We start from the raw sequence: 576,716 nt of genomic DNA on the forward strand, positions 1-576,716 counted from the left end.
ATGTAATTAAATATCAATAATTTTTAAAAAGCATGGATATTTGAGTACCACAAATAGATTTTGTGTTTGTGGGGGGAGACAAAGTTGGGTGAATAGGTAAAGGAGTGTAAATTGAAGAGGGAGTCATGCTTTATCTATAAAGATTATCAGTGACAGGGTTAGAGTGATGTCCTGGTGCTTAAGAGTTCTTGCTGCTCTTTCAGAGGACCCCAGTTTGGTCTGAGTATCCACATGGCAGCTCCCAACTGTCTGTAACTCCAGTTCCAGGGTATGTGATTTCTCTTTTGGTCTTCTTAGGTGCTGCACACATGTCACACACAGACATACATGTAGAAAACACCCATACACATAAAATAAAAATAAATCTTAAAAAGATTATTAGTCATTAAAAGGGGTTATGCCTTAATTTCAAATACATTTTCAGAGATTTAATATCAGACATCAATGCACTAATGAAATTCACATCAGTGAAAATTCTTATTTCTACCTAGGTTTATGAATTTTACTAATATTTTGATAGTTTGAATGATGAGGAGTGGAAGTGAGCTTTGAAGGCATATGACCCCTTAAATTTTAGAAGTGGTAAAACATACAATGAATTGAATGGGCAATGTGCCAAGAGGCTATGAGATGACTCTGTGGGTAAAGGTGCTTGCTGCTAATCCTGACAGCAGGAGTTCAATCCTCAGGAGCCACGTGGTAGAAGGAGAGACCTGACTCCCACAGCTTGTCCTCTGATGCCAGTGAGTTCCATTGTGTGAATACACACACACACACACACACACACACACACACACACACACACACACGCGAAATAAAAAGGAGTGACTAGTTGAGGGATGAGGCTAACTTTGAACATGGGTATTTCTTTGGAAAAGAAAACAATTTTGTATCTCCTGCCTTTGTATTTCAAGCCTTTCTGTGTCCTTGGGGTCAGAGTGCCCACGTCTACCGAATACACTGGCATCATGATAGAGCAGGAATACACAAGTCCGAATGAGAGGAGCCTTGGATTTAGGTGGCAGAGGTCCGTGAAGAGCTCACCACACCTCTGCTGCTGTAGGATCTGTATTTGTGTGTTGGGGTGTCCAGAGCTGGCAATTGCACACTCTTTGTGTAGTGTTCTCACTCTGTGGTAGGTCTGTGGCATCTCTTAGAAGCAGAACTTACTTCAAAGGCGAGCAGATTCCAAGTCATTACATTTGTAGCTTGTGCTGTGTCTGCAGGCAACACTCAGTGGTGAAATTCTAAAAGGCGAGGCGGCACTGTCTCCAAAGAGGAAGACCTTTCCGAAAGGTTAACTAAGAGGTGTCCACGCTTCATGGAGCTGTCAGCACTAGTGTGCTGGCTTTTAGAGTCTTCCTGTCACTGCCATTCAGGTCAGACTGTCCTTTTCACTCCTCAGTGACATCTAGTTAGTGTGGAAATAACAAAAACTGCAGCAGGGTCTGTGCTTGCTCTTGCATATTGGATTTTGGAGGGGTAACCTGAAAACGGTTGCATGGGCTTTCCCTGGGACAGGGGTCTGTGGTATAGACTGTAGATGAAATCCAACTGAACTGAAACCCTTATTTCGGAAAAAGGATGCTTTGTCTCTTCTTCATCCCATTTTCCTCCGCTAGCAAAGATCATCTGACATCTTTCTACATACCCATTTTGGTATAGAGGCACAGATTTCCTCTCTGTACTCAACTCTTGTTAAGTATGTGACATTTAAGATGCTTGTATTTCCAAGACCTTTTAAAGCATTCTTTCACCACTAATTTGTTTGGAGAACAATGCGTTGTTTTGATCACACAATCACTGCAGAAAATTAAGAAGAGGAAGCAGAACCTAAAACAGAATAATATCAGTTTAGCAGTAGACATGGAGTTGCTCTATGCAGTAACTCAGTGCTGCAGGCTTTAATTCCACAGCCATGTTGTTGTGGCTGAGAGGACCTTAATGTTAGGTGGGCCAACATTATTGTATGTGGAGATTGACACCCGTATGTGAGTGTGTGCACAGGCGTGTGTGAGCACACGTGCGTGTGCATGCACACACACGTACACACACACACACAATGTTTTTTGAGACAGGTTTGTCTGAGTGTAGCTCTGACTGTCCTGGAACTTGCTTTGTAGAACAGGATGACCTTGAACTCACAGTGATAAACATATCTTTTTAAAGTTTTAGAAAGTGGGTAGGAAAACCCAGTATTTTCCCTACAAGATGGCATCTAACATTCTTTGCTATCTGCTTGAATTCTTGGCTTCTCTTTATCTTTTTTTTTTGGAAGAAATAATTTCCTGGTTTCAGGAATGCTACAAGCCCAAAGAGGGCTTTTCTTGAGCAACAAACTCAGAAACTCTTAATGGAATACGGAGGAGAGCAAGGTATTCAAGCTGGTACCACCCAGTGTTGGAGAATGAGCACAGGCAGGTGGCATCACCGATTTTCTAAACCCTCTAGAAATCAGGGACCATTTATTTTCCCCATGCTGCTGACTGCTATTAGTGAGTTTTCCTCTCTCTTACTTCCTCTCTCTTTTTCCTCCTTACTGTATCCAGGGATGGCTTTTGTACAAGGTCAACCTGCAGCCAGTTTTGACTGTGCTTCCCAAGGGTTCCAGTGTCATTTTAAAAAAGATTTACTTTTTAGGTTTGTATACAGAGTAATGGGATTCATTACCACTGGTACACACACCCGCCATCGTGCCTTGTCCTCATTGGTTCCCCTCCTCCATTGTACTTGCCTGTGCCTCTCCATCGCTCTCTGGTTCCCCTCCCCACTTAGTGCCCATCTTTGCTTTCTTAGCTCATATATCCTTAGATACTTTTGAAGTGCAATCTGCACAACTCCTGCTGTTCCTGACCCCCTAAGTAGCCCACTTCCTGTCCTCACTGCATCCTGCACTTCTCATCCTCACTGCATCCTGCACTTCCCCATCCTCACTGCATCCTGAGTTTCCCCATCCTCACTGCATCCTGCATTTCTCATCCTCACTGCATCCTGCACTTCCCCATCTTCACTGCATCCTGCACTTCCCCATCCTCACTGCATCCTGCACTTCCCCATCCTCACTGCATCCTGAACTTCCCATCCTCACTGCATCCTGCACTTCCCATTCTCACTGCATCCTACACTTCCCCATCCTCACTGCATCCTGAACTTCCCATCCTCACTGCATCCTGCACTTCCTGTCCTCACTGCATCCTGCACTTCCCGTCCTCACTGCATCCTGCACTTCCCATCCTCACTACATCCTGCACTTCTCCATTCTTACTGCATCTGTCTCATACAGACTTGACTCTAAGCTAGACCCTGGTTATTGGTCTCTGTATCTCTCTCCTTGGCCTCTGAATCCACACATACAGGCTGAATCTACTGAATATCCTGGTACTGTCTGATAAATTCTTGGCATTCCAGTACCTTGTCCATTGGGACAGCATTCTATTGCTCCTTTCTCATCTCTCCAGCCTTCATTTTTGTTATCAGAGCCAATTCTTTGTTGCCCCATGATGTAAATTTTCTAAGGATCTTGAGAGCATACTCATATCTTTACCTTTCCTTTCTTTAAGCATCCTTTTTCTCTCTGCAAAGCACCATGGATATCCATTGGTGGGGAGCAAGACAATAGCGATCCACCCTCTTTGATCACCTGTTCTCTTTTGTTATGCAATTCTATTTTCTTGGAATCTGAGAAAGTTTTGTAAGCCTGAGAAACTTATTTCAACTTTCTCTTCCTTTCAGAAGTTGTTAGCACATTGCTACTTCAAGACCAGTTTCCATCCTCACCTTTGAGATTTTTCCTGGAGGGCACTGAATTTAACACAGTCCCAGTGATTTCTTTCACCACCATTTCCTACCGCTGGGTCCCAGTAGTCACCGGGACTATGAGCATACTGGGTCCAATGGACAGTTTTCAGGACATTGTGAGTATCTCTGCAAGGTTCCTTTGCCTGTCATTTAGCACCTTGAAAAGTTCTCATCAAAATATTTTAAGAAAAACTATTTCTGTGTGGCCAAGCTGAGGGCCTTTGCTACCACATTGCTCAAATGTCTCCCAAATAGAAGAATGACACATGGTATGGGATGATAAACAAAACATTAGTCACAATTCCATTTGGTCTTCCCTTTCTTAGGTGAGGTATAGGTGTGCCAGATTTCTCAATTATTTCAGGGTTTCTAGTAATAAATGATCATTTGAAAGAAGCAATCTAGGGCTGGGAGATTGCTCTGTGGCTAAAGCCATTAGCATGCAAGCATGAAACCTAGAGTTCAGTCCCCAGGGTCCCCTAAACACTGGTGGCATTAGTGTACCTCTTTTCAAATTTTATTTTATTTTTTTGAGACAGGGGTTCTCTGTGAAATAGTCCTAGCTGTCCTAGAATTCACTTTGTAGACTAGGCTGACCTCGAACTCACAGAGATCTACCTGCCTCTGCCTCCCGATTGCTGGGATTAAAAACATGAGCCACCACTGCCTGGCAGGAACATTCTTAATATTAGTGATTTTTAAACATTCTATCGCTTGCCAATCAGTGTCATTCCCCCGTGCTACAAGGAAGGCCTGATCCTCACACCCTGCTTCACCCCTGCTCTCATTAACCATCCTCTTCCCTGCTTCCTCTCTGCACCTTCCCAGGCTTCAGCAATCACTATTTTGCCCTCTGCTTTCTTGAAATCGAGTTTCTGCATCTGCACACGATGGAGACCCTGGCTGTTTGTCTTTCTGAGCTATGGTTACTTCATCTAACCTAATATCATTCAGTTCTACCCATGCTGCAGCCAAGACAGAACTTTGTTCTATTGTGTCTGGATGTTTTCTCCCGTTGACTCTTCAAGTGGTTTCCATTGGCTTGGTTCCCTGTTCTCTGCCCTTGAGGATTGCTGACACCCAATGAGAAACTTCCTGTTGGTCACTCTGACCCACACTTTCTTGCTGATTGGCCTTCGTTTACTGCCATGGGTAGCTGTGCACCACTGTACATAATAAGCAAACTTCTTTACTCAATGGGTGTATTAGTTACCATCCTAGTTTTATTTCTGTTACTGTGATAAGACATCCTGACAAAAAGCACCTTAGGGAAGAAAGGCTTTGTTTTAGCTCATTATTCCAGATTATAATTTATCATTGTGGGGAAGTAACAGTGGCAGGATCTTGAAGCAGCTACATTCAAAAGCATTTTCACTTGCCTGTTTGCTTAGCTCAGTTTCTCCACTCTTAATGCAGTTCTAGACCCTCTGCCTAGGGAATGGTACCACCCATAATGGTCTGTCTTTTCCCCACATCAGTTAGCATTAGTAATCAGGACAATTTCCCACAGACCAACCTGATCTAGCAATACCTTACTGAGACACTCTTCCTGAGTGATTCTAGATAATGTCAAACTGATAGTTAAAACTAGCCACCGTACTCTCTTAGTGTTGTTATTAATTAATTTAAACCTTTACGTAACATGAATAATAAAAACCCAGAGACAGATATTATTAGGTTTTAAGGGGCAGATCAGAGAAGCAAAGCAGCCAGCCAGTAGCTCTTAGCTCTACCAAGGCTGAAATGGAGATCCTGTCTTCCCTGTGACTGGAAACTGAATCTCACATGAGACCCCTTTTTTCTTCCTTACATACTTCTATAGTGCTGGCATCAAAGGTGTGAGTTCTATTTCTCTTTTAGACTGATTCACTCTCATGTAGTCCTGGGGGGCCTTGAACTCACAGAGATCCATCTGCCTCTATCTCCTGAGTACTGGGGTTAAAGGTGTGCGCCACCACTGCCCAGCTTCTACAGCTAACTGGTGTGGTTGGCTTTGCATTCTGATGCCCAGGCAAGCTTTATTAAATCAATATATCACTACAGATTTGTGTTTTGTGGCATTTTTTGTTGTTCCAGTCTAAATTGTTGGTGTGGGCTGTGTTACTTGGCTGGGTTGTTCACATGGCTATAGACTTGGTAATGGAAGTGGTTCCAGGTCAATTGATCCCAATTGATCAGACTCTGTTTCTGTGACGAGGTGTGGAGGCGAGTGCCTCGAAGCCTGTGGAGCTATTGCACTTGAGGGTTAGGGAAGCGATGACCAATGCTGATGATACTGAAGAAAAGCAACAGTGGTATTTAAGCATGTAAATTATATACTCATGTCACGTGTTCTTTACTTTTGGGGAAGTCCTGTTATTTGCCTGTTATTTGTCAATAAAGTACAGTTGAGCCAATAGGAATCTAGGTGGGAGGGACTAGGAGTCCAGGAGGATTCTGGGAAGGAGAAATACAAGAGAGTTCGAGATGTAACGCCATTGGGGTAGGAAGCCCGGAAACTTCTCCGGTAAGAGACATACTTAGATTAACAATTATGGGGTAATTACTTAAGCCAGAGCTAGCCAGTAAGAAACAAGCAAGGCCAACAGCTTCATAATTAATATAGCCTCCTGTGTGTTTATTTGGGACTGATACGGCTCTAGAACCAGGCTGGCGGGAAAGCGGCTCTGGAACCAGGCTGGCGGGACGGCTCCCTCTCAAGGAAAAAGCTTCTCGTAACACTTTACGAGCTCTGTGAATCCTACATGTATGTGGTACCAAATTTTCCACCCATCCTACCCAGACTAACTCCCACATTTATTTGCCATAGTGCCAGTTTTCTCCCCTTTTCAAAGATTTTGAGGATGAAACAGCAGACCTCCCTGACAACTCAAGTCATTTGGATGTGTTACATTTGGAGAATTGGTATGGTTAGCCATAGACGGCTGTCCCTTAACTCATTGAAAGAGATGTAGGCTGTCACTTAGACTGCCTTTCGTTTTACAGCGTTGATAGTTCTGTTGCACTCAGTGGGCCTTGAGCTAGGTTGTGGATGTGTGTTTTACCTCTTAAATAGGTAGCTTAGCTAATCAATAATCAAGCCTTATTAATTAATCACTAACATGTGCTATGTACTAAGAACTGTTTCACTAAGTGGTGGCAGTGATAATTGATGGGGCACGATTCCCCCTTCCCTAATCACCAAGAAACACTGTTTCGTTCCCTCTATACATGATCTCTTATAGATGAAGAGCCACCAAGGGAAGGCTGGGACCCGCACAGGATGGCAGGGTCTAATTCATTTTTAACCTGCTTTTAAGGAGTAGTTTAATTAATATGGGATCAGCACATTTGAAAGCTTGAACAGGTGCAAACACGTACTTGTAACCAGCTGTGTAATTGACCCCAGTGGAACAAGCCGGGGCTGAGTATACAGACCTCACTAATCACCTGCTCACCTCCTACCTGTGGCTGTAAAAAGGTTTATTCAACGAAGTGCAGGGATCCTCAAGTCTGAAAGGCTAGGGTGTGTTGGGGTGAACTGCAATTTTGAGTACTGAGCAGACCTCGATAGATGGGTTATTTCAACTTACTACACACTAGAAACATCCTGCTTTCTTTCTTTGGTTCGTGCAGTGTATTTTTATATCCTTCCTAAAGTTTCAGGATCATACGAATGCAGTATATAGTTGTGGATAGATAGCTCTTCTTGTGTGGGTATGGGTGTGTGTGTGTGTGTGCACATATGTGCCTGTATGTGTATGCATACGGAGGTGAAAGGCCAGTGCTGGGTTTCTTCCTTGATTCCTATCTACCTTCCTCTTTTGAAACAAGGCCTCTCGCTGTCCCTGATGCTCTCACCACGTGGGTGAACCTCAGGGATTCTCCCGTCTCCCCTCCCAGTTTGGGCATTACAGGTTTGTACTGGAGTAGTTGGCATTTATAAGACTCCCGAGGATCTGAACTCTGGTCCTCATGTTGAGCATTTTCCTAGCTGAGCTATCTCCACAGCCCCAGTGTTTGCCCTCTTTGTACCTCAGGGTGTTGAGGGTTAGTCTCCTGCATCCGTTTGTGTGCTATTTCCACAGCAGAGTGTCGTCTCCAACTATCATGCCATGGGGGATTGATTCCCAGTCCTGCCTCCTGCAAGTTGTCCTCTGACCTTCACATATGTGGACTGTGGCACACAGCCCCCAACAATAAGTAAATGTTTACAACACACGGCAGTAAAGGGGTTTGTCTTTTCTCGAGCAAGGGAAGATGGAAGTCGGGGTGGATAGATAGTTATCACCTCACATTCTTGACTGGATTCTGTCTCACTAGGTATGCCTTTCTCAGTAGGGCAGCACTCTGGATGTGGACATGCCCTGGCACTCTGAGGAGAAGGAACCAGCAAAGCTGCAAGTGTGAAGAAGTACAGATTAGGACAGTATCCCCCACCCCCGTCGGCCGGGCTCATTGAGTAAATGAGTCCTGAAACTGTTTGCCTCTGTGTTGGTTAATATGTTAGTTGTTAGATGGACAGGATGGAGGACACCTCAGGGACACATCCTGGGCACATCTCTGAAGGATTTTCTAGACAGGGTTAGTTAAGGTGGAAGCTGACACCCAGTATTCACCACTCTCTGCTTTCTGAATGTAGGCTCTGTGTGACCCAAGGCTCCTGCTGCCATGATTTCCTGCTATGATGGACACCTGCCCCTTCCTCGAATTGCCTTTATGTGGCCCTTTGTCCCAGCCATGAGCAAACTGATACCTCTTTCTTAAAGACATTAGGTACAGGCTCGCTAGGGATGAGGTAGAATGCTTGCTTACCATGAACCAGTCCCTGGGTCTAAAAAAAATTAGCCTAGGTTATGGGTTCTGAACCCACATGGACCAGGGTTTGTCTGGTAACTTTGCTAAACTAATACCTTTGAGGCACTTGCTCCCAGCAAGCATTCTACCTCATCCCTAGCGAGCCTTACTCTCTGTATCACCATACTGATTTTCAGTAGAGCACACTACTGTCATCTAGTTATAAAACTTCATGCTTCATGCCAGGCGGTGGTGGCACACGCCTTTAATCCCAGCACAGGCAGAGGCAGGCGGATCTCTGTGAGTTCAAGGACAGTCTGGTCTACAGAGTGAGTTCCATGACAGCCTCCAAAGTTACAGAGAAACCCTGTCTCAAAAAACTGAAACAAACAAAACTTCATGTTTCTCCATATTCCAATATTTATTACTCAAGTATTTTTCAATATCTAAACAGATTTTTGTCAAGATTTAATTCACTTTTAATGTTGATGTAGATAATGCATGTTTAGAGGAAAAGCTTTTGCTGAAGGGCTCCAGCAGATCCGATCTTGGCAGACACAGGCCCAAACGTGGCAATCATGGTACTGGAAAGTTTTGCTTTTTACCCTTCTCCCCTTTGCTAAACTGTTAAAGTATATTCCTAAAGCTAGCCACCAAGGTCTATTTTCTTATTTGATCGCCGACTCATTTCTGAGACTTACCACCAATGTCCAACTATCAACGCATCACGGTCTAACAATCAGAATTCATTATTTTGACTAACTTAAGTAACGTATCCAGTTGGAGCTCACCAACTGGTCATTCTAACACACAACCCCCTTTCTCCCCTCTTCAAACTTCAAACTAACATTTACAAAGCTATTTGTTGCTGTTCCTGCCTGATTCAGATTCAGGCACCTTGTCTTTTTGCCTTGCTTAGTAGAGGATCTCTTTGCATTTGTTTTGTGTTTGGAAACTGGTGTTTGTTGTGGTCTGTGCCTAATCTGTCCGGAGTCCTGAGTGGAGCATCCTACAGTTTGTGGGTCCTTCATTTGGAACCTAGCAATAAGTAAAGTGGAGTAAAATGCCCATTTACCATACTATGTGCCATGAAAAAAATCTCCCTTCAATGCAGACTGGTTTTGAAGGAATATGCTTACATGCTTGTTCAGAAATGTTTAGATGTGTCAGCTAGCAGGTCATGGTCTGGCATTCCCAAGTATGAATTTTAGGCTTTCTCTGGTGGGATTTAAGATTTGTTTTATTTTTTTCCCCCAATGAACAATTGGAGTAAAGGATCATGTTTAATTATCGCAGAGTCCCTTTTTGTTTGTACATCACTGTAGACCTAATTGTAGGCTGGCATCGCTGCCACGGCCTAAGTGGTCATTAGCTTGCTGATAACACACTATTGTTGTCAATGAGGCCTCATTAACCATTGTTCTTTTCAGCTAAACTGTTGTAAGGATTTGAACTTGTGATTGAGGATACCCTGGGCTCATAGTGATAAAGGGACTTGAGCAGGGAGTTACATGGATCCAGGCAACAAAGGGGGCTCCGGGAGGATGAAAAGGAACCGAGAATGAGAACGCAGCGTTAGGAAGGCGATGTGTGGTCTAACATGCTTGTGGCCTGAGGTCTGGTGCCAGCTGGTGCCCGAGCCTGAAGCTCTGGAGTCCTTAGAGTTTGGGCTACTTTATCCTCTTTTTGCCCCTTTCCTTCACCTGGGAAGAGAATGGTTAGCAACAGAACTTGCAGATAAAAATAATTTTGGTTGAGCATGGTGACACAGGGCTGAAATCACAGAACCCTGTCTAGGTGAGGAGGCAGGTGGTAGAGACAGAAAGACCAGGGGTTCAGGGCCAGCCTAGGCTACACGAACCCCTGACTCAGAAAACAAAACACAGCTATACAACCTAGTAGCTGCTTGTCTTTTCTTTTTCGTCTCAGTGATGTTATCTTCTTAGGTTACACACTAGAGGGCAGTGGTACATTATTATTACAAACTGCTCATGCTTGATACTCAGCTGAAAGTCATAGATGTTTGCCTTTGTATATTCACCATCAAAATAAAGAAGCCATCCTGCATGAGCTCAACTGATATTCGTATCGCTCTTTCTGGATATTTCCAGTTGGGAGTCTAGCTTTACTAGTAGCTTTCCCCTTACTGTGTCTAGTTACTAGAAAATTCTTTCTTTAGTAAGAAAAAGCCAGTTCCCTGCAACAGTGTGAAGCAGCAGGCACGCACCCATGGCTCCCGCAGCACTGGTTCTTACAGTATTTTATAGTGTAGGAGGATGGCTACAAGATGGAGGCCAGTTTGGGCTACGAGTCAGCTCCAGCTGGTTTTGTCTATATACTGAAACTCCATCTTAAAACAAAACAAAACACAAACAAAACAAAACAAAACCCAGCTCTACCCAAACTACCAACAACAGTAAAGAACTATGTCACTGAGTAACATGTAATGCACACAGGTTACTGGCCATATGTGGCCATTGATGGGGGATGTCCTTCTGTATATATGTTTCTCTTATTGGTTGATGAATAAAACACTGGTTTCTCCAGTAGCCAGGCAGGAAGTGTAGGCGGGGCTACCTGATGAGGAGAATTTTGGGGAGAGGAAGGTAGAGAGAAGCTGCTGGGAAATGCCATGTAGCTACTGGGAAGACAGGATGCACCCAGCAGTCTCTGGTAAGTTAAGGCCGTGTGGAAATACATAGATTAATAGTTATCGGTTAATAATTAAGAGAGAGCTATCCAGTAAGAAGCCTGAGCCACCAGCCAAACAGTTTATAATTAATATAAGCCTCTGTGTGTTTATTTGGGGCTGAAGGGTGGCCAGGTGGAACAGAAACTCTCATCTACAGACCATGACACATACCATGCGTGTTGAGTGGTCCCATTTTTCTTCACGACTACACAGGGTCCATGGGCATATTCTTTGGGCATAGAATAGTTCCTAAGTAATAACTTGGGATGTATCAGTGTTATATGTGAACAGGGAGACTTTACATCCTGTCCTTTGTACTTGATTTTTTTTTTTGTTACATTGTTTAAGGGTTTGTTTAATACTTTAAAACAGTGTGGGCTTGTTTCAAGCATAAGATTAACAATACCCTTTTTCCATTATTCTTTTATCTTAATGTTTATGAGATATGTAAAGAGGGGAAGGTGATCTGGTATATTCCTGGTAGAAACAAGTAGCTCAGGACCTTGGAGGAGACTTTCTATGCTGCCTGGTGTTTGTCAGTTTGAACCAAGTTAAGGTCATCTGGGAAGAGGGAGTTTCAATTGAGAAAATGTCTTCAATTAGATTGGTTTATAGGCAAGCCTGTGGGGCATTCTCTTGATTAATGATTGATGTGGGAGGACCCAGCCCTGAGGGTAGAACCACCCCAGGCAGGTGGTTCTGGGTTGTGTAAGTAAGCAAGCTGAATAAGCCAGGGAGAATAAGCCATCCCTCCACAGTCTCCACTTTGGTTCCTGCCTCAAGTTCCTGTCTGACTTCTCTCCATGGTGGACTGTGATGTGATGCGGGACTGTAAGCCACTCCCTTTCCGCCCAGGTTGCTTTTGGTCATGGCGTTCATCACTGCAGTAGAAAGGCAAACTAGGACAGACATTGGTTTCAGGATCCAGGGATATTGCTGCGATGAACTTGATCCTGTTGGTTGGGAGCGTTGTAGAAAGAGTTGGGAACTTTGGGCCGGAGAGGCCGTTGAGTGCTTGGAACTTAAGGAGCTGTTCCAGGGGAGCCTTGACAATGTTGACAGCAATGCAGATAACAAAGTCTGACTTGTGAAATTCCAGAGGGACATTTGAGAGTCTCTCAAGGACCCTGCCATGGATGTTCATGTGACATGTTTGAGTTAAGAACTTGTAGCTTTGGCCGGGCAGTGGCAGCCCATGCCTTTAATCCCAGCACTCGGGAGGCAGAGGCAGATGGATCTCTGTGAGTTCGAGACCAGCCTGGTCTACAAGCACTAGTTCCAGGACAGCCTCCAAAGCCACAGAGAAACCCTGTCTTGAAAAACCAAAAAGAAAAAAAAAAGACCTTATAGTTTCTGTCCAGCTGGGGCTAAAGAATCCACTGTGGTGGATAGGAGATGAGCATCCTTGAGGTAAATCTTTTGGGAAGTGTTTCCTTAAGGTCAGCACTCAGGCCTTACGCTGTGCCCACAGGGGCAAGGCTGCAACTCGAGCTGGAAGAGTGTCCCAGGTGCTTTTGAAGGCATGAAGGGGCCATGGAGAGCAGCCAGGCTTGGTATCATGTAGCAAGGTTGGAACCCAGAACATTATATTCCAAGTCTCAGGTGCTGGGGTTATTGGAATTGTAAAATTCAGTGTTTTCTTTGGACCTCATTATTTTCCCTCCCCTGTTCCTGCTTCCTTTTCTCCTCTCCTCACTTCTTTTCTTAGTATTTTTTTTTACCTTACTATATATTTGTACTTTTTGTATACTTTTACACTAAAAGATAAAATTTAGAGGTTTTTACAAATTCTTGTTTTCTGTAGTCTCAGGTGTATGTAAGTAAGTATTATCTATGATCTGAGATGTATGTAAGTAAACTATGTCTTGCCTGAGGTGTATATATGTAAGTAAATGCTAGTAGGCCGACCCACCGTGTCTTTCAACCACACCACTTGTTGCTTATTTGTTTCTTTGCTAAAGTTGTCTTTAAATTGCTCAGCTCTGAGGCTTAAAGCCTGAGTTTAAAAAAAATTCTCTGCTGTTGCTCATCCCCGTATCTAGTTAGTCCTGACCAGTTGTTCAGCTGTGATCCCATTAGCTCCCTTACAAACTGGACGGGCAAAGCAAGGTACAGGGAGAATTAGTCACCTGTCAGGAAAATGTGGAGATGGAATTTGAGAAGAAGGCAACATCCCCATCCCCAGATCACTGATCTTTTGATAAAATCAGCTGCTTCGCTCCCCAGGTTGTTTGGTCCTTTACTTTCATGTGATTATTTTACCTGGATGAACTTTTTGTTATCAGTCGCCAGGGTGATTAAAACGATCAGACCATGGGTGTCAGAGCAGCAATCCCAGGAGGGCGTGGTAAAGCAGGTATTTCCAAAGCCCCTCCCTTTTCACAGGTTCTAGTTCCTCAAGTGTGGGGTGAGGGTTGAGCAGGCTCATTTCTGAGGTGTCCCAGGCGCAGCTGCTGCTGCTGCTTCTGCGGCTGCTGGGTGGGGGAGCACACTCCAAGGGCAACAGCACTCAGTTCGTGTTCCTTAAGCCTGGGGAGAAGCTCCTTCGGGGCACTTCTCTCAAGAGTCTCCAGTGAACCCTCATTATCTTTCTAACACGGCTTTGCAGTCCTGTGAGCAATCTAAATTTGTCTTTTTCGCTTCCCAATTCATTTCATGCTTCCCCAGTCATGCCTTACTCTTTCTGTCCCTTCCTCAAAAATGCTTACTGGTGGTCAGCGCATTGATCGGGACTCAGAAGAAGAACCCTTCAGTTCCCCGCCGTGAGGGGAACAAGCTCTCTGCTCATACAGTGTGGACAGAACGATGCCCTCCCTCAGCAACGCACCCACGTTTCCTCTCTTTTGTTGACTTTAACTGTAAGAAGCAGAGACCCCAGACTCCATGACTTGCGTTTCAGGAGGAAAACCATCTTTCAAAAATTTGATTTTAAAGATCATTTGGGTTGTGTTCATGTAAGTACAGGTGCTGGAGGATGCCAGAAGAGGGCTCCATATTCCCTGGAGCTGGAGTTATAGGTGGGTGTGAACTGCCTGCCCCCATGTGAGTGCTGGTGGTTGGAAAGAAGAGAGTGTGCTGTTATTCACTGAAGCATGTCTCCAGCCCACGGGGAGAGTTAGCTCTAAAGCCACTGAGTCTACTTGCAGTGATTTGAGTGTTGAGAGCAGAGAATATGAATGTCATTATGAAGCACTTGTGGAAATTTCCTGAGCTAGCATTCTTTGGATAAAAATCACAACAGTGCTCACTTTCATTAATACAAATGAAATATTTCACAAAACATAAAATCGGCAATTAAGATATAAAGATCCCAAATTATCCCATCAGATGGGATTTGAACAGAATTGTACTCTTGTCTCATCCCAGTTATTACCAAGGTTTATTAGTTAAATATCATGACTAGTTTATGGACCCAATTAAATAAATGATAATCGGTCATTGAAGTCATCCTAAATTTGACAATTTTCAGATAAATATTCTATTTTCCATAGAAAAATGAACAAACATAGTAAAGTGATCTCTCTGAGTCTCTACTTTGAGTATTAGCACAGGATTTTATATCAAATATAATTAGAAAATTCTATATTAAAATATGTTGAGTCTTATTGAGCTGTAGGACTCCCTAGATTCATATACATTATGCTTTAGTAATCTTTAAAGGTGGTATACAATACTTGCCAATTTTCAAAGTTCTTGACTTTTAAGTATTTCATTTTATAGATAATATATACAGTAACTCCACCCTGGGAAGTACACTTGATAGAGACCTTTGACACAGAGTTCCAGGATGACATTTCCCTCTGTGAGTTCATCTGGAAGACATTGTGTTCAGATGTGTTAATAGCAATTTAAAGCTAGATGCTAGATTACTAGCTATTATGAAAAGCTACATCACATGGGAGTGTGAGGTTTCTCTGCTTTTTGATTTTTTTTTTAAATTTAGACTAGGTCTTACTACATAACCCTGGCTGGCTGGGAGCCCAATATATAGAGCAGGCTGATTTCAAGCTCTCAGAGATCCATTTACCTCTCTCTCTGCCGCTTGAGTGATGGGTTTAAGGGAGTGCATCACATACACTGTCCCTGGTGGTGTTCTTGCATTCCTTTGTGGATGTGGGAGGAGATGGTTTGATAGGTTGAGTCTGTACTCTTTTTCCTATGTGTTTTCTGTATCAATCTACCTGTTTTATGTAGGGTAGTGTCTTTGTATACTCTGTGAAGTTTGGGAATATAGGTAGAGTCAAGTCTCTTTGTCTTTGTCTATCTTCAATCAGTTCTATTGGCAGGATTATCTACATCTCAACAAGTCAACATAATTGTCCTAAATGTTCCTTGTTTTCAGTTGAGTCCTGAGGAATTTGTTTTACTGTCATATTTAAGGAAAATGTAATGTTGTGAAATAGTTTTGACCCATTTGCTGTCTGAGTAACCAGAAACAAGTAATTTTAATCTGAAAATCTAAAATTTGAAGTGCTCCAGAATTCAAAACTTTTTGAACACTAACCTTGATAGTGTTAAGTAGAAAATCTCACACTTGACCTCAGGGGACAGGTCACTGTCAAATGTCAGGTACACTAGACATATTGGATGAAGCCATCTTCAGGTAGATGCATGGAGTGTTGATGAAACAGAAATGAATTTTTCTTTCACAAATGGAGCTATGATATCATGTATATGTAAATATTCCAAAATCTGCAAAAAAAGTCTGAAATACACAGCACTCCTAATCTTGAACATCCCAGATAAGGAACACTTAGTTTGTGTTCTCTCCTTCTGAGAATACCGCTATTGTTCCAGTCTTAATTCCATGCTTTGCCTGATTCAAAGTTTTTCCATCTACATCCAAGACCCAGATGACTATCAGGATGGAGGCATCTCTTGATGAAGGGGCTGAGGAATGCTTGTTCCCATCTTATTATCCTCTCTTCTGACACGGAAGTCTTTTAAATTTATGCTTTAACCGAACTCGTCTAGTGTTGGGGTGGGATATCTTGCTGGGTGATTTTTTTTCTTAAGTTGTAGGTACTAAATATGTAGAGTGGACACTTTCTTATGATTTGATACAAAGTGACCATATTTCTGGACTCTCTAGTTGTGACTCTGATCTCTTGCAAGTGGTGTGAGGTTTTATATTGCTCTTGATGGGCTTTAAAAAAAATCAAGCAGATTCTTATTTTTTTTTCAGAGTCCTGTAAGAGTCAAATGTCTGTTCAATGTGCACGTAACAGAGACCACAGGCACTGCACCAATTTTCTCGATTCTTAGCTTACTAGCTGGTAGTCTATGCTTTGGGGTGCTTACTCTTTCACCCCAACAATTAAAGCCGATCTGCTTATGCGTAGTGATAAGATAATAAGTGGACATCTATTCAAAGATCCTTTTTTTTTTTTTACAAGAAACAAAAGTGAGCCTGTTGAAGTTTAGAGTCAGTGTTGTCTCCATGAGGTACAGTAGAAGAATCCGATATCTATGCAATAGATTAACTCTCCGTTGAAGGAGGAGAGCCGTTGCCTGCTGCTGTCCAGGACCTCACTCCTGATGTGGCGGGGAGGAAGGTAGAGGAGATCATATGGAAGTCATCTGGAGACACCAGAAGCTCTTTGCCCACTTGGAACTCCAGTTTCTTTGTTAAGAGTAGGAAATGTTAGACTCTGCTCCCTGTGGCTTTCCTAGACACACCTCCGGAACTGGCATCTTTCCATGCCACCTGCAGGTGCCAGGGTTTGGCTGTTTCTCTCTGCATCTTTGCTGGAACATCTCCATCTTGCTTTGTTTCCTTGCAGATTTCCCTCCTGATCTTTCTGCAGGTGATGAAGCTCAGGGTGCCTCCTGAGTGTGATGGTTAACCTCGATTGTCAACGTGATGGGATTTAGAAGTGGAAGGAAGTTCTGTTCAGATCTGGAAGGGATTATCTTGATTAGGATAAGTGCGGTGGGAAGATCTACCGGCATTGTAGGCAATGTCAGTCAGTCCATGGGCTGGGGACCCAGACTGAGTCAAAAAGGGAACCTGAGCTAAGCACCAGCATCCATCTCTGTCTTCATCATGACTGTGGACACGATGCCATAGCCTCACTCCCCTGCCACCATACCGCCATGCCGTGATGGACTGTGTCTACCTGGAACTGTGAGACCAAACAAACCCTCCCTTCCTTAAGTTGCCTTTGCCAGGTATTTTTGTCACAACTATGTGACATATATAGCTAATACGGTGAGTAAATTGTGTTCCCCAGAGAAAACATGGCTAGTGTACTAGTGGGGAAGACATTTGCAACCTCGGAACAGGTGAAGTTCCCAGGGCCTGAATCTACCGAGAAAGGTAAGAAAGTTTCTCTTTAGGGTGGTCACAATTGCCCAGCTAGATGTTTCTTTCTGCTGATGTCACATGGTATGGAAACCCTCTTCTCATGACTGATGGAAAAAAAATCCTGAAGAAAACATCATTGGGAGAGGAGGGTGGAGGGGGAGAATGGGAGGAATGTCCCTGGCCAGGAGGCCGGAGGTGCCCCAGGAAGCTGTTTCCTCTGAATAGTTAAATGGCTGCCTCTCAACTTGCACAATGTCACATTGAATTTGAAACAGGGAACTTTTTATATTTTTCCCCTGATTGTGCTGGCACCTGGCAGATGCCTATTTACCACAGGCATCAATACACATAGTAATCAAAGGAAATCAGAGGCACAGATTAGCAACAGCTGCAAGTCATTAGTGACAGACACGGGAAAGCACAATTCTGCACCCAACTTTGAAATAACCAATATGAGTATTTCAGAGCACGAGGGTTACCGCAGGGCACCCGCTAACATGAGAGCAGCCAAACAATAGCTGGGCTTGTCTCTCCGGAGAGCCCTCTTCACACAGGCAGCCACACACACTCTGTCATAAACCAATCAATCACAACTATCGGCCCACTGAATGCCAGCCCTTTGCATGGTGCGCCTGCCACACTGGCCTCCCAATCAAAGGTGGCCCCAACTGAGAAGGAACCCCCGGCGGGTGGAACGCGCCACCATCCCCTATCACGATTTTACTGCAATGAGTCTGAGTATGTGGCTGATGCTTCACTTTTATCACTGGCCTGGCTAGAAAGGGGGCATCTAGGGGGGAAAAATAAGTCATCTCTCCTCACTGAATGCCATTTTTTTTGTATCACTGTTCCTGTTTGAAAATCAGCTGCAATTGATGGCCGTTCTCTTGGTAGTTACATATTTTTCCCTGGCAGCACTAACCTTAGCCTACTCCAAAAAATACTGCTCAATTTTTAGCTTTTTCCTAATCAATTCATTCAGTGCCTTGGTGGAATGCAAGTTGGTCATTTAAAAATTTCTAGCTGTTGCCTGATATGTCCCAAAACAAATTTAGCCGGCATGGGTTGCTATTTTAGACCATCTTGGAAATGCAGATTTACTGTACAACTGGGTAATGGCTTAGAGATAAACAGAAGTAGTGAGCGGCTGTCTGATCAGCAGGACCAGGGAAAATTTAGCATTATATATATACTGTGATAATTGGACCATCGGACTATAGGATGTGGCTTAAATTGGCCCCTTCACCACAGGTGGTCTCTTCTCCCTTTACTTGATAGGGAAGTTGTATTTTTCAAAAAAGATTTTTTCTATCTTTTCCCTTTCTCTTTAAAAATGCATTATGAAGGTTTTTCTAAATATTCTTGCTGTAATTAGTTTTGAAGATTAAGATAATAAGTGGGGGAAAATGCTACCTTTTTTTTTTCTGAGACAGGGTTTCTCTGTATTGTTTTGGAGGCTGTCCTGGAACTCACTCTGTAGATCAGGCTGGCCTCGAACTCACAGAGATCCACCTGCCTCTGCCTCCTGAGTGCTGGGATTAAAGGTGTGTGCCACCAATGCCCGGCAAAAATGCCACCTTTTATCTGATATAGAGCCACCCATTAAATTTCAGATTTTTAATAATAAGTGATGAACTCTATTTGCTGCAGTCTTATTTTAAGAGAAAGCTTCCAGGTAACGGAAATTCCAGGGACACTGGCACCTTCTAAGCATTCTGACACGTGTTATGTAGCCCTATGTCTTACTTAAGCAATTTACTTTCTAAAAAAAGATTATTCTATACTTACCAAAATACCATAATCTCAAGGTTTAGAGAGGTTTTATTTCTTAGGATTATTTTATTGGCATAGTATTCATAATTTCATTTGCTAAAGGTTAGCGCATACTTGTTGACTGTCTGCTAGAGGGTGTGATGGACACAGTGACATGATGGATAGACTTGGTCACAGTATGCTTGGCCCAAAGTAAGAATCTGAGCAGATTGTATCTGAGGTGTAGTCTGACTGTAATTCATTGAATATGCCTTCTTCCCTTCCTCTCCAAGTCTCTTTTCTTTCTCCTATATGATCCATACATTATGTCCAGAACTTAGTGGGACAGGAATGAGTATGTTTGCTACACAGAATTAAATAATATGTGTATTGCTAATATGTCTTACTTGTGATAAAGCTTCTATAAGAAAAGGGCCCAGGTTTTAGTGGCTTAACCCCTTGCCCAGGCCACAGGCAGTTCACAGTGGCATGTGTTCTTCTATACAGTGGCTCAAGGACTCAGGCTCTTGTCATCATGTGGTCAAACTTCAGAATCCTCTGCTTCCAGTGGGTACGAAAGGAAGGATAGGGTGAGAACCCACAGTCATTGCTTAAGCAACTGGGCTCAAAGTGACAATCAGCATTTCTGCTCATACATTGTGGGTAAAGATGCCTCAATGGCCCTGCCTACATGAAAGCAAGCTTTGGAAATTCCTATCTGTGGCTGGAATAGGCATTCAAGATGGAAATCTTATACCACAGGGGCAGGAGGACAGACTCGAGTCAAACAAGGATGTGTCAGATACCCTGCTAATTTCAGGAGAGAAGAAATGGACAAATCTTCATCCTTGGGGTGCTACTTGTCTCAGAGGGGCAACATGATACCCAGGTGCCATACAGAGTTGAATGTGAGAGCAGTTGTAGGACAAATGACTCTCCTGGTCATGACTCAGAGGGAAAACTGCTAAAGAAAAATGCCAAAAGACTTTATTTAGCAGAGAAGGGGAAAGAGTATCAGATCTGAGAAATGTGTAAAGCAAAGATGTCCAATGTGTTGAGAGGTGGGTGAGCTTTTCCATGTGTCAGGCGCCCAAGGATGTGAGGGGGTGGAGGGCCAGGTTACAGAAAGTCCCGTGGGCTGTGAGATCTAGGCTGGGATTGTGAGAGTGTCATGGTCCTCTACACCTTCAATGCAGCTTCTCCAATCAGACTTCTTTTTTGGATACTTTTTTACATATGCAGAAGGAAACTTGAGAAGTCGTAATTAGTTTTTAAAATGAAAAGGGTTTGTTTTCTAACAAGGCAGAGAATATCCCTAGCAACCATTGTTATTATGTAGGTATGTGTAATCTTGCAAGAGTCTCATGGAAATACATTTTTAAAAATCTGACTCCAAGGCTGACATTTCTTCTAGGTTTTTAGGCTTCTTCCTTTCCCATTAATACTTTTAATAATAAATGATGCCAGGGAGAAGGAGATAGAGGTTGTCTGAGTTATCCAGGAGGGCTGACAATGTCTCAACTGTTACAGGAAGAGAGTGATTCTTGTGGAATTCTGAATAAGCCTAGAAGAGGAACCATGCCAAGAATGGTGTCACTAGAACATGAATGTGTGTATTAGTTGCTGATTCACTGCTGTGAAAAACATCTGACAAAAGCACTGAAAGAAGGGAGGAAGGAAGGAAGGAAGGATAAAAGAAAGGAAGGAAAGAAGGGAGGAAGGCAGGAAAGAAGGGAGGGAGGAAGGAAAGAAGAAAGGAAGGAAAAAAGGAAGGAAGGAAGGAAAGAAGGGATGAAGGAAAGAAGGAAACAAGGGTTCATCTCGTCTCACAGAGTGAAGATGCAATCCATCGTGGCAGGGAAGTGATAGCAGTAGCAATCTGTACAGATGGTCACATTTCTACAGTCAGGAATCTGTTTTTCCCTTGCTTTCTGCTTTATACTTTCAAGGATTCCAGCCTGTCAAATGATGCCACCCATGTTCAGTATGATGCTTTCCACGTCAACTAAATCCCCCTGGAAATGTCCTCACAAACATGCCCAGAGATTTGTCTCTTACATGATTCTAAATTCAGTCACATTGACACTGACAATGGATCATCAACTTGTGGAAGGCTAGATGAAGAGTGTGTGTGGGCGTGCATGCGTGCGGACACACCCACACACCCACACGCACACTGTTTGCCACAGAAGTTTCAATAAGCTGAATTCCTTATTAATCCACAATACGATACTGTGTGAAATCTAATAGAAAAGTTTAATGATCTCAATCAGGAAGCCGGAAGATTTCGAAGTACCTGCTTCCTTGTTGATACTTCTCTGTGGCCTTGTTAGTTTCTCAATAAATATTTGCTTTCTTGTTTTTCTTAGATGATCTCAGGCTGTCTGACAAATATGTCTACCCTTTATATACTCATTTTTTATATGAAGAGAGATTAGCATAACAGAGTAAATTTATATGCTTTCTTATTCACCTAAGAAATGCATAATCTTCGGAAAACAGTGTCTGGGAGTAGAGATGATGGAGAGACAGAAATATGAGCCATGTGAGGTTTCTCTCTATACCTGACAGAGAAAGTACCCATGTATATAATGACTCTAATACTGCAAAGATGTGAAAAGTTCCAAGAGGAAGGTGTAGACAGAAAGAAGGAATTTAACACTGGAGGGTGCAGGGAAGTCTGGATGGAATGGGTACCACAGGCGTTAGATAGGACTTGTACAGGTGGAAAGAATTTGACCTAGAAAGAGAAGCGAGTTGCAAGTGGGGGTAGATGGCTCATTTGGTAAAGAGTTTGTTGCTTTTGGGAGATGGAGACAGAAAAAATCCCAAGACTTTCTGGACAGCCAGTCTAGAAGAATCAGAAAGCTCCAGAATTGGTGAGAGATCCTGCCTCAAAATGTCACGTGGAGAGCAATTGAAGATACTCAGTGTTGATCTCAGGCCTCCGCATGTGTACTCACACGTATCTATTTGAAAACTAGATCTTCCTTGTCCCACAACCTGAGGCTCAGCTTCTGCTTGTTTTCCTTCTGCAGGTGCAAGTCCTGTAATTCTGAATACTTTGGTAGCCAGAGAAGGTCCCGTGGGTTAGGAGGCCTGCTTGTGGAATATAATACAAATGATGACAGTGGGGAAAAGAGCCTTTTGAGAGAGGGAAGAGGCAACGTTTACTAGTGCTTGAAATGGATAAGTGCTGGCCAATTGGCTTTTTTTAACTGTAAAATATAGAATAGAAAATGCTTGGAGATTTCCTTTTTAGAACTTGGCAGAAATTACAGCAGATGAACATTAGGCAGAACGAAGGGGGGATTTTGCTCACATATGAAAGTTTATAAGAACTCTGGTTGAGTCTGGCTTCAGTATTTGCTGAAGTTTGAGGCTGTGTCAACAAAGATGGGTTAAAGTAAGCATATTTCAGATCCTAAACTGAGCAGCTTCACGGTCTGGAATAGAGAGTAGATTTAAAATGCTTTAAAATGGGTTTCCTTTTCTTTCCCTCCAGCTGTGCCTGGTGCTAGGCGAAGATGAACCAGAAAGTTCTTTGTTCATAGCAACTTACCCACCCTGGGGTGTCAGGCACATTAGGGTTTTGAATCTTGAGTCTTTTCAATCAGTTGGCAGTGGGGTTTGGAGAAGATACATTAGGAGCAGCCAAGTCACTATTCGACATGGTGCTTCAATACCTGAAATATTTTAGCCCTGTTCTCCAGAATAGGATGAATGGGTGATCTTACTGGGTAAAGTAGAGCAATGACTATCCTGGCTGGCATCAGCCTCTGTATCCTTTGGCACATCTGGCTGACCAACATATTTCAGTTAGCATGGGGCATTAGCATCCCAGAGAGCCTCTTTGCTTTATTTTGAACCTTCTTGATTGCACTTGTTGCTCTGACTTTGTTTGGTGATTGGTATGGATTTGATAACTCATCTCAACACACAGATCCCAAAGACCTTTCAGTAAGTTGAACTTGAGAAATTTTATAAAAAAGATAAAGTTCATCTTTCAGTTCATTTCTTGTCCTATGGAGGGTCTACATTTTGAAGGTAAAGACTTTTAATAAGTTTTCATATTGGGAAAACTTACCAATAATAATACAAAGAGATAACTTGACAGAATTATGGGAAGATGGCAGAGTAGAGTCCTCTGGTCATCTGTCTTTCTACCCAAACCACAATTCTCTGGCAGAATTTGTCTGATATAACTGTTTTTGAGTTCTAATGTCTACCTAAGGCTTGCAACATCCCATGGAAGGCTTGTATGGTCAACTGTGACTAATTCTGTTCAGTTTCAGCTCTTGGCACAGTGGCTGTTTTATAGGCAGTTGTGTGGCATTACTGGTTCAGCTCAAAGGCATCTTGCAGGAATCACTAATTGTACTTACCCACATTGTTGCAAGTCTCTAACCCTTCACTGACATGACTTCCAGATTATTTTAAGGAACACAATCCCCTTCTCCCTCTCACTTTAGAAGCTATATACACACTTAGCCCACTTACCTGGGAAAAAAATGAAGGATCAAAAAGACCTGAGAAGACCTTAGGCTTCAATTAAGTTGTTTTTCAATACAGAGAAAGTCTAGAAAAAATCAACAATTAAAACAAAACAATGAGCTTACTGTGGGTGAGAAGAATTTATTTCCAAGGTGCCATGCTATTTAATTAAAATATAGGAAAGTATGGACGAAAACCCTTCAAAGACAAAGTACAGAAACAAGCACAAACCCCAGAAAACACTGAAGACCCGATGGCATACCTACTAGATACAGATTTTAAAGACACTGTTTTAAAGACGCTCCAGGAGCTGAAAGAAAACAGGAAGTGGAGGAAACAATGACTGAAGAAAAGAGGCATCAATAGAGATATATGAGACATAAAATGAAGTAGAAATCCCAGGGCTGAAAAGAGCGTTAGTTGAAATGCACAGTTCACTAGGGAGATTTGAGTAGGTGTTAGATGGTTAGACTATTATGGTCTGCAAACTGCCTATCTGGGAAACATTTACGTGGAATTCTGCTTGTGAAATTAGGTGGGTTTCTGATTCCTCTAGAAGCCTGGGAGAGCATTGGATCACCCGTTCCCAATTGGTCATTTCTCTCTGCGGATGGGAGAATCAGTGCTAATTGATACTTTTTATATTTAATTACAACCAATTTCTTCTGTCTGGCTGCCCTGAAACCAAGAAGAGGAAAACAGTGTTTGACATGCAAATCTTCTAACATAAATATTTCTTAACCTCATCAGCTTCAGGATTGGCCCAAATATAGACTCTTCAGGATGCAAGCTGTGCAAAGTGGTTTCTTATCTGTATTCTGACCCTGTGTCTTGAGACCTACTTTCTGGAAGCTATCTCTGAAGTCTGGTGATAGGAATCTGGTCTTTTCTACTTGCCTGGCACCCTGATCTCCTTTGTTCTTTACTGATATAGTTATTCCCCACATAGCCTGATGAAACATCTTCCATGACCTTTTGTCTAACTCTCTCTGAAGTTCTGGGTCACAGAACTCTTCCTGGTGGCTTTGGTGGCTTTGAAGATGTTCTTCAACACAATTCTACAAACTCAACTCTACACAAATCAACAAAACACTATACAACTCTACCCTCCACATTTTCTTGATAGCATTCCTTAACTGGTCCCAGCTCCCTACCACTCCTGATACCCTGCCATCCCTTGGTACTAGTAAACGTGTTTTACTGTTGTTCTTTAATGTGTGTGTGCATGCATGCATGTGTGTCTGTCTGTCTGCCTGAAAAGCACATTCTATCTCTCTTACTCTAATGTCTTCCCTGGCCTCTGGAGATCTTTTCCTTCCTTTAACATCCTATGGGCTATTGCCAATGGCACTGAAAGACTCTAAAGTCTGGCTAGTGAATGGAAGAGAGGGAGCTTGGGGAAATTAAGAAGTCCATGACGAACGTGATTTCTTTCAGGTAGGAAAAGTTTCATGTGTTTCTTAATCTTTATTAGCTCTCCTTATTTCTAAAACAGGAACAATTAAATTATTCTGTATTTCATTACCTGGTTTTTATTGAGATTAAGAATGATAAGATTCATCTCAAATCTTCATCTCTGAAGTCTTCTACCGAGTTTAATTTGTTGAATCTGCTTCTCAGAGATGTTGTTAATGAACTGACTCACCATCAAAACCCTCACTGTTTACTGTAGGCTATGCCTGCATCTGCACAGCACTATTCGCTTCACCAGCAAGGGTATACATAAAGTGACATATTTATATTTTATAAGTTCTAAACATTAATGCTATTTTTTATTCATGACTTGCCTGTTACCCTCTCACCCCCACGCCTGTCATCGTTAGCATGAAGTCTGATGGACACATCCCAGAGATAGGTCATATCTGAGTGCACCACAACATCACTCACTGTAGCTGCGTCACAGAATCAGCCTATGTTGAATGGGTAGAGAAAATGAGGTCTACCCTATGACACTCAGACACACACATGTCTATAAGCAGTGTCTGGTCCCACCTAGAGGAGCAAGCATGAACCGTTTTTAACTCTTAAGTGTCTTCTTCAAATAACCTTGAAAGGTATTAGGGTATTGGGGAGTTTTTCTACTTTTTTTTTGTTTGTTGTTGCTGTTTTTTTTTTTTTTTTGAGACAGAATTTCTCTGTGTCACTCTGGCTATCTTGGAACTCACTTTGTAGGCCAGGTTGGCCTCGAACTCAGAGATCAGCCACCTGCCTCTGCCTCCTGAGTGCTGGGATTAAAGGTGTATGCTACCACTGCCCGGCAGTTTTCCCAACTTTTTTGTTTCACATGAAGTAGTCTAATATGCATAAACATAAGTCCTGATTATTGAATGCTACCTATGTTCCTGGGTTGCTTCACAGGCACCATCAAGAATTCTCCAGGCCACCTTCCTGGGTCTCCCTTCCGAGTCTTACTTTGCAGCTGTGGGAGCTGAGGCCCACAGCTGACTTGGTCTCTGAGGCATCAGTCAGGATGAAGCAGAACCGGGATTGAGCCCAGGCCTGACCTCACAGGGTACTCTTATTCTCACCCATTAGCTTGTATTTTCAACATCCCGAGAGCCAGAGACTCCAGAACGGAAGTCTGATGGTTTCCCTCATTTTGAAGCATGTCCCAGGTGGCTGCTGTCTGTGTGGAAGATAAAGAATGGGCATTGTGTTCTTTGCTGGTGTGCAAAAGAAAGATGTACTTATCTCTGGGAAAAGCAGAGGCGGGGCGGCGGAAGGAGATAGCTCCCTGCAAGAAAAGGGATGACTCCGTGTCCTAAATAGGCAAGGCCCTCTGCCAGCTCATGTCTGCCTTTTATGTTCAGACTCTTGGTCTGTTCTGACCACCATGGCTCCAGGGGAGGTCTGTAAGCTTACTCCTGCTATCTTCTGCTCCCACCTGCAGAGAGCGAACCACAGGGAAGCAATCTTTTCTTAGGGTCTGAAGTCAAGTCCAAATATAACAAGATCCCCATAACTCCCCCCACCCTCCGGAGCTTAAGCCCAATTCCCTCTGCCCAGATGGCTGTCACTGAAAGGCAATGTTCACCCACAGCGTCGTCCTTTTGTTGGCTGCCCTCTGATTGCGGCTAATGACTCCCAGCTGTACTGCCTCCAAAGACTCGGGAAGATGAATCTTTAAAAAATAATTTAATAACTAGACTCCTCCAGGGGTGGGTGGGGTTGATGCCAATCCGGATGGAAAATTGCCTTATCCCATCTAGCCAGTGGATGTTCCATGGAAAGAGAGGAGAGTCGCTAGGCACAGATGAAACCCTTTTGATGTTTTCTCTACGAATCCAATTAACTCTCTTTTCTAACTTTGTTAGAAAACATTAATCTATAAATACAAAATAAAATGTTATATCTATATCTGGGTAATAGAAACGTAGTTCCTTTAGAGAAACTGAAGGGACGTCTTTTAGAGCTATGACATTCGAGGACATTCCTTGAATCAGTTATATTCTAGGTTCAGTATCTTTGGATGGTTTATACCATACCAAAAAAAAAAGTGTTCATTGAACTGTAAGACTTGGCTGCCTGGAATTTCCCACTTGTCTTTGGAATGCCAGGTTCTCTGAAAGACTGACTTCAAATAGTGTGACCCAGCAGAGTAAGACTTGAAGACTCAAAGCTCTCCATGTACCTGCTACACATCAAGAATACATGTGTAGGGGTGTTAAAAATTCCAGTTTCTAGGTTCTTCCTCTTCTGCTCTTCTCTCCCTCTTCCCCTCCCCCCTCCTCTTCAAGAATAGTCTAAAAGTGCTGGGTGAGAAGGGCAGGAGTGGAAATGTTTTTATCAGCTTCACAGTAGACCATTTCAGTGTGTATAGGTGCTTCTGGAATCCAGAGTGCCCCAAGTCTCGTTCCTCCTCAAGGACCATCCGCCTTGGGTTTAGAAACAGGGTCTCTCAGTGGACCTGATGCTCATCAGTTCGGCTAGATTGTTTTGGCCAGTGAGTCCACAGCCTCCTCCTGTCTCTGCCTCCCTGGACTGAGATTATAGGCACGCATACCACAAACAGCTTTTTACCTGAGTGCTGAGGCTGGAAATTGGTTCCTAACACTTTCAAGGCAAGCACTTCACTGAGTCATCGCCTTAGCCCCTGAAATTAAATACCCCTCTTAAAACTTTCTCTAGTGTCTGATGAGATTTGCCATTGCATCTTCTCCATCATGTCTTCCTTTAAAACTGTAGATGGAATTTACTCCCTATCCCCACTTAACATCCCGTGAAATGGGTGTTCCATGGCTTTGTCCTGCCCTCTCAGGATGTGGATTGAATACACTTCTGCCTTGAGCAGCTGACTCTGTTCTGCGATGGTTTGTTGATGGAGCTCCATCTCTTGGGCATTGTGTGGTTTATAAGAAACAACATGAGCTTTGGAGCTGAGCTGCGGCACGGCCCTCTTGTTGAAACTTCATGACGCTAATTTTCAGTCTATGAGACAGAACTTGTGATATTGCTGAGTGGAAGAGTACCTCACCGAGATATAAGTAGACTGTGCTAATGCATCCTCCAGGCCTCTATTTTAATATTTGGATAATGGTTTTTGTTATCACATCCCATAGTCATTCTTAACATTTTATACAGCTCTCAATTTTAGCTAGATTTTTTTTGGTAGTGGAAATTTGTTAAAAATGTTATCTGAAATTTAATTGTTTAATAAATAATTATACAAATGGGGAAAATGAAGTTGATCAGGCTTATCTATTGATCTTTTGGTTCAGATATTGTTGTCTAACACAGTGTTTTGCTCATAAAGGATACTTAGTGAATGTATGTTGGGTTGTGTTGCACTTGTGAGTCATTAGCAAGTTTCCAGGGAGCAAGGAAGCTCCAGAAATTTAACCTAAGGTAGCCTGAGGAAGGATAGGGTAATGATCTAAAATAGAGGAATTTCTGTCAAAGATTTTTCTGCATCTAATGAGATGATCCTGTGGTTCTGTCCTCCAATATACTTACATGGTAGAGTACACTTACTATGAGTTTTATCTATGTTGAACCATGCCTGCATCTCTGGGAGGAATCCCACTTGATTGTGGTAGATGAACTCTTTGCTGTGCTTGTGAATTTAGTTTGTAGGCATTTTACTGAGATTTTTTGCATCTCTGGTCACAAGGGGGGTCAGCCTGTGGTTTACTTTTTTTACTATATTTTATTTTTTATTTGTTGGGTCTTTGGTTTGGGGAAGAACTCCCCCAAATCTAGAGATAGATACACCATATATATGATCCAGCTACACCACCACTCCTGAGCATATTCTTAAAGAGCACATTTTCCAATTATAGAAATATTTATTCATTTGTGCTCACAGCTGCTCTATTCACAATAGCCAGGAGATGGGAACAACCTGGATGTCCATCAACAGGTGAACAGATAATGAAAATGTGGTTCATATACACAGCAACATATTATTTAGCTGTAAAGAAAACTGAAGCCATGAAATTCACAGGTAAATGGATGAAACTGTGTGGTAGTTTGAATAATGACCTCCGTTAGTAGCGTATAATAGCTGCCGATGTCAAAATCTCTTCCATGTCTTATAAGGATGAGCTGGTTCTCTCCCGAGTGTTTTACTGGCATAGCCATGACACCAGGAACACGGACCACCAAGGCTGATCTTTTTCCCTGGAGGAAATAATTAAGCACTTCTCCCGAGAGAGTGTTACTGAATATAGCAAACATCTAAGCAGGCACAATGTTCTGGAACCCAAATTGGGGACTCACCATCCTGTGGGAATACACAAACAGATCCTTGGGCCCACACCAAAACCAGATCTGGCCCTTTCCAAAGGCCCGAGGGTAGGTCTTATCATTTAACCAGAGGTTTTTGCTGTACAGCAGATCGCCAATGATGGTCTGTTGCAGAGTTGCCAGAAGCATCCACAATTTAAAAAATAAGATATAGAGGATAAGTGATAGAGTAGAGTGAGAGGAGCCAAGATGACCCCCAAGGCCCTCAGTCTTTAGGCTTTCAGAGTGCGATGGGTGTGTGTTCCACAATAGTCTGCCCTTGGGGGTTGTAAGGAATTCTGATTTTGGGGGAAATATCAAAATCTTGACAAAAGTGATTGAAACCTCTGCTGACATAGGCAGGGCCATTATCGGTCTTAATTTGTCTTGGGACCTCCATGTATACAAAAACCTGTGTCCTAGCAGCCAAAAGTTTGTTCTAAGTTCTCTTGGCAGCTGAGCCTCTGCGAAGGCATCTTTAGCTTTCTCGACCTGCTCCTTCGCTACCGTATTATCACCGAGAAGCACGTTCTTAGAGAGATGCCACAGAGAAAAGGTAACAACTGGTATGGTATTTGGCCCTTTTTTATGTAATGTCCTTTGTAGGTCTACTCTAACCTGCTCCCAATCGAGGAAATTAAGATCACCAGAGACCAAAAACCAAGGGCTGACTTTATGTATAGTTTTAAAGTTTTTTGTTGTCTCCCATGCCAAGTTAAAAACTTAAGGCTGCAGCCAAACCTCCACTACTGACCTAGTACATTTCTTTTCTTGCCATCTACAGCTATGCTCAATTTAGACTTTAATTATGTCAATGTAAAGCTGAACCTTTAACATTTACATGTAGCCATAAACAACTCCTGGCGTTACTCTGCCCATTTTCTTCCTTTATATACAAGTACGTATACGTGCATCAGACAGTCTGTTTCGTTGGTGTCTCACTTTCAAGGCTATCAGAGGGCTGAGGGTGGAGGTGTGGGAAAGGGCAGCTGTGAATGCTGGGAGGCTTGCGCCTTTGCTTGGACACATACTCCCTAGGCTGATGAAAGACTGGTTCATTTCCAGTTTTCTGCAATTGTCAATTTTTGGCATTTTTTTCAGTGGCCTTGTCACTTTCATGCAGGACAGAGTTTTCAGAAGTTCTAGCCAACGTTGTCATTCATATCCCCTCTTGGCCTATAAAAGTTGAAACTGAAAAATCTAAATGTTATGATGAAGTCATGGGAATTCTTTTGTCTTTTTTTGTCTTATCATGTCAGCAATTAGTGTTAACTGAGTCATTGAGAGAAAAATGTTTTTCTAACTTGAAATTAATTATTCTATTCTTATGTGCTTGGGATTCCCGCCTAATATAAAAAATACAGCCAACGAAACCCAGCAACTTTCGATGTAATCAGGAAAAGCAGAAGGAGCGTGCAAGAACAGAACTCCATTACTTGAGGTGGGCGGCAGAGGCATGCACAGGAAAAGATCAAGGAGCGTCATTCAGGAAATTTGGTTGGACCACTATTAGGTCAAAAAAGGGGAGAGGATATTTTGGCAAGTAGGCTTGAGAAATAATGCTGCTTTCTGTGTGTTCACACGTGAGTGCGGCACACACCTAGAGTTGAAAGGATAACACTCGCATACTGGTTCCTGCCTTTCTACCGTTTTTGAGATGTGACCTCATTGCTGCTGTGTGTAGGAGGCTAAGGGACCTGTGGGCTTCTGGAGATTTACTGTCTGTGCCACACAGTTCCCATGGCACGTTGGGATTACAAGACCTGTGCATCCTTGCATGTAGCTTTTGTCTTCCATCTTCCTCGCCCAGTGTTGAATGTTTTGACACGACAAAAACGAAAGATAAAAACGAGGAGCCCATTGGGTTGCACAGAAGTTCTCGATGACTTTATTCATTTGTTGTAGTTGAATTGGGTGGTGCTTGTGTGAGAGAAATCAGACTGGAGACAGTATTTTGACATGTGAAGAAATAGGGGCCTTGACTCTTTGACAGTACTTTAGAAGTTTTCTCTAAAGAGAAGAGAGAGGACAGTGTTTAGTTAGAATGGGAAGTATGGGTGACAGTTTGACAACTTTGAGACAATTAAATGTGGATGAATCCAATGAGAGAGAGTTAGAAAAAATAGGGGGAGACATGCTTGACAGAGTGCTTGGTTGTTTAATGACCATTTTTTTAAAAGTCTGTTTCTATCCACCCCAGACAGAGAGGTCAACTACAGACCAAAGAAACAATTCTACCCATAACCAGCTTTGTGAACCAATGAGGTTTTTTTGGTTACTTTTAGAAGAGTGGCTGAAAGGTTGCTTAGCAGAAGTGTAGACAACTTATGGGTAACTATACTACAGAATAGTATAGCTCCCTCCTGAAGCAATTATATCCACTTAACATATTTAGGAAAGGGAGAGGCCTCATCAATGTGTTTATATCTGCTGTAGCTTGTTTTTTTTTGAGACAGGGTTTCTCTGTATTGTTTTGGAGGCTGCTCTGTAGACCAGGCTGGCCTCGAACTCACAAAGATCCCCTTGCCTCTGTCCCTCATGAGGGAAGAAACCAAGATCTAACACTTGCTACCCTCTGCATGTCATGGGGTCTCCAAAAGTTGACTGAAGATAGTTGATTACTGTGATGTCACAGGACTGTCTGAGTCTTTGGATACCATTTGGGAAGGGGTTACAGCTTAACCCTTCTTAAATGCTTGTAGGTAATTAATTTTAATGGCTATTGAGTGACTTGAAGAACCAGACTTTTTTTTTTCCTGCAAAGCATTTTCTGAAAATTAGAACTGGTACTTCTCTTCCCCCAGTAGACCAGTTAGCCTGTCACTTTCTGTCTTATTTTTCTTAACTTAAATTTGATTTTTGAAGGCTTTAATATCATTCTCTATCACAACATTATTTCCATAACAGCAGGATGAAATTTGAGTAACCGTTCTAGTTTCCTACATTTGTGAATTTAATTCCCACTTTGTCAAAATGGGCTTCTGTTGGGAGATGAAGCCAGATGCACGGAGTTGCTCAAGCCTTAACTATCTCTCCAGTCTGCTAAAGCAATTGCATTAACAATCTCAACAGATATGGCTGCTGGCTTTCTTGCTCTCCTTCATGTCTCTGCTCCTGTTCCACGATTTATACTCAAGCTTGACCACATCTGGCTAGAAAACAATGACTGTGGGCCTACTCTCTTGGGTTTAAGCCACCATTGTTCTCAAGATTTCTCTTCTATGCACCTAACCTCCAGAAGCTCCATTTTTTGACTGAAAAGAGGAGAGAGTGGAAGTTTACCAGTGACACTGGGTTATCTGCCTTATTTGCACATTTGAGTGATTTTTTGATATTTTTCTCTTTTCTGACACTCAGTATCAGTACTCTTACCTTGAAGATTTGTTGGGATTAAATCAAATAATTCAGACATGAGCATCTGTTGGGATACTTTGTACAAGGAAAATCTAATCTTTATCTGCATAGACTTGGCTATATTTTAGAGGCAGCACTTTTTCCAAAAGGAGTTTATTTAAAACCTAGTTCTACTTGTATTCAATGTAGGCAGTTACTGAGTTCTCACTCTGAGAATTAGTGACCAGACTTTTCTGCATTCCATTATGTTTGCGCATTACACTTGACATTTATAATGGACTTTCTTCATGTGAATTTTAGTGCGTTTTTGTATTGTATAACATATAGAAACCAAAATCCTGTTGGTCCATCATTTTGTATAAGTCAGTACTTAACAGAATCTGCTTATTCTTTGTATGAAATTATTCAGAATCCACATGGTCAAGAAATTGAACTATAACAGAAACAGGGCTCTTCATCCTGGGCTCTAGGAACACAACAGGTACAGCTATCAAGTTTTAAGGAAATATGGTAGTAGCTTTATCTGAGAGTTTCTTCTCTGTTGCAAATTATACAGAACAATAAGCTGAAAAAAAAACCAGCTACAAATTCAAGTTTCAGTGGTATTAGGTGACCAGAAAATTCTTTTTATTTTGAGATTGGGGGGGGGTCACACTATGTAGTCTTGACTTGTCTGAAACTCATTATGTAGAACAAGCTAACACAGAACTCATAGAGATCTATGTGCCTCTGCTTCCTGAGTTCTGGGATGGAAGGTGTGGGCTGCCGTACCTGGCCTAGAAAATTTTTAAACTGCAGAATTATAGACCTTTAGTTCAAACCAGCAGAGGGAGGCAGGGACAAAGGAGAAACTGCATGGTGGATGCTGACTGACAGGGAAAAGGATGGTGAAGGAGACACGAAGTGAATTAATTCAGAAAATGGGGGTCGGGGGAGGACATACTCTAGAGTAGCAAGCACACTTAGCATGGATGCGTTCAGGGTGACCAACTCACCTGAGTTTACCTGGCATGGTCCCACTTTGAGCACTGAGAGTCTCATGTCTTAGTAGCACTCTCTCTCTTCTAGTCCTGGAAAAACTGTAATATGGATGATTCTAGATGAGCTAGAACAAGGCGTGGTGACATTGTAGGGCTGTCAGAAGGATCCAGGGCTACACAGTTGGAGACTGGAGAAAATACAAGGAAAAACACATTAACAGACACAAGGATGGTACCTTGGAGATAAGAGTTTGTACTGTGTGGTGGTGACTGGTGAAAACACTGGGAGATCATATTGGGTCGATCAGTCAGCCAGTCAGTGAGTCAGTGGTTGCAGAGGCAGAAGCTTTAGTGGACCCAGCCTGTGGAACAGAGGAGAAAGTTCATGCAATGCACAGTTTGGGAGACAGGAAGCTCATCTGCTCTTCCATCATGCTTCCTAGTAATCTTTGGGAATGGCTGACGAAGGAACAACAAACTCACTCAAATATAAGCAAGAAAAGTTGTCACAGCATCTGTATAGAGATTTAGTAAATCTTGGACAAGAATAGGAACATTTTGCTATAGAGGAATGAAATGTACCAGGAAGTTATTACCAGGAATCAGATAAGAATTATAAGTCAACATTGTATCAAAAAAATGGAAAAAATATCATGGAACAATGATTCATGTACAAAAATCAGAAAGCAGAGACCTGGCGTTAGACAAGAGAAGGTGTTGACACTGGACAGCAGGAGGTGGTGAGAAAATTAAAGGGAGGGGGAAAGGAAGATTTGGCTGAGACCAAAAATTAAAGTAAAAACTAAGTCAGAAGCAAAGACCAAATTACACAAAGTATTAGGAAAAGAAGACATCATTGAAAGTAAGGGCCAAAGTTGACAGACACAAGAGAAACAAATAAACTAAATGAAGAAGAAATTAAGAGATGTGTATTAGAAACAAATTATAGGGAAAAAAGCCCCAGAAGCAAGAGAGATTTAAGACATGTAAATGAGAAGATCAAAACAAAAAGAAGCACTTAAATTACATAATTCAAGTTTCTAAAAGGATAAATCATGAATCCATGCATTTAAAAGGCTTACAATGTATTACGAAAAATCAGTCCTGAAAAGTAGCCATCAAAATACACTATAAATGAGCAGGCTAAAGAAAGCATATATTGGGTGGGCACGTTAAAATATCTAGTCACTCAGTATAGCATGAAATTGGATAAAAATCAGGCTTCTTAAAAAAATGTAAACCAATCCCCAAAGATGGTGTAAAAATCTTTATATAAAAACTAATGTGAAAATGGTTTTGCGGAGTGCTGTACAATTTTTGATGTCCAGAAGATTCTAGCAAACAGTTTTGACTGCAAGAGAAGAAACCAAGATTAAGAAATTCCACAGCCACTCAGTGGCTGTGGAGACTTTGATGGAAGGCTGGCATTCACTGAATGTCTCTACATGTAGACTTAAGACTAAGCGAAGAAAAGGGCCCAGCTGCGATGCATGTTTGAAAGCAAGGCATGGCATTAGAGGGCTCCAGAAGGTGTTTGCAGGGGCTAAGGCTTTGTTGGAGTTTGAGACACGGGACAAAAGGTGGAAGGAAAGCTGATTAAGTATAAGGAGGTGGCTTCTATTATCGCTGTGACGTGGAAGTCATGTCTATTCATTGGGATTAGTGGGCTGGAACTGGGTTTAATGGTCAGCAATATAAATTTTTAAATGTGTCTGAAATAGCCTGGAAGATCAGGCTTCTACACAGCAGGGTAGAACTATGTGTAAGAAAGTGTTGCTATTGAAAGGAAACCTGCAGTTAGGCTGTTAGTGAAGCTCAACAATTCATTGTGAAGCTACTGGACCTGATTTCTCCATTGCATGCCACACAGCACACAGAAGTTTATAGTGGATTTTTACATCAGATTTTATCTGTGGACATACTCCCATTTTAAAGTCAATTCAGTCGTTTAGTTCATTTTTCTTTTATACTATGATGCCCTAATGGCAAGAGAATTGTTTTTCTCACTTTATCATGTGGGTCCTGGGGGATCAAACTCAGATCATCAGGTTTGGCTACAAGTGTCTTTACTCACTGAGTCATCTCATAAACCCTAATTTATCTTTTCAAAAAGGAAAATTCCAGAATAATTGTCTAGAATAGCTGTTTTTATAGTACCAAAGATTTTTATATTTTATTTTTTAAATTATAATATAATTACATAATTTCTCTCCTTCCCTCTCTCTTCCCTCCATCAACCCTCTGTTCTCTTTTTTTCTTCAACTGTTATTATGTGTATATACATATACCACATATATATGTGTATATATATATATATATACAAACACATACACATAAACACACATATTTCTAAATACATTAAATACAACCCTCTCAGCCTATATAACGTTACTCGTATGTATATGATCTCAGGGCTGGTCACTTAGTATTGGGTATTTCCCGGTTGTTCATAGTTTTTTATCTAGAGTTGAGACCCTATTAGTTTTTTTTTCTTTCCATGTAAGCATGTTCATTGGTGCCATCATTGTTCAGGTCATGTTTAGGCAGCCATAGTTCTGTACTATTTTGTGAATGTCTTTGACAATCTTGACCAGCAACTCAAAGAAATGCCTCCTATGCCTGGAGGTGTGGTTTTTGTTAGATAGTCTTGTGGGTTGCATTGTCACTCAGATAAGGAAATTTCAATATATATATATATTTATTTAAACATATGTATTATAGAGGTATTTTGAAGTAGTTAATAGTATGATTCTTGACTATTTCAGACAACCTATGATTTTAACCCTTTTTTTTCTTCTGTACTTACCTTCTTCCCTTTTTAATTAGACTTCCTTGCTTTCCTATTTCCCTTTCAGATCACTTTTACTCTGATATTCCCCCTCTCTATTACTCCTCCCTCAAGTATTTTAAATCTACTGAGCACTTGCTTTTTATTTATTGAACATATGTTCCCCAAACACTTACTTTATGCCCCATATGTGCAAGATTTTTTTAATGTGTATGAGAAAAGTACAAATAGTTACTTGGGTTTTAAAATGTGTTTGCTTTGTTTTTATAGTGCTGGGAATTGGATGCTAAGCAAGCATGCCATTACTAAGTCAAACCAAGACCAATTATGTGAATATCTACATTTAGAAATACTTATCATTTATGTAGGGGGTATTTTACTTAGAGTTCCTATTGCTGTGAAGAGACACCATGACCATGGCAACTCTTACAAAGGAAAACATTTAATTTGGGTGTCTTACAGTTTCAGAAGTTTAGTCCATTATCATCATGGGGGGACATGGTTGTAATCAGGCAGAAAGGTGCTGGAGAAGGAGCTGGGAGTTCTACATCTTGAGCCACAGGCAACAGAACCAACTATGTGTCACACTGAGCATAGCTCGGGCAAAGGAGACCTCAAAGCTCACTCCCAGTGACACACTTCCTCCAACAAGGCCACACCAACTCCAACAAAGCCACACCTCCTAATAGTGCCATTCTCTATGGGGGGCATTTTATTTTGGACCACCACGAAGGGGCAGAATGCAAAGTAAGAAAGCTTGTACAAAGCTCATTTCCTACTTCAAAGTATTAGAATATTACTCAGAGTTATTGTGCCATGCTCGTTGCTATTGTGATTCATAGTTTTCATAGCAGGTAGGACTACTGTTTGCTTCTCTCCCTTGGAAGTTTGCATGGTATCCTTAGGGAGGAGGCTTCCAGATTAGATGTAGCTCAAGTTCTTTGGATCCTGTGTTGGAGGTATATGGTGTCTTTAGCAATTGGGACTTAACTTCTACCTCTGAGAGGCAACAGCAACAGTCTATAATTTTTTTTGGAATCTCTTGGATAACCTTGACTAGTGGCTCAAAAGGGGGCTTCTCATGCTTGATTTGGGGATTTTTGTTAGATAGTCTATGATTCTTGATGGGAGCAGTCTCAGCCCAGATGAGAAAATTTCACTTAAACTATCTATGTATATGTATATACAGACTTGTATGAGTTATATGGAATTTTAGGTAGATAAAAATGAAATGATTCTTTATGAATTTTCAAGCACCCTTACTGTAATTTTACCCTCCTTCTGTATTCATGTCTCACCCCTTCTCTAATTAAAGACACACCAGTGTTTTTCACTTCTCCCTTCAGATCCCTTGCACCCTGCTGTTTCCTCCTCTATTGCTCTACCTCACAGTCCCTTTACTGTCCTGGTTTCTGCAGTTACTCTAGGTTCTGTAGTCACAGCTGAAGACTAGAGCTAGAAGCTTCAGATGAGAGAGAACACATATTTGTTTTCTGGACCCGCAGAAATGGTTGACCTGACTAGCGAGAGCACGAGATCCTAGCGGTAAATCTGGGGAGCCAGAATTGGACCAAACCAAGCCCTCTGAATGCTGGTGACAGCTAGGAGGCCTGGGCAGTCTATGGGACCTCTAACAGTAGAGCCAGTGTTTATCCCTAGAGCACAAATGGACTTTGGGAGCCCATTCCCTATGGAGGGATACTGTTGCAGCACAGATACGGGAAGGAGAGTCTGGGCCCTACTCCAAATGATGTGACAGACTTTGATGGTTCCCCCATGGAGGGCCTCACTATCCTTGGGGAGTAGGTGGGGAGTGGTTTGGGGAGTTGGTGGGGAGCATGGGAGGATGGGAGGGCGAGGAGATGGGGGATTGATATGTAAATAAGAGTGCTTCTAAAATAAAAAAATATTAATAGGATCTTTTCTAGTTCTACCCATTTGCCTGCAAATTTCACTTTTCTTTACAGCTGAATAGTATTCCCTAGTGTATGTGTACTGAATTTCCATGGTCCATTCATCATTTGAAGGACATGTAGGTTGTTTCCATTTCCTTACTATTGTTAACAGAACAGTGGAGAAAAATGACTGAACAAGTATCCATGGGCTAGGCTGTTGAGTACTTTGGGCGTATAAAGACATGGAGGCTGAAGATAAAAGGATAGTTTTGTAAACACGAGATAGCCCTTCAGTTTGACATCCTAGTGTTTTACCACTAAGGAATGTCCTTGGTCTAGGACCTACAGCATTAACTGCTGCCTATTTTGGTGACCAAGAGTATAATGCAGTTGAAAGACCTCAAGCTTCAGAACCATGCAGAACTTGGCCACATTTCTCTCTGTAGATTGTACTAAATGTGGGGATAGAGTATAACACTCCTTTGTAAATTTGGTTGTCAGGTATCAAAAACGTGTTGGGCATGTAGCATATTCTTATCACTTTAAGGCAAGAAGTTTTATTAGGGTTAAAAAAAATCAACCCAGGAAAACAAAGCATTCACGAATCTCCAGAAGCCATCTGTTTTGACAAACATTCATCCTATGAAACTGTAACTCACTGAATGATTTAGGTACCCTCTTAAAACTCACCCTAATAAGACTTGCCTGGCACCAGAGAAGAGCCACTAATGAATGACCCAACTGTCAAGTCTAATGGCCAGTGTCTTTCCAAGGGAGGTGTGTAGTGCTATTGACTATTCTTTTCTTCGTGGTGATTCCTTAGCAATGTTCTCATTCCTGAGGGCTTCTTGGAGTCAGAGCTATTATTGTAAGGTTTAGATAGAAACACCGAGAAAAAAATATTAGTTTAGCCCTAACTTGATTCCTTACCTCCATTTGGATTGAAGTCCTTCTGGTATTTTCTTTAGTCCACTTTTTAAAGTTGTTTAAAGTTTAAAGTGAACCCTTCTATGGTTTTGGCCTTTTCTGTTTGTTCTTGGTTTCATTTTTCTCTCATCAAAGTCTTGTTGACCAAAAGTTTCTCCTGTACTTCCTAAAAGAACTGCTGTTCCCTGCTCTTCATCTCTAGTGGGCTCTGTCACTCTGATCAACACATTATACAAGTGACAGGATACACTACTGAGGGAAGATCTGAGAGGAATGTGGAAAAATCTAGTTTTATTTTATTTTGAGACAGGACATAGCTTTGGAGCACGTCCTGGAACTCACTCTGTAGACCAGACTGGTCTCAGACTCACAGAGATCCATCCCACCTGGCTCTGCCTCCCGACTGCTGGGATTTAAGACATGTGCTTCCACCTCCCAGCTAAAACGTAGTTTTGTTTACACAGGCAAATAATTAAAACCACTCCAGTCAGAGGGAGCATCAGAGTTACAGGTGCTTTGATTCTGAGCATACCTGGAAGGAGAGTGGGAGGAGGCCTTCAAAGGCCAGAGAAAACTGGTTTTGAGTGGAGAAGGAGAAACCTTTATCCACCAAGTCTGGACAGGACTTGATGGGAGTACCAATAAGTAGACTGTTTTATAAGTGCTGGATCAAAATGATAAGAGCATTTTTCTTTATTTAAGTTAGAGGAGTTCCATTCCCCTACCCTGATATACTTTGGAACAGGAATCAATTTCATTTGTCATTTTTTAATAACTTAAACATATTCATCCTTTGTTTTGTTTTTGCTTCTTCTTAGGGGCCATGATAAACTAGGACACAAGACACCCAGTGCAGGTTCCCAATGGAGTTGAAAAAAATACAGACGTTATAAAAGGAGCTAAACTGGGAGAAATAAAATAGATCCATATTTATTTTAATAAACCTTCAGGCCTCTGAACCATGGTTCTTGGTGAGACTATTTCAGAGACTGAAAATTTTTATTTATTTACTTATTTATTTGAGAGTTTTATACAAAATGCTATTTTGTGTTTTCCTCCAAAAAAGAATAATATTGTATTTAAATAAAGTTATTCATAAGTTTGTATATTTATGTACAACATGTAACTTGTATACAGAATTAATTTTTTTCTAGTGACAACTATATGGTTTTAGAGGGATTGAAATGAACAAAATAGCTGGGCATTGGTGGCACACACCTTTAATCCCAGCACTCGGGAGGCAGAGGCAGGCGGATCTCTGTGAGTTGGAGACCAGCCTGGTTTACAGAGCAAGTTCCAGGACAGGCTCCAAAGCAATACAGCATAACCCTATCTTGGAAAACCAAAAAAAAGTTTTGTTTTTATATAAATATTGAATAAATATCTTTTAAAATATTTAGAATTATAAGACTATCTGCACTTTATTAAAATTTAAATTTTAAGATTCTTTTCTGTTTTATATTTTTATTATTTTAAAAAACAATCTTATTTTACATACCAGTCCCAGTTCCCTCTCCCTCCCTTCCTCCCACCCCCCCTCCATCCTCCACCCCCCCATCTCCCCATCCCCCTACCCAGATATGTTTTGTAATAGGAGTCAATTTCATTTACAAAAGTCCTGGTAGCTGATAGTCTAGGCTTTGTGGGCTCTAGGACCTCTGTCTCACCTACTTAATTTGTTATAGCACAGATGTCCATAAACAAACCCTAAACACATGCTTCCTTTCAATAAAAGTTTATTTAAAGACGGAGTGGGCTGACTGTAGCCCGAGTGCCATGCTCCACTGAGCCCCTGTGTGGAGGGCCGAAGCCTGTGTGGAAGGCTTGAGGTGAGTTCTGGGAACTAAGATGTTTTTGTGGGACGCAGGGGAGAGTATATACTGACCAGAGGAACCATCGGACATTGGAGAGGACATGTTGGCTTTGGTTCCGCCTACAGTTTTGTTTTCAGTGATGCTAAATTACTCTGACTCCATCGCCTCAGTGTTGTGTACGTCTCTGACAAATAAGGGGCGTCTGTTTCCTTGAACTGTGAATATTCTGAAGGCAAGGTGTTTGGTTTTATTTTTCTTCGAGACAGGGCCTTGTTTATCTCAGGGTGGCTTTATATTCACTGTGCAGCCAGGATGACCTTGAACTTGTGATTCTCCTGCTCTCCTCCTGAGAACCAGGATTGCGTGTGCTTACCACCGTGCCCTGCTTATGCAGGGTTGAAGGTGGAACCCAGGGTTTCATGTGTGTTAGGTAAGAACTCTATCAACTGAATTACATCTTTAGCCCAGCCCTACTTTTTTTTTAACGGTCTGATTTTCCTCAGTTTCCAGCTAACGACAGCATCCATTACTTCTCACCTTTCTGTACTGTGAGACTCATTTCCAACATTTGAGTCAGCTGTACCAGTTCTCACTTCACCGAGAGTCTACCCCAGGCCTGTTTCATCCTTGGAGGACTAATGACTAACGCAGTGATGGCTGTCTGCTCAGAGGAGCTCAAATCATACTGCAGCTATGACTCCTCATCCAGACACACATCCACTGTGTTATCTGTCCCCCCCCATCTTCCTGTTTTGGGAACAAAAAATATCTCTGACTCCACATGGCCAGCACAGCTGTTCCAGTGGCTGCAAACACACAAGTGAATGGAGTCAGTGAGAGGATGAGTCACCACACAACTGCACCATTTACACGCCCCCTCCTCCCGTCTCCTCCTGACTTGGGAGTGCCTGCCTGGGAAGTATTGTATGCCACAGCCCGAGAGCCATGTGCGAGGAAGGGCCTTTGGGGGTGGAAATAAGCCACTGGGCTAATTGGTCATTCACTCTTGGTCCGCCTACATAAGCAGCGACATTCTGATCTAATGAGAACATGAGAGAGTTGGCCGAGGGGCTTAGCGCTATTGAGATATTTTCTAGAAAAGGACAATACAACACACAGAGCAGCACGGGAACTAGATGCAGTTTAGATGTAGCCTACCAATGTTTCTTTGGGCTGTCACATGGAGAAAGTCTATAACCAGGAAAGTTCACGAGAACAAACACTCCTCTTATTCCCAGAGCTGTTAACCAAGTTAAATCATGAGAAGTCATGGAACTGAACCTCTTCCATGGCAAGTGGCACTTCCTGACCCTCTCAGCTGAGGCTGTTTGTCATCGTGATGGTTTTACTTGGGTCTTGGTTGTCATGGGCTTGCAATCTATGTGACTGGCTCTTTGGTAGCAATCACATCAATATGTGATTAGTACACCATTCACTTTTGATAAGTTTCTCCTAGGGTGAGGATGGCGGCATTCGTGATATGGAAATCGTAGGCGTAAGGTGACCTTTCTTCACACATTGGCCGTGTTTCCTGCCTTTCCATTGGCCTCCATCAACTTTCTGTAGTGACAGCCCTTGCATCTTCTTTCAAAGTTCCTTTCCTCTGTTCTGTCCCGGGCTTGCCAGGGCATTGCATTTGGATTCTCAGGCTGTGGAGGAGGGTAACAGACAAGAACGAAGCCGGAGGAGCAGCTGCTGGTCCATTCTCTGCCAAGGCTTGGCAGCAGATTCCTGGGCAGGCAGGAGGCACCTGGTTCACACAGGACCAGCACAGCTGGTCCAGCTTGTGACTGGCAGAGTGTGGCTTCCTTCGTCACCAAAGTGACTGGCCCTGTGATCTTGCCACAGCTTGCTGAGACAGAGAGGGATGCAGCGAAAGGAGGAAGCCTCAGTGGAGCAGGTGCGAGTCACATGCCACTAATGAACAATAGGCACTTTGCACACAGGAGGCTTTGATCTGAGCTCTGCAAAGCTGCTGTGTTGGACAGGCTGTTGGCTAAGGCAGACGGCATGGAACAGTATTGGGAAGGGTCCTTAATCCAAGATCACCAATGCGAGAGTGACTGTCAGTAATACACATAGTCAAACACTCTCTGTTTCAGGGATCTCTTTGGGAGAAAGCGATGTGCTGACAGGAACAGAATATTAAGGAAGTGATAGGTTCCCATTATTGACAGATGTAGTCTGAACTCCCATTTCTGCCTTTGCAGCCTATAGCCTGTGCATTCCTATAGCCATCTGAGTGCAGTCTGCTTCCCGAGCCCTGTGTAAATATTTCTGGTAAGCATAGGACTCAGTTGATGTTTATACTTGAGTCATTCCCCCCAATGAAAAGAACACTGCTTCTAAATGTATATCTCAGGGTCTAGAGAAATAGCTCAGTGGTTAAGTGTGTACTGTTCCTACAGAGGATGGGAGTTTGGTTCCCAGCACCCAGTGCAGGCAGATGTGGTTTCAGGGGATTCAGTGCTCTCTTTTGGCCTTTGTGAGCATCTGCACTCACATGCACACACTCACACTCACACACAATTTAAAAAATCCATATTAGCCTTACTCTTACCCTATGGGGCTACCTAAGACAATTCATTCTGAGGAAGAGGGCATTTATATCTGAGAACCACTCTTGAATCAACAGGCATGTTGTAATACGTTAGAAATTTAGATGAATAAAATAAGACAATTTGTACTAAACGGTGCCTTTTTACTCTAGCATGGCCTCAAATATATGGTTTCCTACCTTTAAAAATGAATGGAATTGGAGACTTTTTATGATGAAAAAATATTTTAACCATGTTGTCTTGGCTTCCATTTCAAGGATGCATAAATATGACTGGGGGTGTTGGTGGACCAGTGGTTGGGAGCACTTGGTGCATAAGCAGGAGGACTTGAGCTCAAATGCTCCAGCATTGGTAGGCAGAGACTGGGGGATGCTGGGAGATTCCTGGCCAGCCAGCCTGGTTGACAAGGCAAGCTTCAGACTCTTTTCTAAGCAGCAGAAGGCACTTGATGTCCCCATTTATTCTTTGCATTCATGTACACATGTGTATGCTCACTGCACACATGTGCACGTTACCCCAGTTCCCAGGATGAGGAAGCATAGGCTAACATAGGTGAACACTTGTGGTAATTTCAGTTGGGACAAGAGTTTAAGCTATCTGGGTCTTTTGCTGCTGTGTCTGTTTGCCCCATGACGTCTGTCATCCACAACAGTAGCTATGATTCGCTGTAAATCATCCAGTCTCTTTATAGAGATGGCTCAGTGGTTAAGAGTACTGGTTGGTTTTCTAGAGGACCTGGTCAATTCCCAGCACCCACATGACAGCTCACACCTGTCCGTAACTACGGTTTCAGGGGACCTGATCCCTGCATACAGACATTCTTGCAGGCAAACACCAATGTATGTAAAATAAAAATAAATAAATTATATAAAAAACTCACACAGGACTCTCTGAATCTCACCCTCCTTTCCCTTCAATCTTTTTCAAAGGATGAGGTAATCTGATATTTGGTATGAATTCCAGTCCATGCATTTCTTTTCTTGTGTTTGAATTCTTTTCTTTCACATTTCACTGAGGAGTATAGTTAGTTAAGCAAGAGAGATTTGAAATTTTGTAATTGGGAGGGCTGTGTTTAAAGGAGATAGGAAAACATATATCCACCTAAGGATAAGTTCTTGGGAGAAAACACAAGATATTTCCAAGTCGGTGAGGACATGTTTGGTATTGCCAATGCCAGACAAATAGGAGCATATTATCTCCAGGTGGACCCTATGAAAATGAGGGATGAGCCAGGAGACAAACCGCCGAAGAACAAACCTAGTACAACCAACATTGCCCCAGAGCTGGATGTCCAGGACCCAGGTGGACTCCCAGTAGAAGTCTAATTGCATGGTCCCCGTCCACGGGCCTGCTAGCAGGACAGAATGTGTGTGTGGGGATTCTGCCCCTGAGCCTGGTGATGTAGAGCAAAAGGCACCAGAAACCCGACTGGACCTGTGCAGTTGAGAGAAAGTGGCACAGAATGGAGGAGAGGGGGAGAGGGACCTATTTAGTCTTCCTGGTGTGAGGTAGGAGAGCGCGGTCTCACACGGAAAGGTTTTGAGTCGCCCTGTCGGAAAAGGCCCTTTGTCGCTGAGGAGGTTTCCACAACTCCACTCCCGGTTAGGATGGGAGCCAGTAAGGATGCTGGGGTCAGAAAGACAGTTGCAGTACTTTCCGAGACTGGATGGGTCCTTCCCAGCAGGCTCACTGGTGCTAGCGGTTGCTCCTCTGGGCCAGTAGCCCACCTCAGGGGCTGATTGTGGTGTGTGGGTGGGTGACTGGGCATCTCAGCTCTCTGATTTCAGCTGAACAGGGCAGGGAACAGCAGGGGCAGAGACTGTGATACTGTGATAACTGTGCCCAATTTCCCTGACCTTTTTTCATCTCAACAAAATCTATCTGTCCCAACTCTGGAGATCCCCCCAAGGAGGGCCTCACCTTCCATGGGGAATGATGTGGGGACTGAGAGGGGCTGGGGGGGCTGCTGGAGGGACAAGGGAGGAGGAGTGGGAGAGGGAGCTGGGATTGACATGTGAAACATTCATGTTTCTAATTTAAATAAAAACATATACTGAGGAAAAAAATCTATCTGTCCTATGTCCCTTACTCCCCCAAACTGGCTGCTCATTCTGGAACTCATCAGTTAGCTTTGCAGGGACATTATTAGGTAGTTAGGATATAATGTCATCTGAAAACATTTGCTATATAAATGGGAATGTGTAAGATGAATGCATTGGCTCAACAGAGGAGGAAAATTGAGCATGAGTGTGTGAGAGAGAAAGGCACGCACAGAGAAACAGACACCGGGAGATGACAGGAAAAACAAGTGTGGGATAGACAAAGACAGGCACGCATGCACACGCGTGTACACACGCAGACAGAGATGGAGACACAGACACAGAGACACAGAGAGACAGAGACAGGCATGCATGCACACGCGTGTACACACGCAGACAGAGATGGAGACACAGACACAGAGACACACAGAGAGATACAGATGACACAGAGAGAAAATCTATGTGTGACAGAGAGGCGGAGATAGGGACACACACATGTACACACACATGTACACACATGAGAGAGCAAGAGACAGGGAGACCGAGAGAGAGAGACAGAGACAACAAAGAGAGATGACAGAGAAATCACATGCATGCACATGAGAGAGAGACAGAGACAGAGACAGAGAGAGACAGAGACCCTTAAGTTATAAAGTTATTAGGCTGAGAATATGTTCAAGGCTTCTAGAAGTTTTTAAACTTCTTTTTACAACCCTCAGAAGTCACTGCTTTTCATTGGTACAGCACTAACTACTGCCAAGGGCTTTCAAGAGTGTTCCTCCTCTCAACAGCCTTGTTTTGTCTGAGCCTATGCCATTTTTGGGGGAGTGGGTGGGTCTCTCTGTCTCTGTCTCTGTCTCTCTCTCTGTCTCTGTCTCTGTCTCTCTCTCTCTCTCTAGTCCTCTTACTTAGTTTTGCTCTATTTAGTTGGAGAATTTGCACTGGAGTTTTCAATCTTTCTTCTGACATTTTGCAGTTTGTAATTTTGCATTGTTTTGAGAACTTGTTGCAGTCTCCAGTTCCATCAGTGCTGTCTTAGTCCACAGGAACGTTGCTGTAAAGGAAAAGCACTGGTTAGTAGTTTATGAAGAATAGAGTTTCTGGACACTGGAGAGTCTGAGAGCATGAGGATGGCATCTTGCTCGTTGTCCACCAGTCTCCTGCTTTGGGTTCATGTGGGAAAGCAGAGAACGCTCTGCAGACCTTTTCTGGTGTAACCTGAACTCCCCAGCTAGTCTTTCAGTGCTCCTCACTACTCTACAAGCCTGGCTCTGCCTGACTCTGGTGATCCTGTCAGAGACTACAGGGTACTGGAGAATCCCGAACCTCATCATGCGGTGAGACTTAACTCCCTAGAGAGATTGTTTTGTTTTCCCGTTGAAGAGGGGAGCAGGTGGTGGGAGATGGAGCAGCATGAGCTCACTTTTTCCCATCTGGAGTGCGTGCTTCCTGCTGTGCACAAATTTTCTCTCCGCATTTGGGGCCCTGGCATACTACCTCAGAGCCCTGTGCTCCTTTTAGTTCATGTCCATGTTATTGCAAGTGGGGTCTGAATTCTGGTCTCTAACGGAAGCCGAGCTCCTTGCAAAGGTAAAGACTGTGCCATCTAGAGTCCAGTTATACCTGTCTGTGTCAGTATATCTGTGCTGAGCAAGTATACTAAAAATTCCACCCCCAGATCTGATACAGGTTTTGCTATTGTGCTGTGTATGGCTTGCACTCACTAAGTGTGTGTCTGTGTTCATGTGGGTGTGGGTGCATTTGAGTGCAGGTTTGTGTGCGTGTGAGTGTGGAGACTGGAGATCAACCTTGGGTATCATTCCTCAAGCACTTTGGCTTTGAGGCTGTGTCTCTCACTGGCTAGGAATTGAAGAGTAGGTTCCTAACTGGCTCATGCCTCACAGGGATCACCCTGTTTCTACTTCTTCAGCTACGAGATCCCAGAATAGGCCACCACATCTAAACGACTAACTCCTCCTTGTCCCCCCCTCCTCTTCTTGTCTGCCTTCTCTTCCTTCTCATGTGGATTCTGGTGATCAAACCAAGGCCCTCATGTTTGTGAGGAAAGCATCTTAGCAACCGAGTCATCTCCCTAGTCTCTCCTAAGTGTTTATAAAGTTACTTCTAATGTATTGTTAGCAAATCACTGGTCAATTATATCTCTACATCTATAAACACCGATGTAAAAACTGCTCATTTTGGGGAGATTTTATCTGATTACGGATTTTTGTCTTTTGAAAACAAACATAAAATTGCTGAGATTGCTGAGGGATTTTGTTTTTGTTTATTTATTTATTTATTTTTGTTCAGGAGAGCCTATGAGAACTAGGCTACCAGAACATTCTCCACAGCACACTGAGTACATATTAACTAACAGTCATGAATAGATAAGTGTTAGCTCTGATGTCACAGAGGACCAGCAGCTTATTGAAGCTGTGAGACTCAGTTTACCTTGGAATTCTCATGTGGTTTTATACAATGATCAACAAAGCAAAGCACCTCGCTGTTAAGACTTTATTTTGCATTCTGCTTGGTCAGAACATGTCCTGTAGCCTATGTTGATGGCTGATAATGTAGGCCAGCATAGGGTTCTCCTGGATCACATGATGATTTCTTGAATATAAAGCTGTAATAAAAAGTGCTTTAATTGATTCTTCCAAGAATTAATTACTCTCTTGAAGTCAGATAAAGTCAAATTTGGTGCTTAGAATTGATGATATCTGCATCTGTTTGGACATCCCTCTCATGTGGTTATAAAAGTTCTCCCCTGTCTCATTTTCTTCCCAGGGCTACCCAAATTAGATGCTACTCACAATAAAATATGACATGAGTTCTCAGCTTCTCTAATCCCTTTTAAGGGAAGTTATCAACTGTATCAGTAGCTATAACCACAGAATGGGTGTGAGAACAATAGAAACACAATGACCTAGTACACTGAGTACCAAGCAGGGACTCTATAGCTATGCAGTTCATGAATGAGGGTTCGGGACCCCATAGCTGTATATTTATGAATGAGTGTTGAGGCTGGAAACAAAAACAAAGATAGCTGGGAACTGCAGGTATAGAGTAAATCTCTAGTTCCACGACAGATCATTCCAGAACACAACAGAGTAAAACGAACTCAATATAAACTTTAGATAAATAGTGGCAATGGCTGGGACTGTGTGAAAGACACATTGGTCCCAGGTCTTGCTCAATTATTTTGGTCAGACTTTCACTTTTCATTATATTATTTTTAAAAAATCCCCCGAGGTCTGAGAACTTACAGCATTTTTTTGGTTCTCTACTTTCTTGGCTTCTCACGTAAATGATTTCTCTTTCAATAAAATATCATAGATCATCCCTATTTTGTGTAGTTTAATATTTCTGCATTAATTGGGGCTTGCTCCTTCAAAATTGTAATCTATGTCCTTATCAAACAGCACCTTAGAATTCAAGGTGGCACCCAACCTACCTACTTAGAGTTCAGGTTGGTGCCAATAGCTGCTGCCTCCCAGGAGACACTAATGGGTCTTAGGCACATTTAATGACATGCCCAGGACTTTCATTTCACTTGTTTGACAAGGTTCCTTACCCCCAGCTCTTTCTGTAGCTTCTAGAATGATCTAAAGTTCTGTTGCATGCACAGAATCCTCCTAGACTTGGATTAAAGTAGACTGAACAATGCAGCCCTTCTCTAAATTAGTTTTTTCCTTCTTGCCTCCCGGCACTTCCTTTTAAGAAGACTTACTTTTCTGTCTGGTTCTTGATTTTCCCTATATACTTTTCTTTCATGGTTAATTCTACCTAGAAATTCTTTCAGATTTGTATATTTAAGTGTCTAAACATACATACATGCATAAATGCATGCTTGGGTACATATGCATGAAACTGTCAAACATACAGTAAAACTATCATGTGGTGTTTCACCTTCTCCATCGAAGTCCTTGGGATTCTATTTGTGTCTGTGTGCACACGTGTGCAGGTATGTTTTCATATGAGTAGGTGTGTGCAGAGGCTAGAGGTTGATGATGGGTATCTTCCTTAGTGGCTTCTACCTTACTTTTTCAGATAGAATCTCTCAGTAAATCTGGAGCTTGTTGGTTCGACTGGACTGGTTGGTGGGTAAGCCACCAGGGTCTTCCTGTCTCCATCTCCTCAGCATTGACTTTGTAATGTAGGTTTTGGGGAAGCAAACCCAGGTCCTTAATCTTATGTGGCAAGCACTTTGTCCACTGAACTCTCCCCGGCTCTCCCTCTGGGTTCTTATAGCTGGAGTCACTCCTCTTCCCTGCACTATCATAGCTGTCCTTAGACTTGCCCATGCTCATCTCTGTGCCTTGTAGCACACTGCCCTGGAGCATACCTGGAATGTTGATGTACTAGATACATATGCTTAGTACTGTGGGAGGCCCCTCCCATTCCTTCCACCAAGAACTCTCTTAGGAGAGCTCAGAAAGTTTCACCGATGGAAGTCATGAACACGCATTGGGAAGAAATAATCTGTTTAGTAGAGTAGCCCCTCCCTTGAGTTTTTAATCTGGATTTCAAAATTATATAGACACTGCCAACTATAATGTAAAACCATTTCCGTCATTCCTAAGGCAGAACACATAAACCATTAAAATCACTAGTGTGGAGAATTGCAAGCATGTGTGTAGGAGTGTGCCTGTACTTCAGGGGTGGGGAAAACATAATGAATGATTTGGTGAACTGATTAAAATATAAGCTCAGAGTGTGTGTGGCCAATTATTTTACGTAAAGCATTTCATGCCTGGGATTGGGTGTATAGGTTCTCGAAACCTGCCAGTGACCTCACCTCCCTAAGTCTGGCTCTAGTTCAGACTTCCTGGAGTTATGATCCTGCCCCTTAGGAGCTGGCTTACTGCCACTGTCACGTCACCACATGTGACTTTTCTCTTTGTACATACTCATCAGAGAACTTTCCCTAACTATTTTTTCACTCGCCACTCATTCATTTCCCAATGCTTTTATAGCCGAAGGAAACAGTTGAACAGCCTCAGAGTTAAATTTAATTGTGCTTTCTATAACTCCCAAACAGAACTCTGCTTTCCTCTTTGGGAAATAAAAGGTCTTTATGTTGCGGAGCCTTCCTATTGATAAATTAAGCTTCAGAAGTAAATTTAGATATAAAGAAACAAATTCTGCTCAGGAAAGCCACCCACTGCGCATAGTAAAGTTATTTATGATGAGGTAATTCAGGGATTAAAACAGACCCGTCTCTCAAGGACATCAAGGCAGAAACCAGAGCAGATACTGAAGACTAGAAACATGGTTGGATGACAATAGGACTACATAAGAGAATTAATGAAGAAATAGAATATGAGGCACTAAAAGTCTCCTAGGAATCTTGTCACAACTACTGAGAGTGTATTTGAAAACTCTGGACATCCTTTGCTTGAAGTAAGGATGCATCAATTCAATAGGACACCCAGTTATGCTAGTTATATTATGAACTTACTGTGTGGAATCTATGACTATATAGAACACTGGCCTCCTTAGGTTAAGCTGTGGTTATATTGTCCTCTTTAAAGTAAAACAATTATTTGTTTTTGGTGTGTGTGTGTGTGTGTGTGTGTGTGTGTGTGTGCGTGCGTGCGTGTGTGTGTAGGGTGAGCATGTGGAAATCAGAAAACAAGCTCAGAAACTGTCCTTTCTACAGGGCGACAGGGTCTCTTACTGCTTCTGCAGTCCCTTGTGTATGGGGCAAGCTGGCCTACAGGTTGCTGATCCTCTTGTCTTTTGGTTGGGGAACACTGGGATTGCAAATGGGCTCATGATCGCATCCAGCTTTTTATGTGGGTTTTGGAGATCTGAACTCAGGTCATCATGATTGAGGCATGCTCTCTCCCCATCTCTCCAGTCCCCAGGCTGGCTGCCATTCCAGACCACTGTGAGCCACTTCTAAGTTCTCTGTATACTGTTACTCTGTCGTCACTATTTCCCAGATGGGGAGAAGGGTATGTTAACCGTCTTTCCCAATATACACAGCAGGTGTCCATGAACGTGTGTACAACTCATAAGTACTGAGTTATCATTATTAAGAAAACAAGAACGCTCAAAGCTTTTCACCATCACAACAAAAAGGAAGAACCTTAAACCACCGGGGAGATGCCCAATTGTTAAGAACATTTGCCACACCTCAAAAGGATGAGAGTTTAGTTCCTAGCATCCTTTACTGGAGGTCCCTTGACACCTTGTAACTCCACTTCCAAGGGATCAGTGCCCCCTTCTGGCCTCTGTGGGTACTGGCATATATGTGTCATATACTCACAAATACATACATACACATAAGTAAAAAAAATTGCCGTTCTTTATTGTTCCCAAGGGAGACCTTATGCCATCTGAGACAGAGGAGGAGTGGATGGGGAGGGGCATAAGGGGTGGGAGAGGGAACGGGAGGAGAGGAGGGCGGGGAAACTGTGGTTAGTATGTAAAATAAAATAAAGAAAAAAGAAAGAAGAGCTATTTGCTGCTTGACATGTAGCCAGCACACAAAACATGTCTGAGTTGTGTGACTTTAAAAAAGTCACTTCAGTTGAATTACTCTTGGATGAGGATTATACCAATATGCTTAATTTGTATGTATGTGTGTGTGTATGTATGTATGTATGTATGTATGTATGTATGTATGTATGTATATAGTGTTCTGCCTGCATGTATGCCTGCATGCCAGAAGAGGGCACCAGATCTCATTACAGATAGTTGTGAGTCATCATGTAGTTGCCAGTAATTGAACCTGGGTCCTCTGGAAGATCGGCAACAGGACCTCTGGAAGAGCAGCCAGTGCTCTCAATCTCTGAGCCATCTCTCCAGCCCCCTAATTTGTAAACTTTTATAAATAGCCACAAAACTTTGTGCTGATGTGACTGACAATGCTGTGTCTCCAGGACAACAAAACTAGACCCAGGGAATGAAAATATAACCTGCACATGCTTCTTGTTGCCATGAGAGCAAGCAAACCAAAACACGTCCATTGGCCCTGTGAGTGAGTGTGTGGCTACACCATTCACTTTGATTTCAGTCACACAGTTCTATCAAGATTTACTGTGTGCTGTGCAAACCCAGCCTTGTGGTCTTGGGCCAGTTACTGCTAGGTATGAGAACCACTTTTGTTCTCTAAAATAAGAGTTCACTCCCTTGCCCCATGCCACCAACATCTTGCTATGTAACCCAAGCTGGCTGGACTCCCAAACTAGCTGATTACCCTGAAACTCAGGGTCTTTTGCCTCAGCCTCCCAAGGACTGGGATTAGAGGCATGCACCACTCACCCAGCTGCCTCTATTGTTCTTTTCTAAATTAAAAGGTTACAGAGTATGGCTAGCGAGACAGAGTTATAGATACAATCATTAAATGGCTTAGTTATTCACGTGTGGATTTCTGTTAAAAGCATTAGTTTAAGGTCTGGTTTGTAGCAAAGTGAAGAGCATTACCCAATGTTGATTTGTCAAAAGATTACAGTTTAGCCCTTGAAATAAATGTTTCCCAAAATAACAACATTTGGGAAACTTTGAGGCCTGGTTCAGTCCTTGCTCAAGAACTAAGAGGCCTTTTATATTCCAAGGGCATAACACTGAGTACCAACAGAAACAAGAAGCCCTCAGTCCCCCTGTGTCCGCCCGGGGACCCACTGCGCTATTATTACCACAGCCTACAAAATAGATTTGGTAAACACTGGGGAAGTCCTGCCAAGGAGCGTCTCAAAGACATATGGTCTTTTGTAAGTGCCACGAACATTGCAAACAAGCAAGATGTCCTAATTAAGAGGGAGCCTTTTCAGACATCTTGTTCTAAAACTTAGCATTGAGTTTCCGAAACAGACAGGCAGTACTTTAGAGGTGGGGCAAAACACCCAGTGTTTTTCCCCAATGGGTCTAACGTTAAACTAGAGGGCTGCCATCTCTTCTTTCACCACCAGAGGGAGGGCAACTACGTGGAATCAGCCAGGAGCCGCCTTCTAGAGTCCAGACAGGCTCCCAGGTCTCCCACCACCGATGGGCCTTCTGTGGCTTTTTGAGATAGCAGAAATGGACAGGACAAACCCTGCCTTTCTTGTTCAGTGGGGCTAGGACATGCCTATTATTCCTTCATTTGCACAAACCAGTAAGGAGAGTGCACATTTAGCTGAACGACTAAATGGGTTGGGGGAGACAAATAGCCGTTCTTCTAACCCACATCGCCTCGTGCATGTGCCTGAGTTTCTCACTACACATGCCCCTTTTGTGTTCAGTCGTGAAATATTTGTAACGATTTTATGGGAGAGTTTGGACTAGTCCAGTATTCTGAAATCTTCCCACCCCAAATCCCTGTTCTGAGTCGCCTTGACTGATCTTTTCCCAGGTAAGGGACCTGACCTTGGGCTACACAGTTCCTGCTACCGAGAGTCAGTGATTGATAAGAGTGGCTGGTGTATGGCTTTTTGTATCATGGAGGGGCACTCGTGAAGAATGGGACACAGTTTTGATGCTCAAAGTGTCTAACCGTATTTCTTCAACATATTGTTTTATATAATATATTATATATATAAAACTCTCTCTGTCTCTCTCTGTCTCTGTCTCTCTCTGTCTCTCTCTCTATATATATATATTTCTGAATACACAAATGCAACCTGCTCAGTCTGTATAACGTTGCTTGTGTGTGTTTTCAGGGCTGACCATTTGTTATCAGATAGCCATTTGGTGTGCTCTTCCCTGGGGGAGACACTTTCTCAGCTCTCAGCCTCTCAGCATTTCTCAGTTGCCTGTAGTTCTTTGTGTTGAAATACAGACAGCTAAGGTTGAAGTCTCTTGGGCTTCCCCCGTTCACATTAGCACGTCTATTGGTGCCATCCTTGTTCAGCTCCTGTTTAAGATCCTGAATGTATTTTTGAACTCAATGGGAATCAGAACAGTGGTGGTTAAACAAAGTACTCTAAAACAAACATTACCCATTTCTTTCTCATTGTGAGCACCTCCACAGTATACATACAGAACCCCCTGTTGGGAAAAGGGTGATTTCTAAGGGAATAACTTTATGAAGGAAATTAGATAATGGCTTTTTGTGGAAAACAATATATTTATTTTTATTCTCTGACAGTTTCCTAATGTATTTGACAAACTTAACTCATCTTATTCCTCTCTCTCATCTTCTTCCCTCCCTCACTGAAACCTTCCAACAAGCCCCTCCTACTTTTGAATCTCCTGTGTGTTTGTGACCCACTGGGTTTAATTAGGGATTTTGTATGAGCATAGTATAACTTTTTTTTTTGAGACATGGTCATTCACCGAACCTGGAGCTCATTGGTTAAGTGTCTTAGATGGTTGACTAATGAGCTCTGGGGATCCTCTCTGCCTTGCTGGTGCCTAAATACAGATGGGTTTCAGTGTACCCAGCTTTTATGTGGGTACCAGGGATCCGATCTTAGTTTCTCATGTCTGAGTGTGAAGTACTTGAACCGCTTAGCCCTGTCCATAAGCCCTAAAACCAACCTGCTTTAGAAGGGAAATCTGATGTCAAGGTATTGGGAGCAGATCTCAGGTCTCCTGATTTGAGACCATTCAGTTCCATTTGTAGTGGGAACAAGAAGTGCACGCTGAACTTAGAAATAGCTCTTCCTACCAAATTCTAAAGCTAAGAAAGTACTCTGATTCTGGAAAGGGTTCCTAACTAGAAAAATGAATAAGGTCCCAAAAAGGAAGGCTTCCACGCAGACAAGCATTCTAACAGGAGACAAAACTCCTGTGAATACATTGTTTGAATGTTGCTTTCAACTGAGTCACGAAGACTTGAGGGTGAGGAGGACATAAGGACAGGTTGAAGGTGCTAGACTTAATCGATACTTCTTTTACATGAAGAGTGTGTGCCCTGGTTGGCTTTTTGTCAGCACAATACAAGCTAGGATTATCTGGGAAGGGGATGCACAGTTGAGAAAACGCTCCTATCAGATCGTCTGTGGACAAATGCGTTTTCTTGATCGATGGTTGAAGTGAGAGGGCCCAGCAGACTGGGTGGGAGCAACATCAACCACTGAGCCAGATGGTCCTGGGAGCTGTGGAAAACCAGGCTGAGCAAGCCGGTGAGCGTCAGCCCTCCATGGTTCTACTTCAATTCCTGCCTTGAGATTCCTGCCCTGAGTTCCTGCCCTGACTCCCTTCATGATGACTCTACACTGGAGGGTGAAGAAACACTTTTCTCCTGAAGTTGCTTTCGGCCATGGTGTTTCATCACAGCGATGGAATGCAAACTAGAACGGTGTGAAAATATCAAAACCTACCGAAACAATCATAGTAACAGATTTGCATCTCTGTTTTGGCAGGACTGCACATTCAATTCCTCCAGTGCTGGTTCCATAAGCTCTTTATGAGTCTAAGGGGATTATTAATACTGCAGCATTTGAAAGATGGAGCCACAGTAATTTCTAGCAAGATGTTTTGGAGCGCATTTGTGTTCATGAAAATGATCATCTATTAATTTAATGCAACAGCGGAAGCAAGCTGGAGTAAAAGGGGACAAAAGGACAAGGGAGACAGGAGGGGGAGGTTTCATGATGCATCTTAAGGGCCACGAAGGTCTGAACTACTATCCATGTCAGCCTGCTGCTACCCCAGAGTGACTTCAAGAAGAGTAAGTTCCAATTAGGGTGTATTGAGCAAGAGTGGGATATTTGACAAGCTTGAGTAAGGCTGGGACCTTTTGGGATCAATACATTAATCAATCTCTACCTAGGCTCCACAACTGGGTGAAGTATATCATCAGGAGACATGGTATTGATGGTGGTACTGGTGTTATCAATGATGGTTCATTATCTGTTACTAAAAACAGAAACTATTATTCAGGAAGAGATTCAGAAAACAGAAGCTGTAGTGGCGCGTATACTAGTTTACTACTGAATGCTACATCATGGCAAGAATATGCCCGTCAACTTAGGGTTTAATACCGTCTTCAAGCCAGGAATGGCTGGGCAAGGCTAATTATTAGTCTCAGTCAGTTAATTACTTTTGCAACATGGAACATAGACGCCTGGATCTTTGGCATGCTGGACAATGACTCTGTCATTGGCCCACATACCATGTTTTCACTCATATTTTTGTCATTTGAAAATGTTCTAGGTTATCATGCTTGAAATGAGTGGTTCTTCAACAGCAAATGAAACTACCCAGCCAATATTCTTCCAATGTCTTATTACATTGCATATCATGCCTCGTGCATCTCCTAATGCGCCATTTCTTCCCTTAAGTCCCTGAAGACCTGTATGTTTTACCACTGGAGAGGCTCCTTCTTGTGCTGCTCTTACACAAGTCTGAGCTATTTCATCAACCACCTGGTCCCCTGCACAGTTCTTATGTGTGACTTCACTCTGGCTGATTAGTCATGGTGCGGTGGTCACCAGCCACAGATCCTTTTCTGGGCTTGATAATGCCCCCGCATTTACCTCTGTCTGTGCCAATTTGTCATACACCAAACTGCCTAGGCCGAGGGCCAGGAGGATGTGAGGTGTCCTGTGACTGGTGTGTTCTGGTCTTTGGTGCCTGAGTGCTCTTTAGCAAAGGGCCATCTGCTACTTCCTTCGTTAGGGGGGGTGGCCCAGCCTGCAGGCAGACAGCAGTTAAAAATGGCCATTTCTTCAGTTCACTACAATCAAGCCCTTTCTTTGGGGCTTGTTTTTGGTACCACTGCCTTCCCAGAGACTCCGTGGCTGCATCCACCCAGGATTAAAGTGATGCCTTAGGCACATGGGGAGATGCTGGGAGGCGACCGAGGGTTCTCTTACTCCACCCTCCACTGTGCTTTTCTTCTATATAAAAAAAAAACCCTTTCTTTTGGAGGGGAAAGTCCCGGAACTGGGTGGGATTGCCCCAGGGAGCCAGAAAAGCAGGGTTCAGAACCACTTTCTCACAATGTCCTTATTTTGAGTCACAGAGAGGGGAATGAGGATGAAAACATTAGCTTTATAAAAAATCTATTCTAACATTGAAACATGGTTTAAATCAGAGCCCTTAATGTCTGCATTAGTGGTAAGGGAACCTGGGGTTTGCATATGGATGTCAGACTGGGACTCGGAAAGTGTTTGAATGACTATTTTCTAAGTTCCAGCTTTGGAATACTGAAATGCTATAATCAAGTTTGATGGAGAGGAGAGGCATGCAGGCTGTGACTTTCTCCTGGTTTCCCATAGGGAGATTAGAACAGCATATTTCTCTCCTGGTTTCTGGAACACTTTCTTCCACACTAGGTGAGCTCTCTTACTTGCATCAGAAAACAGGTGGAAGAACATTTTTTTGCCTTTCCAGTTTATGGTTTTTTTCAAGGTCCCAGAAAGTGGAAGGGTAGGAAAATGGGACTAGAAAGGGAGAGAATTCTGGGCACCTCAGACAGTTTCTTCCTACAGATGGCTGTTCTCTTATTTTCAAGAAATCATGGGTTATCTTGTCTGGACCCAGAGCTGACAGTGTCCAGTGTCAGCAAGAGCCGAGGGTTGTGGCTGTTGGGAGAAATGGGGCATTTAAAGTGTCCGTTGGATGAGAAGAAACACTGATTCTGCGGGAGCATTAATGCTGATAAAGAGAATTCAGGCTCAGCTTGCTGAGGTAATCCACAGGACCCACTCCCCACCACAGAGTTGCTGAGGGTAACTGGTTACTCATCCCTTTGCACCAGATCTTGAGCTGGGATGGCTCCCGATGAGTCAGGAAGGCAAATGACCTTGGATCAGGGACAGAAGGGAAGTGGCCTCCCTGGTCTAACCTGCCTTGAGTGACACCAGAGAAGGACAGGGGAGAGTGTGGAGAGAAGGAGAGTGCTGAGGAGGACCGGGTGCCACTGAGATGTTTCTGGCACTGGAGCAGCTGGCATCCTGCTCTATTGAGATTGGCTGGCCCAGGAGGATCCTAATTACCACACAACTGCTGCCTTCATAATCACAGTGATAGCAGCAGTGCGGGAGGAAGGATATTCGAGATGGAGCTGGTGACGGCTTCGGAGGATGCCGGAATCATTGTTCTTTGCCCTGGCTTCAAACAAGGGAGCTGCTGCCAACTGCCTGCTAAGTTTGAAACAGCTGTCCCCAAGAAGGGGCCAACCCTTCCTGCCTCATCTCCAGAGCAGACACCAGCCCTAGCCATTAGATTTGCCTCTATGTCTTCTGGTCATGGCAGGGACCCCTCTCCCCTATGCCCTCTGGCCATGGCAGTAGGGGGCAGTCTGGAAGGCCCTCAAGACTGTTTACTCCAGGAAAGACCAGTGAGGAATTCAAAAGTGTGGAAGGATGTCAGGGAGAGCTAGACTGGAAGAGAAACTTGAATTTTCTGACAGCAAAGAGGAAGACTATGAATTTAGTAGTTAGGTGACCTCTTTGATTAAAAAAATCCAGGAAAAACAAAGGTATTTTCTTGTAGACCCATATGTATGTGTGTGTATACATATATGTATATATATATATGTATATATATATATAGTGTGTGTGTGTATGTGTGTGTGTGTTTCTTTTGGACGAGGTTCTAGGGTTTATGGTCAATACAAGAGGCTTTGAGGACAGCCCTTAGTGGAGTCTGAGAGTGAGTCAGAGGCTTAAGATTCAAACAAAGAATGGTGGAAATGGAGTAAACTGGGTGGGAGTTGGAAGAGGCTGGAGAAGGATGAATGGCTACTTTGATTTGTCTGTTTTATGATTGGTTCTCAGGAAGATGCCGCCGGGATTGGTCAATGACAGGCACTCCTGATGAGGCAGCCATTGTATTCTCTTGAAGTCCTTTGGTGGCTTTCTGACTTCTGGATACTAAGGAGACTTCTGGAAGAAGTAACATAGCAGATTTATTGGCTGACCACAGTCCTCTTGGGAGTTTAGGGACTAGTTCTGACATAGTGGAGAGCTGTACAAAGCTGACTTACCATGCTGCTGCTCAGGGTAGGCACACTAGTGGAGAGACTTGTAGACTCAGACTTTCCTGGCTCTTATTCCTCTTTATTTAGCCCCACACCAGCTTCAGTGAGTGTCTTGTTCCAGTGCACCACACAATGTTGTATGTGAAATCTTATGGTAAGCCAGATATTCTCTTCTAAGTCCTTCAGGATCCCAGGGTCAGCTCTAGATTATACATCCTTTCTGGCTGCTTCACAAGACAGTAGGACAGTATTGAGTGTGGTGACGATACCAGGCTGAGACGTGTACATTTCAGTTTTGCTAAAGTTCTAGTTTAGAATTTGGGTGGTGTTTGAAACAAAATTGGGCTTGAGTTTCTTCTCTACCATTCTAGGAGTGCTAGTCTATGGCCCTTAATGTCCCCAGTAGCCATAAGGGAACCCAGAGTTTGCACAGGAATATCAGACTGGGATTTAGAAAGTGGTAGAATGATAATTTTATGTTAGTTCTGGCTTTGAAATCCACAAACTCATTAGCATGATGTTGTACTGGGTAAAGTGGACACTGCTTCATGGAAACATGTTATGGTCATTTGAAATAAAATGGCCCCCAAAGGGAGTGACACTATTAGGAGATATGGCCTTGTTGGAGTAGGTGTGAACTTGTTGGAAGAAGTGTGTTACTGTGGTGTTTGGCTTTGAGATCTCCTATGCAAGCTATGCCCAGTGACACAGTTGGTTCTGCTGCCTGCGGATCCAGATGTAGGACTCTCAACTCTTTTTCCAGCACCATGTTGGCCTGCATGCTGCCATATCCTGCCATGATGATAATGGACTAGACTTCTGAAACTGTAAGCCAGTCCCAATTAAATGTTTTCCTTTTTAAGAGTTGCCTTGGTCTTGGAGTCTCTTCACAACAATAGAAACTCTAACTAAGACACAAGTGATGTGTGTGGCAGCAGGTTTTTCTCTCAGGTGTTACTCTGATCTGAAAAATCTCAGGAAGACAAGAAAACAAGGGGTCTCTGGTACTTTAATGAATATAGTTCAGAAACAGTAATTAGAACCATGTATTTGGGAGGCAAGATTAATTAGTGGAGTAAAGGACATCATTTACATCACATAGCTCGTAGTTAGCATTCACCTGCCAGAACTCTGAATTTGCACATGGAATCATTTACAGCATTTCCAATAGGTCTACCTATATGGAGATAATGTGGAATGTTAACTGTCACCATCAGAAAGAACACTGTCTAGCTTTCTCTGGTCTTAGGATCTTCCATCTTCACCCGTGACCTCTATGGTTCCAGTATTTGGTAGAGCCGAATACCATCCTGCTCCCCAGCTTTACATATGGGTTGATTTTATTTTATTTTTATTTTTTTAAGTCTTGCTCAGTCATTTCAAAACTGTTTTCCATTTAGGCTATGTAAATCACAGTCTCATGGCACGTGATAATGTTTCAGTCAGTGACAGAATGTATGGTGGTCCCATAAGTTTATAACGAGGCCAAAAAATTCCTATCACTTGTGATGTCAGTCATTATAACACATTCCACATGTGTTTTTGGTGATGCTGCTGGCCACCACTGCTGTGTGGTCAGGCACATACAAATAAAACTTGTGTAACTATAGACAGCACACAAAACATGGAAATGGTGATAGATGTTACTGGTTTCTGTAATTATTACACCACACTCTACATGCTAACATTTGTTTTTAGAGTGTCTTGCTTTGCATATAAAAAGTTGACTGTAAAGCAGTGAACCCACTTTTTCAATGGCAGCATCAGGGGTTTGTGCTTGCTCCTTTTCTTTTAGTGTGTATGTGTGGGTGTGTGTCTCTCTCTGTGCATGTGCTCACATGTATATGTGTGTGTATACAAGCATGCATATACACATATGTACATTGAAGACCACAGGGCAGCCTCAAGTGTTATTCTCAGGTGACATCTAGTTTTTATTATTAGTTTTTAGATTTAGAGGTCACTTCTATCACTAGGTTGGGTTGAATTGGCAGGCCAATGGGCCCCAGGAGTCTCTACTCCCCCAGTGCTTGGCTTACAAGTACAAGGCACTGAACTGCACACCTTTATAAGTGTGGGTTCTTATGACTGAAGCCAGGCTCTTCACAATTATAAGGCAAACACAGCTGTCACCCCAGCCCTTACCATATCCCTTAACTGCATCAAGAGACCATACTGAGTGCTTAACTCATGTCATCTAAGATTATTTTCTTTGCTAGAAGGTGAGATTGCCTAATGCTGAACGTTACAGAATGTATATCTACCACTAAACAAAGCATGGCTCTATCTGAAAAATCATGTGATTACATCCTATGTTGTCTCTTGTTTGCTATTTGTGCATCTTTTCAACACATCTATACACTTTTTTGTCAGAGATGATCAGCTGACTCAGGGTTAACTTGGTATTTGTAAATTTTTAAGCACTAAACAGTAGATGGTTATGTCAGGTAGCATGCACATAGATTACTATGTAGACATTACTAATCACACTTGAGGATGCACCATATGTGATATGAAGTATCAAGATGAGAACTCAAGACTACATATGGTGATGGCCTCATATCTGTAGAAATATGCAGAGAAATAATGAACCCTACAGAGAATGAGCTAAACCATTAACTAGTAAGCACATGTTCACATGTTGAAAGTGTGGCTCTAGGTGAGATTTCTTTTTTGACAAACGTTTTCTATAACCAATATGTGCAGTTTTTATAAGAATAGTTATGAAGAGGGTTCCTGATATGGCATTGGATGTAAACAGCTCAGTTACACATGATGACAAAGTTAATTAATTTCAGAGTCAGGCTCTGGGTCAGGAATGTGCCTGTATTGTGAGATTGGAGGAGGGACCCACAAGAGGAGACACAGGGATTTTTATGGAGAACCAGAGCCACAGATGTCAAGATAAGACATGAGCCATTGGCAAATCCCCAGCGATATGGAACAGCATGCTGGACTACCCAATGGAGCTAGAATAAGGTCTCTGCATCTCTGTCTCTCTTCTCTCTTCGTCTCTATCCCTATCGTCTGTCTGTCTCTAGGTCTGCCTGTCTGCCTGTTTGTCTCTGTCTCTCCGAGAGAGAGAGAGAGAGAGAGAGAGAGAGAGAGAGAGAGAGAGAGAGAGAGAGAGAGAGTGTGTGTGTGGTGTGTGAGCATATGGAGACCAGGTTGATGTTGGGTGTCATCTATTGTTCTCCACCTTAGGTTTCAAGCAGCGCCTCCCACTGAAGTCACTGGGTCAGCTAGTGCGCCTGGCCAGTGAGCCCTGAGGTCTGCCTGACTCTGCCTTCAATCACCAGTGCTAGCACATACCTATAACTAGTTTTACTGTGGGCTCTGGGGATCTGAACTCAGACACTTATGCTTGCACAGCAAGTGCTCTACACCCTGGGCCGTCTTGCAGCTCCTAGAATGAGGTTTGAACCAATTTGATCAGAATTTCTAGGGTTAGCATTATCCCAGGTGTCACCCACACTTTCACATAGTCAATACACTTCGATTAATTTGTTATTGGAATTTTAGCTACCCAAATGCCCATCTCAGGAGAAGCTTGGTCCAGAGTTTGAACCCTTGTCAAGTACAATTTCTGTAAGGGTTTTAAGTGATACAGTATGTTGAGGCATGACATTTTCAGTTATCTGTTCTTCTGCCAATATTAAGAAAAGGAAATAAACACAAAGACATTTAATCAGTTACATGGATGGGGTTTATTTCCCCCCATTGGGTAATGTTTTTCAAAAAGTCCTTGGAGAATTTAAGCTGAATTAATATTTGTCAATTCAAAGCCACATAACAGCAGTTTCAGCCTGTTACAAAACCCAGTCTCATGGCAGAGGAGTGAGAAATCAATTTGTCACCAAAATTTCATTTGTTTATTACCCAAACAAATGGGAAAGCAGGGTTGGAGAGTATGTCAATGTGGTTAGTAGTGATTTTTTGGCTCATGCTTTCCCTTAGTAATTGAAGGGTTGGATCAGAGATATTTCTAATTGTAAAAGCCAAATCCATGACTATGGCAATGAAACACATCTGAACTCGCTGCTGTCAATCACTGTATTTAAACGTGGGGTAAGAGAAAGACTCCTCTTTGAACAATAATTCAGTTTCTAATTCATGAGCTCAGAGGATTTTCTTTTTTTTCAGATATGTTTTTTTCCTTTGTATTAGATGATAATCATTTGTATTGGGACCAACAAGGAAAAATGACTACACAGAGGTTATCTGTGTTTAAAAACAGCATTTCTGGATGCATATTTTGGGTTGGACTATTACTGGACAAACTAAATCTCTCTCTCTCTCTCTCTCTCTCTCTCTCTCTCACACACACACACACACACTCAGTAAATTCTGTTGAAGCCTGTACTTTATTTCTTACCTGCTGTGGGGTGTTGGGAAGACATTTAACTTTCCAGATTCTCTCCTAATGATCTATTGCACGGGGATAACAGTACACATCCCAACTCAAGGCCCAGAATTGAGTTAAACAATCACCTCTTTCCTTTCTATGGAGCATTCGCGTGGTGATAAGTGCAATGTATCATCATTGCACTTATCACCGCACGAATTCTATCATAGATAGGCTTGTTTTAAAAGTCTTTATAAACAAACAAGAGATAAACTCCCAAATACAGAGCTCATTCAGTATTGCAGCTGTAGGAAGGCAGTGCCAGCATACAGTGTCGGATCAATATACATTTGTTGGAAAGACAAATTTGCTCTAGGATGATAACACCAGGAGGACAGTGTGATGTAGCCCGTGATTAAGCTTGACTTTTGGGATCTGTAGTTTCAGGCCTCATGTCAAAATTTGTAGTTGTGCAGCCTTGGGTGAGCTAATTTCCACGTTGGGCCTCCACTTCACCATTGTCATAGGTAATAGTGATTAACTTGGTGTGATGAGAATTTAAAAATATTATTTCTGTAAAGTAACTGACTGGGGATCTGTGTTCATTGTCACCTGTTATCTATGAGTTTCTATTTATTTAGTGCTTAAACTCATCTTTCCAAGCTAGGATGGATTAAAAAAATGATGCCACCAAAAAAGGATAATGACAAAAGTTTTCTGTTGCTGGAAACTTTTCTCTGTCCTGCCCGGTCCCACTGAAATGGTTCCTCTCCCACCTTCTGGTCACCATAGCCACCTATAAAGTAAAATAATCATTCAGAAGCTCAATATTAATTATAATTGCTTGGACGATGACTCATGCTTCTTACTGGCTAGCTCTACCTATAAATGAACCCATCTCTAATAATCTTTGTATCGCCATGTGCCCTGTGGCTTACAGGTAATGCTCTGGCATCTTACTAGATTGGCATCTCTTTAATTCTTCTTTCTTTCTCCTTGTCTCTCTGCTTGGACTTCCCTCCTAGCTGTATTCTGCCCTGCCATAGGCCAAAGCTGCTTCTTTATTAACTAATGGTAATAAAACATGTTCTCAGTATACAGGCAGGCATCCCACATTATTTTCTGTCATGTCACACAAAATGCTATCTCTTAGTAATTTAGGTTTTCAGCATGGCTGTGTTTGCATGTTTATATTTGGGGGAGGAGGAGAACACATAGAATGAAGACTTTAACAGCAGGAGTCTTGCTGTCTGAGTGCATGACACTAAGTGCCAATCAGGATGAAGCTAGCCAAGATGAAGTGTTGAGGAATCATTTTTGAACATTACAGGTTTCTGGGACCCAGCATGGGAGTGCTGTTGCTGGTGATACAGGCTAAAGGGGGAAAGATGAGGACCAGTGTCCTGAGCAGGATGCTCAGCCCTAGACGGCCCTTGTTGCTCACGATCCATGGGAACCCCAGTAGACAAAAGAGATTATGGTTACAGACCAAGGAACACAGGGCACTAACATTTATTGGCATTCTCTATTTATTTGACTTGTTAAAAAAGGTTATTGCCTCATTGAGTCTTTAAAACAACCACTGAAATGGACATTATGTTCATTGAATAAAGACCAGAGACTGAGGAAGGTTGAGCCACTCACTAAGGGTCCTTAGCAAGTTCTGTACGGCCAGAAGTAGATCCTCCCTGACTCTGAGGTGTTGGCGGGAGTCCGACCTGGTGGAGAGCAGCTCAGACTTAAGATGGGAGAGGCCCTCATGGAGCAGCAGCAGCAGCAGCAAGATGGAGGTGACCCTGAAGCAACCATCTCTTCAGGGGGCTCTAACATGCTGCTTAGCATCTGGGCTGTGCCCAAAGGGAAGGACAGAGAGGCTGATGGAGAAGCAGTGTCTGGAAATGGCCTCTGACCTGCCCTGGCTTGAGGTGTCCTGTGTATGTGTGTGTGTGTGTCCCCACAAGATAATATAGACAGCCTTCCGAAGTGGTACTTCGTGAATGTCCCTAGCTCTTTATCTGACAAATTGTTTCCAGACTGTCTCCTAAGGTGTGGGTTTTCTGTCCTAGTTTGTGATCTGCAGTGAATGAGGAGGGCCCCAGTCATCATTTTTCCTTATTACCCAACACCTTGTTTTTCACGCTGTTGTTGAGGGAGTGGGTTTTGGTAACCACTGGGTTGGTTTTGAAGTCATCAGGTGCTTTCTCTTATAATGACTGCTTTGTTTTGTTTCATGAGATCCCCCATGTTCACTCTGCACTCCTGCTTCCCACAGAGAGAAGCAAAAGTGGATGCAGGGACTCCAAAGCAAGGCCACCCGCCATCTTCTTGAAAGAGTGGGAGGAGATGGAGATGTGGACCCAGAATTACGCTGTGTTCCAGCCTGTCAGCCCTGGGAAGGTCAAGAGGTGATGCATGAGCCGGGTGGTGGCACACACCTTTAATCCCAGCACTTGGAAGGCAGAGGCAGGCAGATCTCTGTGAGTTCAAGGCCAGTCTGGTCTACAGAGAGAATTCTAGGGCATCCAGGGCTACACAGAGAAACCCTGTCTTAAAAAAATTTGAAAAAGAGAGGGGATTCATGCAGTAGGAGTGATTTCCAAGGGCTGACAAACATCACAAAGATGTCCACTTGGGAGACAATGGTGTGTAAAAACCACATCTAGTAAGCACAGGAAGGGAAGAGACTTACACAAGGGGATGCTCTTATGGTGGCCTCCATGGTCATGTCTGAATAGATTCCCTAGTGTTTACATGAACTATACAGAGGAATCTTCTGCCCTGAAGCTTAGATTAGGAAACAGTTTGGAGGAATACTTAGAGGTATGGGCTCTGCATCTAGTCTACATCCAAACCTGTTTCTAAAGGCTCTGCATTAGAGTCTTAGTAAATCAATCTAAATTCCCAAATTTTAGTTTCTTAAAATAACAATGTTTGGAAGATTGAATAATTATGTAAGTTCTACTTAGGATCCTGGCTGGTGCTTTGGAAGAGCTATTGAGTCCATCTGTGTCAGCGTTATTAGTCTAAAGTAATATCAGTATTATAATAGAGATTTCAAAGCTTTGAAGATTGACTTGTCAAATCAAAGAGTTTCCCTCAGTGCCCATTGTGCATAACCCTTCCTATCTATAAGTAATTAGGGAAGTCAATGACAAATGCTGGCCACTAGATCTCAAGGTGAAAGCCCTAATATCCATAGCAACTCAATTTTGGAAAAGTATTTTGCCCATCAGTCTCAATTTTCTTTCTTCCTCTTTACAAGGAAATTATAGAATAAGATCTAGGTTGGCAAGTGTGAGCTAGCTGCTAACCTCCCTCCTGTGACCAGGGAAGGCATAGATATCAGCACATTTCCCTGCTATTTGTCATTTGGCTCAACACTGCAGGCCAGGATGTCACCATCAGCTGGTTAGTGTTGGCAAAGAAAATAAAACCGATTTCTCACCTGTTTATTATAAGTTCTCTGTGGTCCCTTCTCTTCTTACATGTTTGTGATTTAATGGTTTAGAGGTGAGTGGATGGGTTAGAGGTTGATTTTTGTAGATTCAATATTGTTGCTCTGGGATGTGTTCAGAAAGCCAACGGAGATAAGAGAGCTTTCTTTAAAGTCGGGGTAGTTTAATTTCTCCCTGGAGGGTTTCCCATTTGAATATTGGTAAGAGATCTGATTAAATCATACGGCCATTATGTCAGTTAAACGTGTCTGGAGACCAGAGTTCAGGCCTGAAGCCTGTGTTTCCTGCCCAGTTTTAATGTCACTGGTCACTATAGTCACTGCCTAGGGATCTCTTGTTATGAACCAAATCATTCCAAAGTGTACTGGCTTGAAATGGCTGTGACTTATTTGCAACAAGTCTGTAGGAATCCAGCATTTGGCTGATCTCTGCAGGTCTTGTACAGATGGGTGTGTGCTAAATGAAGAGTCAGCCGGAGGCTTTGCTTGAGGCTTTGCCCAACTGGGATGGCTGCACGGTTGGACCTCTGTTTCTATGCGGTCTTTCAGTCTGGACTTCAGAGTGACCTCAAGACCGATTTTCTCAAAGATGGAGTTGTCATATATGGATACTTACTGAGCTACTAATTGTGAAACACCTATTGACATCCCATTGGCCAAAGCAAATCACATGACCAAATCCAGGCTGTCCGTGGGAGAAGCCTGTAGTAGTGTGTGTGTCAGGAGAAGTGTTTCACTGGGGATTGTCACTACTGTAACCATCTACTTGTGGTTTTTCATTGTCACTTTCTTACCTGGCTATCAAAAAGCACAGCGCGGTAACAATGATTGGGCTTAAGTTTCCACACAAAAAGCCAAATTTCAACAGAAAAATATATCTATGATATGTAATAATAAAGATTATACAGTGTTTTGCACATGACAGATCTCTAATTAGTAAAATCAAATGAATGACTTGATAAATGAATTAAATTGCCAGTAGAGAGTTTGCAATGGCATCTATGAGAATAATATAAACTGAGGTTCTTCACAAAGTGCTTACCATAAAATTACAGTTCTTCATAGACTCTATATACATATAAAGTGTTAAATGTTTGGGGCACAACTTTGATTTTTCTCCACTGTGCTCCAACAGTGTCCAATGCAGTCCCTTATTATAGATTGCTGATGGTTTATACCAAGCCCATTTTGAATTCTTCTTTATTTGATGAAGGACATAGCTACTATGCCTAAATAGATTAAATGACACTTCTTCCTTGCCAAATGTTTATTTCAGTTCAAGACTGCTTTCTGCTACCAGAAGAAAATAAAAAGCAGAAACCAAGTAAATAGGAGCATTGGAGAACGTTCCTCTCCTGCCATGATTCTTAGACTTAAATGGAGGTCATGAGAAGGAAAGGAAACCCAGTCATGGGGAAGTCTGAATGTTCAAAATTCTTTCTCCCTGATAATGCCCAGACTTGCTTTTTGGGAAAACTTGACTGTATTTGGTTTCAGATAGCGACGGCCATTTTGCCTTACAGCTCTGAGATGTTAGATGATACTAAGGATAGATTTTTGAGGTCCTTAAAGCAGATTGCTTTGCAAGAACAGGACTGGTTTCTATCCTGTGAGTTGAAAGCAAATCTATTTAGAATAATACTCTGTGGACCACAGCCTTCCCTGGCTTCTGTTGTGTGTTCTATTGATGTTTTAATCAGATAGTTTTGACCAGAAACAGGCCACCTTGGAACTGGGTTCATGGAAACATGTTTTTTTTATATATATATCTCAGAATTAAAATGGGAATTCAAGCCTATTTGTATAAAAGTATTACTTTGAGGGAATAGTGTGCATTTTGAGGGTTTGGACACCAAATTGTCTTCTGCTGGGGCTTGATTTTTTCCCTCTGGTTTTGGAGCCTTCCCCCTCCCCCCAGCTCTCATTCCTGCCATCCTAGTTTCCAGTGAACTGTTTCTGCTCATCTGAGACTAAAGGGCAGAAACATCAAAGAACGGATGCAGCGTGTGCTGGAGCAAGTCCCGGCCTGTACCTGCTTTGTTTGCTATAAAACAAACCTTAGGCTTGCTGGGTGCTGGTGGTGGTGGTGGTGGTGGGGCAGCGGCACACACCTTTAATCCCAGCACTCAGGAAGCAGAGGCAGGTGGATTTCTGTGAGTTTGAGGCCAGCCTGGCCTAACAGAACAAGTTCCAAGACAGGCTCCAAAGCTACACAGAGAAACCCTGTCTTGAAAAACCAAACCAACAACAAAACCAAACAACAACAACCCCCAAACCAAAACAAACAAAACAACAACAACAACCTCTCCAAACCTTAGACTGGACATTATAAACCACAGAAACATACCCCTCACAATTCTAGAGGCTACAAAGCCTGAGATCATGTGTGAGCAGGCTTGGTATCAGGTGAGGGGTCTTTCTCAGCCTCACATCTAGCACTTTCTAGTGTCTTTGAATAGGAGAAGGGAAAAACAAGCTCTCTCAGACCTCATTTTACAAGACACTAATACCTTTCATTAGAGCTTCTCATAATCTAGTTAAATCATAAAGCTCCCACCCCTTACCACAACCACACTGGAGATCACGTTTCGATCTGTGAAGTTTGGAGACAGACAGTACAGTGACAGCACTGAGCAGGTCCTGAAGGGAGAAGTTTAAAATCTTCTGTTCCTTCCATCAGGGCTCATTTGAGTCCCCTGGCAATGTCTTCTCTCAGGAGTCTTATACACATCGGAATGGACTAAATTTGTTCCCTTTGAATAGCATAAAGCACATCCTGAATCTGAGTCATACCCAGAGAGAAACATTTTGTGGGGATGTCAGGTCTACAGGGATCTGCTTGGGAACCAAGGCTCTCCAGCTTCCACGTTCTTCAGGAATCAAACGCCCACATGTGTGTGATGACAGCAGGGAACCCTTTTGCTGGAAGTACTGATTCTGGTATGTGTGTGTGTGTGTGTGTGTGTGTGTGTGTGTGTGTTTAAATAGGAAAGTCTTTTTTCTTTTTCTGGTTATTTGATATCTTAGATAAAACTAGAGCCAGGATACCCTATCAAAAGGACTAGATATTGTAAACCAGCTGTTGGGCTGTAGGGATAAAAAGATACATGAAATGCAGTTCTTCATCTTCTGATTCTGCCAAATTTGTGAGCAAAATTATGTGTTAGAATCTTTGTATGCCCTTGTCATTAAGTTTGTAAGAAGAAAGCTGACCTACTTGCTAGTCTGAAGTCGAGTGACTAGTTAGGACAGCAGCCTTTTCTCTTCCTGCTTTCACTCACCGTGGTGATCTCTTTGGCTAACATTTTCTGAGCACCCTGAGCTAGGTACTGACTATTTTCTAGGCACCATGCCAGGACTTTCCTCATTTAGTCTCATCACACCCTTGGGCATTTTTCTGTTATGAACGTTTCCAGCTTCCAGATGGGGCATGAGAGGTTAAACTTAACTAGCCTGGGTTCATGTACTGGGTGAGTGATGGACCAGAGTGTCATTCTGTGGACCATCATCTTCATCAGTATCTTTTTTAAAAAAATTAAATTAGAAACAAGCTTGCTTCACATGTCAATCCCAGCTCCCTCTCTCTCTCCTCCTTCCCCCAACTCCCTAATCCCCCACCCAATCCCCACTCTGCTCCCCAAGGAGGGTGAGGCCCTCTATGGGGGAATCTCCAGAGTCTGTCATTTCATCCAGGGCAGGGCCTAGGCTCTCCCCCATGTGTCCAGGCTGAGAGAGCATCCCTTGATGTGGGATGGGCTCCCAAAGTCCATTTGTATGCCAGGAATAAATACTGATCTACTACCCAAGGCTCCATAGATTGCCAAGGCCTCCTTGCTGACACCAAAATTTAGGAGGTCTGGATCAGTCTCATGCTGGCCTCTCACCCATCAGTCTGGGGTTCAAGAGCTCCCCCTTGTTCAGGTCAGCTGTCTCTGTGGGTTTCACCAGCCCAGACTTGACCCCTTTGCTCATCACTCCTCCTTCTCTGCAACTGGGTTCCAGGAGTTCATTTCAGTGTTTAGCTGTGGGTGTCTGCCTCTGCTTCCATCAGACACTGGATGAACACTCTAGGATGGCATATAAGATAGTTGTCAAACTCATTACTGGGGAAGGGCATTTAAGGTAGCCTCTCCACTATTGCTTAGATTGCCAGTTGGTGTCATCCTTGTAGATCTCTGGAAAACTCATTAGTGCCAGATCTGTCCTCAAACCTATAATGGCTCCCTCTATTATGCGATCTCTCATCCTGATCTCCTCTATTTTTCCCCTGACTCAACCTTCCTGCTTCCCCATGTCCTCCTCTCTCCCCCTCTTCTCCCCACCTTTCCCCAGCTCTCTCTCCCTTCCCCCATGCTCCCAATCCACTCAGGAGATCCTCTCCCATTCCCCTTCTCTGGGGTACCATGCATATCTCTCTTAGGGTCCTCCATGTTTCTAAGACTCTCTGGCGGTGCGATAGTTGGCTGGCACTCCCCTGATCCATGTCAAAATCCATATATGAGTGATTTCATACCATGCCTGTCTTTTTGTAACTGAGTTACCACACTCAGGATGGTTTCTTCTAGTGTCACCCATTTGTCTGCAAATTTCAAAATTCCATTGTTTTTTTTTCTGCTGAGTAATACTCCATTGTGTAAATGTACCACATTTTCTTTATCCACTCTTCAGTTGAGGAGCATTAGGTTGCTTCTAGGTTCTGACTATTACAAATAATGCTGCTATGAACATAGTGGAACAGACATCCTTATTGGATGAATGTGCATCTTTTGGGTATATGCCTAAGAGTGGAATTGCTGGGTCTTGTGATTGATTCCCATTTTCCTGAGGAATCCCCATACTGATTTCCAAAGTGGCTGTGTAAATTGGCACTCTCACCAGCAGTGGAGGAACGTTTCCCTTTCTCCACATCCTCTCCAGCATAAACTGTTATTGGAGTTTTTGATTTTAGCCATTCTGACAGGAGCAAGATGGTATCTCAGAGTTGTTTTGATTTGCATTTCCCTAATGACTAAGGAGGTTGAGAACTTTCTTAAGTGTCTCTTAGCCAGTTTAGACTCCTCTATTGAGAATTATCTATCTAGTTCTGTATCCCACTTTTTAATTGGATCCTTTGGTGTTTTGGAGACTTGTTTCTTGAGTTCTTTGTAAATTTTGGAGATCAGCCCTCTGTCAGATGTGGGGTTAGTGAATATATTTTCCCATTCTGTAGGCTGCCTTTTTGTCTTGTTGACTGTGTCCTTTGCCTTACAGATGCTTCTCAGTTTCAGGAGGTCCCACTTATTAATTGTTGATCTCAGTGTCTGCACTAATGGTGTTATGTTCAGGAAGTTGTCTCCTAGACCAGTTCATTCAAGGGTACCTCCCACTTACTCTTCTAAGAGGCTCAGTGTGGCTGGATTTATGTTGAGGTCTCTGATCCATTTGGACTTAAGTTTTGTGCATGGCAATAGACATGGATCTATCTGCAGCCTTCTACACATCAGCATCCAGTTATGCCAGCACCATTTGTTGAAGATGCTTTCTTTTTTTCCATTGTATACTTTATCTGCTTTGTCAAAAATCAGGCATTCATACATGTGTGGGTTAATATCAGGGTTTTCAATTTGATTCCATTGGTCTACCTGTCTATTTTAGTGCCAATACGAAGCTGTTTTCAGGACTATAGCTCTATAATAGAGCTCGAAGTCAGGGATGGTGATGCCTCTGGACATTGCTTTGTTGAACAGGTTGTTTTGGCTAACCTAGGTATTTTGTTTTTCCATATAAAGTTGATTATTGTTCTTTCATGCTCTGTGAAAAATTGTGCTGGGATTTTGATGGGGGAATGCATTGAATCTGTAGATTGCTTTTGGCAAGATTGCCATTTTTACTACGGTGATTCTACCTATCCAAAAGCATGGAGATCTTTCCATTTTCTGGTATCTTCTTTAATTTATTTCTCTAAAGACTCAAAGTTCTTGCGATTAGGTCTTTCATTTGTTTGGTTAGTGTTTTCTAAGGTATTTATGTTTGTGGTAATTGTAAAGGGTGATGTTTCTCTGATTTCTTTCTCAGAACTTTTATCATCTGTGTATAGTATGGCTACTGTCACTTTGCTGAAGGAGTTTAACAGCTGTAGGAGTTCCTGGTAGAATTCCTCAGGTCACTTATGTAACTATTATATCCTGTGCAAATAGTGAAAGTTTGACTTCTTTTCCAATTTATATCCCCTTGATCTCTTTTTGTTGTCTTACTGCTCTAGCTAGAACTTCAAGTACAGTACTGAAGAGGTATGAAGAGAGAGGATAGCCTTGTCTTGTTCCTGATTTTAGAGGAATCACATTGAGTTTCTCTCCATTTAGTTTGATGTTGGCTGCTGGTTTGCTGTATATAGCTTTTATTATGTTTAGATATGTTCCTGTTATCCCTGATCTTTCCAAGACCTTTATCATGAAGGGGTGTTGGACTTTGTTGAAGGCTTTTCAGAATCTAGTAAGATGTACATATGAGTTTTGCTTCTCATCTTGTTTATATGGTGGCTTACATTGATGGATTTTCGTATGTTGAACCATTCCTGCATCCCCGGGATGAAGCCTACTTGATCATGGTGGATGATTTTTCTGATGTGTTCTTGTATCCTATTTGCTAGAATTTTATTGAGTATTTTTGCATCAATGTTCATGAGGAAAATTGGTCTGAAGTTCTCTTTCTCAGTTGTGTCTTTGTGTGGCTTGGGTATTAAGGTTATTGAAGCCTCATAGAAAGAGTTTGGCAATGACTCTTCTGCTTCTATTGTGTGGAATACTTTGAGAAGAATTGGTATAAGCTGTTCTTTGAATTTCTGGTAGAATTCTGCACTGAGGCCATCTGTCCCTGGGCTTTTTTTGGTTGGGAGAATTTTGATGACTGCTTCTATTTCATTAGGGGTTACACATCTATTTAAATTACTTATCTGTTCTTGATTTAATTTTGGTAAGTGATATCTTTCCTGAAAATTGTCCATTTCCTTTAAAATTTCAAATATTTTGGAGTAAAGGTTTTCAAAATATGACCTAATGTTTCTCTGGATTTCCTCAGTGTCCATTTTCATTTCTGATTTTGTTAATTTGCATATCCACACTCTTCCATTTAGTAAGTTTGGATAAAGGTTTGTCTATCTTGTTGATTTTCTCAAAGAACCATCTGTTTGTTACATTGATTCTTTGTATTGTTTTCCTAGTTTCTACTTCATTGATTTCAGACCTCAATTTGATTATTTCCTGGCATCTACTCCTCTGGGGTGAGTTTGTTTCTTTTGTTCTAAAGCTTTCAGTTGTGCTGTAAATTCTCTAGTGTGACTATTCTCCAGTTTCTTCATGTGGGCACTTAGTGCTGTGAACTTTCTTCTTAACACTGCTTTCAAAGTGTCCCCTAAGTTTGGGTATGTTGTGTCTTCATTCTCATTGAATTCTAGGAAGTCTTTAATTAATTATTTTTTTTTATTTCTTCGTTGACCCAGGAATGGTGCAATTGCGCATTATTCAATTTCCATGAGTTTGTAGGGTTTCTGCAATTTGTGTTTTTGAATTCTAACTTTAAAATGTGGTGTTCTGATAAGATACATGGAGTTATTCCGATTTTTTGTACCTGTTGATGTTTGCTGGGTTGCCAAGTATGTGTTTGGTTTTTGAGAAGGTTCCATGTAGTGCTGAGAAGAAAGGTATAGTCTTTTGTGTTTGGATGGAATGTTCTATAGATGCCTGTTAAACCCAATTGGGTCATAACTTCTATTAGTTCCTTTGTTCCTTTGTTGAGTTTCTGTCTGGTGGTCCTGTCTAGTGGTGAGAGTGGGGTATTTGTGTGTGAGGTTTTATGTGTGATTTGAGTTTTAGCAATGTTTCTTTTACAAACATGGATGCCTTTGTGTTTGGGACATTGATTTTCAGAATTGAGACTTCATCTTGGTGGATTTGCCCCATGACGAGTATGAAATAACTTCCTTCATCTCTTTTGATTGATTTTAGTTTATAGTCTAATTTGTTAGATATTAGAATTGCTACCCCCGCTTGTTTCTTGGGTCTATTTGATTGGAAGATTTTTTCCCAACCCTTAACTCTGAGGTAACATCTGTCTTTGAAGTTGAGGTGTGTTTCTTGTATGCAGCAAAAAGATGGATTCTCTCTTTGAATCCATTCCGTTAGCCTGTGTCTTTTTATGGGCTAGTTAAGGCCATTAATACTGAGGGATATTAATGACCATTGATTGCTCATTCTTGTTTGTTTTGGAATTGTTGTTGGTTGTGGAATTCTGTGTGGATTTCCATCCCTTTTTTCTTTTGACTGTTGGTAAAGTGGGACTATCTATTGCCTGTGTATTTCTGGTTGTAGTTAACTTCCTTGGGTTGCAGTTTTCCTTCCAGTACTTTCTGTAGGGCTGGGTTAGTGGATCTATATTGTTTAAATCTGTTTTTTTAATGGAATATCTTGTTTTCTCCATCCATACTGATTGAATTCTTTGCTGGATATAGTAGTCTGGGCTGGCATCCGTGGTCTCTTGGTGTTGGTATAATATCTATCCAGGACCGTCTGGCTTTCAGAGGTTCCATGGAGAAGTCAGGTGTGATTCTGATAGGTTTGCCTTTATATATTACTTGACCATTCCTTATCTGCTCTTAATATTCTTTCTTTATTCTATATGTTTTGGGTCTTGATTATTATGTGGTGAGGGGACTTTTTCTTTGTGGTCTACTCTATTTGTTGTTCTGTAAGCTTCTTGTACTTTCATTGGCATGTCTTTCTTTAGATTGGGAAAGTTTTCTTCTATGGTTTTGTTGAATATGTTTTCTGCTCCTTTAAGGAGGATTTCTTCACCTTCTTCTATACCTATTATTCTTAGTTTTAGTCTTTTCATGTGGTGTCCCATATTTCCTGGATATTTTGTGTTAGGGATTTGTTGAACTTAAGATTTTCTTTGGTTGATGAATCTATTTCTCCTAGTGTGTCTTCAACACCTGAGATTCTCTTTTCCATCTCTTGTATTCTGTTGGGTTATGCTTGCATCTGTAGTACCTGGCCATTTGCCCAGCTTTTCTATTTCCAGCATTCCTTCAGACTGTGTTTTGTTTGTTGTCTCTATTTCAGCTTTCAACCCTTGCACTGTTTGAATTGTTTTTTTGCAAGTTTTGCTTTATCTTTTCTTCTATTTCTTACAATTTTGGTTTGTTTTTTTTCCTTCCATTTCTTTAAGGGATTTTTCTCATATCATTTTCATGAAGTTGTTTTTGAGGTCATTCTCTTCTGCTTCATCTGCATTAGGATGTTCTGGTCTTGTTGGTGCAGAGTATCTAGACTCTAGTGGTGCCGTATTGTATTTTTCTGTTGCCAAGTGTGTTTTTATATTGTCTCCTTCCCATCCCTTCTTCCAGTGGGTACAGAAGGAATCTCTTCCTCTTTTGTGGGTACAGGACCAGGGTTCCCTTCTAGTGGGTGCAAGCAGGTCCAATATTCTGGTGCCTCTCCTCTTCCCATGGATGGAGGTGGTCCTAGTACTGGGGCCTTGGCAGTCTCAGGGCGTGCTGGACCCCATCAGGATGGGATTCGCAGTGCACAGTCCCCAGGCCTCATCTGGTTGTGCACAGGGCACAGGAAGGCAGGCTGGAAACAGGCCCAGACTTACCTAGTCCCATGGGCAGGGAAATGGACTAGGATGCTGGGGTGCATTGTCTTCTGCTGTGATGAGAACCACAGTGGCAGTCCCCAGGCACAGGAAGGAGGCCCAGAAACAGCCTTCATCAATATCTTATCATCAACATCCTAGCCTACTTCAGAAGACAACATTTGATCAGGCTATGTGATGACATGATTATGAAATATAATTGATAAAGGCAACAGAGGTTTAAACACTTTCATTTTCAACTACATAAATTGTAAAAATTTACATAAAACCTGTTTTGTGTGTGTGTGTGTGTGTGTGTGTGTGTGTGTGTGATGCTGGGGATGGGATTCAAGGTCTTGTTCACACTAAGCAAGCATGACACTGAGCTATGCCCCAAAACCAATGTTTTTGAGACAGAGGCAACCCTGAGGAAGACGGCGATGTATGATAGGTTGACAGTCAGTGTGACAATCAAAGTCCAAGCACCTGCCCTCCTGTGTTTAGTGTCGTCAAGACATCATTTGCACAGGGATTGCAACCGGAACCTTCTTAGGCACCCCCTGCTTCCAGCACAGTGGCAGGCTTCATGTACCTGAGTGTCTGCCCCTCTGCCCTATCTGTGGAGCCGTCAGTTCACAGGCAGAGGATTTATACCATGTCTGCTCCAAACATGCTCCCACTTCGGCCTCCATATCAGGAAGCAGTCCCAGTTCTCTGTTGTTCGGTGAGGGTGTGACAATGTGCAGGCACTTTTGTGTAAGTGTATCTGGTTATTGCAGAAGATGCCGGAAACAGTGGTGGATTGGGAGGGGAGGGTGAGGACCTTCATGGTGTAACAAGCTGAAGGCACCAAGGAGGCTGCATTTGTTGTGAGTTGAAAGGTTTATACAAAGATTTTTGTGAGTAATGTCTAAGATTTTAATAGGGTAATTAATCTTTCTAAGTGTTGGTGCCAGATTTTGGAATCAGCTATTATCCCTGGCTGTGGAGAAGCCCTTTGTGCGATGCTATGAACAGGGCTCAGAAAAGCGAATACTCAGGTTGCCAGACAAAGATGCGGCCCCAGCTAGGTTGTTTAGGTTTCTACATGAGTTTTCTGTTGCCATTATAAGAAAGAAGCCCCCATTCCAAGGGACTATTATTGACTTTTAATAGACCCTGAGTTGAAGGAGAAGTTAGAGGAATAAATATACAAACATTTTGGGCTTTTTGTACCTTAGTGACACCTTATTAGTTTTAAAAATACCACCAAGCATACCGATTTGAAGTTGTATTTTAAGCTAGAAAACGCAATTTAATAGGCTCGCAGGAATAAGAGTCAAAGGTTCACCTCTGATTCCAGGTTGGACCTGTTTCTTCTTCCTTAATCTAAGTTTAGTAAAAATGGCCAAATCACCTAGTAACCCACCAGAAGTTGAATGAGACTTGACCAGAACCTTCAGATAAGGTTGGTTATCTAACAGAGCCCATTAAAATTGTGATTAGAAATAGATGACTTATTTTGTTCAAGTGTGTGTGTGTATACATATATACATATATACACACAAACATACACTTATATACATATGCATGCATATATGCATGCTATGTCACATATAATATCTACACATGCATACTATATATACAACAGATACATATGGGCACATATATGCACACATATAGATACACAAGAAAATACTTCAAAACATATTACACCCTGTAAAAACCCTTATGAATGGTCCTACTGCAGCCCAAGGAATGGATGGCTTTGCTCTGGTTTTACTTGCTTAAGACAATGGCTCTGCAGGCCCCTTGAATGTGGGTGTCAGTTAGGAGACCTGGGCAGTCTATGAGGCCTCTGATAGTGGAGCAGTATTTATCTCTAGTGTGTGAATGGACTTTTGGAGCTCATTCCCCATAGAGGAATACTCTCTCAGCCTAGACCCATGGGGGAGGGGCTAGGCTCTGCCCCAAATGATGTGACAGACTTTGATGATCCCCCATGGAAGGTCTCACCCTTTCTATGGAGCAGAAGAGGGATGGGATGGGGGTCAGTGGGGGACATGGGAAGATGGGAGGGAGAGAGAGGGAACTGGGATTGATATGTAAAATAAGATTGCTTCTATTTTAAATAAAAGATATTGTAATAAAAACAACAGAAAACAAACAAACAAAAAAGACAATGGCTCTAAGGAATCTTTTTCTCTATTTTTTTGTATTTTATTTTTTTATTTTTAAATTTAAATTTAAATTAGAAACAAGGTTGCTTCACATGTCAATTCCAGGTCCCTCTCCCTTTCCCTCCCACCCCCCCCAATATCCCCTCATTTCCCCAGGGAGGGTGAGGCCCTCTATGGGGGTGTCCATAGTCTGTCATTTCATTCAGGGCAGGGCCTAGACCCTCCCCCAACGAATCTTTTTCTCTTTTAAATTTTATTTTATTTCACTTTAAAGTCATGTTTATTAATTAAAAAGTAGTATAATTATGTCACTCCCTCTATTTCCCTGCTCTCCCTCCAATCCCCTATATGTACCCACTTTATCCCCTTTCAAATTCACGGTCTCTTTTTCTCTAATTGTTATTGTTATACATGTGTATAAATGTATAAATATATAATCACAGCATTTAGTGTTGTTGGATGTATATGATTTCAGGGCTGATCACTTGATTTTGGATAACCAGGTAAGAGACTCATCCCTGGACATGACTAATTTCCCCTCTCTTAGCAGTCATTATATATTATAGTTATTTGCTCAGGGATGGGCCCCGTGAGATTTCCTCTCCCATAATAGCATGTCTATTGCCATTGTTCAGATCCTGTTTAGGCAGCTATATTTGTGAGGCATCATGGGTGCAGTTTCCCTGTCATTTCTAGAATACATGAGCTCATGTTAGCCTTCCTGGTCCTTTGGCTTGTGTTGGAGATCTATTTGTTTGTTCCCGGCAACCTACCATTAGTTCACTGTATGTTGATCAGGTGTGATGCTCTGTGATGGTCAACATCCAAAGGGATGCTTCTCTGACGAGGGATGAAGCGGCATTCCTGTGGGCATGAGGATGCATGTTTAGAATGCACTTGGGAATTATGCTGGCTCAGTAAAGTGATGGTTGAAGGTTCTCTAAGATCCACGACCTTACCAGTTCTGGGTTGTTAGCTAGATTCTCAGCAACAGGAATGATTTCCCATCTGTTGAGTTGCCTTAAGTCAAATTAGATGAATTTGCTGAGATTTTTATTTTTATTATTTTAAAATTCTGTGTCTGTGTGTGGCTATGTGCACACGAGCAGAGATACTGCTGGAGTTCAGAAGAAGGCACTGGATTCTCTAAAAGGAGAGTTACAACAGGTGGTTGTGAGCCTTTGCGTATTGGTACTGGAAACTTAACCCATGTTCTTCATGTGAGTCATGTGAACTCTTAACTCTGAACCATCTCTCCATCCTCCTATTTTTATTTTTAGAGACAACATCTCATGTACCCAGGCTTGCCTTGAACCAGATTTATGGCAAAGATGACATTTAACTCCTGAGACCTCCAAGTGCTGGGTTACAGGAGTGTACCACAAACACATAGCTGGTTAGTTATTAATATATTAAAATTTCATAAGCATGGGTAAAGGTCAGAATATGTAAGGGGCATACTTAAATGTAAATATTAAAATGAATTTGAAAAAACTATTTTAGTAGAAATTTATTGTGTTATTTTCTCACATTAAAAAGAGACCTTAAGCTGGGCAGTGGCGGCAAATGTCTTTAATCCCAGCACTTTCGAGGCAGAGGCTGGCGGATCTCTGACTTTGAGGCCAGAATGGTCAGGGACATCCCCAGGACTACACAGAGAAATTCTGTTTCCAAAAACCAAAAACCAACCAACCAAACAAAAAGGATTGTGAGAATATACTTTAAATTTAATCTGGAAACTTCTTTTGTTGTTATTTTTAAGCCCAGTCTTGGTCAAATTGATCTACATAGAGATATTTACTCACTAATAGTTTTAATCTGGAGAATGCCCATCAGGTGAACTTCGACGAGCATTCTTACACAGGGTTTTAAATGACCCATTCTCTCTTACAGACTTATTCATTACTGATTCTGTTAATGGCTTAGGTTCCTGGCAAGTGGCAGAGAGCTTTACACATGTGTCCAAACTCACAATTAGAGGTGATCAAATGGGGAGTCTTGTACCACTAACAAGAGGCATCAGTTCCTTTTTGGTTATGTAGCCTAGATGTCAGAGCTCTTGGCGGTTCTTCTCAGCTAGCACCTCTCTCCCCCCTGTTCCTCTCTCCCTTCCCCCCTTCTGGCAGTCTCCCCATAACCCACTTTCTTCTCTCTTCTTTTATCTTCCTTTTATCCCCTATCACTTTTCCAATTCCTTTCCCTCTTGACTCCTTTCTTGCTTGATATTTTTGTTATGTATATTATATATTTTCATATATAGTTACCACATAACTATTATTTTTTAATAAAGACAGTGAAAGGTCTGGTTCTTGGAAGAAGGAACGCAGTCCTAGTGCTAAGCTGGTGACTATCATGAAACACACACAACTGGCCAAGGTGTTGTGAAGGAATAACTCATAAACTACTAAATTACAGTGAGTAATTTCATGAGGAGAAATAACAATTTTGTTTTGCTATCTGCACATGTCACCATATATTCACATAGAGACATGAGACTGTTTATTCCCAAATTGGTGCTCATACTACAGGAAAGGGCACTGGAGTTTGTCAATGTCATTTTACAAAAGATGAGACACAAGCCCCTGGAAATCAAGGCTGTTACCAAGGTATGCTCATTGGAGCAGAGCACGAAGTCTTCTAAGTCCCCTTCCACCTCACAGCGTATGCACTGGCTTTCCTTGCCCCATCCCTGCCTGCTTTTGAAAATTAAAAGCCTATAGGAACACACAACAATGGTAAGTGCCCTGGGTATCAATGCACAATCTGCTGCTTGCTACTGAGGATCCTTTTGTCAGATTGGTCCTGTTCCTGCACATTTCTCGTGCTCATGTAAACATGCATGTATGCATAAATTTATGTATAGGCACACGTTTATTTTTTAAAGCATCTTTTCAATTTTCTCTAAATTATTTGCAAAGAAACACAATCCTTAAATAGCTCAGGATACACTTTCCAAGAACCGAAGTATTCTTTTATGTTAAGAATACTAAACTATCTCGGGCAAGAATGTTAGTGTCAACTCAGTATTATCATTTAAGATTATATCTAGTGTCAAGCTTTCTAACTTTGTGTATCATGTTCTTCAGTGAGCTGAGTGGGGTCACACCCTGCATTTTTTTGGCATGTCTATTTAGTCTATATAACCTAGAATAATTCTCCCACCAGATTTTTAAGGCCTTTTATTACATGGTCATTTTGGAATAATCAAGTCCAATTATCTTGTTGAATTTGATTTGTCTGATGTTTCCCTGCATGAAGATTCAGTCATGTTTAAAGATAAGACAACCACATTGGCAATTCTGTTCTAGTTTCACATTTGCTGCAGTGCTAAATACCCATATGTAGCAACAATTTAAGAAAAAGAAGCCATAGTTTTGAATGAGAGCAAGTGAAGGGGTATATGGAAAGAATTGGAGGGAGGAAAGGGAAGGGAGAAATGATGTAATTGTATTATAATCTCTCTCTTTCTAGGTGTAATTCTCAATATATATGAAATGATGTAATCATATTATATATATGTATATATGTATCATAGGGGACAAAAGGGTTTATTTAGCTTATATATCCAAGTTCCAGTCTACTGTATCTGTGAAGTCAAGAGAGGAACTCAAGTAACTAGTCATATTACACCTCTAGTCAAGAGTAAAGGGAAGATGCAAACATCCTTGCTCGTATGACACTGACAGATATAAAATATTAAATTGGCCTGTTAATAGCATGACTAACATTTACAGATCTTTCTATTAAGCCTCTGTGGATGAATAAATGGAAAGAGCATGAAAAACAAAAAAATTGTCATATGCATTTGATATATATATATATTTAAAAGGCTTACTAATCTGATAGGAAAATGCTAAAAAAGTATTTATCCAATTTACACATATTAGGAAATTATGAAGGTATAAACCTGGATATATTACTTCTCTTATATATGATATACATCTTTTTAAAAATTTATCTTCTGCAGTTTGATGGCTTAAACATCAGATTTTATGTAATTGGTATTTTTTTTAGATACTCATTAGCCCAAGATAGCTTCTTCTTGCTTCAGCTTCCTAGGTTCTGGAATTACAGGTGTGCACCAATGTGCCTAGATTTTAAATAGAAATTAAAATTTCTTTTAAATAGAAAACAGATAAAAACCTATTTGTTTCTTTGTATTTGTTATAGCGTTTTCCCTGTTGTGCCTTCTTACTTGACCCCATTTCATTTCATTTCCATCATCTCTATCAAGGAGGGAACCATTAAGCTGGAGAGAGCAAAACTAGCATGATCAAATTCATCCCAAACCCCAAAATGCAAGGAGCACTTTGCTTTCAATTGAGCAGAACTATTTATCATTTGATAATGAGCTGCAAAGTGATGAATGAGTTTGGAGATGTAATCATAGTCAATATGTCTAATCTCTGAAGAAAACACTTAAAAAGACTGAAACTGAATTCTATGCTTATTATACCTGTAATTTGAAGGACTATGGCAAAATTTGAGGTGAATAGTTTATAGGACTTTTCACAGAAGGAAGTAATAATAAGTTAGAAAAGGAATGCATAGAAAACATCAATTGATGTCAAAGTACATGTTTTCATATGGGTCAGTAGAGTGAAAGATGGAAAGAAATCCGTGGCCAGACTCTTATTTTGGCAGGGCATTCACTGGGAACTTCTGTAATATTCCTGTAGGAAAGCTGGAGAAGTTTGAGCTGGGTGATAATCCTGTTAGGCAGATTAACAACTGGTTAAACAGAGTGAGGTAACCCAGTCACAAAAAGAGAAACATGGCATGTACTCTCTCATATATGAATTTTAGACATAGACCTGAGGAGTGCCAGCCTTCAATCCTATGGCCAGAGAGTCTGGGAAACAGAAACTTTATTTAGTGGCTGATTGAAGAAGAGGCAGACTCCCTTGGTTAAGTACTGAGCTGAACTCAAGAAAGCCAGTAACAGAGAGGGAGGACTGATGATCAAAGGGATTAAGACTGGGCTGGTTTAACCCCCAGAAACAGCTGACCAGACAAAGGTTAACTCTTGAATCCCAGGCATCAGCCTGGGAAGCCAGCATGGGACTGATCAAGACCCCCTGAATCTGGGTGTCAGTGAGGAGGCCTAGGGAATCTATTGAGCCTTGGGCAGCAGATCAGTACCCATCCCAAGTATACACACGGACTTTGGACTCCCATAGAACAATGTGAGGTGCACTCTCACCCTGAACTCTTGGGGAAGGGTCTAGGCCCTGCCCTATATGAAATGACAGACTATGCACACCCCCATGGAGGGCCTCACCCTCCCTGGGGAAATGAGGGGATAACGGGGGGGGGCAGGGCTCAGGAGGAAGGGAGGGAATGGGAGAGGGACCTGGAACTGACTTGTGAAGCAACCTTGTTTCTTATCCAAATTTAAACTGGAAAATAAAATTAAAAAAAACAACTGGTTAAACAGTTCACACAATGGGATGCTGATTGATGGGAGTTCCAGTTGTGTTCAACAGGGCTGCAGTATAAGCTAGGCCTTCATGAACACTTTTCTAATTACTGGGATAAAGAGATGAAAGCCTTCTTAGCAAATTTCTTCAAGTTCCAAACTGGGAGCCTTAATAGGTATGGCAGATGAGGGAATCCTGTTCTAAAATATCTCAGTTGATGGAAATTAACTGAGTATATGCACACATGCAAAGTATAATGCATTTGAAGAACTATAGATAGAAACCTTTATACAGGCAAACTAACTCTCCATTCTCTGAGATGTCGAAGCAAGGAGAGTATGATGTTTATATTTGTATCAGTCAGGGTTCTTTAGGGAAACACAGAAGCCACAGAACACATGCACACACACACACACACACACACACACACACACACACACACACACACACACCTTTATGCTGTTGTGGTGGCTGAAATCAGACAGCCTGGAAATTCTGGCAAGAGTAAGTGTTGCATTCTTGAGTCTCAAGGTTCTCTGGAGGCATGATCCCTTCCTCCTCTGGGGACATCAACCTTAGAGTGCTCAGCTGTCTGAATATGGCTCTCTAATACCACAGAGGGTCATTTACATCACTCAGAGTCTATCCTCCATAAGGTCCAGTGTAGCATCTGTCTAGACAGATGTGTGTTCTAGAGCCAAGGTGACACATAATATCACCCATCCCAGTGTCTTTCAAGAACAGCACATGACAGTGACTGAATTAAATCCTGATCATTAATGGCTGACATTTGCTGTTTTTTCAAGTCAGACTGTATTTTTGGGTCCATTTTGGCCTCATGGTTAATGAAGACTAGGAAGTGAGTTAACTGGAATGGTAAACGTCTTAGAGCACATGGCACATGAATAGCTGGAGAAACTATAATGCTTCTTGGAAAGGACACACACATGAGTTCTACTAGTTAGACCTCTTTTAAGAAAATCCTTTCCTTTCTTTCTTTCTCTCTCTCTCTCTCTCTCTCTCTCTCTCTCTCTCTCTCTCTCTCTTTCTTTCTTTCTTTCTTTCTTTCATTGAGACAGAGTTTCACAGTCTTTGTTGGCCTGGAATTCTCTGTGTACATCAACCTGACCTCAAGCTTGTGGCAATCTTCCAACCCCAGCCTCCCAAGTACTAGGGTTATAGTTGTGTGTCCCTTACCCAGTCAGTGGAAATGACTCATGCAGGAGTAGACTGAGGATTAGGCTTAAATGATACGTAGATCAAAATCATGCCTGGGGACCCTTTCCCTCTGTTGTTTTACTTGTTTTCATTTTCAGGAAAAACCAAAACCAACCAACCCCCCCAAAAAATCTCTCTATGAGGTGGCATTTGAAGCTTTGTGCTTCTAATATTTTAGAACTAATAGCCCAAAGCAGGAAAATGAATTCTCATTCTTAAGGATTCTATAAAAATACTGAAGTTATTAGACTCATGGTTTCATTCATGATGTCCAAGTGGAACTTATCCCCAGGACGCAAGGATCATTAGACACACACAAAGAACATTAGCAAACTGGACAAAAGCCCATTATTGTCTCAATCAATGTGGAAAAATATCTGATGAAACCCAACAAAAATTTACAGTAAGTATCTGTCATTAGGTTGGTTGCAGGGCACGTATGCCTCAACAAAGTCATGTATCACAGGTTCACAGTTAATGTGGCAGTCAGTAGTGAAAAGTCTACAAGGAGGAGTGAGCCAAGAATGTTCAGATTCCCAACTGTTCAGCATAAAATCAGAGACCAGGGCCAGAACAACATGGTAAAAGGTTGTTTGTGTTTCCTGTAGCATTTTTGTATATTAACAGCGAGTTGCCCAAGAAAGAAGTTAAGAAAAGCAATGTCATGTACCAATAGTATGAGAATGTTCATGAATAAATTAAACCAAGAACATGAAATATATATGTATATGTACATATATATATATATAATGAAAACCTATAAAAATTGATTTAAAATCAAGCAAGGCAAAAAATGAGAAGCTATTCCACGTTCATGAATTAAAAGAATTAATATTATCGAATCACTCATTTTCCTCAAGACTATTTATAGGATCAGTGCAGTCCCTATCAAAATCCCAAAGATTTTGTTCATAGACTAAAAGAAACTTTAAATTCACATGTGATCACAGAAGTTCCCAAGTAGATAAAATAATTTTGAACAAAAAAAAGTAAAAAAAAATCTTGAGAATTGATAACAAGGTTATGGTAATATAAAGAGCTTGATAGTGACACAAATATGGAATTTTGGACCAACAGAATAGAAGAGAATGTCCCCAAACAAGTCATCTCATCTATATATAGTTGATTTATTGTCAACAAAAGCATGAGGAATACACACAGGAAAATAATTTCTTCAATAAATGGTCCTGGGAAACTGGATATTCCCATGCAAAAAGAATAAAACTTGACCCTTACTTCACATTATGTAAGAGAACCAGGTAAAAGTAGATTGAAGAGTTAAATGTAAAGTATGAAGGTATACAGCTACTAGAAGAATGCATATGGAGAAAGTTTCCTGGCATTGATCTTGTCAAAGATTTTTTTAAGTAATATGGTTTCTAAGCTACAGGCAACAGAAGCAAACCCATGGATGGGACTGAAGCAAACTAAAAAGCAGAAGAGCAAAAGAAACAATGCTCAAGATAAACAGACCACCCACAGAGCAAGGGAGAATAGGTGCAGGCCAGCTGTGCCCTTGTGACAGCCAACATCCAAAGTACACCAGAAAAACTCAACAGCAAGAAAACAACCTGTTTTAAAAAGGGCAAAGGTCCTGAATAGACACTATTTAAAAACATTTGTGTGCGTGTGTGTGTGTGCACGTGAGCATATGCATATATGTTTCCATGTGTGTGCCTGTGTATGTGGAGGCCAGAGCACAACCTCAGGAATGACTACTGTCTCAGTTACAAATACCCTGACAGAAGCAACCTAAGAGAGAAAGGGCTTATTTTGGTTTACAGCTTCACAGGGTATACAGTCCATCATGGTGGGGAAGACAGAGCAGCAGGAGTGTGGCCCGGCTCATCACATTGTGTCTGAATTCAGGAAGCAAAGAGAACAGGAAGTTCAACCAGGCTGTAGAACCTTGAATGGGAATGACCTCCATAGGTACATATGTTTGAAAATTTGGCCCTCAGTTGGTGGAACTGTTTGGGAAGGACTTGGAGGTGTGGCCTTGTTGCAATAGGTCTATCACTGGGGACTTTGAGGTTTTAAAGGACCTATGCTATTCCCTTCTGTGGAATAACCTTGTATACTATGAATATATATTATTCTCATTGGTTAATAAAAAGCTGACAAGCTTGGTGGTAGCTGGACAGGAAGCTAAACTGAGAACGATGAGAAGATGATGGAGGGCAGAGTCAGGGAGATGCCAGCCAGCAGAGCAAGCAGGATGTGCAGAAAATGAGGTAACAAGACACAAGCCATATGGTAATACACAGATGTATAGAAATGGGTTAATTAAAATGTAAGAGTTATCCACATGTAGTTGCTGGGAATTGAACTCAGGACCTGTGGAAGAACGGGCAGTGCTCTTAACCCCTGAGCAAAGGGGTTAAGACTGGGCTGGTTTAACCCACAGAAACAGTTGACTTGAACAAGGGGGGAGCTCTTGGACCCCAGACTGATGGCTGGGTGGACAGCATGGGACTGGTCAAGACCCCCTGAATGTGGGTGTCAGTGAGGAGGCCTAGGTAATCTATGGGGCCATGGGTAGTATTTATCCCTGGCATACTAGTGAACTTTGAGTGCCCATCCCACAATGAGGGATGTTCTCTCAGCTGGCACTCTTGGAGAAGGCCCTAGGCCCTGTCCTGGATGAAATGACAGACTCTGGAGATCCTCCATGGAGGGCCTCACCCTCCCTGGGGATTGGAGTGGAGATTGGGTGGGGGGTTGGGGAGCCTAGTGGGGGGACCGGGAGGAGATGAGGGAGCTGGGATTGACATGTGAAGCAAGCTTGTTTCTAAGTTAAATTAAAAAAAGGAAGAGGAGAGAAACCCTGTGTCGAAAAACCAAAAAAAAAAAAAAAACCAAACCAAAACAAAACAAAAAACAAAAACAAACCAAAAAACCAAAACAACAACAACAAAAAAGGGAAGCGGAAAAAAAAAGAAAGAGTTAGCTAGTAACAAGCCTGAGCTATCCATCAAACATTTACAAGTAATAATAAATCTCAGTGTGTTTATCTGGGAGTTGTTGACAGGACAGAAACTTCCACCTACAATTCCCAGTGTTTTTCTCTCTTACTTATGGATCAAGATGTGATGTGAGCTCCCAACTGTTCCTGCTGCTGTGACTTTGCTCTGCCATCATAGACTTTAACCCTCTAAAACTGTGAGTTCAGATTTAATGTTTTCTTTTGTAAGGTGCCTCAATTATAGTGTCTTATCACAGTAATAGAAAAGTAACTAAGACAAACCTCATGGCCTGCCCCTGAGTGATGTACCTACTCCACCAAGGCTATATCTACTAAAGTTTCCATATCTTTCCCAAGATTACCAACTGGGTTCAAAGTCATGAGTCTAGGAGGAATACACACACACACACACACACACACACACACACACACACACACAACACATTTTTCTGATAAGTTTTGAACATTAGCTTACTGAAACCATAACAGCTATGCACCTCTTTGAAGAGAGTGTCTTACTGATCTTAAGTTCAGCAATTAGACTAGGTTGTCTGGCTAGGCTCCAAGGATCCTCTTGTCTCTGCCTCACAGTGCTTTATTATATGGTACTCATTGTACAAAGCAAAGGGTTACATTATAAATTTTGTTACATTTGTATATAGTGGTGATATTCACCCCTTACCATTATTCTTTCTCGTCTCCAATTGTTTCTTCCCCTTTCAAGTTGACATTACTCCAAAGAGGACACAAAAGTAGCCAATAGTTTTATGAAAAATAGTGTAACATCACAAATCAACAGGGAAATAAAAAATTAAGGCACAATAAGGTATGCACTATCAGGATAGCTTTTTACCAAAAAACAAACAAAAAAACCCAACAACTAACAAGTGTTGGCAAAGATTTAGAGATAGGGGACTCTTGTATACTGTTGGTGATAATATGAATTAAGGTAGTCAACAATTTCTTCAAAAATTTAGAAAGAGAACTACAGTGTGATTCAGTAATTTCATTCCAAATATACTTCCAAAGGAAATGAAACTAGTATGTTGAAAAGATCCATACCCCAATATTTATTTCACCACGGCTGAGAACACCAAAGAAAGAGTGTCTGTAAGTGGGTCAGTGAATGAGTGGAAAGACAAAACTCAGAGCACATGCACAATTAGATATCACTCAGTCTTAAAAAGAAGAAACTTCTGTTATTTCCAACACTAATATGGAATTTGAGAGTATTAGGCTAAATTAAAATAAGGAGGGCAGAAAGACAAATGGCACACTTATATGTGGATAACATTGACCTCAGAGGCAGAATAGAATGGTAACCAGGAACTGATGAAGCAGGAATGGGGAAATATTATTCAAAGGTTACAGAGTTTTAGGAAGACAAGCAGAACATGTTCTAGAGCTTGTATTTCACAGTACAGGAAGCTATAGTTAATACATTGTATGCTTGAAAACTTCTAATAGATTTTACATGTTATCACAAAATCAAAATAGACATGTGATTTGTTGGAGTCATTCCATTGTACTGTACCCTGTAAATACAACATAAATACAATTTATATTTATAAATAAAAACAAAAACAAGCATCTTTCAGTGATTTGGTTTGGAGCACTGTTGGAAACTAAGTAAGGTTTTATTTATATGTTCATTCAAGATGCCTGAATACCTATGTCTGTAGCCCTCATATGGGGTTAGAGCAAGGAAGGTGTGGTACCATGGGAAACTTAGATCAGAAGCAGAGAGATGTATAGTTATGACTAGAATAACACAACATGGTTCACTTCAATGGACTTGTATGACATTTTTCAGGCATTTGTAGCATGGTGATGTTTGAGAAAGATAATTTTTCTGTGTACATCCAACAGGAAATGTCTTAACTACTTTTTCATTACTGTGATAAGCCACATGACCAAGGCAACTTACAGGGGAAATAGTTTATCAGAGGGTGAGTACATTACCATCATGGTGGGGAACACAACAGCAGGCAGGTAGGCAGGCATGACACTAGTACAGTAGTCATTGGGCAGATATATACATACATACATACATACACACACACACACACACACACACACACACACACACACACACACATATATATAGAGAGAGCGCATGAGCGAGTGCTAACTAGGGATGGTGTGGCATTTTGAAACTCAAAGTTCATCCCTAGTGACATGCCTCCTCCAACAAGGCCATACCTCCTAATCCTTCCCAAACAATTCCACCAATTGGAGACCAAACATTCTAATGTATGAGCCTATTGGTGACATTCTGATTCAAGCTACCAAAGGAAAAACACACATTAATATGAAGAAATGAAGGAGAAACATATTATGTTTCTATGTATGAAGCTGTTTCCTCACAGAGTACCCATACATAGTGTTATTTAAATAGTCGGACCCAAGTACTTAAGAAGAAAATTAAGGGTACATGGACAAGGCTCAGCTGGCAAAATGCTTTCTGTATATTTGTGTGGGCCTGGTTCTGAATTCTTAGCACCTTTGTTTTCTAAAGCCACGTGTGAGTGAGTGTGTGAGTGTGTGTGTGTGTGTGTGTGCGCGCGTGCGCACGTGAGTGTGTTTGTAAACCCAGCTCTAAGGAGGTGAAGACAGTAGGTTTCTGGGGGTTTGCTGACCCATGAATCTAGCTGAATCAGTGAGTTCCACATTGAGTGAGAGACCCTGCTTAAACAGTAAAGTGAAAAGTGACACAGGAAGACATTGCGTCTTGACTTCTGGACACACAGGTGCCTGCACACACGTCACACAAGCAAACCAGTGCATATTAGGGTGGAGAGCTCCATTTTAGATTTGAGAATTGTCTCAATCCATTGGGTGATCTTTTGTTTTTTAATTACTTCATTGTTCTCTCCCCTCTCTGTATGTGCACACCACGGCACACAATTTTGAGATTATGAAATCACCTAAGAGGGAAATGCAGTCCATCCAGTCGGCTGTTTTGGAATTGTTCTGTGTTTGCTGAATGAACTCCACATTTCTAGTTCTTGTGAATACAGCTTTACCTAAGATATAAAGTAGTTTCATGTGTGACACGGACGATTTAATGCTGAGTTGGGGGAAGAGTGGAGACATATGGACAGAGTGTACGTTATCCCTGTGTGCATATTACTTATACAAATGGAGAGAATATTCAATTCCTACTTTATATTGCAGTTCTAGTACCACACAGTGAGAGAATGTAGACTATAAGGAAGACATAACACTAAAGGGAAGCCCTCAAAGATAATTCCATCATCCATAACACTAGGCACTTCCTGGCATGATGACTAATAAAACTCAGCTAAAAACACTTTCTAAATATTTTTATGTGCAAAAAACCAGAAAATTGTAATACAATAATGGCTGTTATTTCAAAATATGGCTGTAAAATGCCCCAGGGACAGAAGTGCCTAATTATGAAATAAAAATAACTTTTGTGTCCCTCAGGCAATGTTTTCAAACTAATGCTTCCTCTAATACTGTTACTATAATCAGTTCATTTCCACAGAAGAAATGAAAAATATTCGTGAGTTCACTCAGTGCTGTAGTACAGGGATGTGTCTTGGATTAAGACCAGAATACAGTATTAAAATGTTAACATAAAGTGAGTCTACCAGAATTGTGCATGAGAGAAACACTCCTGCCAGTGATTGGTGTTGTGTGACAAAACTGTTACTGGGGAGATGCTACACACACACACACACACACACACACACACACACACACACACACACACAACTCACCCTATAGGAAGCCCATAATAGACCTAAGTATGGATACCACTGAAGTTGAACTTGGTGAACCATGAGTTTTACTGGGGTTACTTACAGAAATATGGGCAAAGGATTACTGATAAGAGCAGAAGTGATTCAAAGACAGCCACATCACCAAAACTCACCCCAGCATGGTGACAGATCACAAAGCTGGGGATATGGAACACACTCACAGCCTTCAGACAACTCAAAAGATTGGAGAGAGTGAGTCCCTTTTGAGTGACTCTGTTTTAAACCTCTTCCAGGAAGCTTCCTAGGGTTTTGCTTCCTTCAGACAGCTGGTCTGGTCTCATAGTCTTTTCAGCTTGACTTTTCCTGAGTTTTCTTTGCAGCTTTTATTGTTTACAAATGTCTTTTCCTATTCAGAAATGCAAAGAGTTGAATAGCATCTAATGGGTGGAGGAACTCGGAGTGTGTGAGACCAAGTTAGTTTTGATGTTTCTTCTTGAGATATTTAATCCTATAAGGAAACTATTCTAGAATTCTAAAGTTCTTTATGAAGGCAAATATTTTACAAATTCCAAATGGATTCTTTTACATGACATTTACATCCAATTATTTTGTGTTGCATTAATTTTAACTGTATTATTCTTTCTACTTGAAAAGGCAAGCAGTGGAGTTCAACATTGGAGAATGAACTGAGTGTACCTGGCATCTAGACTTAATATTACCTTTTGGGTTTGGATGCTGTGCTGTCTACATGGCTTCTATCGGTTAACAGTGTAGTTATATCACATGTTCTTAGAAAGTCAGTCAGAGATCTGGAAGGAAATTGGGGATTTTGAGTGGGTTTCACCAAAGGAAAATTTAAAATAATGTATTCAAGCTTGTAGACAAACCACAAGGAACAATGTAGAATGACTGAAGGAATTCCAAGTTCTTGAAAGAGAGCTCCTTGAAAAGGGCTATTTAACAAAAACTTTGCTCGTAATTATAAGGACTGAGCCAGAGGGTGGTGAAATGTAAGACAGGAAGCTGGAAGGATAAACATTGGATGTTTATCTTATCCTTTCCTGGTTTCTTATCAGTTCTAGTAGTTCTCCCTACAGTCTTCATAGTGGTTCTCTCCAGTCTGCACAGTGGTTCTCTCCACACAGTCTTCACAGTGGTTCTCTCCACAGTCCGCACAGTGGTTCTCTCCAGTCTGCACAGTGGTTCTCTCCACACAGTCTGCACAGTGGTTCTCTCCACAGTCCGCACAGTGGTTCTCTCCACAGTCCGCACAGTGGTTCTCTCCACAGTCCGCACAGTGGTTCTCTCCACACAGTCTGCACAGTGGTTCTCTCCACACAATCTGCACAGTGGTTCTCTCCACACAGTCTTCACAGTGGTTCTCTCCACACAGTCTTCACAGTGGTTCTCTCCACACAGTCTGCACAGTGGTTCTCTCCACACAGTCTGCACAGTGGTTCTCTCCACACAGTCCGCACAGTGGTTCTCTCCACACAGTCTTAACAGTGGTTTTCTCCACAGTCTTCACAGTGGTTCTCTCCACAGTCCGCACAGTGGTTTTCTCCCTACAGGCTTCATAGTGGTTCTCTCCACAGTCTTCACAGTGGTTTTCTCCACACAGTCTACAGTGACATCAACTTTTTGGATGCAGGAAAGGGATGATAAGGTGTTCTCATGTTTGCATAAATTTGCAATAAGACCTCAGAGACATATATGGGTAAACTCCATTATCTCTGTGTAGAATCAAGTTAACATTCAGGTTCATGGCTAAGGACAGAGAGTTATTGGGCCATGTCATTGATAACCTCCAGTTTACCCACGTGTGGTTCTTTGTCTCATCTTATTTTATTTCTTTCTTTAAAATGAAGAATTATGTCTGGATGTAGAAATATCACTTGCTGAGAAGCTTTGAGAGTTGCTTATGTTCTTTTGGGTCAGCCATCAAAACGTGATCATGTAGTTTAAAAGTGACCAGAGAAAGTGATAGCAAGGGATTTTAAGAGCAGTAAGGGTGACAGTCAGATTGCCATGTGCCTTAAAACTTACAGTGAGAAGGTATATCGGGGAGGTTTTCCTCTTGACTTTCCACGCTCAGCACATTCTATGAAAACAAAACAGTTAGAGGTTTCCAGTAAGTCCAAAGAGAGCAGTCATCTTATTTTTTTCCTTTTGCTCAATTTAAAATTGGATGATTCATTTCTTTAGTTAGTAAGATTTTTCTTTATTTCTTCAATATTTGCTTGGATTATTTTGTGATTATTATTTGTTTATGGTATCTTAGAATTTACGTAATAATGACAATAGCCTTAGAGGTAAAATAAATTTTCAAATAAAAATATTCATTTAAAGACCCCTCTTGTGTTTCAAAGACGTGTTTTGTTTCGATTGTGCGTATATATGTATACACCCATGTGCGAATATGTGCATGTGATGGAGGTGGCTGCAGAGGTCAGAGGAGTCAGATAACCCTGGAGCTCGGGTTACAGGTGGTTGTGAGCTGCATGCGGGTGCTGGCAACTGAACAGGCCCACTGTGAGAGCAGCATGCTGTTAGTGCCCTCGGGAAGTCCCATGAAAGACTACTAGTCATGTATGCAATGAACAAGAGTGTTTATTAAGACGTTGGGGTCTAACCATCTGACAAAGTGACAAATATCAACCACAGAGAAGCCTGAAGGCTTCTTTTAAGCAAGATTAGGAGAATTCCAGGGAGGGGAGTTTAGTCTGGGGCCTGATTGGTGGATTTAAACACAAAGTTTATAGGACTGGTAGGTGACTCTAGTGGTCAGTGATTTTTCCAGTGGCCGGGTAAGAAAAGCTATTCTTAGTTAGTGGGAGGATCTGGGGGGTGCCTGTTGATTGGTTGTCCTTGAGATGTGGTTATCTGATGGCTTGCTCAGCTCCAGGAAACCAAAACTAAGGCTGGGTCCTTGGCAGGGGCTGTTAGAAGCTTGCCATGGCTCTGGTCTGGCCTAGTTGCCATCTCACATGTGTTGTTAATCACTTAACCATCTTTCCAGCTGTAAAGACTATTCCTAAAGCACAAACTGGTTGTGAAATTTCTTTTTTAAGGACACAGAGTTGGATTAGTGGGGAAGGCAGAATGGACTGGGAATGCTGGGGAGGAGGTGTGAATGTGATCAAAACAAGCCACGTGACACTTGCAAAGGGAGTCTTGTTGAAGACAGGGAGGAGGGATTGTATGAGCCAGGGGTCAGAGGTCATGACAGAGGACCCCACAGAGGCAGTTGACCTGAGCTCATAGGAGCTCACAGACTCTGAACCAACAGCTAAGATGCCTGCATGGGACTGACCTAGACCCTCAGCATGTGTGCAGCTTGGTCTGTTTGTGGGGCTCCTAGCAGCAGAAGCAAGACCTGTCCCTGGTGCTTGAACAGGCTTTTGGGAACCTATTACTCATGTTGGGTTGCCTTACCCAGCCTTGATGCAGGGGAAGGAGCTCGATCCTGTCTCAGCTTGATATGCCATGCTTTGTTGACTCCTTTTCTGAAGGGAGATGGAGGAGGAGTGGATGGGGGGATTGAGTAGATAGGAGATAGGGGGAAGGAATAGGAGGAGAGGAGGAAGGGGACACTGTGGTCAGTATATAAAAGAAATGAAAAAATTTAATAAAAAATTAAAAACAAAATAAAACGCCAGTTCTATAAGTTTTTCTATGACAAAATATCAGCCAGAACATCTTATGAGAGGAAATCTGAGGTCTGACAGCTTCTGGCCTCCATGGGCTCTGCACACATGTGATGCACAGATGTACACATAGATATTCATACACATAAAACAAAAGTAAAACGTATCTCTTTTTAAAGAGAGGAAATATGTATTTTTGTCTCATGGTTTCAGGTCCAGCATGATGGGGGAGAGACATGATGGCAGGAACATGAGATGCCCGGTCACATTGCAGCAAGCAGGAGGCAGAGACAAGAGCCAAAGGTGGGTATAACCTTCAAGGCTGTCTTCCAAAGATCCACCTCTGTTAGCCAGACTTCACTTCCAAAGACTGCACACTCGCAAAACAGCACCACTGACTGGGACCACGTGTGCAAGCAAGTGTCATTGTGGAGGACCTTTCAGACCCAAACGCCACGACACAAGTTGTGCTCACTCAGGTTTTTCTCTCCTTCTCTCTTGCTTACTTTATCTTATTTTCTGCTTGTTTTAGAGACAGAGTCTGTCTCTGTACCCCAGTCCCCTTGAGTGCTGGCATTACAAACAAGGGCACCACAACCAGCTCTCATTCAATTTACATCTTAAACCTGGGGGAAATTGTTTTGATTCACTCCATGGTTTCAAGAGACTCCCAACTGATCCCCTGTAATGCATAAATGTTTTAAAAGCCAAAAGAAAAGAACTCTTTCCTGTAAAGACTTTCTGAGTCTTGAATGGATAGGAGCTACATGGCTTCAAAATGTCACCATCAATCAAAGAGTTATCAGTTTCCACATGCAAATTCAGGTGTGACTTAGGCAGGGCCCTGTGAGGTGGGGTGTCTTTCTAAATCTGAGGTTTGCCTCACAGCTGACAGGACTGTTTTGGGCTCTTTTTGAATGGCAGGCTGGGTACATGCAGACAGTGTGGTCTTCCTGGGTAGGATGCGTGGTTTTTCCAGGTAGGATGCATCCTTTGAGACAAGGGGGCAGACAGATTTGTAGCTCTGTGTGGGAGAAACTGTCCAAGACTCATTGGGGTTTGGACATCCAGTGAGACTGGGATGTTACTTACTTTGTGGCTGCCCTGGAGTTACGAGTTCACAGGGACTCATTTCCAAATCACTCTCCAGTTGATGAGCCATGGAGCTGTGCACTTTGCAGTACACATGACCAAGATAGGTCACAAAAGCCTATTGGACGTTTCTCTTACCCAAATGGAGACCGATAAATCCCCAAGGAAAATGGAGATCAAGTGTCTTCTCCATTTGTTTGTTTCTAAGAGTTTCAGGGAAGGGAGGGGTTGTGGATACCCCAGAGCAAAATTATTCTTACCAAAGCCATCAGTACAATGAATACCAAACTGTAGAGTAGTAATTCGTATCAGCGAGTTAGTGTCATTCCCCCCCCCCAATCCAGCCTTAAAAGACAAGCAAGTCTCTGGAAAAGTGTGACTTTGGCTTAGTGTGGGGTTTATTTCTTAATCTGACCAGGCAGATTATTTCAGAAGCTGCCTCCAAGTGACAGTGACTTTATGTGGGCGTTATTGGAACATAATTCTTCCCGGTTCATCTCTTTCCCATTTATTGTGCTGGCAAAAGCATGCAGAATTTGGGATTGTGTTTAAGCTTTTAAAATTTCATGTCTCAAGATAGAGTTCCAGAAAAAAAGTATATGTTTTTAGAACCAAACCAAACAAAACAATATCCCCTCCCCCAATTTGGTAAAAGTGTAGTCTCCTAGTTTTGAGATCACAAGGAGCTGACTTAAAAGGGCAGGGATAAGAAAGAGAAGAGGGAGAGAAACAGAAAGCATTATTCAAGAGGCATGACCCATGTTCTGGTTGAGATGTGAATCAGAGAGAATTCCAGGGCTTTTGTGTGTGGTAATAAAAGTATTTATTTATTTTATGTGTATATCCATGTGTCTGAGTGTATGTATGTGTACTATGTACACACAGTGCCTTCAAAGGCCAGAAGAATGAGTTGGATGCCCTGGAAATGGGGACTTGGTGTTTGGACATGCCTTCAGGTTCCTAAATCACATGGCTTGTTCAGATTCCAGCGGTGGGCCAGAGGTTACGTGAGGAGCTTGGAGATTTCTGCCTCCAACTCAGTCTTGTTTGTGCTCTGTGAGTGTGGTGATGAAGTTAACTTGGTTGAGTGTGGAATTAACTAAGAGATACCTTTGGGCAGATCTGGGAGGGTTTTCCCAGGAAGACTTCCTGCCCCTCAGCTAGCTGTTCTAGACCATGGTGATCCGAGGGGAATCAGGGCTGAGTGCCTAACTTTTTTTTTTCTTGGTGAGTGACTATTTCATCAACATCTCTTTCCTCCCTTGTTGACTCCAGAACCCAATTTCTTTGTCTTTCCAATGTGGACTCAAGACCAAGGCTCTCTGGAAATCCTCCATGTATTGGGACTGCTGAGCACCAGCATTGTGAAAGGAACAACTCATGTTTGTAGACAGTTACTATTGGGCTGTCCAGACCTATCGTGGTGTAAACCAGTCTAAACCACCCATTTATAATATGTACTAAGTCTATAGTTCTGCTCCTTTAGGGACCCCTGACTAATACAATAGGGATTGCAATCCTTATCTCTGACAGCCTGATGCAGAATGACATTACAGAGAGTGAACTGGGAAGGAAGTTGGGTGCTGTGGTGGTTTGAATGAAAATGGGCCCCATAGACTCTAGGGAGTGGCATTATTGGGGGTGTGGTCTTGTTGGAGGTAGTATCTCTCGGGGGTGGGGGGTGGGCTTTGAGGTTTTAGAAGCTTAAGTAGGTCCCAATGTCACTCTTCCTGCTGCCTACTGATCCAGATATGTAACTTTCAGCTCCCTCTTCAGCACCATGTCTGTCTGCATGCTGCCATGCTTCCCACCATACTCACAATGGACTAAACCTCTGAACCTGTAAGCCAGCCCCAGTTAAATGTTTTCATTTGTAAGAGTTGCTGTGGTCATGGTGTCTCTTAACAGCAATAGAGCACAATAGAGCACTGACTAAGACACCATAGAAGATTTCCAATGCTCTTAGGTAGAAATGACTATCAGTGTCAGTTAGGGATGCTATTCATTTCTTCAGCTTCAGGTTGGTTGTCTTAAAGGCTTTTTACTTCCTTATTCTTTATGAATAACTCTTCATTTTGTTCTAATGTTTTCCTCTTTAATTCTCTCAAAGAAAAATATCCCTCCTTTCCCTACCCCCATTTCTCTCACATCAGCAGCTAAATGATCTTCCTCTCCGTTCAGGAAGCTGGCAGGCTCAGACTGAAGCCTTTAGATAGCCAGCTAATTAGAGGGAAAGCAGGTGTGGATGGTCCATTCAGACTGTAAATAAGTGCCAAAAATTAAAGGTATTGGTCTGTGAGTGCTAGCAGGTGGAAGCCCCACTTTATACCTTTAACAGCAGCAAGGAGAAAGAGGGCTTGTTTGGAAGACCTGAAGAGTAGGGAGGGAAAAATTACTCTTACGACTAAAAGCTCTTTAGAAGAGACTGCATCTATTTTTAAATCATTGTCTTGTTTGGGATTAATTTGAAAAACATATAATTGCCTTCCCTATGAGTGTCATGCTTCCTAAACAGGGCTCTGTGAACTCCATGACCTGGGCCAGAATAATTCATGGACTCAAGCTGACACTTACAGGCAAAACTCACGATTGCCCGCAGATGTAGGCTGTCTGCTTTTGTGGTTTCCCCTCTCCAGTTTGTACATGTGCTCAAATGGCCGGATTTCTCTGTCCATGAAACTCCTCAAATGCTAGGAGAGGAGAACAAAAAGATCTATTGTTGTACGACTTCATGCATTACTTAACAAAGCTATTTGGAAATAAAATGTACAGGAGGAAATGGGTTCCAGCAAGCATATTTCTCCCTTTGTTATTTCTTTATTTCTCTCTGTTCCATTTCTGTGTGCTTAATAATTTATTTTTAGCATTTGTTAAAACTGGAGGACATTTTTCAGTAGGATGTTATGGCAGAAGACCACAAAAGCATCATACATCACACATTCAAAATACATTAATACATGGCTGAAATGCTAACCCATGCAATAGAATAATTATAGTGTGTCTTCATTGAAATTGTATATGGCTTTGTGATCACACTCATTAATTTAGATCCAAATGAAGCAAAATTATTCTGCATGACTGCTGAGTTAATTTATGTGATATAAGTAAAGAAAAATTAAATAAAGTGTGATGGAAAATGAGACTGCAGCCAAGCATTGCATCCTCAGGAAGATGGTTGCTCATCTCCCTAGACTTTCTGGTCTCTCTTTTCTGCAAAGATTTTTCCAGTTACTGGAAAAAAAATTATTCACTTAGTAAATTAATCTTTAAACATCTTGATTAGAGTTCTGAACATCTTCTTTATGGCTCAAGTTTTGGGGAAGGAATTACGTGACCATGTATCTCTCTAGGAGATACATGTTAAACCCTGAGTTGGAATGACTTCTGGGTGGAAAAAGACTGTGCTATTCTGGGTACTAGTTTTAGGGGCTTGAACACTTTTAAAGGGAAAAGCATATTATGTCTGTTTTAAATATATACAATAAATAGACTTAATTAAGGGGGGTATGCCATCATGGTTTCTAGGAATACAGCTACAAATCCACTGTATCTTAGGAAACACCAACCTGGTGCCTTCTACCCTGTTACAAGCCCATTTTATGGAGCTTGAAAGTGATAAGTAGTTTTGATTTTGTAATGAGTGGGACAACAGTATGTTACACTCTGTGAGTAGAAATGAGGATGATTTGGAAGCTGCCTGACACTCCAAGGCAGGCAGACAGCCACAAAATCTATCCTTCACGTTCTTGCACCATCATTTCTGGGGGTGAAAACCAGAATCAGCTCAACTAGAAGAAATGTTTACTGACCTGTATTCTGGAGATGGAGAAATAGATAAGACATAGCCTCTGTCCTGTTTGACTTCAACAGACTGGAAAAAAGATTAATGCAGTGAGCTAGCATGCCACATGGGCCTGGAGATGTTTGCAACCAAGAGATTGCACAGAGGAACGTTCCAGTCAGATTGGGGCAAACCCAGCATTCTTGAAGTCAGATGACCTTTGATGTAAACCTTTGGTAAAAAGTGTGGGACTTAATGATAGGAGGCCAAGACTGAACACAGAGGCAGACCATGAGGTTAAACAGTTAGGAGTTGAATAAGGGACTAGGCTACAGGGTCCTGTGATGTAAGATCCTTGTAGGAAACCTGGGTTGGGATTAGATTGTGGGCATTTGGAGGGTTAAGTCGAGGTGCTTTTTATAGGTCTTGGAAGCAAGGAGGAGGCCACAAAAGTGTGTAAATATATGGATGCTATCAGGGACACAAGAATGGTTGAGGCTAGTGATAGTTGGGAGGCTAGGGTGTGATTAGGAAACTATGCTGTCACTTGGCCATGTGGTGTTAAAGCTAGCTAGAATTCAGTAGGACAGTGATAAGGGGGCTGGGAAGAGGAATGTGTAGACTTAACTGGTTGGATATTGAGGTGGTGGCAACTTTAACAGAGGAGCTACGTATTGAGGTAAGAAGGCAGATTCAGTTTTATTCGTAGCTGTACTAAGAGGCTGCTGGGGTAATTAAAAAAAGATGTGTGGAGTTGTTTGAAATTCCAGGTGAGAGCTATTTTGATGATGGGGCCAAAAGGGATGATTTGGAAGGTCAAACACACACATGATGCCATTGATGCTACAGGAGTGGCCGGTACTGCCAGAGGGAAAAAGAATGAGAGAAATGCAAAACAAAATGGTTTGGAAGGAGTTTCCCTTTCCTTTCCTTTCCTTTCCTTTCCTTTCCTTTCCTTTCCTTTCCTTTCCTTTCCTTTCCTTTCCTTTCCTTTCCTTTCCTTTCCTTTCCTTTCCTTTCCTTTTCTTTCCTTGCCTTGCCTTGCCTTGCCTTTCCTTTCCTTTCCTTTCCTTTCCTTTCCTTTCCTTTCCTTTCCTTTCCTTTGCTTTCCTTTCCTTTCCTTTCCTTCCCTTTCCTTTCCTTTCCTTTCTTTCCCCTTCCTTCCTTCCTTTCTCCCTTCCTTCCTTCCTTCATTCCTTCCTTCCTTCCTCCCTAACTTATGGGAAAAAGAAAACTTGGAAGGATAAGAGGGAGTAACCAGAGACCCAGGATCCCACAGAAAAGATGTGACTTCAGTGGCGCCTTAGGAGGAAAGAATTTATAAGGTCAAGATGTCAGTCAGGTAGAGCGTGATGTGAAAGGTTGGGGAGGACAGGAACAGGCTGTATAGCATTTGGCTTTTAGAAGGCTCTGGTCACTTCACCGCAGTCACAGGCAGAATGGAGACTATAGATGGTCTCTGGCTCTATGAGGGTGTGGGAGGGAGGCCCATTCAGTGCTGAATGTCTAGTTTTGTGCTCTGACCTCATGCCAGCCTAGTGATAGCTGGTCCAGACTTGCATGTGATGGATTGCCACAGCCTAGCTCCATCATGATGTGGAAGAATGATTAACTCTGCTGCTCATTTATGACTCTTGGGAGATCAAACGCATTAAACAATTTGTCGGCCTACGATGTTTGCAATTCGGGTAGGTTTATGATGGAATCTCCTCCTAAGTCTAGGGCCATCTCTGTGAGCTGCTTAGTAGTGGATTGGAAGTAGGAAGTAGAAATGTAGACTCAAGTTGCTGTTCCTTCATAGTGAATAAAGATTCTGAGATCAACCCAGAAAGGGATGTGTGTATAAGACTGCATAAAGCTCTATGAACATTTTTTTTTAAAAAAGACTTATTTATTTATTACACATACAATGTTCTGCCTACACGCCAGAAGAGGGCACCAGATTGAATTGTAGATGTTGTGAGCTACCATATGGCTGCTGGGAATTGAACTCAGGACCGTGAAAGAGCAGTCAGTGCTCTTAACCTCTGAGCCATCTCTCCAGCCCTCATGAACATTTTTTGATAGTTTTTCCAACCCAGTTTTTCTTTTAACCAATTTTTTCTTACTTCTATAAGCATGACTCTCACATTCCTATTAATTCCCTGGTAGAGTTGCCCATGGCAGAGAAGCTGATTTTCAGTGGGAAAACTCTCATGTGCCAACCATAAGCACCTCAGTTATAGAAAGGAATTTGTTCTTTCATTGTCACCCGTCTTCTTGTCCTTTGTCTGTGGAATAAAGCAGTGGCTGTTGCCATTGGTGAAATTGGATTTGGAAATGCATGTAACTGTGGATTGTGGACAGGGAGGCCTGGCTTTACCTGCAACAAAGGGAGAATGAGCTGACTAGCTAAGGATAAGATTTCACACCTCTTTATCTCCCTGAAGCCTTGCATGACTTCCTTTCCACTCAACCCTCCTTGCTTCTCTCAGATGAAGTTTCCAGCAATCATCTGGTATGGAAACGGTAGAAAATCTGATTATACTTTAAAGGAGAGGGAAAAGAAGACAAAAGATGACAGGAAAAATAACAGAGGGAAGTGGACTGAGTTAACATCCCAGATTCATGTGACAAATTGCTACACTGTGTTTCTACCACTAGTCCAGTAATAAGTGACCATTTCCATGTATATTTGTATTAATAATACAACATAGGTTCAGATAAATGCATCTTAAATATTTGTTCACAAGAGTCCAAAGATAAGTGGTAATCCCTCTGATATTTTTTTATTTTAATCCTTTGAAACATTTTATTTCACATCTCTGTTTTGTGCCGTAGGACTTGTGTCACGATGGCCCTGGTTGAAGGCATTTGAAAACAGGGTTTTCTTTCACCTAGGCAGGAGTGTGTGATGTTCTGAACATTGTCTCAGATATTATGCAACCATGGGAGCAGGGTGTGCGCATGCATGTGTGCAAGTGCCGTCTCAGCAGAAATTTGGTGCAGACATCAAAGGGAAATGAAGGGAGACCAAACACAGAATAAAGTAGACATTTCTTGAAAAGCAGTTCCAAGGAAAAAGTTTTATTCATGTATAGTTCCTACAAACTTTAGAAAGTCAGTGCCTGAGGTTTTTTCCTTGCTCCTTCTGTGTGCGGGCAATTATCTCGAGATGGATTTTATAGCAACTGTTAGGCTCAAAACTGAGAGTAATTCATGAGAATGTATTTATTCAGTGACTCATTAAACTACATTCACATTTTCACTAAGCTATACAGCTTGGATTTTCTATGTGAACTGCTTGGCACATGTATGTGTGCGTTTATCTGCTGTGAGGTATGTACATTGAATTCTTATGTGGCTTTGGTCTCAATGTCAGTCTAACTGGGCCATTTGTTACCTCAGTGTAATTTCTTTCCTTTGCTTCTTTCTTCTCTACCCTCCTACAGGAAGCTAAAGTTTTTCCTTTCGGAGCCTAAATGGGAGACTGCTTGGCAGAGCATGGTGTGCAGCTCTTCATGACTCTCTAGGCTTCCTTTCCTTCAGTCTTATGATTTCTGCACCACCCTTCATCTCTGGTGCATATCTGAAAGTTTTATTTTTGATGTTATGGTGTTCTGCTACACATATGTCTGTGTGGCACTGTGTGATTGGCTCCCACAGAGGCCAGAAGAGGGTACTGTATTCCCTGGAACTGGAGCTATAGATGGTTGTGAGTTGCCCTGTGGGTGCTAGGAATCAAACCCAGGTCCTCTGGAAGAGCAGCCAGTGATCTAACCAGCCCCTCTAATATATTCTCATGCTGAACTTCCCTCTCCAATCTGATTCTCTTTGGTTGTACTTATGGTAGCATGTAGCTTCTCTCTGTTGTGGGCTGAACTATTTTTCCACAAAAGATACGGTCAGTTCTGTGAGTGTAGAAATAGAGTCTGTGCAGCTGCAAGTGGAGGTGAGTTTGCCCTGGATTCGAGTCACCGGTGAGTGGTGAGTAATTTGTCAGCAGCTACTGCTTAGGAGTGAAGGGAGCAGTCAGACTTTACCTGCCTGTCTCTGTCTCAGTGGAGACGCAGCTGGGCACAGGAGAATGAGCACTGGCTTTGGTGTCATGGAGACTCAGTGAAATCCAGTTTTCAGATCATTACTTAGGAGTTTTCTTAACTTCCTAGACTTAGTTTCCTCAGTGGTCAAGAGAGGAAAAAGCACGTACTTCGCCACACCTTTGTGAGGAAGGACAGAACGGCATCTTGTGTCCCCAGAGGTACCGGCTAAGGGAATGGCCAACTCATGTGCTTCCTTTTTATTTCCCCTCTCTGCTTCTGTAGCCAGAAAAATTTCTGGGATGTCTGTGTTGGAGCATTGCATTTGGTCACATGGTGTGAGAATGGCTGCTGGGGTTGCTGGTGACAACAAGGGCATGAAGCCCAGGGCACCCTAGGGCTAATGGATGCCAAATGAGCCTTTCACTGTGGCGGTATGACTCAAAGAGCAGTCATTGTGTGACAAGGCTTGCCTTCAGCATCTGCAGAGGCGATTTGTGATGTGGGTTTCTGTCCCTCCTCCCAAGTCTCACAGGTGTAACAGAGCCCCCTCAAGCCAGAACTTAAACCTGATTTAAATACCCATCTTTATTTGGATTTTATCACACGTATGCAGCTTATAGCATCTGAGAATCTATCTTCATGGATTTAGGTTTCCTGTATATTTATTTTGAATATCAAATAAGATGCCTCTGAGTGTGTGTGTGTGTGTGTGTGTGTGTGTGTGTGTGTGTGTGTGTGGTGTCTGTGTGCATGCACTGATAAGTCCCAATGTATACAGTGACTTCACTTAAGAGATTTTACTTTGTGGTGGTGGGAAAATTATGCACACTTGGTAGAAACTGAACTGTGAATTTTGATCTCCCTAGTGAAACACTTGCTCAGTAAGTCAGGAAGTGGCAGTGAGTTACATCTTCCAGGCAGCTAACCTGGGGCTATGACAAACAAATGCCTCTATAGTGTGCTGTGTTCCTGAGCCAGGATGGTTGAAGTCAGACTCAGAGTGTTGTATGCATTTCAGCTTGGGGTATTTTCATGATTATTATTGTTAATATTATTTACTTTTTGAAAGTTTCATAGGTGCCTATAGCATATTGTCTCACCCCACTCCCACACCTGTTGACCTCCTTCCTTCTCTGATAATCTTCCTTCTTTTGTGTGGCTTGTTTTGTTGTTTTGTGACTGGCTGAGTGTTTTTATGGAGGCTTTTATGAAGGTGTGTGTGTGTGTGTGTGTGTGTGTGTGTGTGTGTGTGTGTGTAATGCGGTCTTAGTTGCTGGAGCAAGGGCAACTTACCTGGGGCTACACCACTGAAGTAAATGGTACCAGCTCCACAGGCAATCATGAATTGCCTCTGCAGGTAGGGGTAATGCCTCACGAGATCCTCCCCATCTGTGACGGAATGTTGAAGGGTTCAGTGTTGTGTGGGTTTTATATAGGTTGACCACAGCTGCTGTGTGTTCATGATTGCAATGACCATGTCGTATCCAGAAGACAGAATCTGATAGCACTCCTTCTATTCCTCACCTCTTGCATTCTTTCTTCCATCTTTCTGGGGTTGGGGGAGGTTGATCCAGAAAAGAGCACTCAACATCAGTTTACCCTCAGCACACCAGCCAGTCATGAGTTTGTGCACTGGTTGCTGCCCACTGCAGGTGGAAGTTTCTTTGAGCAAGGTTGGGAGCAGCACTGTTTTCTCTCATAATGCAAAGAGATTTTCGTGGAGCAATATTTGTTTGGGATAAGCATGAGTTGCTTCTATGCTACCGTGCTTGTGTGAGGTTCCCCATCTGCTTTCTGTGGAAATGTCCAGTGAGTTGAAAGGAGACATGAAATGGGAGAAGAGGGATATAGAACTTCACTACTGTGGTCTCAAAGTTGGACTCACCAAAACTTTGATGAACCATGAGATAGGAGAAGATGAGAAGGAGACGTAGGAAGTGTGAAGAATAACAAGACAAGGCAGAAGTAGAGCCACTGCCAGTAGATCAGAGGCTGAGAGATGCTGAGCCAAAGAGAAAAGACAGTCAGCTGGACCAGGAATCCTGTTCCCTAATTGTGCGAGTCCATATGAGGGAGTTGAAGGTACCTCTTCCCATGGATCTCTTCACACAGGCTCTGTTCCCTTCCCAGACTGTTTCTCATTCTTAGAACAGAAGGAATTCTTCAGGGTGTGGTAGCACACACCTTTAGTCCCAGATCTCATAATGAACAGATCTCTGTGAGTTTGAGGTCAGTCTTGTCTACAGAGTGAGTTCCAGCACAGCCAGGGCTGTTACCAGAGAAGGAATTCTAAGGCATGCTGCTTCATTACTAAGCAGAACAAGCCATGATAAATGATTTCATTTATATGAGGTACTTAGAATATACAAATTACCAGGAATCAAAGAGAAGAATGAGGAGTTATTGGTGTGTGTGTGTGTGTGTGTGTGTGTGTGTGTGGTGTGTGTGTGTGTGTGTGTGTGTGTGTGTGTGTGTGTGTGTGTGTGTGTGTGTACCATGATGCATGTATAGAGGTCAGACAATGTATGGGAGTGCCACCATGTTGGGTCTGGGGATTGAACTCAGGTCCTTGGGCCTGACACCAGGTGCCTTTTATCCTTTGAGCCATCTTACTCATCGAGGTTTCACTTCCTTGCTTGGAAGGTATTTTCAGAACTAGAAATCCTAGGTGTTTAATAACCTGAAAATTTGGTCACATCATGTGGACAACAAGATGACACTTGGCCTTATTATGGCCCACAGCCCTTAGAATTAGCTGACCATTAATCTCTAGACAGCGTTTTGCTAGAAGAGAGATTCCAAACATATTATTTGCCTTCCAATCTTCCCCCTTAATTACTTTGTCATTTAAGTTGATCCCTTCCTCTGTTGGACAGTGGAGTAGAAGTCCTCTGCCATTTATAGGGACATGAATTTGGAGATGCACATTTTCTCTGAATGCTATTGATTTATTTATCTGTTTGCAGTGGCAGCCTAACGATCAAATTTCAGTTAATGAATTAGTACAAATGACTGAGGATTAATTATTTATATGGGAATTACATCTTTTACATGCAAAGCAGCAACCATAGGAATTTTATCTGTATTTTTTTGATACTGCAAAGTTTTGTGTTTCAAGGACTGAAGTGTCAGAGACTACAAATGGCCCTCATAACTGTGCCTTCCCCTACTTGAAGACACCACAAAAAAGTGCCATCTGGGACCAAAGTGGAAGCCCTCAGCATATGTCACATTTGCCACTGCTTAGATCGTGGCCTTCCAGCCTCCAGCACTGTGAAGCATCAGTATTAATAAGCCTCTTACTTTAAGAGATCTGTTGTCTCAGTCTGAGTAGATCAAGACACACACCACCCTAGTCATACTAGCTGGATGCTAGTCACAGTATCTGAGTTCACTGTGGTCTGCTTGCATTCATTGGCTGTATGCTGGATGTGTCTATGGTAGTGATCAGATCATCCAAATGCACTATGTTCTGCATGAATTCGTTTGCTTTGTCATTCTGTGTCCATGCAATAGCAACACTAGGCATGTCCCTCATCTTAGAGCTGCACAGCTTGGGGAGAGAAGGAGACATGGAAACAGGAATAAGGACTGTATCCTAGGTTAGTGGAGTGAAATTAACAAAGAATGATTTGGATAAAAGGTGAGGGCTTTGGACAGGAGAGGTGAGAAATATAACAGCATTTCACATGGGAGGAAATTCTACAGGTCAGATCTTTGCTAATTGCTCTCTGTACTCAAGCCCTTTTAGTCTTTTCTACCACTGTGAAGATTCTGATATTACACCCATTTTCCTAAATGGTAAGACTGAAATTCATAATCATTTAACTGCATCAGGTTTAAAGCTCTTAAGCCAACATGTTGGTATCGTCTTTGTCATATCTTTGGATGGATGGAAAATGCCACTTCAAGGAGCCTGGTGGAGAGATGGCTCAGTCACTAAGCACTTTCTGGGCAAGTATGGGGACTAGCGTTTGGATCCCCAGAAACCCATGTAAATGACAACTGGGTGTGGTAGTTTGCATGTAATCCCAGCCCTAGGAGATAGAGACAGTGGATCCTCAGGGCTAGATGGCTAGCAGAGAGTAGCCATATTGGTGAGCTCTGGGTTTGATTGAGAGACCCTGCCTCAAAGGGACATGAATTTGGAGATGCACATTTTCTCCAAATGCTATTGCCTCAATGAATCAATACTTGTGATTCTTGACATCAACCTCAGGCCTGTTCATGCACTCATACCGACACCTATATGCACAAAAGCATGCTAAAACATGCACACATACACAAACACAGAAAATGGATTAAAAAGCCACTTTTTAGGAGCCAGAACCTTAACAAGTGGCAGCATTAGTCACAGCGTGGATGTAGAGAATATAGCTCAGGCGTAAGTCCTAATTCAGTCAACCTGAACTGGTCTGGGGGAATATTGATTAACCTCTCATTTTTCTCAAGTGTGAGTGCATATAATTGTATTATACAGTTTGTAGTATTATCCTGAGAATTAAATGAGATAACACATGAAAAGTGCCTTGCTCAGTATTTGGCAGACAGCATAGGAACACAATAAAAGCAGTTCCATTTTGATAATTAGTATGAAATTTGCCTGGCTAACTCTACTTTCCAGAGTTACTCTGCCATTGGATCCGGCACAAGGCAATGATTGATAATCACTGGTCATCGTTGTGTCCCATGGAACGATCATGTGCTTGAACCAGGGCCATGGAAGTTGTGAACTAAACTCAAATCCAGAAAGCCTGAAAAAGAAAGAAAATCACACACATAGCTTTTGAGTAATCTCAGCCATCACAGACTTCTTGTAACACTGAGAATATACAATTAGCATAATTTAAATTTGTCCTTAAATCGTGGTATTAAGTTGAGGAGTTTTTAAATAACAATTCCTTTCTGAAGACCCTTGAGTGTTTTGAAGTATCTTCTATTAAAAAATCTTAAGTCTTAAATATGTATTTTTTTCTATGTGTATGTAGGCATACATGCTACAGCACGTGTGTAGAGATCAGAGGATAGCATCTGAGGTCACTTCCCTTTGTAGGATGTGGGTTCAGGGTGCCAAACTCAAACTCTCAGGCTTGGCCACACGGCCATCCTTGCTGAAGTGTCTTAAAACCACACGGCCAGCCTTGCTGAAGTGTCTTAAAAAGTCCATGGGTAAGTTTAAACCACAGCCTTCCCATTGCCTGTCTTTTTGGCTCTGGGACCCTGGCTAGTTTCAGATCACTACACTTGTCTTGACAGTCAAGCAAGCCAGTGCCATAGTCTCAAGTGGTTGGGGAACAAAGTGTGAGGCATAGCTCCGCATACTAGGTTCACATTGAGTAGCAACCAGAGTCCCTCTTCCCATCAGCTCAGACACAGTATAAAATCTACCATAACGCATCTTCCTCACTCTTTCTACAAAGCAAAAGACACGTGAGAGCTTTTAACACCTGGGCTCTCTTTGTTTCTCTAATTTTGAAAATAATTCTCAAAGCACTGCTCTGGTGCTTTCTTCAATGTCGACGCTCCCAGAACCTTGTGGTTGACGGTTTTCCTGACCACTTTAGGAATTTATCTTTTATACATGCATGTATGTAGTTGTAGTGTGTGTGTGTGTGTGTGTGTGTGTGTGTGTGTGAGTGTTCACCTGTACATGCCTATGTGGAGCCAGGGTCAAAATGTGGGAGTGCCTTCTAAAATCATTTGTCACCGTATTTTATTGTTTAAGGGAGAAAGAGTTTATTTTAGCTTGCAGTCCCAGAGGATAAATAGTCTGTTATGACGAGGCTGCTTACACCTTATATTTTGAGGCAGAGTCTCTCACTGGATCTGGAGCTTAATAATTGGGCAAGGTTGTGTGACCAGCGAGCCCCTGGGCTCCAGTTGTCTGCTCCTCTAGAACTAGGGTTACGGGCATGTGGTACATGCTCAGCACTTATGTGGGTATGGGAGATCTGAACTGAATAAGATCCAGTGAGCAGCAAGCACTTTACTCATGGTACTGTCTTTCTGGACTTAATTTGTTGTTTTTTAAAGGAATATTTCATAGATGAAATGAAACTTGTCTTGAAGCTGGGAATTCTGTTGCAATAGCAAGGTTGAAGGGTGCTGATGTCTTTCACAGCACAAACTTCCAGAGCCATCTTTGTGGTCCAGGAATCTAGTTGTCAACAGCAGACTGTCAAGATGGCTTAGCTGGAGAGTTCTAGTGGGCTTCTTCCAACCCTGGAAATCGGTTGACCCAGCCCCGGCATATTGTTGGTGTTTTATTAAAAGGGTTGATTTGGGGGATGTTGTGTTTGCCATGCAGTGTCATGCCTGGAAGCCTTGGTTTCCAGCCTTTATTTATATGCCTAATTGTTGCTATGGAAATTCAATATTTAAAGAGGTAATTATTGCTGATCTTGTTGCATGTGTCCATTTCTGATGTCCAGCTGTTAGCTCTTTAGCTCCAGTCTAGCAGATTAATTACTGCTATTGATTACTTTGAGCTTCTCTCTTCACACCTGCAGTCTGTGTAATTAGCTGGTGGCCTCCTCTGAAAATTAGGAGCAGTTTCACTCTGGCACTTTGCCATTTCCCAGCCATGTGTGCTGCACTGATGAGCAAAAGCAAATCTGTTTTAAATAGAGATATCTGGGTAATGAACTCTTTGTGTTTTTGAACTATCCGTGGATAATTCAAATTACCCTCTGTTAGCAAATATTGTACCTCATTTGATGACTATCTGCAAAGAAAAATTCCAAAACACTGGTTTTTATTCCCTTTTCTACCTTGAAGAAACTCGCTCCTGCGTGTGGTTAAAAAAAGTCAACCAAAACAACTTTCTAATTCTTCTGTGGAGGCTGTTGGGGTACTGGAATAGGTGTCCTAATAGAAGCACCCAAGTTTGCGCTCTTGAGCATTCCAGGCACCTGGATATTAATGTTTATATTTTTTGTTAGAGTCACACTCATGGTCAGCGAGGCAAATTACTGTTCTCCGGAGTCACTGGAATCACTGATGTGTATTGTGAATGAAAAGTTTCCTGTTGAAATAATTTAGTCAGAAGTTTGAAGCGTATTACAGGACTCTTCAATACTTTCTTCTCATCTTTATTCTAGTTAGGAAGTTGTTTTCTCTATACTCATTGGAAATCAAACCTGGTATCACCAAGCATTAGAATCTAGAGCTCTTCCCCACCCCCCCATGTCCTCCGATGATACACTCTCATCTGTTGTATTTAACTGCCCAAACATGCAGGAAATACAAGTTGGTAGTAGAATCGGGAGTGGGCTTCCTAAGTAACGACATGTGGTGATTACCCACATGGCCAGCTGTTCCTTTCCATGCACACAGGGTCTCACTGATGTCGCCTTCAGCTATTTAACTCATGTTGAGTTGTTACCGTAAGGGTTATTGCTTACTGTAGGGAAAAAATTAACTGTTTTCCTCCTGCCTATCACTGGCACCTGCCAGCTTTCATTTGAAGCTTAATATGGGCAAGTGTGTCCCAAAGCCTGCTTTGCATGAGGAAGGAACAAAGTTCAGAAAGTTATCACTTGTCAAAGTGACAGAAGTGTCATTCTACAGATGTCATGCACAAATGAATTTGGTTGTATCATAGCAACGGGAGAATGCCGGATTGGCTCCATCATAGTTTCGGTGGGAGAAAAGAGAAACTACCCCCAGATGGTTGCTGGAATCAGGTGGGAGGTGAGTTCAGGGGACGGGAGTGAGAAGGTTGGAGGTGTTTGCTCATTGACTCAGCAAAGCTTTGGGGCATTGAATGGTGATGTTGAACTGGTCCACTGACCAGACGGTCCCCAGCTGGAATCTCATCATTTCCACTGCTTCCAGATTAAAATTTAAATGGTGTGCTGCCATTTGGAGGCCTTCTGGGCAGGGTCTTATGGAGTCACCAGTTATTAGGAGTGCCTCCTATTATCACAACCCTAAAAGCTATTTGAACAGCAGCCTAATGGGGTTGTGATTTCCAAGGGCCATTTGCTGTTATTGCAGGTCTGTTTGGATGACAGGGGAAGCAACTAACCAAAGTTGCTTTCTCATAGTACCAGAGAGGGAGATCAGAGGCACCAGAGAAAGATTTAGCTGATCATAAATGTAAATTCACCCAAAACAAACAATCTTTTGTTTCCCTCATTTGGACAAGGTCATTGTTAAATTCTGGCAACCATCAACACTCTTTCCCTAACAAGAGATTAAACTTTGGAAGTTTACAGTAACTATAACTGTTACTCAAGAAGAAATAAGAAAAAATGAAGATGTTTTAAAGGGGCACTATAGTAAAACACAAAGGCATGGCTTGACATGATAGTCCTTTCTTTACATGGAATTCTACCTGTCAAATGACAGGAATTTGTACATATACAGTTTTACTATAATTTCTGCTGTGGAATTCAGCTCACTAACCTGTGAATATCTTGAGGCTGTGCCTAATACATGTAGCATGGATCAGAAGTGTCACAAATCATGTGTGCAAAGTTGTCTCATAAACTTCTTTTTAATCACCACTGCAGGAGGGAAATGAAAACTAATTAAGTTTTCATACCTGCTTTTAAACCAGTAAAGTTTTAAAAACATGATAAAAATATCTATTTGTGTGTATTCAAATTGCCAGAAGAAGTTAGTATCCATGTCCCATTATACAACCTTTGGGTGTGCTAGAAGCTCAATGACATGAGAGTTGAGAAATTATCTGCAGAATAATGGCATGTATTAAGTGTGTGTAATGTGCTTGGCATGGCATTCAGAGCTTAGAAGGCACCGTCTGTTGGAATGCTCATGGCAAATCTATATTGTAGATCTTTCTGTTTTCTGAATTTTGTGTAGAAGAGCACTGGGCAACTTAACCTGTGGTTATTTTGAGCAAATGACTTCATGTTTCTGTTGAACCAGAAGTGGACCTCTGTCTGGTTATTTAATTCTGGCAGCACAACCTTGACAGTATATTTTTCTGTGCATATAGATTTGGTTATATTTCAATTAACCAAATAAAATGTACCTGTGAAGTCATGCATAAACTTAATGTCTTTGGGTGCAAATGTTACAACAATCTCAATCGAACATCCAGGTTTTCTTTAATTTATTGCTACTTATTTCTTATTTTATGTAGTTGTATATGCAATTCTAAGATGTATCTTGTCTGTGAGTTAAAAAAAAGCCCACTTAACTAAAGGCGATGCTGGAGTGGGACATTTGTGCGTGAGTTGCCTGATCAAGATCAGGTGGACCACTGTGACTGTCCTAGGTTTTCTCCTAGGGGACTCTCTTTTGGGGGGGAATAATACAGACTATAGTTGATCTCATTACTGGAAATGCAGGGAATGCTCATATCCTGCTGTTTTCCTTTTCTTACTGTGTACCATTGTTTTTGTTTCACTTTGATGCCTGAAAAATTCAGTCCACGCAAACAATCAGAATAATGCCAGTCTCTCTACGTTAACACACTTACACAGAGTATGTTACACTTTCCCATATTAACTACTTAGGGTTTCTATTGCTGTGATGAAACACCATGAGCAAAAGGCAATTTGGGGAGGAAAGCATGACTTCCACTTCATCATTGCTGTTCATCACTGAAGGAAGTAAGGACAGGAACTCAATAGGTCAGAATCCTGGAAGCAGGAGCTGATGCAGAGGCCATGGAGGGGAGCTGTTTACTGACTTGCTAACCATGCTTTTCTCAACCTGCTTTCATATAGAACCCAGGACCATCAGCCCAGGGATGGCCTCATCCGCAATAGACTGGGCACTCCCACATCATTCACTAATAAAGAAAATGCCCTAAAGGCTTGCCTACCGTCAGATCTTATGGAGGTATTTCTTAACTGAGGTTCCCTCCTCTCAGATAACCTTAGCTTGAATCAATTTGACATAAAACTATCCAGCTCGAGCACACACACTACACATACACATACTACACACACACACACACACACACACACACACACACACACTGTGTGTAGTGTGTGCATGCAATACTGTTTTATGCTTACCCCCTACTTCCTGCAATGTCTTTAAGATATTTTGAATAAAGGTCATTTGGGAGAAGGAAGGCCTAAGACTTCTTTGTGCTTTTAAGTGGGTAAATACTTTCAGATTCTAGGAAATGTCTTCACTTTTTCAGCCACAGATTATTGCTCAGAAGGGAGTGGATTTAGCATTATTTTATGCTCTCGGTAGTCTTCAAGACATTCTCTTGCAAAGACAGAGGAAGCCAGATTTTTTATTTTTTCCCTTTTGATATTTAATAATGTCCCATCTCCAGCATCAACTCTCACCTTAATGAGCTGAAACTACATTAGCTAAATCTTAGGCAGATAAATTGACTCAAACCTCAGTTTGATGATCCTACTTAAGACTTTCAATTAATTCTGTTTTGCTACAAGCTAATTTATGATTTTGTATTTATTCAAAAATGTTGAACATACGAAGCAGTAGGAGACAAAGTAATGAATTATTCTATCCCCTTCACATGCTCTCTTGTGTTCTTTTCAGTAGGAGGAGAGAAGAAGAGCAACATGAAAAAAATTTTTATGATGTGTGGGTATTCCCTGTCATATCAGGTGGTCTAAACAGAATAAACACATCAGCAGACCCTCCGGGAGAGGATAATCAGTACAGGAAATATTAGTTTATTAATTGCAGTTACAACTTTCTTTACTGACCTCCTTCATTCCTCTCTTTCCTTCTTCACCCTTTCCTTCCCTCCTTCTTCCCCTCATCTCTTCCTTTCACCTTTTTCAAGCTTGTTTACAAAATATATCTTCTTTGTAGTGATTGGCAGCCAACCACGTGATAAATACCTGTGCACTTGAACAGATATTTTGACCCACTTTTCTGTGCCAAGGCTTCATAACTGATCTGCACAATTTGAGAGAAGAGAAAATGTGAGTTTCTGAAGTAGTGGCAGGCCCATGCTCCAGGTGGTATTTTTTTCCCCCAGCATAATGTTTTTATTGATTATTTGGGAATTTTACAAATGTACCCCATCACACTCACTTCCAAATTCTTTGAGGTCTATCCCCTTGAAGAAGAAGAAGAAGAAGAAGAAGAAGAAGAAGAAGAAGAAGAAGAAGAAGAAGAAGAAGAAGAAGAAGAAGAAGAAGAAGAAGAAGAAGAAGAAGAAGAAGAAGAAGAAGAAGAAGAAGAAGAAGAAGAAGAAGAAGAAGAAGAAGAAGAAGAAAGTCTCATTTGTGTTGTCCATATATTCACCAAAGTGTGGCCAAACTCCCAGTGGCCATCCCCTTAAAGAAAACAGTGCTTCCCGACCCTCACCACCTCCAGAAGCCATCAACTGCGGAAAGCTACGCTTCAGCATCCCCAGTACAAATTTTAACTGTTCTCCCCAGTGGCTTCTTGCCTACACTGTTTCTTTCTTTGGGTGAGGATGGGGCAGAGGTTGTTACAGAAGTCTTCTTCTTCTTCTTCTTTTTTTTTTTTGGTTTTATGAGACAGGGTTTCTCTGTATTGTTTTGGAGGCTGTCGGTCCAACCTGGCCTCAAACTCACAGAGATCCGCCTGCCTCTGCCTCCCGAGTGCTGGGATTAAAGGCGTGCGCCACCACCGCCCGGTGTTACAGAAGTCTTCTATGTCTCTCATTTGTAACTGTAAGTCTGCAGTCATCAATTAAAAGAAAGAAGCTTCCATGCCCTTTACAATCAGTGACAGCAAGGATCATGGATTTCGACATGGTCTCTGGAAACAGCATGGACCACCAATATCAATACAGCCCTCGTCTGTAACATGGACCACAGATACCATCATGGCCCTTGACAGTCAAACAGGTTGTGGATCCAACATGCCCTCTGCTGGCAGCATGGCCCATGGACATCAACAAGGCTTTAGGCAGTACAGACCACAGTGGTCCACATAGCCTTTGGTGGTAACACAGGCATCCACATGGCCTCCAGTGGCAGTATGGACCACAGACTTCAACGTGGTTTCTGGTGGCAGCACAGACCAGGGACATCAACACTGTCCTTGGCCACAGTACAGACCATGGATACTATCATGACCTCTGGCAGCAGAACAGGCCATGGACATCAACATGCCTGCTAGGGGCAGTATGGCCCATGGACATCATCATGGCTTCGAGGGACAGCACAGACCATGGGCATCTCACACAGGTGGTGTGTTTTTAAGGAGCCCCTCTGGGTCTACTATGTGGGAAAGTTTTCTCTGCTGACTTGGTAGGAGCTTGCCAAGACATCACGCAGGGATGTGCGTTCAGCAAAAATTGGGCAGGGAATCTGATTGCATAAGGTGGTGTTGGGGGATGTGATTGATTCTCTGGGTTTCTGGACAGTATAGAAGGTACACCGAGAGTAAGCCCTTTGTCCCGTCTTACTTTCCCTCTTCAGCATCTTTACTTTATTAAAATGCTTTTTTCGTACTTCCTTCTGTCCTTTCTCTTTCATTTTGCATTCTGTCTCCCTCTTTCCTCCTCTCTCTCTCCTCCTTCCTTCCCTCTTTCCCTCCTTCCCTCCATCTCTCCTTCATTCCTCCCTCCTTCCCTATTATCTTTCATCCCTTCTTCCCCCATTCTCTCCTCTTCACTCCTTATCTTTGGAGAATTCTAAGACAGCTGTGTATTCATGCTGACAGAGGCTGTGCAGTGCTCCTGCTGTCCTAATTCATTTTGCATTGTGTTCACTGCACCTTTGGCGAGAGGCTTCCTCTGCTACCTGAGGAACCCAGACATGAACACCCTTTTGGAACTGTCAACTGGGTCTACAGTAAATGGGGTCGTGGAAGGATAACAACCCTTGGCTCAGCATGAATCTATCCTGTATCATACTGAGCTTACCATGGAAACGAAATCTCACACCATATTGTGGCTTCCATTCCAAGGGACTGGGGGTGAAGGGGTGCTTTGGGTGAGGCACTGGAATTCAGGGGGGAATCTCTGAGATTTTCTCTTACACACCCCTGATTGACACTCATGGAAATTTTATGCATAATTAAAATATTTGTCCAGTTTTTGAGTAATTTCTTTTAAGAAAATAATGAATGTGATCATTTATTGTATCATCTTTATTGTGAAATTCTCTGGATGTTGAGTTCTGAAATGGCATATTTGAGCCCTGAGTTTCAAAATTAAGTAATACAATAAACAAGATATTCAAAGACAGCGTTGGGGGAAGAACATTTGGGTTGAATAAGTCTGGTTCTGGAGGGTGCTGTCTGACTGATATTTTGTTTAAAAGAAAAGTATTTGTGATTAGCTCTAAATCTGTACTGAATAGAACTCAAGGCTTGACCCTGTTCTTTTCAAGACAGGGACTCATGCATCCCAGTCTTGCTCAAAATCTATGTAGCCAGGGATAACCTTCAACCCCTGCCTCTATCTCAGAATGCTATGATCAAAGTTGTCTAGTTTAACATGGTGCTGGGATCAAACCCGGCACTCCTAGATGCTAGCCACGCCTCTGCCAGCTGAGCCACATCCTCGGCCTTTACTCTTTCTACTTTTTAGATATGTTACAGGAAGGACCTTTTGCGTTGCTTGATGGTTATTAGGCATAATAACTACATCAAATTAAACGGGGCATATTGAATGTATACAGAATGCATGGGCATTAGCCTACTTTTCTAGCTGTGTATTTATAAGAAACAGGGACTTTTCTCTTTTTGGTAAAGCTATAAAGGGTCTCCCCATCTTTCCTTTCTTCCCTCCTTCTTTTCTTCTCCCCCTCCTGCCCACCCCAAGTTTCCTCGTTCCTTCCTTTTTCCTTCCATCCTTTCTTCCCCATTGTCTCCTCTCCTCTCTTCTCCAACCCTTCCCATCTTCCTTTCCATGAATGTGTTCTCTGAGCCAGACATTGTATGCCATGGAGAAATGCCAATCCCTTGTCATCTGTCTATTCTCTTGGGCCTGGAATTCAAAAAGTCATTCATAATTTATACTTTTTCATTCAACGTATACTGCTATATACTTGTTGACCCTGGTTTCAAAAAAATATAATCTGGCTCTATGACCCTCCTGAACCAGGACATCCCTGTCACTTTCATTTGAATCTACCATATTGTGACTTTGCTGGTCTCCTAGCATGAGCAGCTGAAGTAGCATTAAAATGTATGAATCAAATCATATCATTTACCGCCATCTTTAAGACCTCCCTGAAGCTTTGTATGAATCAAATCATATAATTTACCGCCATCTTTAAAACCTCCCTGAAGCTTTGCAAGTCACTAGACATTCTTCGTTCTTCACTTTAGCCTCATAAGAGGTGGCCCATCTTATCTCCTTCATTGCTGGTAACTTCATCTTATGCTCACTGCTCCCCAGGAACACTCACTCTTTTTTCCGACCCTCAAATGAGACATTTAGGCTCATGTCTCTCTCTGAGTCATTGCCCCTGATGCTTCCGTCCCTCATGACTAACTTTATCTTCATTCAGGTACCACATTCATAAGAGGCTTCCTGTCACTTGTTCCTGTCCATCGTCATTCTTCATCACAATGTCTTGCTTTATCTTTCTCATGGCAACATTGAAAAAGTATCCCATCAGCTTATTTGCTTGCATGATTGTTATTCATGTCTCCTAGTAGAATGCATTTCTTTGGTAGGAGGTGGTTCTCTGCTGTCTTTATTAATGTTTCCACTCATTAAAGTGAGAGCAGTGATTAGCCATTCAAAGCACGTGATCATCTTTTGATATTAGTGAAGCCTGCTCTGATGTAAGTTGTTTAGTCAGTGGCTAGTTTCTCATTTTTTTCTCATAAATCCAACAAAAGCTGGTGGATTTGCTTATAGAACTCAGATATGTTGTAGCTCTACTCAGTACTATAACAAAGTACCCCAGCTGAGGTGATTTTAAAGATCAAAAATTGCTTTCTCACAATTCTGGAGGCAGAAAGTGCAAGATCAAGATGCCATCAAGACCGTTTCCCATGAGGCATCTCTTCTTGGCTTGTGGACAGCTGGTGTTTGCTCAGTCACCACATACTGCTTCTGTGTGGGCACAGGGATGGTGGGGACTTTATCTCTGTGTGTCTTTCTATTCTTATGAGGAAACTAGTCATATGGGATTAGGACCCCACTGTTTTGAAATAACTTAACCTTTCTTACCACTTAAAGACCTGTCTCCAAACACAGCCACATTGAAGATTAGAATATCGACATACATAGTTTGGGGGAGGACACAGTAATAAATGAGACGGCAAAAGCATTTCACTGTAGACTTATGTCATCTATCAGGGTACAGCATAACTGTGTTTTTGTGTCTCTTGTTGATTTATCCAATGGGACTCAAGCATGCTGGTCATTTAAATTATGCCTAGATTTCATTAATTAATTAATTAATTAATTCATATTAATGCCTTTGCTTAGTGACAGGCAATGCTTATGTGTAGCATTTCCCAGAAGTTTGCCTTTTAAAACTTCTATAAGCTTTGTACTTTCAGTGACCATAGATTCTGCAAGTCACAACTGGGTGAGAGATGGCCCTCTGAATTCATTATTTTGTCTACTTCTCTACTAACATCTAGGAGGTTCATAAGGGTAGTTTCCAGACAATGAACAGAAGTGGAAATTATTTACCTCAGGAGACCAGCTTGTATTCTTGTTAATTCATTTCCATGTTGTTAAATGAGTGACATATTGGTTGGATCATAAGATTGGAAATCCTCTACCACCCACAACTTTTTGCTCTTTTCAGGGTGAACATTTTACTTATTTGTCTCAATTATGAGTGTCTCCACATCTTACTTAAGTGGAAAATAAGACAGCATCTTAAATAACATTACTGACTAACACATTTTGTGTGTTTTTAGTAGTCTGATGCAGAACAAACAGGATGGGGTGGGATAATAGTTTCCAGTAGCCGAGTTCTTTAATGCAAAATTAAAGGTATTACATGAATATGTTTGTGGTTATTAGGTATACAGGATGAAACTCCATGAAATTTAGGGTAAGTTTAATTGATACAAAGTTGGAGTGGTAATTAGTCAAGCATGGAGAAGTGAGTAGAGCAACTGAGCATGAATTGGCATTTCCAAAAAATCCTCACATTGAGTTTGTCAACTGGCTGCTCTTATAAACAAGGAAGTGTGAAGCAAATACCTGATCACATATTGATTTCCAAATCTAATGAAGAATCCACGTCACTATTCAGGAGTATGACACAATTGCCACATGTCTATTCCAGTAGATAACTAAATCTGGTGTTGAAAGTGATTTGGCTGGAAGGAGGTGGAAATTATTCATCAGATTTGAAAGCTTTTTAAAACTTGAAGAAAAACTACAGCCCTGTGAGACCTCATCCATTTTGATGGGATCCATCTGAATGAGTGAGCATCTTATTTAATTGGGCAGGGCTGTGTGTTCCAGCTGTATTCTGAATGATAGCCTCCTTTCAAACCTCTTAACTGCCATGGAGACATCTGGAAACATCTGGTCTATGCTCATGCATAGATGTAAGTGAGCTGGCGTGAGGCTTCCGCTCATCTAAGTTATTCCTTACTTACCCCTTCATACCACATCTGGGTACAGAGGCAGAACTAAAGCCAGAGTCAAGTCCCTTCCACCATTAAGTTTAGTCTGTTCTGCTTTTTAGCTTGCAGTAAGCTGTTCATTCTTAAGGAAAAAGAGTTAGAATAAAAAATAGCAATTATAGATGAGGAAAACCTAAACTCTAAAGCAGGCAAGGTTTTATTTCATTTCATTTGCACTTAGAGGTTTTCTCCAATTATTACTCTGGATCTAGGGGAGAAAGGTTTGTATATGTTTTCCCCCAGTGTGCAATTTCAGCAGTGTTCATACATTATGTGAAGTGATTATGCTAAATGTCTTGTTAGAATCCGAGTCTTGGTGTGGATGCAGAGTTAGTCTATGAGGCCCAACAGAGAACTGTAGCAGGAGAATAGGGAAGCAGGAACTTTTAAAAATGAAGAGATAGTCAGAGATGGACCAGCAGGGGAGTGAATGAGGAATTGAACATATTGTGTGTATGTTTTCCTCTCTGAAACCCATTAGACGGCTTCTTACATTGCATGGATTGCAGTAATTTCTGCTTTCTTTACAGCTTCTTAGCTATGGGCTTTTTTTTAATCATTGCTACATATTCTTTTAGATTGTCTGAGAAAAGGAGGTTGTTTATAATGTGGGTCTTAACATGGTGGTTGAAAACTGGCTTCAGAGATCTTGTTCTCAGAAAAGACACAATGATCATTATTAATGCATGTTATTCTTGTTAAATTGTATGTAGTGTTTCAGTTAAAAAGATTGCTGTGATGCTTAGAACATCACCTTTCCTGATTTAATTCTTCAAACAGAACAGAATCTTTTGGAATGGATGATGTCTGGGGTAAAATGCAGGCAAACACAGCTTGGGGACTGCATCTACAGGGTTGATGCTCACGGGAGGCCTGGTTGTGCCTGACTCAATTAGTAATCAGGGATGGAGTCATTGCTATTTGTGAATCTGAGAGCCTTGATTGTGAATTATACTTACAGATTGTGATTTCTTTCTAAACAGAACCCTTTGTATTCAAGGACATTAGGAGTCTTGCAGCCTGTCTTCTCCCTGTAATATATATCAGGCATCATTTTATTCATCAAGATTTTGGACAGTGGAATAGGACACGATCTGTGTATATATTGTGACAATAGTTTTGTTAGCTGCTTTACCTGAACAGGAATACATAATAATGGATAGGACTTAAAAAATCCAGTATGGATTTATCTTTGTGAGTCTGAGGTGTTTGGCCTTTGACAGTTGAGGCTTACAGATGGCACTTTGTTGTATTTTGTGAGGCACCAAAAAGATAATATACAGTCTTCATCTAGAAGGAGTGTCAGTGATTGGGAAGTCAGGCTATATATGAATTTAAAAAACAATATATGAAAATTTTTGATTAGCTGTCAATTCAATGGCATTTGATACCTAGTTTTCTGTCTTGACTGCCAAGTTTAGAATAAACATTTTTATGGTGGGTACCAAGTGCTCTTCCCAGGTCATTTGAGAGTATACAGACCTCTTTGTTATTGAAACATACAATTATGAAAAGTCACTAAAAGTTAATATATGTTGGGAATGCATTACTTAAAATGAGAAACCTTTTAATACCAGCAGGTGGTATGCAAGCTTGTAAAGGAGAAAAGCAAAATAGTTCTACTCAACTACAAAGCCTATGAGTCACAACAATGTCTGCCCAGCAAGGTACCCCCAACGGTACGATTGTGACACTTTTACCTTGGAGATAACCAACAACTGTCTAGTTGGACTTAAGGCTTGTTCAGCAAGAGGGAATTCATGCTTGGTACTATAAACTTAGCAAAACTACAAATGGCTGGAGAAGTAATAGATACTAGAGAAGAACTTACTATTGTCATTTCCCTAAACCAGTATAATTTGTAACTGTATTCTAAATGCGCATCCTTATGCTTGCAGGTATTTGTAGCTATTAGCCCATAGACAGATCGTATTACAACTGGTCAAAAAGCAGGGAATAAGTGACCATGGGATACAGGGCTGTAACTGCTACATTTGTAATGTAACCCCTAAACCTAAGGCTCTGGGAACATCATGGAAGAGGGTGAGGCATGGAAAAATTCTAAGAACCAGAGGATCAGGATGCCTGTTGCTAGATAGTATCTTCTGGACAAGATAGGGACGCTGCACTTGCAAATTTCAGCCTGATGGTTGCCTCAACGAGAGTTGCATAATAACACTACCAGTTAGCATGTCAGTATGGACAGAGAATGTTTTATAAGACCCCACCCCTAGATGAAGAGTTCAGTGACTTCTAAAAAAAGGAAGATCTGTTTGCTTCAGGGATAAGTTTCCTGATAGGTTATCAAATTCTAGTGGCCATCCCTAAACTAATGCACACATAAGCAATATTACCTGAACTCAGTAGGTCCATAAAATATGCATATATGTGTAAAATAGTAACAGTTAACTATAGAAGAGGTCATGAATTTGAGAGCATCAGAGAGGACAGGGAGTCAAGTTGGGAGGGGAGAGAGAGGGATAGACATGATGTTGATATAGTACTCATGTATGAAAATCTCAGAATGTTGAGTCTTTTGTGCTTTGGATATTTTTAGACTTTGAAATAAATTCATTTATATAATGAAATATCTTGGTGATGAGACCCAATTTGATTGATGATAAGTGTATGTCATGTACATCTTATACACATAGCCTGATGATCTTTATCCTTAGTATACTTTGACTGTGACAATTCTTTTATGAGGACTAGTATGGAGTTTTCCACTTTTGCATATCATATCAGTGCTTAAAATGTTTTAGATTCAGAGAATTTTGGGTTTTATGTTTAAAAATTTCAGATTGTGATTGTTCCACCTATTCTCCAGAATAATGAAGTTATTAGAGGCTATAGGAGATAGGTTGATACTTGGGCTTTCTTTTTGGGGGATCAATTGGCAAACATTTAGACATATACACTTGTGTCAATCATTAGTATGTGGCCATATTGGATAGTTCAGAAACAGGTCAAAAGTTGGAGAGGAGCTGAGAATTCAACCCCTTTCATGGTCATCAAGTTTGCTCTATCTTATAAGACATGTTGCTCATCAGAAAACTGAGTAAAAGTTCGGTCTGCCTGTTTTTGGCCCCTAGAAATAGAGTCTACAATTTCCTTCCTAAAACATGCATCCAAGAGAGAAGCACCAGCTTGCTGACACCCTCATAATGGAGTATGGCCAAGGCAATTGTTGATCTCTTACAGCTTTTGAAGAGTTAGCTCAGCCGCTATGCTCGGAATAGGTCCACCCTTCTGTTGTTTAGCCAGCAATCTGCTCCCTTACAATGAATGGAAGAAAAGCTGAGAGTCAGACTTTCAACTCTGTTTAAATTAGAAACCTGTCTTCTTGTGAGTTGGGCACCTTCCCTTCTACTACGTCTCCTACCAAGGAGAAGAAACACATTTTGGAGGGGAGCATAATGATCATATTTCATCAACTGTAAGCCTTACGCTGTAATTTTGAGCTAACTACTGGGGCATCCTAGATGTGAATGTAATGTGCAGATCCATTCTTAATACTGCTAAGTGGAATGCTAAGTGCCTAAAGGAACTTAAAACAGATTTATAAAAAAGGCAACAGGGTAACAATTACCATTATCCCCAGCTAAACTTCTCCTCTTCTGTGTTTTCATCAAGAGAGCGGTGTTGTTACTTCAACAGGCGCAGTGTTGTGGTGACTTTTGTGGTACAAATAAAGCAAGACTGAAATTTTAATTGTGAAATTTAAAAGGAAAGTAATTGCTCAGTATTGGCTAATTCCATCTCTGTGCAATGACAGCAGCTGCGCTTCCCTGCCTTGTGTGTTTTAACAGATGGTATTATTTCTTATGGAGTGTCATAGTAGCGACCGAGGTGAACCGAAGGAGAATGCTGTGACAGTGTGTTAAGTAAGACATTACTGACAGCCCTGCTGAGCGGCGGTGCGGATCTGCACATGGTAGATCTCTTCTCACCTCTTCGGCCCCCGCCAAATGCTCTCCGTTTGTGACATGTGGAACCAGAATGGGAAGATGAATGGAAAATGAGGTCCCTCTCTCAGATTCACTTGTTTGCATACCATTAGCAGGCTTGAGATGCAGGCTCAAATCTGCCAGGAAGTTGCATCTATCAATCCCTGCACCATACTGGCATACCTTTCCACACAAAGCAAGGAGCTAGGATGACGTCTGGAGGCTCAAGTTCTAGGCCAGGATCTGTTGTCCTTACCTTTCTCTAGATTGTTTCCCCTTTTATAAAAAGCACTGGGCACTTTGTATCTCTAAGTTGTAGTGATTGTGAAAGTCCTGGGCTTTTTAAATCAGATCCTCTAGCAATGTGACTGATTGAGCCTGTGTTCAAGCTATAGGGTGTGTAGTCTACATGTGAAATGGCCCCTACAGGCTCATTTGTCTGAATGCTTAGGTCCCAATCGGCAGCATTATTTGGTGAGGCTGTTAAACCTCTGGACTGTGGCATCTGGCTGGAGGGAGTGGTTGCTGCTGGTTCAGTCTGTAACCTGGGCTCACCTCTTGTCTGGTCTCTGGTCTGCCAGATCTGAGCAAGCAGCCTCAAGTCCCTGCCACAAGCCTTTTCACCTTGATGGATAGTACCCTCAAAATGGGAGCTATACTAATCCCGGCTCCCCATAAATTGGTTCTTGCAACCAGTAAAGTAACAAATCCACAGGTCATCCTCATTGCTTCCTCTCTCTTTTATGGGCCTCTAGCCAAGAACTGATGGCTTTGTGGCACTGAAAGGTGCGATGACTAACCAGATAGTGTACAACTACTCTGTGCTGGACTCTGCTAGCAATGAGGACCCCATGGAGAGTAAAGTGTGTTCCTTGCTTTACAAGAGAGCATGTAATGGAGGAACAAGAAAAAGAATTAGTGAAGTATAACAGAGGCTCTGATGAGCTCATGTACAGTGCCATCTAAAAGCTATACCGGAGGGATGCTTCCTCAGCAGAGGCTGTAGAGGGCTTCCGGAAGGAAGTAGATTTTATATTAATGTACAATGTAGCTAGAGAAAGGAGGAACAAATGCCGTGATTAGAAGATTATTTTTTCTTTTGCTTTTGAGATTAAAATATAACCACATCATTTCTCCCTTCCCTTCCCTCTCTCCGAACTCTCCCATATGCTTGGTGAGGAGACTGGCAGTCCTCTACTTTCCTGCTGGGCCAGCAGTTTCCCTGGGTTTCTACAGCCCTCTGACCTTCCTGAGAGCATCATGCTGAAAGTGAACTCAAGACCTTTGGGGGGTAGGGAGAATGGAGAATGGAAAGGGAGAGGGAAAGGAGGAGAGGGGCTGTGGTAAGCCCTGGAAGTATGTGTCAGGAATTAGAATTCTTGGCGTTTTAATCTGATCCAGTTTACTGACTGAATTGCCATCAAGTGGATGCTTTTAGGTAGAGCTATATGGAGCTGAAGAGTCACCCAGCGGAGCCTTGTCCACGACAGTGACCTGTACAGTTGTGAGCAGTGCAGCCGTGACATGTGCAATTTCTGGGCAGTGATCATTGTGGCTGTGGAGGTGAAAGCTCTCGGCTTCACATTTCCAGAAGAGATGCTTTTAATGTTGTGCTGGTATTTTACATCCAATTCCATTTTGACTCAGAGGTTATGTTGAACTTTACATGACAGGATTATTGCACCTATGACAAAAACTTTTAGCAAAATTGAATTTTATGATGATCAGGGTAAAGGAAATTGTATCAAAGCTTACTATAAGACACAATAATCACAGCAAAGTGGTATTGACAATAAATGGACAAATAAATTCAGGAAAAAGAAACCAGTTGTAGTCCACAGGGCCATAGTCTGATCATGGAGTGTAGTAGCTATGAGTTCCTTCCTAAGGCTTCTTGGCTATTTTCTGCATTAGAAGAAACAAAGTGTATCTGTCTTTGGATCACATGCAATAATGCAATATACACAATTCTACTATCCTACTTTTTAAATTTAGTTTGATCCATTTTCAATCAAATCATCTCCCAAATCGAAACCTTCGAATTGATAATTTCTAAGTACATTGTTTGTGACTAGATGTAGGTCATGTCATAGTTCCTCTTTGGAACAACATTGAGACTGCTTTATACAAGTGCCCTTCTGTGGTGATATATTATTTATGATCTAGTAAAGCCACTGGAGATCAGAATGCAAAGCCAGCCACACTAGTTAACCATAGAAGCTGGACAGTGTTGGTACACACCTTTAATTCCAGGACTCAGAGACAGGCAAATGGATCTCTGTGAGTTCAAGACCACCTAGGGCTACAGGAGATTGAATCAGTCTAAAAGAGTAACAGAGCTCACACCTTTAATCCCAGCACTAGGGAGGTATATAAGGAAGAAGCAAAGGGTCTCATGGGAGAATCAGTTTCCAGTAACAGTGAGGGCATGATCTCTATTTCAGCCTTGGCAGAGCTAAGAGCTACTGGCTGGTTGCTTTGCTTTTCTGATCTTCAGCTTGAACCCCAATATCTGTCTCTGGGTTTTTATCATTCATGTTACACCCTTTGCAAGTGGGAATGTCAGTGTGAGTGTGAGCACGCGCACACATACACACACACACAGCTTTTCCTCTATGCTGACATCACCCAGAGCCACTTTAAATCATGCTACACACTGAGATCTGTAGTGTTGCTTGAAAATTATTTGACCAGCTTGGAAAGATGTGCCAGGAGAGTATTCATATATCGAAATCTCTGGTGAAGGAGGTATAAGGCCACAATAGTCAAGAAGACAAGGAAGCAGTGGACTTGCAGCACAGATGGGATAGCCTGACAGTGTCTCTCATAAATTCCGCATACCACTATGCAGTTTACAAGCACAGTATTGATGATGCTGCTCTGTGAACACCAAATACTTTAAATCTAGTTGTAAATTTTGTTATCATTTATTTATTTGTGTGTGTGTGTTTACCCATGTGAGCTTGTGTGTACAGTATGCATACAGATGTCTGAGAAGACCAGAAAAGGCCATTAGATTCCTTAGAACTATAGTTTTAGGGGTTTGTGAGCTAACCTGTAGGTGCTGGGAACCAAACCCGGGTTCTCTGGAAGAGGAGTAAATGCTTTTAATTATTGAGCTATTTTCAGCCCTGTGGCAGTGTTTCATAAAGCTTACAAGGGACACTTCCAGAAAGCTATTCCTAAAAAGCCCCACCAATACTCTTAAGTTCATCCCCGGCATTGCTTCATCTTCCCGATGCTACTATTACCACACTGATATGCTCTGAAAATTACTTTAAAAAAAGAAAGTTAACTAGGTTCTAACTTCCACACAATGCTGACGTGGGGAGTCCTTTTGTGTATATGTTGTCTTACTGGTGGATTAAATAAAGCACTGTTGGCCAATAAGGAAGCAAGATAGGTGGGACTAGGAGGTGAGGGGGATTCTGGGAAAATGAGGCACAGTTAGTCATGATATAGGATGCGGGAGAAGTAAGAGGTCTGGACCCTTTACTCCGGTAAGAGAAGACCATGTGGAAATATTAAGATTAGCAGTTATGGGTTAATAATTAAGTCAGAGCTAGCCAATGAGAAACCAAGCAAATGACCAACAGCTTCATAATTAATACAGTGTTTCATGTGTTATTTGGGGGCTGAGACAGCTTGGGACCCAGTCGGCTAGTGGAAAGACTACATGTTACACAATGCCTGCACCAAGATTTACTTATCTCTGGTCACATGCTACCATTTGTACATCTAGTATATCCTAACTCTTTTCAGTGTCTACTAAGAATAGTATGTGCTAAATTTTCTAAGAATAAGTATTTATACATATGTAAGAGTTTCTTAGTGAAAATTTTTCTTAAGAGGAATGGCTGGGTCAAAATGTTAGCAGTCTGAAGTGTATTATCATGGAGTGTCTATTAAAAGTTTGATATGGGGTAGGTTAATTGTTTCCTACCATACTGGTTAAACCTACCTGAACCTTAACATAATTTCCTCTAATATTTAGAGACTGCTTATGGCCAGATACATGTGATAGGTAGCTGGCTTCCTCCATTTCTTTGATGACGTTTCTTGAATCTTGGATCAGTCACAATTCAGCAGGGCATGGCAATTCCTGATCAGTGAAAACCAGGTCAGAGTTTGAACACAGCTCTAATGGGTTTAAGGCACCAGTTAACATTTAATTTTAATGTTTATCTCTGTGCCAAATACCGCACCTGGATATAATATGTAACTGGATTTGGACCAAAAGGATGAATGAGTGAGCAATGGCTGTGAACACTGACTTATTGAAACGATGCCTTTGGACTACTCCTTTAGCTGTCTTATTCTATAGTTTTTTTATTTTGAATTTTTCTTTTTTTAACCTACCTTGAGAGTCTTATTTTTTTTATTTTGCCTAATTATGATTAGGATTATTGCCTTGTTGTCTTCTGCCTCTTTCTTTTCTTAAAAACAGTTATTATTTTCATGTGTATGGATGTTTTGATTGCATGTATGTATGTGCATATACTATGTGAATAAAGGTGCCCATGGAAGCTAGAAGAGGACATAGGATCCCATAGCTGTGAGTCACTATGTGGGAGCTGAAACTCAAACCCGGGTCCTCTGGAAGAGCAGCCAGTGCTCTTAACCACTGACCCATCCCTCTAGCCACCTCTTTTGCATGCAACAACTAATACTTTGCTTGGATGCTGGTGGAATTAGAAACATCCTGATGGCATATTAACATTACCTTAATGTTAATGTTTGTATTTACTGTGTCACCTCTTTATAAATATACAAATATGACAACAGTCATTATTTGTCGCCTCTTTACTCCATCATTTGCTTAAATAATATTTTAGCGAAACAATGCCTATTTCTTTTTGTTTTGCAAGACTTACTTATTTTATGTGTATGAGTGATCCATCTGCATGCATGCCTTTATGCCAGAAAAAACCATCATATCCCACTATGAAAGACCATGAGCCACCATGTTATTGCTGGGAATTGAACTCAGGACCTCTGGAAGAGCAGCCAGTGCTCTTAACCACTGAGCCACCTCTCCAGCCCCAGTAATGCTGATTTCTATATTTCATTTTTTCCTTTCCTCCCCCTTCCTTTCATTCCTTCATGTTTTTTCCCTTTTATTCTGTCTTCCTCCACAAATGATCTCTTGTCAGAGCTGAGGAACTGAAATATTCTTATTCAGTCCTAAGTGCCTACTTATTCTTTTCTCGATACAGATTTTGATAGTTTGCCCATTTGCCTATCTATCAGCGTGCCCTTACTTTTATTTGCATTTCTTTGATTATAAGTCAGAAGGGACATCTTTTAGTGATTGCTGGCCACTAAAAAAACTTTTCTTTGGGGGTAATTATCAGTTCTAATTACATTACATTTTTTATCCCAAACAATGTGTTTGAGCCTTTCCAGTATTAAGGCTAACAATTCCCTGACACATACCCTTACAAATGTAATTTCTGAGTTTGTTCCTTTTACTTAAGTTATATTCAGTTTTCTTTGATTTCCTCACACCAATTCTAGTTTTATGTGGCATTTAAAAAAATGGTTTTGTTTTGTTTCTGACTATTTTCTTTTAAAAAAATGTACTTAATGATTTTCCCCAGTGTGTAATTATTAAAACAATCAACTTCCTTCAAATTTCAGCTGCTAACTTTATGGTTTAATTTTACTCTTTAAATAGATGAAGTGTCCCAGGGTTATCAATTATTCTTTTGAATTAGTAGCACATTCTTCTAAACAACTTGAAATATTTTTCCACCAAATGACCAACTTATTACCCATTAGACTGAACAATAACAGGAAAATTTTCACACTCCATCATGCTAAGTTTAAATATTCTAAGAATTCTGAATGAGCATTTGAATAAGTGTCTACAATGTTTTAACAACATTCAAGTTAGGAATTAATTTAGGGGATTCACATTTTATACATTTATATTCAAGTAATACTTATTTATTTGCATTTTAATTTGGTTATGTCCTTAGTAGTGGTGTAGGTTTGTCAAGATTTTGCCAACTTGTGAATATGATGTCTAGCTTCCTTTTCTTTCCTTGGGAACACAAGGATAGGAACATATTTTCATTTTGTTGTGACTATTTTTCTTTGTGGCCTTTTTCCTTTTGAGCTAAAATAATCTGTAAAAGTTATTTGTCTATCAAGACAAAGTAACCCATTGTCATGCATTTTGTTATTACCATTTCAAAACTTCATTTTAAAATATTTTATAATGTTCTAACTTCTCTAGCATAAAAAGGTTTTTAATTTTATGTGCCTAATTTGTCAGTTGTTTTGCTTAATGTTTCTTAGTTTTTATGACAAAAATATTGTGGATTCTGGTATTCTCAGACCTTTAAATTTTGGCCACTCTTGCAGGCAGTGGGGGAGTACACCTTTAATCCCAGCACTTAGGAGGCAGAGGCAGGTGCATCTATGAGTTTGAGTCTAGTGTGGTTTATGGAGTGAGTTCCAGGACAGCCAGGGCTATACAGAGAAACCCTGTCTTGAAAGACCAAATAAATAAAATTAAATTAAAATTTGGACACTCTAATGAGTATATAATAGTGCCTCATGTGGCTTTAATTTGTTTTTCCTTTAGTGAATAATGATGTTACATATCTTTTCTTTGCCATCTGTAATGAGCAGTCTTCCCACCAGCCTGGGCCCAGAGCCGTGTCAACTCAAAATAACATAGAGAGACTCTATTGGTTATGGTGCTGTCAGCCAATGTCCAGGGCTTCTCATTGGCTAGTTCTGTCTTAAGTATTAACCCATGACTACTAATATATGTTTCTATAAGGACTTATCTTTCTGAGGACGCCATTCTGATGTGTCCTCTCTTCCTGGGATCACATGGCGACTCTGTTCTTGACTACATTTCCCAGAAACCTTCTCAACAACTAGTCCCACCTATCTTGCTTCCCTATTGACCAACAGTGCTTTATTTATCAGCTAATAAGACAGACATATACACAGAAGGACTTCCCCCATCAGCATCTGTACATCTTCTTTAATGAAGCATTGGGTCAAATATTTTTGCAACATTTTTCTTAGGTTTCTGGTCTACTTGTTACTCAGCTGTGGAACAGTAAGTTTTGTAGGGCTAAGTTCTTCATTGGGTTTCTAGCCCCATTCTATGCATAGTGGCCATGTCATTTTTACTGTACGTTGTTTCAGATTTTGTATGGTTAGAATGTCTTTATTTTGCCCTTTATTTTCAGATCCCTTCTCTGAAGGGAGAACACAGCTCAACAGTTGTTTTCCCTGTCTCCTAAAGCTGTGTTCTGGCCTGCTTTTGGTAAGTAGACTGTCATTCTTTTCCTATTCTGATATTGCATGTTTTATTATAGGTTTTATTATTTTGGTGTTATTTCTTTCATTTCCCTGATACTTGGAGTTTGTTGAGGTTCTTCCAACTGTGAATGTAGTTTTCATCAAACTTGCATCTTTTCTTTCAATGCTTTTTCCCTCCTCTCTTATGTTTTTTGGGACTCCATTTAAACACATATTGGCTTGTTTGAGGCTGTGTCACAATTCTCAAGTTCCCATTTGTTTTCTTTTTATTTTGCTGTTCTACCCTGCATCATTTTCTCTGTGAATCCAAATTCACCAATGTTTTCTTTAGTAATATCCATTTTGTCATTTATTCTAGTCAATGTACTTGTATGCTACAGTTTTCATCTTTAGATACTTCTCTAATCATTGAAAACATTTCTTCCTTTTCCTTAGACTACTTATACTTCAATTCAATGACTTATTCTTTAACATACCTACTTTAACATTTTTGATATAACAAATCAGCTAATGTTTAAGATCCTGGTTTCCCTGTCCTAATTATTTTTGCTTATGATAGAATTTGTTGCCTGATATGCTTTATTTTCTCTTTTTAGATGTAATTAATATCCTTTTAAGTCCCTTGTTACTTTGGCCCATGTTTCTGTGAGCTCATTTTCTTCCTGAGATATTTGCTATGTGTTAAATGAAACCTGTGTAGGTAGTGTAGGACACAGTCTGTGCTATCCCAGTAAACTCAAGTGTAGAGTGGACATGAGCCCCCTAGGAGGAGAATCCAGGCACTTGGAAACCCTGGGCAGGATGTCTTTATAACACTGAAGTTTTAGCTTGATGCTTTTCTCTCTGGGGAAGCAAGGTTCTGAAAATTGACTATTCCTTAAAACCACTCAAAGGACTTATGAAAGCACAGGTTACTGGGCCTCATTCTCTGAAAGTCTGCTTTACCTAGTGTTTAGTGTCTATTGTGAATAGAGTAGCAATGAATATAGATGAGCTGCTATCTCTAAGGTTGGATATGGAGTCCTTTGGGTATATACCAGAAGTAAAATAGCTGTTGGTCTGATGGTAGATCCATGCTCTGCAGGGCCGTTCACTTGAAAATATACTGACAAATAAAGAAACAGAAGCTAGGTTCTTACATCTGAGAATGGAAAGGTAGAGGGCCCTGATTTTACCGAATCTTTCATTGTTTTTATATTCAACACCTGCAATTTCAAATGGAATCTGATTTTTTTCTTTCATGAATTTATCATGAGTCATAGTTTCTGAGTTGTTTCCAAACCCCTTACAAAAATCTACAAGATGTGGATATGCTAGGAGTTGAGCAACATGTTTCAGAAAAATCACTGAAGCTATATTTTTGAAACCCAGAGCACTTTTGCATTGAAATTCTTCCTTTGCAGTTGTTGATAGTTAGTTAGGTTTAGGGGAAATGATCCATAGAGTCTTTATATTTTGTCAGCTGTCAGACTCTCCTTGTATTGCCCTCCCTCCCTCCTTCCCTCCCTCCTTCCCTCCCTCCTTCCCTCCCTCCTTCCCTCCCTCCCTCCCTCCCTCCATCCCTCCCTCCCTCCCTCCCTTCTTTCCTTCCTGTCTTTCAGGAAGGGGAAAGAGGAATGGATATCCATATCCTTGCTCCTCTGCTGTGCTCCTCACTCTGGGGACAGGTCACAGAAGCACCATTAGGGACACATTCTTTCATTCTTACTTACCCAGTACACAGAGGTTTTGAGTTACTTGCCTGAGGTCACATGACTTAGTGTTGGCAAACCTTGAATTCCAATGCATGTCAGGGTCCAAAACCTTTTGCCATAGCAATGAAAGAGTATCTTTTTAGACTGAAATACACATTTCTGTATTTTTTAGACTTTTTTTTTGCTTTTGTGTATGAAAATCTAACCACCATTAGCCAGCTGAGCCCCAAGCATCACTTAAGTTTTATAAAACATCGATAATGGTGTTTGGGACCCAAATTACATGGGAATCTGCATTTCTAAGAAAGTTTTCAGTTGATCCTAACATGAAACCAACATTAAAAATGAGAAATTTAGGGCAGGCAGAGGTGCTTGCTGCCAAACACAATGGCCTAAATTTGATTGGGCCATTGGGATGCACATTGTAGAAGAGAATTCACTCCAGTAAGTTGTTCTCTGACCTTCACATTTGTGTTGTATGAGCGCATGTAGATTTGTGCGCATGCGTTCATGTGTGCTTGTGTGTGCGTGTGTGTATGCACAGATCCACAAATAAATATATAGTAACTAAATATAAACTTTTAATGATAAATTTATCACCCTGTCTTGTAGAATTTAGGTCACGTATCCAAATTCACTACTGACTCAGTATAGTTGCTGTCCTGGGAATTATCTAGGGAATCTGTCTATGTCATAATTGCTGGGATGAATGTCCCTATGAAAAAGGTTGCTGGCTCTTCACTGACACCTGAAACTCTTCACAGAGAACCCTGATAGGAAAAAGCCTGCTCACCATTTTCCTTGGAGCTGGTACTCATAACCCCAGCTCCACATGCAATTAGCAATGCCCAGACCCTGACTTGGACCAATGTGACTGGAGTCTCTGGAGCAGAACCTGAACAGTCATGTTTTCAAAGTACGCCAGTGATTAAAATGCATAGTCAGGACTGAGAATGCTCTTTTTTTCCATTAAAAATTAGTAGGTGGCCAGGCATTAGTGGCGCATGCCTTTAATCCCAACACTTGGGAGGCAGAGGCAGGCGGATCTCTGTGAGTTAGAGGCCAGCATTGTCTACAGAGAGAGTTCCAGGACAGCCTCCAAAGCAATACAGAGAAACCCTGTCTCGAAAAACCAAAAATAAAAAATAGTAGGTGAGCCATAGGGATGTCTCATCAGTCACAGCTACCAGTCCTGACCACCTGCATTTGATCTCCATGACCCACATGGCAGACAGAGAGACCTGACTCTTAAAAGTTGTCCTCTGTCCTTACATTCATGCCATGCCACACATGCATGTGCAAACACACACTTAAAATTTAAATTTAGTAACAATTTACAGTTCAGTGATGATTAATTATAAGTAGCATTTTCATACTTGTATCTACCTTCTCTGCCCCTCCCCCTCCTGCTCATTCGCTTTCTTGTTCCAGCTTGTCCCCTTTCTTGTTATAGCTAGTATTCATGTGAAATCTAGGACGTTTTCATACATGTCCTGCGTGTATATAACGTATTTTCATCCTATCTACTCTCCATTAGTTTTGTCTCCCTCCCACTCATCTACTTCCCCTTCCAAATTAGTTCCTCTTCTCATGTCATGAATCCCCTCCTATTTAACAAGAATATTATTGCCTGTATGAACACATGTGCCAACGAATGAAGCCAATGTTAGGATCATCATTCTTGTCACTGGTACTTCAGGTATAGTGTTTGGAATAAATTGATAATAAAAGCTGGGAAATGATGGAAGTAATGAGCATATGCATTCATTTTTGATTTAGGAATATTTCAAATCCAATTAAGACAAGATTTTTCATCTTTAAAGGTTTTTTTTCCTTTTTTTCTGATAGTCTTTTGGAGGAAAGGTCATCTACCAAATAAGATTAAAATTTTTAATTATTTTATTTTTATTTGTCAGTGTGTGTGTGTACCTTTGTGTTGGTGCCTGTGGAGTCCAAAAGAGTGCATGGGATTGTTTGGAGGTGGAGTTAGAGGAGGTTATGAACTGCCTGATGTGGCAAGCTCAAGTCTTGTAGACGAGCAGGAAGTGCTCTTAGCCACTGAGCCATCTCTCTAGGTTCTCTGCCCCCCCAAGCTGCTTTGATTGGAAGACACATGAGAAAAACAAAGGAGAGTATTTTCTCTGCAATGCCATGGCATTTGTATTCTTTGTAAGTCTATTTCACAGCCCAGATAAAAAGCAAAAGCAAAAACAAACCTGTATCCATCTTTTTCTTTACATTGACAGAAGTACTATTAAAAATTAGATGGAGAATTTCTATTTATGTTGTGCTGAATTATGGAAGGTTAAAAACCTCCTAATCTTCTGATAGACTCCAGACAGATGCTGCCAAAAGAAGCATTTCAAATATGTACTAAATGTTCCAGTGATCTTGTTAGTATTAACATTGAGGGAAAAAGAATTATAGCCCTTCAACTTAGTAGAAGAAGAAGCAACTATAGTATTAGAATTCTACAGCCTCATGCTGAAAATTCATTTTCAAATGCTACTCAACCCTTGGTCATGATTATGTTAAAATTTATCAAATTAACTCTCTCAGCTAGTACAAGTTTCAAGATAGTTTTTTTTTATTTCCACAGCATGTTTCTGAAAAAGCAGAGAGGTATTTTTATTGTGTGTGTATCTGATGCTGTCCCCATAAAGTTTCTGCAGTAAGGAATCATTGATTGTGGCGAGTCACACAGGGATAGCTAGGTCATGGCTGCTTCTCAGGCTTGCTGGGACTTCCTTTCATGTATCCTCATTTAGCAGCATGATATGTTCTCAGCATGGACACCACGGGCAGAGGCAGCTACAACTCCCAAATCACCTTCTGGTCCACAACCCGGAGCCAAAAGGAAACGCTCTACAAATAAGTTGAACTGCAGAATTTGCTCCGAAAGAGCAAAAGTTTACACTTGTCAGAGCAAAATGAAGAAGCATGTTGGATAGTGAACATGGGGTGTTCTGAGATAAGAGCCGCTGCCCCCAGCCTAATGGATAATAGAGTCATTAATTCTGCTGATTAACTCGGCCTTGGGGTTCATGGAAATGACATCCACTTCCCTTTTATTCTTTTAAACTCAAACTGTGGAACAAGGGAGACTGAAAAAAAAACTAACCTAATTAGGGAGAAACCAGAAGAAAAGAAGCTGAGAGAAAATAAAGACAGTCGGAGCAGTTTGAGCACTAATGAGACTTGTTTGGGGAGAGAATGTGACAGGCTCCTCAAAAGTATTATTGTCAAATGTGTCACCATTTCATAGATGGCTAGATCTACCTTTTAGCTTCATGCTGATAGTTAATGATTCAAAACTATAAAAAGATTGAAAAGGTAAAAGGGAAAATGTCAGACTCAACTGGATTTTAATGAGCTTATTATTATTATTTTTCTCTTAAGGAGCCCTGCATTGGGAAGCCTGTAAAGTTCCTTTGCTGTCTGTATTTTCATCTCTTTCTAATATGCAGTTGGCAGAAGGACAGTGGGAGGCAGCTATCAAAGGTCTGAGCTCAAAGATCTGGGGCACTTCACTTTCCCGAGAGGACGAAGGGTGGCTGTAGGGGTGTCTTGGATGGGGCTTGGATGACAAAAATGAGGAGAGATTGATGGAGGACAGGCAGAGCACTTGTTTGTTTTTTTGGTGACATGCTGAGTGGAAGCCATCTTCACACTGTGGGATGTAACAAAGAAACCCGAAGTGATTATGCAGGCTCGTTCCTCAGAGTATCTGCTCCAGCGAGTGCTGTGTGCTTGGATGAAATGACACGGTGTATATGCTGGTGGCTGGTTATTAGTCACATTATAAGAGACATTAGAGAAGACAAGAGTTCTCAGGCCAGGGAGAGGATCGGCTTTCTGGGCTGTGCACTCAGCAGGGTAGTCTTGTCATTAAATTTGGTAGCGCCAATTTAATTGGAGAAAAAAAATAAAGTGAGAGGAAACTTTGGAAATGAATTCTGTAACCTCATTTTTACCTTAATAAGAACTGTCAGGATTTTACTCCCTGGGCTCTCAGTTTTGTGTTAGTAGGCTGAGCACATAGAAGGCTCACATATTTCCAGAAGAATCAAATGCTAGTGGGGAAATCAGAGTCGCATGCATTTTCAGATGATTTTCCTGTCATTCTCAACACATTACGTTCCGCTGACAATGCCTAGGAACTGATTATTAATCAGGTACCAGGGTCAAGCCAACAGCCTTACTAATGAGTTTCGGATGCATTCCTTTCTGCAATAAGTCTCCTGCTTACTGATTTGAAAGTCAGTAGCCCAGCTCATCGCAAAGCCAAAAGGCTGCATACAGAGCAGTGGTCTATAGTCTTTGCTATTCCATCAGAGACTCTCATTTGGCACCCACCCATGCAAACCCCCTGCACGTTTCATGTGCACATGCATGGGCCTGCCATATGCCAACCTGTGCATTTTTCCTCCACTTACCTCTATGCGGACTAGAAACATGAACTACCCAGAGATCTTGAAGACACTCCAATGTTTTCCATTTTGGGGTTCAGGACACATTCAAATTCTAATGAATGATCAGCCTAACCCCGAGTGTTAGAAATTAGTTAGACATTGTGCTCTGGAGTAAGTGGAGGTGTGGGGGTTTAAACCAAATCACACAAGAGTGTAACCATGGCCTCATTTAAGTCTGGAAGCACGCGAACATATTTCAGAGCCTTCCATGTTTTCCTTCCAATGTGCTGCAATGAACGATAAGCAAGTGGAGCCCTGGAAATTCCTAGAAACACTGGAAAAGGGGTGGTATAAGGGGCTGGTGTTAGTGTTTGTCCAGCACGCAGGAAGTCCTGCGTTCGACCATGGTACCACACAGAAGAGGGTGTGGTGGCGTACCCAAGTAATACGAGCACTTAGCGGGTTGACGCAGGAGGATCAGAAATTCGAAGTTATCCTCAGCTACGTAGCAAGTCTGAGGCTATACTGGGTTATGTGAGACCTCGTGTGGAGGGAACAGAGGCGAGTCCAAGCAATGGTCCTCCCCATCGTATTCTGCCTCTACTGGCATGTACCTTGTTACACGCCAGAATTCAGAATAGAGGCTTCGTCCGCTTCATCTTCGGGGTAGAGGTTTTGACTAGCTTGCAGATGTGCCAATTTTGTTCAGGTCACCACAGCTTCTGTGAGCTGGTGTGTGTAGCAAACAGGCCCGTTGAGTCCACAAGTCTGCACCTCAAGCTTTCCTCCTCGGTACATTCCCTCTGCCCACTCTTCTTCAGGGTTCTCTGAGCTTGGGCAGAGGAGGTTTTGTGCTCCATGAACAACATCATGTCCTGCCACAGGGAACATGGAGTTTGATTCCAGACGCCGATTCTGTTATGTTATTGGATGTTTCTTGAAAGCTGACTGTTGGCAAGCTTATAAGAGGAGAGAGACAGCCTCCTCCCAGCATTTTTCCTGGAAGTCAGAGGTCAAGCTCCTGCCATCAGAGGAATGTGAACATGTGACTTTTCAGAGGTATGGAATCTGGAAGTGACTTATCACACCTTGGTGCAAGAGATGTATGGCGTCCGGGAGTGAGGTAGCCTCGGTCGGTACAAACTGAACTTCTGTGCTATTTCACACTATTGAGTTGCCAAGGCTGAGCAATTCTCAGCGCGAAGGCTACCGACTCCACACACCTTTTCTCCGCCAGCACAGTTGCAGGCCAGTCAAAACTCCAGCACAAACGGGGGAGGGGCCATAAGGGAGACCCTTGGAAGAGAAGCTATTGGCAGTTGATAGCTGCTGAAGTAAGTTATGCTCTTTGGGGGACATGGATGTTGATAGGTTCCCCATGTCCATGTGGATAGTCCAACACCTGCGTGCATATGGGCAACAGTAAATGGACTCAAAGTTTATTAATAATAACAACAAAAATGGAAGATATGAAATCGTGAGGGAATTCAGTGGGGTGCTGGGAGGCCTGGTGGGAAGGGTGGAGGAGGAGGGAAGGGAGAGGGAGTTGGGATTGACATGTGAAGCAAGCTTGTTTCTAACTTAAATAAAAAAAGGAAGAAAGAAAAAAAAGAAATTGTGAGGGAGCTGAGGTGGGGATGTTAGGGGGAATTGGAGAGACGTAATGGTGGAGAGATAAGATCAAAAATACATTGAAAATTTATGAAATTTTCAAAGAAAAGGGAGAGAGAGAGATCATATAACTTATTGGCTTGTTGTAGGAGGCAAGTGGAGATTCCATCCAGAAACGGGACTGTTTTCTAGGAGACAGTGTTTTCTGAGAGTTACAGCCTATTCTCTTCCCTCAGGTTAGGAACTTTGACCTTTAGAAACCTTTCCTAATTCTTAGGAGCCATGTTAGGCATCTCTCATTTGTACTTATTCTGCCATTGCCCTTTAGTGTGTTTTATTGTAATAATGTGTTATCATGACTGGGTCCTTCTGGTTGAGGGTGTGACGATACAAATGGAATTGGATATTTAAAAAGAAGGCTCTTACTTGTCAGCCCAGTCTCAGAGGAAGAAGATACATCAGAAAAGCCAACATTGTCCTCAATATTTCTGTTACAGTTTACTGCTTTATCTTGTAAAGCTTCCCTCTTGTGACTCTGGAGAGCCAGTGCCTGTTCCAAGGGGTACATGACTGTCCGGCTCCCCAGGGAGTGACTGCATGACTCCAGCTCCCCAGGGAGTGACTACATGACTCCAGCTCCCCAGGGAGTGAGTGCCACTGTCCAGCTCTTGCACATTTGCTTTCTCTCTCTTAACATTCATTAATGAGAACCTATGTTAAAACTTTCTTAATAAACTCTGACTTTAACTCATACACAGTAAAGCTTCCTTCTCTTTCTTCAGTTTTCTGGCCCCTTTCATAGACTCCCTATCAGTATTGATCTCCGGGACATAACTCAAGTCCATACATCTCGAATTCTCACCCAGGAATTTTCAGTTTCACACTCACGCTGTAGAATACTTTGAGGATTTTTGGGGGGGGGCGCTGGGGAATAGTAAACTTGTGATTTTAGAAGTGACCGAGATAGGTCACTAAAAGGAAGGCAGAACAGAGTGTGTGACAGTCCTCTTTTCTGAGTTGCATTTGTAGGGTTTGAAGTAAATTCATGTTCTACTTGAACAACTTGGCTGCCATATGTGGAGCACTGTGCAGTTTTATTACATGATCATTAGACGTTTTATGCAACAACTCTCTGAGCTGGGTGGAATGGCTTTTAAAATCCCCATTGTAGGGAGGAGTAAACCAGGGCATAGAGAGTGCCTTGTCCACAAGGGATCTAGGCAGGGGTCTGCTACCACCCGGGGGATCTGCTGTGTGGCATCTGGTCTTTTTGCTTTGACACTCTGCTAGTCCATCTGCACAGCAAGTGCGCTGTGCTATTTGTACCATATTTATAAATGCCTGGCCACTACTCCTGGTAGTTCCTAAGAAGAGGGTACTAATATGGGGTAAACCCCCACAAATCTCTGGCCTTTAAATGGCTCTCTCTAAATGGAGACAGGATCATCTAGTAGTGTGCAGTTCTTAAACTACAGTGATGAAAGCACATAATACTGTAGGTGCAACTGGACTTCAGAGGGGCCCACTTGCTGGACAGAAATGCAAGTGTAATTTCAGTGTAGGGAGTGGAAAAGACATTTCCTGAGTAGTTACAAAAGAACATCCAACTGACAACCTTTAAGAGAATGCCAGTGTTAAGGACACAGGGGCTAAGCACATTGGCAGCAAGTGTGTAGGAATATGTGTGTGTTTGTGTGTATATAAGATTTGCCAAATTTTTGCCAGTGGTGCTAAATAGGAGTGATATTGAGCAATCCCAGTGAGGGCTCCAGTGTTCTGCAGCTGGGATCTCTGCAGGTGCAGCTTTCTGGTTGCAGGCCAGCATTATTTTGCAATACTGCTGGCAGTAACCATTTTTAAATAGAAACATGATTGCACTTTATTTTAATATTTCTCCCTTCCATTTTCCCCCTACTGTAAATCAACCCTGCTAGGAGCGTGAAGTCCTTGCCAAAGTTTCCAGTAATAGATTAGCCCACTGGGCTGAGCCCATTTTTAGTGGATGCAAACACACCAAGTTTGCATAGTGCAGTTGGTGTAGTTTGGGTGAGTGAGTGAGAATATAGGAATCACACAGTGCCAACTTTTCTTAGGTTTGTGTGATATTCAGGGATGAGCTGTTTCAACACTCTGAAGATGGTGGCAGGTAGCTGGGGCATGTCAACTATGACACCAAACTTCTGATTGTCTCTACTATCCTGTAGGCTCGGGGCAGGCTGTATTACAAATGAAGATACTGGGAATTAAACAGATGTTGCTAAAGATCCATGGGTAAAGCAGTTGATGTGTAGCACTTATGCTCCAGACTCTATTGTAACGAGCATTCTTCTTGCCAGCCTTGTCCCAGAGCCATGTCAACCCCAAATAACACACAGAGACTATTAGTTACAATGTTGTTGGCCAATAGCTGGGGCTTCTCTTTGGCTAGTTCTGTTTTAAGTATTACCCATAACAACTTATATATATATATTTTTTTTTTCTATACGGTCTTATCTTAGTGAAGATACCAGCCTCATGGGTCCTCTCTTTCTGAGATCACATGGCGACTCTCCACTCTTGACTACATTTCCCAGACTCCTCCTAAACTCCTAATCCTACCTGTCTTGCTTCCCTATTGGCCAACAGTGCTTTATTTATCAATAAATAAGACAAACATATACCCAGAAGGACTTCCCCCATTACTCTATGGTACTATTAATTCATTAAATACTCATGTCAAACCTGGATACTACATTTACATGATTTGACAAATTAGGGACATAGAGGAACAAATAAGTTAAGTAACCCATCCAAGGTTAGACAGACAGTAAGTTGCTGAGTCAGGATTGGAACTGGTGCATCTGGAGTCAGTCTATCAGATCAGCCCTTGGCTTCATGGTATTTCATTATGGGAATTTGAGATTGTCTCATTTCATAGCATCAAGGACAGTTCTCTGCTCCTTCTAGTTGATGTTGGTGTCTTTTCCCAACCAGACTATTAGCTCCTTAAGGGTAATTTTACAAATGTCTTCATCTGCCCTTGCTTTGTAGACTAGACTCTTCTATAGGAAAAACTTGATACACTAAACCGGGATTTTCAGTGATTAGATTAAAATATTCATGAGGATACTTGATAATGATGTGGGAGACCAAAATAAGTAAGAGTTTTATTTTAAACTCCAAAAGGAAGTAAACTCAGCCCAAAGCAAGTTATGCAGCCTTTCACTTTGTCATGTTTGAACACAGGATGAGGCCTCATGTATTTGAAAACACAAATTTGGGCAGTTTGTTTCTGCGCAAGAAAAGCAACCTTAATAGCATTATTTGGCATTGAGTAACACAGTCCTTGGTGGTGGAGCACTCTCCTTGGCTTTAACTAGTGAATTTTTTGGATGCTCTCAAAATTGGGATTTTGTTCTCATAACATGGGTCTGTGTGAGAAGCACAGTTACGCTCAGTTCTCTGGAACACATATAACCCACATGTCCTGTGATGGAACATGCATTTTCCCAAGCCAGTTTTTCTTGCCTCTGGTTCATTGTCCTTAGATCTGCACTGACATAATCGCCCTACTGTCCTTAGATGCTTTAGGAGGACCCTGGGTCAGCCCTTGACAGCTAATCCATTTGATATGCCAGATCTCTATTAGAAGCCAGGCATTATAACTTTTGTAAAGATTCTTGTCATAAAATGATTATCAGAAAGCAAACATAAAGTTTGAAAGTCTTAATGTGGCAAAGACAAGTTAGGAAATGAGAAGTTCTGAGTTCATGATTTGAGCCCCAGATTGAATTTATCCAGTGGTTAGCTCTATAGCCAAAAGGGAAACACTAAAGAAATCAAAATGAGATGTGTTTCTTAATTAAGGCAATGGGTATCATCAGAGAACATCCTTCAAGTCTCTTCTTTACCATTTTTTATTGTTATAAATTCATTGTACATAATGCTAGATTTCATAAAGAAAACACTGGCTGTTATCATCCTATTGTCTTCACTTTCTCTTCCCTCCCCCCTCTCTAGTTTCCTTCTTTGCTTGTCTCTCTTCTACTGTCATATGTATTTGTATATGGTTCTGTGTGTTCATAGAAAATCTAGCATCAACAAATGAAAGAAAACATTATAGTTGCCTTTCTCTATCTGGGTTATTTTGCTTGAGATGTTGACCTCTGGTTTCATTAATTTTCTAGGGCATCACTTAATTCTATGACATTCACATAGATGAATAGACTTGGTTTTAATTTAGTCTCTATAAGAATGCTCTTTGTTTTATCCCAATCACAACCACTTTCCACCAAATGTCTAGAAAGAAGTAAACTCTGACTAGAAAATGCAACTTCAGTCTGTCATTTTGGTAAGTATACAACAAAAGTCTTGCTTTGGAATGATGACAATTCATACAACTTCAGGAAGGTGCTGGTTGATTTCATAAACTCAAATTTGTATTTGAGATTTTATATTTAAGAACCATAAAATGCCTAGAGGGTTAGGAAGGTTCATTCCTTTGTGGCTGACTTGTGGGGTAATGCATGGATACACATTTAGGATGGTAAACTATCTTCACAATTCTGTTTGTTAGTAGGGTTATTGCCCGCCTTCTGGTTCTGCCTGCATTCGGTCCCCTCAGCCTTCATTTGTTTGTTCTCCGAATCCTCCATCCTCAAAGTGTGCTCACAGCCCAGCGTTGCTGGCTTCACATGGGAGCATGTTAGCACTACAGAAGTACTGAATCAGAGGCTAAATTTTAACAAGATCCCTAGGTGATTCTTATGCCCATTAATGATTGAGAGCTATGTTAAATCACCAAGACTGAAAAGAAAATCCTTCTTGAAATTTCAGTGTGCCACATTTAATGTCGTGCTACAAGAATCTGAATTTACTGGCATTCTAGAGTGAGTATGAGGTCAGAAATAAGGAGACGGCTATGTTTCAAACATGGGTTGGGATACTAGTTTCTCAGGCTGGCATACATCCGTGAGGAATCTGCAGTTAGATGCTCTTTTAACATAGTGCTGGGGCTGTATCTCAGTGGTAGAGTGCTTGTCTAGCACACGTGAGGCTCCTGCTTCACTCCCCAGTACAGTCAAAATGGAAAAAAATGTAACCAACTCAAACTCTACACGTGGAGATGGATCTTGAAAGGTGAACTGTGGTAGCAGACTATACCACGGGGGTCAGTAACATCCCAGATACGTTGTAGTTAAGACAAGAGCTGGAGGGCCATTCAGAGTGAGTACCACCCCTCCCTCTATACCAGTGGTTCTCAACCATCCTCATGCTGTGACCCTTTCATACAGTTCCTCATGTTGTGTTGAGTCCCAGTCATAAAATTTTTCCTTGCTACACCATGACTGTAATTTTGCTTCTGTTATGAATTGTGATGCAAATATCCGCTATGAAACCCCAAAGGGGTCTTGACTCACAGGTTGAGAACCATTGTTCTGCACTAAGAGCCATCTGATTACTAACAACCAACCTTATAGAGCATCATCACACCCTCCTACTCCTGTAACTTCCTAAAGATAGTGTTTTCTCTCTTGATCCACAGGACGTGTTTCCCTCTTTTGCTGAGGGAAGAAGGGATGATGGGAAGGCTGATTATTGGCACCCTAGGTCTTCCAGGTCCTGTGGTGTCCTCTCCCTTCCAGTTCCAGATTCATCTTCCTATTTTCCCTTTTGCTACTTTGTCAGATCCTCAGCTTTCACATTGCGCATGAGCTCTGGGACCACCCCACAAGTGTCCGCCATCTGTGTGTTCTTTTGCATCTTTATTTTTCATTCATAAGGAAGCTCCTAAAACTTCTCTCCACTTCGCCTGAGCTGTGCCATGATGAGAATCTGTTGCCTTGGAATACAGATCTCAGCATCATCAACAACTGAAAATACCTGTCTTTTTCCAAGTAATTATTTCTTCTGGCACCCTTCAAGCATCAATGCAAGTGAGAGGGGTAGATTGTATAAACAGAAGAGAGTAGAAATTTGCTTCTGATGCCTCTTAGATGTTTTCTTTGGATGCCACCTCTTTGTTCTTGGTGCAGGAGTCTGAGCTAGAGGATTAGGAGCTTGCCTCATGAGAGCCACACTGTAAGGTCTTAATAATATAAGGAAGACTAAGTTTACATTGTGAAAATTGTCATTATTAAAATGTGGCCAATAAGGTAAAACCCTAACAAACTGGAGCCAGAAGGCTGTGGAGGAGGGGCCCTGACACAGGGATGCTGACATGGGATAATGGAAGAATACAAAGGGCATAAAAGTAGCCCATATAAAGGTACAGATAACATGGTGCTAATATGTGGCTATCCAGAACAAGCTAAAGATGACAGACACTGAATACTGATTCAGCAGCACATATGACCAGTGATGTAATGCATTTTGGAACCATAAACCATTCTTGGCAAACTCCACTTTTGTGTTATCTTGTAAAAGTATGCTTTCTGGCCAGAGGTGGGTCTCCTCACCTCAAGTGAATAAACCATCTATCATCTACTCACTCCTCAGATTTTCTTCACCCTCCTGACATCCTTCTCTGGCTCCAGAGATTGGACATTATAAAAAGATTCTGGAAATTCCAGCATAACCCAGAATATTCCAGATAAACCACTTGTATGAGAATATTTGCTTAGTTGTGGTAATATCCTTCAGTGAGCCAATGCCAGCCTTTGCAATAAGCCCTGATCAGCAACCATTGCTTCAGAGAGTCTTCTGTAGACTTCTGCTTTCCTATCTTCAAAAGTTTTCCTCTTGCCTCAATCCCTCTGGGCATACCTCTGTTCCAACCAAAGCATGTGTGTTCCTGGTTGCAGTTACCTGCTATTCCTGTGTAAACTCCTTGACTTGGAGAGGTTTCTCTCTTTCTAAGTATAGGTTGGCATATTGAAGATGGCCAATGCAAGACTGGTATCAGACTAAGACAGAAGAGCATTTGACAAACATGGAACTTAGTGTAGGTAGAACAGTAGATCATGGTTTCTGGGAGTGGATCTGTTCTTTGGATTGATGTTCACCTTGGTCTGAGTGTAGGGAGTTAGCTGTCTAGTCATTTTGTCTGTGAAGGAATCCTTGTGGGTGAGGCACTGACATGAGTGGCTTCTCCTTGCTCAGGACTCCAGGACCCATTGAGACAAGGTACATTATCACTTCCTCTCTTTGGCTCTGGTGCTCCAGTAAGCACATTGGGTAAGTCAATCGGGGTCTTAATCCATAGAATGGTGTTATATTTGTGACTCCTGCATAATTTCCCATGACTCATTGGAAATGCCGAAGTCTTCAGTCGATGAAGAGAATGATTCAGCTGCAGGGGTGGTACATTTCCAAAATGCTCACACAGTTAAAAGATAGCTGTTGAGTTATCATTTACCAAGTTAAATCACAGTTGATTTAGTCAGTACAGTCACCTTCATGTCTCATTGCTACATTTTCTACTTTACCCCAGAAACTGATTAAGATATAAAACCTGTCCTGGGGCATTCTAAGGGTGCTCTCTTGAAATGCCATGCCTTAAACCTCTATGCCTCTCAAGTAAGAGAATGAGTAACCTTGTAGATGCTTTCCAAGCAGTTACATTGAGCCTATGAACACATTTCAATGAACATTCTTTGTTCATCTTATTTCAGTTTTCCTGGGTCAGTTTACATAGAGTGTTTCACATGTTCTCTCTGGCAAATGCTAAAGGTCTGAAAAGTTATACAAAGATTACCTAGTCTGGCAGGAACATAATCTCTTTGCTCTTCTTTATTTTTGCAAGCAGTTACACTCATTAAAATAAAGTTAATGTACTTGACTTTTAAATGGTTTATTTGGCTTTGAAACCATCTGCATTATCATTATTATTTTATTATTTTTGTTGATGGATAAATATCTTGATAAGCAAGTTGGAGAGAAAGCCATCTATATTCTCTGGTTACAGAAAATGTTTGTGCTTTTAGCAGAAGATCTTGCATTAGAAGCTATGAGGCATCTACTTTTTAACTCAAAGTTGTGATGACCAGATATGATAGTAAATTTTCTGTGGCAGTGTGATCAGCCTTGAGTGTTCAGCTATTCAGTCAAGCATCCTTTGGATGTTTCTGTGTTTCCACATTTGAATTGGTAGACTGAAGATAACAGATGGTCCACGGTAGTGTGAGTGGGACTCTTTCATTCAACTGAAGACCTCAACTGAATGCAAAAATGGAGGAAGAATGAGCGTCTGTTGCCTGACTATTTTGGCTTGGGATTCTGGGCTCTTCTTGCTTTTGGACTAAAACATATTCATTGACTTTATTGCTCTGTAGCCTGTAGATTTCTGACTGGACCCCTACCATTGGCTTCTTGGATCTCTAGCTTATTGAATTCCAATATTGGGACTTTGGTTTTGTAATTGGGTTAGCCAAACTTTGCAGTCTCTCTGTCTCTGCTGCCATCTGTCTATTTTTCTCTCTTCCTCCATTTCCTCACCCGCCCTCCCTATGTCCCCTCTGTCTCTATTTATAGAGACATATCTATATGTGCAATAATTTTGCATGCAGACTTGATTAGGTTAAGAATTCTCAGGTTAAACATTGGTGTGAGCATATTTCTGGGAGATACTAAATGGAGTAGAGGTCAACTTCATCCACACGGGAGGTGGTCATCCAGTACATGGGAGGTCTGAATAGGTAAATAAGACAGAGGAAGGCGACTTTTTCTCTTCTTTACCTAAGATGCTTATCTGTTGCTGTCATCATTGAAGCTCTTGATTCCTAGGCCTTTGACTGTATAATGAGGGTAACCTGGTCCTCAAGCCTTCAGATTTCCTGGTTCCCTGATTTGCAGATGACATATGATGATGTAATTCCTTGGCCTCCACAGTCGTGGCATTCCCATAATAAACACCATCACATATTTATATACATGTTATTGGTTTGTTTTTCTAGAGAACTCTGAAATGCACACAAGGTTGATGCTACATTTTTGGGTCCTATTTTTCCAAATAGATACATACTAAGGAATGCTCCAAGCATATCTCAAACATATCCCTTTTTATGGGAAATATCTGTGTTGAAAGCTGTTATCCAAGGTCATCTAGATAACTTCCACTATGCAATGCTTCTGGAGTCATCAAGGTAAAACTCACTTAACAAGAGAATATGGAGAAGGTGCAGCATCAATAATATTTGGCTCCACTTCAGTCAATTCTGTGGGCACGCACTACTCACAGGTGTCTTCTTGTGGGAGCTGTGATGAGTCTCAGAAGGGAGGACAGTATTTCCATTGTTTCCTGGACTTCAAAAGGAAGGAAGTTGTTAGATGCTAAGTCCCCAAGGAATAGTCATGGTGGTTAACTTACTGCAGGGATACAGCTTCCCTGGACTGGGAAATATGATTTCCTACTCCTCTGAGTGTGACCATAGCAGTTTCTCTACAAGAAACACTTGAAGGAAATGCCATGTTTTTTAAAGAGCTGTCATGCATACATTTGTAATTGACACCAGTGTGGTGATATATTATTTATGATTTACTAAAGCTTGCCTGAGGATTAAGAAAGCAAAGTCAGCTACAAACCATAGAAGCCAGACACACACCTTTAAACCCAGGATTCAAGATCAAGAGGTAGACAGACCTCTGTTAGTTCAAGCCACACTGACTACATCAAATTGGTCCAGTACTAAGAGAAACAGCTCACACAAAGACGATCTCAGTACTTGGTATTATGTACCTTTAATCCCAGCAGCTAGAAGCTAGGAGGTGGTGGTATCACCACTGTCTGATCTTTATACCTTGAGGCTGAGTTTGCTTTCTAATCTGCAGGTAAACTTTAGTAAACCATAAATGATATATCACCATACACCATCCCTTCCACTCAGAGCATCAGCTTCACTCAGGTAACAGGTTTCATTGTTACTGTTGTTCATTTATATTGAGACAGAGCTTTATACAGGGTAGCCTCAAACTGACTGTGTAATTCAGGCTAGCCCTAAGCTTCTAACCCTCCTGCCTTTACCTCTCAAATGCTGGAATTTAGGGTATATAACTTCATATCTGGTCTCATTTTTTAAAAAAAATAGAATTTATATAAGGTGACAACAGTCTCACAACATTTAGTAATTCACAATTTTGTACTGTTCTCCAGTTGTAAACATTTACATCACTCCCCCACCCCAAGAAACACCATATCCTGATTCCTACCTCATCTGAAAGTCTACAGACTTCCCAATTCTCTCATGCTTTTCACAACAACCGCCCTCCCATAAGGAAAAAACTTACAGGATGGAAGTCAATTAGTGTAACTGAAGGAATGTTTCCAACTTAAGGATAGTTTTCATATTTATTGCAAGTACACATAGAATTCTTCAAGAACTAACTCCATATGTGAACCCAACACACTTCACACTGTGGCAAGATGTGAGCCGCTAAGATTACTCAACAACCCCTGTTGAGACTGGAGACTGCAGTTGGAGCAATCTTGGCAGGTACTCTCAGGAGGAAGACACGGGAAGGAATGTCCTCTTGGCATCCTTCTTGACCACACATTGGCTATCAGACAAGACAGCACACTGCTCACAAACTTCAGCATGGGACCAACTGCCTTCCAACCATTTGGTTTTTGATTGGCACAGAGCTGAGAGAGCTAGGTGTGGGTTGTGTATGTGGATTCTCCCCTCCCTTTTCTTTCCTCTTCTCTCCTCTCTTTCCCCTCCCCTTCCTTTCTTTCTTCAAGACATAGTCTCATGTATTGTAGGTGGTCCTCAAATATTCTTGAACTCCTCTTCTTGCTACCACCACTTCCCACATGCTGGGATTACAGTCATGAATCTCCACATATGTATGTGTGATGCTGGGGGATGTGCCCAGAGATTCATGTATGCTTGTCAAGCATTCTACCAACCAAGTTTCATCCCCAGTCTTTTATTTTCAATTTATGTCAGATTATTTGTATGTTCTTTTCTGTCCTTAGACAGATATAAGTATGTATGTTTTGGCCATATAACTGCATGTCTGCTTTCTCAGTTTTAAATATTCTACTCAAAGACTCATTGGTCTTTTAGTGCCCGCATGCATGCATGCATGCATGCATGCATACATACATACATACATACATACATACATGTATATATATGAATGTGAGGTAATTACTCCATTTGTCTGAACTGAGGAAGTTGTAAATAGATGAGAAATATCTTCATTTCATTTCTACCATAACCAGTAGCAGCAATTTGTGGATATGAGCCATTTTCATACAAGGAAGGAAAAGGGTTTCTTAGAAGTGAACTGAACCCAAGGAACCCAGTGACAGAGAGAGAGGAGCGATGAGCAAATTGGCAAAGAATGGGCTGGCAAAACCAGCAGAGACAGCTGATCTGAACAGGGGAGAGCTCTTGGACCCCAGACCGACAGTGGGGAGGCCAGCATGGGACTGATCTGGACCCCCCCAAATGTGAGTGTCAGCGAGAAGGCCTGGGCAACCTATGGGGCCCTGAGCTGTGGATCAGTGTCTATCCCTGGAATACAAACAGTCATCGTGTGCCTATAGCACAAAGAGGGATGCTCTCTCAGCCTGGACTCTTAGGGGAGTGCCTGGACCCTACCCAGAGTAAAATGACAGACTGTAGATATCCCCTATGTGGAAGGAATTGGCAATAGGGTGGGAGGATGGGGGGGGGGGAAGGGGAGTGCAGGAGGAGGGGAGGGAGAGGGAACTGGGATTGACATGTAAAACAAGCTATTTAAAATTAAAATAAAAAATGATAAAAAACCTCTTAAAAAAAAAAGAAGTGTGAATGGTTTGTCAAAATCAGCAGGGAAAACCAAGTTCTAAACGTGCTGTTGGGAGGCCATGGGGTCTGTACCTCTTGGTCATCTCAGCAGCTGCCATTCATTATTTACCAATGCTCTGCACATTCAGAGACATTTATTCCAATCTTTTTTCTTTCCACCTAATAATCTTTCTTGCTATGTTTACATCATAGTCTTCATGACTTTCTATGTACACCTCTCATAAAATACACACTTTATGCTTTATTCACAAGTGACAACATACAAGGGATGTTATGATAAAACTATGCTCACTGAAAATGGTACCAGTTTAATGGATTTAGGGTGATATAAGAGGATCATTATTAGATTTAAAAAACTAGGGAAGTTTATGGTATGTTTCATTGACTTTAAAAATAATTTATTTTATGTAACTGGAAATAAGTAGAACACAAAACGTGTCTTAAAAAGATAAGTGACCCATTTAAAAGGTCTTTATGGGGAAATCTCTATTTTCTATAGGGATCAGAGAAGGTTTTAGTTTAGGCATTTAGAGTTAAATTGGGTTCAAAATTTGACACAAAACTTGAAGATTTTAAAGTTTATATGGTTTTGGCTTCAGAAATGCTCAGTTTCACAGAGTCTATGGTTTATTGTTCTCTCCTGACTCCCAGAAAGATTACACCAAGAGGAGGATTTTACTTTTTTTTTACCTGCACTGCCAAATAATTTAGAGAAATGTCTAAGTTCACCAGATAACAGTAAATGCTTTTAAGTGAAGGGCAGATAGTTTGCAAATGTCCCCAACAAGAATGGATGATTCTAATCTTTACATAGATAAGTTTCTTAACAAAAACACTCAAGGTCCATGGTCACATAGAAGACTTTAACTACTTGCAAAATACTGCATTCTGTTTAGATTAGCCAGATAAATTCCTTCTTTTTTTTTTTGCTATGACAAATGCCATGATGTCCCTAAAATCAATGTTTTCATGATTGATTATCCTATATATGTATACATAAATGTGCACATAAGTTTATGCATATTTATATACTTGTTCTTCATATGTGAATATTCATGTGTATACATACACTTATGTGTAAATGTATGTGTATATATGTCAATTAACCAACTTGAAAAAAAAGAAGCAACTTGAATGCTTACCATGCTGCCTAGAGTCATTAGAGCAAATGGGATAGGGCTTCAACACGTGTACTTTTTAATATTAAAGGGGCCACGTTCTAACACCATAATGGATTTAATTCTCTGAAGTATTTGTATCATGCATCTGTAGTCAGAACTTACAACAAACTCAGCATCCTAATTAAGAAAGGAGGAAAAAATGGAAGAAACTGAAAAGAAAATGGTGGAGATAACAGAGAAGATAAAGAATTGTTACACCAAACGGGTTCCCAGGGAGGTTTAAATGGGAGAGGAGGGGAGAGCAGGAAGAGGGTGTGTGTGGGGAAGGATAATTAACACTTGAAATGTTTGAAAAAAACACATGGAAGCTTACTATTTTATAAGCTATGCACACATACACATATATATCTTATATAAGATATATTCCAAATATTTGGGTGTATTTGGGAATTGCCCTAACTAGGGTGTTATCCTCCTATCAGAAGCCAAGGTATGTTCACACACATATGTATGTATTTGGAATGACCTTACCCAGATTAATATGCTCTTATCAGAGGCCATAGCTTGCCAAAGAAAAAGCCCAGTGCCATGTATGGCATATCTCTCTCTGATGCTGGTCATGGCATCCTGGAGACTGTCCCCAAACAACACAAGCCATTGTCATTGCTCCTGGTTGTCCACTAGAACTTGATGGTAAGGGATTCTTGCTGAGGACACCACATGCTTTGGTCACAGAACATGGAGAAAACAAGTTGGTACTGACCAGGGAGCTTCCTTCCAGCTTTATAGTTTTTATAGGCCTGGAATGCATTTTAGGGGGTAAAAAGTCATCAACAGTCTTAGCCAGCTGTGAACCCTGCATAATGACAGGCCTGGCAAGATGTGCTAAAAGGTTTGAGAGTGGCACACATTTTATGGAGGTAGCCACCTGCTTTCTGATTGGCTTCAAAGCCCACTCCCCAGGAAGAAACACATGCCTGGTACTGTAAATCTGATGAAAAAAATCCTATGGTTGGGAAGTTCACAAACTGCACGGATGAACTTGCTACCATTATTCTGTTAAGTGGACATAGTTTCACTGCCTCTGAATTTGTATCTCTAGACTCCTAGGTTTATTCAACTTTCAGACCTTATCAAATAAGGTTATTTGTGGAGTGGATGATGGTGAACTCAGAAACTTACAATTGCTCAAAGTACAAAGAAAAATGATCTCTGTCACTAATGGGGCATCTGCGTCAGCATCTCCAGGCTCAGGGATTGTTACAACAGGGGGGAGTAGGAGGGACAGAGTGAAATAATATATTCTTGATGTGTTCTCATGGACTCATAACAGCTATGCTTTCCTGCATAAGATCAAGCCAGTTAACATTCTAGCTTGGAGGAGGGTGGACTCAGGTGTGTCCATTCCTTACTGAGAAGCCACTGATAACCACTGATGTCTTCTGAGGGGCATGGGGTGGTGGTGGTGTGGTGGTGGTGGTAGTGGTGGTGAGATCAGCTTTCTTTAATGATGTGATCCCTCATAGATTGATCACATTCCAATGGATGACCACATACCCATAAGAATATGGCCAACAAAAACTGGATTTGGTGGACTATTAAAAAAAAGGCATATGGGTGTGGAGATGGGAGGTGGACCTGGGAGGAGGAGTTAGGGAAAAGACTAGGGTATGTGTGGATATGGTCAGAATAAGTTTCATGAAATTCTCCAAGAATTAATAAAAATATTATATTTTTAAAGGTCAACTGTGAAAATACTTTTGGTTCTTATACAAATTTTGTTCTCGTGAAATATATTTGGACAATGCTGTGATAGGATTCTTGACATCGAAGTTGCTGCCTCCACTCCCCTTGTATAAGGACAAGGATACAGCCTCTTTTAGGACGGAAGGAGAGGATAGTGGCACACATGATCTGGAACCTGCAGTCTATGAGATGGTGTGTGTAGCATGGACTCTGAGCTTTGTTTAGAGGATGTCTTAGGTTTCTCATCACTGCGATGAAAATACCAGAGACAATCACATAAAGGAAGGAGGATTCCTTGGTCTATGGATGTGAAGAGATGCAGTGCATCATGGTAAAACAGGAATTATGGTAGACAGGTTGTTGGCAACAAGATTATGTGGCAGAATGGGACTTGCTAGGAATCAGAGTGCTCAAATTGAAGTGAGGCCCAGATACAACTCATAATCTCTGCCCCCATAGGCCTGTCAGTCATCTAGGCCATATTTCCAGAGATTCCTCAAACTTCTCCAAACCGGACCACCAACTGGGACCAACTGTTCAAGCATATGAGCTTGTGGGAAATATGTCACATCCAAACCATAATATTCTCCCCCAGCCTCCATGGGCTCATGGCCATCTCCTAATGCAAAACACACTCAGCTTAACTTCAGGAATTTCCTTGTCTATAGTAGCATTGTTCCAACGTTCAAAGTCTGAAGTCTTTCTGAGTCTCAAGGCAATCATTTCACCTGTGAGCCTCTGTAAAAATTAATAATAACAATAATAATAAATAAACCAATTACATCCCATTATACAGGGGCACAGACTAAACATTTCCAATGGTGGAATGGGAAAAAAACAAAGAATAATTTGACCAAAGCAAGACTAATACTCAGCAGGGCAAGCAATGACTGCACAGCTCCCTGTGTGGCACCTAGGACTAACAGTGACTTTCTCTGGGCTCAAATGGCTTGATGAACCCAACTCTTCCAGGTCTGCTCTGCTGCCTTCAGTATGCATGGCATCTCTCTTGGGCCGGCTCCATTCAGTTGTCTGCAATTTTCCTTGGTAGATATATCTTATTCCTAGCATCTGCAGCATCTTGGCATCTTCATTGCAACTCAGGTTTTACCATTACAGCTCAATGTGGTGGCCTCCCTGTTGTTAAAACGTTTAGGTTTATCCAGTAAGGAGACACAGACCGCGACTCAACGATCCCACGTGGAGTTTATTGGTGGACAGGGAGGGAAAAGGGGAGCAGAGAGAGAGAGATAAGAGAGAGAGTAAGAGCAAGAGCAAAAGAGTAAGAGAGAGTAAGAGAGGAAGAGGAGTAAGAGAGAGTAAACGGGCAGGGGTCAGTCCCTTAAAGGGGTCCTTTGCACCTGCCTGGTTCTCACGGAACTCTGGGCTGGCCAGAGTGTTGCCTGAGCGCATCCTGCCAGGTAACAGGGCAGGCCAGAGTAATGCCTGAACCTTTCACTCCCAGGGCCTTCTCCAGGGAATCCAATCCAACCCTACCCATATTGCCTGGTTTAGCAGCAAGGTATAATAGGCCTTCGTAGCCAACACTTCTTGCATTCTGTGTATCTGTAAAACTAGCACTGGTCACATGATAACAAAACTCTGCTACCAGCCAAGGGGTAAATTGCTTCCTTCTTACCACAGCTGCAGTTGCCTTTGCGTGCCTTCGCAGCTGAACCTGGAAGACATTTCCCTGGGAGGCCATTAGCAGGGAACTCTGAAGACTGTATTTTTAGACTTTTTCCCTTCAATGTGTTTTTACCTTTACACCTAGGAGCCTCCATGGGTGTGGACTTTCCCTCAAGGCATTCCTAATGTCCCAGTGCAGTGTGTGATTTTTCCTTCAAGTTGCTTTGACCATGTCTGTCTAGTCACACCTCTTTCCCCTGTCAGTCTGCAAAATTTTCATTTTCATCTCCAATTTCTCCCTCCCTCCCTCCCTTCCTCCCTCCCTCCTTTCCTCCCTCTTTTTCTGTCTCTATCTCTGTCTCTTCTTTCTGTCTGTCCACTTCCCACCTAGCTTAAAGAAGTTATAAATAACTATTCCATAGCTTGGGTGCTATGCTGTATTGAAATTTTCTTTGCCAAGCAACTTAGTCCATTTGTTTTGATTTGGTGTCACTGAACTTCAGGACACAGGAAGAATGTGACTAGAGTCTTTTTCAGACCAGCACATGAATGGACTTTCTCACTTAGTTCCTAACAGAGAACCTGTATCCCTCTGAGACTGTCTGCATTCCTCCCACTAGAATGGGCCATTAAATTCTGCCTACAGAGGCCGGGGGCTTCTCTGGTCCACAGCTCCATACTCTTCCGCATTCCTTCTGTAAAACAGTGAAAGACGTATGGACTACATGATCAGGCTTTTTCGCCAACATCCCCACTTGATTTTCTGTATTAGCTGCCTTTCTTGTTACTGTGATAAATGCCTACATGGTGCAACCTAAGGAGGAACAGTGTCGTTTGACTCACAGTTGGGGAGGGTACAGTCCATCGTGGCAGAGAAGATGTGGTGGGGGCTGTAATGCAGCAGGAATGTGTGGAAGCCACTTTCTAGAGCAACCACGAAACAGACAGTGCAGGCCAGAGCTGGGGGGGCAGCCAACACTCATAAGCACCACTCATACAGTCTCTATCAGTCAGTTAGACTCCATATCCGAAAGATCGATCCCACCACTTCCCCAGAGAGCACCTCCATCTAGGGGGTATGGGTTCAACCAACGCGGAAGATGTTACAGAATTATTACAGAAAATACATAAAGATTGTTTCCTCCAAGACTGCTTTTTTTCCTAGGAGAGATATAACTGACACGATGATATGAGGATAGAAAAAGACCTAAGACATACACATGTCTAGATTGTTGAATGAAAATTTCCAAATTCTAGCAGAGGCCATTGGCCATTTGTCTTGGATTTAGACACTTTACTGGGTCATACTTCTCTCTTCTTCATAGCGCTGCTAACGATCCAGATTCCCTGCAGTCCTTACCCGGTCTCGCTTCCCACTTCTGATTACTATCGATTCCTTTCTCCCTAACGCACTTTGGGAGAATCCCATGGGGCCTTTCGGTCTGATGTGGACTGTAGAGCAGGCATGCCTCACATACTTGTCTAGGAGGCTTTTCTCTCTCTGGTCATTCCCAGCGTGTTAATATCCCCAGATTTGTATTTTCAGGAGCTCCCTGGCTGCTCTGCAAGTGATTTTTCTGCTCCCCTCTCCCTTTATCAGAGTGACAAGCACCACACTTCTCCGTTAAAACTCCGTGCGGAAGCCAGGCTGCTGGAGTATGCAGCTGGGGGAAATTGCCGCAGCAGCTTCCTGCTGCCCTCGTGATAGATAGCACCATAAAATGGATGTGATGTGGTTATTAGGGTGTGATTCGGTTTGTCCTGAGCTGTATTGATTGGTGATGGTTCAGTGCTTGCTATACATTTTATCAATTGACTTTCCAGGTCGCCGCCTGCCTTTGCTGCGCTTACTTCTAATTCTACTTTATCTGCAGTTCCGTGGTTCCTAATTTTCTTTTGGCCGATTTCTCACTATACATATGTAGTGAGAAAAAGCTTCCTATTAGCCCAGAAGACTTTTTTAATGAAACCACTTCCCCCTCACTTATTTTATTTATTTTATTGGGCTGGTCTTTGTATTTCCAGCATATCACTGTGTCCTTGGGGGTTCTCAATTCAAGTGTATTTCTGACTGCACACAGAACTCTCTTTGCAAGGTCACAGATTTTGAAAATAGCTTTTGAGTTCAGTGAAGAGTGACTGGGTTGCAAGTATCTGCAGCCGATCCCAGCAGGCTGCAGAATTAAGGAACTGGGGGTGGGAACACATATTTTTGTATTTGCAGCTATTCTTCATATCAAGCATTTGATTAATTTTTTTGTGGAGGAGAAAGACTTTCTTATTTTGTCCTTTTGAAAAATTAGCATTGTTTTATGTGAATGAGTGTTTTGTCTGCATATAAGTCTGTGAACTACATACATGCCTGCTGTCCTCAGAGGCCAAAAGAGTCCATTGGATTCCCTGGGACTAGAGTTACAGACAGCTGTGAGCTGCCATATGGGTGCAGGGAACCAAACCAGGGTCCTCTGGCAGAACACTCAGTGCTCTTAACTGCTGAGCCATCTCTCCGTCCTTCTTCTTTTTTCTCTTTTTAAAATAGGTATATATTCATTGTCTATACTATCTAGTTTATAGATACATTTTCATATAAGTATAATGATCTTTCCCCACATTCCCCATTACCGCCTTTTCTTCAGCCCTCCCAGTCTTTTCAGTTTTCAAGTTTTTTTTCAATTACTGAACATTCTGAGAAGTTCTGTAAGGGCTTGCATAAAAATGTCACACACTAAAACAGCGACAGATGTGGAGGACAGCACTCTGAAATTTGGTGGCAGAGGAAGGGGAGGGAAGATATGGGGTATGGGAAATAGAAGTGAAAAGGAAAAGCAGGAGATGTCTAAGCTATTTGGGAAAGAAGAAAGCAGAGGCAGACATGCCTCCTGTGTCGGTGTCTGACAGATTTGTGTTATGAATCGATATGCTTAGAGAGACATAAAAGGATGGGGAAGAGAGAAGGAGCTGAGGGGGTAGATACTGGGAAGCTGGAGTAATACATTTTCATAGATTGTTAACCCATGAGAGAGCACATGTTTAATACAATGCCAAGTACCTTGTCGAGTGTCATATAATTATTAATGACAGACATCATTTTAAAATATCACTGAGAAAACTATGTATCTTTAACAAGAATACTGCAGGTCTGTGAACCTTCGATGGGCAATTTTGCATGAATTTTATTATTATTATTATTATTATTATTATCATTATTATTGGTTTTTCAAGATAGACTTTCTCTGTGTAGCCCAGGCTGTCCTGGAACTTGCTTTGTAGACCAGGCTGGTCTCTGACCTGGAGATCCACCTGCCTCTGCCATTCTTATGTATGTCACTTTTACTTCTCATGGGTGGAGGGATGGGATAAAATGCAGGACTGCTTGTTTGCTTACTCTGGCATGCAGTGAATACTGGTTGTTCATTTTGTTTGTCAGGGTTTGAAATTTTTATGACATATTTTTATTTAGTATGATCACATTGATGAAAGCAATGGATACCAGAATCCTTACTGGCCCAAATGGAATTCACATACATTCTTGCAAGTTCAGTGTCTGTCTAAAACTAATTTCTGAAATGTGATTGGTTAATAGTGTCCCTTGTAGCAACTTCAGCCAACAGATGAGCATATACCATGAAGTTGAAGGGTCTCTTATTCCCAAGGAAGAACTTTTACTTGATTTTCTATTATTAATGAAAATAGACCAGGGTAATCCCATCTGTGTCACTGTCAGAATACTATGCATACACAGAGATTCTCTTGGCAATCACTAACCCAACTTTAAGTGTGACAACATGTATGTTCTTGTATTTTTTCATAATGGCCCTAGGAAATAGTGAGAGATGAATTTCTAATTTGTGAGGATACTTTAGCATCCAGTTCTCATGTTACAGTGTGGATCTTAAGTGGCCTGTGTTAAAGGCTTGATGAGTAGTGTGGTATTGTTGGAGATGTGTGGTGCCTTTACAAAGTGGAGCATAGTTAAGAAGTGTTAGGTCATCTGGAGTGTGCCCATTGAGAGGATCATGGGTAGATGGTCCTTTCCTCTCCTCTTTTTTTTGTTCTGGCCTTCAGGTGAGGTGCTCAGCTCCATCATAAGCCCCCTGCCAAGATATCATGCCTCATCAGAAGCCTCATCAGTAGGCCAATTGACCATGGACTGAAGCTTGGAAAACAGCCAGAACAACATTGCCTCTATGACAGTTGGTCTCTAGCACTTGATAGTGGTAGAAAACTATCACACTCATCTAACATTCCTTATCCAGGGACTTCTGTGGGAGAGCTGGGCACATCCACACATCAACATGGATTGGGGTTGGGGAAGCACTTGAGTTTGGCAGACCTTCTCAGTGTACTCCTGCTTCGGAGAGAAACGTCTTAAGGTATTCTCTGAGGGATGTTCTTGATGTGAGCTTTTACACAGTCAGCTCATCTACATCATTCCATTCCAGGGTCGTGGAAATGGTGACTTGTTCTGTTCTCTTTTCCCATTAACACCTCGTGAATAAGATGCCAGTGGCATCACCTCTTTTCTTCTTTTCCTTGAGTTTGCTCATGCATCATTGGCTACATGTGCTAATCTGAAGAGCTTTTCCCTGCCTTTCAAATCATCCCCTTTTATTATTTGACATAACAACTTCTTTTGCCTTCTATACTAAAAATAAATTCTCTTTCTTAATGTGTGAAAGCAAAATGTCATATTGTTGAACTTGTCTCTTTTCTTTTTATAAATAAATTTTTTATTTAAATTAGAAACAATCTTATTTTGTATATCAATTCCAGTTCCCTCTCCCTTCCATCCTCCCATGCCCCCTAGTTTAGGACATGCATGAGTGCATGTGTGTGCACCCCCCCCCCAGCACTTAGGACAGAATTTGCCTGAAAAGGAACCAGTCATAGAATGGCTGAATTTTAAGGATCTCCACAATTCACCCTGACATTCAATGACTGAACTTTCTAAGCACAGTCACCACACCTTTTGGGTTGGAAGAAGTCTATGTTGCTGAGTAGAAACTGAGTGAAATTGATTCCTAAGACTGGGTTTTTTCATAAATCACTATTTGTAGCCCAACAGCTGAAGTGAGCTCTGCTGACGAATGTGTGTGGGAAGCTCAAGACTCCTTGATTGTTTCCATTCAAATTTACCTGAGGATGGAGAGGCTAACAGGGAGACTTCCAGAAAGTTTCTTCCTACTCATTTCAACCACCAGAAAGTTCATCATGCTGAGAGTTGTGGAACTAACTAAATCAGAGAATCTGTCTTACTTACATCTCAAGTTGTAAGTTTCACATGAAAGAAAAGGACTGAGAACTACATAGACCAGGAGGAGTTATATTCTTGTTTTAGGGATTTTAAACATCTTTATGTTCAACAGTTTTATACATGTATTTTAGTCACTTTTACTCTCCTTTGCCCTCTCTTCTCCCTCCCTCTACACTGAAACCCTTCTAAACAAGTCCCATCCTACTTTAATGACTTTAAAAAATTAATATTTAATATTTGAGAATTTTATACATGAGTTTATCCCTCCCCCTCCCCCTCAAGTCCTCCCATTTCCCTTCTCAAATTAATTTGTGCTCTATCCCATTGTTTTACACACACACACACACACACACACACACACAAACCCCTACTGAGCCCAATGTATGTATATACATATATGTGCATAAGTATTTTTATGATATATACATACATATATGTATATATATTTAGGTGTGGCTATGTAGGCAACCTATCAAGGGACTTGTCCCTGAGGAAAGCTGATTCTCTTTCTCCCAGAAGCCATTGAGTTGGGGTTTTGTGAAATTTTCCTGCATGCATGTTGGCATATTGACTAGTATGGTCTTTGTAGGTCTTGTGCAGGTAGCCATACTCTTGTGAGTTCATGGGAACAGCATCCTCCTTCTTTCTAGAAGACACCAGCATTCAGCAGCTGTTTGAGTCCTCTGACTTTTACAGTTTTTCTGCTTTCTCTTCCATGGTGTTCCTTGAACCTTAGGTATATGGATAATGTTATAGATGTCCCATTTGAGGCTGGTCACCTTGTAGCCACTTACTCTGTTTTGATCAGCTATGGATCACTGTATCAGCCAACATCTTTGATGTGGGGTAAGAGATGCATTAATCTATGAATATAAGGTTGAACATTTAGAAGGTAAATGACCTCTCCAGCTTCAGGTTCTTGGGTTGGTTTACAAAACTAGACATGACTTCCCTCTTGTCGAGTGAGACTCAAGTCCAATAATGGCACCAAGATATGTGCCATTACTGCACTTGTTGGGAGATACCTTGCCTTTTTTGGTTATTGTGGTACATAGCTTTACAGCTATGCGTGCCTGTTGATAACTTTTCTCCTACAGCAGTTTGCCCAGCACCTTCTGATATGATGAGAGCTAGCCCTCAGGGAGGAAGCTTGCAGCTCAGTTCTTCCAAGTCTCCTGATAAAAGTGCATGGTTAAGTCCTGGGAGGAGACCAAGAGCAATGGCTGTAACCTGTATTGTTGTGTTTCTTGGAATCCCTGACAAACAACTGGAAGTGAGATGTCCTTTTCCTGGCACTGGGAACTTTATTAGATAGTTATGGTATTATAGAGGAAGAATTACATACCTGTGTAGGGTAATGCCATATATACACTTAAAGTAAGCTTATAAAATTTTAGATTTCTTTCCAATATTCTTTATGTATGTGAGTTCAGTTAGCATTTCTTGCCCAAGCAGGACAGGAAATTATTTACTGGAGCAAGGGCAACTTATTTGTTGCTATACCACTGAAGAAAATGACACCCTTTCCCCCAATAACCATCAGCTACCAATAGTCCCTCAGAGATGAGTGGGGTCTCATAAGTTACCACCCATCCGTGATGAAGTGTCGAGGGGCCCAGTTTCATAGTACAACTGCTGTTTAAGATCAAATTTTACTTCACGACATGATTAAGCATGTTCATACCAAAGAATTACATGTGTGCGAAAATGACAATGGACTGGGAAGATGATTTGGTGAGAAAAGGTGCTTGCTGCCAAGCCTGGTGAGCAACAGGATCTATTCCCAGAGCTGGCACAGCAAAAGGAGAGAACTGACTCGGAGGTGTTTTCCTATTATCTCCACACAGAGACTTGCCTTCTTTTGCCTCTTGAGTGATGGGTTAAAGGTATGTACCACCATGCATGGCTCCTTGATTCTTAAGTTTTAAAATATTTATTACCATAAAATGAAGTATTATAGTGGTTAATTTTATCCGCACTTGGCTCAACCATAGTTCTAAGGAATTTGGTGTAAAATTTTCTGGATATTTTTTGTGAAAGTATTTTTTGAGGGTGAGTTAATATTTAAATAAAGAGAGTCTACATGAAATAGACTACCCCTACAACACTGCTGAATCTTGCAAATCAGTATTTGATCCAAGTTGAAGACATTGCTTTCCCTGGAATAAGAGTGAAATGTGCCAGCTGCCTTTGAACTTGAACTCAGCTCTTCTTTGAGTCTTCAGTCTGCCAGTCTTGCCTGCAGATTTTGGATTTTTACTTTTATCATTATGTGAGCTAGTTTCTTAAAATAAGTCTCTCTCCTTTCTACGATACCCTCATCACCGTGGTTCTACATTTGTGGAAAAATGCATCTGTGCTGAACACACAGAGAATTCTTTTTTCTTTTCATCACTTCATAAACAACTGTAATATAATAGCTATTTATATTTACATTGTACTGGTGATTAAAGTGATTTAGAGGCAACTTAAAGTATATGGGAAGAGGTGTGCAGGTTGCATGTAAGTACTCTCATTTGATATAAATGATTTGAGTATCTATGAGTTTTGGTATCTCCAGGGGGTACTAGAACTAATCCTTTACAGATGCTGAAGGATGATGCTGTGTTTCTCTGGAAAACTCTATTGTGAATATACTTAGAGCAGAATGGACTTAGATTAGTTAGCTTTTATCAATTTTATGCAAGCTATTCACCCAGGGATAAGGAATCCCAACTGAGAAAATATCTCTCTAAGAGTGGCCTATAGGCAAGTCTTGGGACAGTCTCTTGGTTAATGATTGGTGCCACGCCAACTGTGGGTAGTGCCTTCCCTATGCAGGTAGGCCTGGGTTGTATAAGAAAACAAGATGAACAAGCCATAGAGAGTAAGCCAGTATACAGCATTCCTCTGTGGTCTCTGAGTTCCTACCTCGGCTTCCCTCAAGGGTAGACTGCACACTGTAAACCAAATAAACCCTTTTCTTCCCAAGTTGCTTTTTATCATTTGATCATAGTGCTAATCTTAGAAATAGGTAGAAGTTTAGTATCATATATATATATGTATACATGCACATCTATGATGTTACTTTTAATGTATCTCTATATATACACATATGATGTCTCTTTTTATATATCTATATATTTATAAATATATTCCAAAAAATGATGGATTTACCCAAATCATCCAGTTAAATAGCTGCCCTCCTGTATACTGTATTTAATATGCATGTAAATAAAGCAATTCTCTAGGGGACATAGGGTAGCAGAGAGAATCCATGCCTATACTTTTCAATGTAATGATTCAATTTACATGGAGCAGACTTGAGCAATTAAAGGGAACTTACCACTGGATTCTATCTTCTTGTCCCTGTTAGATGTACTGTGGTCATCCATGGCTGTCCTGGAGGGAAACTAAATATATTAGAAAAAGTTAACCTCCATAGAACTCTGACCCAGTTGAGAAATGCCTTCAATAAAGTTTAAAAAAACTCAACAACAACAACAAAAAAAAACAATTACTCTCAGTGTGTATCTGGGGGAATTGGTTTCATTTCAATTTATTTAGGGTTCTTGAAGCACTTTACAAAATATGCTTTAAAATCCTATTTCAATTATCTTTAATAAGATCAACTTGTCTGATATAGATGTAATATGAGAGGCAGAGCACAAAATATTTCCATTCCCAAATAAGTCTTTCCAAAGCTATCACAGTCCATTTCCTTAAAAGTACTTCAGGGCAGTGAGTCGTGGTCGTCATTTCAACTCCCTTATTTCTCAGGAATAACACAAACAAATCTCTCTTGGATCCTAAATTGTTTCTATAGTGAGTAGCTGATGGTGTGATCTTGCTAATAACATATGACAAAAAGACAGTATTTTGTCCCATTCTCAAGGGCATACTCTTGTGACTATCTTGAGAATATTTTTCTATATGAATGTTGTTAATTTTCTTTCTTCTTATTTTAAAATTACTTTAGGTTTGCAAAATTTGCAAAAGCAGTATAAAGAATTCCTTCACAATTGTCAACCAGAGAAAAATTTCCCCATCTTCCCCAGTGCTCATATAAAGATAATTGCTCTTCTGAGATCCTGACTTCAGGTTCTTTTCAGCTTTTGTTCCATCTATTGTCTCCTCCCTCTCTCTTTTCTCTTTGCCTCCCTCCTTCCTTTCATATTCCTTTTGGGAGAGTACTATAGACAGGTCACAGTGTTAGTTGGTGGGCTTGAGTGGAGTCTACTCAACACATGAAAGAAGTATCACAAAACAAAGGACTTGATAATATTGTCATGGATCAGACGGGGAGATGGAAGACAGGTAATAAAGAAACATGGTTGTTTTACAGGAGCATAGATAGTGTTAAAGTTCAGCATATGCAGGTGGGACCAAATAGCTCAGTTGGGAGAGCATTAGACTGAAGAATTCAGTATGTGCTAATTCAAGGAATGAGACCAATACTTGAAAAGCATGTTTTTCTAACCCATAGCAAATGTATCTGCTTATGGGGGAATCATAATGTTGTTTTAAAGGATTGTTTTTGTAACTAATAAAGTTCTTAAAGGAGAATCTGGATTAAATATGAACATTTGTTCTGAAAGCTCATTCATTGGACTCTTCAATCAATTGGAAAATGTAAGCTGTAATATTACTAAGATGTAGTGAGGACTATATATATCAGGATTTAGGTACTTCTCATCCACAGATGAGCTAGAGTGAATCCACACAATGCAGTTTTATTGAGCTGCGAGGCATGAGACTATGCTATCTGCAGGGAAATGGCCAGAACTGGAGCTCATCAACCAAGTGAGATAAGGCAGACTCAGATAACCAGCACATACTTGCTCTCATATGTAGTATCTCACCACAGCATGCAATAGCCCTCTCTGGACCTTAGGAACACACTTAGCCTCTCCATGTGATGTCACCACCCCACACCCAGCATTCCACACTTACACCCTGAGAGCTCCTTGTGCAGCACTTATATCACAGGAAGTGATGGGCAGCTGGATTAACACACAATAGAAAAATCGTTAACAAGCTTTCCATCTAAAACATTCATAGTGATGATAGTCAATGCCTGATACTGGGTGACTTTAATGTTTCCCTTTGCATTGTGGATAATTTACAGTTTCAAAAAGATTCATGACACATGAACACATATGCATATCCTTATATCTGTCAACTGTGTCACATTGCAAAATTAAGTTAAAACCAGTTTACTAAGACATAGTGAATATAATAATTTTCAAAGCTAAGACATGACTCTTTACATCCCACATAATTCTCTTATCCCTTTAAAATGATTTGTGATCCTTTTCTTTTGTGTGTGGTTTTTTACTTCCCAAGTAAATAAATGGGCAAAGGGAGATACCTATCTCCTGGCCTTTCTAGTCTGGAAAAGATTTCACCATGGAGATGGCAGAAGTGTGATGGAATCAGTTTCCCCAAAGTAACCTGAGCAATAGTGGGAGTGGTTATCTTCATGCTTCCGACTTGCTCTCTGCTCTTCCTCCAAATGAACTCTGCAAGCCATGACCCGTGAAAGTCCAAGGACTTGGGAAATATTTTCAAATACCTTTGGTTTAATTTTGACCCAAGTTTAGTGCGTTTTCAGTTTCTGATGAGGTTAAATCCAGTGATGAGGAAGTGCCGCCTGGGGAAGGGGCTGGGGAGACTTAGCAATTTAGTCACGCTCATTTGAAATAGAAACTTCGGTAGAATTTCATATTGTTGCACATGCCACACCCAAGCTTGAACAGAGGATTCAATGTTACATCCATAACTGAAAAGAGAATTATAAAAAGCGATGAGCCTATGAGTTAGAGGAGAGGGAGGAATCTGGGGCAGATGAGGAGTACTCTTGTGCCTTTCCTGTTTGTAGGAATAGATTCTCTTAAGTCAGAGGGCCAGGCATTTCCCCCTACCATGTAGAGTGACAATCCAGTGCTAACCAGAGAGAAACAAACACCCAGAAACATGAAATAGATGCAGCTGTTAGTCTGAACGTAAGTTTTCAGAAGATACCCAGAGGTTTGTTATCCTATAGGCATCTTTTGTCTGTATGTGTACTTGTGTGTGTGCATGTGAGTGTACGTGTATGTATTGTGGGCATATGTGGATATGTTATGTATATGTATACAGGTGTATATGTGTGTTCATGTTTGTATGTGTTTTATGTGTCTATGTGTATATGTATGTATGAGTGCATGTATATATATATATTGTAATATCTAGTAGTAAGACTAACAAACTAATAATAAATAAAGTGGGAAAGAAAACTTTGATGAAGAGTCAAACTTCTATACACATTTCTTTCTTTTTATTTGTTTGTATAAATTCACACGAGAACAAATGCTGTTTACCTGCTCAGGTAATCTGCATATGCTGGTCATATCAGCATAGTTTCTTTACCCATAAAGTTACATTTTTCTAAATCTGTGATTGCTTATCGTCTATATTTTGAAAATTTTTGTAAGTTTTGATTGCAGTTTATAGGATTTATAAGCCAAATGCATGCAAAGATAAAAGAAACATCTATTTTAAAATTTTTATGTAAATACAAATATACAGATGTGCTACCAGAGGGAAACGAATAGATATTAAATATTCACATAAGATTCATAAGATTTTGCTTTAATAATCAAAATAAAACCACTGGAACTATCCATGATACCTATCAATATGATTATCTACATTCTAACAGCATAGTTGTGACCCAAAGGAGAGAAGGATTATGTAATTCTTTGTAAGTGCTAGTTAGTCAGATAGAAAGAATTGCTACTACCCATGGCATTAACGACAGCCTGACAGTTATCATGCTTGGTCAGTTTCCCATTCCCCATGGTTTAGGGGTGTGGGGCTGGGTGGGGGCGGAGCCAGATGAATGTCCATATATACTGAGCTGTGTTCCTGGTACGGGATAACCACTTGGGGAAGTTGAATCTTACAGTGAATAGCAAGTACAAGAGCTCTTTTGTGTTGGAAGAGATGCTATCTTCATTATATAGCTTAATAAGCAAATCTGCTCTTTGATCTAAAAAGAGACACACTGTATCCCGTCCTCCAAGATTGTTTGTTCTACAATTACCCTTGAAAAGACACTCTAAAGCAAAGGATTAGGAACATCTGCTTGCAAGATGTGCAGAAACCAGAGGCATGTCTCCCTGCAAATTCTGTGAATATGTCCTTTAGAATGGTTTTCCCAGTGAAAGAAAGTATCATTCGTGCTCTTGCCGACATCAAACATTGTGCGTTAAATAACATGGATGCCTCTATGTTTTCCTATTAGGAATCACTCTGGGCAATTAGAGAGATTGCTGCCCTGGGCATGGGAATGTGATGAGCAGATGCACAGGTTGCTGGTGACTTACATGTACAGTCTTCGGTGCGGGTGTGAGTGGGGCCTCTGTCACTCTCATGATACGTGGTCTTATATTGAAAAGGTGAAAATAGACGGAGCTAGAAAATAAAACCCTAAGTGTGCTAACTCAGACCCAGAAAGGGCATTCATAACCAGGCTATGATTCACAGTCCCAGAAAAGCTGGGTTACAAGGAGGGCTAAAGAGAAACACATGGATTTCCCCGAGAAGGGGAAATGGATGGGTAAACTGGTGCTGGGAGGTGGAGGTATGGGAACATGAGGGATCTGGTTGGGGAGTGGATGGAGGGGGAGAATAATGGAAGAGATATCTTCATGGGGGACATTTTGGGGTTAGGGAGAAATGTGGTGCTAGGGAAATTTCCAGGAATCCACAAAGGTGATCCCAGCTAAGACTCCCAGCAATAGTGGAGACTATCTGAATAGTCATCAGACAGTATACATCCAGTGACTGATGGAAGCAGATGCAGAGATCACAGCCAAGCACTGGGCTGAGCTCCGAGAGTCCTGTTGAAGAGAGGGAGGAGGGATTATCTGAGTCAGGGGAGCCAAGGTCATGACAGGGGAGCCACAGAGACAGTTGACTTGAGCTCTTGGGAGCTCACCCACTCTGGACCAACAGCTAGGGAGGCTGCACGGGACTGACCTAGGTCCTCTACATGTGTGTGACAGTTGGATAGTTGTATAGGATCAGGACCTGTCCCCCAGATGCTTGGGCCGACTTTTGGGAATCCAAACCTGAAACTGGGTTGCCTTGCCCAACCTTGATGCAGGGGGAGGAGCTTGGTCCTGCCTCCAGTTCATGTGCCATGCTTTGTTGATTCCCATGGGAGACCTGCCCCTTTCTGAGTGGAGGAGGAGTGGATGGGGGTGGGTAGAAGGGGGTGGGGAGAGGGAACAGGAGAAGAGGAGAAAGGGGAAACTTTGTTTGGTATGTAAAATAAATGAAAAATTAATAAAAAGGGGCAAATCTTAATTCGTCAGATGGCCTCATAAAAATTTAGTGTACCTTCCCAGTTGTTAGAGGCCAAAGTTATAAAGAGATGTTCCAGGAAGCTTGGAATAAAGGAGGCATTTATGCTGATAATGGCCTTTGGGGACAACAGTAGGGAACATGGACAAACTTCAGAAACTTCAGATCACTGCTGACTCACACCCAGGAAAGACAAGAGCCTTATCTTCACACCTGGCAGTAATGGAAGTCTGAAAGACCATGTAAACCTGGAAGAAATCCCATATGACAGTGAAGCCTGGACACCATCTTCATTTCAGCTTTGGGGTACACTGTTTAGAGATGTGGCCCCTGCTTCGATTTTAACCTATAGAATTGAGTTATTGCACAGGAATTCTTTTAATCTAATAAGTGTATAGTTATTTGTTATGTACTAGTAAAAATTATTGCAAAGAAGAAATGAGTAAAATATCTGGTTTATGGCATGAACTCCTTGATTTTAATGTCGTTCTCTTCTGCTTCATTTGTGTTGGGGTGTTCAAGTCTTGCTGGTGTAGGCTCTCTGGACTCTGGCTGTGTCATACTGGTTTTTCTGTTGCTCCTTGTGTTTTTATATTGTCTCCTTCCCATCCGTTCTTGCAGTCGGTTCCAGAACATGCCTCTTCTTCTCCTGTTGGGTGTGGGACCAGGGTTCCCTTCTGGTGGGTGTAGGCAAGTCCAATGCTCTGGTAGCTCTCCACTTCCTCATCTTGCGGGTGGAGAAATGGACTAGCATGCTGGGGCTCTTTGGATCCCGCCGGGATGGATGGGAGCCCGAGTGGTAGACCCCAGGCACAGGCAGATGGGCCCTGGTTTACCTAGTCCAGTGGGTGGAGCAGGAGACTAGGATGCTCCTGCCCCTGGGATGGAAGCCTCAGTGGTAGACCCCAAGCACAGGCAACTGGCCTAGTCCTGAGGGTAGAGCAGGAGCGAATTCCTTGATTTTAATTTCTTACTGCTTTGCTAAATATTTTAGTACATAAGGTAACCAGTGCCAGGACAGGCTCCAAAACAATACAGAGAAACCCTGCCTCGAAAAACCAAAACAAACAAACAAAACAAAACAAAACAAAAAAAACCCCAAAGATAATCAGTGTAAGCAACATCTATGATGCAGTTCTTTTATTAGATTTCTCTGGGCTTTTCCAAAATGCAATATTATTCAATTCAAAATGAAACCACTGTGTACTGGCTTCAGCTATGGCCAATGCCGATATGTGTTTCATATGTGATTTCATCTGAGTGTCATTGTTTGGAAAGCGCTACATTCACATGTTTAAGGTAAAGAAACTGCTATTCGGAGGGTGAGATACCTTAGAATCACGTGGATGAATCAGCTGTGTTTAGAGTTGGCATTGTAAGCTTGCTGTGTCTGATGTCAATCACATTCTCGGATGCTGGATAGGATGACCTCTTATACTGAACAAAATCACCCGGTGTGTGTTACTCCCAATGACCAATGCCTAGCACGAGTTGACTGCAAAGTCTATGGCGCTTACTCCTCTGCCCTCTGGCAGTGAGGTGTCATGGCTAACTAGTCCTGGACAATGACATGTGAGTGAAAGTGACATGTAGCATTTCTGGGCCAGAGCATTTAATTGCTCATGCTTGACATGTGCAGTTCTCTCCTTTCCCGCTACAGTGATCCCAGAAGCAAAGCGAAGATGCAGCCTGCATCAACCTTGCTTCCTGAGTGGGTCTGAGAGCTGAGCTTCCCACGCTGGACATGCTGGATGAGCAAGAAATAAACCTGTGAATTGTAAGCTGCTGAGATTTCAGGGCTGTATTGAGCCCAGGGTGCATATTGGTCTTTTTGACTTGTAGAGCTGAATCAGAGATCCAGACAGCAGTGTTGTAATCAGCTGATGCAGACTGATTTCAGATACCTGTCACTCATTTCAGATGTGAGTCAATGTACTTGCTGACTCCCAGGTTCTTGGTGTTTCCCCAGACCTTAATCTTTTTGTCTGTCTACTTGCTGTAGGAAGAGTGAATCCCAGTTGGTGGCTTTGGGTCAGTCTCGATGCTGTCACTTCTTTTATTGTATTACACACAATTTAAGACATTTCTGCTTCCTTATCTGTAAAGTGTGTGTGTGTGTGTGTGTGTGTGTGTGTGTGTGTGTGTGTGTGTAAAGAGTGCGTTGGATAGGGGCTACCAAAAATGTCTGATGGAAGCATGTGTTTGGTGGTTAGAGAAATGGCTCAATTGTGCAAACACGAAGGTCTTCATTTGGATCCCACACAAAAGCTGGGGAGTGTGTGTTTGTAACTTTAACGCAGCAAGATGGGGTGGGAGGACGGGTAGGATACAAGTGTGGAGACAGGAGATCCCTGGATCAATGACTTGAGTGAGAGACTCAGTATAAAAAATATGTGACAAGAAACTGAGGAGGATGGTTAATATTGATGGTTAATTAATATTAAATTAATTATTGACCTCCACATGCATATGCACACATGTGCAAGATTATCTGCACACATGTGTATGTACACACAAACACACATACATACCAAACCAAACATATGCATATGCCACACACATACAAACCAAACCAAAACAACCCCTCTCTGATACCACCTTATCCAGGAAGTCCTTGGGATTCTTCCAGGATACATTATAGGGCTTGTTGTGTTTTTTTTTAATTTATTTATTTATGTTAGAAATAATCTTGTTTCACATGTCAATCCCAGCTCCCTCTCCCTCCCCTCCTTCCCTGCCCTCTTCACCAGGTCCCCCACCCAATCTCCACTCCGATCCCCAAGGAGGGTGAGGTCATCCATGGTGGATCTCCAGTAACTGTCATTTCATCCAGGGCAGGGCCTAGGCTCTCCTGCAAGAGTCCCGGCTGAGAGAGCCTCCCATATTGTGGCATGGACACTCAAAGTCTATTTGTACACCAATGTTTTTGAAGGATGTTTAGATCAGAAAAAAATGTGGACTAGAACTCCAATACCATGCTATTCTAAGCACCTAACTGCAGAGGCACGGATAATGATTCACAGGACTAGGTTCAAATATAGGTTAAATATAATTTATTTCAGCAAGAAGTCACTTACTCAAAGAGCAGTTGGCCGCGTCAGGCTCCCGCTCTCAGTATCTGCACAGGCTGCTCCCTGTGACCCGACTGGACTCAAGAGAGAGCCACCTGCGTGGATCCCAGACCTAAAACTCACTCCCAGTCATGTCCACACCTGTGACCACGCCCAAATGGGTGTGGTCGGCGCTACAGTGGACAGGGTGTATATCTCACTACACCTAACACCCATTTTCTGAGTGAATACAGAAACTTAGAGTCAATGGCTAATGGCCTCAGCTAACTGTTAGTAAGGAAATAATCATGGGTGTCAAGTAAAATTAATCTTATAATTGATAATTGCATAAATCAATCTGGGTATAGAAATATTCTTTTAACCAGTTGATGGATACTCCAGTTTTCCAGAGTTCTGTGAAATGGGATGTGATTTTCAAAACTTAGGATCATTTTGTTTCTTCTTACATTGCCGAAAGTGTGTAGTTGATGTTATTACTGCTTTGAAATACAGCTGATGGGTCATGCAGCAGTCTGCATCCTGTTTTGTGAGCTCTGCTTCCCATCCTCTGAGAATGAGCATCCATGCTGAGTACCACTGTGACAAAGGTCCCAAAATGCTGCAAGTCAAAACCATGCTCACAGCCACTGTTTTTAGACTACAGGATAACTCATGCCTTTGTTATTGTCCATCTTAAAAATCCTGGATTGACTCAAGCATTTGGGGAAACTAACCCTGTTAAGTTTACATAGAAAGAAAACCCCGCATTTCTGGTTTTGATAAAATTGGAGTCTTTTGTAAGAATGCATGGAGTTATTTTGCTAGTGTCTGCTCTGAAGTTGATATTGCAGTCAACAAAACTCCTTTTCTGACAGGGCTTTTGCCAGTTAAAAATTTTTGTTATGTGTGGGAAATGAGTTTTATCCTAGATATGAAAACCTCATTATGTTAAAATTTGTAGACTGGACCCCCAAATGTGAGTGTCAGCGAGAAGGCCTGGGCAACCTATGGGGCCCTGAGCTGTGGATCAGTGTCTATCCCTGGAATACAAACAGTCATCGTGTGCCTATAGCACAAAGAGGGATGCTCTCTCAGCCTGGACTCTTAGGGGAGTGCCTGGACCCTACCCAGAGTGAAATGACAGACTCTAGATATCCCCTATGTGGAAGGATTTGGCAATAGGGTGGGAGAGTGGGGGGGGGGAAGGGGAGTGCAGGAGGAGGGGAGGGAGAGGGAACTGGGATTGACATGTAAAACAAGCTATTTAAAATTAAAATAAAAATGATTAAAAAAAGACTTTTAAAATCAATGGTATTTAAAGTCTCTACCCAACCTTTGGAGGACAATGTTTTTTCCTCTCTCCCAATTCTGCCTGTGGAGTGGAAAACTCCAATTTCTCAAGCATACACGCACTAGAGATTGGTAGGTTTTACTTACCATGTTATAGACAGACATGATAGTGCTAAGTTAATTAACAGGGAAGGCATGAGTAGACAGACCCACAAGATGCCACTGCAACTAGCTGTGCACATGATGGGGAGTGCAGGGTTTGCAACCTCATCCCACTTGCGTCAAACGGAGCTAATGGCACAATGTTCTTGTGCGCACATGATGGGGAGTGCAGGGTTTGCAACCTCATCCCACTTGCGTCAAACGGAGCTAATGGCACAATGTTCTTGTGCCCTTACTTCTGGTCAGTAAGATGGGATAATAACTGTCTCTCAACCGTAATGGTTTTATGAATATTTAGTTAAAAGGTAACACTTAGAGCATTGTCCTAACAGCATGACTGTTGGAGATCCCACTCAGATTTTACCTCCTCCAGGAAGCCTTCTTGGGTCTTCCAAGTTGTGTTGCATGGTTCTCATGCCCTGCTGGTAATAGAATGTTAGTACATTTACCAGACAATCTCATGCAGTTGTATATTTCCTCTCTACTCTTGCCATCTCAAAACATGCATTAAAAACAAGACACCTGGGGCTGGAGAGATGTGTTAGTTGTAAGAGTGCTTGTGTGATCATGTAGAGCTGAGTTCAGATCCCAGGACTTAACACAAAAAGCCAGGCATAGATGTGTGTCTGTAACCCTGTGCTGTGGGGGACAGTGCAATGCTGGAACTTGCTGTTTCAGTGATAGACCCTGTATCAAAGGAAGAATGTGAAAAATAATAGTGAAGGACACATTATATTCACCTCTGGCTTCTACATGCATATGAGTACAAGGCTGTACACCTATACACATACCTGTGGGAAACACTATATACATCACACACATACACATATTCAATATACTTATGACCCCCTCCAAACACATCATAATATTCTTAATGTGGAAGGGTGTTTGTTGGTGTGAACTCTTTGGGCACTGCCCAAAGAATGCTGTTGTCACTTTGACTCTGTCCTATCTCTGCCTAGAGTTTCTGCCATACCCTATGCCTGCACTGCTTAGCTCCAGTTTGGTTGCATGCTCCAAGATATCTTAAAGGCATTTAATAAACCTAATTAAATTTACCCCCTCTCTAGAGATCCCTTTGAATAATATTTAAGGAGCTTAAAGTCTCACAGCAGAAGCCACTGTTTGCACAATCAACAGGGTAGGGATTTCTGCTAATTCTGGGGGTGAAAAGTGGTGGCAGTGTGGGTTGGGGAAGGGAAATGCTTAGGCTGGGCTCTGGGGCTGCTCTTCTGGACCCTGAAACGTGTACTTGGTGGAAATGAAATTGTTCTCTCTCATCTTAGAGACACCGAGGTCCTGGAGGCTCAGGGATGTGAGGATGATGCTTCAGGTGTCCTCAGAAATGTTCCTTTTTCTAACCCGACATCAATGACATATTTTAAAAGTTTGTATTGGAATGGGGGGTTGCCAATATGATTTTAGATTATCTGTATAGTCTTTACATAATTAAAACAATGTTTGAAAAGGCTGTTATTCTCAATTTAATAATATTTTAACCTATGTTGCTTTTCATTCAAATCATGTGGCAGGAAAACCTGTGAATAAATAATTCAATCAGTAGAAAAAATAAGTAAAAAATTGCAGTTTCGTGAAATCTCTTTTTTTTGTGGCAAAGATATAAAGCCTAGCACTGTGCCTCTGTAAATTGGATGCTGCTTTTGGATTTGTGTGGAATATCTGAAAAGTGGTTTTCATTTCTAAACTTTATTCTGAGTGAAATTCCACAAGGCAACAACACAGTTACTGGCTGTTATCAGCACAGTTTAGAAGCTCATGGCTAGCACTCCTTAATAGGACATTATGCTACATGCAATTGTCATTTGTAATCATTCTGTTTCTCCACCAACAATCCCAGTAGTGATTGGATGGGAAGATGGGATGGACCACTCCTAAGTCTTAGTATTTTTCTCATTGTTTCCTACTTAAAGGTTAAATCTTTCTCTTGATTTTCTTTCTAATCTCATCATTTCTTCTTTCACCTTGTTCTTTTCTTTCCCAATTGTTCTCATTCTTTTTCACTTAGAGAAATTGTTACTTTAATTTTTCTTTTGCTAAGATCTTAAAGGAGTAAGAAAAAACTGTGTTGAGCAGAGGACAATCCACACACACACACACACACACACACACGCACACACACACACACGCACACACACACACACACGCACACACACACACAATACTTAGAATTTTCCTTTCTTTTCCATCAGTCCTTCCTATAGAAGAGTGATGCTTCAGGGAGATATAGAGACACTTCCCTTCTAGCCCCTTCTAGTTCACATGAAGGTGTGTTGTCTCAGTGTTCTTATGTATGTGAAGAATCTTCTTTAGATCAGTATAATTAGAGAAGGTTGTTTTTTGTTTGTTTAGTTTTTTAGGTCTAATAAGTAATGTATAGACTCTTTTATTTTTTGGGTTTTTTTTGAGACAGGTTGCTCTCTGTAGTTTTTGGAGGTTGCCCTGGAACTCACTCTGTAGACCAGAATAGCCTCAAACTCAGAGTTATCTGTCTGTCTCTGCCTCCCCAGTGCTGGGATTAAAGGTGTGTACCACCACTTTCTGGCCTAATATATGGACTCTTATTATTTTGGGTTGTCTGACATATTTAGAAATAGCATCAGACCTAAAACAAGCGGTCTAAAGGTTGTAAGTGTCTAGTGAAAATGAGAACTTTGGCTGTAAGGTTTTTGAATGTGTAAGACATAACATAAACTAAGTTGGGACATCTTTTTAAAATTTATTCTTCTCTCAAACAATACATACCTGCTGCAGTTTTCCCTCCCTCCACTCCTATTGGTACCCCCCAGTATGATTCTTAGTTTGGGATCCTTTTAAATGTATATGACTCCATCATTCAAGGATGCCACACTCCCATTTTGGTTTTGAGACATGGTCTTAGGTAGACAAGGCTAGTCTTAAGCTCACTATATAGCTGAGGGTGACATTGAACTCTGCATCCTCTTGCCCCTCTCCAAGTGCTGGGTTACAGGCATGTGCCACCACACACAGTCTTGTGTGGTGCCGGGGATTGAACTCAGGGCTCTGTGTACTGATGAGCTTTCTACCAAGTAAGTTATATCCTCAAATTAAAAAAAAGCCAACCTTTAATTTTCTGTATACCAACATGAAAATGCACAGTATTAATCAATGCAGGCTGTTACGGCCCTTAAAAATAGTACAGCACTTTTAGGGTCAATTCTACTTAATAAACCACTGTTGGATCCCGAGTTCTGCAAAATGACTCCACATGGACCAATCTCTCGAGTGCTTCAACTGTGGAGCCCCTTCGCTTCCGGTCTCTGCAGTTACCAGGTGCTCCAAGACCCCTCTGCTCCTGAAGAAGCATCTCCTCTATTATCACACTCACAGATACCCTCTCACACACACTATCACTTGTGCACATTCACACTCACTCACTCACAGATACTCTCACACACTCACACACACTCACACACACACTCACTCACAGATACTCTCACACTCACAAGCATTCACACACACTCACAGATACTCTCTCACACACATTCACACATACTCTCACACACTCACACACACATTCACATACACTCACAGATACTCTCACACACTCTTTCACACACATTCATTCACACACATTCACAGATACTCTCTCACACACATTCACACATACTCACACACACTCATTCTCTCACACACATACACACACTCTCACACACATTCACAAACACACACTGTCTCGCACACACACATACACTATTCTGATTACTTTCCCCACTCGTCCTTATTTTCCTCCCATCGCTACCAACCACTTGCTGTCTCTACCAGCCCCCTTTCCAGATTTATAACACTTGTTTATGTTCTGTGGGCTATTTGGTTTAACCAGGGACATTGGTGACCCTTGAATGGGCACTGACTGTTGGAGCTTGGTGGAGTCATCATTGGGTACACAGCTGAAGGCAATAGCTCCGCCTCCCTCTAAATATATCAGTAGCAAATAGTTTAGCTGGGAGAGCAGAGCCTCCTGAGCCCCTCCCATACCAATGACTGACTCTTGGTGAGGCCATTCTTGGGCAGACCCCCTTCACATGTTCCAGCAGATCATACATGTGGTGGATGTTGGGGTGGGCCAACTCATAACCCTGGTTCTGGGTTTGAGTAGTTGCCAGGTTGGTCAGCCTGCCGCACTCCCTCATCCTCACCACCAGGGTGAGCTCTCCTGCACTGCCCTGGCTAGTTCACCCCTTGCAATTTACCAACTGGTGGGGCCAGCTCTGCTTTCACATCCTCAGGGGCGGCTCTCCCGTACCACCAGGGCCTCTGCTGTGCTGCCCAGGCAAGGTGCAGTGTCCACTCTCCTGAGTGCTGTAGCTGGTGAGGGGCAGAGATGACTCTCTTACTTTTATGATTGCAGGGCCAGCTCTCCCCTACCCATACCACCATGTGGCAGATGAAAGGCAGGGCCAGATCTCCCATGCTCACGTTCTTGGGGCCACTTCACCTGCACCCCAGTCAATAGGGTCAGCTGTGCTGTGCTCCCCAGATGAGGTGCAGGATCCACTTTCCTGGGTGCTGTACTTGGTAAGGAGGCAGGTCTGCTCCCTCACCCACCACAGGTGGTCAGGGACAAGGGGGGAGCACTGGTTCTTAACCTGTGGGTCACAACCCCTTTTCGGGTCTAACAACCCTTTTACAGAGGTTGCCTAAGACCATTGGAAAACACAGATATTTATATTACAATTAATAATAGTAGCAAAAATATAGTTGCAAGGTAGCAATGAAAATAGTTTTATGGTTGAGGGTCATCACAACATGAAGAACTGTATTGAAGGGCCGAAGTATCAGGAAGGCTGAGAAGTGCTGTCCTAGAGAAACACTCATTCTGCTGCCGTGTTTCTAAAACTGAACTGGATGCAGCAAAGTGGGTGTTTGACCAGCATGAACTTTGAAATTAATGATATGGAGAAGGCTAGATTGTTAGCTCATTAAGGCTGGAATCCTTATTATGTAATATAAAACAAATAGAGAACCGATCCATGAGCGTAATTTCCAGTTGAATTTGAATTCGATGACTTTCAGAGTCATCTTTTTGTGGAGCTCAACAGATGGACAATTTCTGTCCTAAGAATGATTGCTTTGTGGAATGGGCCTGTGTTTGGGACAGAATACAACATTTTAGTGTAGGCAATGGAGGTGTGATCTTAGAAGTGTCTGGGGCGGTAGACACTTTAGGAAGTGCAATGTGGCTCTGAGCTTCTCTCTTGAAAAGTCTGAGTTGATGCAAGTTGAGAGGTACTTTCAACTTGGTGCTGATTCAGATCTTGAAACTTGCTAAAGGGACTGAGCTCGGAATTTTAAAAGTCTCTTTCTAATCTGAGTGCCATCACACCAGGTGCTAAACATGTTGACTCAAGTAGAAAATAGGAATCCATGTCATGAAATTTTAAAGCTTGAAGGAACCCAGATTTTAAAGTACATCTCATAGATAAGTGACTGAAGTCTACACAGCTTAGCTCGGATTGCTGAAGAGCCACAGTGGTTTTGTGTATATGATATTTGGTCTGAAAAAGTTTTGATACAGCAAAAGCTAAGACACTCAACCAATCAGCAATAAAAGCATATATGTGTGCTAGGCAACTTTACACATTCATCAGGGCATTGTTTCCTATCTTTGTCTCTTGCTAGTTATTCTCTTTTCTAGAGGAAGAGAGAATTTCTTTGGATAAGAGGCACGTCCCAGATGTATTCAATTTACTTTGCAATGAGTTCTTTAAATACTTTTTGAAAACAATAGGTGGATTTTTTTTGTTTCTTTGTTTTTGCAGTACTGGGGATTCAACTTATACATGCTAGGTCAGTGCTCCACCACTGAACTACATTCTGAGGTTTTTCAAGAATTTGAGTACAATGTGATACTTACTTTTAGCTCATAGGATTAAATAAAATGCTCATGTTAATGCCTGTCAAGTTGGCACTAACATTTCAATGCCTCATTTGCAGACTCATGGGTAACATTTTCATCATCGTAAATAGCAAGGGTTAATTATTCCTTTTAGGTGATCAAGCTGCTTCTGGGAAGGTGGTTGTCAAAGTCTTGTCCCCTCCTCTGTGACCACCCGTGTCAGCAGGGAACTAGTCAGAAATGCAAATTCTCTAGCCCCACCCCAGACCCAATAAGTCCGAATTTTGAGAAGGGGAGGAATAAGCAAAGAACATCCCTTTGCTTTATTTGATGTTTAGTCACTTCTGAAGACCATTGCTTCTGGTACCTTGGTCTTGGTGTGTGAGAAAAAAATGTCTCTTCTGCTGACTTTACTATTCCAGATTCCTTTCCTGTAATTTTCTCCGTGGTGAATGATTTTGCAATATTTTGCATTGTTTCTCTTTGTAATAGTTGAAAGTATGAGTGAGTGGTTGGCGAGATGACTTGGTCAGTAAAGTTCTTGCCCAGTAAGTGTGAGGACATGCGTTTGGGTTCCCAGCAAGGAAGTAAGAAACTGAGTGTGGCAACGCACATCCGTAATTCTAGCACTGGGGAGGCAGAGACAGGAGAGCCTGGGTTTACTGGCCAGCCAGTCCAGCTGATTTAGTGCACAGCAGGTTCCTTGCGAGACTCTATTTGAAAATCATAAGGTGGAGAGGGATAGAGGAAGACACCTGATGTCACCTTTGCCCTCCACAAGCACACACACATACACACACATATGGGTGGATGCACACACACATGCACTCACACACAAACCCATGCATGCATACCCACTCACAAAATTACACACATGTACACCATATACTGATAAAGAAAAGCATGGAGACTGTTCCTTTTGTAGCTTTGTCAATTCCTTCCTTTTATTGTTCTCTGTTGCTTGTCTTTTGAGTTTGCCTGTGTGAGTACACAGTCCTGCAGACACCTTAGTTCTCCTTGCTGCACTCCCCACCTGAAACTATCATCTCCCTCATTGTTTTTCCGACTGGTTCTGCCCATTCACAACTCTGGGAAAGCCAAAACTGTGGGTTTTTTTTGTAATAAGACCTATAAAAGCCTTTAGCTGGAGACCTGTGTCATCGACTCCATGACTAGAACATTGAACACGTCTTCCAATTAATGATGTGACATGGAAAAGGCCCTCCCTGAGTTTCTGGGAGATGGCAATAATGAATCCCTGAAAAACAGCCCAGGGACTGGGGCTAATTAAAATGCAGCAGGGTGCAGAAGCAGAGGTAACCATGGCGGTGATGCCACGTCTCCGGTAATCGGCAGTCCCTGCTTTCCTACGCTAATTGACAGGAGATGCAAGGCCCCTGAGTGCACACACATGGAGCGTTAATGGAGTCAGCTCAGGCCGCGCTTCCTGCCTGACTTGTCTCATTATCGACCTTGAACTGGCAAAGGTCAGAGGACGTCGCTGCTTTCATCCACATGACAGGTGTCTGAGGAGCATCTCTCTGTAGTCTAATCATTTGGCAGTTGTCTCATCCTGTACATGAATTAGTGATCTGAGGCTGAACGTATGATAGATAGAAAGACACTGTGAGCTCTGGGCAGGGGATGCAGCTCTGGGTGTCTGTGTTCATCCTGTCTCTAGCACAGACTAAGGGTCTGTGTGGAAGGAATGCTTTTATTATCCCTTCACAGAGAAAGAATGAGTGCATGCATAGTCATCACGTCGGAGTGACATTTACCTAAAAATGCTATACATAGGAAAATATCAAACCAAGGTATTAGCACTTACAAGTCAATTTGTTTTCTCTACCAAGTAGACATTGACACCTGTAGTGTAGGCTTAATGATAAAAATAATGTGTTCTTTGAAAAAAACTTAAAATCAATTGGTAATATCTCCTAAGCATCCCCTATGTGCAGGAGATGACTACAGACACTGTGTGATGATTCGGAAGAGTCAGAATCAGCAATACCTCAGCATACTGGTACCATATGTATGGTCCACACCATGATCAGCCAAGAATAAACCTATTACAAAACAAAGAATGCATTCAGAGAAGCCAGTTAGCATCTCTTTATGCAAAGGGAATGGGGAAATACAGTGTCTCATTTGGCAAAGATCTGAGAACATTTATAAGCAACTCTTTCAAAGGGAATGCCTTCTTATGGGAGAGTGGCAGACTAGGGGAGTGAATGAAAGAGAAAAGGCATCTCCATTAGAGAAAGGATCATGTACCACAGAGTATAATCCAGTTTCTCAAGGAGGAAGGGCACAGATGGGGGAGGGAATTTTCTAAGAGAGGCAGAAGGCTGATACCGAGTAGGAAGGGCACGCCCAAGGTCTCCTGCTGCTGTGGGCAAGCTTTCTGTTATTACCCACTTGCAAAATTCCTATCTAATTCCAAAACCCATGGCAGAATTAAACCCTCTGTTCAGATTTGCACTAAAGCCCATCACTTCTTTCTGATCACTTCATTAAGCTGTGAGAACTTTTACTGTCACTCTGATGGAAGAGAGAGTGATTACCCATGCCTGTCTCTATTGTGGGCTCCAACCTGCATGAATTCGACAAATGATAGTAGGCTTAGATCTTGGGAATCAGGGGAATTGGGAGTACAAATTAGAGCTCTAATTTTTGGGAATTCTTAGTCTTGGTGACTTACTTAATCTTAACCGTCAGTTCCCATAGAAGGGTTGCAAGGGTTGCAGTCGATGAGGTGTTCACATTTTCTGCAAATGCCAGTCCTGTTTCTGGCCCCCTTCTTTCTTCAGTTAAAATGTTTTCCATCCCAGACAGTAGAAACTGCAAAACAAACCAACAGAAACAAAAGCAACAAAACAAAAGAATAGAGATCGTGCCTTACTTACCATAGACTCACGCCTCAATGCTGCAGCTGGCATCAACAGGTGCCTAATGGAAGTTTGTTGAGTTAAATAAAGCTGCCTGAAATATTCACAAGAAGTGATTGCATTATTCAAATTGACTCCAATTTATTTCGTAGGCTTGGATGCATCTAATCTCTGCATTATCTCTTCTGCTTTTCCTGTATGTGTGGTTGAGGGAGGTATTATTGATATTTCAGACTTGTGCTTATCCAAAGTCATTCCCAAACTACTTGTTTTTTTTAAATTTTAGTAAATGGAATTTGTATTACTTTATCTGAAACTAAAAATAATGCCTACTCTGTAATTTCTATTCTCATACGTAAAAATACTAGCTGGGGAGTGGGTGGGGAGATGACTCAGAGGTTGAAAGTGCTTCCTGTTCTTCATAGGACCAGAGTTTGGATCCCAGCATCCGTATCAGGTGGCTCACAACCTCCTGTAATTCCAGATCCAGGTGGTCTGACTCCCTGGCTCCTGTAGGCATAGTATACACATGTTGCCCATATAATCAGGTAAGCATACATATACATAAATATAAATTAAAATATCTTTAAAGATAAATCATTTGTTTTCATGCCAACACAGAAATATTGTTATGAAAAAATAGAGAAATATCTGTACTCTTGATACATAACCAAAAGGCAATTGTGAAATTTACATTTGTAAATTTGGAATTCTTAAACATTTCTATTAAATCATATTCTTACCTCATTCAATACTTAAAAACTTTTATTGTGGTAAAAGAAATATATGTAGCATAAAATGTGCCACTTTAGGGCCTGTGAGGTGTCTCAGAAAGTAAAGGCACTTGTCTCCAAGCTTGGCAGCCTGAGTTCAATCCCCAGAACCTACACAATGGGAGGAGAGAACCAATTCCTGCAAGTTGTCCTCTGACCTCCACTTATGTGCCATGACTTGAGCCTACATGCACGGCCATGCATGCACACGCACACACACACACACACACACACGCACACACACACACAAACACGTGTGCACACACACTTGGAGGGAGTGAGGGGAGAAGGGAGGGAGGGAGACAGAGAATCAATATATTTGTAAAACAATAGCAAAAATAAATGTAAGTTTAAAAAGCTGTTATTGTAGCCATTTTAAGCATATTGTTTATTAGTAGTAAATACATTACGTATTTGTCACAACCAACACTATTCATATCCACAACTCTTCCATCTTGCAAGCTCCAAACTCAAAGCCCTTTAAGCAATAACTTCCTAGTCCCTTCTCCCCTCAACCAGAGAGCCTCTAATCTGCTTTCTGATGTTAAGAAGTTGACTATTCTATGTAAATCTTAAGTGGACTCATGTAGTGTGTAGTTTTTGTGGCTGGCTGATTTCACTCAGGTAATATCCTCAAGGTGGTTGTGTAAGCCTTACCATGATTATCCATGTTGACGCTCATGCCTAAAGTTCCTTCCCCTTTAAGACAGAATAGCATTCCACCCTATGTACATACCATGTTTTCTCTGATCATTTTCTGAAAACCAAAAGGTTCTCCCAAACTTTAGGCTATTGTGAATACTACTGCTGTAAACATGGCCTCCTGTTTTCAATTCTTTGTGAAAATTCCACCCAGAAGGGGATGTGGGATCTTGAGACCATGTTGCAACTCTGTTCTGTTTTCAAAGGAAACTCTCAATTGTCCTTTATAGTGGGTGTCTACTTTGCATTTCTGCTAGCCAGGCTTCAGAGTTCCAGTTTCTCCACATCCTTGCTAGCACTTTAGGTTTTCTGTTTTGCTTCTGACAGCCACCTGCCCTAGTAGATAGCTACAGGACTTGATACTCATATTTTGATTATCTTCTATGATCTTTATCCTTTCAAGGTAGATTTGGTTGTTAAAATAAGGCAAGCTTGCCATGTATAGCCACTTTACTGCATACTATCACGGCAAATGGAACACTAGAGTAAGTGACCCTTAAAAAATATTAGTTCTGTGGTGTCCATGTTTTTTCTCTCAGTTCATGTCTGAAATCCTAGCAATTAGGTGAGGTCAAGCAAGGCAAGAATTCTTGTCTAGGGGAGTGGGCAGTGAAAGGACAGGAGCCCCAAAACCAAGGTCTCAGCACAAAGGAGATTTATTTGCCCCAGAGGGACAATGGGCAGAAAATAAGAGACAAAGGCAGGAGATAGAGGACAAGGTAGAAGAGAAAAGGAACAAAGGAGAAGGACAAGGGATATTTGCCCCCAGAGGTAAAAAGGACTGCCTCTGGATAAAGAGGTCGAGACAGATGTGACCCATAGGCAAATGGAAGTTTATAAATGCAAAAGGGAAACCTATGTTGGGACGGGGTGTTTAATTTTGAGTGGACATGTTAATTAGGTGAACCAAGGGGGTTTTTGGTTGCTGGACTTCAATACTTTGATAGTTGGAGCTTGGTAGTCAGTTTCAGGAGGAGGAAGTGGACAAAGAAAGGGATAGACCTTGATGGCTAGCTTTAGGAATGTATTCTAATGCTTTTTTAGCAAGGAAGAGGGAGTAGAGGAAGGGCAAGGCCTGCCAGAGCCATGTTTACCATGCTCAGGCCTACTAGAGTGCCTTCAGGTAGTGGCATTTTGGCATGTGTGTCAGAGGTTGAGTACAGTGAGGAGGGGCATTTGTTTGTATCGGTAGGGCAATGGAACGTCTGAGGTCAAGCAAGTCAGAAGGCCAGTGGCTGCATGGGCTAGCTAAAGCAACACAGCACTAAGGTGGCACTAAATACTTTCTATTTATTCCTATAGACAAGAGTCACACACAGTCTTAGTCAGAGAAACTATTCAACAATGAAAGGCAGTAAAGAGAGGTGCGTAGTTTCCCAAGACACTGAGAACAGTGGTGGTTGAGCGCTCAGCCCTTAACAAGACATTCATACCACCCCTTCTTGGGCTTGGGGAACAGCAGGGAAATGGGAGGGAAGAACATAGGAACTTCAAGGTCAGAGAAGAGCTGTGAAATGCTATCTGTGAGCATGTCATAGCCAGAGCAGTCATGATTTCACAGCAACAAAGGAGGTTAGTAATGGGCCTGTATAAGACTGGACCTGTCAACAGTCAATCACAGTCTGGGGAGGGGCCCATGCCACTCTAGCTCTTCCTGCTGAACTATGAGTTGCTGGTGGATTTTGATGGAGGGGTCTTGTCTTTTGTGCATTGGTGACAAGCTCAAGCATTCACATGCTCTATCAGTTTTATCCACAATGAGGAAAACAGTCCATCCACTCAATCCCTAAGTGGAAATAACAGAAACAGGTTCATCTCATTTTTGGAAGATGACATGACAGTTTATTTCTTTTTTCACTGATTTCAAGCTTTTCTGGTTGCATCTTCCTACACTGAATATACGACATTCCATTTTCTTGCCAGGCACTCTCTATCCTGTTTGTGTTGGGTTATGGCTTCACCTGGTTCCAGCCACTTGCAAAAACAAGCAGGCCCAGGCACTCCAAGACTCCTGTGTGGTTTAGATTATAGAGAGCAACTATCTGTATTTATCTCTTGCTGACTTTGCTTGTTTGTTTGTTTTGTTTTTCATTGTATATAATTCTGTGACACATTCCTATTCTGGAAGATTGAACCCTAGGAGTCTGAACCAAGAGAAACAAAAATATGGCAATGCTAGAACATTTCATCCTGCCACAAAACTCGAGTTTCCATTCTGGGTAGGAATTAGCCCAGTGCAGAGTGGAATTCCACAAACAGGGTAGGAAAATTTTGAATTTTGTTTTCTAGCATAAAACCACTTCAGTAACAAACAATGTATTGTAATGTGTATTCTTTCCCGCCAGCTGCCTGGGTTCTGCTGCTGTCTCTGCCTCCAGAAAACACATGAAACACTATATTAATTATAAAGCTGTTGGCCATTTGCTATGGTTTCTTAATGGCTAGCTCTGACTTAATTATTAACCCATAATTACTAATATATATTTTTATAAGATTTTATCCTACTGAGAATGCCCTCTACTCCTGGGGTCACATGGTGAACCCTCCCTTGACTACATTTCCCAGAATCCTCCTCGACTCCTAGTCCTACCTATCTTGCTTCCCTATTGGCCAACAGTGCTTTATTTATCAACCAGTCAGACAAACATATACACAGAAGGACTTCCCCCATCAATGTATATACAAAGTAAATAAAATAATGTAGGCAAAAGGAAAATAAAACAAAATAAGACACCTATAAGCAAGCAAACTAACTAAATCCCAAAGAAACAGATTCAAAATTGCAACAAGAAAGAACTCTGAAAAATCACATCCCAAAGGAATCTGGAAGGAAGTCAGGTAGGAGGTGGCTTTCTGTCAATGCTGGGGCATGCTCAGTAAAAACTGGCTGGTACATGTTGCCTGAGACTAATGAAGAACCTCATTTTCTCTGGAAAGCAACTTGAAAATGTGTGTCAAAGTCCGCTGCTGTGTTTGAACCTTTTAGTTCTGCTATTCTGCATCTATGAGAGGGGTCTCGTTAAACACCAACCAACTCAAAACATGCAAAAACTAACCCATGGCTGAGTTATACTTATGAAGCAATGGAAGTAACTTAAAGGTTCAAATGACTCAATGAACCAGAAGCATATTTTGAAAGCGTCAGAGGGAAAGTTATGAAGATGAAAACATGTCCCCCTGTGCTCTACTGTCTGGCTGATTTGTGTCCTTTGCAAAATTTTGAGCCTTGGTAGGGGAGTTCATCCAAATTCTGATGCGCAGGAAGTGTGAAACTGACACTGCATTTCAAAGAGAATGAAAAAAGGCAAAGTGCCTTAGCAGCCATTTTATATTGGCTACATGTTACACTACTAATACTTTTAGCATATTAGGCTAATTAAAATATAACAAAATAAACTCTGCTCACTTATTTAAAACTTTGAGGTACAGGTGTAGCCTTATTTTATTTATTTTGGAAAATGTTGGTCTATATAATGAACCATTTGATAACAGTATTCAATGCTTAGGTGTCAAACTAAATGTCTTAAAGATAACCGGAGCATAAAAGGTCATTACATTTTTGACATCTGATAAATGATGGCTATAGCATCTGTCTTCAAGATGCACATAATTGCATGGAGAGTAGTCTTGCATTGTAAAGTATTCATATTCAAAGACACTTGTCACACGAATTTGAAGCTGCTGGTTATCTTTAGAGGATGTGGTTACAGATAAGTCACTCTGTTTTTGAACTTTTCTTTCTTTAGAATAAATTCTCCCAATTTTTGTTGATATGTGTATGCATTTATTTGGATGCATGTACACATATATGTATGAGTGGATGTTTAGAGGCCTGAGATTAATGTCAGGTGTCTTCTCATATCACTTTCTACTATTTCTTGAGGTAGTTTCTCCTTGAGCTGAGCTCATTCATTCAGTGAGACTGCATGGCTTCCTCTTCCCCTAGTATCATGGTTATAGATGTGCACCCTTATGCATGACTGCAAACTCAGGTCTTCTTACTTCTGCAGCCAGTGCTCTACCTATTGAGTCCTCACTCCATCCTTTTTCAAAATTTAAAGAGCATTTATTGCTTTCCTTTTAAAAAGAACATAAGCAGGGATTATTATGGGACTTTTACTTTATTTTATTGGCTTGTGGTGAAGTTTGGATTTGTATGCTAAAGCTTTGTCCCCGGCATGACAGTGTTGAGGTGGTGGAGCCTTTATGAGATGGACTTTAATGAAAGCTAGGGCACAGGAGCTGGGATCCACCCTCCTGTAGGGATTAATGTTAGATTAGAAAGCAGGTAGGCTTTTAGGGGAACAGCCAGTCCTGATAGAGAGTTGCTGCAAGAGAGGCCACCTCATTGCTTCCCACTCACTTGCTTCTTGTCTCATGTCCCCTCTCTCATGCAGCCAATAACCTTTTCCCTTACATATCTACCAAAATATGCTGCAACCAGAAGCCCTCACCAGACTCAGGGCCTTGCTGTTGGCACTTAGCAGCCACAGCAGCCCCTTGCAGTAACACAAAACGAGCCAATAGCTTGTGTGCTTGTTTTCCGTTGGAACAGAAAAGCACGCACGTGAATCCAATCTCTGAAAACATTTCACTGTGTTCTTCCCATCCTATGACTCTTATGTTCGTTTTACCTCCTTTCTGTGATGTTTCCCAAGACCTGGTGAGCTTGGGGGTGATATTGGCAGAGATGAGCAATTAGGTGTGGGCACTTCCGGTCTCTTATTCTTATCATGGTATGCATGCTTGAAGTTCTCAAAGAAAGAAACCCACCACCATCACTAATAATAATAATAATAATAATGATAATAATAATTCAAAGACATCTGTCCATGGAGATTCCACCTCTTTTCCCAGTGGGGCTGGTGTGGTATACAAATATATGTGATGAGGGCCAGGGGAGTGAACACTTGAGCACCATGGTGCCCATGGCTGATACCATCTGCTCTTAGTACTAGGTAGAAATCTCTTTGGCTCAGAGCAAGTAAGGAGGATGTTGTATTCTCTATTTTATGCGATAAACTCAGTTATTGTTGAAGGTCAGGTCAGAGAGCATCTTGAGGAGAGGCAATAATGGTCCTCTGAGGGCTTTTCTATCTTGGCAGTGGTTTATAATCATGTAAAGCTGATAATACAATAATTCCAAAATAAATAAACAGTGGAGGCATAAATGCCCTCAGAGATCTGTAAATCTGAGTGCATAAGTGCTCAGGACAGATAAAACTTTTTCTTTGTCACATCTGAATGTGTTAAGAAGGGCGGAAACCACTTTTCAAGGAACTTAGAAACAAAACAAAATGAAAGGCTTAACATTACTTGTAACTTTGATTAAATTTGTTCTGTGACAAATTCACACATGTGAATAGTGCATTCTGAGTACTCTTCCCCGTCTTTGCTCCCTCTTCCCCTGTTAAGTTGCGGTGCCTATGCCACAAGCAAGTCCAAGGTATCAGAAAAAGAAAGACCAGACGTCCAGCTGTTTTTACTAATGTATGTGCTGCCTTTATTGCCAGGAGAACGTGTGTGTGTGTGTGTGTGTGTGTGTGTGTGTGTGTGTCTTCATTGCAAGTGCTAAGAGGTCTCTCTCTTGTAGGAGGGAGCAGTCTTATATACACAGGCTTACAGCACAGTAGAAAAACCCCAGGTAGAAGAGAGCGTGTTTTCCTCCTGCTAGATGTTGATGTTAGTGGGGCAATGCAGGAGCAGTAATCCAGGACTAGAAAACAGGATGCACCTGTGGCTATCAGCTGACAAACAACTCAGAGACCCTGTGGGGGCTAGGCCCCAACAATAAGTCTCCCTCCTCCTCTTCTTCACACTCATACCTTTTGCTTTGCTCTGTGACCCACTGGGTTTAGCCAAGACTGCCCATGTGACCATGGGTCTGGATCTGTTTATTGGAGCCTCCTGGACTCATCAGTGGGTAAACAACTAAAGACAATGGTTGTCCTTCCCTGAAATCCATGAGGAGTAAATACCTGAGCTGGGAGGGATCTGGGAGCCCCTCCTGAACCTGTGATTGACTGTTGACAGGCCCAGTATAGTAACCAAAGATGCTCTGAGAACACGGATCCCTTGCCTATGACATGCACAGTGGATAGAGCTTCGTAGCTCTTCTCTCCATGTCACAGCTCTTACACTCTTTCTGCCCCGTCTGCCATGATGTTCCTGGAACCTTACACGTTGCTCTTCTCAATGAATGGTAGTGAGTGCAGAGACTCATGACTGCTTAAGGTGTTAGTACGTGAATGCCAAGTGCTCAGCTCTAAGCAGGACATTTATACAGAAGCTCTCTTTGTCTAGAAAGGCAAAGTGGCTCTTAGAGTGACAGTTCTGATTTAAAACATTCTAGATGACAATAGTAATGAATTCCATTAATTCTATAGACATTTTTGAGCCCCAGATGTACATCGGGTATGATTTTCAAAGCCAAGCATAGCAACAATGCTTACATGATTTCATGTATCTACAGTGTTTACATTCTTATTAAGTAAAACAAGGTAACAAATGAGTATGTACGATATAGATTATCAGCATATTGAGTGGCTATAAGTACTGAGAAAATTAAAGGAGGGGACAAGAGCAAGGGATAGTTGTGAGAGAATAAGGGATAGTTTTAGATGAAGAGACTGTGGCCCCCTTGAGGAATTGATATTTTAGTAAAGGAAGACCTGAAGTAGGGGGGCTTAAAGCATGCATTTGGGCTCCCAAACATCTGAATAGATGGCACAGCAATCTAGTTGCAATGTAAGAAGGCTGATTTTAGGTGGGTAACATGGCATTACAATGAGAGGGGGGATTGCTGGGGAGGGGGAGCTGAAGCAGCAATAGGAAAAGGAGAAACCTGCATACTGCCCTTGAATAGCTTAGAGAGGTGGGAGAGAAAGGCCTCTGGTTGAAACTTCTTGCTAGCACATTGCTGTTTACCTGGGGTGCTGACATAGAGGCAAATGCACCTTCTCTAGAGTGCTGTCTGTGGAAAGACTGTTCAAATAGCAAAGAATAATCCTGAGACTGAACATGGCCCCCAAGCAGACTGGCATTATTAGGAGGTGTGGTCTTGTTGGATGAAGTGTGTCACTGTGGGGGAAGGCTTTGAGGTCTCTTATGCTCAAGCTTCCTCACTATGACAGTCAGTCATCTTCCTGTTACCTGAAAGATGTAGGACTCTCTGCTCCAGCACCACATCTGCCCCCATGCTGCCATGAACCCTGACATGATATTAATGGACTGAACCTCTGAAACTGTAAGTGAGACACCCCAATTAAATGTTTCCTTTATAAAAGTTTCTGTGGTTGCCGGGTGGTGGTGGCACACACCTTAAATCCCAGCACTTGGGAGGCAGAGACAGGAGGATCTCTGTGAGTTCAAGGTCAGCCTGGTCTACAGAGCAAGTGCCAGGATAGGCTCCAAAGGTACACAGAGAAACTGTCTCGAAAAACAAACAAATAAACAAACAAACAAAAAAGAGTTGCTGTGGTCATAGTGTCTTTTCACAGCAATAAAAATCCAGACTAATACAATGTGGTCTTTCTCCTCATCTATAAACCTATATGTTTTACGAGTATCACAAGAAACTCTGTTAAATTCACTTTAGTCCCCTTGTGTAGCCCTTGTGATACAAGGTTTTATTTTAGTCATACCCAGAGCTACTTTCTAATTTCATTTATTGTAAAAATGGGGAAAACAAAATCAGGGAAACTTTAAAACTGTCTTAGCAATACTTATAAATTCAACTTAAGAACCACCAAAATGGAATGTGACTTCCACCAAGGCACTGCAGGACAGCTCCCCCTTGAGAAGTCTGCTACAGGCTTTAGTGTTTTATATTCTCTCCTCGATTCACTCTTTCTATGAACCTCATGCTCAAATCTAACACTCTCCTTGAAAAAAAACCCAACTCTTTCATAACAACTAGTCCTGAATTCTTTTCAAAGGTGCAGTCAAAAATCCTGACTTCCCCTGTGTAGAGTTCCCTCAAAAGAGCCCTGAAGGATGCATTAGGTGGCAGCATCTAGCCGTGTCTCTGACCTGATTGCCAAGGTCACTGATGCTGATATGGGCAGAAAGGATGAAGGATGGAGACTCTGTCTGTGGTAAATGTGGGAGTGGGTGTTTTCCAGCACGCTCAGCATACCTCTAATTTCCTTAGTGAGGTAGGAAGTGGGCACACCGGTTGAATTCATGCTGTAGGCAACATGTCGGAGGTTCAGAGAGATAGAGTATGAGATAAATGTTTAGGATGGTGGAGAATAAATATCTAGAAAGCTATTATAGTCTTTCCAGTAGTGTTAAGGACTACCTTACACTTATCTTGTGTAAAATAATATCCAAAATTATGGTCATGTATTTTCCTCCAGTGGAGAGTGTCAGGATGGAAGGGGTAGCATTGGACTTGGCAGTACTAAGGTTTGGTCAAGTAAATGTTGATAATTGATGTAATTAATACACTATAGGATGTACAGCCGATTTCACCTTAAGGAAGAGAAGGGGATAATGTTCATGTGACTTTTCTCTTTCCTCCAGTCGATTTTTCTCATTTAAAGTCTAAATTTCCATTGGGAAAAATCCCTGTATAACATTGGGAAATGAGGTGGAGTTTCTCAGTGTTCTGTTTATGCTAACTTCATTTACACACAAGGGTGCTGGAACCTGCCCTACATACTTAAGGAGGTAGAGTACCAACTTTTCAGGAATTTGCAAGCCAGTTATTAAAAACAGCTTAAGTTTGTTGTGGTGAAACATTTACACCAGGGAAATCAGTGAGTACTGGAAACCTGCAGGGAACTGGCTGTTAAGCATTTTCACGACCTTGCATTTGGGTTCTTCTACCTTAATTGAATGACTGTGGGGCCTACTGCTGTTTTCTTGTCTGTGTTAGCTTAGGGTACATAGGTGGAGTAGCTAAGCTTGCCTTCCTCTATGCGGATGCTTGTATTAGTTAGGGTTCTCTAGAGTCGTAGATTTTATGGAATGAATCTGTATGTATGTATGTATATATGTATGTATGTACATACATATATCTCCCCTATCTCTCTCTATTTATCTATGTATATCCATATCTTTCTATCTCTCCATATATCCATATCCATGTGTACCTATTCCTCCTTTAGTAGTACACATCTTAGTGAATGGCCTCACTGCTTTTCTGGTCATTCATTGTCAGAAGTCTGAGCCATTAGTGAGTCCCTTTCAGCCAGTCCTGGCTGCTGGCATCATAGCTCCTGAATAAATACAACCTGCACCCACTGTCTCCAGCATTACAGCCATTGTTTTATCTCAAACCGAGTTTCCTTCAAGGTGAACACGGTGTAGACTTCTCGGCCATGTTCTTCCTGTCCCCTCCTGTCTCTCCGCGATCTAGTCCCAGCAACATCAAGGGAGCCCTTGAAGATGCAAACTGACTTTGCGCATGCTTTGACTTTCAGCTCTTTTGTCTGCCAAGATTTCCCTGTAGTACCCACACCACACCTCAAGCTATCGCTGGTCTCTACCCCTGGTGACCTTTTGTTTGTTCCTTCTGCCAATCTACCCCCTGAACCAGGCTTCATGACGGAAATTCTCGGGGATGCCCTTTCACAACCCTTCCCTCTTCACGATCTCTCTCCCTCACAGTTAACTTTGCACACTCATTCCCACATGAAACTTTTCCTTGACCCCAGAAACTTAAAGCTACTAGCTAGTGTTACAGAACTCTATAATTCTTCCTCAAAACAGTAAGAACTGGGTGTGGTGGCTTACATTTGTAACCATGGCACTTGGAAGAGTGAGGCAGGAGGATTGGTGTGAGTTTGTACCCTTTATAACATGCACCGGTTTTTGATGCTAAAAGGCCATGGATGTTGTGCTCAGTCCTTGGTTGCAACAGGAACGTGGAGGTGGTCATCCTGAAGTAGACATCTTGTCTGTTTAGCTGAGTATTCTGGAAACTCCAGGACCTTCTCGTTCAATTTCAAAGGTAGGTTCTCTATAACTATGCTAACAGCCTTCTTGCTCAGCTTTTCCATGAGTTTTGCACCATTGTGTCTGTTGCCAGGGCTGCTTCCGTTATTACTAACTTGCATTACTCAAAAAACAAGGGTGTGGAGAGGCAGTGGAAGGGTGCAGAATGAGTGAGGTCTTGGATATTGACTTTGTATCGCAAATCCCTCCAAACCTCAGTCCTTTTATCTCTAAATTGCAAAGGTATAAATATCTTTTTGGTAAACATTTATTCTTTTTATTTATTTAAATTAGAAACAATCTTATTAAATATGTCAATTCTAGTTCCTCCTCCCTCCCATCTTCCCATGCCCCCATCAACCCTCATCCTTTCCTTCTTCTGCTCCATAGAAAGGGTGAGGCCTTTCATGGGGGAATCATCAAAGCCTGTCACATTATTTGGGGCAGGGTCTAGGCCCTCCACCATGTGTCTAAGCTGAGAGAGTATCCTGCTATGGGAAATGGGCTTCCAATGTTCATTTGTACACTAAGGATAAGTACTGTTCCACTACCAGAGGCTCCATAGGCTGTACAGATCTTCTAACTGACACCCACGTTCAGGGGGCCTGGTTCTGTACTATGCTGGTTTCTGAGCTGTCAGTCTGGGGTCCATGAGCTCCCCCTTTTTCAGATCAGCTAATTCTGTGGGTTTCCCCGGCCTGGTCTTGACCCCTTTGCTCAACACTCCTTCTTCTCTACAACTGGATTCCAGGAATTGGATTCAGTGCTTAGCTGTGGGTGTCTGCTTCTGTTTCCATCAGCTACTGGATGAAGGCTCTAAGATGACATATAAGGTAGTCATCAATCTCATTACAGGGGAAGGGCATTTAGGATAGCCTCTTCACTATTGCTTAGAATCTTATTTGGAGTCATCCTTGTACACCTCTGGACATCTCCATAGTGCAAAATTTCTCTTTAAACCTATAATGGCTCCCTCTATTAAGGTATCTCTTTTCTTGTTCTTCTCTGTTCTTCCCCTGACTCAATCTTCCTGGTCCCTCAGGTCTTCCTCCCCTCTGCTCCTCTCCCATTCTCTTTCTCCTAACTCCCTCTCCCCTCCCTCCAAGCTCCCAATTATCTCAGGAGATCTTGTCCATTTCCTTTTCTCTGGGGGACCATGTATGTCTCTCTTAGGGTCCTCCTTGTTTCCTAGCTTCTCTGGTGGTGTGTATTGTAGGCTGGTACTCCTTTGCCCTATGTCTAAAACCCATATATGAGTGAGTACATACCATGTTTGTCTTTTTGTGACTGGGTTACCTCACTCAGGATAGTTTCTTCTAATTCCATCCATTTGCCCTCGAATTACAAGATTCCATTGCCTTTTTTTCCATTGAGTAGTACTTCACTGTGTAAATGTACCACATTTTCTTTATCCATTCTTCAGTTGTGGGGCATCTAGGTTGCCTCCAGGTTCTGGCTATTACAAATAATGAAATAATCACCATGGTTTAAAGTTAGAATTCAAGGTATAAATATCTTATTAGTTGATTTTCTCATTGCTCCAACCAAATACGTGACAAGAAGTAACTTAATGGGGAAGGGTTTCTGACTGAATGGATACAGCCCTTCATGGCAGGGAAGGTGTGGTAGCAGGGGTTTGAGATGTGTAGTCACAACCAGGAGACAGAGCAGATAGGAAGTAATGCCTGGCCATCAGACCCCAAGGTCTGCTCCTAATGGCCTATTTATTCCTCTCTCCACAGGAAAAGTTCAGATGACAGTAGATTTGGAGACACATCTTTTCAGTGATGTGCCTGTTCAGGTTCTAGATTTGATTGCAATTCTTCCAGTTCAACCTTTCTAAGCATCATGGCTGGAGACACATCTTGATAGTGGCATTTGGCTTTTCATTTCCAACCACTAGAATTATTTTCATTTGGAGCATCTTAATTTCAGAATTACCACTTATGCTCGCTTACTCAGCATTTCAGGTGTGATCCACCAATGTCTAATCAAAATTTAATATGCGGCAGGTTAAGCATCTCAAGAGTTTTTGCTGAGAGTTCATTGCTATAAATAGCAAGAAGGAAATTTTCATAAAACTGGCGCAGTAAGGGTTTACTCATTTGTTTGTTATTGATTGCCTATTTTACATAAATGGAGTCTGCAGACCTAACAAGTAAGACACAGGTTTCTAAAGTCTGCCCCAGGTCCAGACTCACGCTCACTCTGCTTCTAACTTGCAGATCAGATGTGATTTCTCAGCTACTGCTCCAGCATTGTATTTATCTGCTTTCTGTCAGTCTGCATGCCATGGTCATCATGGACTCTAATCCCTTGAAAATATAAACAAGCCCCAAATTAAATGCTTTCTTTTATACATTACCTTGGTCATGGTGTTTTGTCACAATAATTAGAACCCTAAGATAGGAACTTACCATGGATAACCTCTAGGTTCCCAGGGCCCTGGCTGCTCTCATAGAACTCAACTTGGATGTTGTTATTAAAACCATTCTAATAAACTGTAAAGCACAGATAATCACAGCAGTGAAGATGTTATTAACTCAATAAAGATGACTAAACGACTCATCTTCAGGAAGCCTCTATTTCACAAAGTTGATCTGAAGGAAACACAAACCAGAAGGAAGTGCTAAGCTTTGTTTGTTGTGTGAGAAGCCAGCATGGAAGACATGCTAAGCTGGGTGTGACTCCTGCTGAGTGGTTACAGGGAATGTACCATATGTTTGTGAGGACTCATGGTTTTAGTCCTGGCATTCCAACTTCTTAAAGGAATCAAATAAAATTCAATTGAAATAGCAATCCATAGCATTTAAAATTCCAAAGTCAAGCCCTGGGAATGCAGGTAATAGACCTGACCATTCCTGACTTGTTATTCCTGTGCTTGGGTCTTGGGTCTGTGGCACTATTTGGAGGTAGCAGACCTAGTGAGAGGAACTTAGCCTCTTGGAGGTGGGTCTGGGGCCCAGCCCCTTCATGTCCTCTAATGCTTCCTGGTTTCCAGGAGGTAAACAGCTTGCTTCACCTGGACCATGCTTGACACAGGCCTCATAGCAAAGGTTCTAACTTACCATAGGCTGAAGCCCCCACAATTACTCCACCCATTCTGACAGTGATAAAGATGTTCCGAAGCAGTGGTTCTCCAACTTCCTAACGCTGAAGTCCTTTGTGACTGCCGTTGTCCTGTGGCTCCTCCCTTTTAATGTTAAGTTAGAATAAACCCTTTCTTTTTGTTTTAATTTTTTGAGACAAGGTTTTTCTGTGTAGCCTAAACCCTGGAATTCACTATATAGACCAGGCTGGCCTCAGTCTCAGAGATCTGCCTGCCTCTGTTTCCCAAGTGCTATGGCTAAAGGCATGAGCCACCATGCCTGGCACAACCATTCCTTCTTTAAGTTGCTTTGTCAGATATTTGGTCATAGGGACAAGAAAAGCAACTGATAGGCAGTGCATGTCATTATACTTTGTTCTTGTTGGTCTCTCTTTCTTATTGCCCTCTCCTGACCCTCAATTACCTACCTCTTTCTAGGTCCCCTGTCTCCCTCGATAGTCTCAACTACTTTCGTGTTGCATATACTCTATTACTGCCTCTTGTTTCCCTTACCTTTCCTTTTAGACATTTTTTCTTCTTTGTAGGCCCCACCCCCAGGTTCCCTATATGGAAGAAAATGTGATGCTTGTCTGGTTAGCATCAAAGACCATCATGCTAACGCAAATCGTTACTTAAACCACTTTCCTGCCCCGAAAATGGCATTCATTGCTCATCCCTTATCAAGCAAAAGTTGGACTTGTCTTTCTAGCTTCCCCAGGTTCCTTTAACTTCTATTTCAGTAGCTACTGTTAAGATTCTATATCCCCAGGTTATTTGTGATAGACATTCATATCCATGGCTGCCTTATCTTATAAAAGGAATATCTGCTTAGGACTAAGAACAAATTCTCATACCCTATAGGACTGAAAAAAAAGAAGCTACCTTGATTATTCCAAGATACCTTGAAAGCAGAGACAAGAGAAGGGAAAACACCCAAGCGAGTTATCACCACTCAAGGGCAGCCTCTTATCAGCACGTTGGTGTCTATCCGTTCAGCCTTTTAGTTCCCTGCATATTTTATTTTGCAAACTAGCTGCGTTTGTCATCTCTCTGAAGGGCAGCCTGTGCTGCTTGTTTTCACCTGGCAGTGTTCATCAGAAGTGATACAGTGAGATGGTGGTGAACACAGGGTGATGCCTCTGACGCCAGCCTGTGCGGTGTGCCTTCAGACCAGACTTGGGAGATGATTCAGCCTCTTTAAATCTCATTGATCATCATTGCACCATATGTGTTGCTCACATTGGAAATACTTAATCTTTGTCAATTAAATTCTCTATAATTTGGGAAGAAAATACTCATTTGGACTATAAAGTGAATATCATAACTAGATGCTCTTCAAGGAGCTATTGGAAAACAAAATGATATAGCATGTGATGCATTCACACGCTACTACATGTATTTGACATATAAGTCTATAAATAACTATATATTCCTCCAATTAGTATAAAATATTTAGGAACACAGTTTTACACAGCTATATACAGTATTATCTTTTGCATATGGTATACTTTGGTTATCTCTTCTATGTTTAGACATTTAGGATTTTTTCCATTTGTTTTATCTATTTAAGGCAAACAAGTATTCCTTGTATACAATGAATATGTATAGTTATGATTGTTATATGTAATTAAAATTAACATTAAAAGGATTGTAAAGGGAGATATCTTAGTTGATAAAGTTCCTTTTGTGCAAGCATCAGTACCTAACTTTGGATTCCCAGACACATATATAAAGCTGGGTGTGGTGGCATGCTCTTGTAACCCCAGAACTCGGTGTGTGTGTGTGTGTGTGTGTGTGTGTGTGTGTGTGTGTGTGTGTGTGTGTATGGGGTTAGGGAGACAGGGACAGGCAGGTCTCTGATATTCATTGGCCAGCCAACCCAGATGAGTTGACGAGCTTTGGATTCAATGAGAGACCCTGCCTCATGCTGCAAGGTGGAGGACAATTGAGGAAAGATGACTGACAGTGATCTGGGATCTGGGTCCTTATACTCATCCACATACACTTATATGTATATGTTCATAGATGTGTGCACACAAACACACAGTTACAAGTACAGATAACACAAACACATCCTTACTACATACACAATAACACACACACACACACACACACACACTTTCTAAAAGTATCACATCTTAGATTCTTAGATTTGTGGTTAAATTAATTCCAAACCTTTGTTACTTATTTTGGTTGCTTTCTACTCTGAAAATTCTATAAATATAGTTGGCAGCTAAGATGACATATTTGGGTCACATAGAACTGTGGCAAAATGAACGTAATTGGCTTAAAATATAAACACTTGTGATAAGGAGGACTTCGCTTTGCTATAATATCTCAGTTACCCCTTCTCTCACTTGATTCTATGAATTGCTCTGAGGGAGGAGGGAGAAGAGGACTGTCTCTTGAAGTGCTACTGATGAAGTCAGTTCTAGGCCAAAGTCAATGATGGGTCTCACTCACTTACACATGCCTTGAAGAGTGCAATCCCAGTATAGAGACTGGTGCTGAGAAAGCTTTGCTCTTGACTTTGGATATGTACCATTGTTTTACACCACATCTAATTTGCAATCAAAGTCATCTGTTGCTCCAGTGCAGGCTGTTTATTTTTTTTAAAGAGTTTTTGTTAAGGTTTTACTACCTGGACTTAATTATATAATTACATAACAGATCTAGTAACTGCTTCAGAGGAACCATTGTAATCTATGAGGCATCTAAGATGGTCCTTAAAGAACATCCAAGTGCATAATTACAATGCCTAATAGACCAGAATAACAGGTAACAGCAGAATCTGTAGAACCATAAGAGAAGCCCGTGGCCACCGGGATATGTAATTGTAGTTATACAAATAACCTCACCATTATGTCATTATGTCACAGCTCCTAGTGGCAAAGGACATATTAATGCCACATATCATAAATATTATATGCATTTTGTCTTTTTAACCACTAATGACTCTTTAATTTTCAAAATATGCGGAAGGGAATGTCTTTATTCTGGGAGACAGAAGAAAATTATGATCTTTTAGTTGTAGAATATCTGTCTTGGACTTTGAATAGAAAAAATGAAAGGTTGCAAAACATATCAAATTAATTATCATAGAGCATGCATGTTAATAACTGGATTACAAAAACATATTTAAGATAATAAATTCAGGATGTGATGCTTGCATATTTGAACCTGGGTATACTGTTTTCTGAGTAGTAATAAAATATATTAAGAACAAACCTGCTAGGCATGGTGGCACATACTTTTAATCCCATAGATCTAACTCACAGATCTCTGTGAGTTCCAGGCCAGCCAGGGCTTCGTAGTGAGACCATGTCTGACTTTAAAACATGTTGACAATCACATCACACATGATGGTAGCTTTTTCTGAATGATAGAAACCCCACACAAATCTGAGCATTTCACGCAAAGTAGGAGTGAATCTGAACCAAGACCAATTTCTTATATTTCCATGTTGGCAATATTCTTCTTCAATATCTGTTGAGACATGTCTATGTGAATATGAAACCTTTCACTGTATTTTTGTAGGATTCATAAAAATCTGCTTTAGTTCCATGAGTAAGAGGCTTTTTATTGTGTGCTGCAAAGGATTTACTTTGCGAAAAATTCCAAAGCCTGTAAGCATATGATATCGTGAATATTTCTTAGCCATTGTAATATTTCTTACCAAAGTTCATGTCTGGTGACAAACCAAGAACACAACACCATGAGACAAAACTAGGGTATGTACTTTTCCTATGCTTTCTACACTTTCGTTTACTTTGCCTGGAAATTTACATCATGGGTAAAATTCTAGTGGAACCTGCAATGGGCCTAGGCTTGTATTTTCCAAGACCATTGGTATGTAGATAAGTAGTTGGTACTCACAGATGAATATTTCAAATGAACAACAGAGGCAGAGCCAACAGCTTTGGAGAAAAATTTCTCAAGGCAATTTTGTGCTAAAATTATGCAAGTTGTAGTCATGATACATATTTAAACAATGAACGTTTAAACAATACAGTTTTTCTTCACTTTGGGATAGTTATGATAATATGGTTAAAACATTTCCATGCTTTGTAATATGTCTAATAAGAAGTCAAACTGTGCTTGAGATGAATAAGGCTCTTATCTGGACACATCTTTTTCTTTTGAACACAAGCATAATGGCATTCAGCACCCATACTGCGAAAATGAGTTTGTGCTTGTGATTATTCATATTTATTATCTTCATATCTCAGTAAATATGGTTTCTTGTTTTGTGATGCTTGAAAGTGTTTTGTTAAGTGTCACTCCATTCTTCAGACAGATGAGATATGAACTACACTTTATATGTGCTAACTCCACATTGTGAGAGAGTAATGTCCCCACCTTTGTCTGTCTCCTCAAACACAGCTAAGCGACCACAGCCATGGGTGTTTCCCCTTCACAGTAATTCTTTTTCAAGATACAAGATAAGCAATGTCTAGATACGGTCATGAAGGAGTAACATGGACTGTATTTAGTCTTTCACTTTAATAGATGAGGAAGCTAAAAACAGGTGAATTCATGGTTCTCAGATATTATATGATAGACCATGCAAGATTTTCCTCTGATCATGAAGTAATCTGGTGACTGTCCTAATTTACCACACAGAGGGTACAGTTAGGGGATTAGCTAAAGCCAGGGACACCCATGGAGTCTCAGAGACACTGGCCTGTGTTTGAGCAGATCTTGTGGAACAAGAAAAACTTTGTTTTGGCCTAAATCTGAAATATCCTATGATGGTTTGAGAATGGCCCCCATGGGCTCATATTTTTGAATACTTGGTTCCAATTGGTGGAACTGCTAGGGAAGGATTAGTGGGTGAGAATTCACTGTGAGTGGGGTGGAATTTGTGGTTCCCAAAGCTCACACCATTTCCAGTCAGCTCCTTCTGTCATTCTGTGCTTGTGGATGAGATGTGAACTCTTAGCAGTAGCTCATTGCCAGGTCTGCCTGCCTGCTGCCATACTCCCTGCCAGGAGAGTCGTGGACTCTCATTCTCTAGAACCGTAAGCCCTAATAAGCTTTTGCTTCTCTGTATTGTCTTGGCCATGGTGTCTCTTATGGTAGTGGAAAAGTAACTTAAGACAGTCACCCACATGTTCAAGTGTTCTCGTTCAGCTGTTGTCAGCCTGTGCATCCTTTGGATGTTGAATGACTCTTTCACAAGGGTCACATATCAGATACCTTGTATATCAGAACATTATGATTCATAACAGCATCAAAACGACAGTTATAAAGTAGCAGTGAAATGATTTTCTGGTTTGGGGGGTCACCACAACATGAGGCTCTGTATTAAAGGTTCTCAGCATTAGAAAGGTTGAAAAACCACTGTCTAGTTGTTGGCTGTGGTTTAGAAGCTGGAGCATCACTGGATGAAGTAGGTCACAGAGGGCAGGCCTTGATGTCTACAGCCTGGACTCACTAGTTGTCCACCTTGCTTTGTGGCGGCCATGTGGTCACCTGCCTTGCTATCTTGCTGCCATCCCTCCTCTGTTAAGATAGACTGTGTCCCCTTAAAAAGCACAACACCATACTCTCTTAGGTTGATTTTTGCCAGATATTTGACCATAGCAGGGAAATGAACTAATCCATCCACAAACCAGAGGTTGAAATGCCTGTAGGTGGGTTCTTTGAAGCCCTTGGTATAGCAATGATGTACTAATGAATGAGAATTTTTATTCAGGACTGAAAACAGAACCACTGGAAACTAGTAGACTGGACAACTCCAGAAGTTAATTGTGGAATTTTTTCTGTCTTGTCAACCATAGAGTAGCTATGTCTTAATGAAGATGAGGCATTGATCGAAATAGTCAAAGAAAATTAGTGGTGAAGATAAATTATCCCTAGGACAAAAGTTGTTCTGAATCTTCCCTATAAAGGCTTGAAAATAATCCTATAAAGACATCAGTAATCCTAAAACGTTTAGCTGCATCCCACACAAAAGTCAAAATATTAAAAATACGTGTAAACAAAATTTAAACAATAAAAGAAGAAAGAAAAGTGGAAAGAGAAGATGATGTGGGGATATGGTTTAGGAGATCATAAAATAATTTAATGTATTTGTGTTTTTAGGCATGATCTCACTATGTAGACCAGGCTGGCCTAGAGATCACAAACCTCTGCCTGCCTCTTCCTCCCAAGAAGCTTGAATTAAAGGACGTCTCCTCTTTTCCTTCTGGTTCCCTTCTCATCTCTTCTCCCTTCCCCTCCCTCCTTTCCTCCTGCTCCCTGTCTGTCTCTTGTTCTCTCTCTTTTTTCTTTGCTTTTTATAACTTGAGCTCTATGAGGCTTCAGAGCTAAAACACCACCTAAAAAGATGAAGGGGGCAACCAGAAGCCTTGGGTAGCAAGAAAAAAGCAAGGAAATAACAGATTCTGTGCTTCAAGTTTGTACGTGAGAGCTCAGTAAGGAAACCACTGAAATGGCCACCCCAGAGTTAAGGGGAAGGACTTTTATTGTGGACAAGAAAGAAAAGAGAGAATATCCAGAGGCATCTAGAAGAGTCCAGAGCAGAGAGAAAAATAAGATTTGTAAATAGGAGTCTGGAGACCAGTGTGACCTTGTAAGTAACCACAGGTGCATGTCAACAGAGAGCCACTTGTCCCTTTTTGGCAGGCAGGAGCTCTGGCTGTAAGGTTTTAGCAGTCTTTTTGTAGTCCAGTTTGAGATGAGCCAAGATTGTCATTTCAGTACTTTCTGAGACCTAAAAAAATGGATCATGCCTTATAAAAGGGTTCACAAGAGAAAGCAGTTATTTTTTCCCCTTTTTAAAATTTAAATTAGAAACAGTCTTATTTTATATATCAATCCCAGTTCCCTTTCCCTCCCACCCTCCCATGTGAGAAAGTAGTTCTTAACTGCAAAATGAATACATATTCTGGCTCAGAAATACTACATATCAGGGTTCAGAGAGCATATGCTACCAGGATTGCTGAATGGCCACTGACGATCTAATCCCACTTTCTTCTTACTTGCTAGTGTATAGAAATGCCATTGATATGTTGACTATTAATTCCAAGTTACTGCTAAACTTTATTAATCAATTAATTAATTTTTAAATTTTAAATAGCTTGTTTTACATGTCAATCCCAGTTCCTTCTCCCTCCCCTCCTCCCGCAACCCCCCCGTTATCCCCTCCATCCTCCCACCCTATTGCCAATTCCTTCTGCATAGGGGATATCTAGAGTCTATCATTTCATTCAGGGTAGGGTCCAGGCACTTCCCTAAGAGTCCAGGAAGAGAGAGCAACCCTCTTTGTGTTATGGACACACGATGTCTGTTAGTATTCGAGGGATAAACACTGATCCACTGCTCAGGACCCCATAGGTAGCCCAGGCCTCCTCATTGACTCTCACATTCAGGGGGTCTAGATCGGTCCCATGCTGGCCTCCCAGCTGTTGGTCTGGGGTCCAAGAGCTCTCCCCTGTTCGGATCAGCTGTCTCTGCTGGTTTTGTCAGTCCATTCTTTGCCAATTTGCTCTTCACTCCTCTTTCTCTGTTGCTGGGTTCCTTGGGTTCTGTTCAGTGTTTAACGGTGGTGTTTGCCTCTGCTTCCATCAGTCACTGGATGAAGGCTCCAGGATGGTTATAGACATCAAGTTCACTATCAGGAATGGGCATTCGAGGTGCTCGCTTCGGCAGCACATATACTAAAATTGGAACGATACAGAGAAGATTAGCATGGCCCCTGCCCAAGTTACTGCTAAACTTTTACTCATTCAAGTATTTGAAAATACTTGAATCACTTTGTCAGCCTGGAAAAAATCTTTCTTACTTCTTTGCAATCATTACAATGTTTAAGAGAGCTGGGTGGTGGTGGCCCACACCTTTAATCCCAGCACTTGGGAGACAGACAGGAGGATCTCTGTGAGTTTGAGATCAGCCTTGTCTACAAGAGCTAGTTCCAGGACAGCCTCCAAAGCCACAGAGAAACCCTGTCTCTAACTCCCCCCCCCCAAAAACCAATGTTTAAGAGAATTCTGAGGTATGTAGGATGCTCAATCCTGGTTTTTAAAAATTCTACATTTTAAACCTTCATATAGCATTGAATATTGCCAGTTTTGGTCAAATACAATTAATAAGATGATTTTCCCATTTGCTAAGACTTGACTTTTAAGTATAGGCAAGCTTTGTGTATTATATTTACTTTCCCTTTATCTATTGAGATATTCTTCTTTTTTATTTAATAAAGATTAATGAATACTCTCATTTCACTGAGTTCTCACATTATAGCATAAACTCAACTATGTTTCAGATTCCATTGTGTTTCTTAGAACCTGCTTCTTGGGGAATACAACCTAAAAATGAAAGATTGTGGATGAGATCCTAAGATGAATGAATTGTTGCTAATTAATGTCAGCCAAAATGGATGTTTTAAGTAAACACAGTAGAGATTAATCTTTGAACACTTAGTCCCTAGCTGCTGAGACCATTTGGGAAGGATTAGGAGTTGTGACATTGTTGGAGGCGGTGTGTCGTTGGGGACAGGTTTTGAGGTTTCAAAAGATTCATGCCACACTCATGTGTGCTCTCTTTCTTGTGCTTGTGGATCAAGGTATGAACTCTGAGCTGCTGCTTCAGCACTGAGCCTGCCTGCCTGCTGCCATGCTCCCATTGTGATGGTCATGGACTCTAACTTTCTAAAACCACAAACCCTAAATAAATTCTTTATTCTATAAGTTGTCTTGGTAATGGTGTCTAATTACAGGAATAAAAACATAGCTAATACAATCAGAAAAGATAATTAGCTTCTATTTGGAAAGGCTTGACATGTTGGAGGGAAGGAATTAAACCTGCCCAAATTACCTTCAGTGTCATTTGTGTCTAATCCAAAGCATTGAATATAGTAGGAGCTCAATAAATGTTTGTTGGACACATGAAAAAAAATCAAGGACAATGTGTCTTCAACTTACATAACTGTACAGCTGAGATAGACACACACCTTTTTAAACTCCTGTGCATATTCTTCATTTTCTCCATCTCATAACTAGATTACACAGAACTAATTTTTGTCCTATGCAATACTTCTTATATACATAATTGCTATTTTAAATACAAACTATGATTATGAGTAAACAGATGCTTATCTCCTTCATGCCAGTTCCCAAATAACCACTCAGAGACTGAATATGAATTACAAATGCTTGGCCAATAGCTCAGGCTTATTACTAACTAGCTCTTACACTTAAATTAATCCATTTATACGCTGCCATTTTGTGGTGCCTTCATTAGCAAGACTTGCTCATCTCATGCTCCCTCTTCATCTGCCTGGTGACTCCTTTACTTTACCCTTCTCCTTCCCATCATCCTTAGTTTAGTTACCCTACCTATACTTCCTGCCTGGGTACTGGGCAATCAGCATTATATTAAAACAATTCGAGTGATAAATCTTTACAGTGTAGAAGAGAATTATTCCATAGCAATTATGAGGTTGATAACCCTGGATAATTACAGTCCTATATTTCTTACATATTACATTTTAATTATCTTATATCTTAATTTCATATGAACTGTTCCTGAGCTTATTATATATAGATGAGACAGCATCTCTGGTTTTCTTTAGTCTTCCATCCTGGCTTCTATCTTCTCCTCTGTATCATTCTTGGCTTGTCTCAAACTTCAATGCCTTTAAATCTCCAAGTGCATTGTTCAAATTCATGATATAAAAATGTCAGGGTAGCTGTGTTATTTCCTGGCACAAGCATTTTTCTGGTTCCTGGATCATGTTGTTTAAGAGCATACTTTGGATGTAAATAAGGTTAATTTGTATAATGAAAAGCACATAGCTCCTTTCGTGGCTGGCTGAGCTTGTTGAGACCTTTGTCTTATCTAATCCCATGGGTATAGATGGAGTTTCTTTTCTGGCTGATTCTGCAGCCATTTGGTCCCAAATAAATATACAGAGGCTTATATTAATTATAACCTGTTTGTCCAATGGCTCAGGCTTCTTATTGGCTCACTTTGTCTTATTATTAATACATTTCTATTAAACTGTGTATCTCCATGTGGTATTGACTTACCAGAGAATGATCTGGCATGTTACTCCTTCAGCAGCTATATGGCATCTCTCTGGCTTCTCCTATCTGTGTCCTCTCCCCAGAATTCTCCTTGGCTGGAAGCCCCACCTATACTTCCTGCCTGGCTACTGGCCAATCAGTGTTTTATTCATCAACCATTAGGAGAAACATATATACAGAAGGAGGTAATACCCATCACATGAGAAACTGTTAATTTTATGGTTGGTGTGACCCAGTATCCAACAAGAAGGAGCTTGAGAGTGGAAGGATTATGTTGGCTTATAGGCAGTGCATCATGGTGGGTAAGATATGGCAGTGGGACATCCAGGAAGCAGAGAGGGGACAGGAAGTGGAATGGACCTATAAAATTCCATGACCCTGCTCTCAGTTGCCCATTTCCTGAAAGACTCCCCAAGGCCTGTGTCCATCTGGGAACCAGGTGTTGGATCCCATGGGGCTGCAGGGGGGCAGGGAGGGGGACATTTTACAATCAAACCACATCAGAGACATTAAGGTTGGAATTTAGTTTTTGTAGAGATGACTGTGTGTTAGTGCTTACAAAGAACCCATGAAGAGACTAGAACCTCTAGCTTGTCTTTTTTCAGGCTGTGATGACCACTTTTATTAGTCCATGCACCTTGTTCTTCCCTTGAATGGGAACAAATTAGCAGTCTTTCTTGGGGAGGGGTGTCAGCGTCTCTCCCAGGACACTGGGGCCTTACTTTATAAAATCTGATAGCTTGTCTGTACATCCTTCCAGTCAGTTTAAGTTGCATCTTTTAGGACTTAATGTTGTGTGCAATGCATGGTGCTTACTGGTGGACCACAGGTTAAGTTTCTGTCCTGAATAATAGTTTCTCAGAGATAGTACAGTAAGATGCTGTTGCCTTGTTTCCAATAGTCATTCATTCGTTCATTCTTTCTTTTTTAAGACAGAGTCTCATACTGTAACACTGTAGCTCAAGTGGCCTGGAATTCATCATTTAGCTCAAACAGGCCTCAGACTTACTGATATAACCCCCCACCCCCACCCCTCCTGAATTTTGGTGTTACAGGCATGTGCCAGAGTTTCCAACACACTTTGTGCTTGAACACTATTTCAGAACACAGCAGATCACAGCATACAACCAGTTATATTCCTAAACCATAATAGATTTTGCACTTTGTTGTATTCTCAAGGATTTTAACCTTGCAGAAGAGCAGTTCAGAATCCATTATGATCTGGAAAATGTAGAACTGGATGATGTCTCTAATTTGGACAGCTCTGCAAACTCCTACGGCCTCTGTTTCTTTAAAAGAAGGGAGGATTGGCTCATTGTTCAGGTTCTTTCAGGATGAGATGTTCTGTAGATGTACGACAGAGAAAAGTTTTCAAGAGTTGCTTTGTCTCTCCTTGCCCTCCCCTCCTTACCCTCTGCAAAGGCACCCTGATCATTTCTCCTTCTCTTTGGGCCTGATTGTCTCTTCTTGTTTATAGCTGCCACTAATTCGCTCGTGTGCTTGCTGGAAAATAGCTAATTAAAACCCACTTCAGCTAACAAGCTGACTGGGACCATGCAAATGTCACTCTGTGCTGTCTGCTATTTCCATTTATACTTTACATTATTAGTGTTGTTTTTCCTCTCTCTGTCATAATGAATGCAAGGATAGATTTAGCGCCCTCTTCACAGGTGTGCACCAGTACAACAGCCACCATCCCGGGAAAGTACCACTGGGTTACTGCACTTCAGCACGTGGAGTGTTATTACCCTGCCAGTTAATGGTTTTCGCCTGTGTTGCTTGTTACTGCTAAATTTTTGAACAGCTTCATCTATCTTTTTGTTTTTTACAGTGACTGGCCACATTAAGAATATGGGTATGAGCTATTAGTCCCTTCTGTTCGTCTCCTGTATTTCATTTGGTGTAGGGTTCTTTTTTTCTCTCTAAAATTAGTATGTATTGTCATCCATATACTTCAATGCATTGACTTTTGTTATAATTATGCTGTCATCATTGTGCTTCCACACATTTGCTAATTTATTGTAGCTAAATTAGACCTAATATTAGCAATTTTGCAGCTGTTCCTTAGATCATACATGGCCATATATTTTATGCAATTTGGTAATTATATTTCACAGCAAAAAAAATCACACACATTTTTGAGTGGGAAAGAGTGAAAAGATGGAAATGGGCGATATTATAAAAAGACCAGTTCTCTTGGGAATGGAAAAGTCTAGGGCAAGGATGTAGAGAAGAAAATGCATTCCAGAAAAGCTGTGTAGAGTAAACCCCAGAGGAAAGGAGATCTGTGAGTATGCTGGGCTGTGCCAGGCAGAGAGCAAGCTGGTCATTGACAAGAAGGACAGGTGGGCAGGGAAGGCCTCTGCTATGCTCTGTTGTCTCTGTGAACCTGCTTCCACTGGGACAGATGCAAATAGGATACCATTAGGACATGGGGGGAGGGTTTCCATGCAGACTGTGAAGCCCATCAGAAGAGCTCAGGCCTTGTGGCTGCTTCTACGAAAATACAGTATCCAGTGTACTGAGGTGGAAAACTGAGAATTTTGAATGAAGAAGGTGCTTGGATGGGAGAATATAAAGCTGGGAAACTGTTTGAAACTTCGTGTTGTTTCGATTAGTGGAGGATCTGCTTTGTTTCTATTTGAAGATAACATTAAAAGAAATGCGAAAAGGGGCTGGCAATGTGCTCCGTGTGTAAGCTGCTATCTGTGTTGGCATTTTGAAATTGAATTGGTTTAGAAGAATTTCACATGATATAGCTCTAAAACTATGCGATGCTAGTATGGAATAAAGCACATCTCATGGTATTCTCATTAAGACAGATTATCTTGGGATGCAAATTACTGGGTGTTACAGGATGAGAATTTTACAAAGCCACTTCAGAATTATTTAACGTTTTGTGTTAATAATTGAAGTCACGGAGGCCCTTTCTGGATGAGTGCACATTTTCAGGGTATATGGATAATTCACTAGGTAACACAGCTCAATAAATATTTTTCACTATGCAAAACATTCTCTGATTTAGTGAATCTAAAACCTAAGTACAATGATGTAAAACAAATTGAAACAAAACTCAGGAAGGTATTGTTAATGACCTTGAAATAGATCCCACACGATTCTGCTTGCACAGAAGCAGCACTCCAGCAAGTGTGTTAGAGACTAGGTGTAGTGTCACTCAGAAGTCCATACTTTCATTCCGGAGTTAGAAGGGGTGGTCTTTATTCTTGACACTGCCTTCTGCTTCTGCTCATCTAGCTCCGGGAAAGAGAAGGCTTGGAAATTTTTCTGAACATTTGGAGTCTACTTCTTGGAGCAGAGCCTGTTCTTGAACTCAGCCAGATTCAGTTGTAATTTCCTTACTTGATTCCCTTTAAACTCTCTCTGTTTGACGTCTTAACTGTCTTCTTCCATGTCTCAGGTTGAGTGACATGCTTCATGGTGGCCACTGTCACACTTAATAATATCTTTATTCCGAAATAAAGAAATTTTGACTTAGTTTTTCCTTTTATTGCTCACTAAGACAGTTTTGCTGATATTGTTTACAGACATGTATAGTAGCAGTTAGTCATGGTATTTAAATTCTATATAACTCTAGATATGATGAGTCTACCTAATATTTATTGGGCAGTGTCTAAATGCCTGGCGTTAGTAACTTGAAGTCAAGTATGAGAAATGAATAGAAAATCAGTGTCTGAAATGGTCAACGTGTACTTTGAATGTGAAATGTCCCTCATAGGCTTATATATTTGAATACTTTGTCCTTGATTGCTTGCACTATTTGGGAAAGTCATGGAAACTGAGATTAGCCATAAAAAGAAAGTCTTGGGGGGCAAACTTTGAGGTTTTACAGCTTTGCCTGCTTCCTGCTCTCTCTCTCTCTCTCTCTCTCTCTCTCTCTCTCTCTCTCTCTCTCTCTCTCTCTCTCTCTCTTCCTCCTCCAATAACACAATTTCCCCATATTATGGCACTAGTCTTTGAAACTATACATCAAAATAAACACTTTTCTTCCTTGAGTTGTTTTTGGTCATGATATTTCAGCATGGCCACAGAATCGGGATTGATACAGTCAATATTTTCACAACTTTCCTTTTCAGCCTTTTCCCAGATATGTGAGTATACATTGTGAGTGATATTAGGCACTGTATCTTCTGTTTCTCACTAAAGGGAAGAATTGGAGAATGGGCAAAATATTCAAAATATTTCATGTGGTGACTTAGAGTCTTCCTGTTCTAAACAGAATGGTGTGTGGTCCCTTTAAGAAAAATCTGTCAGGACTGCTGCTTCTAACTTGTCTGCATCATGATGGGGATTTTGATCCATCACTCTGTAGCATATAGCAGGAGCATCTTCTCTTATGTGGAGAAACATGGCAGTTCAGAATGGATGGGACATGTGGCACAATTTCAGCCTTTTGGTATTTTAAAAATAAGCAGACAAATACAAATATTCCCATACATGTAGACAATAAGGTCTTTCTTTACTGTGTTTTCCAAATGGTCACGTGTGTGTGTACTCATGTATGCATGTGCACATATGTGATTATGGAGTCCAACCTGGAACTTTGGGTGTGCTATGTAAGTACTGTGTTACTGAACTACACCACTGCCTATTTCTGTGCATTTTAAGGTTTGAGGTAGAATCTCACTAAGTTGCCTAGACTAGCCTTGAAACACAGTCCTACTGTTAAAATCTCTTGACTAGCTGAATTTATAGGCCCGCATCACCACATTCAACTCCAAGGAGTGGATTTCACCCTGAGACAATGCTGAGAAAATGGAAGACCGCCAGGGTCAGGTCAGACCCTGCAGTTGGTGCTCTCTTGAGCATTTATGATTTGGTGGTGGGGAGAAAGATCAAAGCGTGTCTCACAACTGAGGTCTCAGACGATGGGGTCAAACAGGCCTCTTGTTTCTGCTGTGAGTCGTCCCTGTCCATGGCAGCGGCTCACTGGACTCCGTGTCTGAACCACGTCACTTGCCACTGCGCTCTGCCGTCCCGACACCTTTTTCTTTCTCTTTCTCTCTCTCACCATCTCCTCTTGTATCTGCCACATTGACACAAAGCTAGTAACTAAGACCTTTCCCCCTCTTTTGGCTGGAGAGGTTTGCCTTTGTTCCAGCGTACATGAAGAGTGGGCCAGATTAACCAAGAACTCTCTAGTAAGATCAGTGTACAGGAATGAAAAATCATGCTCTCAGTAACACCACAGGACCAGCCAAGGTTACAAAGTAAAAACTACATTCTCTCTAAGACCCGATTTTCTACTGAAACACTGTTAAGATATTCTCAAGGGTAGAGAAAGGCACACAATGAGTATGTGTTAGGAGGGTGGACGTTCTAGTCAGATACCAGCTGTCTCAGAGAGAAAAAATATTTTTAGACTCTAATATTTTATCTCAGCAATTATTGTGAATCTTCCATTCTCTTTAACAATCTATTTATACTTGTTCTAATTTTAAGCGTTTTTACCAAAAATCTTTGGCTATAGAAAGATGTTCCATATTTTAATGCTCCAATGATCAAAGAATGGCCTAGACAAATAAAGGTAGTTATATAGGGTCATTGGCTTCCCACTGGGGAATAACTACCTAGATTTATTATTGGTTTCTGAAAGGAAGTTAGAAAAATTAAGGGAGAATACATGTGAAATGGTTATTTCCTTAAAAGTCATTGACCATTTTGGGAAAAGATAACGTAAGAGCCATTAACTCACTCAGACTTCACCCTGTCCTCTCCAAGAGACCCCAGTGTCTAAGTCTGAGTGTGACAGTGCTTTGTAAGATTTAGTTACAAGATCAGTTTTCTTTTTTTTTTTTTTGAAAACACTTTCTCAGTGCAGCCCTGGCTATTCTAGAACTTTCTTTGTAGATCGGGCTGGCCTAGAACTCACAGATATCCACCTGCCTCTGCTCCTGAGTGCTGGGATTAAAAGTGTGAGCCACTACCACTAGGCTAATGTCATTTTCTTAACTTGAAAACTTTCTATTTCTTAACAAAGCAAATCAGTGGCTCATAGAAGCAACTGTGGGGGAGTACCCTCTTTAGCTATTGTTTCCTTAGGAAGAGGAATGAGCAAGACCCTCTTTCTGATGAAGAAGAGCAAGAAGAAGAAACTTCTGAAATTGCAGCCATAGCAATACAATCAGCCTTCTTAGGTGATATCTCGACATTAACTCAGTCCCTTTGGTAGTCTCAAGAATTAGTTTGGCAAGATCACATCTCCAGTCTGGTCCACCTGACCATGAGCTAGTGCTGTGTTGGGGCCTTGCATAGGGGCTTTTATGGGGGAAGAGGGCACATAGAGTTGGCGTGAAGTGCTTCTTTGTTTATGCTTTCAGTATGTAATTCCTCCTCCCCTCTGCTGCCAACAAGGCTCAGTGCATGGCAGGTAGGCTGGCTGGCTAACTTCATTTCCTTTAAGTAGACTGGGACCAAGTGGAATCCAAATGAGGGCACATGATGCCGAGAGAGAGGGCAAGAGAGATCGAGATAGAGCATGAGTGGGAGAGAGAGGAGAGAGAGATGATCATCTGCAGAGAAGAATAGCAATATTGGAGAGTGCTGGGAGGATGTGGCTCAATGGTAAAAGATTGGCTTAGTATGAGAAAGGTTCTGGAATAAATTCACAGCACTGATGACAAAAAAAAGAATGGAAAGGGCAGATTGTGCAAAGGCTTATGATTAGGAGTGGCCTTAAGGAGTTAGGGAACAGAACCAGCTTGTGTGCAAAGGCTTATGAATAGGAGTGGCCTTAAGGAGTTAGGGGACAGAACCAGCTTGGCTACAGCACCATAAGTAGTGATATGAGTGACGGCAACAGATACTGGGAGAGATGATGTCCCACTGATGGGGTGAGACTAGCACGAGGTTAGGAAACAGGAATCTGGGAGTGGCAATGCGAGACTCCTTCAAGTGGCTCAGCAGGCATAGGAGAAAAAAATGACCCACCGGGAGAGAACCACAGGAGACAAACCATACCTTTAAGGACTCTGTGACCCAACAGAGTAAGAATATAATACAGGATCCGTTTCTTTTTTTTGTGGAGGATCTATACATACTTCCCTCTAGCTGGTCTTTCCCTTTTGGACTTTCTTTGAATAGTAAGTCCCCAAATAATGACACAGAGACTTATTATTAATTATGAAGCGTGGCCTTAGCTTAGGCTTGTTCCCAACTAGCTCTTATAACTTAAATTAACCTGTTTCTATTAATCTATGTTCTACCACATGGCTCTTTACCTCTCCTCCATTCTGTATGTCCAACTTCCTCTGTGTTCACAGGCCTCATATTCTTCAAGTTCTCCTGGAAGTTCCTCCTATTCTCTCCTGCTTAGCAATTGGCTATTCAGCTCTGTATTAAACCAATCAGAAAGCACCTTAGGCAGAGATATCTTCACAGTGTACAAAAAGGTTGTCTCATAACATTTCCCACTAATTCAAGTATGTTCATTTTGTTGTTTGAAATTCAGTCTAATGACTAAGAATATGAATTACATTATTTTGAATCTTATCTATGATGTCTGTTTCTCTCCTTGTGTGTCTCTCTTTTTGTCTCTGTATATCTCTCTGTGTATGTGTGTGTGTGAATGAGAGAGAAAGAGAGAGAGAGAGAGAAAGAGAGAGAGAGAGAGAGAGAGCACACAGATACACACTCATGCCCCCATGTATGAATGGTGCATTAGAGGATAACTTATTGGTTTTATCCTTCACCTTGCTTGAGACAGGGACATTCTTTATTCTTTTTTGCTGATGTTTACATATGGTTAGGTGGTCAGCCATCTTGTAATTCTAGTGACTCAGTCACACATCTTTCCTTAGGGACTCAATCTCACTTCTTCTCTGGGCTTTTCCCATGAGTTCTGGGGTTCCTCATTCAGGTTTGTATGGAAAGCACTGTGCATACTGAACAATATCCCTAACCTTTTAGAATATGAGTTCTATGTAGCTGAAAATGTAACTCTTGCACTCAAAAGTTGTGTTAACTTGAACAACTCATTCAACTCACTGTGCTTAGCTTAGTGTCTTCATTTAAAAAGTTGACTCAATAAAGCAGTGTGGGATAATGTATGGGCTAATTATAATAAGAATAAAATTAATTATGTGTAAAAATTTTAAGTTAGTACATAACATTTAACAAGCAGTTTAGATGCAGATCAGAGATAATACAACATACTCTTGGAACATCTTGCGATCCCACAAAACACAGAAATAGGCAGAAATTTAAAGCAGACTGAAAGGACCTGGCTACTCACAAGTACCAGTGATGCTAAGCACTGAATTTTAAACTTATCCAAATTATACTACACCATTTAAAGTTTGATAATAATTGTTTAGCTATCTAGTACCCAGTTGGTGTCCTTATTTTCCTAACTTACATATCTGAAATTATTCAAGATTCAAAATAAATACTATAAAAATAGCTTTGACCCAATGAGTTAACAAATATCCATGAATCTACTCATGTAGTTTAGTAAACAAGTCAACGATGGAGAAGAGATGCTAGTTTCTTATTATAGAACTCTAATTAACAATTAGAGAGAGGATAATAGAAGTAGAAAGTCATCACTAGGCAAATGTCACAATAACACAACCCTCAATAAAATGTTAAAATTAGCAAGAGAAAGTATAGTAAGGGAAAGGATAATTGACTAATTTTTAAGTGTCTACTTTTAAAATCTTTTTAGTTACAAAGGAAGAAGCATTCAATTATAGTGGTAAGCCTGGCAGGTGTCACTGGATGATTACAGCTAAGGTCTTCAAGAAGAACATATTGGTATTATGGACATCATGCTGTGTTATACCAAATGGGAAGGACCATTGCAACTGTGGTTTCTTACACATGCAGAGATGAGTGTTTTACCTCTCTCTTTACCTCCTTCTTCTTCCCTCCCTACCCCCCCTTATCTCCCTCTCTACTTAATCATGAGAAAATAAAAAATCACAGTTAAGAGGAAGTCTACATGTTTGTCTCCTCAGTATTCTTCAAAAGTGTCAAAGATCATTAAAGTGAATAATCTTTAAAAGAGACTGGATGACTGTCACATACAGACTGGAGGAGAATTAAGAAATTAAACCATTAAGTGCAACTTGAGTTTGGGCTAGAGCAAAGGCCTTACTGGAGAATTCTAACAGGTCTATAACAGTATGAATTTCTTCTTTTCATAATTTTACTACAGTTGTGTGATATGTTGACAATGGGGGAAATTGAGTGAGAGAAAGTCTATACCAATTTTGCTATGTAATAAAAATATGATATTATATTAAAATTAAAAGCAAAATAGTTGAAAATATTCTGGTCTTTGGTGCTAAACTACCTAGACATAATGATCCTATCAGTGAATCTACCTGACATTATTGTGGATTTTCAATAATTTCATTCAATAATGAAAGAAACTAAGGATTTGTAGTGAAGTAACTGGTTCTTGGTTTGGATTACAAACAAATAAAATGAACTCAAGGTGTCTTACCAAACATAAGGTAAGAAAGGAAAGATAACCTGTATTTACTCCAAAGGCTTCGGAGTTACCTTGAAAGGGCTTCCACTTGTGAAGGAAGGGACCACTCTGAACTTCTATAGAGATATCTATTTTAAAACAATGAAGTACATACCTTACATTTAAATTCATGAGTCAATGATGAGAAAAAGATTTGTTTCTGTTACCTGTGGGGGATATAAGGAACTGATTCATGATGTTGAAAACTGAAAAAGAAGCAAGGGAAGTAAAACCATAGTCATTTACCCTGCCTTGCTGAGATTTGAGAAAGAGCCATCAAGACTTGAGAAAGGAAAGCTTCTTTGTATTGAAATATTTCGGTCAATAAATCAAAATGAATGTCAGGCTTAGAATACCATTGTAGACTAATGGGTCTGGGTAATAGTTAATTTGCAGCTGTCAATGTGACAGGGAGACAGACAGTCCATCATTGTTTTTCTGTTACTGGGCCACACAACACCTGTGAGAAAATGTTATGAATTTTGATTCAGAATCTGATTAAGTATCTAGATTAAAACTCTATCATGATACCATTGGAAAATCACAAGGAAACTATAAGAATTGCTGCTGGCACAAACCACTGAGTTTCTTCACCAAAATATTACAAGCGGAAAATATTTAGGCAAAATCTTGGATAAGCAAAAGTATGAGAATATGTATAAGCTTATTATAACAAATGTACTTCTTTGGTAAACATTAGAGAAAATGATGAGAGTTAAGAAATATGAACACTAACTGGATATTTGATGACACTAAGGAATTATTATTGCATTTTACATGGTCTAATAGAATTTGATTACATTAAAAACAGTACTTAGCCTCCAGCAATGAATAATGAAATGTTTATATAATAATTATAAACAACCTATGCATTTTAATATACAGTCTGGCATTTGTTTTGGAATAGTAGCAGTGATGGTAATGCGGTGGCCTATGCAGGGAAAGGTTATCTGTTGATATCTTCAGAGGCCAGGAAATACTTACTTAGAATATAGCAGACTATCTAGTTGGTGTATGTTTGGAAATACAAAAGTAAGGAACTAAAATATTAATCTCATTTTTTTGTCGTGAGAGATCTGGTGAGCCTGAGGGATGATGACAGCCTTGTGCTCCTTCTGCCAGCGAGCCTCATGTTGTTTCCCAAATTCTGGCAAAAAACAAAGGAGCCTGAAACTGGAGGTGGGAATTGTATTGCTCTACTCATTTGACAAAGTCACGGATTCATTTTCAAACATTTTGTGATAAGGAAAAGCAAGATGTGCTTTCTAGTCCTTTCCCATACAGACCACATTTTTTTGAAAGGCTATTTTTGGTGTGTTTCCACTGGACTCATCAAAATGTTTATGCAACTAATCAAAGTGTTTATGGACAAAATGTATTTGATAGGAAAAATTTCTTTTAAGAAAAAAAAAACAGAACTAAACTACAAACCTTCCCATACTTTCCTTTCTGAATCAGAATAAATCAGAAACATTTCCGATTTCAACTCTTTCACTTCAGGTTTACAAGACTCAATTTTGCTCTGTTAGTTGCAAAGTAAGATAGAAATTTTATTCAAGTATCAGAAGAGGTACATTTTTCTTTATCTATACATTTGAAATAAAGAGCTTAATCTCTAGAGCTGACTACTCACTTATATGGTCATGAGCTTTTTGGCTTTAGATTTTAGGTCATTTCTGGATTCAGGGAAAAGAAAGTTCAGAGCTTTCCCAGCCCCTCCCTCCCTCGTTGCCAGCATCTGCCAGAGAAACACATCTGAACTCCATGGTTTACATCAAGGTTCACTCTTGGTACTGTTTAGCTTACAGGTTTTTGGCAAAAACATAATACATATATCTACTGTTAAGGTAACACAGAGTGATTCAGCTGTTCTCAAATCATCTGTTCTCTCCCTACTGACCTTTCTTTGTATTGGCAAGCACTGACCATTTTTATCATTTCTATAATTTTTCCTTTTCCAAAAATATCACTCAGTGGTATTTCCACAGTGTTCACCCCCTTGCTGCTGCCTGATCACATAGCAATGAACCTGAATATGTTACATAATTCCTTCTACACTTGGTTCTGTTGTGTAAATATTTTCATGTGTTTTCAAATTTAACCTGATAATGCATTCTTTGTTAAAGACCTTTGCTTAGGAGAGGTGCTGGCTTGTGGTTTTCTTGTAATGACTCGCCTGACTTTTCTAGTAAGGTAAAGTGGGCCTAATAGGAAGGGTTAGAACGTGTTCCTTTTACATGCACCTTCAGAAGGAAATTACAGAGAAATGGAATGATCTCTTGCTTAAATGTTTGGAATAAGTCATCACTGAGTCATCTGAGCTGTGTGCTTGCTACTTTGATGGATTTTAATCCTTGATTTAGTGACCAATACATGAAATCTTGTGTGCCTTTTGAAGGTTTTCTTTCAAGTAGTTGGGGCATTTCATGTGTAATAGACTTTCAAACTTGTGGGTATAGAGCGTTTTTATGCCTCCATATTATGTTAAATGCTTATTATTACTTTTATTTCTGTATTATTTTAATATTCATAAGCTCTATATTAATGCCTCTTTCTTTTCTGACATTAGCAACTTACCTTTCTGTGTATCCCTTACTTTGTATGGACAGTGTTCTTACTGATTTCATTGATCTTTGAAGGGTCTCATTGATTTTTCCAGTGTACCAGTTTATGGTGTTGGTGAATTCTTTTTTTTTATTTCACTGATATTTTAGTTTTAATCTTTAAATTTCTTTTCTTCTGAGAAATTTGTTTTGACTTTGCCCTTTTCCTAGTCTATTAAAGAGAAAGCTCAAATGCATTTTTAAACTCTTAACAGTATTTTGTAAGTCATCTTATTTTTTTAAATTCCAAAATATTTAAAAATTTTCATTGAGACTTCTTCTTTTAGTTTTGGGTTATTTAGCAGTTAATCTCCACACATTAAGATTTTTTCTCATTAGATTTGTCAGGATTCATTGTGTTAGAGCATGGTTTGTCTTTGAATGTCCCATGTGAACTTGGTGAGAATCTATATTGCATAGACGAATAAAGTAAGTGTAAAACCAGTCATATTCAACTGTGGATAGCATTGTTGAGCTGTGGATTTTTTCCTCCTTCTAATTGTTTATTTCTGATAGAAGAGGTTGAAGTCTCCGGTTACAATAATGGGCTCATTGGTTTCTTTTTGCAGAGTTATCAGGTTTTGCCATCGTATTTGTATTCTTTTCCATACCCATTAAAGATTGTTATAATATATTGGAGAACTAACCATATTATTATTATTATTATTATTATGTATTCATTTATTTTACATTTGAATCAAGCACATTTTCCACTCCTTCCTCCCTGTCTGTTAATCCCACAATCTACTCCTCCCCTATTTCTGTTCAGAAAGTGACAGGCCTCCCATGGGTGTCAACAAAACACGGCACATCAAGTTGAGGTAGCAATAAGCTTCTTCCCTTGTATTAAGACTGGGATGGGCAACCCAGTGTGAGGAATAGGTTTTTGAAAGCCAGTCAAAGCATCAGGCTGTGCTTAGAGTGTTGGTGCTCCTGCTACTAGCAGTCACATAAGAAGATCAAGCCACACAATTGTCACAAATATGTAGAGGGTCTAGGCCAGTCCCATGCAGGCTCCCTAACTGCTGGTCCAGAGTCTGTGAGCTCCTATGAACCTGGGTTACTTGTTTCTGTCGGGAGAGCCAAGATCTTTATCCAACAATGTCCTTCTTTATCCCTCACAACTTCCAATGCTCTGACATCTGCTGTTTGAAATTAGCCTGGATAATTTCATAATTTCAGTTATTCAATTTGTAGATCAGTGCCTCACTCAGCCTTCAGGAGAGAAGTTTCTTCTTGCAGTAGACGGAATTAACACAGAGACCCACAACTGGACAGTGTGCAGAGAGTGAAAAATGAAAGACCTTAGGGAACTCAGTTCTAAGCAGAGTGTTTCTATCAAACCCTCCCCTCAAGGTTCAAAGAGCTATTCAGAAGAGGAGGCAGAAAGATTACAACAGCCCAAAGTGATGGGCAATTCCAGTGAAACAGTGTCCTCTGGACGCAATGGGATTGGTGCACATAAGAACTCACAGTGACTATGGCGGGGCCCTGAAGACCTGTACAGGTTCAAGTCAGATGGGCTCCCAGTACTAAGAGGGGAAGTGGACACAGGGTTCCATCCCTAACCAAGAAGCTATTTGTAATTGATAGCTGCTGTCAAAAGAAGACTTGTTTTTCTCCAGTAGAATGTTACTGGATATATCAACCACCCTCCAGGGCAGGTTCTGTGCCCAAGGGAAGATGGGTAACACAAAATAGACTCCATTTTTGTGTGTGTGTTTTATTTTGGTATTTTTTGTTGCTTATTTTGATTTTCATTTTGGGGTGTTTGCTTTTTTGAGAGAGAGAATGCTTGCAAGAGAGTGAATAAGGGTAGGCAGGTGTAAAGGATCTGGAAGGAGTTGGAGGACAAGAAAACATTATCAAAATATATTGTAGACATTTAAAAACATATTATAAAAAGAATTTAGCCTGGCAATCTCTGTTTCATTTTATTAATATTGCATCACCTGTGAATTAAAAATATATTGTTTATCATAGCAATGGCTTTGATAATACTTTAGTGGGGCTAAAATTCAAATATGATAGAAACACTCCTCATTAATAGCAATGTACAGCAGACTTCTTCTTTCTGTTAATTCTGCCCTCATGAAGCAAATGATGGCTTTGCTTATTTTCTTCAATATTTTGTTCAAGGTGGCAAGCCCATCCTTTATTACTAATTGTGCTGATACATGTACTTCATGTAAACTTTCCTCAGGGTCAATTAGCCTCTTTGACTTACTTTTATAGTTAATTTCATATTTTTATCTTTTTTCCAAGGGCAGGAATTCTAGAAGGGCTAAAATCACAGAGCACGCTCAGGCTCACGGATGGGGAGGTAGAATAGACGAGTTTACCGGAGTTTCAGCTGTGAGTGTTGTCTTCTTTCCTAATTGACCCTGAGGAAAGTTTACCATTATCACAATCCAGTCTTTTCTGTAAGACTCTGACAAAGTTTGTGGTAGAAAAGCTACCAAGAGGCCAAAGTTGCCCATGGCTGTGGCTCTGGCTCCTGCATAGATTAAAGTGATTCATTTGATGTCTTAGATGAGCCTCCTGTTAGCTCATATTATATCTCTAGGTTAGCAAATACTTAAGTTCTGTTGCTCCCTGTAGCACCCTGTCCTTTTATTCTTACAGTTTTGTTGCTTATCCCAAACTCGGTTACTTAATGAGTCCAATAAAATGTTATTAATTTGTAGTTTACACAGCTAGTTTTTTGTTATAACCATGGGAGCAATGTTCTTTCCAGTTCCCTGACTCTCTGAAGTCATAATGACATGTTGGAGTGAGTCGTGTTTTATTCGTCATAACTGAAGATTGAAGACTTGGCGTTCTCAGACTATTTTAAATTATAATGATCATTTTGTCTTTCCTAGCCTATGAAAATTCTAATATATATCTCTTTATTATGTTAATTTCTTCTAGGGGTTCTTAACTTCATCCTTTTGTCTTGTTTAAACTCTTAAAATCAGTTTTCCTGAGGCATAATATTTATGCACTAAAATTTATTTTTAGTGTATTTTTCTATAAAGATTGACAAACATACACAGTAATATAATACCACATTAACCAAAATGTCCATTAAGAAAAGTGATCCCTTTGCCTTTAGTAATTAGCTCCTCTTTCGCCTCTGCTTCCTTCCTTCCACTGGTCTACCTTTGTTCCCAAAGCTTCGTCCTCTTGAGAATGCTGTACGAATGAAATAATAGACTATGAATTTGGTTTATTTTACCTTCCCTAATGCATTTTGTTCATATTTAGTCTTCTCTAGGTTGTACATGCTGAGAATTTGTTTCTTTCCAGTGCTGGTGTTATTATATAGTACAGATATACCACAAGTTAGATTTAATTAAACTTAGAAGGAACTTACAAGTTGATGAACATTTGAACATTTTCCAATTTTACATGTTTATGCAAACATATGTTAATTTAAAAATACACTCCAATTTTCATGTATGAATACTGAAATTTAAGAATATCATTAAAACGATCATTTATTCTGAGATTTGTCCCTGGGGTGCAAAGATTATTTGATACATTTAGAACAGTAACTGATAAACTCATCTATGAATAAAGGGAATAATAACATCTTTTTTTCATTAGAATGTTGGGTTCAAAATATATTTATTTATGAATTTGTTGATTTTTATGTGTGTATGTGTACTTTCAAATTTAGGTTACAGCAAGCAGTTTGATATATATATATATATATATATATAGTGTTTAAATGCAAAATTTTAGTAAATAAACCGTGAAAGACAATACTGAAATGAAGAAAATTACAAATACATATTACAATAGACTTCAAGGAAATCCAGAGAATCATTAAGAAACATTTTTAAAGTTTGTAGTGAAAAGTCCCTGGAAAATATGGACTAAATTGATAAATTTCCCCAAATTAAATCAAGAGGATATAAACAACTTAGATTCTTAACAAGTAGTGCGCTAAAGCAGCAATTGGAAATCTTTACATAAAGAAAATGTAGGACTGGAGGAATTCACTTCTAAGTTCTATCAAACTTTTTAGGACAAGACAGCATCAATACTTCTCAAAGTACTCCACACAATAGAGCAGGGAGCATACTGCCAAACTCACTCTACAAATCTAGCATTATCCTGATATCACAGCCACATAAGGACAAAACAAAAGTGGAGAGCTATCAGCTAGCTTCCTTGGTAAACACGGATGTAAAATTTCCCAATGAAACCCTTGCAAACTGAACTCAAGAACATATTCAGATGAACATTATCATAGCCAGGATGGTTTCATGCCAGGGATGCAAAGCTGGTTCAACATAGGCAGACAAATGCAGCATATATAGGTAGACACAGCACAGAAATTACATGATCATATCAAGAGATTAAAAGAAGACATTTAAATAATTCCATCTCCCTTCACATTAAAATTCCTGAAGAAACTAAGACTAGAAGGAACATATAACACGATAAAGGGTATAGATGACAAGCTCATAACCAAATATTGTACTAATGGGGAAAACCTGAAAGCATGCCCTCTAAAACCTGGGATGAGATGAGGGTACCCATTATTATTCAGCGTGGTTCTTGAAGTCTAGCTAGAATAGTAAGATCAGAGAAAAATACAAGAGATACAAAAAGGAAAGGAGGAAAAATGATCCTTGTTTGCAGATGGTTTGATTCCATATTTAAGAGTTTGTAAAGATCCCACCAGAAAAAAATTGTTAAATGCTCTCAGCAAAGTAGCAGAACATAAAACCAGTATACGAAAATCAGAAAATCAGTATCGTTTGTATGGCAGAAACATGCATAGCTTTTCATTCTAGTCATTAATGCAACAACAGGATGGTAAACAGCACTCCAAGTGGCTGAAACTAGAATTGGTTAGAATTGATATCAGTCTTTAGCACCAGTGAGTATACGGAGGACTATGATCTTTTCTTAGGATGGATTACTTCCCTTTAAGAGTGCTTGTATGCTAAGATGATGGGACTATGTTCTAAGTATCATTTCAGATTTGACACTTTGATAATGCTGTCAAATCTAAAAATGTGAAATTAAATCATGTAGGCAAGTCTGTGCACCCTCCCTGTTTACTAAAACACAATTAATTACTGCTTGTTTTTTTCAGTTGCTCAAAAGGAATGTCTGATTTGGATGTAGATGTGATAATCTGATAGTAGGAACAATTGGAATTTAAAGACGTTTATTTATCCCTATCTTAGGAATTTAGGGCACTCTTCAGTTTGTGTGGTCTACAGTTCCACTCAGAATTATATTCCTTCTACTTGAGCAACTATTAGTGTTTCACCTTGTGTATTCAGAGGAAATGAATTATCTCCAAAATTAGTTTTCCTGTAAGTCTTTATTTTAACTCTGTCATAAATGTTCAACAATAGTTTCAGATTTTTTTGTTCATGTCTGTGTGTGTATTGTGAGCATGTGGACAAGTATACCTACTTAAGATTCTCAGAGACAGATTTATTTTTGTTTTAGTGTTTGCATGTGTATGATACTGAGAATCAAACCCTAAGTAAGTTTTCTACCACTGAACTTATCCCAAACTTCTAATTTTTTTTAGACTTATGGCTTCCTTTGATAATTTGAAAATGCCTGTCATGACCACTTGATCATTTGAGATATTTATATTCCTTACTCTCTATTTTAGGCATTTGAGATTCCAAACACACACACACACACACACACACACACACACACACACTCACACACACACACACACACACACGCGTGCGTGCACACGTGTTCCAGGTTACCTTATTCCATTTCTTTCACATCTGTTTTTGTTTTTTAGAGAACTTTTCCAAGTTTACTCCCCACTTCCAGATATATCTGTTCTGTAGACTAGTTTGTAGATAGAATCCTTTCTATCCCCTATGATATTTTTTATAAAATAGATTTATTTTTTTTCATGCCCACCCTGCCTCTTGTTCTTTATCTCTGGTGTGTGTATGTGTGTGTGCGTGTGTGTGTGTGTGTGTGTGTGTGTGTTTGCATATGTACCGTGGAGGCTAGATGTGGATATTGTGTCACCTAGAACTGGAGTTGTAAGTGTTGATGAGTGGAGGTCTACTGTGGGTGTTAGGAACTGAACTCGGATTTTCTGCAAGAACAGCATGTGCTCTTACCTGCTGAGCCATCTGTTTAGACTCCTACACAATTATTTTAAAGTGGAGTGTTTCCTTTTTCTTCTTCAAACTCTTTATTAGTTTATGTACTACTATATTTTTGTATTGTGTATTCATTTTCTACCATTTATTTTGAGGCATAAGTCATGATTATTTTAGATACATGTTCTAATAGTTATTACACAAGGATGATGAAGGATATATTTATCTTTATTTTATCAATGATAATCAATAAAGCATCCTATTGTTAGTTGTATATGATGAGCCTCAGTGACAGAGCACCAATGAGCTGGGCTGGAACACATAGCTTATACAGACCTGGTCAAGGTCTCTTCCTACTCTCAAGCTTAGAGGAAATGGGTCCAAAAACCAAAGCTGGAGAGCAGCTTAGTTAGGTTTCTGAAAACAAAGATACTATGAAGCCAAGAGTCAAGTATGGTGTACATCATATCTTTCTGATATGACATTTTTGAGTTGATAATTTAATTGCATTTATCCCTTCTGATGGCTTTTTTGAGTTTATAACACTTATCACTTCTTTCTGCTCCCTCAAAACCCTTCCATGTACCTCTTCCCATTCTCTTTCAAATTCAAGGCCTCTTCTCTTTTTCTAATTGTTATTGCAGGCATATATGTATATGCATATACATATGCATTTCTAAATATAACCTGTTCAATCATATAGTACTAACTGTATGTATGTTTTCAGGACTGGCCACTTGTCACTGGACAAGCAATTGGTATGCTGCTCCCTGGGGAAGATTACCTCTCCCTATCTCAGCTTTCTTCAGTTGACTATAGTCCTTTGTGTAGGGTTGAGGTCTTTTTTTTAGAAGTGTGATTCAGCATATATAGAACTGGAGGCACAGCTCAGCTGGTTAGTGTCTGCCTGACACAGGGAACCCTGGGGTTCAATTCTTTGCACTACATGAACCGAGTACAGTATTATACACCCATGATTCTGTCACTCAGGAGGTGAAAGCAAGGGGTCAGAAGTTCAAGAATATCATTTGCTACAGAGGGAAGCCAGTCTGGAAAACATGAGCTTTTGTCTCAAAATCATTTTAAATATGATCTGTCAGTCTTTAACAAGAAAACCAATTGATTGTTCTGAACTAGGAGATTCTAACACCCATAGGCCACCATTTTGCCATGGTTCCTTTCTGTTGGTCTCTTTATGTAATGTTGCACAACACTTTAATGACAATAATGACCCATACTGATAGAAAATATGGGCTGATCCATTTCTCTGTATCCCTTAGAATGGGGAGTAGAACCTAGAGCTATTCAACTCCTTGGATGCCTAATTTTAAATTAAAAACAAGTCATTTTTTAAGTACTTGTAAGATTTGCATGGTATTAGCTCTTCAAATGTCTATATAGCTTATCCTACACAATTTGGGTCTATTGGCGTTTAAATTTTATTTCATAGTAAGATTCTACAATCAAAAACAACCCAAAAATCCACCAATGAAACCCATGGGAAAGTGCGTACATAAAAGGTGTCAAGCAATCAATAAATGTGTAGTAAAAGGTAAAATCATTCAAGAGAGGGTGAGAGTTGAGATGAGGATATACCCATAGCTAAACTGAGATAAGTAAATATTTTCTTATTTTAAGTATATTCAAAACTTGTCTTTGGAGTATGGATGATAGCACATAGCAAGGTTAAGCTAAACTAAGTGCTCAGCTCTTACATATTTAGAAGTTTTAATGGCCATGTTGATATAAAACCAGAGCTCTGATCTCAGGGAATGACCACACACTAGTGACCAAGGATGAGGAACACAGATTTGGGTTGCCCCAAGCACAGTGATCTAATGTGGATTCGCAGTTACAGAATGAAAGAAATGCATAAACCAAGCCAGGTACTTCTAATACCTGTACTGATAGGGACATCAGGTGGCTGTATATCAAAGCAGGGACATCTCAGTGGCAGACTGCAGATGCTATAGGATGACATTCTTAGTGTTTGGTTTGGTCTGTTAATCTATTCCAAAGAGATTTGCCTGACAGTCAAAGGGATGCTAGTTCAAATGCAGAAGTGGGCAGCGAATGACGGGTAAGGGCCTAGAAATAGCCCAGTGTAATTTGACTCTAGATCTATAGTAATCCAACTCCACAACCACAGATGGTCTAATCAGTTATCCAGCTTTGTACAGTTTTAAACATAGGTGTAAACACCCCAGATCTTCAGGTCATACCCACTGCATTATAAATAGAAAACCAAGAAGTTCTCAATGGCAAAAGGCCAGGCTTTGGAGAAGTTAGTAAAACCATAAACATGATGTATGGGTTGTGTCTGTAGCATAGAGGAATGTACCTGGGACATAAGTGGAACAAATCACCTCTAAAGTGAATAACCCGCATGAAATGAAAGTTGATCAGGGTTTGACCCAACTTTGACTATCTTATATAGCATGCCAGATGACACGCATATTGTGATTTATTTTTAAAGGAATAATATACATATAAAACTCACCATTGAGTTTAAAACTATGAGGTAATTTGCAAATTTTCCTACGGCATAATAAATTAAGCATGGAGAACACTAGGAATGCAATTTGCAGTCATTTATAATGCAGTGTTTTATGTTAATAATTCAAAATCACATGCTATTTGGAGACACTTCTAATTAATGTATTTATGAAATTGTCAACTGTGACTGTTTTGGTTCCATTTAGCCAAACATTTCAACAGAATTTGCTTGTTGTTATTTTGAGTTTGCTCAATGGTACCCGAGACATCAAATGTAAGATAATGGAGGTTGGTTGTATGTTCTTCCTGTATTGTTAATAACTCTCTCTTTTCACACTTACACACAACTTAAGTCAATGCTTGCCTTGTGTTCCAGTACCAAACTCAAAATGCTGGAGACACTTGGTTTTAAAGTTTTAAGTGAAAAGAAGAAAACCTGGATCAATAATTAATTAAAGAGGAAAGTTCATACCTTGTTAGAGTCTTTTAAATATTAAATACATTTCACATCTCAACTCCATAGATGCTGACATTTCTTTAGAGTTGATGATCATGCCTGTTAAGGGTGATTTCTGTGACTTCTCATCTGTGTTTGGATGGTGTTGAAAAGAGAAGACTAAATATTCATAAGTTGGCTTGTTGAAGATTTATGATAATTGGAATCCATCCAAGCAAAGATGAATTTTCTTGAGGATGTTTTAGTTAAGTTAAAGAATCAAGTAATTTGAAGACCTAGTTGAAGCTAGGAATAAATATGGACTACAATGCTACGCGGTACATTGGAAAAATTGTCCCCTACTCCCTTACATCCTCATCCCAATATCCAGGTAAGTCAAATATTAGCTGCCTCACCTTGCAAATTTTGTGTGATCCAAGTTCAGATTGGCATATATTTTCTTGCCAAGTGAAGGAATATATTTGCATCCTTTACTGGGATTATTTGTGTGACCCCAATCTTGCAGCACAATTCATACCCTTTATAAGTTACATTCACGTTTACATTATTATCACTCATTGGATAATTGGTTGGAGAGCACCAGAACTTTATTTTTATAGTCTGGAACTGTTATAGAAGGATATGAAGAACAGAGAGTATACATAGAAGCTGTTTTAATAATTTCTCACTGTTGTGACTTGTTCTGGCTAGTCTTATGACAACTTGACACAAGGTTGAGTGATTTGAAAGGAAGGAACCTCAACTGAGAAAAAGCCTCCATAAGAGCCAGCTGTAAGACAATTTCTAAATTAGTGGTTTATGGGGGAGAATATCATTCATTGTGGGTGGAGCCACCCCTGGATTGGTGGTCCTGAGTCATATAAGAAGGCAGGCTGAGCAAGCAAGCCATGTGGAGCAAGCTGGTAAGCAGCAACCCTCCTCACTCCAAGTTCCTGTCCTGACTTCTTTTGATGTGATATGGAAGTGTATGTAAAATAAACGATTTCCTACACGACTTGCTTTTTAGTCATGGTGTTTCATCGCAGCAGTAGAAACCCCAACTAAGATATGACTGAATACCTGACAAGAAGCTACTTAAGGGGGCAGTTTATTTTGGCTCATGATTTGGGTGATTATTGTTCTTTCAAGGCCTGGGAAGAATTGTGGCAGTATTTTGATGGGGATTGCATTGAATCTGTAGACAATATAGTAAAATGGCAATCTTGCCAAAAGCAATCTACAGTCTTGTTGACTGTGTCCTTTGCCTTACAGAAGCTTCTCAGTTTTAGGAGGTCCCATTTGTTACGTGTCTATCTCAGTGTCTGTGCTACTGGTACTATGCTCAGGAAGCAGTCTCCTGTACCAATTCGTTCAAGGATACCTACCACTTTCTCTTCTAAGAGGTTTAGTGTAGCTAGATTTTTGGTGAGGTCTCTAATCCATTTGGACTTGTTTTGTGTATGGCGATAGACATGGATCTATCTGAAGTCTTCTACATGCCAGCATCCAGTTATGCCAGCACCATGTGTTAAAGATACTCTCTTTCTTCCATTGTATAATTTCAGCTTTTTTGTCAAAAATCAAGTGTTCATAGGTGTGTGGGTTAATATCAGGGTCTTCAATTCGATTCCATTGGTCTACCTGTCTATTTTTGTGCCAATACCAACCTGTTTTCAGGACTATAGCTCTATGATAGAACTTAAAGTCAGGAATGTTGATGCCTCCAGAAGTTCCTTTATTGGACAGGGTTGTTTTGGATATCCTGTGTCTTTTGTTTTTCCATACAAAATTGATTATTGTTCTTTCAAGGTCTGTGAAGAATTGTGGGGATTGCATTGAATCTGTAGATTGCTTTTGGCAAGATTGCCATTTTTACTATGTTGATCTTACCTATCCAAGAGCATGGGAGATCTTTCCATTTTCTGGTATCTTCTTTAATTTCTTTCTTTAAGGACTCAAAGTTCCTGCTATGCACTTATGTAAACTATCATATCATCTGATTCCTTTCCGATTTTTATCCCTTTGATGTCCTTTTGCTGTCTTATTTCTCTAGCTAGAACTTCAAGTACAACGTTGAAGAGATATGGAGAGAGTGAACAGCCTTATCTTGTTCCTGATTTTAGAGGAACCCAAATTGAGTTTCTCTCCATTTAGTTTGATGTTAGTTCACCAAGATGACGTCTCAGTTCTGAACATCTATGCCCCAAGTAAAAAGGCACTCATATTTGTAAAAGAAACATTACTAAAGCCCAACTTCAGCACTTCACTCTCTCCACTAGACAGGACCTCCAGACAGAAACTTAACAAAGAAAAAAAAAGAACTAAATCAAGTTATAACTCAATTGGGATTAACAGACATCTATAGAACATTGCATCAAAACGCAAAACGATATACCTTTTTCTCAGCTCCACATGGAACCTTATCTAAAATCGACCACATAATTGGAAACATAGCAAACTTCCACAGATATAAAAAAATTAAAATCACCCCTGAATTTTTTCGGACCACCATGCTTTAAAATTAGAATTCAACAACACAACAAATTGTAGAAACCCTACAAACTCATGGAAATTGAACAATATGGAATTACACCATTCCCTGGGTCAAGGAAGAAATAAAAAAACAAATTAAAGATTTTCTGGATTCAATGAGAATGAAGACATAACATACCCAAAATTATGGGACATTTTGAAAGCAGTGCTAAGAGGAAAGTTCGTAGCACTAAGTGCCAACATGAAGGACCTGGAGAATCGTCACATTAGAGAATTAACAGCATAGCTGAAAACTCTAGAACAAAAAGAAGCAAACTCACCCATGAGGAGTAGACGCCAGGAAATAATCAAATTGAGGGCTGAAATCAACAAAGTAGAAACCAGGAAAACATTGCAAAGAATCAATGAAGCAAAGAGTTGGTTCTCTGAGAAAATAAAAAGTATAGATAAACTTTTTCCAAAATAACCAAATGGCAGAGAGAGAGAGCATACTAATTAACAAAATCAGAAATTAAAAGGGGGATATAACAACAGATGCTGAGGAAATCCAGAGAATCATCAGGCTATACTTTGAAAACCTGTCACTCAACAAAATTCAAAAATTTAAAGGAAATGGAAAACTTGCTGGATAGATATCATTTGCCAAAATTAAATCAAGAGTGGATAGGCAATCTAAACAGACCTATAGCCCCTAATTGTCACGTCTGCTGCGCGGCCTGTGTCCGAGAACGTGCGGAGGGTGTCGGGGATTGACAACACAGAGACTTGTTCAACGATGTAATGAAAACTTTAAGCAGGCCCCAAAAAAAGGTTCAAGAAAACTTCCTAAGAAAGGCTCCCTCCAGAAAAGCTTCTGCTCTCTCCTCTACCCTGGCTGGTTCTGCTCTCACACCAGAGGTGGATGTGTGTGGGTTTGAAGGTGCAGTTAGTCTTTGGACAAGGTCGAGGTCAGGGCGGTTTCCGTGGGAAGGCCTTTTCCAGGGACTTATTGCCCCGGGCATTGTATCGTTTTTAGTAAACATGTTTTTACTAAACATTGTCTTACAGCTGCCTACTCCCAGGCAGAAGGGGAAGTGGGTCTCTGCTCAAGGTCTGGTGTTCCCACAATTCACCCCTTTTTATTTTCAAATGAGGCACTCCTGGCTTAGGTCAAGTAGGGTCACCCTCCCTTGCCCGTCTTTGGGGGACCTTGAACCCCTGTCTTAGGTGGGAGGGGTCTTCCCCACAGGTTGCCCGTCATCGGAGACACCCCAACCTTAAATCATCTGTAACCAACCTTCATGGCTATCGGGATTGCCATGGGCTAAGCTAAGCAATACTTGGTTAAGGATCTCTTGCCTCTGGAACAAGGCACATTTGAGCTCGGCATAAAGCCAGAATGCCTACTGCCACTGCCACAATTTCCAGGACCCCCATTGACATAGCGCCTCTCCATCACCATACCCATCACCAGATCTGGGCCATAACATTCTACCAGCCTTCATTTGTTACAAGGGTACCATGCACGTGATTTACATTCTGTTACAAGGGTAACCTGCATGTGATTTACATTTACAATTTGATAAAGTTTACAATCGTTTCAAGATCTGCTCAGGAAAGCATTTAGAAAGTGCACTTGCACAGATACATTGGGCATAATCATTGATGTTACACATGTAGCATTATGAAAAATATGAACAATAGTTGTCACAATAGGACAAGTTGCATTTCTCCAGAAAAATACACTGGCCTAGGCGTGATTCCAGAAACAGGAACCATCAAGTCTGATATTTCAAGTGACCATGTCCTGTTCAAATACTGAAAAGAGGCTTTTGCCACTCATCATAGTCCATACCAATGTCCAAATGCTTTAAATGGGTCCTTTTTTCTCTGTTGGCTTCACGATGAAAACTCAGGGGTCCGGAAGGTTGATGCAGCAGGTCTGTTGAGAAAACGGGAAATCTCGAACCGACTGTTTTCTTTCTTTTTTGGGCTCTAGATACAATGACATCAAGGGTCAGGAACACTGATTTAGGAGATCTCACTCAAACTGGCTTAGGTAGGCTCCCATGGTCTCAGGTCCAGTTTTTCTCTGCTCCATGCATCTCACTAAATGGTCTGACAGCTGCCGAAGCTTTATTCTTTTCCTGCAAGAAAACACAAACATGCCCTCGACCCCAAATTAGGGTCTTCTCCACTGTCTAGTGCATGGATGTCTCCATTTGACCTGAGCAATGGTTGCTCAAGTTCCATCATGCCAGAATCTGTCTGAAGCTCACTGGCATTCACATTATAAAATTTTTAAATGAGGAGTGTATTATTTGATGAGTCATGTGGGGACTGGGGGCATTATTTTCTCTTTTTTATTTTCTAAAAAAATTTTTTTGAACTGTTGAAGCTGGACCATAACAGTAGAAGGATTTGTCTACCCTCCTTGGTTAACTATCTAGGTAAATTGGGATTACTACTTAGATTATTTGTAGATGCCCATTAAAAAGGACATATCCATTAAATATTTCTCAAAAACTTTTGAAAATCACTCAAAGATTGTAAACTATACTGTGTCCAAATAACTTTTGAAAATTATTTGAAGTCTGTGAGCAGTCTTTCCCAATCTAACCTGTAGAGCTCTCATTAGCTGACAAGGCCTCATTTGCATCTTAAATTTTTCTGTTAAAACATTAACAGACTGGCTGGATGTTCCTTTTGGCTATATATAAAGCAATCTAGGTAGCTTTTTAACTATTTTTGAAGGGATTTAAGTATCCTTTTAATCATATAAGCAGTTCACACTCATGCATTCACAATCACATTTTATACATACTGGTGTGGCCACACCATACATTTAGAACATTCATGCATCTTTCGGTCATCCTTTTTCCCTAGGTCATGATTAGTCTGTTGTAATGAAGCTTCCTTAATTGAAATCTAGGTAAAAGAACAACTCCAGCCAATCCTTGAACTAAAAAGGGCAAAAAGTCCTGTATGTTCTTTATCATTCCTCCATTTGAGCTACAGTCATGGGGTACAGCTGTACCTACTCCTTGTAACTCTGTAGATGTAAGGTGGAGAGGCCAGGCTTTTGGCCAAAAGTTTTTAGAGATGACTCACAAAATAGAACTTAAATGTAAACAAAAATTTCCATTCCATATACCTTTGTCTTTTTTTTTCTTTTACTTAATACCAGTACCTCCTTTATTAACCGTTACCAATTTTCAATTCACCATCTTTTAATCCATCCTCCAACTGAGGGTGATCTCTCAGGTTCCCCTTTCTTTCCTGACCTTGGTGTCAGGCAAAGGCCTGGAGATTTAATCCAATCCCCCCTCCAACCTAGGGTGATCTCTCAGGTTCCCCTTTCTTTCCTGACCTTGGTGTCAGGCGAAGGCCTGGAGATTTAATCCAATCCACCCCCTCAACTGAGGGCGATCTCTCAGGGTCCCCTTACTTTCCTGACCTTGGTGTCAGGCGAAGGCCTGGAGATTTAATCCAATCCACCCTCTAACTTAGGGTGATCTCTCAGGTATTGTGGCGCCAGCGCCACAAGCAACTCCAAGGTATCAGGAAAAGAGAGACCAGACGTCCATTTGTTTGTACTAATAGAATGCATGTGCTGCCTTTATTGCCAGGAGAGTGTGTGTGTGTGTGTCTTCATTGCAAGTGCTAAGAGGTCTCTCCCTTGTAAGAGGGAGGAGCTTTATATACAGGTTTACAACACAGTGGAAAAACCCCAGGTAGAAGAGATCATTGTTTTCCTCCTGCGGAATGTTGATGTCAGAGGGTCAAGGCCAGGGCAGTAAGCCAGGACTAGAAAACAGAAAGCACTTGGACTGGAAAACAAGTTGTCCTTGTAGGCTGACCAGCAACTCACGGAGACCCCAGGGGGCTGGGGCCCAACATCTCCCCCCTTCTTTATATATAAATTAGCACCTATCTCAGGTGACTAGGATGTTAATGTCAATCTTAGTATACAAAAACAAACATTTATAAACAATATTTGGGAATGTGGGCGTCGTTCTTTCCAAACTACTTCCTGCTGTTAAGGGGAGCTGAAATACCATGGGGATCATGACAAAAAAAAAAAAAAAAAACAGAAACCTGTAGAAGTTCTTGTTTTTGTGGTCAGTAAGGCTGCATCATCTCAGCTGTTTAAATGTTGGATCACCTGGGCCACTGCTTTAGGAGGTCTTGCTTCATCAAACCATACTAGTCTGGAAGGAACCCACAGCTTTTTATGTTCTGTGGAAACAAAAGCAGAAATTCTTTTCCCAAGTAACCTGTCCTTATATTTAAATTTAGAAGTCAAAGCATTTTCAAAACACGCAAGTTGGATTAATTTAGCAACATTAATAATCAATTGCCTTTTAGCAGTTTTTGTTTCTTTCTCAGCAATTAAACAATTTAAAGACACCACAACTGTACATAGTATCCAGACTCTCTGTGTATTTTCCATTCTATATACTTTTATCTTTTTCTTTTTCTTTTACTTAATATAAGTACCTCCTTTATTAACCGTTACCAATTTTCAATTCACCATCTTTTAATCCATCCTCCAACTGAGGGTGATCTCTCGGGTTCCCCTTTCTTTCCTGACCTTGGTGTCAGGCGAAGGCCTAGAGATTTAATCCAATCCACCCCCTCAACTGAGGGCAATCTCTCAGGGTCCCCTTACTTTCCTGACCTTGGTGTCAGGCGAAGGCCTGGAGATTTAATCCAATCCACCCTCTAACTTAGGGTGATCTCTCAGGTTCCCCTTTCTTTCCTGACCTTGGTGTCAGGCAAAGGCCTGGAGATTTAATCCAATCCACCCCCCATCTGAGGGCAATCTCTCAGGGTCCCCTTACTTTCCTGACCTTTGTCAGGTGAAGGCCTGGAGATTTAATCCGGTACCCCTAGCTTGGTTCCCCTTTTTAACATATCTGCATAGCCTTACTGGCCAGCCTTTTAGATCTCTCAGTTCCCCTTTACTTTCCTGACCTCAGTGGATCAGGCGAAAGACTGGAGATTTTTTATTTTATTTCTTATTTTACCCCTTTTTTTCATTTCTTTTTTTTTCTTTTCTTTTTTTTTTGAGACCGGGTTTCTCTCTCCTTTTGGAGGCTGTCCTGGAACTTGCTCTATAGACCAGGATGGCCTCATTCCTTCCTATCTCTGCCTCCCGAGTGTTGGGATTAAAGGTGTATGCCACCAACATCCGGCTCTCTGAATATCATAGCAAACATCCTCCCAATCTGGGACATTTAAGCCTTCCCCAGTAATGAACCATGGGCTCCCTCGTTCAATCCATTTTTAAAAAGCCTGCCATGGTTGTAGTCCCCTGTTCTTCAAGCAACTTTTTTATGTGATACTGTAATTTAAACTTTCACGGACTATTTCCCATTGTTTCTTTTCCTATTTTCCTCCATCTGTCCCTGGCTGGCAAAAGGGACGACCCCGTCCACTTACCTCATTTTCACGATCTCGGTAGGACCTCCAATTGTCACGTCTGCTGTACGGCCTGTGTCCGAGAACGTGCGGAGGGTGTCGGGGATTGACAACACAGAGACTTGTTCAACGATGTAATGAAAACCTTAAGCAGGCCCCAAAAAAAGGTTCAAGAAAACTTCCTAAGAAAGGCTCCCTCCAGAAAAGCTTCTGCTCTCTCCTCTACCCTGGCTGGTTCTGCTCTCACACCAGAGGTGGATGTGTGTGGGTTTGAAGGTGCGGTTAGTCTTTGGACAAGGTCGAGGTCAGGGCGGTTTCCGTGGGAAGGCCTTTTCCAGGGACTTATTGCCCTGGGCATTGTATCGTTTTTTAGTAAACATGTTTTTACTAAACATTGTCTTACAGCTGCCTACTTCCAGGCAGAAGGGGAAGTGGGTCTCTGCTCAAGGTCTGGTGTTCCCACACCTAATGAAATAGAAGCAGTCATTAAAAGTCTCCCAACCAAAAAAAGCCCAGGCTCAGATGGCTTCAGTGCAGAATTCTACCAGAAATTCAAAAAAAGAGTTAATTTCAATACTCCTTAAAATATTCCACACAATAGAAGCTGGAAGTTTGTTGCCAAATTCTTTTTATGTGGCTACAATTACATTGGTACCCAAGCCACACAAAGACACAACTAAGAGAACTACTGACCAATTTCCCTCATAATCATTGATGCAAAAATACTCAATAAAATTCTAGCAAATTGAATCCAAGAACACATCAGAAAAATCATCCACCATGATCAAGTAGGCTTCATTCCAGAGATGCAAGGATGCTTCAATATAAGAAAATCTATCAACGTATTTACCATATAAACAAACTGCAAAGGAAAAAACACATGATCATCTCACTCGATGCTGAAAAAGCCTTTGACAAAATCCAACACCCCTTGATGATAATGGTCCTGGAGAGAACAGGGATAACAGGAATATACCTGAGCATAATAAAAGCAATATACAGTAAACCAACAGCTAACATCATTGGTGTTTTTGATTTTAGCCATTCTGACAGAATTGAGATGGTATCTCAGAGTTGTTTTGATTTGTATTTCCCTGATGGCTAAGGAGGTTGAGCACGTTCTTAAGTGTCTCTCAGCCATTTCAGACTCCTTTATCAAGAATTCTCTAGTTCTATACCCCACTTTTTAACTGGATCATTTGGTGTTTTGGTTACTAGCTTTTTGAGTTCTTTGTATATTTTGGAAATCAGTCCTCTGTCAGATGTGGGTTTGGTGAAGCTCTTCCATTCTGGGGGCTGCCATTTTGTCTTGTGGCCTGTATCCTTTGCCTTATAGAAGCTTCTCATTTCAGGAGGTCCCATTTATTAATTGTTGATCTCAATGTCTGTGCTACTGGTGTTATGTTCAGGAAGTTGTCTCCAGTACCAATTTGTTAAAGCGTACCTGCTACTTTCTTTTCTAAGTGGTTCAGTATGCCTGGATTTATGTTGAGGTCTTTGATCCATTTGTACTTAATTTTTGTGCATGGAAACAGATATGGATCTATCTATAACCTTCTACATGTCAGCATCCATTTATGCCAGCACCACTTGTTAAGGATGCTTTCTTTTTTTCCATTGTATTATTTTAGATTCTTTGTTAAAATCAGGTGCTTGTCGGTGTGTGGGTTAATATCAGGGGTTTCAGTTCCATTCCAATGGTCTACCTGTCTGTTTTTGTGCCAATACCAAGCTGCTTTCAGGACTATAGATCTATAGTAGAGCTTGAAGTCAGGGATGTTGATGCCTCTAGAAATTCCTTTATTGTACAGGGTTGTTTTGGCTATTATGGGTGTTTTGTTTTTCCCTATAAAGTTGAGTATTGTTCTTTCAAGGTCTGTGAAGAATTGTGCTGGTATTTTGATGGGGATTGCACTGAATCTGTAGGTTGCTTTTGGCAAGATTGCCATTTTTACTATGTTGAGCCTACCTCCAAGAGCATGGGAGATCTTTCCATTTTCTGGTATCTTCTTTAATTTTTTTTCTTTAAAGACTCAAAGTTCTTGCTATGCAGGGTTTCATTTGTTTGGTTAGTGTTTGTGGCTATTGTAAAGGGTGATGTTTCTCTGATTTATTTCTCAGCCCTTTTATCTTCTGTATATAGTAGGGCTACTGATTTATTTTAGTTAATCTTGTATCCTGCCACTTGGCTGAAGGTGTTTATCAGCTATAGGATTTCCCTGGTAGAATTTTTTGGGTCACATATATAAGCTATCCTATCAACTGCAATTAATGTAAGTTTGACTTCTTACTTTCCAGTTTGTGTCCCCTTGATCTCCTTTTGTTGTCTTACTGCTCTAGCTAGAACTTCAAGTACAATATTGAAGAGGTATGGAGAGAGGGGACAGCCTTGTCTTGTTCCTGATTTTAAAGGAATATAAATTGAGTTTCTCTCCATTTAGTTTGATGTTGGCTTTTTGTTTGCTGTATATAGCTTTTATTATGTTTAGGTATGTTTCTCTTATCCTTGATCTCTCCAAGACCTGTATCATGAAGGTGTGTTAGATTTTGTCAAGGCTTTTTGAGCACCTAGTGAGAGGATCATGTGGTTTTTCTTTTACAGTTTGTTTATATGGTGGATTACATTGATAGATATTCATATGTTGAACCATCCCTGCATCTCTGGGATGAAGCCTACTGGATCAAGGTAGATGATTTTTCTAATGTGTTGAGTATTTTTGCATCAATGTTCATGAGGGATATTGGTCTGAAGTCCTCCTTCTTAGTTGTGTCTTTGTGTGGTTTGGGTGTCATGGTTATTGAAGCCTCATAAAACAAGTTTGGCAATTTGGCAATGACCTTTCTACTTCTATTATGTAGAACACTTTGAGGAGTATTGGTATTAGCTCTTCTTTGAATTTCTGGTAGAATTCTGCTCTGAAGCCATCAGAACCTGGGCTTTTTGTTTTTTTGGTTGGGAGACTTTTGATGACTGCTTCTATTTCATTAGGGGTTATAAGTCTATTTAAATTGCTTGACCATTCTTGATTTAATTTTGGTAAGTGATATCTATCCAGAAATTTGTCCATTTCCTTTAAATTTTCGAATTTTGTGGAGTATAAATTTCCAAAGTATGACCTGATGACTGTCTGGATTTCCTCAGTGCCTGTGTAATGTCCCCCTTTGCATTTCTGATTTTGTTAATTTGCATCTTTTCTCTCTTCCTTTTGGTTAGTTTGGATAAAGGTTTGTCTATCTTGTTGATTTTCTCAAAGAACCAAGTCTTTGTTTCATTGATTTTTTGTATTGTTTTCTTTGATTCTACTTTATTGATTTTACCCCTGAATTTGATTATTTCTAGGTGTCTACTCCTCTTGGGTAAGTTTGCTTCTTTTTATTGTAAAACTTTCAGGTGTGTTGCTAATTCTCTAGTGTGTCTATTCTCCAGTTTCTTCATGTGGGCACATAGTGCTATGAACTTTCCTCTTAGCACTGCTTTCAAAGTATCCCGTAAGTTTGGGTGTGTTGTGTCTTCATTTTCAATAAATTCTAATTCCCCAACCCTTTACTCTGAGGTAACATCTGTCTTTGACATTGAGGTGTGTTTCTTGTATACTGCAGAAGGATAGATTCTGTCTATTATGTTAGCCTGTGTCTTTTTATATGCCAGTTAAGATCATTGATATTGAAGGTTATTAATGACCATTGATTGTTCATTCTTGTTTGTTTTAGATTTGTTGTTGTTGTTGTTGGTATTGTATGAGGATTTCCTCACTTTTATCCTTTGGCTTTTGGTAAAGTGGAATTACCTATTGCTTATGTTTTTGTGAATGCAATTAACTTCCTTGGGTTGGAGTTTTCCTTCCAGTACTATCTGTAGGGATGGATTAGTGGATATGTATTGTTTAAATCTGTTTTTGTCATGGAATGTGGGGACACCAGACCTTGAGCAGAAACCCACTTGCTGTGCGACAATGGAATATCTTTTTTCTTCATCTATAGTGATTAAAAGCTTTGCTGGGCATAGTAGTTAGGTCTGGCATCCGTGGTCTCTTAGTGTTTGTAGAATATCTATGCAGGACCTTCTGGTTCTCAGAGTTTCCATGTAGAAGTCAGGTGTAATTCTCATGTTTGCCTTTATATGTTACTTGGCCTTTTTCCTTTGCTGCTCTTAATATTCTTTATTTATTCTATATTTTGGATGTTTTAATTACTATGTTGCAAGGGGAATGTTTTTTTTTTTTGGTTTCACTCTATTTGGTGTTCTGTAAGCTTCTTGTACTTCCATTGGCATGTCCTTCTTTAGGTTGGAAAAGTTTTCTTCTATGATTTTGTTGATTATGTTTTCTGCACCTTTGAGGTGGGTTTCTTCACCTTCTTCTATACTTATTATAGTTTGGCCTTTTTATATTTTCCTGTATATTTTGTGTTAGGGATTTGTTGGACACTCCCTCTCCTGGTGGGTGGAGGCAGGACTACCACTGCAATGTGGGCAGACCCTGGAAGACTTGATCTGCTGGGGTGGGTCCAACTGCACATAGTCTCCAGGTCAGGAGACCCTAAGGAATGCAAGTCAGGATGATTTTTTAAATGATTCCTATAAATGGTTTTGAAAGGAATTGGTTTTTCAGTTACAATGGTGTTGGGGACCGTAGCATGGGACTTACATTTCCTGGGTCCTACCTTTCTGACCTTGGCTAGTTTGATTAAGTGTGGCTATTGTCGCCTTCAAATGAATAAGATATGTGTGGTGGTTTTTAATGATAAATGTCTGTGACAAACTCATGTGTTTGAACACTTGGTCTCTATTGTGTGGTGCTGTTTGAGGAGACTATGGAACCTTTAGAAGGTGGAGCCTTCCCAGAGGAAGTTCATCACTGGTGGACACTGAGGGTGTGTATCATTGTCATACTTTCTGTTGTCTGTCTCTAACATCTGAGGTCAGATATAATATGTTCAACCAGCTTCCTGTTCCTGCTGCCATGTGACACAGTCCCTGCCACTTGGGCCCCATCCCTTTGGAACTGTTAGCCAAAATAAACCCTTTCTTCCTTGATTTTGGTCAGCATGGTTTATCACAGAACAAAGGTAGTACAGAAAAGTAACTGTCCAGTATCTAGCTTGAACTGTCTGTTTTAAGCATCAGATGGTCCATTCAGAGTCTTCTCAGGTGGGTTGTTTCCAGGAGTCTTGCTGTGGGTCAGCTGTCAAATGTCTCCTCCAGGGTCATGATTTGAATGATTGTCACCAGAGGACTGTGCTAGTTTTCAGTGGAGGATAGCATCTGTGGAACCTTTAAGAGGTCGGGCCTAGCTGGCAGGAGTAGGACAGTAGGAGCAGGCCCTGGATGGTAGTTTCGGGTTTGCTCAGACTCCTGGCCCACTCCAGTGTGAACGGGGTTAGGCTGCTCTGCCCTCCCTTCCAAGGTGTGACTGACTGAATGCAATTGTTTCTTCTTGAAGTTGTTTCTGTCAGATCTTGTTACAAAGTAGCTAGTATAACTCCTTATGGCTAACAAAGCCTGCCTATGTTAAATCCCTTATGTAAAATTGTACAGTAGGACACAGCCATCCTCTGCATTGCAAAGCATATCTAGGTTATTTAAAATGCCAAATGCAATGGTGTTGGGCCTAAGAAAGGCTAGGATCTGAGGCCCAGTATAGGTTTCTGAGCTTGAGTTGAGTTTAGGGCTTGGGTGAGAGACCCAGTGTAGCCTCCTGAGCCTGCCTAGAGTTTGGCAACCATCTTCAACCTGTAACCTCCACATGGGGTTGACTCAGCCAGAACTGATGTAAGATTGCCCCCTGACTAGCTACCTGCCAGCTTGGTGGAATACTATTGGCCCTTACTCCTCATATCACCTTACCCTATTCTATGATTGCCATCCCCTACCTCAGTCCTATATAAGTTCCTGCATGTTGGAATAAATCCAGATCCTGCTTTGACAGACTCCCAGACTCAGTGTGTGTTTTTTACTCCCTGTAACTAATGGGGGGAGGGTCTGAGTCATCGATGCTCACCATCCAGCTCAGCCCCAGGAAGAGACCCGCTGGACAGACCCTTCCCCTGCTCTACCTGGAGGGAGGACCCTGCACAATGGAAATAATTGCTATGGTCTATAGTCTGAATAGTAGTGGAATGAAAAATAAGTGTGTATTCTCTTTGTCTAGACAGTTTTTTCCCAAATATTTTCTATTTGTGCTGAGTCAAATCATGGATCTAGGTCCCCTGGATAAGAAGAGATGGTGTACACAAATGAGTTGGCTCATGGTCTAGCACAGATCAGGGCTTCAGTCATTGCCAAATACAGCCAGGAACTTGCACTCTGGTTTTTAGTCCACCCAGCCTTGGGGCTGGGAGTTCTTTGCATTGGATAGCGACTGCTGCCTGGCCAGTAACTCAGGACGAGGAGAATAGAAGGAGATTGAAGGCCCGGATCCACTTCCTACTTCTGACTTCTAAAGTGGTTGGCAAAAAGCATTTCTGATGACCTGGTTTAAAAGTCCCAGTTAAGTGATGTCTTGCTTTCATTCCCTTATATGATTTGTGTTTTTGTTTGGCTATTTTTGCTTTGTGTGGCTTAAGTGCCTCCTCCTTTCAATTGATCCCATTTGGAGAGGCAGTTTATTTTGAAGGGAAGTGCTTGGGTTGCATCAAGGGTCTGCAGTACATCAAACACATCTCCAAGGCCAGTGTAGAGAGTCCCCCCACAGGCATTAAATAAAGCTTCAAACAGTCTACATTAGTGGGCTCACTCAGCTTCTTCTCCACAGCCAGTTTCAATTTCACTAAAAGGAAAGAATTGGTAATTAATTATCTAGGCCATGTAATGAGTTTCCATTACTTGGAATTCAATAAAGCTCTTTCATTGTGACCAGGCTGATCAATAGCACAGAGGGGTTAATAGAAACCACAGATACAACTAGGATAATAGAATGGCTGCAGGAAATTAGGCTGGGTCCCCAAAGCACTCTTTTTCCCCCTAGGGGATGGAAGCTGCTCAGGAGCCCTTGTTGTCTTTATTTTTTCCTTCAGCCACTCCGTAAGGCATTGTGGGATGAGGCAGCTATTGTGGTGTAGCACAAGCTAATGGGAATTGCCTTTACAAAATCTATACACTGGAACTGGAGCAACGTTGGAGATAATTTATTCACATTACTCACGATCATTATGCCTTTTAGGTGCTCCCCCCACCCTATACCAAGTGATGTCATCCTTGCCTTCATAGCAGCTTATGGGTCCTTTAACCAATCCAGCTGATTAGAAAAGGAGGCATAACAAAGAAGGCAGCCAACTTTGGGGACAACCAGGTTGTATATACAGTAAAAAGAGGTGATGGAGTGCAGGGACAGGGAGGAATTGGTGTTCTGTGGAGTTCTAAACCTGGAAATAAGGAGTGTGTGTAACTACAGGTCAAAAGTGTTACACCCACAGAGACATAGACCTCTTGGAGGAGGGACTAGAACAATAATCTAATCAGACTTGCAAGCACATGGAGTTTCTCTTTGTCTAGTGTCAATCTGTTGTGTTCTCCTATAATATCTCTGTTTCTTAACATAACTTGAGTGAAGCTTTGTTCTTTACAGTCTAAGGATCCAAACTGGAACTCTGTTTGTTTGTTTGTTTATTTATTTATTTTACGTCCTGACCGCAGTTTCCCCTCCCTCATCTCTTCCTAATACTCCCCCCAACCTTTCCTTTGTTTCCTGCACCCAATACACTCTTCCATTCCAGAAAAGGGCTGGCCTTCCATGGGCATCAACCAAACATGGCATATCAAGTTGCGATAAGACTAAGAACTTCCCCTTTTATTAAGACTCAGAAAGGTGGCCCAGTAAGAGGACTACATTCCTAAAAGTCAGCCAAAGAGTTAGAGACAGCCCCTGCTCCCACTGTTATGAGTCCTACAAGAAGACAAAGCTACACAACTGTCACATATATGTGGAAGGACCTATGCAGTCCCATGTAGCCTTCCTGGTTCAGAGTCTGTGAGCACCTGTGATCCCAGGTTAGTTGATTCTGTGGGTTTTCTTGTGGTGTCCTTGACTACTTTGGCTCCTGCAATCCTCTTCCCTCTCTTCAGCAGGATTCCCTGAGCTCAGCTTAATGTTTAGCCATGGGTCTTTGCATCTGTTTCACAGTTGTTGGATGAAGTCTCTGTTGGCAGCTAGGTTATGCACCAATCTATATGCCCAAGGGTGGTGTAGTTGGGTCTTGAGGTAGATTGTTGATTCCCAATATTCTGAAAAACTATCATATTGAGTTCAAAATGTGTAAGTTTGTGCTCACACCAGCAATGAAGGAGTGTTCCCCTTGCTCTACATCCTCTCCAGCATTAACTGTTGTTTGTGTTTTCACTCTAAGTCATTCTGACAGGTGTAAGATGGAATCTCAGAGTGGTTTAGATTTGAATTTTCCTGATGGCTAAAGATGTTGAACATTTCTTTGTTTCTCGGCCATTTGAGATTCCTCTATTGAGAATTCTCTGTTTAAATCTGTACCTCATTTTTAGTCTTCCTTTTTTTTAAATTTAAGTTAGAAACAAGCTTGCTTCACATGTCAATCCAAGGTCCATCTCCCTCTCCTCCTCTCCTGCCCCTCTCCACCAGGCCCCCGAGCCCCCCACCCAATCTCTACTCTGATCCCCAGGGAGGGTGAGGCCCTTCATGGAAGATCTCCAGAGTCTGTCATTTAATCCAGGACAGGGTCTAGGCTCCCCCACCAAGAGTCCAGGCTGAGAGAGCATTCCTCATTGTGGGATGGGCAGCCAAAGTCCAATTGTATGCCAGGGATAAATACTACCCAAGGCCCCATAGATTACCTAGGCATCCTCACTGACACCCACATTCATGAGGTCTGGATCAGTCCCATGCTGTCTACCCAGCCATCAGTTTGGGGCCCAAGCGCTTCCCCTTGTTCAGGTCAACTGTTTCTGTGGGTTAAACCAGCTCAGTCTTAACCCCTTTGCTCATCAGTTTTCCCTTTCTGTCACAGGATTCCAGATCAGTTCAGTGTTTAGCTGTGGGTGTCTGTCTCTGCTTCCATCAGTTGCTGGATAAAGGTTCTGCTTCCCAGACTCTCTGGCTGTAGACATGTAGGCTGGCACTCCCCATATTCTTGTCTAAAATCCGTATATGAGTGAGTACATACCATGTTTGTCTTTTTGTGGGTAACCTCACTCAGGATGGTTTCTTCCAGTGCTATCCATTTACCTGCAAATTTCAAGATTCCATTGTTTTTTTCTGCTGAGTAATACTCCATTGTATAAATGTACCACATTTTCTCTATCCACTCTTCAGTTGAGGGGCATCTAGGTTGCTTCCAGGTTCTGGCTATTACAAATAATGCTGCTATGAACATAGTGGAACAGACGCCCTTGTTGTATGAATTGCACCTCATTTTAAAAATTGGACTATTTGATTTTTTTGATGTCTAGTTTCTTGAGTTCTTTACACACTTTGGAAATTAACCCTCTGTTAGATGTGGAGTTGATGAAGATCTTTTCCCTTTTTGTAGGATGCCATTTTGTCTTTTTGATGGTGTCCTTTTCAGTTTCATGGGGGTCCCACTTATTAATTGTTGATATTGATGCCTGTGCTATTGGTTTTCTGTCCAGAAAGTTTCCTCCTGTGCCAGTGTATTCAAGGATATTGCCCACTTTCTTTCTATCAGGTTCAGTATATCTGGATTTATGTTCATATCTTTGATCCACTTGGACTTAATGTGGGGTGATAGACATGGATTTATTTGTATTCTTCTACATGTCATCCTTCAGTTATACCAGCACCATTTGCTGAAGATGCTTTCTGTTTTCCATTGTATAATTTTGGCTTTTTTGTCAAAAATCAGGTGTCCATAGGTGTGTGGATTTAAGTCTGAGTCTTTGATTAAATTCCATTGATCTGCCTGTCTGTTTTTATACCAATGAATGAAGCTTTTATTACTATAGCTCTTTAGTAGAGCTTGAAATCAGGGATGGTGATGCCTCCAGAAGTTCCTTTATTGTACAGAATTTTTGACTCTCCTGGACTCTTTGTTTTTCCATATTAAGTATTGTTCTTTCAGGGTCTGTGAAGGATTGTGCTACGATTTTTATAGTGATTGCATTGACTCTGTAGATTGCTTTTGGTAAGAGCATGAGAGATCTTTCCATTTTCTGATGTCTTCTTCAATTTCTTTCTTCAAAGACCTACAGCTCTTGTCATACAGATATTTTATAGCCAAACTTATGGGACACAATGAAAGCAGTGCTAAAAGGAATGTTATACCACTAAGTGCCTGCTTGCAGAATTTGGAGAATTCTCACACTAGCAGCATAATAACATATCTGAAAGTTCTAGAGTAAAAGGAAGAAAACACTCCCAAGAGCAGTAGATGGCAGGAAATAATCAAACTGAGAGCTGAACTCGATAAAATAGAAACAAAGAGAACCATACAAAGAATGAATGACACAAAGACATGGCTCTTTTAGAAAATCAACAAGATAGACAATTCCTTATCCAAACTAACTCAAATGCAGAGAGAGAGAATATTCAAATTAACAAAATTAGAAATGATAGGGGAGGGCATAACAACAGAGACTGAGGAATCCAGAGACTTCTTAGGCCATACTTCAAAAATCTTTACTCCACAAAATTGGGAAATCTAAAAGAAATGAACAATTTTTTGATAGATACCACATACCAAAATTACACCAAGTTCAGATTAACAATTTAAATAGACCTGTAACCCCTAGGGAAATAAAACAGTCATTAAAAGTCTCCTGAACAACAACAAAAAAATCCCAGAGCCAGATACTCAAAGTAATTCCACTAAAATCAGGAACAAAACAAGGTTGTCTGGTCTATCTATTCAATATAGTACTTGAAGTATAACTAGAGGAATAGGACAACTAAAGGAGATAAAGGGGATAAAAATTGGAAAGGAAGAAGTCAAAGTATCATTAATCACAGATGATACGATAGTATACATAAGTGACCCCCCTCCAAGATTCCTTTGTTGTTTCAGTCAAAAGAAAAATCACTGGGTCTGGAGAGATTGCTCAGAAATTCAGAGCACTGGGTGATTTTCCAGAGGCTTGGTGTTCAGCTCCAAGCTCCCACACTGAGTGGCTCATGACCAGCTGTAACTCCAGCTCCAAAGGGGTAGCACTCTTTTCTGGTCTCTTCAGGCACACACACACACACACACACACACACACAGAGAGAGAGAGAGAGAGAGAGAGAGAGAGAGAGAGAGAGAGAGAGAGAGAGGGAGGGAGGGAGGGAGGGAGGGAGGGAGGGAGGGAGGGAGGGAGGGAGGGAGGGAGGGAGGGAGGGAGGGAGGGAGGGAGGGAGGGAGAGAGAGAGAGAGAGATTTAAAAATAAGAATCATTTTTATCAGGAACCATGGATGATGAAACACTAGCAGGTAGTGTTTCAGATCCTGGATTGAGTCAGATTCTGATTTACAAAGACAGTAGCAATAATGTCCCTTACCTGACTAGCTCTTCTGCATTGTGGTCTTGCTACTCTTCCACCAAGAAGTGGAGTGCATTTCTTTACCATGCTGAACCTGTAAAGTTCTGTGAGTCCTTTGACATTATGAAATGAGTTAGCTATTGTAGTATAACATAAACTAATGGAAATTACCTGTGCAGAGTCCATACACTGGAACTGGCATTATGTCAGTGTGCCAGCTCAGACCATAGACTTTTCCTATAAGCCAATATCATAAGAGACACATGGATCTTTGGATCAATTCACAAGTGGTATAAAAAAACACAAACCGTAGAACTGTCCCCTTTTCTATTCTCTGAACCTTGAGAGATTTATATACTTGTCCCATTTAAATTCAAGCACTCAGAAGTTATTTATTCTCAGCCCTTGGACCTTTATGAGTCCCTAATTAACTGCTGCCTACCACAAAAAAAGCTTCTCTGCCCAAGGTTGAGAGGAACATGAATATCAGTATAAACATTAGATGGCAGTTGGACAATGAGCCAGGGATTAATTTTGTTGTGCAGAGCAGGCTTCAAATCCAATCATAAAGTTATTGGTTATCCCTATAAACTTCATGCCACTATTGCATTCGTGGATACATCTTACCTGTTAGTAACATATTTTTGAGTCATATACTGTTAAATATCTGATAAAGTCATGGACATTTATCTAGTTAAGTGTACAGCACATTGAAATTTTGTACCTACTTTCATGAGTTTCATAAATATACTTGTTCAATTCAGAGTCTGTTTCTCTTCTATGGTTTTGAGCATTTCTAGGATCACGCAGATACAATCCTATAAAAGGAAATGTATTAAAATTTGGTGAAGAAAGCTGGATGTGCTTGTGCAACCTTTAATCCCAGTACTTGGGAGGCAGAGGCAAGCCAACCTGTTCTACATTCTGGAGAGTTCCAGGACAGCCAAGACTACATAGTGAGACTCTGTCTCAAAACAGAACACAAACAAACAAACAAAAGCAAATAAGAAAGAGGTAAAATGCAACGATGAGAACAACTTTTATGTGAGTGATGTGAGGATTCTATCTGATGACATAATAACCTTGGGAAATTTCACTGAGAGACCAGAGATCCTTCCTAGGACTGGGGATCCTTTCTATGGCCCAGTATGCAAATCCTTCAGACAAGAGAAGAAAACTGATCGTGAGGCAAGAATGAATTTTCTTTTTTGTTTCTGGATGGGCTCTAAAGGGAAGAAATAACTTCATCCAACTGAGAAACTAAGGATGGCTGGGGCTGGAAACTCCCAGGGCATATTCTGATGAATTGGAAGTAAATGAATGTTTTCCTGGGGTTATTCTACCGCGCTTACTTAAGTACCTTTGTCAGGTCTGCTTCTCAACTGGAGAGGAAAAGATGATGTGGAACAGTGAGAGCTATTTAAACAGACAACTAAAAGCCAGAGGCTATGGAACATTTAGACCTTTCTGTTTTCCTAAGTCAATTGCTAGAAAAAAATCATGAATCTAAATACTAATTTTTTGGACATGCAAAGTTACCACTTAAGCAAATTCGATGTCTTGTGACAAATTTCCTGCCTTCTGTCTAATGCCATTATCTTTGCTTTTCAAGAATAATCAGAAAAACTGTGCTCATTGTTTCAGAACCCATCAGTTATTCCAAGGCATAATAGAAAGCTTGGCATTTACATGGTAGGATTTAAAGGTGAACTGAACCCCACACTTGCCATGCCTGGGAAAAGGTCATTTAGTTTTGCCCAAAGGCTCTTGATATTGGGGAATTCAGCATCTCATAATCCACAGTCTGGCAGATTTGAACTTTAGGCAATTTGAACTTTTGGAAAATTTCTTCTTTACTGAGAGGAAATAAACCGCCACTATTACTGCTAGTCATGCTGCTTGGAACTAATACATGAATGTGATCTTTATTTAGCACCATGTATATAAGCCAGTCACTTACATTATAGTTGTATTATATCATTATATTATTACTTGTCTATGACTAATTCTTAAAATTTTGGAAGGTAGGTATATACGTCCTGTGTGATGAGTATGAATTGAAGGCTAAAATTTATGGCTTTATGGTTAAAGTTCCTTCTCCATAAGCCTGAGGACTAGAGTTGAGAGCCTAAGAGCCCACATAAATGCCAGGTAGGCATGGCAGCCTCATCTGTAACTTTAAAGATGGGACCCTTAGAGGAAGCTCTCTAGTTAGAGTATCTGTATAAGCAAGCCCTGTGTTCATTCAGGTGGACATCAGTTGAGAAAGACAAACAACTAACATCAACCTTGAGCCTGTACATGCATGCGCACAAATATACATGTACCTACATACATGCAAATATGCACATATATATGTATTCACACCATACACTCACACATTAGAAACAAAGAATTGGTGAGAACTAAGAATTAAATTCATATTTTGGGGAGAATTGCTGCCTGAAAGACTTGGATTTGAACTTTGGTCTGAATGATTTGCACCACTCAACTTCGTTTTTCTAGGCACAATTCACTTATCTTTTACTAAAAGGTTTAAGTAACAGAAGCAATACTAGCTCACCCTGCGCCGGTTCACTGCTCCAATCTCAGTAAGCTAACAGCATCCAATTCTTCCAATTGCTCATTGAGAAGCTTTGTGCCAGCTCCTCCAATCAACTTAATTTTGAATGGGAACTTGGCTGCTTCAAAAATTGTCTCACAAGAGTAGTATGCCAGACAGCGGTACTGCTAAGGACTGCAAATGAGACACGGCACAGTGGAGCATTGAGAATGAATGGATAAGTCCACCATGCACTGTTATTTCCAGTTATTGTGATTTTACATTTTCCTTGTCTACAAATCAGGCTCTGGTCTTTACTTTCTTGATATTGTGTTACTGCTGGGAAAAGAAGTTATTTAGTTGTTAGCTTGACAAATGGTACTATTTTTTTTCTAGGGGCCTGCTAGCTATAACTACAGTCAAGCAAGTTGAGAAATCTCCAGTGCTTAGTTGGATTTCATCTGTTGCAAAACAGCTAACCTTATAGGCAGAGTTGGAACAGGAGAGTCTTGGTTCCTGGTGAATATGTCTATACTGGCAACAAGGCCAGTGAAGTTTCACATCTGTCTGTCTGTCTGTCTTTCTCTGTCTGTCTGTCTCTCAATATGAACATATGCACAGGGGTTTGGACTAGGGTTACAGATGGTTGTGAGTCAGCCTGTGGGTGTTGAGCATCAAACCAGGGTCATCAGCATGAGCAGCCAGTACTTTTGAGCCATCTCTCCCGCCACAAACTTTGCTTTGTGACGAGATTCTTAAACCTTAAAAATTACTTTCCTTGAGTTAGAAAGGTATTATATACTTACTCTCATATGTGGAGTTGGAAGGGGAAAATGAAGACCACATGGAAGTAGATGGTGGGCTATTTGGGAGAAGAAATGGATTGGGGGGTAGGAAATATGGTGGGGTGAGGGGATGAGTGTGGTCAAAGTTCTTGATATACATGTATGTAAATGTGACAACAAGATCTATTATTTTGTGTAATTAATACAAGCTAAGAAAATATATCCTCTCCTATTGATAGTTGATGGAGGCTGTAGAGTGTCAAGTGTCGCAGCATCTCCAATGACATGCTTTGGAAATACTGCAGTATCAGGTGTGGTGTTTTCAATGAGCTTTGCTACATTGCTTATCTTGTCATGTCTAAAGGCGCCTTTGTGTCAGGTTGAATGTACCAGCACACATGTATAGGAATAAAAGAATACCTTATATCTAATTTTCTTGGTGCTCAGAACTGAACTCAAGGCCTCCCTGGTGCCAGGCAAGCACCCTACCACCGAGCTCCAGTCTCGGCACTGCATCTTATGTGTGTTTATGCCTTTTGGACAAAGCCATGATTTTAGAATGCTCACCAAAAATAATTTTTACTGCTATGTGTTTCCTGCAGTCCTTTGGGGACATACCATTGCCCAGTTTATTGCTGTGTCTTGCTGTTTTTTGGGTCCATTGAGGACTGAAAAATGTGTTTTTAGTATGAATAACTTATATGGGTGAACAGAGAATTAAGGACTGTGAATCTTCTAATTATACAGCAGTACAGTCTGGACACAGGCTGCTTCTGGTTTGCCCTGAGGTCCTCATTAACTATCACATTTTCATTGGTTCTTTCGTTTTGCTAATATTTACTGAATGTCAGATGCTGTCCTCAGGCTGGAAGTTTGTTGATGTGCAAGACTGATACAGATCCCACTCTTTTGGAAATTTTAGTGGTTGTCAGGGCAGTGAGGCTTCTTATCTCGTGAAACAAAGTAAATTTCATACAAACATGACTTTTTTCATTAAAAATATTTTCTTTACTCCCTCTTGCTGGATGTGGTGGCATATATATTTAATCCCAGTACTCGAGAGTCAGAGGCAGGTGGATATCTGTGAGGTTCTAGAACAGTCTGTTCTACATAGTGAGTTCAAGGCTAGCAAGGAGGATATAATGAAACTCTGTCTTAAAAAATAAAGCAAATGACACAATAGTTTGAAGAGACTCATTATTTATGAACTGTTATTATTACACAATGCTAGTATCTCAGCTAATATTGACCCATGCTGGTCTGTGCACTTTTAGCTTCGCTTCTGAAGTAGGTTGCTCTGCATACATTTGTTGAACTTCCCTAAGCTTTGACTTCAATCTTGACTCTCTGAGGTCAATCTCTGATCACAGTTGTCTTCTAGTAACTTCTGAGTTTAAGAAACCCTTAATGTATTGGGTATTCCCAGATGGTTGCTGTGCTGAGAATATGGGGTGGCTTGAGCTTGCAGCTAGAAGAGAAGGAATGGAAGGAAATCTGAGAGGTTTTTAAAAACCAGTTATTTTGCTTTGTAAATAAGTTACCTGGACTTGAGAGAATAAAGGCACACATACAGTGTGGATCCACAAGTATCAGCATCTGAGTGGATGACATGATGTTGTTTTGTTATGGGAAGGACTTCCCAGGAGCAGAGGTGGAAATTGTGTGTCTCTTATTCCTTACCATATCCCCAGTATCTAGTGGGGTAAAGGAATTTATAAATACAAACCAAAAGTTATTTATTATAGGTAAGTAAAGCTTGCAAGACATACTAAAAGACCCATCGATCTGACTTTATCAATGGAATTCAAAATCAACAATCATACAGAATTTGGACTTTTCACTGAATATACTCTTTTCTACCACAAGTGTGCTATTAGTTATCTTACATCTTTCTGGACCTTGTTGTTAGTACGCAAGAGTCACAGTGGATCCCCTTACAACCACATCACTCAGACAACAGCAGTTGCAAAACGAGTTCTGAAAAAGTTATTTACAGATCCTCATTAAAAGCAATCATTTCAACTACAGAGATGAGGCCTTTGGGATGCTGTAACTTGTACCTGGTACCCTGATCCACAGTTACTTCTCTCTGCTGGACAGACACATTATCAAGCAAATGAAATTCCAGAGAGGAGGAGGTTGCTTCTGTAGATAGGATTGTTGCATTGCTGGAGGACACAACTGATAATTAGAGCCGAGATCTGAGGAAAGGGACAGCTCTGTTTCCTTAGGACACCTACGCTGTCACTTGAAAGATCACTGTTTTAACTTTGTCCCTTTTATCCTGTGACCCAAAATGAAGTATTTCTTGGCATGTGAACCAAAGAGAAAAGTTCCAGCATGTCTCATGCACCACAGAATTCTCCAGGTTTTTATCAGCACCATACACAGCAGCCAAAGAATGTTTGAGGCTATGAATGAAGTCCATTGAAGAATGGCTTGTTATTCTATCCCTATTAGCTGAGTGAAGAAACTATAAAATGTCTTTTAGAAAGGAAATATGTTTTTTTCCTATCAGAGTTACACAGTGTGGTAGAATTATAACCCAAGGTGAATGGATTTGCTTTTGATAACAATAACCTGGCATGCCCACATGTTCATGCATTTTAGACTAGAGACAAGACTCTTTTCTGAGCAACAGAGTGGTGTGAATTCTTCTCCCAGGCAGATAATTAACTGGTTTGGTAACCTCCTATACCACTCTGTTAAGAAAAGGCTGTTTATGAATTGCAAGATGAATCTGTCTCTGTTCTGCACAATCTTAGAGAAGAGACTTAGGTGCTTTATGTCTTCATTTGCTTGCATATTAAATGGAACTAGCTGTCTCCAGGCTTCATATTATGGGATGTGTTGCACCCTTCAAAACTATGGAGAGCTCAACTGTTCAGAGCTATGAAGATGGCCTTATTTGGAAAGGGTTTAGGACAGATTTAGTTAAGATGAGGTCATTAGGATGAATGAATTCTCCTATAATTTGTTTAGAAAGGTGTGAATGTAGATATGGGGACCCACAGGGAGATTTTTGGGGACACAGCATCCAGCTAAGGAAGAGCAGGGTTGGATGGCCATCAATATTGGTGAGACAGAGGTGTGGAAGTGCTCAACACAGAGCCTGGAAGGAAGCATGGACTCTCTGGACTTTGGGTTCTAGAATGTGAAAGTGTACATCTATGTTGCTCTAAGCTACCCAGTCTGTGGTAATTTCTTATACCAACCCTAGGAGACACATTATTGTGAGGTTCAAATATGCTACTCTATATGAAAAATATTTATGAATAATTTTATCTATCTCTATCTGCACATAAAATTGTGTGTAGCTGCATGAGTGTGCATGCATGTTCATGTGTATGGGTATAATGCAAATGCATGTGGAGGCCAGAGGTCAACCTGGGCATCATTCCTCAAGTCCTGTCCACTTTGTTTTTTTAATGGCAGGGTCTGTCACTTGGTTCACAGATTAGGTTAGACTGACTGGCTTTTAAGGCCAGGCATTCCCTTGTCTCAGAGCCCTCAGCTCACAAATTGGAAGCATGTGCCTTCTTATGTGGGAGCTAAGGATGGAAACAAGGCCCTAAGGTTTGCAGGTCAAGCCCTGCGCCACCTGAGTAATCTCACTAGGCCCATTTTATCTCTTTTAACCCCAAGGGGGACCCTAGAAGAACATCTCTAAAACAGGCAATGCTAAGGAAAAATCTAAGTTAAAATTGTTAGAAATGCTTTTAGTCTTTCTCCCATCTCCTTCTACCCTCCCCTTCCCCTCCCCCCAATCCAATTAGGAGGACAGAGGAGGACATGGGAGAGCAGGAAGGTTGAGCCAGGGCAAGAACAGAGGAGAAAAGGATGGGAGATACCATAAAAGAGGGAGCCAGTATAAGTTGGAGGAGATATCTGGCACTAGTGAGATCTTCACAGATCTACAAGAATGACACCAACTGGCATTAAGGCTACCCTAAATACCCTTCCATGATAATGAGAATGATGACTACCTTATATGCCATCTTACAACTCTCATCCAGTGGCTGATGGAGGCAGAGGCAGACACCCACAGCTGTGAACCAAATTGAACTCCTGGTACCCAGTTGCAAAGAAGAGTAATGACCAAAGGAATCAAGATCAGGCTGGAGAAACCCACAGAGGCAGCTGACCTAAACAAGGGGGAACACATGGACTCCAGACTGATGACTGAGGGGCCAGTATAGGACTGATCCAGACACCCTCCCACTGAACCTGGGTGACAGAGAAGAGGCCTTGGCAATCTGTGGATCCTTGGAGGGTGGAGTAGTATTTATTCCTGGCATACAGAAGGACTCTGGGAAGCCATACCATGTGGAGGGATGCTCTGTCAGCCTGGACACATGGGAAAGAACCTGGGTACTTCCCGGGATGATGTGACAGACCCTGAAAATCCCTCATGGAGGCCCTTGCCATCCATGGGGAGAGGAGGGGGGATGGAGTGGGAGTGAGGAGTTGGGAAGACAGGGGGTGGGGGAGGAGGCGAGGGAGAGGGAACTGAAAGCGACATGCATAAAAAGTTAAATTATATATATACATATAAAGAAATGCTTTTAGTCATGAAAAAATATTTTGCTGCATTTTAACCTTTTATTTTTCAAGGAAACTTGAGTGTCTTATTTTTTTAATTTTTATTTTTAAATTTAGATTTAAATTAGAAACAAGGTTGCTTCACATATCAATTCCAGGTCCCTCTCCCTTTCCCTCCCCTCCTCCCACGCCCTCCCACCAACCCCTCCAATATCCCCTCATTTCCCCAGGGAGGGTGAGGCCCTCCATGGGGGTGTCCATAGTCTGTCATTTCATCCAGGGCAGGGCCTAGGCCCTCCCCTGGGTTGAGTGTCTTATTCGTTGTACTTAGAATGTTACTTTTCCCATGGCTATCAAAAATTTAAAAAATGGTATTCTAAATTAATTGAGTATGAGATGCAACCACAAAAAAATCCATAATAGGTCTAGTTCTCTATTCACTGTTACAAAACAAATGACAGTCGTGATATGATATGAATTGTGTTCTGGCACAAATACTGAGTTAATTGAAATGAATCTTTAATCCCAGATACTACATTCAGCTTTTCAGAAGTTGCATTCTGCTTCAGAGGGCACTTATATAGTAAAATGTTGCCTCTTCTGTATCAGAGAAATGACTAATGACAGATAATGATGAAGTAAACATGCAAGTGTATTTTGTTAGTTATTGTTCTTTAAGTTCAATGTTTTGTAGAGATTGAATTGCCTGAGCATGAAAGAGTTAAATGTGTGCCTGGACACTAAAAGAACTTCATAGGCTATCTTTTTTAAGTCTCTGTTTTTGGATACAGGAAGCAGAATGTAGTTATTGAATGACCTGTTGCAGGTTCCACTGGAATTTGCTCACGGAATATAATTCATGTTGCCTGACCTGTCTGGTGTTCTTTCTGCTCTGCAGCAATAGTGGTCATACAAACTTGTTGTTAATCTCTGGATCTCTTATTAACTATGCAACCTTATATATATTTCTTGAATTCTTTGAACACTCCTTTTCTTATATGTTAAGTGTATTTTTAAACAAGGCTGGTAAAAGCTAACACATAGCCAAAACAGAAATAGATAGGCCAGAGCATATTGCCCAACTGAAAATGCCCAGGTTCTCACTCTTCCATATCCATGTCACATGTCCTTTCTTTTCAACTCAGTCATCTCTTTCAGGCACATTTCTTCCTTGAGGATCTATTGCAAGATCCTTCTTCTTGCCTTTGTAGTCACCGAGACTGTATCTGCTAAGTATGCATTTGTCCCACTCTTCACCAGTTACCTGGTTATTGAACTGTAAGTCCTCAATTGCAGAAACCATTCATGTTTATTCTTATTGCTTAGCAGAATGATCAGAAAAAGCTGTTCAGTATGTGAGCGATGGGTGAATTTATGTTGTTCACAAAGACGTGATGGGTTAGTCAGGCCTGTGGTTTCACAAGTGAATCCTATCGTTTCCGTAGTTGATTCTAATGCTAAGGTTGAATCAACTTTCAGACATCTTATGAATCACTTTCTTTCAGATGTATTGTTTTTACGGTCACAATTATGTTTTGTTTGTGTTACTAATGGAATGTGTGTGTATGTGTCACCTGAGTACATGCTACGTAAGAGTGGAGGGAGGCTACAGAATCTAGGGCAAGCATGGCTTCATCAGACAAAACCTTAGAATCATGTCTTTGCTGAATATGTTTCATTATGCTAAAATTAAAAAAAATAAATTGTTAAAAGATTTAAAAAGATCTAGAGTTGTTATAGGATTCTTTTTAAGTCTTAGCCCATGCTTTGGTACACTTATTGATAATTCAGAGATAATGATAAAACCTCATAGAAATTTTATGAACTAATAATGCAGATCTATGAGCATACCTGGACTAAAAGTACTCAGAGTCTAATTATTTGTTTGCTGAAGTGGAGAATGAGCACCGATTCCTTGGTGTGCCTTCCTACAACTAAAAATGAGGGGAAGTAGGTCACATTATTGTTTTCATATTTGGAAGCTGTTGATAGCTAGCTAAGGTTGACTTGAAGTCTCTACTTGGTGACTCTGATAAATTGCCTCAGGATGGAGAAGGATCTAGAAGAAACTAAAGACATGGGCATGCATTAACTGCCAGAGTATCCAATACTAATAGTGGAGATTCTGAATGGACAGTGGACATCTTTCTTTAATCCCAGATTCCTAATTATTATACATTTCTAGAGATAAATTCTGAGAACTTCGAATTATTTCCTAAAAATGGATCTCTCATCTGAATCTCCCCTGGGATACAAGGAGTTGAAGGTCATGATTCCAATCACAGTTGCCTGAGAAATTCAATTTGACTCTCCTGTTGTATGCAGAGCTCTCCCTAGGGCACGATTAATCAAACCAAGACCATGGGCTGCTCTGTGGAAGGTGCCATACCAGTGAGCCTGGGCAATTGTTTCTGGAGGCAAGACATAGTTCCAGCTATTGCTACAACATAAGCTCATAATGACACCATTCAGTCAATTTCACAACACTCACCAACACAGACTCTCCTCTGTGTCTCATACCTGTCATCTAAGGACATGGGGACCTTTTGACTTGCCTTTTCCTTTGAGTGCTCTTTCATTTAACTCATGGTAGCAAAGCAAGCAGTTTGTACTTTGGATGGAAAACAAACAGAGCACCACTACACACAGCACAGTGATAAAGAAAACTGGCTTGTTTAGCTGAAGACAGAGAACTTGCAGAAGTGAGGCAGCTCCCCATATATGATCAGATGTGACATGTTTTTAGAGACATGTCGTCATTGTCAGCAGTTCCTCAGTGGAGGTTATTTGCCAAAGGGGCAAGAATCCTACCACAAACAAGAAACAAACAGAATTCTACTTGGCTACCACTCTAGCCCATGTCCAAACTTATATCTCCAATAGTGCCTCAATACTTGAAGAATGTGTGCTAATTACTTGCATTTACATTTAGAAATTTGCAAAATCATGCTCTTCTGAGTCTTTCACCAAATGGTTATCTGAAATTTTGTATCCTTGACTTGGGTGGCAGGAGTGGCTCTTTGCTCTCTAGACAGACATGTAAACTCTTAGTCTCCCAGGACCCTGGGCTACTTGTCTTCTTTGTCTGTTGAAAACTGTTCATCAGCAGAAGCTCAGAAGACAAAATGGGAAGTGAAATGTGCCCATAGGTAGAATTATGAGCATGACTATGGTTCTTCTAGCTTGTGTATAAGAAGACCCTTTTGGAGAAGTGTCAACATCACTACCCCGCAGCAGGATTATACCCTACAGTCTCCAGAGGTCACATCTGAGACAGAAGAAAAGCATCCCACTCAAACTTGTAGCCAGCACTTGGTCTTCTGGCTCTGCAAGGTGGTAGGGAGGAGGCTCTTTATTAACTCTAAAGTTCTTTGTTGAGAATACAGAAGTTCAATGAAGCTTTCTGATTTGTTTAAAATAATGTTTTATTTGTATTTTTCCCTCTTAATAGCAGCACAGGAATATTTTAGAACCAGACAAGGGACTAGATAATCTTGTCTATCAGTTTTGAATGAAAACAGATTTGGACAGAAAGACAGAAGAAATCTCCCCCTCTCTCCCTTGATTTGAAAAGCTATTATCTGAAAACATTTCTTGAAATTGCAGGTGAACCATTATATATTTCTTCATTTTTTTGAGTGTTGTATGTGATTTAGTCATTTCTGTTATGACTTAATATTTGAATAGTGTCACCACTCTCCCAATTTTCCATAATTACAATTCATTTTGTCAGAATCTCCTTAATGACCATGTGCCTAAGCATAAGGAGAACACTTGGTCTGCTCAGCAAACAGTCTGTCAGAGCAGAGACACAGGAGAGTGTAGCTGTTAGCTACTGATTTGGTGCGAACAGGCTACACCGTATGATACAGGATGGCTCTTGCCAACTAAGTCAGTGAAGAATTTTTGTTTAACAGAATTCTGTTTAATGAGAAAGAGTTTTGATAAACAGTCTTGTCTCAGATGGATTAAACTATTGATTTACTAGTGCTGCTCCTGTCCTGACCCAGGGGGACACGGTGGATGGCACTTAGAGTATTGCAAACTCTGTGCCATATGCATGTTGTCTAGCCCATGCTTCAACCCTATCACCTTTCAGCAGATTGCTTTAGACAGGAGATCTCCTGGGCAAGGAATCTGCAATGCATATAAGCTTACTTGCTGATTTAATACAAGAGAGTCCTAGACATTGACCTTGTCTTGAGTTATTCTAACTTGGCAGGGCTGTAACACTGCAAAGACCCACAAATCCCTTTTTAACAAGGCTACCTGAACCAAATGGCCCTGGTCCAAATGCATGAAAATTTAAAAATGTCCACGAGATCAATGACTTACAGTTTTCAAGAGCAGGAAGACGGATGCAACACTTCACTTGTGTCTATTTATTTATCCAGTCAAGGCTTCTGTCTCCAAGTGAGGTAGCTGCTACGTTATCACTTTATACATTGCTGTGCATATTATTTAAGTAATGAACTGGGAGAAGATATTCTATCTGAACATGTAACAGGTACCAAATGCCCCACTCAAATCCCCAGATGTTCAATTATTTGAAGGAAATTACTTCTTTTCTAAGTGGGTTGTATTTTTAAATTTTCAAAAAACAGCAGTGGATATTATAATATCTGTTGAGCCCCTGGTCCTTGAAATACCCTCAGGCATTGTGGGTCCACTGGAGTGGTTCTCAAGGCGAGGGGCCAGCCAAGAATGGGATGCAGGTGCTTACAATTCTGCTTATAAATCCTTTCTTTTATCAGAAAGGACAAAGCCCTATAATTTTCCAGGGCAAGAAAGAAATTGGCAACACCTATCAACTTGGCAGTAAGGAAGTCTAATTTGGCAAGATGAGTAGTGTGGCCAGTGTAGAAATGATCCTATGTGCTCATTATGTACCCTGTATAAGATGGCAGCCGAATGCACTCTGGTACTCTAGTGGCAGTTTTCTGAGCAAAAATTCATGTAGAGTTTGTTTCTGACACACCCACGTTATGGTGTGTTTAATAGAGCAGTTATCAAAACCATGAAAAAGAGAACATGCAGATGTGTATACATGTGTTCACCATCCAGAGGATGCACATCTATTTTTTTGTAGTTCTCTTCCTGTGTCTGTGCAATCAAAGTCAAACATTCTTACCAAGAAGCTTAAAAACAAAGTTATAAACAAAGAGCTCTAGACAGACAGAAGCAAAACTATTTGTGTAGAAGATGTGAGTCCTTGTGGCAAGTGTTCCGCTGTGTGTGTTCCTCATTGTAACGTGAACAATTTGAAATCTGTGATTTCCTAGTCTGTATTTATCTTACTTTCTATAATATGGTTCAACCATAAAAAAATGTATAGACTACCTATAACAGTTCAGTTTTATATCCGCATGCTGGCTACCTGGCTGGTTTGAGGAGTTCTAACTCTCAACTTTAAATGTGCCAAAGTTATAAAGACAGATAAAGAGCTTTTCTTTGAGAGGGTGTTTGGAGAGGTATTGACGGTTGAGTGCATATGAAAAGGGAATATACTTTCATTTGAGGTTGGCAGGCATCCCGCCAAAAATGAATTCAAGGTGTAACTGGTTCTCTGAATAAGTTGGATTCTGTAGAGTGAGCACAAAGCAAGTCAGTGTGGTTTTTCACTCAAAGCACCTCTTCAGGTCACTGAGTCATTTTGTGGATTAGTTCCTTTTCTGCCCTTGGATGAACCTTCAGGCAGGTCATACCTCTCAGATAATGAACAAACGGTCCCTTGTTTGGGGAATTAAAACATCACTCTGATCCAATAATCACACAACTCCATCTCAGTCCAGAAAATTAAATAGGACTCAAATGTGTATCCAGATACATCTTCTGCACTATCTGAGGTGGGATCCAGATCCTAGAGTCCATTGAAAGGTTACAGTGGTTACTGAGCCCTTCCTGGTTGTGTTTTTTAAATCCTGTGGCTTTGGAGAAGATCAGGGAAAGGGAAGAGATACCTGCTTGATATAGCTGTGATCTGCCATCTAGGTCACATAGACATGGCTGATGGCTTATCTGTTGGGAGATTTGGGGGAGGCCCAATGGGATTACAACTAAGGATGGATGCCACTAAAACAGCAGGTCTCTGGGCTCTTTTGATCGGGCACAAGTATTTCAGCCCCATGATCTTTATAATTGAGTGCTCAGGAAGTAAGCAAATAAGTCTTAGTAAACACAGGAGGAGATGGGATAGGATTTAGAACTGGACTTTGGGTTGGACAAGAGAGAAGCTGAGGGTGTCCTGGGCTTTGTTAGTTTCCAAGCTTAAAAGAGTTCCCAGCTGAAACAGCAACAGTTCAGAGATGGTAAAAGTAGCCTGGGCAGAGTTTTACTGACAAAAGTAACAGCAAAATAGCTTCTTATATTTTGGAGAACTAACCAAAGCTGTTTCTCATTTTGCTCTGCATTCTCTTTTAGGAGTCAAGTCCTGAGGTTTTTATAGTGAGGATTATTCTTAAACTATGTCTGGATATTTTACTAAAATATGCCCTGTATTTTACTAATTAAGCATTGCTATCAAGGATGCTCTAGTAAGCTCTGAATAGTAGCTTCTGTTTTGTATATCCTCCCCTAGGCTGAGAGAACTTCTCAGGACATTTCTAGTGGTCACTGAGAAGGGTTATAAGGAATCTCAGGAAAATATATTTGAAATAAATAAATTGGAGAAAGACTGAGGTCTTCCAGAGGCCTGGTACTCCAGATCCTCTGTCCTCACATTGTTGGCCATGACTGAAAACAAGTGGCTATAAAAAAGCAAGCATCTTGGTGCATTCCTGTCATTCTGGCACTCAAGAAATGATGACAGGAACATCAAGAGTCCAAGGTGATTCTCAGTGACATAGTGAGTTTGAGGCTAGGCTGGGCTATAGGAGACTCTGTCCCAGATAGGGAGAAAGTAGTTTTATTGAGAACTCAGAGTCTTGCATATATGAGGAAGGGAACATAGCTAATCACAATGCTAAGGATAATGAATCACATTAATTAATAAAAGTGGCACTAGTTGAATTTCATTCAAATAACATGAATACAAATAAAAACATTCCTAGGCTTGCTTACCGAACTATTACACTGATTTCCAGTGTGTCATGTAGCTGGGCAACAGTCAGCAAAATACCTGGAGTGTTTCACAGAATGATACCCATAGTTCTCCAGTCATCTGTATAAATGTTCTTTCTTACACTTAGAATCAAGAAGTAAAATACAGACTATTTAAGAAAAAGGAAAAGCCTTTCTTATAGATTCCACTGAAGTAGAAAGTTTCCACTACTGGCTGTCCCCCCACATCCTCCACCAACATTGGTGTCAAAGATTTTATCTCTCATGTCAGGAAGGTAATGAGGTGCTTCTCAAGTGCTCTCAGAGAAAAATGGATGCCCACAAACAGACAACAGTAAAGTTCTGGGGATATGATACCTCGGCTTTTCTTAAATGTGGCACAAGCAGTGTGGATGGCTTGCAATGGCATCTTTACATATCCCAGTGTTTGCAAGGTTCTTTCAATTAGTTGAAACTAATGGCAGAATGATAGCACCTTCATTCATTTCCTGTAAGTGTTCCTTCTACCAGGAACGTTTGGATTCTACATATTTCCAGAGATTCCATGAATCCTTCTAGTTTTAGGTTCCTTCTAATCAGATTCCTCAGCTTCAGTCTATTGACACTTGGGTTGTGTGGTGGTTTTAAAAAACATGGCCCCAAAGGGTGGCCTTGTTGAAGTAGATGTGGCCTTATTGAAGGAAGTGTGTGACTATGAGGGCAGGTTTTGAGGTCTTTTTTGCTCAAGCGTCACTCAGTGTGACACTCAGACCACTTCCTGTTGCCTGCAAGATGTAGTACTCTCAGCTTGCTTTCCAGTACCATGCTTGCCTGCATTTGCTGTGTTCCCTTATGATGGCAATGGACTAAACCTCTGAAACTGTAAGCTGTAGTCATGGTGTATCTTCACAGAAATAGAAACCCTAACTAAGACAGGCTGGACAATTATTTGTTGTGGAATTTTCCAGTACAGTGAAGGGTGTTTTTGTAGAAATTAAAAGTAATTCTTCCCCAGTTGTGGTAACCCAAATATCTGTAGGTATTGCTATACATTCTTGGACAAAGGTAGCAAAGTTACTCTCAACCTGATTGGTGATCATTGTCTTTGACTGAGTGCTCTCTTTCTCCAAGTATAATATGTGTGCTATGTGAGAAGTATGGATGAAAATGTTTAGAATTATTAAATACCAAACCCACAAGGTAACAGTGATGGCTTTGGCAGCAATTTGCTGGAAACTCCCACTTTGCTTGGGGTTAACCTGTTAAGGAAACAATAAGGCCCATGGGACCCAAGCTGGGAGAACTGTAAAGGAGTCTGTAGTGGTAAGATAAAACAAGCAAACAAAACAAAATCTGGAAGTCTTTCAAAGATGCACTATTGTTGTTAATGTTGTCATCAGACTACAGGGTAAAGCAGAGCTAAAGGACCGTATCTAGCTGTAGAATTGAAAGGGCAGGGCTGTGTACAGATGAATAGACAGGAACATGGGTGGACAGGAAGTCCTGATAAGTTAACAGGTTGACAGGCAGGTGGCAGTTCAAGCAGGTCACTTTGAACAGTGCTGACAAATTCCAGCTGAATCTCCTCAACAGTTGGAAATGCCTTACCTTTTGATTCCTTGAAGTACAGCTAGATGGCCAGATGATGGGGTTGGTCATCACCATAGGCTATTGCACATTGCAGTATCACTGATGTTTAGAAGCAATCTTTCCCTGTGTGTGTGTGCGTACGTGCATGCGTGCATGCGTGTGTGTGTGTGTGTGTGTGTGTGTGTGTGTGTGTGTGTGGTATGTTATGGCTTTTGTGTTGTATGTACATGTGTGTGTGTGTGGTGTATGTGTTGTGTGCATGTGCATGGTGTATGTTTATTGTATGTATGTGTGATGTGTGTGTTTGGATATATCTCTCCTGCCCCAGTTTTCATTCCTTCTCTTGCAGTACTGGTGATTGCCCCAGGGCTTTGGACATGCTGGGAAGGTGCTCTACCAATGAACTACATCTTTATCTCAAGTTGTTTTTCAATCAAGAAAATTCAATTTCTATGTCAAAAGCATATTTGTGTGTCAATTACCTTGTTTTCATTTGAAGCTTTTAAAAAATATCTAATGATATCTTACTAACTAAAAACATATTCTTTAGGCTCTGTCTTGTTCTCTTGCAAATACTTACAAAAGGTTAGGGAAGCCCTTGGAATTGCTCAGTGTAGACAGAAGTTTCTGTCCCATCTGGTCCCATAGCCATTTAGTTCCAGGACATCCCCCATCAGGTCAGCCCCCACAAGGTTGTTAGGGCTGAGAGAATGACTCTCACAGTGTGAGTAGATGTATTTCATAGATTATAATTGCATGTGAGTCATCTATTGGTGGCACAATAGATTTTTCCCCTGGCAAGGCAGGTCACACTGGCTTGGAAAGCTTACTCAGGAAGTTGTCACAAGCAACACAAAGGAGAGAATGAAAAAAATAAGACAGGACATGGTGAAAAGCCAAAAAGTTCTTTGATATTGAACGAAGAGCTCACAGAATAGACAACTGTACCTCAGCCCCACTGGAGAAAAATCTTCAACTAAACCCACCTTTGCCTCTGGATATGAGGTTCAATTACAGGAAATTAACTTCCTGTGCCAAAGGCATATTCTCAGGTTATTAGCTTCCTCTCATCTGGAGCATTTCTGAAACTGTTTTCCTTCCTAATAATAATTAACATGGACAATTGACTTGAACAGGTTTTCACTTGTGCCTTTCTTAGGGCAGCCCATGCCTAAGAATTGTTGGACAGGAAAATGGGAAGCTGGGCTTGGCCCTTGTTGGTTGGAGATTGTCACTGAGGGAAAATAATGGTGTGAGTATTTTGTGCATTGAGCAAGAGATCAATGCTAAAGGATGTTTTCAACACAGATGAACAAAGAGTCACAAACCCCTGAGTTGATTGTTTCCATTTTTATTGTTTTGATAACTAAGATGGTCACATTTTAGCTTGTACTCTTTAAGTGTGTGTGTGTGTGTGTGTGTGTGTGTGTGTGTGTGTCTATGCTTGTGTGACAGCCTCAGAACAACCTTGGATGTTACCAGCAGGAGCTACCCACCACTTCCTTTGAGACAGTGCCTTACACTAGCCTGGAGCTCACCAACTAGGCTGGGCTGGCTGGCCAGGGAGCCCAGGGATCCTTCTGTTTTTGCCTCTTCAGATAGCAAGAGCATGCCACCAAGCCCAACTTTTTACATGGCTATTGGAGATTAAGCTCAAGTATTCATAGTATTCATGCTTATATGGCTACGACTTTACCTACTGAGCTATCCCCAAATTTATGCTTTATTTTTAATTGATATACAAGAAACTGTATATATGTTTGGAGTACCATGTGACTTTCCGTACATGTGTATATTGTGCAATGTTCAAATTCACTACAAAAAGATACAATAAAAATTTATATAATATATTCTACCCACCATAGTAAACAAAATGAATTTTATTTTTATATTTTTGTTTGTTTTATTAAAAATTTTCACTTATTCTTGTTTTTTTGCAATTGCATACATATATACAATGTATTGGGGTTCCAAACATCCTCTACTGCCTTCTGGGGTTCCCATTCCTTTCTTTCTAAATCTCTTCTTTCCATCTAGTGTTCCAGTGACTACATCTCTAGATAAAATTACATTCCCCCACCCAGAAACCATTAACAATATTATCATCTCAGGAAGGCATGGGACATCATGGTCACTAACTCTATGCACAGTGGAAAGTTGCAGTGTCCAATCCTGCATAGTCTCCATAGCTGTTGTGCGTTTGTTCATGGCTGTAGCAGTAATGACTTAACTGAACGAGCTCATTCCACCACACTTCTCCCCATCTCTGGAGCCTGCATTCTTCACACTCTCTCTTCTGTGATGTTTCCGGGGCTTTGGGTATGGGGAAGAGATGGATACAAATGTTTAAGTCAGTCACTTATTCTTAGAACTTTCATCAGATTCATGTATCTGCATTAACTGTCACCCTGTGCAAAAAAAGGAGCTTCTCCATCCCAGGCTGAGAGCTGCACTTGTGTGAATATAAATGTTTAGAAAGCAGTTGAACAATGTGGTCACCTAGGGAAACAATGACAGTCTCTTCCCCTGGACCTTGGGGCTTCACAGCCACAATCTCTTGGTCAGGTTTATAGCATGAGGTCTGTTTTCTTTCCTGTGAAATGGCCTCAAATCCAATCACAATTCAGCTGGTACCCCCCAGTCATGCCACTATTGCATCATGGGTATATCTTGCATGGAGAATTGGTATAGCTGGGCAAGACCCTTTCCCCAACAGCCCACATTACACAAAGGTGATCCCATGCCTTTAATCCCAGCACTAGAGAGGGATATAAGGCAGGAGGAGTCAGGAGCTCAGTGTAGTCTGAGATTTGGTGGAGACAGATGCAGTCTGGAAATGCAGTCTGAGGACAGGATCGCCCTTTCGTCTGAGCATGGGTAGAGGTTTGAACTCTCTAGTGGCTGGCTGCTTTGCTTCTCTGATATTCAGCATTAACCCCCCCATATCGGTCTCTTGTTTTTATTACTAATACCAGTTAGAATTTGTGCTACCTGTATGCATTCCCACAAACAGTGGATAAGGGTTCTCCTTTGCCCACAATTTCACCAGCAACTGCTTTCATTTTATTTTGTTCTTTAGTTTCTACAAATAATTTTACTATCAATCTGCCACTAATAGAAATGTAAATCTATCAGGCCTCTAACAAGAATTTTGAAAAACATTAATAGACAACAAAGAAAAGTCTGATGCTAGAAGGTGGTGTATGAAATGGCCTCAGAGGGAGGTGAGGAGGACTCAGAACATAATAACTAAAGACACAAAATAAAAGAAATATTAAATGAAAAAACCCACACAGGAAAAATAAACAAACAATAAACAACATAAAAAGCACAAATACACAGACACCCACAGACACACACACATACCCCTTACAACTAGGTAGTCCTGGGAGTCAGGGCCTCCAAATCTGTGGCTATAAACAAGCTCAAGTGGGCATGGTGGTACTCTTTGTGATCCTACCTCTCCAGGAGTAGATTACATGTTAGAGGTCATCTTCAGCTACCCCAAGTGGAAGGTCAGCCTGGTAAACATAAATCTTCTCAGAGAACTGCACACACACACACACACACACACACACACACACACTCACACATACACACACACTCACACACACACACACACACACACACACACACACACACACACACACACACATTCTCCTGGCAATAAAAGTGACAGATGCATTCTCAGCACAAACAGCTGGATACCTTGTCTTTGAATTCCCAGTACCTTGAACTTGTTCATGGTGTGGACACCACAGATATGGCCCTGTCAGGCCTGCAAGGTGCTTTGCCCATAGATTTCAGAAATCCTAGGAGATCAATTCCTTGTCTGTCTTGCCATCTCTGTCCAGGTGTCTAGCTGTTGAGGTGAAGACTGAAAACCCCCTCAAACTTTCTGGAGATGCCGACATGGGGAGGAGGTGAGCTGGGGTGGTATGGGGTTGGAGATGGAATACTGGGATCCCACCTGACCCTGCACTCCTGGCTCCAGTAAAAGCAGTTGTGTTCTCTGACTGGCGAGGACTCTTCTCCGGAGGATGGGGAGGTTCCTGGTTCTCCATTCTTTCCTCAGACAATGGCAGGAGAAGGTTGGTAGTACATTTAGATATTTTATTTTCTGTGAGGTTTTTGTGAATATGAGTGTATCGGAGATCTCTTTCTCTGTAATTTATTTTCTTCTAGCAATTTCAGAATCTCTGGCTTTATGTTGAGGCCTATGATCCATTTGGAGCTGTGTGTGTGTGTGTGTGTGTGTGTGTGTGTGTGTGTGTGTGTGTGTGTGTGTAGAATGAAAGAGAAGGATCTAGCTTCACCTTCTAAAGGTGGGTACCCATTTTTACCCCCAGCATCATCATTTGTTGAAGAGGCTGTGACATGCATTTCTATGGGTTTCTGCGGTGTTTTTAGTCCATGTCCCAATAAAACAGTCTCCTTACCATAGAAGTTCCCCAATTCATTCCCTCTCAGAAGCTGCCCTTCTTCCCAAACCCTGTCAACTACCAGTTTTTGTCCAACATTGTACATTAGCCCTTTCCAACTATAATGTTAATGGAGTCAAATCATGTTTATCATTTTTAGATCATTAGCAAAATGCATCTCCCCTGTGATGTCTGTGAGTCTACTGAGTATTCTCTAGGCCCCTTTCTTTTAAATCACTGACTAACATTCTGTTGTATACATGTTACAGGTCACTATCCATTCCGTAGGCGAAAGACATCCAAGTTGCCCAATTTAGGGCAACATTAAATAAAACTGCAAAGATTTCATATACTGGTTTTTGGATGAATATAAATTCCCATTTCATTTCACTTAACTATGTGTTAGGGACACAGTTCCTGTGTGTTGAAATTTATATAACAAACAGTTGAATAGTTTGCATTCTCACCATCAATAAAAAACAGTATTTGCATTCTGTGTTCCTTCCAGGGTTTGGTGTTGCTGTATTCTGTTTGGATTTTAGTCATTACAATATGCATTGATTGGGGTATTATTGCGGTATAAGATTTTAATTCCTTTATGACAAGTAACTTAGTGTATTTTTAATTAAATTATTATTATTATTTTACATCCTGACCACAGTGTCCCCTCCCTCGTCTCCTCCTAGCCGTTCCCGCTACTCCCATTTGCTCCCCCATATATTTCTCCATTTCTATTCAGAAAAGGGAAAATAGCCCATGGATATCAACCTAATATGGCATATCGAGTTGCAGTAAGACTAGGCACCTCCTCTCATGTTAAGTCTGGACAAGGCAACTTGGTAGGAAGAATAGGTCACAAAAGCAGAAAACAGAGTTATACATCCCCAGCTCCAACTGTTAGGAGTCCCACAAGAAGACCAAGTTACACAACTGTAATATATATGTAAAGGTCCTATATCTGTCCCAGGCAGGCCCCTAGTTGTTGGGTTTAGTCTCTGCGAGCTCTTATGAGGCTCCCTCTTATGACTTGGAACTCAGGCTGGACCAGTCATTGGTTGGTCAGTTCCACAATTTCAGTGCTACCTTTATCCTAGCACATCTTGTAGGCAGGACAAATTGTAGGTTGAAGGTTATGTGGCTGGGTTAGTGTCTCAATCCCTCTAATGGAAGACTTGCCACGTCATAGAAAATGACCAACCAGTTCAAGCTATGTATCCCCTATTTCTAGGAGTCTTAGCTAGAGTCACCCTTGTAGATTCCTGGGAATTTCCATTGCACTAGGTTTCTACCTCACCCAGAAATGGCCCCCACCCCTCTCCAGTTGTCTCTTCCAATACTGAACATCTTTAAAAGGCTTCTTCCCCTTACATGCTGGTTACACTTTGGTCAAGTTTCTCTTCACAATTTTACCTACCTGCTTTCCCTTCTTTACTATGTTTTCTATTTTACTTTGTTTTGGGACAGTGTTGCATAGCTCGTGCTAGCCATGAACTCAGTGTGTAGTGTAAAGTAGCTGTGAACTCTGGGTCTTTCTGCCTTTAGCTGCCACCATGCCTGACTTGTTTCAGTGCTTTCTTACTTAATCTTTTAAAGCCATGTATGTATTCTAGATACAAGTTATTTATCATATATGTGATAGGCAAGTATTTGTTCTATTGATTAGTTTGTGTTTTCTTCCTTAAGATTTTTAACACAGGAGAATTTTTCATTTGACTGGTATTTAATTAATCAGGTTTTAAATCCCAAGGACTGGGAAGATGGTGCTTTGTCTAAAGACTTGTCTCCAAACACTTCCTTGTGAAGATTTTCCCCTACATTTATTTTCTTGTATTTTTAATGTTTTTCTTTTGATGTTTCAGTCTGTTATCCATATTGAGTTAATTTTCCACTTTTATATACATCATAACACAGAGAGTTTGTATTTTTGCCTATGGTCACCCTTTTGTTCCATACTGTCTGTTGAAAGCACTCTACTACATTGTCTTATGCCCTTTTCAAGAATCAACTGATTGTATTTGTGTCTTCTCTTTCTGGCCTCTGGATTCTAGTTCCATGACCAGTAATTTTTGACCATTTGTATCCTAGTTATCATAGTTTATACTAAGTTTTCACAGGTGGTAAGGTTAGCTGTATACCTTCCTTTTTGGAATTATTTTGCCTCCTTCTTTGATCATCAGGTTATTTCTCTGGCTCTACTATTCAGCATTACTAGAATCAAAGCTACTCTTGTAAAAGTTAAGACAACTACTGTCAGTCATCTTCTGTGATGTTGTTCCATGTACAATCTGCTGAAGAACAATGGTCATTAAAACACATACTGTGGTAGAATACTTTCTTCAGTAAATGTTAGCAGTTATTACTATCATTATATCATCATCAACTCTACCCTATAGGACAAATAACAATTCAATTGTAATATGTCAAGCTGCTTTGAAACTGGAGGACGCCATGTGAATGTTATTTTTCTGTTTTCTCTTTTGAAATCAGTGCTTACCACATGCAGTTCACATATATGTGAATGGAAAATAAAGGTTCCAGATAATAAAGCAAGAGAATATCCTTGAGACTTCAAGATGAGAAAAAAGTTATTGAATAGTACAAAAAATTATAATGAACTGGCCAAAGAAGAAAAACAATCTATAAATGGATGAGACCAGAAGTCAGAATTCAGTTCATTAAAATATATTTTTAAAATCCTTATGTGTATGTGTCTACGTCCCTGTGTGTATCTGTGTGTTGCTGTGTGTCCGTGTGTCCATGTGTCCATGTGTGTGTGTGTGTGTGTGTGTGTGTGTGTGTGTGTGTGCGTGTGTGTGTGGTGGTCAGAACACGATCTCATGTGCTATTTCTTACCTTCCACCTTGTTTGTTTCTTGTTGGCCACTGTTTTCACCAGGCCAGCTGGCCCCTGATCTTCTGGGATCCTCCTGTCCCCATCCCTCCCCTCCCCTCATCTTTCTATAGGAGTGTTGTAATTATAGATGTGTGACACTGGACTGTGCATCCAGTTTTATGTAAGTTCTGGGGATCCACATTTAGGTTCTCATTCTTGTGCCAGCTATTCATTGGTATGTTTCATAGGAAAGTTATACTTTGGTAGATGATTTATATGTTCTTAATCATATCCAAAGACAGCTTCTATGATTGGTTGTGCAATCTTGACTTAGATATCTCTGTTCATCTAATGAAATCTATCTAGGTAGGCTACTATCATATAATATTTTGTTATTGCCATTTATTTTACATTTTTCTTTACACAATGTTTTTTTTCTTTTTAAAGGTATTAAGTTTATTGTTATTTAAATGTAAATAGATGCCACAAGGTAACTAATCTATCAGGAAACTCTCATGTTTATCAAGTTATTTAGGTTAAGTGTAGATTCCACAGGTAACTAATATATCAGGAAACTCTTGTGTCTGTCTTTTATTTTGACTTACAGGACGATATATGTGTAGACTTGAGTTTGTAATTCAGAAAAAGGAAAAGACAAAAGACCTCACAGTCCAATTGCTACTCATCAGGATGGTGCAGCCTCTTCTAAGTCTCCATTGTCCTCATGTCTTCCTCGTCTTCACATCTTGTCTTTTATACATGTAGCCCAGAGTAGTCCCAACTCATGAACTTCATGCCCCAGCTTCTTGAACTTCTGAATTTTAAATTAATCCCAGGGGCATAACACTGGCTTTAAACAAAGGAGTCCTTAGTACAGTGAGATGGCTCAGTGGGTAAAGACACTTGGTACCATACCTTGAAGACACAACTTCAACCTCTGGGACCCATATGGAAGGAAAGAGCTGACTCCTTCAAGTGGTCCTCTGACCTCCACTATGAACCATTAAATTCTCTCTCTCTCTCTCTCTCTCTCTCTCTCTCTCTCTCTGTCTCTCTCTCTCTGTCTCTCTACATATATGTTCTTTTATTCATAAGAAACACTTAAAATTTAAATGAGTGTTAGCCAGTTTAGAAGCTGTTCCCAGAAACACTTCCATTATCTTTGCTGCTATAGGAGTTTCCTGGTGAAAGACTGAACCAGCAATTAGAGACGTTACAGATGAGGAATACACACGTCCCCTGCCTGGTATCTGTTGCAGTTGCCCTTTCTTCAATCACCCACAGCTGGAGTAATTGGATCTTTAGGCACAGGTTAATGGGATAATTAGGCAAACACGATCAAACTTGTACACTGTGAGGAAATGGATGAGTGCTGTCTCCCAGCCTCCTGTTGTATGCAGTACGTCCTGCAACCTGTTCTTCATTTCTATGGGCAATAAAGTAGGAGATGGATTAGCTGCGAGTGATTTCGTCTGTCAGTGGGCAGAAGTGGGGCTTGATTTAAATGACTTTTTGTAAAGAGGTGGCTACTGGAATAACTAGCTGGAGATGGATTGGATGAGGCACACCTCTTTCATAAGGAAGCTGATGCAATTTGGCCCCCATACTTCACAAAGTACACTGGATATGATGCTCTCTCTAGTATCTTCACAGGAAGCTTATCAGGGATGCTTTTTTGTCATAGGCCTTTCCAAGGAAACAGAAAATGACACAATTTCATGGGAGAATGTTAAGTGGACTCGGTATTGATCAGCAAATAGGGCAAAGGTCATGAAGCAGAAAAAGCCAGGCGCACTCTCTTCTGAAGACTAACGTCATTTATTTTCAGGTCTTTACTGCTGAGTTCTGAGTACCTAAGGCTATGCCGTAAGACCTCTTGGGAAATATGGTGGTTGAGCTCACAATGCCTTTTCAGAAAGATCTACCTACTATGTGTAGGTACATATGTGGTGTAGAGGGCAATTATCAGCCCATCCAAATATGTTCTGCTAGTGAGTTTCAGCCTCTCCTTCTTGTCTGACAACACCACTCAGACAGTCTCTAAATGATAGAAACTGGAGAGTGATATGCAGTAGGCTGATCCTCAACTGGGACCATTTGATGTCTTTCTTGTGGCCAAACAGGAGGTATAAAATTTGATAATAACTCTGAAGCAAGGTATTGTTCTTGACAAATCAAGGGCATATACTGTCAACCAAACTTACCATGACAGATGCTGGCCTGGGAATGCCCATTTACAAAGTGTAAGGTAGCATTTTCCAAGGTTTTCCACTGTGAAATCACTCTTTTCCCGCTCTTACTCGGTTCTGCCTGGTTTGGAAAGAGGTGCAGTTCACACCCAGAGAGTGAAGTGTTGTACATTAACCAACCTCTAGATTGTCTTAAGTGGGAAAGAAATATTCCCAACAGTTATTTGGAACTCTACCACACAAGTATTGGCATATGCTTTATTTTATTTTTTAAATTTTATGCCCTATTTTTTAGTCACTTAAATATATGTACTAACAGTTACTTGTGAGTAGTCCATTATATTTTAGGTTATCGTCAAGTGATAAGCCAATATTACTTCTTTCACTTTGTGGAGGGTTCTTCTCTCCCTTCCCTTGCTCTCCTCCATTCTTTCTCCTCGCCCTTCTTTCTTCCCTTCCTCTATGCCTTCCTCTCTCTTTCTTCTTTCAATATCTCCTTCCTTCTCACCATCATTCAAACATATTTTCTTCTTCAGTTTTAGAATAACCTATTGTCTAAGTAACCTTTTAATTGGAGAATGGCAGTAGAAAACATAATCTGGGCATTTGGAATGCTTGCTATTTGAGGGTTGTCATTACTGCTAGGACATTTCAGCAGACCAGGAAGGAGCACATATATGTATAGTAACATGTATATTCATGGATGCAACTGTGTATCTGAGGTCATAGTGACTTAGTTACTTTACTATGCTGTGAAGAGATGGGCAGCCTAACTGAAGAAAGTGTTTATCAGGGGCTGAAAGTTCAGATGGTGAGTCCATGGCCATCACGGTAGGAAACATGGCAGCAGGCAGGCAGGCAGCAGTATCTGAGAGTTTACATTTTATCTGCAAGTAGGGAAAAGGCATCTAACAGAGAATGGCTTGGGTTTTTGAACCTCAATGCTCACTTCCAGTGACACACCTTCTCCAACAAGGCCATACATTTTAATCCTTCCCAAACAGTTCCACCAGCTGGGGGCCAAGTTCAAACACTTGGACTTACTCTGTGTGGATAGCAGATTGCCATTCAATACCACATATGCTGATGTCTCCAACTCTCACTCACTATTGTGTGAGTCACTGTAGCATTCATTTATGTGCTTCTACTTCACTTTCCATGCCAACAACCCTGGTTCTTGCCCTTTGATACCCATTTCATTGTTTATGTTTAGCAGTATAAGGATCACTACTCTAAGTCTGTGAGAAAATTTTACCAACTAAAATGCTTGTGTACAATTCCTCTTGCCTTTCTAGTTAAAGACTCTATTCCCAATGTTGCTTTGGTGAACACTTGATTCTCCTAACCCACTTTATGTTTTCTTTCACTTTATCATATTAAACTGTGTATCAGGGTGACTATTTAAAGCTCAGTGTGGGGAGCTTTCAGAAGTTGTCTTTCATGCATTGGTCCCCTACCTTCCACTGTCTTCACTGTGAACGTCTTTTGTGTCCTTCCTTTGTACTTTATGGCTTTTCACTGGAGAACAAGATCTGGGCATGTACACACAGGGATTTATTATTTATGCCTTACTTCTGTTATACACAGTCACATTAGATTTGGGACACCCCTCCATGCCACACATCACTCAGGACTCATGCAACCCTGGCTTACTTCAAACTCACTGTGTACTCAAGAATGACCTTGAACTTCTCACCCTCCTGTCTTCACTGCTCCAGTGCTGAGTTATGACTGTTGAACTCAGAGACTTGGGTGCACTCCACAAATGCTCTACCTTGAGCCTCATGCCTAGCTGAGGACATATTGATGTGGTAAATTTAATGTTAAAGGGAAAGAATGTGAATGAGTAAGACCACTGTCTCAAGGCTTTATTGGGTCATCCTTACTTCATTTTCTAGACCCTGTCTTGCTGTATGCACTGATGTCTGAACTTTGATTATTCAGAATTTTTTTTGGTTTTTCGAGACAGGGTTTCTCTGTGGCTTTGGAGGCTGTCCTGGAACTCGCTTGGTAGTCCAGGCTGGTCTCGAACTCACAGAGATCCGCCTGCCTCTGCCTCCCGAGTGCTGGGATTAAAGGCATGCGCCACCAACACCCGGCTATTCAGAATTTTTTAATGATTGTGTTATTAGAGAATTAGAAATAAAGGTGTGAGGGACACAGAAGAATTTTAGGGCTGAAAATACTCTGGGTGGCAGTGATGAATGCGCATCAGTTTACATTTGTCTAAACTCATGGAATGCCTGTGAACTGAGGTCTGGAGTGGAAATGATGTGTTGATGGAGGCTCACCAGCTATCACAGGTATATTGTGCTGTTGGCCAGTGTTTTATTACTGTGTTTGTGAGGTTATATGTGTGAATGCATTGACAATACGACAAGGAAGTCTACATTGTCTGCCTCCTAATTTTGCTGTGAATTTAAAATTGCTCTGAAATGGTCTTTGAATAAAAAAAAGTTTGGTTTAAGCATTCTTTCTGACTTCACAGAGGCCTTATGTCTGCCCTGCTGTGAGATATCCAAGTCCACATCACTCTTGACCGTTCCTAAGGAGTGTCAGAAATGGTGTAGAAGAGTGGTCAGAGAATGGCAATGCTAAGCCAACACAGGGAAGGCTTCCTAGACCAGATATTGGAACACTTATTTATTTCAGTGTTTAATTCCTCAAACTACAACAATCCCAGGCTTGCTTACAATGCACCAATTAATGTGTGCATGCATAGCTATTACTAATTACTTCTGGATATCAAGCTAGAATATTGAGATGTATAAATTGGACTCAAAATTGATGATCATCATTTGTTTCCAAGTTCTTTTCTAGAGAAAACCATTATTTACAGAGAAGCAATTATTGTGAGTGTACTTCCAACTGCAGGTGGAGGCAGCGTTCTGTTATAGAAGGCTAGTGTTGTGTTTAGATGTTTTGAAGTGAAATGTGGGCAATACAAAGGACAATTTGGAATCCTGGGCTTTCATTAGTTTGTTACAAAACCCACCTTCTAATCCTGAGGCTTTTCCAGCTAGAAAGGCTGAGGTGAGCCACCCCAAGGTGCAGAACATTCAGTTTCACTTCTGTGGCTATTATTAAGGGTCTTACCCTAGCAAAAAGTAAAGTCAAGGCAGAATTAGCTGACTGGATGCAAAAGTCACTTGGAGTAGACAGGGAGAAAGTGAGGCGGGATCACAAGCTACAAGAGTCTACTTGCAGGTAAACTCATAGTTGATTTCCTTATTATATTTGTTGAACTGTCTGTTTTATCAGGTCACACACACATGGTACACAAAGGGCACACATGGCAGCAAACACCTGTGTTTAGAGCAGAAGAGATGGGGAGCATATAACATATAAAAGGGGCTAATAATATAAGAAAAAGCCAAGTAGCACCCCCTTTGTGTGCATGCGTTAGTTACCCATTGCTGAAACTCAATGCCTGGCATAAGCAACTTTGGGAAGAAAAGGTTTACTTGGGCTCACAGTCTGAGGGTACAGTCTACTACAGGGAAGAAGGCACGGCATGAGGAGTGTGAGCATCACAATCAGGAAGGAGAGATGAACGCTGGTGCTCAGCTCACGTTTTCCTTTTTACTCAGTCTGAAATCTACCTGTGCTGTCCAGATTCATGGTGGGCCTCCCTTCTCAGCTAAAGCTTTCCAGAAATACTCTCATAGAAATACTTAGAAGTTGGTTCCTGCGGTGATTCTCAATCCAGTCAGGTTGTCATTGAAGACTCACAGCACGTAAATGCCAGCTCCCAAATAAACCACACACATGGAGGAGACGTATTTGTTCTAGGAACACCTGCCTTAGCTTGGTTTATTTCTAGTCAGCTTTTCTTAGATTAAATTATGCCATCTAACTTTCACCTCTGGGTCTTTACCGTTCTCTTACTTTGGTATATTTTACTTTCACTCTTGCACTGTGATTGGCTGTGTGGCTGGGTGGGTGGCCCCTAGAATCCTCCTCCTTTTGTTCTTGATCCTCTGCCTCCTCACATATTCTCCTCCCATTTATTCTCTCTGCCTGTCAGCCCCACCTATCCTCTCTTGCCAAGCAGTTGGCCATTCAGCTTTTTAATTAGACCAATCAAAGAGTTTTAGACAGGCAAAGTAACACAGCTTTGCAGAGTTAAACAAATGCAACATAAAAGATGCAACACATCTTTGCATTATTAAAACATATTCCACAGCATAAATGTAACACATCTTAAAATAATATTTTCCAACACTATAGTGTTTCTTTGTATACATGTTTTTGTTGGTCCCACAACATTGAATTTCTCAGACCATGAATATAGAATATTATCCTATTTTGAAGGTACTCTTACATTTTCTTTCCCAGTAATGTCTTTAAGTATGTATTTCATACATTTGGTTACTTATTTTTAAGTATTTTATTTTTTCAGTTTACTATAGCTTCGTCTAAAATTTTCTATTTTTCACATATGTGCTGCCAATTTATAGGAATACAATGTATCTTATATTTTAATCTTATCTCCTACAACTCTTATAATCACTTACCATTCCTAGTAGATGCCTAAGGTTTTCTTCACTGACAACCATATCATCTGCTGATGGGAAAACAGGAAATGTTCGGTTCTTTATGATCTGCATTTGTTGTTGTTTGCCAATGCCTCCATTTCTACAGATCCATTTTATTTTTTCATTATGTTTCTCTGTGTGGGGGGGCACCGAACATGTGACTGTGGTGCCTACAGAGTGTTGTAATAAAAAATGGCACGCGAAAGAAAGTTGGCATGCAACAGAGCTTGGGTGGAGGGGTTTTTATGGGGGGGTGAATAGGAAAAGTGGGGAGGGGAAAGAGGAGACTGGCCTCTGAGGACGGGAATGGCAGAATAGAAAAGAGAGAGACAGGGAGAGAGAGGGGGAGAGAGAGAGAGGCGGGGGGGGGGGGGGACAAAGAGACAGGCAGAGAAGCAGAGAGGAGGGAGAGTGGTCCTGAATTGCACAGGTGGTTCTCCTAGTGACGGCAGCTGCAGCTGAGGGCATATCCTGTCAGGACCAGGCCAGTGCAGATGACTGAATCCTAACACAGTGATCAGAAGTTTGGGGGTCCCTTGGAGCTCCAGACACAGGTGATTGTCCCTAATGTGAATCTGGGATGCCAACTCTGGTCCTCTGCAAGAAGAGTACATGCTGTTAACACACCTTCACTTAACTGAAATGACACGTTGAGATGAAGCTACGTACCCTTAGCTTGGTTTTGGTCTCGGGAAACTACAATTCAGTCATTCGTCCACCACTGGGGATGTTAGCTACCTGTTTCTGAGGATGTCCTTTTTCAGTTCAAAACTCTGGTTACTCTTTACTAATTGACTGAGAGATTTTATAAAATAGTGATCACACATCTTTAGAAATGACTACTAGAGTTTCCCTTTCATCTTGTTAATAGAGTGAATTACTTTTTGATTTTCAAATGTCAAGGTGGCCTTGAATTCCCATGATTAACAGGAAGTCCGGGACTATTAGATCAATTTTCTCCTATTTTAAGGAGCTTTGCATCTATGTGCAGAAAGAAATTTGTGAAATATTTCCTCTTCTCTTTTATCGTAAATTTGCTGTGAGATTTGTGCTTTTCCTTCACTGTTTCCCAATGCTCTGTATCTTCTCATCAAAGTATCCAGTGCTTGTATTGTTCTGTTACTTTGGATGGTTGAGACCGCCACTGACTTCCCAGTTGTTCAGACTGAAAATCAAAGATAATTGTTTTGCCACATAACCACTATTCATATTTTTTTAAAACCACATGACACTGGATACCTTCAGCAATGTCCCCTGTGTGTCCTGCTTCTCTCCTCACTGCCCTCTCTGCCAAGCTTAGAACATTGATAACTTTTAGTTAGTAATATTTCTGTGAAATGGTCACAAGCTATTCATACAAAAGACTAATCCTGTACATTGCTATAGAGACATGTAAACCCCAGCATATTTCCCCTGTTTAACATACATCAGCCAGCATGCCCTTCCTGACTATCTTTGTTTTTTTTTTTTTTTTTTTACCACACAGGGTTTCTCTGTATTGTTTTGGAGGCTGTCGGTCCAGCCCGGCCTCGAACTCACAGAGATCTACCTGCCTCTGCCTCCTGAGTGCTGGGATTAAAGGCGTGTGCCACCACCGCCCGGCCCTTCCTGTCTTTACTTAGATGAAACATTAATGACTTTCCATAACATAAAATCTGTTCTAAAACTTCCTTTTTTGTCTCTACTTTCTAGCTCCTCCTGTTCTTGTAGCCCTTGCATTCATCATTGGTTTGAATTCCCCGGGGTACAGGATGGACGAGCAGACTTCAGCAGCTCAGTCTCTTCATGTCTGTATTTCAGAAGATTAATGTTGGGTTGACTTTCCTTCAACCCTCATAGACTTAAAAGGCATTGTCATTATTTCAGTAAAACAGGACATCACAGTCATAGTAAGAAGTGTAATTGCTCATTATACCAACACTATTTCCATGTAATGTAAACCTAACTTATGTGTTTTGACCCCTGCCTGCCCCTAGCATACAGTTTTCAACATGATTGTCTATTTCTGCTAGAAAAGTCAAAAGTAGTAAATTATCCCCTCTAAGCAGACTGTGGTCCCCAACAAAGCCCATAAAGTGTGTTTAGCTTAATCATCTGTTATTGGAAATGGGAACTGTTTTCAAATTGCTTCAAAGAGAAACAAACCCACAAACTGGTAAACATGCACTTGGCACAGAAATTCAGCTTCATTGAACGAAACATTTAAATTGAGAGAGTTGAAAGAGAGCTGGAATGAGAAGCATCCGTGATGAGGCCTGGAGAACTGACATGTCAGCAACAATCAACTTGTTACTTAATAAGGTTAATAATAGAGAAAGTCCCTTAAAGATGAATTGTTATCACAGTTGAAGACCAGCTTATTAAAATGTTAATGCCTGAGGCAAAAGCAGACTGTCTTCTTCCTCTGCCAGAAGGACAGCCTTTTCAGGAATTGTCATCGCCCACAGCACATGGAAGTTAGCACATCAGAATAAAAATATTTGAGATCTGGACGTGACACACAACCAAAGATCTAAGCATGATTAAAGTGTGAATAGGATTGAATAGGATTCACACACTCTCTTGTTTTGTGGTCAGTATTAGTATCCAGCACACTAAGTTTTTGCATATGGAAATCTATTGCAGTGGTAGATGGAATCTGCTGCCATCCTTTAATGTACCTGGGGCTCCCCTTTAACCAGGTTCTCCCCAGGACTTTTGGGAGAACACAAGGTCCAGTTCCCAGTACTGCAGTGATTGGCATGTGGGCATTCAGCGAACACAATTTGGATAAGTTATGAGAACATCTGCTTTATAAACTAGTTTCTCATGTGAAAGGCTCTTGTTTGCAGACTAGAGGGTAAGGTTCTGGAGCACCCACAAGTGAGCAAGTACCCTTGGATAGATATATTTCTCTTGCAACACAAGTAGCTCCTTTTCATTTCTGGTTGGCTACTGCAACATTGCTACCTGCTCTGGTACTTGAACCCTAATTTACCTGGGGGTTCTCAAAATGCACCATTAAACAATTTTATATCTTTTAGACATCCCTGGTCAGGTTAAGGGACTTTTACTTCCTCCCTAATTTCCTAAAAGCAGGATAGCAGTTGTCTGAGCCTATGTAGTAAAGGGTTGTCACAAAACAAACGTTTGAAAATACTTTAAAATTGCTTGTTTCATAACTTACATAAATTTCTTGTTTTTAAATTGGTCCGCACTTTTCAGGTGAATTTTGGCATTTTGGGAGTAAGCAAACACAAGCTTTAGAGGTCAACATGTCTCTTTAACCAAAACCCCATGCTGCACAGTGGGAAACTAAAGTTAGATGCACTATTAAAAGGTGTACATGCAGGGCTAGAGATGACTCAGGGGTTAAGAGCACTGGTTGCTCTTTAAGAGGACCCAGGTTTGATCCAGCTTCTACATGGCTGCTCACCACCATCTATAACTCCAGTCCCAAGGGGTCTGATGCCTTTTTCTGGCCTCCATGAGCACTGTAAGCAGGTGATACACTTATATATAGGTAGGCAAAATACACACACACACACACACACACACACACACACACCTTTGTAAACATGTCCATGTAACGTTTGCTATAACCTGCATTGGTATTGAACACATTAGTACGGGCTCTTTCTGTTCATGCCTTAGGGGTGCCTCACACCTCACACCTTCGGTGAATTCATTATCTTCAGACTTACCTCCATCTTCTCATTCCTTGACTCTAAGGATGCCCCGAGGACTGAAGAGATGACTTGCGATTTAAGAACTTGTGTTGCTGTTAGAGAGAGACCTTGTGAGCTTGTTTGGGGGTTCTAACAGGTGAACACAGACATACTTTGGAAAAGTGTATCTTTGGGAGGAAGGGGGCACCTTCTGAGACAGTCACATCAGCTGAATCAACCATGACAATCAACAGGGTGACAGATATTACAGTCAGATTGCCCTAATATCCTAGAGTTTGCCTCCTAGCAACCAAGTTGAGAAGTTCATCATTGCCTGTACCTCCGGATACCTCTGGTCTCTGTGAGTGTCTCCCTCCCCACAACATAAGTCTGCACACACAAGAGGAAGGGTGCACACACACAGAGGCACATAATCACAAATAATTTTAAAAGGATCCTTTGACTTCTGTAACATGTATCGGCTAAGATAACTTATTAACACATCATGACTAATTTTCTTTGTGACAATCTGAAGGTTTCTGTATAGGTATGTTTCTCAAGTCTATAGTTGGTGAGGTATCCAGCATGACATAGAAAACACAGCATTCAATCAGTAAATTTACTCAGAGTTCGCTGGATTGAATTACAGAAGTTAGAAACAGAAATTGGTCTGGGACACCCATTGTCTTAACCCATGATATAGGTCTTTTTTTCCCATTACCTAAAACAGTGAAATTCCTGACTCAACCTTTTTTATCAAGATGGTCTAGTGGAGGGAGTTAGAATATCCAATAAAACCTTACAGGAGAAATTCTGAGCAGATAAGTGAGGATCTAGGCCCAACACCTGTCACCTACACTCACTCGAGAGGTTGAAGCAGGAGAATGGCTGCAAGTTTTAGATCATCCTGGGCTCTATATAGTGAGGCTCTGTCTCAAATTCCCACCCCTCAAATAGAACAGGGGGACGGGAAGGGACAATGTAGATCACGTTCTGTGCTGACAGCCACAGCCTTTGGACAGATGGCAATGGATAGTTGTCTGAAACTCCTGATCTCCGAAGGCTGCCTTAGGTAACTGCTGCATGGGTATTGGCTGACTTTAGCCTCTGTGGATGCTAGAATATATGTCTGTGCTGTTTGCATGAAAGAGGAAGGTGATGTTTGAAGAGTTGGTTTTGACAGTGTATCTGAAGTCAAAAGCCATGAATGTTGACTGTAAGATCTTTGGGGACTGAACAAAGTCCAGACTCAGATTGATAATGGTATGCTGAAACCTATTATTTTGTATTGCTGAATAAAAGCTAATGTAAAGATGATTTTTAAAAGCAAAACAAACTGTGTAATCAGAAATGAAAATATCAGGCTTGTTTATTTATTTCTTTGTTTGTTTATTCCCAAGTTTCTTACATCATCAGGTGTCTCTGAGCCATATGTAGATCTTGTTAAAATGCATTGGTAAGGATGTAGGGCAGACATTACCATTTCAACGAATTACCAAGAGAGGTCAGTGGTGCAAGCCCAGGGGCCCTGTAGGAGCAGCAGAGTCACAGGACATTTGAGCTAGTGCAGTGTCTGAGGCAGTAAGCAACGTCTCTAATAGGTCCCCAAAGAAGGACATAAAGATGCACAGAACATGCTCAACATACAATGTGCTCGCATGAAAATGTCCTTACATGACACAATGCCATGAACAATGAATGTACACAATGAAGTTCTCAACAAGAGGGGGAAATACGTGAAACTCAGTTAGACTCGGTGGGCTGGACACAAAAAGAGTGAAAGTGTGTGTGAGGCGGGGGCAAGTTTGGAAGAAGGGTTTCAGTGGGTAAATAAGGAAAATATAAGTACGTTTGTTTTTCCACATTAAAGTCCTCAGGTCTTTGCGCAATGAATTCTGCATCTGAGACTGGAAAACTATAAACTATGACTATTCTCTCTTTTTACGTCATTATTAGGCATGAGACAAAAGTACAAAAGGATTTTTTTTTAAGTGACAGCGTTAGTAATTGAGGTATTGTTGTGATATGGAGTACAAAGAAAGGTGTGTACTCCCTTAAAGGAAGTATTCCCTCCTGAACTTCTCAAAAGCTGCAGTCACATGCTACCTAGAGATCACTCCTGGTCTGAGGACATAGTGTTTTTTATATGCAGTAACCCACGAATCACCCTGACCTCTATTCCTTACAGCCAAATAAATTGTGAGGCTCACAGCCATCGGTGTTCTGCCAGCAGGAGCGCTGAGATAAGAATTCCCACTGTGAACAGTGTGCTACCCTTTTACCACTATCTGTTGACTGAACCTCAAAGGCCCTTTCAACCTGTCAGGGAAAGCACAAACAAGGTGTTCTATGTGGGCATGTGTAACAGGGATGGGGGGGGGGGGTTTCTCAGAGTCTATGTGCTTTATGAATAGTCGACTTTCATCCTTAAAGGACCTTGTCCCAAGCACAGGCCCATGCTGCAAGGGAGGCTTCTGAGAATAGCGGGAACGCCAGGTGCATGCTGTAACTAGAACTCAGGGGAAATTATTGGATTCTAGCATAGGAGGTAGTTGAGGGTCAATTCCAGGGCTAAGTAGGCCGATTAATAAACAACGCGAACCCACTGGGTCACAGGTGGTAGGAAGTGTAGATTATCAGCAAAGGGAAATATAAAGCTCCTGGGACGCACTCAGAGCTAGAACCTGTGATCAGCTGTGAGTTTCCTCGGCTTGACAAGGGTAGGTGGGGAGAGAGTTGCAGAGAACTGAACAAAATGACTCAGATAGATGCCCAGTTGTTGTTGAGTGGTTTGACTCCAATCCTTAGTTCCAAATGGCCTGTGGTTTAGCATAGGTAATATCATTGAGTAAGCTGGGCCACTTACTACCAAGAAACTGTGTGTAGTTGTGTAGACCTCTCTGCTGGAGGTTCTTAATCTGCAGAGGGCATGCCAGTTAGAAGGGTCCGAAGATGGACAAAAAAAAAAGGGGATCTTTCCAAAGAGCGTGTGCACCTAAAGGTGGCTCTTGACTTTTGAGAGATCTTTGAAGATGCCCATGGAGATGAAGCAGGTGTGATTTATAGGAAGGGGCTACTGGGACAGAGGGAGCAGCCTGACAGTCTATCACTAACAAGGCCCTGGTGGCCCCTCGGGTGGTTACTCCACCTGCCACCAAGCAGAGACATAGTTATTTGACCCTTTCTTACAGGGGGTTTTGGAGTTGATATGAGATCATGTTTATGACTGGGCTTCTCTTCTGGGTTTTGTAACTAATGCCTCAAGGATATTGTTTTTATGCCTCTTCATACCACATGAGTGACCGTTGTCAGCACAGAGTATCTCTTTTCTTTTCCCTATCCTATGACCAGTATGTAGGTTTCCAGACTGGGAGAAATATGACATGGATTTTTTTTAAAGCAGAAGTGAACACCTCTGGCAAGAGCCACTAGGATAAGATCTTCCTCCTGTGGGCATGTCCTAAGCCCAAGAATGAGGGCTTTCCCCCAAATTATTACTCTATGTGGTCTCCACTGACACATGATTGACTTAAGGGTAGTCTGAGTTTAGCTGTGATCTATGTCACGGATGGTAAACAGGAATCTAAATGCTTAACCACGCTATCCTTGGGCTGTAGCTATTTAGAGGCCTGGAGTGGAAGCTTTTGCTGCTCTGCCTTAAGGTCTACTGGCAAAGCAAAACAAACAAACAAACAAACAAGCAAGCAAGCAAAATGATTGGTTAGTAATGATTTCCAAAGAGGAAATCAGGAAATACGGCAACACACAACCTTGACCTTGACTGGCCCCGTTGTTTTGTACTCAGGATACCTCAAAGTAAACCCTACAGCCAGAGAGTAAAGGTGAGCCAATTAGAATCTCTGAACAACCTATTCCAATCCCTGTGTTCTTCCCATTGTAGTACCAACTGAGGAGATCTTTCTATTTTAGTCTCTATACAGAGGAAGAGGTAATAAAATCTAGGCATGCGTTGTTCATTAATATCAGACATGATTGGGAAGACAGTTTGGATCAGTTCATATTTAATTATCTCTCTTCCACTCATCTATTCCCACTTATTATTTGGGGAATATCATGTGGACCAGGATGATTGGGCTACAAAGACTTGATGTTGGAATTAAGTAGGTAAATGGGCATTACCTTTTGGAAGATAGGGCAGAGTGTTGCTTCCTGGAGGCACTTGTTCAATGGCCCATTTCCTGAGGACACATAGCATACAGGAAGTGCAATGGTGTGGTGGGAAGACATCTCACCCAGAAGATGTTAATGCAATTAGAGAAATGTCGTGCAGATATCTAGAAAGTCTCAGGAAAATCATTACTTCCCTGGTCCTCAGGTTCCCCTCCAGGAAAAAATTGGAGTTAAAAGCTGTGCTTTGGATCTGGGAAGCTAGGTCTGTGGGGAAGGTGCTTGCTGTATGGGTGTGTGTGTGTGTGTGTGTGTGTGTGTGTGTGTGTGTGTGTGTGTATCCTGATTACTTGCATAAGATAGTAAGTACTCTATCCACTCTGTTAGTGGTCCCAACAGCTTTCTTCCTGAGTGTCAAATCAATTGAGGAATAAAAAGGGAGGTCAATAATCACCTTGCTTACTTTTAGAATTGGGCTTGCTTGTGAGACAATTAATACCTCTGGGGTAAGTGTGTCTCTAATTCAGAGCCCTAGGATTTATACAAGTTCTGCATTGGTATTGGCAGTCTAAACCAGGAAGGTCTCACCAGACTTCTAGAATGGAGATGGAGAAGGGCCTTCAGTCATACCAGGATGTGGCAGAATTGCCTTGGGCAGTGTGTCTCTTTGTTCTTTTCAAAGTCATAAGTAGATCATTTTACTTCCTGTGGGTTAGTGAAAGGATTGCTTCACAGGACAAGAGTGTCACTCCTAGTCACACACACAAAAAGAGGCTTTATTTCTGAGAACAAAAATTCTGGTACCACCCCTTGAACACATCCTGTGAAGTTATGTCCCATTATTTTTAAAGACTGATCTAAAGTGTTTATATTTCTGTTTAGTCAATGACCATGAACTACCTAAGGCTCATCTCTATCATAGATGGAGACATAACAGCCTGAAATGTTTGTGGGATTTGAATGTGAAACAAAGACAGAGCCTGTGCAATGCTGTGATCCTGAAAATCTATGATGTGCCAATTTTCTCCCACAGCAAGAATAGGCCCTTGAGGTCACTCAACATTTAACCCCAAACTATAAGAGACCATGACAACTGAGGGCTTAATATGAACTTCTAAGATAGTTATATTCCCAACATCAAATTGGTGTGTGTGTGTGTGTGTGTGTGTGTGTGTGTGTGTGTGTGTGTATGCAGCAAGCTTTCTTGTCAGACTATCTTTGGACTCACTAATAATTAGCTGGAGACTTACTATTAATTATAAAAGCTTGACCTTAGCTTAGGGTTTTCTTATAACTTAATTAACCCATATTTTTTAAAATCTGTATTTTGCCACATGGTTCTGTTATCTTTTCTTAGTATGACATATCCTACTGGCTCTGAGTCTGCTGGTGAAATGCACTCCTAGATTCCTCCTCTTCTTCCTCTCTCTTCCAGGAAATTTGAACTATCATCTCCTGCTTAGCTATTGGCCATTTAGATCTTTATTAAACCAATCAGAAGGTGCCTTAGGCAGAGACATAACTTTATAGTGTACCCAAATATTCAACAACATTCCCTCTTTTTTGACTAAATAAAAATGAAAAGGTTTAACTCTATTACATTAAAACTATATTCAATAAGAAAAATTATCAGGTATTATCTGAGTAAAAAGGAAGACTTTTTAACATGGTAAAGCTATTCTCAGGTAAGAATTACATTCACAATGTCCAGTCCATATATATTTGGCAAATTCAGAGAAAGTTGTAGTAATGATATTTTTTCTTTTTTTGCCGGGCCCATCACCCATTTTGCAAATGTTTATTCTTAGTTACGAATGTCTGACCTTAGTTTGGCTTGCTTCTAGTAAGCTTTTCGTATCTTTAACTATCCCATCTACTTTTCCCTCTGGGCTTTCATCTTTCTTCTGTATATATTACTTTACTTCTTACTGCAAGACTGGCTGGGTGACTGGACCCTGGTGTCCTCCTCTCCTGGTTGTCTCGTTGCTCCTTCTTCCTTGTTTCTCCTTCTATTTATGTTCTCTGCCACCAGCCCCCCGCCTCTCCTGGCTCCTGCCTCAATATTGGCCATTCAGTGCTTTCTCAGGACCACCAGGTGTTTTAGGCAGGCAGAGTTATAACACGAAGGTTTCTTGTCTTGCCAGATACATGGATGCTATATTAGTTATAAAAGTGTTGGATGATGACTAGGGCCTCTTATTGGTTAGCTCTCTCTTTTTTTCCTTCCTTTTTTTAAAATTTAAGTTAGAAACAAGCTTGTTTCACATGTCAATCACAGCTCCCTTTCCTTCATCTCCTCCCTATCCCTCCCCACCAGACTCCTCTAGTCCCCCATCCAATCTCCACTCTGATCCCCAGGGAGGGTGAGGCCCTCCATAGGGGATCTCCAGAGTCTGTCATGACATCCAGGGTAGGGTCTAGGCCCTCCTTCAAGAGTCCAGGCTGAGAGAGCAACTCACATTGTGGCATGGGCACTCAAAGTCTATTTTTACACCAGGAATAACTCTGTCTTAATTATTTACCCTTTTCTATTAAACTAAGTATTTCCATGTGGCCTTATCTTACCAGAGAAGGGTCCGGAACTGTTACCCCTTCTGCAGCCTACATGATGTCTCTCTCCTACTTTTCCCAGAATTCTTCTCATCCTACTCCTGCTTCATTGGCCAAACAGTGTTTTATTCATCAACCAATAAGAGAAACATATATACAGAAGGACTTCCCCATCACACAATAACAGTTTCATAGATTTACCAAGAACAAAAGTTACACACATTAAAATAATATTCTCCAACAGAAAGAACTGTATTATCTATTCTCAGGAGTCCAAAGTTTTACATATAAACCACTTCCTATCATAACTTGTATTACCATCTAAAAATATCTTTTTAGACCTTAAAGCATCTTCTTAGATAAGCAGCTTAAGCTTTCATGCCTCTCAACTTTTATAAACTTTATATCTCCTTTGAAAGTCTTTTTAATTTGATAACAAAAAGAAGAGTATAACTATCTATTGTCAACCTCCAACAGAAACCCGAGAAAAATGTAATATTACCTGAGTAAACAGGAAGTGCAGAGCAAACAACTTCCAAAGCTAGAAATAGCAGAGATAGCTGATTACCTGGACAGCCACTGAAAGTTTCTCTGCAATGTTGGGGCATCCATCTTTGATCTTCAGGCCTACAATACCTGAGAGACTTTTCTGTGAAGCAGAAAATTTTGAAGGGCTGCCCTATCTTGTCTTGGCAACGTTTGCCAGTTACCTTCTTTTGTGTACTGCTTGTCCAGTTTGGACAGCATACTATCAACAGTTGAGGCAAGGGCAGTTTCTTGCCCAAATGGCTAGTTTTGCCATGTTGAAAACCAACTCCATGTGGAGGTTCTTCAATGCCCATCATCCTTTTTTGAAGTAAATTGGTGCTGTCAGGAGCAAATGTGTCTCACTCTCATGAAAAGCCTTATGCTATTAAGACATCTTTAAGGCCATATTATGTACATCTCTGCAGTGTTTGAAGACCATCTGTCTATTTAAAATATATCTCTGAACATGAAAACATATCTAACATGATTATAAGTTTAATTATTATAGATGTCTAACTACTAACCTGACTTTCTTGATTATCCTAAATAAATTTCAAGGACTAAAATTTCACATTACAATTTTAATTGAGCTGCATAGGTATAATTACTTAAACAAGAATAGAAACATATATGTAATATAGCAAATATAATCTTAAATTTGAATATACAAAAATTCATACTAATATAAATTATTTTAGACTAGTAGCTGCTTTTTCACTATGAAAGTAGATTCAATAACCTACCTTTTTTTCCTATCATTTCTGTATCATTCCTTTTTCTTTTCAGAACAGGATCCTTGAATCTAATCTCCTTTTGTTAGTTTGCTCCCTGACTGTGTCTAATAACAACTTGTAACCACCACCCCCCAAATGATGACAGACATCCATAATCCACCTAATGAACCCAGAATACCCACTTCACCTCTTGGGAATGTGGATGTCATGTCTCTAGACTGCTTCCTATTGTCTGGGGGCAATGGCATCTTTAGGGGACCCTTAGAAAATTGGGACAATGGTCAAGTCCTAGGAGAGCTACCTATATTATTTTTGTTGTTGTTTAGTTTCTTATGATGGGAAAGTGTAGAAAGCATCTGAAGTTTAGGCTGGAGTAGTCTATGAAGCTGGACCATCTCAGTTAGCAGCTCTGAAGTTGTTCTGGATGGAGAATTTTGAGGAAACTGCAACAGACATTCTGAGAGGTTGGATCAACTGGAGTACTTGTTTCCATTGGTGTCTGGTCCTTTTTTTCTCTAAAAACACTTTTCTTTTCTCTTCCTAAAACTCCCTCCTATCCTCTTCCTGCCCAGATATTGTCCATTCAGCTCTTTATTTAACCAATCGGAAGATTCCTTAGGCAGAGACACATCTTCACAGTTCACACAGGCTCAGCAACAAAGCTGTACCTGCTATTACTATCAGTACCACCACAAGTTGCAACATAAAACTAGGAAGTTAGCTCCTGTGGAGAAGTTAAAACCAAGGGCTGGAGAAATTGAGTATTTTCATATGTGGGAAAGACAAGCAGGGAGGCCCTGTCTGTCACCTTCATCACTGTCTTTCCACTAACAATGTACATATAACAATCAACAAAAAGACAGAGCTAAGTAAGCACAAAAGAAATGATCTACTTTCAAGAAGCAAACCTGAGTGACTGAGAAATGTCTACAGAGATATTCAATCTCACTGATAATTAAGCAAGGGAAAAGGGGGATAACAAAGAAAAACTTTCTTGCACCTGTACAATTGGTAAAAAAGGCCAGACAGTTTTAAGTGCAGGAAAACACATGGAAACACCAGTATCATCCATCACTGTTGATCAGTCCTGTTAGAAAGCAATTTAATTGTAAAATTATGTTTAAAATTCCCTAAGCATCAGCAGCTCTTGTCTAGATTTTTTTCTATAGGGAAAACTTGTACAAATACATTTTTCCTGTAAGAAAACCTACACAAAGATCAAATAATTTGTTTAATTACTGCTGATGGCTGGAAAGAGTTGGAGACAGACCAAGTGACCTTCTCTTGCACCAGGGACAACAAGGAATGAAGTATGTATGAAAGAGATGTCATACAGAAGAATGAACTAAACTCATGTATAGAGGAAGCAAGGGCAGACTTCACAAGCATAATGCTGCAATGACAAATGATGAGAAATGCCAAATAATTGTTACAAATTCAAATTTACATGCATTTCAAATATACCAAATCTGTTCTGTTTTTCTGCAGATACACATATACGTAGGAAGAGTCTGAAATGCAGGTATATCTTTGATATTTGAGAATGGGTAGCAGAGGGGAAGGAAATGGAAATGGATATGACAGATGCAAAATTGAGAGAGGGAGAGGTAGGGGGAAGAGAAGAAGGGGAGGGGAGGCATGAGAGGAAATGGCAGAGAGGAGTGAGAGGTATTTTCAGAGATAGAGGTTGCATTCTACATGAGAGGTAAGAAGGGTGTAATTCTGTGCATCTGTGAATCACAAGTATGCGATTATGTGTCATAAATATACAGAGTTGTAAATAAACTAGAACTTGTCTAGCACCCTGCAATATGGAATATCTCAGTTCTTCCAGGTAGTGATGTTAAGTACCCTGTTTCCTGAATCTAGGATAAAACTTTAAAGATGAAGGTGAAATGCCTGTGCCAAAGTCTGGTTGTGTCTGGCCTCATAAGACCTAGCAGAGGTCTGTATGGTACATTGTGCTGACTGTGGGCTCCTTTCCTGAACTTCCAGATTCTGTCCAAGTAACTAGAGATGAAGCAGTTAGAAAACAGGGCCACCATCTCTGCAGGAAGAAATCTCAGCTCCGACATCATGTTCCAAAGGTGATTAAGAAATAGACCCCTACAACTACTAGTCAAGTTTACTTGATACTGTATTGTTTCTAAGAGTGGGAAACTAGAATGTATCCAAAAGGCTTTAGTGACACTTGAGAAATGGTAACAAGCCATTACATAGCTACATGGTGGTCTGGGAAATATTCATTAAAATTACAATATTTCCAATATCAAAAATAATGAGGAAGAAAACCAAATACATAGCACAGTGCCACTCTCACTTAAAATGTGAATTCATGCATAAATATGCTAAAATAAATATAACAGAGTAATGACAGTTAGTGTGTTTATGTATTAGAATAGTCATGGTAGAAAAATACATGATCTAGTTCCCTATTTTAACTTAAAATATTGTTTCTAAGGCATACAAATCATAGAAAATAAGTCCTAAAGATACTGAAAAACAAAAACCACTAGGAAAAACAGAATATGATGGTTAATTTCTTGTGTGGGCTACTAGAGGCCTATAACTAAACTTGTTCTGGGATGTGTCTGGAACTGGACACCAGAAACAAAGGACTCAGAATAGTAGACCAGCTATCTGAAGTGGAAGCCACTTTCCAGTCCACCGAGGGTCTGAGGTAGTTTTCGGTAGAGGGAGAGCACTGATCATCTTTGTCTGACAGCTACTTAGTCTGGGACACCTCCTTTTCATTTCTGTGTGAATGTTCATCACAGAGTTAGTCTTGCTGACATGGTGCTTGCTGATGCATTCACTGAGCAGATCTGGGTGTAGCCCTCACCCTCCATGATGTCTGGACTGCTTGTCTTCACCAGAGACTTCAAAATCTCTTGCCCTTTGCTCACCTTGAACTCCATTCCAGCATCTGCCCACTCATCCTGGCCAGGATCAAAGTCACAACTCCTTTCAGGATGCTTGGAAGGCACTTCTACATTCTGAATGGTAATATATGGCACGAGACATGTTGCTCTTAGCAGCATCAGAAAAAGCTCTTGCTCTCTAGCTGCCACATCTAATGAGATGAGAATCCCAGGGTAATTCTACAGACATGAACTAATCAACAATAAGCATGTAAGTAGGTTCAAAAGAAAAGGTTCATAGCCATAAAGAGTGAAATTTTATTCTAGAATATGCACAGACATTTGGATCATTGTCTCTAACATGCCAGTTCCAGAGATATGGTGAGCCTAACCAGTGCCATGAAGTAGTGGGTGGGACCTGAATAAAAAGCAGGGGACTCTTAAGCACATGCAAGGGCCTGCTGAAATGCAGCAGGGCAGCCAGAAATGATCCACATCCACTATATGCATGAATAGAAGTTTCACAATGAAATTTCTTGGCTTGCACAATTACAGTTTAAAAATAAGAAAAATGAAAACACATAAAACACCTCAATATGATGCCTAAGAAAACACAAACATAAGACTGATGGAAATGACAAAGATAACCCAAGACTTGAAAAAGGCACTCAATAAAGAGAGAGAAACATTGATGAGAACTCAAGTTGAAATGAAGATGGAATTAAAGAAACAAAACCCAATAGCCCAATTAGATAATGATGGGGAATGTTCTTCTGCATTTGTTTCTCTTATTGGTTAATGAATAAAACATTGATTGGCTAATAGGTCAGACAAAAAGTGATGTAGCTGGGCCCGTCATTCCCTGGTAAGCCAAGACCATGTGGAAATTCATAGATTAATAGATATGAGTAAGTAATTAAGACAGAGCTAACCAATAAGAATCCTTAGCCAACAGCCAACAGTTTCATAATTAATATAGTGTCAGTGTGCGGAGAAGGGCGGTGGAACCTGCTGGGATAGAAAGCTCATGTTACAAGAAAATTCAAAGGATTTCTTTAAAAGTAGAATGAATGAAGCAGAAAATAGGATACTGGTTCTCGAAGATAAAGAGGATGTAGATCAAATAAACAGTGAACATGAAAAATACAGAAAAGGAATTCACAGGAAATGTGGGATGCCATGAAAAACCAAATCTTTGAGTTATATGCATAGCTGAGGGATAAGAAATGCAAGTCAATGTTATAAACCAAACGATTAAGAGGATCATAGAAGGAAACTCCTCCCAACTAAGGAAACACACATTCATACAGATACAAGAAGCACCCACCACATACCAAATAGATGACACCAGAAAAGAAAACCCCCATGGCATATCATAGTTAAAACACTAAGTATACATACAAAGAAAATCTACTGAAAGCTTCCACAGATAAAAGCTGCTAATTTTATAGCCATTAATCCCATTTCTGTATTTCAAACTTTATCTCCTTTAGTCTACTTATTCTTTTTAATGAAAACCCTGAAGAAACAGAAGTCACATGACTGGGCTGGCTGCTATTCTGACTGCCTTACCACTGTGAGCCTTTGGTCATTGTTCATGCTGTCATTCCATATTCCATATGTACTGAGAAGATAATGAAGAGAGAGAAAAACATCCAGCACCAGGCAGTGATGAGCTTGGAGCAGATGAAGTGGTGGATGACTGAGCTTCAACAATAATTCATAAACTGTAACTTTTTCCCATTTGTGTTAGTTTGACAAAATATCCAAGAAAGGGTGATTTTTTGAGGAAGAGAAATTTTATTTTCTAGTTCTACACACTGATATGTCCAGCAGGTTCAAATTGAAGCTGCAAGATGGTATCGTTGTTGCATACTCTAGAGAAAATAATCAGCGTGTTCTTTGTGTCAGAAGAACAGGAGAGAGAGGCAGGGCATGGTAGTGGACTTCTAAGTCCCAGTTTACAGGATGGCACCATCTACATTCAGGGTGGATCTTCTCCATGAAGTCTCTGGAAAACCCTCAGAAAGACACCAACAGCTGTGCTTCACCAAACTCCTAGAAGATTTTAGTCAGGGTGACAATGCCAATGCTCAAATGTCACAGTCTCTAAGGCAGTATCTAGAAGGTTTTTGAGAAGTGACTGATTTGTGTGGACTTTGACCTCATCAACGAGTTAGTCCATGAATGACCGATTGACACTTATTGGGAAGTGGTAGAGACCACGTGATGATGTGAGTCACTGAGGGCATGTCTTTGAGTGGTGTGTCTCACTACTAGTCCCTTCCTCTCAGGTTCTTCCTCCAGTCCTCCATGGAGTCTCACACTTTGCCCCACCGCATTTCCCACTTTAATGTTCTTTATCAACACAAATGACTAAGGAGTGAAATCTCTGAAATCATGAACCAAACGAATCTTTTTCCTTCCAAATTGTTGCTGTCAGATTCCCTCCCTCATCAGTGAAATGTTAGCTAACCATCTCCATGTGTTTGATAACCTCACTCTACCAGCCATGAAGGAAGTGCCCCCATCCTCTCACTTTAATCTCACCCAGACAAAGTCTACTGAGCTTTTTTACTGCTACAAGAACTTGATTAAACTTCTAGATGTTTCATCAGGGATATTCCAATGCTACCTTGTTGTGGTACCCCTCAAGGTACTTCTCCCATGTTGTGTGGTAAACTGGGGGATCTTATTTAGCCTCTAATAAATAGTAAATAGCTAATTACTCAAAGTAGCTATTTACACATTGAATTTATTTTTCTTGGCATCTTTAATGTCTGATTAACATTTTCTCCCTACAGCTGGAAGATACTTACCCAGAATAAAGCATTCCCTTATTTAATCTCAAGTGGAATATACGCTAAGTGTGATCACTTTAATTTGTGTCACTTATTAGCAGGAGAGAGGTATTGTACAGGTGGGATGCTCCATCACATGCCAATTAGCAGGTGGCTTAGAGGGCAAGAGGGAAAACCCTTCTATCCAGGGGATTATGGAAACCACAAAAGGAGAAGTTCAGCTATAGGAAAATAGAGAAAATGACATTGGGATGTATGATTTTGGAGACTAGGGACAGAGCTTTAAAAAGTAACGACAGTTCTGTATAGACGTCCTAAGAGAATACTAAGAATAGAAAGACTGGCAACTTCTATGTAAGAGGGAGTTTCTATTTTTAATTGCAAGAACACTATAAAAAGTTAGATATAGAGGTGAACTTTGTTAACTTAATAAAAGGTCATTATACAAACAAGGAGGCTGAGACAAAGTAATGTCCTGTCTCAATGCAGACAGATGTAAAAACCACTGGAAATAGTGAAGTCTCCTAGTCCACTTGATAATCTAAAAACCTGTATAGGACTTCTCACCTCCAGCATGTTTTTTGCATTTGGTCCCCTGATGACCAACATGACAGTCATTGGAGTGAGATCTAAAGTAAGTTTTATAAAGAGGGCCATGGGAGGTCCAAAGACAAAAAGAATGTACACATTGTTGGAGAGCACCATGACTTCAGGTGAAAATGCCCTGACGGGACAATGAAGTAATGAGAGAGACTGAGGGTTTTGCCCAAGAGCAGGGCTATAGCTCATTGTTACTATCCTTGGCTTGTTGAGTTTTCTTTGGTTCATGTTGAAGGACTCTATTAAGATTAACTCAATATTTATGAACTATCCACATTGGCCTGCTGCCAATCTCATCTAAATTGGAACATAAAAATGCTGCAAAAGCAATTGTTTGTTCATCATGGAGGGGAAATACAAAAATAGGTATTTATTGGATAAGTAAATGTAGGTGGCTTTGCGATTATGTAGACTGTGTTCTATACACAGAGACCAGCCAGGGGCATCAGTAATTTAATTGTGGAAGTTCCTTTCTTGATGGTGACCAAACCAGGTATCCCAGGTGTCAAGGACTCTGACTACTTTTTCGCCAGAATGGGGGCTGTTTCCTGGCTGGTTCAATTCAGCATGAATTTTTGTTTTCCTAATCTGTATATAGCACTATATACATCCAACTGCAGACTTGAATGTGTTCAACCTGTGATGATGGAAGCAGAGACTCTTTGTGAACTTTCTAACCCATAATAGTACCTTTTAAGGCTCTGTTACCACAAAAGTATCAGTCAGTAACTGATAGGGGGATCCTAGTAAGTGTATGGGAATAATTTTTCTTCTTGTGAATGTGTTATTCTTCTCCCATGTATGCAATTTCCTTAGTATTTGAACAATTTCATTGAGGAATTAGTGATACTCTCTTTATTATTCCAGGTTGTCAAATAATCTTTCATAATTATTAAATATCTTTCAAGACATAGATGTATCTTTTAATATGTATTGGGAATTCATCAAATATTCAGTAGTTCTATCAGCACGCATTCTTAGAAGTGAGAAGTAGTCAGACAATTTTACTCAGTTTTTGGTCCTGATTTCAGAATCAATTTTATTAACCATTTGAGTAAGCATTTTGCATTGGTTGAATGCAACATGGGATGAAATCTTTGAAAGTGACAGACTTCTTCACTAGGATGGTGTACCAGGGGCCTGATTTTCTTTGGTATCCGGGTGTAGGCTTTCCTAGTGGTAATATGATACTTTTTTGTATTATTTCTAAATTATTTCCTGGTGGGTGCTCCTCCATCTAAGATTTCACTTTGAACCATGACTCCTATTTCTAAGAACCAAGTTACTCCTGTAGTTTTCCTCATATTGCTAATGCCTTTATAAGTAGTTACTGTATTATGACTTCCTGGAATGTTCCAGCCCTCTCATCATCCAGCTAATAATTGGCTGGCTCTACTCTAAAACCAGAAAAGATGTGTGGTCCCAGGATACCTGGCATCTTTCCTATGGAGTTCTCTCTGGACAATATGTCAGTTTGTCCTTCTAGCCATGTCCATGTCTTAGCTTCATTTTCAGTCTTTATATTTCTATCAGATTTTTCTCAGTTCCCTCAGTTTCAAAGTCTGGTGCAAAGTTACCTCCTTCTCCTGGGTTCAGTAATGTCACAGGTTATTTCATCTCTGTCTCTGTGTCCCCAGAAGATGGAACCCAGAACTTCTTGGGTCATCACTTTCTGCCAAGATATGATAGCATTAGGACTAAGCAGCATGTGCTGCTTCTTGTTTATAATTATTAGGACTGTGCCCACACCATTTAATTTGTTGAGAAAACACTCCTTCCTATATTACATTAGCCAAGACTTCCATCTGCTCTTTGCCACCCAGGGTTGGTGCCCTGGTGTACATATTTTACAAAGTTACTGGCCCTTGATCTAACAGGGTAATAACTTTAACAGATTAATTCCTTAAGTTTGGGACCTTGGGTTATATAAAACTAAATGAGTTCCCTGATGTTATCGGTCCTATAAATCCAACATTCTGTTGTATTTACATAAAATGAAGGTTCATTAAATTTTATCTTCCTTCTACTCTATCCCCAAAATAGTATTATAAATTTTCTTCTCCTGGAGTTCTTAACGGTTCAAAATGTTCTGTTTCAGAAGATTGACTGACAGCTTTCTGAAATATAGACATACTTTCCTGAACTACATTGTTTTTGTAAAATGCCTGGTTGCTGCTTTCTGTGACTTTGTCTTACACATCTACATGTAAAATAATAAATACTGAATGCTGATACAGAATGGATTAAAACACTTATTTCTTTATCTGCTAGGGACAAGGTCTTGCTCAGGAAATATTCATGAGCAGATAAAAGGCTATTGAAGAAACTGGACTTCTGCTTCTTAAGTTTCAAGTCAGAATCAATAATAGCTGGAGACTTGATCTTTGTGTGACTGGAACATGAGAACTAGGTACTGCCTAGCATGGCGTAGGTAGGGGGAAATTGGTGAAGACTTAATAAAATGTGTACCAATGTTGAGTTCAAGAGTAGTAATTATGAGACATAAGAGAAAATTTTGGACAGATGTGCAAATAGAGAATACACTAAGGATCTCATTGACGATAATGTGTGTGTGTCACAGATGTCCTTGGAGAGACTGTATGATTCAGAAAATGTCCCTATGTTCTTTTGTTTATGAGAGAGAGGTTCTCATGAGAATACACAAGGGGATTTCAGACTATCCATAAACTACTTTATCTTCTAAAAGTTTCCAAGGCATTAAATAGTCCCCCAAGATGGCCCCACAAAAAAAGCCATTAGAACTTTAAATTGTCAGGAAATGTCATTCCCTGACATGTATCTGTGCAATGTTTAGAGAAAGAGTGGAACCATTCATATTCTTTTTGATTTGATAATGTACTAGAATAGATGAATAATAATCATCAGATTACTGAATCTGATCATGACAGTTGAAGAATTGGGATGGTTGAAGGCCCAAGAGTTATGGCAGCACAGCTACTGGCATGTATGAATTGGAACCAAAAACAAACAGTTGATTTCATTTTATTTCCTTTTATAAACAAATAAAGTCACCATGTTATCAGCAGCCCTCTCTGGTTCCACTTACAGGTCATCACTGAATCTTGTAACTTCTTGTCTTTCCAGCTGTATGCCCAGCTAGGCCTCTGTGGAGCATACTAGCTACTCCCACTGTAGCCAGGGCATGAACTTTTTATTGACGCTTATTTTCCTATTTTGCACATTTAGATAATTTAGGATCGATTATAATCTCATTAAATAAGCATTGAAATGTCTCAGTCTTCTTCAATTCTCCACTGTAAGCTTTGAATATGTCCTATAATAAACACTTTGATCAGTGAACTGATAAAATAAAGTATAATATGGTTTATTAGGCTTAACCTGACATTGCTATTGTATTCTAAGGTATTCTTATCTGGGAAAGCCAGGGCAGTTGGGCCATTAGCGTTGCCTGATTATCTTTATTGTACTAGACATCTGATATTACAGTCACATGATACATACTGTATATGTATTAAGCTTGTTAAGTGTTCTGTGGTCTGATACTTCACCATGGATATATTGAATTACTGAATGAAGATGAATGCTTTCTTTCCCAAGATGGCCTGATCTGTGAATGAATCATTCATTGCTTACCAAATATTTTGTATCCTTTATTTATTGAACCTGAATCTACACTGTAGATGAAGCATCGTGTCAGACCTTAAGACTCACGACAGAGACTAACAGGGAAATTATCAAGAGATCTCAGGCTTATTATCAAGTTAGCCCATCAGTTATGGTTTGAACCAGGGCTGTGTTTCCCATTACTATTCCATGCTCTGTTCCAAACAGGATTTCCCAATTTGAACTTCAAGCTTCTCTCAATTAGATCTCTGATTGCTGATGCTGTTTTCTAGTACCACATGAGTCCAGTTAAAGGCGTTAAGTTGGATGCTAACATCCTTGGATGTCTTGAAGGAATTTAAATCTGTGCATCCTTCAGTCAAAGGCCACTGCTATTTGGATATATGCTTCATTCAGGTAGGTTTACAAGAACACCAAGAACCCTCTTCCTTTTTTAACCCTCCTGTGCTGTCTTCAGTATGTCTGTGATTTTATCTTCCATTACTTCAGGTGCCTCCAGTTTGGAACAAGTTTCTCAGTCCTCTTTCTGTAACTCCTAATCGGTTCTCAGGTATCGCTTGAGACGCAACATCCTCTGCTACTCCTGTATATTTCCCGGGTCCCATGCACCTGCTCTACCAAAGTACAACATTACATTTGCACTGGTTCTTATCAGATAATTACATTTCTCTTTAACCATTATATGATATGTTTCTTAAGAGTGACTACTACTGCATTTCATCATTGGTTCCGTTTTTTAAAAGAATTAACATATGGATGGATTCTTAGATTCTCTCTAATTATATTTTGGATTCCCAAGATAATAAGAAACCCAACTGGAATTTAGAAAGAACACATGTATCTGGTTTACTCTGTAGATTTTTGGAAGGGTCACAATAGAAGCGGGGGAGGGGGTACAGGAGGGAGTGAGGGAAGAAGGGAGGAAGGAAGATAGGGGAAGAAACAAATTTAGGAAATTGAATGTTTATCTACCTAACAGAAGATGTATTTCTTAGAAACATGCTTGGTAAAATGAATCGTTACTAAGGTAAGTGAAGCTACTGAAAATCCGGGAGCACTTGACAGATTCTTAGGGTGTTATGAGTCACGCTAGAGCCCAGGTGTCCCCTTGTTTGCCTGATTCCTCAATGTGTGAAAAATCATTCAGAAACACACACATATGGACACATCCACACCTGCACAAGCTTGTCAAACTGTAAGGAACCACATGGCCAAGGGAGCATGCCCATATCCCTAAATTACAGAGCCTTATTCTTTAATGGAACAAAATGTCACTGTTCTGAGTTACCACTTTGGGGATTTGAAAAATAGATTTTCATGAACAGTTTCCTGATGACTTAGAAAAGGTGCATTAAATTGATGGACTGGTTGGTGAAGGTGGAAAAGTCCAGGATAAAATAAATGTGGGGACCAAGTGGGAGCATGAGGGCCTCTCTGCATCTTCCCAAACCCTTGCAGAGAGCAAACACAGATGATCCCTTCCAAGTCCCACTTTAACTTAGAACAGAGAGCTCTTAGGTCCTTAGTGTGCCGGGCCACTGGACCCTGTGAGGAGGGGACTTGGTTTTGAAATGAAGAGAACTGAAGTGTGCTGGGTAGCTTTCATTTCCACTGTCCCAGGTGGAGCAGCTGCACAGGACCTGTTCTTGGAACCCATCACAAGTGCGGCTGTGCACATGGCTGCCTTCTCAACTTACCAAAAACCCAGGCCACATGGCCCCCACCTTGCTGTACTTCATGAGCTGGAGTGTACAAGGCCATGAACTGCTAAGAGGAAAGTGATATCCTGAAGAGGAAAGAAATTGGCGGTTTGTTCTTTGGGGTTTGTTCACCTCTAAGATGCTAATTTCCCACACACTTGTGAAATGGATGCCCACACTGAAGCCTCAGGGCTCTGGATTTCCCCTGTCATTTTGTTTGTCTTCACCAGATGTGTGAATTTGGGGCCTTAGCTGTTTGAGGCACAATGACAAAAGCAACTACCCTGTCACTACTGGCTGAAAGCCAACACACACACACACACACACACACACACACACACACACACACACACACACACACACGTCCTCCACTGGCCTTTGAATGTAGCTGTATGCTGCCAGCTTCCCAGTGAGAGAAGTGGTACTGAGCCTACAGAAGAACACCCCTTGCCTTATAACCTGGCATCTCTACCCTTTATATTTTTGCTCCAGTGAGTAGTTCCAGATCACAGAATGTAAGGGAAAGCTAGGATTCCAAACTGAACATGACATTGATGGCACCCAGTGGATTTCCTTGAGGTGGAAGTAGTAAATTTGTTTTGTCTGCTTTCAATCCTGTTAGTCTCTGGACAATTCTTTCAGAGGCCAGATGCAGGAGGAAAATGTGATTGGATTAGTGTCCCTTTTTCTCTCTCTCTAAGGTCTTTCATCTTCTACAGCTCCTGGGTACTACAGTGCTAAGGGAGAGATTTGGGGTACAATGACTCTCATTGTGAACATAAACTGACAACATGGGGGTGTCCCAAGGTCATTCACACATCTAAGTCTAGCTGCAAGTGCACAGACCACCAACACCATCCCTAGGTTCAGTGATGATAGATGGATGCCTATGTTACTGAAGTCAGTCTTATGCCTGTGGTTATGGCTTATTAAAATAAAAACACAGATGAAAGGCAGACAAGGAAGAGTGGCATGGGACAGGGCCCAAGGCAGGTGTAAATCTTCCTCTCTTGAGTTGACATCAGTCTCCAGATCCTCTAAAAGATGAGATGACAAAAAAATTTTTCAGCATGGCCCTAGGTCTCCAGAGAGACAGACACTCATTCTTATGTTTTTATGGTTCTAGAATCTGTTCCAGGGTCTTGTACATGGTAAGTGAGCACTCTACCCCTAAGCTGTATCCACAATCAAAGACCACAGGCACTTTCAAGGGCTTAGCAATGACCTCCTAGGAGGCAGAGGCATCATTAGGTGAATTAATCCTTTGTTGTCACATGCTTCACACTTACAGTTGGAAGTATCCGGTTAACTAGCTGTTGGATTAGTTCTCATGTTTTCTGCCACTTGTTTCCTTTGCTTCTGTTTATTTTCCTTGTTTTCAGTTTCCCAGGCTTTGGGATGAAATAATTTTGTTCTCCAACTGTTCGTTTTGGTAGTTTATTTTTTTCAAGCAGTAGAAGCTTTTTGTAATTTGAGATAATGAGGATTTGGGGTTTTGCTCTTGACCACCTTGTTATTAGACAGTATGGTTTCCAAAGAGAAGCTTCAGAATGAATCCCCACAAACTCAAACCCTTGTGAGCAAGCCGGTAATAATTCACTTTTTAAAATAGTAAGCATCTTTTTTTACAACCCCGTCAAGTATTGGCTCTCCTTGCTTTATAAACTCTTTGCCAATTTTGAGCAAAAGGCAGAGGTGGAGGTGTGCTGCCATTGTAGTTCTGGTAAGCAGGGACAGATGGCATTCAGGTAAGCAGGGGCAGATGACACTCAGGTAAGCAGGGACAGACAGACAATACTCAGGTAAGCAGGGACAGACAGATGACACTCAGGTAAGCAAGGACAGATGACACTCAGGTAAGCAGGGACAGACTACACTCGGGTAAGCAGGGACAGACAGACGACACTTAGGTAAGCAGGGACAGACAGACTACACTCAGTTAAGCAGGGACAGACGACACTCAGGTAAGCAGGGATAGATGGCAGCATGTGGACCTTGAGTGCAGTCTCACAATGAACAGTACTCGTTCTCAAGGCTGCATGCTGCCTTTCTGTTCAGAGCATTCACTCAGTCTGGCAACTGCAGAGGTGTTGGTGTGCCAATCTTGAGTGTGTTCCACCAATGAAAAGCCATTTTCCACCCCAGTCAAACCCTTCATTAAGGCCAAAGCTGCCTAGAAATTTGAGAGTGGCAGCATGGACTCTGTTATCTTCCCCAAATTACTAAACTGTAGGTTGATCAACGTTGGAGCATCACTCCTAAGCTGTCCTGTATCCATGACATATTGTGTGTGCTGAAATATGTCAAAGTGTGCCTCAGATACTCAAAGTGACACATGAAGATAATTTACAAGAGTTCACCTATTTTCCTTTAAATCTGTCACTACCATTTCATGAGTCCATCTTGAACCTCTCTGAGTCCTGGGGAAGAAAATGCCATCCAGCCTTGCATCTTTGATGGGCACATTCTCCCTAGAGTGTGAAAGTAACCCACACTTGTGTCTCCTTCATTCATTCAGGGAATGCTCATGGGAAAGTACTCCTCAGCAACAGACTTTATTTTTTCAGAGAGGAGTTTGGAAAGAATCCACCAGCAACTCCTGGACTTCAACGCACAGATTCTCTCTTCCAACTCTTTTGTTCTGTTGGTTATTCTTGCATCTGTAGTTCCTGATTGTTTACTGACCTTTTCTAATTTCAGCATTCCTTCAGACTGTGTTTTTTATTGTTTCTATTTCAGATTTCAAACCTTACACTGTTTTTTGCAATTTTTTTGGTTTGTCTTTTCTTCCATTTCTTTAGAGGATTTTCTCGTTTCCCCTTTAAGGTCTCTGTCATCTTCATGAAGTTGTTTTTAAGGTCATTCTCTTCTGCTTCATCTGTGTTGGGACGTTCAGTTCTTGCTGGTGTACAGTCCAGAAACTGGTGGCACCATATTTGTTTTTCTGTTGTTGAATGTGTTCTTATATTGTCGTCTTCCCATCCTTTCTTCCAGTGGGTACAGGTTGGGTATCTTCCTTTCCTGGCGGATACAGTCCAAGGATTCCCTTCTGATGTTTGTAAGCAGGTCCAATACTCTGATGGGCCTCACGGTGGGTGCAGGCAGGTCTGAGGCACTCCCTCTCCTCTGCCCTAAGTGGGGGAGGGAGTAGACAGGCACTCTCAGCAGGCTCCTGGTTGCTTGGTCCTCCAGTGCAAGTTGACTTGGCTGCAGTCCCCAGGCCAGGAGATCCCAGAGAGTGCAAGTGGGAGGACATTGGCCCAAGGTGGGGTCCAGAGCTCACCTCTGCCCAGAGTGTGGACAGGAGTAGACTGGCACTCTCAGCAGGCTCCTGGTTGCTTGGTCCTCTCTGGGTGAGTCAACCTTGCTGTACTCCCCATCTTAGTGTTTTATAATTTTTTAATAAGTAAGACAATGTTCATATCTAAAAATTTTAATTTATGTTATAGTAAATACTGGCACATCACCCCATATTTGAGGACCTAACTAAGATGTAGGCATGAACACATGTCCTGAGATATACGTTTTTAAGCAAGTGGAATTGATAGTGGTGGTTACATTCAATCACGTGTGTGTGTGTGTGTGTGTGTGTGTGTGTGTAGTATATGTGTGAGTCTGTGTGTGTGTCAGTATACATGTGAGTCTCTCTTTGTGTGTCAGTATACATGTGAGTCTCTGTGTGTGTCAGTATACACGTAAGTCTGTGTGTGTGTCAGTATGCATGTGAGTGAGTCTGCCTGTGTGTGTGTGTGAGAGAGAGACAGAGACAGAGACAGAGACAGAGACAGAAGCACAGAGAATATGAGTGGATGTGTATCTTTCTTTTCACTGCTTATGAGCTCTGTTGGCCTCAGTCTTGCATTACATGCCAAAGGTGACACAGTTTCCTGGTTGGTTCTAACCTTGGGGTGGCAGTGTGTATGTGCCTTTAAATCCCTCCCTAGGAACTGCTTTTCCTCTGAAGCCCTGTCCCACTTGTCCCCAGGTGCCACATTACCTGTGTTGTGTCAAAAGACAAGGTGGCAGGTGCTGACACTTCTTTGTGGTTTCCCAAAGCCAGAGATGCTGAATCAGGAGATAGTTTTACCCTCTGAACATTATGGAGAAGAAAAATGGAAGAATTGAAATCTTTGTTGGCAGTGTGAGGAACTGAGAAAGCCTGTCTCTATAGGTTTGACGCAGATTCTGTAAATTTGACACAGAGTGCCATGTGGTATATTTCCAATAGCTGGTACTGATATTGAAATCTATGGATGAAGGTCAAATGTCTGTTTATTTCTTGATTATATTTTCTAAGCCATTTAAATAGTACTCAAGGTGTTTTTATTGCTCTAATATTCCGTCACCCTTTTCTCCAGGATAGTGTGGATTTGGGGAGTGGGTAATTCCATGACAATGGGGGAATTTTGTGCAATAAAACAAGTTCCCCATAATCATGTGAAATTTCAGCAGAGTGTCACATCTTCCACTAAGATTTCTGTGTTCCTGGGACTGGAGTGATGGTTCCTTGGACAAGGGCACTTTCTATATTAAATTTAGGATGGAGTTTGGCATCCCACAGCCATATCCCTAGAGCTGGCTGGCTAGACATGTCGTCCAGTCGAGAAAATGGAGCTTCAGGTAAAGAGGGACCTTGTCAAAAGAGAACAAGATGTATTGGATTATAGAGCAGATGTTGTCCTTTGCAGTTGAGTGCACACAGCACATGTATCTACACGAACACGCACAGGTACACACACATGAGAGATAGATAGGTAATAGATATATGGATAGATGATAGATAGATACATACATACATACATACATACATACATAATGTTTGGAAAGTTTGCTTTTTCAGGCTCAGGGTCTTGCTATACTCCAGGCTTCCCTGAAACTCCTTATATAGCTGAGATGAACCTAAAACTCAAGGTGTTTCTGTTTTTGCCTCCCTAATGCTGGGATTAAAGTCATTTGCTTTATTATAATGTTAGGTATTGACACTTTATTCCAATGTGCTTAGTCATCCTTGATTTAGTTGTTATTATTTATTATTTTTTAATAATGGAAATGATATTTAAGGCCTCTGTCCATTTGTCTGTGAGAAAAACTAATTTCTGATTAACTTAGTCTTGCATTGAATCCATTCTCAAAGGCAAGTTACATAAAAGCAATCAGTCCCACTGGTTGTGGAACCAAATGACACATGGATCTGAACACGGCAGAGGCTGGTGAAAAGATCCCGAAGTCGAGAAGAGCATCTCCTTGGATTAGACTCTGTAAGCGCAGGGTCTTGTGACTGACAGTCACTCCTCTCACTAGATAATACCAGGAAGAAGCTGCTTTATCCTGAGTTCTGAAACCATAAAGGGTATGAGATGAATCAGAAAGGAAGAGTACAGCTTCCAGTAGCAGGAAATAGTTGTGTGTGCAGAGTAGACTTTGCCTCTTAGAGGAAAGAGTACACTGTTCTTGCTTCCCTTACTGGAGGGTGGGAAGATCAGAAATTCTGAGGACATGACATTACCATTTTTAGGTGGGGATTATCCTTATTGCTACTAGAAGATTAATTGTAAGGTCACAGCCAATTCAAACCTGAAAATTCTAAATCTCCTGTCACGACATACAATTTATAAAACATGACTTACAACTGATCCCCACAACAACACTTTGAGGGTAGTAAGAACCCCCCCTAATTTACTTGTGAACCTGCTGTTGTGCTACATTTATGAGGTAAATCAAGTAGGACATTTGCATTTTATAATAATTATGTTGATTAATTTCCTAACAATATGCCTTTGGGCACATTTATATACATTTTTATCCAGTATTTTCAAAGCACTGAAATGATGTCATCCCTATAAAACAACTTAGCTAACTCATATTCATTTACTTTAAGTTTTTATTAGGAAAATTTCAAACATGGAAAAAATAAATTCAGTCATATAATGAGCACTCAGGTCTTATCCAGCTAAATTGAATGTCTTTGTATTTTCCATCATAGCAGCTTAATAATTTTTATATCATTTTAAATAATCCATAGACTTTGTCTCAGTCTATCTACAAATGCTTTAAAAATCATTGTTCCAAACACATGGTCCTATTTCACCACCATTGTGATCATATCATTCCTAAGCTATTAATATTAATGAGCTTGGCTGTCTATATTCTAATTTCCCCCACTAGTTTTAACATGACCTGTAGTATTGCTGTGTTCAGACAGAATCCCGAGCAACCCACATGTTCCATCTGGTTTTATCTCTTAGCTTTTCACTCGGTGTCCAAGCTCCCTCCCAACTGTTGCTTCCCAGTGGCACAGCGAATTCTTGTTGAGCTCCCTCAGCCATTGATCCATAGAAAGTCCCGCACTCTAGGTTTCCCTGCTTCTGTCATGACTGCTGCTCCTGATGACTGGAAGTTAGATTTACAAGCTTAAGGAGGTGAAAGGGAGCCCTTTATGAAGCACCTTAGGGGTGAGGCAGAGAGAACACAGTTGCCACTCCCTCATTGTAGCTGCTGTGGTACCTGTGTGAAGGGATGTACATTTGCTTCCACAGGACTACAATTTTTGCAGTTCTTTTCATGTTTTGTGACTCATTTCCCGTACCCTGGACTTAAACTTATCAAACCTTACTCAGCTCTTACCAAGGCAAATGTCTGAATTCAGCCTACAAGCATGTCACCAACATGAAAAGAAATGTGATGCTTTGACTTTCAGATAAACAGCAAAATCACAATGATTTCCTAATGAGACATTGCTGATTACAAAAGAAACAGAGGCATTTAAACAGCAACCTTTCCCTTCTATCTTCCTGGGCAGTGTGTATCTGAAACCTAGCCTACCTTGCTAGCACCCTTAATGCCGGATTTATTTTGAACATTGATTGATTGATTATGTGTGTGCATACATGTATGTGTGTGCCATGAGGCACACGTAATGTCAGAGGACAAATCAGGGACTGGTTCTCTCCGTCTATGATGTGGTTCCTGGGATAGTAGAACTCAGATGATCAGGCTTGGAGGCAAATACCTGTTATCCACTGAGCCATCATGCCAGCCCAACTTGCTTACCAGCACACACACACACACACACACACACACACACACACACACACACACACACACACACACGAGAGAGAGAGAGAAATTTGAAAAATAAGAGTAATCAATTTATTTAATTCTATACTACATTTTTGCTTAACATAAAAGAAATGTTCAAAGGTGTTAAGAGAACCTTTTCCTTGATAGAAGCTTTCCCGCCAGCCTGATTCCAGATCCGCATCAGTCCCAAATAACACACAGGAGGCTATATTAATTATGAAGCTGTTGGCCTTGCTTGTTTCTTACTGGCTAGCTCTGACTTAAGTAATTACCCCATAATTGTTAATCTAAGTATTTCTCTTACTGGAGAATAGTTCCGGGCTTCCTACCTCCATGGCATTACATCTTGACTCCCTTGTGTTTCTCCTTCCCAGAGTTCTCCTGGACTCCTAGTCCCTCCTATCTAGATTCCCTATAGGCCAGACAGTGCTTTATTGACAAATGCACAGGACTTCCCCAACACAAAGGATATTTCACTATCAATGTATATATCTGTATACACACATATGGCTATTCACACATGTCTCTATATGTATGTAAACTTACAGACACGCATACTTGTGATATATTGTTTATGATTTGTGAAATCCACTGGAGATCAAAATAGCAAAGCAGTTATACTAGTTAGTCATAGAAGCCAGGCACACACCTTTAATCCCAAGACTCAGGAGACAAAGGTAGATGGATCTTTCTGAGTTCAAGAACACCCAGAACTACAGGAATCAGTCTAAAAGACTAACAGAGCTCCCTCCCTAAATCTCAGGACTCATGAGAGGTATTTAAGAAAGGTACAGGGTCTCAGAGCTGGCATTCATTCTCCAGCCACACTGAGGAGGCATCAGTTGGAGGCTTGGTGAGAGCTTGTGGAGACAGGATCAGCCCTTACAGTCCGAGGCAGAGGTAAGAGTTACTGCCTTTACTGCTTGGCCTCTGTGATCTCTATCTTGAAGCTTGAACCCCAATATCTGTCTCTGGGTCTATTTTTTTCATGCTACACTTATTTGTCTGAATTTATTTCTAAAAGCGATTTTGAATCTGGAGTGTTCCTGTCAATTGATTGCCCTTTATAATTAAGGGACCATGTAAAGAAGATGGTACCGGCTTGGCTAAAGTGTACAAAGAAAATTCTCTTTCTTCCATATTGTGTAAACTCATGTCCTCTTCTGCACAGCAGTGCTGATGTGTTAATAATTTTTAAGGAGTTTTGTTTTCACTGAGAGTAGCACTTTTAGAGCTCTTTGGTGGAGGGACATGTGGCCTGGCTTCACTGATCTGCAAACAACACCCCCTCTGAGTACTATTACCATCCAGACGGTTTTCTTACTGAGCAGTTATGAAGGTTTATGAGCAAGATATAAACAGGAGAAGGGAGCTTATGGTAATGAGGTCAACACTGTTCCTGTTATGTCTTTGACTTATTAAATAGTCTCCCAAAGAGAATACCTATTCCAAATGGGCTAAACAGAGAGATAAACTTTCACCAACTGAAAATGTAAACTACAACTCTGCTTAAAGACATTCCACAATAGCAAAGTATATGTGGACCATTCAGTGGTACACATTTCACACAAACTTCCATATTAATACTTATGTATTTGCATGCACAATAATTTGGACAATTGGATCTTGGTTCCAGTCAGCTTGATCTGACATATAATAAATAGACTGAGTGACTTAAAGAAAAATTTTCTTAAAATTCTAGAGGCTTGAAAGACATCAAGGTGAGAGCTGACTCAATATTTATTGTGGGTTCGCTTCTCTTGCAGATGGCTACATTTTTACTGTGTCCTCACATGGAAGATGGGGAAGGGTGAGGACAAAATAGGAAGAGAGGAAGAGAGAAAGAGAAAGACGGTGAAGGGTAGAGCGAGAACTCTCAGGTACCTTTTCCTCTCAGGACAGTATTCACATCACACAGGCTCCACCCTAATGATCTCTTCTAACCCTTGTTATCTTCCAAAGGCTCAGTCTCCAATATATGAATTTTGGAATGATACTCTTGGTCCATAATAATCCTCATATGGGAGGAAGTGTCTGAGGAGAAAGAATTCTTTGTTAAGGTTAAGGTCAGCCTCTGAGGAATAGGTTGCATGCATTTTATTAGTGAGTAATTAGGTCTTGCATCTGAGGACATGGCTACTATGGTAAAGGTCCCTATCAGATGAGGGAGTATGCAGCAGCCCAGAGATGAAGGCATTCCAGCACAGTTCAAGTACTGGGTGTGTAACTGACAGCCGATTTGGAGGAGGCCCTTCCGGCTGAATGGATAAGGCTGTGGTGGGTGCTGTTGTTCTTCTGGTGCATTATCAATTTGCAATTATCCCCTTAGCCAAGGATTTGTATAGCCTTTAGTAAGGAAGCCACTGGCTTGAAGTTGGGCAAGATGGGTTACCAGACAGCTGCTCTTGCATATCAATGAGGGTTTTGTGAATGCAAATTTGGAGATCCTCCCCTTTAAAATTTAGCCTAAGTGTCTACTTTGAGTTTCAGTGTGATATGTGATATGAGAACACTTAGCCAGCAAGTTACCTCTAATTTTAGCTTCACCTGAATTAAGCTGGTGTGATACCGCATACTGCCATAGACATTAGCAACTTCAAAGAGCAGAGAGGAAGAGACTGAAATTAGATGCCGTCCAGAGGAAGAAAGTGTTGTTTTCAAAATTCCAGAAAGTCTCTGGTGAATATTAGGGCAAAAGAGTTAATTTGCTTTTTCACAGGAAAACATTTTTAATGCCACTTATTTCCTACTTTGGCAGCTTAAGACAATCAGCCCACATACAAAGGAAGCAAAACAAAACAAAACAAGCTGTTTAGGGAATTGGTTTTCCAACAAATCCTTTTCAATGAGCCAGCATCCCCAGTGTGGAAGAGACTGACGCTTCACAGCTATGCTATGCTCCTCAGGCCCAGCATCCCCAGTGTGGATGAAAGAGAGGCTGTAGTCCTCAGATACCTGGTTATTGGGATGCTGCAATGTTATATCAACCAAGATGACTAAGTCATCATTGTCCCATTTTGTTCTGGCTATTTGACTGGGACAGGGGTATACATTTTATCTTTTCTATTTATTATGTATTTAATTATCTTATGTTATTAATTTATTTTCCCTCCCTTCCTCCTCCTTCCTCCTTCTGTCCTTCGATCTTTCCTCTCCTTCCTTCCTTCCTTCCTTCCTTTCTTTCCTTCTGCTGTGTAGTCCTGGCTGGCTTGGAACATGCTTTGAAGACAAGGATGGCCTCAAACTTTTAGTAATTCTCCTGCCTTCTTCCCAAGTGCAGGGGTTGCAGGTGTAGACTACCATTCCCAGAAAACATTGTTGATAGAATAAGGAAGGATTACAAGCTTCTCATCTCCAGTTCTGGGTTATGAAAGTGAGCATTGCATGTGTTGGCTTAAAATTATTCCTTGTGGTGACCCAGGCTTCCTGGAACTGGCAACCCTCCTCTTTTAGCCTCTTGAGCGCTGGAATTAAAGGAGTGTATCCTCATACCTGAGTGTTTCCTTTTTTATGTGAGATGTGAGATGTGAGGCTAGATACCTACAAAAATACTTAGTGACTGAGGATTCTAGGATGATCCTAATTTTGGAAAAGCAGTTTTTGTAAGTCCATCTCTAGTCTGTCAGGAATGTTCACGTCATTGGATTCCTGCAGCAGCTATTCTGCTTGACTACTGGGATGCATTGCCCATTGTGTTGTGGTGAGATTGGGGACATTGGCAGTACTGCCCAGACTCTGACTCTGCATCATGTAAAACAGATGGGAGGAGATGATTTATGTAAAGTCACACTTGTGTGGGTAACTAAGCCTCTTCCCAGGAAAGCTGTTTATTTTGCATGTTCTTGGCTGCCCCTGTGTGCTTTTGCCTCTGCTACCAATTCCATTATCTATGTTTATGTTATGATGACAGGAAAATTAATATGTGATGATGCCTCTTGGATAAGTAACTTTGATAACTTTGGGTAGATCTGTTATGAAATGGGAGATGGTTGTCAAGTTAAGACATTTCGCTTTATTTTATAACCTGAACTACTTGGTAATTGATGTGTGGCATTGTTTTATGATTTATTGGGAAACATAGAATGACCCTTTTCTATTAAAAGTAAAGGAAATACAACCAGGAAGAGTCAATGTGTGGTTGGAAGTATTAGCATTTGGAGGCTGGGTATGTGTCTCCACTGGCAGAGTGCTTTCATAGTCTACACAAGGCCCTGGGTTTGACCCCAGAATAGCATATGGGTATGGTTGTGCACTGTAATCTCAAAATTCAGAAAGTAGAGTTAAAGAAGTAGAAGTTCAAGGCCAGCTTTGGCTACATAGTAAGTTTGTTGCCAGCCTGGGCTACAAGAGATCTTCTCCCAACAATGATTTGATAACAGAACTACATACATTTAAAAAATATACACACAAGTTTTACTATTGATCATACTCTAATAGACTTAGAGTATAATCATAGAATCAAATCATATCCAAAAGTAATGTAAAACAATTTGATAAGCAATGACTGGTTATGGTAGGAAACCCCATCTAGTTCAGTCACAATGGGTAGACTCTCAAGTGACTCATGGAAACATTGGCATACTAGAACTACTTCTTCATTTAGCAGGAAAGAGCTAATAAAATTTTCCCCAACTTGAAATATGCAGGATAAATTATAACACACCATTTCACTTCTTAAGAAATTTTAATTATTTGGCTCCCATGGTTCTCTGTCATTTAAAATAGTTTAACCCTGCAGCTTTTTTTGCCGCTCAAGTCTAATTTCAAGTCAGAGTGTGAGGCACTGGCATCTTTGATATTGATTTTCAATTATGGTTGAGGATGTGAACAGCAAGGGGAAATCAGAGTGTCACTTCTATTCTTGGGAGGGGAGAGAAACAACTGAAGTTCTTTTGGGAGATGATTCTGGAATTCTGGAACTCCTTTATTCTAAGAAACTCAAGGATATTGAGAAACTGTGGACAGGCTTTCTGGTTCTTCTGTATGTACTGTGTGTGTGGGGTGTATGTAGTGTGTTTGCATGCATAGTGTGGGGGTGTATATGTATATGTACTGTGTATGTGGCATGGTGTGGTGTAGTATGTGTGTTTATGTGTAGTGTAGTGTGTATGTGGTGTAGTGTAGTGTGTGTGTATGTGTGGTGTGTGGTATGTGTGTGGTGTGTGATATGGTGTGTGTGCAGTATGGTGTGGTTTTGTGTGTCTGTGTGTTGTATAAATGTGTATGTGTGTGTGCACATATAAAGCATGCATATGCTCAGGCATGTGAGCATGAAGACCATAACTGGCACCAGTTGTCTTCATCTGTCTGTGTCTACTTTATTATTTAGGGAGACATAGTCTCTCATTGAAGCAGAGCTGACAGATTTGCTTGGCCTGGCTAGATAAGCCACTGGAGCCTCCTGCCTCTATCTCCTGGTGCTGGGATTTCAGATGCTTGCTGTCATGTGTTGGGGATCTGAATGCAGGCTCTCATGCTTCCACAGCAAGCACTTTACCCCCTGAGAATATCTGATTCTTTAATTTTTATGTTTGCTACAATTAGCTGAAAACCTTGACACTAATTCCTTATGTCTTATTGCTATTATACAGAAATATAATAATTACATTTAAAAATATATATGTGATGTACAAAATCTCCTAGAATACCTGAGGTATATCTACTCTAAGAGTGATTCATGAGGTAAATGTTTAAAACCTGGTGCCCTTTACCAGGTTCAAGAAAGTTCTGACTCCCAGGTTTGGAGGTACAAGAGGCTGTGCTGTCATTTGTGATGCTCTTTGCAGGTCTCTTTTCCTACAGAACAGAATTAGGAAATTTGCACTTCATTCTCCGATAGCTAATTTTTAGCTTAGACAAACAAAACACTGCTCTATTAAGCCGGTAGGAATTCATTTTGTCCTTCTGTCTCATCTGTGTGTGAAAGTAGAAACTGTGTAAAATAGTAGTCAGGTGCCAAAAGTATTCTTTTTTAAAAATTTTTTATTTTAATTTTAAATAGCTTGTTTTACATGTCAATCCCAGTTCCCTCTCCCTTCCCTCCTCCAGCACCCCCATATCCCTGCCCCCAAGCCTCCCACCCTATTGCCAATTCCTTCCACATAGGGGATATCTAGAGTCTGTCATTTCACTCAGGGTAGGGTCCAGGAACTCCCCTAAGAGTCCAGGCTGAGAGAGCATCCCTCTTTGTGCTATGGGCACACGATGCCTGTTTGTATTCCAGGGATAAACACTGATCTACTGCTCAGGGCCCCATAGGCTGCCCAGGCCTCCTCACTGACACTCACATTCAGGGGTCTGGATCAGTCTCATGCTGGCCTCCCTGCTGTCGGTCTGGGGTCCAAGAGCTCTCCCCTGTTCAGATCAGCTGTCTCTGCTGGTTTTGCCAGCCCATGCTTTGCCAATTTGCTCATCGCTCCTCTCTGTCACTGGGTTCCTTGGATTCAGTTCAGTGCTTAACTGTGGGTGTTTGCCCCTGCTTCCATCAGTCACTGGATGAAGGCTCCCGGATGGTTATAGACATCAAGTTCATTATCAGGAATGGGCATTCCAGGTGGTCTCTCCACTATTGCTTAGCTTGCCAATTGGTGTCATCCCTTTAGATCACTAGAGGTCACACTGGTGCCTGATCTGTCTTCTAGCCAAAATTATTCTTAAACAGTGCTTTGTGAAAAGTTAACAGAACCTGTCTCTCATTCTGGGGCTCTTGTTATCCCCCAAGGGAAGTTGTTTTCTGTACTCCAGAAGCATCAGTGTCTCACAGGGCAGCTTAACCAGGGGACAGCTCTTTTAATTGGTCAGGACCTTTACAACAGTGGAAGGAAAGGACAGTGCTTTCCTCTGAAGATGATCCCCCCTGAAGAGACTCTGTTTTGAGGAAGAGAAAAGTTTTGTTCTAAAGTTTTTCAAGGATTTTGTGCAATGAGTTTTGAACATATTCACCCTGCCTGCAACGCTTCCCAGATCTGCTCCTCCCTCTTCCCTTTCCCTCCAACTTCATGTATCCCTGCTTTTAGGAAAAGAATCCATGGTCAGAATGATGAACCCAAATGAGTATTATACCTCTCATCCTGTTTTCTGAATAAAAATGGAGTGTCTCAAAAGTTTTGAGATTTAATGGACAAAAGTAACTGAGGTGGAATACAGACAGTGTGAACTTCCCGTTCCTTGCTATTTCTCAGCCTGCTTTTATATTAGTCTGTGGAGTTCTGTTGTTGTTGTTTTGAAAAAAGGATCTCAGTGTGTAGCTCAGGCTATACTTTTTTTTTTTTACGAGATAGGGTTTCTCTGTATTGTTTTGGAGGCTATCGGTCCTGCCCAGCCTCTGCCTCCTCAGTGCTGCAATTAAAGGCGTGCGCCACCACCGCCCGGCATCAGGCTGTACTTGAACAAGCAGTTCTTCTGTCTTCACACCCCCAGTTGTGCATAACAGATGTGGACTACCATGTACAGCTATTCAGTCAGTTTCTAATCTCCTTCTTTCCTCATTCCCCTTTCCCCCTCTTCTCCTCTCCTCCCCTCTCCTCTCTCCATCTCATTTTCCCTTTTCCCTCTGATCATTCACTCTTATCCTCTCTCTTGACAATGTGTTTAACATCGTCTTGATCACATTTGGAAAGGTGAACTCAGTTCCCTGTTGTTGTACACACTGTGCAACTGGGCATAGCAAGGCAGCATACATTCTCCATGCTAGAGAGAACACAGCTAAACTGTTGGAACACCAGCCTTCTCTGAAGAGAGCAATGCTGTGGCCTGTGGTGCTCTTGAACAATATGCAAAGAATGCTCACACAACTAACCTCACCTAATTGTCAAAGATAATTGTCATTTCAGATTGTTGAAGAGGAGAAATTTAGGGAAGGGCTTGAGTGGGAGTAATCTATGTGACGTTAGTTACAACTGGAAACTTGACAGGTAGTCTTGAAGTCCCTTCTTTTCTTCTCAAGGAAAACCAGTCCCTGTCAAGATCATTCCAATAGATGACAAACTCTTTCCATGTTACACTTTAGCCTCAAAAGCAGCACGGTTGATTGCACCAAAAGAACATTTGTGGAGTAGGATTGGGAACAAGTTCACATAAAGTCATTTTTCCATGTTCTGGGGTGTGCAACCAGAAATCACTTCTTTGAAGCTGTAAAAGTGGAGGTACAGTGAGAAGTCAGTTTGATAGGACAGGAAAATTTACACTCTGGAAATCTGTTAAAAGGGGTAGTTTTCCATTGTTTTGATCATTTCTCCTCTGCTTATTCATTTCTCCATGCAGAAAACACAACAAAACACCCTGCCATGCAGGGCCTTCTATGTGAGGCACACTGGAGGTTAGGAGAGCCATCTACACCCACACGATGTATGCAGGGACACAGAACACTGAGTTCCAACTGGTCATTTTTACTGGAAAGCTTCACGGAGCAGATGGGTTTTATGAGTTTTCTGAAGTTTGTTGTTATAAATCGAAACTGTTGTTCTGAGGACTCTTTGCTTTTCATCCATTTTAACACCACTTCTCGTATTTGGTGTTTATGAAAGGCGGTAGGCATCTGAGGACACTATGAACTTCCATTACCAGAACCTCTAGATAGGCCTGCTTTGTGTGCTCATGCTACTTGGCTTGGAGAGGGATTTAGCAGTAGAGTCTGTGACCAAACCTTGCATGTTTCCTGGGGGAAGATCATGCTACGAAAATGCATTAGCCCCCATGTCTAATATAGCATCAACCACAAACTCAGCTTACTATATTAAATTTATTGTATAATTCCACATATGTACATAGTGCATTTTGATCACATTCACCATCATTATGTTCTCTTGCCTTTCTCCCTTCTGCTGAATCTCTCCTTCCCTTCTAGTCCCCCCTCTACTTTGTTGCTGTGATCTTCTTTACTCTGCCTCCTGAATGCTGAGACAGAGCAGGACATGATTAAAACAAACAGCTTTGGGATGGTGAAAACATAACCAAGTGTTGATTTCCCCCAAGAAAAGGTAAATATTCTAGTAAGCAAATATTAGCCTAAATAATCTAGGCTATTTGACATTCAGCATTATAACTCTGTCTCTGTCTGTCTGTCTTGGTCTGTGTCTGTCTGTCTGTCTGTCTGTCTCTGTCTCTTTCCTGGTAAATTCCCTTGCCTGAACTCCAATGGTAGGTTCACTCAGAAGTTTTCCTTTCCAGAGAGTCTCTCTTGCCAGTTTCAAATAAACACTCACTGGTTGGAAGTTTAGCACACTTCCAGTTGCATTTTAGTGGGGATTTTGTTGCTTTTTTATCTACAGTATTGGGAACCTATTTGGATGTCATGCTGCAGAGCAGAGCAGTTGCTATCTCTTCCAGATCCCATGGGGAGCTTACAACTTCATCTGCATATTGACCAAAGAAAGTTGTAAGGTCTAATGTGGGCTGCACCAGAACAAGTAGGTGAGTTACCAGACTCCTGAGATTCATACTCCAACCAAAATGGTAACATGAAAAGAGATGGTAAACTAACTGGTTGAAATAGAAGTGTTCTTCTATGAGTTCCTGTGGATTCTCTCAATGTGGTTTCTTACAAGATTCCATGAAACTCATCAGTAAAAGTTTTGATAGTATACTCCTTTGAAGAGATTCAAAACCATCCACCATGGTTGGTGAGATTACTTATCAGGCAAAGGTGCTTGCTGCCAAGCCTAAGAACATGAGTTTGATTCCCAGCACCCATGCACTGGAAGGAGAGAACAAATTCTTATCAAGTTGAACTCTAACCTTCACGCAAGTCTTGCCACATATCCACACATGCACACACAAATGTGATAAGATCATGAGAAATAAAAAGTCTATCAAATTAAATAAAAGAATCTTTCAAACCATTGCCCCACCATTTTAAGAAGTGTGTTTTGTAATGACTCTGATGCTTTGCATGAGATGTATTGCTAATAATGAAAAACACTATAAATACCAGTTTCTCAGTTTGTTCCCTATTTAATGAAGCTTTACCTAGCTGAATCAAATATTTTACCCCAAGACAGGTAAAGAGCTCTAACCAGGGCTTAAATCAGGGTTCTCTTGTAAGGATATGTTTCAGCTCAACAGGCCTTTAGATGCTGCATCTACTGAAAAGCACAAGACTTCAGGTGGGAAGAGAAGGCACTAAATTAGGATAAAAGGTGAGCATTTCTGTCCTATGCGGGGCCTTCACTTTGGCAGAAGATACAGAGCTAAGTTATGATCCTTGACCTTTCTTCTAGTCATTTTGAATTCCAGAAAGACCAAAACCTAGGACAGACCATACTCTCAAATAAGAACACATCCAAGAGGAGAAGAGGTACATTAGCAGTGAGCAGATTAACAGTCTTACAGTTTGTGGGACAGCCTTGCATGATGGACTGGAGATGAGACAACAGTGAGCAGGACACATCTTGACCAGGACTTCTTATATGTAATACCTCTTGATCTTGATCGTCACTTGAATCTCATATCAGCAATGAGTAGAAGGAATGAAGGGGAGTCTCTTTATTAACTCTTCTTCCAGACATGGCCCCACTGAATCATCTCCTTTCTTTGGTTTATACCATTGCTTATCCCCTAATTAGTATGTTGGTGTGTTTGTGTGTGTGTACATGTATGTGACTGAGCCTATCTTGTTAGGCATACAGGCTTTTAGTATAAAAGTTCTGATCAAACTATGGCTTTACAGTGAACCTTAGCACTCTTCATGATTTTATACAGTTCCTTCTAAAGCCACATGCCCATGTAATTTAATTCAAATAAAGTCACCATGAGATACACTATACTATTATTAACAATGTCTCTTTTGGTTTGTTTCCTAGAAATGAATGTTTTTATTATTCCTTGATTTTCCTTGTATTTCAGAACTACCACACACTCATTTAAGTGATCTATCCATAATCCTTCATTTCTAGGACTCAAGTACCTCGCTATTCCATCTCAAGTTTCCCAGTTATTTGAAGATTTTGCTATAAAAAGTTATGGAACAAATTATTTGCATCCTTGAGTTCTTAGGAAACTAGGGCAGCAACCAAACAAACAAAGTATTGGACATGGTAATACAAGCTTGTGATCCTACAACTGGGGAAGCAGAAGCAGCCAAATCTCTAGGGTCTCACACCTATTCTGTGAGTCCTTATTGAGTAAGAAAACCAATGAAGAACAAAAACAAGCAAAACCTGGTAGGATGTGCCTGAGAAATGACACATGAGGTTGTTTTCTAGCCAACACACACACACACACACACACACACACACATACACACACACGCACACACGCAACTATTAATGAAACAATATACTACATATAAGGCTCCAAATTTTTTTTCCTTTCCAGTAACTAAGTGTGTGGGGGAGACAGAACCTAAGTGTGTATTTTTGGGGTGTCACTGTGTGTGCACTCTCTTCTAAACTAATCAGTGTTTTAACAGGCATTAATTCATGTAGTCTTTGTCACAAGAAATAATTTACATCTATTTTCACTTTAGTGGATTTTTCTTAACTGAAAACGAAGATCATTCTGGTAGCTCACCCCCAAACAAATGGGGCAGCTGGGGTTTGAGCCAGGCAGTGATTCTTGGGTGTTTAATCCCAGCTCCTATCCACTCTAGTTTTCGCAGATGATACTTTTGTGAGCTCTTGGTTAGAATATTGCACTTTTAACACTATATTGGAAGGTTGGGAATTTTAAAAAAAGGAGTTGGAAAACAAAAACTGTTAAAATGGATTTCCCCGTGGCTCATTGAACCCAAAACTAATTTTCTAGACATATGACTAGAGGAAATTATCTTTGAGAAATAAATAATAATCTTTCTTCATTTCAAGTTCTGAAAAATGCTATTTCACTGTATTATCAAAATGTTCTAGTATCTCTGTGCTTTAATTAGCAGCTGTTTCTAAGTGTGATAGGTGATTCATGCTAGTCCTGATATTGCATATAATTGGATCTCAAAGGCAAATTTATCTGTCAGAGTAAAATTGATCTACAAGTAGTTCCCTCTAGCTAATACCTAAATTCGTTTCACCTGGACCCTGCCCTCTGCTTCCTTATGAATCATACCCACCCAAGGAAGAAAGCTAACAGCTGGTGTGGGAAGCAGTGGTGTTTTGCTAAAGATTCTAAGGTAGGTCCAGGCTGACTGTGAGAAGAACTCTAAGTGGGTTTACAGGCAACACTGGGAAAATAAAGCTTAAAACCCATTACATTTTCATGTATTCAGAACTTGCCATTCTACATGGATGCTTTATTGCATTACTGGCCAAGACTTCCCACCAGCAAGAAGCAAAATTCAGGAATTTTGGGATGGTAGTGTTAAATGTTCATCATGTAAACATAGGCCTACTGTGGTGGTTTTAACAAGAATGGCCTCCATTCAAATACAGGCTCAAATATTATAATGCTTAGTCATCAGGGAGTGGTGGTACTACCTGAGAAGGATTAGAAGGTGTGGCCTTGTTGGAGGAGGTGTGTGGCCGGTAGTAACTGGTTTTGGGGTTTCAAAAGCCCATGCCAGGCCCAGCGTCTCTCTTCCTGTTGCCTGCAGATCCAGATGTATAGCTCTCAGCTATTTTTCCAGTACCATCTCTGCTTGTGTGCTACCATGCCCATAATGATAATGAACTAAACCTCTGAGATTGTAAGCAAGCCCCAATTAAATGCTTTCATTTATAAGAGTAGCCAGGGTCATGGTGTCTCTTCATAGCAATAGAACAGTGATTAAGACACCCATCCTCTAGGTATTTTCCCATAATAACCCCTTTTTTCTGAATCTTCAGACATTTTGTAGTTGAAGATAATACTGTTTGGGGGCTAATAAGATGACTTAGTGAGGAAAGGCATTTGCAGTCAAGTATGATGACCTGTTTTCAGTCCCTAAGATCTACATGGTGGGAGGAAGTAACACCAACAAAATGTTATCTGACCTCCACATGAATGTCATGACATGCATGAACAGACACACACACACACACACACAGAGAGAGAGAGAGAGAGAGAGAGAGAGAGAGAGAGAGAGAGAGAGAGAGAGAGAGAGAGAGAGAGAGAGAGAATAACATCTGGGGCTAGCTTTTTGTTATATTAGTTCCTCTAAATTTTTAGATCATAGAGCTCTCTTTTAAGAACATTAATATCCAGCTTAGGGGAGAAAATTAAGGACAGCCAATGTGAAAACTGCCTCCCAACACTAAACCCCAAGATTTTGATCTCTCCACAGTGTCTGTTATTATATCAAATATACCAACAGACAAAGCATGTTAATCTGGTGCCGACTCTTAGCTTGGCATTTAATATTCTTTTTACACACTGGTTAGTTAGTGACCATTATGTATCAGACACTTTAAATTGGCCCTTTGTTTTCATAAGTTCTAAAAACATGGGCTCATATAATATGGTTCAGAGATAATCAAACATACTGTGTCACTGTGGAGCACTTACAGATTTCCCCTTGTTCTTACTGCCTAAACAATATGGTGTAACAACTACACACATGCTTGTGTTGCATTTAGTATTGTGAGTTGTTCAGAGATTACAAGAATGCATGTACATGTTTGATTTGAATACTATTCCTTATTATAGAATTTTGTATCTGCATGGAGTCCCAGAAAGATTTGGCATTTGTACTTGAATGCCAGCTGTGTTGGGACCAAAAATCTAGAGTTGGAGTCATTTCTGTATGAGAAGGAGTAGATTAATCACAAATTACACAAATATTCTGGTGGAATTATGTACAGAGCCCTGAAAGCAGAGACCCAAGGGATACTTGGCTAAGTCAGGGGAACTATGACTCACATTGGCATAGGAAGACGAATGTTCAAGAGAGCCATACATTTTCCAGAGAGAGCAAGTGGATTTGCACTAGTGGATTATTAACATTGAGATAGACTGAGGAGCAGTGGTTAGCCACCAGAAAACTGCTGGTGGAAGGGAAGGAAGGTTCATAGCATTTCCAACAATACATATGGCTCAGAGGTAGGAAAGTCAGAAATGGTTGGAAAGGGCAAAGACTGTAGGACATTTCTCTATAGAACAGGTTGTGGTAAAAAAAAAACAAAAACAAAAACAAAAAACAAAAATCACTGTAATGAATTTTTATTTCTAACCTTAGTTATCCAGAAAGCTTGGCTTTGATAATTTAGTAAAACAAAGGCATTTTATGCAATTGCATCATAAAAATTGAAAATTAGCTTTCCTTTCTGTCCAGGGCATATACATACCTAGAGGACATGCAAAAGCTTTCAGAGCATGTGTATAAAATGCCACCCCAAAGTAGATGAAGCAGCATCTAACTAGCACAGAGGCCTGGCCTGACTCTATATCTTTTCTTCTAGGGAAAAAAGGCATTTCATGATGTATATTTCTGGAGAGGAAGCATTCCCAGAAAAGCCTATATTATTGTAAATACCAAGCAGTCCCAGTTCAGTGTATCCTCCTTAAGATTTATTTGCCTCACGTTGATAATAATAATAATGTTCTTACTTTCACGGTGTCTCAAATCCAAGTGTGTCTAAGTAGTTTGTAGATATACATCAATTCTTAAGACACTCTGGTGAGACAGGTAAAAACTGTTACTAATATTTTATGAAGAAAGTAATAGACGGGAGACTTACCAACTTCAGAGTTTTTCATTTGTTGGTTCCTATTACTCTGGGATGAAAGCCTGCACATGCACAGATACACACACACACACCCATACACCCACACCACAGTGGGCTTTCTCTATGTGAAGCCACAGATAGAAAGAGACATGTAACTTATAAGGAAATCATGATAAAATAGAAGAAGTAGAAGATAAGAATAGGGTGATACTGGGACTCAAGGGATACAATGGCTGTCCACCTTGTTCTGGGACATTAGAACACAAAGAAAGGGTATTTGGTCACAACAAAAAGACAATAAGGTGTTTATGGCATTGACAGTGAGTGAGATGGAATAATATGTCTACAGAGCAGCCAATAGGAAACTAAAAGGAGCTACAGAAGTATCCACCATGATAGGTAATTCACACAAGTGACTCTGGCAACCTGGATTTTATGTCTTTGCTGCAGCTGGTAGGGGCTGCTGCTCAAAGCTAGCTAAGAGTCTAGAGGCTGCCCTTCAAAAAAGATAAAGATCAATATTTTTGAACTGAGTTTGAGTCTTTTGAATGCTAGTACTGATTTTCATGTTTAAAAGTTGAGTATGAAAATGTCTACATCTGAAAGATCAATCCAACCTTTTTGGAAGTTATGTTATTTCTTCAGGGATCCAGGGAAAGGGCCCTTTGTTCTCCCTCTTGATTACAAACAACAGGAACAATATCTATGGGTCCTGCCACCAAATATGCACAGACTATGAGCAAACAAAAAGGATGATGGGGTACAGATGGGGTGAGACCACAGAAAAGTGGCCATTCTGGGCTCTTGATGGTGCCATGCTGTCAGATCTTAAGGCTATGGTCAGACATTTGGCACACTGATATGATACATCAACCCACTCCATAGTTTTATGTGGCGATAGCTTATTTGTACTCTAATAAGTAAAGCTTGCCTGGAGACCACAGTGCAGAACTAGCCACTGGTTAACCATAGAGGCCAGGCAGTGGTGGCACACACCTTTAATCCCAGAACTTGGGATCTCATGCCTTTTATGGAAGCACTAGGGAGGAGGAAACAGGAAGTAATATGGTTGGGTGGAGAGAAGAATATTAAGCAAGCAGAGGCAGGAGCTAGCCTTATTAAGTCTGAAGATTTCATAGAGGTAAGAGTTCCAGTGGCTGGCTCCTCTGTTTCTCAGATCTTTCAGCTTTCACCCCCTAATATCTGACTCTGGGTTTTTATTATTAAGAACTATTATAATTCGTGCTACATTTTTAGTCTCACTTTGAGTCCTGGTTGTCAGAGTCATGGTAAATGCTTACATCCAAGATGCTTAGGAGTGAGGGAATCAGGGTAGTCCATCCAATTCTACAGTAGGGAAAGAGAATCTTGCCTCTCACTGACTCACAAACAAGATGGAAAGTTCAGTAGCTCAAAGAGGGAAAATATTTATCCAAGATGAATTGTGATGGTGTGACAGAATACTTCCATTTTTCTTCAGACAGATTCGTGGAACATGAATTCTAGTAGGCCTTAATAATAAACGTCTGGAGTCTGATAGAGGCAAAAATGCTGAGAGATCAGAGAGAAGGAGCAAGTCAAAGCCGCCTTACTAGCTTCCTAGCAGAAAAGAGAGCAAGTTCCTGTTTGCTCCTACCTAGATTCCTTTCTCCACCCAGCCATCTTACTTCCTGTTTCTACCCAGCCGCCTCACTTCCTGTCTGTCTGTATAGACTTCCAGACCTCTATGGTTTGTTAGTGGTAAGCTCCCTCCTCTGATCTTCAGACACACTTTATTTGTACAGAACAGGTTTCACCACATTTAGCCCTTACTCATGCCACAGCCCCATCCATCATTTGTCTATAGATGGTACTTTCTAGGTGTCTTCCTGGTTCTTCCCTTTCCCAAGGACATTGAATGGTTCTTTCTCAGACTTCAGGCTCCAGTGTGACTGCTTTCTAATAGGGAGCCCCATTCAATTTTTTCTTTCATAGTTTCTTTAAAATTACATTTTGAAATATTGTCAACTAATGGCTTATTTATATGTTCTGTCACTTAAATGCAAATGTGCCCAACACATACTTCCCCACTGCATATAGGAGACCTAAAACAGTGCTTTCCATGGAAAGCTTGCCATACATATTTGTGAGATAACTAAGTAAATTTGGCAAGTAGTGCTTTATTTAAATGTAGGAAAGAAGCAAAACAGACTGTTCTTAACTTTCTTTTTTGTATTTTTCTAATTACTCAAGTAGTATAACTTAATTTAAAATCATTTAAAAATACATAAATCACACAAAGGGAGGAAAGTCACTATCTAAAGTACGTTAAATGTTTATTGATTGTCTTTCTGATTTCTCTGCCCTCCACATAGCCAAATCATTACAAATACTCAAGTAGTATACTCTTGATGTTTGAGTGTATGTGTCGTGTAATTTTCTCAATTGATTACAGTATTGCCTTTTGTACAGAGTTGTGAGGGCTTTGAACTACTTTATTTTTCCTGATTTATACCTTGCCTTACCTGATTTGTTTGCATCTATGTAGATGGTAGAACTTCAGAAATAGGTGTTTTTCTCATGATATGCGGAAGAATCCAAATTGTTTTCTTTATGAATTTGATTCTTTCTGTTTTGGGATAGTTGTTACTAATAGTTCCCAAAAAGTTACTGCAAGCTATTTGCCAATACTCATTATCCTTCCATAAGGAGGAAATTTCCTCATTAGTTAAAGGTACAATGATTTCTGCTGGGTCTTTTCCAGTCAGTTGATGAAGACTTAACTTACCTTTTAATATCAAATCCGAGATCTTTTCTATATAGGTTTTCAGTTTTTTATTTTGTTTATGTGGCAGAAATACCCATTCTAGTGTGATATCTTCCCTCTGCACCAAAATTCCTGAGGGGTATTCTCTAGATGGTAAAATAACCAGAATGCAGTCCAGTTTTGGATCCACACAGTCCATATGTGCTTCTAATATTCTCTTTTCTACCCATTCTAATTCCTTTTCAGCCTCAGCTGGTAGTACTCGTGGGCTATTTAGGTCTTTGTCTCCTTTTAAAGTCATTTTCAGGTGTTTTAAATCATGCCCTTCTACACCGATGATTGTCTGTAGTTGAGAGATTTCTCCTAATAGTTTTTGAAGATCATTAAGAGTCTGGTAATCTCTTCTGATCTGTACTTTCTGCAGTCTAATTTTCTAAATAATTAATAGAATCACGTCATTGTATTTTTTCTGGGGCAATTTGTAATCCCCAGTAAGGCAAAGTTTCCTTTACTGCTTCAAACACCTTTGCCAAAGTACCATTATATGAATCAGACAGTAATATCTCATCCATATAATGATATATTAATGATTGTGGAAATTGTTTGTGCAAAATACTGACACAAAGTCGGGATAATTAACATACCTTGTGGCAAAATCTACCATTTAAGTCACCTTACTGGTTGGGAATTATTATAGGTAGGTACTGTGAAAGTGAACTTTTTTCTGTCTTTTTCTTGTAATGGTATTGTGAAGAAGCAATCGTTTAAATCTATAATTGGCCAATCCTTAGGTATTAAAGAAGGCGGTGGCATCCTAGATTGTAGAGATCCCATAGGCTGAATTACCTTGTTGATGGCTCTAAGATCAGAACCATTCTCCATTTCCTGGACTTTTTCTTGATATCAAAAACAGGTGAATTCCATGCACTAGGTGATTCCTCAATATGTCCAGCATCTAGCTGTTCATGAATTAACTTCTCCAAAGTCTCTAACTTCTCAGATGTCATAGGCCATTGACCTACCCAGACAGGTTCATCTGTTAGCCATTTTAAGGGTAGAGCTTTTGGTTGCTCTGTAGGTTTGGTACTAGCATCATGTTTCTGTACAGCCTGTATGTTTGGCATCTGTTTTCTGTAATGCCTTACAATATTCTTTCTGCCACTAAGAGCTTGTCTATAATTCCTGTCTGATACAGGAGGAATGTTAATCTGCATATTCCATTGCTGTAATAGATCATGACCCCAGAGATTTATAGCAATATCTGCAACATATGGTTTTAACCTCCCTCTCTGTCCTTCTGACCCAATAAAGTCAATCCATCTAGTGCTTTGTTTAACTTGAGGTAAGGTTCCAATCCCTAAGAATTGAACGTTTACTTCTTTTAGAGGCCATCTTGAGGGCTAAGACTTCTGATTTATGCTAGTGACATTATCTCCAGTGTCTAAAATTTCGTTAATCACCATATTATTTACTTTAGCTGGTAACTTGTGTCTGTGATCTTGTATAGGAGTTTGACAAAATATACATTTTATAATTCCTCCTGTTATAATCGATTCATCTCTGTAGCTAATTATTATCCACTGCTGTATTATTTACAATGGACAGTGGATCTTCTAATTGTCCTTGGAGAGGCTGTCTTCCACTGTTACTGGAAAAGACCGGACCACCTTGGACCTTGGGTCCTTCAAGAGGCCCCTGGACCCGTTTCCCAGCTGTAAAGGTCTACCTTGTCTATCTGTGGTCGACCAACATTCCTTGGTCTACTGTCTGCCTCTGCCACACCTCCTGCTGAGACCAGAATGCTGAGGCCTTCTGTTTGAAGCATTCCTGGTAGAAGCATTATTTCTAAGAATGCTTTGTCTACAGTTCCTACTCAGATATCCTATTTTACCACAGTTAAAGCACTCAGCATCTTTATGTCTGTTGAAATTTTTGGAGATTGCCTACCCAGGCCTCTATATCGTCATAGGTAAGGCATTTGGCATTCTGGTGCCTCTTCGAACCTGTAGAAATTGCTCCACCTACCCAAGCTCCTGTATCCTGACTTTTATATTCAAGGTTAACTGTATATAGCAATCATTCCTCCAATGGTGCTGATCTTATTTTTAATGGCCAAAGTACCTGCTTGCATTGTGTATTTGCATTATCATATGCCAAAGATTCTATAAGGAGTTGCCTACATTCTGGATTTGTTACTAAATTCACTGTACCTTTCCTTTGGACCCTGTACTACTTTGGTATAGGGTTGCATTGTCTCTCCTATTTCATAAACCTTATCTAAAGCATTCAAAGTGGCTGTACGGCATAAAGACAATGTGTGCTCATCATATGCAGCCTGAACCTGTGGATCAGCACAATCACCCTCCCCAAGAATATTGTCTTGGGGCACTTCATAACTGTTCTTTAATCCCTGAATCACTAGGGCTTTTGCCTCTTGTGTCTATAAAGCTCTCCATTGAATTTGACGTGAATTTTCGAGCACTGCTGAGTCCAATTGGCCCCAGTCTCTAGAGGTTACTCTATTATCAGTGGCCCATGATGTCAGGAGCTCTCTGACATAGGGAGAATGAAGACCATATGAAACAATGGCCTCCTTGATTCCCTTTAGATACTTCATTTGTATAGGTTCGAATTGAAAAGCAACAGAACCAATTGGGTACTTTTTTGTTGCTGGTTTTTTTGGTTACAGATACTGGGAAGACCATAGGATAGGGCATAACAACCTTAGGGAGGTCTTCCTGGCATGTGAGAGGTGTAGGGAAACCTCTGTCATGACCTGTTGCTTGTATGTCTGATTCTAAAGTATCAGATTGGACATCTTCTGAGACCTGCAATCTATTTATCATTGTTTCTTTGAGCTCTTGAAGTGTTTGGGTCAAATAATTTTCCAAAGACATCATGGAATCGTTCATTTTTTTGCATTCATTATTTATATGTGATTCCAAATATTTAATATTCTCATCCTTAGAAAGTATCCCAATAGCATGTAAACTGCCTTCCAGAAATAACGTTCTATCAGCTAGTTTGTCATTGCTTTCAGGCATGGAACAAATCTTTTCTGCTGGCATTTCAATCTTATGTTCCAGTCTTTGTAGTTTGCTAGTGAAATCATCAAACACAGAACAGTTTTTTTGGTTAAACGTTTCAACATTATGTTCTACTTTTTCTCTTCTGTCTGTTGAATCAATAGATATGGGACACACTTTTCCTGAAAGTAATTAAATTTTATGTTTCATCTCTTTAAACCGGTTTGTCAGATTTTCATTATCATTTTGAATATTCTGAATATTATTTACCAAACTTTTCTTACTATCCTGCAAGGAATTTTCCATTTTCTGAATTCTTTGTACTAGGATTTCATAATCATCTCAAGATGACCGTATGATCTGTATAAGTTTGTCATTTTTTGCCCTATTCTCATACCATTTCTTTAGTAAAATTATATGGATTATCAAAGTGATAACCATTATCGTGGGTAGAAAACACCTTCCAGGTAGACCCTTAACCCTTTCTAACATCCCATCCATACAAAAAATAATAAAATGCTTAATGTCCTGTATTGTAATGTTAGTCACCATAGGTATAAAGTAGTTAAGCTTATTACCAGTGGATTTTTATTCAGGTCGAATTCAGGAGGCTGTCAGTAAAGGAGCACGTGACCACAAGAGAAATCTCAGAAGACCACATAACCTTACTGGCAGGTAGAAGGTGCTGGTTCCTGGCTGTGAGTGGTGGTAGGGGTGGTGGGAATCGTGCCTTGCTGAGCTAAGTGGTGGGGAACTTAGTGAAAGGAGAGTCCACGTGTGCTTGGAGCTGGCAGTGTTCAGGCCGAGGAGGAGCAGCTGCTCCCAGGGCACCTGGATCCAGGTTCTGAAACTCCTGACACCAAAATGTCACTGTAACGATAAACAGCACACTTGTTGAGGGTGTAGGTAACTGCTTATTGTAGAAATTACTTACAAGAGAAAACGGGCAACCAATATGAGTTACATAGCATTCCGCCACTAAACCAGAAGCCGAAAAGAGAGTGAGTGCAGCTTTGCTGCAGTCTTTTATAAGAACCTCTGTACATGCCTCTAGCCATGCCCAAAAGTGGGCCTGGCTAGGGGTGTAGTTTACCGCCTTGCCTCTAGTCATGCCCAAAGTGGGTGTGGTTAGCACCGCCCGAATATTACTATATCCATATGCACCTCTAGTGCGCCACGTGTCTAATGGCGCAGTCCTAAGTCTCCTCCTACACAGTGTCATATTCATTACCAATGTAGTACTTAGCTGCTTTCTTATTGTTAAACATTAAACACTTCATATCTAGATTCTTAATCTGTATACTATGATGTGACCCACCCCATTATTAGGATTATTGTGATGACTGAAAGAAGTTATTTTAAAAACATTTATTTAACTGTGTGTGTGCGCGTATGTGCGTGTGTGTGTGTGTGTGTGTGTGTGTGTGTGTGTGTGTGTGTATACCACATGCATGCAGGAGCCCTCAAAGATCAGAAGAGGCATTGGGTACTCTGGAACCAGAGTTACCTACAGAGGGTTGTGAACCTCATCTGAGTGCTGGGAACTAAACCTGAGTCCTCCACAAGAGCAAGAAGAACTCTTAACCACTGAGCTATCTTTCCATTATGAAAGAGATTTTGATGAATGTTAATTCTTTAGTATATTCCCCAGAAAATATCTAGCACTAAATCTAAATGAGATGATAGCCATTTCCCATTCACCCTATAAGAATAAAGAGAGGTATAAGCTTTGAGTAAGGACTTGTGCTTCTGTGTGATCAACACTGAGATAAATTAGATGTAGAACCTAATTATTAATTGTGTGATATTGTGGTTGTGTTCTGACAAATATAGCTTTCTTGGGGTTAGAGGGCAGAGCTTGTCACTAGCTGACCAAAATTAGTCATAGAGGTTTGAAGGACTATAGAAAGAGGAGACAGGAAGTAGTATGGCAGTGCTGAGAGAGGATATTGGCACTTTTGGATGGAGAAAGAGTAGATAGGAGGTGACTGGTTACTGCTCTCTGCATAAATAAAAGTAAAAGAAATAGATTAATAATAATAGATAAATAAATAAGCCACTTTTTTGTTTTTTACCAGACAGGGTTTCTCTGTATTGTTTTGGAGGTTGTTGGACCAGCCTGGCCTCAAACTCACAGAGATCCGCCTGCCTCTGCCTCCTGAGTGCTGGGACTAAAGGTGTGTGCCACCATCACCCGGCATAAATAAGCCACTTAAAGATGGAAAATACACAGAAAGTCTGGATACTGTATACTATTGTGTTTTTCAGTTTTTTGATTGCTAAGGAAGGAACAACTACAGTACACTTGACTATAAATGCTGCTAAATTAATTCAACTTATATCTTTTGAAAATGCCTTGACTTCAAAATTTAAGTATAAGGATATGTTACTTGGGAAAGGAGTTTTTGTCTATGTTTCTACAGAAAATGAAAAGTTGAGGATTCCTTCCAGGCTTCTGTGGTTTGATGAACCAAGACCCCCGGAAGCAATGGCCCAAGTGATTCAACATCTAAAACAGCTAAGATGATGGAGCCTCACAGACCCTGAAAATAAGGACTTATACAGGTTTCTGAGTTTTGTCATGATCCCCATGGTATGAACAGTGCCCCATTCCAGCATGAAGCAGTTTGGAATGAGCGACATCCTAATTCCCATCTTGTTTGTAAATCTTTGTTTTCATTTAAATGGGATTGTGTATAATTGGTTAATGATCACAACCAATCTCTTTTAATGGTAAAAAGGGGAATTATGGTATGGGTATTGTTTTTCATTTATTGATAAAAATTCAAGGTCAATTTTGTGATGTGTATATTTCTCCTCTTGATTAAGTATTGTGCTTATATTGATCTCTTAAAATGTAATGCATAATTAAATATAGACTATAGATAATTACTTATAACAGTCAGAACTTATAGTTAGATAAGTTAGGTTTTCTAGATATACAGAGATATATTTGAGTTAGATAGTCTTCAAACCTTTCAAAGACCTTCAGAAAATGGCATTTAAAATGGTGTAGGGTTTTTCTTGACAATGAGAAATGTCTGCCCCTGACAGCACCAATTGCATCTTAGAGGAAGATGGGCATCAAAGAGACTCGCTATGAAGTTTCCTTTCAACATGGCAAGATTAGCCATTTGGGCAAGAAACTGCTTTTGCCTGGACTGTTTGACTGTTGCTGTATAAACTGGACATGCAGGACCCACAGGAAAGTAACTGCTGAACTCAAACAGTCCTACAGGGTTCCTGCTTCATGGAACAGTCTACGAGACTTTCTGCAGGACACAGAAAAATGACTGACAGACTGCTGGTTCAGATGGACAGTTTGAAATTTCCTGACACACTGCGGCCTATGGGCTGAAGATGGATGCCCCAACAATACAGAGGAACTTCGGGTGACTGTCCAGACAGTAAGATGTCTCTATCAGTTCTAGCATTTATATATTATCCTTCTGTGGTCTTTGATGGAGTTGAAGACAGATAGTTATAGTTTTCCTTAGTTATTATAAAAGCTACATATAGAACTTTGGACTCACAAGGATGGGATAGATGATATTTTCTTTAAAGCTTGCTAAATGTTGATAGACAAAATATTTATTGTAACTGTGTTTTTACTTGATAAATGTTCTGTTATATATAATTTGACTATGTTAAAGTTAAGACTTCTCTTTTTGTTTAGACAGAAAAGAGGAGATGTTGGAGAAGTCCTGTGTATATGTCAATAAAGCACTGTTGGCCAATAGGGAAGCAGGATAGGTGGGACTAGGAGTCGAGGAGTATGCTGGGAAGGAGAAACACAGGAAGTCAAGATGTAGCTGTGATAGGGGTGAGAGGTTCGGGACTATTCTCCAGTAAGAGAAATACTTAGATTAACAATTATGGGGTAAATACTTAAGTCACAGCTAGCCAGTAAGAAACAAGCAAGGCCAACAGCTTCATAATTAATATAGCCTCCTGTGTGTTCATTTGGGACTGATGCAGCTCTAGAACCAGGCTGGCAGGAAGGCTTCTCTCAAGGAAAAGGTGTCCCTTTACAAAGTAGTCTTAAATTCTCTGGCTTAGTATGTATTTAAGTTATTCTTCATAGAGAGAAAGTATGTAGCTACCTTTACTATAAGCTGTCTATTGTATAGTACCTCCATTATCATTTGTCCTCCACAATACTTATCTTACTATAAACATAATTTATGAACTGCTCTACACAAATAGTAGAAGAACAGATACTGGCATACCTAAGGCACCATGGCATTTTTTTTTTATTCCCCTGTCTGTGCATAGTTTACATTGCTATTTCACAGGAGACCTCTTTGAGTTTTCTTTCATTGCTAGAGTTTGGACCCAGCCTTACACACAGTAGGCAAGAACTCTCTGACTGAGCTATACCCCCAGTTCCTAAGAGTCGCCTGGTTACCATTGGGCCACTGGAGCCATTGTTACATTGTCTTAACTAGATGGATTTTCCATCCTGGAGCTTCTCTCCTGGAAGCCTCCAGTGTCATCTGAGGACATTTCCTGTGTGTGGCAAACCCAGAATCAAGCTCTGAACAGAGTCTGGGAAATGTCTTTCTAATGCCATTGAGCTGACCCTTAATTACAAGTGTTCTTGGGAAGGAGTTGTCACATAAGTTTACTGTTTATGACTTTCCCTGTGTTCGTAGGAGAAATACTGGGGAGATGGATTAGGAAAAGAATACCAATCTAATTTCATTTATAGAGGAAGTTGTATATGCTCCATTTTTTCAAACAAGAGAAAAGCAATTAGATATGTGCTTTCCGAAGTGCTCTCAAGAGGATTCTACCTTGTGTCTGCTGGGACAAAACCTATCCAAATCCATCAATCACACTACTCACATTTAGTTCTAGTGCTACTGCTGCCTGTGGTGAGTGGGTACTCTATTGAATACTTCTATTACCACAGAAATATCCATAGGATATTATTGTTACTTAAGAGTCATGGCTTAAGTGTTCCCATATAATTATTTTTTCTACTTTTATTGAAAATAGATTTTCCTGTAATATGTTTTGATTACAGTTTCTTCTCTTCTAACCCCACTCAAACTCCCAGCTTAGACAAGTTCATGTTCTCTCTCTCTCTCTCTCTCTCTCTCTCTCTCTCTCTCTCTCTTCTCTCTCTCTCTCTCTCTCTCTCTCAATAGCTAGTAATAAAATAAAAACAAACTAGAATAGAATAAAACAAATAGATGATAAAGAGCCAAAAAAAATAACAAGAAACACATACAGATTCAGAGACACATATTGCTATACAGAGACAGCCCATAAAAGCACAAAGCCAGTAACCATAATATATACACAGAAGAGCCATAATGGAGGGAAGGAAGGAAGGAAAGAAAAGGAAGGAAAGAAGGAAGGCAGGAAGGAAGGAAATCATTATGGGAAATAGAACCTTCAAATATACCATTGAGTTCATTTTGTGTTTGCCTCTGAAATTGGTTTGTATACAAAATGAGACTCTGTTGGAAAAAAATTAAATTTCCATCGTAAATAGTTATCAATTAGATATCTTCTGAGTTAGGAATGGGGGTACATATCCACTTCCCTCAGTTCTGGGACCCCATCTAACTTAGACTTATGCAGGTCCTGTGCATGTTGACTCAGTCTCTGTGATTTCACATATGGATCAGTCCTGCTCTCTTTAGAAGGCCTTGTTTCCTTGGTGTCCTCCATACCCTCTGACCTTTATACTCTTTCTATCTCTTCTTCCTCTGGGTTGTCTGGGCCCTGAGAAGAGAAGCTTGATGGAGACATCCCATTTAAAACTGAGTGTTCAAGGTCTCTTGCTCTCTGTACATTGTCTAGTTGTGGGTCTCTGTTTTTTCCCATCTACTATAGGAACTTCTCTGATGATGACTGAACAAGACACTGATAGGTGGGTATAATAGTCACTAGGAGTTATTCTATTACCTCATTCTGTTAGCAGAAGAATAGTGTTTGGTTTTCCCTAAGTACATGGCCTATCTAGCCTCAGGTTCTTGGCCACCAAGTCAGTGTTGGGGATGCATTCTTCATGGAATAGACTTTAAATTGAATTAGATATTTGTTGGTTATTCCCACAAGCCTTGTACCACTATTGTACCAATGTAACTGGCATGCAGCTCACAATTGTAGATTGAAGGGTTTATAGCTGGGCTTGTTGTTTTGTTTCTCCTCTGATAGTGGTCAGTAAGAGCGAAGGCTCTAGATAGGCACCAGTTTGACATCTCCATATTCAATGAGTTGTGTAGGTGTTACCTTCAGCAATACAGTCTTACCATTAGTTTGTGGAGAGCAACTCATAGACCTAGCAATAGGCTAGATTGTTTGGGAGTTTTGTTGGAGCCCCTTTGGTCAATAACTCAATTAAGTATAACCCATTCCCAGAACTGGAATTCTCTTTTAATACTGAGTGATGTCTAGTTGGGCTTTGTCTTCTCCATTATTTGGTGATTCCATTTATACTTCTTTAATATATGTCTATATTTTAAGACATTTTTACTGTATTAGGTTTCCATATGACCTTTCAAATGGTCTTAGTTTTAGCTGCCCCACCTGGTATTTCTTCTCTTAACCCATTTTCCCACCTTCTCCCAGTTTGATCCTCCCTTTCAGCTAACCCTTCATCTCATTCTCCCATAGCTATCTATTCTATTTCCCCCTTTCCAGAGAGATCTACCCCTCTCTACTAGTCCCTTACTTTATACCTAACCTCTGTAATTATATGGTTTGTAACTTGCTTATTGAGGACTTTACAGATAACATCTCCATTTAACTAAGCAAATACATACTATATTTGTCTTTGTGGATCTGGGTTATTCAGGGTGATTTTTCTATAGTTACATCTATTTGATTGCAAATTTCATTTTTTCCTTAATAACTGAGTAATATCTCATTGTGTAAATGTACCATTTTTTCTCTACCCATTTTTTCCATTGGTGAACATTTAGGCAATTTCCAATTTCTGGGTATTATGAATAGATAGCAATGAGCAAGGTTGAGTAAGTGTCTGTGAAGTAGGATAGAAAGTCTTTTGAGTCTTTGCCCAAAAATGGTATAGCTGGATTTTGAGGGAGATCTATTCTGAGGATTCAGCACTCTGATTTCCATAATGGCTTTCCAAGGTTTCACTCCAACTAGCAATGAATGAGTGATCCCTTTACACCTTGCCAACATGAGCTGTCATTTGTTTTATTGATCTTGGCAGTTCTGGTTGGAATAAGAAGAATATTGATATGGTTTTGAATCTTGAAGTAGTTTTGCATTTTCTTGATGATTATGGGTTTTGAACATTTCTTTAATTTTTTCTCAAGTTATTTGTGTTCATCTTTTGAGAATTCTCTGTTTAGATCTGTACTATATTTGGTTGTTTTTTTTGATATCCAATTTTTTAGTTCCTTATATATTTTAGATATCAGCCCTTTATTCGATGGGCAGTTGGTAAAAATGTGTTATTCTGTAACCTGCCATTTCAGCTGAATAATGGTATTATTGGCCATAGAGAAGCTTTCAGTCTCATGAGACTCTAATTGCTGTTCTTAGTGTCTATGCTTATCATGTTGTGTCCACAAGGGCTTCTCTTGTCCCAGTGAGTTCAAGACTATTCCCCACTTTCTCTTCTATCAGGGTCAGTGTGTTTGGCTTATTGTGAGGTCTTTGATCTACTTGGAGTTGAGTTTTGTGTAGGGTGGTTAAGTATGGATCTATTCGTGGTCTTCTACATAAAGCCATCCAGTTTGACCCATAAGATTTTAACAAATAAATTGTAGTGGATTAAAACCACATCAGGTAAAAAGTCATAAATTAGGAGAAACTAGGTTTTGTTTTACTCAATGATTACAAACTAGATATCTGTGAAAAGAATGGATATTTGATGGTGCTATGTAATATGGGAATCCTACATTCTTTTAATTTCTTACTTTTTAAGGGCATGTAAAATTATGGCTACATGATTGTGGCAGTGTTTTTCCTTTAAAACATTTTTATACAATATATTTGTACCATTTTTAATGTTTTGAGATTTCATACATGAGTTCCTGTATTTATGTTGTTCCTACCCACACTGTTTGACTTTATTTAGTGTTGCTTGGTATCTACAGGTGCTTAGGTCTGTTCACTTGGGATTAGATAACACATCGGGGAGGGGCTGGTCACTGGAGAAGACTGAGTCTCTCTTCCTCATCAGTCACTGATTGGCTGTAGCTCTTCATCTAGGGCTGGGGTCTTGTGAAATTCACCCCCATTGACAATGGCATGCCAGCTGGTGTTGTCATTATGTGGGTCCTTGTTAGGCAAGCATATTGTTGAGATTTCATGGATGTAGAATCCCTGTCTGGTCTTCTGGCTCTCTTACAAGCATCTACGTTTTCTGGGAAAGCTGGGAAAACATATGTCACTTTTAACGGTATGAAAAGGTGTGAGTCACTCTCATTTCTATTGCAGTATCTGCTCTTTCCCTCCCCCCCACCTCTCAGGAGTTACTCTGCAATGCAAACTGACCTTGAGATCATAGAGACCCTCCTGCCTCTGCCTCTCCAGTTATTACAGGCATGGGTAATAATGTCTGGCTTGAATAACATGAAATGAACACAAAGAAAGAAAACAATGAATTTATGACATAAAAGACAGCCTGGGCTCTAAGAGAAGTCTTTTGATTTTGCTCCCTGTTTTTTGAGGTGCTAAGAGCTGGTGTTTTCCTGAGGCTTGAATAATGCATCATAAGAGCTATTATTGTGCAAGTGAAAAATTTCAGACAAACCTAGCTAGAGCCCAAGCCTAAGCTTAGCAATGCTTCCCGGATTTAGTGTTTTCTGTCTTGTTGAAAGCAGAGAAACCTGCTGTTTTGTTCACACACTGTTCTGTTCTAAAGGAGTGATGGAGGCCATTGGAAAGGAGCAGAGAAGAGTCACTGGATGTCTTTTGGACCTTTTCACACTATGCTATATACGTAAATAATGGATTGAAATGGGAGTGATGAGTCTCTCAAGGAAATAAATATTGCACACTCATTAGGAGGCTCATTAAGAATAAAGTGCAGGAAGGGGGCTCTGAGAACAGATTGGTATCCTGGTATTTACTAGGACAAAGAGCTCCTTTTAATAGGGCACCTAAAAAGCTCTCTGCTTTAGTTATTGGGGCCTTGGTGCTTTTACTAATTTCAGTTTTGCCTTTCTCTCTGCCTTAGTATACAGTTGACAACAACACCCTTAGGTTCCAGGCTCCTAGTGTGACTGTGTCCTCATACTCCTCCTGTGTCCCATGCTTCCAATCTGAGAGGGCATGTGAACATCAGTCCTCCATTTAGAGTAGAGAAAACTGAAAAACCACCTTCATACTTCATCACCTTTGTCCTCTGCCAAGTCCCTCTCCCCACCTTGCAACTCACAGGCAGTTGTCTAGCTCTTTATGTCTCTTTCTTCCATAAAGGCAGACCTTGCTAAACTTTTGCTTTGAAGTAGTGGTTCTCAATCTTCTAATGCTGTGACCTACAGTTCAACCATAAAATTATTTTCATTGCTACTTTATAGCTGTAATTTTGCTACTGTTAGAAATTGCAATGTAAATATCCATGTTTTCTGATGGTCTTAGCTGACCCTGAGAAAGGGTCATTTGATCCCAAGTGGGTTGCAACCCACAGATTGACAACCACTGCTGTAAAGGATTGGGCACTGCAGAGAAGCAAAGATGTTAAACTTAGCCGCTTTGTTGCAACACTGCTGCTGTTGGAGTGCAAGTGTAACCATTGACCATAACAGCATGTGTTTACAATAAAACTTTATTTACACTGAGAAATGGTGGGTGAAATTTGACTACAAAGTTATTTTATGATCCTTTGGTTTAGTGTTTGTTTTAAGAAAGAAGTTGTATTGTGCTTACAGAATACAAGGTACTGTGTAGCCTTCCCAAACACGGTTGACTTATTCATTTAATGACCCATCAGTTAAGGTTTTAGTATCTGTTACGTGTCAGGATGTAGACAAGGTCCAGGCAGCATGAATATATATAAAAAAACCATCAAGGAGCACACAGTCTTATGGTTAGATGAAGAGATAGGTCACATCTGCATTGAGATAAGCTTAGAGCTATAATGGAGATAGAGACCATAAGGTGAAAGGACTATTCTTTAAAACATCAAGATTTATTGAACTGAGGGATGCTTTAAGACAAAGCAGAACAATAAGTATGCAGAGTCCCAAGGAACTCTATCCTATTTGGGGAGTATCTGAGTGTGTTACATATCTTTACTACAGAGGACAACATAAGTGCTTATGGGATATAGCAGGGAAGGAGAGGATGATGGAAGAAGGGGTTAGATGGGAAGTCTTGGGTTCCATGGATGGTAAAATTTAGATTTCATTTTGGGAGGCCATGGGCAACCATGAAGACAGTTCTCAGCTCAAGAAGAAAGACATGGGTTTATGTGCACCTTTGCAGGAAACAAGATAGAATATGTGACCCATGAGCTCTAGCTTCCAAAGCCTTGGTTCTTCCTCTGAGAAGCTATCATAATGAAGCAAAAGTTCACTGAAGCCAGACCAGGAAAATCAGAAAGATGCCTTTTCACAGGCTAGGCATTCTGCCTGTTTACTTGCTGGCTCACTGCATGGGCACAGGGGCTGGTGTTTATTTCCCATGAACATAAAACTCTCTTAATCATGTGATATTAGGAGTGGTGTCTTCAGTGACAACAATGTCAACATCTTCAGTGCACACCTTCCTTCTTATGATTTGAAGGGAGCCACAAGTTCCCAGATCAAAGATATCATATCCTTCCAGCCATTTACTGGATTTTTCAATAACTGGCATTTACAGTCTTAAAACAGGCATTTTTTATTCCTCTAGGTGGCACACTGTCTGCCCCAAGCAATGTATTTTAAAACAGGTACCTCCAGGTAGAGTGCTACATTATGTCAGTCATAACTAGGCGTAAATGAGACAGTAAATCTCATACCGACTCAAGAGAACCCTTGAAAGAAACAGGGAAGATGCCTATAAAATACAGAACTAGGAATGGAGAAACTCAGGACAAAACACTAACTCCTTCTACTTCTCAATCTTGCCTGGGGCAACCTGGAGCCTAATGAGGTGGACAAGAGAAGAAATGAAATTGCTGGACTCGCATTTGGTTAATAAACATGAGCAGAGGAGGTGTGTATTTTATAGAGTCAGAATTCCTACAGCCTCATGATTTCCGAGCCAATTTGTAAATCTGTCTGGGAGTGTTCAGCCTGTGAGAGACAGATGCGGCAAAGGGGAGGGAGACAATTAGGAGGCTAAAGATTCTTCAGACAGGGATGGGCTATGAGTGACAAGTGAATGAACCCTTCTCTGTTACTTCTGGCAGCTCTTATTCTTCCCCCAACAAGCTCCTGCTTGCTGCTTTGTCTTCTGAATGCAGAATAAAAGCTCTTGGCCGACTAAACAAGAACTAGCTTTGTCAAGGAGAGCCAGCGCCCAGTTTCTGTGGGCTCCTTGCATATTCCTATTGATTGGAAGCTGGTGAGGGATGCTAGCAGGCAATTGCTTGGTGATGACAAAGTCACCACATAGGGACCGCAGACTGAAACTTAGCAGAAGTCTACTTCTGGCATCACTGTACTAAACTGAAGAAAGACTTCTCAAGTTGTTTCCTGCCGAGATCAGTCCCCAAACAACCTTCATCCTTTTCTTGATGGACTCATTCATGCATCAAATATTTAACCAAGTGTATTACAGATCCAATCTGGGCGAAGGCCTGGGTCAGATGCTAAGAAGATTTGAAGACATATACATGAATAACTGTGACACAGTAGACACAAAGAAATGACAGAGACATATTTTGAAGACCATGACTGTAAGCCTCTTGACTGCAAGTGAACATGAAAAACAGTTGATGTTCTTCAGTGGTAGAAGCAACCCAGGAGACTGTGGAGGTTTGAAAGGAGAGTTTCTGTTACAACCCAAGTAAAATCATTAAGACGATTTTGGGATAATAAGGGTACGAGTCAGGAGTAATTAAGGAAATTGTACTTGGCACCAGCCATCAGTACCCACACAAAGAATGCAGCCACCCTTGTTCAAAGAGCAGGGGAGACAATTTAGTGTCTTCAAACATACTAAAATGTGAGTATTCTCTCTCCTACCCCTTTCTCTTTTTCTCCCACCCTTCCTTGAGGTACCATGATATGAACCCACATCTTTAGAAAGCTTGCTTTCACTGAGATGAAGTCCCAACCTCCATTTTACTTTATTTGGGGTCTTACTAAGTTGCATATACTGACCTCAAACTTTCTCTGTAGCACAGGCTTGCCTTGAACTTATGATATCTTTGCCTCAGACTCCCTAGTAGCTGTAATTAAAGGTCTATATCAGGCCCATTCATGGTCTATCTCTTTTCCCATGTCTAAACTATTTCCCTTCATTGTTATTATTATTAATATTACTATTATTAATTTAGTGTCATATTCTCTGGACACACACATCACACACAGAGAGAGAGAGAGAGAGAGAGAGAGAGAGAGAGAGAGAGAGAGAGAGAGAGAGAGAGAGAAAGAAAGAAGAGGGAGAATGCTCAGGGCATCATAAATATCAAGATCTTTCCAATGAAACTCAGGACATGACAGCACAAGCACTTGGGCTACCAAGTTCTAAGCACCACTGCCAACCCCATGTATGCAGAAACAAGTGGAGAAGCATCCCAGGAAGAGAGCACAGTTACAGCTAAGGCCCTGTGGTAGATGGAGGAAGACACCCTTTCATGTACACATCTTGGAACTGGGACTGTGTTAAGTTATAAGGCACAGGGGGATATCCAGGAATGTGGCAACATCTACGTACTGGGAAAGATCAGGGCACAGATCCTCCTCCAGAGTCACCAGGGAGCTCTGACCTAGAGAACAGTAAAATCACAAAGCATGTTGATGTACGCCATATCACTCACGCTAATTTGTTATGACAGCCACAGAAAGCAGCTATGGCTCCTAAACAGAAGCATATCTGATATTTGAAATGGACAACTGGGGTAGATTGTGAGGGACTGCTGTATGCCAGGTATGCCAGGTTGCAAAATGCCATGTGGCTTTTAAATGTCTGTTAGAAGATCCCCTATGAGAAAGAGCTTCCAAGGCTCCACCTGAGTTGGGGACGTAGAGGCAGTTCATGATACTGACTGGGGCAGGGAGAAAGGGAGAGCCAGTTTTTTTCAAAGAAAAGTTCCCTGATTGGTTTCCAGTGTTCAAGTGGTTAGCCCTACACCCATGTACATACAGGCAACACTAACTGGATTCATTAGGGGTGTGTGTGTTTGTGTGTGTGTGTGTGTGTGTGTGTGTGTGTGAGAGAGAGAGAGAGAGAGAGAGAGAGAGAGAGAGAGAGAGACAGACAGAGACAGAGAGAAAGAGACAGAGAGACAGAGAGAATAAAATAAGTAATTATAAAAGAAAAGAACATGGATTTGAGAGGGAAGGACATATTTTTGGGGAAATGTTATGACAGGAGTTGGAGGGGGAGAGGAAGGAGTTAAATATGATAAAATGCATGTGCTGTGTATGAAATTCTCAAATTCTTTTAAAAAAGATTATCTGTGAGGGCTGAAATAAGGCTTAGTGATAGTGTGCTGGTCCCTAAGTGTTCAGGGTTTGACCCCAGCACTGTATAGATAGGTAGATAGAGAGATGATAGATAGATAGATAGATAGATAGATAGGAGGAATGGCAGACAGACAGACAGACAGACAGACTCTCTCTATAAATGCCTTAAGATAAAGGAGACAATAGAAACCACACTGTGGAGTTTCTGGTAGTAGAGACTGGGGGAATGGCAGGACAAGGATTACAAGGGTGGTTTGTAATTAGAAGAAAGAAACGCCCATCAGCTGATATGGGAAAAGCTGCAAATAGAGTTTGCTTGAAGGTGAGCCATCAGATTTAGTGATCCTTGAAATGTGTTGGAGATCTTTGTTATATCCAGTTTAAAAATTCATTTTATGTTTATGATGTGCATGTGTTTGTATGTGAGTATGTTTATGTATGTATGTTTGGGTGTTTGTATATAGATGTGTGCCTGCCACAACCTGTGTGTGGTGGTCATAGAAGAATGATGGTGTCACTCCACCTTCACCAATATATTTGAGAAAGGGTATCTCTTGCTGTTTACTGCTGTGGATGCCAGACTATCTGGCTTCCGGGCTTCCAGTAAGTCTCCAGTTTTGGCCTCCCACCTTCCCATATGGGTATGCTGGAATTTCACAGAGCTGTGTGCTACTGTGTCCAGGTTTTATGCGCATTCTGAGGGTCTTCTTTGTGAGCGTTATGTACAGCAAGCAGTTTATCTACTGAACCATCTCCTCCAGCTCTGAAGATGCTCTTGTAGGCACTTGGGTATATAGATCTGGGAGTTGGAAACATCTGAGCTGTGAATATTTGTGAATTTCCAGCAGCATATAGATTCTAATTTTAAATTCTTCGTTCTACATTTTGTTTATAATATAATTACACCATTTCCCTCTTCCCTTTCCTTACTCCAAACCCTCCCATATACCCTCATTGTTCTCTTTCATATTCATGGCCCCCCTTTTTATGAATTGTTGGTATATGCATAAATATATGTATGTATATATTTACATTTGTTCCTAAATACAACCTACCAAATCTGTACTTGTATATATGTTTTCAGGGATGGCCATTTGGTATTAGATAACCAATTTGTGTGAATGCAACCAAACTGAATGTTATGGACATGGGAATGAGTGAAAATTAAGAATGTGAACTGAGCCCCAGGAAAGCCCCTATATTAAGATGTTACTGAGACAGGGAATATTTTATCATAGGATTCTGAAATGAGGTGGACATAAGGCAATAGTAAATTCAGATGTGTGCAGGCTTCTATAAGTCAAAGGAAGAAAGGAAGACAATAGATGATCTATCTAGAATATAAAGAAGATTAAGATGTGCCAGTAACTTCAATAATGGGGAAAGGAAATCTTAATGATAAAATATCAGTGGAATGGTGGTAATAGGAAAAGCTCTAGTGGGACAGAATGAAGAGAGAATGGGAAGAAAAAAAAACCTAATGTCAGTAAGAATAGAGGAGCATTTCTAGAAGTTTTGAAATTTTTGAGAAAAATCCAACTACTGTCTGAAGACTGGGGAAGGATTCCTCAAGGAGTCTTGGCCTTAGTTCTTCAACAGATTCGATGAGACCCACCCATAGCATGGATTGGAAGATGTTCTACTTAAACCCTACTAACTTGACTGTTAATTGCATCTGAGCTTCTAGATTGGTGTTCAGTCAAAACCTGGATACCATGGTTTAGCCAAATTGACACATAAAATTATACTAGAAGAAATGGTAATTAGGAGGTTTTGTGTTGAAACACTTAAAAGGAAAGCAGATTCATCAATGAAAACAATTCCAGATAGAGCAAAGCATTTGAAAATGGGAAATGAGGGAGGAGAGGTAGAAGGTGGTTGCCTTAGCCAGGCAAGAACAATGAGTTTAGGTAGGATGACAGCCAGTTCACCTGTTGTAACTGGAAGGAGTGAGTGGCTTTGGCTGCTGTGAATAACTTTTCTGATTGCTCCAATCATTTCTTGTTGGGAAATATTTGTGCATGGTAATTTGAAACAGGTATATGATGATGAGTGTTGATAAATCCCTATAACAGGCGTCTCCAACTCCAATGTTCATTTTACAGGTTAGGGGTTTTGTACTTACATTCATTTTGCAATATGTCAGTGAGTTGGAGATTCTTCTGTTTCTAGTCCCCATCTCTCTACAGACAAGCCACTGTGGCTATCCTGTGGAAAGCCAGAACCACTTCTTTCCTGTGAGTGTGCCTTGGCATCCCTGCTGAAAGTTTTACCTATTTCCTCCTGACCATTCCTAGCCTCTAGGTACAACTGTTTCAGGGCCACATTCTACAAGATTGACTCAGACATTTCCACAACTGAGTGATAACAGTGGGTATTTGTCTCTGAGTCTGTGTTATCTCGCACAACACAAGGGCCTCTGAGCCCATTCTACTTGATGCAAGTGATACAATCCTATCTCTTTTTCTAAAATTAATTTTTCTCTTAGCCAATTTCAAACATGTATACAATTCATTCTAGTTAGTTCCTTCCCACTCCTGTCTTCCTGTTATCCATATTACCCTTCTCTTACTTCATTTTTAAAATCTGAATAGTAACCCATTCTGTATATGCATCTCATATTGTTTATCTATTCATCCATTGATGATGCTTGAGTTGGTTTCATATTTTAACAGTTGCATACAGTATTGAACACAGGCCTGTCAGTCTCCTTTTGGTATAAGGATTTTATCTCCCCTGGAGCTATGCTCAGGAGTAGACTAGCTGAATCAGATGGTAACTGTACTTAAAGACTTCTCAGGGGTCTCCATACTATTTCTAAACCAGCTGTAGAGACTTACATTCCCACCCAGAGCATGAGTTCCCCTTTCCACATCTTTGCCAACATTTGACCTTTGTTATTTTGATGACAGCTAGTCTAGCTAGGGTAGGTTAATATCTCATGTTTTTAATTTGCCTTTCTCTAATGATCAGTGAGACTGAACATTTTCAGAGTCTTATCCATGTGTTTTTCTTGTTAGAACTGTTTGTTTAGTCCTTTAGTGTATTTTAAAAATATTTATTTATGTTTATTTTATGTGTGTGAATATTTGTCTTCATGTGTGTATGTGAAACGTGTGCACACAGTGCCCTTCAAGGTCAGAAGAGGGTGTTGGATACCCAGGGACTGCATTTGCAGATGGTTGTGAGCTGCCGTGTGGGTGTAACACAGCAAGAACTTTACCCATTGAGCCATCTGTCCATCGTGCCTAACAACTCTTTAAAAGTGTATAACATAGTGCTAGTAATCCTAGAACGAATAGCTAGGTAAGAAAAAGAAACATTGGGCATCAATATTTGAAAAGAAGTTGTTCCTATTTGTACATGACATCATGCATAAAAGAACACAATGATTACAAGGTCATGTTACTATCAAATCTCCAGTCTCTTGGTGGAAGTACCAGGGATACCTCGATACTGTGAATATACTGATGACTCTGTCTGACTCTATCTAAAAGAAATTCCCTAAATATTAAGTGTCTTTGAAATTTCCCTCTCGCCTAAAATTTTAAAAAAGAAAATGCATTATTACAATAATATAGGCTTTGTAGAAATGGACCCCGGCAAAAGCAATCCCCATGTCACTAATTGTGTCTTTGAAGTCCTGTAGGAAATTAAATAGTTACTTTAAATTGAGAAATAGTTTGAATTCTAATAAACTTTTTACATGAAATTGTTTTAAAAAGATTTTTTCTGGTGTTTGGCTCTGCCTGGAGAAATCACTCTATTTCAAAGATTAAATGGAGGAAATGATAAATGAGGGACAGTGGCATTGGGTGCATAGCAAGCTATCTCTGCTGCCCACACACACACCACATTAGCACAGACTCATCATTCAGTTAATTGCCTTTTGCTACAGTGAGCTTCTAATCTTGGAAATGCAACGATCATACACACAGAAAACCAGATAAGCTGTTTGGGCTGCATTTTAGAAATGGAGAATCGAGTTTCTGCTGCTGATACATACGGGATTTCTCCTGGAGTAGCCGGCAGATTGCTTTTGTATTAAATCTTTTCATCCACTGCCATATGCTCAAAAGAACACAGGGGTGAGGTCAAGAAGGGAAATTCTCAAGTCTACAGGAGAGTATTTAAGTCCTTGTTTGTTTCCATTAGATTAGAGGCCCATTAGGATAAAGGAGGAGATGAGAGACTGCCCATGGAGCCTGCACAAGAGTCTGGCTCCCATAGTGTTTTAGAAAAGGGCCCTGCTAATCTTTATGATCAGATATCCCAGGCAATACCTCTTACTGCCTGGTAACCGTTACCTACAGCTCCTGTAATTACCTTACACTGTCTTTCGGCCTCTCTAGTTTTTTCTTACTATTAAAAACAGAGAATCCAACATCTAAGTGAGGATTTCGATATGTTGAAGACTCACTATCAAAGCCCTAGTCACTGTTCCTGTCCCTTTATTGTTTGTGTTTGCAGCAGATCAGTAAATGTATGGCTTGCTTTATGCTGGTTTTCAATATTTTCTGAATCTGTCTATACTGTAGACTTCAAAATGAGAGAAGTAGGATAGTAAAAACATCATTCAATGTTCTGTGTATAAAGTGTTATATACATCTTATATATATGGTGTGAATTTAAATTATAAATATATATTCTAATGGCTTATACAGCTTTACTTTGTAGTACTGATATTGCCCACCATTCTATGTATACATATATACATGTGTAATACACACACACACACACACACACACACACACACACACACATATAGCGTGGAAATCAGGATGCTTGACCAGTATGATGAAGTGGAGTTTATTAGGAGAAAATAACTTCCCCAGCAATGAGTGACAGTTTCAGGCTCCCGCTCCAAGCATGCAGATCCTGTCACCTGGATGCTCCCCGAAACCCGAAGGGGCTTCTGAGCCCCAATTCAATCCTTTAAACCAGTCACATCTGCGCCTGTGACCACCACCAAATGGGCATGGTCAGCACTACAGGTGCGGTGGTGAATATCTTACTGTATGTATGCATGTATGTATGTATGTATATTCCAATATGTTGCCACTCTGCATCATGACTTTTAAAGTCATTCTTTTGTGATTAGCTCTCTATGCTTGTGAGAGTCGGTGGACTAGCTCATTACTTTAATGATAATATTTGCAGAAAACATGGAAATGGGACTCAGGTCTATATTTTCCCTGAGTTTTTAAAGTGAAAGTTTAAATCAGACATAAAAATTCAACTGAACCACCTTGGACTTTGTCTTATTCAGGAAAAAAAACCAAAAGATTTCCTCTTGTATATGCAACAGAAATGAACATTATTTCCTGTCAGCTTGTGTCAGATGGCTTCCTGAGCAGAGAACTCAAATTTATCTTAATGATTTGGGTCATAATGCAGACATGAAATTACACTATAGCGGGAAGCTGTGAACTCTGCTAGAAGAAAAAAGAATCATTGGCTTCCCAGAGCTGAAAACTGAGTCCTTGGGCCTTGCCCATGCAAAATAAGCACTACTACTGACTCACGTCTGTAGACCCTTAGAGTCCCTGTGTTTTTTAGAAGCCATTTATGGATTCTAGTGTGACAGACAGCACAAGATCTTTAGCCTCAAACAAGGTTCACAACATTCTAGGGGAAGGTGGGAGATGCTTGGTCATGGTCACATTCCAAACTGAGGCTTCAGGTACCCACACAGAACTTCAGGGGATGAGCACAGTGTGGTGAAAATCAATCAGGAAAATTCATTTTCTCTTTCTTCATCCACGAAGTAGTAAGATGTGAGAAACAAAGAGAACCAGAATTAGTCCTAGGTAAATTAATTATTTATTGCTCATAATTGCTTTTAATTGAAATTTTTAGCTGGGTGGAATGAGTAGATCTATGGGTCCATAAACTTCTCTAGTGGATCCATCACTGAGATAGTGCAGTGGGAAATATTCAAATATTCGCAGTGACTGCAGCATGCCTACCAGATAGGACAAGCACTATCTGGTATTCTAACCTCACCTTTTCTTTATAACTTTCTTTATAACTCACTAACAAATCCGCTTAAAGAAAAGAAAAAAATTAAAATAGGAGTTGCTGAAATTCTTAACCCTATACAGGCCTGACATGGCCATCAGTAGATGCTCAATAAATATTGGTTGATTGATTGGTTTATGACTTTCCCCACCATGTTAGGTTCATTACCAAGTCACAGAACAGCTGGGGTTAATGAAAGTTTAGTTTTGAATGGGGCACATATCTACATATACTAATTATAATAAAATATTAAAAAGCTACTCAGGGTAACACAGTTATGAACACAAAATGCATACTGATGTGAGATTCACTTTGATGTAAAGCATCCTAAAAATCAGCTATCTATCCTCAGAGTGGCCAAAATAGGAGTCCAGAGACGGACAAGGAACATTTCAAATTCAGCAGTATGCTCTCTTATTGGCCCAGGGATGGCAATAATGCAAGCAGCAGCTGGTAGGAATCTGAGTCTATTCTGACTAGATCATGCTGCCTGGGAGTCTAATTTTGCTCACAGTGAGAAAAGTGGAATATTCCTTTAGTGTCAACAGACCAGATTGCATCTCCAGTTTGTTTGATGGGGGAACTTGGTTCTGTTCCCAGATACGGTTCTCCTTCATGGATCGTTGGCTTACACCAAGTGTTTTGAACAAAGTCAGTTTCAAAGCACACAGCTTTCCTTTCGGATCTTGGAATTCCTCTTCAGACTGGAGTTCCAGGAGCCTGTGTGCATGGAAAAGGGAGCTCCTACACATACATGCCACTTTACTTCTAGCCACCCCTCCTTCCTTTGTGAATAGCTCAACTCTAAAGATTTCATAATCCGTCCTAGATGCTCAGAAATTCTGGTTTGGGCAAAGGTCTCTCTGTCTTTCTGTCTCTGTCTTCATCTCTCTCTCTCTCTCTCTCTCTCTCTCTCTCTCTCTCTCTCTCTCTCTCTCTCTCTCTCTGTGTGTGTGTGTGTGTGTGTGTGTGTGTGTGTTTGATCTACAGATTAGTGAATAAATTTTAAGAGCTTCCTGTCAAAAATAGGCCTGGATTTAGGTGAGTTATGCTTTGCTTTTCAGCTAGGGGACTTTTGGTGTTTTCTGAGTTCTTTGTATTTGTTCAGGAAGCAGGCAAAAGGATCTATGGCTTTGCCTTTGTTTTGCCTTAAGAGCATTTCCAGTGAGGCTATTTACCCAGTTCTCATTCACTTAATTTTAAACCCTCAAGTCCCAAGTAATGAGCTGTGAAGGAGACCAGGTTAGAATGACCCAGGAAGGACTTGCAGAATCCCAGGGGGCCCTGGGCTCAGAGCTGTTCTCTGGATGAGGTGCCCTGTGTCCCCAGCCTTGCTCCTCTGCACAGCTGCCTGGGGCTATGACTAATCCCAGAGCCTTGCTCAAGGCAAGCTGTGTTCCACTGCAAAGCCGACTTTCTTCAAAATGAGCCTGCAACAGTTTGTGGGTGCTGTGCCTTCCTTCCCACCCATACCCAGGACAAGAGGCCAGGAGAGGGTTATGGCATCTGGTGCACAGCTCTATTCACATCCCATGAACAGACTAATCTCTTACACTCACCTGGAGATGACCTGAGATCCTGCCAGACCCTGGGATCTCAGCCTTGTCTCTGGTGTCAGCTGGTTCATTTGGACTAGAATGTGGTGTTACTCTGCCTGCACTATCTGTGGGAACTCAGATCTACCCAATCTCGGGGAAGGGGAAGGTATTGCAGTAGTCAATGAAGGAGGACAGTAGAGAGCAGAGGTTGAATCTGAAAGAAACTACTTGGAGAAATGTGGGAAAAGGTTATCCATCATCTTTTCAATATGCACACATGTATATATGTATACACACACACACACACACACACACATACACACACACACACACATCTCACATCCCATCTAGCTTCATGAGTTCTACTCCTTTAATTTTTTGGCTTTCCTTTTCTCAAAGTTCAAGAAAATATGTCATCTAACCTAGAATGTAATACAAATTTAAAAATATAAATGGCTTCCTTCAATTGGTGCCATATAGAATGGGGTGCTTTTACATAGTGCCTGTGAGTAGGAATTGCTCATTGTCCCCTTTCTGAGATCTGAGGCGTGTTTGGAGTTCTTGGCTCATTTCCAGATTTTTTTTATTGAGCAGGGCATGCCCTCTGGGGGAAAAAGAATTTGGAGTGTGATTAAAAAAAAGTCTTGGCTGTTGTGCACGTGATTTTGTGCTGGCTGTTCCTTTATGATATTTTTTCCCCCTTTGGATTGAATAAAGGCAGTCTCAGAAGTGGGGAAGTTATCCCTCACTCTGACATTTCATTTACCTGGGAGTACAATAATCGGAGAAAGAATCAAATACTTGAACATTTTGCTTCAGTGAGCACGAGCTAAATATTTGTACCATATTGAAAAGTGATAGTTTTTTTCAGAATTTAAAGGCGAGAAAGAGTGACACATTCAGTGACTGAAAGCCACGGGCAAGAGCAGAACTCTCCCTACACTCCTGAGTGCGAGGCTGGATAACCTTGGAATTAAAGCACAAGCAGATAATATTTTATCAGCTGCTGTTTGATAAAAAGTGGCTGAAGGGGTTAGGATAAGGGACGAGGTGGTGTTGCCTGGAGAGATGAGTGTTTTTAAGTGTGCCTTAGAGAAGGAAGCAGCTGCATTTAATAGCTAACAATATGTGGGAAGTGAAAGTATGTTGAATCCTGTGCAGAAGTTTGATCATAGGCAAAGGGGTGGATAACGATTCTGTCCCAATCAAAATAGCCATCTATAATTAGCCCCACCCATGCCAAAGCATGATGCTCGCACAACGTCCTCAGTCCATTGATATTTATGGTCCTGCAATATGTTCTCTGAGTGATCGATGTCACTGAATCAAAATCAATATGCAACAACCCATTGACAAGACTTGGGTCATGTTTTCTTCGTCTCTGACTTCTCTGCAGCTTCTGTGGTACTTGATACCAGTGGGTGTTCAAAATGCCTAAGAAATGAATGAAGATACAGGCCTGCAGCACACGGAAGTTGGTTGCTTTCTTTTTAAGACACATCTGTCCACTTTCAATTCAACGTTTATCTTAATGAGCTGTGTGATTATCTGGGTCCATGAAAATATAGCACTGTATGGCATATTTTTGTCACAAATTAATAATCAAATGTTTAGAAATGTCTGCTGTAGATTACATGCAAGTTTGTAATTATGATGAAAAATTGGACACCAAGGTGAAGTGACCAGTCACACATCCAGAACTCTTTCTCTTCAGTCCCTCAGTTGTAGTTATCTGTTAGGGTCATGTTTCTAGATGGTGTGTTCTTGTCTAGTAACCATCATCCTATCACAAATTTTTTCTTTCCTGTCAAAACCCTTTTTATCAGTCCAAGACCCAGCAGAGTGGTCTGTGAGAAACCACCTGTCTCCTCCCAACTCAATAACCAGACTCAATACACACAGTCTAGGACATTTCTGATAGACTTACAGTATATGCAAGATATGAAGGGACCAGGTCACAGCTTTTCATAAATTAAGAATGTTCACTTCTCTGTGTTATATGTATACATTGTATAGCCATGCCTTTCTGTCTCTTTGTGTATGAGAATAGTATGTGTATACTCAGATGTGTATATGCATGTACATGTGTGTATACATGAGGAAGCCAGCATATCAATATTGATTGTCCTCCTCCTCAGCTCTCTGCCTTATTTTGGAGAGAATTAACCCAGCTCTCATGGATTGGCTAGTTTGAATGGACAATGAGCTCTGGGGATCTGTTTATCTCTTCCCTCACCATCCCTGTTCTAGAGTTACAGACACATGCCACCATGAACATTGTATGTGGCTGCTCAGGTGGCAGACACTTTACCAGGTGAGCCATGTTTCCATAAATTAATGCAATCTAAGTTGATGGTCTCCTTTTCAATCTTTCTGGTAATACTGGGAATTGAGCCCAGGGCATCCTGAGTGAGAGGCAAGTGTTCACTACTGAGTTTGCTGTCTCTTTACTCAGTTTCTGCTAACACAAATTGGCTTAAGATGTAATCACCCAAAGCAAAACAATTCAAAAGTAGGCGGTCTATGAGACTTCAGTGATACTCAGCATTTATGTTGTGTAGCAGCATAGCATAAACGTTAGTGCAAGGATGTTGGACAATGGTATCTTCTTATTGGAACTGTGGATAGTTGATGTTTTGGTCTTTCAGCTTCTTCATGTATAAATTAAAAATCCAACTTAATAGCATTGCAAGTACTGGATGATCTGATGCTTATGAAGTGTTTAGCTACATATGACAAATGACCCTTATAAAAATTACCCACCATCCTATCACCCTCATCACCACCACCATCATCACCACCATCACCATTCCATCATCTGTACCACAGCTAAATAAAAGACCTCAAGACTGATATTTGGGTTCAAACTTCAAGCTGAGTATCAGAAAAGCAAAGCAGCTGACCACTAGCTTCTTGCCTCTACCCCAGGCCAAATGGACTGATCCTGTTTCCATGAGTTGTCACGGAGCTCTCCTCAGGGTGACTGGAGAATGAATACCGGATACTGGAACACCGCTCCTGTCTTATATACGGCTCTAGTGCTAGGATTAAAGGTTACTCTTTTAGACTGATTCAGTCCCATGCATCCCTTGGAGTCCTTGAATTTACCTCTTAATCCTGAGTCCTAGGATTAAAGGTGTGTAAACCACCTCCTGGCTTCTGGCTGCTGGGATTAAAGGTGTGTGCCCTGCTTCTAAAGCTTGTGGCTGACTTTGCTTTCTGAATCCTCAGGCAAGCTTTAATAAACCATAAATATTACGTCACCACCACCATCCTTACCACCAGTGTCATTCTCTCATCATCACCACCATCATCACCATCCCATCATCCCCAACACCATTATCATTATTCCACCATACTCACCATCACCATAATCGTTCCATTATTCTCATCACCACCATTATCAGGCCTTTATGCTTACCACCACTCTCGTGGTTTCATTGTATCATAAACTTTGTAAATTCCTAGCAGTGCCATGACACCTTCAGTCAGCAGTTGTAAACTGAATGTTTTCTGAAATTAGAAAAATGTAAAGAACTTCCCTCAGATAATAGATTTATCTTAGGCCTCCTACAATTGCTATCACAGGGATTAAGAAAAGATACCAGCCAGTGCCATTCAGGGAAGGCAGTAGTAAGGCAACCAGCATCTACCTCTGTGATGGTTATTTTTCTGTGGTTTTGGAATCTAAAAAATTATGTGCATGTATCCTACTAATGATGGAAGAGCCCCATTTACACATCTGGTTAAATCAAGTAAATTAAATTAACCACATGTCCAGTGTATAAAATGAGCGCGCGCACACACACACACACACACACACACACACACACACACACGGAGGGGGGGAGGGGCGGGGAGACAGAGAGAGAGAGGGAGAAAGAGAGAGAGAGCCTGAATCTAGGTTAAGTTTCAGTTAGAACAATGTGGACAATGGGAATGATTTCTTAAAGAGAAAAAGAGAGAAACAGAACCAAGAAGGCTTTATGAACAAGTAAACTTAACATGCGAGGATGTTCTGCAAGCATTTCCTCGCTGTCTTTATGCAAACTAATTAATCTCATACAAACACGGGTATTTTTGTAAAGCAGGATCCCGAGTGCCATTTTATGGCCATGTAATTGACAAGTCCTCAAATTACATTAGAATCACCACACATAGTGTTTACAGTTTAATTACATGGTTCTTTACCATCCCCAATCAAGTGTTATTCACTCTGTACCTCTTTTCCTGATCTTACCTAAAAAAGAAAACACTTTTATGTTGGATTTGAGTGGTAAACATTCAAACTTGGCAATTCTAGAAGGCAACAAGGATGTGTTTCAAAGTAAACAATCCCCATTGACAGAGATATCAGAGAATTCCCGGGAAGGAGGAGGACAAAATGGGATCAACATTTCACGAAAATAGCATATTTTTTTATTGCTTCCGTCCTATGGAGGAAAAAGAAACCTATTTACTGATGACTTATATTTTTTAATCTAAAGTCAGCCAGTCTTGTTATCATATTTAAATTGTTATTTGTTATTATTATTATTATTTGTGTGTGTGTGTGTGTGTGTGTGTGTGTGTCTTTTTTGTGGAACTCTGTATGTAGAGTCAATTTGTTTAGGTTCTAGGGATTGAACTTGGGTATCAATGTTGTGTTCTAATCATCACTTCATCCACTGAGCCATATTTCTGGACCTCATGTTTTGTATTATAAATATCTTATAGCCAAGAAATTGCTAGCAGACATCATATCACTCCAGATTGATGAAAAGAATAAGCATAAAAAGTAACTCCTTTCAGATGTAAATTTCCAATAAATGTCTTATAGATATTTCAGTGTTTGAGAAATGTTTCCTTATGCTGCTCTCTTTGTCACTTAACAGTGAATTTCTGAAACTAGAAAAAATCAGCACTATGGAAATATACTTGTCTTTGGAAAAGGAGTATAAGCTTTCTCAGCTTTGTTCTTTCTGTTATTAATCTCCTTTTAGTCACAATCCGAGATAATGGGTTTTATTTGGTGTTCTCATACCTGTATGTTGCTATTGTCCCCCATTACATTCTCACGTACCCACCTCTTCTTTCAGAGCCCTCTTTTTTCAATACAGCCACTGCCTGTGCTTTCATGTCTCATGTATGTGCATGTACATGTGAGTGTGCTGAGACCTAGCTTCTACATAGGAGAGAGATCTTGTGGTGATGAGATAGGATCTCCCCAGTCCTGGTAGAGTTAAGAGCTCTCTGGTAGCTTAGCTGCTTTGCTGATCTTATCTTCAGCCTGAACCCCAACATCTGCCCCTGGGTTTTTATTATTTGAACTATATCCTATGATAGTCCTCTTCATCACAGTCATCTAATTACCTATAAGATATAAATGTGACAAATGTATTAATGATAACAGTAGTATGTAATCTCAGTTTCCCTCTATGATGCTATGATTATAAATCTAGCTGAACTAATGGAATTCAGACCCTTGTTCAGGATCGGCTCTGCATCTGATTTGTGGTCCCTAAGCCAGGGAAACTGCATCTTTGCGTGTGTTTCTAGGTTGCATAGCAACTTGTCATGCCAGTTCTTCAAACTCCTACTTGGTGCCTGGACAGTTATATCAGGCATCGGTTATTTGATGGATTAAATACAATAGTTCTTGGTCCCAAGACATAATTTGAATTCCCTTCTTTGGGAAACCAAATTTTATCACAGTGATCCATGTGTGAAGTTGTGGAATCACCTGTACTTTGTTTTCAATTTATACTTGGAAACAATTGTAAAGAAATTGGCATTATTATCTGCATTTTGACTGTGAAGCTGTAGTTAATCTGATTACGTGATTGTTTGAGTTTACTTAAATGTTCCAATTTTTACAAATTGAGTTTCAAAAAATTCAGCTGTCTGTTTGCCTTGCCTGTTCCCTTTCCTGTATTGCAATGTCTTTGGAAAAGTCAGACCATTTTTGAAATGTTAGCAATTGCTCCCATTGCCCAGCTTATTGATCAGTTTTCATGAGGCCTCAGAATGTGTGTTGATGGTTAGTAGAAATTATCTTTGATCCAATGGTGAATTGTAGAAACCTATAGACCATGGAGGTCCACTGTGGATGTAAAGTATGTTTTATAACCACATGTATTTTCCTTTAGAAAAATAGCAATGACACATGTAAAATAGTACTTTCATAACCAATGTTTAAAGCAGTGTCACTTTCTGTTTGCAATAGATAGAAATAAAATGTAGTAATCTAAGCCAGGAGGCTCGCCTTTAGATATTGCTGGCCCTGGGATATAAATATTTAAATGACTTTCAATCTGGAAAGAAAATTAAACATATGACATATCATTACCATCCGACAATTAGCCAAATGCCATCTTAAATATGCATTTATTTCAAATACTAAAGCTTTGGAGAAGTGTTGCAAAGCGGTTCACAGAGGAATATGGAACATGACAGGTTCATGCAGCAAGTGTTGAAAATTGAGGAAACAATACAGTTGTATATTGATCTGTCTTCCGTACTTCATAGTCAAAGAAAGAATAAAACAGAAATATAGGCTTTAGATTCCTCCACAAAACTGGACGAGTGAGTGAGATAACGAACAAGGCATCAACTTCATAATTTTTGTGGAAAGTAGGTAATTGGTAATTTTCTTTGGGTCAGCTTGTGACAGTGTAAGCATTCACTGGGAAATTATTTAGCAGTTAGTCCTTCTGCTGATGCATAAATAATAAGGCATGTGGGTGTTATATGTATGACAGCTGAAGGACAAAGTAAGTAGTTGTAGTAATCAAGGAAAAATAATGATAAAAATGTTTTAGTGGTGTAGTTTCCCCCCCTAAGTATGTGCTATTCAGTTTAATTTGTAGATAAGATATTGCCTAGTTTTGTAGGAACATGTTATCAAGAAAAATTAATGTTTTAACTCAATAGAGAAAAAATTACATCTGGAACAACTTAGAAATGATCTTCTTTGACTGTGGTTTCACAAGTAAGAGAGCAGACCCAGGCAGTTACATGGGTTGCTTATTGATGCTCAGGTGTGCAATGGGAGAAACAGGACAGAGCATTCTTGTAAAGGAGGCATTTTCCAATAACAAATAAATGAAAATGAGAATGGTTTGAAATGTTTTATAAAATAATAAATTTTAAAAGCATATATATATGTGTATATATACACACTCATTTATAATATAGTGACACAGCTCAATGATATAGAACTTGCTTGTTATGTATGAGTGCTGGGGTCAAATCAAGTACAGCACGATAAAAAGTTAATTTTAAATAGCAATTCCAAAACCCTTTTTAGAAGCCCCTGAAGTTGGTATTGGGTGATGGCTTGGTTTGTAAAGCCCTTGAAAGCATGAGGACCTGAATATGACCACCCAAAGCTCACATATGTGTTGTGACACATACCTGGAATCACAGCAATAGTGAGGTGAGGCAGGCAAGAGGAAACCAGGCATCCAGCCTACAACGCTGCAGGCCAATGGGACACTGTCTCAAACAAAAGGTGGAGCTACTTGAGAACCAGCAACAGAGGTTTTTCTTTGACCTCCACACATGCACCTGCACTGATACAAACATGTGCACACACACACACATGCACACACGCACACTCAGAGAAAGAGACAGACAGACAGACCCAGAAATATACACACAGAGAACGATAGAGAAAGAGAGACAGAGGTGGCGGTTCTGAAGCTCATACTGTATATTTTATGTATTTTATGATAATGTTATAGGTGCTAAGTGGTTATCACATTAATTGCTACTATGTATACACTGAATGTTGTATTTGAATCATTGTCACATTGGAGCCAAAAAAATAGTCAATACACACTTTGCATGTGCATCTTTCTGTACTTCATACACTAGATGTAAAAGCTAGAGCTCATGTCTCCTAGTCTTGAACACATGTATTTTCTACTTGTCTTAAATTTCACCATGATGGTTTAGGGGGACACGAACATTACCATATAGGTATGATGAGCAAAGGAATTGCAAGGGACAAATGAACTCAAAACACAGGCTTACTGTGAATGAAGAAAACTAGGAAGTGGCATAAGAAGAGTTCAAGTGAACACCAAGGATAAGAAAGAAAAACCGGAAGCTTTGTCAACAGGCTTTTTTGACTAACAAGTCTTTCTTTGCCGTATAGGCCATCTGAATATCCTCAATGCTGTGCATAGCATAGATGTTACAATCAGCTTAGGAGTTTTCATAATAAACCCCCAGGAAGAATTACAATTAACTTCAGTCAATTATTTTTCAAGGATCCCAGCTTCAGCTTTAGCTAACAAGAATCCTAATGAGACAATTAATGTTAGCTAATACCAGCTTGATTGACTTTGAGGGTGTACATAATTATATAGATGTATGCATATAAAGGTATGTGTTTCTGTGTTGATATGTGTGTTCTGTACCCATCTTTTGTATTCACAGCTAATTCTCAAAATATTTTGAAAGTGTGTGTGTGTATTTGTGTGTTTGGGGGGGGAGAAAAAGAAAATGGAAATATCCGTAGGTTAAATGATGATCTTTGAAAGTCACTCATGCAAGAGATTAGAGATGATGGGAACAACCTCAGTCAATCAGATTGACAAATAAACTGGACTATACTCAGGGTGATAGAGTGATATACTTAAAGGTAAAGGGGATGCTGGTGAGTGATAGTTGAGTGTCAACCCTACACCAGCCATTTTGGATAATTATTTTCCTAGTCTTCCAAATTTTAGAGGCACCATTACTCTCCTTATTTTACATCTTAGGAAATGGAAGCCAAGCAAGATTCAGCAATGAATGGAGAGTGCTAAGGACTTAAGTGAATGTTTGTATAGTATTTGGTGTGCAGTAAGGGATACACATCAAGACTTCTATACATTTTGTTTTCTGCTTACCTAGTGATGTACACCTACACAAGGCTTTATTATTCCAGAGAAGCAGATGGTTTTATTTAAACTTACAAATGGCCATCATCCTCACTATATTGAAGAATAAAGACCAGAGAATATTTATGCCTGGAACAAAGACTAGCTCTTTTCACTCTACTTTAAATCTCCACTAGAACATGTGGACAGAATGTTGTCTCAAATAGATGCTGCACATCTTATATTGAAAGGGGATAGAAAATCTAAACCTCAAATTATGGAGGACTTGGAGGAACCCTACCCTCAGAAGTCTCCCTATGACATCTGTCTGCTGGTGAAATATCTGACCTTGAAATTTGGATGCATATATAGAGAAAAGAGCAATAGACATTTTGCTTTGATTGAGCTATTTCATTTGTTTTCTTTAAAATAATACTTCTAGTCTCATAAGTCACCATCTGCGGTTTATCAGTTCAATGTATTTGCAAGAGAATCAGCCCTGTGCCTGACATACAGTAGGCATCCCAGACAAAAACCAAATTGTACTAAGGTATGAAGTTTTGAAGATAGGCACCTTTTTGATGATAAAGCATTACTATGTTTAACAACAATGGTACTAAGTATATTTAGAGATGCTAGATACTCCAGAGATTAAAATTACAAGCAATATGAATGTTTCCATGGATGAACAGAGAAATGAAGCCCATGGCTGGCATCCCCACTTGCCCAGCTGAGGCATCTGGGTTCCTTCTGTTTCCTCTCCTCGTGTATAAATTCCTTGGGGGTAAGATTCAGTGTTTATCTTCAGTGTTTCACAATAACTGCTCTGTATAAGGTAGGTGCTTAATGATGACTGTTTCTTTCCCTTGCGTCTCCTAATAACCAGGGTGATAAATATCTCTGGACTCTTATGCTTTGCTCTTTATGCTAGAAATTTTAAAAGCCTAGAGGAGCTCCAAAAGAAAGATGATTGGGGAAAAATACTGAAGAGTTGTAGAACACAGATTCTGTTCATTTTCTCCTAGGTATGGCCTACAAGATAGCAAGGACTCAGAGCCATTGCTTGATTTTGGGTGCTAAAAGAGGTCAAGTTAAATGTAACAGTAGAGATGACAGGAATTGCATGTGCAGAAACAAAAGGCAACGTGATGTAGAGAGGGATTAAGAACAATGAATGTTCAAGGCAGGGCTATGACAAAATGGTGACCTAGAATAGAAAGAAATTGCATTAGAACTGTTAGAAAGCTAGGCTAGAGAGGTGGCTCATCAGTTAAGAGCACGGACTACTCTTCCAAAGGACCTTGGTGCAATTCCCAGCACCCACATGGCAGCTCACTCCTATGTGTAACTTCAGTTCCAGGGGATCTGACACCCTCATACAGACAAACATGCAGGCATAACACCAATGTATATGAAATGAAAATAAACCATTTTTAAGAAGTGTTACAGATGAAACCAGAACCTTAAGCTAGCTGCAGGGCCCTTAAAGTTGACTTTGAACTGTGTTAAGAGAAGACTAGGTTTAGAGGTGGGGCCCAAAGTAGGTGAAGGGGTTCAGACAGTTTCGTTTTTTAACATTTAAAGTAAGGTTTTAAGAGGTGACATCATGATTTATTAAGCTCTGTTTTACTATGGCTGGGTTAAACATTTTTACTTTTACAATGGCTTTTGGGAGAAATGCCTGTCCTGTGACTTTTCACAGGGATGTATAGAGAAATGTCTGCTTATCTCAGATAGAGAGCACACCCCCAGAAAGGGGAAATGACCCAAGAGTAGCTAGGTGAACCATTGAACTTGTTGGTATTATTTACAGAAATATGAACAACTCAAAGGAAACTACACTGACATGAAGCCACGCGGGTGATTTATTAGCAGCTGTGGTACTGAAGACTCCCAAATGCCAGTCCTCCGTCCACTTCAGATAGAATCCTGGGGAAAGTAGATTCCTCATGAAGACCTATGAGTCTCTGTAAATCCCCCACTCCTCGAGGGCATGCTAGCAGGTCCCATCTCCTGAAGATTTCATGCGGGTAGCCACAACTGCTGTGATTCAAGATTATCATGGTTCTGTCCAAGTAGGAGGAAATAGCTACACAGTGTACCTCATCCCAAAGTCATCAGAAGATTCTAGAGGGGTGATAAGGGGATATTGTTTAGTTTAACTCATACTTTGGAAGGGAAAATCCATCCTCAAGAATGTCCATCCTGTCCTAAGCATTCCTAAGTTGAGTCATAAAGTGATGGTGCTTGTGTCAGAGGTGGGCTGTGTGTGAATATGGGGTAGAATTTTGACATCACCATCGTAGACATTGTCAAAACCCCTTTGAGACAGGGAGAACATTTCCTTCTAAGCTTTTGCTTCAGGTTAGCTAATTGTGTTTTGCCTTTCTGCTTCCTGAGGATTAATGGTCCTTAATTTTATAAACTGATTTAAAGACAATAAGACTTTAAACAAGTCTAGTTCCTGATCAGCAGTCAGTTTCAAATGATGTTTCTCTGCTTATCCTCTAGACTATATTGATTCAAAACCAAATAGAGCAAAATGGATCCTAGCATGAGGGGGTGGTGACCTAGGTTAAAATATTACCTCTGTCACAGACCCATTTGCCTGTTTATTCTGCAGTGCTGACAAGGGAGATTTGAGAGGCAATGATCTGAGATGACCTAAAATATTAGGGCATCTAGTTGCATCACTTCAGAGAAGCTGTGATTAATCTTCATCGTCAGCCGGACTGGATTTCGAGTCACATAGAGAACTGGTGTAGCAGGGAAGAACAACGCTGAATAGAGGCGATACCTTACCAGAGACTGGGAACTCTGACTGAATACAACAGGCCGAGGAGAAAGCTGGCTAAGCACTGACATTGTACCCAGTCCTCTCCTGGGAAGTGGAGGCTAGCCTGTGCCATGATTTTCTGCTTCCATGTTATTCTGCCTAAGTCTTGAGGCCAAGTGTTCATAGACCTAACAAACCCTTTGAAACTGGACAAAATGAGCCCCTCCTTCAGTTGTTTCTGCCAGGTGTTTGGTCACAGTGATGAGGAGGTTAACTCTTGAGAAGGTAATCCAATTCCTAGTTCTCTACAGCACTGTTGTGTGACACAAGGCACTTCTCAATTAATCACAACAGATTTACATCCCTGGTAGAAGAAATATTAATCAACTGCTTCTACCAGGCTTTCTTCATCATTCTGCTAGGGTCTCAGGAAACAGACCTCAGCTACCTTCTATAAACATGGCAAAGGCTGAGATGGGAGAAACTGCCTCTTCACTTTTATCTTTCACTAGGTAAATCTCACTTTCCCTCTTTTTTTTTTTTGATGTTCTTCCTTTAAGAAAGTGGAGAAAGCACAAGCTGAATGTTTTGTTAGGCAGAATGCCAGCATCCATTCTGAAGCATCATGTCTATGCTTCACTGGTCATATAGAAAACATTAACCTTGGGAATCATTTAAGGAAATTGTAGGGGAGCAAGGATTTTCAAAGAAAAGATCTGTGAATTGTATGTTCAGAATGTGGGGGAGAAAATGCTAGGCTCTTTTAACCAGGACCACAAAGAGCTCTGAGTGAATATGGGAATTAGTGACATAGAGCTCCCTATTCCTTGTCTGAGTGTCCTGCTGTCTAAGACCACATTTTTGGATCTTCTGTATCCTAGGTGCCTCATTTTATTCAAAGAAGTGGGTGATTTCGCGGTGGCACCTTCTAATTTATAACCATTTCCATTATATAACAGGTAAAAATATAGCTTGTGAATAACCATAATGGAATTGGTTGCTCTTAGAATAGTGTACATTATCAACTTATACTTCATCGGTTGATTCTATGTTCCCCAAATGTATCAGCATGAATTCCAGTATTATTATTAAATAAAGAACAATTCTTGTAATGCAGGCATCATTCATTTTCCTTCCATACCACATCTTAGCTACAAAGTCATCGGTGTTGTAATAAAATTGCTATCCTGTTTGCTCTCTGCAGTCCAACCATCCTCTATGGTCCTCAGAACAGTGTGGCATGAATCTTAGCTAAGTCACCGTGCATCTTTTATGAACCCTGAACATCTTGGTGCTTCTAATCTCTGGTGCTCTCTCCTTTACCACTGAACATATTTAGAGACTCGACTGTATGAGAATGCTTTGTGCGAATCACACTGTCCCTTGGGTTTGATTGCCCCTTGGAAGTGATTGACTGTTCTGGGAATAGCAAGTGAACTGAGGTTGTTAGCATTCTTCCTTGAGGATGGCGGCCTTTGATTATTATTGTTCTTTTTAAACCTACTATTTTATCTTCTGCTTTACTGTAATTAGCTTGTCTAACGATATCACTTTCCAAAAGAACTGACTTAATGCCATTCCAATCTTTGTGATTGCCTTGCCTCTCCCTGGAGCTGCTCTTAAGTTTACTAATGATGACTTGGGTGCAGCGATTGTTTGCTGTAATGAGAAATTAGTGATAGTATTCCTTCTAAACACCGCCACTGACTACTATGGGGCTGTTAAGGTTGGCTTCTCTCTTCTTCTTTTCGTCCTTCATCTGAAATACAAATGGAAAAGATGGTTTCTAAGTATGGGCTGTGCATAAGTCCAGGGTAAGGAGCCCGGAAATGCTGGAACAGATGCCGCAGGTGTAAACAGCTTTCCTTATCTCGGTTCCTGGATTTTACATCCTCCTGGAAGACTCTGTACTGAAGATGAGGGTTATTGGTACAGATGGTAAACTGCCGGAATGCCCAGAAGGTTCAAGCTCATCTGTGTTTTGAAGGAAGGGGAGGCGCGCCTGTTGTCGGACTCACAGGTGTTTGGAAGCCTCCAAATTACCTTTAGGTTTTTCTGTTTTACTTCATTTTAACAGATGTCTTGGGTTATATGTTGGAAGCATCCACTCCTTACAGTGTCCAAGTGTTTAAAATTGGAAAGAGAGCCCCAAGAGCAAAGGGGTGGTGCTGAGTCCTTGGCTCACAACCTGGTGCAGTCATGGCAAATTGAAGCTTTGGGCTGCGCTAGTCTCTGGGCTGCTGCCACTGAGTTTCTCCTCTGGTCACTGGCTCTTAGCTTTCTGTTTTGCAGAGTTCTTGGTGTACAATCATTTTGGCACAGACATTTCATTTTTTCCTGACTTTAATGTTCCTTGTTCCTGTTTTAGTCTCTTGCAGGCTATGGCTGCAACAGGTGCACCCAGGTGGTGACCACACATGTCCAGGTGTTCTATTAGAGTGGTCTCTGTGAGGTGACACCAGAATAACCCTTGTTAGAGTCAGAGACTGAAACAGAAATGTATTGGCTTCCTCTCCCAAAGTGGGAAACTTTGATCCTCAACAAGAAAAAAAAAGGCAGAATAAAAATAAGCAGAACCAGTGAATAGTGGGACCTACTCCTAGTCTAACTTACACCCAGGGAACTATTCAACCTGCGATGTTCTTTCTCATGTGACTCATCTCTTACTACTTTGAATAAAAAGTGGCATTATCTGAGAACAGCATTTCCTAAAATGTATTCTGTGGGAATATTTTAATAGGTCAGATTTTGGGAAAGTCCTGCATTAACAAAGAGGTTGACCAGTCCCTGCTGTATGATAGTAAATGTTTATTTTGGACTCTTGGGGCATCCTAAAGACATTTAAATAATAGGTTAATTTGTAATTCAAATCATAATTACTATATTATTTAAAGTTTACTACCATTTATTTAAGTGAGAGAAGTATGTCACAAGGCAAGTGTCCCTTGGAATATGCTTTGGGAATGCTTACTTAGACAAAATATTAAAGCCCAGGAGGCCCATATATAGTAGTATCTTGCTCCTAGGAAGCAAAGCACCTGATTTAGTGATAAAGAATTGTTTTAGGATCATGGGGGAAGGGAAGTGATTTTAGAGGACTTTGTGGATTACACTGAATGTTTTGACTGTTTCCTTAACATCAGTCTCTCACATTCTTCTACTAATGAAGTCCTATACTTTGAGAAGATTATCTCCATTGTTACCATTTATTCTAGACTGAACTGCCACCCCAGATTCATATAGTAAGTTGCTCAATGTAACTATATTGGATATTCAGGCCAGTTACCGTTAAATAAAGTCAGAAGGATGGAGAGCCGAGCCAGCAGCACCGGTGAACCTGAGACACCAGAGACTGTTATGTTTAGAGCGGCAAAGGTGATGAGAGGACACACTCAGATGGTATTCACCTTTAGTCTCAGGAAAATAAAGAGGCATCAGAAAAAATCCAGAACTGACAACACTCGATCTCAAAATTCTCATCTCCAGAGCTATGCAAAATGAAATTTCTGAAGTTTAAGTCCTTTCGTCTGTGATATTTTATGTCAGGCTTGGTAAAGTAATACACCATCCATGATGATGCATGTAGCTAGAGACTCATGTAGCTACAGTCACTGTGGCCAGTGCCCTGCAAAGCTACCCAGGGAATATAGGAATGCAAAAGCAATGCGTTTGCAGCTCTGATCCGCTTATGCCTTCAGGCTGAGCTTTTTAATTATGTGAACTAATAAGTCTCCTAGATTGCTCAAGCAATGTTATATCATTTTCTTTTATTAGTGGCAAAAATCCTACTGACTGGTGTGCAGGTTGCTCTGAGCCCACGGCAAACTGAACTCCAGCCTCCGAGGAAGGCTCCTAGGCAGGTGTTGGCACACAGACAGTTGTGTGAGTTATCATTCCCAAGTTCTTTGGCAGTAAATTCGGCTTGTGTTTCACTGTAGTTATTTATACACAGATAAATAAGAAATTTATAATTAGATATGCGGTGTGTATAGCGGAAAGTCAAATCTAGTAGCTTTGTCTTGGATCCACATAGCTGCACAGAAACAATGGCCCTCAGAGTACTTTTTTCCTTCTATGGTTCCTGGTTAGAGTTCACCAAAAACAGCATTTTCAGTTTGGAAGTTAGAGGAGAAGCAGCTAACACACTGTGAGGAGTTCAATCATGGTTAGACGCCGTGAGAGAGAGGCATACAGGAGACAGACGATTCTTCCTAGTCTCTCCTTGCCCTGTGTCTAGTCCTTGGGACCCTCTGCTCTTGCTGACCTGCGATGACCTCAGACTGATCACCAGACTCCTGCGAGCTCCTTCTGCTGCCTGCGCCAGCTCTTCTGACACCTGCCCCAGGCTGGACGTGCCCGACCTCACTCCTGGCATTCTCTCGCAAGCTATTACATGCCCACTTGTCCCACTCCTTGCAGAGAGCTGATGGGAGACTTCTCTGTGGCGCCCAGTCCTTCCTCAGCCTCTTACTTCCCAACTGATTTCTGGGTGTGGCCGTTTCTATAAATAGCATGTACTGCACTCTGCTCTAAGTGGCCTGGCTGCCCTGTAGGATCCATGATACATGCATGCATTCACAAAAGTAAGTGGAACCAGAAAAGAGAACGTACTAGTGTGGAAAGGGTGGTGCTTTACATAATACCCCTCCTGGGGGGGTTGGGGGTGGGGGTGTCTTGTCTAGAAGGAGACTCTGCAACACAGAGCTAAGGTGGAAAAGACAACAACTTTAAAATTCTAAAGTACACGATGACTATCAAAGAGCAATAAGAAATATGAAAGATTTGACTCCAGCAGCACTAATAACTACATATCTTATAATGCTACATAAATACAATAATCATAGAAAATGCTGTGTGGTTTTTCTTTAGAGCCTTCATTTATATGTTGCATTTTCTAAAACCTTATGGCGTCTTGCTGAGGCAAAAATCAAGACCCGGATTGTTCTTTCAGCTTTTCAAAGGAAAAGGGCTCTGTAGGTATGAAGCTGTAGGAATAAAATGCTCTCGCTAAGGAGCATTGCTCTGCTGACGGCTGGAGCTCAGCCATCCACTTTCCCGAGCATAGGGCGCTGTGTTGCCTTTGCAAGAGCTGCTATGGAAAATAAAATCAAGGAGTGTGTAAGCAAAGCAAGGAGGTGGGGAGTCGGCCCCAAGAAGCAGACAGTGATGATGATGAGGATAATAATAATAATAATAATAATAATAATAACAACAACAACAACAATCCCTTCCCCGTTGGGATTCACCGAGTCCAATTCTTGGTTTTAGCCGGGATCTGCACTCAGCTGTTTGAGCCAGAGAGATGAAACCGCCTAACAAAACAATGTGCTGACAGGAGACCTGTGTGTTTTTGCAGTGGCTCCTAGGGCTTGGTTTCCTGGCAACCTGCCATGGTGCCTTCTCTCAGTGGAGCGTCATCTGCCTCTAGGGGGAGCCCATCGGCCGTCAACCGCAGGATCTCCTATGGGGCTGGCAGGCTGGCCCTTGCTAAGCACACACAGTTAGGGCAACAGCCAGAAAAAAATAGTTATGATGAGGCGTAGGCATTTGATAAATTTGTGTCTCCAGCCTCCTGTACCGTGAGCAACTTCCTGATGGACAACTGAAAACTTTCTAGACTGAAGCTAAAAGATATGTAGGAGACAGAGGTCTTGTGTTTTGGGATGTTGACTAATAGAGTTCTTCCCTATCTGGTGATCACAAATCAGCAAACATCCTGTTTTGCAGTGAAAATGCCTGTCTCGTTTCTGATTTGTTTTTAATAATAACCGATTAGTCATTAGTTGAATTGTCTAATGACTTAATACAATTTAACAAATACAAGATGGTCTCCATTCTGTACATCTATTTCCCACCTCTAAAGATTTCTTGAGAAAGAAATGCCAACCAGCAAGGAATGAGATGAGGAGCAAGCATTTCCATTGTAGTAAGAACATGTGAACATGACCTTCTGTGCACATGGAAGGCCACTGAAAGAGAAACGTGTTCTTCTGCGGGTGCTGTGTCAAAGCTCTGTGTTCCTGGGCTCGTCATTTTTCAACCCACTCAGCATAGACTTATCAGCCAGCTCTCTGCGTATATGTGTGTACACCTGCAACTAAGTCAAGTCCGAAAGAAGGCCCAAGGGACGAGAGAAGAAAGCGTCTGCCTTTCTCATAGGAGAATACCAGCCCTGGTGCCTGGTACCAGGTCACGTTGATTGCTAAGTCTGGTACTGGGAAGAACCTGTTTACTTGGGTGTTCTTCCTAACTTGGCTTCATTCTTAACACCTTCATTTCCTGTTTTGAAGTTATGGGGATGCGAGTATTGAGGTTAAAAACAAAAACTGAAAAGCAACAGCCAAAAGTTTAACATGGAATTTCTAAAAAGCATTCAGTTTAACCAGAATGGGAGGAAGATACTAGCTGTACTAGCAACACTCTGTAATGATTTCTTAGTGGCAACACTGATCATCTGTGCTTATTTTCCCTAATACTGTATATAGCTGTGACCTAGGGCAGAATAGGTAAACGACCTATATTATCTTCTTATTTCAGGGTCATATTATGCACAGTGGTATACTACTTCCTCATCTTCGTGGGGTGGAAGTCTGACATCCCACCTCTGAGAATGTGTATTCCATGCTGCTTACCTTCAATTTGAAATTGAAATCCCAGTCTCAAACAACAGGGAACAGGCAGCCACATTTTAGGAAAATAATGTTTCCTAAGTTCTGGCTTCTTCCATTCCTTTCGTGATGACCTTCACCAGGGAAATGAAGCAGTGCCTCTCTGTTGTGGTTCTCTGAGGACCCCATAGGACCTCTCTCTGCCTTTTTGCAAACCAGCCAAGGGCTAAGTGCATGAGTACAGTCAGCAAACGTTACAGAGCAATGGGTGGGAAGTGATAAAGATGGTGAATTTCTGTAATGGTGTGCAACTCCACAACTGGTCAAAATGTAGTGAACCACTGACCATGAGGTTCCCGGCCCTGACAATATATCTGCAATATAAGACCTGTTGTAAGACTCAGGGAATATCAAGGAAAAGGGTTGGAAAAGTTGTAAGAGCCAGTGAACAGGACATTTTCCACAAGGTAGTGTCTTCTATATAAAACAGGGAAGCTGTTGAGATTTCATGAGTGCAGCTTCCCTCATGGCTGCCTTTCTAGATAGATGACTCTCCTTGTACTTCCATACAAGAAATGGAGGCATATCAGAAAGAAGAAACACAGTAAACACAGTTGTAGAAAACAATAAGGGATAAGGGATGAAGAAATTACAAAAACAGAAAGATAAACCCAGTATTACTAAGCATTATGGTATTACTAGTGTGCCGGAAAGGCCTAGGATGGCCCTTTCCCAACCACCAGGGAGTCATTCACCCCTTTTAACTGAGAGACTTCCCTTGCACTTTGAAACTAGGGTTAATGTTTGATAATTAATTTATGTAGAACAGCCCCTTAATAGCAATCCCAGGAAGGGTATGTTGCTCCCACATTCTGTGTTGCAAAGCACAGGTCCTTTTTCAACACGGTGGATTTGTGGGAGCCGGTGACGTGCAGTGGCATTCTAAAGGTTGCTCTCAAAGGATGCCTCTGCCACACCAGGCAGTAAAAGGATGTCTGGGAGATGTGGTATTGCTATCTGATGTTGAAATAAGCTTTTCATAACACTGTTTGTCATTCTGTTATTCTAGATGGAAAGAATTTTAAATCAGTAACAAATTGCTGTTGACTGTCATCTCTCACTCACCATGATGATGAAGAATGCAGAATCTACAGGGACATGATAGTCTGTCTCTTTTATTCATTATATACTGAGAATCTAGTCTCAGATACACACATGTAGACTTGAACAAGCTAGAGCAGGAATAAGTATTTATATCTTCATGTTTTGATTAAGGGGTAAGGTACAAAAATATTGACCAAATATTTTCGGTCACTGAAAGAATTCTTAATGAATGGTTAGAAGCGTTTATAATTCATAATGGAAATTTAGCTTTATTTTTGCTGTATTGTATCAAGAGGTATTCACCTGGAGTGAACTTTGTTCCTATCTCACCAAAGTCTCCTTGCCTGTTGTCAATTGTTCTTTTCTTTTTAGGGAGTGTTTTAAGTAAGTTTAAGGTTTGTTGCAACACTGAAAATCTACAGCCTTGCCTGTCCACATTCACTCTCTCCTTAGATATCAACTTTCCCTAGCAGAATGCTACATTTTAATGGATGGGGTGTACATATTGACACATAATTACTGCCTGTGCTTCAGAGTTTAAATCCATGCTTGTTTTGGGGGTTGTACAGTCTATAAATTTTGACTGATGTATCTATCATCACCATTCCTCACAGAGTAGTTTCCTTTTCCTCTAATTCCTTTTTTTTTTTGCTCTGCCTACTAATTCCCTGGCAAGTGCCATTTTTATTGTCTTCACCATTTTCTAATAAGGTAGAGTAGCAAGTCTGCGGTGCGGGACCTTTTCATTTTGGCTTCTGTCACTTAGGATATTTAAGTTTCCTCCATGTCTTTTTGCGGCTTAGTAGCCCATTTCTTTCAGTGCTGAGTACTATTACATTGTCCAGATGTATCATAATTATTTACCCATTGATGTATTTGAAGACATCTTGGTGACTTCTGTGTTTTGGTAATTATGAAGGAGGCTTCTATAAATGTCTGCATGTAGGTTCTTTGGTATAGACAAAAGCTTTCAGTTCCTTACTGCTAAGTACCAAGGGGTGCAATTGCTGCATCATGGACAGGTTCTATGGGAAGCTGCTTCCATGCCTTGCAAAATAGCAATTCCATGTCACAGTGCCTCCAGCACTGAGCAAGATTCTCGTTTCTTCATAGTCTTGATCTAAGGTGTTCATTGTTTTTGGCTTAGGGCAATCTAACAGTGTGCGGCAGCATCTCTTCACTCTTTTTATTGACACCCCAATGACCTATGATGCAGAGCCTCTTCCCTCAATCTGTTTGCCGTATGTGGATATCCTCTGTTGGGATACCCATTAAGTTTTTGGGAACATCTTTTTTTAAAGTCTTTTTTTAAAAATTTTAAATATAAATTAGAAACAAAGTTGCTTCATATGTCAATCCCAGCTCCCTCACCCATACCCTCTCACCAAACTCCCATTCCCTTCCCCCAATCCCTACTCCTTTCCCCAGAGAGGGTGAAACCCTCCATGGGGGGCCTCCATAATCTGTCATTTCAATCAAGAAGGGCCTAGGCCCTCCCCGCAAGAGTCCAGGCTGAGATAGCATCTCTAATTGTGGGATGGGCACCCAAAGTCTGTTTGTATGTCAGGAATAAATATTGATCTACTACCCAAGTCCCCATAGATTACCTGGGCCTCCTCACTGACACCCACATTCAGGGGTTCTGGATCAGTCCCATGCTGGATTCCCAGTCATCAGTTTGGGGCTCAAGATTTCCCCCTTGTTCAAGTCAGCAGTTTCTGTGGGTTAAACAAGTCCAATTTGGACCCCTTTGCTCACCTGACCTCCCTCTCTAACACTGGATTCCTTGAGTTCAGCTCAGTGTTTAGCTGTGGGAGTCTGTCTCTGCTTCCATCAGTCATTGGTTGAAGGTTCTGTTTCCCAGACTCTCTGGCAGTGGGATTGCAGGCTGACACCCCCCTGATCTATGTCTAAAATCCATATATGAGTGAGTATATATCCATATATGTTTGTCTTTTTGTGACTGGGTTACCTCACTCAGGATGGTTTTCTTCTAGTGTCATCCATTTGCCTGCAAATTTCAAGATTCCATTGTTTTTTTTATCCGCTTAATAGTATTCCATTGTGTAAATGTACCACATTTTCCCTATCCACTCTTCAGTTGAGGGGCATCTAGGTTGCTTCCAGGTTCTGGCTATTACAAATAATGCTGCTATGCACATAGTGGAGCAGATGCCCTTGTTGTATGAATGTGCATCTTTTGGGTATATGCCTAAGAGTAGCATTGCTGGGTCTTGTGGTAGGCTGATTCCCATTTTCCTGAGGAACTGCCATACTGATTTCCAAAGTGGCTGCAGGAGTTTTCACTCCCACCAGAAGTGGAGGAGTGTTCCACTTTCTCCACATCCCCTCCATCATAAACTGTCATTGGTGTTTTTTGATTTTAGACATTCTGACAGGAGTAAGATGGTGTCTCAGTGTTGTTTTGATTTGCATTTCCCTAATGGCTAGGGATGTTGAGCACTTTCTCAAGTGTCTCTCAGTAATTTTAGACTCCTCTATTGAGAATTCTCTATTTAGTTCTGTACCCCACTTTTTAATTGAATCCTTTGGTGTTTTGGAGACTTGCTTCTTGAGTTCTTTGTAAATTTTGGAGATCAGCCCTCTGTCAGATGTGGGGTTTGTGAATATCTTTGGTTGCTGTTTTGTCTTGTTGACTATGTCATTTGCCTTACAGAAGCTTCTCAGTTTCATGAGGTCCCATGTATTAATTGTTGACCTCAGTGTCTGTGCTACTGGTGTTATGTTCAGGAAGTGGTCTCCTGTACCAATTCGTTCAAGAGTACCTCCCACTTTCTCTTCTAAGAGGTTCAGTGTGGCTGGATTTATGTTGAGGTCTTTGATCCATTTGGACTTAAGTTTTGTGCATGGTGATAGATATGGATCTATCCACATTCTTCTACATGCCAGCATCCAGTTATGCCAGCACCATTTGTTAAAGATGCTTTCTTTTTTCCATTGTATATTTTTAGCTTCTTTGTCGAAGATCAGATGTTCATACGTGTGTGGGTTAATATCAGGGTGTTCAATTTGATTCCATTGGTCTACCTGTCTATTTTTGTGCCAATACCAAGCTGTTTTCAGGACTATAGCTCTATATTAGAGCTTGAAATCAGGGATGGTGATTCCTCCGAATGTTGCTTTATTGAGTATGGTTGTTTTGGCTATACTGGGTCTTTTGTTTTTCCATATAAAGTTGAGAATTGTTATTTCAAGGTCTGTGAAGAATTGTTCTGGGATTTTAATGGGGACTGCATTGAGTCTGTAGACTGCTTTTGGCAAGATTACCATTTTTACTGCATTGATCCTACCTATCCAGAGCATGGGAGATCTTTCCTTTTTCTGGTGTCTTCTTTCTTTCTTTAAAGAGTCAAAGTTCTTGTGATACAGTTCTTTCACTTGTTTGGTTAGCATTACCCCAAGGTGTTTTATGTTGCTTGTGGCAATTGTAAAGGGTGATGTTTCTCTGATTTCTTTCTCAGCCCTTTTATCATCTGTATATGGTAGGGCTACTGATTTTCTTGAGTTGATCTTGTATCCTGCCACTTTGCTGAAAGTAGTTATCAGCTGTAGGACTTTCCTGGTAGAGTTTTTTGGATCACTTATGTAAACTATCATATCATCTGCAAATGGTGAAAGTTTTACCTTTCCTTTCGAATTTGTATCCCCTTGATCTCCTTTTGTTGTCCTATTGCTCTAGCTAGAACTTCAAGTACAATATTGAAAAGTTATGGAGTGGACAACCTTGTCTTGTTCCTGATTTAGAGGAATTGTGTTGAGTTTCTGTCCATTTATTTTGATGTTGGCTGTTGTTTGCTGTGTATAGCTTTTATTATGTTAAGATAAGGTCCTGTTATCCCATCTGGAGGGGAGGCAGTCTCCAGGAACAGGCAGGCAAGCCCAGATGCAGGCCCGGGTTTACCTGGGTTCATTGGTGGAGAAGAAGATCAGGAATCTGGGGTGCATAGGCTCCTGCTAGGAGGGGAGGCTCAGTGGCAGTCCCCAGGCTGTCCGGGAACATCCTTTTGATGGTTCCTGTTGCAGAGAAGAGCTTCTTAGTAATAGCCAGATCGAGATTACCAAGTGTGTTTTTCATGGATTATACCTGTGTTGTCATGTCATCATAGACTCCAAGGGTATCAAATTTTCTTCTATACTGCCTTCTTAGAGTTTTTCTTCTGCATTTTACCTGTAAGTCTGTGGTCTATTTGAAATTACTGTTCCTAAAAGGATAAAGTCCATGTCTAGACTCAACCCCCACCTCTCTCAGCCTAGTATGAGGCCCTGGGACCAATATCCAGAACCTTCAAAACAGAAGCCAAATGCATACAGACAAAGGAATAACCAAATAAACCAAAACCCCTCCTGGATCCAGACAGGTCTGGCATACAAATCAGTTCTCCCCTTTGACCACTGGCGTACATCTGCACCCACATTCCCCTCTCTATTGGGATGTCATACTCAGGGCCACTATTCATGCATACTAAGTACCTCAGGCCTGGGTACTGGACAACCAACTAGAGACAGTCCCTCTGTTCCAGTGCCTGATAAAATCTTCCAGATTTTCCAACCCTCAGTAGACATGCCTGGTTTATTCCGGGTCCTGGACCTTTAACAAAGTAGCTGCCTCCAGGAGCTTCTTTCTCATGCCCTGCAACCAACACTGTTGATTGATCATGTACGTTCTCCTCATGCCTTGTGACTGACTCTGTTCCTGTGACTGGTCCTGTATATCTGTGATCTCCACCAGGAATTTAGGGCATCCAAAAAGGCTAACAGATTATTTCACCTGGCCTCTTTCAACTTAGACCCATCTTTTCTTTTATTTTTTGTTTTTTGAGACAGGGTTTCTTGGTGTAGCTTTGGAGCCCTCCTGGAACTTGCTCTGTAGACCAGCCTGGCCTTGAACTCACAGAGATCCACCCACTTCTGTCTCCTGAGTGCTGGGGTTAAAGGTGTGTGCCACCAATGCCTGGCCAGATCTGTCTTTATAATACTTTATTCAAGGTTATATAAAATATTATGCATTGGCTAGCTCTCCAGTTATCAGTACCTGCTCTTCTCAGTATGGGGATGTCTTCTACTGCTAAAATGGATTTTCTATTTGTATAGTGGATTGTAAGCACTGGGGGATTAACAACCCACTGAAAGGTGTCACCCCAAGCTGAAGAAGGTATCAGTTATCCCAGTTTCTTGATCTTCAGATTTCAATTCTGTTGTGTATGTTTTATGCTGGCTTTCAGGCCTAACCCAGTCTATGCCCAGCAACATTATCTCCTATTGTATAGTCCATTTCCATCACTAGCTAGACATCTTAATTGACTTCTTTCTCTTTGTTTCTCACTTTCTCATTCCCCTGACCAGTTTTTTGGCTAGGAACTTTCTTTAGTCTGCTGCAGTTACTAAATATCACCAGAATTACATTCTTTCATAGTTCTGAAAGCTGGAAGTCTGAAACCAGGGTGTCGGCTGTACCAGCGGAGAACTCCTGCTTGCCTTCCCAGCTCCTGGCACCTCTAACATTGCTTCGCTTGTGGCTGGATAGTTTTAATCCCTGCTTGAAACCACCGGTGCTGTTCTGTAGCCAACGTTCTTTGCCACCCCCTTCTAAAGACACTTGTCATTGGTTTTAGTACGCAGTCCCAATCCAGATTATGATCTTTTTCTGTCTTGGCTTAACAGCTTTTTAAAAAACAAAATATGGGTACATTAACTAGTTTTGAGTGGACATTTTCTTTTGGGGGGCACATGGCACTCAATTCAGTCTTGACATTAATCCTTGTCTGAATGGGGATAAGGGAAAAACATGGAGTGTTCTGTATGCAAAGTGTCTTGACAATCTTCCAGAGTAGCTCCCAGTTCAAGCATTAGGTATTGGCATCTAGATTCAGCCTTTTTTCTTAGCCAGTGCAGAAGACTGCTTCTGTACATGGAAGCAGTTTCTGTTTTCACTCAACACTTGGCTTCCATTATACTAAAATGAGTAATAAGGCTGAATTTTTCTTATTTTTAAGGTCCTGTTGTCTTTAGAGTGTTTCTTTAGAGGTGGGAGAAGGAAACAGTATCTCAAACAATTGCTTCTCTTCTGCTCTTTCCTCCTTTCTTCTCTGTGAGTTGCATCTGTTCTTCTGCTGTAGGAAGATGCTACCATCCCTGCCTTCAAATGCCATTACTCAATTGATTTGATGATCAAAAGATGATGACCTGAAGCACATATTTTGGGTGAGCCTGAAATTGCTAGGGGTTTTAAAGCAAAGAATCATTGGATATCATCTAAGCTAATTTATTCATTTTTCGAGATTACAAGTAAGACTTCCAGCCTGTAGAACCCCAATAATACTACAAGGAATACTTTTGAGAGAAACTGATAGCCCAGGCAGATAGGGGTTTGGCTTGCTATGTTCCTTTACATGATATAAATTTAGAAAGTGCATAGGATTGCCCCCAATGGGGAATTGTACTAGTTAGTGGAACACTGAAAACAAACCCTTTTCTTCACCAGAGCCTGAAATCTTTGGGACCAAGAGTTAGCTTTCCACAGTAGACATGGTTCAGAATCGGAGTTTGGTCCTCTCATCATTTTACAGATGGAATCAATTGTATTGCTGTTTGGGTATGGCACTTTTCTCTCTACTGGTAATTCCAAGTGGTCCAACATTGTTACCTACCAGAAGGGGTCAATGACATGTCTGCTTCTCTTTGGAAGCTCTAATGACTGAACCTCAGGACAAATAGACAGACCCCAAATGGGAGAAAACCCTTGCTTATGAAGACCTTTACAAGCAAGAGTTTCTTAATCAATGTTGTCTTCCAGTAAGCTTTCTCCTTTTATCTAGAAAAGATATGATTCTTCAGAACAAGTTGACCTTTGGATCTCTTATAGTTCTTAAAATATTCAAGCCCCCAAGAGTGGAAGGATAGCCTATTTGGTTAAATGCTTGCCACACAACCATGAATGCCTCAGTTTGGATTCCCAGCATCCCTACTAAAGCTCTGTACAGCAGTACACATTTGTATTTCAAACACTGGTATGGCAGAGACAGGAAGCTCTCTGGGGCTCACTGGCCAGAGAGTCTGGCTGATCAGTGGACTCTATGTTCAATATGAGAAGCTGCAACAAAAAATAACATGGATAGCTATAGAGAAAGACACACAATGGCAACCTCTGACCTCCACACACAGATGCAAACATGTGTACATGAACACATACATGTACTACACTACAATACAGTGTAATCCCCAGAGAGAAAGAGAGAGAGATTTTTGAAGTGTTACCTGTTAGAAGTGTATCAGATTCCTGCTATTTGATCACTTTGAGTGTCCAAAGGACTCCTTAGTGCAGATTATTGTGAGGTCATCACTTTCTGTTCACTATCAAGACCCTGAATATATTGAATTGGAAAGCTATTTTAGGTTGTTGTGCTGTATTGAGTAGCAATACATCTATAAGACTATAAAAGTATCTTTGGCTGAATATAAGAAGCAGAAGAATAATAAGTGATCTGATGTAATTATCACCAAGTATGTATATAGGCATATACATTATATTATAGTAAACATATAACTGGTAAATTTACTCTATATGTAACAAAATACAATTTATCTATACCATATAAACTAAATACTTATATAGCATATGTTACATATTATGCAAATAAATTCACATAGTGTATTTATAAATAGTATCTGAATATCTGAGCACATGCATATATATGTTTATATGTTATACAGAATGTATTGAACCATATATCCATGACATTTTTGAACCTGCATCTCCTTACCTATAAAATGAGAATTCAAGTAACAATTTCAAAGTTTCTTTTGAGGATTAACTGATTAAAACATTAGTATATCTAACATAAGAGATGGTATCAATGAGGCACATATTTGTCATGAATTTCTTTTCCTTAACACTTAAGCACCAAAACCACATAAGTAGAAATCATGTAGAAAATTTTGAGTAAGTATTACTTTCAGTGGTTATTAAAAATACCAAAAATATACCTATGTATTATATATATATATGCATTATATTAAGTGTGTGAACACACACATGTGTGGGTCTCTCTACGAAGATCCAGTGTTGATGATAGGCTCCTCTTTGATCTTTCACTTTGTTCTTTGAGGCAGTTTCTTCCAGTCAACTGAGAACTCACTAACAATGATAGTCTAGTCTCACTAGCTAGCTTTCTCTTGGAATCTCCTGTATCTTCCTTCTGAGGTTGGAATTATAGGCAGGCAGCCATGACCAGTTGGCATTTACATGGGTTCTGATGCTCTGAACTGTAGACCTTTTACTTACAATGACTGAGCTGTCTCCAGACTCAGGACAACACAAATACAAGTTTTTAATTTATGTTCAATAAATCAAAGAGAACATCAAGAGCAATGGCTAGTTATCCTGTTTCTACTTATTTAATACTATTTATCAGAATATAAAATCACCTATATCTTATTCGCAGCTTTCCATTGTGTGCATTGGTATGTCTTGATGTAGATACAATTATCTATCTTTAGAAAAATTAATTTGTTTTATGAAAAAATTTACTAAGTGAGATCATGGCTGACTTGTATTTATGTGTGAAATGGATTAAATTGACCTACAAATTCTTTGATTTTCTCTTCCCCTTGAATCTAAGAAGTTACTAAGATAGGCAAAATGATTAGTCCAAAAATAATACTGTTCTTGTTTCTAGAGTCAGGTCCTAAGAAAGGAGCTGTATCTACTTCTTCCTGCCTCCAGTCTCCAGTAACGTGGACCACCAGGTAAAAGTTTGTTTGTCCTAAGGCCACCATCTGGGAGTGGTTGCTCAAAGAAGCTAGAGTTGATAGTCCCAGTTGGACCAAGACTTCCAGTAATCCTTGATAAAGTCACAGTTGTGAGTGAAATCGTATCTTCAGTTCTCTGTTGTGTCTGTCTGCTAGGTGAACACCCCTAGTGGACCTCAACCTATGCCACAGGAGCAGAAGGGCTGCCCAGCAGAGACTTACCTGTTCTCACCATCTCCAAACTGAGATATTGTAACATAGGGGTTGTAGTAAGTCACTACATTTAGGGATAGTTTGCTACATAAAAATCATCAGGACAATGGGTTCCCACAAGAGGAAGCAGAATGTGTCTTTTCTGTACTGAGTATTGTCCTTAAGAGTCTGGGGTTTGCATCATGGTTTCCAGGTAATGAGAATGGACAATGAAAATTCTGGGGAAAAACCCTATATTTTACCAACAAATAAAATTGTTTAAGTATTTATTAACCATCTTATACAAATCTATAAATATTTCATTAATAATCATGTTTTGTCTCAAAATTAATTTTCTAGGCCATTATTATATCTGGTCTATGCTCCTGATCATAAAGTTATAAATATGGTAAGTTAACATTGTTTTTCTTATACTGTAAAACAGTGGTTTTCAACTTTCCTATCAACTGTAACCCTTTAATCCCGTTCCTTGTGTCATGACAACCCAACCATAAAATCATTTTCATTGCTACTTCATAATTATAATTTTGAAATTATTATTATTTATAATGTAAAAATCTGTTTACTAATAGTCTTAAGCAACTCCTTTGAAAGAGTCATTAGACACTAAAGGGGTTACAACCCACAAGTTGAGAACCACTGCTGTAAAAAATCACCAATACAGCTGCCATTCTAAAAGATTTCATATAATAACGTTTTCTTGTAATGCTGAAGTCCAGATATGAGTGACAAATTTTGTTTGTGGAATACAAGTAGCAGGTATTGATTTTAATACTTCTAACAACAAATTTAATGCTTAGGAAATTAATACCAAAGGATAGAAAGTATGATAATTACTTATGCCAATTGGGTGTTTAAATATATTAAAAGCAGTTGAGATAACTGATGTATGGGCTTGGTGCATAGCCTCTCCTTGATCAATGCCCCTACTGCCCATCTGTAATTCTAATACCTCCTCATAACACACATTTCCTTGGGGGTAGGAAGTGGAAATTGCATGTATTCTTGGGGTTTAAACATGCTAGAATTTTTACCAGGTTCCAGAACCATACTTTAGATAGCATAAAAACAAACACCAATGTAATGATTCAAGCCAAACTTTCCCACAAATGATCCGGTGTCCACCCCACCCCTGTATAATCATTCAGATCTATCAAGCTAGAAACTTTGGAGTCACTTTTATCTCCCCGTTTCTTCATCCTATAGATAATTAAATTTCAATTCCTGTGATTTCTATCTCTGAGCCATTACTTCTAGCTGGCCTCTTGTCTCTCCGTCCACACAATTATACCTGCATCATCTATCTCCTACCCAGTACTTTAATCTCTCTCTCTCAAGGCAAGCCACTTCAATATTTGTTATTGAAAACTGTCTAAGGAAAAAGCAAGTCCAGCAAGAAAAGGTTTCTTTTTCATGTAAGGCTAGAAAAAGCCATTTCCCATCCAAGCCGAAGGCAATTTTCCCTCACTGTGATTTAATTACTATAAAACTGTTGGCTTTCTGTTATAATAGTTTCTCTGTTAAGGTATACACAAGCTTACATAGAGCTCAGTGAATCTTCAAAAATCAAACTCCCTGGTATAATTACCACACATGAGAAGAATATTCCTGAAAACCCCCTCCATGTTCCCTCCCCACAGATGCCCACCGAGAGGACCACTGTGAGGGGCCCTTGCTCTTTCCTGTTTCTGAACTTTGTGTTAGTGGAAGAAAGAATGCATCTGTCTTCTTTTGCTCAACTATAAAACTTCTATTTATTTCATATGTATAGTAATCATTTGTTTATTCATATTATAATATGAAATGCATGGTGTTCAATTACATGGATATAACACAGTTTATTAATTAGTTACGTCATTGATTGACATTTGAATTGAGTTTTAAGCTACTTACAGAGTGATGCTACAAACGATTTAACTTGATGAGCAAATATGAATTCAGATCTGTGGAATATACTGCTAAGACTAACTTTGTTGCCATTACTGAATACTTTCCCTGGGTTGTTAGATGGTGTTTCTGTCCTCACTTCTAGCAGTGGTGAATGGGAATGTTTCTTCATTCAAATTTTGGTACCATTTAGTGTCCTCAGTATCTTCAATAATTGCCATCTACTGAATGTAGAGTTTTATTCATTATATTTTAAATTTGGTCTCTTTGATGACCAATTAGTTTAACTGTTTTCCTATGATAATTATTGAGAGAGAGAGAGAGAGAGAGAGAGAGAGAGAGAGAGAGAGAGAGAGAGAGAGAGAGAAACACATTGAGAGGAATGTCTCCTAGGTGATTACAAATCTAGCCAAGAGTAACCATTCGTTGCAGGGCTGAGAGATCTCACTTCACATAATCCTAAAACACATTTGTTATCTTTTCTCTTAGCTTATTTTGGTACCAAATGGCCCTGAGAATCACCTAATCATGAAAAGCTTCTGAAGTTTTCCTAGCTCTTTGTTCCAGGGTGCTTGAATTGGAATTAGCTAATGAGAACTTTTCCATGTATTAAGTAAATGATAGTTGAACTTTGGTCATCTGAGAACTGTGCCAGATACTGGTAGAACAAAGGAAAATGATCTTCAAAGCTTGCCCTTGAGGAGCTGAACTTAGGGAAGGGAGATGTGAACTCACCAATGATGGTGGTATGCAGTGTTGTCAGTGTGCGGGAGACAGTGCCCTCCATTCTGTGTGGGGAGATTTGACAAACGTGGGTGAGGTGATCTCTGCTTAAGTTACTTCTGAGAAAATCCAAGGTAACAGAGAAAAATCACATGTACAAACAGAAAAGAAACAGCTTTGTTGTTTTATTTTTGCAAGCCCAGGGTTTTTGGATTATTCTTTTAAATGATAGCCCTAGATCTGGGAGCAGAGTTGTTCCTGGATTATAGAGTACCTGGCTCCCATTCCCTCTAAAAGAGTAAATAATGTTTAATGTTAGGTTTCCAAGGGCTGAGAATATAGCTCAGGTATAAAGTACTTTCCTGACATATATGAATGAAACCCTTGCTTTAATCTCCAACAAAATGTGTGTGTGTGTGTGTGTGTGTGTGTGTTTGTGTCCAAATAGTCTTCTAGAATTGGAGCAGTCTGAAGATTTTAGCAGCACACTTTTTCAGTTAAATGGTGTATTTAAAAAAATCTATCCAAGATCAGAAAAAGAAAGGAAACAATGGCTCTTTTGCTACTGTGTACATTTTCCACAATGGATGATAGCTGGATCAAAGGGTGTATGACTCTGTGGGTCTTATACATCCTATTTTCATAATTGTGTCCCCAATTAGAGTTATACAAAGCGATCCAGACTCTGACATTTACTGCTCTGTGTCCCTTGTAACAGAGGTTAAAGAACAATGCTTGTGGACCAAGACTGCCATTTCTGATGCTCCCTATGCAAAGAAAAAGAAGGGACAGTGAGCTGTTTCTGTATTGTCCATTCTGTAGTGGCCATCTGAATCATAGATATATTGAGATAACTGAAGTATGTGCATGCTCACAGGCACATGTGTGCACAGATTACTTAGAGACTAATTTTTCATCCCCCTTTCACCTCCACAATATAATCCATTTAGTTGACACAACGCTTTCTAATTTAAAAAGACCTTATTTGATAAATCTGTTGAGTAATGCCACAGAGAATCAGTTCTTGATAATAAAATGCTAACATGAATAGAAATGCAAGGAACTCAACTGTACTTGCAGGCAATGTAAGAATGAAATATAAATCACTCAGAGCCGCATGCAGAAGAGAAATTAGAAAAATATTTAAGCATTACTTAGTTATGAAGATGCTGCTGTTTTATTTTGACAGTCTCCTGCAGCACAGACTGCTCTCAAATCCTCTGAAGATAATCTTGAGATTTTGATCCTCCTGCCTCAGCTGGCTGAGCACTGAGGTTATTGGGATAAGCAATGATCCCTAACTCAATGTTGTGATGCCATTTATTCACCATAAAGAATTTCCACACTGTTTTCAGTTTCTCAAAAGTTGGGTTCTCAGAGAGAGATGAATAAGAGCAAGATGAAAGACAATGATACTGACTTTGGAAATAGTGCTAAGATGCTGGGAAGAATGTAGTTAATCTCTCAGACATAGACTGAGGAGTCAGAGCGGATATATTTCTACACAGTGCTCTCCTGCCAGAGCAACAGAAAGAATAGGGATTTGATTTTATATCTGTTGAGGACTCATTTCAAATCTGCCCACCAAGCATCTTATTCTGAAACAGATTTACAAGGGGACCAATAAGGACTAGTTGCTATCAGGTCAAACCACTCAGTACATCCAGGTCGGATGCTTCCTTTGCTCTTTGACAAGGCAAACTGAGCAAAGCAAATGCCTTTCTACTTAATGAACAAATAATGCAAAGATTATAATATAAGATTACCAGTCACTGAAATTACACCTGAGCTTTAGAACAGATGATCATAACATAATTGATCACATACTTTGCTGTAATGTTGCAAAGCTCCCCATGGATTAGCAGCTATTGAAGAGAGGTGAGCATGAAGGGACTAGGTTTACATAAAAGCACCTGCTAGTTCCACATCCCTACAACACACCGTACCATACCAGCGAACATAACTCCCCAGCAAAAAGAGAAGAACCCCCAACTGCTCACAAAGTTATGAATTGCCCAGGACCAATTCCAGCATAAAATTTATCCCTTTTGAATGATGTTAAATTTTGCTCATAGTAGACTATTGGTTACCCAGGTACTGTAAGAGCAAACATGTGAGAAGCAGAACAGGTACTTGTCTGATCAGACATGGTGCACATCTTAGTAAAACTAGTGTGAAGGAATATGAAATTAATTTTGTTAATTCCATATGTGAAAGTAAGATGAGCCATCTAATGCAAGTCCCAGCTTCAGGAGACTGAAATACAGGGCCGCATGATGGGTCATTTGATGCTTAATGTGAATCCCCCTCATTGTGTCACTAGTTGGCATGGATAGTGGTTTCCAACCTGGGTAGCACACACTGGGGAGTTTTAAAACATGTTGAAGCTTGACTTTCCCCTCCCTCTTTATTTAATAGGTCCTGCACATACACAGGAGATTAGCATTCTTAAAGCTGATGTATGATCAAGACTGTGCACAGATGATCTTAGGTTACGGGCCATGATTCTGCAATGTTGGCAACTTATTCAAACCACCTAGGACACTTTAAACATTCCAATATAATTTGTGTACTATCCTAAATCAATCAGAGTGGGACAGTTCAGTATATAGGTATTTGTTCAAAGCCACCTAGATAATTCTGTAATTTATCCTGGGTTCAGAACTATTGGTAAAGGTCTAAGATCCACATAGTCATTTTCCTCTGTCTAAACAGGTTTTCTTCGTTCTTGGGAAGCAACTGCACACACAGGTATGCAAACATTGGAGGACACAAATGAAAAGACACACTTCTTCAAGAAATGATGGTGGGGGGTTGCAGAGATGACTCAGAGTTATGAGCACATAGTACTCTTCCAGGGGACTGGGGTTCAGTTTCTATCACCCGCATGGTAGCCCCACAGCCATCTGTAACTGCAGGGGACCTGATGCCCTCTTCTGACCTCTGCAGACATCCAGCATGGGAATGGTGCACAGACATGCATGCAGACAAAACGTTCATGCACATAAAAAATACATCTTTCAATAAAAGAATTGATGGTGAAACTGCGTTGGACTTGAATGTTTCCATCAGAGATCTAGCATCAGCAAATGTCAGAAAAGACCCTGGAGATGTTTTCTAATTTGTAGAACTGGTCGTCACATCAGGTTCTGTGAGGGGGAATCTCTCCTCTAGGAGGGACTGTCATTCAGCTGCTCAAATCCTAATGTGCTCGAAAATGCTGATAACGCTAAATTGCCTTTTTCTTTTCCACAGAGTTAGTGATGAAACATCCAAAAATCATGCACAAGACAAAAGAGAGCTAGCTTATAATTGCTCTGTTGAAGCATTTTGGCAACCCTGTCTGTAACTGTCAGAATTTGAGAGTCAGCAATTCTTGGATGTGTGGAATCGTTATGTTCAAGGATTGTGTCACTGCGCTGGCAAAGGCCATGCAGGTTTTGAACAAATGAGAGACTAAATCAGATATTTTGCTGGTGTGTGTACCAAACACACCACTGGGTCTTTTAATGCTCTGGAAAGGCCAAGTAGGTTTTGAACAAATGAGAGACTGAATCAGATATTTTGCTGGTGTGTGTACCAAACACACCGCTGGGTCTTTTAAAAACTTTTTATGTATATGATCTAATCCTGACCATAATTCTGTAACATAGAAATTTAACACATGTTTTAAAGATTGAAATGAATGAAGGTTCAATATCACACAGCTGCAATATGGTAACATGCTTACTTAGGTCATTTGCTCTCTTAGGTCAGTCCTCAACAGTATCTGTCCTTATCAGTATTTTTGTCCTTACTTGAAAATTTACCCCCCCCCAATAACTAACATTTGGGAGTGGCCATGTATAGCTTTGGCTTTTGTTTTTAATTTGTTTATTTTTCATCAGAAGTTCATGTAGCCCAGGCTGGCCTCCCACTTGCCAGATGGTTAGGTTAACCTTGAACTTGCGACTTTCCTCTTTCCTCCTCAATGCTTGGATTATAGAAATGTACCAACATTCTTGTTTTATGTACTGAGGCACTTAACAAGGGCTTTGTGCATGGTAGACAAGAACACTACCAACTGAGCTACATCCCAGACTATTGATAAATTTGTGCAGTTGATTACAAATGGATGATATGGTTCTTGCTTTCAAGGGACTGTGACTTCCTGCTGGCTTTTGCTGGTACTGGCTCCTGTGTTGTTTCTGTAGGGTTTTCCTAAAATATATCACTGCAGAGTTCCCCCGAGTAAACACAGAACACTCCCCTTTGCAATGAACCACCAGTGAAGAAGAGTCTGCTTTCTCACATACTCAATGTGAAGGGAAGAATGTCATGGGGACTTTGTATCCAGATGTCTACTTTAGTGGTTTTGTTCTTTCTAGGATCCATAACTAGGAGAGTCAAAGCCACTGTGAAGCAAAAAACAGAAAAGGGTTGACATTTGTTTTGAGGAGGTCATTTATTTACTAGTTCAGTGTAAAAAAAAGAAGTGGCCAGAAAATTTTAAGTTAATTAAAGCAACAAATAAATATTTCTGTGAGGCAAAAGATGAAGGAGCAATTTCCCACATCTTCAATGCCTAGCTATATTTTATCCATGCAGCCTGCAGTTTGGAAGCATCTGCAAACAATGACTGTGATGGGACTCAACAGCATACAAGTGCTGCTTGCAATAACTGCCTCTTTACATTTTCTGTAGTCTTAGATATGCATAGAGGTACATCATGAAGGAGGAACTCTTACGAAGACTGTGAGCTTGGAGAGGAAATAAGTTTGTTCCAGTGAGATTTTAACCCGTGGATTCACAAAGAATCCTCCCCAGTGTGGGCAGAGGCTGCCCAAAAGAGGGCATCTGGATACCTGGTCACCCTGGGAAATGCCCCCTTTACTTCTCTTTTGTCTGTACCCATGTTCTTTAGTGCCCCACCACCAACAAAAAAAATATTATCATATCATCTGCTGGTCAGGAGACCAACATGAGTTTTCCAGGTCTACAATGAAGATGCTATCAGGATTTTATGTGTTTCTGCAGCACTTGGGGTGGGATGTTAGGCCTTGGATTGTCTATCTCAGAGAGAATGTGTACACTTTCCTCCCTTAATTTTAAAAAATTGGAACAGATCATTAACCTTTATCCATAGTCACTCTTCCCTCTGGTCACAGCCCATAGCAATGATTAAGTTGGCACAGTTTAGTCATTGAAAAATCATCTATTCATCCTAGGGACCTTAACTCAATCTGCAAGTGTTAATATACTTACATATCTCAGAAATGAAGTTGTAAACAATTTTGGGAGAAACAGTAGTCTTTATTCTTCATAAATGGTCACTCTTTATCTAATATCCTTTAGCTTTCTTTAAGAACATTCTCAGATTTATGGTGATGACATGTGGAAAAATCAGACATTTGCTACAGCCAAAGATGGCATTATTGATAAAAGAAACTGAAGATCTGCACGAATTTCTGTGATTTTGAGGTGGGAACTTGAGAAGTTTGGAAAACCCTTAATGAAGATCAGCCAAGTGTTCCTCAGCAAGGAAGAGACACCACGCCCCAGGAGGGGAAAAAGTAAACCCCATTGGAACTCTGTCCCTGGTCTCTGAGTTGTTGCAGGGCCGGGGGGGAGCAGTGGCGGTAGAGCAGTCTACTTTCCTTTGTGGATGGCGAGTTATGATTCCATGGTGATCCTTGATGCTTAGAAGCATGACCTTCAGAGTAACACCCAGAGGGAAATGAAAGGAGGTCTGAATTATATAGACACCAAATCTCTCCTTTCTTTTTTTAAGCTTATGTCTCCAAACCACACTTATAAAGTCATTGCGTACTCTCTGCAGTATTTTGTGCTGAGCACATCTGCACTCATATACACAGAGAGAATAGAATTAGATGAGGCCACAAGTGGTCCCTACTCATTGTCATACTTCCTGAATATCTTAAATATTTTAAAATATTCTCTATTTGCTATGAGTTAAATATTGGTAGATTTATATTTTAAAGATAAATCTCAAGGAATACATTTGAGAAGTAGCAGCAAAAGACTTGAATTTCAGTCTCTAAAGCCCTAATTTCCCGTTTTCCCACACTGAATGGTAACAAAGCATGTGTCGATTTCATGTTTGTCATGTTTTGAAGCAAAGAGGTAGGTGATGAGGCATATTTACTAGTTTACCTTAATGCTCTTAAAATTTTAGAAACAGTTCTGGCTCACGCCTTTAATCCCAGCACTCGGGAGGCAGAGGCAGGCGGATCTCTGTGAGTTTGAGGCCAGCCTGGTCTACAGAGTGAGTTCCAGGACAGCCTCCAAAACAATACAGAGAAACCCTGTCTCGAAAAACCAAAAAAAAAGAATATAATAAATGCTAGTTATCAGTATTTACACTATTGATTAATATTACAACTAAAGTGGTTATTCCTGCTCATTAAAAACCTATCTTCTGTTGGTGCCAATCTATCTATTTATACTCTGTGCTTACAAGGGTACAATTGTTATGTAAGGGACTCCAAATGAGTTTGAAGAATGAAAAGAATGGGGCTCTGGCCTCAAGGACCATATGGTAAAGCAAACGATTGGGCAGGTAAATAAACACCTCATATAAAGGTCAGCTCTGCTCATTATGCCAGGACATAGGTACAAACTTAAAAGGTTGTTTCTTCCTAGGTGTTCAGGAAACAAATCATGATATGGGTCTTGCCTAGTCACCAGCTATGACCACTTTGCAAGGTCTGCAGGAAACAAAGCAGGGAATGCAGATGAGGCCAGTAATGGGCAGAGGAAGACATTGACATATGTAGGTGGCTGATTCATGAGATTCTCTGGGGTTCTCATTGCCCACATAGCACAGTGAGTCATGAGTAGTTAAACTCAGCAGAGAAAACTTCAGATCACAATAATATTTTGAGTTTAAGTGGTTGCCAAAAATATGATCATTCTCTAAAGGTGAAACTTATGTAAGAGATGAATGACAAAGATGATTCCTACTTTCAAAGCTGTCTGTCTCCGAACTCTTTATTTATCCTGTGACTCATAGGAGACTGAGTGACAGGCAGGAGTGTATCTGTTTCTCTAACTCTTGGATGTAAGTCAATCCTGACTTTCATTGGTCAAGTAGAAAGATGGCAAGAACACTGGTGGATTGCCACAAGTTCAAGTCAGCTTTGCCTACAGATTGAGACCCTACCTTACACAACAAGGCCTAGGAAAAATAGCTATGGTTTATTACCTGGAGATCATAATTTAATAAAATGATTTTGCATGTCTGTGTACATGTATTGTGTGAGTGCATGTGTGTTGTTTATGGAGGTGTGTGCCTAGGAGCATCTCTGGTGCTTGCATGGGAGGATGTCTGGTGTCCTGCTCTATCATTCTCCACCTAATTACCTTGAATCACAGTCCCCACTGAACTTGGTGTTAGGCTGGGTCACATAAACTTCATTCTCCTGTCTCTGCCCCTTCACAGTACTGGGGTTAAATATGCCAGGCCACCCCAGTTTTTAGGTGGGCGCTAGAGGTTTAAATTCAAGTTTAAACTTTATACTACGAGAGCTTTAATCCACTGAGCCATCTCTCTAGGCTCCAAATTGATAGATGTTTTAAAATTCAGTTTCTTCCCTAACTTTTAATAGCAGGCCAACTTAGATGAGTCGTTGTGGTGTGTTAATTAGGAAGTAATGGTCTTAAAGGAAAAGATCAAGAATTAGTGTGTGGCTAGGTGAATAGATGCTTTTAATTGAAAGTGGTTCTGCTTTCTTTTCTAAGATGGGAATCTGAACACAAATGAGTTTCATCTAGAAGGGAACTCAGCAGCCATTATATCCCTTCTGATTAAGATGATACAAGTAGCAGAAATCAAACACCGGGGTAAAAATGGACTGCATACACCTCTGCTGAGTGATGAATGGTGGTTAGATGGTATCAAAGATCCATGGAGAGCTGAGCTTTAAAATGTGGCTTCAGACTCTGTAGTCCTTCTTGAGCATGAAAAACAGAGAGAGTTCATGGTGATGTTTTCAGCTAGATTGGGAGATGCCAGAGGAGAACATTTTTGGCTAAAGAAAAATAATAAATATAATTTCAGACTTTGAGTTTCAGGTACCTGACAGTGTCCAGTTGTAAATATCCAGTGGCTGTGGTATTGGACTTTGAAGTTTCAGTAAAAGACACAGGAGCTTGTGATGATAGGCATGTGGGAAAGGAGATGTAGATGTGTGTAGGAGATGGATACGATGGGGAAAGACTTTTTGCACAAGTTGATGGATTTTATTCAGCCATAAAGAAGAGTGGAATCCCGTCAGTTCTAGGAATTCAGGTATTTGAATGGATGTTGAGACCATGAATTTCAGTAAAGTTAACCAGGATCAGAAGGGTAACTGTCACACTTACTCTCGTGTTTTTGGCTCTATTCCACATGTACACATGCTTACATATGTTCTTTTATATATACACATTTGACAGGAAAGTAGAAGTGAGACTACCTGGGGGAAGAAGAGACTAATTGGAGGGAAGGGGAATGAAGGAGAGGGTGGAGCGTGGGAGAAAATATGGTTGAAGTATGTAGTGTGCTTGAATGAAACCATCCTTAGGAAGCCATGACTATGTATGAATTTATGCTAATAGAAGGCAGTTGTGTGATTAAGGAAACAGGAAGACATTGGAGTAATTAAAACTATATTCTTTATACACTGAATATCTTCAGCACCAACTACTTTCTTCTTATCTTATGTTTCTGGGACAAGGAAAAAAGCAGTTTGGGGAGAACATAGGTGTCATATTTTATTTTTTCCCTTGTTCTAAATAAATAACTGACTCAGGACAGGGGAGAGGAAGTGGGCTGGAGGTGGCAGCACAATGGTTGGTCTCTGTTCCTCGTGTTGTGGAAGTAGTGTGTGACTTCAGTGTTAGCTAAGAATTGCTTTGTGTTCAGTACCCCATGTGCCCTACATTGACCAGGCATTCTGCTCATTTGTTTGGAATGTAAATGTTCTATGTAGAATAGCATATTGCTGGTGATACTGCTCTCAAGATGTTGGCTGCTTAAATGGTACTGAGTTCTGGTCAGGAAATATTCATTGACATCTTTAGTGACTGTGTCTTAGTCACTGTCCTATTGCTGAAAAGAAACATTATGACCAAAGAAACCCTTATAAAGGAAAGAATTTAATTAGGGCTTGCATAGAGTTTCAGGGAGGTAGTTTCAGGCAGGCATGATGCCTGAGAGATAGCCAAAGGCTTTATACACTGATCCAAAGGTGGTGGGAGAGAAAGAGAGAGAGAGAGACAGACAGACAGACAGACAGACAGACAGACAGACAGACAGACACAGAGAGAGAGAGAGAGTGACCTGCCTGGCTTGGGTTTAAAACCTCAAAGCCTGCCCCCAATGATACATCTCCTCCAACAAGAACACACCTGCTCCAATAAAACCACACCTCCCAATCCTTCAAAGCGATTCATCAACTGGGACCTAATCATGCAAATTTTATGAACCTACAGGGGACATTCTCATTCTAGCCACCACAGACTGCTTTTCATTCTGTTTATATTTTACCTGTCTTGTAAGACTCAGTAGAGGGGGGGTGTAGTTCAATGATAGAGCGCATGCTTTGCTTGCATGAGGCCCCGGGTTTGAACCCTGGCACCTCCATTTCAACTTGTCAGGTGTTGGTGGTGCATGCCTTTCATCCCAGCACTTGGGAGGCAGAGGCAGGAGGATCTCTTTGAGTTCGAGGCCAGCCTGGTCTACAGAGTGAGTGCCAGGATAAGCTCCAAGGCTACACAGAGAAAGCCTGTCTTGAACAACAACAAACCAAAAGACTCAGTGAAGACAGTCATTTTTAAATTCGTGTGTGTGTGTGTGTGTGTGACTGTGTGTGTCTGTGTGTGTATCTGTGTGTGTCTGTGTGTGTGTGTATAAGTCTGTAGGCAAGAGAACATCCTCAGGTGTCATTTATCATGTGCTATCTGCCTTATTTTTGAGACAGTCTCGTATTGGCTTGGAAAACACAAATTAGGCATCCACCTCTCCCTGCCTCCTGAGCACTGACACTATAAACACATCCGCAACCCCCAGGTTTTATCCACATGGCTCCATGGTTTAGACTCGGTGCCTCCTGATGTTTGCAGGTCAAAGATTTTACTGAATAAACCATCTGCTCAGTTTCTTGTTTAGTTACAGATAGTTTCTCTTGTGTCTCAGACTAGCATCAAACTCACTAAGTAGCAGAGGATGACCTTGAACTTCTGATCCTCTTACCTCCTCCTCCAGACTACTGAGCTTACAGGCATATATCTTCACCCTTGGTTTATACAGGATCTGGGGATAAAATCTAGGGTTTTGTACATGCTAGGCAAGCACTTTATCAATTGAGTTATATCCCCAATCCTGAGGCCATTTTTTTTTGTTAAGATCTGAATTTAGTCAGTTTGTCATTTGAATTGTTGTTTTAGTCTGAAATGTGCTTCTGAAGAGAGCAGGGCCCCAGGGTTCATATTTTCTTAAAACCAAATATACACTTCCATTATGTGTTTCCTTGTCTGAAAAGAATGCCCCGGGTATTTACCTGGGAGTGAAGAATAATTATAGTGGAATGCATCTTATTCCAGAAGGACTTCCATGGTTACGAGCTACTTATTATGTACAACTCAAGTTGATTTCTTTCTTACCTCTATGAAATAGTAATAGAGTTTTATGCCTTTCTATAACCATAACATAATGATGACCTGAAGTAGAATGAAAATTTCCATAAAACGTTAAATGATTCATAGCAACTTTGTGAATTGAGATCCTTATTACTCCTTCTAAAAAGTGCATGTAAATGCACAATCATGCAGGGGCCAGCACTTGCCATATCTTGACCTTGCTCTTTGTTATAGATATAGATATCATTCCAGTAGCTGGTGGATAAGGGAGAAGACATACAGGTTTCAGAAGCTGTCATTTAACATAGTACACCATTGTCTTCCTACCTAGTCATTCAGTGGGATAACTTAGTGGATTCCTCCACAGTAAATCGGTTTATCTACAAATTCACTACTCTTCTGTATACTAGCTGAGAATAGACTTGTATCTTTAAAGTTCTGCCTCTTGAACATTTCAGTATGACATGTGGTTATAAATGCGACAATTTTATCTGCAGCACACACAATCTGTGGATTTGAGCTAATGTTCTTGTGAAAACAAGAAGGGATTTATGTCCAAAAACTAAAGATGAAGAAAATCTTTTTTGCTACCATATGTAGAGTACTTGAAACTGTGCATAAAAAGAAAACAATATTGACAACTATGCATTTATAATTTTAGGAACATTTTTTTACATCTAGCAGCTCTATTCAAACTCTCATGGTAACAAGACTCTTAAGTACAAGTTCCTGCAGGGTTACAGCAAGGGAGATGCCAGGGAATTGGGCCAATAGGAGCTGATTAGTGTGAGGATTCTACCTTGTCTTTCATAGGCTTCTGTTTTGCAAAATTTGCAGCCTAGTACCATGAAAGACTGCTGGCCTATGTGGCCAGATCTTCCAGAAACTTGAGAGACAGCCCATCCTTAGAGTTCATGTAAAACCTCAAAATCAGGTTGATAATGGAATTTTAAAAGCATGTCTAAAAGTTCTTCTGAAGGTCATATCTGTCATAGGGTGGTCTATTTGTACCTCCAATGGATGACTTATGCTGTGACATAAAAGAAAGAACAAGTAGCTGGAAAAAGACAGAAGATGAAAGAAGCAATGGTATAAAAGAGAAATTTATTTTTCATAGTAGATATACAATTTAGTTAATTTCATTTGAAGTACTAAAATAAATCATGGCCCAAAGAAAACTAAAGTTTATTATTGCTTACTTTAGAAGTCCATTCATTTCTGACAAACTATACCTATTGGGGACAGACATCCACACTTAGGCAATAAGTGTGTATGGTGTGAGTTTGTGTATGGTGTGAGACAAGCATCTAACTTAATTTTTCAATGTGGTTATAATATTGGCTTCATATAATTCTCCAAAAAGGCTCTGCCTCAGTCACAGTTATCAACAATGTCATATGCGTTATAAATCAAGTGTGTGTATATGTATGTATCTAGATTCCATAAATATGCTGTTGCATATTTGACTATTATACTGCACTGCCTTAAGTTTTAAACTTTATATAAACACTTTTAACATAGTGTCTTTTCCCTCCTCAAATGTCTCGACTGTACTTGGCCCTGAATATGGCCTTGTAAATTTTGAATTGTCTTGTTAATTTTCAACACATTTGGAAAATAGTTTGGCACACAGTGGACATGTATGCCCAGGGACTTACTTTACATATGTTCTCCAAGATAAGGAACCATAAACATTTTAGAATATTCATAGAAGCTACCTTTAGAATATGCAAAGTTCGGAAAGAACCCAAGATAAATACACATACAGTAGCATGAATAAATTAATTTACCTGTATTTACACTAGAGATGATCCTTTGCTGTAACGGAGGGTGTGGATGGAGCTAAATGATAGAATGAAACCTACAGACTGTAGTTCAGTGACACAGGCTTCAGAAATCAGCAAACTGCCTGATAGCGATGGTTATTGGTTCTCTTTTAGAATGGAAGTGATGGATGAGGGGGGCTGGAGTGGAGTTAATGGAGTGTGTCTAACTATCTTATATGGGGCATGTGTTAGTTATGAAGGAGAGTTTGTTTAGTAGACGTTCTTCAAGTTGTACACTCAGAATCTCCCTCCAGTTTTATGTATTTTTACTCACTAAGAATCATTTGAGTATATAGAAGGGGTATTTGAACCCAAATAGCTTTGTTTTGGTTTTGTTGTGGTTTTGTTTTTTTTTATGATAAAGAAGATTTTGAGTCCAGTAATAAGATATGGTTGACAGTTTGGGGTATCAAAAGCAAGGTTTTAGTGATTCTTAAAAATTATTTTTATTTTATTTTACCTATGTGGGTGCTTTGCATGCATGTATGCCTGTGTAACACATATATATGTTCAATGTCTATGGAAGCCAGAAAGAGGACTTTGAATCCCCTGGAACTGGAGTTACAGATGGTTGTAAACTGCCATGTGGGTACTGGGAAATGAACCCAGGTCTTCTGGAAGAGCAACCAGTGTTGTTAACCACTGAACAATCTCTCCAGTCCCTAGTTCTATAATGTTAGTTTTAAGGAAAATGTATCAGGTAAACTGTCAACTCTATACAACATCAAAACTGGCAGCAAATCACCCAAGGTAACTTACATCCTTTATCCTCTCTTTTCATCCCCACACTCAATTCTCCAGACAGTTTTTCATATGACTTCTCTTGGCTTGGGTTTCCTCTCAATCATGTGATGGTCACTTAGTTTGGGAGAAGATTTCAGGATGTAGTTTGGGGGCAGAGAAGAGGAGGAGAGCAGAAAGGGAACACTGATGAAGGATGTGGTACCTATCTGATTACCCTTGTAATCTGGTGAGATCACCCCATCCAGGGGTGCTTTGATTTCATGTAACAATTTAATAAAATAAGATTACCGCACTGCTTTCCATCTTAATTGTGCATAAGAATACAAGGGAGGAAGTTCTAAAAGTGAGGAAGGCTGGGTTTACTCTGTAGCTGTTCTTTGGGAAAGATATATGGAGTGAAATTTAGACAGCTGTCCTGAAGAATAGTGTGCAATCGTTTTTCTGTTGGCCCCTGCCTCTGTGGCTCAAGGAATATCCTCATTGGTTGCTGACTCTCTCCTGTTTCCATCTCTGTGCCAGTGGATGAGTGGAAGGCCTTTCCCTATTAGGCTTTACAGATGCCTCATCTAGACAAGAAGCAAGGCATGTGTGGTATGTTGAAGGGGAGGACCTTGTAGGTTTTACTAGGCTACAGCAAGATTTTTTGCCCCAGTAATTGCTGTTGCAAAAGGCAGTTTGAGTGGAATGAGTGCATGTATTGGGCACCATGCCTAGGGGAGGCTCCCAGAGCTGTTTCACTGTAGCCTGCTTCGTGCATTGGAATCAGCTGCCACAACCTTAAAATGCGGAGGCCTGGATGCTGCCCCAGAACTGGGGAGTTTGAGTCACCCTATCTGGGGGCTGGAGTTTTCATTTCCCATGAATACCATGAGATGAGTCTGCACATTGAAGCCCAGGGAACATCCAGCATGCAACTTAGATTGAGACTCGACAGGGGGCAGTTTTGGCTGCTTGGACAGCCTGGCTAGGACCCCGCTTTCCTGAAGATTGATGTTTCTTATGAGGCAACGCAATCAGGAATTGCCCAGCAGCGGTGGCTCAGGAGGCAGAGGCAGGTGGATCTCTGTGAGTTTGAGGCCACCCTGGTCTACAGAGGGAGTTCCAGGACAGCTAGAGTTACACAGAGAAACCCTGTCTCAAAAAACAAAACAAACAAACAAAAAAAGCCATCAAGAACCGGGTAACATGCAAGTGCTAAACCCTTTTGTAAGCAGAGACACACGCTTGTAATAACTTCCCTCGGTTTCTCCTCCAGGCGCCCTCTGAGCCTCTTTTGCACACTGGCTTCACCATCCAGCCTTTTGAGTTTTGCTGAAATCCTCCTGACATTTGTACTGGGACAATGAGAGAGTTTCTTCTCTTTACACTCCACAGTGTGGTATTGATTGGGTTTGGCCTTTGCGCTTTCTCCCTGTCCCGTCACCCCTTAGCCTCCCCACTCTATGGGGTATTTCGTGTCTAAATATTGACCAAATCATTCTTGGGACAATGATTTATGAAATATTTCCTCTCGAGTCAGAAAAATAAGAGGTTTCCTGCAGCTCTGCTCCAAATGCAGTAGACAGGACCCGGGTGTTTAAACAGGGCCTGAAGCAAGGGTTTGCCAACCTTTCCAGGGCCGCATAACAAATATTCTTTATTTGCTCCGTCAGGTGTTGAAGTTAGCTATAGCCTTTGAAGGTCACGCCTGAGCCTTCACTACCTGCTTACCCACGCCAATCATGATGAGTCCCCTGTGAAAATAAAGTCACCCTAGGAGGGATCATCCTAGGCTGTAATCAGTTAATACCTTACTTTTCAATTAACACTCTGGCAGGGATTACTCAGAAGCGAGCTGAAGAATGAGAATAAGAGGCAGGCTGAGACTTGGAGAACCTGATGATGATGATGATGAAGATGATTATAATGACTAATAATAATAATAATAAAGGAGCAGAAAAGGAAGACATTTTGACATTTCTGTTTAAAACTGATGAGTGGTCAGAGTACTAGGAATCATTTGGGATGCTTCAGTTTTTAAATGTATAGTTAAAGGAACATGACTTGAAAAGATGAGATTTTTTCCATAGTAGATGAATAAATCCAAAAGACAACCCATTTCTCACCTCTGTTACATAACAACAGTAAGTCTCTTCATGTATATCTACTGCACATAGAGCAAAACTTCTTTACAATTTCTATGTGTTTTTATATGACCTACATTCATTGTCAGCACATCCCAGAATTGTGAGTTTGGGGTTCTTGAGATAACAGTAGTGCTATGGGGGTTTCTTTTCCATCTAACAGAGAAGACACCATCACATGACTTCCATTTTCAGCATAATTCGGCCAAAGCAGCAGCCCCTCCTTCAAAGGGGTGTAAATAAATGTTTTGTCACTAATGTCAAAAGGTTAATCTATTTACAGCTCAAGGCAACAACTTAAGCCCAAAATTATTTTTATTTGTTCATTTAGGTTTTGTTGTTGTTGTTGTTATTGTTGGTGGTGGTGGTTGTAGTGTGTGTGTGTTTGTGTGTGTGTGAGTGTGTGTGTGTGTGAGTGTGTGTGTATGTGTGAATGTAGGTGCACATGTGTATTGGCGGTGGGGTGTTGGTCAGAAGACAGTCTTGGATGTTGTTCCTGGATCTTGCTCCAATCTCTGGAGCTATCTTATCTACCTTGGTTGGTTTTGAGACAGGGTCAGACCTGGGCCCCAGATTCACCAAGTAAGCTATCTTGCTGGCCAGTGAGCCGCGGAGGTCTCCCTGTCTCTGTCTCCCCAGAGCTGGGATTACAACCTGTGCTGCCACAGCTGACGCTTTATGAGGGTTTGTGGATGGATCACAGGTTCTGTTGCTTGACTTGCAGGCACTCTGCCCACTGAGTTCTCTCTAGCACTGTTCATTGGAATTCCAATATAACCTTTGGTATGAAAGAATATCTGTGAAGTGCATGTCTATACATGAGTTATAAAGTTAATACTGTAATGAATAACTGCATCCAAAGTCCATCCAAGAATCTGAATATCATTTTAATACTTCCCTCTTTTTGCCATTTTCTCTTCATATCTTCCCTACATCTAGTACTTACTTTGAATTCTGTATTATTGCCTCACTTTTGAAAAACGTATGTTTTATTCATATAATTACAAGCGTGATAAAATAACAGATTTTCTGGTCTTGCTTGTTTGGCGTATTACATTAAATATATCTTCATGGATAATTATTCCACAGTTGATGTATGTGTTCTGTCAAAAGGGAATTACTGCTTCCAGTTTTCTGTTATTAACATGTTTTTATACCATTAGGTGCACATATGTATAAGAATTTTTCTGATATAAACACACACACACACACACAGTGGTTTTTGCTACCTTGACACTCCTGACATTTACATGAGACAGTTTGTTATGTGGGGCTGCCCTTAGCATTGGGGCATGCTTGGCAGCATCCGTGCCCTCTTCCCACTAGATGCCAGTAGTGTCCCCAAGTTGTGACAACTAAAAGTGTCCCTGAACATTACCAAATGTCTTGTATAGGTCAAAGTCCCTGAATTAGAAATGTGAATATCAGGTAGAGAAGATATGAAAGTACTCATCTTCAAAAGAGCATGCCAAATTCGTTCCCAGAGTGGTTGTAACATTTTTGTCACCCACTCATCTTCATTTTCTCTGAGGCTGTTAGAATTGGCAGATCTTTTAATCTGAAAAAAATATGTGTAACCCTGTACTGTAGTGGTTTCTCTTTCCTTACTGTGGACAATGTGGAGGACCCTTGACACTTTGGTTTCCCTATATCAGGTACCTGTGTTTGAGGGCTTTGTTTTTCTGTTGTGTTTTCTGTAAGCAGTTGGAAAACATTATGTATGTCCTCTACAGATGAATCCTTTGAAAATGAATTATATATATCTCAGACATGAGAGGGTGGGCTGTAATCTGGACATGTTTCTCCAGCCTTATCAGATAGTTTATACTAAATTCCTTGGCTTGCCAAGGACACTAAGTTCAAGGCCTTTTAGAAGTACTGGTTCTTCCAAGCCAGATCTTTTGGAAACTACTAACTTGGGTAGGGTCGAGACTGCCTGTGGCAATAACCCTCCTGCCTCCATCAACCTCAGTGTAGATCCTTTAGGATGAACATAAGATGACCATTTTTCTACCTCCCATATTTTCATAGTTTAATTTTTTGTCAGTGTGCATGCATACAACGAATTGTGGTCACATTCACACTCCACTATCCTCTTTCATACCCTCTTCCTATTCTCTATCCCCTGCTTCCTCTCAATCAATCCTCCTACTCCCCCCTAATCACCCACAGCCCCCTTGACGTGTTTGATTCCAATGATCACATCACATCCACCTCTGACTTTTGTCATCTTTGCAGCCCCTGTTCTCCAGTATTCTCTGAGCCTTGGAGTGGGTGTTATTGATGCCCTGTTGAGGACTGAGGACACAGCACCCACTTAGTCTCAGGATTGTGACCCATAATACACCACTGCACTAACCTCACACTATGCAAAGAGAAGCTTCGCTCATCTAGATGAAGAGAAGTGCTGGACTAGGGAATAAGCACACATTTAGAGGGCGGCTTGACCAAATGGTCATTTAGCAAAACATGAGTAGTAAATTCCCCCACAGGGCCTGTAGCCCCACCCTCATCCCTCCTCTCCCTGCTATAAGCTTTCAGACAAGTTTGCAGTATGGTACTGAAGTCAATGGAATGAACCTTGGGTCCAATCAAAAAGTGGTTGTTTATCTGCTACGTTACTATTGTGCCACTGCCATTGGTAGGATAAAGGAGTTGATGGATTTTTTTTCCTCCCAGCAGTCATAGAACACCCTTGACACTGTGAGTGCTAGCCAGCATGGGTGAAGCATCTGCTTTGGTTCGCACTGGATCAATCTGTGCTGCATCCCAAGAGTGCCATGCAATCAGCATAGGGTCTTATCACCGAGTCTGTCAGGAGACCAAAAGCAATGACAATAATTTATACTGCTTTGGGAGTGTCTAGGGGCTCCCTAGACAACAACTTGTAGAAAAGAATTCTTTACCTGGAACTGGAATTTTTTTTGTAGAAAAGTCTATAAATTCTGAGGGCAGCATTCACTTGTGTAGATTACCACTGTTTAAATTCTTATTTTGGTAAATATGACTTTTAGCTTATAAAGTAAGTTTCTATATGGCTTTTTGTGTTTTCATTTTTAATATAATTTTTGTATAATTTTCCTAGTTTCTACTTTATAGATTTCAGCCCTCAATTTAATTATTTCTTGGCATGTGCTCCTCTGGGGTGAGTTTGCTTCCTTTTGTTCTAGAGCTTTCAGTTGTGCTGTTAATTCTCTAGTGTAACTATTCTCCAGTTTCTTCATGTGGGCACTTAGTGCTATGAACTTTCCTCTTAGCACTGCTTTCAAAGTGTCCCATAAGTTTTGGTATGTTGTGTCTTTATTCTCATTGAATTCTAGGAAGTTTTTAATTTCTTTTTTTTTTATTTCTTCTTTGACCCAGGAGTGATGCAATTGTGCATTATTCAATTTCCATGAGTTTGCAGGGTTTCTGCAGTTTGTGTTATTGTTGAATTCTAACTTTAAGGTCTGATAAGATACATGGAGTTATTCCAATTTTTTGTACCTTTTGAGGTTTCCAATTATGTGATCGGTTTTTGAGAAGGTTCCGTGTGGAGCTGAGAAGAAGGTATATTCTTTTGTGTTTGGATGGAGTGTTCTATAGATGTCTGTTAAACCCAATTGGGTCATAACTTCTATTAGGTCCTTCTTATTCTTGTTAAGTTCTGTCTTGTGGTCATCTCTAGTGGTGAGAGTGAGGTGTTGAAGTCTCCCACTACAAGTGTCTGAGGTTTTATATGTGCTTTGAGTTTATGTAATGTTTCTTTTACGAACGTGGATGGCTTTGTATTTGGGGCATAGATGTTCAGAATTGAGACTTCATCTTGGTTGATTTCTCCTGTGATGAGTATGAAGTGACCTCCCTTATCTCTTTTGATTGATTTTAGTTTAAAGTCTAATTTGTTAGATATTAGGATTGCTACCCTGCTTGTTTCTTGGGTCCATTTGATTGGAAAATCTTTTCCCAACCCTTAACTCTGAAATAACATCTGACTTTGAAGCTGAGGTGTGTTTGTTGTATGCAGCAGAAGGATGGATTCTGTCTTCCAATCCATTCTGTTAACCTGTGTCTTTTTATGGGCAAGTTAAGACCATTAATATTGAGGGAAATTTATGATCATTGATATCTAATTCTTGTTTGTTTTGGAATGGTTGTTGTTGGTGGAATTGTATGTGAATTTCCACCACTTTTTCTTTTGCCTGTTAGTAAAGTGGGATTTTTATTTAAATTAGAAACAAGCTTGCTTCACATGTCAATCCCAGATCCCTCTCCCTCCCCTCCTCCCTTGCCCCTCCACGAGGCCCCTAGTCCCCCACCTAGTCCCCATACTGTTCCCCAGGGAGGGTGAGGCCCTTCATGGGGGATCTCCAGAGTCTGTCATTTCATCCATGGCAGGGCCTAGGCTGTCCCCCATGTGTCCAGGCTGAGAGCATCTCTCATTGTGGGATGGGCTCCCAAGGCTTTTTTATATTTTCTAAGTTTTTTTTGACCCTCTTACCAAATCCCCACCTTTGGCATAGCTGTCCCCACCTCCTGTTTAATCTTTTACATTCCTAATATAATCCTGGATGCTTTCATATCATTTGTATTTTCTATCCCCTCCCTCCAAGAAGAACCAACCACACTTTCATTCTAAGAAACCTTTTACTTCTCATTTGTGGCCTCGATTGGCACTCGCGATTTAAGCAGAGAAACCTAAGTTTTGAACCTAAGATCATCCTAAGGCAGAATGTGCGGCATTTATCTTTATGGACATGGGTTATCCTGCTTTATGTATTTACTATTTCCATTCATTTTCCTAATTTAAATTTTCTCTTATGTTAAATAGAACACACCCCATTGCCATTGTCATTTGATGGACATTTAGCTGAAACCATTTCCTAGCTATTGTGAATATTAATGAGCAAGTATCTCTATAGTAGGGTATAGAGTCCTTGGGGTCTAAGCCCAGCAGTGATATAGCTGGATCATATGGTGGTTCTATTCTTAACTTTTAAGCATCTCTTCACCAATTTCATGATTTGTATTCTCTAACATCAGATAAACATTGACCCAGATCCTCACCAAGGTTTGGCATTTTTTCTTGCTGATAGCCATTCTGACCAGTATGAGAGAATTCCAGGTAGTTTTTAATCTGTATTTTTCTGACAGCTAATGGTATTTATTAACCACTAATGTATTTTCTTTTGAGAACTCTATACAGTTATATAACAATTTTTAAAAAGTGGGTTGTTTGATTTATTTATGTTTCATTTTTTGTGAGTTATCTGTATATTCTCAACACGAATCCTTTATCAGATGTCTAGCTGGCAAATAGTTTCTTCCATTTGTAGGCTGCCTCTTCACTCAACAAACAGTTTCCTTCTGTACAGAAGTTGTTAAATTTCATGAGTCTCATATGACAGTTTGGGGCTTTATTCCCTGAATAACTAGAGTCCTGTTTAGAAAACTTTTACCTATACCTCTATTTTGCAACATACTCCTGACCTCTTCTTCCAGAAGCCTTAAAGTTTCACATTTTATGTCCAGGTCCTTGATCCATTGGGAGTTATTGTTCTGTGTAGGAGGTAAGGTTCTGTTTCCATCCTTCTGTGTATAGACATCCAGTTTTCTCAGTACCGTCTGGAGAAAAAGCTTTCTTTTCTTCTGTATGTGTATTTTTGGCATCCTTCTACCTGGTGGTTGTAGTTGTATAGACTTATATCTGTGTCCTCTATCCTATTCCACTAACTTACTTGTTTGTATTTTATATCAATGCCATGCTATTAAATATTATAATAAATATTACTATATTGTACCTGCAGTATAGCTTGAAGTCAGGAACAGTATTATCTTCTGTGTTATTCTTTTTGCTCAAGGTTGCTTCAGCTATCTGGGGCCTTTTTTGCTTCCACATAAATTTTAGAGCATTGATTAGGATTGCATTGAACCTATAGATTGCTTTTGATACAATAACCATTTTCACACTATTGAGTCTTCCACTCCATGATCACAGAAAGTCTTTCCATTCTCTAGTGCTTTCCTCAGCTTCTTTCTTTGTATTTTAAAGTTTTTACCCTGAAGATCTTTCCCTTCCTTGGTTTGATTTATTCAAAGGCATTTTTGAGGCTATCCTGTGTGGGATTATTTCCTTGATTTCTTTGTTGATAATTTTGTCATTGGTGTATATAAAAGGTGCTGGATTTTATGTGTTCATTTTGTTTACCAATCCTTTGTTGAAAGTGCTTAGCACTTCTGAGCATTTCCTGATGGAGTCTCTGGCCCTCTCACTTACACAATCACATCTTCTGTACTTATGTACTTTCGAAGCCTGGGTTTCCTATCTTCATTGAGAAGACCTCTTTCTTAACCACTTTTTAATTATCACAACAAAACACCACAATCAAGACAACTTTATAATAGAAATTATTTAACTGGGGGCTTGCTTACAGGTTCAGAGATTTAGTCTGCTACCACCAAGACTGGAAGCATGACAGCAGGAAGGCAGGCATGGAGTTGGAGCAGTAGCTGAGAGCTCACATCTGTCTAATGCACAAGCATAGACAGAAACTGAAAATGGCGTGATCTTTAATTACCTCACAGCCCAACCCCAGTGATATGCCTTCTCCTACAAGGCCACACCTTCTAATCCTTCCCCCAAATAGTTCTGCCAATGAGAAGTCACTCAAGTATATGAGACTATGGGGGGCATTCTTACTCAGATCACTTCAGTCTTGATGTGGGAGCATTTTCCTGACAGTCCATGCAGAATATTCAGGCTGTTGGGACCCTCCCAAAGTTTATGCTCAAACCTAAATATCAGGGTTAAATCAGTAAGAGCTGAGGCCTCCAGGGAAGTAATTTAGCAGGAGAATGGAATCTGCTTCCTCTTACAAGAGGCTGAAAGGGCTCCCTGCCCAGCCTTCTGTGAAGACAACAAGGTACAGTCTTTAACGCAGGGTTCTCATGAACATCGATGGCTTGAGCTACTCTGATTTTAGACTCTCCAGCCTTTTAAGCTGTGGGTAATAAATCTGTGGGTTTTTATTGTTGTTGTGTTTGTTTGTTTGGGTATGTGTTTATAAATTACTCAGACTAAAATGTTTAGTTAAAGCATCCCAAACAGACTAAGATACCACTTCCATAAATAAATAGGGACCCATTTAAAGCTGTCAGAGTCAAGAGGTATGCGTAAGTAGAAAATGAAGGATGGCAGCCATGGCTGGGAAACAGACAGAAAATCCAAATTCACTAAGTCACCATCTTGCTCAGAGACTAACCCTGGCTTCCAAAAGAGTTTTTCACATGTTGAAAGTTGATTTTGAATGTGTGCACATATTTGTTTTTCCATGTATACAAGGATTTACAAGCAGAATCAGTCTATTAGCTTTCCTGAGGTCTGCTCCCCCATTCTAAACAGTTTTTTCTACAAAATCAAGATGACAAAAACACTGAAGTGTGGCTCTGCATTTACGTGCCCTGTAGAGTCCTTTCTTAGCCATCAAGCCCTGACCATCCTTATGCTTACTGTAAGCATTGCTTCCAGAACATTTCCCAGGAGATCTAACATGCCTCCAGGAAGAGTTGGTGGCATGCTGGGAGATAACCACATACCCCTTGTGATCTGTGGTTCTCCTTGGAATTTTAGTTATGTACTGAATGTATTTGCAATGACTAGCTCAATTAAATGTACTTTCATTTATCTGGTGGCTTTTCCAAAGACAGCCCACAAATTCCCCTCATTTTGCTACTTCCCACATAAGATACAAAAAGCTGAAGAAAGGAGAGCATAAAGAGTTTTATGTAAAGGTTTCTGGTGACATAACCTGGTGATTTTTCAGTCAGTCAGACCCCCCCAACCCCCACCCTGCATGCCTTGAGAAGAAATATAAAGTAGGTGGATAATTATTTAGTTGAGCTTAAAATGCCTCTTCTGCATGAGTTCCGGAGAAAATGAAGATGCTTTTGTTATTATCTAAGTAATGAGAGAGGGCAGAAGGCTCCAGGTAGATAGGGGAACTTGGGCGGTGGAGGAATTGAGGGGGAGTTTTTCAATTGCAGTGTTAAGGGAAGGAGAAAATGAAGAGATGAGCAGGGGAATAAATGGCTTTTAAAACAAAACAAAGCACCGTGCATTGAGGAAGCTAAATTTCAGCAGAGAAAATCAATTCTGAAGTTGTCATTGTAGGTATATTCTTCTTATGAAGTATTGAATATCCAGTGCTACAAAATGTACTTTGATTGAAGGGAAGGTTTTCAAGTAACAGAAAAAGAAAATAAAGAATAAAAAACACAAATGCCATTAGGTGTCTGCGCTGGGTTTTTTTTTAAATTTTATGTTAACTTGACACAAACTAAAGTCATCTGAGAGGAGGGAACATCTAGATTGTTTCCAGGTTCTGGCTATTACAAATAATGCTGCTATGAACATAACTGAGCAAATGTCCTTGTGGTAGGATTGAGCATCCATTGGGTATATGTCCAAGAGCAGCATAGCTGGGTTATATGATAGGTTGATTCCCAGTTTTCTGAGAAACCACCACACTGACTTCCAAAGTGGCTGTACAAGTTAGCCAGCAATGAAGGAGTGTTCCCTTGCTCTACATCCTTCCCAGCACAGGATGTCACTTTTGTTTTTGATCGTAGCCATTCTGACAGGTATAAGATGGAATCTCAAGAGGTTTTGGGTTTGCATTTCCCAGGTGGCTAAGGATATTGAACATCTCCTTAAGTGTTTCTCAGCCATTTCAGATTCTTCTGCTGAGAATTCTCTGTTTAGATCTGTACCCCATTTTAAAATTGGAATATTTGGTTGTTGATACCTAGTTTCTTGAGTTCTTTTTTATATATATTGGAGATCAACCCTCTGTCAGATGTGGGGTTGGTGAAGATCTTTTCTCATTCTGTAGGCTGCTGTTTTGTTCTACTGACAGTGTCCTTTGCTTTTCAGAAGCTTCTCAGTTTCAGTCGGCCCCATTTATTAATTGCAAATGTTAGTGCCTGTGCTATTGGTGTTCTGTTCAGGAAGTTGTCTCTTGTGTTAACACATTGGAGATTATTCCCCACTTTCTCTTCTGTCAGATTCAGTGTGTCTGGATTTATGTGGAGGTTTAATAGAGGAAAGGATAAAGAAAATGGTAATTTACACAATGGAGTATTACACAACTGTTAAAAACTGGGATGGTAGGAAATTTGCAGACAAATGGATGTAACTAGAAAAAAATCATCCTGAGCAAGGTAACCCAGACCCAGAAAGACAAATGTGGAATGTACTCACTCTTAAGTGGATATTAGCTGTTAAGTAAAGGATAACACCCTACAATCCAGAGCCCCAGAGAGGCAAGGCAACAAGGAGAGTATATGGGGGACAATCAGGTCTCCTTGAGAAGGAGAAATAGAAGAGACTTTGTGAGTGGACTGAGGGCAGGTGGTGATGGGAATGTGAGCTAATGGGTTGTGGGGGCCAAACGGGAGAATACTGAAGGAGTCTACTGGAAATTGTGGGGCACCTTGGGACTATGTAAAAACATGGCACAAGGGAATCTCCCAGGAATCTACACGAAAGACCCCAGCTTAGACTCCTAGCAATAGCAGATATATAGCCTGAACTGGCCATTTCTTGTGACCAGATTAGTGCCTAGCCCAGTTGTCACCAGAGAGGCATCATCCAGCAACTGATGGAAACAGATGCAGACCCACAGCCTAATATTAGGCAAAGTTAGGGAATAATACAGAAGAGGGAGAAGAAAAGATTATAGGAGCCAGAGGGGTCAAGGATACCACAAACAAGCAAACACAGAATCAACTAACCTGGGCTCATTGGAGCTCATAGAAATGAACCTACAACCAGTGAGCCTTCATGGGGCTGACCTAGGCACTCTGTATATATGTTACAGTTGTGTAGCTTGGTCTTCTTGTGGAACTTCTAACAGTGGAAACTGGCTGTCTCTGAATCTTTTACTGGGTTTTATGACCCCACTCCCCATACTGGGCCGCCTTGCCTAGTCTTAATACTTAGGGAGGTGCTAAGTTTCTCTGCAACTTGATATGCCATGTTTTTTTGATACTCAGGGGAGACCCACTCATTCCTGAACAGAAATGGAGGAGTAGATTGGGGGGTGGGGGCATGGGAACCGAAAGTGTATGGGGGAGTGCCTGGGAAGAGAAGTGAGGGGAAACTATGGCCAGAATATAAAATAAATAAATGATAGATAGACAAACAAATAAATTTATTAAAAAGAAAAAGAAAATTTCTTCATAAGATCAGGCAATAGGCAAGCCTGTAGGACATTTTCTATAAGTAGTGATTGGTGGGGAGGACCCTGCCCACTGTGGGTGGAGCTATCCCTGGGCTGGTCCTCCTAGGTTCTACATGAAAGTGGGCAAAGCAAGCCATGGTGAGCAAGCCAGTACATAGTACCTCTCCATGACCTCTGTGTCAGCTCCTGACTTTAGGTTCCAGACCTGCCTGGGTTTGTGTCCATGTCCTGACTTCTTTCAGTGATGGATGGTGATGTATAAGTGTAAGCAGAATAGACACTTTTCTTCCACAGCTTGCTCTTGTCACGTGTTTTATTACAGAAACAGTAACCCCCCCAAGACAGTATCTCTACATCCCTTTGAGTTTTATCACTGTTAACAATGAATCCAAGTCCCCTTTTTTAGACCAACCCTCTATGCACTAGGGATAGATGCTAGGATTCTGTCTTTTGCTGTAGGAAAATTAAAGTAACTTTTTTTTGGTTAAGATAAACGAGCTATCTCTAACAGAAGAAGGAGGCATCTGTCATTTGCTGATGACAAATAGTCTCCTGGGCTTCTTTTTTTTTTTTTTTTTTTTAGAAATGATTTTTTTTATTAATATTTTTTTTATTTTCCATTTTAAATTTAGATAAGAAACAAGGTTGCTTCACAAGTCAGTACGAGGTCCCTCTCCCTTTCCCTCCCCTCCTCCCGTGCCCTCCCCCCCATCCCCCCCCCGTTATCCCCTCATTCCCCCAGGTAGGGTGAGGCCCTCCATGGGGGTGTCCATAGTCTGTCATTTCATATAGGGCAGGGCCTAGACCCTTCCCCAAGAGTTCAGGGTGAGAGTGCACCTCACATTGTTCTATGGGAGTCCAGAGACCGTGTGTATACTTGGGATGGGTACTGATCTGCTGTCCAAGGCTCAATAGATTACCTAGGCCTCCTCACTGACACCCAGATTCAGGGGGTCTTGATCAGTCCCATGCTGGATTCCCAGGCTGGGATTCAAGAGTTAACCTTTGTCTGGTCAGCTGTTTCTGGGGGTTCAACCAGCCCAGTCTTAATCCCTTTGATCATCAGTCCTCCCTCTCTGATACTGGCTTTCTTGAGTTCAGCTCAGTACTTAACCAGCCAGTAAATGAAGTTTCTGTTTCCCAGACTCTCTGGCAATAGGATTGTAGGCTGGCACTCCCCAGATCTATGTCTAAAATCCATATATGAGAGAGTACATGCCATGTTTCTCTTTTTGTGACTGGGTTACCTCACTCAGGATGGTTTCTTCTAGTGTCATCCATTTGCCTGCGAATCTCATGATTCCATTATTTTTTTCTGCTGAATAGTACTCCATTGTGTAGATGTACCACATTTTCTCTATCCATTCTTCGGGTGAGGGACATCTAGGGTGCTTCCAAGTTCTGGCTATTACAAATAAAGCTGCTATGAACATAGTGGAACAGACATCTTTGTTATATGAATGGGCATCTTTTGGATATATGCCTAAGAGTGCAGTTGCTGGGTCTTGTGGTAGGTTTATTCCCATTTTTCTGAGGAATCTCCATACTGCTTTCCAAAGTGGCTGAACCAGTTGGCACTCCCACCAGCAATGGAGGAGTGTCCCCCTTTCACCACATCCTCTCCAGCATAAATTGTCATTGGTGTTTTTGATTTTAGCCATTCTGACAGGAGTGAGATGGTATCTCAGAGTTGCTTTGATTTGCATTTCCCGGATGGCTAAGGATGTTGAGCACTTTCTCAAGTGCCTCTCAGCCATTTTAGACTCCTCTATTGAAAACTCTCTATTTAGTTCTGCAGCCCACTTCTTAATTGGGTCCTTTGCTGTTTTGGAGACTTGCTTCTTGAGTTCTTTGTAAATTTTGGAGATCAACCCTCTGTCAGATGTGGGATTAGTGAATATTTTTTCCCATTCTGTGGGCTGCCTTTTTGTCTTGCTGACTGTGTCCTTTGCCTTACAGAAGCTTCTCAGTTTCAGTAGGTCCCATTTATTAATTGTTGATCTCACTGTCTGTGCTACTGGTGTTATGTTCAGGAAGCTGTCTCCTGTACCAATTCTTTCAAGGGTACCACCCACTTTCTCTTCTAAGAGGTTCAGTGTGGCTGGATTTTTTGAACATTAATATCAGTGAATAGAATTATGAAATGCTAGCACTGGAATACACCAGCCCATTTGGTTGTAGACTGGATGAATCTGTGTATGTATACCTATGTAGTTAAGATAGTCTTCGTTTTATTTATAAGGCATTGAAAAATGGGAGGGGGCTCTTAGGTGCTTCTGTCTTCTACAGCCATGTCTCTACTAGCATTTAATTGAGATGGTGAGATATTTTATTTGTTTTAACTTCTATGTCTGAAATTGAAGTATGTCTTCCAAGCAATAAATTCAAATTACTGCCACAACATAACCAGATACACAAAATAATAATGTATTAGAATACATTGGATTTATTTACATATATTATGTAGTTAAAGTAAGAGCTCCAAACTTACCCAATTAACATAATGGCATCACCTGTCAGTTCATCTTTCCAAAAGTAACTTGATTTATACTATTGAGTATTTTTAGAGGCAAATGGACTTCTGATTCTAGAAAAACAAACAGAAAAAAGTGAACCAATAATAATTGAGCTTCTTAACTCATACCTTTCTCTATAAGTGTTTAACTTGAGTCAAACTGATACATTTTATAGAATGTTAAGTAGGTAGAATATTTCTTTGCCCCCCTAAGTTGAATTCAAAATGGAGTAACATTCCAAGTAATTAGACAATATATTCTAACACAGACACCAAAGATTTCTTGGTTCTCTCACAGTTCTTTATGCTTACATTATTCTACAAAAAAAACTCATCTTCTCAGTTCATGTCCATTGTTCTTTTCCCTTCCCAGTCTGGTCAGTGAAACTCCAAATCACAAAATTTGTTTAGTAAACGTTTCCAAACATACCCATTTCCAAGTTATTTTGTCTTGACTTTCTCACTCTATTCTTTCTTTAGTTTGATTACAATTGTTTTATTTTGGTATGTGTTTGTGAAGTACATGCATATGGGTAAACATCAGAGGACTTTGGGTAGTTAGTTTTCGCCACGCACCTGTTGGCTTGTGGATGCTGGTTCTTTTTTCTTGTGTCTACTGAGAGGCTGCGTACTTCTGGCTGGCTGAAAGATCACTGAAGGATCACTGATGCTCTTGAGAATAGCCATCTTTTTACGTGGATTCCAGGGATCAGAATTGCCTGGTGAGCCATCTCAGCAGCCCCTCTTTCCATTCTCTTTTATTATATTGATATCAGACAAAGTGGATTTTAAAACAAAAAAAGTCATCACAGATAAGTGAGGCTATTTCATAATTACTACTGGATATTTATGGTTATTACTGGAACCTAGTAGGAGAACTCCAAAATAAATGCTGAATCAGTAACCCTAACATCCTTCCTGATATTCAGGCCTAACACTCGTTCATTTCACATGGTTCATGGGAGCCTAGTTCACCTTTCCAACTGTGGGCATGGGTGTGGTGATTGGGACATAAAATGTCCCCAAAGGCTCACTATTTTTTGGAAGATACTGGGACCTTTAACAGGTGGAGCCTCACTTTGGGGGTAGTGGGACACTGAGGGCAAGACCCAAGACCACCCTTCCCTTCTCCTCTCTGCTTTCTGAATGGCCTTTGTAATTTGCTACCTCACACTCCTATTGGACATTGTAATTTGCTACCTCACACTCCTGCAATCATGCCTTCTGGTCATGATAAATAGTCCCCTTCTCAACTGTGAGCTTAAGTGAAACTTTTCTTCACTAAGTTGTTTTTATCAGGAATTTTGTCACAGTAACAAGAAAATTTACTAATACAATGGTCATACAAGAAATACATGTCTTACCACCTAAGGGTAATATGAGGTCTGGCCTTAAGATGAAATCCAATGACTAGTTAGGGAACCAAAGGAGAAAGTCTGTCACACTGAATTAAGCCAAACAGAAAAAGGAATTTCAAATGAAAAAAACCAGTCTTGATAACACTATTTTAAATCCTATATAATCCATGAATCTAAAACACCCCCAGTTCTCTGTTAAGAGACTATTTGAATATACTTAAGTCAAGATTCTGTTGCTGGCAACTACAAGAGTCTTGAAGGAAACAGCAATTTATAGGAAAAGTGTGTCATCAATGTAAACGTTTGAAAACTTATGTCACTGGCTGGTGACAGGCAGAGAAAAATGCATGTTTTTCTGACTTCTCTCATTGCTGATCACATCCCCCTCCCCACTTTCATTCTCTTCAGAGTTTCTGAGTCGAATCTATAGTTTCCCAGTAATTTAAAATTTTGAGAAAATTGAGTTCCACATAACTCTTCAAGGAATTCACATTTCTAGGCCATGTGAAATCAGAATTCCAGTCTCATCTAGTTTGATGTGAGTGTCTTTTCTCACAGTGCAGGCCAGTAGAGGAGGGCTGATAATTTCAGCTTTGAGAATTCCTTCCTATGCCTTCAAGCAGCTTTTATAGTTGTCTCTTGGTCATCATTAAATGATCAGAGGGTCAGCCATCATGAGGCCTTTCTGAATGCTGCTTTGATACTCTGCCCTCTCTTGCCTTTCCCTCCTTTCTGTTTTCCCTCTTCTCCCCTCCCCTCCCATTATCTCTCCCCCTTCCATTCCCTCTACTCCTCTTCCCACCTATTTTGTGAGTTTGTCAGCCAGAATTCTCAGAGTGTTTCTAGGTGAGGTCACTGTCACAGGACATGGGTGATAACACTCTCCATCTGGCCTATAGTGACATCCTTTCAGGACTAATCTGCAGTGATGCTCTCCGTTAGGATCTCTCCGTTAGGATCTCTGTGCTCACAGTCCCCTTTAAAACATGTTCCCATGAAGCTCAGCGTGAAGCTCTAGCTGATTCAGGTTAAAGGAAACGCCTGCCACGTTGAAACCAGGCAATTGGGAGTTCCAGCCCAGTGGTGCTTTCCCTTCCATGTCCTGTGATGGAAGGCAGCTCTAGCCAGATTCTCTGATTTTCCCATTTTGGCAGCATAAACCAGTATCTATTTTTAAGAACACTGTCAAATTTTAGGGTATGCCCATAAATCCCTCCTAAATGTCAAGTGCTCCCCAGGCCTCTCTCATTAAATACCAATGCACTAAGGCTAAAACTTCTGGAGCTTGGAAATATCTGTTGAGAAAGTCTTTGTCTCTGAATATATTCAAAATATCTGCAAAAAGCTCCATAGAGCCTCCTCTAATTAGATAAGTGGGGAGAGTCTCTCTCCCTTTCTTTATGAGCAAGTTTCCACCCAGTATCTCTTATTTATACAGATCGTTCTCTTTCCATGATATAGGTCCCTTACCAAGGATTCCTGCCTTTGTGTGAAGGTTGGAGAATATCCTGTGGAAGGGAAAGAAACTCCAGTTCAGTCAGCTATAGCAAAACCCTGGCAATTGCTTTTTGAAACACAGTGACACTTACTGACAGGATTGATGCTCAGTAAGCTTACCAGTCAGTCACTGATGAGAGCAAATTTAATCCCAGAGCTGAAGAAGCCATCTGGAAGGGCTAGTAAACCAGGATTTGGTCTTTAGTTTCTGGATCATTAGCAAATCACGATGGCGCTAGCGAACAGGCTAATGCTGCCTCAGTGAGAGTTAGTTGGGACATGTCTCAGTGGTAGCGCATTTTCCTGATATGTACAAAGCCTCAGTACCAAGCCCTCTATGGTCAAAAGGCAATAGTCATAATACCTGCTCAGTAGAGGTGTTTCTTGATTTCAGCAACCATGATAACCTTAGCAACTAGCTCATCTCCTTTGGTTTGAAGCTCGTGGGAAAAATCCCCAGATAATAAGAGAAGCTCAATTCATCCTGTTACGTTGAAGTTGTAGGGGTACATGTGTCTAACAGATGGCTGACAAACTTAACTGAGTGTAGGTTTGAGGTTTGAGGAGAGACACCAATAAGAAAACAGCAGAAATGAAAAGAAAAGAGGGAAATCCAGAGAACAGGAGAACCAGAAGTTGTTTCTGTGAAAAGTAGGACAATTGTAACAGAGAAGACAAGGAGGATGAAGGGAAAGAAACATCTGTGTGCCAGGTCCTGGGTTCGATTTCCAGCAGAAAGATAGAGAGGGGGGAGGGAAGCAGGGAGGGAGGGTATATGGGACACGTGAGTTTGCTTGCAAGTTTTCTGTTTTGTAACAACTGAAACAGATTTGAAAGCAGAATAGGAGTTGGCTAAGAGCAAATGGCTGAGTTGGTGATGAACACATGAAGCCTTGTCCTTCTCTAGCAGGGATCACCATATCACAACTCACACAACTGGAGGACTGGATTGAAAAAGAGGATGTTTTCCCTTCCAATACTGAATGATGGTATCTAAGTAAGCATCAGGGTATAAAAGAGGCTTTATCCAGCAAAAGTCATAGCTGATGGTAAGACCCACCTCTTTTGCATTCAATAGAAGCAGGGGAAAACCAAGAGACAAGGGAGCTATAATTGAGAACAGTTAAGGCAATCAAACAATAGAGAAGGATTTTCAGGATGAAATTATGGGTTCTAGAAGAGGTTCCAGATGGAACAAGGTGCCAGGTTGTTGGTGGGTCTGGAAGCTATGATCTCACCTGGGTGTGTAGCAGGCTCTGGAACAGAAGGTAGAAGGAGATTGCAGATTTACCTAGGAGAAGGATGCTGACAGTGCTTAGTCACAGCATCAGGAGGAGGGGAAAACAGAGCAGAACAGAGTGACTTTGATTTCAGGCTGTGGGGAAGGACCTGGAGGAGAGACAGTAGCAATTATGAGGCTCTGAATAAATGGCAGCCCTTTCTGCATGGGAGGTAGATTGTTCAACTTAGAAATGGGAGGAGGGGCTGAAATACTAGTTCTTCTCTGGAATGGAAACTGGTCGTGTGGCTGTTGAGGTCCTGGAGGAGCTCTCTGAGTTGTGACTGGGAAGTCACTAGGGAACAAAGCTGCTTGGGCTTGGCGTTTGATCTGAACTGCATTTTAAGAGAGCTTTTCACTGAATGGGCAGGAAAGGCACTGGCGTTGGATGAGGATGAAGCCCCAGTGACCTATGCAAATGTGTGTGTGTGTGTTCTTTGGACAGCAAACATTTTGTTTTCAACAAACAACTTTCATCTTGTGCTTCCTTAATTTAAAAAGAGAGAGAGAGAAAAATACCATACACAAAACAGCCTGTCATCGCTGGCCTCAGAAGAGGAAGACAGGCTACTGAGTGTTTTCCAGGAGCCAGTTAGTTCCCCGCGCTCATTCTCACACGAGAAAGAAACTCAGAGCAACAAAAGGTGTTCGAAAAAGGTTCTTTCAGACAAAAATTTGGTAGAGATTAAAAAAGGCCAAAAGTTCAAATGAGAAGGAGGCACTGCCAAGTAAGCAGGAATGTAGCCAAGGGGGAAGGAAAAGGGGTGACTGGCTTAAAATGCAAGTAACCATGGCGAGCCAGCACTTCAATGCTAGAATCTGGTCGAGAAGTGATATCACACAGAGCCCTGATTGTGTATTCAAAGCAGACCATGAGAGAACAGTTGTCTCCAATGGGTACCCACACAGCTTGGCTTTGAAATTAGAAGTACAGTTTTGAAAGCATCCAGTGCCTCTCCCTGACCTGTTTGGTATTAAGCAAAATGAAAAGAAAGCACAGAGTTTATTCTCAGTGTCTGCGACGGGCTTCCTTGTGCTGTACATACGGGCAAGCATTCTGGTGGCAGCTGTTGAGCTGGTGTCCTTCCACTCTGCTGGTAGATGCCACTGGAAACTCCGGCTGACTGTGGGTAACATCACTATTTCCCAAGGTTCAGAAAACAGCGTCCCTTCATGGGGAGGAGAGACTGGGAGCAGCTGAAAGACTGCAGGGATAAAGATGAAGCCTTGGTCTGCAAGATACAGATACATCTGATAGAATACAGCAGCAGACTCTGCAGCGGCCACACATGTAATCGCACATGGTTCTCCTTCCAGCCAGGACAGTGTATTTGTTATCACAGAATAGAGGCCTCCATCATTCCCATATACATGATGTCACTATCAATAACTAGGGCTTTTAGAAGGGAAGGTGGTCTTCCATAGCTCGCTAAGTCCCCGGTATGGACACAAATGCTCCTATGTTGTTTGGCCTGTCTGTTTGCTGGGGGTGGTATATTTATTATTTTCTTCAGATTACAGTGGTTACTAGTCCCAAACCATTAGTAATTAATGAGCTCAAATGTCATAAAATAAAGCACATTGGTCATGCTCTGCCATATAAAAAGAATGTGAGTGGTTGTTTCTGCTATGGCAGTGTGGGAGTATGCACGGAAATCCTGGATAATGGATCCAGAGTGGCCAAGGGGAGTACATAACCAAGAAGGTACTGACTGCCAGCTCAAATCTGAGAGAGCCGATGTTACAACAATCTGACTTAAAGGAACATATTCTCTCTTCATCCCCTTTGCAGTTTTGAGCTATAGGGAAGCATGAGTGATAGGAATGTTGTCTGGAAGTGAAGAGGTGTGTTTCAAAGCACAACCTGATGGCTCAACAGAGTAAGTGGAGGAAGAGAAGGCCACCTTATCCTGGATCCCATCATGGATGTAAACTAGCATTAAAGATGCTGTCCGGAATCAGACTAAGAATTTAAAGGAGGGGGGGTTATTTTAGTTCATAGTTTGTGGCGTGATTCAGCCTGGAGGGGCTGCGTGATGGCAAGAGCAGCTTGAGTTGCGCAGGAGCGCGAGGCAGATGGTCACACTGTAACCACAGCCAGGAAGCGGAGACAAATGCTGGTTCTCAGCTCACAATCTCCTCTTCCCAGTTTTATTGAGTGCAGAGTAACAGCTGATGGGATGGTACCCCTTACATTCCAGGTGGGTCATCCCCACCTGTTAAACCTCTGTAGAAATGTCATCACAGATGTGCCCAGATGCATGTCTCCTTGGTGATTCCAAATTCACTCCAACTGACAATGCAGGTGAGCCTGAAGGTGACATTCATTAGTTTATCCATTCTCTCCTCCCTGTACACTCTCTAATATTTACTTTGCATACTTCCGTGGTTAGCTAAGTGTTGTAGGAATGCTAGAATGGAGAAACTTGAGTGTCACTATCCAGCTATTCGAGAAAAAGAGTGGCATAAAGGGAACACTCAGGAATGTAGCAGAGGTGCGATGATTCCCTAAAAGAGGACTCTCAGCATTTTCCTGAGAACTTCCTGCTCGCAAAGACAAAATGATGCTCACCACTCAGCTGCTAGTTTTTCTGCTGCCAGATATTTGACTGTGAACAAGTTATTTAATTTCCCTTTGCTTCAATGACCTTAAAATGGGCAGAATAATTAGGGTACTTTGTAACACTGGTGTAAGGATAGGTAAACAGCATAAACAACACCCTGCATGATTTTGGTGATAGTTTGGGGCAATTCTTTCTTGCTATCTTCCTTTTCCTCCCTTTTGAAATGCAAATATTTCATCTGCCATTGGATATTGGGTGTAAGTTGTTTGGGAGTTTTCAATGGCCTACAGGTATGAATCTGCCTTAGGTATCAGAAGAACCATGGGACTTTTGAATAGTGTTGGGCTATTAAAACAATGGAGACTTTGCAAGTTGGACCCAATGAAAGATGGCCATGAGCCCACTAGAGGGGTGGAATGTTGTAGTTTTAATGTGAAACATTTAATGTGAAACAATCTCACGTGTATTTGCACACTTAGTCTCTAAATGGTGACACTGTCTGGGTTGGTTTTAGAAACTTTGAAGCAAGATGCATAGTAAAGGAGGTGAATCTCTGGGGATAGACCAAGGATTATACCTTAGTTCTACTTCCAACATAAGTTATCTGCATTTTGGTCCTCCAAGATGTGTGGAGCCTCCACTGAACATGCAGGACTGGAGCAATAATTCAAAGTAAATCCCTCAAGTTATTTCTGTGAGACATTTTGTCACAGTGTTGAGAAATATCAACAATAAGATTTTCCCATGCATAGAATAAAATGGGATCACTTTTTTTCAAAGCTTCTACTGAACGACAGAGCAGAAGAAAAGATAAAGGTATCGTTCATTTGATCTGCAAGATTTTTTTTGGATGATCCAGTTCATAGGTAGCTCTTTTTTAATTTTTAATTTTAGATTTAAATTTAAATTAGAAACAAGGTTGCTTCACGTGTCAATTCCAGGTCTCTCTCCCTTTCCCTCCCCTTCTCCCATGCCCTCCCACCAACACCCCCAATATCCCCTCATTTCCCCAGGGAGAGTGAGGCCCTCGATGGGGGTGTCCATAGTCTGTCATTTCATATAGGGCAGGGCCTAGGCCCTCCCCCAAGAGTCCAGGGGAGAGTACATCTCTCATTGTTGGATGGGCACCCAAAGTCCATTTGTATGCCAGGGATAAATACTGATCTACTACCCAAGGCCCAGTAGATTGCCTAGGCCTCCTCACTGGCATTCACATTCAAGGGATCTTGATCAGTCCCATGCTGAATTCCCAGCCATCAGTCTGGGGTCCAAGAGCTCTCCCTTGTTCAGGTCAGCTGTTTCTGGGGGTTAAACCAGTCCAGTATTAACCCCTTTGCACATCAGTCCTTCCTCTCCGTCACTGGGTTCCTTGAGTTAAGCTCAGTGTTTAGCTGTGGGAGTCTGCCTCTGCTTCCATCAGCCATTTGATGAAGGTTCTGTTTCCCAGATTCTCTGGCCATGGGATTGTGGGATGGCACTCCCCAAATCTATGTCTAAAATCCATATATGAGAGAGTACATACAGTGTTTGTCTTTTTGTGACTGGGTTACCTCACTCAGGATGGTTTCTTCTAGTGCCATCCATTTGCCTGCAAATTTCCAGATTCCATTGTTTTTTTTCTGCTGAATAGTACTCCATTGTGTAAATGTACCACATTTTCTCTATCCACTCTTCAGTTGAGGGGCATCTAGGTTGCTTCCAAGTTCTGGCTATTACAAATAATGCTGCTATGAACATAGTGGAACAGATGTCCTTGTTGTATGAATGTGCATCTTTTAGATATATGCCTAAAGAGAATTGCTGGGTCTTGTGGTAGGCTTATTGCCATTTTTCTGAGGAATCTCCATACTGATTTCCAATATAGCTGTGAGAGTTGGCACTCCTACCAGCAGTGGAGGAGTGTTTCCCTTTCTTCACAACCTCTCCAGCGTAAACTGTCATTGATGTTTTTGATTTTAGCCATTCTGACAGGAGTAAGATGGTATCTCAGAGTTGTTTTGATTTGCATTTCCCTGATGGATAAGGATGTTGAGCACTTTCTCAAGCGTCTTTCAGCCATTTTAGACTCCTTTAGACTCCTTATAAGTGGCCTGCCTGTTTCCTTGATGGAAACACAGACCATGGTAACCCAGGGGCTAAGACTAGGAAGCTTTTTTTATTTTATGTTCTGTGGGTAAAGAAAATCACAAAACCTATCCCTAAAAACAGTGCCGTAACAGTTGTGAAGAAGTCCCACAGTGGTGTGGAAATATGCCCTTGTAACCCAGAGTCTGGGGTTGGGAGTTTTTTTTTAAATTATTTCTACATTTCATGAGAAAACAAGATCACAAAATCTGTTCCCAGAAATAGAGCAGTAGAAATTGTGAAGGATGTCCACAGTGGCTGCTGTAGATTAAAGACTCACTCTGCCTATCTATAAAGACCCACAGTGCCTATAGTCCCTTCTATAAGCCAGACACCCAGTATTAAGTTGATGATAGGTCATGTAAAATATGAAAGTAGTAGATGCCATTGAGTTTCTAGGCTCTCGATTTAAGGGTGAAGAGGACTTTCTTAATCTAATCCAAGTCACATAATGTTTCATGGCACAAGCTCCCTCCACACACAAACACACTCAGACACACAGAGATAAATAAATGTGTAAAGAACAAAACCGAACAAACAGACAAACAAAAACTAAAGATGCCCCATCTTTTTCCCAAGTTCTAGTTACCTGAGACCAGGGCCCTTAGGAGCTAATGGGGTGCTGCCATTTGTCCCATAGACATCTAAATCCAGTAGAAATCAAGCAGAGCCTGGCTGAATGGAGTTATTGCCCTCTAGCATTAGGCTTCTGATTTGCCAAAGAACATTATTAGGATTCTATTTGATTTGGCAACACTCTCTACCATGACGAAGAAGGACACACCATCCTAACCATCTCTCTCAGAGCACAAAAGCAAATAGAAAAGAATGCCATCATTTTCTTTGGATAAAGCTCTCCTGGACTGGGTTCAGCTTGGTGGGATAATTCTCCATAGATACAGAGGATACAAGAGGGATTATTGCCAGTCTGTTTGCACTCTCAGCTTTTATGCAACCTTGGCTGTCTTTTCAAGCTGGATCTTTCTTAGTGACATAGGAAACAGGAGCAAGTTCCCAGGCCCCATGTGCCTCTTGCCACATAGAGGCAAAGCATGGAGCATCAGCACACCAGGATTAGAGCAAGACATTGAAGCTGAAGACCATTGCATTGTGGCTGTGGAAAGGGTCAACAAAGCCCATCTTATCTTCTGCTGTAAACGTGAAATCATCAGGCATCAAGCTCTTCATGGAGAAGCCAAGAAATGTTTAGGCAGAGAAGCCTGATCACTCTGCCATTAAGCTTATTTCACCTGGTTCCTCCCTGCATCCACATACAAAGCTGTTTTAGGCCTGCACAGAGATATTCCTGCATTGTCCAGTTAAACAGAAAATGGACAATGAAGCAGAGTGCCTTTGGAGTGTTGATGTTTCTGACTTCTGTGTTGTAGAATTCATGGGGTGTTCTTGTTAGAAGTTCACTACCTTAAAACACAACACAGTCTATGTCAAACCTCTCCACTAGATAGCCTGTAAAACAAATGCATTTACAACCCTCCTAGAATCTGTTATTCACAGCTAGGCTGTAATTATAGATTGTCATATGTGGCTTAAATTTAATAAAAAATTGTGTGATAACAGCTTCCATTGGTTTATTTTGTAAGCTCCACCAGGCTTTCCATGGTCCTTATTCTAAAATAGACATTGCATATGGTGGTACTTAAATGTTTTCAGCTTGCACTCCTACAGCCAAGAGGACATCAAGGGTAAGAGAGACATGAAGGTGATGGGGGGGTCCTGCATGTCATTCTATGCTGTGCAACTACCTACTGTGTGTTCCTACTCATCACAGTTTCATCTTCTCGGTGAGTAAAATAGTACAAGCTGTACAAGGTAGTTCTTGACATTTTCCTTATTTTTCAAGCCTCCATTTGTTGAAGGATTAACTTCAAGGACCTTTGAACTATGAGTGAAGCATCCTTAGTGGTGATTTTATTAGCTCAAAAATATGCTTATCTGTTTCTTCATACACAGTGGAGACTGAAATGGGGAAGGCGACATTGCCATGGTTTCTACAGGCAGTGTACTAAGCACAGTCAGGGCTGCACTCCCAATATATTGTTGATTTCACCTCTTGTTTGACTAAATACTTAGCACCCACAAACAGAAAGAGATCTGCTATGGTTGTGTTTCCCACTCCACCTGTTTTCATTGAGGAATTCCCAGTGACCCCACTATGACTGATAATTCAGAGCATTTGGTAACAACAGATGTTTCCAATTTCATACACTAAAGTGTCTTTAGATACATCGATTTCCAAGGTTGCTGGAGCACGCACATAATGGGACATCATAGTCCTAGATGAAAGCAACAAAGAACACTAGATTACACACTCCGCCTTTCTTCATGACATTCTGGTTTTTCCTTTTAGCACAAAGAACTGACTGCACCATAGATTTCTTCAAGGCCTGAGAGACACATAGACTAAAGTATTAGAACACCACTGCTGCTCTGACGTCCCAGTTGATATCACACGTTCAAACTTTTGAAGTTAGAGACAGGGGACAGTGATCAACGTTTCTAGGTTTATTTTCTTCATCATAGATCTCAGGAGCCATTTTAGGCACCTTGTAGACCCTTTATTTTCTGATCCCTCCCAGAAGTCACAATACCAAAAGGTTTGGAGCTATTTTGACAAATGATACAAAGCAAGGAGATGTAGTTAGGAAACTTGAGGTCAGACTTGCTGTGTTATCAATCCCTGTGTTGGGGCTCTGTGATCCCCTTCATTTCAACTGTTTATATGCCTGTATAATACACTCTGTATTTTTATTTCAATACATAATAATATGCTTTCAAATTTCTACTCTGGAATCATAAAGTAAGTTTATGTCTTTTAAAGTTAGCTTTATCACCTGTACTTTACCAGAAAGAACAAGGTTCTGCATATATTTTTATGCTTTGCATGGAATCATGACTAACTCATCATAATAGCCCATAATTCTTCTACTTGATATCTTTTTCTTCTATAAAAATGTCCTGTCTATTTTAAATGAAAAGGAAGGCAAAATAATCTTTTTATTTCTCTTCCTTATGTTACCATATCTCTGTATATGTGTGTATTCTATCATCTGTCTGTCAATCATCTATACATCTGTTGATCTATAATCTACCCACTATCCATCAATATCTATCTATCCATCAGCCTATTATAGATCTATTATTTATAGTTTTATTTTTAGAATGTAATTAAGTTCCCAGTAAAATTGAGGGAAATGTATAGAGGTTTTCCATATGCCTCCATACATCCATGACTTGATATTATTAATATCCTCTGCCAATGCAGAATGGTTGTTACAACTTACAAATCTACACTGACCTTACTACACCCATAATAAGCATTAAATTTTATTTTGGGTATTGTGCATTTGATGTTTCTGGACTAATGCATAATGAAACTTACATATTACTCTATTGTCAGGGTAGTTTCACTTTCCTGAGAGTCCTCATACCTACTCATCCGTCCTCAGCCTTCATCAATAGGCTTGTGGATGTCATTAAAGGGCATGAAGATGAAGGCAGAATGAACTTCTTGTATTGTTCTCTGCCTTCCAGAAAGTGAGAACAAAGCATTTAATCCCTTCAGGGGATGCCAGCACCCTGACCAAGGGCTTCCCAGCACCAAGTTGAGAAGTTATCATTTCACTGTCATTCTCAGTCTGTGGTGTTCTATACAATAGTACAAAGCACAATAATAGAGTAGCCAAGCACTTTCTTGGTCTTACTGATTTGGACAATTTGTGGTCTGCTAGATCAAGTAAGAATGAGGCAGAGAGCCAGACCTGGTGGCACAGGAATGTGACGATGCACTATACCAAGAAAGTTAAAGCCAAACAAACCCTTTTGACAGCACCTACAAGTTGTTTTTTTTGTTGTTGTTGTTTTTTATTTTACAAGACAGGGTTTCTCTGTTTTGGAGGCTGTCGGTCCAGCCTGGCCTCGAACTCACAGAGATCCGCCTGCCTCTGCGTTGTTTTTTGTCAGTGTTTTATCACAGCAACAGAGAAACAAACCAGAACAATCTAGAGGGAGGAAGAGGTGGGCCTGGCCAACTTAATGATGCTTTGTTTAAAAGGAAGGCAGGAGAATACTTGCTTAGCATGTGTGAGACCTTGGGTTTAGCCACAGTGTTCTGAAACAACAGTAACCGACTTAATTCTATGCTCAATTCTTCAGTGTTCTTTTTTCCTTTATATAGATTTGAGCTTCCAACCTATGCAGCTTCAATTCTTGTGTCTCTTAAGCTTTCTTACTTGTAAGCCTACTGGCAACAGATCTCTCATTATTTGTCTGAGAGTTCTTTGCTTCTCCTGTACTTTTGAAGGGAAATTTCACAGGATGCAGGATGGTAGGCTGCCATTTTGTTGGTTGTTGTGTTTCACTTCAAACGTCTTTTTCCATTATTTTTGTTTCTTTATTAGTATTACTTCTGCTTGTTCTCCAACTTCATGGACCTATTATTTGGTTTCTTGTATCAAGTTGCAGGAATTATCAGTTGTTGCTGTGTCAAATGTATCTTCCCTTCCTTTCTTTCCTCCTGATATTTCTATTAAACACAGGGCATGTCTTTAGTGGTTGCTCCACAGTCCTTGGTGAGTCTATTCTGTTTCTCCGGTCATTGTTTATTCTAGTTTGTTTTCTGTTGCTGTAATAAAGCACAAACCAAATCCAACTTGGTGAGAAAATTGTTTATTTGGCTTTCACTTCCATGTCACAGCCCATCACTGAGGGAAATCAGGGAGAGGATCAACTCAGGAGCTGCAGCAGAGACCAAGGAGGAATGCTGCTTACTCATTTGCTCTCCATAGCTTGCTCAGCCTGCTTTCTTATACCACCTGGAGCCACCAGCCCAGATGTGGCACTTCCCCTAGCAAACTTGAGTCCTCCCACATGAATCATCAACCAAGAAAATGTCCCTGAGGCATGCTCATAGGCCAGTCGTGTGTCGATGCTATATAAAAGAAGAAAGGGCGACTCTTAGTGTTCTTTATCCAAAAGTGAGTCTGATTTATCCAGAAGAGTTGATCTCTCTCTTCTAATCTGAAAGAGAGCATTATAGTCTAAGAGAACTGGATCTAGGAAGAAGCAGTGGTAACCCTGAACGAAGGTCATCTTCTGCATATGATGAACCACACAGCGAATGCAATAACGAAAAGGGATGGAGATCATTTGCCTTCATCGTCTACAGGGACCTCACAGAGGAGAAGACTTTTCCTACTCTTACTGATTCAGAACAGAGCACAAAGTCACAATGATATATGATTACTCTGTTCCCACATGTTGTATCTTGTGATGGGGGGGACTTGCTTTCAGTCACTGCTTTGAGCACATGGTCTTAGACCTGGCCACCACATCTCACATGGACACATAAACATTGCTCTAGTCAGGGCCATGAATGGGTCACAAAGACAAACTAGGAATGTGGTATAGTTGAAATTGTTCATCCAGTGGTGCTTGTAGGTATTAATTATAATGGAAATCTAAGATACAGTTAAGATTACAGCATTTCTCTTAGAAGTAGGTTTATTTTGAACAAATTGGATATACATTAGGTAAACAGAATGAGTACATAGATATAAATGATCTAAGGGCTCATTATTACCTTGGTTGACATTGTGATTTGTAAAGACAAGCTTCAAAAAGTATCGCTCTGAATCCACACAGTCTTATGGAGGCAATCCTAGGTGGTGGTCCCCTCTTCTTGAGGCTCTAATTTACATCAAGTTGACAAAACTATCCAGTACATCTTTATTTTTCTCAAAGAGTCTTTTCTTAGCTTTGGAGAACCTAACATTCTATCTATCAAAGGCAACGTTTATTTTGTACTAATAATCTTTGTCTTCAGTATTTTTCTTTAACTGTTTCTTAGGATCGGCAACTTCTACTAGCTGTCCTGGCATGCCACCTACCTTATGCACAGGCACTCTCAGTATACTAGTCATTTAAAATCCATGGTCTGAAAATTCCAACATCTCTACTCTATGCTTGTTCTTTGTCTTCAAATTATACTTTGATTTCTATTTGTCTTTTAGTCTGCATTGTAATGTATTTTATACCCAGACAGGATGCACCAGGGTTGGTTTTTTTGGGGGGGGTTTCAAGACAGGGTTTCTCTGTGTATCTTTGTAGACCATACTGGCCTCGAACTCACAGAGATTCACATGCCTCTGCTTCTGAGTGCTGGGATTAAAGGCATGTGCCACCACTGCCCAGGATGCACCAGGTTAAGTGAATGTCTGGAAGTCAGCCTTTAGCTGTGCAAGGATTAAGCATGTGAATAAGGAAGTGTGTATGTAGCCCTGTTAAGTCCCGGTTCTTAGTGAGCAATCTATGAGGCTCACACATGCTTTATGGTTTCTTTTCTCTCTTCTTGGGTGAGAAATGTGATAAGAATGATCTAGACTTCGGCAGTTCTCTCCCTATACATAGAGGGATTGCAGTTCCTGGAGTTGAATATTTCCCTTCATACTAAAATGGTAATAACTGAGCAACCTGTTTCTGAGAAAAGACCTTATTGAGACTAGAGTGCTTTGGTGTTTCAGAATGGTATCTTCCCCTCCCTCCTTCCCTTTTTCCCTCCTCTACTCCCTTCCTCCCTCTCTCTCTCTCTCTCAGTCTCTCTCCTTCCCTCCCCCCTCTCCATCCATTCCTTCTCTCTACCTCTGGATTGGTCTCAATCTCTGTGTCTCTCTCTTACACACACACACACACACACACACACACACACACACACATACGCACGCACATGCGTGCAAAGGAATTTGTGTTTGGTATTTGCTGTGGGATCTTGGTTAAGCTAGTGGAGGTAAACCTTTCTGACTTGTGAGGGTTCTAAGGAATTGGCCCCTCTTGAGTTTTCAGCTCTCACAGTTGCCTGAACCGAGCTGCCAGAATGTAATGAAGCTCATGTCTTCCTAGTTAAGGATTCTGAGCAAGGTCTCAGCCCCAGTGAGCCTGGCTACCTGCACCCCCATCTTGAGGGCTGTGGATTTCCCTGTGACCTCACTGATCTTGGAGATTAAGCAAGGGTGGTTGACATTTCAATCTATATAATTTACATTATTTTTAGGACAACGTGGTTTCTTCTATGATTGCAACATGAGTACCTTCTGAGGATGTTGTATTTAAGAGTGAAGAACACAGGAAAATACATGAAAATTATTCGTGGTGAAACACTGCTAAGCAATTCAATAATTTAACTTGTAAGAGCTTTGTCTACAACATAACAATCTTATTTTTTTCAATGATGAATACAGATACACTGGTATATGAAAGAAAATAGAGATTTCAGGGGGGGGCAGCTAAATTACTTCTGTAAGTTTCAGGCCAGTGCTGTACCATGGACATAGACAAGCTACTGCACATCGAAAATACTCAAGTCATACATCATTGCAAACACTGGCAGATGCCCAAGAAGAAGAGAAACTTGGGCTGTGTCTAAGGAAATATCCATGGCTTGTTCCACCAGAATAATTAGATTTAAGATTTTACTTTTATTCAGTTAGGAAATATTCTATTCATATGACTGTCCTTGGTAACACCTACCTCCAAGAATTAATGACTTTTATCTTTGACAAGATCATGTTTCTAGGAGCTGGATATTATTTCAGAGTTTTCATTATGTCACTGGAGCAAGAAGAGTTCTCAGGATCTTTTGGCCTTTCAACACTGGTAGTTATGCTCCAAATACAGACATGACCTTTTATAAAATGAAATTTTCTTAAAGGTTTACTATTTGGAAGCTATTCTTGTGAATTTCAGATATTTTATTTTCTTTGTGGGAACTTCTAGTTGTGTGTGTGTGAATTATTTAGAATGGAATTATTGGCATTGCCATTAAGTGTCTTGAAATTGTTCCTGTCTAGCTGTTTCTATTAGAAAAGATGGTAATAAATCCATCTTTAAAAATAATGAATTAGGGAAATGAGCCAGATCTATTTAAATCCAAACTCTTGTTGGTGCTTTGATACTGTCATATGCTGTTCTTTGTGCCATGATCAAGAAGTCAGAGTCCTCAAAACATCTTCAAAATAATTATATTGATAGAAAAATTATCTCAGAAGAAAGGCAGTTGCTCATATGCCCTCCCCCTTCTTCATTTCATCAAGGCAGCTCAGAGCAAAGGAGGTTTCCCCTCAGTAGCTATGACACTTGGCTATGCATTACAGTCACATGGGGAATAGTACAAACTCTATTGCCTGGGATCTCCCTATCATTATTTATCATTGGCTTATGAAGTAGAACTCTTTTAGTTACTTTTATGTTACTGTAAAGGCACGCCAAGTTGACCAAGGTAACTTTATAAAATAAGCCAACTTGTGAGCTTACAGTTTTAGAGGGTGAGTCCACGACTGTCATGGGAGGGAGCATGGCAACAGGAAGGCAGTCATGACACTGGATCAGTAGCTGAGAGTAATCCAGGAACATGATAAACACACACACACACACACACACACACACACACAGACAGAGACAGAGAGACAGAGACAGAGAGAGACAGAGGGAGAGAGAGAGGAGAGAGAGACAGACACAGAGAAAGAGAGATAAAGAGAGACAGAGATAACTGGGAATGGAGTGGGATTTTGAATCCTCATGGTTCACCCCTAGGGACATGACATATCTCCTCCAATAAAGCTAATGTTCACACTCAAACAGCATTCAAATATCTGAGCATTGGGGGTAATTCTTATTTAAATTCAAACCATCATCACAGGGACCAAGAATTTTGGGGGTTTTCTTTGTTTGTTTCCTTTGTTGTTTTTAGTGATACAATTGGTGAGTCTGTTTGATAGCTGGGCTTGAGAGCAATAGTAGCACTTGGCAGATTCAGTCAGTGAAGCGAATCAGGAATGGAGCCAGAAATATGTATACAAGAGAGGAAAAGAAAGGCAAAGAAAAGGGAAAATTGATGTGCTTTAGAGTCTTCAACAGTTGCTAGAAATAATGATTATTTCAGGTTCCTACTTTATGATGATAACATGTACCGTGAAAGGAGCCTGTTCTTGGTGTTGATAAAAGACCAGGATTCTGAGGTTAGGACAGCACTGGTATTTCAGGCTCCTGGCCTCAGAAGTAAGCTTCAAGGGTTGCTGCTACGGCTTTACCATTCCTCATATTGACATATTGAATGATGAGATCAAGGACCATCTTCATTTATGGATAAATACAGATACAGAAATAGATGACATAGATAGTTGGATGCAGATGTAGATACAGACATTACTTTAGCTGCAGGTGCAGATGAGTCTACACACAGACATATAGAAAAAAATGTTCCATGGTTGGTTATGGCCTCCAATTTAGATCCATCTTGTTCTCTTCTTTTTAACATCGCATCCAACTTTCTCTTATCCCCCTTCAACCTCCAGCTTCCTGATAAGAAACATGACTCCTTTTTCCAGTTCTCCCATGCCTGCAATGCCTCCTTCCTCCTTGAGGATTCACAATCACCCTAGTTCTCACTAATTGGTTGTCTTTTCTTGTAATGATGCATCTACAGTGCTTGTTCTCACTGGAATGTCCACTTCTAAATTTTCTCCTGTAACTTTGAGCATGTGAGCTGTAGAAAGCTGGTGTTCACTTTTACAACCAGGGAGCTTGTATGCATGAAGACTGACGCACTGCTTGCCTGATAGAAACATAACTCCACCTCATGCAAAATCCTAATAAAGTGGGAATGATGAGGTCTGCTTAAAAATTGCTTTGGAGTTTGGAGTGAAATAATGAATTCCACTAGCTGCCATAAGCCAGTGGATCTCTACATCTGGAGAAATCTCCCCTGGATTGTGTAAGGGTGAATATCTCATCCAGATGGTGATGATTATTTAACACTTCAGGTTTGGAATGTGTGAGACATATGCCTGTGATCCCAAAGAAAGGTGTGAAGATTTTCTTTGTTTTCAGAATAGTTCAGTGCCCCTTTACATTTTTTATCAATTTTCTTGTAATATATTATCGACCCAATATCAAGACTCATGAATTTAGAAATAGAAAATTCCACAAGTGGGTTTAAGAATTGTTCTTTTCTGATGGAATTTGGATCACACTGCAGATACTAATATTTGCTTCTTGAAAGCTCATGCTTACCTATGACTACTATTTTCAACAGACTTCATCTTTTAGAGCAGTTTCAGGCTCAAAGAAAATGTGAGCAGAAAGCACTGGGTTCCCCCATACTCTGCCTGCCTGCTGGAGAAGCTTTTTCCCCTATCAGCATCAGTACCACAGTGGTACATTTGTTGCAGTTAGGGAACACACACAGGCAAATCACTGTCACCTAAAGTCTGTGGTTCGCTATTGATTCTGTGCAGTCTATGTGTCTGGACAAGTGTATAATGATGTATGGTCACCACTGAGGTATAGTCATCCCTCCTACCCCTAAACTCTGGTGACAATCATCTTTTACTGTCTCTGTAGCCCTGCCAGGGCAGCCTATAGTTCAATAATCACAGTATGGGCCTTCTTTGATAGGTTTGTTTCCTTTGTAATGTGTTTTCTTATGTCTTTTCACATCTCCACTTTATTTTAACACTGAATAATATTCATCCTTATGTTTTTATGGACTATCACTTACTCCCCCCAAAATATCCCTATTTGTCCACATTTTCACAATTATGAGCATATTTGTTCTAAACATCAATGAAGGAATTTCTGTTTGTACTTAGCTTTAACTCATTTGAAGAATTATCAAGAGTACTGTTACTGAGATCACTAAAATATATTTCTTGTTTTAACTTTTTCTTCATAGCTTCTGATATTTGCAACATGGTAGATTAATTCTACATTATAACAATAAGAGAAATTGTCATTAGTAGATCTAGCCCTCAAATAGGATGCTATATCTTAGAGTTGGATATTTAGAAGAAGACAAATGTCACAACTTCAGACACATGTAGAACTTATTGAGGGTGGGGGCTCCCAATGAACAAGTTCATTGTTCTCCTTCCTACATAGTATGATTTTCAAAGTGGCAGATCACAGCTGATATCCCTGTAATAATGCTATCCTGGCCTAAATCTACATGTAAGTGGTGAAAGCATGTCACTAACTAAACAGGGCAGGTCCATAGGAGCTAGTAGAGGGTGAGGGTGAAGATGAGAGGTCTTGTGTTGGGGAAATAGGAGCCCACATTAGTGAGCACACTGTAATAAATATTTCAGTTCCAAGTGGGAAGCCATCCTGAGCACAGCATGATTGGAATTTCTTAGGAATAGTTTGCAACCTGCTTCCTCCAGATGTTCATCCAGCAGAATGGAGGCAGGACTTTTTATATGGAAATTGAAATTATTTTTCTTCATTTTTTAACTTCCCAGATCACTTCAATATAAATGAACCACTCCGGGAATTCTACCTATGTTGTAACCAAAAGGTAAAGAAAATCACCTTTTGGATACTTTTATAAGAACCAATATGTTACCATGTGAGGGAGGTAGGGTTTGTCAGTACATATTTAGACTCCTCAGAGACATATGGCATTGGAGTCACTAATAGTAAGACTTAAAGGGTTAGTCTTGAAGTACTTGGGATTTCAAAGGTACTTGGAATCCAAAGATAATGGTAGCCTGAGGCCTTATGTGATCATTGTAGGGGATGGGAACCCTTTTCTGTTTGTCAGTGTTATCTGGAGTCTCTGCTCATTGCAGAGTGTTTTGATTTCTAGTAAGCCCTCTCGGGTCATTCCCTACCCCACTGGCTAGACCCTGCCTTCTTCCATGAGTCCTGCTCTAGAAAGTCCCCCTTGTCTGTTATCACACACGTGTGACTAGATTTGGAGATATAGGCTCAGTGGTAGAGTGCTTACAAACTTCTATAAATGGTAAATATGTTTTGTACTTTTGAAATGTTCTTATGTTGGGGAAAGATCAGTTCAAGTGACAGATCGTGGTGATTTGAATAGGAATGCTTCCCACATAGGTTAATATATTTGAATGTTTGGTCATTAGGGAGTGACACTCTTGACAGGGATTAGGAAGTGCCATCTTGTTGGAGAAAGTGTGTCACTGGGGGGGTAGACTTGGGGTTTCAAATGTTCAAGTCAGGCCACATTCTTCTCTCCTCCCTCCTTCTCCCTCTCTCTCTCTGTGTCTCTCTGTGTCTCTGTCTCTCTCTGTCTCTCTGTGTCTCTCTCTCTGCATCTCTCTCTGTGTCTCTCTCTGTGTCTCTATATGTCTCTGTCTCTGTCTCTCTCTGTCTCTCTGTGTCTCTCTGTGTCTCTCTCTCTGTCTCTCTTTCTCTCTCTCTCTCCTGTTTCCTGTTGATCTGGAGGTAGACCTTTCAGCCACCTGTGTGTCACCATGCTTCCAACCATGGTGATAATGAATGATAAACCTCTGAAACTCTAAGTCAGCCCCAATGAAATGTTTTCCTTTGTGAGAGTTGCTGTGGTCATGGTGCCTCTTCACAGCAACAAATAATTCACTAATACATAATATTGAAACCAGGGACTGGGGTGTAGGTGAGAAATTAATCTCCTATCACAATTGAACTTGTAATCACAGTTGGCATGTTTTCAATATCTGTCTCTGGGTCATTTATTTTTCATGATACACTGGGGTATTGCTGTGATAGACCTGACCATGCCTTGGAGGGATATGGAACACTTTGGGACTTCAGACACTTTAAACAGGAGCTTAATGGACCATCCTAGCAGGAACATGGAAGGCAGTGGTGCTGGGGGAGCCTTGAACTGTGGGAGTCCTGTTCAAGAAGTTTCAGAAGGGAGGAATAATAATACATGGCCTAAAGATCATTCCTGTGTATTTGGGTGAAGAATGTGACTGCTGTTTCTCCTTGTCTGAAAAGTCTGCCCAAGACCAAATTCAAGAGTTTTGAGTTAATGACACTGGCAGAGAAGATTTCAAAACAGCCTAGGATTGATTGTGTCCTGTGGTTATTAGTGGCCAGTCTTATGCAGCTCAAAAATGAAAAGGAAAAAAGCTAAGCAAGGAAAAGTACAAAATGTGCAGTCTGGGGAGAAAAGTAGTACCAGTATGTTTTTAGTCTTGTTTTGGTCTAATATTCCTCACCATGTTCCCTTTCCTACATTTTGGAATGGTAAGGTATATCCTGTGTCATTGTATGTTGGAAGTATGTGTTCTATTTTTTTATTTTTATTTTAGATGGGGTCACAGTTAAGAGTTTGCCTTGAATCTCAAAGAGACTTTGAACTTAGTACTTTTAAACAGTGTTGATACTGTGATAGACTATGGGGACTTTGGAAGTTGGACTGAATGCATTTATGCATTATAATATGGCTACAAGTCTATGGGAGCCATGGAATAGAATATGCTAGCTTGAATAATAATTAACCCCATAGGCTCATATATTTGAATGTTTGGTTATTAGGGATTGGCACCACCTGTCAGGGGCTAGACGGTGTAGTGTTGTTGGAGGAAGTATGTCACTAGGGGTGGGCCTTGGGATTTCAAATGCTCAAGCCAAGCCCAGTGTCTCTCTCTTCCTGCTGCCTGGTAATTTGTATGTGGAACTCTCAGGTACCATTCCAGCACCATTTCTGCACATGTGCCACCATGCTTCCTTCCATGACAACAATGGACTAAACCTCTGAACCTGTAAGCCAGCTCCAATTAAATGTTTTCCTTTATGAGAATACTGTGGTCATGGTGTCTCTTCATAGCAATATAACATCGACTAAGACAAGGATGTTAAAAATGGCAACTGACCCATGGAGGCAGGATTTTTGTTTTGTTTTATTTTTGCTTGTTTTTCAAGACAGAGTTTACCTGTATTGTTTTGGAGCCTGTCCTGAAACTGGCTTGGTAGATCAGGCTGGTCTCAAACTCACAGAGATCCACCTGCCTCTGCCTCCCGAGTGCTGGGATTAAAGGCATGTGCCACCACCTCCAGGCCCTGGAGGTAGGATTTTTATGCACTTGGATTAGTAGTCAATCTGTACATAATCCTCTGACTGTGCTGCCATCTGCACTTCACTCACCTGTGTGGCTGATGTTGGAAGTGAAATTCACAGCCATCTGCTGCAAGCATCTTTTATAGCAACCCCATTTATCCCCTGGTACGGCCACTAGCAGCACCCATATATATGGTGTCTTTAGTTCCTCTTTCAGTGCAATCTTTCTATCCCTGTGTGATAGAAGATGCCTATAACAGTGCCTGTCACTTGCCACTGATTAACTATTACCAAATGACAAATGACTCTACTATGTGAGTAATATTAGGCAAACAATCACTTGTTAAACTTCTTCCTCATTTCTAGTCCCTAAGAAACCCCATGTCTATGACTGACACGGAAAACATGTCAGGAAGGAAATGAATTGAAAATGTCACTTAAGGAGAAAAAGTTCGAGGGGGAAAATGAAAAGACAGATGAAATTGATGACTTTTTTTGTCCACAACACTTTCTTGGAATAAAGTTTGATTATCCAGCACAAGTTGAGTAAAAGCAACTGTTTAGTGGTAAGAACACTTATTTTCTCCCAATATGGGAACACTTACATTATTTCTGTCAGTTGACATTAATGATTCAGATATGACACAGTAGTATCTAAAGAAGGACTGGTTACTATGATGGGTCTCATATGGGAAGTACATGTTTATGATTCTTGCAAACAGGATGGATACTGATGCTAATTCAAGTGTCATTCAGATCAAAGGAACACATTCACTGAAACCCCATATTCCTGAAGTGTGGCTGCTGTTAAGTTTTCATTTGCTTGGCTTCTCTCTTTGTATCATGTGGAATTTTCTCAGCTTGATCAGCACATAGTTTATCTGATTTTACCTTTGTACATGTATATATAGAACATGTGTCAGTGCTTATGCATGTCTGCATACATGTGGGCACACATATGTGAAGGTGTACTTTCACATGTATGAGCATAGAGAAGGCCTGAGGTTGGTGGAAGATGCACCCCTTATAACTCTTCTACCTTATTCATTGAGGCAGAGGCTCTCAGTCAAAACCAGAGCTCACTCATTAGATATACTAAATATCCCGTTTGCTCTAGGGATCCTGTGTCTCTATTTTCAAGTGGTACACGTTTTGTTCCATTAAGTAAGTGGAATACCACCTGGCATTTATGTGGGTTCTGGGATCTAAACTGTTATTCACATTTGTGTGTCAAGCATTTTAACTGTTCGGCTGCCTTCCTGTTCCCAGTTTTGTGTTTTTGAGACAGAGCCTTACTATGCGTCTCAGGCTGGCCTCTAATTCATGATCCTCTTGCTTCTGTCTCTGGAATTAAAAGGTGTGAGTTGTTACATCTGGTTGATATGTAGCTCTGGCGAAGGGGGCACTTCCTCTTCCCTCTTGTCTTTGAAAAGGGATAATATTCATGACTCTACATAGTGTGTGCTTCCAGGTACCCCTGGCAAAGAGGGGCAGTCTTCCTCTCATGAAAGCTGTCTCCTTTGATGACATCCATTTGCAAAGTTACAGCATTGCAAATGGAATCTGGCACACCAGTGGAAGGAGAAGAAAATTTCAACAACTCGCTTTCAAGTTGTTATACAACTGGTTTGAGACATTGATTCGTTAACTTCTGTAGTTAAACACGTTCATCATGACTCCTTGCAAGATCCCTGAATGAGAGAACTGAAGTGGTGGGAACAACTATGTACCATCTGCTCTCTAGAACTGGAGAAAGCCAGTTCTGTCACAACTTGGTATGCTTGGATGATTACCTTTCTTTCTTTTTTTTTCTTTCTTTCTTTCCCTTTCTTCCCTTTTTTTTGTTTTTGTTTTTTTACTCCTGAATATAACTCTTAGCTTCTGAAGTTAAATAAGTTTTTTCTTTGTACATAATAAGATCTTATGTCTGGTTTTCTTTTACATAATTCTCACAGAAGTTAGTTCCAAGAAAACTTCCAACATCCTGGTTCTGATCATCATCTAAAATAAGAGCACGATAGCTCTCCCAGGGGATGCTTCCTCCATGGCTCCAGCTTTCATGGCCTCCCAGAACTTTATTTCCCAGATGTGGCTTCTTACTGTTGCTCTGTTGTTGTGTGATAGGGTGTCCTTCTGTATATATATATATATATATATATATATATATATATATATATATTTCTCTTATTTGCCTTCTGTATATATATATTTCTCTTATTCGTTGATGAATAAAATACTGTTTGTCTAATAGCCAGTAGAGACAGGAAGATAGGCAGGGCTAGGAGGTGAGGAGAATGCTGGGGATAGAGGCAGAGAGGCACCACAAGGAGACACCAGGCAGCTGCCAAGTGAGTTACAGGCCCGGGCATTCTCTGGTAAGCCAAGACCACATGGAAATACATAGATTTATAGAAATGGATTAATAATTAAGATAGACACTTTGGGTGCCCATTCCACATGGAGGGATACTCTCTCAGCCTGGACACATGGGGGAGGGCCTAGGCTCTGTCCCGGATGATATGACAGACTTTGGAGGTCCCCCATGAAGGGCCTCACACTCCCTGGAGAGTGGAGTGGGGATTGGGTGGGGGATTGAGGGAATTGGAGGGGTGGGGAAGGAGGGGAGGGAGAGGGAGCTGGGATTGACATGTGAAGCAAGCTTGTTTCTAATTTAAATAAAGTAGTAAAAAAGTTAAGATAGAGCTAGCCAATAAGAAGCCTTAGTCTTTGGCCCAGAGTTTAATAATTAATGTAAGCGTTTCTGTGCTTATTTGGGGCTGAAGGGCAGAGGGACCTGTTGGGACAAGAAACTCCAGTTACAGTTGTGTGATACTATCTAGTCCTTGGTTCCACAAAAGGAACCAGTGACAGACCAAAGTAAGGATATCACTGAAGTCCAACTTAGTGAACTAATGCCTTTTACTAGGGTTCCTTATACAAGTATGGGTAAGGGATCACTTACAGGAGCAAAAAACAAAAGCAACAACAACAAAAAAACAAAAACAAAAACAAAAAACCCCTACAAGATTCCAAGACAACTATATAACCAATAGCCCATTCTAGAATGGGAGACAGCTCACAAAAGCTGGAAACCTAAAGTTCACTGCATGTCTTGAGGATAGCTTGACAGGCTAAATAGTGTTTCTTTCAGACAGCTCGGTGCTCTGAGCCTCTTCTAGGTAGTTCACTGGTTTTGTCTTTTCCAGAAAAGTTAGTTGGTCTCTTCCTCTTCTAGGTATCTAGTCTGGTCTGAGCCTCTTCTGGGTCACTAGCTTGACTAAGAGAGTCCTTACTACTCATTTGCATTTAAGAGGAAGGAAGTTTGTGAATCTGGTCAGTTTCTGGAACTTCCTGAAATTATTGGGTTGTTTACTTCTTGTATTTCAACAAGCTTATCTGCCATATGGGATGTTTCACTTCTCTTTAAACAACCTGTCTCTTAAGGAGCTTCCCACTATGATGTAATGTTTTAGCTAGTAAGAAATTGCTAACATAACACTTGCTCCTGGTCTTCTCAATATCTTTCGTCTTTGATCTTAACCACTGTAAATAGTCCCTTCTGGAGTTATTCTACAACTCCACAAAACTTAGGTTTCCTGCCAGGACTTTCAAAGTCAGTATCAATCACCCCATCTGTAACCTCCTGAAGCACTCTTTCCATGGAAAATTAAACTAGAAAACCATGAAAAATGTGAAGATTCATGGGCACAAATCAGGTGATTCTAATTATGTCAAAAAAGATTCTTGAGCCTCTTCCCATTAGAAATCATATCTCCCATTCTGGAATCCTCAATGCTTATATCTACCACTCTCTTAATACATGTATAATGCACCATAATAACAATTTCACATATCAGATTGGAGAGTGAATTTTAACTTAGTCTTGCTCACCCTTGTAAACACATCTAAGTCTAGTTACCTCCCAAGACCCCTTCTCCAAATACCATCATATATATTGGGGTTTTAGAGCACCAATCAATGTATTTTGCCAAAATTATTACTACATAGTAAACTGCCCCTGTTTTCCTCCTTGTAATTCACACCCCTGTGGCATTTGAAAGTTAGCATAGATATCAGAAACTAAATTCACCATTCTTACATTACAGAGAATTCAAGGGGACCCAAATGGGTCAAATGCCTTAATCTCATATATCTGAAGACACTTATTTGGCCATCTTAGGTAAAAGTTCAAATGTCTCACAACCTGTATGGAATGCCTCAACTGTCCCAGAATTTATCCCCTTCACACTGCCAGTTTACATGTACTTTTTCTGGCCTATTCACAACATAAATTCTCACTGTGAAGTTGGCCTTGAACTCATGTCCTTTTGCCTCAGCCTCCTGAGTGCTGGGATGATAGTCCTGAGTTTCTTTACCATATTTTAATACTCTTATGTTACCCATTATCTGATGTGAGTAATTTACTATAGCACTCAGTATCCTTTGCAACATCTACACTCCCTTTCCAGTCTGAAATTATGTGCTTAATATATGACTTGTTTGCTTGCAACATCATTTAAGCCATTCAACCCTTGTGCCCTGTGCTTCTCCCTTTATTTTAAAGGTGTGTTTTCCATTACCTGTCTTTGGACTCCATTCACTTTCATGTTCTCCCTTGTGCCTTCTGAAACCTCTTTAATTGGATATTCTACTTCTCCTATTTTCCCAGTTCTATATTTTATTTGTAGTTTGCTATTGAAATTAATTAATAAAATCTGTAGAATATTCCAGATATTTACATATCTCTATTATTCTGTCTCTAGTCACTTGTTCCTTTACACCATGTAAAGCACTAGATTCAGGTCTTTGTGGGTGAAGGATCTCTGCAAACTCCATCGCCAACAGAGTATTGATCTGCAAGAGGCAAGAAGAAAGTCATGCTTCACCATGACTTGGTAGTCAATACTGGTTCAAACTTTGAGAGTCTGACACTGGGCAGTTTATTTTAAGCATATATAAAGCATAGTGTAATTTGGTGAAATTTTTTCCTGATGATAATTAACTCAATTCTGTGTGTACAATATAGCTAAAGACATAACCACATCAAAATTCTTTATAAAGTACATGTGACATCTTCCATAAAGATAGGTTCTATAAAAAAAACAAACAAAAAACCAAAACAACAAAAAAGATAGGTTCTATCGATTGATAAGTTCACAATAAAGTCTTGGGGAGGATATGGTGTGGTCTCAGTCACACAAATAGAGTGCAAAGGTCATCAGGATATAAACCACGTCAACTCTCAGTCTTCCTGAAAGAAAATAGATTATACATATCTGTCTTTGAAGAGATGACCCTGTGTGTTTAGCATTTCTGTTTTTCCTAGTGATTATAAGGGAGCACAGAGACCTCTATGCCTCCTACATTTGTATAATAATGATGAACTTTGGGATTCTATAGCTCCAATCATTGGATGCATTTCATAAATGTGTTTGTGTGTGTGTGTTCATATTTTCTACACACTCAGATTTCTATAATATTCTTATGATAAAGTTTATTTTATGAATGTGGTACCATAGGAATTAATAAGTCATTGTCTAGACTCAGGTTTTCTCTTTGTTCAATTATTTCTGAAAATCAGAGCACACTTACAGTTCACATTTTCTACTATTAAGTTTTGACAAATTTTTGTTATTTCTTCAAGTTAAGACTTCTTCCTTATAGAAAGTAGACCTACATATCACTTTGGCCAGGTGAACTGATACCATTGCTATGTTTATATTAGGGTCTAATAGATTTAAGTCAAATAAATAATACTGGACACAAGTGTGGGAATACTGCAAGTCACCCTTACAGTTGGCACAGCTACTTAGAGACAGCACACACATCCTCTATCCACTGGACAAAGGAATGAGTTACAACATGGATGGAGAAAACAGGAGAGTCTGTCAGTCTACATAGAATTATGAACAATTAAAAGACATGAATTATTTCTGGAATTTTCCATTTAACGTTTCAAGTCAGTTGACCTCCAATAATGGAATCTATGGAAAGTGAAATACAGAGAAAGGGCAGGGGACTACTGCAGTCTAATATGGAGAGTGATGAGGAGATGAATTAGTATTCTCAGTAAATCAATGCAAAGCATTAAATTTTCTATGAACTACATCTAGGTCTTGGTAAGTAGGAAGGGTCCCTGTTACAGCATATACTGCTAAGCCAGAAGAGTGGGCCAAATCTAGAGGAGTTGAATTCATGCCACTCTTGGTGAAATGAAATCAATTGAAGGAATCTTGTGAGACTCAAGGACCTCAACAGAGACTACACCAGCCCCAGCTGTACCTCATGCACACACCCTGCTCACTGTTCCTAATAACCCCCAAGAAGACAAATGATCACAGATAAGATGAGAATGAACTGAAGAGCCCACTTGTTCCATCTCAGAGTAAAACCAAGATCAGATGTAAGGCAGGAGAAAATAAGAAATGGTTTGAGGGTTGTTAAAATATATTATATCCCCAAATCAAAAAATGAAGTAGAGAAAGGCACTGTTTTTCTTAAAAGATAACACAAATAATCCAAGTCAAAGGAATGAACAACACAAGAAACCAAAGTGGATTCTGTATTAGTTATTTGAAGTGATGGATTAATCCAATAAGGATAGTTCAGTAAAACAAAGAAATTGCACTGGTAGAGATCAGAATGAGAAGAAAAGGAATTTGTTAAGAAAGGGACCAACATACATTACATAAGCATAAATGGAACAAGCTATAAACAACAAGAAACAAAACTGGGAGGGGTGGGGAGCTTTATTTAATTAGAGTAGATAAAAATAGAAACAATCAATAAGCTTACAATACTTAGCAAGATGATAGATATAAAAACTATAATCCATCCTCCACAAAGTGGTTAATTAATATTCCTGAAACATAAACTTTAAAAAGCAGCACAGAAAATAGAGATGTAGGAAAGGAAAATTATCTTACAGTAAGTGAATGAAACTTGAAGTTTGTATTTTTTCTTCTCTTTTTTTATTTGAATTAGAAACAACCTTGTTTTACATATCAATCCCTGGTCCCTCTCCCTCCTCTCCTCCCATGCCCCCCACAGATCCCCTATTTCATCCTCTTTCTGCTCCCTAGGAAGGGTGAGGCCTTTCATGGGGGAACTTCATATTCTGTCATATCATTTGGAGCAGGGCGTAGACCATCCCCCATGTTTCTAGGTTGAGTGAGTATCCCTCTATGTACAGTGGACTCCCAAAGTCCATTCATATACTAGGAATGAATACTGATACACTACCAGAGGCCCCATAGATTGTCCAGACTTCCAAACTGACACCCATGTTCAAGGGGGTCCGGAACATTCCTATGCTGGTTTCCCAGCTATCAGTCTGGGGTCCATGGACTCCCCCTTGTTCAGGTCAGCTGTCTCTGTGGGTCTCTCCAGCCTGGTCTTGACCCCTTTGTTCATCCCACTTCTCCCTCCCTGCAATTGGTTTCCAGGAATTCAGCTCAGTGTTTAGCTGTGGGTGTCTGCTTCTGCTTCCATCAGATACTGGATGAAGGCTCTAGGATGGTATATAAGGTAATCATCAACCTCATTATTGGGGAAGGACATTTAAGGTAACCCCTCCACTATTGAATAGATTGTTAGTTGGGGTCATTCTTGTAGATCTTGGACATTTCCCTAGTGCCAGATTTCTCTTCAAGCATAATGGCTCCTCTATTATGGTATCTCTTTTCTTGCTCTCCTCTGTTCTTCCCCTGACTCAATCTTCCTGCTCCCTCATTCCTCCTCTCCCCTTCTCTTCTCCCCTTCTCTTTCTCCTAATTCCCTCTCCCCTCCCCCATGCTCCCAATTAGTTCAGGAGATCTTGTCCCTTTCCCCTTCTCCGGGGGACCATGTATGTCTCTCTTAGTATCCTCCTTGTTTCCTAGCTTCTGTGGCAGTGTAGATTGTAGGCTAGTAATCCTTTATTCTATGTCTAAAATCCATGTAAGAGTGAGAACATACCATGTTCATCCTTTGTGACTGGGTTATCTCACTCAGGATGGTTTCTTCTAGATCCATCCATTTGCCTGAAAATTTCAGGATTCCATTTGTTTTTTCTACTGAGTAGTATGCCATTGTGTAAATGTACCACGTTTTCTTTATCCATTCTTCAGTTGAGGGGCATCTAGGTTGCTTCCAAGTTCTGTCTATTACAAATAATGCTGCTATCAACATAGTTGAACAGATGTCCTTGTATGAATGTGTATGCTTTGGGTATATGCCTAAGAGTGGAATTGCTGGATCTTGTGGTAGACTGATTCCCATTTTCCTGAGGAACTGCCATACTGATTTCCAAAGTGGCTGCAGGAGTTTGCACTCCCAACAGCAGTGGAGGAGTGTTCACCTTTCTCCACATCCTCTCCATAATAAACTGTCATTGGTATTTTTGATTTTAACCATTCTGACAGGAGCAAGATGGTATCTCAGAGTGGTTTTAATTTGTATTTCCCTGATGGGTAAGGATATTGAGCACTTTCTTATGTGTCTTTCAGCCATGAGAATTCTCCATTTAGTTATGTACTCCACTTTTTAATTGGATTATTTGATGTTTTGGTGACTAGCTTCTTGTATATATTTTGGAAATCAGCTCTCTGTCAGATGTGGGATTGGTGAATATCTTTTCCCATCCTGTGGGCTGCCATTTTATCTTATTGACTGTGTCCCTTGCCTTACAGAAGCGTCTCAGTTTCAGGAAGTCCCATTTATTAATTGTCAATCTCAGTGTCTGTGCCAGAGTGTTGTGTTTAGGAAGCAGTCTCTTGTATCAATTCATTCCAGGGCACTTCCTAATTTCTTTTCTAAGAGGTTCAGTGTGGTTGGATTTATGTTGAGGTCTTTGATACATTTGGACTTAAGTTTTGTGTATGGTGATAGATAAGGATCTATCTGCAGTCGTCAACACGCCAGCATCCAGTTATGCCAGCACTAATTGTTGAAGATGCTTTCATTTTTCCACTGTATAATTTTAGCTTCTTTGTCAAAAATCAGTTGTTTATAGGTGTGTTGGTCCATACCAGGATTTTCATTTCTGTTCCATTTTTCTACCTGTCTATTTTTGTGCCAATACCAAGCTGTTTTCAGGACTATAGCTCTGTAATAAATCTTGAAGTCAGAGATCGTGATCCCTCTGGAAGGTCCTTTATTGTACACAGTGGTTTAGGCTATCTTGGATCTTCTGTTTTTCCATATAAATTTGATTATTGTTCTTTCAAGGTATGTGAAGAATTGTGCTGGTATTTTGAGGAGGAGGACTGCATTGAATCTGTAGATTGCTTTTGGCAAGATTGCCATTTTTGCTATGTTGATCCTACCTATCCAAGAGCATGGGAGATCTTTCCATTTTCTGGTATCTTCTTTAATTTCTTTCTTTAAAGACTCAAAGCTCTTGTTATACAGGTCTTTCACTTGTGTGATTAGTGTTACCCCAAGGTATTTTATGTTGTTTGTGGCTATTGTAAAGGGTGATGTTTCTCTGGTTTCTTTCTTAGCCCATTTCTTTCTCAGCCTGTATATAATAGGGCTTCCGATTTTTTTAGTTATATCCTGCAACTTTTCCAAAGGTGTTTGGAGTTCCCTGGTAAAATTTTTGGATCACTTATATAAATTATCATATCCTCTGCAGATAGTGAACATTTGACTTCTTCTTTTCCAAATTGTATCACCCCCCCTGATCTCCTTTGTTGTCTTATTGCTCTAGCAAGAACTTCAAGTACAATATTGAAGAGGTCTGGAGCGAGTGGACAGCCTTGTCTTGTTCCTGATTTTAGAGGAATCACATTGAGTTTCTCTCCATTTAATTTGATGTTTCCTGTTGGTTTGCTGTATATTGCAAGACCTTTATCATGAAGGGGTGTTGGATTTTTTCAAAGACCTTTTCAGTGTCTAGTGAGATGATCGTGTTGTTTTTCTTTTTCAGATTGTTTGTATGGTGGATTACAGTGATGGATTTTCATATGTTGAACCATCCCTGCAACCCTGGAATGAAGCCTGCTTGATCGTGTTGGATGGTTTTTCTAATGTGTTTTTGGATTCTATTTGCCAGTATTTTATTGAGTAATTTTGTATCAGTGTTCATAAGGATTATTTGTCTGAAGTTCTCTTTCTTAATTATGTCTTGTGTGGCTTGGGTACCAAGGTTACTGAAGAATTATAAAAAGAGTTTGGCAATGACCCTTCTGCTTCTGATGTGTGGAACACTTTGAGGAGAATTGATATTAGTTGTTCTTTGAATTTCTGGTAGAATTCTGCACTGAAACCATCTGGCCCTGGGCATTTTTTGGTTGGGAGACTTTTGATGACTGCTTCTATTTCATTAGGGATTATAGGTCTATTTAAATTGTTTATTTGTTCTTGATTTAATTTTGGTAAGTGATATCTATCCAGAGAATTGTCCATTTCCTTTAGATTTTTTAATTTTGTGGAGTACAGGTTTTCAAAGTATGACCTGATGATTCTGTGGATTTCCTCAGTGTCTGTTGTTATGTCCCCCTTTTCATTTCTGATTTTGTTATTTGCATATTGACTCTCTGCCTTTTATTAAGTTTGGATAAAGGTTTGTCTATCTTATTGATTTTCTCGAAGAATGAACTGTTTGTCATATTGATTCTTTGTATTGTTCTCCTACTTCCTACTTTATTGATTTCACCCCTCAGTTTGATTATTTCCTGATATCTACTCCTCTGGGGGTGAGTTTGCTTCTTTTTGTTCTAGCGTTTTCAGGTGTGCTGTTAATTCCCTACTGTGACTGTTCTCTAGTCTCTTTATTTGGTCACTTAGTGCTATGAACTTTCCTCTTAGCACTGCTTTCAAAGTGTCCTATAAGTTTGGGTATGTTGTGTCTTCACTTTCATTGAATTCTAGGAAGTCTTTAATTTCTTTCCTTTTTTTTAATTTCTTCCTTGACCTAGGAATGGTGCACATTCTTCAGTTTCAATGAATTTTTAGGTTTTCTGCAGTTTGTGTTATTGTAAAATACTAACTTTAAAGCATGGTGGTCTGATAAGATACAAGGGGTTATTATAATTTTTTGTACCTGTTGAGGTTTGCTATGTTGCCAATTATGTGGTCAATTTTAGAGGAGGTTCCATATGACACTGAGAAGAAGGTATATTCTTTTGTGTTTGAATGGGATGTCCTATAGATATCTGTTAATCCCAATTGGGTCATAACTTCTGTAAATTCCTTGGTTTCTTTGTTAAGTTTCTGTCTGGTGGTCCTATCTAGTGGTGAGAGTGGGGTGTTGAAGTCTCCCACTATAACTGTGTGAGATCTTATGTGTGATTTGAGTTTTAGTAATGTTTCTTTTAAGAACATGGGTGCCTTTGTATTTGGGGCATAGATGTTCAGAATTGAGACTTCATCTTGATGGATTTCTCCTCTGATGAATATGAAATGACCTCCTTAATCTCTTTTGATTGATTTTAAAGTCTAATTTTTTAGATATTAGGTGTGGTACCCCTATTTGTTTCTTGGGTGGAAAATCTTTTCTCAACCCTTAACTCTCAGGTACTGTCTGTCTTTGAAGTTGGAGTGTGTTTCTTGTAAGCAGCAGAAAGATAGATTCTGTCTCCTTCATATCCATTCTGTTATCCTGTGTCTTTTTTTATAGTCAAGTTAAAATCGTTAATATTGAGGGAAATTAAGGACTATTGATTGTTAATTCTTGTTTGTTTTGGTTTTGTTGGTGGTGGTGGTATTGTGTGTAGGTATCCACCCCTTTTTTCTTTTGGCTGTTGGTAAAGTGGGATTATCTATTGCCTATGTTTTTGTGAGTGAATTTAACTTCCTTGGGTTGGAGTTTTCCTTCCAGAACTTTCTGTAGGGATGGATTAATGGCTATGTATTGTTTAAATCTGGTTTTGTCTGGGAATATCTTGTTTTCTCCATCTATAGTGATTGAAAGCTTTGCTGGGTATAGTTGTCAGGGCTGGCATCCATGGTCTCTTTGCGTTGGTAGAATATCTATCCAGGACCTTATGGCTTTCAGAATTTCCATGGAGAAGTCAGGTGTAATTCTGATAGGTTTGCCTTTATATGTTACTTGGCCTTTTTCCTTTGCTGCTCTTAATATCCTTTCTTTATTCTGTATGTTTGGGATTTTGATTATTATGTGACAATGGAACTTTTTGTGGTCCACTTTATTTGGTAAGCTTCTTGTACTTTCATTGGGATGCCTTTCTTTAGGTTGGGAAATTTTCTTCTATGATTTTGTTGAATATGTTTTCTGCATCTTTGATTTGGGTTTCTTTGCTTTCTCCTATACCTATTATTCTTAGATTTGGTCTTTTCACAGTGTCCCATATTTCCTGGATATTTTTTGTTAGGGATTTGTTGGACTTAAGATTTTCTTTGGTCAGCCGGGCGTTGGTGGCGCACGCCTTTAATCCCAGCACTAGGCAGAGGCAGGCGGATCTCTGTGAGTTCGAGGCCAGGCTGGACCGACAGCCTCCGAAACAGAGAAACCCTGTCTCGTAAAACCAAAAAAAAAAAAAAAGATTTTCTTTGGTCAATGAATCTATTTCTCCTAGTGTATCTTCAACACCTGAGATTCTTTCGTCCATCTCTTGTATTTTGTTGTTTATGCCTGCATCTGTAGTTCCTGATCATTTACCCAGCTTTTCTCTTTGCAGCATTCCCTCAGTTTGTGTTTTCTTTATTGTCTCTATTTCAGTTTTCAGGATTTGAAATGTTTCATTCATCTGGTTGGTTATTTTTTCTGGGCTTTCTTTAAGAGATTTGTTGATTTCTTGTATTGTTTGTGTTTTTTTCCTTCCATTTCTTTAAAGGATTTTCTCATATCCTCTTTGAGCGCCTCTATCATTTTCATCAAGTTGTTTTTAAGGTCATTCTCTTCTGTTTCATCTGCATTGGGATGTTCAGGTCTTGCTGGTGTATAGTCCCTAGACTTTGGTGAAGTCGTATTGGTTTTTCTGTTGTGGAATATGTTTTTATATTGTCTGCTTCCCATCCCTTCTTTCAGTGGGTGTAGGTGGAATTTCTTCCTCTCCTGGTAAGTACATGTCCAAGGTTCCCTTCTGGTAGGTACAAGCAGGTCCAATATTCTGGTGGCTCTCCTCTTCCCTGGGTGGAAGCAGGATTAGTTCCGGGACATTGGCAGACCGTGGATGGGTTCCCCAGTGTGCATTCACCAGGCCTCAGGAGACCCTGAGCACGGCACTGAAAGTTGGGCCAGAAACAGGCCTAAGCTTACCTCCTGAAGTTTGTATTTTTATCACTTATTAATAAAATATGATAGAATTAAACTTTAATTAAAAGAAACTTTGAAGGATAAGGGAAATCAGTGAATTGATGAATTATCATAATGATTCCACGTCCTTAGGAACTGAAGGCTGAAGAGATGGCTCATGGCTTAAGACTCTTACTGTGCAATCAAGAAGACCAGAGTTTGGATACCAGTGCTCACACAAGTCAGGCATCCCCAAATTCCTGTAACTTCCAGTTCTGAGAGACAGGACACCCTCTTCTATCCTCCATATACACATAGGCCCAAGCATCCCCCCTACATATGTGCATATACAGAAATAAATAAGTAAAATACAGAAGAAAATGAGAAATAGCAATCATATAAGGACCCAAATATATCACTTAAATGTCACCCTAAGATAAAGCAATTGGAGTGATTTCTATTAAAGAATAAGACAGATACAGTACAAACCATCACAACTTAAATTTCATCAGAGCAACAAACTCAGAGGAGGAATAAAGTTACTATTTTTCATATATGATAATTAATGATAATCAAAGTTAAAACTTGAATTGAAATGCTTTCCTTATGTCTATAACCTATTCCTGAGTTAGTTTTTCTTTAAATTTTGAGTGATCCTTTGGTATCTTTTCATCATATGACTAAACAAAAGAAATAGAGAGGAAGAAGAGGAGGGGAGAGGAGGACATGGGGGAGCAGGAAAATTGAGTCAGGGGAAGAAGAGATGAGAGTTGGATGAGAGATACCATAATAGAGGGAGCCATTTTAGGTTTGAGAAGAGATCTGGCACAAATGAAATTTCCAGAGCTCTACAAGGATGATACCACCTGGCAATCTAAGCAATAGTGGGGAGGCTACCTTAAATGCCTTTCCCTGATAATGAGATTGACAACTACCTTGCATGCCATCCTAGAGCCTTCATCAAGTGGCTCGTGGAAGCAGAGGCAGACACCCACAGCTAAACACTGAACTGAACTCTTGGAATCTAGTTGCAGAGAGGGAGGAGTGATAAGCAAGGGGTCAAGATCTGGCTGATGAAACACACAAAAGCAGCTGTCCTGAACAGGTGGGAGCTCGTGGACCCCAGACTGGTGACTGAGAGGCCAGAACTGATCCAGACCCCCTGAGTATGGGTGTCAGTGAGGAGCCCTTAGCAATATGTAGGGCCTTGAATAGTAGATCATTATTTATCCCTGGCATACAATGGGCTCTGGGAGCCCATTCCACATGGAGGGATACTCTCTCATCCTGGACACATGGGCAAGGGCCTACGTCCTGCCTGGGATGATATGACAGACTTTGAAGATCCCCCATGGAAGGCCTCACCCTCCCTGGGGCATGGAGGAGGGGTGGGGTGGGAGGCCAGAGGTATTGATGGGAGGCTGGGGAGAAGGGGAAGAAGGGAGGGAGAGGGATCTGGGAATGATATGTCAAGCAAGCTTGTTTTTACATAAAAAATTGGTAAAAAAAAAAAACCAAAAGATGTTCTTCAGTTCTTTCACTCACCATGCTTGCTTTTCTCCCCTCTCAGTAAATTCATGTTGAATTACTTAGAAAAGGCCATATCCAGCATCTAGTAGGGTTATAGAGACTGCTTAGCACCTAGGGGTCCCAGCACCTAGGTTGGGTGGCTCACAACCACTTGTAACACCAGTTCTAGAAGATTTCATGCCCTTTCCAGGATTCTTTGTGTTCCCACACTCAGATGCACATTCTTACACATATATACATATAATTAAAAATAAACAAATCTTTCGAACTAGTTTTTAAAGTATTTATAGGGCCTGGTGAGATTTGTCAGGTTAGGGTGCTTGCTGATCTTCAAGAGGACCCCATTCTATTCCTAGCGGCCACATCAGGTGGCTCACTGCTGCCTGTAACTCTAGCTCTATGGATCTGACCCCTACTCCTAGCCTCCATAGTCATCCAAACCCACAGGGAGTATATTCACACAGACACATATACCTATAGATAAATTAAATCTTTGAAATTATAGTATATATTTCAGCACTCAATTGTGAAATTCTTTTGTCTTCTCTAATTTATATTTTTCACTTCCCATTTTTGCTTTAAGTTTCTCTCAATATATGTCACAGAAGAGTAATGATTTTTATTTTAAGTAAAATGGAAAACAGTTTCATAAAAGTCATATCAATTTAAAATTTTTAAATTTTAAGACATTCAATTTCCAGTGTAGTTGGATACAGTTCTGGTGATATTCATCATCATGTAAGATTGTCATCGAACATCCCTGGAAGAACAAAAAGCTATAAAAAGTCTCCATCCTCCAGCCTCAGGGACTCCTGAAATTCCCCCCGCCTCCAAGATACTGGGACTTGCATTTACCTCTTTTCTTCTTCCTGGGAATATGAGTTCCCTTTTCACCCATTTTGATACATTTTGTGTCTGTCTTTTAGCCATCATTTGATGCTGTATGGAGGAGACTACTGTGTAAGAAAAGGCTGAAGAACAAAGTACAATGGGAGAAAGTTTGGAGGAATAAACACAGTCAATTACATCGCTACACATATGTCCTGCTGTAACAACAAATAGAGCCAGAATCTTAGTGATGGAGTGTGTTAGACTAGGAAGTCTTTCATGGAACCCTTCCTCATGTCATTCCTGCAAGACCAGAAGACTTCCATGATAATTCTCTTACCTTCATAAGTGTCTCAGAAGTCATCAACACAAAGGAAGAGAGAAACTATAGGCCTTGTTGCTCTTCTCTTTTTCATTAGCTTAAAAATTACAAGCCTTGCCTTTGCAGCCCATTTGGTAGAACCAGTCACAGTGCCTTGATGTGGCTGCAGAAGCTATGTTCAGAAAAGAGACAAGCAATCTGAGAAGCACTGATGTTGCCTCCTCCACAGGACTTGAAAATGATACAGTTATTAACCCATCAAATGTAACAGCTTGGGACATTAAAATAGCCTAGAACACAGAAGAATTTTTATTTCAGATACATGATAAGAGGAAGACAAAATGAGACTCAAAGTAAATTGCTCTCCTAAAAAAACGCTAAAATAAGCAGCACCTGTCTAGTTTTGTTTGGAATTATCAGAAATGAAACCCCTCAAAGCCAATGGTCACCAAAGTAGTTTTACCCAGATTTCATGTTCTAGTCTCATGCATCTTGCTGGTCATGGGAGGCATTATGGCACAAATTTTATTTTCTTGGAACAAACAAACACCAACATCATATTAAATATGCAATTCTTTTCTTCCTTGTGTGGTACATGATGCCCAGTTGGTAGACTATTGCTTGCACGTGTGCCATGTCCTTGGTTTGATCCCTACAGTCACATGAATCAGGAGTGGTGGTGTATGCTTGTAATCTGAGCACTTGAGATGGGGAAGGAAGAAACTCAAAGTACAGTGCCATCCCAGGCTGGGTTTTGAGTTTGAGGCCAGTGTAATCTATGTGAGACTTTTCCTTTAATTTTTTAACATTGTCTGCCACCTTATCATCCTGAATATACGCAATCCTATCTTTAAACATTATTTTTTTCTCATTATATAGCTCATGCTAGCCTCAAACTCATGCTGTATGCCAGGATGTCCTTGAACTCTCAGTGTTCCCGTCTAAGCCTCCTGTGCACGAATCAAGTTTATACAAACATGCCCAGAATGTAGTTAATAGAATTTACAAATGTGAAGATAGACACTTGAGGTAGGGATGGGAAGGTAGGATATTTGTATGTGTACAGAATTCACACAAGAGGAAAAATCAATATCTACCTTTATTGTGAATAAGGAAGGGGTTTCAAATACCTTTTCTAAAATAGCATACTTTTGAAAAAATAAGAAAGTAAGCAAAGGTCAAGATTGAAATTTGGGCACTCCTGAAAATCAAGTTTATTTGGCTAAAACCCAGAAAGGATACTAGCTAAAGGCAAGAAGAAATTAATTCCGTGGATGGGAAATGAAGTATTGTTGATGAAGAGAAACACACAGAGCCTTCGATGTAAGACAAAGAAACCTTCAAATCCACACAGGAGGGGAAGACTGACAGCAACATTCAAGCTGAAATAATTCTCGAAGGGTACAGGCTTCTCCTTCTTTATGTTATATCTCTTGGTCTTCAGCAGGGTATTTGACAGTGTTTAAGACAGAGGCCCAGGCTTTCTCAGTTTACACTGCATTCTCTCTACGACTCTTCTTATATCACTAAACCTGCTGGCAGGTTTCCTTCTCCACTCCCCTCTGCATGCTTCACCCCGTGTGTGTGTGTGTGTGTGTGTGTGTGTGTGTGGTGTGTGTGTGTGGTGTGTGTGTGTGGTGTGTGTGTGTGGTGTGTGTGTGTACATGTTCCTTCTCCACTACCCTCTGCATGCTTCGCCCCGTGTGTGTGTGTGTGTGTGTGTGTGTGTGTGTGTGTGTGTGTGTGGTGTGTGTGTGTGGTGTGTGTGTGTGGTGTGTGTGTGTGGTGTGTGTGTGTGGTGTGTGTGTGTACATGTTCCTTCTCCACTACCCTCTGCATGCTTCGCCCCGTGTGTGTGTGTGTGTGTGTGTGTGGTGTGTGTGTGGTGTGTGTGTGTGGTGTGTGTGTGTGGTGTGTGTGTGTACATGTTCCTTCTCCACTACCCTCTGCATGCTTCGCCCCGTGTGTGTGTGTGTGTGTGTGTGTGTGCGCGCGCGCGCGCGCACATGTTGTGTACAGGTATGCACACATAGTGTTTCATGTTTGTGGAAGCCAGAGAGATTGACGTCTGCTATCTTAGTCTACAGCTCTTTACCATATATGTTTTTTGGACACAGGGTCTTTTACTGAGCCTAAAGTCCCAGAATTCACATGGACTCTCTTGACAGCAAGCCCCAGAGATGTCTCTGTCCCTACAGCCCCAGCACTAGGATTACAGGAATGTACCAGCATGCCCAGCCTCATGCAACTGTTTGGAGAGCTGTCCTAAGGCTTGTACAAGAAGCACATTACAAACAGTGCAGAATTACCAGCCACCTCCTTCTTTTCCTGTCTATCCACAGCTGAAGTGGCCCCACCTCAAAGTTTCTGTAAGTTCACTATCTATCCCAGAACAGTTCTGCAAAGGGCATTTCTCACTGTGGTGATGTGATACCATTCTTCCCTCCTCTCCTTCCCTGCAGACTGTGTCAGTGTTTATCTGAATATTAGTACTATGTAGCTTGTACCAGCAGAAACAGCAGCTGTAACCATACAGCACAGCCCACCCTCAACATCTTCTTGGGACATGTATCTACTCTTTGAATTATGGCCCCATTTGTAAGTTAGCCTGGGTTGGGATTATGTATTTCTTTCTCTTTTCCCTTTTTATTCCAATGGAGTTAAAGTCAGCAGGGAATCTTCATTAAAATTCACCATGAGGCCCATTTGCTTGCCATTTCCCTTCCCCCAAGTCTCATATCCCTCCTACCCTGCCATGAACTGTGCAGAACAGAGGAGTGACCCGTGGAAATCTCACTGCCACACTGAGGTGCAAAACACAGAGAGATGCTCCAAGATGCCTGCCTGTCAAATGCAGATGACAAATATTTACCCTCTCTGGATACCCTCCCGGTAGTTTCACATTCATAGTTTTATTTCATTCTCTATTTTAGGAAGGCAGTCATTGCTCTTGAGCAGATGCAAATACTACTGACATTTGGAGGCTGTCTAGCCTTGCACTATCAGCTCTTGCTACAGATTGATACGGGAAGACATTTCTGGTGGTTGTTGCAGTTGCTGGCTATTGCGTTCTTCCTGTCGGCCCCAGTGAGATGCTCCCGTGCCAGCACCATACTTCATATTCATCTATAGGAACATCTGGCCCATGTCTAACATTTAATTTCCACACCATTAGAGTCAAACAATACATGTACATCAGTAGATAATGTAATGCATTATCACGCAAGGCAGAGAGTAGCAATTTATTAGCCTAATTTAAAATAGCCTTCAGCAAAAAAAAAAAAAGTAGTGCATCTTAATTCAGAATTCTGAATGGAGTGACATGTTTTCCAGCAGAATTCAAAGGTATGTAATCAGACACACTTTGGAAAAACTTTCCAACATGTGTTATCATCTAACTTGTTCAAGGATGGAACAGCCATCCTGTTTTTTTTTATGTTCTAAACCAATTTCATCCATAATAACACAAAAAGAGATAACAGCCTTTGGAGAACAAGAGGTGGGGGGGGACCAGACATTCCTTGGAACATAAGTAGACCCCACCCACATCTCTCTTTCTTAGGAATTACAACCCGAGTATGCAGGCTACTTGTATTTCTTTGCATTTACAAATCACAGAAGAAAGAGGAAACTGCTTTGTATATGTCATGGTTTAACTCCTATTTTCATCCCACCAAGACATTTTCATTATGACTTCAGGTTACAGACAATGCATATGGAGAGTCTTTGTCTTTATGGGGGAATATTATAACTTTCCTAAGGAATTAAGTGATGTTATCTTACAAAGTAGTTTAAGCCTTGCAGCCAAACAAATGAATCATTGTTATTAAAATGCAGACATATTCAAATATATTCTTGGTTATTATTAATGAAATCAATTTCTGTCCTCGAACAAACATGTCTAATAGAGAAAGATACACAGGGCTTATAAACACTGACAAGCACTTTCCCATCCCAGTAAATGTTACAAGTGGAAATAATCACATATATTTATAGCATGTGAGGTAGCACAAATCAGAATTCTGTGATGCTTACTGAAGCAGAGTCAGAAAGCTCATGGCATGTGACAACTCTTCAAAAATCACAGGATAATTATCATCTTGTGGTTTTTAAGCAGAATTAATGTGTCATTTGAACCTTCTCTTTTAGCAATGATGTACAACGTCCAAGGCCCAAGTTTGTGTTGAATTTTACACTGGGGTTTCTGAGCTCACAGATCAATGAGAAAAATGAGAAACCCATGTCAGTAGAGCTTAATGTCACAAGACAACTGGAGACAGTGCTTACGTGAGGAAAGAGAGAGAGTATCTAGGTACCCGAAACAAAGCCATTCCAAATATTGACAAGATTTTGTGCTCAAATTTGGAGGATGGGCTAACACACAGTGCCTCATCTTAGTAGTGTCTGATTTATGCATGGTGCAACTGTGGTCAGCATTTCAGGGATACTATGCTTTGAATTGTGGATTTAGTTGTTCTGGATAGTGATGTGCAATGAACTACTCTCCATAGGTTGGAGCAGTGGCTGTGAGTCACAGCTTCCAGGCAGCCATGTGACCCTGAAGTGAAACAGCAGATACTGAATACTATAGAGTGCTGCATTGAGCAAACTTGAGGAGATAGAACTCCTGTCCCTATCTGCGAGTCATGCTCTGATCCCAGGAAAGGAGGGTGGTGTGGGAGGCCAGGAAGTTGAAGAAGATTCAAGAAGAGGCAGGTAGACGAGATGTACCTTCTTCACCAGCTCACTAGGCAGGCAGCCACTGATGGGCACCTAGGAACATAGGCTGCACACAGACTGGCATGATACACACAAGCAGGATGTTGAAAGTAGAGGCTCACGCAAACAATGCCACCTGTGACCTGGACGGTCATATTAATACAGGTCTACACAAAGTGGCACTTTGCCAAAAATAATTACAAAATAGATGACATCACTGTTTAATTTGGGGTTCCTTAAAATATCCAGTATCAGCCATTTTGCAATGACTAATAGCTCCAGTGTCCAGTGTCAATCATGTTTTGCTGACTCAAACCAGATCTGCATCATGTTGTCTGGACATATACTGGCTCTTGTGTCCTTCTGCTATGAACACCTTCATTCCCCTCTTTTTCTTCTATCTACTCTCCTTCATTTTATTCATGAGCACTCCAAACCCTTTGAGAAGATATAAGGAAGAATCTAACTGCATTGAGGACTAAAGACTCTTCCTTTAGACTGTGTACTAAAGTCTGTTTAGTGGACTAAACAAGCCTAGGAAGAAGATAATAAATCTTTAACCTATTTTGTTAATAATTCAACAGTCAATCTGAAACCTCCGAAAAAATGAGAAGCAAGTCAAATTTGCAGTGGCAAAGTACCTCTAATAAGTAAGGTACAGCACTTTACATATTTATACATGAACTCACTTCATGATTGGAATGTCTCAGAATGTTATTATCTCTATGCTATTTATGGTATGAAATAACTTATAGAATTAAAAAAAAGACAGTAGGACTTTAATCTAGGCTGAGGGTTACTCTAGATCAGTGGTTCTCAATCTGTGAGTCATGACCCCTTTGGGGGGTCAAATGACTTTTTCATAGGGGTCACCTCATACCACCAGAAAACATATTTACATTATGACCCATAAGGGTAGCTAGATTACAGTTATGAAGTAGTAATGAAAATAGTGCTATGATTGGGGTCACCACACCATGTGGAACTGTATTAAAGAGCTGCAACATCAAGAAGGCTGAGAACCACTGCTCTCAATGTTATCATAAACACCCAGAGGCCATCTGGACGGGAGGTTGGCAAAGGTGATGGGTAGAACTGTTTCTGTTAGCATCTGCGAGGAAGGCACAAAGAGACTCCAGCTTTCTCTTCTTAGCAACACATACAAATCTTTAAGCTTCAGGAAAGTTCCCAGATACTGATATTTTGTTTGATATCTGTAGCTGCTAAAGCATTGACTATATAGAGCAAATTCTCATAAGTCTCCGGCTTATAGATCAATATTACAGTTATGGGTGGGTCTGTAGAGCTTACTGTGTAAGGTGGGTGAAATTTGGGGCTTCTTTTCTGTTTGAGCAAGAAGACCTTAGTACCACTGTGAGAAAATTCTCAGATTCTAAGCCCTCATGGAGAAGACACTGTTGTCATGGTGACGAACTAATATTTTTTATTTACTCATCACCTTATTAAAAAGAAATTACAGGGTTAACAAGATGGTTCAGTGAGTAACTCAGTAACTTGGTGAGTAGTCTCAATGATGCTTGCTATCAAACCTGATGACTTGAATTCAACCCCTCAGGATTCATGTGGTTGAAGGAAAGCCCCAACTACTGTCTTCTAAGATGCACATACACAATATAGCATGTGTATGTGTACCTGTGTTCATGTGCTCGCTCACATGTGTGCACATACCCACACACTCAATAAAGCGTGTTGAAAATACAAAGATTAACACAGCTTTTCCAGATAACATATACAGCGGGACAATAAGCGTAATGAAGGTGTCAAAAGTATGTTGGAGTCTTAGGACTCATTAGACCCTCTGGACCTTACTCAAAACAATCATACTAGTTAGATATCAATATTAGACCCATTGTATCAAAGCGCTTAAGAAATGCTGATGATGCTGAAGAGCATAGCTAACAGTAGCCAGGTGATGAGTAAAGGTTGTAGGCCTCCAGCTGAGGTCTGCATGACCCCAAATAGCCATGCTAATCAGAAAGGGAAGCAAGAGTGAGGTCACAATTCGGATGTCAATCTCTCTCTCTCTCTCTCTCTCTCTCTCTCTCTCTCTCTCTCTCTCTCTTCAGTTTGGTTTTTCAAGACTGGGTTTCTCTGCATAACAGCCTTGGCTGGCCTGGAACTCACAGAGATCCCCCTGTCTCTGTCTCACAAGTGCTGGAATTAAATGCTTTTGCCACCACTGCCCAGCTGAATCTCCCTTTTTAATATCTGTGGCTGGCATAAATTAATTGATTAAGACAGTATGACCAGAGAGAATATTGTCTGTGTAGTCTTTATGTCAAGGACCTGGCATACTTGAATATAGCTAAGAATACTGAACATTTACTCCAAGGTAATTTATATGGTTATTATCCTTAACATTTATCATCCAATGGCTATTTTCATTTTGCACATGGGGAAGCTGAAACATAAAGATGATGCATAACAAGTTCAAGGTCACATAGTAAGAATGTGGGAACATCAGGCTACATTCAGATAGACATATGCAAGTGGGTGTTGCAATTATCATTATACTACATACCTTCCAATGAGTACTTTATCAGCGATTTATGGTGGTTCCATAGGGATTTTTCTTATAGCATCACTAAATATAAGCATGACTCCAAAGGGGATGACAATTAAAAGAAGATTACTCAAGGGCTAATGTAACAGATCAGAACCAGAGATGTCTTGAGCTCAATTTAGGGATAGATTTCAGAGGCCCCAGAGTGTCAGTTCTCAACAGAACACTATTTCCACAGTCAGTGAGACATGATTATGGGAATCAGCAAGTCTCAGATGCTACACGGTCATGATGCTTTCCAAGGGGGCTCAGTACATAAAGGGATTATATATACTATATATATTATATATACAATGTGCCTTGGTATTCATTGTGATTGTGGGAATTACTTCTGAAAAGCTTCTGTAGGGGATGTGGTAGTTAACTGTCATTTTCAGCTGGGAGACACCCTCTGGGCATATCTGGTAGGGTGTTCCCACAGAGGCTTACTGAGGAAGACGCACCCTGAATGTGAGTGGTATCATCCCACGGGCTGTGACCCTGTACTAACTAGGAGAAAAGAAAGAGGTGAAGTGGCAGAATCCATTGCTCTCTTTCCTGGCTATGGATGTAATGTGACCCTTAAGAAGCCTGTCCATCACAGCTAGAGCATCCCCTGCCATCATCCTTTCTTGCTTGATGGATTGTACCCTCAAGCCATGAGCTTGCCCTTCTTTCTGTAAATTCATTTTCTCAGGAATTCTTTCATAGTGATGAGAAAAGGAACCAATAACACAAGGGAGTAAGTTTAAAAAGTAAAACTTTGAGATATAGCAATCTAAAGAAAGAAGCAGCTTGAATAGTCTCCAGGTTACCTTCAAAACCCACGTGTAAGCCTCACGGTTTGATATCTTCAGGGCATTGGCTTATTTTTGGTTGTATTCTATGATCAAAAGTCTAATAAGGAGGCTTAATAACAGCTTAAACACAAATAAATAGCAAAAGACTGAAAGAATGTGTGTCTGTGAATATGAAAAGGGGTATGGAACTGACTCCATGAAATATCTCTCCACTAGGACATGGATATTTACAACATGTGTCCTCCATTTGGAAAAAACAGGACTCTTAGATCCAGGGAGAATTTTTATTCAAACAAATCTGTGTTCCTGCTGCACAGAGTGTATCTCAGAATGACACTGTCTCTGGCTTCTGCAATTCTAGCATGATTTCTTTGCACTGGTTGAAGGGTCCTGCATTCAGATGCAATCAGATGATCAAATATAGGTTTCTTATTTAGTGCTTCCATAGACACAGCCCTGTGTAGAAGTTTTCTTATAATAGAAATTGTGTATTCTTGCCTTGGTTTTACAAGCGTCTTGAGCTCTGGTTTGGAAATTACCTGTGGTCAACAAACCAAGGATTTAAGTTCCAAAGCACATTAGACTCATAAAACAGGTTCAGTCAAACACCTGAATCCCTTAGATCAAAAAGAATCTACAGACAAAGAGAAGGTGCTTAAGTTAAAGCTGCCTCAGGGCACCAGAAAGTTATGGGTTGGTGGGTTTTATAAGACTACTTACTATGCTGTTCAATTATAAGAGAGAAAGCAGTTGCCATAGCAACCCCACATCTAATGATGCTTATGCTTCCTCTGAACTACACAGCACCTTCTTCTAGGGACACATTGACCAGTTCAGCCTGCTATGGGAATTTTTATGTCTAATGTTAGGCTTGAAAGAAGAAAACTGCATTTCAATAACATGGAAAATGTAAATATGCACATATAATCATAATTTGCAACATTAAAATACTATGACAAATTATCTCATTTTTGTTGGTTATTTTACAGATCAAAGTGTTTTTTTACTGAACTTAAAAAATAAAATGCATCTAATCATTTAACAATACCACATGTAAGTCTGGGAATAAAATTTAGTTGGGGGAGTGTTTGCCCAGTGTGTATAAAGGCCTCAGATCAGAACTCCAGCACCACATCAATGTCAGGATAGGGTGGTGTACACCTGTAATGTCATCACGCAGGTGGTGGAAGCAGGAGGATCAGAAGATAAGGTCATCCTTGGCTAGATGATGAGTTCAAGGCCAACCTGAGTTACATGAGACTCCCATTTCCAAAAGTAAAATGAAAGAAATCATGTGTTTTACTCGGGGTTCTCCATAGGGACAGAAAAGAATGACTGTATATGAAAAGGCACTGCATTACACTGGCTAACTGAGAGTAGATATGATCTGGAAGGTCCAAGTTAGTTCTAGCTATCTCAATCTGGAGAGGCCTACACCTCATCAGTTTTAAAGTCCGTGAAGCTGGATGTCTCAGCAGATCCAATCTGTTGATGAAGGACTGAAGGATTCCTAGAGAGCTGCTTATCTTCAATCTACATCGGAAGCCCAAAGAAACTGGCTCAAATATCAGTGAAATAAGGCAGGAGCATCATGGCAGATAAACTTCCAGTGAGATTAAAGACAAGCAGGCAAGACCATGAACCTTTCATTTGAGGTGTCATTGGAAGTTGCCACTTGTGTTTAGGGTCTATCTTTCCATTTTAAATGATTTGATCAAGTAAACCTCTCACAGAAGTGATGAGTAACTTGCCTTTTAGTTGATACCACATATGATGAAATTAACCATCACAGCATGTGTGTAAATGGAGTTCTGCTAACATGTAAACATGGGAGCATTTTAATACCCAGAAAACTGCAAATTTTATAAAATTTTTGTTGGAATAACAGTTGCTTATTAATATAGACATTTGGATATTAACCTATGTTTGAATAAATTTATTAATAATTAATAAGTTCTAACCCAAAAATGTAAAAACTACACATCTAAAATATAAACATCTTACATAAAACGATTAATTATAGATACGTAAGCTAAATAACAGAGAATACAGTTTATTAGTCTCATAATTAGTTAAATAAATACTCAACAAAATAAGAATATGAGGTTGAGTTGAGCAATTATTTCAAAGTTAAAACGAACATTTCTCCCAGTTGTATGTTAAGGATCTCAGTTGTATGATCTAGAATCTGTTTTGCCTGCAAAATAACCTGGCACAATGGTAGCATAAACCTTGTGGAAATAACCAACTGATGTTTGATTTGACTTAAGGCCCACTCCATGAGATGGAACCAATATCTGACACCGTTTGGGTGACCAAGAACCAGAATCTAGATAAATCTAGGGTAAAACCAAATACTAGTCTTAAAAAGCATCCTTAGCCATCAGGGAAATGCAAATCAAAATCACTCTGAGATATCATGTTACACTGGCCAGAATGGATAAAATCAAAAACATCAATGACAGTCTTTGCTGCAGAAGATGTGGAGAAAGGGGAACACTCCTCCATTGCTGGTGGGAGTGCAAACTTGTGCCACCACTTTGGAAATCAGTATGGCAATTTTTCAGGGAAATGGGAATCAGTTTACCTCAAGATCCAGCAATTCCACTTTTAGGCATATACCCAAAGAATGTGTATTCATACAACAAGGACGTTCAACTATGTTCATAGCAGTGTTTTTTGTAATAGTCAGAACCTAGATGGCCCTCAATTGAAGAATGGATGGAGAAAATGTGGTACATTTGCACAATGGAGTATTACTCAGCATAAAAAAATGAAATTTTAAAATTTGCAGGCAAATGGATGGAACTGGAAGAAACCACCTTGAGTGAGGTAACCCAGTCACAGAAAGACAAGCATGGTATGCACTCATTCGTATATGGATATTAGACATAGAGCAAAGGACTACCAGCCTACAATCCACACCACCAGAGAAAATAAGAAGCAAGGAGGACTCTAAGAGAGAAACACATGGTCCACCAAAGAAAGGGAAAGGGACAAGAACCCCTGAGCAAATTGGCAGCACTGCGAGAGAGAGAAGGGAGGTAGGAAAAAGAGAAGGGGAGATGAGGAGGGGGGAGGAAAACAAGATGGATCAGGAAGACTGAGACGGGAGGAATAAGAGGAGAGCAAGAAAAGAGATACCATATTAGAGGAAGTCAGTATAGGTTTAAAGAGAAATCTGGCACTAGGGAAATGTTCAGAGATTCAAAAGGATGACCCCAAATAAGAATCTAGGCAGTAGTTGAGAGGCTGCCTTTGATGCCCTTCTCCTATAATAAGATTGATGACTACCTTAATTGCCTTCCTAGAGTCGTCATTCAGTAGCTGATGGAAGCAGAAGCAGGCACCCACAGCTTAGCACTGAGCCATACCACTGGAATCCAGTTGTAGAGAGAGAGAGGAGGGATGAGCAAAGGTGCCAACACAGTGCTGGAGAAACCCACAGAAGCAGTTGACCTACCTAGTGAGAGAGCACAGGGACCTCAGTTGCAAAGCTGGGGAGCCAGCATTGGACCAAACCAAGCCCTCTGAATATGGCTACCAGCTAGGAGCCTGGGCAGTCTATGAGACCTCTAACAGTGGAGCTAGTGTTTATCCTTAGTGGACAAATGGGCTTTGGTAGTTCATTCCCTATGGAGGGATACTATTGCAATCCAGATACATGAAGGGGGGATTGACCCTCCCCCAAATGATGTGATTGCTGTGGAAGACCTCACTATCCTTGGGGAGGGGTTCAGAGGTAGGTGGGGGTGGTTTGAGGGTATCAGTGGCATGGGCATGGGAGGATGGGAGGGTGAGGGAATGGGGGATTGATATGTAAAATAAGATTGTTTCTAAAAGAAAAAGAAAAGAAAAAAATTAACAACAAAATATCTCTTAATGATATTTCTGCAATACTCATAGATCAGTGACTTACTTGGCCATCACCAGAGAGTTGTCCTCCTGCAGAAGATGGAAACACTTACAGAAACACACAGTCAGACATAATGCAGAGAGAGAGCTTGGAACACTCAGCTCTCAACAAGATGTCTCCATCAAATCCATCCGCTCAGAGTTTATGGAACCCTATTGAAGAAGAGGCCATAAGGAGTAGTGGGGACAGAGGGGACAGAGGACACCAGGAAAACAAGATCCCCCTAAAACAACTGAGCAAAGTCCATATGGGTTCACAAAGACTGAAACAGCGATCACAGGGCCTACATGGGTCGGTACCAGGTCCTCTGCATATATACTATAGATTTCCATTGAGTGCTTTTGTGTGACTCCTAAACACGTCAATTAATATGTCTCTGATTCTTGTGCCTTTGTATGAGGCTCTTTTATTTTTCTTTTGCATTGTTCTATATAACTTAAACATGATGGTTTTTGTTTTATCTTATTATGTTTTATTTTATCATGTTTTGTTGTTATCTCTTAGGAGCCTGTTCTTTTCTAATGAGAGTAGAAAGGGAGTGGACGCCAATGGGAGAGGAGCTGGGGAGAAATAGGGAGGAGTAAGGAAGGAAAAACTGTTTTCAGATTATATCTTATGAGAAAATGGTCTATGTTTAAAAAAGGCAGGGGAGAATTGAAGTGAACCTGAACCCATTGTAGCTATGTGCTTTTAAACATCAGGCAACCATTTAGAAATAGAGGTCTTATTTAAAGTTGTCCTTAGATAAATGGTAGTAAAGAGATCTACAAACACTGAAGTTCTGCTAGGCCAAAGACCTTGAGGGCCCTTTACCCAAATCCAATGACCACGTCAGAAGTACCCATTAAGACTGAAGCTATGTGCTGTGTTTTGCATGCTCCATGTAAAGGACATATTTACTTGTTTGTCATCTGCATCTCCTCTGATTCCAAAAACAAGACCCAAAAGTTTCCTGACCCAAAGATTCAACAACTGCTCAGAACTTATTCATAGGTCATTAGCAATATAGAAATTACTTTCCTTAAAATATTTACTAATTTTCATTTTACATATAAATGTTTTACCAGCATTTATGTATGTGCACAGTATGTATGCCTAGTGCCTGTGGAGAATAAAATAGGACTGGATTCCCTGTAACTGCAGTTATAGACAGTTGTTATCTACTAATGTGGGTGCTGGGAATAGAACTTGGGTCCTCTGGAAGAGCAACAGTTGTTCTTAACTGCTGAGTCATCTCTCTAGCTCTAGAAATTACTTTTGAATTGAAGGTCTGTTGGAAATAAAACTGTGCTAGTTGGAGCATGTTCACATTTTCATATAGAACCAACATAATAAACACTATTTAGACTCCCTGGAAAGCTCATAGAGCCCATTTGATCTAGGGTGTAATGGAACTGCTTTAGACTTGTAATAAAATATAATTGGCTACACTACATATGTAAGGCAAAACATGAGGCTGCAGGATAAATCATTTTTATTGCAAATGCTAATACTTGAGAAATTAGATTTTATTTCCACAAAAAATAGTTTAATTAGAACTTTTTATGACTTTGGAGAAAACTTTAGAGCCCCTTCAAAAAAGTTATTCAATAACTATTCAGCATCTCTTATGGATAGAGTATTATTGTTCCTATAGCTACCAGTGTAGACAAAAAAATGACAGAAGCAAATAACACTCAGGTAAACAATGACAAAAATTAGACAAAGACAACCTTATTTAAATTATGCAATTGAAGGATAGAAATAAAAATTCAAATAAGAAGGCAGGAAATAAGTTTCTTACAGACATTTGTGGAACATTTATAATCCCAACATCTGGGAGACTGAGGCAGGAAAATTGTCATGAATTTTAGGACATCCTGGGCTACATAGTGAGTTTCAAAGTAACCTGAAGGGCTGTATAAAGAAAGAGCTACAACAAAATACTACAACAGTGACACTATTTATGATATCAGCAAGGCAACAGACTAAGAAGATAAAATATCACTTCCCCTTAAAATGCTAATTTTAACAACTGCATATAATGGGAAACTGTTATAGCACTCTGTACAACATAGATATTTGAAGCCCATTGAACTCTGCTGCACTGGGAGAAGGCATAAAACCTAGAGTTTACTGCCATAGGGAAAATAAAGGAAATAACTCTATCACAATTAATAAAAGACCCACACTGATATTTGGGTTCAAGCTTCAAGCTGAAGATCAGAGAAGCAAAGAAGCTGATCAATAGCTCTTTCCTCTACCTCATGCTGAAAGGGCTGTCCTGTTTCCCAGGAGTTCTCCACCAAGCCTCAGACTGCTGCCTCTACTCAAAGTGGCTGGAGACTAAATCTCAGAATGCAGCCTGAGACACTGGGGTCCTGTCTTTTATATACCTCTCTGGGGCTGGGACTAAAGGTATGAGCTCTGTTAATTTTTTAGATTGATTCACTCTCGTGTATCCCTGGGTGACCTTGAACTCACAGAGATCCACACTGATTCCTGGGATTAAAGGTGTGTACCACCATTGCCTAGCTTCTACAGCTAACTAGTGTGGCTGACTTTGCGTTCTGATACTTCAGGAAATCTTTATCAAATCATGAATAATATATCACCCCCAATGAACCTAAGGATCCAAACTGGCTTTGAGGTATTGAGATGAGGCATAATATCTGCATCTCCAGAGAGAACAAGAAGAGGAGAGCCATCACACCTATAGGGAAGACCCCAAGGAGAGCTGGTGAGGGGGTTCATTGGTTAAAAGCAATTGTTGCTCTTCTACAGGACCAGGGTTCAATTCCCAGCACTCTCATGGTAACTCACAACCATCTATAACTCCAGTTCCAGGGGACCTGATGCCTTTTTGTGGACTCTATAGTATACAAGTACTACCCAGAAATTTATATAGGCAAAATACTCACACATAAATAAAATAAGAAAAAGCCCAAGAGAACCCTCAAGACCCAAATCTTCAACCAGGATGATTTGTATAGGCCTTTTCTTCCCAGAATCAGACAGTAAAGATGTGAGAAGATGAAGGTGAAGACAGTGACACAAAACTGCAAGAATTATGAAAAATCAAAGAAACATGGTCCAAGTGTTTAAAAGCTCCAGTGATTGACTCCAAAAAATGAATATCAGTGACTTACCTGACAAAGAATTCAAAATGATTTGCTAGGCTTCCAGTGAGCTATGATAGAATAAAAATAGATAATTACATAAGTCAAGGAAAATAATACACCAACAAAATGATGAGTTTGACAAATAAACATGAACAACGGCAAGAAAATATAGCAGAAATTTTGAAGTTGAAGATTACAGTGGCTGAACTGAAACATTTAATTGAGAACTTCATCAATAAAACTAAGCAAATGGAAGAATAAGTGATTTGATGATAGTTATATTAAAATAATTCAACCAGAGGAACAAAAAGTACAAAGAAGAAAAATTTAGTGTTTTGTTCATTTCTTTGTTTTTTAAAGCTGCAGGATTTATGAAGCATCATGAAACAAGCCAGTGGAAGCATTAGGGAGCCCTATAAAGAAGAGAAAAATGAGAAAGCCAGAGACTCCATGTAAAGAAATTATAACTGGAAGCATTCCAAATCTGCAGAGAGATATAACTATCTGGGTTCATGAAAGCTGAATCATGATGAGAGGGAATAATTTAATAGAATAATATGATGAAATAGAGTATATTAATAGACTAAAGAGACAGAATCTATAAAAATCTCCTATCAAAGAAAAGACTGTAATTACATGATTTCATTTAACAAAAATCTAATAGTTATTCTTTTCAAACTCTTCCCAAAGAAATTGAAAAAGAGATCCTTCCAAATTCATTCTTTGAGTCTAGCATTGCCCTAATACTAAAATCAGGACACTATAATGAAGTGGGTTATAGCCCAATATCCCTAATGAGTGTGCATGCAAAGCACCATAACAAACAATAATACAGCAAAAGAATTCTATACTGTGGCTAAGTGACAATCATTAAGATTGACTTCAAGAATGGTTTGACCTCAGCACATCAATATATATGATATACCATATAAATGATAATGAAGGAAAATCTTGAGATCATGTCAATGAATGCAGATGTCATTTGAGAAAGTTTTCAGTTTGTATTTATAAATGATTTGAAGAGGCTGAGGACTAACCCCAGAACAACTATAGACAAAACAACAACAGTAACAATAACAACAATAACAACCCCTTCCAAAGACCTATGTAGCCATCCTGAAAGCCCTTTTCATTAACAACAGTCCTATGTCCATGATAAAAATTCAGGAAGTACTTAGAGGAGTTTTCTAATAATCTATGATTTTTTTAAAAAAGATGAGTTTGGGGGAGCATTGAGACAGGGTTTCCCTGTGCAGCTTTGTAGACCAGGCTGGCCTCTAACTCACAGAGATCCTCCTGCCTCTTCCTCCTGAGTGCTGACATTAAAGGCATGAATCACCAAGGCCCAGCCAAGAAAATGCATTTTACATTAGTGTTTTCAATTCCCAGCATACACACACACACACACACACACACATGCACGCATGCACGCATGCATGCACGCACGCACACGCATGCACGCACACACACTGGCAGTTTACAGCCACCTGAAACTTCAATTCCAAGGGTTTTGGTGCTGTCTCCTAGTCTCTGTGGGCACCAGACACACACATGGTACACAGACATACATGCAGGCTAGCCCCCCCACATATAAAATTTAAAAAATGAGAAGTTGAATGCATGATTCATTAAAAATCATGCTACCTTGTCCCTATTTGCCATTCATAATTGACATTCTGAAGTTTCTTTCTCTAAATGAGTATTTCATTTCTGAAACCAGAAAGTACACTGCACGCAATGTCCTTCATGGGAATCTTACAAGTTTATCTATGATTTTCTATATTTCCTAGGTGATAAAATACATTTCATCTCTTTTATATTTGAGCAGCTGTTTATATCTATAAGTGTAATATTCATGTCAAAGAAAGAATGTATAAACTTTCTACTTTTACAGGATGAAGACAAAGGGGTTGGATATTTTTTTATAAAAGTCAGCATATCTGAACTGTTCATTTTTTACAAGAAAACTAAACAAAAGTGAAAATTGCTTGTGTTGTAGATTTGAAAATCTGATGGCTATCTAAAATTGTAATTCTCATCAATGTGTTCAAATATAGAAATTAATGACTAAATCACATACTTTAGCAAAAGGCATTGTGAAGGATCTTCTCATTCTGGAAGCCCTGAGTCATTCTTCCCACACTCAATTTTGAAACTTTTCAATATGTGAAGGACTTTTTCTCAATTGCAACAATATATGTATTTTACTTATATTTTATTTTGTGTGTATGTTTGTAGGTGAACATATTCCATTGCCTATATCATTCCTTTGGGTGGAGATCAGAGGTCAAACCACAGTAGCCAGTTCCCTTCTTCTAACAAGTGGGTGCCAGGATTGAACTCAGGTCATCAGGCTTGGTGGCAAGTGTGTTTATTTGCTGAGACATCCTGCTGGCTCAGACTCATATATTTTAAGTGTTTGTTTTTCCATTCTCCTCTGCGACCAATATTAGGAATATGTAATTCAGAAAATCCCAGATCTTCAAATACATTATACCTTTTCCTTGCAGTGACTTCTTAGAATCTTACGCTGCAAAGAACACTTTTCACAATTAGTGTTTCTAGCTATACCTCTCATTTCCCATGGTGATAGGAGACAGTCTGGCCTGATTCAAGAAGACCTGCTGGGTAAATGCTTAGCCAGGCCTTGTTTGCCAGCATTCTTCCTAGACAGGGTCTTGAACAGAGAACCTAGTTTGCGTTATTAAGTGAATAAAAGCTTTCAGATCTCTTAAGATGCCAACTACGCTGTAAAAAGCAAAGCTATGGAGACCATACTTCGATCAGTGATTGTCCTCAGTAAAACGGAAAGTATGGGTACAGAGGCGAAGAACAAATGTTTTCAGCACAGTGGAATGATTTTGTATGATACTAGAATGATGGCTATATGTTTATTACATGTGGCAGACACATATTTGTCAAAACTCATATAATGTGAGTCACCAGGATTGTAAACTTGGAATGTTATCTAATAACAGTATGTATGCATAGCTTATGATAATAACAAATGAACGACTATTTGTTTGATGTTGACTATAGGGGAGTCCCACTTATGCATGGATGCACACACACACACACACACACACACACACACACACACACACACATGAGCCTTTAAAAAACAGAATCTCTTGGGTTGTCTTCATTGTTTGAGTTACCCAACAGTGATAAGGAGGAGGCGTTCAAGGTATTTCTGAGCCCAAATAGTAAAGAAAGGGCACTATAGGCCTGCAACCAGCTTTCAGATAGTCTGTGGATCAAAGTCAGCTGCCAATTAAAGTCATTTTGCTGGCAGGTACAGGCATCTCTGACATTACCTTACATGGCCCTGCCACACCAACTCACTATTTATAATTGCAGTTTTGCTTTAATGATGTTCATGTCTTTTTCTAGATAAATTCTAGGCTTTTGGTTTACATATATTATTAGAAAGTAGACTAAGGGGAAAAAAATTCGAGAGGGCTCATTAGGACATGTATTTCCTTGTTTTATCAATGGAGATGGCCTCAAAACAACCAGATGAAATATGATTCTCCATTAAAAGAAAACAGAACTTCTTGGACAATTGGCCAGTTATTGGGACAGGGCTGGAAAAACACAAAATGAGCCTCAAGCATGAATCATTCCATAAAGTAAGGACAACAACAAAAATAAATTACAAGCAAAATCATATAAGAATGAAGAAACAATGGAGTCTGAAAAAGACCTCTCCATGGCCAGAGCTGAAATCACTGGAAGAAAGAAAAAAGAAGCAAATCTGAGCAAGAATAAGGCTGGTCTATAAATGCTTTGATTTCTGTCTTGGTTACCACTCTATTGCTGTGAAGAGACACAGTGACCATAGCAACCCTTACAAAGGAAAACATTTAATTGGGGCTGTCTTAAAGTTCAAAGGTTTAGTCCATTATTATCATGGTGGGAAGCATGGTAGCATGAAGGCAGACATGGTGCTGGAGAGACAGCTGAGAGTTGTACGTTCAGATTAGCAGGAATCAGGAAGAGAGAGACACTGAGCCTGACACTGAGCCCACCCTCAGTGACACACTTCCTCCAACAAAGCCACACCTCCTGTTAAGTAGTGTTATTTCCTAATGACCAATAATTCAAACCTGTCAATTTATCGGAGTCCATACTTTTCAAACCACCAGAGATATCATTTCCTTTAAGGAAATATGTAGTATATACTCAATAAAATAGAGAATCCATTAATACAAACATGTTGTTACTTGTAGATTTTTAAAGAATTCCTGTGGGTACCCATAGTCCATGATAGAACTATTAAGACATTTTTCTGTAGATGTCTCTTCCTGAAATGATAATGTCATAGCCTTGTGTTGTAACAGATTGGGTTTTCAGTCCATTTGTTCTCAATTCATTCTTTTCCTCCTAGTTCATTTCCCTTTTTCTCAGTGATAATATGTAAGATCAGAATCAATTATCAGAGATAACCATTGACTATTTTTAAATTTCAAATCAGTACTGAAGCAATCTATGTTCTTAGTAGCTGGAATCTATTCTTCCATATAAGCAGTCTTCAAAAAATCATTTCATAAATAATACACTGTTGCGTCCTTCCCCCATGGGGGTCTGCTGACCAGCTTGTGACTAGGAGCTTCTAGCAAAATACCTCTTGTCCCCTCCTCCCAGTATAGTCTGATTGTAAGTTCCTGTTTTCTGCCCATCCTTATTGTCTAAATTCAAGTTCCTTTTGTCTGCCCCTCCTTTGTCGGAGAACCCTAGGAACATGAGCTTCTCACCTTGGTAGACTTTGGTAGTTTTCTACCATGCCTGCTTTTGGTATTTAATGCTTTGCTCTTGTTAAAATAAATGTCATTCTCCTTGCAAGAATGAGCCACTGTCTTTGTCTTCATTTAGCCCTTCGCCCGGATCATTGTGAGTTGTTGTAGCCCCAAGCACTGTATAGCAAACCATGCAGTTCACTACAGATGGAGGTCCCACCGCGATCAGGAAAGACAGGAAACTGCTAAAGAATTACTCTCGAATGCTGGCCAGCAAGTAAGGTAGGAGGGCATAAATTGATAAGGGTACCAAATTATGGGTACTGTGTTATCCTCCAGCCTTTGCCCGGTCTACTGAGCCACTGATAGGAAGCTCTCATTGAGTCAGTCCCTACAGAAAGCCAGCAAGCATTCTCATTAAGGTCAGGAGTGAGCACGTTAAATATGGGTGCTACTAGTTCCTATCCTCTTTTAGAGGACCATTTGATCCAATTGTTAAAATGTCAGGGCACAAATATCAGACATAAGACAACTAAAGACATCTTAAAAACTATACATAAAGCCAGCCCTTGGTTTTTGGTCTCTGGTGATCTTAATTTTCCTCGATTGTAACCAGGTTAGAGTGGATCTACAAAGAACTTCACATTAAGAAGGGTCAAACACCATACCAATTGTTACCTTTTCTCTGTGGCGTCTCGTTAAAGACACGCTTATTAGTGATAATATGGTAGTGAGAGCAGGTCACAAAAGCTAAAGATGCCTTCACAGAGGCTCCAGACCAGCAGTCTGTTAGATCAACTCAAGCTTCCAATGCTTCCTCTTCTGGCCCTCTTCTTTGGGGAATGAGACTGAGGAACACAAAAAACCTCAACTTGAGAAAGACATCCTCAAATTAAAACATAAGGTTAAAAATGCTCCCTTGTCCCCCTGCCTGTAATCCTAAACGTTCCGGTTCTGTCTGTCTTCATCCTCGGGGCCAGGGTTGGAGAAAACATTCCCATCTTGGCTTTGGGGATGTGGAACGGTTGAAGGAGACAGTTGTGGCTGTGGGCCTCATGCCCATTTCAATCTGGCTGGTTTTGGAACCTTTGCAGCCTTAGTTTGTGCCCCCCGGAGATTAGCAGCAATTATGTCGTGCTATGTTGTGGTGGGGGGGGGGGAGATTGTTTGACCTGGAGGAGTGAATGCTGGAAATGGTGTGACCAGACGGCATGGCATGGCATGGCTGCCGATTTCCCTGGTGGGAATTTGGAGGTACTTGCTGGCACGGAAGCCTATGCGGCCCTGGGCCAGCAGGTTCTTTATGACCCCACTGTTTGTGTGCAGACCTCAATGGCAGCTGGCCGCACATTTGGAGATCTTCAGACCACTTTGGAATTGGCTGACTTACAATTACCACCAGAGAAGGTACAAAAGGAGTTTCCATATCATCATCTAGGACACCGCTTGCTTCATAATGTGGTGTGCCCTCAAAAAGTCAGTCTTCGTCTGGACACCCTTCAAATGTTAAATGATTTTCAAAAGCTTCTGGGAAATATCAATTGCATCAGACCTAGCTTAAAAATTACTACTGGGCAACTTAAATCGCTTTTTGATGTATTGCAAGGTGATTCAGATCCCAACTCTCCTAGAGTCCTCACTAAGGCAGGATGGAAGCGTACTCATTTGATTGAAAAAGCCTTAGAAGGGGCTCATTTGGATTACACAGACTATGCCCAGCCTCTAAAATTGTTAGTGTTTTGTTCTGCTCATGTTCGCACAGGAGTTTTGGGGCAAGAGAGTCCATTCTTTGGTTTCATTCTCGAGTCTCCCCATCTAAATCTGTGGTGCCCTACCCCCAAGATATAGTTGCATTCCTATATAAAGCACAAAAGTTTGCTTTACAAACCTTTGGCAAGGAGCTAGATCAGGTTATTACACCTTTGTCTTTGGACAGAAGAATGGCTACAAAATAATAATTGTGATTGGGCCATTTTTCTCTCTATTACCTAGAGTTATTTTGATAATCATTACCCATCCAATAATTTAGTTTCCATTTTTAAAATGCATCCTTTGATTTTCCCAAAAATTATAGTCTCTCAGCCTATTTCTAAGGGGTGAGTGATTTTTACAGATGGTTCCTCTAAAGGTATAGCTGTAGTCGTACCTTATACAATCATTAAGACAGCCAGAATTCCCGCAACTTCCACCCAAATAGCCAAACTTTCAGGCCTGGCCTTGGCTCTACAACTCTTCCCCATGGACACATTAAACATTTATACTGTTAGTCAATATGTGGCTCATACTATCCAACCCTTAGAGACTGCTGACTATGTCGTTCCCATCTCTAGGATACAAGTTTATTACAGGTACGAGGGCAAGGGCTGCTATGGCCCTGGACAACACAGTCTTAGCCCTAGTTTGCCTTTGCCGCATGGAAAGGCCACAAGCCTAGTGCCATTTTCTTTTTTTTTCCATATATTTTTTATTTAACTTTTTACACATGTTACTCTCAGTTCCCTCTCCCTCCCCCCTCCCTCACCCCCCAATCCTCCCAGCCCATCACCCCCACTCCACCCCCCCTCTGCGCCCCAGGGAGGGTAAGGGCCTCCATGAGGGATTTTCAGGGTCTGTCACATCATCCCGGGAAGGGCCCAGGTTCTTCCTCATATGTTCAAGCTGAGAGAGCATCCCTCTACCTGGTATGGGTTCCCAGAGTCCTTCTGTATGCCAGGAATAAATACTGCTCCACTCTCCCAGGTCCCACAGATTGCCAAGGCCTCCCTTCTGTCACCCAGGTGGGATGGTATCTGAATCAGTCCCATGCTGGTCTCTCAGTCATCAGTCTGGGGTCCATGAGTTCCCCCTTGTTTAGGTCAGCTGCCTCTGTGGGTTTACCAGCCTGATCTTGATTCCTTTGGTCATCACTCTTCTTTGCAACTGTGTTCCAGGAGTTCAATTCTGTGGTGTCTGCCTCTGCCTCCATCAGTCATTGGATGAGAGTTCTAGGATGGCATATAAGGTAGTCATCATTCTCATTATCATGGGAGGGCATTTAATGCCAGTTGGTGCTATTTTTGTAGATCTGTGAAGATCTCACTAGTGCCAGATCTCTCCTCCAACCTATACTGGTTCCCTCTTTTATGGTATCTCCCATCCTTTTCTCCTCTATTCTTACCCTGGCTCAACTTCCCTGCTATCCCATGTCCTCCTCTCCCCTCCTCTTTCTCTCTCTCTTTCTCCCATCTCCTTCTACCCTCCCTTTCCCCACCCCCCCAATCCAATTAGGAGATCGCATCCCCTAACCCTTCTTCAGGTTACCATGCATATCTCTCTTAGGGTCCTCCCTGCACCCCAGACTCTCTGGCAGTGGGGTTGTGGGCTGGCAATGCCCTGCTCTATGTCTAAAATCCACATATGAGTGAGTATATACCATACTTGTCTTTTTGTGACTGGTTTACCTCACTCAGGATGGTTTCTTCTAGTTTCATACATTTGCCTATAAATTTCAAGATTCCATTTTTTTCTGCTGAGTAGTACTCCATTGTGTAAATGTACCACATTTTTTCTATCCACTCTTCAGTTGAGGGGCATCTAGGTTCTTTCCAGGTTCTGGCAATTACAAATAATGCTTCTATGAACATAATTGAGCAGATGTCCTTATTATAAGAGGGTATCAGTGCCATTTTCATGCAAAGCACATCACACATTCCTTGGCAGCAGATAACCCTTCAGTGCAGGCCTGGTTGAGCCAGCAAGACAAATAAGCAATCAATGACAGATATTAACCTAATACAGAGGGTCTGTGAGCCCTGGGCAGGCTTCTCAATGACAAATAAGATAGAAGTAAACATCCCAGGCAAACTAAGCCAGATGCTCATTTTTTAATTATACAAAAAAGGGGATTTGTTGCACTCTTCCCCATGGGGGTCTGCTGACTAGCTTGTGACTAGGAGCTTCTAGCAAAATACCTCTTTTCTCCTCCTCCCAGTATAGTCTGAACGCAAGTTCCTGTTTTCCGCCCATCCTTATTTCTAAATTAAAGTTCCTGTTGTCTGCCCCTCCTTTGCTGTAGGGTCATGGAACATGAGCTCCTGACCTTGGTAGACCTTGGCAGTTTTCCACCATGCCTGTTATTGGTATTTAACGCTATGCTCTTGCTAAAATAAATGTCATTCTCCTTGGAAGAATGAGCCGCTGTCTTTGTCTTCATTTAGCCCTTCGCCCGGATCATTGTGAAGTGTAGTAGCCCCGGACCGTAACTGAAAACCATTCACTACAATACACCTGGATTATTTGCTCTCCAGTTTTCTGATAGTAGTTATTTAATTCTTTGATTTGCAGAAGAATAAAAGTAAGGCTTAAAGTAGTTCTGTTTGCTTAATATACTTCTAGGTCTGATGTGTCTTGAAGAGATGGAAGCATGAAAACATGATGACTCTGCTTTCTTCTGGGAAAGAGAGATTAAATTTCATAAAGCTGAGGTCTAAGATTTAGGTCAGCTCCAGAGTTTAATAGATGTGCCTCCTAGTCTGGATTCTCTGAAAGCAGAACTTCTATGTTTTATGTTGGATACACTTTAAGTTATTGATGGGAGAATGTAATAAAAGTGACAAGTACATGGAATAAAAAGAATTGAGTAGGAAAAAAGAAAAGGTCATTACTAAGTGTTAACAAGTTAATCCCAGAAAGAGTAGCTAGAGTAGGTCATTCAAACACAAGGAAATAAGCATGTATCCTTGGTACCTGATGCCTGCGTATGCCAAGTCCCCTGTGTTTCTGACTTTCCCAAGAGGGAGTGATAGGATGAGTCCTCTGAGGTGTTATAGAGTACATATGGACACAGGCTTCCTCTTTGTGTCTATGTACACTTGATGAGCCAGTAAGTAAGTGGCTAAACCAATGGGTGAAGTGGTGGAGGAGACCTGTCAGATACACAACATAAAAGTCACTGGGCTGCCAGGCATTGGTGGCGCACGTCTTTAATCCCTTCACTCAGGAGACAGAGGCAGGTGGATCTCAAGAGTTCCAGAGCAGGCTCCAAATCAGAGAAACCCTGTCTTGAAAAACAACAACAACAAAAAACAAAAGCAAATGTCACTGGGCCATTTAATTCTCCAGGCTCCAGTTTTCTCATGAACCAAGTACAACTTAATTTATTCTTGCATTCTGCATCCCAGTAAAGTAGTGTCACATGTATGATGCCAAGATCTGCCAAGGCCAGAGACCTTGGTTGTGGTGGCCTCTGAGTGACTAACTGGATAGGTACAGGAAACATGTCTCTAGATAGACCTTTGTATGCTAGGATTCCTAGAGCTCTCTTCTCAAAGAAAAACCTTGCCAACTAATTTTAAACCATTCTCTGTGATATAATTTGTTCTCAAATGTCTTCCTGCTGATCCAGGGTAGGACACTTGGCTATTCTTCGATGGCTCTAATTGCTTCAGCAGCTATGCTTCCCACAGCCCCAACTTCATATTCTACTTTATGGAAAAACTCTAAATTCTTTGAAACTTTATATTCTACTTTTTGCTCACAATTCATACTATAAACTTGACTAAAACATACAACAATAGTAATGCTAGGAAATTCCTTAGAACACCCTGAACAAGAATAATTTGCCTGTCATTTTTAAATTCATTTATAGAAGTGTACAAAGGTAGACAAGTTCTTTCACTCAATTCAGTATGAGTGTCCTCTATTCCAGTTCCCAATGGAGCCCTGACCCATGACACCTTATGAGCAGTGTTCACTGTGCACATTCCTATCTGCTTTCTTGTCTTTTGAGCCCTCACCTGACTTACCACAGAGTTCTCCTTTCAGTATTTTAAAGTGTTGTTAATTCATTCTCCATCTTTTCCATGTTTCTCCTGCAAATCAGTTCCAAATGCTTCTGAGTCACATCTTCAAGAAGAGTCACAGCAACGCCCCACACTGTACCAGTTTTCTGTGCTATTATCTCATTATTGTGACAAAATACCTGACTTTAATTAAGGGGGAGATATTGTAACTTATTTTGTCACAGCAGTGAGAAACTAAAGCAGTATATGATTAAATGAACATCTTATCTATACACATAGGAAACAACTCTCTAAGTAAAAAAAAGTAAAAACTTCTATGTAGGTTTAAGTTTAAATATTTAAAATAATACTGAGGAAGGTGACATCACTATTGCTATCTGGATAAAAATTCATAACAGAGCTGTAAATACAAATTTGACAGTTTGAAGTAAGAAAGTAACTTTTTATTTGTAGAAGTAGGGCCTCCATTCAACCATTGCAACCCAATAAATGTTAATGTAATGAACCCTTTCCTATTTTACTAGGAACTTAAGGGTGGTTAAAATGAGTCAAACAAACATTGAGAGAGTTTATAGATTTCTTAGAGCACTAAGAAATATATGTTGTGCAATGGAAAACATTTAGAAACATAAATGAAATATGAAGAAAATATTACAAGAGTTTAAAAGTAGAACAGGACACTAATGTCTCAGAGATTCAAAATAGATTTCATAGTGAAGAACTTTGAATTGTTTCTATCAGGTAAATTGAGCCGCGAGATTTAAAAGTAATATTAACCAAGGGTCATACCAAGGACAACAAATGGATAAACCAGGATAATAAGTCACCTTGTTCAGAGTCATAGAGTTTAGAATAAGCAGATCCATTCATTTGCATAATTTAAGTAGGTTCAAATATTTATTGGTTAATTTGACTCACATTTTCTTAAATTCCTTCTATGGGTCAGATTGGAAATATAACATTGAGTATGTTTCCCATTCTCTCTACCTATGTGTACTTTTTAAATCCCAAGGAAAGATAAGCATATGAATGAGTCTTTACAATAAAACATAATGTGGGTTTGATAGGAAGGGAAGGCTTTGTGGAAGTTCATAGCAAAGATAATGACTTGGTCTTGGAGCCTGAGAATGATTTCTCCAGGAAATGTCATACCAATAAAGATGAAAATAAAGTGGGTGGGCTGTAGGGGTCAATGCTGACTGAGAGATTTGAACAGTGAAGACTGAGAATTTATCTTTTATTGAAATCTGAAGAAAGAAGTTGCATGACCCAAGGTTTTTAAACGGTTTTATCTTGCTGCTACATATGAGTTGAAATTCAAACTGGGAAGTTCAAGGGTGAGGGGCTTGAATGCTCACTGCCTTGCTTTGGGAAAGTAGCCAACATCTGGTAGATGCATAATGTGGTGGCATTAATGGCAGGTGTTACAAAATAGGGCAGGAAGACTAGTTAGTGGAAGCAGGTCCCTAGGTGTACAGCTTGGAAAGGTATGCCTGGCCTCTCTCTGCCTCTCTCTCTCTCCCTTCCCCACCTCCTGTCTTCTTCTTCTTCTTCCTCTTCCTCTTCCTCTTCCTCTTGCTCTTGCTCTTCCTCTTCCTCTTCCTCTTCCTCTTCCTCTTCCTCTTCTTCTTCTTCTTCTTCTTCTTCTTCTTCTTCTTCTTCTTCTTCTTCTTCTTCTTCTGTCTAATCACAGTCCACTTCATAATGGCAGAGAATAGAGGTAGACAGAGTTAAAGTTTTGGAGTCAATGCTACAGTTAGAAATATAAATTGGGGTCCTCCAGCAGCATCAGGGAAACAGGCTGGCTTCCCGGCCTGCGTTCCAGAGCCTGCAGATTGCCTGGGAACTGCACAGAGCTCTCAATCCCGGCGGGAGCCAAGCACTCAGACCCCAGGTCTTCTCTCCCACCAAGGAGACCAGGAAACCAGAGGACCCAGGGAGACCAGGGGAGTAGCTGTTATGGATCAAGTACAACAGGACCCAGCATAGGGTCCAGGGGACCAGGTAGGAGGCTAAGCGCCCCAGATTCCTGTTCTTCTTCTCCACCCACGGGACCAGCATTTGGACAAGGAATAGAAGAAGCACCAGATTATTGGACTTGCTAGCACCCACCAAAAGGGAACTCTGGTCCCCAGACCAGTAAGGGGCTCTTTATGCACCCACTAGAAGAAGAGATGGGAAAGAGACAATACAAAAACACAGTCAGCAACAGAAAAACAAATATGACTCCGCCAGATTCTAGAGACTCCACACCAGCAAGACCCCAACATTCTAATGCGAATGAAGCAGAAGAGAATGACCTTAAAAGCACTTTCATGAAAATGATAGAGGCCCTAAAAGAGGATATAGGAAAATCCCTCAAAGAAATGGAAGAAAAAACAAACCAAAAAATGCAAGAAATGGAAGAAAAAACAAACCAAAAAATGCAAGAATTGGAAGAAAAAACAAACCAAAAAAGCAGGAAATGGAAGAAGAAATGAAGCAAAAAATGCAAGAAATGGAAGAAAAAACAAAGCAAAAAATGCAAGAATTGGAAGAAGAAACATACCAAAAAAGGCAGGAAATGGAAGAAGAAACAAAGCACAAAATGCGAGAAATGGAACAAAAAGCAAACCAAAAAATGCAAGAAATGGAAGAAAGAACAAACCAAAAAATTCAAAAAAGGCAACAAACTGACGAAAAGATAAACAGAAAATTGCAAGAAGCAATGCAAACACTGCAAGGGTTGAAAACTGAAATAGAGACATTAAAAAAACACAATCTGAAGAAAGGCAGAAAATAGAAAAGCTGGACAAACAGTCAGGCACTACCAATACAAGCATTACCAACAGAATAGAAGAGATGGAAGAGAGAATCTCAAGTGTTGAAGATACACTAGGAGAAATGGATTTATCAACCAAAGAAAACCTTAAATCCAACAAATCCTTAACACAAAACATCCAGGAAATATGGGACACCATAAAAAGATCAAACCTAAGAATAATAGGTATAGAAGAAGGAGAAGAAATCCACCTCAAAGGGGCAGAAGGTATATTCAACAAAATCATAGAAGAAAACTTTCCCAACCTTAAGAAAGACATGCCAATGAAGGTACAAGAAGCCTACAGAACACCAAATAGAGTGGACCCCAAAATAATCCCCTCGCCACATAATAATCAAGACCCCAAACATACAGAATAAAGAAAGAATATTAAGAGCAGCTAAGGAAAAAGGTCAAGTAACATATAAAGGCAGACCTATCAGAATTACACCTGATTTCTCCATGGAAACTCTGAAAGCCAGAAGGTCCTGGATAGATATTCTACCTACACTAAGAGACCATGGATGCCAGCCCAGACTACTATACCCGGCAAAGCTCTCAATCACTATAGATGGAGAAAACAAGATATTCCATGACAAAACTAGATTCAAGCAATATGTGTCCACTAACCCAGCCCTACAGAAAATTTTGGAAGGAAAACTCCAACCCAAGGAAGCTAACTACAACCAGAAAAACATAAGCATTAGAGAATCCCTCTCTACCAACAGCCAAAAGAACAAAGGGGTGAAATTCCACACATAATTCCACCAACAACAACCATCGCAAATTGAAGAAAGATGAGCAATCAATGGTCATTAATATCCCTCAATATTAATGGCCTTAACTCACCCATAAACCCAGACTAGCAGAATGGACTCGAAGACAGAACCCTTCCTTCTGCTGCATACAAGAAACACACCTCACCCTCAAAGACAGACATTACCTGAGAGTTAAAGGTTGGGAAAATTTTTTTCAATCAAATGGACCCAAGAAACAAGCAGGGGTAGCAATCCTAATATCTAACAAACTAGACTTTAAAATAAAATCAATCAAAAGAGATGAAGGATGTCATTACATACTCATCACAGGTGAAACCCACCAAGATGAAGTGTCTATCCTGAACATCTATGCCCCCAATACAAAGGCATCCACATTCGTTAAAGAAACATTATTAGAACTTAAATCTCATCTAAAGCCCCACACAGTTATAGTGGGAGATTTCAACACACCACTCTCACCACTAGACAGGAATACCAGACAGAAACTCAACGAAGAAGCAAAGGGTCTAATAGAAGTAATGACCCAACTGGGATTAACAGATATCTATAGAACATTTCATCCACATAAAAAAGAATATACCTTCTTCTCACCATCACATGGAACCTTCTCAAAAATCGACCACATTCTTTGCAACATATCAAACCTCAGCAGGTACAAAAAAATTGGAATAACTCCATGCATCTTATCTGACCACCATGCTTTAAAATTAGAATTCAACAACAACACAAATTGCAGAAAACCTACAAACTCATGGAAATGGAATAATGCTCAACTGCACCATCCCTGGGTCAAAGAGGAAATAAAAAAAAGAAATTAAAGACTTCCTCGAATTCAATGAGAATGAAGACACAACATACCCAAACCTATGGGACACTTTGAAAGCAGTGCTACGGGGGAAGTTCATAGCACTAAGTGCTCACAAGAAGAAACAGGAGAACAGTTATACCAGAGAATTAACATCACAGCTGAAAGCTTTAGAACACAAAGAAGCAAACTCCCCCAGGAGGAGTAGACGCCAGGAAATAATCAAATTGAGGGCTGAAATCAATAAAGTAGAAACCAGGAAAACAATACAAAGAATCAATGCAACGAAGAGTTGGTTCTTTGAGAAAATCAACAAGATAGACAAACCTTTGTCCAAACTTACCAAACAGCAGAGAGTGAACACGCATATTAACAAAATCAGAAATGAAAAGGGGGACATAACAACAGACTCTGAGGAAATCCAGAGAATCATTAGGTCATACTTTGAAAACCTGTACTCCACAAAATTCGAAAATTTAAAGGAAATGGATGACTTCCTGGACAGCTATCATTTGCCAAAACTAAATCAAGAACAGATAAGCAACTTAAATAGACCTATAACCCCTATGGAAATAGAAGCTGTCATCAAAAGTCTCCCAACCAAAAAAAGTCCAGGTCCAGATGGCCTCAGTGCAGAATTCTACCACAAATTCAAAGAACAGCTTATACCAATTCTTCTCAAAGTGTTCCACACAATAGAAGCAGAAGGGTCTTTGCCAAACTCATTCTATGAGGCTTCAATAACCTTGATCCCCAAGCCACACAAAGATACAACTAAGAAATAGAACTTCAGACCAATATCCCTCATGAACATTGATGCAAAAATGCTCAATAAAATACTGGCAAATCGGATCCAAGAACACATCAAAACAATCATTCACCACGATCAAGTAGGTTTCATCCCAGGGATGCAGGGATGGTTCAACATACGAAAATCCATCAACGTAATCCACCATATAAACAAGCTGAAAAACAAAAATCACATGATCATCTCACTAGATGCTGAAAAAGCCTTTGACAAAATCCAACACCCCTTCATGATAAAGGTCTTGGAGAGATCTGGGATAACAGGGACATACGTAAACATAATAAAAGCTATATACAGTAAACCAACAGCCAACATCAAACTAAATGGACAGAAACTCAATGCAATTCCTCTAAAATCAGGAACAAAACAAGGCTGTCCACTCTCTCCATACCTTTTCAACATGGTACTTGAAGTTCTAGCTATTGCCATACGACAACAAAGGGGGATCAAGGGGATACAAATTGGGAAGGAAGAGGTCAAACTTTCACTGTTTGCAGACGATATGATAGTTTACATCAATGACCCAAAGAACTCTACCAGGGAACTCTTACAGCCGATTAACACCTTCAGCAAAGTGGCAGGCTACAAGATCAACTCAAGAAAATCAGTAGCCCTACTATATACAGATGATAAAAGGGCTGAAAAAGAAATCAGAGAAACATCACCCTTTACAATTGCCACAAACAACATAAAATACCTTGGGATAACGCTAACCAAACAAGTGAAAGACCTGTATCATAAGAACTTTGAATCTTTAAAGAAAGAAATTAAAGAAGCCCTCAGAAAATGGAAAGATCTCCCATGCTCTTGGATAGGTAGGATCAATGTAGTAAAAATGGCAATCCTGCCAAAAGCAATCTACAGATTCAATGCAATCCCCATTAAAATCCCAGCACAATTCTTCACAGACCTTGACAGAACAATAATCAATTTTGTATGGAAAAACAAAAGACCCAGGATAGCCAAAACAACCCTGTTCAACAAGGCAACGTCCGGAGGCATCACCATCCCTGACCTCAAGCTCTATTACAGAGGTATAGTCCTGAAAATAGCTTGGTATTGGCACAAAAATAGACAGGTAGACCAATGGAATCGAATTGAAAACCCGGGTATTAACCCACACACATACGAACATCTGATCTTTGACAAAGAAGCTAAAAATATACAATGGAATAAAGAAAGCATCTTCAACAAATGGTGCTGGCATAATTGGAGACTGGCATGTAGAAGAATGCGGATCGATCCATGTTTATCGCCATGCACAAAACTTAAGTCCAAATGGATCAAAGACCTCAACATAAATCCAGCCACACTGAACCTCTTAGAAGAGAAAGTGGGTGGTACCCTTGAACGAATTGGTACAGGATACAGCTTCCTGAACATAACACCAGTAGCACAGACAGTGAGATCAACAATTAATAAATGGGACCTACTGAAACTGAGAAGCTTCTGTAAGGCAAAGGACACAGTCAGCAAGACAAAAAGGCAGCCCACAGAATGGGAAAAAATATTCACTAATCCCACATCTGACAGAGGGTTGATCTCCAAAATTTACAAAGAACTCAAGAAGCAAGTCTCCAAAACAGCAAAGGACCCAATTAAGAAGTGGGCTGCAGAACTAAATAGAGAGTTTTCAATAGAGGAGTATAAAATGGCTGAGAGGCACTTGAGAAAGTGCTCAACATCTTTAGCCATCCGGGAAATGCAAATCAAAACAACTGTGAGATACCATCTCACTCCTGTCAGAATGGCTAAAATCAAAAACACCAATGACAATTTATGCTGGAGAGGATGTGGTGAAAGGGGGACACTCCTCCATTGCTGGTGGGAGTGCCAACTGGTTCAGCCACTTTGGAAATCAGTATGGAGATTCCTCAGAAAAATGGGAATAAACGTACCACAAGACCCAACAACTCCACTCTTAGGCATATATCCAAAAGATGTCCATTCATACAACAAAGATGTCTGTTCCACTATGTTCATAGCAGCTTTATTTGTAATAGCCAGAACTTGGAAGCAACCTAGATGTCCCTCACCCGAAGAGTGGATAGAGGAAATGTGGTACATCTACACAATGGAGTACTATTCAGCAGAAAAAAAATAATGGAATCATGAGATTCGCAGGCAAATGGATGACACTAGAAGAAACCATCCTGAGTGAGGTAACCCAGTCACAAAAAGAGAAACATGTCATGTACTCTCTCATATATGGATTTTAGACATAGATCTGGGGAGTGCCAGCCTACAATCCTATGGCCAGAGAGTCTGGGAAACAGAAACGTCATTTAGTGGCTGATCGAAGAAGAGGCAGACTCCCTTGGTTAAGTACTGAGCTGAACTCAAGAAAGCCAGTAACAGAGAGGGAGGACTGATGATCAAAGGGATTAAGACTGGGCTGGTTTAACCCCCAGAAACAGCTGACCAGACAAAGGTTAACTCTTGAATCCCAGGCATTAGCCTGGGAATCCAGCATGGGACTGATCAAGACCCCCTGAATCTGGGTGTCAGTGAGGAGGCCTAGGGAATCTATTGAGCCTTGGGCAGCAGATCAGTACCCATCCCAAGTATACACACGGGCTTTGGACTCCCATAGAACAATGTGAGGTGCACTCTCACCCTGAACTCTTGGGGAAGGGTCTAGGCCCTGCCCTATATGAAATGACAGACTATGGACACCCCCATGGAGTGCCTCACCCTCCCTGGTGGAATGAGGGGATAATGGGGGGGGGTTGGGGGGAGGGCATGGGAGGAGGGGAGGGAATGGGAGAGGGACCTGGAACTGACTTGTGAAGCAATCTCGTTTCTTATCTAAATTTAAACTGGAAAATAAAAAAAAGAAATATAAATTGGGTGTTGGTGGTGCATGCTTTTAATCCCAGAACTTGGGAGGCAGAGGCAGGCAGATGTCTTTGAGTTCAAAGTCAGCCTGGTCTACAGAGTGAGTTCCAGATCAGGATCCAAAGCAATACAGAGAAACTCTGTCTTGAAAAAAATACAAATTGAGGAATAATGTCACCATGATAGGAATACTCAACAAATTTGTCAAAATAGGTAAGATTATAAAATGATGTGATTTCTTTTTGCTTTTCTTTTTAATTTTTTAATTTTAATTTTTTGATTTTTAGACAGGGTTTCTTCATGTAACTTGATTTGCAAAGAAAGAGCAAGCAGTAGTGAACCCTGTGGAGTGTGGGTAAGTCTTAGAAGGTGTGGTAAAGAAGGAAAATATGACAGACAATGAAAGAAATAGAAGGTAAGTACCAAAAACATCACTGGAGCAAAGTTATGGAAAGAAATCATAGTGGTTCATCATGATTGGTATGATGGGAGTGGAAAATAAGCCTTGCTCACAAGAAATGGCATTGTTAATACATGACTTTGGTCTAGGCAACACATGGAAACAACAGACTCAATGAGACCTTGGTATTTCTCCCCCAGTCAACATCTCCTTTAGGGACTGATTATTAAGCAAAATGCTGTATGCCTATTCTCACTGTAGGCAGATTCCCAACACCAGACCAAACCATTTGAAAACAGTCACTAGTAGTAAAGACTTTGCAATTGTGCCTCTCTCTAAGATAGCAACCATCTTGCTGGGCTCGGCGGCACATGCTCACAGTGTCGGCACTGGGAAAACTGGGGTAGGAGTATTTCTTCATGTTCAAGGAAGGACTAAGCTGGACTACACTGTATAAATGTATCTCTAAATAAATAAGGAAATAAAATGACTCACTTTAACAACAACCTAGCTAGGAAGACACCAAGTATTTTAAAGGCATAATGCTCTGATTTTCTGAAAAGGTGCTTGTGACAGCCCAAAATGAAACCAAGGGGAGGGTGTTAAAACCAGGTAAAGATGCAGATACTAACATTATCAGTGGTTATTCATTGCAAGCAGGTGAGAGAAAATGGGGTTTTAATAGTGTAAAGTTCTCACTTGAGTGTCTAATAAGGACAACTTGATGTGTATTAATGTCCTACTGTCATTTCCTTATGCAACAAGTGCACTTTTCCTGTCATTGCTCTCTTAAGTAGGAAGCCACCCAATCCATTTGTTTTATTGCCATGCTGTGATTATCAATAGCAACTTATATCACCTTCAAATGTGTCCCCAAGAGTATGTTAAATCATAGACTCCCTCAGCTGCTAGGTCTTGCCTACTCTCTGTAGGAAATAGGAGTCCAATGTGAGGCCTCTAAATACAAGACAGACACAATGGTAATCCAGATTCCATAATTTTCTACTCTAGCTTTGGGCCAAGTTTTTTCTTGTGCAAGTTGTAACCTATCTGGGCCTCAGTTTCTTCAAATATTAAAGGAAGAAAATTACAGAGTTTAGCAAATTGAGTTACTGTGATGAAATGATGCCCACAAGGACTTGAACACAGTGCCCATAATGCACAGAACAGTCCAAATGTTATGAAGTTATCGTCATTGGTGATGATGCCATGTCCCATGTACAGCCCTTCCACAGATGGGCTAATGATTACACATTTAAGGGCCTTCTTGTGTTCTAAAGGCTTGTGCGCATTCCTTCATCCAGAACTTCACTGCTGATGGTGTGAGGTCCTGGAAAGGATGCCCACATAACCTTTCTTCAATGATCTTACTGCAGGCTCTGTGGTAATCACTCTTGGACCTAGCCTGAAGGAGGACAGAAACAAAAGTGTGGGATGGAAACATGCATGGCAAATGCTAGAACCAGAATTCTACTTTTCAACACGGCAGAGATTAGACTGTCTTCTATGCTTTCATTTAATGTTCTGTTGTCATGGCAGAATCATGAAGCAATGAAGTTTTAGCACATGGTCCTATGACCTGAAATACAAGCCTTCATTCTGAACCTTTCCTCTTGCTGCCTCCAGAAAGGTGAACCCAGCTACTGTATAGATTTGGACAGTTCTTCTGAATTCAGAAAACATGGAAAAAATCCTCAATTTTTTGTAAATTCCACTGTCAGTTCAAGTCTCAGCTTACGCCTCAAAAATTGCACTAAATGTGCCAAATAAGAACTCTGGCCTTCCTAATCACTTTCCCACAGATGGCTAACCTCATTACCAAATTCTCTTTGATTGGTGAAAACATTAGATCATTAGAGCTTATAGATAGAAAGTAGCTATTGCTTCAGCCTGCCTGGTATGTTCACATTATCATTCAAATTTTTCTAAGCTGTATGTACTTATGTTTTTAATTTCTACTATAGCTCACCTGAATGGGTGATGTTATATGTGGATGTTTATGACTGACTACTGAGAAGGGGACTCATGAACTAGTTATGCCTCCTCATTAACCCTGCTTAAAGTTGGGGAAGTGTGAGTCCTCCAACAGGCATGGGTTCCATGACCTCGTCATGGAAATGTGTTCTCTCTCTATAATCCTTGATCAAAGGATCCTTCAGGTTAGGGAGAGATCATGACACAAAGCAATGCTCTCTCTTTAAATTCTGATTCTGGAGGCATCTGCTTAAGGCACCACAGATACTCACAGCTTGGGGTGCAGCAACTCAGCCTCTGACTATCTGAGACTTGATACCTCCAACAGAAGGGTCTGACGTCCCCCACAACATTCCTGGATCATTCAGGATAACTTCTTATGTGTGTACATGAACTTTGTCCATTATACTTGCTATTATTGTTATGTAGAATATCTCTGTTTAGCCCAGACTGGCCTCAAACTGTCCAAATCCTCTTACCTTAGCCTCTCTGTTTTGGGATTGTAGATAAGCACTTTCCTTACCTTCAGAATTAAAACAAAGTATCTCTTGTCTGCCCCAAGAGAGTGTCATGAACAACGTAGTAGGCACTATGCTTATTCAATATTTCACAGTCACTGCCTATTAATGTATTATACATCAGTAGCACTTTGATGCCTAGAAGAGTAAGATCATAGCCTGGGTTGGAGCACCATATCACAGGATACTGTTTTTACTCTTAGCATCAGGCACAGAGTTGGTGAAGAATATAGTGCAGGCTGACTTCAGGCAAATGAAGCTTCTACCTTCATCAATGTCACTGCTGTAAAGACAGCAATAGAGAAGGAGCATGTGACAAGTTACTGGGGTGGAAATAAAGGGGCAAAAGAATGTATTTACAGACATCCGAATTTCAAAACTTCTCATCACGTCTAAAAGACTCTACAGGAACCATTGCCATCTGTTTGCTGGATGCCAGTGACAGAAATATGTTACTGAATTTGGACTCTCCCCGCCCCCCAGCTGTGCAGTGTGGCCAGATGTTCTCACGTTTCAGATGCAACCATATCCATCAAGTTCGTTGCAGGACTGGATCATTCATGCTGTATAGTTCTGTTTTGTTTTGCTTTTTCCAGCAGCGAGACCAGTGGGCTTGTTTTCCCACTTTTTCCCCCCGACTTTTTTCCCTCATGTTGCTTCAATTTAAATTAAAAGCCAGAACTGTCACTAATTAACCAAGGGTGGCACATTTGTAAACCTGGATGAGCCTAGTTGCCAGTTGAGAAAATTCCCTCTGCTCTCTGCCAAAACCGTGTTTACCAGCCACCACTGGTGTCTTGGCAATGCTGTCTGGGTTTTGTCAGAATGTAATGGGGCCGTGTAAAAGATGTCCATCAGAGATGCTAGCTGACTTGTGTAATTCCCAGAGTTAAATATGCTGTGAACTAATTAACACTAGTGTGAGAGTAAACACTCAGCTATGTTACCTTGTGAATCACAGGCACAAATCTGTGCATGGGTTCCTGTCTCCTAAAAAAAGAATGATGATGGCTATTATCACGGGAAGACAATATGGTGGGAGAGGCAAGCATTGGCATATGCTAACAGGAATTCTCTAGAATCGGTCTCTAATGAGCTTGCCAAGTCTAGGGAAGAGTCATCTTATCCCAAATGTGTGTCCTGAGAGCTTTGTCAATAGGCACAAAGGTGAGGGACCGCACACATTCATGCTGGAAGCAAGAATTTCCTTGTAACCACCTCCTTTGCCTTAAGAGCTTCACAGGTGAAGTGGTCATTTGAAGCCAGGGACTCCTGACTTAAGATGGACTTATTGATCATGGGCACATTGAGGATGATGCCTTCTGGACTGTGAAGAATAAACAAGGTGCTGCTTTCTTCTGATCCTTGATCTGAAATGGCCGTGAAAATGGGAATATTAGATGCCAAACACACAGGGAGACTGTAGAAACAGAAATGGGCTTCTTCATTATTTTGAAACATTCATTTTAACCCATTACAGTGAAAGTAGGCTTTACTGTCCCCAGTTCTAACCTTCACTTTATAAACACATGTGCACGTGAGCCACACCAAATGGACTCACTAGGTTGCCAGTTTCCTTAATTGTTAAGGCAAGAAAATTATAGACGCTGGCAAACTGAATTAATGTGATGAAATGATGTCCACAAAGTGTTGATATCATTGCCCAGAATGAACAGAGATAGCTGTTGCACACACACACACACACACACACACACACACACACACATACACACACACACACACACACGGAAGAGACCATGAGTCTGACAGAGAGTTGGGGGTGGGGTGGAAATGTAATTGAGGTGTACTCATATATGAAATTCTCAGTTTTATTTAAAATCTACTTCATTTTAGCCTAGCCCACAAAGTCACTTTGCATCTTTACTCCAGAACACTGCTGCCCAGTAGAATTTCCTGTAGTGATGAAAGTATTTCCCATGCTGTTCTGGACAGTTTTATGCCAACTTGACACCAGAGAGGAGGGAACCTCAAATGAGAAAATGCTTCCAGAAGATGTGGTTGTAGGCAGGCCTGTAAGACATTTTCTTAATTAGTGGTTAATTAAGAAAATGTGCATGATGCCATCCCTGGGCTGGTGGTCCTGATTCTATAAGAGATCAGGTTAAGCAAGCCATGGAGAGCAAGATAATATAGTCACATCATTTTTCCTTACCCCTCCTTGATCTCTTTTAAATTCATGTCCTCAATTGTTGTTACATGTATATGTATAGGAAGTTTATGTATGCTTTACACATAAATGTAATAAAATACTTTTATATATAAAAATGAGTGTGTTTAAAACTTAGTATATATACTTTATTAAATTAAACTTTACTCTAATTAATTCACAGATAAGATTATTACCAGATAGTTTAAGGAATGCATAAATACACATACTCACACAAACACCCTGGCTCAGTCTCTGTAACATAACTTGTATGCATGTTTTCAGGACTGACCATTTGGCATTGGATAAGCAGTTGGTATGCTCTTCCCAGGAGAAAAATATTTCTTCCACTCCCAGAATTCTTTAGCTGCCTATAGTTCCTTGTGTAGGGTTTAGGCCTCATGGTCTTTCCCCATCCACTGTCATGTCTTTTGTTGTTGTCCTGTTCAGCTCATGTTTAGGCAATCATGTTGGTGAGACTTCTGATTTTACTAGAAGATAGTCTCCCAGCAAGCTACCTGTTCCTTTGGCTCTCACAATCTTTCCACTACCATCTCCCACTTTCACAGTGTTTGGGAGTGGATTCTACAACTCTGTCTTTTAGTTGGTTTTGGATTTCTGTAATGGTTTGCTTCTGTTACAAAGAGAAGTTTCCTTGATGATGGTGAGAACTACGCTTATGTGTGGATATAAGGACAATATAGTATAGTTGGGGATTATGCTTGTTTAATAATGTGGCAGCTGTAGATTCTTCTCCAAGATCAGTGACTTCACTAGACCTGGGTAGTTGACTGAGGTTCAAGTACCAGACATAGTTTGATCTTATAGAGTGTGTCTTAAGTTCAATTACAAAGCTGTTGGTTACCACCAAGGTATGTATGACAATCTTGTACACTTAGGGCTATTGTGCCATGCTGGTTGTTGTTGTGGTTCATAGGCATTAGAGCTAGATAGTAGGACTGTTGGTTGCTTCCTCACTTTGGAAGCGTGAGTGGTGCCTTCTGATATCATAAACGCCAAACCTCAGGGAGGATGTATTCAGGTCAACTCCAGATTAGGGACCTCTGGGCTCTGTGTTTGAGTGCATGGTGTCTTCAGCAACAGGGACTTACCTTCCACCTTTGGTGGGCAACCAAGGGCAATATCATTAGCCTGTAATATCTTGAGAGTCTCTTGAACACCGTGACCAACAACTCAAAAGAGGTCTTCTCATGCTTGGTGATGCAGGTTTTATTAGATAGTTTATGGCTATCAGAGGGAGCATTCTCATTTAAACTATAGAGATAGGTCGTAGCATAGGCAAGGACACTGTGTGTGGAACCGTGGAGGTTTGGGGAGGGTGTGTAGATTAGGAGAGCCAGGGAAATGCACTAGGCTAGACCCCAGAGAAGGTTGTATGAGACCTGTCTGGGCAGACAAGGTAAATGTAGCATAAAGGGAGACCTTTAATTTAGCAGAACAACATTCCTCTATTCCTGGAGATGTCGGATGCACCAGTAATAAGGCTCCCTGCTTCTCTCTCACATTTATATATTTCCTAGTAAACAAAAATCCCCTCCTAAAGCTATCATTTGCAAGAACTGCTGCATCTTTGTTTACACTGGCTCATATAAACTGACCTGTGGGTTCTAACTTCAACCGCAAGTTCAGGATCTTCAACTTGTTTTCTGGAATATCCATCATATGCTCTCACCAGTAAGCAGTCATGTGTCTCTTTTCTGATATTTCTGAGTCTGAGTTCCCTGTGCACATAGTATTTATTAAATGTTACCTGGATGCACGGAAGCACAGCCTGACAGCTCTGTGCAGTGTGGTCTTCCCCATACTGATCTGATTCTCTTCTTATTTTACTTTTCTTAATTATCCTTCCTTACACATAAATACCTAGGATGCTCACTTGAGCGGAACACTATCTTTGAACATTTTCTCTTTTTTTCTAATGAATTTAAACACTATGAGATAAAGTATGTAGTAGGATGCTTGGATTTTTTTCTCCAGTTCTATGAAGTGGCTTGCTTACATCCTAAGCCTATAGCTAGTAAAAAGAAAGACAGAAAAAGGCAGATAGAATGAAAGAAGAAAGAAGGCAAGAAAGAAGTAAGGAAGAAAGAGAGAGGAAGAAAGAAAGAACGGAAGAAAGGAAGGAAGGAAGAAAGGAAGTTCACATATAATGATATTTGGGTTGATGGCTATGAGGTAATTTTAAGTAAACTATTTGATGTTCTGGAAATTCTTAAATCTAAAGCAACAACAACAGATGTCAGCCTTTATGAGCTTTCTGGTTCTGGGTGAGATAAGCTTTACCTGTTGTCGCTGGATAAGCAAAATCAACAGTATATTTCTAATATTTTAGGAATGCTTCAAAACTTTAAAAATATTCTCAGACTACTGAGATGTCTCAGTGGGTAAGGGTGCTTGTGACCAATTCTGTGAGTTCAAATCCAAGATGCACCTAGTGGAAGGAGAGCTGACTCCCACAAATTGTCCTCAGACTTCCACATGGGACCTGTGGAGTGAGTGTACAACATATACACACACACACACACACACACACACACATACATACACACTGAAAAATAAAAAATAAATAAGTGCAATAAAAATTTTAAGGATTCTTGATGCCTTGGAGCTATTTATTGAAAATTCAATGATTTAATAGTCCTCCAAATTCTGACTTTTTCATGTTAGAACTAAGCAGAGTGAACACTGCAGACCCCATGCTGGTAAGGTCCCATCACCTCACATTATACAGGCACTCAGTACACTGCCTCTTAATCATAGGGTTTATTTCTGGACTTTTGTTGGTGATTGACCAAATTCCTTACTGCCCATTGCAAAACAGTCTCCAGGGAATTTTTTTTGAAATACATTCTGAATTTGGAACACGAAAGAAACTGGAAACTGTGGCTTTCAACTGAGCCTGGAACTAGTGATAAAAACTGCATTAAGGTTGCTTTTTGTCCCCTTATGCAACAGTGCTACTTATGCTTCCTTATGCAACAGCCCTACGTTTGTACGTAAGCATATTTTCCTAATAGCCAGCAAGTAAATAACTCCATACAATACAAACAAGGTATGCTGAGCTGCAGACATGCAAATGTCAACCTCTAAAGGAAGCATGGAGTAGTGATGCAAGAATACATTGCTTTCTGAGGTCTTTGATTCTTTGGGTGGCACAGGACAAATGTCCATTCCTAGCTAAAATCCATGTAAAAGGTGTGGACACCAGAGAGCACCACTGGCAGAAAAAGCTGCCTTCTGATCACTTTTGCTCTAGTTTCATTTCTACTGCTGTGATAAAACACCATGATCAAAGGGGAGAAAGGGTTTGCTTTGGTTTATAATTCCAGGTTAAAGCCCATTACTGCGGAGAAGTCAAGGCAAGGACTTCATAGAATTAGTCGTATCATCCATTGTCAAGACTAAAGAGAAATAAATGCAATGCTTGTTCATTTGCTTGTGATCAGCTTTATAACCCTACTCTTATACAGTTAGGGACCCTGTCTAGGGAATACTGCCCCCTATAATGGGTTGGGTCTTCTCACACCACTTACATCAATTAATATAATGCCCCACCGACATTCCTACATGTCCCAATGCAGACAATCCCTCTGAGATTCTCTTTTCAAGTGATTCTAAGTTGTGGCTACTTGACCATCAAAACAATCATCATACCTCCCAAATGTTACTTGGTTACTTCCAAGGAGGCATGGACCACCATGGAAGCATTGACAACAATGGATTCATATTAGCATTGCTATATATCACTGAGAAAGATACAACATACATACACACCTGAGACAATGTGTTGAACCTATGTTAACCAATTTTATGGCAGGGAGAAATTTTCAGTCCTGTGTCTTCACACCATTTTAACATTTTAACGGCTTAACACTGATAGGGTGACATGTTCACACTTACTAGTCTTACACCTCCTAGTAGTTTACTTGGGGGCCGGGTTCATTCCACAAAGATGTGTATAGACCATAAAAATATGGGTACAATAGTACATGCTTGTAATTTAAGGGAGGCAGACAATGCAGGAGGCAGAAAGAGGAAACCTCTGGAACTAGATGGCCAGTGAGTCTAGTCTATGTGGTGACATTCCAAGCCAATGGGAAGCCCAGTCTCAAACAAAAGGTGGGCAGTATCTGAGGAATAACATCTGAAGTCATCCTCTGGACTCCCTATTCAAATGCACACAATTGTGGGTTCACTCCATACCCTCAGTGGCGTGTGTTGCCATAATAATTTCCATTCACATCTGGTGGTAAGATGGGAGCTCACTAACATAGATTTCATTCCTTTTTGTTTGTTTGTTTCTTGTGTGAAGTCTTGTTTTCTTTTTTAAAAATTTAGAAACAACCATTTTACTTATCAATCCCCCTGTTCCCATTCCCTCCTATCCTCCCATTCCCCCCACTGAACCCTCCAACCCACTCCCACCATCTCCCCAAGGATGGTGACCTTCCATGGGGGATCATCAAGGTCTGTTACATCATTTGGGAGAAGGCCTAGGCCCTCCTCCATATATCTGGGCTGAAATAGTATCCTTCCATAGGGAATAGGCTCCCAAAGTCCATTCGTGCACTAGGAATAAACACGGCTCCACTGTTAGAGGTCCCATAGACTACCTAGGCCTCCTAACTGGCACCCACGTTCAGAGGGTTTGGATCGGTCCAATGCTGGTTCCCTAACTTTACTGGGGTCCATGTACTCTCACTAGGTCAGGTCAGCTAGTTCTGTAGGTTTCTCCAGCATGGTCTTGACTCCTTTGTCATCCTTCCTCCTTCTCTACAACTGGATTCCAGGAGTATAGTTCAGTGCTTAGCTGTGCAGGCCTGCTTCTGCTTCCATCAGCTACTGGATGAAGGCTTTAGGATGCCATTTAAGGTAGTAATCAATCTCTTTATAGGGGAAAGGAATCAATGACAGCCTCTCCACTACTGCCTAGATTCTTAGTTGGGGTCATCTTTGTGAATCTCTGAACATCTCCCTAGTGCCGGATTTCTCTTTAAACTCTAGTAAGGCATCTCTTTTGTTGCTCTCCTCTAGTCCTCCCCTGTCTCAGTCTTCCTGATCTCTCTTGTTCTCCTCTCCCCTCTCTTTCCTACCTCTCTCCCCTCTCCCTCTGTGCTCCCAATTTGCTCGGGAGTTCGTGTCCCTTTCATATTCTTTAGGGAACCATGTATTTTTGTCTTAGGGTCCTCCTTGTTTCCTAGTTTCTCTGGTGGTGTGGGTTATAAGCTGTTAATCCTTTGCTCTATGTCTAATATCCATACATGAGTGAGTACATATCATGCTTGTCTTTCTGTGGGTTACCTCACTCAGGATCGTTTCTTCTAGTTTGATCCATTTGCCTGTGATTTTCAAGATTTCATTATTTTTCTCCACTAAGTAATACTCCATTGTGTAAATGTACCACATTTTCTCCATCCACTCTTCAGTTAAAGGTTATCTAGGTTGCTTCCAGGTTCTGGCTATTACAAACAATGATGCTATGAATATAGTAGAACATATGTCCTTGTTGTATGAATATGAGTCCTTTGGGTATATGCCCAAGAGTGGAATTGCTAGATCATGAGGTAGACTGATCCCCATTTTTCCTGAGAAACCACCATACTGATTTCCAAAGTGGCAGCACAAGTTTGCACTCCCACCAGCAATGGAGGAGTGTTTCCCTTTCTCCACATCCTCTGCAGCACAGACTGTCTTTGGTGTTTTAGCCATCCTGACTGGTATAAGATGGTATCTCAGAGTGGTTTTGATTTGTGTTATCCTGATGGCTAAAGATGTTGAACACTTTCTTAGGTGTCTTTCAGCCATTTTAGGTTTCTCTATTGAGAATTCTTTATTTAGTTCTGAACCCCACTTTTTAACTGAATTGTTTGGTGTTTCATTCTTCTTTTAAAGAAATCTCTCTGCATATCTGGGTAGACGAAGTATAGATAAAAACAAGATGAGAGAGGAGAAAGGAGTAAGCAACACCAGTGTAGACGGTGTATGTGAGTTGACCTATGGCAGAGAATTGTGTGAGAAATGAAGGACAAGAACTTTGAATCTGGCAATGATCATTGCTCTCCCACTTGTCACTAAGATGTGTCCCCAAGACTGTTTCCCCTTCCCATCAACTCTCTTGGGGGGACTCTGCTCTAACTGATGCAGCTGGCTTATATGTCTGGGATGTGCAAAGGCTGTTTGTAAGATAGTAAATTAAAATAACATCAGAGTCACTTCAAACAATGTTTTTTTTGAAATTCAAGTTCAGAACAAGTAAGTGGTTCAGACTGAAAATACTTCTAGCTTCACACCTGCTTTCCTTCCCAGCTGTGTCTTTAGTGACAGCATGCAAGGCATCTGAAGAGCATATCCATTTCCATAGGTTACATTGACCTTGGGGATGAAGAATGAAAAAAATGAATGAAAGACAAACAAAAAGTAAAAAAAAAAAACAGGCCTGGTCTAAGCCTTGAAACTAAATAAGTTGAGATAAAAATCACAGTGGAAGTGTGTGTCATTGAAATAAAGTGACTTGTTTTTATCACAAGGCTGTTTGCAGCTAAGTCCACTCTATCCCTTATCTCCCTCCATCCTACAGGTTACAGATAATGCATGGTCATATTAAAATTCCCTTCTCAGTCTGAATCTCCCTATCTCTGTTAGACAAACTAGGTCCTTGACAACTTGATTGTGTTTTGAGCTTTAAAGGACAACATGGAACTTGTGAGGTTGGAATTTCTTGATTATCTTAGGCAAAGTTTTGCACATTGCACAACCATTTCAGAGAGCAACAACAGCAGCCAATGCATACTATGTAGAATGAATAGCCGAGGCAATTACAGATGTGAGCTGATTTTAAGTAGGTCTTAGTGAAATCTCAGTCCTCAAGAGGTGATACCGAGGAAGTTGCATGTTGCAGACCAACCCAGAATATGTAGCAATGTTATAGGCAAATGGAAATGACTTAGCAAGACTCTATATCTAAAAAGAAAGAGTTCTTAGCCCAAGTGTAATGCATATGTAGAAACATGCAAAATAAAATCGAAACTCCTCAGTCTGATGACTCTTCAAGTCAACATGTTCCCCTATCTGTCAATCACTTTAAGGAACAGAATTAACCAGCACCCAAAGCCTCCATGGGGTGTCCAACTACGAAACCCCAGAAAGCAATCTGTCTCCCAGCTTCTGTCACTAGGGTTCAGCTTATCAGGTATTCAAAATTTATACAAATAGAATATATAGCCTATGTGCTTTTAAATTCTGACTTCTTTCCTTGAGTCGTAATTTAGAAGAGATTCATTCATCACATGACACATGGCTGTGGCAGAGGTCTGTTAATTCTCACTACTGTGTAGTTACTGCGTCTGCATCCAGGATTACATGCTCATATATGCTTGGCTCATATACATAGTGGTATATAAGATCACTATTGTTTTGGTTCACAGACATGTGGGTTTGTGTTGTACATATACCGTAACTATAATTACAATAAATTATGTTGTGTTTTACATATGTTAGTAGATACTGTCAAACTGTTTTTCAAGCAATTTTGCCAGTTTTCACACCACCAAAGGTGGATGCTGTTAGTTGCTGCCTTACATAACTGTCTCTTCATCTACTCTGTCTTTATCATTTTATTCAGTTTAGTTGGAGTGTGGACGTTTCACTCTTGAGTATTAATTAGAATTCCCTGGACATTTAATGACTGTGAACACTTTCCATATGGCTGTGCTGTTTTGAGAAGAGCTTGTTGAAATCCTTAACTATCTTTCTCCTAGCAAGTCGTTTAATTGTTGACACGTAGGAGCTTCCAGTGTGATTCCTGCGTTATCTCTGCATTGACAATATCCTTTTGTCCTCTCTGGAGTTCACGTTGCCTCTTTTTTATTTTTTATTTGTTACCTTAATGAACTTAAGTTTTGTTTGCTCAATTAGCCAAATTTTTCCTTCGCACTAGTTATTTTCAAATGGTTGTCTCTTCAACATGTGCCCAAGTAATCCATATCTTTTCTGAACCGCATACAGTCCTCAATTTATCCTCAGACACCTTTGTAATACTTCTGTTGGCTATAGATTCCCAGCTCAATTTCTGAATCCTCTTTTCTATCTTATTGGTTTATCTGTCAAGTCACTACGTCAGCACCACATGTCTCAATAATGAAGCTGGAGAGTCAGTCTTGATGCCTGATATTGTTAGTCTTTCAGCTTTGCTGTTCCCCCAGATAGCCTGTCCCTTGTACACACATATGTACACACATATATGTATATATACATGTGTGTCTGTAATTTATATTAAGTATATATGTTTGCAATTTTCATTGCACAATAGTCTTCCACACTATTTAAGAGAGTGATAATTTGGGGACTATTATTTTTTTAGATAAACGTGACAGTTTCCACATATATCCTCCCTATTTTAACAATGGTCATAACAAAATCTTTTGGAATGTAGAGAGGCATTGTTGTGATCTTACCAGTTTGAAGAGATTAGAAAATCCTGATGAAACTGTGCCTTCACTAATTCGGGTTAAACATTAGTTACGTTATGATCAGTCTCTCTACATATACTACCAACCATAGCCTTGCTGTGCTTGGTTAGAGACAATTTAGCAAACTTTCATGATGTAATATTAGGTACTCTTTCTGTATACATGGTTCTGATCATTCCACTTATCATATTTGATCAACTATGACAAGATGAAGTGATCTTAATATTTAGATACTGCTAAGATGTGAGGTGGCCGTTACTGATAAGTGTGGTGCCCTCAATATTTTAAATTAATGGTCTACTATGGACCATTGCTATGGAACATTATTAATAAAATGTATCCTTTAGATTTTTCATTTAACTCTGGGAACAAATAAGAAAACATTGACTCTTCATTCTGTGAGCATGGAATATGCTTTTGTTTATCATGCTGTCCTTTAATTTCCCCAAAGTGTATAATTTTCATTGCATGGAGGTTTTTCACGTTTTCCCTAGGTGTGGGATAACTTGGGGGCTACTGTAATTAGAATTTTATTCCTAAACATAAATGTAATAATTATTTCATTCAGTCCTTCTTCCCTGAACCTTATCACTGAACAACTGGTCTACTAAAAATCGCTCTATACAGAAATGAAAAACCAAGGACAACTTGAATTATCAGCAACCATCTATCCATATTAACACAATTTCCTTTGTGCAGATGAAAAAGGGCTCCTGTTTTAAATGAATGTTGATTATATTCCCCTTATAGTGATTAGAAAGTTGTGAGGGATGACGTGTTTTTAGGACTTTTAATTATTGCTCAGTTCTGAGACTCTTGCATCATGAGCCTGCGTGAGTTCATTCTGATAAAAGTTCCTTTAAAATTTTGTGTGAACTAACTCAGCTGCATCAGGCCCACACTGAAGGAGTCAAACAGTGGTGACTCTCCATCAGCATAAAAGATCCAAACTGCTAGTCACCAGACATCTGCATTGTCATTGCCCCATGTGCATCCCCCCTTATAGGGCATATGAGATTCACAGATGGCCTGTAAGCTGTGAGCTGTTGTACATGCGTCCCCACCAGAATGGCTCCTGTTCATCATATATCTCTCTGGTTCAGGCAGAAAACAAGGAAGCATTGGTACCCTGGTTGACAGTTATTAGGATAGGATGATGCAGAGATTGGAGAGAAATAGGAGCATAAAGAATAAAAAGGTGAACATTTTAGGGTTGTCTTGGAACTTTTTTGGTGAGCTCTATGTTTAAACAATAAAAATCTTAACTTTATTTTCTTCCTGGGTAATGCATTTGGAATATCTGTATAACAGAGCCAAATAGCTTAACAAGGAGCTATGTTCCAGGAGATCTGACTTCTGCTGTGGTGTTCCTTCATAAATGTCATGCTGAGATGCTAACCTAATGATCCTCTCCATGGTCCTCTGGCCATCTCAGAGCATAAGCATACTGACCTTCAATAACAGCAAATATGCCAGTTTCTAGTCCCCTTTTATGTTTGCTGCTTCTGAGTGTTTTGTCAATACTGTTTGTCTCCTTTTTTCCCATGTGAGTTGGGTAACCCAGGGTGGCCTCATACTAATGGTGATGCTCCTGCCTCAGCCTCCATAAGGCATAAGCTGTCACACTCTGTTGGGGAAGTTTTATGTCAATAAAGCACTGTTGAGCCAATAGGGAGCCAAGATAGGAGGGACTAGGAGTCCAGGAGGACTCTGGGAAGGAGAAACACAGGAGAGTCAAGATGTAACGCCATGGGGTAGGAAGCCCAGAACTATTCTCCAGTAAGAGAAATACTTAGATTAACAATTATGGGGTAATTACTTAAGTCAGAGCTAGCCAGTAAGAAACAAGGCCAACAGCTTCATAATTAATATAGCCTCCTGTGTGTTTATTTGGGACTGATGTGGCTCTAGAACCAGGGTGGTGGGACGGCTTCTCACAAGGAAAAAGTTTCTCTTTACAACACTCAGTATTTTCATAGGGACTCCTCTTGGTAGCATTTTCTCTGGACCCAACATTGTGCTTTTTCCTGTATTACAGAAGTAATTCTGCAAAATAATGAAGCAGAATAGAATAATCTGCCCCAAAGAGCAAATTTAATCAAAAGCAACTTCTAAAATATCAAAAAGAAAGTATCAAAATCAAAATCAAAGTGCAAAAAACATCCCCATAGCTCCCAACTTTGCATTCATTCCCCGAAGTGCTGGAAACAGAAAAGCTAAGGGCTTATTTATACCAGCCCTGAATCTTGGTTTTTCTCCCTTATTGCTTTACTCCCTTAAGGGTTTTATTTTTTCCCCAAATCAAATTAACCAATATCTGCTTCCCAGCAGTCATGGAAAGCCCATAACGAGCACCAACAGAATGAAAGAAGAAATTACAAAGATGTATATGGAGATGCATATTTTTCTATTCCCATATTAACTGCATTTTTAAGCAGGATCCTGTGTATTCAAGGCTGTCCTTGAACACGGCATGGCTGAGCATTATCTTGAACACCAGGTCCTCCTGCCTCTGTCTTTAGAGTGCTGGTATTATAGGCATGTACCAATAAGCCCACTTTCCAGTGTTGAAGAGGACACTAGGTACAAATGCATAATCATTCTGGAAATATTCAGATAAAATTACAAGGGTATTTATGAGTACTGCATGTTCTGGAAATTCAAACACGTGAGATGCATCTAGTATTGGGGAAGGTGACCTTGAAGAAGGGGCTTGGCAAAGGGACAAGTTTGAGAAGCAGACATATGGAAGGTGTTGCCCACTGATGAGAGTGATGATGAGTGAACAAATAAAATAGAAGGTTCAAAGGTCAGGGACATGGCTCAACAGGTAAAGACTATTGCTGTGCAAACCTGATGGCTGGAGTTCTACTCCAGAACTTCCACATAAAGGTGGAAGGAGAGGGTGAACTTCTCAGAGTCGTCCTCTAATTTCCATTTGGGTACGACGATGGCATGTACATGCATATATACCCACACATGCACAAATAATGATCGTTTTAAGTGAATATGGCTGAATATTGAAAAGACAGTGTTTCTAGAGTGGAGGGGCCAGGGACTGTCCACATTTTCTTAAATGTTAAGGTTGAAAGAGCTGCATAAAGCTCATCAGAAACTGGGTACAGGGAAAATTGCAGGCAACAGTGTAATTGTTTAGAAGGATCAGACAAAAGCTGTGCGGATGGATTGATGAAAGAAAATACTACTGGCAAGGGCTGTAGTCCTCTAGATAGGGATGCCGACCAGCGGCATTAGAAATGGGACCAGCTCCTTAAGCAGGGTCTCCTTCACTAAGGCTTCCTGTCCTTGTTTCCCTGCCCTTTCCTCTGTGAAAAAGCCTTTCATCAGCGAGGTAATGTGGGTAAATGTACGTTTTCATACATCGAGCATAAGAAAGTGTCTCATAACAGGTTGAGCGACACAGAAACAATTCTGTAGTTTTATTTCATGAATGCTTCTGGGAAAACTGTTCACTTGGGTGACCTTTGGTTTCTCGTGATCATGGAGATATGACACAATCTCCTCCATTAGATCAAAAAAGACAGCAAATCCTCCTCATTGCTTTGTTGGCTCTTCACTTCCTGATCCCAGCCAACTTTGTTTTCCCTCTGGGTCTCCTCCTATCTGCTCTCCTCTCACAATGATATATTCTTGGATGTTTTGTTCTGTTTGAGCCAAACCTTATGTGATTTTAAAGTATGAAAATAGTATATGTTACCAAAGTCACTCTGGACTTGCTTTCCATAACTCAGTGATAATAACTTCACTATTGAAGAGAAAAATGTAATTTCACCACAAACACTCCCAGATGATTCAGCCCCGACTCTTGCCAGAGAGAGGGCTACGCCATTTTTTTCTCTCCCCAGCATGCAAGCTTCAGCGAAGAAGCATCCGCATCCTAATTCTTTTCTATATTAGGATAAAATGTTTTTTGGCTTGCTGATTTTGAAGCCCGTAGGAAAGAGCGGGGAGTGGGGGCAGTTTCTCATAGTTTTCTTCGCACATCTAGTTGGTCTATGTCCTGGGAACTCAGGGCCTAGACTCATGAACAGACCTCAAAGAGCAATAGCTCAGAGGTCATCACCTCAGAAAATGGACAGGACATGTTTACTCTTGGGGTGCAGATGGTGTCTATTTAGTTAGTATCTTTCCACTGTGGCTGCTTTTCACACCCATCATTTTGACTGGCTTCTTATAACATTTTGGAGAGGCAGCATACTTTCCCACAAGCTAGCCAGACACATCATTTGATTTTCAGAATTAAGACAAGGGATCAGGGAGCTAGCTGAAATAGAATGGTGTATAGTAAGAAACAACAATGATTCCGTGACAGACCTGTTCCCCCAAGAACACCGCTGAAGAGCCTCTGACAGAAAGCATATTGGGGTGGTGTTTCCCTACCAGTGTCTTCACAACTTCTTCCCCCACCCTTTGTGGGGCTGGTTTTGATGAAAACAAGGGCATGCTGTTCCCATGAAGATTCCTGACCCAGGTCAAGGGCAGCAAGCCAGAGGAAGGCAGTGTACAAGAAAAAGTATCACCTTTTAAAGGCTGTAGGCCTATGTCATGAGCAGATGGGATGGGAAACCCAGAAAACATTCGAAAGATTTGCTAGTGTTGACTCTCTGACTCTCTCCTGTCTCTTTCTGTCTGTCTCTGTCCTTGTCTCTCTCTCTTCTCTCTGACTCTCTCCCTGTCTCTCTGTCTCTGTCCCTGTCTCTCTCTCTCTTCTGTTTCTCTAGTCTGTCTGTCTGTCTCCCTGCCTCTCTTCAGCTTTCTCCTTGTTTCTCTTCTCTCTCTCTTCTCTCTGTCTGTATCCCTGTCTTTCTCCCCATCTCTCTTTGGCTTCCTCCCTGTTTCTCTCCCCTCCTCTGTTCATCGCTCTGTATGCTAATGACCACACACACAGCATCTGTGGACACCACCCTGAAGTGAAGTGGACTACTAGGCACAGCCTGAGAAGAATTCACATCTGCAGGGCCGTATGTGGCCATTTATGTTAGAATATAATAATTCTTATTATGATTGCTTTGCAATGCTCTTCCAGACTTGTTCCTTCTACAAATCCCCTATCACTCATCCCCATGTGGCCCTGTGAAGATTGTTAGTAAACATGCCTTAACCCACAGGTCTCACTACCTGCAGTTATTACTTAAACACCACAGGGAACAGAGTTTTTTTCTCTATGCAGGAAGATGGGTTTCAAAGCCAGGATGAGTCATGCCTCAATCAAAAGGACAATATTTTTTAAAGCAAAGGTGATAAAAGAGGGATGTTATGTGATGAACATTCGATTCTTCACAAAGCTCAGAGTCTGTGCCTGGAGCTACTGCATACCTGCTCTCAGTTTTAATACTGAAGTTTTCAAAGAGCCTCCTTTTTGATTGCTGGCAATTCACAGACCTCAGCTCTTTGCTTCTTGGTGAGGGTTGATGGGCCGGGGAACAATTTTTATTAGGTTTCAATGCATCTGTGGTGCTTAAATAAGGAACTGAAGCAGGCATTTGTTCAGTGCTATAGGGTGATAAGTTGCATTAATTTTTATTTTAGGCTGTCTCCAAACATGGCTTTTATAGACTAATAAAAAGGCAATTTTTATAAGTTCACAAAAACACAATGAACACAACCAAGCATAAATATCTTACAACCAAGGCCAGAGGAAAATTATGAACCAAAAAAAATCTGCTGATAGTGGCATAAAAAAAGCACAATTTGTGGATATTGCATTCTGGAGGTAAATTAAATTCTCACCTACGAGGAAAAAAAATCTGTAAATGTGAATTTTCACTCATGGAAAATTTCCTCCCCACTGCCACTTTGGTGTTCTGCAATCCTTTCTCCAGACCCTCCACTGATTTACGGCTACCACGCAGTGATACGAGCCTTGGCATTAGCGACTCTTTGAGTACCCCTTCATCCATGATTCCCAGTTGCCTTCCACATTGAGTCACTCTCATTGTTTAATGTTTTGCCCCTAGGGGATTTTACCTCTTACTGAACCTAGATTTTTTCCCTGTAACCTTTAAGAGAGACCCTGTCTCAAAAATAAGGTGGAGAGCAATTGAGGAGTATATCAACACAGACTCCTGGACTAAGCCCTCTCCACACATACACACACAGCAAAATCATTGCAGTTTCACCTAGTATAGGAGCAATGTTTGGTTGATATTTGTATAATTCTTACTATTACCAGGATTTGGGGGGAACAAAGGTTATCGATATCTGGTCAACTTCCTAATTCTTGCCCACTATGAGAATCCTGAAAGTCTGGTGTAGGAACCTTCATAAAATTGATACCATGAAAATTCAGACATTTTCATTTCCTCTTCCCTGATTCACACTGATAAGTAGGCGGAGAGCAGTGATTTGGAATCCAGCTGTGATGTTAAGTGCAATATTGTGCAGCCACATTGAAGATTACTGGAAGAATCACAGGATTTTAGCACAACAGTCCTATAGAATGCCATACAGCATTCCTTAAGACTCTACCTGATTTTTACTTTCCCATCTAAAGCCTACCCACGCAGCTGCGTTTTTCTGTTTTGTCTTCTGTACCTCAGAAAATCATAACTTAGTGGGCACATGCATATTCTATATGCTTTTTCATTATATATTGTACTAGAAAAATATTGCAACATTAATAGGAAGTGTCTCAGCAAAATTACTCCATTGTCATATATCTCTAAAGACATTACATAAATTTAAAGTACATTTTGAATAATTTTGTTAGTAAAGGTAAACCTGAAGTTTTTTAAGTATCACTATCACATTATCAAACAATTTATAATGCATATGTGAATTTATCTCAATAGTTACATTAAATATTTGCCCAAAAACTTTAACAAAAAGCACCAACTATTATCCAAATCTTTTGTTTGCTTGGTGTTAGACATCTGAATAGAATATTTGGTCCTTAAGATAACTGGCAGGTATTTTGACTTTTCATGCTGCCTGTCTTTGGACTCACACGGTTGCATTTTAAGTGTGGAGCATAAATCATTGCTTTTATGTCCTCTGTGAATTTCATGCTTCAGCCACAGTTTCAGTCCAGCATAATTTCTTTTTCATTTCATGTCATGTAAAAAGGAAGCAACAAAATGTCTAGGAAATGTAACATAGACTCTGACCCCTTAGATCCTGTGCTTTGTAGGCTGGAGAATAGGTGATATTTTGCTGAAGTAATGTTCATGGTGGATGTGTTTATTGTCTAAAAAGATAAGGAGCAATGCCTAGAATTAAGTTGCAATGCCCATTGAAGATGGTGGGGTAGAATGCTGTTCCTGCTCTGGTACTCCAACCAACATTATACCTTTGTGTGGAGGTGTGTGGGTTGTTCTCCAAGACAGCCCAGCTAGGTGTCCTATAGTTAATTCCTCTAAATTCTGACATTATCTCTGGGAATAGTGTCATCACTCACAATTTGAGAGTCCACTGCTATAGCATTGGCCTCCACTTCAAATGTCAGTTGCAATCCCCAGGTTGTGAGCTGTGCTTCTAACTAGCTGGCTATAAACTGGGGTTCTCATGACCTCTTCCTTCAGCTCAGGAAATGTACTAGGGCAATTATCAGAACCCAAGGAGTCATTTCCCATGTATTTATCAGTTTATTAATAAGGGACATAATAAAAATAGACATGAATTGACAGATTAAAAGCTATACAAAACAAGGTCTGGGAGATTCTTGAGTGTAGAATATTCCATATATATGTATGATTAAACACAGACACACACACAAACACACACACCTATATATATGATTCTACACACATACACATGTGCATATTTGATTATACAAACACACATACACACATATATATGCATATATATATATGTCTTTGTGGGGTATACCATCCACTTGGCATATAAATTAATTTCTCAACATAGAGGCTCTCTAAACTTGGTCCTTCCTAGTTTTTTCTGCAGGTGTCATTACATAGGCACAATTGATTAAATCAGTGGCTCTTGGTGATTTATTTGGCCTTGCCTTCTCTCATTCTGTAGACTTTGGAGACAAGAATAAATATTAAAAATAAATCTGATCACAGAGATTGTTTTCTTGGGAACTGGTCTCCAACCTTGGACATCCTGTGGCCCCACCAGTGATCACCAAAGACGCTTTTCTTATCCAGATCATTCCAAGAGATGTAGTACCTCTCTGTGGGGATGCTCCTAGTACCTCAGAAACTGCAAAGGTCTTGGACTTTGGATGCCAGGAACCAGGAATCAAATGTCCAAGGCAGAACAAAAGGTTTTCCTAGCACCCTTATCTACAAGTAGTTCTTTGTGCCAGGCATCAGGGTTGAGAAGCAGAATACGTATTTCCCATTATAACACATTATTATATAATTCTATTTACAAGATAATCCAATATGCATGATATACCATGTGTGATGTGTCATTTTCTATGTATCCCCTAGAGGAAATGGTAAAAGATTTGGGGATTTGGTGACTACTACATAATTTCTAAAGAGGGAGGACTTGAATTCCTAAGTACTTATGCAAAAGACGGCCTCACCTAGCAAGTACATCATTTCAGCAAAATCGTGTATTTATTTTGAGATTTGAGAGATTTTTGTAACTAAGGAGAGAATTAACTTTATTTAAAATTCAAAGTAACAAATCACTGTCTTCAAGACTTACTTCATGAAGAAATGTGTGTCCACTCACACATGCACATTTACGATTGGCAACTTTCCTCTGAGGACTAATTCCTGACCAGTTTTCTACCAAAGTACTTCCATGAGAGATTCCCAGTGTAACAAGTATAAGAGCAATGTGATAAAGGCTCTGAACAACTCAGGGATTCTTTGTCAATTGCTCACGCCCGAATGGAAGTACCATATAACCTTGTCTAGATTTGATTCATACAGACACATTTAGCTGCAAAGATGGTTGGGAAATGTGCACCTAGGTATGTGAATCCAGAAAAGTTCAAAATGAGCCTTGCGATCAAATAGCAAGCTTGGCGTAGAGCTCAATTGCACCCTCTAGGCCAAGCTTTGATAAGGTCATTGGGAGGACATGGTTGCCATTTCCCAGTTCCTATTTTAGATGTGTCAGTATGGTTCTGAGATTTCTCCAAAGGCACAGCCGCCAAGAAAAGGCCTTGTTGTCACACAAGCCCTTTATTTATTCAGAAATTATGTGGTATAGTAGAAGAGACCAGAATGATTTTCAAAGGTGACATCCATCACACACAGGAACTGCATTTCAAACCTTCATGTCTAGTCTTCTCTTACTCTTTCTGCTGTCTTCGCATTGATTTTCTTTGCCCTCGGATGAGTTTCTTTCCTTTTTTTTTTTAAATTCTGCCAAGGTAGGAGTTATTAGTTGAAACTTTTCATTTCATAAATTGAAGGCTGAAAAGGGGTCTGATTAATTTCCAAGTGCTTAGAAAGGCTGACTTTTCCCACCCCCATATAATACAAAAAATTGGATCTGCTAATTTAGCTGAAATATTATGAAGTATGTGCTACTGGGTTGCAAGTAACTATGGAAATTCCATGAATACTTCCCACTGTGATGTCTCTTCAGAGACACCTGCTCCCATTCTACCAAGTGGATTTTTAATTCAACAATAAAATTGTGAATACATCCAGCATCTGTAAAAAGAAATTTACCTACCAATTTTGGAATACCTAGGCTCTCTGAGGGAGCTTGTTCCTTTACAGTATTACAGAAGACTTGTGTCCTGGTTTGCTCTCATATGGTTTCTACATGAAAATTATCAATAACTGTCAAGATTGTATTATCATTATTATCTAATTTTGAAATTATTATACAAATTCCAATCACTAAAGAGATTCATTAAAGTTCAAAAAATTTTCCCCATAGAATTAATTGATGGTTGTTTTGTTGACCCACTAGCCTTATGAAGGCTACTGACTCCTATTAAAATCATTAGTGGAAAGAGAGTTGCTTGTTAGATGTTGTGTCTTTCCTTGGAATTCACTTCCCACAGCATTTAAAGTTCTTGGAATTCCACTGATGATGTTCTCACACTGTGCATGCTCAAAAATTCACTGACAGTACACATCTGTGTCTATCCTTCCCATCATGGTAATGTTCACAATTCTTTCCTTATTCCTGAAGGATTAACTCATATCTTCAGAACTTATGTAGTCACATGATGTAAGTGTGGCCTGACATGATCCTATCTTGCATAATAAGAAAAGTCCAAGTCACTACCTACATTCTGGAAGCAGAATAGTGTCAGAACTATCCTTCCTAGCTCAAAGGTAAATTAATACAATGGAGGGTTATCTACTGTGATGAGAGAGAAGACAGTGTGGATAGTGGCTGTGGTGATCTCTTTTCCTCTTCTGCCTTTACAGCTCAGAGAAACTCTTTTGAACTGGGGAGCTTTGTTCTTTTTTTCCCAATGTATGGAATTTGTTGTTACCATTGCTACCTTTTTTTAGACAACAACAAATATGCCTGGAAGCAGTCACAAGATGGAAGAGAGTCATCCATTTTTCTATGTTATGTTGAGTCTTGATTATGTTTCACAAAAGGTTATTCAGAAATGGATTATATATAACATAATATAATATATAATACCAGTTTATTGCAATTCTGAAATATGGTGATTTTCAAAGACCCAGAAAGCACTGGACCTCAGATGCAGCCAAGATCCACATGACCCCTGCTCCCCCTCTCCCAGTCGGCATTGTTAATTTAGTGTATTAGTCTTTCCCACAGGATTCAGAAGGTTATCAACATCCAGTATATGGCAGCTTCCACTAACAGAAAATCAAGCTAAGTTATAACTTAAAGTAAAAAATCTATTTGACATTCCCAGAAAAGTATAGCAGATACCTGGGGAAAAATGAGAAGAGAAAGTTGCAAACATGACCTTGGAAATTCTCTCTGTGGATTCATGTGGTCATAGCTATTTAAAAAAGTTGATGTTTGCCTTAGTGGTAGACTAATTTTTCTGTTTGTGTTTTTCATTGATTCACTCCTAGAATGCTTACACCCCTGAGGTTGTAGAATTTTGAAGAGAGGTGCCACTTGAGCTACTTATGAAGCTCTTTTTACCTGCTGTTGATGTTCCACCAGTTATGAGGATATGGCTACGTGGGTTTTCAAATGTGATGAACTTGGTCACAGGGACTGGGTGACCTGACATTATGATTGGGGCCAAAATGAGGTCTCTAGGAAAAATGAAGCAAGTATGTTTTATTTTTATTCCTTCTTCTGAGTCTTCGAAAAAAATAAAGTTATTGCTTACTCATATGTCTAGGTAATATTCTAAGCGTCAGGTAAAAAGAACATACATATAAAAATACCATACAGCCATCAGTCTTATCCTTATATTCCCTAATTTCCTCATTGGGTTATTTTATTTTCATTTTAAAGTCACATTATGGTATTTTTAGCATCTTAAGATTTGAAATAAAGTAAAATATAAATGAGAAAATGAATTAGTGTATGACTATAATGAAACTTCTACCACTAGTCATTTAATGGTATAGAGTCTGAAATGGAAATGCTCCCACAGTAAGTTGGTAGGTGGTGAAAATTGTTTTAGTAGTATGACTTTTAGAAAAATGAATCCTTCCCCAACTTAAGCAAAACATTATGAAGTCATAAAAATACTTAGGAATAATAATGGCATTGATATTGACCTTGGGGTTATTGTATCTGCTGTACATTTTCAAAGGGAAGGTTTTGTTGGAGTGTGAAAGGCGCTGCCCAGAGAAGCTAAAACTATTGGAAGTATGCCACAACCCAACCAGAGTGTTAGAAACTCTAGAGGTAGAAAGAGTTCCAAGAAATCCACTTAGGTCTCCAGGGGCTGATATTCCCCTTAGAAGACTTTACCCCATCTCTACATAGTCAGAGACATCTCACTTTTCACCTGGCCTAGCTGAAGAACAACACTGCAGACTGTACAAGTAAGATCAAGAAGTCAGGTAGTATGCAGGACCAACCCTTAGCCTTGGCCCTACCCTGCCACCACAGGGTCCTTGACCTCTTCCTTTTGATGTGTTTCCTCTATTCATTTTCTTGTAGCTGGTGTCAGAAGCTGGTGGCTCTGAGATGGGCAGGGAAGAGCCCAGGTAACGAGGGAGCTTTACTGTGGGTATTTCTACTGGGAAAGTCTCCTTTCACCCTTCCCATTCTCAACCCATTTCCTACTTTGGCAAAGATTTTCTTTGTGATGACTGCTTGTCAGAGCTGTCAGCAGGATTTCAGGTAAGTACATTTGTAGGAGATAAGAACTGTTTCTTTATTTTCTACCTATCAAATATATCCCACTTTGAATGGGTAAAATTTCGAATGTTGAAATGACCTAGCTTCCATATTAAAGAAACAACCTGTTGATGTGCTGAGAAGAGGTGGTTTAATGTCCTGCACAATTTATTGTACTTCTATCTAAAAATAAGTTTCTTAGTGCAATTATTTCTTGTTATATTGTTATGTATATAACAAAAATGAAATTTCTTTATAATGTTACATATACATGCAGTTTTAAAAAGAGCTATTTTAGACTTACTCATATCTGCATCACACTCAGATATTAAGCTTATATAAGAATGTGCAGGAGAAACCTACAGAAACAGTTTGACCTGACCTAGTGAGAGCATGGAGACCCTAGTTGTAAATCTGGGGAACCAGCATTGAACCAAACCAAGCCCTCTGAATGTGGGTGCCAGGTAAGAGGCCTGGAAAATCTTTGGAACCTCTAACAATGGAGCCAGTGTTTATCCCTACAGCACAAATGGATATTGGGAGCCCATTTCCTATGGAGGGATGCTATTGAAGCCCAGATACATGAGAGAGGGTCTAGGCCCTCCCTCAAATGATGTGAAGGACCTTGGTCCCCTGTGGAGGGCCTCACTATCCTTGGGGAGTAGGTGGGGGGTGGGTTCGGGGGGCTGGTGATGGCGAGGGGTATGGGAGGGGAGGGAATGGGGGGAATTGATATGTAAAATAAGAGTGCTTCTAAAAAAATGTATCTGTGAGTTGAAACAATTCTTCCTGGGTAGCACCTTTTCTTTAGGCATGGAACACTAGATCTTTAACAGTCCCATTGTACAACACAAAGATTCATATGCTGTTTTAGCAATACTTTATCCCTGCTAATTTTTTATAACTTTTCTCAATCACTTGTAACAAATGTGAGTACATTTTCATGGGTTCTGAGGATTGATGCCCTTCAGTTCAGGCTTTAGCCATTCATTCCATTTAATTAAGAGCTATTTGAAGTGGTGTGTGTTTGGGGGGGAGACCATATGAGGCCAAGACTAGCTTTGAACTCCTGATCTGCCTCTACTTCCTGTACAATAGATGTGTGTCACCATTCTTGCTTTTATAACAGAAACTTTGAAAGTAGGATTTCTCACCCTATGGGGAGCCTAGTGACTCAGGTATCATATATGCAGACTCCACAACTCCTCGTGCTGGACATGACACTTAGTTAATTACATCCATTCATTCATTCACTTATTTAGCATGTACATTTTGTGTGTTATATTACATGTATGGTGTATGCTTTTGGATTTACAGGCATGTGCCACTGAGCTTTTTATGGGGGTTCCAGGGATTCAAACTCAGATCCTCATGCAATACAGAAATGCTCAAAATAAGACCATAACTATGAGGAAAATTATGGAATATCAAGCCCATTGAAAGCATTGTGCTAATCCTTACCAGAAATCATAAGAAAGGAGGTATTCACTAAAGAAAAAGCTGCTGGCCATAGTGGTAATGTGCCTTGCTCCCAGGGTATGCATTTAGTGGAGGATGCCTACATCGTGATTGTACTTTTGGGTTGTTTTAGTCACACAGCTCAGGAAGTTCTCTTCATGAGGTAACAGACTTTCCAGAACAAAACAGTAAAACTGAAAACCAGCCTTTCACAGACAAAGTGCACATTAGATATTATCCTTTGAGATTCCATTGACATCCATTTGGTTAAAGTAGTTGAGAAACCTAATCATTTTTATGAACTATTAAAACATTTTATGTGTTTTTAGACATTTTTAATAGGGTTGAGCACTGCTCTATAGGAAATGTGTCACTGTCATTACTACCCTGAGACTCTTCATGAACTTAGCTCTTTTATTCCTGCTACTGTGGCTTCATGTCTATCACTTTCAGAGGGCTGCCTGACTGAAATTATATTCTGAGGATATTTTCATTATTACAAACTAAACTCTGAGAGGAGTTTATAGATTTGGGAGATGTGTAGGGGTTTTCGGGAAGCAGTTGTGGAATTCTGAATGGTCAAGGAATAAACTTCCTGGGTTTATCAACTGATTCTGTCACTTTGATGTTTAATGTATTTGCTACTCTCATTGTCTAGGAATATGATTGATTTTCTTCCCATGTTCAACTCTTCCTCTTAGAGAAGGTCTTGAAGGTGCTGTGTGCATCTTTCCAACTGTGCCCTGATTCCTTCCAAGCAGAACATAAATTTAAAAGTCAAACTTCCAACATGTACTTAGAACACAAAATAGTGATTTCCTTTCTTCGTACATTATTACTTGAAAATGTGCTACTGGAGAGTGAACTCAAGCTGAGGCTGACCCCAAGTTTCCATAGAAAAACAAACCAGGCCCTGTGGCATGTATCTGTAACCCTAGTGCAGCGAAGGCAGAGATGGGTAGACCCTTGTGGTTCTCTGACAAGACAGCTGAGGCTATTAAATGAATTCCAGGCCAAAGAGAGACCCTTTACCAAAAAATGAGAGAGGATAGAAGGCTAGAGAGATGATTTAGTGTATAAAGTGCTATCCATGAAAGGAAAAATGGCCTCTGTGTGAGTGTGACCCCAGTGCTAGGGGTTAGGAGATAGGAAGATTGCTGAGGCTTGCTGGCTGCCAGCCGAACTTCAGATTCAGTGAGCATCTCATTTCAGAGGATTAATGCAGATATTGGTAGAGCAGGATGTTCAATATCCTTCTTCAGCCGATGTGTGTTGAGGCATGTGCTTACATATTCACATTACACACATGTGCATTCATCTGCCACACACATACGCCACAGAAATATTGCCTCCCATACACACATAAGTTAATAGTACTTGATAAATGACACCCAGAGCTATCTGTCCTCTGGTTTCCACATGCATGTACCTATACATGCAATCACATGCACATATGCACCCACACAGGAAGAAGTCTGTGAGTGAGTGTGTGTGTGTGCACGCGCATGCGTGTGTGCATTTGGAATCCCTTTAACAGGACATGGAGTGACTCTTTAAGAAGCTATATAAAGGTAGGAAGTCCGTTATCACACTGGATGAGGTAACTCAATGGAAACTCTGAGCTGTCCAGGCTGTTGCCTCTGCCAATCAATCATCCCACACATTTCTCTCCCCTCTCTTGTACTTCTTTTAGCATCACAGGGAAAGGTAGACCTAAGTGTTTTCCAGTCTTTCTTCAAGCTTCACTCTGGCCATATCTGATGGGTGGTAGATACAGGCGGCAGGACTTCAAGGGGCATGTGGGATTAGCCAAATTGAGAAGGTGAAGTATACCTGTTCTGGTATGTTGCTGTTGTTTTCTTTCCCACCAGGTCCTACTGCCCTTCTCAGTCCCCCCAAAAATACACAGATGCTATATTAATTATCAGACTGTTGGCTGATGGCTAGGGCTTCTTATTGGCTAGCTCTGTCTTAATTATTAACCCATACCTACTAATCTGTATATTTCTACATGGCCTTATCTTACAGAAGAATGCCTGCTACATCCTATCCTCCCAGTCTCCACATGGTGACTCTTGTCAGTCTCTTCCTGCCTACCTTTCCCAGAATTCTCCTCATCTCCTAGCCTTGCTTATCTTCCTGCCTCTATTGGCTATTGGCCAAACAGTGCTTTATTCAACAACCAATAAGAGAAACATATATACAGAAAAACATCCCCCATCGCTGTAAGCTTTTACTTTCAACTTCATGCAAACTGGAATCGTTGGAAAAGGGAACCTCAGCTAAAAATGCCTCTATCTGAACGACCTGTGGTAATAACTGTGAAGTGTTGTCTGGATTGCTGATTGATATAGGATGGTTCTCATTCACTGAACCACTTCTGGGAAAGTGTCCTAGGCTCTATGAGGAAGCTTAGCTGAGCATAAATGATCCTGAAAGCAATGTTCCCCATAATTTCTGTTTGAGTTCCTGCCTCAATAATGGGCTATGACCAGGAAGTGTAAGACAAAATGAACCTCTCCCTCCCACAACTTTCCTTTGCTAATAGCACTTATCACAGCAACAGAAACCAAGCTGGAATGATGCTATTCCCGTCATCTCTGCCTCAGGCAGTCGCTGGACATTACTTTCACCTGCTTTATGGCCAGCTTTTTTCATTTTCTCCACATCTGCAACTTGCACCCAAGCTGTCCTCTGTGTTTCCTTCCAGTGTCCTTTGAGTGATCCTGTTCCCTGGGCTGAGGAGACATCTCTTCCTCTCTTGATGTCTCCAATCTAGAAGTGGGTATGGTCTCCCAGTGTGGAATCACTTAGATTTCCCCACAATATCTCATTGGGTTTCCCAAATGCTTCAATGACCTGAGCAACGAGTTCGCTGCTCAGTATCCAAACTGAACTTTTTTTCCTAAGAATGCCTGGCTTATAAACCTTTTTGCACAGAACAGTCTTTGTTGTGTGTTTATGGCTCTTTTAGTGCATTGTAGTAACAACATAAAGGAATACGGAAGAAGACAATAATAGAGCTAACTCTTATCAAGTTGCTTAATCATAATTGGTGAACATTTGCAAGTGTGTAGCATATATGTGTGTGTGAAAGAGAGAGAGAGATAGAGTATGTGTATACATGTATTAGTAAGCAAAAGTGGATATGTTTAGTAAAAGGATTTTTCCCAGTGTCATGCTAAACCCACAACAACCCTTCCTATTTCTACTTAAGAAAAATACTTTGAAAGAAAGATATGCTCTAGTTTGTGGGTTTCTGTATGGTTCTTTTATTTCATTTTTCTTTTTGATAGGTTAATGTCTGTTAAATCATCTAATCAAAACTCTACTGCAGGTACATCCTCAACTACAATTTCCTACTGAGGTCTTTTACATTTCTAGGTCAATGCAAATAGAGACTTCTCTCAGATATTTTCACAGCGCTATTTTGGATGATTAAAGCTGGTACATAAAATTTCTTCAACTACTTTCAAAGGATTAATTAGTAGTGACTTTGTGGATTTATGAAACAGGGTAATGTTTACTCTCACAGAGTGGTAGTTTGAAAATGAAAAGAGAATAAATCAGAAACTTCCACCATTTGGCTGACTACCCTCCACTATTCAGGTGTCCATATAGGTGACTATCCCTCCATTCAGGTGACTACCCTACCACTCAGGTGACTACTCCTCCATTCAGTTGAATACCCCTCCTATCAGGTGACAACTCCTCCATCCAGGTGACTACTCCTCCATTCTGATGATTGTCCCTCCATTCAGGTGCCAACTCCTCCATGAAAATGTCTACCGCAACATTTGGGTGACTACTCTTTTATTCAGGTTACTACTCCTACACTAAGGTGACTACTCCTACATTCAGGTGACTACTCCTCCCCTCAGGTGACTACTCCTCCACTCTGGTGACTACCCCTCTACTTAGGTGACTACCCTACCACTCAGGTGACTACTCCTCTATTCAGGTATCTACTCCCCTTTCCTTCAGCTAGAAATACTATTGTTAGAGAAATCATTCATTCTTAGTTCTATCCGCAAACTGCTAGTTTTCTCCAGACCCCACTTTCTTCTATTGCTGGTTACAGAGTTAAACTATATTTATAGCTTCCATTGCAGAAAGATGAAGTCATGTGTCTGATTTCTGGCCAGAGGAATGTGGGAGAAAGCAAAATGTTCCCTTTTCAGTCCTGACCCCCAGAGACCTCTTGAGATATTTTTCACTTGTGCTTGATTGCTTCAACATTGCCCAAAGAAAAGAATGTAATCGAAGAATCCGAGATTCTCAAAGATGTCAAGGTACAAGATGAAACTAAATTCCTAAATGACTGGGGCACAAATTGCCCTCAATCCTCCCAAAGGCTGAAAGGTATTATCCTGCGTTGTAAGGGGACATATTGCTTTAATTGTGTTATACAGCTGAGACTCCCAGGTAAATGTAGAAAAGTTTAGCCTTCACTAATACTCAGTTTAGATATTTCTCAGGTTTAATGCCTCATAGCATCTCTGGAGCAAAAGCATTTTCAGTACATCCATGATAGCTGTCCATCAACCATATAAGGAAGCAACACTGATGTCCCAAGGCCACCATATGCCTATCAGGGCAATGATGAAGCTGTGCTCTAAGTGTGGATGTATTTCATGTTTTTAAATTGATTTTTATCCTCTAATGTTTTTAATTCATATATTTTTGTAATTATCCTAATAATATATGGAATTTGTGGATATAATATAACAATCCATATTAAATATAATATTGTGTAGTATTTGTATCAGCTTGCTTTCCCTTGTGTGTCTACTATTGTCATGGCTGAAGCTAGGGCATGCTAACTTCAGAATGGCATCTTGATGTAGAGGAAAGAATGCTTCTCTGAGATGAAAAGTGAAATTAGTTCTCTTACTGAGCAATCCACTTTGCTTCTTTTGATTTCCTTCTTCTTTGGGATTTATAGCAGGTGCTTTTCTTGTTACTGAGAAACAAGCAACTTAATGGAGAGAGAGTTTATGTTAGCTCAGGGTGTGACAGTGCAGTTCATCTTGACAGGGAAAGTGTAGTGGGGAAGGGCCAGCTACACTGTGTCTAAAGTCAGAAGACAAAAATAGATTAATAATGGTTCTCCACTCACTTTCTCCACAGAAGGATGCTAGCCGCGTTTGGGTGGGGATCTTCCCTCTCCAGTTTAGTTGCTCAGGAACTGTCCTCACAGACATACCCAGATAACTCTAAACATTGCCAATTGACAATCAAGATAAACCTTCACCAGCTACTAACATCACAGACATGTGAACAGTATAAAATAAGAGCATATGTGATTGTAGCTGGTGCACCACTTAGCATAGGACAGTCACTGAGAAGATGAGGATGTTCTCTGCACGCAACTGGCAGTGACCTTTCTTAACACAAGGTAGTCAGCATACTTTTCCTCACATCCACCCCTGCAGCTGACATTCTTCACTGCTGTCAGGAAAGATGCAGTAGTAAAAGAGTGCAATGGTGGAAGGGTCCCGGTTCCCTCAAATAGTGAGTGTTCGACACATCATGCTTTGCTGCGAAACCAGCCCCAGACCAACAGAGATTTAATTTTCCAATCTCTGACCCAAGAACACTTATTTTCTTCTATAGTCACTCCGAGGAAAATGTAGTACAGTCCTCATTTTATATGTGTAGTCTGCAGAAAAATCACACTCTAAAGTGATCTGACCAGCATCACATAGTAGGTCAGCATGCTCTCTGGAACTTATAACCAGTATTTCTACCATCACATGGGTTACATGGTGTGATTCCATCTTTCTCCAGATACCACAGTATCTTTTGCTGTGGCAAAGGCAAGTAGAAAGAATAGTTTGATGATTTGTTTTAATGTTTTTAATGTAACTAAGAGAAACATAGAGCTTTACCTTATTGTTATGGGCTATTGAATTCAGGGACACAACCTAAAGAGAGTGCTTGTCTTATTCTATCCTGCTCCAGTTTATCTACTCTGAGAAGTTCCATCACAGGCATGCCTCCCTTGCCTCTACAGAAGAATAATTTCTCATTCATCACAATTACCTTCCTCCAAAAACACCAGAGAAATTTTCATTTAGGATAGTCAATCATCAATAATAATGTGTCTATCATCAGACTAAAAGTGTAGTTGAAGTTAGATAACCCATTTCTATCTGCTTTTCAAAATTTAGCATTTAATTGTTATCAGACCACATGGTATTTGAATGTCTAAGTCTGTTTGAGTGAAGGTGTTGGCTAGTGAAAGAATGCATAGAAACAGAAATGTTTGTGTTCTGGAAGACAGTGTGTGCACTATAGTAGAAGACTGTGCATCCATACTTGTTGAGGAAATGAATAAGCAGTGTGGGCAATATTGTGGTATAACAGGAAATGGAAAATGGTTGAAGTCATCTTCCTGGAAGTTTGCAGCTTTGAGAGTTACTGAAGAATTGAAGAAGGATGAGCTAGACTTGGAAGAAAAGTTTAAGGTAAAACACACTCACATACATGTGCACATGAACATACATGCATGCACACAGACCACACACACACACAAACACAGAGAGAGAGAGAGAGAGAGAGAGAGAGAGAGAGATTTGCAAAGAACCGTACAGAAATTAAGAAAGTAAACCACCATAATGTAACATTCAGTGATGACAAAGGAGTGATGCACATGAAATCAGGCCAGAAGTATAACCAAAGTGCAGATCTAGAGAGCAAGGAAGGGAAACTGAACTCCCACTTGGTGGCAGGGGTGCTTTAACAAGAAATGTCTGAACGATGAGGATCCGATGAAAGAAATGTTTAAATAAAGATTACAAAAGTTGCATCTCAGTGGTAGGGAAATTAATTGGCATCTGTGAGCTCCTGGGTTTGACCTTCAGCACTAAAATAAGCCAATCAAAACACCAACGAAATGGGTGATTAAAGACAGAAAAAAAAGATTATTCAGGATAATTCCAGTTTTTAGGAATGTTAGTTATCTGAAAAAAGCAGAAGTGGAGGATGATGATGAACAATCTAATGGAGCTGTACCTAAGTCAATGAGAAGAATCACCTAAAGTGAATATTGAAAGCCAGTGGTTCTCACATTGGAATCAACTGTGCACACTGAGTTTACTCGGCATTGATTTCAGAGTTTGGAGTAGGAGTTTTTGCTTCTTAATGTGTGAAATCACAGGACAGAGAAGCCTTCAAGATTGCAGAGAAGGTAGGGTTATGTATCCAATAAAAGATGTCAGGTACCATACACACATATTTCATTTCCTGTAATCAGAGTAGCTATGATGTAAGTCAGGGGCTTTGCTTTCATGCTTACTAAATATCATTTTTAACTTGAAAACACATTATAACAAACAATTTTCTTTTCCCAAATACAGATTGTTAAACTTGCTGTCCCTTTTTGAGGTCAGAACATCAACTGAATAATCATGTTGCCCAGCAGTGATGTACTGTGCATTTTATGGAATTCTCTGAAATGAGAACTCCAGGGGTACATAACTCAGCTCTCTCCTCCCAACATGTGCATGGCTTGTTCTGCCTCTTATTATGCTCTTTAGACCCGTAGTCATGCAAATGACACAAGTGAACAGCTGCACTCAGTGAACCAGATGGTCACATGTGGGAAGAGATGGGATGGGGACGGTAGAACTAATAGCCTATAAAGTAGGCTAATGCTACCAAATTTCTACATTTTGCCATTAATACCAAGTGAAAGGTTAATCATTTCCATCCGCGTTCACTTAACAGTCAGAATTAACCTCAGAGGCACCATAATAAATTTTTAACAAAATTCTAGGAGTGCTTATTCTAAATAGAGGAAGGGAGCCACTGACTGCCTGGAGATGAAGAAGAGACGTAATATAAAGGTCTTATTTTGGATACCTGGGCACATTTGGAGCAGTTTGAAAGAGAAGAGGGGAGGGATCTATCCATCCTCTTTCTCCACTTTGAAATACAAAATGAAATATGATATACAAAATGGAAGCCCGCGGCTCTTAGATGCTATTCACTTAGGAAGCCCAAGATATTTCAATTAAGTTATAAATACTTTTCTTTGCACACAGTATTTTGCCTAATGAGGGTCACATTCAAAGCCACTGTGGAAGCGGGAGCTTATCTCAGTGGTAGAATAGTTATTTAGAATGTTCAAAGTACTGGGTCCCATTCCTAGTACTAAAAGAATAAATGTTACCTTAGTTTGTACACATAGTTATAATCTTCTAAGTTTCATATTCATGATTACTTTTCTTTTTTTAAAGACCTTCTCTATTAGCCATATATGGGTAAGATCTCCACTCATCAAAGCACATTTAATCATGTCTCACTATCTGTGGAGAGAGGAAACTGGGTTCTCAGCAGGACTCTCAACTTGTCTATTTATTTTTCTGAAGAACCATGAAGTTTATGAATGGCAATTAAAGTTCTAGGTGATAGTATTTCATCCATATCTTCCATAATATAAAAGGCATGATTTCTCATGTTGCCTGGTCCTGAACTCAACACGAGCATCTCCAGGGCTGTTGTATAGCAATTTTATATGAGTTTAAAACTTCCACTTTGGGGGCAGGGAAAAGGGTAATGCAGAATACTCTAGGTGGAGATAAAGCATTCCATGCTAGAGAGAAGCTCGTTAAATTCAGGAAGTAAAAAACTCAAAGGTTTCAGGAAGTTCCTCTAGGCTCCTCCCTCAACAAGGGTATATAAGCAATAAGGTTGACATTTTCAGAACTGCCCTGTTCTTAGGAAGAGGCCAATCAGCCTCAGCCATGGTACCTAAAAGAAGAAATGAGCTTAGATGCTTGGAATAGATACCCCTTGACCTGTCAAGCTGCCTTCATGCTATATAATTCACGCAAGGCTCCCAGCTTTGTGAGCTGTCACCCATGCTGTGGTAGGCTTTGGTGATACCGCTTTGAGTCATTTCTGCACCTGCAACTATCTCTCACCCATGTTCCTGTAAGTAAGTAACCCCAATAAAACTCAATGATTTACCAAGTTGAATTTTTGGTGGTATCCTCACTTTGGTTTGTCATTGGTGCTTTATCTGGGGTAAGTATGATTTTATTCATGACTCCCAAGAAATGATGAAACAGACAAGAGCCCAGGTATTTTGAAGGTTGTGTCATAAAATAGAAAGAATGCTGCACTCCATTGCACGTTACTGCTTCCCCAAGACAATGAGACACAGAGCATGAAGGAAGCTACCTTACGATTCTATAACAAAACAAACATATGGATCGACTATTGGAAATAAAAAACTTTTTATTCAATAAAATTTATTGAATATTAAAGAACTATAATTTGTGATAAAAATAGAATAAAGTCACTAGCTTTGGCACTATTGAATATGAATTTAGCTTATACATTTGTATTATTATAACAGTAAGCATGTTTATTTGAAAGTAACTTGGAGAAGAGCCAAGAGTATAAGGAATTAAATGGAAATCATGTTTTATTCTGGTGATAATTAGGATAAACATTGTACTATTGTACAATGCACACACATATATAATATATTTAAATGAATATTGGTATACTAAAGATATGTATTAGAAACAGTTAATGTTCCTTTTAAAATGTAATGATGCATATTATTCTTTCCCTATACTCTTCAGAGTTCTTTTGTCACTAAGTATGATGGCGATTTTACCAAGAATATTTTTTACTTATTTTCTGATTGAAACTCATATAGAAAGGATGAGTGCATGCTTATCATGTACAAGGCCGTGTTTTCACCAACAAAACAAAAAACCAGAAATTCACATACAAAGCCACATTGATCTGTTACTGATAATGATGAGATAAACTTCTTCCTATTTTAGGTTCCATATAATTGTTTTTGCACAAGAATAAGAAGGACATGAAGTTAGCAAGCAATAAGTAAGATCCAATGTTCAGTAGACAAACTTCTACACATCCCTGACACGGGAGAGCTTGGATCTCAGAATTTTCATTTGTTAAGACAGAACAACAGAACACAAACAGCCTCCACTCTCCTATCTGTCTTCCCTCCCTCCCCTTCTTTTCAGGAACAAGCTGTATAACATTCTGCTTTGCACTTGTTGGACTCAGAGTGCCTGCCTTCCAGGCATCCAGAAAAAAGTTTACAGAAGGACCTTAGAAATTACATTCAGACTAAGACACTGGTTTGGGACTCATTGGTACACAGCCAGGACTTCACACCATGGATGGGAATATAATTGCCCAGGGGAAATGTTGACTGAGGATTATTAAGAACACAAGAGTCACACCAATGAAATACCAGCACTTCATAAAGAGATATCTGCAAAACGGGGGCAGGGAGCATATCAGCAACCCTTTTGAGAAATTCATCATAGCTTTGAAAAGGGCACATGGAAAATGGAGTTCATTACTAGGGTGAGGAATATGAGCCCTCTCTGGGTTACATACTCATTTAACACCTTCTTTATATTGTCCCTATTTAATTTTACCTACTCTCTTTGAGTTTGGGATGAAGTTTCTTTGTGTCACACCTACAAGGTCAGGCATGGTCAGCATCATTCTAATGTCTCCAGTCACTCAAACACTCCCAGAGCACAAATAGCTCCAACACAACCCCTCAGTGCACTGACCTCTTTTTCTTCTTTTCCATTATCCTTTGCTACTCCATTGTCTCTGGCAAACCTGAAAGAGAACTCTGACCCGGTAAACTGAGAATACTTCTGGGGAGAAATCATGTGCTCTTACACTTAAGAAAAAATTGAGAAAGTTAGACAACAGAAAAACATGCTGAAGTCTCTGCTTAGGATATGATTTAACGAGTAGAAGATGATTTCACAAGTCGAAGATGCTTTAAAAAGGAAAAGATGAAGTGTAACAATCGTCTTAATGGAGAAACAGTAGACTTAGCAGTAGAAGATGTAAATGAATTCCCATTAAAAAATGCTCAACTCTCTTGCTGTATCCATTTTAAGAACCCATTCTGTTACCTGAAATTGACTTTTGTTTGATTAATCCACAGAATTTACAAATCTCTTAGATAGAAGACCTGGACCCTGTGGAAGACAAGATATTTTTGGTGAAAGGATTGTTATCTTGCTTTGGTTTTCCCAAAGATGCTGTGGTAAGGATTCATGTGCAAGTGTTTCCCTTAAGTGTGATGGTGAGTCAAAAATGGTAAGAGAAAAGGGAGTGTAACTGAGAGAGAGAAGGCAGCCAATCAAACATGAGTTGTGCCAGATGACCCATCGAGCAACTAGAACTCATTTCTGCTGGAGAACCCAAGGGATTCAGCTTCGAGCGTTTGACTCAGCTACCCTGATCTCTCCTTGGCCCTCAGAGTAGAGATGGAATGTTTGAATCTATTGCTACAGATCCTTAGCTGCCAGTGTCCTGCAGGAAGAAGCATGGAAAGCCAGAGAGAAGGTTGTAGAGGTTACAAAGGAAGATAAGCCCTGCTCTGCCTATTCTAATGCCCTTCCAGCCTTTGGTGCTCTGAGAGGTACAGCCTTCTCTCTCCATGGTCTAAGATTCTGTAGAAATGTAAGCACATTCTGTTTTAGAAAAGAGTTTCCTTTAACAGTTGTTATTTTGGGTTCTAGATTAGTAGTATCCAAAGTGTTGCCATTTATGTTAATTATGAAACCCTACTTATTCAAATAAACCTGTTCCAGATGGCCTGGTTTTGTCTCGTGGTGTAGCTCAATTGAAAGATGTGGCTGCACAAAGAGCAGATGTCTGAATGAGATCTAACATGAAAGAACACTATTCTTATGCTTCTGGAGTTATTTTCCCCATTCTTACCCATGACCTTCATCAACACAGGCTGGATTTATTCCTGGAGAAAAAGATTACCCTCCAAATCCTGAAGGGCTGTTGTCCAGTCACATAGCATGTCACTGTGGTACCAAAAATGTTTCCCCTCTACAGAGTCATTCAAGGATGCAGGCTGCTAAAGGGTCAGCCATCTTAAACAGCTGTACCTTAAAGTATAACAACTGCCTTTGCTAATGAGGTAGGAAGAGAGCTTGTGAAGGATCCCACAAGGGTTTTCAGTGTCTCCACTTAGGTATTCTGGAAGGCAATCCGGCCAGAATTGCTCACATGGCCACGTGGTAATAGCTTACTACAAGCGACTGAGGACTGTGAAGAGATAAGAAGATTCATGGCAGTCGCCATTATTATTTAAGTCCCTTATGCCAAGCAGACAGAAGAAACAGGGATGCTCCATTCACGTGTTCCACTAATGCATCACTTGCAGAAACTATTATACCTTCCCTTACACAAACTAGGGAAAGGATTTCTTTCACTCTTTCTCCTACTGACATACCTTAAAAGACTTTGTTTGCAGACTCAAGTGACTCAGCAGTTAAGAGCATTTACTGCTCTTGCAGAAGACCCTGGGTCTGTTCCCAGCACTCACATGGTGGCTCACCACCATCTGTACCTCCAGGTCCAGGGACTGTGACACCTCTTCTGTCCCCCCAGGGCACTGGCATGCACATGGTGCTCATACATACACTCAGGAACACACGTGTGCACACAAAATACATGTTTTAAAAAATACTTGTTTGGCAAAAGGAAAGTCAAAGAGTAGAAACCTACAACTGTGGTCTAGTATTTCACTGTAAAGGCAAGAAGAGTGAAGACCCAGTGACATCGTTTTTAAGGTCACAGAGCTGATTCGTAAACACCATTTCTTCAGAACCGTGCAGGGACATCATCTGCTCTGACATTATGACTGTACAAATTCCTTCTTATTGGGAAAATTCTTTATCTAAGATGTTTATTAAGAATATTTGGAAAACTTAAGTCAGAAGTTATTTGGAGAAAGAGAAGAATCTTAAAAATCAGAAGAGAAAGATTGACTGACAGGAGTGTGGGGGTAGCTTTGGCAAAGTGTTGGAGGGATAGACTCAACCCGACAGGAGGCATAAAGGAGGTCAGCCCACAGGACAGAGCCACAGGGTCTAGACTCCAGATGCGATTACACAGCCTCCCTGAGTTCAGAGCTGGACTTGGCAAATACTTTCCCCAGATGTTATGGCTGAGCTACAGATCCTTGCACGGGTGACAGAACTGGCTGTGGTTCTGTTTGGCGGTTTCCTTGTTAGTGTCTGGTCACCACAGGCTGCTCTGAGGTTGCACCACCCTTTTCTAATCCTGAAGTCAGCTTTCTGGCTGCCCTTGAGGACATCAGGCACTGAACTGAAGCCCTTCGTGGAGTCTTGAGCAGGTTTGGAGAGTCCAGATGAGCTGCTATGGCCAACATCCCAAACAGATCAGCCTGACTTCCCAGAGCAAAGTGATGGAGAGATATAGGGTAAATAAGGTGGAAATGGGCAGCTCTACTTGCTGGCAGCAGGATATTGGTAATCTGCTTTATCTTTCTTGGACTCTGCTTCCTCAGAGGGATTTGATCAAATGGTCTCCAAGTTCCATTTGAACACTGACACTCTGTAATCCCACAAAATGGCATCACAGAGAAGGGATAAACAAGAAAGCCACATCCCTCCCAAGCTCACAGGATAGGACATAAAAGGCAGCACATTCTGCTTTGTTAAATATACATGGTGAATGCTCGGATTTGTACTCTGCAAGAGCAGCCTTTTGAACCTGGCAATGAGCTGGACCCATGAGACCTCAGATCGGATAATATTAAAGACAGAAGATCTAGGAAAGGGAACTACTAAGGGGCCAGTTCTAAACAAAAAAAACCAAATAACTAAATACTCTCTGAACAAAACAATTTTTGTCACACTTAATATCTATTCTTCTATTTTGAAACATGTTGTATAACCACCCTGTGTATAATAAATCACTAAAGCTGTTTTTCTTGTCCAGCTGAAACTGTGTCCTTTGGTCAATGCTATCTCTTTTCTTGTCCACCCTTCTGCTCAAGTTTCTGGTAACAACCATTCTCTATTCTATGTTTTAAATTTCATGTGTGAGTGAGGTCATGCAGTATGTGTCTTTCTGTGTCTAGCAATTTACACTTGCCACAATGTCTTCTGGTCTTATGGACAATGTTTTAAATGATAGGATCTTCCTCTTAGTGGTAGATAGCATTTCAGTGTGAACATAAGACAGTTTTGGTATCCATCTAGGTGATGGAGGACAACAGGTTGCGCCTATATTTTAGCTATGTAAGAAAAGAAACAATGAGGATACAGGTGCAAATGTCCCTACAGTATGTTGAATTTACTCCCTTTTGGATACATATACATAAGAGGAATTGCTGGATCAGATGAGTTAATTCCATATTTAGTTTTTCATAATGGTTTTATTTTCAAATATGTGTGTTTCTTACTCCATACATTCTTTTTATTATGTTAATGTTCCTCTTCTGCTGCATGTTGCAGGAATATAGGCTAGTGAGAAAGCGAACACTCCAATATTTTTTCTTCCAAGGCATATAGTCCAATGATAGGTGCAGCCAATGATAAAAAGAGTCATGGGGGATGAGGCATGTGGGTGAGGAGATGAGGAAGGCATCCAGACCAGGCTTAAGGACCAAAGACATTGGAGGAAATGTGCTCTAAGCACTTACTTTTTAGAAGAGTTAGTCAGGCAAATAAATGAAAAAGAAAATTTTGATTAAAGTTATGGAAGATGACACTTCCACTGAGATCTCCTGTGACTAAGAATGAGTAACACAGTTTTTTAACCCCAGAGTCCTGATCCAGGAAATAGAACCATAATAGGTTACACAGAGGGAGGTCTTTGATATTAAATAGAATGCCATCTGTGTATGCGTGCACACACGCATGCACACACACACACACACAAACTAATATGAGCATGTACTCAATAAAGATGGCAAATTATAGAACTATGGTGTTCTGAAAGAACAACACAGAAGCTAAGATATTGTGCAAGCATCTAGTTTTTGTGATTGGCTGAGTGTGTTCCATCCATTCTTTTAAGGACACAGAAAGAAAAGGTAGACTTGGGAAAAAAGATTCAACAAGATAATGAATTCACTTCTGAACATATCGACTTACAGGCAATGTGCACCAGCAGATGGAGTTTCTAGAAAGTGAATGTATGTGCATATGTGTGTATATACTTCTGTATGGATATATGTGCAGTAAGGGACAAAGTTCTGGACTGAAAACACCAACTCAACGCATGTGTGTCATAACAAACCCAAAAATAATCCCCTCAACTTCTCCTCTCAGTATTGCTTTTGGTCTTTCTGAAAAATTCATTTTCTTGGATCAAGGTCAGCATCACAACAGCTTTCAACAAATAAACTATTAGCTGATAAGGACTTATATTTAGTAGTATGTTATTTGAAATGTTAAGAAAATTAAAGTGCTTTGAAGTCTTAAGAAGCAAATCTCTCACCCTTCATCACAGTAACTTCTCTTGGGGACACAATGCAGAGACCAATGGATAGTGGGGAGCCCAGGTCCCACAAGTACAGCTACATTAGATCTCCTGCATCTGTGACTCAGAGAATGTTGTAGAAGAGGGTGTGGAAAGATTGTAAGAGACAGAATACTATGAGCTCTGTGAAACAGTCTCTTCTAGAAATGGATGCAAAAACAAGACTGGAACAATGGCAATCTTAATGGAAATCTTAATATGGAAGAGGGGTATTTTCATGGGGTCCCACCACTAGAGAAAGAACTACAGGCAACTATTGACTTCTGGGAGAAGAGTCAGCCACTCCCAGGAATTAGCCCCATTATTGGTTGGTTGTCTGGTGCAGAGTGGTAAGCTCTTGAAACCACATGTACACAAACAACAAAAATGTACTTAGTAAATTGTGTGTGTGGGTTTACACACACACACACACACACACATATGTATGTGGCAGATATAATCAAAGAAAAAAAGGCTATCGACTTGAAAGTAGTTAAGTTTGAGGACGGGTGGCTATGAGTGGTTAAAGGGAGGAAGTGATGTAATTCTATTTCAATAAAAACTTTTTTTGTTTTTTTGAGACAGGGTTTCTCTGCATTGTTTGGAGGCTATCCTGGAACTCGATCTGTGGATCAGGCTGGCCTCAAACTCACAGAGATCTGCCTGCCTCTGACTCCCGAATGCTGGGATTAAAGGCATGTGCCACCAATGCCCAGCCAATGAAAACATGTTTAAAGCACTGTATTGTTGGGTAGGTATTGGCAAATGATTGTGACTGGATCATTGGGCAGAGCTGGACAAACTACAAACACTCAATATAGGTGCCCAAGGCAGATTTTCCCCCCACATATACATTATTTTCTGAAAAGATGAGGCCAGAAAGAGGGCTTATAGGAGTCATCAGAAATACTTATGGAAGAAAACTTTCCAAAAAATACTTCCTATCTAATGAATCAAATTGACCACATCATCAGTGTATCAAATATACCTTCTATCTCATGTTTCATTTCTAATTACTATCAGATGAAACAACTAATGCTCATGAAAACATTATTCTCTGATCAAGTCTATACATACGCGCAGCAAAAACAGCACTCAAAGAGGAAAGGAGGCGGGGAAGCTGGGCTTCTTTCTCAGTGGCAGAGCACTTGCAGGCAAGCATGAAGCTGCAGCACTCAAGCCTCAGCAGCCAGATAAAACTAAACAGGAAATAAAACATTGAAAACTTCAAAGACACCAATTGGGCAGGAAATAAAGGTGAGCTGCCTGAGAAATCTCTCTGTTCGTGGACAGGAAGGGACACACCTGGTGAGACACCTGAGCAGCTTCTTTGTTCATGGACAGGAAGCTTTGTCCGTGGACCTGGAGGTCTGACAATTGTTTCCAATGCATTTTCAGCTGGGGGCCTTCATTTTGCGAGGCTAACCTGCCCCAGATATTATCACCACGTTCCTCCAGCCTCATATAGAATTCTGTCGAGAGAAGAGACTCTTGATCAAATTCTCCGCTGTTTCCCTTGACCTGAGGCTCTCTGGAAGTCCAGCTTCCAGCCAGCTTTCATGCAACCTGGAGTTCTCTGTCACAGGTGCTAGGCGAGCAATAGCGGGAGAAAGCTCAGCTACTCAGTTTCTCTAACCTAAGACTGGATACAGCCATGCCTTCTCTGCCATAATGAATGGGCTGTACCCTCAAACCCCAAGCCAAACAAAAGCCTTCCTGTCTTTCCTTACTTTGGCCTTTCAGTTACTTCTGCTCTCTCCTCTCCATCCAGTGGTCGATAAACATTTTAAATTCAAGAGGGCCAAATTCCATCAGAATTTTCCACTTTTCTAGATGAATCCCCAATTCACTCATTACTATTTCTCCACATTTATTTTATTATATTATATTGCTTCAAATTATTTCAAAAAATTTTAATGCAATATTCTAGGAAAAAATCATCTTGAATTCATAAGCAACCCCTGCGGCATGTCCTTGGCATTAACTGTAAAATTCCAAAGTACCAATTTATTTGATTGATTGATTTTTCAGTGTTTTAGAGGGTACCAAGCCCAACAGCATATAATTTTTCTTTTACCAAAAGGAATATGAATGAAGAAATGATAATTGCCTTTTCTATGTTCAGCTTGTTGTCATTATGCAGTTTCTTTTTCTTCCTTCCATACAGCTCTGAGGTAGATGAGAAAGCTTCTTTTTCCTTTTACAGCCATCGTAGCTCGCCCTGTTCGTTGCTCAACAAAGTTACCATGCAGAGCCAGCCGAGCGCCTTGCTCTTAGGTAGCATCTGCTGGCATGCACTCCCCTGTGACACAGATAAGCCATGGTGTCAATCAGCAGAGCACAGACCCTGAAAGTGACTATGTGGTAGAGAAAAGATCTCACATCTAAGGTCTTTGGAAGATGTAGTCCCATTTTTCTATATCTTGCAAACTGAAGCATAATGCAGAGGTTAGGGTTAATTTTTCCAAGGAAGCAGTTGCATGGACCTGTTACTTAGAGGAAAGTCTATGCATTATAGCTTGGCCTTGAAGAAGAAACCCTTGTTTAATCAGTCTTCAGCTTGGATAGCAGAATGGGGAATGGCAAAAACAAAAGTCTGTGTTCCTTTATCTTGGTGATTATAGCAGTCACTCTTTATAATCCCAACATCAGGGTGTCAGGTTGTCCTGGAGGGACCAGAATTTTGGGGACACAATAGAGTGCTTCTACAGTCTCCTCTTTACACAGCCTACTGGTGGCAAAGCTGTCCTTTCTATGGCTTTATGTATCTATTATGCATCTATTGTGTAAGGAAAGGTTAGACAATGTGTTTTTTTAGGGTACTTTCTGTAGGTACAAAGCCAGTTTCTGACTTTGAATCTGAGAACACATCTCAGCCAATAATTGTGGTCTGTTTGAGGGAGGGGTGTGACCACACAGGCAAAGCACTTCTAAATGCATTCCGTGTTGCCACGCTGCTTGTGTGCTCTTTCGTCCTGCTTGTCACCTCGTGAAACAACAAGAATAACAAATTAGTTTGTTATCATTTCAATGCCAATAATAAAGCATATGAGGGTGAGACGAAGGGATGTGATCCTCTCATTTGCCTTTGAAAGTCCCATCAGTCAGTTATCAGGACTGAATGCCAGGACTGTGAGACACAAAGACACTGGGTGATATCAAAGGGTCTCATTTGCCTCAAGATTAATCTTCAAGATCCAATTAAAACCTCTGCGGGCTTCTCATGCAGATCAGCAGTGACCCCTAGATTTGGGACAGGAGAAAAAAAGCAGAACAACTATGTGTCCCATTCCAAGCCTATTGCATCACAGCTGTGGGAGATTGCAACTGCAGAGGTTTGGCTGTGTTGAACTTGACCCAGGGGACGAAGCCAGAAGCACTTTTCTTGTGGTGATATGCAGGCAATGAGAGTAGAAGCTGTCTGAGAGAGCATCTGGGGAATGTGTTGATGGCAAGGCACACTGGCCACACAGGGAGGACACCCTCCAGGAAAGACGAGAGCTAGCACTCACCCACAGAGCACTTACTGCTCTCAAGTACTGGCATGTATCAGCACAAGGAGGCATGCTCCTATGAATGCCTCTTCGATTTGCATGAAAAAATCACTTCTTCATGACTTTCTGACCCAACTTCAGCACAGACTTATTAAGACTTTGGCGTTAAAAGGAACTCCTATTAACTGGAACTCACCATTTGCTTGTGAAGCAGCATTGTGACTCCCTCTGTTTGGCCTCTTGTGTTTAAAGAGAAGGCACCCACCCGTAGACTACAGAGGGGAGACCAACACACTGCTGATGTCTTGGAAGTAGGGATATGTGCATCTGTTTATGAAAATGGACTTTTGTACAGCAATTCATTAAAAGAGGGTTTGTCACCATCTTCATGGTCAAAGAGAAAAAGCTGAGAGAAGAAATTGTGAGGCAAAATGTATCCTACTATGTTGTTGGCTGTTTCGTTTCTCAACTAAAAGTTTTTAACTTTAGGGAGTGCAAGTTGGTTCAGTGGGTAAAATATTTGCCATGCAAGTCTGAATTCAAATCCCCAGAAACCAGAGCCATGCTAAGCCAGGCTAAGTAGTCCATATCTGTAATTACAGTGCTCTCATGGTGAGCTTGGGGACAGAGATAAGAAAAAATCCCTGGAAGTTCCTAGGTCAGTTATCTTGGCAGAGGCAACAGTAACTATAAGAAAGACATTGTCTTCAACAAGGGAGAAGACAAAGGCTGTGAAATCCAAGGTTGTCCTTTGACTTCCATATGTGGACTATGGTACATGTGCATTTGCCCACATCACACAGATGCAAACTTGAACACAAAGATACACCACACACACATACACAAACTTGAACACAAAGATACACCACATACACATCACATGCACAAGCTTGTACACATATCACACACACACATATCACATACACAAGGAAGATGTTTTTAACTTAGATTTAAGGATTTACAATGTATTTTAAAACTCATAATTAAATCTAAAGCCACCTCCCTTCTCTTGTACGTCACATTCTAGAAATACTATTGTATTGCAATTTTTTTCTATAGAGGTCTAAATCATTTCAAGTCATTTTTCTTAATCATATTGCTTTTGTTACTTTATCAAAGCTCAGTTTAATGATACTATGAGCTTGTGATGGTAACAGGTTTTGTGCAAGTTTAGCTCATCTCTACTGTGATAGTCTGTTCAACTGTCTGTATAGATTACAGTACGGCATTTCTGGCAATGATGCCATGAAAGGTCTAAGAAAAGTCAATGGTCCTCAGCTCCTTATTTGCCAGGATGGAAATAGTGACCGCCAAGCTCTTTACATGAAAAAGCTGAACTAGGCATCTCTAAACATTGAGAATTTCATACAATGCATTTGGCCATATTCACACACACTGTTCCTCTCTCTAAGTCTTTCCAGATCCATCCCCATCTCCATACCTGTTCCCAAATTGGACACCTAACTCACTGGTAACCACCAGGTCAAGTACTATCTCAGAAAAGGAGGCAAAAGACTGTAAGTGCCAGAGGTGGAAGATCGGGGTGGAACAGTGTCTCTAGACAGGGTCACTGCGTTCACAAACTCACAGCAGCTGTAACTACACAAGACCTAGGCAAGATCAAGCCAGCAACATTCCAACATAGATCATGAAGGGCTTCATCCCCCATCCGAGGAGCAGCTAGGTTGATTACTGATAGCGTATAGGGGAAGAAGTCAGCTTTCTTTAAGTGTGTGGCTCCTGGTAGGTTGACCATGATCCACTGGATTGCACATCAAGATGTAATAGGCAACACAAATTGATAGATCATTAAACTTTAGGATCTCTAACAAGCCAGTACCTACATCTTACACTAATGTATACTTTTCTATACTCTTCTGTACTTTGTTAGTGTCCTAAAACTAAACACATTTAAATTACATTTGGATATTTAGCCCTTAAATAGAGAATAACTGACATTATATACTCATCATTAAGTTCTATATGATTCACCGTTTATTGTATCTCATGTTTTTGTCTTCTTTTACAAAGTTCTTAAACGCTATCGGTTTGAATTAACTACATGTATATTGAAATGTCCTACACCCAATTTTAATTTTCAGATATTAATGTTGATAAAACTTGAGAGTGGTGAGTTAAAGTTCTGAGATCCTACAATTACAAGTTTAACATTATTTTATTTTAAGCTTTCTGGCAAATTTTTCATAAAACCAGATAGCTCTCCTTTGTATTTGAAGTGTAACTCACCTCAGTGCTTCACTTGCTGTTTTGCTGAAGGTTTTCTATTTCAGTCTCATAGATGATGAGAACATGAACAGATGTGTGATAGAATAAGGTGACACCCATTTTTGAAGCCTTTTTTTTCCTATGAATTTTTCAGGTTAGGGTTTTTTCTCTTAATTATTCTCTATTCATCTTTTTGTTCATTTAACAAAATGAGCTGATATTTGATAATTTTTCTACCTCTGGACTATGTGCTCAAAGTACAAAAGTCCTTTTAGATATTGGCCTGACAGCCAGAAAACATTATCATGGCAAAGATGGGGAAATAAATACATAACTACATTATGATTTTAAAAAGCACAAAAACAAAACCGTACCATTCAAGAGTACCACAAACTGATGTCTCTCTAAATGTCCACTTACTGCATATTAAGGTTGGGACAAGAATATCACCTCCTATCCAGGAGCGCTGTGATGGGCAGAGGAGGATGAGGCTTACGATAAGGGTTCAGCTGCCTGGTATGGAGCAACTTCTTAAACGGCATTTAATGTGAGTTCTGCATAAGCAGCCCAGACAGATGAAGAGGGCAAGAGAGTGAAAGGAGTTGGAGAATAGGGTGTTCGAATCCGAAAGACCACATGAAAGAAGGCGATGCAAGGGAGGGAATAATACAACTGCAAGTACTGTCTAAGTCAAATCAAACTCAGGGGGAACCAGGAACAAAAGACAACTAGTATGCTGTGGGTGCACCTGGGCCCATTTGATGCATTTTACTGCTTAGAAGAAGGTGAGAGGAAAAGATAATGGGCGTGTCTACCAAACCCAAAGCTGCATTCTGTTTACTAGTGATGATGGGTGGGAGACAGAGTGTATGTACATGTGTCTGGTGCTCTGGGAAAGCGGGTGTGATTCAAGCCATTGAGACAATTGTTAAGCCTGAATCCATGGCTTCAGACTATGGATCACAAGCCCTAATCAACTAGGCATATCTATCTCATGAATAGGTGTATCTATGGCCTTTTTTGAAAATGATGCCATCTCTTTTCCTATTTCGTTTCAATGGATTTCAAAGGAATGCAACAAAGAGTTCCAAAGAGTATCTTAAAACACCAAGAAAGAGAGTGAATCATGTCCCCTAAAATAACTACAGTGGTACTAGCGAATAAAAGTTCAATTTCATGGAATAATCTTGGGTTGAAAATTTGTTATTTAGAGATAAAGATCAAGAAGGAGACTATTAGAAGGGAAGAGGCACATGGCCGTTCTATTTGTTGCTTAGGGTTAAAGTCTTCCAGAAAAGCTACCCTAAAAAGCAACAGTGATAAACTCACCTTCCTACCTATTCCTTGTGGAAACTATCTACATCAAAGACATTTAAATACAGCAAACTTAAATTTCCCTGTGACTTTCATGCTTTTTAAGACAATGAGAATATTGGTTTACAAGTAAGTTATGGTACCAAGTAGGTTATTCTTTGAATTTTCTAAGCTATTGGAGCCAAGTATGTGATAGATCAATTGCTGAGTGTGTATGAGACAGTTGATTTAATGCTCAGCAACGCGAGGAAATAGAAAATCTGAAAGAGTTAGACATGGTATCAGTTCTTGTGATGCAGAGGCAATAGAATTATGATTTGAGGATAGTCTAGGTTACCCAGCTGTACATTGTCTCAAAATAAGTTACCTAGGATAATTTTTAAGAAAGCCATTTATCTATCCACCAGCAGTTTGTTAGAAAAACCTTGTATACAGAAAACACTTCACAGTCACGGATAGAAATAGAAAAAGAAGTAAATTATCTGTTAAGGGCCGTATAACATCTGCTCTAAGATTCGTAGGAAAAGGTGGTAGGTTTTGGTGCAATCTAATTTGAACTTAAGCTAAGATAAAATCATCTGCCTTGAGTATCTGCGAGTCTAATAATATAGCCAGTTGTGCTCAATGTCATTACAAAATGTGGTTTGAATAAGAGGCATTTTGACAGACCCCATAATACATGACTTATCATGTCACTAAAATGACCCAGTCTATATTGCATGAAATGTCCCTAATGGAATCTCTCATAGATGAAATAATTGAGATGGGGGGTTAGGTCAAGAAAGCCAAGGTAGGGCCTAGTAAAACAAAACAAACAAGCAAACCAAAAAACTCTGTCTCCCTGAAAAGAACACAGTGGAGCTGTCTCTCATTCCAAGGTTTCTTATAACACCAGTATCAACATTTCTTCATCTGTCTGATCACTGATTCCACACACCCACGCAAATCACTGTCTTTTCTCAGGCCAAAGGGTGAACTGTAGAGGTGTAATGATGAATGTCTCATGCAGAGCTGCATGAGCTCTGAAAACATGGAAACATTTAAATTTTTACTGCATGTTTTTAGCCTTTAAGTATTAACTGACCTTCTGCTCAGTCTTTATACCTCTACCTATAAAGACAGTTGTCATTATCTCTGTTTTTCAACAAGTAAAACTGAGACCTAGCCATACATGTATGTATATTGCTGGGGACATACACGCACATTTCCATTATATGCACATACTTCGCATCTCTACCATGGGGCCCTTTTCACTCTACTATGAAAATTGTTATAAATTCCCAGACACAGTTCAGATCATGACAGATGGCTGATCTGCTACTGTGAATTTAATATCACCAGGCTTGCATAGGTAGCATCATTACTATGTTTATTACCTAAAACATTTTATGGACTCCCAATGGAGTTGAAACAGACTAAAATTGAAGCAAAGTTGGATTCACTACCCTAGAAGTAAAGAACCAAAGAGCCAGGTCTCCAGAGTTGTGACTGGGCCAGCCAAAGGACACTCAGGTACATTGTTATCTGTACACTGGACTGGGCAAGGGTCTCGGCTGCTTATGGGATTGCATAGAAGCAAGAGAGACGCATTTCTGAGACTCATTTGAATGACAATAAAAGAAATAAAGTTTACCAAATAAGCATTTACTGGGGTAAGAGAAGGAACACAGTTTTCGTCAGGAGAATCTGGGACAGCTGCAGTCCCTCACAAGGATATCCCCTGTGAGTTGCAAGGCTTCTGTAACATGTGACCTTGGACTATTTATAAAGAGGAGAGTACTCATCTAAGAGCCAAGATCCGAGGCGTAAAATACAATCGATGTTTTATAGACTTTAGAGGGAGCATAATGAACCTCTGAAGTCAGAAAACATACCAACTCTGACCTTTAGAGTTCTGCAATGGAATCTGGCAACAGATAAGACAGAAGTCGGCCCCCAAATTAACCCGAGTCTTTCCTTAAACATTAATATTATTCACTAACTCTGTTACTTTGTCTTTGGGTTGCATATTTTTCTTCTTATTTGCTGTGTGCTTGATGACTCTGGGGTGGGTCATGATGACATACTTAAAAATATTAATCAAAAGAGTACCTATTGAATCAGCCCTTACCACATATCCACCCTGCACTAAGGAGGAACCTTTATATGTTGACATGATGCTCCCTTGAATCTGGCATTGGACTGATAGGGGCGAGGAAGCCAAGGCAGGCAGAGGACAGTAGCTGGGACAGAGTATCCAGGGTTCCGATTTCAAGCCTTCTGTTATCAGTCAGTATACAGTACTAACTCAAAGGCCTGCCACCTTAAGCCTTAAGCCTTACTTCCCAGTAGCCATTTAAAAGCGTTAAATAAATGGCAGAAGACTCCAGTTGAATGACTGTGTTTCGGCTTAAAAATCAGCAGGTAAGTAGTTATAACGGCTCACACCTGTGATCCTGGACTTGCAAGGTAGGAACAGGATCAGGAGTTCAATACATGCCTTGGTTACATAGTAAATCTCAGGCCACCTTGGGCTACATGAGACCTTGTCACTCGTTTTATTTTTTTTAATCAGTAGGTTATACACAGGATGACTCTGATTCAGTTAAAGTAGGGAAGAACCACACAACAGGTCTGCAAGCTGCCGGTGATGACAATAGCTGAATGGCGCATGCGCTCACAGGCACTCCTGTGATGCTTTCAAGAACCAATTCACCAGCTCTGTGTAGCATGTAGATCAGACTGTCATCTCTTTTACTGAGGAGGGGACAAATGCTGACATTAAAAAGTTTCTGAAGGTGAAACCCAGTTAGGTAGCCAGCAGGATCCCCAGGATCTTAGACCAACATACCTCATGGACCTGGAATAATTGGCTTGTTTTTTTTTTTACCACCAAGTAACTCATTCCATATTTCCATAACTCCTATGAAGACTACAACCTGAAGGAGGAGACACCTGAGAATTTTCTCATCTCCTTAGAAAACTGGGAAAGGGTGAGATCAAAACTCCAGACCAAAGATGACGTTATGAGTGGTACTACAATTGTCCCTGGGCATTTATCTCATTTACTTTCTCCTCCCCAGGGCTTGTTCCAAGAACCCAACGTAAGGGCTATTGCAGTTGAAAGATGATATGTTTTTATACCCACATTTTTGGTTGTTTCGAGTCATCATTTGGGAACTAGATTCAGCTGCTTGTTCTATTCTTTGTAGATTTCAAACAGTGACCAACTGAGAAAGCAATTATTGACATATATGCATTGTACATAGTACTGGCTTTCTCAAGGACATTTGCACACAAGTTTGTAAAGCACTTTGACTGTATCCTACCACCTTCACCCTCCCCTCTCTCTTCCTTCCCCACTCCTAGTGCTTTCAGCCACGGATAGCTTTGCTTCCACCTTTGTGTCATAGATACACAATTTTATATAATTACGTGAAACCTAAGATACACAAATGAGAGAAAGAAAGCATAAGATACTTGTCTTCTAGCTTGGTTAATTCACCTAATATGGTAATCCCCAGCTGCATTGTCTTTCCCACAGCATTACGATTTTGTTCTTTGGAGTTGAATAAATTCCACTGTGTATAAATACCACATTTTCTTTATCCAATCTTCTGTTGATGGGCATCCAAGTTAATTCCATAACTTACTGTGACAAGTGCTGAGGTAAACAAGGTTTCTGTGGTATGTTAGTTCAAAGTCTCTGGGGATAAACAACAAGGAGGAAATGCTGCTTTAAAATTAAAATACAAAGGTGAGCAGAGCCGTCCAATATCCAGCAATTTAGGAAACTACAGCAAAAAGATCACAAGTTCGAGGCCTGCCTGGGCTACAGACTGAGTTCAACACCACCCTGGACTCTTCCATATTACCTGACCATTTGTGTCATCACTCACTGTATCCAAGAATTCTCATTCTTTACTCTGCATCTGTAGGAACTCTTTGCATTGATGTCTTTAATAATAGCTATCCCAGTTGGCTGTGATGGTACATGCCTAAATCCCAGCACTTGGGATGTGGATGCGGCAAATTTGTGACTTTGAAACCAATGTGAACTACATAGAAAGAGCCTGTCTTAAATCACAAAATTATAACCATCCTAATAAGTATGGGGTAGTAATGTCTGTTTATCAGATTATTAGTATCATCAAAATAATGACTTCCTGTGTTTTGGTTATGTTTGGAAAACTAGTTTTAAAAAGTTTTCATCACCATTTGTGGTAGATTGACCCATGATTCTGTCTGCACGCAGAGATGTTTAGGTTCCATTGTCAATGCTCTTCCCACTGTACTTTGAAGGTTTCCTCTGGCAATGGTTCTCCAGGTCAGTCTACATTCCATTGTCGTGATCCTCCTCTAAAGATAGGAATTCCTCTAGAAAAGCAGCTATGCACACTGCTTTGTTGGGGGTAATACTGGGCTAGCTTGGGAATTATTTCTTATTTCAATTTATGTGTATGAGTGTTTTGCCTGCATGAATGTACAGGCACTGCATGCATGTCTGGTGCCCTGGGAAGCCAGAAGAGGGCACCACAGTCCCTGGAACTGGGATTAAGGAAGGTCACCACGTGAGTGCTGAGGACTGAACTCTGGTTCTCTACAAGAACAGGAAGTGTTCTTAACATCTGAACCATCTCACCAACCCCCAGAGTGACAGTTTTATCTGGTGCTTCACTGAAGTAATCTTCCTGAGACCCACTATGTTTTGTGATGTTTTATATAAATCATATTTTTTTCAAAACTTGATTCCATTTGAGTTTTTCCAATCAATCTCTTTGATTTCTTCCATCTCACATGATTAATTTCAGTTATGTTGTTCAATTTAGGTTTCATTGATTGCTTTACGTTGCACATTTTCTTTCTTTTCCTAAGTTAGCTACTGGCCTGCTCTTTTTCAATGACTGTCTTTCTCATTACCTATTGCTTATTTTACTTTAAAAAATTAGTGCAAATCATGTGTTTCATTGTGATGTTTCCATACATGTGTATTTCTCACTTTTGTAGTTCCCATGTTTTCTACTGCACTCCTATTAGTTCCCTTTTTTGAGTCCCAGTAGTACCCATTGAGCTTTAATGTTAGATAGATGATAGACAGATGATAAATAGAAAGTAAATAGATGATAAACAGATGATTGCTAGAAGATAAATAATAAACAGATATGACAGAGAGAAGATAGAAAGAAAGAAAGATAGATAGATAGATAGATAGATAGATAGATATGGATACATAGATAGAAAGTAGGTAAATGATGAACAGACAGATGTTAATAAATACAGTCCGTAGATAAGCAAGTCTTGTCTTTTTTTCCCCCACTACCCTGTTCTCACATAGTCCTTGTCTGCTCTCATGTCATAAGTACGTGTTATTTGCTGAACTACTGGAATCCTTTCCAGAAAGTTCTTAGCTATGCCTAGATCTTAAGGTGTTTCTATGTTTTCCTCCAGAAGTTTCAGTGTCAAGTCTTACATCAAGCTTTAAAAAAAATCTGTATTGAATTTATCTTTATCCATGGTGATAGTGGAAATCTAGTTTGGTTTTTCTAATTGTGAATATACAGTTTCTTCATCAACATTTGCTGAAGAAACCATCTTTTTCCAGTGTGTACTTTTGATATTTTTGTAAAAACACAATAGTAAACCTATCATATTTCTACTTCTCCTAAAGCAGAAAATATGAGACATGGTATCTCTGTCAGGATCCCTTCTGTCATTATGACATATTATGACAGTCATGGATAGCATGAAGATGAATCAGTGTGGCTGATCAAACAAATTTCAGTTATTGATTTTCATGTCATGAATTTTTAACCATTAACAATTGTCTATATTATATAGGACATATAAGACTCCAATCAAATTTAATCTACGTTCAGGGATGTTTTGTTACTCTCCACCCCATCTAATATCCTCAAGATATGTTTCTTTATGATACACATTATTTCTTAAATATAAACAATAGTAGAAAATTTGCCTGTTATCTATCTTCCTTCAAGAACTTTTCTCCTCGTCTTCCTCTTCCTCCTCCTCCTCCTCCTCTTCTTCCTACTCACTAATGGTACCTTTATAGCTTGCTTGATTCTACAAGTTTTCCAAACTAAACACATATGTCTAAGGACTCACTGATGCCAAGATCCACCTAAGAGTGAGACCATGTGACATTTGTATTCAGATACCTTCCTTTCCTCTGCCTTGTTCTCCTACCAACATCTGCTTCCTTGTTTTACTTTATGCTCTTAAATAATAGCATGTTTTGTGCACATTCTTTGACTAGCTTTGACTCTGATCAATCATAGATGAGACAGTCTAGAAATATACCTACATTTGTTCACCCATTAAAATCCTTTCAGAACATGGTTTCTGCATTAGTATTCAATAATTTTTCCATATTCTAGCCACATTTGTTTCAGCAAAAGATAAAGGCTAAAACTGAGAAATAAACAGTGTATTTTGAGAACATAAATCTTTGAAATCCCTAATAATAACTCTATAAACATAAACCATAAGGCTCTTGGAACATGGAAGCTAAGCATCAAAGGACAGTGCCTGCAAGGGTGGCACAGAAGTGGAGAATCTGAGGATATATTATGGGACTGCACAAAGTCAGTTCCCAGTTTCTCACTATAAACAGGTCTAAGAGCTTTGGAAAATTCTTTCTCACTTACATTCTGTCTCACTGGTTGTTTTTTGTCTATTTGAGAGCATCTCAAACCTCAAAAAGAATGGAGAGAGGCAGAACCATCTTCAGAGAAGAAGGTTTCAAATTAAAAAGTTACAGATGTAGAGACAGACATATCTGCACACATATATCACACACTCCATACTCATGTATGTAATCTGTATATATCTATCCACCCATCCATCCATCCACCCATCCATCTGTCTAACTACTTTCTTTGGTCTTCATAGTTCATGCCAATTCCCAGAATGAAGCCAGATCCCAGAAGCATTCTGGATCAAATGTTCTTGGCACACACCAGGTCTGCAAAAGAAAGAAGTCCCTTTGAGCCCTATCCTGGATATTGAAACCAAGCCAGAATAGCTTTGAGAGCAAAAGGGACAAGCAACTTCAGAACACTTTGCATCACATGTTTACAGCCTCTTTGCTTTATAATCTTATAAAAACGAAATTTTCCCCTCCTGAATGCTTTAGTCTGTCTCTATTAGTCATCTCAAAGGGGATCACACAAAGGCTTAGCATGCTGGCCTCTCGGTCCTCCCAGAGGCCTGCAGTCCAGCACTCTCTTTGCAGCACTATTTACTTATAAGCTTGGTTTTGGCAGCCAGTAAGTTTATTTTACATTTTACTGAAGTGTGAAGGGAAATGCTGATAGAAAAACTAAACGAATTCCCTCACGAAATGGTATCTCAAATGAGCAAAGTACCTGGAGGAGTCAAACATCCGGGTGCCCAGGACTCAAAGTCTGCGTTTTCTTCCCTATAAGGCACCCTCAGTGTCTCCTTCTGCTATGCCTGGTGATAAGATCGCCTGGAAATTAATCACCGAGGCAGAGAAGGCGGCATTCACCGTCAAGCTTCTCTGCAAGTCTGCGCCCTGCCTCCCAGCATTTCCTCTGTCTTGCCATGGGCTTCGGAGAACTGGGTGTACCAACTCCCTTGTCGCTGCTCTAAACAGAAGATACTGATCCCCATGACAGACACATTCTTACTCCATGTAAAACATTGTAAAATAACACGAAAACGTTTCCGTATAAGTGATCATCCATCTCACCATCACACACACACACACACACACACACACACACACACAAATGCTTGAGACACTATCTCACTATGTAGCAATATGGCATTTAAGTGTGAACAAAATAGTCTACAAAAGTTAGTTCCAGGGATGCAACAAAGGCCAGCATATTATCTCTCAAGAGTTAAGAACTTGAACATATTTTTGCACATAAAAATGCAGATGGACACAAGGTCTTTACATACAAGAAAACCCAATAAAAGACACAAAGTAGACACCAGCTCTGTTTCCAACTTTTTGCATCCCTGGGTGACACTCAAGGTTTTGCGTGTTTTCTCCACAATAAAAATAATGTAGTTTGTTAATGAGACATCATGTGATCCCCTGCCTGGACCTTCCATACTATAAGACTAACCTTAATGGCAACTGAGGTATGGATACAATTTTAGAGACTGCTACCCGGAGGACAGCAGCAACACCAGAAAGCTAGCTAGGTGATGGTGTGGTTCCAAATAAGGCTAAAACACTAACGCCTCACACAGTAAAACCTTTCTCTTGCTCATGCTGTGTGCTCACTGTGAGATCCTCTGAGACCCACTTTGTGTCTCTTCAGTGAAGATCCCAGGCTGGGAAGCCAGCCACCATCCTTAGGATAGGCAGATCCCCTGGTGGCAGGAAGCAGAGGCTATGTAGATTTGCAAAGTGCTTGTTCATACTTGTACTCAGTTCTATTTTCCAAGTAAATTAAGGCTTAGCTTCCCAAAGTAGAAAATGCAGTTTTCCCATGAAGCCAGAATGTGAACATTAAATTTGAATTGAAGCCCTAGGGCCCAGCAGAAATAACGTCACATTTACATTAAATTTCTGTCCTCTATTACTGATAAAAATTGGGAAATGGAAATAAATGCTCATTAAACTTTACAATTTAATTTTATCTCCCAATGTAGGGCAAGCTTTTGGATACATTTCATGTAAAAAGTGGCAGTTTGTAAATAATAGAAGTTTTACAAAGACCCTGTCCTTAGAGTCTTAATCTGAAGAGGGGAGTTGAGAATATCAACCAGCTCCAGGGCGCTGGCACATGTGGGACAAAAAGGGAAACAGACCTCTCTAAAAGTTGAGCCTCAGGTTCCATGGGCAGAGGGAAGCCATAGACAGGAGATGTAGGTAGTTGAGTGTGCCCTAAGACTGAGACTTTGCCAAATCCCAGAGCATCCCAAGCTCCTATGCCAAGTTAACATGCATTGGCATATGTTGAGAGAGGCAGAATATGCTGAAAGACAGCTTTCTCCAAAGCACTGTATTGAATAACAATCAAAAGCTGAGGGTTGAGCAGATATTAAAAGAAAGAAAAACAGAATGAGCAATGGCAATAACAACAGCAAAATGTCCCCACCCAAACACAAAACATCAGTAGACAAATACACGGTACACTGAGAGTAGCCATAGCAGGAATCCTCAAACCCAGACTAACTGCTAGCCCTGTCTAGGAGTGACGGACACATCTCCAGAAACAAACAGCACACCGCTCAGGCTTTATTGTAATACAGAAGATGGCTAGACTTCAATTAAGATCATAGAGAAGAAAACAAAGGAAAGTGAAAGCTAGAACATCACCCTGAAACACAACTCTCCTTAAAAACAGACACAGATATAAAACAAATGCTGGGAGTATCTGGCAAGGAATTCAAAATAACTATGACTGATGTGTTAGGGGCTCTAATTACAAAGATATATAAGGGACTGGAAGGATGGCTGCCTGGTTAAGAGAACTTGCTGCTCTTCCAGAGAACCCAAGTTCAGTTCCCACCACCCACACCAACTTATAACTGCTTCTAACATCAGTTCCAGAGGATCTGATGCCCTCTCTGGCCTCCATAGTCATGTACACACACACGCACACACACACAAAATAATAATAATTTTAAAGATGACCAGCATAGATCAACTGGATATCATCAGCAGATAGAACTACCTACAAGGAAGTATCGAGTACAGGTGTGAGAAATGAAAAGCACCATGGTAGAGGATGACCACCCCCAAACAGGCTCTGTCATAGGCTAACACTGCTGTATTGGTGCTCATTTGTCTGGAGCTACAGAAATTTACTTTTACTTTCTCAGAACTTTGTGGAGTAGAGATCTGAGCTCCACGTGTTGGTGGAGCTGGTTTCTTTTGAAGCTTAGATAACTGTACTCCAGTATCTCTGTGTAGTCTTTCTGGATCTGAGTCCTCCTCTTTTTTACAAGAATCTGGTTCAGATTACACGGAGGCCCAGACCAACAACCTCATTCTTTCTTGGTCACCTCTTTAAAAAAATCCATCTTTAAAGTAGTGAAATTATTTGATCCTGACTTTAGAACTTTCAAAATACAGGTAGGAAGAAGGATGGCCTCAAACTCAGCCTGTAGTCTAAGGAAAGGCTCAGCAAACTTGAAGACTGAACCTGAAAAAATATATATACAAAAATGAAACTGAAAAGTAAGAATAGGGAAAAACTCTAACTTGACCATCAAAGGCCATATGAAATGGGCTGACAAAGAGGATATCAAATGGGCTAATCTACATAAATTATTTGTTCTCTTGGGGGAAGAAAAAAATTAGAGGAAATGGACAGGAATAAAGACAGATGTTTTTTAAAAATCATAGTTTTCTAGGAGAAAATAAGCTATAGTAATGTGACAGAGATTTGTTAAAGAAATATTGGATAGCTAAATATAATTCCACTATTTGGGAGGCTGAAGACCAGCATGAGATAAAAATTCTGGGCTAGCCTGGTTTCAAAGTAAAAGACATGGTCTCAAAAATACAGCAAATAAAAACATACTACTAGAAGTCTTTTGAGCAGAGGACTATGTCAATGATAAGAAATAGACTTAGGTGTACACAAAACAAATAAAACAAAGCACTGAAAATATGACATAAGGATGTTTTCTTACATTTTATCACTCTTGAGAGACAACTGTTTGAGCCATAGATAGAAACATACACTAAGTTTATAACATATGTTAAAAGTGTCACATGTGACACAGAGCAAAGTAGAAAAAAAAAGCAGAATTAGCTGTGTATCTTGAAAGGTTCTTACATTATGCATAAAGAGGAAGCATATTTAAATGTAAACATTTGCTAATTAAATACATGTGTAGGAAAACCACTGAACATTCTTTAAAGTATATCAATAATATGTCAATAGAGGAAGTAAAATTAAAACATAAAAGAGCTTTATGATAAAAAGAAAAAAGAAGTAAAACATAGCAAATTAACAAAAAACTACTAGAAAGTTTTATTTTAATCCAATAATACCAGTTTAGGAGTAGTGGGAATAAACAAGCAATGAATCAAAAACTGTGTGGCCAGAGTAAATATCAAGACTGCCTACACGTGGTTCACGAGAAATCAGTTTCACTAATAGATGTAGCTATTTTAATTAATCTCTTTTATCTGGGGTGGGTTTCGTTGATTTTTATCTCTCTGATATTTGTTTGTCTGATTCTATTTAAGTTGTTGAATTTATAGTCATCAAATTACCCATGATATCCCACCTCCTCATGTATACTCTCTGTAGAGTCTGTAATGATGTCTTACTTTTCACTATTAATATGAAGAATTTACATGTGGCTAGAGCTTTATAAATTTTACTAATGTATATGTCCTTTGTTGTTCTATTTAAAGTTTCATGGATATACATTTATCATTACTTTTCTTCTTTGACTTATTTGAAGGAAAAATTTAATCTCTAGCTTCCTAAGATCAAAGCCTAAATGACTAACCTCAGACTTCTACTATTTTTAATATAAACATTTAAAGTTATAATTTTCTACATTATATTCAGTTAATAGCATCTTGCTTACAAGATTGATATATTGTGTTTTTAAGTTTGTTTTATCCTTTGCCAGTTTAAAAGGTTTGAAAATTTCCCCGAGATTTCTTTGACCCATGGCTATTATCATTTGTTTTCACTGGTGAGTCATTGAGTTTATTTGGATTTCTACAGGAGAGTGGGTGGCTTTTGGGCAGCTGTATCACTAAAAAGCTTGTACCAAGATGGATGATGATACACAAAGCCTTGATGACTGGAGTTCATTGCAATTTGCTGTAGCTTCAGCAGAGAGGACCCTTTCCCCTTGCAGGTGTTTACTGGGGAGGGGCCTCATAAGGTTTATAATTTTCATGTGTGTTTCATGAGTCTCCTTTACTCTTTTCTCTCCAGAGGGAAACATTTCAGTAAGTATGAAGATCAGTTATTATTTTAATTGTTCTTAAAATTCATATTTTAATTGGGTCAGACTTCAGACCAATTTATGTTCTTGGTTATTAGTAAAAATAGTGGCTCGATTACAGAAGCTAAAAGCTTAGTATGGAACATCTGGCAGGATATCTAGAGACCTTTAAGGAGGATAGAGAAAAGCACAGTCAAAGCAAAACTAGTAGCTAAAGTCACTGTCATTCTTGGCACTTGGGGATTGTAGGGATGGCAGTACACATACCATAAGCTGAGTTCTCCATTGTGCCATATTGAGGTCTCATATCGTGTCAGTGAGAAATGCCAATGCAATCATCTGTCCAAATCAACTCATCAGTAAATAAACAAAAGTAGCAAAAACCACAAACCCTTGTTTGGGGGAAATGAAGGCAATACCTAGAGTTGCAATAATTCTTTGTTTCTATTTCCAGACTTCAGCAAAATTTACACAATATGGAATGACATAGGAATTATGGAGAAATACGTGTGAAGCCTTGAGAAAGTCAACCAAGGTGTCACATTATCAAACAAAGCCATCCAAATAACTGAGATGAAATAGAAGCCATGCTTTTAGAGTGAATGGAGGCTGTAATGGCAATGGCTCGTAAAAGACAAGAAACCAACTAAAGATTAATTTGAACAGTACAAGCAACTGAAATAAAAACCCAAGAACCCAATAGTGGAATCCGATGCATTTCATCAAACATGTAGAGTTGCTTAAAAGTATATGAAATATTATACTGTAATTTTTCCTCTATATTCTTTTCATATTATTTCATCATGAATTTTGGTTATTTGTGTTGTCTCAAGACTGTCCATTAGTTTTTCTATCTTACTTAGCTTTACAGAGAACCAGCTCCTATATAAATTTGTCAACAAGTTAACTCTTATTTTCAATTTTTCTCTTATTTTTCTTAGAACTACTGTGTATACTTAATTTCTACCATTGAGTATTTTATTCGCATATTTTTATTCTCTATAATACAGCAATAACACCCAGGGACTTGAATTGTTGTGTTAATAGATCTTTGGTCACTTATAATGATATTTTGTTACTTAGGTGCTTTAAATTTGAATACATTATCTTATTGTTTTGTTCATTATAAAAGTCCAAGTAATGTAAACATATGTAACTAAAGAAAAACTAAACTCTCTTCTCAGCCTTGCTTTTAACACTTCTACAGTGATACCCATTGCTATTATTTCAAATGTCTTTATTCACATAAATATGCATCGAGCTTTTTGAAGTCTAAAAATGTCTTTTCTTATGCTCACATCCTGGCCAGTAAGTGCAAATATTTTCCTATGAGAGATTCCAGGGAGTGGGTTTCCTGGGTCAAGGGGTATGTACATGTTTAAATTTGATAAGTATTCTCAAATCACACTGCACAAAAGACTGTATCAGTTCACACTACAGCAGTGCATATTCATACATAGTTTCCTACATCCTGGCTGACCTTGATAAATCACCAACATTTCAGTTTATAATTTGATCCCGGAAGTATTTAAGCAGATAAGCATTCATTTCTAATGGGCTTGCTTTTTCCTTTTGCTATTATGCGTTGGTTAGCATTTTATTGTTGTTATTTCAAATTTTCTTGCAACAATTCCATTCAAGATGCTCTTTAGAAACATTTTACTTTTCAAAATGATTTGAGGTGCTCTCTGAAGCTTGTCTAGGTAAACTATGCCGTGACAAAGTGCCTTAAACAATATTGCCTGAGCAGACACTAAAGTTAATATTAACATACTATATATAATACTGTAATATTAGCAGATTGTATTCATTATCTGTACATTCTGTCCAGATATTTATCCAAAACCAGGGATATTTAAAATGTTCACTATGGTGCTCATTTTCTATATTGTCTGGAATGATTTTCATTTAGTTAAAACCCTTTATATATCTCTAAAATTAAATTGTAGAATCCTAGATATTGACATAAATCGTTAAATCTGACATTAATATAAGTTTACAAACAAATAATAAGTTGAGACTATAGAGTGAATTTTTATAGGGATTTTTTTCTAAATTGACATAGCATAGGAACAAAATAGAGCAATTCAGAACTCTGGGAGCATTTTCCTTTAATCTGAGAACATTATAGAAAACAAAAAAAATGTAAAAGTATCTAGAGAGTAAAACTTGAAGACTTCTCAAAGCATAAAATTGTGTTATTTAGATATTATATCCTAAACCCATTGTTGGGGATCAAATCCAAGGCCTTGAGCATTTGAAGCAAGTACTCTACTAAACCATATCCATAGCAGACACTGGACATCGTAACAGCAGCACAAGCTGCACGGTGGCATATGCCTGTATTTAGGGGAGGCTGAGGCAGGAGGATCAATGTGAGCCTGGCAATCTAGCAAATTCTAGGGCAGCTCAGGGCATTTAGTAAGACCCTGCCTCCAAAATGGGAAGGGACGGGAAATCAAGTTTAAGAACAACAAAAAGTATGTACATCTGCATTTTCATGAGCAGAAGATTAAAGATATTCTCAGTTGCATGGGAGTGAAATTAGAACCACAAATGAACTGTTTACAAACAGTGTTTAACATTGTAATTCAAGAAGGAGGAAAAAAGTGTAAAAGAAGTAAAAAAGTGGAAGCAAAACAGAGGGATGAACTTATTAAAGTGTGCACTCACCAAAATATGTAAATGCTTGTAAATTTTAATTTCTATAATTTGGTATTTAAAAAGCAGCCAAGCCTGTAATCCCAGCTACTCTAGTGTCTATGGTGGGAGCATTAAAATTTCAAGACCAGGTTGGGCAGCTCAATGAAACACTGCCACAAAATTAAAAGCAAAAAAGAAAACTGCACATATGTCTGACTGATGGGGCATAGCCTAGCATGTGTGAGACCTGGATTCAGTTCCCATACAAGAATAAACCAAAGCCACATTAGATATAGAAAATGCTTACAAGGTGGGGCTGGGGGCGCTTATTAAGGAGAAGACTGGCCTAACTAGGGATATGACCTATCCTGGATGTTACATGAACACAAGCAGCTTCCCTGTGGCTAATAAGTTAGTACCATGGGAACATAAACATAGTATACAGGGAACTTTAAGCAGGTAGAGAAGAGCTGGAGGGACATCTCAGGGGGTAAGAGTGCTTGGTGCTCTTGCGGAGGACCTAAGTTCGGTTCCTAGCTCCCACTTTGGGTGGCTCATGGTAACTATTGCATCAGGGGAGCTACCGCTCCTCTCTGAGCAGCAGCATTCATGTGCATGACCACAAGCACACACACACTTTTTAAAATCTTTTTCAAGGCAACTATAGAACATTTTGCACCTTTGTACACAATAATGCAAAAAGATTCAATCAGTACTTTTTAATTAGAAGCATTTTTCTTTTTCTTTCATTTTGGTTTTTCGAGACAGGGTTTCTCTGTATTGTTTTTCTTCTGTTCCATCAACCAATGAAATTCTATCCCTCTGAACTATGGATATCATTGTACAACCTCCTCAGGCTCAGAGATGCCTTCTGAGAGTTCCCCCAAAAAAGAGTTTCTTGGCTAGGTAGTCTCAGGAGACAGCTCTATAGCCCCACTGAAGCTCAGAGAATGTCACAGGAGAGGGGACAATAAGAATGTAAGAGCCAAAAGATGAGATGTGCACTGAAGAGGTGTCTTCCAAACGTGGCAGAGCCATTGCACTCATGAACCCACTGTGGTTGGTAGTCTGTGTGAGATCTGTAAGATCCATGAAGGATTGAGTCTCTTCGTCATTGATGGAGGAGAGGTCCAAGGAATTATGGGCAATTAACCTTTTGTTGCAGGAAGGTGGTCCAGTTTACTTAGTGTAATAATGATGAGTTGCCGTGCTAAACCAAGGGGTTAACACACAAAAAGAAGTTTTGGAAGTAGGAGAGGGACTTGTTGGGAAGGAGGACCCCAGTGGGAGTGGGAGGAGAAGAAGGCAGAGAGGGGAGTGTGAAAAATGTCAATCACTTACTACGTGCATGGATGAAGCTCTCAAATGATTTTGTGATTGAAGAGAATTGACAATTTCTAAAGGGTAGTTTCATATTTCTCTTAATAGTGTAGGCAGAGGAAACCTCACCGCAGACCCTCACTCACTGCATCCATAAGATGGGATAGAGCAGAAACTGAGCACCTGCATCCATGCTCTAACCAGACCACATCTGTCCTAGTTACAATAACTACCCCGGCAATGAAAGGAAGCTAAAGTAGATGATCTCCAAACTTTCTCTCAGTTTGCACATTTTCCGTTTCCTTTCCATGTTAACTTAGTCTTGAATAAATACTTATTTCAAAACTAGCACAACTTATTTCCTATTCTGTATTGTCAGATTTATTACAGAAAAAAGCACAAAAGTATGAAAAATATCTACCTTAAATCTGACCACCTCTATCATCTACTAACAGTATTTCATATTTCAGTACTAATTTTGTAAAGTCTTATTGCAACTATATTATTATTGAATGTTATCAAAAGTAGAAATTTACATAGTACTGAGATTCTTACATGATTTGCTCCATGGATATGTTATAATTTTTTCTTCTCTTATTTTTCGTGTTTATAGCTTCTTCCATGTTTGCATGGATGTAAAAACTGCAATGTAGAGCTTTCTGAATTATACATTTTCTTTCTAGGAGTTCTCTGTTAAATAATGCAAATCACATATGAAAAGCATCCGTGGAGAATTGTTCTGTGCCAGACTTCATTCTAGGAGCTTCCCACACATGAACTCCTTTAGTCCTCATACAAGTCTCTATGAGTAGGTACTGCCATCTTTACTCTGGAGAGACTGAGTCTGAGGCATGCATGAGAGGTTAGACATTTTCCTCATGGCAAGGTGCTAAGCAGCAGAGTTGGAGATGAAAACACACATTCTAAAGACGGAATATCACAGGAATACCTGTGAAGAGAAACAATCATACCCGAAGGCTGAGTACCAATCTTTACCAGTCACTGCATAGGGCAGGTTATTGTGTCAATTCTCTATTACAATTGCAAGCTCGTAGAAGAACCTGGTTGCCTCACTACTCAAATGCCTTCCCCATAAAACACATATGTGCAGTATTTCTCTTTACAAGAGGTTTGCCTGCAGTACAAGTTATCAATGACACTCCAGAAGTAGAAAATCTTCCTTCTCCCATAGTCATGTATTATATATAGAAAAAAGATACTAGGAATGACAAAATCACCCTATTTCTTATAACAGAAGTCCTGCATCAAATGCCCTTTTAAAACGTATTAGTCTCTGTGCACACTTTCTTCATAAATTTGAAATCCTCATTGTTGCTCTCCTAAAGAATTGACGCTTAACCACTACAGAAAGTTTGCATCTCTTTCTTTTTATTCTCTCTGGGCATTATTGACATATTCAGTGACAAAGCATGGGAGGGGCTCCAATACACCAGAGGCCTAATAGTACTAAATTCACCTTCAGGTTGGATTAAGTGCAACTTCACTGTACCAATTTCAAACATAGGTTTACTGTTTAATTAATGAAGTTTTCATCCACATTGCCTATTTTTCTACTGAGTCCTGCCAAAAACACTCTTTGGCAGATGGTAAAATAATGAAATCATTGGCTCTAAAATCCAAAATCTTGGAGATAATTAGAAGGCTTGATACAGGTAACATTTATTAGTCATGAAGATTTTGACAGCCTAGAGAATTCTTCAACCCACGCAATTTCTAAAGGAAGAAAAAAACGCTTTTTTGAACACTGATCAAATTATGCTTCTTTGATAAGAAACACATTTTATGTGGCTTAACCAGTGAGGGTTTTTTATTTAATAAAATTTAATCATAGAGAAGGAAAGCCATGCTACATAAACCCATTCCATTATTGAGCCCCAAATAAGCATGAACTGTGGCTGTGAGGTGACCCGGCAGTAAAATCCCCTGGTTGGTCCAGTAAGGTCTTGCCATGGCACCCTGAGGACCTGAAGACCTGATGTTGGCCCCCAGAAGACACCTAGAAAATCTGGATGTTGAGGTGCATGCTTGAAACTCTAACACCTGGGAGCAGAGATGGGGCTCACTGGCCAGTCAGCCTATCCTAATTCACAACTTCCAGGTCAATGAGAGATTCTGTCTTTAAAAAAAAGGAGCTAGCAGCTGGGAGACAGGGAGCAGAAGGAGAAATTCCAGCCTGTTGGAATATCCCAGATTAGTGTTGCTTATAGGGTGGTAGCAATAGACACAGTAAAAAATTTCATTGAAAAGACAGTTAACAAGATCTGCTGTTGAGGTTAGGACAGATGTGCATAAATGTGAGAGGAAGGTCAAGGTTGATCTATGGACTGGGGCAGGGATAATGTCAGCTGATGATGTAGGGCATCCAGGGTGAGGATGTGAAAATTCTGCTTGAAGTCTCTGCCTGCTATACCTACTGTATACCTAGATGGAAATAGCTTGTAGAATGTTGACAAAACTCACAGGACAGGCAAGGCAAACTCATGTTGAGAGCCTTAAATCTAAAGGTAATATTTAAACATGAGTCCCATGAATATCAAAAAATGAAGGGATATGAAGGCAGTGCTCTGGAAAATTCCAGTCTGTGAGGTAGAAGAAGAATGCAGAGAGAGGCACTGAGAAGAAACAGCTTGGTAGGTAGAGCTCAGAGGGTATAGAGTCGTGAAAACAAGGAAGGTGTTTTAGGAACATCAAATTAGTGATGCATTTAATAGGTAGATGGTTAGTATACAGATGACAAAGAAACAGTAGATAGGTAGATTACAAATATAGATTGATATAGAATTATAGATAGATAGATATAGATAGATGACAGATATTGATGGATGATAGATATAGGTGACAGATAAATAGATGATAGATCAATAGGTAGATAAATATTGATGGAGAGATACATACATACAAAGATAGATTTCAATCTCAGCATCAATAATGCAAAACAAAACTACCCTATAGTTTATAGCTATAAAAAATCACTGTTTCAGTTAATTCCCATAACAGTTGACAGATGAGTCCATCTAGATGCAAGGACAGCACTTTCTTTCTGTATTCTTGGCTCCTAGTACAAAAAGCCCCTTACATAATACCACTACCACTGCCTCTCCAACAAGCTGCTTCTCTTGACCCCACTTATATACTAGCATTTGGTTATGGCCAACCATTCTCTAAAATAGCCTTAGAATCATCTGGATTCCTTGATAAACCTTCATCTGAAAGGTGAGTCATAGGATATTTCCATTCTGCAAGGTGCTACTCCATCATCAACTGCTTAGAAACTGATAATGGACCTCTTTCTCAAGTACACAAGTGTGACCAAAAAATGAGTCTAGAAGCAAGACAGGAAGGCATACAAGGAAGTTTTCCCTAGCAGTTTCTTCTAGAGGACATTTCAATCTTGATCAATATGAAGAACCATCTATGTGATGCCAGGAACCTAAAACTGGACATGATATTAAGAGTATAACAGTAAGAATAGATGGATCACTCCTTGAATCTTGCACTAAAAACCGAATCCATATAAAGATCAGATTATAATGAACACCTGCTCAACATAAATTAGAAAACAAAATCTCACTGCCACCACAAGTTTCTAGTGTTTAGATTTTACTAATGAAGGTGTCATTTTACCTTAAAACGCAGATAATTTAAAATAATCTGATTGTTAAAATAGAATATAATATATATAAGTAGCATTAAACAGACTGAAAAGGTTGTATTTACATAATTAGAAATTAAGTATTTTTCTGTATGTGATTGTGTGTGTGTGTGTACAGCAATAATTGTTGAAAAAAGAGCCCATAAATTTGAAAGAGAGAAAAAGGGGTATATGAGTGAGTTTGGAGGGAGAGAGGGGAAGAGGGAAATGATGCCGTTATACTATAATCCCAAAAATAGAAATTATTTTAAAAATAGAACATATAACCCAAATGGACTTAAAATTGCTTTCATTTGTCTTAGCTATGATTTATTTTTTGGTTTCCTTCCTTCCTTCCTTCCTTCCTTCCTTCCTTCCTTCCTTCCTTCCTGGTTATTTAAGAGAGGATTTCTCTGTGTGACCATAGCCACCCTAAAACTTTCTCGGTAGGGAGGCTGGCGTCAACCTCAGAGATTCTAATAATCCCCTAATGGTCCTGAGCTGGGAACTGCAGGCAGTTTGCATATAATAGCAATCTGTACAGGCTACAAGGAAGACCTGGTAAGAAAGGAGACTAGGAGCCTGAGGCTCAGGGACATTAAACAACATGTCAGAGATCACACACTAGGACATCAGGAACGGGAGCCAATCTACTTCTTCTCCCTCCAACCTTGCCACTGCCCTCCTCACGGCCGAACTTTGCTCAGCTGGCTGGATTTCTTTAAAGCATGCTTCCCAGGCTTCTGCAAATTGGAACTTGGTGAAAACACAGCTTCCATAGTCTGAAGGCATGGAGGAGATGGTTTCTTACAGGTGTGCCTAATGCTTCAGCAACATTTGCAAAGGCCAGCACTCACCCACACCCATCCGTGTGTCATCTGAATCCTGGCTCTTGAATAAGGGACATTTACCCTTCTATTAGCTTTGCCAGTCTCTCCCCAATTCTTCCTAGGTGTTGTCCTTCTTTGAAGTTACAAACTTCCTCTCATTTTTCAAAACTTACTAATTCAGCTTCCCATCATCCTCATAGAAATCACTTTTTTGCCACAAGCTTTTTTTTAACATCTCTGTGATACCTTATTCTAATAAATTTAAACAACTTTCCTTTTATGAAGGATAATTAAAAGGTTATTTAAAAATGATTTTCAAAGAAGGACTTCCCATTCAATAATTTCCATAGGAAACAGGAAACATTGAAAAATAGGAGTGAAAGGGGAAAATATAGAAAAATAGGAAGAAGAGGCAATCACCTTGGAATTACCAGATCTTATCAATATTCTTGATGCAAATTCTTTAAGTAATGGTGGTGGTGGTCACCACTGATTAAAGGCATATTAGATACCGTGTTTGTCAGTTTTCTAGTGTCTGTGACCAAATCCTTGATGAGAAGCAACTTAAGGGGGCAACAGATTGCAGTCCCTCACGGTGGGGAAGGTGTGACAGCATGCAGTTCCATGCCTGCGGGACTGTGCAGCTGGGACCCCTAACTCCCTCACATCCCAGCAGAAGAGGAGCAGAGAGACAAGACTGGAAGTCAGACCAAACCATAGCAACAAACCCTGTCTCCCAACCACCCATTTCTCTAGCAAAGCCTCACCTCCTGGGACTTCCACAATCTTCCAAATGAGTGTCAGAAGCTGGGGTCCAAGTGTTCAAACTCATGAGTTTCTGGGGGGCACTTTATACGCAAACCATAATAGATATGAAACACTGAGTTAAATCTGTGAGGAGTGCTTCTACTTAGTGCTTCCACCAAATGGTCCAAAGCGGGTATTTTTGTCATCGTCATAAGACGTGAATAGGCAATTACAGGTCACTCTTCTGCCTGTTGGTTTTCCATTGCCAGAAGGAAGGGGAAGGGTGTGTTTGGTTTGTGGCTTTGGAGATGCCAGTCCATGATGAGTGGCCCTGCTTCCTTTGGGACTGTGGTGAGGAAATGTGTTGTGTCAGAGGCATATGCAGAGGAGGATGCTCACCTCATGGCAGCCAGGAAGCAAAAAGAGGAAGGGGCCAGAGTCTGCCTATCTCCTACCAGACACTCAGCTGCTTTCAACTACAACCCACCTTTAAGTGTTCCCTTGGCTGCCAATGGTGCCACAGACCAGTTCTTCAGCAAATGGACCTCCAGGGCTTACTCATCCAAGCCACAGCACTTATGGATCTATGCCTGGGAGTATCACAGAGCACTTATAGATCTATACCTGGGGACACCAGGCTCTAACAGTCAAAGTTTCTCTCCCTCTGTAGATTTCTCTGAAAAAAAAAGGAGAGAGTATTTTATCCATACACCGAGACTATGCAGGGCTTGCTCTTTATTCTTTGGGCTTATTTCAGGGTAGAATTCTTGAAAGTAGTATCTTGGCCAGCTCTGCACACTAACTGTGCCTGTGTTTGTAGCTCGATTATATGGAAAGGAGGAATAACCCCTGTAACAGTGTTGAGAGCCATGGTGTCTCAGTTTAGAGCCTGAATCTAGCTCAGTGTGTAGAAAGCACTGGGCAGGACACTGAGTGTCCATGCTTCAGCGTCTGCAGCTGGGATAACCACCCAAACTCAACAGATGTGAGGATTCCAACATGGAAGCCACGTGCACTACTGAGGATAGTGCCTGAAATAGTAAATGTCCCACACACGCATGTGCCCATCTCACTGTTGTCAGCACTTAAAGTACTAAGCCTATTTCCTGACCAGTGCCCACCTTTTGATGGTGATTTCCATTCATTTCCGCATTGTGCTCTTCCGCCTGCCATTCCCATGTGAAGTGCTATCAGTGGTGCTGTTACGTGCAGGCACTGATGAGCTCTTCCTGGGGACAATGTTCCTCTGAGTAGTTACATGCTAGCTGTCCTGGAGGCCATGACTGTAGAAGAACTACTCTGATTAGCCACAGTAACCAAATTTATCCTGCAATTTCATACAAAGTGACTTCACATGAGAAAGAAGAGAAAAATGTTTCCCTAAAATATGTGCAGAGGCTATTGTAATATTTGTGGTTGCAAAATGAAAGTGATTCTTTCCATTTGATACACCCCTACGGTGTTTGCTCTGGTGCAATTTGGTCTCCACGTGAGCTGCGCCAGAAAACCTACCAGGGAGGTATAGAAAAGTTATCATGCTATTCCATAATAACTTCTCAAAAAAGAGCATACTCCCCAAAAAGCTCTTTCATGAAGTCCCCGCAACAGATTTCTCTGTGTATTATGCCTTCATAGGAACCCCAGCAGAGTCTGCCTTTAAGCATGAGCACACTTTTAATCAAGCAGTGAAATCTGTGAAGTATAAAGTTCATCGGCACTGGAGCTACCATAAACTGCTCTGTTTCCCTGGTGAAGGAGCTTGGCTGGACAGTTTATTCCAGTTGCCCCCAAATCCTCCTCCCTGTGAGCCTGCCTGCATTTCCCAAGTGGCAGAGAAGTGCAAACTTCAAGGAAATAATGTTGACTTACTGACAGGACGGTTCCTAACGACAGATGGATAGCTTTTTTTTTTCCCTAATGAAAGAAGTGTTTGCAAGGTCTATTCACCAGAGGCATATTTATTCAAAAGCCATCTGAGACACAAAACAACTTGACAAAGTTCAGTTAAATCCAGAAGTAGAGTTAAAACTGGAAAACCATAAGACGTAGGTAAATTGTGTCATGGAACACAGAGTTTGTGCTGTCTCTGAGGCCACGCCCATTTGACCGTGAAATGCCTGAGTACAGATCTCAGGTGCAATGGCTTCTGAAGTAGCCCATGAAGTCTATGTCTATTTACAGTGGTTCTCAACCTTCCTGATGCTGCAGCCTTTTAATACAGGTCCTCATATTGTGGGGACCCTCCAACCATAAAATTATCTGGTTGTTACTTCATGGCTCTAATTGTTCTACTGTTTGGAATTGTAATGTAAGTATCTGAAGTGCAGGATGTCGAATATTCGACCCCCCCAGTGGGTCTCGACCCCACAGGTTGAAAACCACCGCTTGATCGTTTATTGGTTAACTAAATCACATACATTCCTTCAACTTGTAGCTCAGACTATTTCACAGACTTTTTACAAGCCTGCTTGTGGTAATTACACAGAGGGATAAGATAACTAAAATTAGCCTTTCACTTGTTCAAAGTATATTTTTAAAGCTGACTTTTGAGTGCATATTATTTTATTTTAAAAATATGAGATTGACTCACTCTGTCTACATGACTATAATTATCTGTGTGCTTACATACATTTCTATGTTTATCTATACTGGAACTTAAAAATAAATATTTGGGCAGCATTTACAGTTCACAGGCCAATGAGGTATTTCAAGCAATCCACAAGTTCAGCAGCCAATAGATGACATCTCAGATCCAGCTAGCATTCCAAATGCAGTCGTCAGCCATCCAGAACTTGCATGGTGTTATGGGAGGGAATCTGCAAAGGATGTGCCTTGAGAGACCAATTAAAAAGAAGAGATAGGAAATTCTAGAACAAGCTTCATAAAATGTGGGCTGAGACCCCTACATAGGTCTCATAATTGAATATGAGAGTTGTGAAAATTTTGGCAACAGTATAGGGTTTCTGAACACAGGATAACAAACACAATCAGATAAATAAGGAGAAAGAACTCAAAACCAAAGGTGTGGTGAGTCCCAAGCACTTGTGACGGTGCTGGCCCAGCCACCATGATGTCGCTGAAGCCCTGTTTCTGACACAGAACATGCGTTTGTTGCAGTGTGCATGTTATCATGCCATACACACCAGTGAGCACTGCCTGTAGCAGCTTAGATGGGAAGCCGCTGTATGCTGTGGCTTGAGGTGGTTTTATTGTACGTGCAAAGTGGTCTGCTCTTCTAGAAAGATTCTAACCATTTAATTCCCCAAAATAATGGCTTAGTGTTCTTCTGTATCCCTCAGCACATCCTTAGGTTATTTGTATTAGACAGACTTGCAGGTCCATCTCACTAGTATATAAATGTGCTGTCAATTTTATAAGTGGTAATATATATATATGTATATATATATATTCGTAACAAAAATTTTCTTTTAAGATAAATGGTGATTTGTCAGTAAATGTCTGACTTGTCTACCTACTGGATATACCTGTACTCCCCAAAGCCTATAACAATTTCTAAGCTGAAAAGGAGTCAGGAGTAGACAAAAACTTAAGAAGTTGTATTCCATATGCTATACATCAATGGTCACCATCTTTCCTTAATGATTGTCTTGGTTTGCTCCTTGGTAATATGTTATTAAAGGAAAATAGAAGGAACTAGGATCTAATCTGATGCCTTATATTTGTATCCAAGTCAAAGTAAATTAGAGTAATTCCCACAAACAACTAACATGCAAGAATTGTCTTACTTGGACATACTGACCTGATTTCTCTATCTGCACTTTTGTCCAAACACCAATTCCAGCATTATTCAAGTCACATGACCCTCAGACCCAGAGTTCTTGATCTGGCTCATCCCAGAAACGTTCTTTAATGGAGTCCTTCACATCTGACTTTCTTCTCCTTTTCTTCTCCATTCCTTGACAGCAGTATTTCCGCATGTGAGGCAGGGTGTCGGGACACAGGAGTACCTTTATGTTCTTTACGAAGCCATGGTTTCAGGCTTTTAAAAATATGCTACAGGCAGAAATCATTCCAGGAGGAGCTCAAGAGATGTCTCAGTGTGTATAAAAGCACCATTTATAGGAATGAGGACCAACATTTGAGTAACCAGGACCCAGGAAAACCCAGGGCATGGCTGTAAGTACCATGTTTGAGATTAAGATGGGGGAAATTCCTAAAGCTCTGGCCAGCTAGCCTAGTGGAAACAGCGAGCTTCGATCCCTCAAGGCAATAAGACAGGAAGGGACAGAGTAAACACTGAAGGTCCTGCTCAGCCTTCTCCATGTATGTGCACAGGCAGTGCATATGGCCACATATCATGTACACACACATATATGCACACATACCTGTAGACCACATATATGCACACTACACACACACACACACACACACACACACACACACACACACACCTGCACAGCACATACACACTTTCACTCTATACACATGCATATACAAAATCATCCCAGGATGGCCCTCATCATCTCCTTCCCAACCTCTCCCACATATCTTTTTCAAAAGCCACCCAGTTACATTTTGAAAATAGGCCCTATTTTGTTTTGTTTTAATATGGAGCTTGACATTATCATTACCTTTTGCCACTGACTTGTTTAATAAAGGAAGGCTTCATACAAACTTAAAATGAAGATTATTTTCTCAGTAACAAACTTTTAAATAAAACGGCTGGAGACACATGTGTTTTTACAGCTGGAAGGGATCTTTGTGATTATTTAATCCCACACCTTTATTTAATAAGAGATGCATGTGAATCCATGAAAGCCAGTGTCTTATCACGGCCAGAGCCAAGTCCCTGAGCTCCCACACAGGCTCTTCCCTGCACTCTGCTCACACTGTGCTCTGGTCTGCATGCTAGCTTTCCCTAAAGGCTTATGTGCTTTAACACTTGGTGCCCAAGAGGTGGCGCTGTTTTGGAAAATTGTGGAGTCTTTAGGAAGTAGAGCCTGATGGAAGAAGTGTGTCCCTCGGGGTGGACCTTGAAGGGTCATAACCCTGCCCCACTTCTTGTTTTCTCCCTGCATACGACTGTGGAGAGAATGTGACCATAGCCTCATATTCTTGTCACCATGCGTTCCCCGCAGTAATGGACACTATCCCCTCAAACCGTAAGCCAAAATAGCCTTGCAATTGCTTCATGCCTAGTGTCTGGTGATAGCAACATGAAAAGTAACTAAGACACACAGGGTGAGCGTTTGGGTGCTGGGCCGCACAGGAGAATGGAATTCTGAAGCCCATATTATGTTTTATTTTATTTTTGTCATTAAATGCTGGAAACTTTGAATAAGTCACTGAAACTCTCTATATCTCATGATTTCCTCTCCTTTAAATGCATAATCTATATGTAGAGAGGTATGTACATGAGTGTGTGTGTGTGTGTGTGTGTGTGTGTGTGTGTGTTGCGTTTCGTGTGCACATATTCATGCTACTGAATTTGAAAGGGCCTGGGCACTTTTGGAGTTATTTAGAAATGGAGTTTTTCTCAACAGCAACAGCATGATCAAGAAGGGAAATAAATTGCCTTCAATCTCGAAAGCATCAAGAAGACTCTATCTCTTAACCTCCAAGAGCCTCATTTAATTACCTACAGTGATACCAACTCAATGGACCACCTATCCCAATTAAGCAGCAGTGCATGCTAATTATCATTAGACTTAATTGGTTTCCCAATTCAGCAACTTCCCTGATCAAGTCTGCCCCAGTTAAGTGGCATTTATTGAACTACCTGAATCTTGCTTAAACGAAACAAAAGAAGATTTCCCAGCTCAAGTTCAGCAAATATAACCTACTTTTACCAAGTCACAGTAGCCAGTTTCTAATTAATTTTGCACAGCAAACAGTTAGGGTTGGAAACAGGACTTATGTTGTCTTCCAATTAGAATGAATATTTTAGTAAAAATCAAATAAGAATAAGCAAAACATTTCAAACAATCAGCAAATGTGTGAAAATGAACAAATATTTACTAACATACTCCCTTTTCCTCCTCATATATAATTTTTGACAAAGATGTTGTGACTATTTCATTTTTCATATGTTTTGCTCTTGAAAGCAGGAGCTCTTGTCTTTGGCAATAACATATATTCTGAGAGTGGGTATGTGTATAGAAAGAAAAGGTGTTCTTCTTAGGCTCAGCAGTCCCAGAAAATGTATGTGCACAATAGTTCACTATCCTATGCAGCTGGGTATGGTAGCACATGTCTGGGATTCCAGGGTTCAGTTTGCTGAGGCAGGAGGGTCATGACTTGGTAGGTAGTCTGGGCTAAATAGTGAGATCCTGTCTCAAACAGGAATAATAAGTATCCTAGCTGAATTTACATCAGTAAAATAGACCACAGTAAATCGTAGTACTTGAGAAATACTCAAGAAGAAACCTTGGTTAAATGTATTCTATAATATACACAGGTCTTCAAAGATGAGGGCAGAGCACAGCCTAGAAAGCTAATTGTCATTTTAGAATGTTCATAGGTGCTAGCATATGTTCAGATGTGGTAGAAAATGATAAGGACACTGAAGCTCTGGTGTTGAAGGCTGTGTTTAGAGAGTAACTTAACAATGTCCACGCATTGTATAAACTATGCCTCCCTCTCAGAATGGGTTCAGGAGACTCTGATAAACATTTCTGAGTTGTCCCTTGAGCAATTCTGGAATTCTCAGATCACACTCCTTTTGCCAGACTTTAGAGTGAGGGTGGTGTCAAAAAAGGGGAACTTATTATCCCGACATTCACACTTTTCCTCAGTTCAAACCCCCAACAGTGGGATAAAGGAAAAGTGGCAATACCTGGCAGGATTGGGGTGCATCCTGCAGTCAGTCAGTTTTCAGGTTGTTTTCCAGGGTGGTAAGGTCTGTTTCTCCATATAGAAGAAAGCCTTGTAGTCAAAGCAGCCTTGTTGAAGGAGGCAATTGGGTCATGAGGATAGATGCCCACCTCATAGCACACTACACACCAGTGGTGGCATCTCCTGGCTAGATTAGATGGCATGCTACCCTCTAGTTCAAATAGGGTTTAACTTTGCTAAGCACAACAGATCATCAGGATTTTAAGAATTGTCATGAGAACCCCTATTTAGGGGATGAAATGTGGAGAGAGGATGACTGCAAGGATAGGATAGGACAAATATGCACAGATGTGGGCTTGGGAAACGAGCTACTGGAGATGGAACACTCTAGCACTCTCTTTGACAACGGTTGTCCTGACCTAATAGGAACTGATGAAATATGCATCAGGGAATCCAAAGCTGGAGACTGTAGAGGTTGCTCAGTGGTTAAGAGGTTTTGATACTCTTCCAGATGACCCAAAGTTGGTTTCCAGAACCTTATTGATGGCTTACAACCCCCTGAAACTTCAGCTCCAGAGGAGTGGCCTCCTTGGATACATGCACTCAGACACACAAACGAAGATAAATATTAATCATTTTATAAAAGAATCCCAAAGTTAGTCAACAAGAAGATCTCAATCTGGCAAAGTTGTAGTTGTCAGGAAGGTACATTCTAAGCGTAAAAAGAAATATAGATGTGCCTTAGAATTGTCATTATTTTTCTAGCCATTTCTATGATATTGTATTAAGGAAGTTATGGAGAATAATAACAGCATTAATAAATTATGACATGAACATAATAGGTCTCAATTTTATTTATACAGACTGAAAACTCTTCAGATTTTGGCTTGTGATTCCCAAAAGAAAGTGGTCTAACATAAAGGGATCTCTCTTCAAGAATCTAATGCAGTGTCTGAGCTGGTGAAACTATCATTTTGGTAGAGAGCATCTCAGGCACCACAAGACACGGGAAGCAACTCTAGAAGGCTATTTAGCTAATTAAAACCAATGTTCCCTGTAATATACGAAATCGCCTCAGATACAATTTCTATATGTCTCCTCATAATTGAATTAAAGTGCTCCTGCCTAAAGCAAATCTAAGAGCAGAACTGTTGAAGGTAGAGCTGGAAGGGGTCTTTAGTTTCACAATTTCCCAGCCATTCATTTTACATTTAATTATTTTTAATGATTCCTTTATTTCTTATGCTCAAGCATTTGTGTGTGTGTGTACGTGTGTGTGCACGTGAATGTGTGTGCGTGTGTGTGTGTGCATGTGTGTGTGTGCGCGCGCGTGTGTGTGTGTGTGTGTGTGTGTGTGTGTGTGTGTGTGTGTGTGTGTGTGTGTCTATGCCTGGTCTATGCAGGTGCCCACAGAAATGAGAAGCAGGCTTCAAACACTCTGGAGCTGGAATCACAGGCAGTTGTGAGCCTCCTGATATGGTTGCTAGGAACCAAACTTGAATCCTCAGGAATGGCAACAAGGACATTTACCTTGTGAATCATCTCTCCAGCCCCCACTTTAAATTTAAGAACATCAATTTTTAATCAATAAAAAGTTCAGTCAGACAATGAGTTATCTGCATGAACATTTTCTGTTACAATACGAGAGTCTTATTATTGGGGACCCGTGTCCTTGGGGCCCTCCCTTCTTTGCAGTATAGGAAAAGATCTTACGCTAGTTACCTGTCTGTGCTTTCTGGTTCCTCCTGACAACACTGATAGGCAGTTTCATGCCCTGTTATCTTCTGGGGACACGGAGAGGTTCCTTTCTAGCCATAGTCAGGGGGCAGAGAAGACTAGAGGAGTCACAGGCTAGTCCATGTCTTGGGAAATCCCCTTGTGCTTCTAAGGAGAACAATTGTTTAGGATTCAACTCAAATTGGGCTTTGAGAGGCTGGAGAAAAAAGAGCCTGTGAATATTGCTGCTCATTCATAAACTGATGAACAAGCGATTAGAAACTATAAAGATCTGTCAAAAATAATACTAATTACAGTTATGTGTATGAACTACTAAATTATTGGCCTGAGCTACCATGGAACAACACATATCATTAGATATGTGTCAGATTAATGTTGTTGCAAATTGTGTTTCATTCATTCTCATCAGCAATTATCAAACACCTGTTCTACACAAGATTGCCTGTTTTTATTTCTTTCTACACTGATTTCCAAGGCTGCCCTCATTGTCTCTCTGCCTTCCTCCTCATCCCTGCCAATCAGGAGATGTTTTCCTTACAACCAGCTTCTTCTCAAAGTTCAGAGGCTGGATGGTCTTAAATCTGAAACACAGAACACTATAAATTGGAAAAGTGTTTTATAAGGCATCTTTAATGCCGATGTATCCTCTGCATTGTTCAGAAATGAAGGCTGCATCTAAAGGACTGAGGGCTAAGTAAACTAAGCTGTCACAGCATTTTAATTGTTGTGTTAGTCATTTGTCTCACCTGTGGCAAACTGCCTGAGTAAATCAACTTAGAGAAGAAAAAGATAATTTTGGTGTATTGTATCAAACTTTCTTGTTGGGTATCTTTGGGCCGCCAGCCCACAAATAATTACCCAGAGACTTATTAATTATTAAAGCTTGGCCTTTACTTAGATTTTTCCTAACTTCTTCTTACAAGTAAATAACCTGTTTCTATAAACCTACATTCTACCACGTGGCTCAGTTGCCTCTTCTTAGTAGGGTACATCTGACTTGCTCCTCATTTTCTGGGAAAGTGTACACCTAGCTCCCTCCTCCCTGTGTCCCTCTCTGCCCATAAGTCCCACTTAACCCCTTCCCACCTAGATACTGGCCATTAAACACTTTATTAAACTAATCAGAAGGCACCTTGGAAAAGACACATCTTCACAATGTAAACAAATATTCCACAGCATTCACCCTTTTGTCTAATTAAAAAGGAAAGGTTTTAGTTCTAACATAGTAAAACTATAAGCAGTAAGAACAGTTATCAAGTATTGTCTAGATAAAAGGGAAAGGGTTTTAGTCTAACATAGTAAAACTATATATAGCAAGAACAATTATCAGATAAGAATTACATTTACAATATACAGTCCATTTGTAGTTGGAAAATTTGGAGAAATCATTCTATTATTTATCCTCTCTTGGTGAGTTCAAAATTTTATACCTAAGCCAGTTTCTACCATAACTTGTATTACTAATGTGAAACATCTTTTTAGACCTAAAAACACTTTTCTAGATAAACAACTTAAGCTTTTATGCCTTTCCACCTTATGTGCTTTATGTCTCCTTTATGAGTTTCTTTTCTGAATTTGGTAACAAGGAAAACTGTAACTATGACTATTTAGTCTTCAACCCCATTGAAGACCTAAGAAGGATACAATATTACCTGAGTAAACAGAAAGTCCAACAACTTCCAAAAGTATAGAAATGACTGAAACAACTGACTGTCTGGATCGTCACACAAGGTTCCTCTGCAATGTTGGGGTATCCATCTCTGACTGACAGGTCTACAGTATCTGACACACTTCTCTGTGAATCAGGAATTTTGAAGGACTCTCCTACTTTGTTTTGGCAAAGTTTGGTAGTAGCTTTCTTTTGTGTCTTGCTTGTCAATTTACAGAGCATACTGTCAGCAGTAGTTTCTGGGCCAAATGGCTATCTTTGTCACAATTAAAAGTAAACTCCATATGGACTTTCTTTGATGTTCATCATCCTTTTTGTTTTTTAAGTAAATTGGTGCTGCCAGGAGCAGGTATGTCTCACTGTCATGAAAAGTCTTAGGTTATTAAAACATCTTAAATGCCATCCACATTCTGTAGATCTATAAAGTGTTTGAAGGCCATCTATCTACCTAAAATATATCTCTGTTTAATCCTGCGAACATACCTAATATGATCACAAGTTTGATTATTATAGATGAATAACTATTAACCTGTATTCCTTAATTATGCATTGCATTTTAAAATGAGCTACATAGTTAAAATACCATAAACAAGAGTAGAACATATACGGTATAACAAAAGTAACATTAAATTTGTATCAATATACAAAAATCCATACCAATGTATAATATTTAAGACTAATAGCTGCTTTTTTAGTTAAGAGTAGAATCAATAATCTACCTTTTATCCTATGATTTATATATCCCCCTTTTCTTCTCAGAATGAGATACCTGAATCTAATCTCCTTTACTCAGCTTTCTCCCTGACCATGACCAACAGCAACTTGTAACCAACCCTCCTAAATGATGATAAACATCAATAATCCATTGAATAACCGAAGACATCCACCCCACCTCTTGGAAATGTGGGCTTCATGTTCTCTAGAATGTTTCCTGTTGTCTGGAGGTGATAGCATCTCTATGGTACCCTGAGACAGTTGGGACAATGGTCAAGTATTGGAATTGCTAGCTGTATTTTTTTTGTCTCTTTGTGATAGATAAGTGTAAAGCTTATTTGAAGTCTTGGCTGGAGTAGTATGTGAGACACAAACATCTAAGCTAGCAGCTTTGAAGTTGTTCTGGATGCAGAATTTTAAGGAAACTACAACAGAGGCATTCTGAGAGGTTGGATCACCTGAGATACTTATCTTTATTGGTGTCTGGTCCTCTTTTGTTTCTGAAAACACAATTACTTTTAGAAGATATATATATATATATCATAAGTATACAAGTATGGTATGTGTTATATTTACAGGTCAGTTACAGATAATCTTTTTTGCTTTATGTTTGAGTAAGTAAAAGGCATCTCTCAACTTTATAAGTCCATTTGAACTGTATAACCAAAACTCTATCCATGCCATATGAAAGGATGACATTTAATAATAAGCCATGAGAACTCTGTAACTAACAATATTTATCATGTCTCATTCAGTCTCAAAGCTGTTCCCATATTGAGGGATCAGAATATATGTCACCTGTTGTGGAATATTATTTTAACTGTGTAAAAATGTGCTACATTTCTTTCTGTTACCTTTGTTAATGATGTAAAGTTTTGCTACATGTGTCCATACTGCATTTGTTTGATTATGAAAAAAATGTGTTACTGTTTCACTTTGTCTGCCTAAGGCACCTGATTGGTCTAATACAAACCTGAATGGCCAATAGCTAGGCAGAGAAAAGATAACTATGGCTGGTAGGCAGAGAGAATAATTTGGAGGAGAAATCTAGGCTTAGAGAGAAGTAAGAGAGAATACTAAAGAAAGAGGAGACACCCAGAGTCAGCCAGCCAGGTACCTTTCAGCCAGATAGATGGGTAGGACATGCAGAAGGAAAGAAAGGTTACAAATCCCAGAGATAAAACATAGATAAAGAGATAAAGGTTAAATTAAGTTAAAGGAACTAGGTAGAAATGAGCCTAAACTAGGCTTAGCATTCATAACTAAGAATAAGTCTCTGTCTTAGTTTAGGAGCTGGTTGTGGTCCAAAAGACAAAAGCCTGGTATACCTGTCTTGTAGTTTTTATTTTGCTTCTCTCTTTATATCTGCAGCCAGGATTTTCAGGAGGTCTCCCTGGATCAAATCTGCTCTTTATTAATTTTGAAGAAATCCATAATTTTTTGTTACCTGTGAAAACAAAAGCATAAACTCTCCACCATTGAAACATATTTTCTGACTACCATTCTGAAGTTAAGACATTCTTAAAATACATAGGTTCATTTAATTTAGCAGTTTCCATAACCTAATGTCTCTCAGCAGCTCTTGTTTTTTATTCATTACCATTTCAAAAATTTGAAGTCAACAAAGCATCATACAAGATCTAGGCACCTTGTATATTTCCCATATTTTTCCTTTTATATTACTTCACTCTCTTTAAAGACTTCATTATTTTTAAACTATTTATCCATTTTTCTATCTCCACCCATTTTTCCCACCATCTAAGCACAGTTTTAAGCATACTATATCTGTTTAGAGTTTTATCTCAGTCTGAACCTAATTTTCTGTGTCTATAGTGTTTTTTGTTTCGTTTTGTTTTGTTCTTGACCCTATGAGCCAAATCTTTAGCTGCTAAGAGACTTGGTAGCTGATGCTCCCCTTTAGGTCAGTGAGAGCTGAGCTCATGCCTCTTGGTCCCTGACCAGGAGCCAATCTATCTGCCCTAGGTCTGGTAGGCACTTGTAATTAGTCTCCCACCACCAAGTAGCATGTTGCCTGCAGCTCATAAACCCTGCTTATGTGCTTGGTAGCTAGGTCTCTTAAGAGAGCCATACCTCTGAATGCCCCAAGTACTAAATCTACTCTGAACTTTGTTTTCTTCAGCTTTCTCAGGCCCTATGTTGATTTACATGTCCCATGTTGGGTGCCAAATGTAGCAAACTTTCTTGTCAGACTATCTTCGGACTACCAACCCACAAATAATGACACAGAGACTTATTATTAATTATGAAAGTGTGGCCTTAGCTTGGGATTATGTCTTATAACTTCACCTGCTTCTATTAGTCTGCATTCTTTCATGTGGCTCTCTTTTCTTAGTATGGCACATCCAACTTTCTCTGTCTGAGTCTGTTGGCAAAATCTGCATACCTAACTTCCTTTCCCCAGTTTCTCTTTTGCTTCCCAGAAGTTCCACCTAACCTCTTCCTGTCCATCTATTGGTCATTCAGCTCTTTATTAAACCAATCAGAAGCTACCTTGGCAAAGATACATCTTCACAGTATAAACAAATATTCTACAACAGCACATGGTTTCAGGGGCTTCATTCTGTGTTTTCCTCTGGTTCCTGTAGTCTCTTTCCACTGTTCCTAAACTGTGGTGAGTCAGAATATCTTGGCAGGAGTGTTCAGTTCATGGTAGTTGGAAGATGGGGTCAGGAGGTGGGGAGGTAGGAAAGGGAGTTGGGGAGGGCAACCCAAGACAAATATATCCTTCCTTCAAGGGCACACACTCCAGTGACTTATTATCCAATCAGACTCTGCTTTTGAGATTCTACTTCTGAATAATGCCAGCCAAGTATGACTCCACACCAGCCTTAATCCATCAGTGTACTGATTGAGTTAGAGTCCTCATGATTCAATCAGCTCCCAAAGCATTACCTCTGAACACTGGAAGAGGTGCCGTGTTTTTGACATATATGTTTTCTGGAGACCATTAATCTATAACTGAAATCATGCATTGTTAACCCTGAAGTAAGCTGCAATCGAAGACGATACACTAGGATTCATGGTGAGTTGAAGGTAAATCCATGTCTCAGGACTAGTACAGGGATAGGAAACCCAGAAGCAAATTAGAGGATGGATGTCTCAAAAGAGAAATTCAAGAATTGCACTGCTTATCCAAGAAATAACAGAGCAATGCAGTAGTTCAAGCTATCTATCAACAAATGTTGAAAGGCCGCTATGTGCCAGGCAGTAGGATAGGTGTTGGGAACATGTGCATTTTCTCAGAGTTTCCACTCCTTTTCACCCATCAGTGACTCCTCCATACCACACACATAGCGGGCTGATATTAAATTCTGAGGTAAAATATTAAAAAATGAAAATAATGCTTTTGCTTCAAATATTTATGTTGGCTGCCTCCCAGGATTTATGGTTTGATGCAGCTTATTTTTAATGAAAAATGTATTGTTATGGAGGGGATCACTACAGCAATTGCTGATGGAGAACATGGTTCTGCGAGCAGAGTCCAGAACGCTGTGTCTAAGTGGCACTCTGCTGATTTACAAAGTGGCAGTTGGATGTCTTCCCCACACCTGGAGAGGCTCCACAAACAGAACCTGCAGGTGTCACTCAAGTCTGGCTGCTGGCTGGCTCCAGAGAGTCTAGCCAGGACAGGGTTTAGCTATTCTCAGTCCAGAAGCGGTTGTCTACTCCCCTGGAGCTTGGAGCTTGGGCATGAGTGACTGTGGGTGGGTGGCTGAGGGTATGGCCACTGCCCCTCCTGACTCTCATCGACTTCAGCATCTAAATCGCAGTCAGACACTTGAAATAACATCAAGACGTGCCCCAGCTTGCCTTGCCAGTCAAAAGGAAAGGGGGGAAATTTTTTTGTTTTGAAACCTTGCATTTCAGGACCCCAAGGGCTTTCTGATTTGTTAGCCTTAAGCAGTTTAGAGGATTAAAAAGGCAGGGATATTAGGAAGAAAGAAGAAAAGCAAACAGCCAACATAGCCACTGAAGCAGATCTAATAGACCACAGGGTCACAGAAGAGATCCCCACTACCTGAGCGATCATATTTATTATTCTTGTTTCACAATTAAACTTTTAAGAAGCGAATGATAATTTCCCAGACATTTTCCCTTTCTTTGCTATGCTAGTCACATCCCCAGTCCTTTATCAGCACTGCTCTGCATATGAATGGGCTGTAATTGAACTGTCGCATTCATGAAGGTCAGTAACCTTTCATTAGGAGGAATGTGTCTTTCCAGATAAATTATAAAGTCTCTGGGGGATTTGAAAGCATATTTTAAAAATTCTCTGTGCTATACCTTGAAAACCAAAAACACAGATTTCTTTTCTGTTATTTCTTGGTGGGATGGGGCAGTGGAGAGCAAAATCTTCCTTCTCTTTCTCTCTCATTTCCTTTGGTGTGGAATTATTTACCTGGGGGGTTCTCATTTATTTGGGGTTCAGGTGCATACAGAGGTCAGAAGACAGAGGACCACTTCAGGTTTTGTTTCTCAGGTACTATTTACTCTCTCTCTTTTTCTTCTCTTGAGACATTGCTTCTCGGGCAGGCTGGCTGCCCAGGAAGTCTCAACGGTCTTTCTGTCTCCATCTTCCCAGATTCAAAGTGCACACCACTACACCCAGCTTTTTTTTTTTAACGTGGATTCTAAGAATCAAAATAAGATCCTCAAGCTTTCAAGTACGGCATTTTTACCACATGAGCTATCAGCCCCGCACCTGGATTCCATTTCTTTAAATGCTATTCTATATGTGTTTTAAACATGAAATAATCAACATTATTCTTTCACTTTTATAGTACCCTTCACTGTCCATTGCAGAAAATACCAAAGTCATTACGTGCAAATAAAATCACACTTGACTTCTCCTGACTATTCTACTAACCCCACCCCTGACTTACGTAGTAATGAGCAGAGACAAAACTCACTATTACATCCAACATGATTCCAGCCCTGCCAGCCATGGCTGCTGAAAGTTCTGTGTCATTTGAAATTCTTCTATGAGTGAGTGTCTGTGTACTTGTGTGCCTGTGCGTGTGTGTGTGTGTGTGTGTGTGTGTGTGTGTGTGTGTGTGTGTGTGTGTGTGTGTGAATGCAGGTATGCATATCACAGTACTGATGTGAAGTAAGAGATCATCCTTGTCCTGGCCTTTTACCTTGTTTGAGACAGAGTCGCTGGTGCATCTCAGTATTCAGGGCATCTGACCCATGAACTTCTAAGTCTCTCTCCCATCTCACGTAGAAACAAACACTGCAACTGCAGATGCGGGTTACTTTGCCAGGCTTTACATGGGCTCTGGGAGTTTGAACTCAGCAAGCACTTTTATCCACTGAGCCATCTTCCCAGGCCTTCTCTGGGATTTTTAAACAAGGCTTCCAACTCAGTTAACACTAGCTCTCCACTAACTCCCCTTGGTCTTAGTTGATCTTTCATTAAAAAGTACAAGTAGGAGTTAGAGAAATGGCTCAGGTAGTTGAGATCACTTGCTGTGCTTCAAGAGGACAGGGTTCAGTTCCCACCATCCAAATGGTAGCTCACAACTGCCTAACTCCAGTTCCAGGGATTTTATGCCCTCTTCTAGTCTTTGCAGGCACTAGGTATATACATGGTTCATAAACACACATACAGGCAAAATACCCACATAAAACAAAAGTAAATATTTCAAAAACTCAAGTAACATGTACTTTATAAAATATGCATCTACGGTTTAAAGCAGAAATATGAAAGGTTATTTGTCAATTTGAACAAAGTTTCTTTGATTTGATCTTGCCACAATTAAATCAGGTTCAGAGAATTCTGGAATTGGTGATACTGAAAAGGCACATTGACTATAGTTAGCAAGACATTTGAAAGGCATGAGAGATCAGCAATTTCATAATGATTGCCTCTGTGTCCAGGCTGTAGACAAGGATTGGTGTAGAACACCCATGATTGCTGGTAACTTTGAGTTTCCTACGAAAGAGGCAAAAGAAAGCAAAGGCAGAATCTGAAATGATTTCATCTTCAGAAGATGTTGCCCAGCTTTGGAGCTCTATGCTGCGGTATGGCAGATAAGTAGAAAGGATTTCTACTTTTTTTATAAGTGGTACCATGGAAACTGGGACCTGACTTAGGGTTCTCAGTCTTATTAGTACAGGGATTTAAGAATGAACCCAAACAGAAGCTTGAGCATAGCTATATGACAGTTTAAAAGAAAACCCACTGGAAGGAAAAGTGCGGATCTCAGAAGCTGCCCAGAGAACAGAGGTGGGAAGGGAAAGTCCTGCCATTAGAAATAACTGCATGGGGGCCCACCCAGGGCAGTAGACAGTCTCAAGGTGGGAATGGAAGCCTTAGAGAAAGAGTAAAGGAGTACAAACTATCAGAAGTTCTGACCAGCATTCAAAAGAAAGAGAAACAGTAAAGAAAGAGGACAATTTTTATCTTCCTGAATCAGGATTCAGAAAATTGGGAAATCCATCTGAACCTCCTGGCTGCTCAACTTATAGGAGAATGGGGATTCTGAGAAGGGAAAGTATAGCATCTCATTGAGGGAATAATTATTCCTCCCATCTCTTCAGCATGGCTTAAAGTGACCCTGCCTTTCCAGGAGTAGTTTTTTGATCCAACTGGAATGTTAGGTCTCCACTCAAGTCAGAGAGTCTATTTTCTTGACAAGAAGAAATTTTTACATAATGAACTTTTATTACTACTCTAACAAAAGTGGGCTACAGGGTTAATTAGGTTCCAGCTATAAAAAACCTATGGCCATATAACAGGAGAGATGAGATGTTGGGAAATGTTTTAAAAGCTACTAGAATAGTAGAAAGAACAGCCAGATGATGTCAGTAGCAACAACACAAACTGGCTTCCTCCCTTAGAGCTTCATGGAGAATGAGAGAAGATAAGATTGTAGGGCTTGGAGGGCAGTTGCAGCTACCAATGTGTGCACACTGGGATGTGCAGCTAAGAAACACAACTCCAAAGAAATCAAATCAATTATCCAACTATGTCAGAGTCTGCATCCAAATTGCTCTGTTGATAGCAGCTGGAATGTGTCTGTCTGTCTGTCTGATGACAGCTGAGAATCGGAGGGGATCATTCTGGTGGGACCTAGAGCCACTGAGGAGACACAGTTGAGATTTTAGTAGGTATGTTAGTCTGCTCTGCACTGCTATGACAAAATGCCTGAGCTAAATCAAGTTACAAGAAAGAGTAATTTTGGCTTATGGTTTCAGAGATTTCATTCCTTATTGGCTGCTTCCATTGTGCAATATGTGTATGGCAAAGCACAGTATCATGCTGGAAGGGCGTGGCAGAGAATAGCTGCTTATTTTACAGGGAGCAAATAGCAAAGAACAAAACCCCACCTCACAATAGTGTAACCAAATTGCAAATTTCTCAATGGTTCAACTCACTGGTAAGAGTAGAGCCTTCACAATTTAACACTTTCCCAAAGGTTCTCTCTCTAAACACCACCTCACAGAGACAACACATTTAGCACACGAGTCTTTGGACACATTGCAATAGGAACAGGAACAAAGAGAGAGAGGAAGGAACACAAATAACTGGGCTTTTCCTTGCTCTGGAATCTCCCATTACTGTTTCTGTTGTACAACTCACCTTCAAATGAATTGCTAAGGAAGCCTGGTAAGGACTGGTACAGGTTCAGCTCCTAAAGCAGGACACTTCATAAAGACACAGAAGTACGTTGGAGAAAAGGGGGGCAAATGTGTTCATAGGCCATGGCCTGCTCTGACTGGAAGTCAGAATGCATGCTTTAGGGCAAATGTTGCTATAGGCCATGGACTTAAAATATAGAGAACATTAACTATTGAACGCATCCTACTGGTCAACCAAAATGGCTCCTGAGCCATTTCTCGGAAAGTAAAAGAAAAATGATTTTCATGACATTGTTTTGCCACCAGTTATTTTCCTCCCGTTGCCTTTACCAGGTAAAGCCAGCAAAAAGGGCAGCCTCAGGCGCAGCCTTCACCACGGCAGAGTGAACACTCCTTCACCATTTCCTGACTGGGCCTAATGACTCTTCATGGCTTAATGGTTTTCATTGCAGCTGCTAACTCTGTCCCCAGTGACTCCATGCAGTGACTTACAACTGCATTCATAAAATGAAATTTCAAATAAATAAAACAACTGTCTTTAAAAAAGAGAAAGAAAAAGATAAAAGAATATATCAGGACATATGCGTAAACATGTTTACTTCTTTAACTCCTTTGAGAGTTTAATTTTTTTCTCTCAAAACCCCATAAACCAGGAGCCAGCAAAATAAAGTGTAAAAGCATTTGTGATCACACCTGATGACCTGAGGTTCAACGCCACCCCCAAAAACCACGTAGCTGAAGGAAGCAATTAACTACCCCAAGCTGTCTTCTCCCCCCCCACACCTGCTCACAAAATAAATAGATGCAAATATAATAATTTTCAAAGGACATCAGTCTAAAACACATTTTCTATATTGTAGGTGTAGGACACTCTCTTGGATATATATAACATTCTACTTGAGGTTCTTATAATTTTCCCTCCAGAAATTATCCATCAGGTGATTCACTAGTTTGGTTTGTCTTGTCACCTACTTGCAGATAGTTTTTCTGAGTTACTTTCCACAAGCAGAAGATGAAGTGTTTCCATGACACCGTGACACTGAAACACCATCTGGCAAATGAGCCTTGGACATAAGCTCAGAACATCTCAGCCCTGGGAGAGGAGAGTCCCTGGCTTTTCTCAGCCATGTATTAGTTGAGTTGATTGATGGCTATCCTATGTCTGATGGTTGCCATCACACTGGAATCATACATGACAGGAAAATGGACAGAGTGATGTGTAGAGAGACAAAGAGAAGGGAAGGTCTGTCTTGAGTAGGGTGGAGGAGGGCCCTGTGTCTCTGATCCTACTTCAGTCATTACAGCTTTACTAATTAAGGTATGACATCACAGTTGACCTCCTAAACCTAACCATCTTATTTTATGATAGCCTTCCATCCTGCACAACCACAAAGAGCTCATTAAAGTTGCTAATAAGTCCTTAGTCCCAGCTCATCTCTGTTCCTTATTCCAGTTGGTTCAGGGCTTTGAACATGAATTAAACAGTGGGTGCCACTCCTCTGTAGGCTCATGGACCTTGCTGACCATATAGACCAAAGGGAAGGAAACTAATTCCATATTAAATGAAAACTTCTTTCACCCAAGTAGTGTAAACAAGGAAGAACTGTAGCCATCGGACGATGATATCTTGGAATAAAATAATAGTATCATTGCAGATGTACTGAGATGAAACAAATGCCTACCTGTATTACCCATCTCATTCTTCTGTTGAAACTTGAGCCTGTTTTGTGCTGGGAGGGGGCCAAAGGAAGGGGCTTCTGGGATTTTTTAGTCCATGGTTAAAGTAGCCCTGAAACTCATCCTACACTTCATAGTCTTCTCATAGAAGCTAGGTCTCTAATCTCATCACCTGAAGCAGGAGCTGTGTACTAAGGGAGTCTTTTTATAGAGACTGAACACCAATCTCCAATATCAATAGATACTTCTCACATTTGTAATGCCAAACAATAAATAAATAAATATAAAGAGACTGTCCTGTTATATAACCCAGGAATCCTCCTACCTCAGCTTGTTAAATTCTGGGGTTACTGAATCCAGCTTTAAAAATAGAAAATAGTACATTCTATATTTAGAAGTCCTTCCTTTACTTCAAAGGGCTTTCTTACCGATCAAAAACACAGCAGCATAAATTATCTCTAAAGCAAATCTGGGGAGCCAAACAAAAGATCTTACTGTTGTTGTTTTCTGCTTTTATCTTCTGTGTCCCTTTCTTCCTAGTAAACAAGGAAGTAAGCAAAATATTCAAATTTATATATGGAATATTTATAGTTGATCAGAGAAATATTGGAATTACATTATAACCTTCCAGATGAATCTATATTAGAGTCTCAGATGTTGTAAACAAATACTGGCTATCTTTTTTTTTTGGAAAATAGATTCCTTTCTTGGGGCTGCTTGAATCACAAATATCACACATTTGACCATGCACTTCACACACAGTGTAGCAGCATTCACAGGGCCTGGCTGCTGAAGACAGGTATTGGGGAGCCCACTCCTAGCGCTGGTGTGAGCAGCATCCGGTATTCAAAGAGCTGGGTCCTGGCAACCAGCCTTTCCCACCCCCTTCCCATTCTGCACTGCCTCATGTTTACACAGAGAGAGTGAAACTGTTGCCAGTGTTAATACAGCATAATTTATAAGCTGAGAAGAGAACTCAGCATGCATTCCCTTTAGCAGGGAAACAGACTTACTTTCAGAAGCAACTGAAGGGTGGAGACATTTCTTGGAAACCAAGGTAACTGCTGAGTGCCCACATCCTTTCTGCCCCACAGGATCTGCTTCTCTAGGCTGGCAGGACCCTCCTGGGAAAGATGGCTCTGACAACTCCTTTCCCTGAATAATAGAAGGAAGATTCTGGCTGTTGCTGAGGCTGTTATTTCTAAGGCTCTTAACACATTCCTTGCTTCTCCAGTCATGGAGAAGGACTCATGGGCTCTGAAACCAGGGGGTCCCCTTAGAGGGAAGGTCCACAGCCCAGGATCTGTTGAGAATGAGTTCAGAGATCCTAGAGTGTCGGAGGCTAGAAGAGCCTCCCTGAATCCTTTGCTTTTAGTAAAATATTCCTATTATTCCCACCCCCCCATCTGAACAGACGGTGGGAATATTCAGCTGAAGTCTTCTCAGTGCAAGTATCCATATCTTCAGGAACCCCAACGGTGAGACCTCTCAGGGAAGCTGTTAAAATGTTAAATGTCTTTGACCCTTACCTAAAGGTGATAAGTTGTCAGGCCTCCCCTAAATTTAGTTTCCTAATTACTCCTTCTAGGGTCCCCAATCCATTTAATCCATTCTCCTGATTACTGAACCAATGGTATTTCCTTTAGAATCTGTTCTCTCAGATCTTCCCGAAGGCCTGATGACCGGCTTGTTTAGAGGGTGGACTTGAGTTGGACTTCAAACAATGGTCTTGGCCTTTCTGCTGTATTTGCATGTCTTAGACACATGTTGGAGCTCACATTCCTACTGACTTGTCTCTGGAATCCTTTTCTGCCATCTTAAAGCCATGAGGTTTTGCTGAGCCCCGTGTTAACCATTTGAATGACAACTAAACAGCAGCGCTAATAGACTATAGAATCCTAGATCCCCTTGAGACACAGTGCTCAGGATGGGACCTGGTCAATTAGGCTGATTATCCTGCTAATCCCCACCATTGGGTTAGAGCATTCTAGTATCCAGGCATGGAAGGGTTAGACTCTCTAGAGCAGACTGAAAGTTGCTGATGCTTGGAAGGGATATGATGAAAGTGTGGTGGGGAGGGAAAGAGAGTAGTATGTGTAAAAAGTTAAATAAAATAAATATAAAAATATAATAAATAATATAATAAAATATATATGAAAGTGTGGTAAAGGAAGTCCATGAATGCCCGAATGAAGAATAACAGATATTTATTTGGGAAACACCCATGCAATGAAGGTAAATAGCAGCCGAGGTCTTCTGTCCCTGAAGGCACAGGATTCTGTGATGCAGGATCCTCAGATCACAACCCAAGAGAGACAGCAAGGTTCCTCCTCTTCCATGTAAGGGGTCATGTCCTCATACCAAAGCCACATCCTATTGCTTGCACCCCAAAACTATTGGAAGAACAAGATGCCACTACAATATGATAATGACCCTCATGTCACATTCCAGGCCACAGACTCCAACCTCCACAACTAGACATGCAGCACTGTCTTATAAACTTGACCTTGGTCATTGAGATACAAAAAGACTCCAGAAAGGCACACCTTGGGACCCTCATGGGAGTTGACTTAGTGCTATTCACTGACTTCTCTATACAATACTCCATTGTTCAACCTTCCTTTTCAGATGCTGTCTCTCCCATAGTCCTATCACAATTTTCAGAGACAGAAACTATCAATCCATATCCAGGCTATCGCTATTTTATTAGAAATTATTCATTTGTAATTATTTGTTGTTACTTTGTTGTAGTGTAATAATTGGATGAAGGAATTTTTTCCCCTTTGGGCTTTCTGCTGGTGGAGAAATAAGACAGGTGCTCACACAGACTGAAGGGCTAGGGATGTACCTATGGGGCTCACTCAGTGTAGCATTGTCACTAGATAAAATGATACAAAATTTGTCGACATTAATAGAGAAGTTCCAGATTGGGACCCTTCCCTTCCCTTCCCTTCCCTTCCCTTCCCTTCCCTTCCCTTCCCTTCCCTTCCCTTCCCTTCCCTTCCCTTCCCTTCCCTTCCCTGGCAAGTATTTAATACTTCCTAAATACTCAATCCACCCTAGCCTTCCTTTTACCAGGAAATCTGTTAATTAAACCAAAACAAGCATGAAGTCATTTTACCACATTCATCTTACATAGATATACCTCAGATGTCTATAAAATGTAAGGAGTCAAATTAATGTGTGTGTGTGTGTGTGTGTGTGTGTGTGTGTGTAGAAATGTTACGTCTCAGGATGCATTAAGTGGAATTATGGCAACCACTGTCTTTTCCCTGTGTGCCTTCAAAAGAGATAGGAGGACCAGTGACACAAACTCAAAGAATGTGTAGAATCAAACCACTCCAGATCATATTGGTTGAGTCAAGCAGATCTTATTAAACACCAAACAAAGCAAGCAAATGCAGCCCAGACCAGCCATGAACTGTCAATATTTCAGTTCCTCTTCTCTTGGTCCTAATCCCTGTTCTCCTTGGCACTATTTTTCTGAATCTGCCCTTCAGTGGACAAGGACACTCTGATAGCTCGAGGGCAGGCATGCTGTCACTGGTTGCTCATGCTAGGTTTGCCTTGCTTGGACTATCCTGATATTCATGACTGCAGTATCTTACAAAGTTACCACGCTTTGTATGTTTTTTAAAGCTACAAGGTGGTAACTCCGAAGGATTTGTCTAAAATATTGGCGATCACAGGCAGAAAATGTATTAGGTGACACTTCAGGTACATGGTAGAGGAGCGTGAACTGAATTTGAGCAAAAACTTTTTTCTTAATGGTTCCTAAAAAGTCAATAAATGTGATGAATAAAACTTTGAAATGTCAGGTTGTTATCTGA

At 40.5% G+C, this 576,716-nt stretch overlaps 2 long non-coding RNA genes and 1 other non-coding gene across 3 annotated transcripts in view; 2 read left to right on the forward strand and 1 right to left on the reverse strand.

Annotated features, from left to right (window-relative positions):
- Positions 1-12,012: 12,012 nt before the first annotated feature.
- LOC110340215 lies at positions 12,013-448,975 on the forward strand. The gene is made up of 6 exons (XR_005880918.1): positions 12,013-12,097; positions 66,377-66,509; positions 96,521-96,610; positions 378,906-378,975; positions 379,531-379,579; positions 448,172-448,975. It is a non-coding gene; the product is annotated as an uncharacterized LOC110340215 (long non-coding RNA).
- LOC121143835 lies at positions 205,859-205,961 on the forward strand. Its single transcript, XR_005881151.1, has one exon. It is a non-coding gene; the product is annotated as a U6 spliceosomal RNA (small nuclear RNA).
- A 124,920-nt stretch (positions 448,976-573,895) lies between the features above and the next one.
- The window catches only part of LOC121143737, an 18,883-nt gene continuing 16,062 nt past the window's right edge, over positions 573,896-576,716 (reverse strand). The window contains exon 2 of the long non-coding RNA XR_005881055.1: positions 573,896-574,041. This is a non-coding gene — a long non-coding RNA (uncharacterized LOC121143737). The remainder of the gene's footprint in view (positions 574,042-576,716) is intronic.

This window comes from Mesocricetus auratus, unplaced genomic scaffold, assembly GCF_017639785.1.
Source record: "Mesocricetus auratus isolate SY011 unplaced genomic scaffold, BCM_Maur_2.0 Super-Scaffold_100013, whole genome shotgun sequence".
Classification (NCBI taxonomy): domain Eukaryota; kingdom Metazoa; phylum Chordata; class Mammalia; order Rodentia; family Cricetidae; genus Mesocricetus; species Mesocricetus auratus.